The sequence below is a fragment of the Loxodonta africana genome, chromosome 14, assembly GCF_030014295.1.
Source record: "Loxodonta africana isolate mLoxAfr1 chromosome 14, mLoxAfr1.hap2, whole genome shotgun sequence".
Lineage (NCBI taxonomy): Eukaryota > Metazoa > Chordata > Mammalia > Proboscidea > Elephantidae > Loxodonta > Loxodonta africana.
In genome coordinates this window covers 74,459,558-75,036,273 of record NC_087355.1, presented here as the reverse complement: position 1 = coordinate 75,036,273, position 576,716 = coordinate 74,459,558, and the positions used below count along the sequence as shown (strand labels likewise).

General features: G+C 42.4%; 5 protein-coding genes and 1 long non-coding RNA gene across 6 annotated transcripts; 1 reads left to right on the top strand and 5 right to left on the bottom strand.

The window, feature by feature from the left end:
* Nucleotides 1-139,646: 139,646 nt before the first annotated feature.
* TRIB1 (tribbles pseudokinase 1) lies at nucleotides 139,647-148,058 on the bottom strand. The gene is made up of 3 exons (XM_003408184.4): nucleotides 146,971-148,058; nucleotides 144,418-144,710; nucleotides 139,647-142,105 (listed from the first exon to the last, which is right to left on the bottom strand). Exons 1-3 carry the CDS (start codon nucleotides 147,328-147,330, stop codon nucleotides 141,640-141,642), a joined length of 1,119 nt encoding a protein of 372 aa, XP_003408232.1. The 5' UTR covers nucleotides 147,331-148,058; the 3' UTR covers nucleotides 139,647-141,639.
* Nucleotides 148,059-198,963: 50,905 nt separating this feature from the next.
* On the bottom strand, nucleotides 198,964-470,107 carry NSMCE2 (NSE2 (MMS21) homolog, SMC5-SMC6 complex SUMO ligase). Its single transcript, XM_023545993.2, has 7 exons — nucleotides 469,981-470,107; nucleotides 450,018-450,182; nucleotides 403,797-403,903; nucleotides 367,300-367,453; nucleotides 208,268-208,368; nucleotides 207,748-207,854; nucleotides 198,964-199,312 (listed from the first exon to the last, which is right to left on the bottom strand). The coding sequence occupies exons 2-7, from the start codon at nucleotides 450,166-450,168 to the stop codon at nucleotides 199,195-199,197; spliced, it is 738 nt and encodes a 245-aa protein (XP_023401761.1). The 5' UTR covers nucleotides 450,169-450,182; nucleotides 469,981-470,107; the 3' UTR covers nucleotides 198,964-199,194.
* Nucleotides 230,048-301,744, bottom strand: LOC135227639 (uncharacterized). The gene is made up of 2 exons (XR_010317830.1): nucleotides 299,481-301,744; nucleotides 230,048-299,391 (listed from the first exon to the last, which is right to left on the bottom strand). It is a non-coding gene; the product is annotated as an uncharacterized LOC135227639 (long non-coding RNA).
* Nucleotides 470,108-470,157: 50 nt separating the features above from the next.
* Nucleotides 470,158-539,753, top strand: WASHC5 (WASH complex subunit 5). The gene is made up of 29 exons (XM_003408182.4): nucleotides 470,158-470,316; nucleotides 477,102-477,408; nucleotides 477,896-478,041; nucleotides 480,695-480,779; nucleotides 481,400-481,500; nucleotides 484,062-484,254; nucleotides 485,125-485,277; nucleotides 486,456-486,569; nucleotides 488,797-488,968; nucleotides 493,220-493,347; nucleotides 494,057-494,186; nucleotides 497,330-497,442; nucleotides 503,792-503,958; nucleotides 504,075-504,150; nucleotides 506,055-506,165; nucleotides 506,670-506,810; nucleotides 507,928-508,008; nucleotides 509,272-509,373; nucleotides 510,084-510,263; nucleotides 511,380-511,504; nucleotides 513,222-513,384; nucleotides 513,791-513,893; nucleotides 513,982-514,061; nucleotides 518,068-518,171; nucleotides 519,097-519,226; nucleotides 521,061-521,157; nucleotides 523,219-523,372; nucleotides 534,614-534,701; nucleotides 535,136-539,753. The coding sequence occupies exons 2-29, from the start codon at nucleotides 477,223-477,225 to the stop codon at nucleotides 535,190-535,192; spliced, it is 3,480 nt and encodes a 1,159-aa protein (XP_003408230.2). The 5' UTR covers nucleotides 470,158-470,316; nucleotides 477,102-477,222; the 3' UTR covers nucleotides 535,193-539,753.
* On the bottom strand, nucleotides 536,031-554,963 carry SQLE (squalene epoxidase). Its single transcript, XM_003408181.3, has 11 exons — nucleotides 554,673-554,963; nucleotides 551,282-551,522; nucleotides 548,573-548,753; nucleotides 546,602-546,698; nucleotides 545,277-545,390; nucleotides 545,000-545,171; nucleotides 542,985-543,080; nucleotides 540,780-540,922; nucleotides 540,243-540,339; nucleotides 537,596-537,683; nucleotides 536,031-536,556 (listed from the first exon to the last, which is right to left on the bottom strand). Exons 1-11 carry the CDS (start codon nucleotides 554,961-554,963, stop codon nucleotides 536,358-536,360), a joined length of 1,719 nt encoding a protein of 572 aa, XP_003408229.2. The 3' UTR covers nucleotides 536,031-536,357.
* Nucleotides 554,964-568,635: 13,672 nt separating this feature from the next.
* Nucleotides 568,636-573,251, bottom strand: ZNF572 (zinc finger protein 572). The gene is made up of 3 exons (XM_064268068.1): nucleotides 573,117-573,251; nucleotides 570,868-570,981; nucleotides 568,636-570,206 (listed from the first exon to the last, which is right to left on the bottom strand). Exons 2-3 carry the CDS (start codon nucleotides 570,947-570,949, stop codon nucleotides 568,687-568,689), a joined length of 1,602 nt encoding a protein of 533 aa, XP_064124138.1. The 5' UTR covers nucleotides 570,950-570,981; nucleotides 573,117-573,251; the 3' UTR covers nucleotides 568,636-568,686.
* Nucleotides 573,252-576,716: the final 3,465 nt, after the last annotated feature.

Sequence of the window (576,716 nt, the reverse complement as noted above, 5' to 3'; positions counted from 1 at the left end):
GGTGCTAGCAGGGCCATGCCGGCTCTGTTTACTAATGAAGAAGGTCCTTCCTTGTCTCTTGCAGCTTCTCTTGGCCCTGGGCACTTCTCGGCGTTCCTTGGCTTGCGGCTGCATCTTCACATGGTGTCTTACTCCTGTGTAATCCTGTCTCCTTGTCTGTTCTCCTTTTTTATAAGACATCAGTCAAAAAGGATTAAGACACTCTACTCTGGTAAGACCTCGTTAACTTTAACTGATCACATCTTCAAAGAAATACCTTATTTTCAAACAAGGTCACATTCACCTGTATCTTTTTGGGAGACGCAATGTAATCTATACAGTCCAAAGTCCGTATTATGGCCCAGAAGCCCCTGTATGACCCCTTTCCAACCTTAACCCACCTCCCTAGCCCTCACCCTCCCACCTCCTTCCTGCTTACTCCTCCTCACTTTCCTCTACCCTTGACTTCCTACCCTGTGGCCACACAGGACTTCGCATGTCTTATGAGAGCATCTGGTTTTTTCCTGTCCCTGGAACTTCATGCTCTCTGCTCTGCTTGGAACACTACTGGCCATTCCTACATGTCCCATGTCCCATTTCCAGACTGACTTCCCTTGTCCTTTGGGGTCCAGCCCTCCCTAGCCCTCCTCCACCCCCATCCAACACTCCTGTGACACTCAGCCCTTCTCCTGCTCACACTTTCCTCGCTTGTAACCCTTGTCCATTGTTTGGCTCCTGCACACAATTATAAACTGCACTACTGTTCATGTCTCTGTCCCCAGAGCCTGGAACAGTGCCTGGCACATAGCAGGGCTCATTAATACTTCTTGCATGAATAAATGAATAAACAAGGAGAAGAATGAGCAAATGGATGAGTATGCAGGCCCCGAACCACAAGCACCCTTGCTTGAGCTGTTTCTGGTGCCTGGACCAGCTTCTTCTCTTCTTACTCTCAGGCCCAGCTTCACCCCACTTGCTGGAATTTGTAACACAAAGTGAACTCTCCTCTTAATGGCCTTCTTAGGACCTGTTGTCTGAATAACCATATGTGCTTCGGTAAGCCCACTGTAGCCTGGGATGACATGCTTGCCCTATGTATGTAAATCCAGGCCCCCCGGTTAGAAGGCAGCTCACCACCGCCTGACTGTTGTACATGGAAATGGGTACCTGACAGGGGAAGTGAGCCTTCTCGGGCTACTGAGGGGTTCACGTTTGAGCTCAGTGACCACAAGGGACTGGCTCATAGTTAGTGGCTTTGTCCTTCAGCCTCACCAACTATCCCAGGCACTCCCAGCTTGCAGCAGAACAAACAAGTTCTGTCTTAGTTAGCCAGTGCTGCTATAACACAAATACCACAAGTGGATGGCTTTAACAAACAGAAGTTTACTCTCTCACAGTTTAGGAGGCTAGGAGTACAAACTCAGGGTGCCACCTTTCTCTCCCTGTCAACTCTGGAGGAAGGTCCTTGTCATCAATCTTCCCCTGGACTAGAAGCTTCTCAGCACAGGGACCCGAAGTCCAAAGGATGCATTCTGGTCCTGGCACTACTTTCTTGGCAGTATGAGGTCCCCCTGTCTGTCTGTTCCCTTCTCTCTTTTATATCTCAAAAGATATAAAATCTTGTAGATTGAGTCCTGCCTCGTCAACATAACTCCAATCCTGGAGTTTCCTGCAAAAAGAGTTTCTATTTGCTTCCCCTGAGCCTTCACACCTCCCAAGAAAAGACGGATAATGTTGGGCCTTGTTCCTTCAAACAACACCCTCTGTGTGGTACCTGGGCTAATCACAAACCAGGAGGCTATCTAAAGGAATCAGTCACATCAGGGAGCCTCACCTCACCTGGTTATCCTAGAGAAACATATCTGAAGAGTTGACCTAAGGTTTTAGGGCAGTGACCTCAGAGGTCAATATGATGAGGGGGTATTGTAAGGGAAAGGCAAGGGGCTAGTCTCTATGCTTCCTTTCCCCACTTCAAATGCAGCAGCAACAAATATCAGTGCCTTATGTATTGAAGATGGATTGACATAGTAGCCACAATAGCAGACCCAAACATAACAACCATCATGAAGATGGCGAAGGACTGGGCAACATTTCGTTTTGTTCTATTATACATAAGGTCACCATGAGTCGGAGCCAACTCCAGGACAACTAACGATGATGACAACATATACTGAAGTTCTATCTAAAATCTCATGTGAAGACAAGGTTGAAGGAAAAAGTTGAAACTACTGTTTTAAGTTAATTCTGTGTTGTGGTAAGGTTGAGAAACTACTGATTTTCTGATATGACCAAGAGGTCATATGACACGTATTGAGTGGTCACTGATCATTAACAATAACCTCAGGATGCTAATAGTTAACGTGACGTATACTAACTTCCTTTCCAATGTGGCCCACTGTGAGCTCTGGGGATCTAGTATATGCTCAGTAAATACTATTTATTAAATTATTTTGGAAATAGATAGTGGTGATGACAGTACAAGAAAAGTATAATTACTGTCACTGAATTCTATACCTAAAGCAGCTAAAATTTTTTGTCGTATATGTTGTTGTTGTTAGGTGCCGTCAAGTCGGTCCCAACTCATAGCGACCCTATGCACAACAGAACGAAACACTGCCCTGTTCTGCACCATCCTTACAATCATTGTTATGCTTGAGCTCATTGTTGTAGCCACTGTGTCAATCCACCTGGTTGAGGGTCTTCCTCTTTTCCTCTGACCCTGTACTTTGCCAAACATGATGTCCTTCTCCAGGGACTGATCTCTCCTCATAACACGTCCAAATCATTTAAGACGCAGTCTCGCCATCCTTGCTTGTAAGGAGCATTCTGGTTGCACTTCTTCCAAGACAGATTTGTTCCTTCTTTTGGCAGTCCATGGTATATTCAATATACTTTGCCAACTCCACAATTCAAAGGCATCAATTCTTCATATATATTTTACCACAATAAAATTTATATATATGTATATATATCCATAATAAAATTTAAATATGTGCATGTAATTTATCCATAATAAAATTTAAATATGTGCATATAATTGAATTGAACCCTCTCCAGTCAGGCACAGGCACACAGCTGACCAGCCCGTCATACAGGGTATTAAGAACACTGACCTTTCCACCAAGATATTTGGGAAATAAACCGAGTAAGAAAGCTAACAGAGCTAGGTATCAAAAGGTTTGAATTCTGGCCCCATCTTTATCTCCTGTTTATTGTGCAGTATTAGACAAGCCACAAATACTGTCCAAACCTCAGCTTCCTCATCTGTAAAATAGTGGTAATATTCCCTGCTATCAAGGCTTGTCATAAATACCCAAAGAAATCTGGGGAGGGGGGCAAAGAGTTTTGAAAATGGTATGTCATTGTTTTTGTTGTTGTTGTTAGCTGCCATTGAGTCAGCCCCCCATTCATGGTGACCCTGTCTGTGTCAGAGTAGAACCGTGCTCCACAGGGTTTTCAATGGCATGTTGTTGTTGTCGTTAGTAGCTGTTGAGTAGATTCCATCTCATGGTGACCTATGTGTGCAGGGTAGAACTACTCCATAGAGTTTTCAAGGCTGTGACCTTTCAGAAGCAAATCTCCAGGCCTTAATTCTAAGGCACTTCTGGGTGGGTTTGAACCACCAACCTTTCAGTTAGCAGCCCAGCACTTAAACATTTGAGACATTCATTAAAAAAAAAAAAAAAAAAACCATTGCTATCGAGTCAGTTCCGACTCATAGCAACCCTTCAGAACAGAGTAGAACTGTCCCAAAGGGTTTCCAAGGAGCACCTGGTGGATTGGAACTGCCCACATTTTAGTTAGCAGCTATAGCTCTTAACCTCTACACCACCAGGTTTCCATTCATAGAACTGTATAAATGTCACCCAGTCTTCTCTCTTTTCATGCCTTGACTGAGCACCGTTTATGCCTAAGGCTCTGAGTTAGGTAGTACAGGAGAGGGAAAATATGTGTAAGCCCTGATCCCTGAGCCCCGAGAGTTTATGATCTAGTTACAACATAAGACCTGGTCATAATCACCATATAAGACTATCAGCTAAGTGCCCATGACAACTCCACCTCCAGAATTCTATTTCTCTATCGTTGGACAATTCCAAAGTCTGGACCCACCCCAGTGAGGCACCTGGGAGCTCATTTTCCTCTCTCTCACTGGGCAGTGCCCTTTTCCACAACACCACCCTCCCCAGGTCTCCTATTTCCATCTTCCTATTTTATCTTCTCCAGTGGGACATGGTTGTGTGCACATGTGTGTGTGTGCATGTGTGTGTGTGTGTTACTGTCAGCTTGCCTCAGACAAAGTGCATGTTGCTAAAACCATTCCTGGGCTGTCTGCAGAATATGCTGTCCCCATTGCCTAGGAATTGTTTACGGGTACCTGACTCAACACTTGCCTCCAACAAACTCATCCAATTGGGCAATGAATGCAACCAAAGGCCAGGGAGAGGGAAATGCTAGAGACTGGAGTCCAAGGGTACTAGGAGTCCTATGCATACTTTCAAGGGCCTTTAATGGTAAAGGCAAAGGGTGTTTCAGATAAATTTAGGGAGAGGTGTCCCTGATACCATAGGAAAATAGATGACTAGGGAAAGGTGGCTCTCTTGGCACTCTTCAGGGACTGAGACAGAGGAGTTGCCAAAGTTTCTCAAATTCCACCACCCCCACCTTGAGCTGCCTGGATGATGAAATATCCTGAAGAGTCTGAACTGCCTATACCAATGAACTGTGCTGAAGCCCAGCACCTCAGCCTATCCCCCAGGTGACCTGGATTGGACTTGCAGTGCCACCCAAAATCTTTACAGGCCAGAGCACATCTCCCCTCCTTCAAGGCCACCAGCATCAGAATGAGTTACTTCACCTATTAGCTGGCAAATGAAATGCCAGGTAGAAGCAAAGTGTTGAAACCCAGAAATACATGCATCCCCACCCTGAGGCCTGATGAAACACTTGGAAGAAGCCTTCACAGGTGCTTGGCACATTCATGAGCAAGCAAGGGAGGTGGGTGCTCGGGCTGGGAATGGCCAGCTGCAAGGTCCTGACTTGAACCTCAGCACGCCACACCTGTTGGCAGAGAGGCAGAACATGCGGTGGTGGGGGGCTTCTGGGAACTAGCACAGCTGCATACAGGAAAGCCAATGAAGATAGGATCTGGCAAACAGATTCAGCTTTTGGTGGCCCTAGAGAGCCTTCGCTTTCTTGCCCAATATGCCAACCTGAGCCTGGTAGTCCTAGTAATTCCCAAAGATTCCATGGCTAGAAAAGGCAAGAAGAGAGTCAAGTCTGGCCATAGAATTGATAAGGAGGGGAGAAAAAGTAGGAGAGGAGGAAGAGAAAGGGACAGAGGGAAAAGGGAAGAAGGAAGAAAGGAAGAAAATAAAGAAGGGAGGGAGGAAGGGACTAAGGAAGGGAGGCAAAAAGGAAGGAAGGGAGGAAAGAAGGAAGGAAGGGAGAAAAGAAGGGAAAGGGGGAGAGGGAAAAAACGAAAAAACTCTTCACGACTGTGTCTGTAATATCGCTGATCTGAAATATTCAGAGATTCCAGCAATTTGGACAAAAAAAATTTCTCCAGTGAATGGACCTGTGTGTGTGAATGAGTGAATAAATGCGCAGGTGCCCGGGTATTTAAATGTGTGTGTTAGAATGGTGTGTGCTTGTGTGCACACACAGGTCCGTTACCTGTGCATGAGCCTGAGTGCAGGCGTGAGAATGTGTATTTGATGGAGTGTGAGAACGTGGGTGAAGGTTTTTGTGTGTGTGTGTGTGTATTTGACGGTATGTGAGAACATGGGTGAGGGTGTTTGTGTGTGTATGCCAGGCACGTGAGTATAGGTGTGTGCACATGTGTGTGCACACATATGCCTGTGGACGTGCAGCACCCTGAAATGGGAAGAGCTCTAGATAAGCCTCAGAAGCAGTGCGGCCTTATCCTGATCTGCCACGTACCAGCTGTACACCGCGAGCAAGCCACGTCACCACTCTGGGTCTCAGTTTTCTCATATGTTCTAATTCTTAGAATGGGGCCTAGCATGTAATAACCACTCAATAAATATCACTTAACTGAGTGATTGTTATTCGGGGCTAATACTGTCCACCTCTTAGGGTTGAGGAGATGAGAAAACATATGCCAAACGACTCTCTCGGTGCTGGGCACATAGTAGAAGCCCAAGAATTTTTAGTCCCTTCCCTCTCCAACTTCACCTGTTCCCTTGGACAGAAAAACAGCCATGAAAGAAAGGATGCATAAGGCCGTGTGCGTCCTGCAGCCCCTTCTTGGGCCGAGTAAGTACCACTGACCACATTCCTGAGCCAATTTCCAAGAGCCTGTGGGTTCTCGTTACGTTACACATTAGCCAGCCCTCTTCTTCCTGCTCTCAGTCAAAGGTGGACAGTAGTTCATTTGCAAGAATTAAATGCAAGACTGAATTTTAACGACTCAGAAATTTGAAGTTGACTTTGTTTTTAGTGACCTTTTGGGGCAGGAAACCTGGTGAGTGAGCAGGTACCCTGACCTTCATCGGTGTGGTGTGTGTAAGTCACAACCCTGCAAGGTCGGAATTAGTATCCGCGTCGTGCAGTTGAGGGGACTAAAGTTCTGAGAGATCGTATGACTTGCCCAAGGTCACACTACCTGTTCCAGGGCACCAGGCGGCGTCCAAACCCAAGAAGGGGTATTCGGAAGTTTCAGGGAGGTAAAATCTCCTCAGCTGGGTGGACAGAAATGAGGTTTCTAAGTTCTGATCCCACAAACATCTTAAAATCTCTGACCAGTCAACCCTGGCTGAGTATTGGCAGATAGAGCCAGGGCCATGTGGCAATCAGAAAACTAGTCAGGTGGGACTGGAACGGTGCCTCTGAGGTATTTCACAAACATGGGGAACAAACATATTTGGTGTCGCAATCCTGGCCACCCAGAGCTGCCGCGTTGGCTGTTTTTGAGAGCAAACTGTGGATAAGGAGTTTGAGGGCTGACAGCTCTAGGCCACCAGGGCGAGTGGCCATCTTGAAGACTATGTCAGCCCTCATCAAGGTCTCCTAAGGTTTCTACACACAGCTCTCTTGGCCCCCAAGCCCTTTACAATTACAACCAGATAAACCAATGCCTCCCAAAGTGCCAAGAGCTATATTCCAAACCCCTATGCAAGGCATTTGAGTTTCTCCACAGTCCAGAAGTAACCTGGATTTTCATCCTCTTCTCCCACTACTTCCCTCACCAGACAGTGTGACCCAGGATAATCAGCCTTCTTACTGGATCCCAACCATAGCTTTCCTCCACCACCTCCGTGCCCAGAAAACCGATTATCCCCTCCCCCAACAACTATTTATCCTGTAATCCAAAAAAAAAAGTTAATTAAGACCAAATCTCTCCTTGCATTTCACAATCCCCTCTGGGATCGTCAGACTGGTATGAACAACTCCAGACACTCAGAGCACAAATAGGGTCACATTGCATTTATTTTTCCAATTAATCTTTTAAGCATCCGCCATATTAACAGTGGAAGTTCAGGAATTTGTGCTGAAGCCCCAGGCGCTGACCAGTTTGAAACAAAAATGAGTCCTCTTCAGACAAGAGGCAAAGAGAACTGGAATCTGTTCAGCTTACTACTGTCACAAGTTCTTTCTCCCACGGATTCTTACTACCACAGACTCTCATTGCCACAGATACTTGCTGCCACAAATTCTTACCACCACAGATTCCGTCTGTCATGGATCCTCGCTGCCACACAGTGTCTCTGTTGAGGCTCGTGCCTACACAATTTCTTGAAAACATAACCAACCAGTTGCTGTCGAGTTGATTCCAACTTACGACAACCCACGTGTGCCAGAGTAGAACTGTGCTCCACAGGGTCGTCAGTGACTGATTTCCAAAGCAGATCGCCAGGCCTTTCTTCCAAGGCACCTCTGGGTGGACCCAAACCACCAACTGTTCAGTTGGCAGCCGAGCTCTTAACCATTTGGACCACCCAGGGATGTCTCTTGAAAACATACAAATGCCAAAACCAGGTTCCTGAGCATCAGCCAGGAGCTCACGTTAAGCTCTTAAAGTATAATTCTCGTAATCCTCCTGAAGCATAATTCCCTTAATTCATTTCCTCCTACTCAGCTATTCCCATTGGAATACTTGATTGGGAGAGATTCTACTTTCCACCACTCACAAATCCCTTTTTTCCTGCCCCACAACCACTGTTTTTGTAAGTCTCTAGAACAGGAAGCACCTTTTACTATCTTTCACTCAAGATCGAAGGCTACTTGCTTTCCGCTTGCCCTTTTCAGGGAAGCTGGTCTTGATGTCTTTCTTCTTCTCCTGCCTATCCTCTAATATGCCTGGCAACCTCCTCACTAAAGAAGAGGGCAAAAATACAAGTTAATTCTTGGGCAGAGCACCTCCTGTTAGGGCACCTGGGATGTTACAATACATAGCAGGGCCACAAAATTGCTTCCAGGAATATTCCGTCCAGCCCCCTCCAAAAACAAACCAGTTCCTGCCAAGCCAATTCTGAGTGATGGTAACCCCATGTGTGTCAGAGTAGAACTGTGATCCATAGGGCTTTCAATGGCTGTGACCTTTTGGAAGTAGATGGCCAGGGTGCCTGCTGAGGTGCCTTTGTGTGAACTTGAACTGTCGACCTTCCAGTTAGTAGCTGAGTGCTTAACTATTTGCAACACCCAGAGAAGAATAATTATCATTTGGGAAGTGCCTACTGTCTGCCAGGTGCTTTGACACACATCCCCTTGCCGCTGAGTTGGTTCTGACTCATAGCGACCCTACAGGACAGAGCACAACTGCCCCATACGATTTCCAAGGAGCTGCTGGTGGATTTGAACTGTTGACCTTTTGGTTAGCAGCCAAGCTCTTAACCACTGCACCAGCGGGGCTCCTTTGACACATGTGACCCTGTTTAACCCCAACAATGACAGCGAGGTGGTGTAAGCTGCATTTTACTGATGAGGAAACTGAGGCTCAGGGTGCTGAGTGGCCCAAAGTTACACTACTGTAAGTTACCTGACCTCTTCCTCCTGTCCTGGAGAGAGTGACAGTTTGCTCCCCGACCCTGATAATTTAATACAACCACCAGTTGCCTTCAAGTTGATTCCAACTCATGGCGGCCCCATGTGCGTCAGAGTAGAACTGTGCTCCACAGGGCTTTCAAAGGCTGATTTTTTGGAAGTAGATCACCCGATCTTTCTTCCAAGGCATCTCTGGGTGGACTCGAGCCTCCAACCTTTTGGTTAGCAACCAAGCACTTAACAATTTGTGCCAACCAGGGGCTCCAGTTGAGCCTAGGGCTCGAAATGAACCTATTCCTTCCTCACCCTCTACCAAGGTGAAAACCCCTCCTTGGCCTCACACAACCCTTTGGGCTGTTCTTTTGTAATTCCTTTATCTGCTTCCTGGTGGTGCAGTGGTTAAACAGATGAACTGCTAACCAAAAGGTCAGTGGTTTGAAACCACCAGCGGTTCTGCGGGAGAAAGACGTGGCAGTCTGCTTCCATAAAGATTTACAGCCTTGGAAACCCTATGGGGTTGCTATGAGTGGGAATCAACTTGACGGCAGTGAGTTTGGAGTTTGAGAGTCGTGCCTAGAACTAAGGTGCACCTGACCTAAGCCAGGGTATTTTCGATTGCTTCATATGCATGTGAAAGCTGGACAATGAGTATGGAAGATCAAAGAATTGATCCTTTGAATTATGGTGTTGGCAAAGAATATTGAATATACCATGGACCGCCAGAAGAATGAACAAATCTGCCTTGTAAGAAGTATAGCCAGAATGCTCCTTAGAAGGGAGGATGGTGAGACTTTGTCTTGTGTACTTTGGACATGTTATCTGGAGGGACCAGTCCCCGGAGAAGGACATCATACTTAGTAAAATAGAGGGTCAGAGAAAAAGAGGAAAGGCCTCAACAAGACGGATTGACACAATGGCTGCAACAATGAGCTCAAACACGATAAGGATTGTGAGGATGGCGCAGGACCACAACATCATTCTGTTGTATATAGGGTCACTATGAGTTGAAACCAACTCGTCGGCACCCAACAATAGAGCTGAGCCTAGCACATAGTAGGTGTTCTATTAATATTTGTAGGTGATTTAATGCACTGTTTCCCTGAACACTCCTTGAGCACCTGTTATATGTCCAGACCTGGGGTGGGGTGGTGGAGCACACAGAGCTGGTTCCGGCACGATTTCTCCTCTCTGAGCTTGCCGTGAATGAGAAGATTCACTTCTCAATAATTCTAACGCAGCGTTAAAGAGAAACATGCTACCTAAACACTAGCCAAAGGGTGAGAGGAGAGTCCAGGGAGAGGAAATGCTAACTCCCACCTGGAAGGGATCAGCTAACTCCCACCTGGAAGGGATCAGGACGGCTCCCTGGAGCAGGTAGCATTTTAGCTGGGCTTTGGAATGTGTATTACAATAACAACAACCATAATTCACTAGCTGTTGTTGAGAGCTTGCTGTGTACCATAAGCCACATAAGCATTTCTTATGTATCACCTCATTTAATTCTTTCAATAAATCTATGAGGTAGGTCCTTTTTTTTCATCCATTTTATAGGTAAGGACAGTGAGACACAGAGAGATTCAATAACATGGCAAACCAGTAATTGTCAAAGCAGAGATTCAATTCGAGGTGTGTCTGGAACTTACCTACCTAGTCAGAGGTGAACTTGGGACAAAGGACTCCTCTCAAGTGGACTTCCCCAGGGAGGCATGTTGTGAGCATATGGAGGTGATAGGAAGGGTAAAGTCTATTCCTGCTTTAGGGGCACAGTCTCTCTGCCCACTAGTGAACTGCAGCGCAGTGAATATCAAACTCTAATTATATAAGACACTCTTTGCTTCAAAGTCCCTGAAGCGCAAGCATGGGGAGAGGAGGAATGGACTAAAGGGCCCATATCCCCAACATTCATAGTTACCAACCTACTATGGCCAAGGCATGGACTAGGCCTTCGCAAGCATTACCTCATTTTAATTTTAATAAAATTACTCTGAAATTATAGAAAAACATACACTGATAGTGAATCATTTGCCAGGCTTTGTTCTAGGTGCTTCTATATGTTTTAACTCATTGGATTTTCACAACTCTATATAATAAGGATTATTATTATCCCAAGTTTACAGAAGAGGAAACTTAGGCACAGGGTGATTCAGTACATTTCCTAAGGTCACACGAGTGGTAAATGGAAGAGCCAGGACTTGGACTCAGGCAGTCTGGCCCCAGAGCTCACGTGATTCACCACGAGCTATTCTGCCCTGTGAAGTAGGCATTATTATCCACATTAAATTAACAAGGATGTGGAGGTCCAACAAGATTGTAGGAACTGTCCATTTGTTTTGGTGGCAAAACCAGCATTTGAACCCAACAGCCACACTCTACCACTTGGCAAGAACAGCCCTTGTCCCACTACTGGTGTGCTGTGCTGTGACATGTGTCACTTCTCTCCATGCCACCTGGCAAAGGAGAAGACAGGACTTGACAATTTCCAGTGGTCTAGTTTTTTAGTCAGCTTAGGCCTTCCAGAACAAAATGGGGAGTTCTAACACACCAGGGCATTCTCAGAGGAGAAAACCAGTTGCTTTCTGTCAGACAAACCACAGCCTAATCTTTGACAGCTCTTCATTTGCATGAGGATAATTTGGGACTCCTGCCCCCTGTCCTCACCTACCCTGTGGTAGAGAGTCTCCAAACATAACTATCAACAGTTTCTCTTCTGTCTGTACATCCATGCTGCTCCTCACATCAACAAGTGAAGTCTGTTTCCTCTCCCCTTGAATCTGGTCCGGACTTGTGATTTGCTTCACCTGACTGAACGTGGTACAGATGATATCTTGGGACTTCCGGAGTTCAGACTTAACTGTGTGAGGAGTTGCCGTTTCCTATCTCCTAGAACCCGTCTTACAGCCAGACTGTAGAGAACCTTGGGTTAAGCTATGAATAAGAGACCACATGGAGAAGAGATGCCGTGAGGATGGATAAGAAGCCATCTTGGGTATCCCAGTCACAGGTAAGCTCCCAGCTGAGTCCCGCCACTTGACTAACCTTCTACACAAAGCAGAACACTGCCCAGCAAAATTGGGAGAATAATAAATCATTGTTGTTTTAAGCCACTATGCTTTGGAGTGGTTTGTTATGCAGCAATTGAAAGATACCCATTTCCTTCACCCTACCTTTTTTCACCACAAAAGATTACCGCATAGCTCACTGGTGTCAATGTCCTTTGGACTATGGCATTTAAGTGTGCTCATGCCTTCACGACCAACAGACTACTTCCAATCTAAGTCAAACAGCAATAGTGTTGCTGGGTTCATGGCTTCATTCATTCATTCATTTGATAAACCTGTACGAGGATCTTTCCAGACCAGGAATAGTGCTGGGTTCCAGAAACCTAGAAATAAATAAGACCCGGTCCGTGCCTAGGGATAACCAAATTTGAGAAAGAGCCACATCTTTCTTACCACAACTCAGAGTGATAGGAGCAATCTGTGCATTCACTTAACATTTATTGAGGGCCTACTGTGTACCAGGCATTCTGCTAGTCATCAGTGAACAAAAGAAAATCCATGCCCTCATCCAGCTTACATTTTAGGGGGGTTTTATTCCAATAATCATGGAGGTACAAGAGAAGCCTTTGAGAGCACAGAAAAACTAAACTGAGGCATGGTCAGGGCAATAAGTTTAGTCTGCATTTTTGAGATGAGGATTCTGAGATCCAGAGAGCTCAGACTTACTCCACCGCTTTTGAGCTGTGTGACCTCAGGAAAGATTCCTCACTTAATAAAATGAGTTTAGTATGGGTTCCACCACTCCTCTGTCAGTTTCTTATACTATGGTGGCTTGCATGTTGCTATGAGGCTGGAAGCTATGCCACTGGTATTCAAATACGAGCAGGGTCACCCATGGTTGACAGGCTTCAGCAGAGCTTCCAGACTAAGACAAACTAGGAAGGAAGACCTGGCGATGTGCTTCTAAAAAAAATTGACCAGCAGCAGAATGTTGTCTGATACAGTGCCAGAAGATGAGCTCCTCAGGTTGGAAGGCACTCAAAAGACAGCTGGGGAAGAGCTGACTCCTTAAAGTAGACTCAACCTTAATGACATGGATAGAGTAAAGCTTTTGGGACCTTCACTTGCTGACGCGGCTCATCTCAAAATGAGAAAAACAGCTGCAAACATCCATTAATAATTGGAATGTATGAAGTATGAATCTAGGAAAATTGGAAGATGTCAAAAAGGAAATGGAACACATAAACATCGATATCCTAGGCATTAGTGAGCTGAAATGGACTGGTATTGGCCATTTTGAATCAGACAATCATATGGTCTATTATGCTGGGAATGACAAAATGGAGAGGAATGGCGTTACATTCATCATCAAAAAGAACATTTCAAGATCTATGCTAAAGTACAACACTGTCGGTGATGGAATAATATCTATATACCTACAAGAAAGACCAGTTAATATGACTATTATTCAAATTAACACACAAAACCACTAATGCTGAAGATGAAGAAATTAAAGATTTTCACTGATTTCTGCAGTCTGAAATTGATCAATTTCATGCACTGAGGATGCACTGGTAATTACTGGTGGTTGGAATATGAAAGCTGGACACAAAAAGGAAGGATCAGTGGTTAGAAAATACGGCCTTGGTAATAGAAATGATGCCAGAGATTGCATGATAGAGTATTGCAAGACCAACAACTTATTCATTGCAAATACCTTTTTTAACAACAGAAATGGTGACTATACACTTAGACCTCACCGAATGGAATACACAGGAATCAAATCCAGGACATCTGTGTAAAGAGACAATGGAGAAGCTCAATATCATCAGTCAAAATAAAGCCAGAGGATGATCAGGAAACAGGCCATCAATTGCTAATATGCAAGCATAAGTTGAAACTGAAGAGTTTTTTTAAAAAGTCCATGAGCATCAAAATACAACATTGAGTATATACCACCCGAAATTAAAACCTTTTCAAGAATAGATTTGACGCATTGAACTCTAACAGCCAAAGACCAGACGAGTTGTGGGATGACGTCAAGGATATCATACATGAAGAAAGAAAAAGGTCATTAAAAAGACAGGAAAGAAAGAAAAGACCAAAATGGATGTCAGAAGACACCCTGAAACTTGCTCTTGAACATCACGTAGCTAAAGTGAAAGCAAGAAATGAGGAAGTAAAAGAGCTGAATAGAAGATTTCAAAGGGCAGCTCGAGAAGACGAAGCATTATAATGATATGAGCAAAGACCTGGAGCTAGAAAACCAAAAGGGAAGGACATCCTCGGCATTTCTCAAGCTGAAAGAACAGAAGAAAAAATTCAAGCCTCAAATTGCAATATTCAAGGATTCTATGAGAAAAATATTAGACGATGCAGGAAGCATCAAAAGAGAATGGAAGGAAAACACAGAGTCACTATACCAAAAAGAATAGGTCGATGTTTAACCATTTCAGAAGGTAGCATATGATCAGGAACCAATGGTACTAAAGGATGAGGTCCAAGCTGCACTGAAGGCATTGGCGAAAAACAAGGCTCCAGGAACTAACAGAATACCAACTGAGATATTTCAACACACAGATGCAACTCTGGAAGTGCTCACTTGTCTATGCCAAGAAATTTGGAAGACAGCTACCTGGCGAAACGACTGGAAGAGATCCATATTTGTACCCAGTCCAAAGAAAGGTGATCCAACAGAATGTGGAAATTACAAAGAGTATCATTAATATCGGAAACCCTCATGGCATAGTGGTTAAGTGCTACAGCTGCTAACCAAAAGGTAGGCAGTTCGAATCCACCAGGTACTCCTTGGAAACTCTATGGGGCACTTCTACTCTGTCCTATCGGGTCACTATCAGTCAGAATTGACTCGACAGGAATGGGTTTAGTTTGGTTTGGATCATTAATATCACACACAAGTAAAATTTTGCTGAAGGTAATTCAAAAAAGGTTGTACATCGACAGGGAATTGCCAGAAATTCAAGCTAGAGGACATGGAACAAGGGATATCATTGATGATGTCAGATGGATCTTGGCTGAAAGCAGAGAATACCAGAAAAATGTTTACCTGGGTTTTATTGACTATGCAAAGGCATTCGACTGTGTGGCTCATAACAAATTATGGATAACATTGCAAAGAATGGGAATTCCAGAACACTTCATTATGTTCATGGGGAACCTGTACATAGATCAAGAGGTAATAGTTCAAACAGAACAAGGGGATATTACTTAGGTTAAAATCAGAAAAGGTGTGTGTCTGGGTTATATCCTTTCACTATGCTTATTCAATCTGTATGCTGAGCAAATAATCCGAGAAGCTGACTATATAAAGAAGGATGTAGCATCAGGATTGGAAGATTCATTAACAATATTCAATATGCGGATGACACAAATTTGCTTGCTGAAAGTGAAGAGGACTTGAAGCACTTACTGATGAAGATCAAAGACTATAGCTTTCATTATGGATTACACCTCAACATAAAGAAAACAAAATTTTTTACTACTGAACCGATAAGCAACATCATAATAAATGAAGAAAGCATTGAAGTTGCCAAGAATTTCATTTTACTTGCATCCACAATAAACACCCATGGAGGCAGCAGTCAAGAAATCAAAGGATGTATTGCACTGGACAAATCTGCTGCAAGAGATCTCTTTAAATTGTTAAAAAGAAAAAAAAAAAGCAAAGGTGTTGCCGTGAGGACTAAGGTGCCCCTGACCCAAGCCATGGTATTTTCAACTGCCTCATATGCATGCGAAAGCTGGACAATGGATAAGAAAGACTGAAGAAGAATTGATGCCTTGGAATTGTGGCATTGGTGAAGAATATTGGATACACCATGGACTGCCAGAATAATGAACAAATCTGTCTTGGAAGAGGTACAACCAGAATGCTCCTTAGAAGCAAGGATGGCAAGGCTTTGTCTCATGTACTTTGCACAAGTTATCAGGATGGACTAGTCCCTGGAGAAGGACATCATGCTCGGTAGAGGGTCAGTGAAAAAGAGGAATACTCTCAACAAGCTGGACTAACACAGTGTCTGCAATAATGGGCTCAAGCATAACAACAATTGTGAGGATGGTGCAGAACTGGGCAATGTTTCGTTCTATTGTACACAGGATCGCTGTGAGATGGAATCCACTCAACGGCACCTAAAAACAACCACCTCAGGGAGTAGTATAAAGATTGAATGAGTTAATAAAGATTAAATGAGTTAATACTTGTAAAGTGTTTAAAATAGTTCATGACAAATATTTAAGTACCACAGAAATGTTTTTTCAAAGAAATTTTAGGAATAGAACAAATTAAAATAACACGGTTAGCCCAAGATCAGAGAACTGGGTGGGTGGCAGAGTTGGAATTAATTCCTGATCCAGTACTCTTTCCATTCCCTTTATTCTCCTTCTCAACTAAATTTGTGTTTAAATTTTCAGTAGAGATTTAAATCATCTGTGCACACCCCTCGGGACATATGCATCACGGAGAGACCCAGTCAAAGGATCCAGAAGGCAAAGATTCCTGAGATTCAGGTTGAAAGCTTCCCATGGATCATGGGCAGGGTGGAGATTGTTGAGCTGATTCAGGTTAAGGCTAATTATCAAATGCATGTGCTGTAAACCATGCTTATATCTCAAGTGTGTTGAGCAGGACTTGAAGGGTTAAAAGGCACCATTCTATAGACAGGGGCTTCCTGGGACTGTGAATTCCCCACAGACATCATCACTACCTTCTAGTGTCTAGCCAACCCAGCCTCCATCTCTGGGGCCTTCAACAGATGAAAATCAGTCCACCCAAGGCCCTCTGCATCTGGCTTTGTCCTTCCACCAGGGTGCAAAACAAGAGCAATGGGAAGGCAGTAGTATCATCTGCTGCCTGGCTTCCATCCACACTCCAGCAATGACACAACTCCCTCCTCCAATGAGCACTTTCCAATCTCTCCTGAGATCTGTTGGATGAGGAAACCAATTTCCATCCAGCCATGCACAGGCAGCTGTGGGTGGGGGTGTAGATCTAGCTCTCCACCCCAAAAGCTGGGAAGAGAGAGCTAGTCTCCTCACCAGCCAGCAGCCCAGCCAAGCATAACAGCCATGCTGGTAGGGGTGGGAGGGACCCAGCGGGAAATGGCCCAGAAGTCAGGACTGTGAGAGCCACAGTTGTCAGCAAAGCACGCTCATCTGCCTCTGCCAATGGAATAGTCCCAAAGGGAAAGATTTAACTTGTTTTAGGAACTAGTCAGAGCCTGGCTTGGGCATGCTGCCAGTATATTACCAGAACAATCTCTGGGAAATGGAGGATGAAGTTATTGCCAAGCAGATCATAGCCTGGCTTTCGTGTCTCCTGAGGACCCCCTACGAATACCAGTACTATGCAAGCTGATCTGTGGATCTCAGTCACCAAGGTGTCCTGTATCCCCACTGTGATCAGCAAGGCACTAGGTGCTGCAAAAAGAGGTGTGAGGACCTGGCCCCTGCCCTCGAGGACTTCTCATCTGTAGCCCACAGATAATTACAATACAATGCGACAGATGTGTAAGGTTCCAGGAGCCCAGAGGGAGGAGTGACTAGTCCTGTCTGGGCAATTCCAAAAGGATTCAGAAGAGACGAAACATGAGCCAGGCTTGGAAGGGTGAGCTCTGTTCCACTAGCTTTCGTAAAGTGACTTCTAGGTACCAGGCAAGTGGGTAGAACAGCCAGACTGGCCTGGGAAGGGGAGCAGGTGTACAGGGGATTTCAGCATATCTCTAACTCCCTTCCACACCCGCTCCTGCTTCCCTTCCTGTCAGTGCCAGTTCAAAAGGATCTCGCCTGCAGCAGTGGCATCATTAGAGGTATACGGGGGTGTGGACCACACTGGGTGTCAGAGGGGGTGACATCAAAATGACTATCTATAAAATTTTTGTGTAGTGTTTCAGCAGAAATGTATTATTTTCTACTAAAATATCCCTGTAGTTAGTTACAACAACAAAAACTTTATTCGTAAACTCAGCTGACATGTATCAATATACCTACAGGGCTAAAACTCTATGGTAATTTACTTTTTGAACCTTCAAATGCGCCCTGGCCAGAGCTGTCATCATTACCCAATTGCAATGACACTTCAAATCACATGGTTTCATCTGCAGGTGCTCGGAAGCATGCTCTGTTGTTTCTGTCGATGCCAGTGTTTTTATAATCACTGCTTTTGTTTAATTTTCTGGTGTTTTAACTACAATATTGTGGTAATTAGTAATTGTAAACCTGTATCAGTAATTTTTTTGAGAATGAAGTAGTAATTAAAGGAAAACAAGGAATGATATATGGGAATTACGATTTACAAGTAACATTAGTACAATAAACAGTACTAAGGATTCTGTATGGTCTGGTACAGGACGAGGACTATGGGGGAGCTGGGGCGACACCATGAATTACCACACTGGGTAACACCAGCCCTGGTGATGCCTCTGCCCTGCAGGAATCATTTCTGATTTCAACTACCTCCTAAGTCTCCACCTCCTCTCAACTCATGAACTAAGTTCAATCTCTTCATGAACCGACCACCAGACATTACAAGCCCCATTTGGCTGCTAACCAAAGGTTAGGTTGTCAGTTTAAATCCACCAGCAGCTCCCTGGAAACCCTATGATGCAGTTCTACTCTGTCCCATAGGGGTTTCTATGAGTCAGATTCAACTCAACTGCAATGAGTTTTTTTGAACACTCTTTCAAGTCCCTGGATGGCACAGTTTGCACATGGCTACTAATCAAAAGGTTGGAGGTTCTAATCCATCTGGGTACACAGTGGAAGAAAGGCCTAGCGATCTACTTCCAAAACATCAGCCACTGAAAACTCTGTGGAGCACAGTTCTACTCTGAAACACGTAAGGTCACCAAGAGTCAGAATTGATTACAGGACAACAGGATTATGCTCTCCCCAGCTTGTGCTAAGCTCCAAGAAGGGAACCAGTGTCCCCAACTCAAGCAGTGAACAGTCAGCTTGTAAAAAAACCTAAAGGCCAATTAGATACCAAACTAACAGCCATATTTAGAAGTTCTTAGAAAATTAGCGATGAAGAGAGTATTTGCCTTCCTTAAGAGAGCCAGTTGATATGATTCTTGGACTGTTTCAACCAGGGAAATGGCAAGCTCCTGGAGAATAGAGCCTTGTGTTTGTTCTCTGTGTCTTGGTATCCACTGTACTAGTTTCTTGTGGCTGCTGTAACAAATTACTACAAATTCCATGGTTTAAAACAACAGACATTTATTCTCTCTTGCTTCTGGAAGCCACACGTCCAAAATCAGTATCATGGGGCTGAAATCAAGGCGTCAGCAGAGCAGCACTCCCTCCAGAGGCTCTAGGAAAGAATCACCCCATGCCTCTTCCAGTTTCTGGTGACTGCCAGCATTCCTTGGCTCGTGGCCACATCATTTCAATCTTTGCCTCCATGGTCATATTACCTTCTTCTCTTCTCTCCTCTTCTATGTCAAATCTCCCTCTGCCTCCTTCTTCTGAGGATACATATTATTGCGTTAGGACCTACCTGGATAATCCAGGATAATCTCCCCATCTCATAATCTTTAATCATATCTGCAAAAGGCTCTTTTTTTCTCATAAGGAAACATTTACAAATTCCAGGGATTAGAACTTAATATCCTGGGGCAGGGCGGGCATTATTCAGCCCATCACACTCTCTCTCTTCTTCCGCACCCTAACACTTAACACTCATAGTCTTTGTCAGAATGTACTGGATTAAAGCCATCACGAACAGGGGAGGTCTACCTCTCAATAGAGTTTACCAGTGTAGAAGTGTCCTCCCACCCGGGCCTGGTCTTATTAGGATCAGGAGGTCAGATATGAGATTCACCTGCAGAAGGCAGGCAGGCAAACGGGAAGGAAGGGAGGAAGGGAGGGAGGAAGGAAGGGAGGGAGGGAGGGAGAGAAGAGGGAAGGAGGGAAGGAAGGAAGACCCTTAACAATAATATTAATAATAATGATGATGATGATATTTTTTGAGCACCTACTAAACCCTGGTGGCGTAACGGTTAAGTGATATGGCTGCTAACCAAAAGGTCGGCAGTTCGAATCCACCAGGTGCTCCTTGTAAACCCTACGAGGCAGTTCTACTCTGTCCTATAGGGATGCTATGAGTTGCAATTGACTCAGCGACAATGGGCTTGGGTTTTTTGTTTTACTATATACCTGGCACTGAGCTAAGTACTGTACACACAATATTAACTATTCTTGTATTTCATTTCTGTTCCCAAACAGCCCTGTGAGAGAGGTTTTTATTTTCCCTACTTTACAGATAAGAAACTGAGGCTCAGGGAATTTGAGTAACTTGCTGAAGGTCACAACCCTTGTAAACGGGGATTCAGTCCAAAATCTGAGGCCTTGGAAGCCTATGCTTTTTCTAGATGGCCTGGATAAAAATAACTGCCATTTATCAAGAACCCGATGTTTGCCAAACCCTGGGAAGGCCCTTTACAAGCACAGCATCATGCTAACTTTCACTGAACAGATTTTCCTGGCACGGCCACCCTTGCTCAGTTGCTGCCTCTGCTCAGGAGGTGAAAGCCAGGGCAACCATGCCATTTAGAATCCAAACCAGGGCGGTTTGAGAATGACCAGGGGCACTATTAATAATTATGCTGAGCAGTAAGGACACATGGTACTGTCTCGTGTGGCCACTCTAGTTGTAGCCTACTATCCACCTACCCATGCAACCTGCTGAGCAAGTATGTGAGAAGAGATTAAATCCAACTTCCCCCTATGATTCTTGAGCCCCTCCTCATTCTCCCCATCAGGAATCATCCAGCCATGCCAGGGCTTCCCAAACACTGACCACAGGCACAAATCTACTATGGAACAAAAAAGAAATTAGAACAATGAGTTTTACAAATTAGTGTATTTATAAAGCTAAAATTGTCCCGTTCAAAGAAATGTCCTGTGCTTTGCTAGCATGTCTTTCTTACTTTCTTGAAATTAAAAATGTCCTTCCTTTTGGTGACATGATGATTATAACCACAAGCCCAAATTCACAGGGTTTAGGGCCATTACTCACGTCTCCTATGTGGCCCAAAACAACCCGAGTAGATCCAGGTTGGTAGTTCACTCAGACACCTAGCAGAACAAACCACAAATATTCCCTGGAGGTATACACTTTAAAGCCAGATCTCAAAGAATACAGGCCCAAGGAGCATGAGCTCACAATCAAAAATCCTTTAACACACAAGAAAACAAATCCTCAAAAGTGAGAGTCATCATAAACAACAAACTATGGCATCGGCCCCACAAAGACCCCAGATATTAATCAATAAATTAATCAATGAATGAAATATGTATGCATCCACTGTATGATCAGAGCTGCAGGAGATAGAGAGATGGGTGAGGCAGAGACTGTGGGCTTCCTGCCTGTCTTAGTCATCTAGTGCTGCTATAACAGAAATACCACAAGTGGGTGACTTCAAAAATAGAAATTTATTTTCTCACAGGTTAGGAACTTAGAACTCTGAATTCAGGGTGCTGGCTCTAGTAGAAGGCTTTTTCTCTCTCTTGACTCTGGAGGAAGATCATTGCCTCTTTGAGCTTCTGCTTCTAGGCAATCTTCATGTCACTTGGTATCGCTCTTCTCCCATGTCTGCTCTACTTGCTTGTTTAAACTGTTTTATATGGCAAAAGAAATTGATTCAGGATGCACACTAATCTTGCCTCATTAACATAATAAACATAACCTAATATTCATTAACATAACCTAATCCTGCCTCATTAACACAATGAACACATCCCGCTCACAAATGGGATTATAACCACAGGCAGAGGTTAGGATTTACAATGCATATTTTTGGAGGACACAATTCAATCCTATCATTCTACCCTTCGGCTCCCCCCAAATTCATGTCTTTGCACATGTAAAACACATTCACCCCATCACATCATTCCAAAAGTATTAAATCAACTCCAAGTCCAAAATCTCATCTTCTGATTCATCTAAGTCAAATATGGGTGGGACTTTAGGCATATTCCATACTGGGGCAATATTCCTCTTCATCTGTGAACCTGTGAAATCTAAATTACAAGTTATCTATTTCCAAAGTACAGCGGTAGAATAGGCACAAGGTAGTCAGTTCCATTACGAATGGGAGAAATTGAAGGGAAAGAAGGAATAACAAGCAAGTCCAAAACCCAGCAGAACAATTTACATCAGCGCTCAAGACTTGAATATAATCCTCTGTTTTCTGAGACCATCTGGGCAATGGCCCCACCCTACAGGCTCTGTGTGGGCCAAGCCCTCTGTATTCTGGGCAGAGGTTCCTCAGCCCTGAGCTTCAGCTCTCCTTTCCAGGCCCTCTAGGATGGCAACTCTGCTCCCTCAGCCTTCGGCAGCCCCATTCTCCTAGTCCACCTGCATGATGATCCCACCCCTTTGGCCCCAGCATCCCTGTTTCTTCTGTCCCTTGGGCATGGTGGCCCTATTCCCTCAGCTTTGGGCGGTGGTCCCATTCCCCTGACACACCTTAATAGTAGCCGCACACTCCGAAATGGGGTTGGCAAAGATCCAACTCTTCGAAACCTAGGAGGCTGGGGCCCCACCCTTTGAGATCCAGGAGACCATGGCCTCACCTGTTGAACCGAGGCAGCTCTTCTTCTCATGCTCCTGCAAACAGTTCTGCTGACCTCCATGCTGCTCCAGGGACGGTCCTTTCTGTTCTTAGAGGACAACAGGTATAGCTCCTTTGACCCAGCTGATAGAATTCCAAGAGGCACACAGTAATCTTTCCTTTCTTTCTTTATCTGTCCCCTTCAGTCTAAGCTGATGGTTTTTCTGCTGTGGTAGTTGTTAGATCCACCAGTCACAGGCTTAATTTCTTTAACAAAGATTGTGTAGCCATGTCCCTGGGGAACATTCTAGGACACATGTCCTTAGTATGTACAATAGAATTGTCCAAATCTTTAATTTCTGCTTTCATTTTGCACAGTTCATTTTTAAGTCCATCTCTTTCCTCGCACATTTTACTATAACCAGCAAGGAGAAACCACACAGCGCCTTTAAGAGCTTGCTTAGAAATCTAATCAGCCAGATATCCAAGTTCATCACTTACAAGTTCTACCTTCCACCAAACATTTGAACATAATTCAGACAATTCCAAACAACTTCCACATTTCGCTATGAGTCAGAATTGACTTGACGGCAGTGGGTAGTGGAGTGGATTAGAGCAGCAACCCGCTCTCAGTACCAAATATCTTCAACTGGATCTCTAAAAAAAAAAAAACTTTTTTTTTTTAAAGCAAAATCAGTGAAGTGTATATATATAAACCAAAAATAATAATAATAATAATAACCTATTGCCATTGAGTCAACTCTGACTCATAGCGACCCTATAGGACAGAATAGAACTGCCCCATAGGGCTTCCAGGGAGCTGTTGGTGGAGCCTTTAACCAGTACGCCACCAGGGCTCCGCATATATATACAGAGAGAAATTTATCTCAAGAAAATGGCTAATACAATTGTAGAAACTGACAAGTCCCAAATCCATGGGTCAGATGTCAGGTTAGAGGATTCTCCTAACTCATGTAGCTGCAGGGGCTGATGAACCCAAGATCAGCAGGTCAGACAGAGGCTGCTGGCTCATGGGCTGTAGGGGCTAATGAATCCCAGGACTGGCAGGCAAAAAGACGGGCCACTGGCTCAAGCTCCTAAGAACCATAGTTCAAAAATGACGAGCCAGATTCAGGATCCAGAGCAAGCAAGTAAGCTTTGCCAGAAAGTCCATATATATGTTGGATGCAGGCCACACCCCTGAGAAAACTCCCCTTACAACTGATTGGCTGATCACATCAGATCACATCTTGGAAGATGACTACATCATTGTATAACTGCCAAACCACTGAGAATCATGGCCCAGCCAACTTGACACTCAATCTTAACCATCACACTGCCATTATCCACTCTTCCCTTCTCCTTTAATAACACAATCCTGATTTTGTAGGAGAAGAAATGCGACCAGCTGAAAATCTGTGTTTCCCAGGCACACTTGTCGAGAGATGTGGCCATATGACTATATTCTGGCCAATGTGGTATAGGCATTATTTGTTGAGTGGTGCTCCCAGGAAAACTCCTAGAAAGGAGCAGGGTGGACTCAGTTGTCAGGTCTATTACTCTTTCCCCTTCCTCTTTCTCACTACCTGGTATGCTGACATAAGGGCTGGAACTTCAGTAGCCATTTACAACCGTATGTCAACCTTGCTGGTATAAGTCACATGTTAAGGATGGTCAATCAGACCTATTAAAGGAGCCCTGGGCATTGAATGATATCGAGCAGTGATCATTCCAGGCCTGTGTTCTTACCCCAGACTTCTTTTACTTGAAAGAAAAATAAATCTTTCTGCCACCACTAACTGCTGAAGGTATTTCAACTGATACAACGAGTCAGATTCAGTCCCTGACTTCAGGAACTTACAGACCAACAGTGGGACTCAGACAGACCCAGTGACCCGCAGGGCAGTAGGCTGGCCAAGAACGCAGCAGGGTCAAGTGTCTCACACAGCATGGGACGTGGTGGGCAGAAGGAGAGCGCTGGGATCTCCCCAAGGAAGGATTGGGTCATCAGCTTGGCCTTTCACACTCTCAAATTATTGGGTTAGGCAATGACTGACAGTGTGAGGGGTCAAACCACAGCAGTTTCCCCCAGTGGGGAAAATGTCACGTATGCTCACGAGGTGACATCAGTCAACCTGCAAGCGTTAACTCAGCTCCATCTTTGTGCCTAACATTGTACTAGGTGCTTGCTATGGATTGAATTGTGCCCCCATAAAATGTGTGTCAACTTGGCTAGGCCATGTTTCCCAGTATTGTGTTATCGTTCACCATTTTGTCATCTGATGTGATTTTCCTATGTGTTGTAAATCCTACCTCTATGATGTTAGTGAGGTGGGATTAGCAGCAGTTATGTTAATGATCAGGACCCAGTCTACAAGACTAGTTTGTGTCTTGGGTCAATCTCTTTTGAGATATAAAAGAGAGACATGGGGACCTCGTACCACCAAGAAACAACTGGAGAATAGCGCGTCCTTTGGACCAAGGTCCCTGCACTGAGATGTTTGTAGACCAGGGGAAGGTTGATGACAAGGGCCTTCTCCCAGAGCTGACAGAGAGAGAAAGCCTTGCCTAGGAATTGGCACCTGGAATTCAGACTTCTAGCCGCCTAGACTGTGAGAGAATAAACTTCTCTCTGGTAAAGCCATCCGCATGTGGTATTTCTGTTATACCACCATTAGATAACTAAAGACAGTGCTGTAGAGAGGCACAAGGAGGTTCTTGCCCTCAGGGAACTTATACTCACAGACACTCACCAACTCTCATGTCTGAGATGAACCATGGGAAACCTCAGTTTCCCACTCTCAAGTTTCCATGAAGAGGGACCTTATTCAGGGTAACACTTCCAGTCCCTTTTCCCCATGAGACTTATTTCTCATGGGAGATGAAGCCACTTATCTGATCAGTGAGTTCAGGAAAAGAAACATAACCCCTTCTGGAGTTTTTCTCTTTCGGACCTGCCTACTCAGAAAGGTAGACTGACATCCATGTAGGTGAACCCCAGGGGATGTCCAGAGCCACCATCGATGGGGTAAGCAGATCTATCAAACTCTTGGGAGCAGCTTCATGAAACCTATTTGCTGCAGTCACACACTGTGCCACATCCTCCAACCCAACTTTTATCAGTAAAAAAACCAATATTTTTATCTCCATCTGTCTTTAGTTCTGAACTCAGGAGAAGAAGGAATAAGTGTTAATTTTGGCCACTCAGGATAGTTAATGCTGGCAATTGTTACAAATAACCCCAAATTCCAGTAGCTTGATGTTATAAAAGTTTTATTTCTTACTCTCACCAAGTCCAGAGAAGGTATTTCTGATGGAATGGCACTGCTATAAAAAAGGAACTTCAGGGCCCCAGTTTGCTTTGACATGTTTCTGTCATGATGGGGCCACAAGGTCACCCTGGAATCATGCAGCCATGAAGGATGGGGAAAGCCTGGCAGATCATGCTACGTGATGCTCTATGGTGTATACTCCCAGGCCTGGAAATGTCAGAGATCTCTTCCTCTGGATCCATTGGCCAAGTTAAGTCACATGGCGTGTCTTAGAAACAAAGAAGGCTGGGAAATGTGGCTTATTCATGTGTCCAGAGAGGAAAAGGGAACTGGGGTCTTTAACATTCTCTACCATACCCCCGTAGGGTTTTCATTAGTTAATTTTCTTCCTAGTCTGTCTTAATGGAAGCTGCATTGAAACCTGTCCACCACAGATGACCCAACTCATTGGCAACTAACAACAACTGTACCCCAGTATAGTCCAACCCCCTCTTCATAGAGATGAAGATTTTGAGGCCCAAAGAGTACAACTAAGTTGCCCAAAGCACACAACCATTTAGCAAAAGAGCTGGGCAGAATGTTGGGCCTCGTAGAAATTACATGGTGTATGTGGTGAGGCATCTGTTCTGCCATGTGAAGTAGTGAGTTCCCTGCCACCAGGAGAGGGCAAATCGAGGCTTCCCGCTTGGTGCAGATACTAAGACTCAAATTTCCGATGAGCAGATTGCACTACATCAGCGATTCCCACACTTTTTACCCTCAAGGGCCCCTTTCATAATTTTTCCCTTTGGACCTCGTGTTTTGAAAGATTTTGTCTAACAAATAAACTGTACTTATTGAGCAATAACAAATATATTTTCCCACTTCTTATTAACCAAGGTTGTGTGTGTGCATGTGTTTATATAGAACCAGACATGCTCACTTTGGGCTCCGTGATTGCCTGGGGTGTGGCTTTGATCTGCCAATCATATCCCAGAAATACCTAGAACATCTTCAACAGCCAATCTGAGCTCTGATCAGCATCTGACACCCTGCACAGACAATTTAATCCCCGTTAAAGCAAAGAAACAAGCAATTTAGTCATCCTAAATTGTCTTATCATGAGGTAAATTAACAAGTTCTTAAAAGAGATTATTGAAAAGCCCTCACAAACCACAGTACTTTTTAGGACTCCAGACATCTCCAGAGTCCGGGTCCTAGACTAGCTCTGAGATTCCTTTCGAAGTTCTAACACATTGAGCTACTCCCAGGATCAGCTAACAAGAAGCACTAGCCATGTCACTCTGACTCCTTTGTCTGCCTCCAGACAGTATAAGGGTGCATGTCTGCCCCCCACTCAAGGGCAGAGACCCCATCTCCATATCTCCATTGCCTAACCCAGTACCAGGTAATAGCTCAATAATTAGTCATGAAAAATAAAACCTGTAAATTAATATGATGAACTTCATCTTTAGCTTTAAGGTAAGCCTGGCAGATGAGGTAAAAAGAAGATAGGCATTTCTGAACTTGACAGTTGCCAGGATCAAAAAGGCAGAGTCAAAGCTCAAATATCTGAGTGGTGTCTCCTACCTCTCAGCAAAAAGTTCTTGCTGCATATGCTTCCAGAGGAGTTCCTGGAGGACAACAACACTCTGTAACACTTCTTTGTATGGACAGAGCCTGCCCCAGTGCCTGGTAAAAAAAAAAAAAAAAAACTACAATGAGATTCTGTCTCACTCCAGCAAGACTGGCATTAATCCAAAAAATACAAAATAATAAATGTTGGAAAGGCTGTAGAGAGACTGCTGGTGGGAATGTAAAACAGTAAAACCACTTTGGAAATCGATTTGATGCCTCCTTAAAAAACTAGCAATAGAACTACCATATGATCCAGGAATCCTTGGAATATATCCTAGAGAACTAAGAGCCTTTACACAAACTGATATATGCATACTCATGTTCATTGCAGCACTGTTTACAATAGCAAAAAGATGAAAGCAACCAAGGTGCCCATCAGCGGATGAATAGATAAATAAATTATGGTATATTCACACAATGGAATGCTACCCATCGATAAAGAACAACGACGAATCCATGAAACATTTCATAACCTGATGGAATCTGGAAGGCATTATGCTGAGTGAAATTAGTCAGTTGCAAAAGGGCAAAATTGTTATGAGACCACTATTACAAGAACTCAAGAAACAGTTTAAACAGAGAAGAAAATATTCTTTGATGGTTACAAGAGTGGGGAGGGAGGGAGGGAGAGAGGTATTCACTAAATTAGATAGTAGATAAGAACTATTTTAGGTGAAGGGAAAGACGGCACACAATATAGGAGAGGTCAGCACAACTGGACTAAACTAAAAGCAAAGAAGTTTCCTGAATAAACAGAATGCTTCAAAGGCCAGTGTGGCATGGGTAGGGGTTTGGGGACCATGGTTTCAGGGGACATCTAAGTCAATTGACATAATACAATCTTTTAAGAACATTCTGCATCCCACTTGGGAGAGTGGCGTTGGGAGTCTTAAATGCTAGCAAGAGGCCATCTAAAATGCATCAATTGGTCTCAGCCCACCTGGAGCAAAGGAGAATGAAGAACACCAAAGACACACGGTAGTTATGAGCCCAAGAGACAGAAAGGGCCACATAAATCAGAAACTACTTCAGCCTGAGACCAGAACTAGACGGTGCCCAGCTACAGCCGATGACTGCCCTGACAGGGAACACAAGAGAAAATCCCTGGTGGAGCAGGAGAGCAGTGGGATGTAGACCTCAAATTCTAGTAAAAAGACCAGACTTAATGGTCTGGCTGAGACTAGAAGGACCCCAGAGGTCATGGTCCCCAGACCTTCTGTTAGCCGAAGACAGGAACCATTCCCAAAGCCAACTCTTCAGTCAGGGATTGGACTGGAATATAAGATAGAAAATGATACCGGTGAGGAGTGAGTTTCTTGGTTCAAGTAGACACATGAGACTATGTAGGCAGCTCCTGTCTGGAGAGGAGACGAGAAGGCAAAGGGAGGCAGAAGCTGGCTGAAAGGACACAGAAATGCAGGGTGGCGATAAGGAGTGTGCTGTCTCATTAGGGGTAGAGCGACTAGGAGTATATAGTAAGGTGTATATGAATTTTTGTACAAGAGACTGACTTGATTTGTAAACTTTCACTTAAAGCACAATAAAAATTTTTTTTAAAAAAGAATGTTCACTGTAGCAAATTTTGTAATAGTAAAATTGAACAAATAAAAATAAGAAACAAAGGAAAATCCCACCAATAAGAGTCAACTAAACAAAATATGGTACAATTTCTTCAACTGAAGACTGTAAAGTCAGGAAGGGTGTGCGTCAGGGTTGTATCTTTTCACCATATGTATTCAATCTGTATGCTGAGCAAATAATCCAGGAAGCTGGACTATACGAAGAACACGGCATCAGGTTTGGTGGAAGACTCATTAACAACCTTCGATATGCAGCTGACACAACCTTGCTTGCCAAAAGTGAAGAGGACTTGCAGCCCTTACTGATAAAGATCAAAGACCACAGCCTTCAGTGTGGATTACACCTCAACATAAAGAATACAAAAATCCTCACAATTGGACCAATAAGCAACATCACAATAAACGGAGAAAAGTTTGAAGTTGTCAAGGATTTCATTTTACTTGAATCCACAATCAACGTTCATGGAAACAGAAGTCAAGAAACAAAACCACGTACCACTTTAGGCAAATCTGCTGGGAAAGACCTCTATAAAGTGTTAAAAAGCAAAGATGTCACTTTAAGGACTAAGGTGAGCCTGACCCAAGCCATGGTATTGTCAGTTGCCTCATATGCATGTGAAAGCTGGACAATGCATAAGGAAAACCAAAGAAGAACTGACGCCTTTGGATCGTGGTGTTGGCAAAGAATATTCAATATGTCATGGACTACCAGAACTAACAAATCTGTCTTGGAAGAAGTGCAGCCAGAATGCTCCTTAGAAGTGAGGATTTCAAGACTACATCTCACATACTTTGGACATGTTATCAGGAGAGATCAGTCCCTGGAGAAGGAGATCATGCTCGGTAAAGTAGAGGGTCAGCCAAAAAGAGGAAGACCCTCAAGGAGATGGATTGACACAGTGGCTGCAACAATGGGCTCAAGCATAACAATCATGAGGGTCGTGCAGGACCGGGCAGTGTTTCATTCTGTTGTACACCAGGTCACTATGAGTCGGAACCAACTCGATGGCTCCTAACAACAACAACAATGGCTACTTTAAAAAGGTAGACTAGTTTTATTGATATGGAAAGACATCCAGGATAAAGTGTTAAGAGTGAAATCAAGGTGCAGAACAATGTTACAGTAAGCTACCATTTGTGATATTTTAAGAGACTATATATGTATGGATTATATACGTGGAAATTAGGGTGATGATACATAAAAACTGATGAAGGTCGTTATCTCTGGAAAGTAGAACTGGGGGTCTAAACTGGGAAAAAAAAATTTTTCATATGTATATCCTTTACTTTGCAATTTTTACCATGTGCATGTATTATTTCCATAATAAAAAATTAATTTGAAGGTCTAGTCACCCTAAATTAGCCCTATTAATTAGTTTTTAATAGAATGTGTGCCATGGATATAAAGCACATTTATATGCTCATTCAATTAACGTTAAATAAGGTTTCACTTATACTCTAGCCCAATGCTAAGTGCTAGGGTTACATATACCACCAAGGAGACTAGGACAGAGACTGTGCCTTCTAGTAACTTACTGTCCTGTGCTGGGCCCAATCAAATAAATGCTTACAACAGGACGAAAGCACTGCAGTGACTGATAAAAGCCCAGAAAACTGTGGGACCACAGAGAAGGGCACCTAACGTAGACAGCAGGTCAAAGAAGCCTTTCTGGAGAAGGGGCTAGCTGCAGCAGGTTTTGAGGGATGATTAAAAAACCCAAACCAAAACAATTGCTGTCACATCAGTTCCGACTCATGGTGACCCCATGTGAGCCAGAGTAGAATTGTGCTCCACAGGGTTTTCAACGAGGATGTGGTGAAATTGGAACCCTCATCCATGGCTGGTGGAAATGTGAAATGGTGCAGCCACTGTGGAAAACAGTTTGGCTGTTCCTCAAAGAGTTAAACATAGAACTACTATACGCCCAGTAATTCTACTCCTAGGTCTATACCCAATAGAATTGAAAGTAGGGACTCAAATAGATACTTGTACACTAATGTTCAGTGCAGTATGATTCACAGTAGCCAAGAGGTAGAAACGTCCAAACGTCCATCAGCACATGAATGGATAAAGAAAATGAGGTATATGCATAAAATGGAATATTACTCAGTCACGAAAAGGAATGACATTCTAATACATGCTATAATATGGATAAACCTAGAAAATATTATGCTAAGTGAAATAAACCAGACACAAAAGAACTAATACTGCACAATCCCACTTATATGAAATATCAAGAATAGGCAAATTCACAGGGAGAGAAAGTACATTAGCGGTACCATGGGCTGGGGGAGGGGTCAATGGAGAGTTAATTCATAATGATTTTAAAGTTTCTGTTTGGAATGACGAAAAAGTCTTGGAAACAATAGTGGTGATAGTTGCACAATATCGTGACTATAATGCCACTGAACTGTACACTTAAAAATGTGTAAAATGGCAAATTTTACGTTAGATATTTTTCCACAATAAAATAAAATGGAAATTTCATATGGTTCAACCTAAAACAAAAAACTGATACATTGATTTTGGTAATTGTCTCAATTTGTCCACCTCTTCCTGGGGATCTCCCTGGAGCCATCGCCTCTGGGTTTGGTCCTGTGACTTGCTTTGGTCAATGGAGAACTAGCAAACATGACCAAATTAGGGGCTTGAAAAATACTTGTACATTGGGGTTCTCAGAACACTGCCTCCACGGGAACAAGCCCAGGCTAGCCTACGGAAGAATGAGAGGTATGCTGTCCCCCCCTACCACAAGCCAACAACCAGCCAACCACCACACATCTGAGTGAGGCCGTCTGGAACCAGACAACCCCCAGCCAAATGCAGACACGTGAGCAAACACAGCCAAGATCAGCCAAGCCTGGCCCAAACCAGAGAACCACCCAGCAGAGCTAAACAGGCAGTTGTTACTTTAGGTCACAAGAAGGCAACTAACAACAATTTTGAGGGTGGTTTGGGTTTCTTTACACAATACATAATGAACGAAAATGATTTTAATCACATACTCCTAAAGAAAGTGCTCAACTGTGATGTGGCTTTTCAAACAGAAACAAAGGTCCTGCAACAAAACTCACCACCAACTATGTTTGCAAATATATTTGCAGAGGGCTATACTCCTTTGAACGGAAAGTATATCAAAATCGGAGGAATGACTTTTGAGAAGGTCAGCAGACTCTCACAAGAATATTATAGGGCTCTAGCTTCCTGGCCACAAGGACAGCCGAAGTTCACCCTGGCACAGCACGTCTGACTTCCTATTCAGATAATGCCAACATGTATTATCAGTGACAGATTAAATTTCTTGAAACATTTATATATCTTTACAACAAAGCCATTTCTTAAAAATCACAGTGAGGACCATGGTCTCCAGGGACATCTGGGTCACTTGGCATAACATAGTTCATAAAGAAAATTTTCTACATCCAACTTTGGTGAGTAGCATCTGGGGTCTTAAAAGCTTGTGAGCAGCCACCTAAAATACATCTATTTGGTTCCATCACGTTCGGAGCAGAGGAAGATGAAGAAAACCAAAGACACAGGAAAAATATCAGCCCAAAGGACTAATGGACCACATGAAGCACGACCTCCACCGGCCTGAGTCCAGAGAACTAAATGGTGCCCAGCTACCATCACAGGCCACTCCGACATGGATCACAGTAGAGGGTTCTTGAGAGAGGAGGAGCAAAATGTAGAACAAAACTCAAATTCACAAAAAAAGACCAGACTTACTGGTCTGACAGAGACTGAAGAATCCCAAGACTACAGCCCCCAGACACCCTGCTACCTTAGAACTGAAGCCATTCCCGAAGTCCACCTTTCAGCCAAGCATTAGACAGACCTATAAAACAAACAATAACACGTGTGAGGAACCTGCTTCTTAGTTCAGTTAAGTACATGAGATCAAATGAGCAACACCCGCCCAAAAGCAAAAACAAGGACGCAGGAAGGGACGGGAAAATTGGACAAATGGACATGGGGAACCCGTCGTGTAAAGGGAAAGGGGGAGAGTGCTGACACATTGTGGGGATTGCATCCAATGTCACAAAACAATCTGTGTATAAATTTTTTAAAGAGAAACTAATTTGCTCTGTAAAGTTTCATCTAAAACACAATAAGAAAAATGCAAATTCAAAACAAAATTTTTTTTAATAAAGTTGTCATCCTGAGCATTTCTTTTCGAACTTTCACTGAATGTGGCTCTGAGAAACTTTTAAAGCCAGTGAAGTCAGACGGATCTACATGGAGCACCCCATCTGACCTGCTCGGTCCTCCCTGTTTTCGGAGTAGATAATAATAGCTAACATCCATATCCACCACCCATCTGTCAGTCTGTCATACTGTGATGGCTCGCGTGTTGCTGCGATGCTGGAAGCTATGTCACTGGTCTTTCAGATACCAGCAGGGTCACCCATGGTGGACAGTTTTCAGCGGAGCTGCCAGACTAAGACAAACCAGGAAATAAGGCCTAACAATCCACTTCCAAAATTTTGTTGCTGTTGTTAGGTACCATTGAGTCGATTTTCAGTCCGTAACAACCCCATATGGCAGAGCCGAACTGCCCCGTATGGTTTTCTAGGCTGTAATCTTTATGGAAGCAGATCGCCAGGTCTTCCTCCTATGGAGCCACTGGGTGGGTTCAAACCACCAACATTTTGGTTAACAGTTGAGTGCCTAACCATTGAGCCACCAGGGCTTCTTAAATTACCCATTCAAAACACTACGAATCAGAACAGAATGTTGCCCAACTGTATTCAAACATGCCGATGATCATGAAGATGACACAGGACTGGGCAACATTTCATCCTGTTATACATAAGATTGCCATGAGTTGGAGCTGACTGGTAGCAGCTAACAACAATATTCATACAGCATTTGCTGTATACCACCCGTTGTTCTGATCACTTTTTGTGTATATGAACCCATTTAATTCTCACCACAAGCCTAGGAGGTAGATATTCTTCTTATCTTCATTTTATGAAGAAGGAACTGAGGCACCTAGAGACTGAGTGGCTTGACCAAGATCACATAGCAAGCAAGTGACAGAGCCAGGATCCAAATCTGGACAAGGTAGCTCCAGAACTGATATCCCTAAACTAGTCAGCTGCAATGGCATCAAGGCCATGGCTGGGACTAGGCTGACCTACCTTCCCCATTTGCTAGGACCAAGAGGTTTCCCAGATCCCTGGGTGGCACAAACACTTTGTACTCAACTACTAACCTAAAGGTTGTTGATTTGAACCTACTCATTGGAGCCCAGGTGGTATGTGCTTAAGAGCTGGGCTGCTAACCAAAAGGCCAGCAGTTTAAATCCACCAGCCACTCCTTGGAAACCCTATGGGACAGTTCTACTCTGTCCTCTATGGTCACTATGAATCAGAATCAGGTCAACAACAACGGATTTGGTTTGGTTCGGTTGTTTGCTGTTTGCTTTTATCAGCACCACAGAAGAAAAGCCTGGTGATTGGCTTCAGTTAAGATTACAGCCAAGATTTCTACTCTGTAATACATGGGGTTCCCATGAGTTGGAATTGACTCGACAGCAATTAGTGGTGGTGGGGGTGGGGGTGGGCTTGGTGGGAGTGGTGGTGCTGGGGATGGGGGTGGGGGTGGGGGTGTGGTGGGGGTGATGGTGGGGGTGGGGGTGGTGGTGATGGGGGTGATGGTGGTGGGGGTGGGGGTGGGGGTGGTGGTGGTGGGGCGGTGGTGGGTGGGAGTGGGGGTGGTGGTGATGGAAGTGGGGGTGGTGGGGGGGTGGTGGGTGGGGGAGGTGGGTGGGGGTGGGGATGGTGGTGGTGATGGGGGTGATGGTGGGGGTGGGAGTGGGGGTGGGGGTGGTGATGGGGGTGATGGTGGTGGGGGTGATGGTGGGGGTGGGAGTGGGGGTGGTGGTGGTGATGGGGGTGATGGTGGTGGGGGTGGGGGTGGGGGTGGGGGTGGTGGGGGTGGTGGTGGGAGGGGTGATGGTGGTGGTGGTGGTGGCGGGGGCCGGGGGGTGGGAGTGGGGATAGTGGTGGTGGTGGGAGTGGAGAGGTTTCCCAGGACCAGGGCTTTCTACATCTGGGGCAGACCCAGGCAAAGTGGGACAGTTGTACCCTAACTTGGGCTGTTGCTGTTCTGTGCCATTGAGTAGATACCAACTCACAGAGACCCTATCGGACAGAGTAGAACTGCCCCATAGGGTTTCCAAGACTGTCATCTTTACAGAAGCAGACTGCCGCGTCTCTCTCCTGCAGAGTGACTGCTGGGTTCCAAATACTGGCCTTTCGGTTAGCAGCTGAGTGCTTAACCACTGTACCACCAGGGCTCCTGCCCTAACTTGGGCCAAGGTTATAAACTAGCAGATCTCGGGCCACATCTCATCCTTTCTGTTTGGATCCCACAGTATTTTGAAAAAAAAAGAGTCAACGTTTAAAAATCAGAAGGCACCACATACAAAGCTATATTTTTGGCATTTCTTGAAACTTTGGGGGGTCTATCGCCATGGGGTGTGTGTTCAGGTGCAGTGACTGTCAGCTGCAGCTCCATAGACCCTGGGTCCTGTAGACCTGGCATGGCCCTTCTGCAGTCTCCACAGTGCCCCCATGCACACCTTGGGTGCACGTGCACTGACCCCAGCCTGTCCAGCTCATTTCTGGACCTGACCAGGATTTGTGTGCCCTCGAGTGTGGGATGAGGGTTAACAGTGGCCTCCTGATTCACTAGAGCTGGGCTTCTCTACTTTTCCTGCAGGGTGTCTTATGCATACGTCAGAATCACTTGGGCATCTTGTTAAACTGTAGGTCCTAATTCAGTATATACAGGGTGGGAATGCAAATTTTCGGCAGGAGGTCAAACCAGACCAAACGGATTCGAAGCCCTATCAGAGACTCATCAGTGCTCACAGCAGCCCAGAGAAGGGCAGTGAGTGACCCAAGGTTTTTTTTTGTTTGTTTTTATCAGCACCATAAAAGAAAGGCCAAGTGATCTGCTTCAGTTAGGATGACAGCCAAGATTTCTGCTCCATAGTACAATTTCTACTCTGTAATACCTCAGGTCGTACAGAACCAGGAGAAGCACCTGGATTTCTTTTTTATCCACCAGACCACTCTGCCTCCCCAGGCAGGCCACTTCACCCACCCATCCAAATGACAGCACCTCCCGGGATGCTCTGTAGGAGAGATAAGGATGAAATCCACCCCCAGAGAAATCAGCCCTTGTGGGATCTGCTCAGGACTGGATGGGGCTGGCCTCTGTGGAAAGGGGTCCTGGGGCCAGTTGGGCTAGCAGCAAAGAGAGACTCCAGCTCTGGCCACAACAAGCAGAGCTGGTGAAGGGACGGGGAGGCTGACGCAGGGGCCAAAGCCAAGAGGCACCAGGGCAGCCCCCAACCTGGCGCCCAGGCCGAGGACGCCCCATGGTGGGGGCCTGACTCAGAGGCCTGGGAGCTCCGCCCAGGCTGCTGGGCTGGGAGGGTGAGTCAGAGGGTGTGTAGTGAAGAAGCTTCTCCTCTGGCCAAATATGGGCTCCGCTCTGCTTGGTCTCGCCATTTGGCTGCCAGAGGCCCAGGGCTGTCAGCCCCACATAACAGCAAGGCCCTGATGCAAGGGGACTGCTCTGTGCTCCGCTGAGCCCTCGCCTCCTAGACAGTAGGGGCACTTTGCTCTGTCCTCTCCGGAGACCTCGCAAACCCCCCACTGCACATCTGCTCTCCCTCCTTCATTATACATGGCTTAAAATAGAGAAGTAATAATAACATTTTGAAATGGTGGTGTTGTCATAACAGGGTCCCGCTCGCTATCGAACACCCGTGGGAAGAGGGAGGACGGGGGGGGGGACGGGCAGAGACACAGCTTGCTCTTCTGTATACCCCCAGTGCCACCACAAAGCCTGGGACATGGTAGATGAGGTAGCTGTTTGTTAAATAAATTAACAACTGTGGTTATTTGTGTGTGTGGTGCCTTTCTTTGCCACTAAACTGTTAATTCCTAGAAGAAATTAAAAAAAACCTCCATAGCATGCCCTGCGTGCTAGGACACTTGTCATATTAACTCATTTAATATGAGAGGACCAACTCATTGAATCTTCACAACAACTCTATGAGGAAAGTACTGTTATTATGCCCATTTTACAGGTGAAGGACCTGAGATCCAGAGAAGCTAACCAGAAGTAGAGCCAGGATTCCAGCCCTGGCAGTCTGGCCTCGGAGCCTATGCTCTGAGCAGTATTTGATTCATTTCTGTATCTCTGATGCCCAGTATAGTGTCTACCACATACTAGTGCTAATAACAGCTTGTTGACTAAATGAATATAATAACTAAGTCATTAATTACTGCATGGGTTTATGTGTGTGTCTCCCACCAGTCTTGGAATTTCTTGAAGAAAGTTTTGGTCTCTCCAATGCCTCCCAATACACTTGGTAAATGCTTTAAGAAAGAATAAGTTAAAGACTAGATGTTTCCAAACGTCCAGGTCTGTGGCGTGTACCTGGACAGCTGGCCAAGGCCTTCCGTGTTTACTCAGAAGCCCAGGAGGAAGACAGTCACAGCCGAGAGTCGGGGCTGGCTTCCTGGCTGTATGACCGCTGTAGCTGCACAGGGGCCAGTCCTCAGAAGGGTCCCACGTGTTGTCACCATCTTGAAATTCTTAAGAATCTTTGAACAAGAGGCTCCACATTTTTTGTTTGCACCAGGCCTGCCAAATTATGTAGCCAGTCCTGCCAAGAGTCAATGTGGTTAGCTGCCGTACAGTCAGCTCCAACTCATGGCAACCTTGTGGATAACAGAACAAAACGTTGCCCAATATTGCACCATATTTATGAGCATTGGTATGTTTGAGTCCAAGATTGAATAAAGAAGGCACTAAGGAGAAAAGGAAAAGGGCTCCAGGAATGCTGTCCTAGGCCCCCAGGAATAAATCCTTGGCCATGGTGAACACTCACGTGGTGTGTCACCGTCTCAGCAACTCCAGGCCCAGTGGCTCCTGAAAGGTCATTTGGATCCCACCACCTTTACCTCAAGAGCTGCCTCATAGCACCCTGGGCTCCCCAGACTCCAGCACCTTTATACCCTCACCCGGGCCAGCCTCTTCTGCCAGCCCAGGCTCAACCATTTCACTCATTACACAGATGATGTCTTCATGCGGTTGAGTGCATCTCACAGGCCGAGCGCTATGCTAAGCACTTTTATTTCTTTTGATGCTCATACCACCACCCAGTGAGATAGGTTTTATTGCCCCCATTTTAGGCAACTGAGGCTCTAAGAGGCCCGAGGTCACTGGTTAATAAGAGGCAAAACCAAATGTAAACAAATGATTCCAAAAACCTTGTTCTTAACCACCAGCCCCTATTCCCCTCACTGTTTAGGCAGGCCCTTCTTCTCCCTCGGAGACCTTGCATGGCTCAGCTGCCAACCGATAGGTTGGAGGTTCAAGTCCACCCAGGGGTAACTCAGAAGAAAGGGCTAGTGATCTACTCCTGAAGGATCACAGCCATTGAAAACCTATGGTGCGCAGTTATACTCTGATACATGGGGTCGCCATGAACTGGAATCAACTGGAGGGCACCTGGTGTGTGGGGTCCTTCTGCCTGCCTGAAGCGCCTCCTTTTCTCCCCAGCCCTGTCTCCTCCTTGTTCTCTCTTCCAGTCATGCAGCCTTTAACTGGTAGAACCAGGATTGCAACCCAGGGTGTCCAGGCTCAGGTTCTGGGATCTTAATCATATTTGATGTATTTGCTCTCCTTGTTTGGGCCTGGCTCGCTCACTTGCTTGTCTCAACTCACAGAAGCACAGACCTCGAAGAAAGTTTAGCCTTAGCTTCTTCATCTGTAAAATGGGAGCAGTACATAGACCCACATCACAGACTTACGGGGATTAAATGTCAAAATGTTTTTTAACAATCCACAGGTTTGAGCAGTTATTTCTATTAATTACCAACGTTGAAACTAAGGCTTGTTAAACCTGGTGCTAAGGAAACCAGGGCTGTTATCTCCCACTCCCATCATTTCAGTCTAGTCCAAGGCCACACCCTGACCAGTCCCTGGTCAGTAAAGAATTGAAGGAGGATGCATCCCTGTGAATCACCAGGAGTTTCCTGATTCTGCCACTTCTTAACTGTGTGACTTTGGGCAAATCACTTTACCTCTCTGAGTCTTGAGCGTCTCGTCTGCAAAGTGGAGCTGCTGACGAGAGACGTGCTGTGATGTGGTTGTAGGGTGCCCAGCAGGGTATTCGCCAAGTGGAGGTTAGAAAAACTCTTGTACGCGTAAGATGCCCTCTAAAGCAGCTGTCTCTTAGTCAGTGTCTTGCCCCTTAGGCATCTTCTCTGGCTATATTTGTCCCACTGGAGACACAACACATCTTGGCACATGGGTGGGAACTTGACTGGTAAGTCCTAACTAAGCCCATTTTGTAAATCACCTTTAAAATCTTTCAGCTCACGCAAGTGTTGATGCACCAGCAACCTTCCTGACAGCTCTTCCGTCTTCATCCCTTCTGCCTCTCCTTCTGTGTGGGCTGTCTGGGATGCCCCTGAATGTAACCGGTGGCCTTTGGACTCCACTCCTGCCCCCATCTCTCCTTCAACCCCACAACCCATTTGGAGCTTTCTCTTCTGTTGTTTGTGTGTTTGTTTCACCTTTGCAGAGGAAGGGGCAGATTCAGGGCCTAAAGAAGGCCAAGGTGACAGGAAGGGGTGGAGAGACCACGCAGGTAGAAAGTTCTTTGTAATCTCTCCCTCAACCATATTGTGTCACACAGTAATTAATCACAATTAATAGCATTTTTTAGGAGTCCCTGGGTGGCACAAACAGGTAAGCATTCATCTACTGAGGCTACTAACCAAAAGGTTGGCAGTTCGAACTCACCAAGAGGTGCCTCAAAGGAAAAGCCTGATCTGCTTCCAAAAGGTCACGGCCTGGAAAACCTTGTGAAGCGGGGTCTACTCCGCACACGTGGGGCTGCCATGATTCAGAATGGGCTTGACAGCAACTGGTTTGTTTTCTTGGTTTTTTTTGTTTTTTGTTTTTAAACACATTTGCCCATGGAAGATGCAGGAATCAAGGGCCTTCACAAAGTCTGCAGTCAGGGACCATAATCAAACTTTTCTGCTGGTACTTACAATCTTGGGGGAGGAGTATGTTTGAAATCAGAAAAAAAAAAAAAAAAATGTACCCATCAGAAACATACACGCCAGCTCTCCAAGTGCTAACTCTGTGACCCTGGGCAAGGTACATGACCTCCCTAAGACACAGTTACTGGGAATAGTGACAGTGCCAGTCTGGCAGGGCTGGAGTGAGATAAGTGAGACAATCCATGCAAAGAGTCTAGTACAGTTCCTGGCCTACTGTAAACACTCAACAAATGCAAATGTTTATTATTATTACCACCATTATTATACAAAATCAGCTCCAACCTGTGAAATGTACTTCACAGTTTTATTTGATCCATGACATTATTAATCTAATTTTCAGCACTGTAGCAAAGAAAAATGAACTATGAGCATATTAATATATGTTAACAGATGATAACATTTCAACAGGCCACCGCTCCCCAGGTGCTATCTCCCACTGTTACATTATACTTCTTTCTTCCTGTCAGCACTTCACATCTTTTGACAAAATTTCAAAAAACAAAATGTTTTCTCTCTAGAGGCCTTTGATATTTCAAACCTGTTGCCATTGAGTCAATTCTTTTATGTGTAATGAATTCTGGTTTCTTCCCAGATGTTGTTGTTGTTGTTGTTGCTGTTAGGTGCCGTTGAGTCACTTCCAACTCACAGCAACCCTGGGCACAACAGAATGAAACACTGCCTGGTCCTGCACCATCCTCACAATCGTTGTTATACTTGAGCCCATTGTTGCAGCCACTGTGTCAATCCATCTCTCTGGGGGTCTTCCTCTTTTTTGCTGACTCTGTACTTTACCATCATGATGTCCTTCTCCGGGGACTGATCTCTCCTGACAACTGTCCAAAGTATGTGAGACACAGTCTCACCAGCCTTGCTTCTAAGGAGCATTCTGACTGTACTTCTCCCCAGGTACCTATAATTATTTGAAAGCCTGTAAAATCATTCTTCACAAAAATTTCTAAGAGCTTACCTAACAAGTCAAATGTTTTTGTTGTTGTTGGGTGCCGTCAAGTTGATTACAACTCGTATCAAAACCACATGACAGAGTAGACCTGCCCCAGAGGGTTTTCTTGGCTGTAATCTTTACAGGAGCAGGTCAGCGGGTCTTTGTCCCGAAGAGCCACTGGGTGGGTTTCAACCACCAACCTTCTGGTTAGCTGCTGAACACTTAAATGTTTGTGCCACCTGGTCTTCTTGCAAGTCAAATAGTAGAGCAGATAATGTTAGTGTTGAATGACAGAAAATTTCATTACCACAGATAATTACTTTATCAGTGAACATCTAGGACCAAAGAGAAGACAGGATATAACATTGTCTCAGGTTGAGATCCTGCACACGATTTGAAATTCATAAAATAAGAAATAACTACACTGTACCAACCAAAATGTACCTTCAAAGTACAAAAAGTCCAGGGTGAATTACAAAGTGTGGAGATTCTGGATAACATTCTTTTAAGGCTGGAGGTCAGTAGCATTCTGTCCCTTAGACTGATTGTGCCGCCAGAAAAAATGTAGCAATAGCAAAGAGAAATTCTATTTCTATTAGCGAAAAAAAAAAAAAATTCTGAAATTTTTCAGAAAACACAAAAGGTATAAAATTCAATTTCAGAGTTAGAATGGATTTGTGGTGAAATCATTGAGGAAAATGTATCACCTGCTTAGCCAAAATAATAGGAAAAAAAGAGAATAGATTATTTTAAAAATTAATCATTTAAAAAAGGAGTCAACTAATTAAGACCCAGAGGCCAACTCTTGGCCCACCACCTGTTTTTGTAAATAAATTTTTTTTTCACGTTTTATTGTGTTTTTGGTGAAAGTTTACAGAGGAAATTAGGTTCTAATTTAACAATTTCTATACATATTGTTCAGTGACATTGTCTTCACAGTATATCCAGCATTCTCATTATTTCTATTTTAATTGTTCAGTTTACATTAATCTAGTTTCCCTGTCCCCCCACCCTTCTCATTTTTGATCTAAGGTAAATGTTAACCATTTGGTTTCGTCCAGATAGTTACTTTCAGGAGCATAGTACTCAAAAACCAAAACCAAAGCCATTGCCATCGAGTCGGTTCCGACTCATAGCGACCCTACAGGACAGAGTAGAACTGCCCCATAGAGTTTCCAAGGAGCGCTGGTGGATTTGAACTGTCAACCCTTTGGTTAGCAGCTGTAGCACTTAACCACTACACCACCAGGGTTTCCGCACAGTATTCACAGGTGGTATTATTTATTTTGTGGGCAAATCTGTCATTTGCCTGAAAGATGACCTCTGGGAGTGGTCCGAGTTCCAAGTTTAAAAAGTATCTCAGAATGATAGTCTTGGGGGTTCATCTAATCTCTACCAGTCCAGTAAGTATAGCCTTTTTTTTTTTTTTTTTTTTTTAGGAATTTGAGTTTTGCTCTACATTTTTCTCCCATTCTATTCAGGACCATCTACTGAGTCTCTTTTCCAAAAGGTTGGTAGTTGTAGCTGGGCACCATCTAGTTCTTCTGGTCTTAAGGTAGGTGATGTTGTTGTTCTTGTTGACTATTGGTTCTGTAGACTAGTTCTTTCTTTGAGCCTTTGGTTTCCTTTTTTCTCTTTAGCTCCGAATGAGTAGAGACCGATAGTTGTATCTTAGATGGCCGCTCAAAAGCTTTTAAGGCCCCAGATGCTACTCACCAAACTAGGATGTAGAACATTGTCTTTATGGACTGTTTTATGGCACTTGACTGAGTTACCCCATGAGAGTATAGTCCTAAGTCCACAAACCATAGTAGACCAATCCCATGAGGTATTTGGTTGTGTCTAGGAAGTATCTATACCTACGCTCCCTATTGCTCTATGTGCTTTGTTTTATACTTGAAAATATATGCACCACACATAAGCATGTACGTACATATGCCTACAGTTATTCATCTATGCCTGCCTGTACGTATTATGCAAACATATCTATGTAACCACATATTTTTTAGTTGTTACTGTTTTTACAAAATTATGTATCCCCCAATGATTTTTTTTTTTTTTACAAATTTTCAAATAAGTTGTTGGTTGACATTAATTACATTTATCACAATTTGTCAGCATTCTCTTTAATTGTGCCTCCACTCTTCTCTTTATGATCAAACCCTCGTCTTTACTATGGTTGTGGTGTGCTTACTACTTCCATACTCGGAGCCACATTTCCCATCACCAAAAGTAACTAGTCTCTAAGTTCTAAAGCATACTTAGCCCTCCCCCTGCATTAGCCCTGGTAACCGCCAATGAATATTGGTCTTTCTATATGTGTCTGTTCTTGTCTTCTTATAAAAGAGAAATCATATAGTGTTTGTCCTTATATGCCTGACTTATTTCACTTAGCATTATGCCCTCCAGGTCCATCCATTTTATAATATTATGTTTTGCAGACTCATCATTGTTCTTTATGGTTGCATAGTTCTCCATTGTGTGTATGAAACACAACTTGCTTATTCATTCATCCATTGATGGGCCCTTCGGTTGTTTCCATTGTTTTGCTAATATGAATGAAGCTGCAGTGAGCATAGGTCGTGTCAGTAGTTTTAGGTTTCTTTTTTTTAGGGTGTATTCCTAGGAGTGGGATTGCTAAATCATAAGGTAGCTCTATTTCTAGTTTTTGAGGAAGCACCAAACCTTTTTCCATAGTGGCTGTACCAATTTACAGTCCCACCAGCAATGAATAAGGAAAGGTTCCAATATCCCCACATCCTCCCCAACATTTGTTGTTTTCTGTTTTTTTTAATCAGTGCCATTTTAGTAGGAGTGAGATGGTATCTTCTTGTAGTTTTGACTTGAATCTCTCTAATGGCTAATGGACCCATGGTGGTCAGCATGTTCAAATCCATCAGCTGATCCTTCGAAATCCTATGGGGCCATTCTACTCTGTCCTACAAGGTTGCTATGAATTGGAATCAACTCAACTGCAACGGGTTTGTTTTTTCATTTGTTTGTTTAATGGCTAATGATCCTGAGCATCATTTCATGTGTTTGTTAGCTGCTTGGATGTCTTCTTTCATGAAGGTGCATGTCCTTTGCCTATTTTCACTAAGTTTTCTATAAATTTTGGAGATTAGACCCTTATCTGATGTCTTTTCTGCAAATTTTTTCCCAGTCTGTAGGTCCTCTTTGTACTTTTTTTGATGATGTCTTTTGATGAGCAGAAGTTTGTAATTTTTATGTGATCCCATTTATCTATTTTGTCTTTTTCTATTCATGCATTTGTTGGAATGTTTAGTATCCTAGTTTTACAGAAGATTAGGTCCCATAGCTTTTTCCCTATGTTTTCTTCCAGGAATTTTATGGTTTTGGGTTTGACGTTTAGGTCTTTGATCCGTTTTGAGTTAGTTTTTGTGTTAGGTATGAGGTATGGGTCCTGTTTCAGTTTTCTGCAGATGGATATCTACTTGTGCCAGCACCATTTATTAAACTGTCTCTGCCCCACTAGATGGACTTCGGCCATTTGTCAAAGATCAGTTGTCCATAGATGTTTGGGTTTAGTTCTGAGTTCTCAATTGTATTCCACTGGCCTTTGTGTCTATCGTTGAACCAGTATGAGGCTGTTTTGATTACAGCGGCTGTATAGTCTGTTTTGATATCAGGGAGTGTGAGGCCTCATGCTTTGTTCTTTTTCTTCAGTATTGTTTTGGCTATTCAGGGTTTCTTTCCTTTCCATATGAGTTGGTCATTAGTTTTCCACTTCGGTAAAGGATGTTGTTGGGATTTGTATCGGGATTGCATTGAATCTGTAGATCACTTTAGGTAGTACTGATATTTTCACTATATTAAGCCTTCCTAGCCTTGAGCAGGAAACCCTAGTGGCATAGTGGTTAAGTGCTACAGCTGCTAACCAAAAGGTCAGCAGTTTGAATCTACTAGGCACTCCTTGGAAACTCTATGGGGTAATTATACTCTGTCCTATAGGGAAGCTAAGAGTCAGAATCAACCCAACGGCAACAAGTTTGGTTTTTTTGGTTTATCCATGAGCATGGGATGTCTTTCCATTTTTATAGGTCTCTTTTAGTCTCTTATAGCAGTATTTTATAATTCTTATTGTATAAGCCTTTTATGTCCATGGTTAGCTTAATCCCTAGATATTTTATTGATTTGGGGGCTATTGTAAATGGTATTGTTTTCTTGATTTCTTTTTCAGAGTAGTCTTTGTCAGTGTAGAGAAACCCAACTGATTTTTCTATGTTGATATTGTACCCTGCAACATTGCTAAATTCTTCTATTAGTTTCAGCAGTTTTCTTGTGGAATCTTTGTTGTCGCTGTTGCTGTTGCTGTTAGGTGCCATTGAGTCAGTCCTGACTTATAGCAACCCTATGCACAACAGAACAGAACACTGTCTGGTCCTGCACCATCTTTACAATCGTTGTTATGCCTGAGCTCATTGTTGCAGCCACTGTGTCAATCCACCGCACTGAGGGTCTTCCTCTTTTCTGCTGACCCTGTACTTTGCCAAACATGATGTCCTTCTCCAGGGACTGATCCCTCCTGACAATCATGTCCAAAATATGTAAGATGCAGTCTTGCCACCCTTGCTTCTAAGGAGCCTTCTCATTGTACTTCTTCCAGGACAGATTTGTTCGTTCTTTTGGAAGTCCATGGTACATATTCAATATTCTTCACCAACACCACAATTCAAAGGCGTCAATTCTTCTTTGCTCTTCCTTATGCGTTGTCCAGCTTTCACACACATAAAATGCAATCGAAAATACCATGGCTTGGGTCAGGCGCACCTTAGTCTTCAAGATGACATCTTTGCTTTTCAACACTTTAAAGAGGTCCTTTGCCTCAGATTTACCCAGTGCAATGCGTCTTTTGATTTCTTGACTGCTGCTTCCGTGGGTATTGATTGTAGATCCAAGTAAAATGAAATCCTTGACAACTTCGACCTTTTCTCCGTTTATCATGACGCAACCTTGCTTGCTGAAAGTGAAGAGGACTTGAAGCACTTACTGTCGATGATCAAAGACCACAGCCTTCAGTATGGATTGCACCTCAAAAGAAAACAAAAATACTCACAACTGGACCAATGAGCAACATCATGATAAATAGAGAAAAGATTGAAGTTTCATTTTACTTGTGGAATCTTTAGGGTCTTCTATATATAGGATCAAGTCATCTGCAAATAGTGACAATTTTACTCTTTCTTTTCCAACTTGTTTACTTTTTATTTCTCTTTCTTGTCTTATTGCTCTGGCTAGGACTTCCAGTACAATGTTGAATAAGAGCTGTGATAACGGGCATCCTTGTCTCGCTGCCATTCTCAGAGGAAAGGTTCTCAGCCTTCCTCTGTTGAGTCTGATGTTGACTATTGGTTTTTCATATATATGCCCTTAATTATGTTGAGGAATTTCCCTCCTATCCTATTTTGCTGAGAGTTTTTATCAGAAAAGGGTGAGTTTTTTCAAATGCCTTTTCTACATCAGATGATATGATCATGTGGTTCTCTTCCTTTGTTTTATTTATGTGATGGATTACATTGATTGATTTTCTGATGTTGAACCACCCTTGTAATTCTGGTATGAATCTCATTTGATCATGGAGTATGATTTTTTGTGATATGTTGCTGTAGGCTGTTGATAGAATTTTGAAATTTTTTGTATCTGTGTTCATAAGGGATATTAGTCTGTAGTTTTCTTTTTTGTTATGTTTTTGCCTGGTTTTGGTATTAGGGTTACATTTGCTTCATAGGAGTTCAGTAGTGTTTCTTCCTTTCTATCTGTCTGAAGAGATTGAGTAGGTTTGGTGTCAACTCTTCTCTGAATGGTTGGTAGACTTCTCCAGTGTAGCCATCTAGTCTTGGAGGTTTTTTTGTTGGTAGTTTTGTGGTGACATCTTCAATCTCTTCTTTTGTGATGGGTCTGTTTAAATGTTCTACCTCTATTTGTGATAATTTAGGTAGGTAGTGTGTTTCTAGGAATTTGTCCATTCCCTCTAGGTTTTCAAATTTGTTGGAGTGTAATTTTTCATAATAATCAGTTATGATCTTCTTTATCTCTGATGAACTGGTTGTAATGTCACCAATTTTATTTCTTATTTTGGTTATTTGCCTCTTCTGGATTTTTTTCTTGTGTCAATTTAGTGAAAGGTTTGTCTATTTTATTGATTCTTTCAAAGAACCAATTTCTGGTTTTGTTAATTCTAACAATTTTTTTTCTATTTTCTAATTCATTTGTTTCTGCCCTGATTTTTATTATTTCTTCTCTTCTGGTTGCTTTTGCTCTTCCTTTTCTATTTGCTCAAGTTGTTGGTTTAAGTTAGCGATTTTGTATCTTTCTTCTTTTTTAATGTAGGCAGCAAAAGGATGGGTCATATTTGTTTATTCATTCTGCCACTGTCTGCCTTTTGCATGGGGCATTTAGACCATTTATATTTAATATTATTACAGAAAACAAATCGTCTACCTCACTCAGTTTGTTATTTGATTTTTGAGTGTTTCGTATCTTTTTGTTTATTAAGCTGACTTTTCTGTTTTTGTTTGTATTCGGGTGCTTTCTTGTGATAAGCCTTTTCATTAACTTTCTTCTTTTCTCCTGAGTGTTTCTTCTTAGTGATTTCTTAGTGAGTAACATACGTATTATGTTACATGACTTACAATTACTACAGTGTCTAATGTAAGAACAACTGTTAACATATAACCTTAACATAATAAATCTATTCCTGATATGCTCCTCCTTCCCCCATTTCTGTTGGTGTGTCTTCATTAACATTAATATACAACCTATATATGATAGGTTTAGTTTGTACTTATGTCTTAATGTTCTTGCCTTTCTATTTGGAGTACTCCCTTGAGTAACACTTACAAAGCTGATCTAGTAGTGGCAAATTCCCAGGTACTCTGTTTGTTTGGGAATGTCTTGATTACCCCCTCATCTTTGAATGACAACTTGCTGGGTAAAGTATCCTTGGTTGGCAATCCTTTTAGTTCAGTATTTTATGTACATCGCTCCATTGTCTTCTGGCCTCTAGAGTTCCTGGAGAGAAATCCACACTGATTCTTATGAAAGGCCCTTGGTATGTTATATTGTATTTTCCCTTGTTGTTTTCAAAATTCTCTCCTTGTCTTGGGTTTTCAAGAATTTTATTAGGATATGTCACAGATTTGATCTTTTTGTGTCTCTTCTGAATGGGGTTCATGTAGCTTCCTGTATTTGCAGGCTTGGTTCTCTGCTCAGGTCTGGGAAATTCTCTCTGATTATCTCTTAGAAAATTGTTTCTATGTCTTTATTATTGTCTCAGGGCTCTGGGATTCCAATAATTCTAATGCTAGATTCCTTAATTGAATCCCACATTTCTTTCTGGGTTTGTTTGCTTTTCTTTGTTAATTTCTTTTGACAGTTGATAAATTCAGATATTTTGTCTTCTAATTCCAGATATTCTTCTTGTTCAACTCTATTGTTGAGTGTTTCTCTTGCTTTTTCTAATTCAGATGTTTTAATCTCCAGTTCCACTAGTTCTCTTTGGCTTTGTTTGTTTTATGTTTTCAAACTCCTTGTTGAATCTCTCCTTTTGTTCCTCTATTTGCTTCCTGAACTCCACTAGTTTGTTTTCTGTGTGTTTTTTGCTTTCCTTAAAGATATTTAACACCGTGGTCTGAAAATTATCAATTTTTTGCATTATTCTGGCCTCCATAAGAGAGATTTCATCTTCTTCGTGTTTTGCTTTAGAGTGTTCCTTCTTCTCTTGTGCTTTTGTGTTTTTCAGTAGTTTTCGTTCAACTTGAGTCATTTTGTTATCTTTCTTTAAATTTTTTATTCTATTTATTGGGGGAAAATTCAAGAGATCTGTATGCTTGGTCTCTGGGATTCAATATGCATATCCAGGCAAGCGGGACTTTCACCGGACATCTCTGCTGTTGTGCACAGTAGGGATGACTTTACTGTAGTAACGGTGAGGGTTTTTTTTTTTTTTTTAATCTTTCTCCCATTGGTGTCCCCCCACTGGCACATCCACTACCCATGGTGTCCTGGTGGGGGCCCACTCCTGCTTGCCTGTCAGTCTGGACCATTCCCCTCACCCGGTTCCCCCTGCAGCTCTTCCAGGTCCTAGTGCCCATTAGTTTCAGGCCTCAGCGAGGGTCCACGGTACTCTCCCGCAGCATTTAAGGTCCTCCTTTGCCCGCTCCTACTTGCCCAATCTGCGAACTCCCGCAGCCAATTTGCACCACCTTAAAAAAATCCAGCCAGAGCTTCCTCAAATAACCTCCCTTTCTGTATTCCCTGCTTAGGGTGTTACCCATTCCCCCCAAGATGGCTGCAATGAGCTTGCACTCCTGATGTTAGCGGATAGGATCTCTCAGTTTCTATGTTGAACCTGTTCTTCCTCTCCTCCACTTCTGGACTTGCCCCAGTCCTCCAATTCCTCATCTGCTGTCTGGAGTTCTGAGACCTCAGTCTATGCTTGTCTGTATTTGTTTTTGAGTGTGTTATTTGCTGGGGGAGTAGATGGGAGCATCCATTTACTTTGCAATCTTGTTCCACTCCCCTAAATAATGTTTTATTGGAACACAGCCGTGCTCATTCGTTCACATATTGCGTATGGCTGCTCTTGCCCTGCAATGGCAAAGGTGAGAACTTGGAACAGGCTTTATGATCCACAAAGCCTAAAATATTTACTGTCTGACCCTTTATAACAAAACACTGTGCCAACCTCTGCTTTAAAACATGAATCTGTGTTATCTAGAAAACAAAGCAATATTTAGGAGCATGTTTGAAATCAGGGTGAACAATGAAAGAAAAGGAAAATTTTATGTGTGCATTCCAGAAATAATTCACGAACACCTATTGTATGCCAGGTACTGTCTAGATGCTGGGCAGTGGCATCACTGAGGGGCTGCGGGGGGTGCAGACTGCACCAGGTGACACTGTCAGAGGGGTGACACCAAGATGATTGTCTATAAAATTTTGCTGCAGTGTTTCAGCAGAAATTTATTATTTTTTATAAAGATATCCCTGTAGTTAGTTATAACAACAAAAACATTTTTCATAAGCCCAGCTTACAGGTATCAATACACCTACAAGGCTAAAACCCTATGCTACTTTACTTTTCGAACCTTCTAGTGTGCTCTAGTCAGAGCCGTCATTATTACTGAATTACAATGACGCTTTGAACCAAGTGGTTTTGTCTCCATGTGCCACAAGCACCTGCTGTTGTTTTCATTGCTGCTGCACTGCTGTTATTATAGTTGCTGATTTTGTCAAATTTTCTAGTGTTTTAACTACAATATTGTGGTAATTAGTACTTGTGAACCTATATTAATAACTTTTCTGAGAATGAAGTAATAATTAAAGAAGGAGTGATATATGGGAATTACAATTTCCAAGTAACATTAGTACAAAAACCATTACTAAGGATTCCATATGGTCTGGTATAGGATGAGGTCCATGGGGGTCAGGGGGTGACACCATTAGTTACAGCACTGGGTGACACCAACCCTAGTAATGCCACCGGTGCTAGAGGCAGTGAAAAAAAGAGAGAGAGAGAGAAGTCCTTGCCCTCATAGAACTTACCTGGACTAAGGCATTTAATAGTTGATCACATATTTAAAAGCTGAAATCTTTAAAGAAACAATGAAGAATGGAATGTTTCAGGGCATTAGGAATGAGATCAGTGTTTCCTTGGCTGAGTCAATAATATATGAGCCAGCTGACAGAGCAATGAAAGAACACTTGTCAACTTGTGCAAGAGAGACCCAAGAGAACCTCAAAGTCCAGCACAGACAAAGGAAGGCTTTTAGGACTCATCAACGTTGAAGGAAAAACTGGAACCAAATTGCACATGGTTGTAAAAACAGATCTGCCACATGGAGTTGATTTCAATAAAATTCTTGGCCACACATACCATAGTGTTGCTAACAGGAGCAGAGAACTTGATGGATTTGTAGCAACGTTAAAGAAAAGAGAGCTACGTGTTTCAAACACACATGGTTACACTCAGGCTCGAGAGTCCCAGTGATAATAAGTTTTGATTTGTGGGGAAAGAAGTAAAAGAACTCCAGAGAGCTCTCAATTCGTGAATCTAAGAAAAGGCTGACAATTTTTCAAAGCATTTCTATGCAGAATGGAGGTACAGCACACTGTCACAGATTGAATTGTGTCCCCTAAAACTGTGTGTCAACTTGGCTAGGCCATGATTCCCAGTATCATTTGTCCACCATTTTGTGATCTGATGTGATTATTCCTGTGTATTATAAATTCTACCTCTATGATGTTAATGAGGCAGGATTAGAGGCAGTTCTGTTAATGAGGTAGGACACAATCTGCAGGATTAGGTTGTAAATTGAGTCAATCTCTTTTAAGATATAAAAGAGGGAAGCAAGCAGAGAGGCAGAGAAGCCTCCCAACACCAAGAAAGCAGAACCATGAGCTGAGCACTTCCTTTGGACCCAGAGACCCTGAACTGAGAAGCTCCTAGACCAAGGGAAGATTGATGACAAGGACGTTCCCCCAGAGCCTTCCCCTGGAACTGGTATCCTGAATTTGGACTTTTAGCCTCCTAGACTGTGAGAGAATAAATCTCTGTTTACTAAGCCACCCACTTGTGGTATTTTGTTATAGCAGCACTAGACAACTTAATACGAACAATAATAAGCATTTCTAAACTATTTAGGACAGAGTAGAAGGATCACGCCAAAAAATAAGCACTGAAGGTTTCATAGTTAAGAAATCATCTTAATGGCACTTAACCATTGTGCCACATTATGCACACACACACCCACACACACACATATAGGAGCCCTGGTTGCACAGTGGTTAAGAGCTCAGCTGCTAACCAAAAGGTTGGCAGTTCAAATCCACCAGTGCTTCTTGGAAACTCTATGGGGCAGTTCTACTTTGCCCTATAGGGTCGCTGAGAGTCAGAATCGACTAGACGGCAATGGGTATGGGTACATATACAGAATGAACCATTAACGAAATGACAAATATTTTCAAGATTACATATGTACGTATGATACACATATGGTCCTATAATTTCATTTTCATAAAAATGACAAAAGTTAGTTTCTCTTTCAAATTGCATCAATATAGCCATTATCACATATTCTGCATGGTCTTCGCAACAGTGCTTCTAGGGTCTTCAGCCTTTACGTTTTGTTTCAGCTCCACCCGTCGCTAGAGCAAGCAGGAATACTTGTTCCTATTCTCCTGCATCTGAAAATTTACTATGCAGTATGTTTTATAGCCCTCGATGGCTATTAAGAAGGACTGGACAACCAAACCAATGAACCCTGAAGGAAGGAGCCAGTGGTATTTGGAGAAATTGACCGTGCATAAGCAGCAGACAGGGCTTTATGGATCCAAACTCACCTATAAGGATAACCCACTCATCGGTGCAGTGTTCATTCAAATCTAAACTCTAAGTTCTAAAGTATTAACAACAAGTTGCTGTCAAGTCATTTCCAACTCATGGCCACCCCACGTGTGTCAGAGTAGAACTGTGCTCAGTAGGGTTTTCAGTGGGTGATTTTTCAGAAGTAGCTTGACAGCCCCTTTCTCCAAGACACCTCTGGGTGGGCTCCAACCTGCCATTTAGCAGCCGAATGCGTTAACTATTTGCACCACCCAGGAGTCCCAAGTTCTAAGGCATACTGCTCTGCTAATAGCTGAATACTGTTCTTGAGGTAGAATGGTGACATAATAAAATTATCGTGTTGTTTTATTAATTTTATTAATATTTCTGTTTATTCAAAGAATTTGAAAGCTGCTGGTCAAAATCTTCTCATAAAGCTCCCGACTTGCCTAGGCAAGGTCCTTCCATATAGAGATTTACCAACAAGACCAAGGAATCTGGGTCCCCCGCAAGCATCCCATTCAGGCTCCACCTTTGTCGTGCATGAGGGATTATTACAAAACCTGATTTTATAGATGATGAAACTGCAGTTTGGAAAGGCTAAGTCACTACATCCCTGGTTTCCCAAGTGGCCCTAAGGGAATGGCCTCAGCAGGTATCTTTGTCCCTTGATGTGTAGGGATTTATGCAATCAGCCCTCTGAGTGGGCCCGTGTGTGATGAGTGTGTTTACAGGCCCTGGAGTTCTTAGGAACCCAGGGGAACACCAGGCTACATTTTCCCATGGTGGCCAGAGGGAGCTGCTTCCAGCTCTGCCCAAACCACCACCCTGCCCATCTCCAGCTTCACACCCTTGCCTCTTCCCCCATCACCCCTCCAACCACAAGAACTTACTCGCAGTTCCTGAAATAATCTATGCTCTCAATTACCGCCAGCTCTTTCGTGTTCCAGTCCATGGGCCTAGATTACACCCCAGTCCCTGTCCTCAGCCTGGTGGCCACCCCTTATCCTCCAACTTTCCACATTGTCTCATTTCTTCCAGAAAATTCTCCCTGCCACCCTCTCCCCACCACCTGGATGGAGGCCCTTCTTTGTGCCCCTGTAGCATCCTGTGCTTCTCCAGTCATATTGCGTTGAATAAATAATTGATTTCATTGTGTGAGCAAAAGGCAGTGTAACAAAGTGGTTCGAGGCTTGGGCTCTGGAGCCAATCTGCCTAGGTTTAAATCTCAGCTCTGCCTCTTACTAGCTTTGGGACCTTGAGAAAGTTACTTAATCACTCTGTACCCCTATAACCCCTCTCCAACCATGTAAAATGATAATAATAATAGGATCAACCTATCACGATGATTCCAAGAGTTAATACAAGCAAACCACTTAAAGCAAGGCCTGGCACATAGTAAACCCACTGCCTTCGAGTCGATTCCAACTCATAGCAACCCTATAGGACAGAGTGGAACTGCCCCCATATGGTTTCCAAGGAGCAGCTGGTGGATTTGAACTGCCAACCTTTTGGTTAGCAGCCAAGCTCTTAACCACAGTGCCACCAGGGCTCTAGGCACAAAGTCAGTGGTCCTTATTTATTATTATGGTAATCGACTCTTTTCTGCTCCATCCCTCCACTCGACTGAGTTATTGATTGCAGAAACTGTGTCTTAAATATCTCTTAGAATAGTATCCAGCACATAGTAGGCACTTAATAAGTATTTGAAGGGTAATTGAATGGGCACTAGAGGCCACAAGCTCTGTTGAACCCCGTCCTGACAGATGGCCTTCTCTAGTACCCACCTTGGCTTCTATAGGCTCAGGACCCATGTGGTTGAGGCGGCTGGCTCAGAGGAGATGCTCTGTTGAAGAGGAGTTGTGCCTGTGCTGTTCCCAGCTGAGCTACCCCTCCAAGCACAGCTGCTCATCCCATCGGATTTGTGCAACTACAGGCCCTGCAGCTTTGCGGGGACTACTCCTTGTCTGCCTGGGGTGTTGACCTATTTTCATGCAACTGAACTTTCCTGATGGGTCCCAGGGGCTCAAGTTCAGCTCACAGCCTCACTGGCTACTCTGTGGGCACCTAAACTTCCCTTTCTGAATACTCTGGCTGTACCCCCAAGGTCCACAGCTGGGGGCTCCTGTGCTTTGCCTACTGTGGGCCAGTTCTGCCTTCATCTCAACACTCAAAGGCCACCTCCTCCAGAAAGCTCCCAAAGGGAAATCATTTCTCCACTGTGAACTCCCATGCTCCTTTATCTACCCTTGTTTCCTCACTTCTTGGAGTCTCAGTTTCGGTATCTATAACACAGATAACGAGTTCTACTTCAAAGGGAGGTCGTGAAGATAAAGTGACTCAAGCCAATGCCTCCTTTCATATGTTTGCTTATTTACTACCCTGAAAGTTTCTAGAGGCCAGGAATCCTCTGATTCATTACCGTATGCCCCCTTGTTCTTAGCATACCATCTGAGTCATAGAAGGTACTCACTAAATGTTTGCTCAATGGATGGGTCATCTTAAAAAGCCAGTCAACACGGCTGAACAACGTAAGAAACATAATTAACGTCACTGAACTGTACGTGTGAAGATTGTTGAAAGAGCAAATGTTTTGTTGCCTATGTACTTACCACAATTTAAAAATGACCAAAGACAATCAACAAATACATAAATGATAGCGAATATCCTACAGTTGTAGCACAAAAAAGAATCATCTATGTGGATTTTCTTTTTCTTTCTTTCTGTTTTTTTTTTTTATGTTTTCAAAACTACGAATGGCCAAACTGGAGATCAAATAAACTCTTTCCTGGGAAATGAATTCACAGCGCATGTTATATTCAAAACTTCGTATATTAGCTGGAGAACTTGGACTTGAGTGTACAAACACACACATATATACTCACACCCTGGGAGTGATTTTCAGAAAGGAGCGGGTGCTTGTGAATTCTGCCCCATGTAAGATGTGGGCACTGGCTCTCCCAGTTACTGTCACCACATTCGTCTGCTTATCCCATCCTGGGCCCTCCCCTCCCTGACATCCACATGTCACCACCTGCACCCAATGTCACCCAACTAAGTGTCCCCTACTGTTCTTAATAAACAAAAGCTCCTTTCCCCACAGAACCTCTAGAAACCAAATGAGCAAGCCAGGAGAATTTCATGTTGGGGGCAAGAGTTACTGCCTGATTTCTTACCAGCTCTGGGCATGTGGAAACAGGGGGACATGCCTACTCTGTCCTGCTCGCTCTCAACGATATTCATCAAAGTGCCTGTCACTTTCACTGGGTACACATCCCCACCCTTCTTTCTCTTGCCCATACCTTGAGCCTTGGAGTGCAACCCAGATTCCCTGCGAGGTGGTGCCAGACAGAAATTGCCCCATCCTCCTTATCAGACCTACTTGCCTGCCCGACCCAGACCTGTCCCTTGCCCAGTCATGGGTGAGGCTCATCCCAGGAAGTTACAACTTGCTCAGGTGAACAGAACTGACTTGCCTGAAAGCTGAGGTTGAGCCAATACCAAGCCACCAGAAAGCCCAGAGCAGGTCAATTTGGCAGCAGGTGCTGAGGGGAAAGGTGGGAGCCCTGGGATGCTCTGTGTTATGCCACAGTTGGCAGGAAGAAGCTGTGTCCAGTTCCAGGCAGAGATCTCAGCATGGATTTCTCTTCCCTTCTCTGAATCTCAGCACTAGTTGCATTAGTGGGCTGGCTTCTCAGACAACACTGCCTGACTGACAGGTGGCTATGAACAGTGCCGTAATTCATCCATCTAAGGTGCCATCAGAATATTGCCTATACTGTGGACTTCCAGAAGAACTAACAAATCAGTCTTGGAGGAAGCACAGCCAGAATGCTCCCTAGAGACAAGGATGGTGAGACTTCACCTTGCTTACTTTGGACACGTCATCAGGAAAAGACCAACTGCTAGAAAAGGACATCATGCTTGGTAAAGTCGAGTATTAGCAAAAATGAGAAAAACTCTCAATGAGATGGATTGGCACAATAGCTGCAATAATGGACTCAGACATATCAATGAACATGAAGATGGCACAGGACCGGGCAACATTTAGTTCTGTTACACATAATGTGTCCACAAGTCGGAACTGACTAGAAGGCAACTAAGAACAACGAGAAGAAAGAAAAAGTACTACTAAACTATGACACAATGGTTTTTACTACTTAGAGTGTATATTTTATATTTATTGAAAGATTTTTTAGATTTATTTAGAGTGGGGTTTACCATATATCAATCCCATGCCTACACGAAAAGGAAAATGTAAGGGAAGTAAATTGCTTAAAGGTAGTCCAAAAACTTGGTCAGGTTCCGAATCCAGCTCCTCTAACTCGGTTTTTCAAATCACAGTTGTCTATGCCCCTGGCTTTCTTCACAATATCATCACCTGTGGCACCAGGAGCATAGGGATGATCACAGGAATGATGTGCACGTCTCCAGAGAGCGCTCCACCCTTGTCTCCAAGATTTTCTCCCAATCTGCTGACATCATTCTGCAAGGTTTGATCTGCAGGCAGTGGAAACTACATTAGGAATGCCTCCTTCCCAAAAGTGACTGTTGGATGCATCCTATTGTCAGGGATGAGAAAATGAATTTGCATTTAGATGGATAAAATATGGGATATTAATGGTCGCTAACAGGCACCAGGAAACCCTGGTGGCGTAGTGGTTAAGAGCTACGGCTGCTAATCAAGAAGGTCGGCAGTTCAAATCCACCAGGTGCTCCTTAGAAACTTTATGGGGCAGCTCTACTCTGACCTATAGGGTCGCTATGAGTCGGAATCGACTTGATGGCAACGGGTTTGGTTTTTGGTTTAACAGGTACTGAGGAGTTAGCACATCCCAGGCACTGTAATAAGCATATATTTAAACGTATTACCTTATTCCATCTTCTCTATAAGCTAGGTAATAATATGAGTTGACCTTACATAGGGCTTGCTATGTTCCAGATGCTGTTTTAAGTGATACATAGCAACCCTATAGGACAGAGTAGAACTGCCCTCATAGGGTTTCTAAGGCGCAGCTGGTGGATTCGAACTGCTGACTTTTTTTTTTTTTAATTAATTTTTATTAAGCTTCAAGTGAACATTTACCATTCCAATCAGTCTGTCACATGTAAGTTTACATACATCTTACTCCCTTCTCCCACTTGCTCTCCCTCTATTGAGTCAGCCCTTTCAGTCTCTCGTTTCGTGCCAATTTTGCCGTCTTCCCTCTCTCTCTATCTTCCCATCCCCCCTCCAGTCAAGAGTTGCCAACACACTCTCCAGTGTCCACCTGATTTAATTAGCTCACTCTTCATCAGCATCTCTCTCCCCCCCTGCCCACTGACCAGTCCTTTTCATGCCTGATGAGTTGTCTTCAGGGATGGTTCCTGTCCTGTGCCATCAGAAGGTCTGGGGAGCATTGCCTCCGGGATTCCTCTAGTCGCAGTCATACCATTAAGTACGGTCTTTTTATGAGAATTTGGGGTCTGTATCCCATTGGTCTCCTGCTCCCTCAGGAGTCGAACTGCTGACTTTTGATGAGCAGCCAAGCTCTTAACTGCTGCGCCACCAGGGCTCCTAGATATGGACATAGACATATGAGCTCACTCAATCTTCCCAGCAGCCCTACAAGGCAAATAATTTAATTGACTCTATTTTGTAGATGGAGATGATGAGAGAGTAAGTTCTTGCACAGGGCTACACAGCTTACAAATGCCTGGAACAATTTCTAACACCCTTGCCAACCACTTCTCTACTTGCCCTCCACAAACAGTTAAGGCAGCTAAGACCCAGCTCACCATGAGCAGACCCTTGATCACAGTACCTTGCTTCAGCCATCTCTGACCTGGACCTCTACAAGAGCCTCCAGAACTGATCTCCCTGCATCCACTCCTGAGCCCCTCAAATGCATCCTCCCTAAGCAGCCAGGATGGTCTTTCCAAAGAGCAAAATCTGAACATATATTTCCCAGGCTTAAAATCTTTCCATGGCTGTTTTCTCTCCCAAGCCTCTCCTGGCCCTGGGCTGGGAGGTGGGACAATGTCCTCCTGGCTTCCTTATTGACTCCTCCAGTCCACTCTCTCTTCCTTCTCCCCATACCCCTCTCCACCCCATATGCAGCTCTAAGTTTTGCCTAGGTCAGTCTCCCTCCAAAATTCCCTGGCTCTTAACCAACATGGATAAGCATTAAAATGTGCCCCAATAAATTAAATCCTGTTAATGATTTATTGAATTTCTTTTGTAGAACTACCATGGGGCACAGAACTTCCCAAACTCAGATGTCACAGGCAGTTGTAGAACATGGACCTCGTGCCAGGCATTGCCTGGATTCACAACTTTCACAGGTCGTTGCATTTAATTCTCACCACAACCCCACGAGACAAGTATTCTTGCTGATAAGGACACAGGATCACAGGGGTAAAATAGAGAGAAAAAACGTCTCACTTGGAATGAGTGACAAAGAGGGGCTTTGAACCTACATCCCCAGGTGCCTAGTCCTGAGTGTCAGTAAGCATTTATTGAACCTGCGCCTAATGAGTATTGTACTATGAATCCAGGATAAAAGGTGACTGCACTATCTCCTTTTGGCCTTATGGCATTGAATGTTGGGATGTTCTTCCAGGTATCTAATCAAAAGTCCTTTTGCTGCAACTCAGGCCATTTCTTATCTCCATCCACCCTTACCCCAAATGCAGAATGAAAACAACAGTAGCTGATGAGATCACCAAGCTTCTCCTCCTCTTGTGGCTTCTGTCTTCTGTTGCCTCACGAACCTGAGATAAGCCCCACTGAACAGGCTTCATATCTCCCTGGGCATTGCCTCCATCCCCAGCCCTTGCCCAGAATTCAGGGAAGACCAATAGCTTAAGGGGGGCCTTCTCTGAAGGGAAGGGAAGAAAGACGGACAAAGTTGAAAACTGGCAGCTTCTCCCAGCTGGTCATCTCTTGGGAGGTGACATCTTGTGGGAAGATGTGTTTCCTCACTTAGAGACTCCCCGGATTAGAAAAATAGTACTGGCAGGCTACAGTCCCTTCCCTTGCCCTCCATAGATCTCTGGAGGCTCGTGCTACATGGATACAAAAAAAAACAGCTGCCATTGAGTCAGTTCCGCATCATGGCAACCCCATGTGTTTCAGAGTAGAACTGCACTTCATAGGCTTTTCAATGGTTGTGACCTTTTTGAAGTAGTTTACCAGGCTTTCTTATAAGGGGCCTCTGGGTAGATTTGAACCACCAATCTTTATAGTTAGTAGCTAAGCACTTAACTGTTTGTGCTACACAGGGACTCCTAGATGGATAACACAGAGGATACTTTTTCAATGGTTTATCAAAGAGAAGACGGGGACAGCAACAGCCCTCCTATGGAACTCATCAATGACTGTGTCTGTGTCTCCTGGGATATATAACAGGTTCACTATTATGTTTGAGATTTTACTAAATGATTGAGAAAATGAATGAATGAGAGAGTGAGTGGATGAGTAAATGAACTAACATACAATTAAATGGATCAAGGTACTAAGTGGGTGAATAGAAGAATGTATCAGAATAAATGAGTAAAAGAGTAAATTTCTAAGTGATGGAATGAACCAATGAATGAGAGTAGGACTAACTAAATGATTAAATAACTGAGTATGTGAAAAAAGTAATGCATGAGTGAGTTAATTGAATGAGTATGTGGATGAGGGATGGATGGATGGACGGACGGACAGATGGACGGACTAATGGACAGGTGAGTGAGCAAATGAGTGTGCAGTTGATGGATAAATGGATTAATCGATAGATGAATGTGTACATGGATTAATGAGTGAATGATTAAAAATTCACTACTTCTTAGAGGAAGAATAAGTAGTGAGCTGAATTATGAACTCTATGCGGCCGGGAACCCGGTCTGTTTTAGTTCTTGCACTATGCCCAGCCCCTAGTAAACTGCCCTACACACAGTAAGAATTCTAGGTACCTGTTAAATAAATAGACATCCTCCTGCTTGTAATACGTGGTACTAAAATCTTCACTTGACAGAGACCTTCAAATATTAAAGTTCTACAGGGTGGGTGGAATTTCAGATAGGGCCACTACCAATCTATATGGTGCTTTTGTTAAAATTTTTAAAAGGTGCACTCTCTAGTCTGATGTTGTAACAGAAGTTGCGCTTTCCTCATATTGGATGCATCCTTGTACCAGGGTGTACATGGTCCACACTCACCTCCTTGGTCAGGTGCCTTTGTGCAGTGCTCATACTGCACCACCTGACACAGACTCCCTGGAGACAAATGGTGTGATAGTAGACAGAGACAAGGAGGAAACATTTGCTTCAAGCTGTTGACTGTGTTGAGATCCAGCCTGGGCCCCAACCAGCACCACATCCTTCCCACTTCAGAATAAGACAGAGCAGGATTCAGATTTGTGCTCCATCATTTACTGTGTAATCCTGGATAATTCTTGTACACACTCTGAGACTCAGTTTCTGCATCTGTAATGGAATGCTTACACCAACCTTGTAGTGTTGTTGTAAGGATTAAATAAAAGAAAGGATGTAACTTGCCTAGAACAGAGCCTTTCCCATTGTAAATGGTAAATAAATATAATTCTTCGCACTGCCAGACCCATGGGATAACCAAAAACCAAAACCGAACCCATTGCCTTTAAGTTGATTCCAACTCATAGTGACCCTATAGGACAGAGTAGAGCTGCACCATAGGTTTTCCAACGAGTGGCTGGTGGATTCAAACTGCCAACCTTTTAATTAGTAGCCGAGATCTCACATGGGACAACAGGAACCAGAATAATGTCAGCAACTCTCTCCAGAAGGAAATAGACTTTTCATACCACAATCCTCATTAGGGAATCCCTTCCCATCTTGGCAGAAACCGTAGCCTTTATCAGAGAAGTCTCTCTTTAGCCAGTCTTGAGCTGGGTGAGGAGCCTGGGCACTTGCTTTCTGCTTACAACTTCGGCACTAGTTCTCTGAGTGATCTGGGGTGCCTCATTTCACCATTTGCAAAATGAGGTTTGGATAGTTGGCTTTTGGTATCCTTTCTGGCTCTAATGAGCTATGATTTTGCTTCTCCCCAGATGATTGTAGTTATTACTGAAATATTAAATATTATCTTTAATATACTGCATAATAGACAATTTCACAACACAAAAATAACTAGCATTTGCATAGCGTTTTGGCATATTCAAAGCAATTGTTTTTCACATCAATTGTCACGCTTGGTCCTCACAACAAATCTTTAAGGTCAAACCTGTTGCCATCGAGTCGATTCTAACCCATAAAGTGACCCTTTAAAGGAGTTAGCACTGCTATCCACTGTGATCAGCAGCCTCCAAAATAGCCCCCGGTGGTTCCTACCTCCTGGTAGTCATGACTGTCTTAGTCATCTAGTGTTGCTATAACAGAAATACCACAAGTGGATGGCTTTAATAAGCAAATTTATTCTCTCACAGTTTAGGAGGCCAGAAGTTCAAATTCAGGACACCAGCTCCCAGGGAAGGCTTTCTCTCTTTTTCAGTTCTAGAGGAAGGTCCTTGTCATCAATCTTCCCTTGGTCTAGGAGCTTCTCAGTGTAGGGACCCCAGGTCCAAAGGATGCACTCTGCTCCCAGCACTTATCTCTTGGTAGCATGTGGTCCCCCTCTCTCCGCTTGCTTTCTTCTCCTTTTATCTCTTGTAAGATAAAAGGTGATGCAGGCCAACCTTTTATCTCTTGTAAGATAAAAGGTGATGCAGGCCAACACTTCTTACATTGGATCAAGGTGCTGCATCCCATCCTAATCATCTTTAACATAACATAATCTTGCCTTGTTAACCACAGGTGGAGATTAAGATTTACAACTCCTGGGAAAATTATATCAAATCACAAAATGGAGGACAGCTACACAATACTGGGAATCATGGCCTAGCCAAGTTGACACATATTTTGGGGGGACACAATTCAGTCCATGACAATGACCTTGTATAATCCCCTCCCCTTTACTGTGGGCTGGACCTAGTGATTTGCCTCTAACAAATACAATATGGCAAAACTGCTGGAACATAGAAAAACGTGACTTCCATCTTGGGTACACTGCCTTCTCTTGTCCTCTCACTTGCTCACTCTGATGAAGCCAGCTGCCATGTTGGGAGCAACCCTGTGGATAAGCCCACTGGACACAGAACTGAGGGCACATTCTGGCCAACGCTCCATGAGGAACCAAGACCCTCAGTCCACCAACCCACAAGCAACTGAATCCTTCCAAAAACCATCTGAGTGAGCTGAGAAGCAAATTCTTTCCCAGCTGAGCCTTGAGATGACTGCAGCCCTAGCCAACACCTGGACTGCAGCCTGTAAGGGAGCCTGAGCCAGAGGACCCAGCTAATCTATGCCCAGATTCTTGACCCACAGAAACTGTGAGATAATAAATGTTTGTTGTCTTAAGACACTACGATTTGAGATTATTTTCTATGCAGCAATAGATAACTAATACATCCTTGTTTTACATGCTGGGAAGAAGAGAGGGAACTCTGCCCCCGGTAGGTTACACCCTTGATGAAGGGTGTTTTAACTAAGAAACACTCCATATGATAATACCCAACTCCATTTTGCTAAGCCCCATGTTTGGCAAAGAGTAGGGCCCATCTCACTACCCCTAACAAACCCTTGAGCATCAGGGCCCAGCGGAGTGTCCACTGCCTCAAAGGCAGAAGAAAAATGTTGCCTAGAAATGGCAAACTCCCAAACCCACGGAGAAGGTGGGATAAAAAGGAGGCTCACAACCAGCAATGACCTTTGGGAAACTTCCCCATGAGTCATCTCCAGAAGCTGTGGGAACCTCCCACAGCCATGTGGGTCACAAGTTGCTGCCCTTCTCCCCCAGAGCATCTTCCTGAGATAGGGAGCAACCAGACAGTTATCCACAGAGATAGAATCTATTCTCCCTTTTACTTGAGACTTCACATGAGGTAGTACCTCCTTTGATCCTCACAACCCTGGAAGACTTGATGTCCTTACCCCAGTTGACCCACAGAGGCTCACAGAAGTCATACTGTTTGCCCAAAACCACACATTCAGAAGAGGCGGCAGTGCTAGAGCTGGAAAGTGGGTCTCCTGACCCACAGCCCAATGTACTCCACATAACACTAGCTATACTTCTCTCCCAAGAGCTAAGGAACTGGGGGGGGGGGGGGTGAGAGATTTTGAAACAGAGAATCTCAGGGAAAGGACAACAAATGAAGGCTAATAAATAGTGCCTCTTTAGGCACTGATATACCCCGAGGGTCAGCAAAAACAAGGGAAATCCTCAATGAGATCAATTGACACTGTAGCCACCACAATGGACGCAGACATATCAGTGGTCATGGAGATGACACAGGACCAGGCAAACTCCAGTTCTGTTACACATCAGGTCCCCACACGTCAGAGCCAAATGGATGGCAACGGACAACAACAGATGCCTCAGGGTCAGGGACGCTTTGAGGTGACAGGTTTTGTTGTGTTACTTAAGCCACAGAACCCTCCTCACCCTGTGCTTAGGAATGACCCTGACTCTTTGGAAATCAGTCAAAGTAAGAGTTCATTTTTCTTCCTCTGAAACTTGGGGTGAGAGGAGATAGTAACAACTCTTGAGCATTATGAAGTCCTGGTGTAAGAGGCCACCACAAACAAACGAAAAGACCACCACGAAGTTCTTCTCAAGTCAGTTGGGAAGACTCTGAAAAAGATGCTACCATATGTCCTCTGCAGAGTGAGGATTCTGGGAGACTTCCTCAGACCTAGACCCAGAGACCAGCTGAAGCAGCACCTTAACCCCAGCTAGACTGTCTGAACTGCTACCATTCAGGGCCTGCCTCAGGGAGCTCCCAGCCCCACAGTAGAAGAGAGACAAGTGAAAAAAAAAGAGCTTCACAAAGCAGGCACTGGACCAGAATTCCCAAGATGGTGTCTCAGGGAATGTCAGATTTGCGAGGGCTCTTAAAGGTCATTCGGTCCAATGTCCTCATTTTATAGTTGGAGAAATTGTGTTCCATAGAGGAGGAGCATTGACCTCACAACCCATTCAGTCCACACTGGAACCAGAAGCCACGCAGGTTTTTGGTACATGGACATGGGTTCAAATCCAGCTCTGTCACTGACCTCTTATACAACTGCTCAACTGACCTCACCTCTCTGATATTCAGCTTGCTCATCTCTAAAAGGGAAGGGAGGAGAACAATACCTCACTCCTCAAGGTCTTGGTGAGGGCTCGGTGAGATTGGGCATCTCAAGTGCCAAGCAAAGGGCCTGGTCCATGGTAGGTGCCCTCTGCCTACCCTATTCTTCTAGAACCTGGTCTCTGGGCCCTCAGCCACTCCTCCCCCACAACCTTACTTGCTCTCATTGCCAACACTGTAGGAAAGTGGAAGGTAGACTGACCTGGGCATCACCACACAATGGAGACAGAGGCACCTACTGAGCAGGCCAGAGAGGAAAGGATGCCCACATCCTGAGGGTCCAGAGGCAGCTCCCATTCCCTTCCCTTCCAAATCAGAAGATATTTCATTTCTCACTCCTATACTGCTTCACTCCCTTTTCCATTCCACCACAACATTTGCTCTACCAGTAGCCTGAGATATCCAACCCCACAAAGAAGGAAGACAGAGCCATACACCTCAGCCCTTGACCTTCACCAAAAGGATAAAGGGAAAAGGTTTGGAGAAAGGGACAAAGAGATGAATGACCCCTTACTTATCCCAGCTGGGTAGCTGGAATCTGATGCCCTTTCCCCACCCAAGCTTGTTTGCTGGGTAGCCTTGGGCCACTTTCCTCCCTTCTTTGTGCCTCAGCATCTTTAGCTAGTATTCAACAAACTTCTCGAGCCTCCTGAGATTCCAAGTTTAGTGCCAGGATCTGGGACAGGCATATGAAGACATCAAAGATGGCCCCCTTCCTGAAGAAGCCGAGGACCAAAGGTCCCTTGCAACTCTACACTGAGTGAATTAAGTCAGACACAAAAGGACAAACGTTGGATGATCCCACTAACATGAAATATCTAGAATAGGTAAACACATGGAGACAAAAGTTTATTAATGGTTACCAGGGAGAGGGCGAGGAGGAAATGGGAGCTATTGTTGAAGCGGTGCTGAGCTTCTGTTTGGGGTGGTGTTACACTTTTGGAAACGAACCGTGGTAATGGTAGCGCCACCTGGTGAATGTAATTAATGCCGCTGAGTTGTACACTTAAAAATGGTTAAAATGGCAAACTTTTTGTTATGTATATAACAAAAAGTTTGCCATTTTAACCATTATATACATTTATATGTATATATATATAATCACAATAAAACTTAAAAAAGAGAAAACTGCGTGGGCAGTAGTTTGCCAGCCCCTATGTTGAAGGAGCACTCTGGCTGCGTTTGGAGCCGTGGTTCTTAAGCTGTCGCATGCATCAGAATCACCTGGAGGACTTGTTAAAGTACAGATTGCTGACTGCACCCCCAGCATTTTGATTCCGTAGGTCTGGGGGGAGCCTGAAATTTGCACTTGTAACAAGTTCCTGGGCAGTGCCAATGCTGCTGGTCCAGGGACCAGCCTTTGAGAACCACTGTGTTTACAGACTAGACTGTGGAGTTAAGACAAAAACTCAGGTCTCTGGCTCTTCCAGTGCACTGTCCCCTTCTCCATCTGCAAACATGTCTCATTTGACCTGAATTAAATTGACTCAAAAACAGTTAGAATCACTAATTCAGAGTCATTTTCCCCTATAGCATGCCTTTAGCCTAAACTCACTGACCCAGATAAATACCCTACAGAGTTATGAGTAGATTACACCATTGAGGTTGGAGTTGTTGGGCTACATTTGAGGTTGGGTTGTTCTCTGGGCTTAAATATTTGTCTTTTCTATAGCAAAAGCAGTTAGCAACAGGTTACCCTGCCCCAACCACCAGTAATTTTCTATCGCTTATATCTGAACTCAGACAAGGGTAAGTTTTTGAATAGGTTTTACAACTGAGTTACCATTTTTCTTGCAAAAACTTTCTTTGATTTTAATCTTCAGCCATATTCTCTAAGGTCTGACCAGATGGTAATTCTCGAACAATAGCACAACTGAGTTACTGAGGGAAAGGTCTTCTCGGTCTCTTAGACTCAGTTTTCTCATCGGTAAAATGAAAAGAGTAGACTAATTGAACTCTAAGGCCTCTTCCAGCACCAAAACATCCTATAGGTCAATGACTATGAATTTAGGAGCCTCATTGTTTTCAAGTCTCAGAAGAGCACTAAACCATCAGTGCTCCCCGCCCCGACTGCCAACTCTGAGTGACTCTGCCAACTCAATAAAGACACAGTGGTGGTTCACCAGTTGAATTCTCACCTACCACGAGGGAGACCCAGGTTCAATTCCCTTCCAACACACCTCATACACAGCTATCATTCACCTGTCAATGGAGGTTTGTGTGTTGCTATGATGCTGAACAAACTTTAGTGGAACTTCTAGACCAAGGCAGACCAGGAAGAAAGACCTGGTGAGCTACTTTGAAAACCAGCCAATGAAAACGTTATAGATCACAACCGTCCGATCTTCAGCCCATCGTGGGAATGACACAGGACCAGCCAGTGTTTAACTTAATTGTGCACGGGGTTGCCATGAGTTGGGGCCCAATAGACAGCAGATAAAAACAACAGTAATAATTGTTCTTATTATTGTTGTCCCATCAGCCAACAGATATTGACCACATCATGTTCTAAGTGCTTGAACAAGCATTCTTTCCTCCAGTCCTCATGCCAATCAGATGGGGGGGGGTGATGAGACCTCTGCTTTGTAGCTGAGGAAACTGAGACTGAGAAAGGTTGAGACGCTTGACTAAACTCACCAAGCAAGGAAGCAATTAAGCCACAACTTAAACGAGAGACCCCAAGAAGAAGGGAACAAAACAGGGTTTGGGATTCAAAGCTGGCATTTGAATTCCTGTTCTATACCTCGGCCAAATGATCTTGGGCAAGTACTTCAGCTCTTAAACTCGAATTCCGCATGCGTAAAATTGACAGTGATAATGCGATGTTTGACTGACGGTTGTGAGACTCCCTCATGGAATTTTCACGAGAAAGCACCTGGCACCTTGGTAGACATGCTCAGGAAATGACGGTTTCTCTTCCCTTCCCTGAGGGCTCACCCCACACCTTCCTACCCCTCCCCCAGCCAGCAGCCCAGCTCAGGCCCAGCCTGGCAGCAAGTGTTTGTTGACAACTACTTCAGGGCCTGCATGGTGTTGTCACCCGGTGTTACGCCACCATGCCTCACCAGTGACATAACCCCCCTACATCTCTCTGCCCCCTCCCACCCCGGCTGGCATAACCCAGGCTGCTGACACATCCTTGCTGAAATTCAAAACCAGATGCTCTGTGTTTGTCTGTTTGCTAGCTTGTTGGAAGGCCAAGCCAAGTCCAGCCCTCCTCTCTCTGTCTCTCCCTCCTGGCCTCAGAGGCCTGAGGAGGCTGCCAGAGCCAGGAGCTGGGGGTGGGCACCCACAGCAGCAGAGCCAGTCCCAGCCCATCCGGCACATCCTGTCGGTTCCTGAGGCTGATGGCATGAGCCACAGAAGTGCAGTAACGTGGCAGCGTGAGGAAATGGGCCTGCCTGTTGAAACCCATTTCTCAGTGATGAAAGCCAAAGGGGGCTGGACAACTAGAGAGAGAAAGAGTGAGTGGCTTCAGTTCCCAGAACATATCTCCATTCACTCTCCCATTCTAAAATCTTGTTTGTGTACTATGTGTCAAGGTCCCTGACTGGAGACACTATCATGATTAAGGCCAGATCAGAGTCCCCAGCCCCACAGAGCTGCACATTCTGTGAACGGCACAGACTATACCCAAGTAAACTCATAACTCAACAAAAGAGCTTCAGATGGTGAGGAGTGCTTTGGTGGAAGCAAAATGCTGCTGTTACAGAAACCCAGGCAGAGGAGAAGGTACTAGCTTAGTCGCGGGCCTAGGGAAAGCTTCTCAGAGGAGGTGACATTGAGCAAGACCCAGAAGACAAAAAGAAGCAGTGCAGAGAGCTGGGGTGGAACATCCCAGGAGAGGGGCACAAACGCAAAAGACGTGAGGTGAGGGAAGAGGCTGCCTTGTCAAAGACTAGGAAGGTGCCAGCTTGGATGGGGCACAGACAGGAGAGGGGAGGTCCAAGAAGACTCCTGGCGCCAGATCACACAGGACCTCACAGGCCGTGGCAGGGTTATGACTTTATTCCAAGGGAGACAGAAAGCTTTGGGAGGATTTTAAATATTCTGGAGGACTCTTCCCTTCCTGAGGCCTCAGGTCCCAAATGCCAGCTGCAGATCCTGAGGGACAAGTATGAGCCACATGTCCCCACTCACAGGCCCACAGAGAGTGGAATGAAGGGTGCCTCAGAATCTGTCAAGATCAAGGCTCTTCCACTCTATAGATGGGGTTACTGCCCAGACATGGGAGGGATGTGCCCAAGGTCACACCATGTGGCTATGGCAGAGCAGGAACCAGACCCAGCACACAGGAAGTGAAAGTCAAGCTCATATCTTTTAGCAGTTACTATGTGGGCTTTCCTCTCAATCGCCACATCAACCCCATTTCTTTACAGATGAAAACTGGGGGTTCCGAGAGAGAGAGTGATTTCCTGGAATTCTACTGCCACAGGAAGAAAGGGATCTGAGCCCAGGTTCCTCTGATGCCAACACCCATGCCCTTTCCACTGGGCTATTCAGATTTAAGAAGGTGCTCCTAGAGGCCCAAGCTGCCCAGGCCCCAGGCACTTCCTGAAAGCTGCTAGAACTTTCTCTCAGAAACACTTCTGGGCCCAAGTAGGTCAAATATGCCAATTGTCCTCATGCATCAGGTCTTTGAGAAGCAAATTAACACGTTTTTAAAATGGATCAAGGAAAACCTTTGTAAATTGGTGGCGGTGTTGTTAGCTGTCTTTGAAGTGGCCCCAACTAATGGTGACCCCATGGACAACTGAAAGAAATGCTGCCCTGCCCTGCCCTGACCTGTGCCATCCCCATAGTCAGTTGGAGATTGGACTGTTGTGATCCATAGGGTTTTCACTGGCTGATTTTCAGAAATAGATCACCAATCATTTCTCCCTAGTCTGCCTTAGTCTGGAAGCTCCCCTGAAACCTGTTCAGCATCATAGCAATATGCAAGCCTCTACTGCCAGATGCACGGTGGCTGTGCAGCAGGTGCATTGGCCGGGAATCGAACCTGGGTCTCTCTCTCACATAGAAGGCAAGAATTCTACCACCGAACCACCATTGCCCCTCTCGCTATACGTATATACGCTTCCCATAATCCAATTAGTCCCTATGGATATATATCAAAACTGACCTAGAACAGAATTTTTCTTTGTAAATGATCTACTAGATCTTGTTCCTTGTAGTTCTATGGATCTCAAACTTCAGCTGCGTCAAAATAACAGAGAGAGTCTGGATCTCACGCCCAGAGTTTCTGATTCGATAGGTCTGAGATGGGGTCTGAGATTTTGCGTTTGTAATAGGTGATGTTCCCAGGTGATGCTGTTGCTGCTGCTTTAGGAATCAGCACACTTTGAGAACCAGTGCTATAGTGGACACTGGGGTGCCCTGCCTAGACCTCCTTCAGGACCAAGGCTCTCATTCTCCCAGCTGCCTCAAGTGTGCACTCCTGGCACCTTACAGCAGAGTCTCTTCCTGGGAGTTACCCTTAACTGAAAAGAACTGCCTCACCCAAAATTATTCTCCTTCCCTGTGAGCAGCCCACCACTGAAACATGTAAAAGTTCAGAGGCCTCGATTTGGGATGACTCTGAGGGACAATCTTAGCTTCAGAACTCCCTATGGGATCAGCTGAGACCTCTGTTGCAACTCTATCAGCATTTTCAACTTCTCCCTCTTCCCAGTTTTAGATTCTCTATTCCCTTACAGGTGTTGTTCCCAAAGTACTTTTCAATAAACACCCCAAATTCAAATTTCTGCCTCAGAGTCTGTTCCCCAGGATGTCTGACTTAGGCTAATTGGTACCAGAAGTGGGGTGGTGTGAGGAAGCAGACTAATGGGGCATTTTGAAGCTGGATCACCGCCTGGCTGGCTGGCTGGCTGGCAATGAGTGCTCCATCTCTAGGGTGGTAGGTGGAGTATGCATAGCCCCTGGTGTGGTGTAGTGGTGCAAACGTGATACCTTTCATTGGTGGTGAACTGGCATGTTACCTGTGGAAGGAAATGCAATGGTGGGTGCAGCACCTCAGGCTTTTGAGAGAGTCAGATAAAACAGTAATTATAACAACAATAGAATTGTATGGCTCTGGCTGAATGCTGTCAATGTATTAGAGAAAGACAAAGGAAATTACCAATGTAAGTTGTGAAAGTCAGAGGATCTCCTTAGCATCTTATGAGGAGCTCTCATTTCCTGCAGCCAGAAGCCAGAAAAGGTTGAGAGCCAGGTCTAGGTCTTGACTATAACGGTAACACAGCTCCAAGAATTCTCAACCCTGGTAATTGTGTTATGCCAAGGTGACGGCTTTAATTAGAAAGGAAAGGGACTCTGAGATTTGAGATAGGGACATTAGAGTAGATGCACTCAAGGACCTAGAAACCCCCAGATCCTCCAGAACTGTCAGCTGCAGAAGTGGCCTGTGACTCTTAGTAAATACTAGTACCCCCCCCCCATCTCCCACCTTAAAGATGATGCAGAGGCCTCTGTCTTGCAAGAAAACACACACCTCCTCTCACTTTAGACCCCTACTTTATGTCCTCTCAGCCAGACCCGTAACTAGGGCCAAGTTATAACATTACTCAGCCAAAAAGGCTGGATTTGCTAGGTTTCCTTGACAGCAATAGGGATAATGTTGTTGTAATGTGCTATCCAGTCTATTCCGATTCATGACAACCCTATAGGACAGAGTGGAACTGACCCCATGGGGCTTCCTAGGCTGTAAACTTTATAGGAGCAGATTGCCAAATCTTTCTCCTGCAGAGCAGCTGGTGGATTCAAAACTGACCTTTTTTTAACTACCGTGCGCTTAACCACTGCACCTTAATGGGGATGATACCAAAAACCAAACCCACTGCTGTCAAGTCAATTCCGACTCATAGCAACACTTTGGGATAGAGTTGGGTTTCCAACATTATAAATCTTTACGGGAGCAGAGTGTCACATCTTTCTCCTGTGGGGCAGCTGGTGCATTCAAACCTATAGGCTTTTGGTTAGCAGCCAAGTGCTTAACCACTGCGCCACCAGGGCTCCTCAATGTGAATAATACCAAACAAAAAAACCCAAACCTGTTGCCTTCGAGTCGATTCCAACTCATAGCGATCCTACAGGACAGAGTAGAACTGCCCCATAGGGTTTCTGAGGAAGGAGCAACCGGTGGATTCAAACTGCCAACCTTTCGGTTAGCATCCGTAGCTCTCAACCACTGTGCCACTAGGGTTAATGTGGGTAATAGGACCCCAAAATAATAGATGCCAGGTGCCACTTAACCATCAGAAGCAAGATGGGTACAAATACTGTAATCAGCAGCAAAGTCCCTGGAGGCCTAACCCAAAGAGAGTTGTGGAGATGGTTCACAGAACATGACATTCCTATTGGCAAGCTAGATGGGAAGCCAACAAGGAAATTGATCAATCTATGCACTCAAAATAAATCAGAATCCTTTGCCAAGTTTCCAGATCTGAGCCCATTTTCATACATGGAAACCACTGATTGAAGGAAAGGCCAAACCTCTAGGAAGCAAGATCCCGGAGTGACCTCCAACCATTTACTCAGGTAACTTACTCTAGGGAAAGGAAAATATCCAGACATTTTGAGGACTGTTGGACACAGCGCCTGAGTTAATACATGGGAACCCAAAACATTATCTTGATACCAGTTAGAATGGCTAGGAAGTAGATGGAGTCCAAGTTCAGGTCCAAATTATGGTAGATCCACAGATTCACCAAGTGGTCATTTCCTCAGTCCTTGCATGTACAACTGGAATGGACATATTGATAGTTGCAGAACTCTCATATTGTTTCCTGGGCCTATGCAATACGAGTTATCAAGGTTAAATGGAGGATTCAATCACCCCCACTACCACCATTAGCCAGTATAGTAAACCAATATTGCATTATGAGAGAATGGCAGAGATTAGTGTCATCCTCAAAAATCAAAAGGATATAGGGATGGTGGTCCCCACCCTATCTCCATTTAATTTACAAATCTGATCCTTGGAACAAACAAACAAAAACTAGAAAGATCCTAAAGGATGACACAACCAAGTAGTAGCCTTAATTATAACTGCTGTATGACATGTAGCATCTCTACAAGAGCCGATGAACATAGCCTCAGGTACACGACATGTGGCTATTGAGCTAGTGAATGGATTCTTTTCTATCTCTATCAGGAAGGAGGACAAGAAGCAGCTCACATTCATTTGAGATGGACAACATGATACATTTTCAGCCTTCTTCCAGGGCTACATTAATTCTCCTATTCTCTGTCAAAATATAATCTGAAGATAGTTGGGCCATCTGGACATTCCGTAGAATATCACATTGCTACACTCTGTTAATGACATCATATAATTGGACCAGATGAGAAGTGGCAAGTACCTTAGTTATTAAAATTGTGGTGAGAATACTTGTCACAATGTCTGGCACATAATTAGCACTTAACAAGTTACTATTTTTGGCTACCAGTTTCCATGCTGGGCACTAAAGGATTTTGGACAATCATTATAGAAAAAAAAAAAGTCACACCTGCTGGAGTTTCCTGGACAGCACAGAATGCCATCCCAACTTAGGGAGAGATGCATCTCTCTCCTTCAGAACCACACTCTGTGGGCTGAGATTCATTAGGAAAGACTCCCAAAAGAGTGGACCTTTAATTGGCATAATAAAATCTATAAAGAAAACATTCTGCATCCCACTTTGAAGAGTGGTGTCTGGGGTCTTAAACGCTAGCAAGCAGCCATCTAAGATGCATCAGTTGGTCTCAAAGGAGAATGAAGAACACCAAGGACACAAGGTAATTATGAGCCCAAGAGACAGAAAGGGTCACATGAACCAGAGACTACATCATCCTGAGACCAGAAGAACTAGATGGTGCCCGGCTACAACTGATGACTGCCCTGACAGGGAACACAACAGAGAACCTCTGAGGGAGCAGGAGAGCAGTGGGATGCAGACCCCAAATTCTCATAAAAAGACCAGACTTAATGGTCTGACTGAGACAGAAAGACCCCGGTGGTCATGGCCCCCAGACCTTCTGTTGGCCCAGGACAGGAACCATTCCCAAAGCCAACTCTTCCGACAGGGATTGGACTGGACAATGGGTTGGAGAGGGAAGCTGGGGAGGAGTGAGCTTCTTGGATCAGGTGGACACTTGAGACTATGTTGGCATCTCCTGCCTGGAGGGGAGATGAGAAGAGTAGAGGGGATTAGAAGCTGGCAAAGTAGACACGAAAAGAGAGAGTAGAGGGAGAGATCGGGCTGCCTCATTAGGCGAAGAGTAATTGGGAGTACATAGCAAGGTGTATGTAAGTTTTTACATGAGTGACTGACTTGATTTGTAAACTTTCACTTAAAGTACAATAAAAATTATAAAAAAAAAAAAAAAAAGAGTGGACCTTTAGGGATCATCTGTTCCATCCCCCACACTTGACAGATCAGACCTCTGTGATCCAGAGATGGAAAGTAACTTACTTTTAGGAGGGCATTAGGCTGCAAGTGACAGAACTGAATCAACAGAAACTTAAACAAATAAGAATACGTTTCTCTAATGATCTATATTCAACTGTGATGACTAGCGTCTAGGGTCTTAAAAGCCTGTGAGCAGCCGTCTAATATACATCTACTGGTCCCATTCCAGCTGGAGCAAAGGAGAATGAAGAAAATCAAAGATACAAGGGAAAGATTAGTCCAAAGGACTAATGGGCCACAACTACCACAATTTCCACTAGACTGGCAGGGATCACAACAGAGGGCTCCAAACAGAGTGGGAGAAAAATGTAGAACTAAATTCAAATTCACACACACAAAAAAAAGACTGGAGAAACCCCAAGAGTATGGCCTCTGGACACCCTTGTAACTCAGTACTGAAGTCACTCCTGAGGTTCACCCTTCAGCCAAAGATTAGACAGGTCTATGGGGCCAACAATAACACATGAAAGGAACGTGCTTCATAGTTCAATTATATATATGAGACTAATGGGCACACCAGCCCAAAAGCAAAGACAAGAAGGCAGGAAGGAACAGGAAACCTGGGTGAATGGAAACTCGGAACTTGAGGTGGAGAAGAGGAGAGTGTTGACACACCACAGTGTTGGCAACCAATGTCACAAAACAATTTGTGTATTAACTGTTAAAGAGAAAATAATTTTTTCTGTAAGCTTTCACCTAAAGCACAATTAAAAAAAAAAAAAAAGAATATGTTTTTCTCATATGAGAAGTACAGAGGTAGGTTGTTGCTGGTATTGGTTCATCTGCTTATAGATGCTGTCAGGAACTCTGGGTCATTCCACCTTTTTGATCCACCATATTTGTATGGATGGTCCTCATGCCTATTGCCTCATGGTCCCAATACGGCCACTGTATCTAGGGGAAAGCAGCGGTACCAGCTTCCTCTATCCCTTTTATCAGGAAACCAAAAGCCCTCTGTATTAGTTATCTATTGCTGCTTAATAAATTACCCCAAATTTTGTGAATTAAAATATTTTTTATCCCACAGTTTCTGCGGGTCAAGAATCCAAGCATAGCTTAGCTGTGTGCGCTGGCCCAGAGTCTCTCACAAGACCCAGTGTCTCTCATGAAATTGCTATCAAGATGTCAGCTGATGCCACAGTCAACTCAAGGTTCAAATGGGGCAGGATCTGCTTCCAAGATACCCAGTGGTTCTTGGCAGGATTCAGTTCCTCCTGGGCTCAGACTGAGGACCTCCATTCCTCACTAGCTATTGGCTGGAGGCCTTCCTCTGTTTCTTGCCATGTGGGCCTCTGCATAAGAAAGCTCACAACATGGCAGCTGGCTTCATCAAGGTAAGCAAGAGAGAACAACAGCACCAGCAAGAGACTGCTAGCAAAATGGAAGCCATTTGTAACCTAACCACAGAAGTGCCATCCCTGCAAGGGAAGCTGGAAATCAAATACCTAGCAAAGGGGAATAGGAAAGCCCTGATAGGCTTGGACCAGGCATTCTCCTTCAACTGGATTCTTTTGACAGCAGAAGGGGAAATGGCTGTTGAGTTGTCGACTAATGCTTCCTATGACACAATGTTTTCCTCCACAGCACCAGGACTGACCCGGATAGAGTTTTCTCCTTCAGCTTCACCCCCAATCCTGCACCTCCAGAGGGGGCAAGATTCAGGGCAAGGCAACTAAGCTACATTGTGGGATTTGCACACACCACAGCCCCATGAAGAAGGAACAATGCTGGGTTTCCCAAGCCAATGTAAGCAGGCTTCTGGAGCCAAGGCAAAGGTCAGAGTCATGGAAAAGATCCACAATTGTCATCCTGACTGGGAACACTTGGTTAACGTCCCTGGCTGGCACCCTCAGACAGTTCATTCTGAGCCAGAACTTCAGAGGTGAGAGGAGTAGGGAGCCTATTCCCGGGCAGTTATTGGCAAGGCTCAGCAGCAAGTCACAAGCAGACTTGGCCCCCCAAAAAATAAAACCATACAGTCCTGGGCTGGAGCCAAACACAGGGTGACAAGGATCACTAGAACATCTCCGCTGGAGGGACCTTTGAAAACATCTTACTCAGTGATTCTCAAAGTGTGTTTCATGGCACCTTAGGGGTTCCCATTCCCTGTCAGCCAGGCCAGATCTGTCTTCACATGCTGAACCCAGCTGGTTCCAGGAAAAAAGTCATCTAAACAAAACAGGTCCTGGGAAAAGATAAAAGAAGAAAAAGACAAGGTTTGAAAACTCCTGACCTATTCCAATGCCGCTATGTAATAGAGCAGGGAAGGAGGCCCAGGAACCCTGATGATACACAAAAAGGTTAAGGCAGAGTCAGAACAAGAAGCAGGTAACCCAGCCTCAGCTCTATGCTCTGTTTAGCAGGAGGCTGGGATCTCAACTCACTGGGTAGGTGGCTGCCAGGTAGGGCAGGGGCTTGTCTGTTCAGCAAAGTGACCTTGCTTCCTCTTTGGAACTATTCACAATTTCAAGAGTAGTTCCCAGCACGTAGTAGGTTCTCAGTAAAGTATTATTTATTATACTGTGTTTGGAGCAGTATAGCCTAGAGCAGTAGCTTTCAAACATTTTCACCAAAAATAATAATAATACATACATATATAGTGACACAGAACACACTTAATACACACACACACATACACACAGATCTGGAACAAAAGTTTCAGAAACCAGTCCTTAAGTCTTGCTGCCTGACCCACGAGGTCTGGCAACTTTTCGCTGCTTCTGAATCATCTCCCCCTCTCCCTGCCGCTCAGTCCAATTCCTCAACTTTGCCTTTGATGTTCAGGGCTCCTAGAATGTCATATATAATCAATTCACTTGTTTTTTCAGGTCTTGTTGTAGAGAGGCCACAGGAAGTGTCTGACTACTCTGCCATTTGACCCCACCTCTATTCTTTTTGTTGTTTTTTTTTTAATGAACTTTTTTTTTAGAGCAGTTTTAGGTTTATAGGAAAATTAGGCAGAAAGTTCAAAGAGTTCCCAGATGCTCCCTTCTCCCCACTGTCCACAGTTTCCTCTATTATTAACATCTTACATTGGTGTGGTACGTTTCTTACAATTGATGAATGAACACTGACACACTATTATTAACTAATGTCTATAGTTTACTTTGGTGGTGTAGAGGTTAAGAGCTACAGCTGCTGACCAAACGTCAGGAGTTTGAATCTACCAAGCACTCCTTGGAAACCCTATGGGGCAGTAATACTCTGTCCTGTGGGGTTGCTGTGAGTTGAAATCGACTCCACGGCAATGGGTTTGGTTTTGGTTTTTGTTTTATAGTTTATCTTAGAGTTCATTCTTCGTGTTGTACAGTTCTATGGGTTTTGACAAAACCCTAATGTCATGTATCCACCATTATGGTAACATACAGAACAGTTTCACGGCCCTAAAAATGCTCTGTGTTCTTCCTATTCGTCCCTCACCCTCTCCTCCTGAGCGGCTGGCAACCACTGATCTTTTCACAAACCATAGATAGACCGGGTTTTTTTTCATCTATGGGTTTGTCTTTTTCAGAATGTTGTATTGTTGGAATCATAAAGTATGTAGCCTTTTCAGACTGGCTTCTTTCACTTAGCAATATGCACTAGAGATTTCTTCATGTCTTTTTGTGGCTTGAGAGCTCATGTCCTTTTTTATTGCCAAATAATATGCCATTGTATGGATTACCAGTTTGTTTGTCCACTCACCTATTGAAGGACACCTTGATTGCTTCCAATTTTTTGCAATTATGTATAAAGCTGCTAAAAACATTTGTGCGTGGACATAGTTTTCAACTGATTTGGGTAAATACCTAGGCGCACAATTGCTGGGTCATATGGTCACTATGAGTTGGAATTGACCCAACGGCAAGGGGTTTAGTTTTCTTGTTTTTTTATGGCAAGACTATATTTAGCTCTTTAAGAAACTGCCAAACTGTCTTCCAAATTCACTGTATCATAAGCATTTCCACCAGAAATGAATAAGCATTCCTGTTGCTCCACATGCTCCCCAGCACTTGATGTTGTCAAATTTTAGCCATTCTAATAAGTGTGTAGTGGGATAGCATTGTTGTTTTACTTTGAAACTCCCTAATGGCGCATGATGTTGATCATTTTTTCACATGCTTCTTTGCCTTCTGTATGTCTTTTTGGTCAGGTGTCTGTTAAGAAATTTTGCCTACTTTTTGGTGTGTATGTGTTGAAGAGCAAAGATGTCACCCTGAAGACTAAGGTGCACCTGACCCAAGCCATGGTATTTTCAATCACATCATATTCATGTGAAAGCTGGACAATGAATAAGGAAGACTGAAGAAGAGTTGATGCCTTTGAATTGTGGTGTTGGCGAAGAATATTGAATATACCATGGACTGCCAAAAGAACGAACAAATCTGTCCTGGAAGAAGTACAACCAGAATGCTCCTTAGAAGCAGTGATGGCGAGACTGCGTCTTACATACGTTGGACATGTTGTCAGGAGGGATCAGTCCCTGGAGAAGGACATCACTCTTGGCAGAGCACAGAGTCAGCGGAAAAGAGGAAGACCCTCAACAAGGTGGATTGACACAGTGGCTGCAACAATGAGCTCAAGCATAATGACGATTGTAAGGATGGTGCAGGACTGGGCAGTGTTTCGTTCTGTTGTGCACAGGGTTACTATGAGTCAGAACTGACTCGACGGCACCAAACAACAACAACAAAATGTGTGTGGTAAATATATAAGTAACAACACATTTGACATCTCAAGTCTTCGCATGTACAGTTCAGTGATATTATGGTCATCAAGTTGTTCCACCATCACCCTTATCTGTTTCTTTTGCCTACTCTTGAATTGGGTTGTTTGTTTTCTTATTGATGAGGTTTTAAGAGTTTTTTGAAAATTTGGGTACAAGTCCTTTATCAGATATGTGTTTTAGAAATATTTTCTGCTAGTCTATGGTTTGTCCTTTCATTCCTTTAATATCCCCTTTTTTAATGCTGATCATGTTCCACTAAATTGATTTCATAACCCACTACAAGCTCCAGTTTGAAAAACGTGAGCACAGAAGTCAATGCTACGTTGGAATCCATTTTCTGCTACTTCCAAGCTGAGTGCCCTTGAGCAAAGCATTAACATCTCTCAGCCTCTGATTCCACCTCTGTAAACTGAGGGTATTAATACTACCTCCTGGAGAAGATGAATGTAAGGATTAATTTAAATATATACAAACTCCAAAGCACTGCACTGGGGCACAGTGAACACTCAGCAGGCAGATGTCAATACATCACATGAGGAACCAAGAATGTCAACTGGGAGGAATGTGAATCCCATCTAATCTTCTGATGCTTTTCCCCTCCCTGGGACCCACACATCACGCACGAATTCTTACCTGTCAGTAGCTGACCACAACGAGAAACTCACTACCTTACAAAGCAGCCAGGGCAGCTGGGCCAGGGGTTGTGCACACACTTTAGAAGAGACTTCCACAGGTCAGACACTAATCCTGCCCTAGAGGAGCTTAGATTCCAGAGAGGAGCCCTGACTCCAACTATTACACAAAGGGGTGGTGTCCTACACAGAGTAAAACAGGCTCAGAGTACAGAGATGAGAGATGTATCCTCTAACTGGGGAGCTCAGGGAGGCTCTTCAGGGCAGGATCCATGCCTACTTTGCTCAACAAGGGAGCCCCAGGCCCCAGCGTAGCCTGACAGATTAAGTCATAAAGTGCATACGAAAGAAGATGGCCTGGATTCAGACAGGTACGGATGGACAGAGGGAGAGAATTCTATGCAAGGAATTCCACAAACAGTCACTTCTAGGAGATCCAGGAGAACACTTAATTTAATGAAATCCAAACCCATCCCAGAGAAAACTGAACCCACTACCCTACCTATCTGTATTCCCATTAACTCCGTATTGGCCCAGAAAAATTGGAAAAGCAAAAGTTCCCATGTATGTGAACTGGAGTCCCAGTCCTGGATCTCTCTCACCCAAGCCTGTGACCTTGGGTAAGTCACTTCCCCTCAGTCTCAAATGAAGGGTGTTGGACAAGATAATCTCTAAGATCATTTCTAAGCTTAACATTTGTGGTTCTATAAGCCACTCTTTCTTCCACTTTCATCCTTTCAACCACCCAGAGGCAGCCCATTCTTAGCTGCTGTTGTGTTTTTCTAGATATTTGTCCTATAAACATGAGCCACAAATAGCTGGCTAGGTACAAAGCGTTCTGGTTACTATTGCTGCAAAATATATTGCCCCAACACTCAGAAGTATAAAACAACCACCATTTTATTTCACTCATGATTTTGTGAGTCAGGAATTCAGAAAAGGTTTAACTGGGAAGTTCTTGCTTGGGATCACTCATGAGATTGCAGTAGATGCCTGCTGGGGCAGCAGTCATCTGAATACTCATTTGGACTGGATGTCCAAGATAGCTCAGTCATGTCCAGTCTCAGTCCAAGTCAGCTGACAGTTGAGGTTGGCACTTGGCTAAGAGCTCAGCTGTGCCTCTGAACCAGGAAGACGTTCCTTGGGCTTTTATGACCTACCCTCGGAAATCATACAGCAAAAACTCTATTACATTCTTTTGGTCACAAGAAAGTCACTAAACCCATTTCAGATTCAAAGGGAAGGGACATAGAGCTCACCTTTCAATGGTAGGTATGTCAACAAACTTACAGACTAGTCTTAAAACTGCCACACAAGGGGCCAACCAGCCCTCAGTGGAACACTGATGTAGCTGTGCATGGCCTTGGCCTTCCTTCTAGCGTTTACCACTCCTCCACAACCTCGGTGCTCTCCTATTATTCTGGGATATGCACACATATTTTGATGCCCCCTACTTTACCACATCTTTCCTTTTAATTTTCCTCTTCTCTTCAACCCTTTAAAGGGTCCATTTCCTCAACATCTTGTTCTATGCAAGATCCTAAAAGGTTAATTGAACACGTGAACTCTGATAAACAGGCTCATCTCTAAAAGGCCTTTCATAAAGTGACCCAAATAAGGCAATTTCAGACACTGTGGCTGGTAAGAAAAGGAGATAAGAGCACATATTCTCAGTCATGATGGTTTTCTGGTGTCTCCTGAGGCCCCGTATTTAGAGTGTATAATCAAACAAAAAAATCCAGTGGGGCTACACGTGGGAGAAGATATCTGACATGACTGATTACTAATTTCTTTCTAACCAAGCACATGGTTTAAACACATGGTTGTCAGGCAGAACACCTATCCAGATTTGTGCTGAGTCAGAAGAGAAGGCACCCTTTCCATCAGTGGCACTCTTAACCCAGATCTTTAAAGCAAGTCAAAAGAAACTCATTAGGACTTAAGAAAGTAGCAGAGCATTTAAAGGAGTGGAATTAAATTGATGGTGGATAAAAGGATGAATGAGATGTAATGGGTGGGACGAAGTGGACTGTACCCAGCATACTCATTCCTTGGGCCTTCACCATTTCTCTTCTCTTCCTGGAACACTTTTCTCCCAGATACCCACATGGCGTCTCCTTCACATCATTCAGGCCTCTACTCAAATACCATCTTCTCAGCAAGGCCTTCCCTGACCATCCAGTACTCTCAAACCCCCTTCCTTAATTTATTTTTTTAATCTCCACCCCTAAACATGCTCTATTCATTTGTTTATATCCTCTCTTCCCCGCATTCAAATATAACTTCCATGAGACAGGAACATTGTCTTTTCCTATTTGCTGTTTTATCTGTCTTTCCTAGAACCAATATCTGGATTTATAGTGTTGTTGTTGTTAGTTGCCATCAAGTTGCCTCTGACTCACGGTCACCTTATGTGTAACAGAATGGAATGTTGCCTAGAACTTTGCTATCTCCATGAACTTTGATATGTTTGAGCCCATTGTTGAACGCCCCTGGTGGCACAGTGGTTAAGTGTTCAGCTGCTAACCAAAAGGTCAGCAATTCGAATCCACCAGATGCTTCTTGGAAACCCTACGGGGCAGGTCTACTCTGTACTATAGGGTCGCTATGAGTCAGAATTGGCTCAATGGCAGTGGGTTTGGTTTTAAGCTATTGTTTTTGTTTGTGCTGTCGAGTCGATTAGGACTTATAGCAACCCTATAGGACAGAGTAGAACTGCCCCATAGGGTTTCAAAAGCTGTAATCTTTACGGAGGCAGATTGCCATGTCTTTCTCCCTCGCGGCAGCTGGTGGGTTTGAACAGCCAACCTTTTGGTTAGCAGCTGAGCACTTAACCACTGTGCCACTAGGGCTCCTTCTGATAAGGCCTACTGTAAATTAATTGTAAATAATTTTTAATGATTGAATCATTCAACCAGTCAGTCTCATTCGAATGTATCCAAATGGAAGGGATCACAATAAAAAGGTGAAGTGGAAGAGGAAGGGGAGAACATTTGAGGGACTGAGATGCGTGGGGTGGGGGGGTGGGTAGGTCAAGATGAATGAAGTGGAGAAGCACTCAGTTCAGAGCACTGGAATGGACTGGAGCAGTGGTTTTCAACCCTGGGCGCACATTAGAATCATCTGTAAGCTTTTAGGCACTAAAGATGCCCAGGCCCACCAATGGACAGTCAGATTCAATTGGTCTGGGACGGGGGTCCAAGCACCAGTATTTTTTAAAAGCTTTCCTGTGACTCAAATTGGCAGGCTGAGGTGAGAGCCACTGATAACAGAAATTAGGTTAATCTCAAACCCAACAGTAAGGCTGATACATACAACAGAAACCAGCCAGAACCCGTTGTTGTTGTTGTTGTTGTTGTTGTTGTTGTTGTTGTTGTTGTTGTTGTTAGGTGCCATCTAGTTGGTTCTGACTCATAGCAACCCTATGTACCACAGAACAAAACACTGCCCGATCCTGTGCCATCCTTACAATTGTTGTTACGCTTGAGCCCATTGTTGTAGCCACTGTGTCAATTCATCTCGGCTGAGGGTCTTCTTCTCTTCCGCTGACGTTGTACTTTACCAAACATGATGCCCTTCTCCAGGGACTGGTCCCTCCTGACAACTGCATCCGAAGTATGTAAGACACGGTCTTGCCATCCTTGCTTCTAAGGAGCATTCTAGCTGTACTTCTTCCAAGACAACCCAGGACCTAACACCTACTAAACAAAAAAACAAACCCCTTGCCGTCAAGTCAATTCCAACTCCTAGCGACCCTACTAGCAGCATCTATTTAGGGAACATGTTCTCCATAAGCAGCAGCCACAGAAAATTTCTTCAGTTTTCAGCTATTGCCCAATAGAGCAGAACATAGACTAGAAAGAAAGGTCTGGCGATCTACTTCCAAAAATCTGACAATGAAAACCCTATGGAGCACGTGGGGACGGCACAGGACCAGGCAGTGTTTTATTCTGTTGTGCATGGGGTCGCCATGAGCTGGGGCCTGCTCGAGGGCCGCTAACAATAACAACATTGTGAAACCCCAAAGCCTGAAGACTCCCAACCACCACACAGCACTGCCCCATCAGCTATTGTTCCTCTGAGCTTGGGTAGGCATGAAGACACCCCCTCTCTCCCCAGCAGGGGTGGTTTAAGCCTTCAAGTCGATTCTGACTCATAGTGACTCTATAGGACAGAGTAGAACTGCTCCATAGGGTTTCTGAGGCTATAAATCTTTATAGAAACAGACTGCCAGCCACATCTTTCTCCCACACAGCGGCTGGGGGGTTCGAACCGCCCACCTTTCATTAAGCAGTTGAGGGCTTAACCACTTCGACACCAGGGTTACTTTCCACAAAGATGAACCCACTGCGGTTGAGTCAATTCCGAAAAGATTAATTACAGCCTTGGAAATCAGGGCTTCAAAGCAGTTCGTTCAGGTTCAAGCCCCTGTTGAGAATTTACATTTCTAGCAAGTTCCCAGGCGAAGCTGACGCTGCTGGTTAGGGACCATTTCCGAGAATCACTAGTCCAGGAGTGGTTCTCAAAATGTATTATACATAAGAATCACCTGGGGATCTTGTTAAACTATAGATTCTGATTCAGTATGTCTGGGGTGGAAATACAAATTCTCAGCAGGGGTTCAAACCGGAATGAACCAGTTTGAAGACCTGTTGGAAACCCTAGGAGGCAGTTCTACTCTGTTCTACACAGTCCCTGTGAGTCGGAATTGACTTGACCGCAAGGAGTTTGGTTTGGTTGCGTGCTGTCAAAGAGCTGTACCAGGCCACATCTACCTGGGTGTTCTTCCCTTCCTTGTCAGTTCCCTGAAAGCACAAGTGACTCTTTGTTCCATGATCCAGTCTCCATAGGTTCCCAGTGGCCAGGCAGTGGGGGGGCTCAGGTGGCTGAGGAGGCCCTTTGAGTCACTGTGGCCCCGCTCCCAGGCCCCACAGGCCGCACCCCAATACTGTGGAAATGTATAATTCACACCCTCCTCCTCCTTCCCCGGGCCTGGGGCTTGGGCGCTGCTGATTCATTTTGAGAAGCTCCACTTTCCACAGCAGTAGGAGGAAGGACGGTCCCCCGCCAGAGCCATGTGTGTTTGCTATGATTCATCAGATCGTCTGCAATCGCCTCAAAAATAGCCCTTACGCAATCCGGGAGCCGCTGGGAGCCTCGAAGCGCAGGGGCTTCCCCTCTTAGTCACCCCCTGGGCCTCGGTCCACTTCCACGCAGCCACGGGAACGCGGAGGGACAGGCACAAGCCCAAAAGAGGAACTTGGGAAATGAGCAAGCAGAGTGTAGGCCGCCCCTCACTGCGGGCAACTGCGATGAGGCAAGATCGCAGCTGTGCCGACCCGGTAGAAGTGAAATGTGCACCGTAAACAGAATCTCCCAGGGCCCTTGGTCCCAGGGCTCTGTGGGTAGGAAGAAGGGTCCCGGCAGGGCTGATCTGCTTTTTCCACGGGGTCTGGGCTCTCGTGCTGAGGCAGGCTGCAGGGGATGCTGAAGCTGATCTGAGCCTAGGGAGGAGGTGGAGGTGATGGAGGTGTTCCCTCGGGACCTTCCTCCTGGCCTTTAAGATCTCCCAGAGGGCCCAGCGTTTTGTGACTCAGGCTGCTTATAGAGTTGCCTGGGGAAGCTCTGAATAAACATGGATGCTCAGGTCCCATCTCCAAAGACTGATTCAATTGACAGGGGTAGGCATTGGGCGTTGGCGTTTTTTAAAAGCAGACATTTTAGAGCCGGGGACTACTTCCCTAGTTCGACCCTACACTTTGCATATGAGGAAACCAGAGCCAGAGAGCAGAAAGGACATACCTGAGGTCACAAAGCAGCTAGTGGCAAAGAGTGGACTAGAACCTTTCCCTGGCCTACAAAGTCCTGCATGACCTGGCCTCCCTGTTACCTCATTACCTCTCTGACCTCCTCTCTCTCTATTTCTCTGTCTCTGTCTCTGTCTCTCTCTCTTTCCTGTCTCCAAAGGTTGTTCTGGCCATACTAGCCACCTTACTCAAACACACCAAGCACCTCCTACCTCAGGGCCTTTGTACTGACTTATCTCTGCTTTGACCTCCTATAGCTTCATGACTTCTTCACATCATTGTGATCTCACTCCTACCAACTCAACTACCTTCCTTGACCACTCTTCTGGGACAACAGCCTTTCTGTTGCTCTCCACTCCCACGCCCAGCTTTATTTGACGTCATGGCATAAACTTGACCTTATATTACATCTGTATTTGTTTATCACCTGTTTCTCTTTTAGAATGTAAGTTCCAGGCGCACTGGGGCTTCGTCTCCTGCTGTGTCCTCAGCACTAGCACAGTGCCTGGCACTTAGCAATGGCTCAGTAAATATGTATCAATGGATGGGTAACTCCAGGGCAGTCAGTGTTGATACTGACACCACAGTGCCCCCAACCCATGCCCTACCAGCCCAGTGTACCAACTGTCCCCAGGCCCTCAGTGTCACATGTTTCTCTTCAAGGACTAGCTGAAGAATGTCCCCCAAACAAGCCCAGAGCCCAGATCTTTGTTGGTACAAACAACATCTCTCAAGCTTGGCCTTGGAAGACTAAGGGCTGCTTCATGACTAGCATGCCAGGGTGACCACAGCCAGAAAACAGTTACCCAGGATCAAAAACCTCTTGGGGAGGCCCTTCTGATGATACTCCCAGTGATCAAACTACATTCAGACACCTGTGGGGAACTGGCCTTTACAGTTTACTGGCCCTCAGCTCATTACCTTACAGCCACCATCTTGTTTTCAACCAATCATAACTCATATGAGAATAGCTGTTTATCATTCACAAAATGATTTCACAATTGTGTTCGATCCTCACAGCAAGCTTAGATCTGGGTGGTATTGCCCCTCTGTTTTACAGACGAGGCTCCTGGGGCCAGGAAAGTCAACTCGCTTGCCCAAAATCATAGCTAATGATACGACTAAGATCAACTTGAAGCCAAGTCTTGGCAAAGACCGACCTTCTTCACAAGCCCCACCCTAGCTGCTGCTTCAAACCTGGTGTGATTTACCATCCACCTCAAAGACAAGCTCCACTTGGATCATGTTTGGCTGTTGCCAGAAATTGCACCCCTCTTGGAAGATGAAGTTTTGCCATGTTTAAAAAGATTTTAAAATATCAGGCCTCAGCTTCTGAAAGTCAGTCCAGAAGAGGCGCTGAAGGTACTCCCACACCACCTATTTCAGTTTGGGTCCCCCCAAAGCCGAGCCTGAGACAAAAGCTTTGGTTCAAGTAGTTTAAGAGGTAACCCTGGGAAGCAGGAGCGAAGGGTTGGGAAGAGCGAATCAGGGAAGGAAGGAGAGTCAATATTAACCAGTTAACCAGTTGCCATCAAGTTGATTCCAACTCATGGTGACCCCATGTGTGTCAGAGTAGAGCTGTGTTCCATACGGTTTTCAGTGACTGACTTTTCAAAAGTAGATCACCAAACCTCTCTTCTAAGGCAGCAAGCAGCTGAGTGCTTTAAATGTTTGCACCCAGGGACTCGTGAAAAGTCAATATAAGGGTGCACTTTTGCAGTCCCCCTTGTAGGCACAGAAGCTAGATTCTTCCAGAACCTCTGACTTCCAAGTTGCACTTGCACCAGGCTAAGGGGGCTCCAGCCACAAAGCCTGAGGCAGAAAGTCATCCAGTCATGTGCCCGGTCCCTAGGGTGGGAGGCTGGGGGCAGGAGTCTGAACTCTCACGGGACCATGGCCACCACAGTTGCAGCTAGAACCAGAGACAGCCAAGAGGATGTGTCTCCCACGACAGCATCATTAGAATAAGTACAGTCTCCCTGGTGATGACTTTGAAAGCAGTCAAGTGTAACCGTTTAAAAGAAAAAGCTGGTCACACTTCCCATCCAATTATGACCATCAAAGAACCACGATGATATATGTCAACAATTTCCCAGCAACTTCCTGTGACTAATAGCTGTAGTGAGGGGCCTGCCATCAACCCACAGCAGCCCAGAGGGTTCCTCCATCCCCTTCCTTTGATCTCCAGAACCTCTCAGTCTCTCTAAAGGCCCATCAGGTTGCAGACCTTCCCTGGGTGAACCCCAGGCTCTGTCCCCAGCAGGCTCCATCTTTCCACAGTACATCCTCATCAAGCCCTCGGCACACCGGCTCTGCGAACCTGAGCACACTCAAGGCCTGTTCCTTTCACCCATACTCCTTATTTCACAGCTGAGGGTAGTAAGGGGAAATGACACTCCCAAGACCCAGGACTGGCCACATCACTTGCAGGACCCAATACAAAATGATAATGCTGGGTCCTTTGCTCAAAAATTATTAGGAATTTCAAGAAAAAAAAAAATTTTTTTTTCAAGATGGCGACAACAGAGCATTAAACCCAGTACAGAGCCCTTCTGAATGTGAGGTGCCATTAAGAGCACAAGTCACATACCCATGAAGTCGGTCCTGTGTAGACCCCACCTCTCCCAAAGGTAGGGAGAGGGTAGGCTATTTCCAAAGCAATGGCTTTCAAGCCAAAGAGCCTGGGTTGGAATCCCAACTTTGTCTCTTACCTACTGTCCAACTCTGATATAACGGCTTATCCCCCCTGGGCTTCAGTTTCCTCATCTGTAAAATGGGGACAAAACGGCAAGTAGCATGTAAAGCACCTGGCACGCACGAAAAGTGCTGAGCAAAAGTGAGTTCTTCACCCTCCCTCCCAACCTCCCTCCTCCATATTTGTTTCTACTCTTTCAGGTTTGAAAAACCTACCCTGCCCCCCAAAACCACCAATACCACCATCAGCTTGGCCATGGTTTCTGTCTCAAAGTAACAGCTGGAGAAGGTTGGGGGACAATGTGCCGGCACTGCCCCCTGAGGTCGGTGTGCAGTGAGAAAGGGGACCGGAACTCCCCCACCCCACGGCCATCCTCATCTGTCTGCACGCCTACCCTAGGCCAAGCTCTGCCAGGCTGGAGCCACCAAATCTGGCTACATCCAGCACCTCTCTGAGAAAGGGCCCAGAGCTTCCCAGAGGTTGCGAATCTTTCCTACCCTCATTTTCTTGGGAGGGAAGGCAGAGAACAAAGGGAGAGTGGGGTTGCACTGGGCCTCCACTGAATCACTCTGGCACCATGCGTAGGTCACAAATAAAGATTCTGGGCCACAACTTTCCCATCTCTAAAATGGGGCTAATGACCCCTGCCACTGCCCTTGGCGACAGGATGTTTGGAGAGCCTTCATTACTGCTGCTGCTGCCACCAGTGTGCTGTAGCTAATAACACGCTGCCCTCGTGGGGCCCAGAGGCCCTGGGAGTTTCGGGAAAATATATCCTTACCCATCTTCAAAGCGTCCCCGGGAAGTAGGTGGGAGTTAGCTACTAGGAGAGAGGAGACCCAGACAGTCCCGGAGGCAGTCCACCTTTGTGGCAGAGAGAGGGATGGAAATGAATGCCTGGTGGCCCCAGATGGGGTGGGTAGTGGAAGGTATTCAGTCATGGGCCACAGATCTGGGTTCAAATCTCCCCTCTGCCACCTAGAAGTTAAACAGCTTTCATCCTGACGTGGGAATACCAACGCCCACTCTTGGAGTCGCGATGAAGATGAAATGAAATCCTGTTGTTGCAAATGTTGGCCTCTAGCAGGTGCTGGGGGAAGTGATGGTTCAGTGGTAGACTTCTCCCCTTCCCTGGCAAGGTTCTGATTCCTGGCCAAGGCATCTCTTGTGCAGCCACCACTCACCTGTCTGTGGAGGCTTGCATGCTGCTATGATGCTGAACGGGTTTCCGTGAAGCTTCCAGACTAGATGGACTTGGAAGAAAGGCCTGGCAATCTATGTCCAAAAATTAACCAGTGAAAACCCTATGGATCACAACAGCCTGATGCCATTGTGCACGGGCTTGCCATGAGTCAGGGGTTGACTTCACAATGACTTCCATATCCTCCTCTCTGTCATTGCCTTTTTCACCTCTGCCGGGCCGCATGTCCATGCAACTCTCAATTCGGAAACTGTGGTGGTTATGGGTGACTAGGTTCCCAGTGTCCCCTGGGGAGATCTGGACCTACCTTCCCCGCCCCCAGTGAGGAGCCTGGAGGTGACGGGGAGCAGAGACAGAGCTGCGCTCAAGTTCCAAGCAAAGCCTGAGGAAATGGTGGCCCAAGGGAGTAAAAGGACTTCCCTGAGGTCACAGAGTTGCTGAGAGGCAGAGCCAGGGTTCAAACCAAGGTCTTGGTGACCCATAGCCCATTACGACGTGCAGCTCCTGGGGACAAAAACCCTGCCGGAGCTGGCAGCAGCCTGACAGACCGTCTTGCCCAATCTCTCAGTTTAAGGTTGAAGAAACAGGTGCTCGGAGAGGTCAAGTAAACAGTTTGGAACACCTGAAATCTTGCCAGGGCCGGTGCCAGGGCCTTCTCTGTGCCTTGATTGGGATGGCGTGGTGAAATGAATGGGCAGGCCTCACGGGCGCTGACCACAGGCACAGGCCAGTCCCTGACTCAGGGGCCTGGAGCAGCGGAAGCCCTGTGAGTCTGAAGTGGAGGCAGAGTGGCTTCCTTAGTCATGGCACACGTGGCTTTAGCCAGCCCTCCACCCAGCCAACCCCACTGCATGTCAGGCCTCGGGACCCAAACAGAACAAGACACAGGCCATGCCCTTAAGATGGGGAGGGTGAAATTCTCCACAGGTGCAACTGAGCAAAAAGAAGCTCAGGGAGGTGACTTATCCAAAGTCACACTGTGCTTGGTGGCACAGCTGGGCAAAAAACCAGAGCAAATCCTGGACACAAGGATACCAATGGCCAAGGGACCTCATGCAGTAAATAGACAGTGACTCTCACGCACAGTATCCAGACAAGGACACTGCTGAGGGTGAACTAGTGTCATCGGTAACTACACAAGAACAGGTATGAACCAGGACAGCCCAGGCAAACCAGGGCACATCACCCAAACCCACTTCTCGAAGCCTTATTGCCGGACACTGTGAGAGGGCTCTCCGTTTCTTTGAACTGTGACATCAACCCTGAAACTGAGGCTCAGGGAGGAAATTAAACCTGCTCAAAAACCCAGAGCTAGCAGGAAACAGCAACAGAGAGGTGAACCTGTATTCTAGTGGAAGAAAAAAAAAGGGGGGGCGGGGGTCAGAGAAAATAGTTAGCTGGTCTACCCTGGGAAGAGGTTTATGGCTGGTGTCTGTCCACTGCGATTGGGCAGAGGCCATGGAAAACCGGTTTTTAAATATTTTTAATATTATTACTCTTGTTGTTTCCAGGTGCCGTTGAGTCAATTTTGACTCACAGAGACCCCATGTGACAGATTAGAACTGCCTAGGCTGTAATCTCTGCAGGAGCAGATCGTCATATCTTTTTCCTGTGGAGTAGCTGAGTGGATTCGAACCCGCAAGTGCTTAACTATTAGCAGCCAAGCACTTAACCATTGTGCCACCACCATGGAAGAAAGGGAGCCCGTCAACAGCCCAGGATAGTTGAGGGAGGGTCCTGCATAGCCAGAAGGTCCCTCATTCCTGGAGCTAGAAGGCGCTAAAAGGAACACTGTGTGGCTTGGCCTCCCTGGGCCACGGCCTCTGAGAGGGAAGCCCTTGGTTTCCTTCCTTCCTTTTTTTTTTTTCCTAAGTGGGTTCTAAGGCAGTCGGTCTGGGATCTGAGGGCCAGGGGATGCTGGAAGAGTCAGTGACCCCAGCTACAGCAAACAGAGGCTATGCCTGAAGCTGGATGGGACCAGGAAAGGTGTAGTAGGGAGCCATGGCTGGCTGCTCTAGGCCACCCTGGCAGACCCAGCCTTGGAAGTCATGCCGGGATCCACCCCCCCACCCCACCTATGAGAATAAGCAGGGCCCAGGCTCTGCTGAGGCTCCTCCACAGCCCCCCCGCAGTTCTAGGGCCCGGGTGCACTGTTTCCCTCAGCTCCACCTTCCGCCCTTTGCTTTCTAACAGGAAGTTCCTTCCTCTTTCTATGTTTCCCCCCTTGGCCTATACCCAGCTATCCCCAGCCCAGAGCTCGGGGTGACTTTCAGGAACCTGTCATTGTGAAAAACCCAAACCACTTCCAACCGGCTATCTCTGCCTACCTGGGGCGAGATGTCCTTGAATCTGGGCAGGCAGGGCCATAGAGCTATCGGGGTGAGGGGGGCCTGACAACCCCAGGAGGAAGAGCCAACTGTTACTGCAGCCCTCCCCCAGGTCCCCACTCCCTAACACCCCAGTACAAACATCTGAAGGAACTCAGGACAGGGGAGGGAAAACTCTCCCCGTCCAAGTGAGTTAAGTACCAATAACAGCTTCCATTTATTGATTTGAGTGCTTATGCATGTGAGTAAATGCCAAGCTCCCAGGCTTTTTATATACACTGTCTTTAACAAATTACCACAGACTCAGTGGCTTAAAACTGTACAAAGTTACTATCTTTCAGTTCTGGAGGTCAGAAGTCTAAATGGGTTTCACTGGGCTAAAATCGGAAAACCTGGTGGTGTAGCAGTTAAGAGCTATGGCTGCTAATCAAAAGGTCTGCAGTTTGAATCCACCAGACGCTCCTTGGAAACCCTATGGGGCAGTTCTATTCTGCCCTTTAGGGTTGCTATGAGTCAGAATAGACTCGGCTACTAGTCAGAATCAACTCAACGGCAACAGGTTTGGTTTTGGGTTTGGGCTAAAACCAAGAAGTCAGCAGGACTGAATTCCTTCCAAGATGCTCTAGGGGAGAATCTGAATCTGTTCCCTTGTCTTTTCTAGGTTCCAGGGGCCACCTGCAGACTCAGGGCACCTGCCTCCCTCTGCAAAGCCCGAAATTTCATCACTCCTAACTCTGTTTCTGTCATCACCTCTCCTGCTCTGACTCTGGCCCTCCTGCCTTCCCCTTATAAGGACACTTGTGATTACATTGGACCCACCTGAATAATCCAGGATAACCTCCCCATCTCAAGATCCTTAACTTAATCACATGTGCAAAGTCCCTTTTGCCGTGTGAGGTCACATATCCCCAGGTCCTAGAGACTGGGATATGAAAATTTTGGAGGGTCCATTATTCTGCCTACCACATCAAATTAAACCATCAGAAAGTCCTTAAAAGGACAAAAGCTAAACGGCATCATCGAGGTTAGGACAGAAATCTCAGGGTCAACCCCAGGTCCTAAATATTTGCAGCATAAATTTCTAATCCCTCAACGCAGGTGGTCGGCCTGTCTGGTGGCTCATAGCCAGATGCTAGAAATACCAAATGCCAGAGTTTTCTAAAGTCCTGGAGCCTTCTTGTGGACCCACTGCCCAGTCCACATCTGCCCGCCCAGACACTGGCCTAGGCACCTGACCATTCTTTTCCCTTTCTCCAGCTGGCATTTCTTGAGATTTAGCCAAGTAGAGCCCAGTTAGCTGGGGTCATAGAAGACTTGAACCCAGAATTGGGGTAAATGAGGCAAAAGCCTGTTTATGAGAGCTGAGGTACAAGTAGGGTCGCTATGAGTTGGAATCGACTCGACAGCACTGGGTTTTTTTGGAGGTACAAGGGAAAGCGTGGTGCTACGTCTCTGATACTTAGACTTACAGGTCTTAAACCCAGCCTTCTCCAGAACAGGATTGGTCCTAATGACTGGGAAGGAGTCCAAGTGGCCCTCAGGAGAAGGAAGAGCAAAGACACAGAGGCTGAAAACTCAGTAGGGCCTGAGACATTCAAAACTTATCAGTCCCGTGTTCCATGGCCCCAGTACTCTGCTATCTGCTTCCAAGGTGAGTTGTTGTTGTTAGATGCTGTTGAGTTGACTTCAACTCATAGCGACGCCATGTGACAGAGTAGAACTTCCCCGTTGAATTTCATAGGCTATAATCTTTATGGGAACAGACTGCCAACTCTTTTTCCCACAAAACTATGGGCGGGTTCAAACCGCCAACTTTTTGGTTCACAGTCAACCACTTAATCGTTGTGCCACCAGGGCTCCTTCCTAACGTGAGTGTGTTCTCAAATAAAGAAGTCCACCATAAGGTGTTAGTGCCAGGGGACTAGTTGGCCTGCTACTCGTACTTTGGTAGAAGATTTCTGATAAACAAGAGCCTTTACTCAAAGAAGAAATGATGGGAATACAGGCACCATGACAGGCTAATGGAAGACCCATCTGGCTGCCCCAGAACCACAGATATGGTAAGGAGGTCCCCCCTCCGCTGCCCCCATCAGACCTCATGTCTCGGCCCCCTTGGCAATCAGAGCTTCACCTGGGCCTGGGCTGCTCCAAAGCCATCGCCAGGCTGTGGACCAGCAGACATGACCACCGTCTCCTCTGAGTGGACCTAGCAAGGCACAGCTCACTCACACCCTGGGAAGGCCGCTTTGTTCATTACAAAGAGAGGGAGAGAAACAGTGAGCAGGGCTTTTCAACACTTAAAAGTTGTCACGATCAAAATAGTCAAAGGCAAAACACATTGCTTCCAACTCCCCTTTGAAGCTATTTCACAAACTAAATTCCTTTCCTTTGACCAACTTTCTCAATCCTCACATATTTACCTTGCGGGGGAGGCTGGTAACACACTCAGAGCCCCACCCCCATGTCCGTGCTCCGTTCAGCGAGTACCCCTTGAAGCCACCCCCCCACCCTCCTCCAGAATCAGCACCACCACCAACAGAACACGAGTGCCAACGAGTGAGCTAAAATTCTCACCACCAACCTCCAAGAGGGCCCTCTAGGCTCCCGTTTTACAGATGAGAAAACTGAGGCTCAGAAAAGTTAAGGAACTTGCCCAAAGTTCACAACCAGCTAATGAAGAGAAAAGCTAGTCGGCCTCCAAGCCCATTCCTCTTCCCCCAACATAAGTAGCTTGCAAACTCCTGGTTTCAGGATCTCTTTACACTCTTAAAAATTACTGAGGCCCGCAACGAGCTTTTGTTCATGTGGGTACTTTAGTTATCTAGTGCTGCTATAACAGAAATGCCACAAGTGAACAGCTTTAACAAAGTTTATTTTCTCACAGTACAGTAGGCTAGAAGTCCAAATTCAGGGCGTCAGATCCATTGCATAAAACTTATTATCATAAATAATAGATTTTCTTGAAAAACAGCCCTGTTTCCCACAAAACTGTCAGAAAGGTAGAATTGTTTCACAGCTTGCCGGTATCTGTAAACCAAAAACCAAACCAAAGCCACTGCCATCAACTCAATTCCAACTCCTCGCGACCCTATAGGACAGAGTAGAACTGCCTCACAGGGCTTCCAAGGCTGGAATCTTCGCAGAAGCAGATCATCTCATAGCTTTCTCCCAAGGAGCGGCTGGCAGGTTCGAACTGTCGACGTTTCGGTTAACAACCAAGTGCTTTAACCATTGTGCCACCAGCACTCCTGTAATGGCTGCCTTAATAGGAGACAGCTGGATTTTCATATCTGCTTCTGCATTCAATAAGTTGCAACATGCTGTTTGGGTTAAAATATATAAAGTTTTCTTTTGCCTACAATCTCACAGATACCTGCAAGGGCCCCTGACCCAGACTTTGAGATCGCAGCACTGACTACCTCATCCTACCCCATTGCCCATGCCCCAAACCCAAGCTCCTAAAAATGTGCTTACCCAAAGTATGCACAAATGTGTTTGTTGAATGAATAGATGAGTAAGCCCAGGGCAAAGCTGAGTGAGGAAAAGGAAGTTGAGTCTTAGGTCTAAAAGTAGGCTTGGGCTTTATCTGTGGGTTTCAATCATCCAGACTCTTCCTTGCTGTGGGATGAGAGAGAGAAGGAGAGTCTGTAAAACTTTCTAAATCAGGGTTATGAATGGTTGTGCTGGTTGTGGACTCTGTAAGAACATCAAGTTGAAGGGGTGAATAGGGGCAGGAAACCAGTTCATGTTCTGCTCATCAGGCCTCTTGCCCTGGAACAGGCCTGGGTCAGCCCTGAAAGGCGCATTTTCCTAATTTGCACAACATGGCTGTGTGTGCCCTGTAGGTGTGAGTCCACCCAGACACAGCCGGGTAGGGCAGGGACAGGCAAGTCCCAAACTCTCTGAAAGGGTGCCAGGAGATAGGTAACTGTGGTTACCTCTGGGCTGAGCCAGGCAGGGAAGGCTGTGGGGACTGACATGAATCCTCACTTTAGCTCCTTTTACACACCTTGGCCTACCCTGGAACCAACTGCACACCTGTGACCTGTGGTCTGCCGGAAGGATCCCAGAGTGCAGGGCCTGGGCAGGCAGGCAAGCACGTGGATTAGCCACCACTGCGAAAGGAGCCCAAAGGAACAGGCAACACGCCTGCTGTTCTTGGGCGTACGGCAGGAGATATTTTGTCCCCCAAGGGACGTTTGGTGATGTCTGGAGACGTTTTGGTTTGTCACAAGTGGAGGATTGCTACTGGCATCTAGTGGGTGAAGGCCTGGGATGTTGCTAACCATCCCACAATGCACAGGACAACTCCCCACAATAAAGAATTCTCTTCTCCAAAATATGAATAGTGCCAAGCTTGAGAAGCCCTTGTGTAATGGAAAGAACCTGGGTTTTAGCCTTAGGGGTATTGGGTTCAAATTCCCAGCACTGCTGCTTTTTATGATTCTGTTACTATTGGCAGGTCATTTAATGAATTCGATCAATTGAATTTAACTTAACTTGTTTTCCTCTTCATGGAATGGGGGAATAACACCTATCTTGCGTGGTTGCTGTAAGGATCAAATGGGTTGGTATATGTAGGGGGGGTGGTAGGGTGCCAGGCTAAACATTTGCCAAATGAGTAAAGCCACTGGTCCCATTAACTCAACCAAGCTGGTAGGAATAGTAATAACAACAAAACTAGCAATAACAACTCTCTGTATCCAGCATCTGCCATTGGCTGGTGCTGTGCTCACTGCTAGGTGAAAGACCTTGGTCCCTGCTTCCTTCCAGGAAGCTCACAGCCCTGCATCCAAGTAGAAGTTTCATGGTCAGAGGGACTAAAGTAGACACGCGTGTGACTGGAATGTTCCAGAATATGGGAGCTTATGGATGGACATTTTTTTCTGTTTTTTCCAAAAAGAGAACTCTTTCATGTTATTTTTATATTGTTTTTCCATCAAGAGGAGGAAAGGGAGGGGAGAGCAAATACAACTTGTTTTCAAAAACAGTGTAAATAATTGGAAATGAAAACAGTGCCCTTCGCCTTAAGCTGCTATGGTGGTCCTGGCAGGAACCTAATTCCTGTACACATCAAATCATTTTCTAATGCGGGATTGACATTTAGCAAAAGCTGGCTCTGGATCTTTGGGCCAAGTGTTAGAACAATACCCTTCATTCGTCAGACCTGAGCATCTTCACTTTCATACTTTGTCAAGGGAGCCCACCTGCAGGATCCAAGAGCCCTCTAAATGTCAACAGGTGACAGGCATGTGGTGGGGTGGAACACCCAGAGAAGACTTCCTGGAAGGGGTGAGAATTGGGCCACATTTTGAAGGTAAGGCCAGTGAAGGGGAGGCGAGGCCACCCTGAGGGCTGGAGTGACGTGTGAAGGCTCAGGGACAACAGCCCCTAAGAGACCAGCCCTGGGGGCCTCAGAAGACAGAGTCTGAGCAGGTCCCCCCAGCTGCTCAGACTCCAGAGCTTTCCAAGTAGTAGAGCTAGTGGGTCAGTTAAAAATGAATCATGAAGGTTTGATCACCTCGGTGTCATTTGGTGGCCAAGAAAGGTAGTTCTGTCCCCTTGGTCTCTCAGTGGCCCCCTCCTGTGAAGCCAGGAAGCCGTCCTTGTCACCCTCACAGTCTCCCAAGCCCAGTTCGGCCAGACAGCCCAGCCCTGGCTAATTCTCCACCCCTGGCATCCTCTGGGCTCTTCCCTGCCCTCCCTGGCAACCCATACAGCCCATGAACTGGAGAATCCTGGGTAATTCACCTCCCCGCCTCCTGGCTCAGAGGCTCAGCTTCCTAATCTGTAAATGGGGGTGATTACCTTCTAGCGTTGTTGGAAGGAACCATGAGACTCAATGAAAGCACTAAGCACCCAACTCAGGACCCACTTCATCTCAAAAAATGGTCAGTTCCCCCACTTTCACACCTCCACCCCTTCTAGCTGCCTCCCCCATGCTGGGCACCCAGGGCACTGGCTGCCCTGAGGGGACCAACAGCCTCCCCCTGCCCTCATCACCGCAAGCACAATTGGTAGACACTGCCTTAAACTCAAAGACAGAGGGACCCGGGATTTTAAGCTTGTACGAGGTCACGCTTTTGATCAAAACAGGGACCAGGAAGGCAGATCTGAATGTCCTTCCCCTCCCAGCTGCACCCCCACGCACATTCACATAAATAATAACCACAGTCCCTATGCTCTGCACCTTCGGAGTGCCAGGCCCTGTGCTGAGCATTCACCCGCAACAGTCATCTGCCCTGCAAGGACGATAGTGGAATTCAAAGCTCCAAGCAGGTAACTTGACCAGAACTTCACAGCTAGCAGGGCTTAAGTGCAGGCGGGCTGAATAAAAAGGCTCATGTTCCTTCTGCCAGACTGCCTTCTGAACTATGCTCTTACACAACCTTCAGCCTCTCCTGCCTTGCAACCCACCTCCATACACATCTCAGTCTCCCATTGGGGAAGCACTGGAGTTGGCCTCTCCACAGCCTCCTTCTCTCAAGTCCTCCTCTAGTCGGAAAAGCGGAAAACTAAAGGCTCAGCTTCCCCACCTCCCTTACAGCTAGGGGTCACTGTATGGCATAGTTGTGACCAGTGAAATATAAGCAGAAGTCAGCTGGAGAGGGTGGGGTGTAGGTTCTGGGAAAGTTTATGATTTTTCCAATAAGAAGTCAAACAGACTCAGCTGGGGTGATCTCTTGGCCCTTCCTCCTGCCTAGAATATGGACATAATGCTTGGAGGGAAAGCAGCCATCTTGCAACCAAAAGGATGAAAGTCAACACACAAAGATGGTAGAGCAGAACAATCTAAAAAGCCTGGATCTGGATGACATTGTTGAGTTTCTGCACCGGCCCTTGCCTGCCATCCTCCAGCCGTTTTGTCTTGTGAGAAAAATAATCCCCTGGTTATTTAAGCTACCATCGGTTGGGTTTTTCTGTTATGTGCTGCTGAGCACACTCTTAATACACTATTCTAACCTATTTTTTTTAATCCTAATTCTATACCTCAGCCAAAACATATACACACATAAAGCCCCACCCTAGCACCACCGCCTAATACTGTTGACCCAAATAATCACTCTCCCACTCCCCACACCAACCCCTAACAGCTACCCTAACCTCACCATCCCTTACATGATTTTGTTAGTTGCCATAAAGTCGTCTCCGACTCATGGCAACCCCATGTACAACAGAACAAAATGTTGCCCAGTCCTGTGCCATCTTCAAGGTCATTGGTATGCTCAAGCCCATTTTGGGGGCCATTGTGCATTTTCAGGACCTTCCAACTTAGGGAGCTCATCTTCTAGCACTATATCGGGGAGTATTCTGTTCGCTGACTTCAGAAGTAGATTGCCAGGCCTTTCTTCATAGCCTGCATTAGCCTGGAAGTTCCACTGAAACCTGTCCACCATGGGTGGCCCTGCTGGTATTTGAAATACCGGTGGCATAGCTTCCAGCATCAAAGCAACATGCAAGCCAGCCCGGAACAACACACTGACAGATGGGTGGTGGCCATTACATGTACACGCCCCTAAACCTAATCCTCTTTTACACAGGAGGTTGAAAGACCAGTTCTATCATTGATTACCCTGATACGATTCCCCACCATTCACGACCCAGCAACCTCTTCCCCTCCCCTACTCTCCTCCTGGCTTCATAAACTGCCTCCACCATCATGCAGTTACTTTGGGGAGAGAAATGACTTCTGAAGGCCATTGAGAGTGTAGTCACACTTCTCTTTCTCAGTTAGAACAGAACTCTTTATCTACCTGAGATCACGTACTCTCCAATGGTGCCAAGAAATTCTGTTCAGTGGGAAAAACAAAAAGCAAAAACCTTTGCCTTCTCTTTAAGAACTTCATTTCAAAACACTGGACCATGTTGATCATTTGACAAACACGGTGTTAGGCAATGCCTCCAGGGTCCAAGAGAAACACTCTGGGAACATCCCTCCATCCAGGGTTGAGTTGATCTGAGTTGCAAGTCACTTTGAAGTGACCAGGTCAGACTCGCTTAGATGAGGACCAGAGTAATCACAGAAAGAGTCCAGACACGCAGACCCAGCACATCTTCATCAAAGGCAAGAAGAGTTCCACCACAGAAGCACCACTGTCCCATGATAATAATAATAACTACCTCCTAGCACTATGTTAGGAATTCTGTGAGAATACATGAAACACTGAGAAGAGCGCCTGGTGCATACAGGCATGGTGACATGGGACAGGCCACCAGTGGCAGGAAGGTCTTGTCTTCCTGCACCCTCCTGAAAGCTGAGAGAGGCAAATAGCTGGTGAGTGGAGACTCCAGGGTAAAATTTTTTGCCCAGTTATAATCTTAATCCACTGATTTTAGATCAAAAAGTTTCAATAATTTAAGAGCTCATGTCGGGATTCCTCTGAGGGAGAAAACTGTAATTCCTCAGGGTTTGCGGTAAGGGGGGGGTTATAAATACCTTGAGAAGCATTTGGGACACAAAGTGAGGTTGGCTTGGAAGGTGTTATGGACTGAGATGTGTCCCCGAAAATCTGTGTTGTAAATCCTAACTTCTATGCCCGTGGTTATAATCCCATTTGGGAATGGGTTGTCTTTGTTACGTTAATGAGGCAGGGTGAGTGTAGGGTGTATCTTGAGTCAATCTCTTTTGAGATATAAAAGACATTAAACAAGCAAGCTAGGAAGCCGAGATAGGAGAAGATTGATTTCAAGTCACATGAAGATGGCCCAGGAGCAGAAGCTAAAAGAGACAAGGACCTTCCTCCAGAGCCGATAAAGACAGAAATCTTTCCCCTAGAGCCGGTACCCTGAATTCAGACTTCCAGCCTCCTAAATGGTGAGCAAATAAATTCCTGTTAGTTAAAGCCTTCTACTTGTGGTATTTCTGTTGTAGCAGCACTAGATGTCTGAGACAGAACGGTACATCTACAGGCAGAAAGATGTTCCACAGAGTAACGGGGAGCACCAGGGCAAAGGCAGAGGGGAGGAGCAGTGATGAGAGGAGGAGGGAGAGGATGGAGCTCCTCTCTGTGATCCCAGAAAATCTTCAGGGACATCTCCTAAAGTGTTAAGTGCTTGGGGATTTGGGGTCTACAGAGACCAAAGCAGGGAGGATGACTCACGCTGGGGACAATACAGTGCAGGACTGAGGTCACACCCCAGAGTAGCAAAAATCTTGGAACAGCTTCGTACTTTCATAGGCAAAAGAAATGGAGGATTTGTGAACTGAAAGGCCAAGACAGGAAGGAATGTATGACTGGCTCTGAGGAAAGATAGCAGCAGTTGAGAGCTGGGGAAATGAAGGCAGAATCCAAAGTGGCTGAGGAGGCCATAAATGGAAGAGGCAGCGTAGGGTTCATGAGGCAGCCTCTCAAGCTGTAACTGCCCAAGTCTGCTTAACCACACCCACGGGAAGATATGCCCAGTGTTCACATGCAGATAGTGACCTGCATGCACACACACACACACACACACACACACCGACACACCTATGCACACTCAGGCATTCAATCACACACCCTCACATACACTTAAACACTCATGCACCCTCAAAGGCTCACTCACACACACTCACATACACTCACACTTGTGCACGTCACACGCTCACTCACGCACACTCACACACTCTCACACTCACACTCATGCACCTTCATGTACTCACACACATTCACACTCTCACATACACTCACATTCAGGCTTCCTCACACACTCGCTCACACACACTAACACACACATGTGTACATACATACAAAAAAAAGAAATACAAGAGACGGAGGTCTGGGAGTATCCTGGCAATTTCATCTAGATCTTAAGAGCAGCTGAGCCCTGGGGATTCTGTGTGACGTGTGCAAGAACATAAGTAACACACGCAGAAATGCCCACCCCCTCCTCTCCCTCAGTGGCCCCTCGGTGGGTGCTGTGTCTCTGTGTCTGTGCCCGTGCACCTGTGTCAGGGAGCTCAAGTGTGCTCTCGTCTCATGTGTCTGTGCTGCTGTGTCTGTGCACCTGTGTCTGGGAGTCCAGGTGTGCTCTGTCATGTATCTGTGTCTGTGCACCTGTGTCTGGGAGTCCAGGTGTGCTCTGTCACGTGTCTGTGTCTGTGCACCTGAGTCTGGGAGGCCAGGTGTGCTCTGTCATGTGTCTGTGTCTGTGCACCTGAGTCTGGGAGGCCAGGTATGCTCCTGTGATGTGTCTGTGTCCGTGCACCTATGTGTCAGTTGTGTCCACTCCTGCTGTCCATGGGAGGAGAAACACAAACTCCCCGTGTGAAGGTTTCCAGAGTTCCCTCCCCGTGTCCTGGGAAGCACCTGGCTTCTTCTGGAATCAGAAAACCTCAGAGCTGGAAGAGACCTTGGAAAACACCTTGGCCCAAACAACCTCCTTTTAGAAATGGGGAGAGTAAGATGCCTTGTTACAGGAGGGTGAGAAGCTTTGGGGAAGGAGCTCAGGTTGTCGGTAGACCTCGAACTGCGTTGCTTGATACGATAGGCGCTCACCACACGTGGCTCCTGAGCACTTGTGATGCGGATGGTCCAAACTGAGATGTGCCCTGAGTATAACATACCCCTCAGATTCCAAAGAGGTAACATGAAAAAAAGAGTATAAAATATCGCAATAATCTTTATATCGACTACATGTTGAAATGTTTATATTTTGCCTTCACTGGATTATAAACTAGATTGCTAAAATTAGTATTACCTTTTTTTTTTATGTGGCTACCAGGAAATTTTCAACTATGGATGTGGCTCCCATTTGTGGCTTACTTTACATGTCTACTGGACAGCGCTGACTTCAAATCTCCTGTCAGATTCTTAAGCCCTCTGAGCCTCAATTTCCCCAGCTATACAATGGGTATAATAATAATACCTCTCTCCTGGGGGTTGTGGTGAGGATTAATTAAGAGAGGATGTGGAAGTGCTTTTAAACCATAAAGAGCTGTTCAGATGAGGTGGTAGTAGCGGTGGTGGTTGTAACTCAGAACCTGACAAGAGGAGAGGAGTCAAAAGGATGGAGGATTTCAGTAGCTTGACCTTCAGGCAAACACCCAGAAGGACCAGTTCTGAGAGTACGTTGGATATGTGGCCACCCAACTACCATGGTTTAGTGCTGAGGAAAGATTAATTTCCTCCCAGCCCCACACACTCATTCTCCAGATGGACCTTTTCAAAAGCCCGAGGGACCACATTCTTGCTCAGGCCCTGGCCTATGAACTGGACCACACTCTCCTCACCCTCCACAAGTCCTCAGCTGCCCCTCCAGCCTCCTGTGATATGGGGGTAGTCTGAAGCCACCTCTCCAGGGCACTCGTCCTTAAAAGGACCACTCCACATCTGAATGGGCTGTCCCAGCTATGCCTTTTCTCTGCTCCTTGTCAGAGATTCAGGGTCCTCAGGGCTCCAGAAAAGGGGAGATGGCCCCAAACTTGGCCTGGAGGGACCAACCCCTTCCTGGGACCATCACCCAGGGCAATCCCTGTTGCAATGGTGGTCTCGTAACAATCGCTTACAAACCCGGTTAGGCAAGCTGCTTTTGCGTGATGGAGCTATCTTGAGTAAACAGCATCCTATGTCCCCTGCTGGTCACTTGCTCAAGACATTGCTGGACATTGCATTAGAGCCACTGACACGCAGAATTTTGAAAATTAAAACAGGCCCTCTGGCTTACGATCAGATAGCATTTTAACTCATTCATGATTGTGCCAAGCTTCCCAAAGGCCCCAGGGCCACAGGATAGCTGTTGTCACAAATGCAGATGGAAGAAGTTAGGACAACTGGAGCCTCGGGTCACCCACAGGATGATCCTTCCAAAGGCCGACAGGCCAGATGCGGGCTGCCTCACCTTGCTCTCAGTAGCACCATGTGGACCTCTGGGCTGTTGGGCTTGTTGGGTGAAAGCAGGTCACAGAAGCAGCCTGGGACACAGGCTCCGGCCCCAGGAGGATTGGGAGGGTTAGTACTGCTCCATTACACAGATCCCCCCTAATTCTGGCTGCCTTGCCTACTGATACACCTCATGAGTTGAAAGGGCTGTTTCAAGCATCTACTGTTATACAACAAACCAGCCCAAAGCATAGTGGCTTAAAACAATAATGATTCGAGAAATTGTTGAAGTGGCGTATGTTCTGCTCTGTATATTTTCAATAACAACCAAAAAAATAAATACTTAAAACAAAACAATTATTGTTGTTGTTAGGTGCCATCGAGTCGGTTCCAACTCATGGCAACCCTATGCACAACAGAACGAAACACTGCCCGGTCCTGTGCCATCCTTACAATCGTTGTTATGCTTGAGCTCATTGTTGCAGCCACTGTGTCAATCCACCTCCTTGAGGGTCTTCCTCTTTTCTGCTGACCTTCTACTCTGCCAAGCATGATGTCCTTCTCCAGGGACTGATGCCTCCTGACAACATGTCCAAAGTATGTAACACGCAGTTTCACCATCCTTGCCTCTAAGGAGCATTCTGGCTGTACTTCTTCTAAGACAGATTTGTTCGTTCTTTTGGCTGTCCGTGGTATATTCAATATTCTTCTCCAACACCACAGTTCAAAGGTGTCAATTCTTCTTCAGTCTTCCTTATTCATGGTCCAGCTTTCACATGCATATGATGCAATTGGAAATACTCTGGCTTGGGTCAGGCACACCTTAGTCTTCAATAGTGATGTGTTATTACTTACAATTCTTACAGTTCTTTTGGTTGGCTAGACAGTTCCTTGTGTGCCTAGGCTCACTCTTGCAGCAACATTCGCTGGATGGTCAGTTCCAATGGAAGATCCAAGAGGGCCTCACTCATGTGTCTGACTGTCGGTGCCGGCTGTTGGCTGAGGACGTCAGTTCTCCTCCATGGGGCTCTCACCTTCCAGTTGGCTAAATGGCTGCCTTACATGGTGATCTCCAGGAGGGGCTCTAAGAAATGAAGGTGAAAGCTGCAAAGCCTCTGGAGGCCTGGACTCCAGAGCTCACACAACATCACTGGTGCCGTGTTCTATTGATCCAAAATGACTGAGAACAACTCCCAGGGCCAGGCCAGATTCAAGGGGTAAAAGGGGAGAGATTTCACTTTCGGATAGGAGAAGCTGCAAAATACCTTTCCATCTACCACAATGTGAAAGAGTGTAAATGACTCCATGGAAAGCTCACCCCACTCTTAGAAAATAATTTGGTGGAGTCATATTCTCTGAATTAAGAATCCAGGCTCCCAGTCATTGCTTAGGGGCCACTGAGTTTCTATTAAGGGGGAAGGGAAAATTTGGAAAGGGATCATGGTGAAGGTTGCACACTATGATGAACACCAATTAATGTCACTAATCGTACATGTGAAAAATGTGGAAATGGCAAATGTTTGGTTATACATATATTTACTACCATAAAAAAAATTTACTGTAAGAGTCTTATACTTCCATAGCTAAAAAAAACCCTCAAATTCCCAGATGGACAAAGGACTTTTCTCTGTCTTGTGAATATGTGTACAAAGGTAAACCAATGGAATGGCAGAAAGTTATACATGGAGCAAAGTATTTCTCGGCCCTGGCTGAATCTTAAAGTCACCTGGGGAACACTTCCAGCTCCTGAGTCCCTAGACCCCACCCAAGACCTGCTGAAAAATAACCATGTTTGGGGGTGGGCAGTGGGCACCTTAGATCAGGCCTGGTGATCTGCATTTTAAAAAGCTCTCTTGGTGATTCTGATCCACAAGCAGGGTTAAGAACTGCTGGATTAGCAGACAGCCTTTACAGAAATGAAGATTCAGCCTGGAGATCTAGAAAGACGGGGCATGTGCCCATTTTTCTAGATAGGCTTCTCTCCAATCCAGTCTCACAGAAGGCTGTTGGGGCTGCCAGGGTCTCACGTTGGAGTCTTGGAGTGAACAAGACCCCGTCCCTGCTCTCAAACTGTAGCTGACACTAACTAGGTGCCAAGTCTTGTTCTGTAAACTTTCCACTCACTAACTCATTCCATCGTCACAGCTCTGTGGGATGGGCACTATTACGACCCCATTTTACAACAGGGAGACTGAGGCTCAGGGAGGTTACATGATTTGTCCCAAGTCACACAGCCAATAAGCGGCGTGAGAGGTTGGAATTCAAACGCAAGCTACCGGCTTCAGAATACATGTTCTTAACCACTGGACCGTCCCGCTTCATCGAGCACATCGCCAAGGTGAGGAGGCCAACAATCTTCTTCACCAGCCAGGAGAGCTGGTAAGGGAAGGGGCCAGGGTAGGGGCTCTTTTTTCTCTGGCTCCTAAGCCAGTGGTTCTCAATTCTGATTGCTTGTTATTGTTAGTTGCTGTCAAGTTGGTGCCAACTCATGGCAACCTATATATAACGGAATGAAATAAGCCTGGTGCTGCACCGTCTTCGTGACCACCGGTGTGTTTGAGTCCATTGTTTATTCAGCTATTGTGTTAATCCATCTCATTGAGGTTTCCCTCATTTTCACTGACCTCTACTTTACCAAACATGATGTCCTTTTCTAGCAATTGTTCTTTCCTGATAATATGTCCAAAGTAAGTGAGTCAAAGTCCAAAGTAAGCAAGTGCAAGTCTCGTCATCATCGCTTCTAAGGAACATTCTGATCGTATTTCTTCTAAGGCTGATTTGTTCATTCTTTTGGCAGTCCACGGTATTTTCAACACCACAGCTCTGTATTCCTCTTCAAGCCTGGCTGCACATTAGAACTCTGGGAGAGCCCCACCCCAAAGATTTCATTCCTGTGCCCTGGGCTAGGACCCAGGCATCAGTGGCTCCCCAGGTAATTCCAGTGCCCAGCCAGAGTTAAGAGCATGGGCTCTGTAGCTGGGCAGGCGTTCTCCATCTTTGGCACCTGTGACCACCACATCCTATGAACTTTCTAGAGATCAAATAATGCTCAAGCTGAGAGGGACCTTCTGGATCAACTGGATTAAAGCTTTCCAACCCTGGGTGGCTTCAAAAGGATCCCTATGCTTGGTCCCCACCCCAGAGATACTGATCGTATTGGCTCGGGGCAGTGTGGGGCACTGGTGTTTCTTATACAGCCCCTCCCTCCAGCCGATTCTAATATACACCAGAGAATCACTCACTGATCCTGCCCAAGACTCTCAGTTTACCGATGAAGGAATTGAGGCTCAGAGAAGAGATGTGACTTGCCCATGGTCACACAGCATGCTTGCTCCAGAGGCAGAACTAGAGCCCAATGCTCCTGGCCAGTGCTGTTTTCATAGCCCCTTGTGGTTTACAATACAGGGTTGCTATGAGTCAGAATCAACTCTTCGTCAGCGAGTTTGGTTTTTTTGGTTTATGGTTTGCAAAGAGGTCCCTGGGTGGCGCAAGCAGCTTGCATTCAAATACTAGCATAAAGGTTGGCAGTTCAAACCCACTCAGCAACACCACGGAGGAAAGGCCTGGCCATCCGTTTCCATAAGGATTACAGCCAAGAAAACCCTAGGGAGCAGCTCTACTCTCTAATACATGAGCGATGGGTTTGGGTTTTTTTCGGTAATGATTTGCAAAATTATTTCATGTAGTTCCCTCGATGGCCTCCACCTTGCCACACTGTGCTGCTTCCTGCCACCCTCCTGTCATTTCACAGAGGATAAAACTGGGACTCAAAGAAGGAAAGTGACCTGCCCAGAGCCACACTGGGGCAGAGGCAGCAAGAGCTGGAGACTCCTAATAGATAATGCTATACCCCCAGATGCTTGTGGCCAGTCACACGCCTGCCAGGTTCCAGCCGGTGAGCTTTTCCTGAGCCTCAACCCCCTGGCAGAAGGTTTGGGCACTCACCGTGATGCTCCAAATATACCAGGCTAACAACACGCATTTCTATGTATTATCTTTGCAGTGTGTTCATAAAATCCTCATTCACCAAAGGGCAGGCTGAAGCTCAGGGAGCTTTCAGAACTTTGGTCCAGGACCAGGACTAGGACTGGAGTCAGAACCAGATCTCTGGACCCGAAGTCCAGTGCTCACTCTACCCCAAGCCAGCCAGCAGTGGGTGGGTCCTGGGGCTCTGGGCCCCTGGGAACTTTTCCACCCTGCCTGGACCTGCTGCTCAGCAGTTTATAGCCAGGTTGGGGGGTTGTAGGACAGATGCCTAATTTGACTAATTTTTTTTTTCTGGTTGTTGTTAACTGCCATCAAGTCAGCCCCTGACACATGGCAACCCCATGCACGATGGACTGAAATACTCCCTGGTCCTGCGCCATTCCCATGATCAGGGGGTTTGCACTGGCTGAATTTTGGAAGGAGATCTCCAGGCTTTTCTTCCTAGTCCCTCTTAGTCTGGAAGCTCTGCAGAAACCTGTTGGCCATCATAGCTACACACAAGCCTCCACTGACAGGTGGTGGCCGTGCATGAGATACACTGACCAGGACTCAAACCCAGGTCTCCCACGTGGAAGGAGAGAATCCTACCCTGAACCACCATTGCCCCCACGGTTTCTGGCTACCTGCTGTCAAAAGACAGACATTCCCCCAAGTGGTGGGTGCAGAAAATAGACTCACTTTTCACTTCAGGTGAGGCCCGAAGTAGGTAGGCAATTTCTCCCTTCCTGCCTTCCTCCACCTAGTCATTCAAGGATGATGGAAATTAAAGACTTACTTTGTCCCTTGTCACAGCTCCTGACAGTGGCCAGACCCAGGGAGCTAGGTATTGAGGAAGGGCCCAGGATGGTGTCACTTATTCTATTTCTGAGCTCTGACATAGCACTTGCTGCTCTGAGCACTCTGAAGAATTAAATCATCCTAGTCCTTTTTTTTCTTAGTCCTTACAATTTTTTTTTCTTTTTTTAGTCCTTACAATAGCCCTATGAGGGAACTACTGCTGCTGTCCCCAACTTGTTGTCAGATGCTGTCAAGCAGATTTCAACTCATAGTGATCCCATGAGACAGAGTAGAACTGCCTCATAGGATTTTCTAGGCTGCAATCTTTACAGGAGCAGATCTCCAGGTCTTTCTCCTGGCAGACCCTCTGGGTGGGTTCAAACAGTCAAACTTTCAGTTAGCAGCTGAGTGCTTAACCATTGTGCTACCAGGACTCCTTAGCCCCATCTTAGAGACAAGGAAATAAATTACAGAGAAGGTAATTGACTTGCTCAAGGCCACACAGCTAGAAAAGGCAGCACCAGGATTTGAACCCAGGCGGCCTAGTTCCAGAATTCATACTCTTGCCCACTAGGGTTTACCACGCAGCATTGGCCTGGGTTTCTGGTGCTAGCCCAGTTGCCCCAGGAAGGTTCTAGGCACAGTGCAAATGGAGCCCACACACCCACTGGCTCTTACATCTAAATAGAGACAATGCAAAGCCTCACCATTTTCTGGGCTTGAGGCAGGACATGTGGGTCCACACAGATGCCCATTTCAGGGCTGAGCTACTGCCTTCCACCTACTTTCTGACGTTCACTGCTATGATTAGTGTCTACGCACAGCCCACTCCAACCCCGGCAGCTGATATAGCTATCTCCATTGTACAGGTGGGAAAACTGAGGTTCAGAGGGGGCATAGTGACTTCCTGAAGGCTACAAAGCTAATAAATGACAGAGCTTGGAGTTAAACCTCAGCTCCTGGTCATCATTTCATTTGATTCTTTCCAAGACCCCTTAGAGGGATTCAACCAGAATTGCGGGCACCATTTGACATATGGGAAAACTAAGGAGCAAAGTGGTGTGATCCATATGGGAGTCCAGGCCTCTTAACTTCTGAGTGGCTCCTCTTTCCACCTCCCACATCCACCCGTTGCCTATGTCAGCGGTCAGCCATCTCAGCATCTTGGGTCTTAGAATGCAGGAACACATTTTAACCTGTTAAAACCTACCCTGTATCAAGTCCAGCGCCTCCAAACAGCCCAATGAACACTCAGGGAAGGAGTCAAGTGTCACCATCAACTGTTTTAGGGCCCGAGAGCCACTCCTGCCCCTCTCAGGATATCCCAAGAGTCAGTTCCACACTCCTGGGTCACCAGTCACCAAAGGAAGGAGCATGGGAAAGAGGGGCAGATGGAAGTGGGGTCATGTTTTAATGAAGCAGCGCCAGCAGCACCAGGTAACTACCTCTCAGTAATAACAATAGCTAATGTGGGTTGGCAGCGGTGGTTCAAGGGTAGAATTTGTACCTCCCATGCAGAAGAGCCAGGTTCGAGTCCTGACCAATGCACCTCATACGCAGCCACCACCCATCTGTCAGTGGAGGTTTGCATATTGCTATGCTGAGCAGGTTTCAGTGGAGCTTCCAGGCTAAGATGGACTAGGAAGAAAGGCCTGGCGATCTACTTCTGAAAATTAGCCAGTGAAAACCCTGTGGATCACAACAGTCTGATCTGCAACTGATCACAGGCACGGCACAGGACCAGGCAGCGGATCGTACCAGTACGCATGGGGTCACCATGAGTCAGGGACTGACTCGGCGGCAGCTAACAACAACAACAACATGGGTTGAGTACTAACTATGCGCCAAGCATCGCTCCAAGTGCTTAGGGCATTAACTCAGTCAAAGTACACAACCCCCTGGGCTGTGGGTCGAATATGGCACTCAGATGGTCACAGTTCTAGGAGGTGGTGGCACTGAGGACCAACTGCCATGTGGCTGTGGCTGGAGGGTCTGCTGGGGTCAGACCAGCAGCCCTGAGACCCCAGGCCCAGCACTCCAGCTTTGCCCTTTCGCAATCTCCATTTTGCAATCAGTCAGCCTGACCCAGTAAACACCCATGGCCCCGAGGAGAACCCATCTTCCTGACGCTCCTCTATGTATTTCAAAAAGAGCCCAGGGGTGAGTGTGGGGCATGGGAGAGCCTCAGTAATCAGACCAGAGGCCAGGAGAAGGCTCCTGGAGTGCCAGCCCCATTGCCAAAGCTTCCTAGGTGGCCCCAGGCTTAGTGAAGAGAAGGGAATCACCAAGCCCTGTGGTCCATGGTTTTGTTTGTTTATTTTCTTCTTGGTAGGGGGAGAAGAAGTTATAGGCCAAAGTTCAGAGAAATATTTCTAACTGCCCCCAGCTTGCTGTGCGACCTCAGGCAAGTCAGTAAATGTCTCTGAGCCAGTTTTACCCTTTGGTGAAATAGTAGGTAATTCTGGCTCACTGTCCGCTTCCTAGGACTAACTACAAGCGCCACATGAGCCTTTCACCTCACCTAAGTGGTCACACTTCTCTCATTTTATTCCTTTACAAGTTTTGTGAAGTGTATTGGGCGTATTGTATTATCCCACCTTACAGTTGAGGCAACTGGAGCACAGAGGCATATTCCCTATTCCCTCTACCAAACACTTAATACCAGGTATGCAGGGTGTGGGAGACTTTGGGTGAGCCTAGAACTGAATGAATAACTTGCCTGAGGCTCCAGGGAAGCAACTGGGAGCAGGCCCAACTTCTAAAGCTACTGCCTTCTAGCAATGGTGAGCTCATGAGTGGAAGAGAAAGGGGCCTGAGCTGAGCTGGACTCAGCCTGTCCCTCTCATGGGCCGAATAACACCTTCTCCACGGCTATCCAAGCACTTGTACACTGTAACACACTTACCGGTTAAAACACGTTTCCCTCCTCTGGGCCATGAGTTTCTTAAAGGAAGAACCACGGTATATGATTATTTTCATCCTGGGGCCTAATTGCTAATATCTGGCCCCTATGGGAGCCCTGGTGGTGCAGTGGTTAAGAGCTCAGCTGCTAATCAAAAGGTCAACAGTTGGAATCCACCAGCTGCTCCTTGGAAACCCTATGGGGCATTTCTACTCTGTCCTATTGGGTCACTATGAGTCACAATCAACTCGGCAACAGGTTTGGTTTTTGTTTTGTTTTTATGGCACCTTACCATCATCCGTTTCCCAGTTTTTTGTGCTGTGGTGGCTTGCATGTTGCTATGATGCTGGAAGCTATGCCATCAGCATTTCAAATACCAGCAGGGTCGCCTAGTTCATAAGGCCCTCAGGCCCCCAGCCCTGAATGCTGAGTGATACCGCCTGGCAAAGGCAGGTAACAAACATGAGGAAAGGCAACGGGATGAGATGGCGCAGGGCCTATGCAGGGGGAGGAGATTATACCTCTTGGGTAATTGCTAGTCCCAGGCCAATCCCCCTTCCTCACCTGTGAGGACAAAGAGGGAGTGATCTAGAATTTCTTGATAACAATCTAGAATTTTCTATGAGCCTGGCATTAGGGCTTTGCCTCTTCATTGCTTCTCTTTCTAAAACTTCTCTGAGGCAGGTGGGACTTTTTTTTTTTAATTATCTTCATTATTACAAAAATAATACATATTTATGGTTTTTGAAATTCTAATAGGGAAGCAAATAATATGCAAAGTGAAAGAGAGAGAGAAAGCGTCATGCTAACACCATCCCCTCAAAGCAGCAATTGCTGCTGTGTCCAAGAGAGGTCCTGCTTCCCCAGCACACGGGCCTTCCTCTCTCAAGCACCATCCCCTCCCCCGGCCCCCAGCCCTCCCAGGGAAGCCCAGAGTAGACAGAGATGGTCCATAAACATCCTTCACGGGATACCATAACCGCCACACTTGAACATTTCCTCAGACAAGATGCATCTCACAGTCGATGGTGCCTTACATTCGATTAAAACAGAGTAGCCACTGGAGCGGCAGTTTGCCTAAACGGGAATCAAGAGTACTGAGTTCTAGTCCCAGCTTTACCAACACCTTGTGGGAGGCCTCAGGCCAGTCCCTTACCCTCTCTAAGTCTACACCATCTTTGCCATCATAATATTCATACAGCTCTTCCCAGACACTGTGACTAGTGATCAGCACAAGCCAGGGAGCCAGATTGCCAGAGTTCAAGTCCCCACCGAGGCAATGTACCCCCTGTGCCCCAGTTTGCTTACCTAGAAAACGGAAATAATATTTGTACCTACAGTGTTGTTTGAGAACCGAATGTGTTAACGCAGTGACTCCCAGCCCTGACTGAACATTTGAATCACCTGGGGAGGTTTTAAATCTTTCTAACATCCAGGCCCCACCCCAGCGATTCCGATTCAATTGATCTAGGGTAGGGCCTGGACATTCATGTTCCTTACGTTTCCTACAAGGGATCCAACCAGGGCTGAGAGCCCCTGCCCCAACCTAGAAAGCACACAGCACAGTAACTGTCACATAGTAAGCAATAAAGGTTAGCTGTTGTTCCAGGCAGGGGTCGCTGGATGGTGCAAATGGTTAAAACACTCAGCTGCTAACCAAAAGGTTAGAAGTTCTAGTCTATCCGGAGGCGGCTCCAAAGAAAGACTAAGACCCTACACCGTTTTTCTAAGCAATGCTGTTCACATGCCCACTCAAAAAAGCTACTTAATTGCCTCGATTCTGAGATGTGCTTTTTGTTTTCAAATTCTAATATTGCTGAAATCAGAGTACTCACTGCCATCAGTATTTGTTCCCCCACACACCAGCCCTGCCTAAATAAAGAGTCCTGCTAAATCAACACAGCCTCTTCTAAACAATCACTGGGGAAGCACTGTGCTGTCATGATGAGGAGAGAAAATGCGGAAGGGAGAATCTGGCATTTGTTAAGCATCTGCTGTGGACCAGGTGGAGCCCTGGAGTGGTTAAGAGCTCAGCTGCTAACCAAAAGGTCAGCAGTTCAAATCCACCAGCCGCTCCCTGGAAACCCCACGGGGCAGTTCTAGTTTGTTTTACAGGGTCGCTCTGAGTCGGAATCGACTCACAGCCACTGGTTTATAGGTGGACCGGGCATGGAGCTTGAAGCTTCATGTTTTTGTCTAGTCTAATAGGAGGGGTGGGAAAGACATTTACAAGGGGAGAAGAAACAATTTCCAGTTTAGCAAGATAAAGGATCAGTGCCTTTTTTTTTCCAACTCTGAAAATAATAGGCTCACCAGTTTGAAAGAAGAAAAGCCAAGTTCATTTTCACCCTCACCTTCATGCCCCCTAAACACCACCAAAGAAATGGCAGTTTGACCAAATTCAGTGTTTTTGCAAAACTTGCAAAAAAAAAAAAAAACTTGTAACGTATAAACACAGCAAGTGTTTCCTAAAGTCATAGGTGTTTATGGAAACCAGGGGCAAAGAAGAAACTGAGTGGGAGACCCACCACTTGGCTCTCTGAGGACGGGCTTTGGAGACTGTCTTAGTTACCCAGTGCTGCTATAACAGAAATACCACAAATGGGTAGCTTTAACAAGCAGACGTTTATTTTCTCACAGTTTAGGAGGCTGGAAGTCGGAATTCAAGGCACAGCTCTAGGGGAAGTTTTTCCCTCTCTGGCAGCTCTGAAGGAAGGTCCTTGTTCCTTGGCTTCTTGGTGATCTTCACGTGTCATGGTGTCCCTCTTCCCCCATCTCTGCTTCTCTGGTTTGCTTGTTTAATCACTTTTGTGTCTCAAAAGAGATTGACTCAAAATACACTCTACACTAATCCTGCCTCATTAACACAACAAAGACAACCCATTTCCAAATGGGATTATAACCACAGGCATACCCACTGCCCTTGAGTCATTCCGACTCAAAGCAACTTCTATAGGACCGAGTAGAGCTGCCTCACAGGGTTTCTAAGGCTGTAATCTTTACGGAAGTAGACTGCCACATCTTTCTCCCTCTGAGCAGCTGGTAGGTTCAAGCCATCGACCTTCCGATGAGCAGCCAAGCACTTAACTGCTGAACCACCAGGGCTCCTTACACAGCAGAGAGGTTAGGGATTATAACACATATTTTGGGGGGACACAATTCACTCCATAACAGAGACGCTTTCCAAAGTTTTGATTCATCGTTGCTTGGCTGACAAAGCTACACTCACTTGTTTTTGACCACGATTTGTTCAAATCGAAAATCTGTTATCTTTGGATGGATAGACCAGGTTTTGAGCCACTGTGATGAAGGCAGAGACCTAGTGCTGTCGCGTCGATTCAGACTCATAGTGACCCCATAGAAAAGAGTAGAACTGCCCCATAGAGTTTCCAAGGAGGGCCTGGCGGATTTGAACTGCCGACCCTTTGGTTTGCAGCCATAGCACTTAACCACTACGCCACCAGGGTTTCAGAGATAACACAAAATGTACCACGTTTGTTCTGCTTATCTGTAGTTGCTGATTCACTGTGAAGTTATGTCAGCACTTTGTGAATGGCACTGGTCTTTTCTTTTTCTTGTTTTAAAAGCCACAACATGAGGTAGTATGCCTCTAGTCCTCAGAGGACTTAACAGGTGAGGCCTTTTCCATCCAAAAACCCCCAGTTGCCCTAGGGTGCATTCCGACTCCTAGGGCACAGGAAATAGGGCCTAAGCTTTCATCTCTTTCAGAGCCAGAAACAAGTTCAAGCCAAGATCAACAGTGAGGCCAGACTTGTCCTTCTCTGGGAACAAATACCCAGTGAGGACATGCGCCCCGGGCAGTTTTTTTCTTTTCTCCACTTCCAGGAGCAGCATTTCCCTCCTGGCCTGGGAGGTGCACCTTCTGATCATTATCATGCCACCTGTCAGCACCACTCTACCTGGGCTGGAGTTTCCCCTTCCCGGAGGGCCCATCGCTCCCTCTGCTGCTGCGCCAAGATCGTCCATCGGCAGGTGCAGATGGCGGCAGGGAGCAGCTGTAAGGGGCCGGCCACCTCTGGAACTAGCTAGGGCATCCCGGTTTTCATGGCCAGCACAGCGATGAGCACTGATAGCCGAGCCCCTCAGCGACTTCGGGGAACTCCCAGGCCGGATGGCAGCTCCTAGTGAAGTGATCTGCATAATAAGCCACGTTAGTGCCAGGCCGTCTGAGGCCACCTAGCTGAACCCAGGGCCTGGGCGCCTGTCACAACGAGCACCTAAATGATTATTCAGCTCCCTTCCAACCAGCTGAGCCGAGAGAAATGGGGTCTTACTCTGGGATGGCTGCCTGGCGTCCTTCTCCCCTGGGCTGGGCTCTGTCTCTGGGACGGGTTTTTCCAGAAAGCCTACCCCTATCAGCCACCAGGGCACCATTTTGCCATGGAGGCTGAGATGCAGAAACAACCTCAGGGATGGTGGACCTTCCTTTGGGCTCTGGGCATTTTCTGGAAGCCTGCTTTGTTAACCAGTATCTTTTGAACCTTGTTTTATGGGCGAAGTCCTGTAGAGGCTATGAAAACAGTTTGAGAAACACTTTGTCCTCCAATTTTCTACCATTTCATTGTGGAAAGGAGTCACCTATATCTGCAAAAATCATCGGGTGAGCATTTTCTCATCCAGTCCTCACAGGTATCACCACCGCTATTTAAGGTTCAGATTGATTCCACAAAGCCAGGGCAAGAATACTCTAATAATGCTGTGTCGCCTGGGGAGAGTTACTTTACCTCTCTGAACCTCTGATCCTGGTAAAACCCTGGACTAGCTAAGTCATTGTCAAAATTATTCTGCCAGCTTCAGCCCAGGTTGGCCTGTGTCCACAGCCCAGACATCACCCAGGTTCTCCGGGGCTCATTCTGCACTGGTTGTCACAGGTTATGAGGCAGTTTGAAAGGCAGACAGGGATGGGGTCGGGGAGCAGGCTTACATGGCCAGGCAACAGCAAAGACTCGGGGTAAGGCAGGGTGGATTCGGGAAGGAGTGAGAAAATGGAAGGGCCTCTCGGACCTATGGCTCAGAATTTTCCATTTCCTAAGAGATGAGGCTGCATTGCCCAACCATCGTGCCTTGTTTCTCATGGGTGTTCCAGGTCTGCTCCCAGAGATGATATCAGACACAGGTCATGGATTACCACATGAATTCAATTCCAGTCGGTATGAGTTTGCTGGGCACCTCTCGTTGGGCGCCTCTCCTGATTGGGCCCCCACCCAGGCCTTTTCTTTCAAAGGTCATTCCAGATGTACCTCGGGCCTTACTCCACTAGGCAGAGCAGCTCTGTGTTCCAATCCAGGCTGCATCACTTACGAGTTACATGGACTTGGGCAAGTTATTAACTTTAGTTTCCCCATCTGTAAAATGGGAGACAACTCTAGTATCTTTCTCAAAGGCTCATCTTGAGAATTAAATAAGTGTAATCCCTGTACAGCAACAAGGATAGCGCCTAGGACATAGTAAGTTCTCATTGTTAACAATGGCTTATCGTTGTGTTGTTGAGTCATCTCCCAGCTGATGGCAACCCCACGCACAACGGAACAAAATGCCGTCCAGTCCCACACCATTCTCATGATCGGGTGCATATCAGGCCACTGTGATCCGCAGGGTTTTCATGGACTGATTTTTGGAACCTGTTCAACATCATAGCAACATACAAGCCTCCATCGACAGATGGGTGGTGGCCACACGTGAGATGCCTTGGCTGGGATGGAAATAACTTTGCCTGCAAGGAAGGTGAGAACTCTGCCTCTGAACCACCGGTGCTCACAATCATTGCGTGTAGGTTTGCTTTATTCCTCGTGGGAACCATTGTGCTCCCACATTAGCATTGCGCCTTCTCCAGGAGGTACTAAGTGACTGGTGTGACTGGAACTGGTGAGACTGGGACAGCACTACACAGAGGTTATGCTTGGGGTTCAGGGTCCCACGGCCTGTGCCTGCATTCCAGCTCTGCTACTTAGTTACTGTTATAGATTGAATTGTACCCCGGCCCCCTACACCCCGAAAAAAGCATGTCAACTTGGCTAGGCCATGATTCCCAGTATTGTATGTTTGTCCACCATTTTGTCATCTGATGTGATTTTCCTATGTGTTATAAATCCTACCTCTATGATGTTAACAAGGTGGGATTAGCAGTAGTTGTAGTAATGAGACAGGACTCCATCTACAAGATTGCGTTGTGTCTTAAATCAATCTCTTTTGAGTTATAAAACAGAGAAGCGAGCAGAGACAGAGGGACCTCGCACCACCAAGAAAGCAGCACCAGAAGTAGAATGAGTCCTTTAGACCCAAGGTTCCTGCACTGAGAAGCTCCTAGACCAGAGGTAGATTGATGACAAGGACCTTCCCCCACAGAGAAAGCCTTCCCTAGAGCTGCCACCCTGAATTTGGACTTCTAGCCTCCTAAACTATGACCAAATAAATTTCTCTTTGTTAAAGCTATCCACTTGTGGTATTTCTGTTCTAGCAGTACTAGAGAACTAAGACAGTTACTTAGTCTCGGTTTCCTCTTCCATCAAATGAAGAGAAATATAGGTCCTACCTAAAAGGATTTCAGTGCAGAAAAACAAGATAATGGCCAGAAGAGTCTAGCAGAGCACAGGGCTGGAGCATTGTGAGGGCTGGCATTGCTCTTGTTAGTACATCATTCTCTCTCTGAGAGTTCGCTGTCTTTTTGAAAAGCCAAGTCTCAGACACGAGCTACAGAAAAGAAGACTAAGAAAGGGGCCTGGCTTGCTCAGTGAATTGGGAGGTTGTGAGAGAGGTAGCCTTGGTGGAAAGGAGACAAAGGCCCTTGCTCTGCCAAGTACTATCTGTGTGGCCTTGGGCAAGTCACCACACCTCTTCAAGCTACACTAGACCAATTAAGTTATGCACGGAATTAGTCTACCTGGGCCTTCCCCTCCCTTTGCTGAAAGAGAGAAGAAGGAAACAAGACAGTGAAGCTCCTAAGCTTTGGTTCTTACACAAGCAGTTATTGAGCAGGGCTGTGTGTGTCCCACCACTGGGCTAGGTGCTGGAATTACAATGCTGAATGGAGCTTTTGAGTAATTACCAACCTTCAGCAGGAGACAAAAGCTTAAACACAGAAGTGCTTTAAAGGGTGCTAAGTGGCTAACACGTATTAAGTGCTTACTCTGAGCGAAGAACCACGCTTTATAAAACTCGTTGCCATCAGGTCAATTCTGACTCATGGCTACCCCAAGTGTTACAAAGTAGAACTGCTCCATCGGGTTTTCTTGGCTGTAATCTTTATGGAAGCAGATCACCAGTTCTTTCTTCCACAGCACTGCTGGGTGAGTTTGAACCACCAACCTTTAGGTTAATAGTCAAGCACAAACTGTTTGCACTACATAGATGATCTCTTTTCCACCTTACAAGTACACTCTCTCCTCATTTATCAACATGGTGAGGTCCCAAAGACTAGGTTGTGATGTAAAATTGACATTATGTGAAAATGAGTGATAGCCACATCAGCTTACAAAACGGAGGATGACTACATCATTATATAACTGCCAAATTACATCATTACATAACTGCCAGACTATATCATTACATAACTGCCAAACCACTGAAAATCATGACCCAGACAAGTTGACACATAACCTTAGCCATCAAAGCCAGTGTTACTCTTGCCTCACACCTCTGCATTTGTTACAGCCAGACATACGTTGTTAATGCACAAAATAGTTGGATAGTAGATTTTTTTACCGTTTTTGTAAGTGCAAAATGTCAGATAACAAAATAGTCAATAAGTGAGGCAAAGGTGTACTAATATTATCGTAGTCATTTACAGATGCGGGAACTGAGGCTCAAAAAGATAACATAATACACACAGGGTTACACACTAATCATCTACTCTGGGAGGTGAGCACAGAGGGGAAGAACATGTAGCCCCACTGGAGCAGAGGGTTATTCAGGAAAGAAGGCTTCCTGGAGGAGGTGGTATCTGGACTACACCTTACAGCATGAGGAGCAGTCAGCAAAGGAGAATGTTTGAGAGGGCAACAAGGGCAAGAGCCAAGAGATAAAAGAGACCCTATAACAGGGAGGCGATGACAGGTGAAACGAGAAGACAGCAATCACATGATTACAGACCAGCCTTGACTGCCCAGCTGTTAAGGAGTAGGGGTTTTATCTGGAATGCAGTGAGCATCCATTGATGGCTTGTAAAGGAGAAAATGTCCTGATCAGATGTATAATTTTGGAAGCTCTGCTTACCTGCCCTCATAGACATTCAGCCCTTCTCAAGCTCCATTTCTAAGTAGGAGTCTACCCAAGACTGTGAGCAGCTCTTACCAGTGCAAGACCCATTTCCTTTATGCCAGCAAGGTCTGAGACCACTCCCTCGATTTAACACTGCATACTGGCTGCATCTCTGAGCTTTGATTTCTCCATATGCAATGTCAAGATAATATCGGTTCTGTGGTAGGGCTCTTATAAATATGAGATCAAAAAAATAAAAACCAAACCAGTTGTCAGCAAGTTGATTCCAATTCATAGTGACCCCATGCGTGTCAGAGCAGAACTGCGCTCCATAGGATTGTTGTTGTTGTTAGTTGCCACGAGTCGATTCCGACTCCATATGTAAATACCTCGTCCATCACCTAGCACACAGGAAGTACCCAGGCAAGGAACTCCCTTCCCTCCTCCTTTTCCCTAGAGGCATTCTTCTTGTTCCTAAGCTGAAAACAATCAATTTATAAACATGTTATTTGATTTATTGACTGATTGAAGAACAATGAGCCTTGGTATTTTCTGACTTAACACGATCAGTGGTTTTGGCGATTCAAGAGCAGCCCTGAAGGCCCCTGACATGTGGTGATTTGAATTTAGCTGACTCATGGGTTAGAATTGCAGGAGTTTTTTTTTTTTATAAGGCACAGACCAAGAGGCAGCCATTCAAACAGAACAAGGGGATACTGGGTGGTTTAAAATCAGGAAAGATGTGCATCAAGGTTGTATCCTTTCACCATACTTTTTCAATCTGTATGCTGAGCAAATAATCTGAGAAGCTGGATTCTATGAAAAAGAATACAGCACCAGGATTGAAGGAAAACTCGTTAACAACTTGCAATATATAGATAACACAACCTTGCTTGTTGAAAGTGGCACAACCTTGCTTGTTGAAAGTGGCATAACCTTGCTTACTTAAAGTACTTACTGATGAAGATCAAAGACTACAGCCTTCATGATGGATTATGCCTCAGCATAAAGAAAACAAAAATCCCCACAACTGGACCAATAAGGAACATCATGATAAACGTAGAAAATTTTGAAGTTGTCAAGGATTTCATTTTACCTGGATCCACAATCAAGGCCCATGGAAACAGCAGTCAAGAAATTAAACCACTTATTGCATTGGGCAAATTTGCTGCAAAAGACTTCTTTGAAGTGTTAAAAACCAAAGACGTCACCTTGAGGACTAAGGTGCACCTGACCCAAGCCATGGCATTTTCAATCACCTCGTATGCATGGGAAAGCTGGACAATGAATAAGAAAGGCTGAAGAATTGATACATTTGAATTATGATGTTGGTGAAGAATACTGAATACACCATGGACTGCCAGAAGAACGAACAAATCTGTCTTGGAATAAGTACAGCCAGAATGCTCCTTAGAAGCATTTGTCTCACATACTTTGGACATGTTACCGGGAGGGATCAGTCCCTAGAGAAGGATATCATGCTTGGTAGAGGGTCGGCAAAAAAAAAAGAAGACCATCAACGATACAAACTGACACAGTGGCTGCAAAAACGGGCTCAAGTACAACAATTGTGAGGATGGCACAGGACCAGGCAGTGCTTCATTGTGTACATAGGGTCACTATGGGTCAGAATCAACTCAATGGCACCTAAGAACAACATAAGTCTGGTGAGAGGAACAAGTCACTTAGTAAATGAGAGTCTAGCTATATTAGTAGGTGAAGATCCAAAATGCAATGGCAAAAATGCAATGCTGATATTTCTCTTCATGAAAGACTCAGAGCTGTCCAGGTCAGCAACGAGACTCTGCTCCACATGGTCATTCAGGGACCCAGGTTGCTGCATCTTGTTGTTCTACCATCCACTAGACTACAACATTGTTGCTGTCTGCATGGTCAAAGTTGGGTACCATCACAGCTGGGGTCCAATTCTCAGAGAAAGGAAAAATGTTTCACTGATGACTTAATTTCCAGCCCCCCAAGGTGTACACATAATTTCCCCTGGCAAGAACTCAGGCACATGGCCACACCTAACTACATGAATGCTGCGAAATGTAGTCTAACTGGGTAGCCATGTACCATGCTACCATTATAATAGGAAAAATTGAAGAATGGATTTTAGTAGCCAGCCAGCAAACAGAATCTAACTCAGAGACTGACCATCAAGTGTCTGCAACACATAAGATTTTGTTGTAAGTCACAATTAGCGGTTCACAGGTGCATTTTGTTCACCCAACACAGGGATTTACATTTAGGGGAATTGCCAGGCCCTTAGGCAGAATGTAGCCTGGTGGTATAGTGGTTACGAGTTTGGCTGCTAACCAAAATGTTGGCAGTTCCAATCCACCAGCCACTCCTTGGAAGCTCCATGGGGCAGTCCTACTTTGTCCAATAGGGCAACTATGAGTCAGAATTGACTTGATGACAACAGGTTTGGTTTTGTTTTTTTGGGGGGGGTGGTTAAGCAGAATGGGTTTTCTCTAGGTCAGTCAGCTATAGACACCACTATCCCCATTTTTATAACCCAAGCCAAATTTACACAATTATTCCTGGTCCCTATAGGCATTTGATGGAGCCCTGGTGGCTAAGTAGTTAAGCACTCGGCTGCCAACTGAAAGGTCGGCAGTTTTAATCCACCAGCCACTCTGCAGGAGAAAGATGTGGCAGTCTGCTTCCTTAAAGATTTACAGCCTTGGAAGCTCTATGGTTAAGTTCTACTCTGTCCCCTAGGATCACTATGAGTTGGGGTTTACTCAACAGCAATGGTTTTATAGGCATTTGAGTCTGTGGCCCCTGTTCTAGAATATCAATAAATGAATCATAATTATATTATTGAGGCTGGGATAATATTATTGAGATTTTATGAGTGAGTTTCATACCAAGCACTTTACCACCTCTTGAGTTCTACCAAATGCCATACCATTTATGCCCATTTGCTGACTGCACACCAAAACCCATGTTCTTCTCTTCATCCTGGGCACACAACTGACTACGTTTCCCAGCCTCCCCTGCAGCTAGGTGTGGCCATGTGACTGAGCTCTCTCCAATGTAATGAGAACGGAGATCATAGGCACTACTCAGATCTGGTCCGTAAAGACATCCACCTGCTCTCTAACTCCTGGTTGACTAGGATTAAGTGATCATCAGCATGACATTGGAAGCCACGTGCTTTGGAAGGCAAAGACACTAGAAGCCAGCATCCCCAAATGCCTGCATGGAGCAGAGCCACCACCAACTTGGAAACACCTTGAACTGATATGTAAATGAAAAATACCCTTCTTGAAACACGATACATTTGGGGTCTCTTCGTTGCAGCTGTTAGCCTACCCAATATACTCCATTTTATAAATGTAGAAATGGACACACAGAGAGATTAAGACTCTTCCCAGGGTCACAAAAGTAATATGTGGTGGTACAGGGTTTCAAACTCAAGCCCCGGATGCCAAAGCCTGAGCTCATAATACCTGAGATTTTTCAGCAGATTTCTTGAGGCATTATTTATGTGCAATAAAATTCACCCTTTTTCGTGTATAGTTTCATGAGTTTTGACAAACGAAGTCTTGTAACCATCAGCACAATCAAGATATGCAACAGTCCCATCTTCCTCATAAGGTCTCCTGGGTTTTTTGCAGTCAATCCCTTTCTCCTTTCCCCAGCACTTGAAATCACTGATCTGATTTCTGTCTCTGTAGTTTTAGAATCATAGTATACAAACTTTTGAGTCTTGTTTCTTTCACCAAGCGTAATGGTTTTAAGATTCATCCATGTTGATGCATATATCAGCAGGTGATTCCTTTTTGTTACTGAGTAGTATTCTGATGCATGGATGGACCATAATTCATTTATCCATTCACCAGCTCAATGATATTTGGGTTTTTCCAGTTTGAGACTATTACGGATTAAGCTGCTTTGAACATTCATGTGCAGGTCTTTGTGTAGGCTCATACTTTTGTTTCTCTTGGCTAAATACTTTAGGGATGAGATAGATGGTGTTATAGATTGAATTGTGTCTACCAGAAATTTGTAACAACTTGGCTAGGCCATGATTCCCAATATTGTATGGTTGTGTACCATTTTGTGATCTGATGTGATTATCCTTTGTATTGTAAATCCTAACCTCTATGACGTTAATGATGCAGGATTAGAAGCAGTTATGTTAATGAGGCAGAACTCAATCTACAAGATTAGGTTGTATCTTGAGTCAATCTCTTTTGAGATATAAAAGAGAGAAACATGCAGAGAGGAGGGGGACCTTATGCTACCAAGAAAGAAGCACCAGGAGGGGGCATGTCCTTTGTGTCCAGGGTCCCTATGCTGAGAAGCTCCTAGACCAGGGGAAAATTGATGACAAGGACCTTCCTCCAGATCCAACAGAGAGAGAAAAGCTTACCCTAGAACTGGTACCCTGAATTCTGACTTCCAGCCTCCTAAATCGCAAGAGAATAAATTTCTGTTTGCTAAGGCCATCTACTCATAGTATTTCTATTACGGCAGCACTAGACAACTAAGACAGATAGTTGCATAGAATGTATATGTTTAACTTCATAAGAAACTTCCAAACTGTTTTCCAAAGTAGTTGTCCCAGATTTTTATGAAGATGGCACTAGAAGTGAAGAAGAGAGCCTTTGCCTCTACCAAAACCTGAAGCAAAGCAAAGGCTTGGAAGGCTAAGAAGACAGTGCTAAAACAGGTCAAAAGCCACAAAAAAAGGAGAATGAAAATCCACGTATCACCCACCTTTCAGCAGTCCAAGACACTGTAGCTTTGAAGACAGCCCAACTAACCTCAGAGGAGCATACCCAGGACAAGACAGCTTGACTATCTGCCATCATCAATGTCCCCCAACCATGGATTTGGCCATGAAGATAGAGGGCAACAACACACTTGTCACACTGGCATTCATCTTGGACATCAAGTCCAATAAGTACCAGATCAAATAGACTATGAAGAAGGTCTACAAACTTGACTCACCAGGGTGAATACCCTGATTAGGCCTGATGGTGAGAAGACATACATTTGACCTGATCTTGACTACAGTGCTTTGGATATCGCAGACAAAATTGGGACTATCTAAACTAAGTCTGGAGTCTCTAGGTAGTACAAATAGTTAAGCACTCAGCTACTAACCAAAAGTCTAACCAAAAGGTTGATGGTTCAAGTTCCACCCAGAGGCACCTGGAAAGAAAGGCCTGGTGATCTACTTCCAAAACATTAGTCACTGAAAACCCAATAGAGCACCATTTTACTCTGAAATACATGAGGTCGCTGTGAATCAAACCAACTCAATGGCAACTATTTTTTTTTTTTTCTTTAACTCCGGTTGGCTAATTGTAAATATAGTATGTTTACCATATTTAAAAAGTGCCTGTCCATTTTGTATTCCCACCAGCAGTGTATGAAAGTTCCAGTTGTTTCAAATCCTCACCAGCAATTGGTATTGTCTCTCTTTATAATTTTAGCTGTTCTAATGGGTTGCATTTGTATTTCGTTGTGGTTTTAATCTTCATTTCCCTGATGACTAATAATGTTGTACACCTTTTCGTGTGCTTATTCATATATACTCTTTGTAAAAATCTTTTTACCATTTTTTAAGTGGATTGTTCGTCTTGCAATTATTTGCCCCCAGTCTTCTACTTCTCTTTTCATTTTTTTTTTGGTGGGCGGGGGCGTGGAGGCTTCTTTCTTTCCCATATAATGTTGGAAATTAGTTTTTTCATTCCATTAAAGAATGTTACTGGGATTTGGATTGGGATTGCATTATACCTATAGATCGCTTTGGGTAGTATTAACATTTTCACGATGTTAAGTCTTTCAATCCATGAGCAAGGAATGTTTTTCCATTTATGTAGGTCTCTTCTGGTGTCTTACAGTAATGTTTTATAGTTTTCCTCATATAGGACTTTTACCTCCCTGGTTAGGTTTATCCCTGGGTATTTTATCCTTTTGGGAGCTATCGTAAATGGTATTGTTTTCTTGATTTCCTTTTTGGAGTTCTCCTTGTTAAGTGTAAAGGAACTCAACTGATTTTTGTGTGTTGATCTCGTACCCTGCCACTTTGTTGAATCCTTCTATTAGTTCCAGTAACTTTCTTGTGGAGTCTCTGAGATTTTCAAACTTCTTTTTTAAATTGTGCCTTAGATGAAGGTTTACAGAGCAAATTAGTTGCTCATGAAACAATTAGTACATACATTGTTTTGTGGGAAACCCTGGTGGCATAGTGGTTAAATGCTGTATGGCTGCGAACCAAAAGGTCAGCAGTTCAAATCCACCAGGCTCACCTTGGAAACCATATGGGGCAGTTCTACTCCATCCTATAGGGTCGCTATGAGTCGGAATCAACTTGACGGCAGTGAGTTTGAGAGTTTTATTGTTTTGTGACATTGGTCGACAACCCAACGACATATCAACACTCTCCCCTTCTCAGTATTGGGTTTCCTGTTATCAGCTTTCCTGTCCTCTCCTGCCTTCTTGTCCTTGCCACTGGGCTGGTGTGACCCTTTAGTCTCATTTTGTTTTACGGGCCTGTCTAATCTTTGGCTGAAGGATGAACCTCAGGAGTGGCTTCATTACTGAGCTAAAAGGGTGTCTGGGGGCCATACTCTCGGGGTTTCTCCAGTCTCTGTCAGACTTTAAGTCTGGTCTTTTTTTGTGAGTGAGAATTTTGTTCTACATTTTTCTCCAGCCCTGTTCAGGACCCTCTATTATGATCCCTATCAGAGCAGTTGGTGGTAGTAGCTGGGCATCATCTATTTGTCTGGACTCGGTCTGCTGGAGGCTGTGGCAGCTGTGGTCCATTAGTCCTTTGGATTAATCTTTCCCTTGTGTTTTTGGTTCTCTTCATTCTTCTTTGCTCCAGATGGGGTGAGACCAGAGGATTATCTTGTATGGCCACTCACAAGTTTTTAAGACCCCAGACACTACTCACCAAAGTAGGATGTAGAACATTTTCTTTACAAACTTTTCATTGTCTTAACAGTATCTTTTGAAGAGCAGAAGTTTTCATTTTAATGTTCAATTTATCAATTTTTTCTTTAACTGTCTTTTTTGTGCTATGTCTTTGTTGTTGTTGTTGTTGTTAGCTGACATCGAGTCAGTCCCCAACTAATGGCGACCCCATATGTGACACAGTAGAGTTGTTCCATAGTGTTTTCTTGGCTGCGATCTTTACAGAAACAGATCACCAGGGCTTTTCTTCTGTGGAGTCACTGGGTGGGTTCGAACTGCCAACCTTTAGATTAGCAGCTGACCACAAACCACTTGTGCCACCAGGGCTCCTATGACTTTTTTTTAATGATTCAGAATTATATTTATGCCTCATCCAGAAAGCTTTTTTTACAAGAAGAAATTGAGTGACTTTAGAAGGTTAAATGTATGTATCAAAATTACTCTCCCACCCAACACTGGGTTTTTATTTGGTGTATGCTGTGACTTTTTTAAATGTTTGTTCATGACAATGGACAACAAAAGAGAGAGAAAAACTTGGGGCATTGTGGTAAGGTAGCTCAGAAGCTTTGTCAGCACAAAACTCTCTCACTCTCAGAAGCGTGATACAGGAGCAAGGCAGAAGGAGCCATGTTTACAAATTAAGAGAACTGGGAAGCTTTGGGGACAAATTCCCTTTAAATGTCAAGCATTCAATACAGTCTCTGTTTTAACTGAAGATACTACTGCTAACGGAGGAGGGAATCTTACCAAATTAACAGGAGAATGTGGCCAACAAGACCCATGAGCCTGGCACTGGGCATACCTTAAACCTGCAGGCAGTTCCACCCCCACCCCCCTGCTTGACCAAGAGGAACTATTTCCACTGCTTAACTAGGCTTCTGAAAGGGCCAATTTATTCCCTCCCACGTTGTGTTGGGCAGACTTTAATAACCAAAGCACATGGCTTCCTGCAAACTGGCTTAGCCAAGCAAATTAACTCCTTCCTTCCCATCCAGCCAGGTAATTCCAGAACAATGCACAGCCCAGCTTAGCAGGAACGCACAGCATCAGATAGCAGACTACCCTGGCTTCTCCGGTGTCCTGCTGGCCCTGGATCTTCCTGGAGCCAGCCAAAGATATTTCAGAGTTGACACTGCGTCATGTTACAGGCCGCTAACACCCAAGCCTGCAAGTGCTGACCCAGTCTAATTCGAGACGGCATCCGTGCCTGCGGCTGTATTGTGGCCCATGTTTCAGCTATTCCCATCAGGGCCCTGCCCCGAAAGATGGCATCAAAGGACACATGGTCTGGACTAACTGCACTTTAAAGGTCATCTGCTTGAATCTGGAGAGACAGGTAAGTGCCCTAACTTTGGTGTCAGGAGGCCTGAGCTTAAGGATCAGCTGCACCACTTACTTGCTGGGTGACCAAGGGCAATTTATTCTACCTCCCTGGGTCTCAGTTTCCTCGTCTATGAAACAGGCAGTAATGAGATAACAAAGGATTAAATAAAGATAAAAAGGAAAAACTACTGTACTGCATACTGTAATGTGTGGTATATGCAGCAACATGGGTTCGTCTCGAAAGCACGATGCCAAGTGAACAAAGCCAGACCCCAAAGACTACACTGCAGGATTCCATTTATATGAAACTCTACAAAAAAGACAAACCAAAACCAAACCTATTGCTGTCAAGGCAATTTTGACTCATAGCAACCCTTTAGGACAGAATAGAACTGCCCCATGGAGTTTCCAAGGCTGTGTAATCTTTATGGAAGCAGATTGTCATATCTTTCTTCAGCACAGCGGCTGGTGGGTTTGAACTGCCACCTTTAAGTTAGCAGCAGAGTGCTTAACCACCGCACCACCAGGGCTCCTCAGAAAAAGACAAAAACTAATCTAAAAGACAAATCAAACAGAAATGTCCAGCACAGTTAGTTTCTGGCACATAGTAAGTACTCAGTAAATGTTAGTCCCTTTCATACACCTTTTCTCTCCCTTCCGCTAAAGACAGTCTGAGAACAAATCAGTGAATTAAATAGCTGGACTTAACATTCATCCCCTTAATGCTTATGTGAACATGGACATGTTACTTGACCTCTATATGTTTCAGCTTCCATATTGGTAAACCTTGCCCTGAAAAGAGCGATCTGAGCTGGAAATACAATTTGGGCAACATCAGTGAGCAGTAGTAGAAGAAACTATCTAGGTGGAATGTGTATCAAGACAAGAAATAGGGAGAGGTCAGAACAGTGGGCACATCAGCATTCAAGAGTTAGGTGGGGGATAGAGTGACAGTTGACGAAGATAAGAAAGAATGGCTAAAGGAAGAGAAAAGAGGAGGAGCCATGGGGACTACTGGGAGTGTCAGTTGGAGCATGGCTTCCACAAAGCCCACCAGGAAGAGAAGGTCTCACACATGCACAAGTGTTTGCCATTTGGGAGGCCATCTACTCCAGGAAGTGACGGGAACTGAAGCCACATAGGTGGAAGAATGAATGAGTTGGAAATGAAGGTATGATGAAAAGAAATTACTGTGAAAAAGCTGGGGTGGGGGGTGCCAAGTGATAATGTCAAGACTGAGAAGATCTTGGTACATTAAAGAGTCTCAGGAAGGAGAGAGAGAGAGGATGAGACCACAAGGGGACAGAAAGAAGTCAGAAGCCAGGAGGTTAAATGGGTCAGTGGTTGGAGGCCAATGTGGTGTTCAATGACACTCCACAGGAGAACACCACGGTTGGGTGAACTTGGACAACTTTGACTTAAGAGTAATAAGAGAACAAGGTCAGGGAAGTAAAAAGCCCTGGTAACCCCATGATATGGTGCTGGAAGGCAGCCAAGTGAGTATCAGTGTGATAAATGGGGATTCTACCCAAAACTCAGTGGTTAAAAGAGTGCAGAGGGTAGGGAAAAAACGCACTGGAGAATCACTGCATTTGGCCACAGATCTGGAGTCAGAGAGGTGCCTCTTCATCATGCTCAGAAGGAGGTGAGCATGAACACTCTCAATTCTCCCCTGAAATCCATGGAATCTCATTGGATTAGGAAGGGCAGAGCAGGAGAAGGGGCAGAGAATCTAAGGAGAAAGCTTAGTCTTTTTGGCATCTGCGATAATAGTAGTTTTGACTAATATCTGTTGTCGTTATTGTTGTTAGGTGCCTTTGAGTAGATTTCAACTCATGGCGACCCCATGTGACAGAGTAGAACTGCCCCATTGGGTTTTCTAGGCTGTAATCTTTATGGGAGCAGATCACCAAGTCTTTCTCCAGCGGAGCCTCTAGTGGGTTCAAACCGCCAACCTTTTAGTTAGCAGCCAAGAGAGTCCTTTGCAAAGTTCTTTCATTTACCATATCTTCATTTAGGAATAAGGAGCCCTGATGGGGCAATGGTTAAGTGCTTGGCCGCTATACAAAAGGTCAGCTGTTTCTCCACTAGCTGCTCAGCAGGAGAAAAGACCTGGCAATTTGCTCCAGTAAGGATTTTAGCCTAGAAAGCCCTATGTGGCAGTTCTTCCTTCTCCTTCCTATAGGGTCACTGCTAGTCAGTATAACTGGACAGCACACAAAAGCAATTTAGGAATAATTATTCCCATTTTACAGACTTGAATTACAGTGTTGGCGAAGAATATTGAATATACCATGGACCGGCAGAAGCACTAACAAATCTGTCTTGGAAGAGGTACAATCAGAGTGTTCATTAGAAGCAAGGATGGCGAGACTTCGTCTCACGTACTTTGGACATGTTATCAGGAGGGATCAGTCCCTGGAGAAGAACATCATGCTTGGTAAAGCAGAGGGTCAGTGAAAAAAAAGAAGACCCTTAACAAGATGGACTGACATGGTGGCTACCACAATGGGCTCAAATATAGCAACAATTGTGATGATGGCACAGGACCAAGCAGTGTTCCGTTCTGTTGTACATGGGGTCCCTGTGAGTGGGAATCCAGCTGACAGCACCCAAGGACAACAACAACAGGGAACTGAAGCTGAGAAATGATTATTTGACAGGACTCGGATTGAAATGCCTATTTCTGTGATTCGAGGTTTAACTCTGTCTTCCCCACTGAGGGAGCTGCCGAAATCAACCAAGCCAAAAACACATTTTATATGCACCCCTGTGCCGTAGGCACCACGCTAAGGCATGAGGATGAGTTGTGTGAGCGACAGACGCTTTACTGTAGTTGTTCGCCCAGCACCGGCTCCACTCTTCTTCATTGCTGCAGAACCCTGCCTTTATTTGCGGTGCATCGTGCCCTTCACTGTGCTACATGAGATGTGACAACCCTGCCCCCCAGTTTCCTTGCAACTTAAGGGTGGTTACGTGACCCAGTTCTGGTCAATGAGATATAAGCAGGAGCCCGCTGAAATGGGTTTCAGCAGCGTCACTATGGTTGGTGTCACCCAGTGCGGTAACTCACCGCGTCACGCCCCCTATAGGCCTCCTCCCGTACCCGACCCTACAGAATCCTTAGTCATGGTTTTTGTACTAAGGTTACTTATAAATCATAAATTCCTATATATCGCTCCTTCTTTTCCTTTAATTACTACTTCATTCTCCAAAAGATTACTGATACAAGTTCACAAATACTAATCACCGCAGCACTGTAGCTAAAACACCAGAAAATCTGCCAAAATTAGCGACTACAAAAACACCGGCAGCAACGAAAAAAACAGCCTAGGCTCGCTGCGCGTGCAGATGAAACCGCATGGTTGGACGCGTCATTGTAATTGGGTCATAATGACAGCTCTGACCAGAGTGCATATGAAGTTTCAAAAGTAAATTAGCGTAGAGCTTTAGCCTCGTAGGTATACTGATTCAGGTGAGCTGAGTTTAGGGTCGCTATGCGTCGGATCAACACGACAGCAATGGGTTTCGTTTTTGGTTTAAACTGGGTTTATGGGGAAAAAAATTGTTATAACTAACTACAGGGATATTTTCATTAAACAAAAATAAATTTCTGCTGAAACACTGTTCAAAAATTATATAGATGGTCATTTTGGTGTCACGCCTCTGATAGTGTCACCTACTGGGGTCTGCACCCCCTGAGCCCCCTTAGTGATGCCACAGTTGGATTTCTGGGAAGGTTTCTACTATCCTGATAAGAAGGAACAGACTCAGCTGCCTTGCCCAGTCCTTCCATTTCCCTCTGTCCCTCTTCCGTGACTTACACGTGGACACGATGCCTAGAGATGACAACTTGCATCCTGCAAGTATGAGGTCACAGTGTAAGAATGTGGAAGAAGAAAATGAGCAAGAGTCCAGTTCCTGACATTACTGTCATGCAGCCGAACCGATATCAGCATCCACCCACCTCCGGACTTCTTGCTATGTGAGGAGAAAAAAGCATCTCTTTGCTCCACCCACTAGTATTAGGCTTTCTATTATCTGCAGACAGATGCATTTCTAGTTAGTAAATGGGCCCACTCCAGGAAGGGAATCTGAAATCAAAAACAATAATTCAATATGTACCAATTTGTAGATTTATTGATATCTGGTTCAAATCCACCCAGCAGTGCCATGGAAGAAAGGCCCGGCAATCTGTTTCCATAAAGATTACAGCCAAGAAAACCCTATGGAACAGTTCTACCCTGTAACACGTGGGGTCTCCATGAGTCAAAACTGACTCAACAGCAAAGGGTTTCAATTTTTTAATTTTTTGGCTGTCTTTCTTATTTAAAAAATTTCTAACATGCGGATTTGTATATAAACAGTCAGAGCAGCTTTATTCATAATGGCCCAGAATTGGAAATAACCCACATGTCCATCAACAGATGAATGGAGAAACAAATTATGGTATATCCATATAATGGACAACTACTCAGCAATAAAAAGGAACCACTACTGTGTATTGTATTTTGTGGTACACACAGCAACCTGGATGCATCTCAAAAGCATGATGTCAAGTAAAGAAAGCCAGACACAAAAAACTACATACTATATAATCCCACTTATATGAAATTCTAGAAAACGACAAATCTAATCTAGAGTAGCTGAAAGCAGATAAGTGGCTACCTGGGACCCGAGTGGGGTAGCAAATTGACTGGGAAAGGACACAAGGGGACTTCAGAGTGATAGAAATGTGTTCCATATCCTCACACTGGTAGAACAGTGGTTAAGTGCTTCGCTGCTAACTGAAATGTTGGTGGTTCAAACCCACCAGCCTCTCCGTGGAAAAAAGATGTGGCAGTCTGCTTCCATGAAGATTACAGCCTTGGAAACCCTATGGGGTAGTTTTACTCTATCCTATAGGGTCGCTATAAAAAAAAAAAAAAAAAAATTTTTTTTTTGTAGGGTCGCTAGGTTACATGGATAAATACATTTGTCAATACTCATCAAACCAAATACTTAAAATAGATGCCTTTATTTATGTGTATTATTTACGCCAAAAAAAAAATTTTTAACTTGAGGTGAGGTACAAAGATGAATACAATACAAATATATACAAATAAAGAAATGAGGGAAAGGAAGCCTGGACATAAAAGTTCACAAAGTGCCTATCAATCACTTTATCAAGGGAAACCACAAGTTGAGCTCTGAGCTTCCCAGCAACCAAAGCAAAAAGGGGAAAAGAAATATTCACAAGATCGCATATGTCCATAATCAAAAATCACAGTGTTCCTGAGATAAAATTGGATCACAGCAATATGGTGGCTTCTAAGTGTTATGGAAACACAGAGAAGGAAGTGACTAATTCTGCTCTGGAAAAACCGGGAAACACTAGAGATGAGGGTAAACGAAAGCAGCTACTGCTGACTCTGTAGGGAGCCTGGAAGAGAAAGGGGTGGGGTTGGGCTTCTGAATGGGAAATGATCAGCTTAACTCATTTCCTAGATGTCCTTCAACTCTAATGAGGTGAGATCAGAGGATGTGGTCTCAGGAAGCAGGAAGAAGAGAGGCTGGCATCTGAGGCCTTGGTTTTTCCAGGGCCCAGGGAGGGGTGGCGTTTAATATATTTACCTACCAGCGTGGCATGGATCCATCGGATGAGGTGGGAGGAGCCAGGGACCTCAGCTGGACCTTGCCTAGAAGGCTCTGGCTGTGTCTGCATTAACCCTTTTGTTGCTGGCTTGTAAGGAGATGGGGAGGCCCCAGAGAAGTGTGGGATCTGTGAGGGAGGAGAAGGAAATTACTAAGCAATACAGAAGCATTTTGGTATTTTACCCACCACTCTGCCTAGATCACGCCCAATTATCAGCTGTGGACCGCTCCTGCCCACACAGATGACCTTGGCTTCCAGCTGCCTTTCGCAGTTCCAGCCATGACGGATTGTCCCCAGCTAATGAGAATTCCTGGTCTTGGTCAACTGCCCACACTCAGGAATTTGCTATTCAAGAGAAATGTCAGCTTTATGAAAACTTTTGGGCCCTGTGTGTCAGCTCTTTTTCCCACATTTGGGCTTTACAGCTGAGGGGAGTTTGTTTCATGTGATTTGTTGCTGGCGGAAGGGGCCGCGTAATCCAGGAAATTGCTCCTCCGGAAAATCACCCGTGGGCCAGCACAGCCTTCTAGAACATTCTTTTTATTTTTTCCCCTTAGAAGCCATTTAGAAATGGGAAGAGCTGGAATTTCAACAAGGCTAGAGGGGAAGACGTCCTGCCTGAGGGAATAATAGTACAGAATTACGAGGGACCCCCACACCCCGGGTTCATCCCAAGTTCATTTTTCCAGCTTCACATACAGAAGGGCTGCAGGATTAGGAGGCAGGCTGGGAGCTTTCACAGAGACCTCAGGGGCTGACACGGATGAGAAAAACAATGAAGAAGTGTGTCAGTGCACGCATGGCATCACCTGACATTCACTCACTCATTCATAGGCTTGAAACCCAGAAGGCCCGCTTTACAGAGATGATAATGTCCTGGCTTTCAGGCATGGATAAATACAGCAGATGCATTTCAACAAAGCACTGTCCCTCAGAGAGCACAGCCCTCCGGTCTCTGGCCACTTGGCTTTCTTCTTTCTCCTGATTTCACTTCCGGATCAACATTTGACTAATTTCAAGAATGATAACAGCCCCTCAAAGGTCCCTGGGCAGCGCAATCAGTTCTCGCTAGACTTTTGTTGTTGTTAGGTGTCTTCAAGTTGATTTTGACTCATAGCAGCCCCATGTGACAGAGTAGAACTGCCCCACAGGGTTTTTACGGGAGCAGATCACCAGGTCGTTCGCCCAAGGAGCCACTTGGTGAGTTCAAACCACCAACTTTCAGTTAGCAGTTGAGTGCTTAACCTTTACACAACAAGGGCTCCTACCAAAAAAGGTGATGGTTCAAACCTACCCCGTGATGCCATAGAATAAAAGCCTGGCAATCTGCTTTCATAGAGCTTACAGCCAAGAAAACTCTATGTAGCTCAAGTCTACTCTGTAAAACATGGGGGGCTGTGAGTTGGACTCAACTCCACGGCTGTTGGTTTGGTTTGGGTTTCAAATAGACTCACGTCAGAATTGATTTACGAGAGATTGGTCAGAACAACATCCCATCTTAACTGAGGGACTACCTGTAAATTTTTTTTTAATAAGCTTTTTATTTTGGAATAATTTTATATTTACAGAAACGTTGTGAAGATAATGTAGAGTTCACGTATATCCCTTGCCCAATTTCCGTTTCTTCTAATGTTAGCATGTTATGTTACTGTGATACATTTGTCACAGCTGGGAAACTGACTTTGAGACATTATTATTAACTAAACTCCAGATTTTATTCAGATTTCACTCACGTTCCCACTTGTGTACTTTTCCTGACACATTGCATTTAGGACTACGTCATTTTTAGTCCTTCCAGCTCTAAAACAGAGCGGCAGTAACCCTCTGTGGCTAAAGGCTCTGGTAAATGAATGTTGTGCTGTGTGACTTTGGGCAAATCATCTATCCTCTCTGAGCTTCAGATTCTTCATCTATAAAAGGGTTGATAATAGCACCACCTTTTAAGGAGTTTACTGATTCATATGAAGTACTTAGCACAACTCTTAGTATATCACAAACACTTGCTAATTCTCAGCTTGTGGAACTCAGACTAAAACCAGGGCTGACCCAGGTACCACCTAAGTACCTTTGCTAAAAATCTCCCAGCAAACTGACTGATTCAGAAAGACATCGTGTTGTTGGGCTGGCACCCCAGCCCCAATGTGAAGGATGAAGATCTGAGGTCAGACAGGCTGGGGATGGAGTCCCACCCACCCACTCACTAGCTGTGTGACCTTGAGCAAACTCATCAGCCTCTGGGTCTCAGCATCCTCATCTGTAAAACAAAAACAAATCACCCACCTTACAGGGCTGCTGAGAAGATAAAATGAGATACTCATTACTACTCATTGCCATCGAGTGGATTCCAACACATAGCTCCCCTACAGGACACAGTAGAACTGTCCCATAGGGTTTCCCAGGAGCAGCCAGTGGATTTGAACTGCCAACCTTCCAGTTAGCAGCTGAGCTCTTAACCATTCTGCCACCAGGGCCCCAGATAAAATGAGATATGCCCTGTAAAATGTCTAGCAGAATTGGGGTATAATATTTGGCTGCATCTTTCTCTTCTCCTACCTCTTCTAGGAACCAGCAAGTTTTCATCCGGAGCATTCAAGGACCAGCTGAAATATGATGGTGGGCAGTACCCAGGGCTTAGTGTTGGGATCCTGATCTGCCATTGTTTTTTGGAGGGGGAATAGCATAGGTAACTAAACACTTGCCCTCCCTTTCCCAGCCAAAGCCAGGTTGAAGAGCCAATTCCATGATCCCCACCACTACAATAAGAAGCCCTGGTGGTGCAATGGTTAAAGTGCTCAGCTGCTAACTGAAAGGTCGATGGTTCGAGCCCACCCAGTGGCTCTACAGGAAAAAAGACCTGAAGAACTGCTCCTATAAAGATTATAGCCTAGAAAACCCCGGGGGCAGTTCTACTCTGCACACATGGGGTCACCGTGAATTGAAAATGGACTCAATGGCTGCTAACCAAAAGGTCAGGAGTTCAAATCCACCAGCTGCTCCTTGAAAACTTTATAGGGCAATTCTACTTTGTCCTTTAGTGTCACTATGGGTAGAAATCGACTTGATGGCAACAGGTTTGGTTTGTTTTTTTATTTTTGTTTGGCACCCAAAAACAACAACATCGCTACAATGCTGCTTTTCATCCAAAATGAAATTAGCAAGAAACTCACTCATCCTGCCCATTGTTGTTAGGTGCTGTTGAGTTGGTTCCAACTCATAGTGACCCTATGTACAACAGACTAAAACACTGCCCAGTCCTACACCATACTCGAAATTGTATGCTTGAAACCATTGTTGCAGCCACTGTGTCAGTTCATCTTGTTGAGGGTCTTCCTCTTTTTCGCTGACCCTCTGCCAAGCATGATGTTCTTTTCCAGGGCCTGATCCCTCCTGATAACATGTCCAAAGAATGTGAGACGTAGTCTCACCACTAAGGAACATTCTGGTTGTACTTCTTCCAAGACAGATTTGTTCATTCTTTTGGCAGTTCATGGTATATTCAATATTCTTTGCCAACACCACAATTCAAAGGCTTCAATTCTTCTTTGAACTTCCTTATCCATCATCCAGCTCAGTCTGCCTAGGCCTGGTTTTAAAGGGAAGACAAAGTTATTTCTACAGTCCATCTGACAAAGAGCAAATTAGGACTCTGTTGTCACGGAATGGGAACCTAAGGGATGGGAAAAATCACACAGCGTCGCTCCTGTTTAAAGAGAAGCAAACTGAAACCCAGAGTGCAGATCGGCTGGTTCAAGGTCACACGGTCAGAGGACTCTAGAGCCAGGACAAGGTCTTAGCCCTATGATTTCTAGTCCGCACTCTTACTCTCTGACTTGGAGGTTCATTAGGCCATCCATCTATCTATCTATCCACCCAGCCAGCAAGCCAGCCATCTAGTGTTGGCATTGGACAGTTTCCTGTGGCTGGTACTATGTTGAGCACTGGGGAGCAGGAGGGAACAAGGTTATCATGGTCTCTGCCCTGTATAGCTTTCCATCCAGAGGACAGTCTTGGTTGTCAGTGTTTCCCGAGGGTCTGCCACAGCACCTGGCTCATGGTAGCAGCACAGTAGAGGTATGATGAATGAATAACGGATCTCTCATCTCCAGTAACCCTCCCACCTTTATGACTAATATACCGGGTGGTTTTGAGGACGTTAATGGAGCTAAAGACCCTGTATTTGTATTTATCTTAAACCACCCTCTCCACTCGTCATTCTCACCAGAAGACTTTGTGTAATGTGTGTATACACAGCAACAACATTGGGTGCGAGGTCATGGCCCCGCTCTGAGCTGCTTACCCTTGAGTGACTACCAAGCTACACCTGAGCCTCGGTTTTCTAGTCTTTAAAATGGGGCATTTCACTTGACCTCTGTAGATATAAAAGGACAGAGAGAGCGAACAAGTGAGTGAGCAAGAGAGAGAGAGGTGGATGGGGAAGGGAGAGAATGAGCGAAAGTTCCAGAAAATATGATATAAATAAAGAGGTTGTTGAGATGTTCTTGACTTGCTGAAATGACAACTATGCTGAGGACGCAAAGGAAAATAAAAGTGAAGTGGTGATTAGCTTTCCAGCTCAGCACACCCTTATTCCTATCTTTCATGATGCAACTGGTTGCTATTGCCCCAGATTTGTTCCAACCTTACAACAGATCAAATTTATGGATTTGCGGCATCACGTGTCATCTCCACCAATCCTGACCCATATTTCTCTCTTCTTGGTGCATGTAACAACTACAAAGGAGTGTTGTAACCTTAATTGCTTGCGAAGTGTTTTGAAATCTTTAGATTAAGAAGCTCGACGAAGTCCAAAGTATTAGTGTTCCATGTGCCCGAGGACTTATGCCGAGCCTCGTTCAGGTTCATTGGGATGGGAGGATTCTGCAGTGTATGCTCTGAGTCCTGGTCCAGCAACTTGGGGTTTTAAGGGCCCTATTCCCCAGATGGTCCCCAGATGGTCCTAGACCGATTCCCAGCTTCCTAGTTCCTAGGCTACTCCCAGCACTTTGCCACTTCCCATGTTGCTTCTGATGTATTCTTTCCATCTCTTTAGTTCCTGGGTCATGAGGCAGCTTGAGTTGTGTTTTCTTCAGTGTCATAGGTCTGCTTTCCTAGATGATCTCAGCCCAAGTCCTGGAAAAGGGCAGTTGTATCATCTGTGACTTCTGTACTCCTCTTTATGTAAGCCCAGAGCTGATGAATTAGTCCTTATTCTAATTTGTACGCACAATTACAGTTAAAATTCTGTCGCACAGTGGTTAACCTCATAGGGGGCTGCAGGTAGGGACCAAAAGGCGCATGGGGGTGGTACTGGGGTGCTGGCAATGCTTTGTTGTCTTGATCTGACTATTCTTCGTGTTTGGTCTGTGAAAATTCACTGAGCTATGCTTTTACAATGGAGCCCTGGTGGTGCAATGTTTAAGAGCTAGGCTGCTAACCAAAAGATCAGCAGTTCAAATCCACCAGCCTCTCCTTGGAAACCCTATGGGGCAGTTCTACTCTGTCCTAGAGTCACTATGCCTTGGAATCTATTCAACTGCAGTACATTTGGTTTGGGTTTTTAAAATACTCTTACAAAGGTCTTGGGTGGTGCAAATAGTTTGTACTCGGTTACTAACCAAAAGGTTGGCAGTTCCAACCCACCAGGTGGGGCGATGGAAGAAAGGCCTGGTGATTACAGCCAAGAAACCCTATGGAGCTCAGTTCTACTCTGTAACACATGGGTCGCCATAAGTCAGAAACAACTCAATGGCAATGGGTTTATACACTTACATGTGCATTTCTCTGCATGTTTGTTACTTAAAAAAATTAAAAAATCCAGCCCACACACTGATTTCTTTCATTTAGAACAAAATTTGATGTAATAGTGGAGCTATAAAAACCCATTGCCATCGAGTTGATTCTAACTCACACTGATTCTACAGGGACAGAACTGCCCCAGAGGGTTTCCAAGGAGCAGCTGGTGGATTAGAACTGCCAACCTTTTGCTTAGCAGCCATAGCTCTCAACCACTGTCACCAGGACTCCAGTGGAGCCATAAACCTAATTAGACCCAAGTCCTTTCTCTTTCTTTTCTTTTGTGATTCACATGAATCTACCTTTAGTGTTTCCCTCCATTTTTACCTTTATAGGAAAGAAAAGTAAAAGAAAATGCTTTAATTACACTATCTGAATTAGGTCTAACGTGGAGGGAGAGGCGTGTTGCAGGAACAGCCTTCAGGGATATATGTGAGCCTCTGAAATGGTTCACAAAATTCCATTGGGTACACGTGTGTACACTCTTGTGCATGTTCATAACTTTCATCAAATTCTCAAGGCCCCCTGACCTAAAAAAAAGATTAAAAACCAAAGGGATTCTTACAAGTCATATTTACACATGACCCTTTTCAGATGTTTCTCATCTTTAAGTTCAACCCATGGCACTCATCAACCTGATCTCACCACAGTGGCTCCCCCATCATAATGACTTTGCCCACTCGGATGACAAAAGCCAGAGGGTCCATATATTCTGTCCAAGGTGACACATTATGATAATCCTGTTTGCTTTTCTGTCTCCCCCAAGAGACTCCAATCCCCGAGGCCAGGAGCCTTTGTATCCCAAGCAGGAGATTGCAAAAGGCAGAGGCAGATGGAACTCCAGAGAAATCAACCACACCTACTTACGAAACCAGATTTATTAAAATTTCTCTACAGGTCGGATGACCGTCGCCATGTCCATAATATATACACATGTACAGGAAGGACCTAGTGTTTCTAGCTTTCCCGGCAGAAGCCCCTGCCAGCCCAGAGTCCTCAGCCGGATAATGTATCACAGATACAACAGTCAAGCAACCACAAGAGCGTTAGTGCAGCAGAGGCCTTGTCCTCCCCATCCTCGCGTCCACGATTCGGTCAAGGTCATATTGCCAATACTCATTCACATTTCACGTGGTTTTAGACACGCAGGTTACTGAGACAGACACAGACAACAAAACAAGCCTCAGAGCTAACACAACAAAAAATATCGGACACAGGTATAAAAGGTAAAATGTATGTACAAAGTACATGGTACATGAGGTATCCACAGCATTCTCACAATGCATGTTAGTAGTTTGCCGAGGCGTAGCCCTTGAAGATGACTGCTTTTTTTTTCTTTTTGCCATATCTTGAATACAGTATGTTTCATTTACCCGTTTAACTACCTGATTTCAGCACTGCTCAAGACATTTACTGGTATTTCATCTGTACTTGTTTTTTTAATGTGAGCTGCAGTTCCGCCATGAAGCGCTATCTTTTGTAGGTATCGCGTTCCCATCTCTGGAAGCATTCAGATAGAGGATGTATTCCCATCTGGGAAAGAAGGTGAAGGGGTGAGGTGGGGGTGGGGGTGGGGGTGCGAGGTGGTATCCTGCATTGGGAGGTGGCAGAGGAGAGAGGGCAGACCAGGTACTTTTAAAGTCCCTTCCACCTTCGAAGGTTTGGGGCTTAACGGTCTCACCCCAGAAGCAGACCCCACAGATGTATTCATAAGCCACGCCACATCTGAAATATTCACCACCCATCATGCGAAACCACAGGCGTGCACGCAATGCCAGAGGCAGACCATATCCGTGAAGGGTTAAAGGGGAATTCTGGAAGCTGGGTCTGAGGTTCCTTCACAAGACTCCAAAATTCACTTTCTCTGCAGCACAGAGGTGTTTTACATTTGCTCTTGGGAGGGGTTGGGGAGTCTCCTATCTTTCTTCTCTTAGGCAAAACGCCCACCCTGAGATAGTGCTGGCGGGGGCGGGGGGGATGGGGTGGGGGCGGGGAGATTAAGTGCTAACATATTTGAGGGCAAACCACAAAGGTAACACTTCCAAACACTCAAATGATTCAAAAGCCTGCAGTTTCTCTGTCTGAGCTCAGAGTTCTGAAATCGCCAAGAGTTCGGATCTTTTGTGATACTTTTCCGTTGTTAGCTGGTAAGTGCTTTCACAGCTAAACGGGATTGGGGGGGGTCTCAAGGTCAAGGTCAGGGAGAAGGCATTAGTGCGTATGAGGTCTTGGCAGGAGATGGAGGTGAGAGTCCGGGTTTGTGGTCCAGGCAGGCTCCTATGCTCCTGCTATCGTCTGCTCCAAACATGGAGCAGAGTCCTTGGTAAGAGTGAGCGTGAAGAAAGAGTGAGTGTTTCAGCCAAAAAACACACACAACCCTTCCAATCAGGGACACTGGGGTAGCAAAAGTCTAGCCACCAAAGAAGAGTTCAAAGGCAGCAAGTTAATTGGCCCAGATAGTTCATCGTCACCCTGTTAAAATATGGTTATTGCCCAGAATGCCACGGTGCGATTCAGTTCATCACCTTTTATAACGTTCAAGCTGATTTCACTATTTGTAGGATGTCCATATTCTTTACCACCTACAAAAGATAAGGGACCCCGAATCTGACAAAAGGGGATTTGCAAGGGTTTGTTAAGAAAGGAAACAAGTTTTTCAGGGCAGCCAAAGAGTGTCTGTTGCTCAAATCAATAAAGTCACTCGTCACGACAAACTAGAAGAGACAACACGTTGAACTCAGCAGCTACATTCTTGACGTAGTCACCTATCTGGTTGGCACAACGCCGGAAGATCTGTCCATCTTTAGAAATGGAAATGCCATGTGTGAGAATTATGAGGTTTCTGAGGTTTTGGGATCAGCAGAAGAAGGAACTAATGTCACTGTCCTCCTGGTACTGTGGGACAATCTGGTCTGAAGTTCCTATTTCTGAGTCGACATAGCCAGGTTCCAAGATGGACTCGAACCAGGGATGGAGCAAGATCTCGGGGGCAGCGAGTCTCTCTGAAGGCTCTCGTCTCAGGAGGCTGCGGATGAGGCACCTGGCTTTGGGGGAAATGTGGTCGGGGATACAGAACTGTCCACGTCGGATTTTGGAGAAAAGGGCACTGGGGTCTGAGTCATGGAAGGGATATCGTCCGACCAAAAGGGTGTAGAGCATCACCCCTAGGCTCCAAACATCCGCTGCCTTTCCAGAGTAGGTCCCGGTCGTGTTCAGGATCTCGGGGCTCACATAGGCTGGGCAGCCATGTTTGTCTGATAGGGCGTCATCTTCCCCTTTGATTATATGTGTGTCTTCTAGACTCTCCAGTCTGAGCTGGGTTCTGTGAGAAAGAGAGAGAGGAGCCAAGCCATTACTTCCTGACCAGCTGCTATGAAAAATAGGGCCTTCCCAATCACACATACAGGCTAAGGCCCAGGGAATGCCATCACCCCTTCGCCCAGTAAGCAGTGCAGGACCCGGGATTTCACGAACCAATGCAAACTACGATCGCATCTGAAAGTACCTAGAGCAAGCCTGGGATAGAGGGTATGGAGCAAAGCCCCAAACGCTGTTCGTGACACTGGAGCCTGTAAGAGATATCCTAATAGGGCTTACACGATTTGCCAAGTTCACGTTCTAGAACCAGGAGCTTGTCTTGGGGATGCTGACATTGTCTATAAAAGCTCTCAAGGAAGAGCAGTATATCCTACGCCTGAACACTGTACACATTTTGCTTCACAGAACACAGGGCCCAAAGTCCTTGTCATTGCCCACAGGCTGTTAGCACTGCTGCTCACACCCACATCTACACACACAGAGGGAACTTTGTCCACGTGGGCCCGAGTGGGTAACTGTAACTGTCATGGGAAGGTTGCAAGGCACGTGAGCTGCATTTATTGGCCTGTTTAACTGCAGAGACTGCCTAGCCTAAATGGAGAGGTGGGTGAATTTTGAGGGAAGCAGCGCCCCCGAACTGCTACCCACGTACATGCACACCCACCCCAGGACAGCACACCAACACGTGAACATATTTAATTTATCTGCACAGGTAACAACCAATGTCTCAAAAACTATCTGTCAAAGGCACTCGTATGAAGCTGCAGGTGCCTTCTTATTCAGATCCAGCCACCCAGCTCTCTTGGAGCCCCCAAAGCTACAAGGGGGTCTTCTAATATCCACTGGCAGCCTGTCTCTCCCTGTATCTCCAAAATAGCTGTTTCAGCAAGGCCCCTGTGAAGTCAAGCACAAACATTTGGTGCTGACTGATGGGTCAATTCCTTTTCCTCTCAAGGTCTGGGTTTTTTTTTTTTTTTCTTCCTGCCTTCCTGTTCCCTGGAGTGTAGTATACATGTGCTAACTTCAGTCTGTCCTCAGCATGACCTCCACGTCGTTATGTAAAATACCCATTGGTTCTGTAAACGGAAAATATGACTCAACCCACACCGTCTGGCCCTGATTGGCTGCTGTAGTACTAAAACTCTGCACCTGTGCCTGTTACCCGAATAGCGTCAGCCTGCCATTGCTTAACCCTTGGGTTGCCAAACTCCATGCCCATGATATTCGCCTGTGCAACACGGATTTCAAAAGCCAGCAAGGAGGTGTGTAAGGCATGTTTCAGAAAACGCATCACCATATCAAAGCAGCATGTGCCGGGAATTGGAAACTTCTTCATTGCAAACAGCTTGCTTTTCTTTGCTAATCAGTGTGTTCCAATACATATTGCAAGGTTAGGTACAAAGTCATGCTCTAGGGCAACGCAACTCTGTACTTTTTCATTCGATCTGGAGTTAAAGGTAAAAAATGCACAGGTGGGATAAGCCCTGTGTAAACAGTCAGAACAAACAAAAAATATCCACCTTTACAATTTTACAATGCTATTGCTCCCAATCTTTCCACCAGGAACGTGGTCCGTCTCTTAAAACCAGGTACAGTCTGTATGTGTGGCTTCCTGAATTCTCTTAAGAGTCTGAAACCTCAACTCTAAGGCTTAATGTCTCATTCCTCTCTTCTCACGCTCTTCTATCCTTTTTGATGTAAGCCATGATCTATATTTAGCAATCGATCCCAGCCAATTTCCATTTATTATTCACCGTGGCTATTTTCTGAAGATGTAGTCACATAAGAGGTCTAAAAAGCCACCACAGGATGTGAAGAAGGCAATAGGGACCAAGCCTGAGACAGAACAGGAATGCAGAATGTGAGAGGTGGGTGGGATTCTGCAAATACAGTAGGTTAACTAGCTCTGTGATGCCTTCTTGGGACCAAAAACAAACAAAAAACACTCAGCAAAAGCAAAGATTTGAAAGCTTCCTCTAGGAGTCAACATGGTGAAGGACAGGTTGCCATTCGCACCCCAGAAGAACTGGCTTTTCTGATGACACTGGGGAATGAACCTGGTCCCGGGGGTGGAGGTGGGGAGGGCAACCTGTCATCACGTGGCATCCTCCAGAAGCACCAAGGTGTCCCCAGGCCATGTTCAAGAGAATACAGGGTAAACCAATCTTGGCCATGATTCCTTGTGAGCAGGACTTCTAAATTCTAAATCTGGGACAACTCAGCCCTTGGTTTTGTTTCGAACCAAAACACTGCCCCTAACTGGCTCAACCTGCCTTGTGGCTCCAAAAGGCTGCAGGATGAGCTCTGCCCGCTCACCTCTCCTCCGTGGAGAAGACGAATTTCCTAAGTTTCAGGTCCCCCAGCACAATGGCCGACTGGTGGCAGTGGGCAACAGCAGAGACGATCTGCTTGAAGAGCCGAGCAGCCTCCTCTTCCCGCAGCCTCTTCCGGCTTCGCACGTAGGAGTGCATGTCCCCAAAGTCCTTCTCAAAGAAGACATAGGCCTTGGTGTCCCCAAGGATCACTTCCACGATGCCAGTGATGTTCCTGTGTGATGGCAGCTGGATATAAGGCCTGATTTTGTCCTGGTAGTGTTTAATGGGAAACACCTGCAGAGAGAGGGCGGTCCATTTAGGAGGCAGGAAAAGAAGAAGCTGTCACCCAAATCCAGGACTGGGCTGAGGTTCCCAGTTTTGGGGCTTTGGTTGACTACAGAAGGATGCCATTCATGTACCCCTTTTCTCTGCCACCCCACCCTATGCAGCCCCAGCTGCCCCTACCACCACCCCCAGTTGCTGTCAAGTCAATCGCAACTCATGGCAACCCTGACTCATGACAACTCCACATGTGTCAGAGGAGCAATGTGCTCCATAGAATTTTCGATGGCTTATTTTTCTTAAGTAGAGTGCCAGGACTTTCTCCTGACGCACCTAAGTGGACTTGAACCTCCGACCTTTTGATCAGCAACCAAGCATGTTAACTGTACCACACAGGGACTCCCAGTTGCCCCTAACATCATTAAAACTGGTAACACCTAGGACTCTGGGATAGCAAACATCTTAAGAGTCACCCCCTTCATAGGGATGGTTTGAATGAACTGTCTATATCTACATGTTTCTCTTCCACCAGCTCCTGAGAGCAAGCCCCAAAGCCCCCACACTCTGTGGCCCTTCCTTGTTTGCAGGCAAGGCTGCAAAGTGGCTGATAGAAGGCACCTCCTGGGGTCCCCAGAAACAGAAATCAGCCTCTGGAAATGCATGTCCTCCTGCAGACCCAAAGTGCTCACAAAAAGGGCACACATGGTGACTGACGCTGCAGCCTCCTCAGGGAGGCAGGGGCCAGAGAACAGGCAGCTCTGTCATCAGTCAGGAGGAAGGGATGAGCTGGAGCAAGAGGGAGCCTGTGACACCAAGGTCAGCAGTCTGACTCAGGTATAAGCCTCCCTGAGTTAGAGTCTCACAGCAGGGGCATGGGATCCTGTGAACATTTCTTTTTTTTCCTTTGTTTATTCCCCACCCAACCCCCACCCCACAGGAAATGGGTAGTATCTCCTCTAAGAAGCTGGCTGGACTCTTTAAGGCCCTTTTGTTTGGTCCGGTTACTCATATCCTAGACTCTACTGGAAACGGTGACACACGGGTTGTCACCATCTGGATTCAGCTATTATCTGCTCAGAGGAACTGGAAGGAGTTGCACAATGGCTAGACCCACCCCACCTCTGAGGGCTGGCTGCTCTGGCACCAGCCAGAAAAATCCCTCCGACGCCCCCTCCTCTCGCCCCACCCCAGACCCAAACACACACATACTTTTCCCAAAACAGCTCTGAGCCTCAGCTACACAGAAAATAAGACTTTTTTTCCCTTTTAAACTGGACTTGACCGTGCATTTGAAATTTCACTCCCCTCGGACAGTAGGTGGCAGCAGCAAGCCCAGGGACTGGGAGAGTCAGGTGAATTGCAGAAAACCCGGAGCGACTTTAACTTGGCGTGACCCCCTCTTTCGGGTGAGGGCTCTCAGGACTGCTTGGGGGGTGGGGAGTGCCAGGATCGCAAAGGGTGGGCGGCAGAAATGCCCTGCGTCCATGAGCTCTGGTGGAGGAAGCGCGGACCCTGTCCCTAAGAGTGGTATCTCGTGGACCCTGTCTCTAAGAGTTGTATCTCCTGCTGCGCGATGGGGATCCCTAATGTTCAAATGCAGATCGCTGGCCGGGATATAAATAAGTGAATAAAAGTGAGGGTTCCTAGCCGGTGTAGCGTTTCCAACAGTCCTACTCTGGGAAGGTCCCTCCCCGCCCCCTCGCCCCCCGCCCCAGCTAGAAGGTCCCGGGAGTGCGGGGACAGTCTTGGCGGCGTTCTCGTCCCAGGGCGGGTCAAGCCAGAATCCCCCAGACGGGAGCCCAACACAGTCTTTCCACCCTTTACCACCCGCAGCTGAGCCCGGGCGCCTAGAAATCCCGGCCCGGGAGTTGCCAGCTGCTTCAAGCTCCGAGGAGGCACCCAAGGCAGGCCTCTTTCCAGGACAAGGAGGCGGAGGGGGGGGGAGCAGGAGAATGAGGGAAGGGGAATGGCATGGCCCTGGAATTCATTTCAATTCCACAACTTATATGGAACGCCACGCGCTGAGCTGGGCGCCAAGGAAAGGAATATAGCGATAAAGCAATTGAGGGCTGCACTTTTCGCCGCCGAGCCCCCCTTATACCACGACCCCTCATTCTCCCAAAAGGATGACCCAGTCACATACCGCCTTACCGGACATGACCCACTTATTCGCCCTGCCCCAAGCCTTGGTAGTACCTGCGGCGTCCCAAGCCCCTCTGCCCGCCTCCACGTCCCCCAGCCCCCCGCTGGATCCTGGTCCCCAGGCGCCTACCTTGCAGCGCAGCTCTCGGCCGGTGTGGATACACAGCGCCCGCGACACATGCTCGCGCTCGGCCAGGGGCAGCAGCAGGTAGTCAGCGATGCGGCTGGGCCCCGGCGCGCTCCCAGAGCTGCCGCCGGCGCCCGGCACGGCAGGCGGGGGCTGCGGGCTGCAGGGCGAGCCGGGAGGGCTGAGGTAGTCGGGGGGATTCGAGCACTCGGAGAGGCGCGGGCACTTGGCCGCCACGGCTGCCGCGTCGTCTGCATCCAGCAGGCGCTTGGCCGGGGTGCCCCGGGCGCCCGGGAGAAGTAGGACCGGGCTGCGGGACTGCGCGGCGCCGCTCATGGCCGAGCGCACGGGGCCGGCCCGCATCCCGTCCCGGGCCGAGGCGGCGCCGGCTTTGTGCGTCCGGCGACCCGCGCGGGAAGGCGCTGCGGGCTCGGCGCCGCGACTTTTTCCAGCTCGCGGGACAGAGTATACAGCCCGGGCTTGGCTCTGCCCTCACGGGGATTAGAGCAGAAGTCGCTCACTGGAGCTCGCGGTGCACGCGGAGACCACGCTGGCCGCGCGTCCAGGGGGTGAAGGCCGGTTCGGTTCCCCGGATCCCCACGGGCACCGGCTCCGGGCGCCTGGCCGGGGACGGCCGCCGTTATTATTGCCGCGGCTGCGAACAGTCCGGGAGACAGAGGCGGCGGCTGGCGTTCCCTGGGTCCCGAGCCGCGAGGTACAGGATTCCGCGGGATCCGATAAGCCTCGGATCCAATGTACTTCCCAAAGCAAAAAGTCTCGGAGCCAAGCTGGAGCAACTTTTCCGCGGGGCTCCGGATCCTGTGCGCTCCTGGGCTCCTGGCGTGTGAGCTAGCGAGACGCGCTCGGAGAGAGTGACTGAGTGTGAGTGAGTGTGTCGCCGCACCGACCCCGGCCAGTGCACGCCTCCTTCTCCTTTTCCTCCACCTCCTCCGCCTCCCGGTGACTCACGCTGTATACACACACACTCACAGACCGGGCTGTGTAAACAGTTGGGAAGCCGGGTTGTGCAATGAGGTGGCTGCGACGACTCCGACCCTGCCGCCCGGCTAGCAATCACCGGAGCGGAGGGGGGAGCATAGGAGGTGGAGCTGGGCCGGCGCGGGGGATGGGGGAGCCCGGGACAGGGGATGCTCTGGACAGCGTGCTCGGGCGCAGGTGGTGCGTCCGGCCAGGCTTGGGCGCGCGCACACGCCCCCGGGGCTGGGCTGGGCTGGCCTGGAGGCGGCGCGCGCACTCGGCAGGGGGCCGGCTCCGCACTAGAAGCCGGAGGAGGGGGCCAAGGAAACGTCCCTGTGACGTCAGGGTCCCGGGAAGTGGGCGGGAGGGGCGGGGCGCAGGGGGTGAGGCGGCCGCGGATTGGTGCGCGCGCCCCATTCACACCGAGCACAATGGGCTGCGGAGCGAGGCGGGCGCGCGAGTCCCCGAGCCCGGCGGAAGGGCGCGCGCACCACGGTTCTCTGCACCCGCGGCTGTTGCAGCCCAGTGGTTACGCCTTTAGCCCCGGGGATACCCCCACCGCCCAGCGCCTTGGGAGCTCCGCTTGGAGCCGTAGGCGCCGCCGACGCCCGGCTGCAGCCCGAGGAAGGGGCGGGCTGGGGAAGGTGATAAATTCCAGAATCAGTCATTCACCGCCACGCGGTAGTTCCGGGGAAGACCTGTGCGTGGTAGTAGATGTGGCTTTTTTTTTTCCCCCCTTTTCCTGCCCCCTCCCATCTCTAGTCCCCAGCGTCTGTTCGCTGCCACAAATAGAACCTTCTGTTGGATGAAATAAAAGCAAACACAGGGCCTTCTGCGCTGCCTCCACCTCCACGCCCCTCCCGCTCCTGCCGCCCGCCGGGATTGCACGGAAATAGCTTCTCCCGGCTCCCGGGCCGCCCCTTCGCGGTGACTCGCTGAAAGAGCTTCCTGAGCCAGGGCCGGTGGGAAACAAAGGATGTGGGGAGCTGGCGGAAGGGGCCCACGTGGCCGCTGCCGGATCCCTGCCCCTTCCTCGGCCTCCGCACGCGCCACAGGGTCTGGGGCCCCCGTACCAGCCCCGGCCCTGGGGTGGGTGGGTACGGAGTAGGAATCATTCTGACCACCGCCGCGATGTTGTCTGCACGGGGGCAACCCTGCCAGGCCGTGTGGGTGCATCCGTGCAAAGTGATTTCATCGTGCACCAGATATGTGCCAGAGCCTGCACAAAAGTCCAGGAAAAAAGCTTGGAATTTGTCGTTTTTCTTTAAGAGAACCAGGTCAGTTTGCAGTCCCTGGACGCTCAGCATAGATAACTATTATCATAGAGCCCTTGGACTTCTGCTAACTACTTAATTTTCTAAAACCAGGTCAAGCACCAAGGATAAATTCCTTTCTATATTAATCCTCCCTTCATTCAGCAATCACTAATTAAGCTGGACACTGGAGATTAGAAGATGAAAATCCAAGTAATAATATTTAATGTCAGTTGAGGCCTACTACGTGCCAGGCTCTGCTCCAAACACTTTTACATGTATCACTTCATTCTTACAACAACCCTTAGGCTCATAGCGACCCAGTGTGACAGAGTAGAGCTGCCCCATAGGGTTTCCTAGGCTGTAATCTTTACGGAAACAGATGGCCAGCTCTTTTCTCCCATGGAGGCCCTGCGACCTTTGGGTTAGCAGACACTGAAGCTTAGAAAGATTAAGTAACCTGGACTGGACAAATAGCTAGTAAGTTTTGTTGTTAGCTGCCCACTAGTTTAAAAGGAGCCCTGGTGGTGCAGTGGTTAAGCACTCCACTACTAACCGAAACGTTGGCGGTTGGAACCTACTAGCCACTCCACTGGGGAAAAGATATGGCAGTCCACTTCGGTAAAGATTTCAGCCTTGGAAACCCTGTGTGGCAGTTGGGAATGGACTTGCTGGCAACAGGGTTTGGGGTGTTTTTTTTTTTTTTTTTGATCACATGATTCCCTTAGGTGCTCTTTTGGTACATTTACAGCAGAACTTGGTAAGACCGTTACCAGTTACCTTGGAGACTATGGCTATTGATGGCCACCCCATGCGTGTCAGAGTGAAACTGTACCACACGGTTTTCAATGCCTGATTTTTCAGAAAAAAGATTTGCCAGGCCTTTCTTCCAAGGCACCTCCGGGTGGACTCCAACCACCAACTTTTCAGTTAGCAGCCCAGCACATTAACTGTTTGCATCCGGTAGGACTGTAGGATCTTTGAAAGCCAAAATCAAGTCTGTGCGTGTACACGCGTGTGCATTTGTGCGTAAGTGTATCTTACAGAGCCCAGCACAATGCCAAGCTGGCACTGGATGCTCAATACATGGTGAACTGGGGAGAAAGACTGATTTGCTTCTGCCTTTTCAGGAACTCATATATTGTGTAATGTGGGGAAACTTGTAGTGATTTTTCTGGACAAGGTGGGGCTACCGATGAGCATGGACTTAATTCATTTTCCCCACATGCCAGGTAGGTGCATGGCAGCAAGATTAGGAAGGCTGTAAGCATTTTACACATTCTAAACTCAGGGAACTTTCTCATAGCTTCCAGGGTTCACAGGTTTCCATTTCTCTGCTTCAAAGAACACAAGGTTTTGCAGCCACACATAATGAGTACTGTGCGCCAAGTACATTTTGTTCCTTGACCCTAAATTCTAAACAAATGACCAAAAAAAAGAAAGAAAAAAAAAAAGGGAAACATATCTAGCCAAGACAATATGGGTATTTAAGATGATTTTGAAAGTTAGGAAAGAAACATTTGTTGATTTCCCGCCATCTGCTAAACCAGAACCAAGCCTGTTGCTGTAGAGCCGACTCTGACGCCCAGCAGCCCCTGTGCGTTCCTGTGGGCCACAGAGTTTTCAGTGGCTGTTCTTTCGGCAGAGGCTCACCAGGCCTCCGAGGTACCTCTGGGTGGACTCGATTGGCAAATCTTTCAGTTAGCAGTGAGCGCACTAAGCATTTATGTCACTCACGGACTCCTACCATAAGCTAAACCAAAAACAAAACAAAACAAAACAAACCCATTGCCATGGAGTTGGTTCCCACTCATAGCGACCCTATAGGACAGAGTAGAACTGCCCCGTAGTGTTTGAAGGAGCTGCTGGTGATTCAAACTGCCAACCTTTTGGTTCGTAGCTGAGCTCTTAACCACTGTGCTGCCAGGGCTCAGTACCATATGCTAGACCCTTTCATATTCTCTTGTTTAATGTTCAATAAAATTTCACAAAATAGTTATTATTGCCACCATTTGTACAGATGCCCAAACTGGCTCAGAGAAGTTGATTAGCTTGTCTAAGTTCACACAGCTAGAACGTGGCAGTTAGAATGGGAACCCTGGTCGGGCTGGCTCCAAACTTCGCTCTTCCTACTTTATGCACTATCCTAATCTCCCAGTAAGGAGCCGTGATGGCACGATGGCTAAGAGCTTGGCTGCTAACCGAAAGGTTGGTGGTTCAAACCCACCAGCTGCTCCACAAGAGGAAAGAGCTGGTGATCTGCTCCCATAAAGATTACAGACAGGGAAACCCTATAAGGCAGTTCTACTCTGTCATATAGGGCCACTATGAGTCAAAATCAACTCAATGGCACATAACAACAGGTCTTCCAATAAAGAGAAATTCTATCCAAAAAATAAGTCTTTTAAGAGCACAGGAAGCCTTAGTTTCCCAGAGGTCTTCCCCTAACATTTGTGGAGACCTGACTCCTCTTCTCTTCCCCGTCCTCCCCATGAAGGGCCTCCAGGGCATAGCCTTGGACATCCCAGCTAACATATCCCAACTCCATCCACACCCCCGACAGTCACTGTACCTGGGCCCTTCCTTGACCACCCACAGGCCTAGAAGTGCACACAGCAGTGACAGCAGGTCACCTTGGAAAGATGGACCCGGGAAAGAGACCCCCTGAGCTCAGGAAACAGGTTCCAGGCCTTTGGGATAGGGAATTCTGGGGTCCTGAGTACCTAGGATTTGTTCTAGAAGGGCAGGTGCAGTCTAGGAAGGCAAGCCTTCTTCCCCCTGCATACTCCCCACTCCAAGGGGGGAGATGTGGCCAGAAGGAGGGCCAGGGTAAGGCCCTGAATGGCCCAGGTCTAAGGGAGCTACTGAACTCCCATGAAAAATTCCTGGGCACATTATCTAGACCCTCTGTCCCACCTCCTTACATGCCCACTGCTCCTCTTGACCTGATCTGTAATCAGCACACTCCATGCCCTTCAAGGAAGGAGCCACAGTGGGGCAGGCAGAATTAACAGAAAGGTAGACACGCAATTAGAATCCAATGCCTAGAAAAGGGAGAGGATAACACGGCAGGGGGAGGAAGGAAGGATCAGGGAAGACATCACAGAGGAGGTGGCCTTGGCAGGGCCGTGGATGATCTATTACCTGTCTTCATTGGTGGCCCATCCTGTGCTTGCACGCACTTGCTGGGGTGGCCGAACTGGAAGCTTCTCAGGGATGAATCTGGGGTGCCCTGGGTCCAGTGACAAGCACAGCTCCATACCTGCCTTGGGTCAAAGGGCAAGACACTCCTCACCTTCTTCTAAGTCACCTGCTGCAGCTTTCATTCTGTGAGTTCTCCCTGTCCATTGGCATCTGGTTCGCTGTTGCCTTAATTCCTCTTCTAGCACCTGGACAAAGACCAGCCCTCTCCCCTGCTTGGGTTGGAACTCTCCTCACTCCCACTGGCTAGGTCTCTAACCACTGGGTACCTGGCCAGTCACCTGCTTTCTCCACATCCGCTGTAGGCTGGGAGGGGGCTGGAGGATGGAAGGCAGCATGGGGTGCCTCATACGGGTGAAAACCATTTTGTCAACTGTGATGCTTTGTATGCATGTGAGGCACTAGTTTTATTGCCAGTGGAAAGGGCACAGGCCTTTGAGACAAAAGACCTGAGTTCAAGTCCTGGCCCTGCCATTAGCTCACAGTGTGAATTAGGCAGCTCACTTCTCTTCCATGGACCTCATTTTTCTTTCTTTCAACCTTTCTTTTGTTCATTCATTCATTCGTTTGTTCTTTCTCTTCCTTCCTTTTTCTCCTTCCATTCTTTCTTCCTTTCCTTCCTTCCTTCTTTCTTTTTTTCATTCTTTCTGAATGAAGGGGCTAAATTGGTGGTTTTCAAACTGGGTTCCTTTGAACCTAGGGCTTCACAGTGGCACCTCAGAGAATGAGCAAGGGCCCGAGGTGGGATTTTTGGCTGTTTCCCCAGTACTACCTCAGTTTTCTTCAGAAGTCTCCATATCTCTCTGTCCTACATCATGTTTCTACCAAAAGATCTTGTTTGAGAAAAGGCTTCCACTGACTTAGAGGAAAAAAAATTTTTGAAAATCACTGGCCTTGACAATTTCTGAGGTCCCATTGATTTCTGAAACTGATTCTGGCGTTTAATGTCAGGAGCCTCACACCAGGAGCTCACAGGCCAAATCCAGTCTGCAGCCATGTTTGGTCTGGCCAGCAAAGTGTTTTAGCAATTCCTTGGGGAGGGAGGCATCACCACAGTCCCCACCACTCCCTGTTGTCTGACATTTCTGTTAGCAGCCTCCTTTCATTTATGTCAGCAGCCTGACCCCAGAAACCTTGGAGTTTGCTTCTCAGGAGGTGCTCCCCTGAGATTCTCTCTTCTTATGAGACCCTATGGATGTCAGAAAAAAGAGGGGACCAGAGTCTGGAAATGGCTGTGCCCCAACCCAAAGGGAGAACAGGTGGGGAGCAGGGTGGCTTAGGTACAAGGGCTGCCCCTTCTTTCATCCTGTCTGCCCAGCACAGAAGACCACTGTGGCAATTTTTAAAACATAGCTGTAAATTTTTTGATGCTTTTCCCATTAAGCAGCTGAGTCTGGACAGGCTTATGACTGCTTTAACCAGTTGGGTACAATTAGAGTGATGCTGTGAGACTTCCAAGGCTGGGCCCTAAAAGACCAAGCGTCTTCTTCCTTGCTCATTGGAATATTCACAACTGGAGCTCTGAACAACCAGGTGAGATTTTTGACTGCCCTGTGTATCTTGAGTGCCTTCCAGCCTAGGAGGCTCATCTCCCAGCACTATATCGAATAATACTCTGGTATGATCCATGGGGTTTTCGCTGACTAGTTTTTGGAAGTAGATCACCAGGCCTTTCTTCCTAGTCTATCTTAGTCTGAAAATTCCACTGAAACCTGTCCGCTGTGGGTGACCTTGTCGGTATTTGAGATACTGGCAGCTTAGCTTCCAGCATCATAGCGACACACAGGCCACCACAATATGACAAACTGACAGATGAGTGGTGGAATTCGATTTGAGTGCTGTCTTTATACAAGAAAAGAGACACAGAGAGGTATCTGGAAAGACAGCCATGTGAAGACACATCTACCATCTACAAACCAAGGAATGCCGGGGGCTACCAGAAGCTGGGAGAGACAAAAAAGAAGGAAAGGATCTTCCCTAGAGCCTTTGGCAAGAACATGGCTGTCAACACCCTGAATTCAGACTCCTAGTCTCCAGAACTGGGAGGTGATAAACTTCTTTCTTATAAGCAATCCGGTTTGGCGTTTTGTGACGACAGCCCTAAGAAACTAATACAGATCCTAACTAACAAAGGAACCCTGGTGGCGTAGTGACTAAGAGCTATGGCTGCAAACCAAAAGGTTGGCAGTTCAAATCCACCAGCTGCTCCTTGGAAACCCTATGGGGCAGTTCTACTCTGTCTTATAGGGTCACTATGAGTTGGAATTAGCAAAGGGCACCCCTTATTTAGATGGACGTGACCTCACACCAGGGTGAGGGCTTGGCCAGCAGATTGCAGGTCAGGCTTCCACCTGCACAACCATGTGCTCAGGGCCCACCTGATCAGAAGCACTGTCCTCTGCCCAGACCAGTGTGACCTGAGCTGACAGGAAAGAAGGCGATTTCTAAGCACACATGTTATTGCCCCATAAGCCCTTTCAACATCTCCCAGGATTTAGGGAGGCCCCTATGCCCAGAGCTTACTAGTTCTGCGCAGCAGTGAATCACTGTGACCCAGAAAGCTGTCATCAAAAACATACATGTATGCACATATATCCTACAGGCTGCTTTTTCCCTTTTCTTATTAAAAACCAGTTTCCATCCCACCATGATCTGATCTGAGGCCTGCATCAGTACCTCATCTTGCCTCTTCAAACATGGCCTTCCCCTCGCTCAGCCTGCTGATGCCTGTGGCAGCGTGCCAAGCCTGTCTCTCTTTGTTAGCTAAGGACGTAGGACTGTTTGCTTCTTGGGGCTTCCGTTAAAAGGCCAGGCCTGTGGCTTTTCTGCAATCTTCCCGAGGAGGCTGGAGACCATGAACCAAAGGGTGAAGTAGGCCAGAGACAAGTTATATGTGGTCACGAACTGTGTGCCGTCTCCCTGGACCTCTTCATGGGCACTGCAGGGAGGGCAGGAAGGCCCCCGTGGGCCGTCAGCTCTCCCAGGCGGCCCTGGCCTGCTCCGGCTTGCCTGGATGTCTTTTCTCCTCTGGTCTGGGTAATCGGCAGCTATTAACCCGGAAGGAGCAGCTTCAAGGGGTTTGCACAGATGCTGTAATTCACTGTAGTCAAACCTGGTAGACAAAAATCTGGCTTCCCATGAAAGACTGCAGAGGGGTAGTTGTCCTGGTGGTACAGTGGTTAAAACAGTCGGCTGTGAACCAAAAGGTCAGTGGTTTGAACCCAACGGCTGCTTCATGGGAGGAAGATGTGGCGGTCTGTGTCCAAAAAGATTACTGCCTTGGAAACCCTATGGAGCAATTCTACAGTGACCAGTAGGGTCACTCTGAGTAGGAATCTACTCCACAGCAATGGGTTCAGTTGTCCACAAGTGGAGTCCCTGGATGGCACAAATGGTTAAGTGCTTGACAAACTCACTCAGAGATGCCTCGGGAGAAAGGCCTGGCAATCTACCAAAAAATCACAGCCTTGAAAGCCCAATGGAGTGCAGCTCTACTCTGCAGCACGTGGGGCTGCCATGAGTCCGAATCAACTCTACAGCACCTGGTTAAGTAGTCCACATAGCCTGTGGGTTCAGGCACACTCTTGTCCTAGGGGTGTCTGATCCTAGATTGTTTGCCTTTTCTGGGAAGGAGCCCACCGATGCTGCACAAAGACTCAGTGCCAGCCACTCTGCTCAGTACTGTGCATGCCATTACGTCATTTACCCTCACAACTGCCCTGTAAGTGGATATTCCAGCTGAGGAAAAGGAGGCTTGGAGAGGCTAAGTAACTTGCCTAAGGTCACACAGCTAGAAAGCTGGGAGCCAGGTCAAACTCATGGTTGGCCCACCTCAAGACACCTGTGCTTCCCACTTTCCTTCTCTCCACTTCTTTCCCCAGGCTCTCTTCCTCCTTGCTCCACTCCCTCTGTATAAGAAACTATAGAGTCCAGTGAGTACTGCACAGTTTTAAAAAAGCATCTATATGAGACCAAATGGTCAACAATTACTCTAAAGCCAAGATGAAAGGGTATGGGTACAAGGAAACCAGATTACTGAAACAAAACATCCGTAATGGAATGAATAAGAATGTCAACACATTGTGGAAAATGTAACCAATATCCCTGAACAATTTGCATAGCAATTGTTCAATGGGAACTTGGTTTGCTGTGTAAACTTTCACTAAAAACACAATAAAATATTACTTAAAAAAGAAAGAAAGAAACTACAGAGTAAGTACCTCTGCTTAACTCTGGGGTGGAATTGAGATGGCTTTGCCTGGAGGACACAGTGATTAACTGCAAACCAAAGGGTCGGCAGTTGGAATCCACCAGCTGCTCCTTGGAAACCCTATGGGGCCATTCTACTCTGTCTATAGGGTCGCTGTGAGTCAGAATCGACCTAATAGCAACAGGTTTGGGGTTTTTGGTTTACCATCTGTGGGCTTGAAGGGGGCTTACCTAGCTCCCATAAAACAGAATTCAATTTATTCGATTTATCAAAGCTTGTTATTTTTTGTTTTTTTTTATTGTGCTAAGTATGAATGTTACAAAACATTTGCCATCTCGACAATCTTCACACGTATGGTTCAGTGACATTCATTATCAAAGTTTGTTTGAAGACTGTTTGGGACCATTCCTGGGCTGGGATGAACCTGGACTAGGACTCTGGGAAGGATCCTTGAGCTTGGCCAGAGTCACTCATCATTCGGCCCACATTTACTTACTGAGTCCCTTCTATGTGCCAGGCATCATGCGAGACACGGGAGACAGAGAAAGAAGTCAGAAGTGGGAAGCTGCCCTGACCTCAGTGAGCACAGTGTGATGGGGGAGGAAAGGCATTGGCACAGAGACTGTAGCGTGAGAAGAGTGAGACAGATAGGAGAATAGAGACCCACAGGAAGGAGAGGCCAGCTCTGTGTCCTCACATGGACCTGGTTCCGCAACCTGAAGTCATCCTCATCACAGTGGACTTGTGTCAGAGACAGATTCCGGGGCTGGTTACATAAACGAGAAGTATACTGATGAAGGAGCTGTCCTGCAGACCAGGATGTGTGCGTCGGCAGATCAAAGAACACATTCGCTTTCCCCAGATGAACCACCCACAGGAAGCCACGTTATCAGAAAGTTACAAATCGAATCCGCAAAAGGGGACTTGGTGGATGTCAGGAAGTGTTTTTCAGCCATCTATTTCAAGCTGAGAAGCTTGAAACCATTTCTGGCCCTTAAGTTTGTGACCAAGTTTACCCTGGAAGCCTCCCTCCACAAAGCACAGATGGTGTATTAGTTAAGGTAAAGCTTTGCTGCTGTAACGAAGGCAGCCGAAAGAAGTAAGAAATACATTTTTGTTTCTCTCCCCGGTAACTTTCAGAGGTAACTGTTTCTGGTTGGCAGGACTTAGAAACACAGGTTCCTTCCATGTTGCGGTCCAGCATCGCACAGGCATGGTTAGGCCGGGTCTCAGCCATGTCCAGTTTCCTGCTGGCTAGAAAGGGAAGAGAGCATGAAGGAGACATACCCACTCATATTCACATTCCACTGGTGAGAATTTAGCCACATGGCCATGCCTAAGTGCAAGGGAAGCTGGGAAATATATCTACCACGGGCCCCGAAAGCAAGGGAGAACAGATGTAGGTGGACCCCTAATGGTCTCTGCTTCAAGTGACAACGAGGATGTTTTCAGGTGTAACCAAACCCTCGACTTAAAGACGTTCAAACCCAAAGGAAAACTTTGGGCAGGCTCCGGGGTTGGCTGACTGACCATCTCAACGATGGTGAGAGCTATCTCTCCATCCACAGTGTTGGCTTCACTCTTGGGCTGGCCTCAGCTTGGCTGACACAGGCCTGGACATCACAACCCGATATGAGAATGTCCAGAGGGAGAAGGAAGCACCTCTTCTGGTTTTCTCCTTTAGGAAAGGAATTTCCCCAGAGACCCCACCCAGCAAACATCCTGTCACACCACTGGCCAGATTTGGGTCACATGCCTATCTCTGAACCAATTACTGGTGATAGGAATGGATTAATGAGGGCCACCCTGGGGTGCAGTCAATGAAGCACATGGCTGTATGGGAGGGGAAAGTCTGGGTTCTGGGGAAAGGCAGTCGATAGAATCTAGGATGGGTAACCAACATACATGCTAGATGAGCATTGCAAAGTCCGTAACAGATGGCATTGCGGCGCTGGCCCAACTGCTGCTTCGTGATCCTTCTCCTCTGACCGGCCCCCTTTCTTTCTCCAAAGAGACATCAGTACAATTTATCAGATTTCTGATTTCTAAATTATCAACACTCTCCTGCTCTTTCTATAAAAGTTACTCCAGTTCACTCTGCTAGGAGTTTAGGGGTTCCTAACCATCTTTCATACCTGTATGGTTAGCCCCCTGGTTTCCCCCACTGAAGGCCAAACACAGTCTTCGGGTGTGGATTTTTGTAGTTTAACAACCACCTCATTTCCAAGTTCTTGCGGCCTGGAAAATGTTGAACAATACGATCTGGATTACAGTATTTGCCCATTTCCATGGTGTAAATACTCCCACCGTGGCCCAGGTCAAGCTGCCAACATGAGGTTAATGAAAGCGGACATGGGAAGAGATACATACAGTAGGCCTCTGGAGAGCCAGCTCCAGCACACATGGCTGGGGGCACCTCTCCATTACCTTCAGGGATGACCACGGGCAGCTCTCTTAGCATATATTGGAAAAGTCAAAGTCCCAGAGGGTGTTTATGGGAAAATGTTCATGGGGCAGGAGGGGGTTAACAGTGTTTTATAGGCCCTTGGGTGGGAACCTGCAAGCAAACAGAGGGCATGGGAAAATCCCAAGGGTGCGCGTCCTGGAAGGGTCACCTCCTAGCTTGTTCCCAGGCTGCAAGGATGAATGCCACTGTAGATAATAAAGTGGAAGTAGGGCTCAGCCGGGCCCTAGCAGGCAGGGAATCTATGCCCGTCTCCAGGCAGCCTCCCTCCCCCATTCACCTCTGCACAATCGCTCCCTCTGTTCCCCAGCTCCGCTGCCTGCCATGTCCCATCCGAGCCTGAGCCACAATAAAGGCCTCCATTGATGGGCACTTCCTCTGTGCCAGGCACTGGGCTGGGTCCTCAAGACCCATTTTCTCATTGAATTCGCACCACTGCCCCACAGGCTTGGTGGGTGTAGTCCCATCCCAAAGATGTTCAGGGCAGTCAGTGGAAGGGTCTCAGGTCATGGTGGTGGGACCAAGGAGACTAAGCTGTTTTCCATAGTGCTTCTGGGGTCGAGGAGTCCCTGGGTGCTGGTTGGAAAGAAAGTCCTGGCGATTTGCTTCCGAAAAACCCGCCGTTGAAAACTCTACGGAACGTGGTTTTACTCTGCCACATGCGAGGTCCCCATGGGTCGCTATCGACTCGATGATAACGGGCGTTTTGTTTTCTGGGGTCAAACAGGCCACACAGAGTCGCAGAATAATAATGATGATGATCATGGGTAGCCTTCACTTAGGATTTACTTTTTAAGAGCAAGGACCTTTATGGCCATTACCTATTTCATCCTCCTAATCTCCCTATAAGGGATTACAGCCTAGGAAACTCTATGGGGCAATTCTACTCTGTCATATGGAGTCACTATGAGTCAAAAATCGACTTGAAGGCACCCATCAACAACAACAACCTCCCTATAGGTCCCTGGGTGGCACAGTTTGCACTCAGCTACTCGTTAAAAGATTGGCATTTCAAACCCACCCAGCAGTGCCGGAGAAGAAAGGCCTGGTGAGCTGCTTCTGTAAAGATTACAGCCACGAAAAGCCTATGGAGCACAGTCCTATTCTGACACACAGGGGGTCGCCATGAGTCGGACTCGAGGCAAAGGGGTAACCACCCTGTGACATGGGGATAAATTACTGTTCCCATTCTAAAGGAGAGAGAGGCTCAGAGAGGTGTGTGACTTGCCCGGAGTTATAGTTAATTAATTAGTGGCAGGGCCAGGACTGTGAGTTTTTTAGGGTGGGGTGGGGAAAGGCTGCCCACCCATTCATAGCCCCCCGACCCCCGGTTCTAACTTTGGCTTCCTGGTTCTCTTCATATCCCCCCAATGGGCCAGCCCTTTCCAAGGTCTCCCTGTTCTGGCCACTGTCCTGTCCGGGTGGAGGCGAGGGAAATATCCTTCCCCCTCGGTCCCCACGCTCCCTCTGGCTAAGCTGGCACCTCAGCAGGAAGAGGGGAGAATGAGGCCATTCAGAGAGTTTTCCTGATGCAATCACTGATTGCAAAACCCTCACATCCCTGAGCCGTTACGGAGGCTGCTAATGCAGTGGCGGGAAACCCCAAACTCACCCAGCTGCCAGAACTAGGCCCCGCAGGTCAAAGGAGAGTCCGGAAGATCACCCCGAGGCTGAGGCATCTGCTAAACAGTAGGAACACCAACACCAACACGGACACCGACACCAACACCAACGCGGACACCAACGCCAATGCCAACGCCAGCACCAATACCAACGCCGACACCAACGCGGACACCAACGCTGACACAGACACCAACGCCAACACGGACACCAACACAGACACCAACGCCAACGCCAATGCCAATGTCGACACCTGTGCCAACACGGACACCGACGCCGACACCAATGCCAATGCCGACACCGACACCAACACGGACACCAACGCCGACATCGACACCAACACCGACACTGACACTGATGCCAACACCGATGCCAACACCAATATGGACACAGACACCAACACTGACACCAATGCCAACACGGACACCAACACCGACACCAACACGGACACCGACACCGACACCAACGCCAACACGGACACCAACACCGACACCAACGCCAACACGGACACCGACACCGACACCAACGCCAACACGGACACCAACACCGACACCAACGCCAACACGGACACCAACGCCGACACGGACACCAACACAGACACCAACGCCAACGCCAATGCCAATGTCGACACCTGTGCCCACACGGACACCGACGCCGACACCAATGCCAATGCCGACACCGACACCAACACGGACACCAACGCCGACATCGACACCAACACCGACACTGACACTGATGCCAACACCAATGCCAACACCAATATGGACACAGACACCAACACTGACACCAACGCCAACACGGACACCAACACTGACACCAACGCCAACACGGACACCAATGCCAACACGGACACCAACACCGACACTGACACTGATGCCAACACCGACACCAACGCCAACACGGACACCAACGCCAACACGGACACCAACACCGACACTGACACTGATGCCAACACCAATGCCAACACCAATATGGACACAGACACCAACACTGACACCAACGCCAACACGGACACCAACACCGACACTGACACTGATGCCAACACCAATGCCAACACCAATATGGACACAGACACCAACACTGACACCAACGCCAACACGGACACCAACACTGACACCAACGCCAACACGGACACCAATGCCAACACGGACACCAACACCGACACTGACACTGATGCCAACACCGACACCAACGCCAACACGGACACCAACGCCAACACGGACACCAACACCGACACCAACGCCAACACGGACACCAATGCCAACACGGACACCAACACCGACACCAACACGGACACCGACACCAACACCAACGCCAACACGGACACCAACACCAACATGGACACCGACACCAACACCAATGCCAACACGGACACCAACACCGACACCAACACGGACACCAACACCAACACCGACACCAACACCGACACCAACACTGTTGCCGACACTGACGCCAACACCAATGCCCACACCGACACCGACACCCACACCGACACCGACACCGACACCGACACCGACACCGGCACCGACACCGCTGTCTTAACCCGTAATGGCTCTTGACCAAGGAAGTCCTGTCAGGTGGGGGTGGACTGAAGTCTCAGGCTACAGGTGAGAGCGTTCTTGGTCCAAGGTCAGTGAACGAGCAAGCAGGGCTACGGAGGCTCAGATCCCGTTTTCAAACTCCTAGTCGGCTGCCCCTTTCTCCACAGTGAGAGGCTAGCGCTGGGGCCACGGGTGGTGCCAGCAGGAGGGTTAACGAAGCCAAGGGGCCGCCATGGCCTGGGGTGCCAGGGACAGAACAGGAGCTAGGGACCTGTACAGGGCGCCACGCCGTCAGACGCGTCCCTTAACCTCTCTGAGCCTCAGTGCCCCCTCCGTGGTCGGACAGGGTCCTGGTCAAGCACTAGAGTCGGAATGCCTGGATTTTAATCCTGACAGGCGCTGCTGACAGGGGTGTGGCCTTGGGCACTGTGTTCAGTTTCCACTTCTGTCAAATGAGCATTTTAGAACCCACCTCTAGGCTTGTTGTAAGCATTTTCTTGGCTCATTTAAGTCAAACTCTTAGCACAGGCCTGGCATATGGTAAGCAGCCAGTAAACGTTCAAAAAACAAAAAACAAAACCAAACCCATTGCCATCATGACTCCATATGTTACAGAGTAGAACCGCTCCATAGGGTTTTCTTGGCTGTAATCTTTACAGAAGGTGATCACCAGGCCCTTCTTCTGTGGCACAGCTGGGTGGGTTTGAACCACCAAAACCAAACCAAGCCCATTGCTGTCGAGTCAATTCTGACTCATAGTGACCCTGTAGGACAGAGTAGGACCACCCCATACAGTATCCAAGGAGCACCTGGTGGATTCAAACTGCCAACCTTTTGGTTAGCAGCTGTAGCTCTTAACCACTATGCCACCAGGGTGAGCACAAACCATTTGTGCCACCCAGGGACCTCAATAAATACTAGCCATTACCATTATCTGCAAAATGGAGGAGAAAAAGAACATTCCGGGGTGAAAGGGGATAGCACATTCCTGGTGTGTGTGTGGTTGTGGGGAGGAGCAGAGGCGTTCTCACCAGATTGAACTGGAACATCCTAGATAGAATAAAAGGAGCAGGAGAAGGGACCAATCTGTTCCCTCTGAAACAACCACACGGCCTTCACCTTTGTGCTCTCTTCACTCTTCCCTGTGAGTCAAGTAGCACCTCCTGCCAGCCACTCCTCACTCCCAGCAACCATCCCCGGTCGGCCTCAAGCTGGCCGGGGTAGTGAGCAGAAAAATGTGTAAACACACACCAGCCTCGGAGTTTCGTAACCTTCATTAGTCACTTCTCTTCACAGAAGACACGGCTAAGGGAACCTGGGCTCCAGGTCCCATCAGAGAGGACAGAGCCAGGTGCCTCTCTGGCTGCTGCTCTGGAGACGGGAGCACATTCCTCATTCAGATCTTTCTAAAGCTCTCTCCACTGGAACGATGTTCGCTGGATGTCTGTGCTCATGGCATGTCAAGGTTCAGAAGAGGAGATAGAACAGGGCCTGGTCTAGGTCTCAAAAGTCCCTCATCACACATGGTTTTTGTCTCTGTAATCCTTTAAGTTGTCAAGGATTTCATTTTTCTTGGATCCACAAACAATGCCCATGGAAGCAGAAGTCAAGAAATCAAACGACATATTGCATTGGGCAAATCTGCTGCAAAAGACCTCTTTGAAGTGTTCAAAAGCAAAAACGTCACTTTGAAGACTAAGGTGCACTTGACCCAAGGCATGGTGTTTTCGATCTCCTCATGTGCATGTGAAAACTGGTGTCTTAGTCATCTAGTGCTGCCATCACAGAAATACCACAAGTGGATGGCTTTAGCAAAGAGAAATTTCTTTTCTCACAGCCTAGTAGGTTACAAGTCCAAATTCAGGGCATCGGCTCCAGGGGAAGGCTTTCTCTCTCTGTCACCTCTGGAGGAAGGTCTTTGTCCTCAATCTTACCCTGGTCAGGCAGCTTCTCAGGTGCACGAACCCCATATCCAAAGGATGCACTCTGCTCCTGGTGCTGCTTTCTTATTGGTATGGGGTCCCCAGCTCTCTGCTTGCTTCCCTTTCCTTTTTATCTCAAGAGAGATATAAGGTGGTGCAGGCCACACCCCAGGGAAACTCCCTTTACATTGGATCAGGGTGGTGTTACAATCCCACCCTAATCCTTTTAACATAAAATTACAGTCGCAAAATGGAGGACAACCGCAGAATACTGGGAATCATGGCCTAACCAAGATGATGCACACATTTTTTGGGAGACATAACTCAATCCCAGGAAACCCTGGTGGTGTAGTTGTTAAGTGCTATGGCAGCTAACCAAAGGGTCGGCAGTTTGAATCCACCTGGTGCTCCTTGGAAACTCTATGGGGCAGTTCTACTCTGTCCTATAGGGTCGCTATGAGTCAGAATCGACTCGACGGCACTGGGATTTTTTGGTTTAACTCAATCTGTGACAACTAGACAATGAAAACCAAAGAATTGATGCATTTGAATTATGATGTTGGTGAAGAATATTAAACATACCCTGGACTGCCAGAATAAAAAACAAATCTGTCTTGGAAGAAGTACAGCCAAAATGCTCCTTAGAAGTGAGGAAGGCAAGACTTCATCTCACGTACTTTGGATAAGTTATCAGGAGAGACCAGTCCTTGAAGAAGGACATCATGCTTAGTGATGTAGAGGGTCAGTAAAAAAGAGTAAGACCCTTAATAAGATGGATTGACATAATGGCTGTAACAGTGGGCTCAAACATAGCAACCATTCTGAAGATGGCTCAGGACAGGGCGGTGTTTCGTTCTGTTATATATAGGGTACCTATTTTTTTTTTATGAGTTGGAACCAACTCGGCAGCATGTAACAACAATCTTTGGCCCACTCCCTGATTCTCTCCCAGCTGCCTCAGAGGCCTGTCAACTTGCCGTGTATAAGAAGTTCTTTAACTGGCAATCACTGAAAATCCTGCTAATAGGATTATAATGAATATAGTTTATTTCTTCACATAAAAAAATTCAAAACTAAACAAGTGCTCTTGTCATTTTAACTGTGCAATGATGTCAAAGCCATGCACACCATGGCTCTGCTTGTCTTGCCCTCAAGGTTGCAAGATGGCTGCTGCAACTCCAGGTATTACATCCATTTTCATGGCAGAAAAAGGAGGGATAGGAACAAAACAGTTGGGCTAGTGGTGTCTCTTCTTATATCAGTTATATATTGTTGTGTAAAAAATCACTGCAAAACATAGTGGCTGAAAACAACAATCATCTAGTAGCTCAAGATTCTGAGAGTCAACAGTTTGGGCTGGGATCAGCTGGCAGTTCTTCTACTGGTCTCACGTGGGCTCACTCATGAGTAAGGACTTGGCTAATGGCTCAGTGGGGATTGTACTGTCCAAGATAGCCTCACTTACATATCTGGTGTGTGATGCTGGCTGTTAGTCAGGCCACTCCTCCCACGGCTCTCTCATCCTCTGAGACAGGGGTTAGCAAATTATGGCCCACTATCTGATTGTGTAAATAAAATTTTGTTGGAACATAGCCACACCTATTCATTTCTATACTATCAGTGGTTGCTTTTGTGCTACAATAGCCGAGTTGAGTAGCTGTAAAAGAGACCATAAGCCCCCAAAGCCTAAAATATTTACTATCTGGCCCTTTACAGAAAAAAAATTGCTACCCCTTGCTCCAGCAGGTTAGCCAAGGCTTCCTTGCATGGTGGTTCAGAACAGCCAGAGAGCAAGGGCAGACGCTTCAAAGTCTCTGGAGACCTGGGCTTGGACGTCCTGCAACATCCCCTCCACCACAATCAAAGCAAGCCACAAGGCCAGTCCAGATTTAAGGGGTGACAAATAAACGTCACCTCTTGATGGAGGAGCAACAAAGTCACATTGCAAAGCGCATGTGTACAGGGGTGGGAGACATTGTTGTGGCCGTCTTTGCAGGCAGTCTACCAGAGTTCTCTTTTTTAATCAGGAGGGCAATGCCTTCCCATACACTCCTCATCAACCCAGGACTCGCTGACCAAAACTGGGCCACATGGCCATTCTTAGCTGCAAGGGGAGCTGGGAAAGCAGGCAAAGGATGGTCATGAAGGGCTTATGACAATCGTGATCCACCACTTGGGGCTGGGTGTGTTCTGGGCATCACTTGTGGCTGGGCAAGGGAAGGGGACAATATTGGGTAGATAGCTAGCAAAGCTTGCTCTACCGTCAATGGGCTGTGCTGCCCAGGTAGTCCTGAATTTATTGCATTCAATCATTTAATAAATAAATGTCCAAGTATCAAGAACCTGCTATGTGTCCACTCCTGGATTAGGGTGGGCAGGGGAGGGCTATAATCCCTGTCGTCAAGGAGCCGGCAGTCCCCTCTAGAAACTTCCCCGCATGAACAAGAGAAGGCATGTACAAGGATGCTGCTCACTGCAGCCCTGTTTTTAAAAGTAAGTGAGTGGAAGTAACTGTGCCTCCATCAGGGAATGAATAAAGAAACTCCAGCTGTTTTTTTTTTTTTTTAATTTTAACCACCGTGCGCTATAGCCTCTCTTCCCCCAGACAGCCAGGACGAGGGGTCTGAGCCACTTCCTGGGAGGTGCGGGAGGGGACTGAGCCTTCTCTGGAACAGCCCTGAGGGTGACTCAGAGCCGGACCCTCTGAGGGCTCCTCTCAGGAAACACTAGGTTGATTGTGGCCTGTTGTGCTTTCCTTGCTCGCGAATGTGAGTAACTTCCGGACGCAGAGGCGGGGGCACTTCCTGGGTAGAGGGCACAGATAGGGGAAGAGGGGATTCTTGGGAACATGTGGTGTCCCTTTCCAGAGCCAGCAGAGCCAAGCCCCACCTCATCTTAGAGACTGAGGCCACCTCTGCCGGGTTTTGGGGATGTTCTACAAACACCTTCCCCGTGCCAGATTCGGGAGACAGCAAGAGGTGGACTGGGGTGGTGGGATTCAGAGCCTGCGTGCCATGGAAGAGATTTGCAATGGGGCCTGTGGGCAGCAGGAGGGGGCGGGGACTCAGGCAACCAAGGAGGTTGCAAGCTGGCTGAGAACCAGATTCACTGGAGAACTCCCATCTGTGGGACCCAGAGCTCTCTGAGAGGGTGAGCCTGAGGGATTGACGATGGAACCACATTTGTGGAAGGAAGGACTGATCACAGACTCACAGGTGCTCTCAATACTGCCACGCGCCCTGCAAGCAATGGAATGAGGTGGCATGGGCTCTAATGCAGGTGCTGCCACTTGCCAAGAGTCGGCCACACTCCCCCTTTGTGCACAGAAAACACAGATGACCAAGGATGCCAAGCCTGGGTGGGTCCCAACAGCCAACAGCTCAGGGAGGGAGAGCCAGAAGGACGGCTCTGCTCAGTGGGCTGGCCAAATGCTACTTCTCTAAGCATTTACCATAACATTAAATTCCTTCCTTAGTATAATAAAATCCCATGCCCTCCCAGGCTGCTTGGCCAGCCCCTATTTACTCTAACTTCATCTTCTCATCTCCTCACCATGCTTCAGCCACACTTTCTGTCTACAAAAGTGGCAGACACTTTCTGTCCCAGGGCCTTTGCACATTCTGAGTCCTCTTCCAGGAGCCTCTTTCTCGTCCATCTCTTCTCCTGCCAACTCTCACTCTTCCTTTAGGTTTTAGCTGAAACATCACTTCCCCAGAGAGACTTCCTCTGGGTTACTCTCTCACTGGTGCTCCCAGTCTCTCGCGATCACAGCTCCTTTATATCACTGACTAGTGCAGGGAAATTATTTATGCATTTATTTGTTTACTGCCTGCTCCCAACTCCCACCAGACTGCAAGTGCCATCAGGCCAGTGACCACGTCTAGTTCATTTAGTAGGATATCCCTGTTACCCTTTGTTGATAGGAAGAAAAAGAAAGGAGAGGGGAAGGGAGGGGAGGGTTAAGGAAGGATGAATGAATACATGGAAGGAAGGGAGGAAAGAATAGAGGGAAGGAAGGATGGATGGATGGAAGGAAGGGAGGAAGGAAGGAAGGGAGGAAAGGATAGAGGGAAGCAAGGGTCAATGGATGCATGGAAGGAAAAAAATAGAGAGAAGGAAGGATGGACGGATGGAAGGAAGGGAGGAAGGAAGAAAGGAAAGGATAGAGGGAAGCAAGGATGAATGGATGCATGGAAGGAAGGAAAGAATAGAGGGAAGGAAGGCTAGCTGGATGGATGCATGAATGAGTGGATGGACAGAAGGAAGGAGAGGGGGATGTATGGTTGGCTTCTGGCCACCAGCAATGCAATGGGGCAGCTCTTGGAGAAGAATGGCACAGACCGCCCACAAGCACTCTCCCATCCATGGTCTTGTCCCTATCTGCTCTCTTTCCTCCCCAGCACTGCTCAGCCATGGCTGGCCTGAGGGTTCCTTGGTTGGGAAAGAGGAGGCAGATAAGGGCAGGCTAGAGGCCACCTCCCCACAGAGCCCCACACATACCCATGTAGCGCCTTCAAAGGCAGCCTCCCAGCTCTGCCCATAGCAGCTCAGTATCTAGGGCAAGTTCCTTAACTTCTCGAAGCCTCCCTTGACTCATCTATAAAGTGAGATAAAGTACCACCCTCCCACCATGGCCCAGCACCAGGAGATGGAATGAGGCCGTGTTCCCAAAGCACCCAGCATTATACCTGGCACAGCAGAGGAGTTCAGCAGCTGTTAGCCTGTTACAAGTTGACTTGTGTCCTCCGAAATCATGTGTTGGACTCCTAAACCCTATCTCATGTGGGAATGGGGTTTTCTTTGTTTTGTTACTGAGGTCATATCCGTGTAGGGTGTGTCTTAAACGTAACCACTTTTGAGATATAAAAAGAGCAGATTAGCAGAGAAGCAGGCACAAATGAGGGAAAGGTAAATGGCACCTGGAGGTCACCAAGAACTCTAGGAATGCAGAGCCTACAGAAGCCGAGACAAGTATCTTCCCCTGGACCGGACAGAAAAGCCTTCCCAAGAGCCACAACCTGAATTTGGACTTCTAGCCTCCTAAACTGTCAGAAAATAAATTTCTGTTCATTAAAGACACCCACTTGTGGTAACAGACGCTATGGCAGTCTGTTCTTAAGTACGGGTTGTCCGTAAGTCAGACCTTTATAACACAGGGACTGCCTGTATTTCTGTTACAGCAACACCAGATAACTAAAACATAGCCCCTCCCAGGTCCTGCTTCTTTTCTCCTCTCTGGCCTACTTCTCATTTCTTCCCATGGCCACCACCTCTTGCAAGCCAGTGTCTGCACTCAGAAAGGGCCCAAAAGGCAGAAAAGGAGGGAAGGAAAGAACAACAACGTAGGTAGCCTCAGGGAGCAGTTAACAGTCAGGATTCCAGAGTCCTGCCTAACTAGCTGTGTGACCTTTGGCAAGTTACTTAACCACTCTGTGCCTCCGTTTCCCCATCTGTAGAATGTAGATAATCATAGTGGTCCTCTTATATGATTGTAATGAGGAGTCAATTAGTTCATTGTTATAAAGGTCTTAAAATAGTACCCAGCATGTACTAAGCTAAAAAAAAAAACCCAAACTGACTGCTGCCAAGCAGATTCCAACTCATAGCGACCCTCTAGGACAGAGTAGAACTGCTCCATAGGGTTTCCAAGGAGCGCCTGGTGGATTCGAACTGCTGGCCTTTTGGTTAGCAGCTGCAGCCCTTAACCACTGTACCACCAGGGTTTCCGGTAAGCCATATTTATAAAATAATTGACATGATAATAATAGCTATCATTTATTGAGAATTTACCTCCTGCCTGGTTCTGGCAAAGCATTCATGCATCAAGAACCCCATGATGTGGGAACTTGTCCAGAGAGGTGAAGTGACTTGCTCAAGGTCACACTGCTAGCAAGTGGCAGAGCCTACATCACAGATACAAACAGAGTCCATTGGAGTCTCCTTCATTTCAAACTATTAACAGGAGTCTTGCTAGGGAAAACCCAGCTTGGGTTGCTCCATCTCTTCCAGAGGTAACAAGTCACCACCGTGCTTGAGTCAAAAGAAACACCAGGAACAAAGTCATTGGGTTTTCAAGGTGGAGGTTTGCTGTGAGTAGGTGCTGCTTCAGGATTGTATGTTTCCATATAAAACCCAACCCTTTCCTCTGTGAGCACTGTCTGCTTTGCACACTGCTGAATTTGATCTCACCCGCTAGCTCCACTAGAGCTACTGATCTAAAAACCCAGGGAAGCCCCTGGGCCCTGTTCATCACATCCTTGCTGAATGAAAGCGATGTTTTGCCTGGGAGCCCAGATATCTTGGTCTACCTCCCAGCTTTGGTACAAACTTACTTTTGGCCTCAGTTTGCTCATCTCCAAAATAAAGGAGTTAAATCTCTGGACTAAACCAATCGTTCTCAACCCAGACTACACAAATCTTTGGAAAGACAGTGGTTAAGTGTTCGGCTGCTAACCAAAAAGTTGGCAGCTCGAATCCACCAGCTGCTCCTTGGAAACTCTATGGGGCAGTTCTACTCTGTCCTATAGGGTGGCTATCAGTTGAAATTGACTCTATGGCAGTGTTTTTTTGGGGATGCCTGCATGAGGCTTTGGTAGTTTAGGGGTAGAATTCATGCCTTCCAGGCAGGAGCCCTGGGTCCAATTCCTGGCCAGCGCAGCTCATGCACAGCCACCGCCTCTCTGTCACTGGAGGCTGTGTGTCGCTATGATGCTGAACAGCTTTTGGTGGCACTTCTAGACTAAAACGGGCTAGGAAGAAATGCCTGGAGATCTACTTCCAAACACCAGCCAGTGAAAACCCTGTGGATCACAACAGTCTGATCCCATTGTTCATGGGCTTGCCATGACTCAATAGTAACTAACATCAACAACACAGTCCACCCTCAGAGGTTGAGATTTAGTTGATCTAGAGTGGCATATTGATACCTTTACAGCTCCTCCGGGTGATTCTAAGGACCACTGGATTAGATCCATGGCTTTTATCACCCATGGTGGCAAAACGGTGAAATTTTCTCTTGTGTGTGGCGAAATGAGAAAAATAACATAGTAAATTTTCCTGAGAGCTAAATGTGTTCAATTTAAAGATGTATTTTACCTGAGATTACATCCATTCTATGTTTGAAATCATCAGAAGGTTCATTCATTCATGAAGTGATGATGATAGCTGGTGGTAGTTATTGGAATGTTTCTTTTTTTAGATAAAAATTTGGAAATATTGGTCCTCAAAATTTTAAGAAAATGTTGACTAGTTAGTGAATTCCAAATATCTGGCAGCACTAGCCTAGATCTATGCTAACCAATACGGCAGCTACTAGCCATAAGAGAGGAGTCCCTGGGCAGCACAAATGGTCAAGCAGTCAGCTACTAATCAAAGGTTGGCAGTTTGAGCCCACCCAGAGGTGCCTTGGAAGAAAGGCCTGCTGCCATGCTTCTGAAAGATCACAGCCCTGAAAATCCTATGGATTGCAGTTCTACTCTGAAAACACATGGGGTCACCATGAGTCAGAATTGACTCAATGGCAACTGACTTGGTTTGTTTTTTTAGCTTTAAAAGTCTATTGAGTTCTTAAACTGATTTGTGCCTATTCGGGGTGGAGCAAACAGCTAAGCACTGGATTACTAGTTGAAAAGCAGGCAGTGTGAATCCACCAAAAGGTACCTTGGAAGACAGGCCTGGTGATTTGCTTCTGAAAGTTCACAGTTTTGGTAATCCCCTGGAGCAATTGTACTCTGCACACATGAGGTTGTCATGAGTCAGAAGTGACTTGATAGCAACTAACAACAATGACTAATGACATTGAGTATCTTTTCATGTGCTTGTTGGCCATTTGCATATCTCAAATTGAGTTGCAGCAGTAAGTATAATACACCTACTGGATTTCAAAGACTTAGTATGAATAAAAGGATGTAAACTATCTCATTAATAATTTGTATACTGATTATATTTTTATATGTTAATATTGTGGATATATTGGCTTCAATAAAATACATTATTAAAATTAATCTCCCCTATTTTTTATTTCTTTTTACTTTTTAAAAATGTGGTTACTTTTTAAAAATGTGGTTACTAGACAATTTAAAATTACACCTGTGCTCACGTTCATGGCTCACAATACGTGTCTGCTGAACAACACTGGCCTAGTTGACTACTCAGCCGTTAGCCTGTGTAGGTAAGAAGAGGACATCTTGCCCCTCCTCACTGACAAGCCTTCCTCAGGGCGGGAGGCAGCTGCATCAATTAGGCTTTTGTTGCATAACAAACCACCCCAAAACATACTGGCTTAAAACAACAAATATTTATTTAGCTAAAAATTCTGTGAGTCAGCAACTTGGGCTGGGTTCAGCTGGGTGGTTCTTCTGCTGATGTCGGCTGGGGTCACTCAGTGTCCGCAGTCAGCTAGGTAGCTCTGCTTCAGGGGGTTGTTTGGTCATTGTCAGGGCAACAGGGGCAACTGGGCCAGATTCCTCATCATCCAGCAAGCTAGCCCAGGCTTGTTCACACAGAAGCTCCAGAGTTCCAAAAATAGGAGCTGCAAGACGTCTTGAGACCCAGGATCGGAATTCACAGAACGCCACTTCTACCACATCTATTGGCCAAAGAAACTCCTAAGGCCAGACTAGATTCAAAAAAAAAAAATTTTTTTTTTTTTTTTACATTCAAGGGGTGGTTAAATAACTTGATCTCTCTCATGAGAAGTGCTACAAAGAATTGTGGCCATTTTTGCAGCCTGCTTAAAGTAGCAGATTATTCCCAAACATCCCCTTCAAGGAGTGCGAGGAAAGGACAATTCTCTGTTCACTGGGTGTGCTCCTTGTAAGGGCCTCGTTGTGACTTTCATGGGTCCTAGACATTTTACCTCCATGGATCCCTTCCTCCAAAAATAAAAATTATATTTTACAACTATATTGGTTTAAAAATGAATGCAATACTGGCTGGATTCATTATTACATATTCATTATTATTACACTCATTTTTTCTTCTGATTTTAAAAGAAATTAAAACATAGGCCCTGGGCACTGTGCCTTTTGTGCCTAATGGAAAAGTCAGCCCAGCTTTTTGTGGCTGAGCAAGGACAGGAGACCCCCCAGGCCCAAGTGGCTCAGAGACTCAGCAATTGCTCAGCCACCTGGGAGTTACTCAGAGCAACATAGGGTGGGACAGGCATCCTCTGAGTGAGTTATGTATTTCTTCAATTAACTCTGTTTCCATTACCCTGTAAGGAATCACCTCCCCCACCCCTCATATATCAGCACAGTTAAGTGATGGATCATTGCTCAGCTCCCAGGGAACAATGAGAAAGCCAGGTGAAACCAGGAGGTGAATTCAGTGCTTCAGATGGTGAAAACAGTATCAATGACCCCTCTTTTTATCAGGGGCAGATTATAGGCAAGGAAAATACAGTGCTTACCTTGCTTACCAGATCACCTGTAGTGAAAATTTCACAGTATTCTACCACGTTAAAGATTCTGCTCCCAGGTATCACTGGCATCTCTCTCCCAACCCCACAGCACCTTCCTATAGAATCAAAACCTCTTTTCAAATTTACGCTTTCTGACAGGGGGATTACCCAGTAAGCAAGGTAAGCATGGGCTTACTTGTGCCTACTTATTAATCTGTAGTGCTCAATTCCACGTGGGCTTCACCCAGATTAGTAAGCAAGCACAAGTAAGGCTGTGCTTACCTTGCTTACTAGATAATCCAACCCTGAACATGCCCTCCCCCCAACGAGGTATTTTCATAAACACACTATGTTAATTTTTTTACAGCAACATATAAAAAAAATTGACATGGCAGCAATTATGAAAATTCCTCATTGGGGTAGGAGAGAGGGAGGGCATTGTTGCAGACAAACGCAGAGGGTGCATGCTATTTGCATAAAAATATGGTGTATGTTAGAGAACAAGAAAGGCATTTCATGCCCTCTTGGAGTCCACAGCCTAGAGCTTTTTTTTTTTTTTTAGCTAGAGGCAGAGAAACAAGCCAACAGACACAGAAGTGCGTGCAGAGGACACATTTCCTGCTTCCGTGTCTCCCTGGATGCTCTCCTGGGAGGTGGAGGATCTGACAAATGACAGTAATTACAAGCTCTAAAGCTCTTTCACACTATGTTCCCATCCGCTTGTCAACATCTCCCTGATAGGTGGGGCTGCCACAATTACTCCCATTTTACAAATGGATGATCAGAGAGGGGAAGTGACCTGCCCAATGTCACACAGCCTCTCCATTCCACTGCCATAGTCCAGTCCTGCCCCTCTTCGAGTTGATTAAGCCTTGGAGAAAAGGTACGTAAGGAAGCTGCAGAAGGGCAGGCCTCGCTCAGGCCTTTCAGTAATCCCTCTCTTTGCCCAGAGCTTTTACCTCTGCTCATCGGTGCTGTGGTTACACACTGGGCTGAGTCTGCCAGACGAGTGAGGAACAAGCTCAGCCACACAGGCCTGGAAGTGACAACCTGAGGCAGTGGCATCGCTAGGGTTGGTGTCACCACCCTCCCACCCACCATGGACCTCTTCCTGTACCAGACCACACGGAGTCCTCAGTAAGGTTTTTTGTACGAATGTTACTCTTAAATCATAATTCCTGAATCTCTCTCTTCTTTTCCTTTAATTGGAGCCCTGGTAGCACAGTGGTGAAGAGTTCAGCTGCTTACCAAAAAGTCAGCAGTTCAAATCCTCCAGCCACTCCTTAGAAACCCTATGGGGCAGTTCTGCTCTGCCCTACAGGCTTGCTACGAGTCAGAACTGACTTGACAACAAGGAGTTTGATTTGTTTTCCTTTAATTACTACTTCATTCTCAAAAATGTTATTGATATAGGTTCACAAATACTAATTATCATAATACTATAGCTAAAACACCAGAAAATCTGACAAAATCAGCCACTATAAAAACACCGGCAGCAACAAAAACCACAGTGTGTGCTTGCAGCACCTGCAGACAAAGCCATGTGATTTGAAGCATCACTGTAGTTGGGTAATAATGACAGTCCTGACCAGAGCGTATTAGACGGTTCAAAATTAGCGTAGAGTTTTAGCTTGTAGGTGTACTGATACATGGAAGCTGGGCTTGCGAAAAATGTTTTTGTCGTTCTAACTAACTACAGGGATATTTTTATAGACAGTCATTTTGGTGTCACCCCCTCTGCAGGTGTCACCCGGTGGAGTCTGCACCACCTGCATCCCCCTAGTGACTCCACTGACCTGGGACCTGGAAGGAGGGCATGAACCACCACAAGTGAGCCATCACTGCATCCTAAGTGTCCTCATACGCCGTTGGAAGCCATCCCTGGGTGGCAATGGGAGACAAGAACAGTGGTGACACTTTCCTTCCCACCTCCTTGATTTGGTTGGCATTACCCCAGGTGTCTTAGTTTCCTAGTGCTGCTGTAACAAAGCACCACAGAGTGGGGGGCTTTAAGGAACAGAAATTTATTGTCTCATAGTTCTGGGGGCTAGAAGTTCAGATTAGGATATCAGCCATATCAACCCCTTCTGAGAGTTCTGAGGGGGAAACTGTTCCATGCCTGTCTCTTATCTTTTAGTGGCTGCCAGCAATGCTTGGCATTACTTGGCTTGTAGACGTATGTTCACATGGCGTCTTCCCCTTGTATGACTCTGTCTCCATGTCTGTTCTTCCTTTTATAAGACACCACTCAGAAAAGATTACAACCTCTCTAGGCGCCCTAGTGGTGCAGTGGTTAAGAGCCCAGCTACCAACCAAAAGTACAATAGTTCGAATTTACCAGCCACTCCTTGAAAACCCTATGGGGCAGTTCTACTCTGTCCTATAGAGTCACAATGAGTTGGAATTGACTTGGCAGCATTGGGTTTAGCTTTCAGGTTTACTCTGGCCTGACCGCATTAACTTAATTTATCACATCTTCAAAGAAAGACCCTAAATCCAGACAAGGTCTCATTCACCTATGCAGGGGTTAAGAGATTTCAAAATATCTTTTTGTGGGACATGATTCAATCCATAACAACAGGAAAAGCAGCATGGCATAGGGCCGGATAGCAGAGACAAGGACTGAAAACTTGGATTCTATTCCTGCTCCTCTGCCTCCTAAGAGAGAGTGCACCACTGCCCAGAGCCTCCTGTGATATGAGGGGGGGCCATGTTCATTGAGTGCATACTCTGTATAACACACGAGCCCTCTGTCTGCCCACACGCAGTCAAGTCCCTAAAAGCCCCAAGATGGGGACGGTAATAGCCACGTTTGGACTCTGTCCACCTTTCTGTGCCAAGAGCTTTACAAGCCTCATAGAATTTATCCTAAAACAGCCCTGTGGGGTAGGTATTTTGATTTTTCTACAGTTTACAGATGAAAAAAACCAAAGCCCTGAAAGGTTAGTTAGTTTTTCCCAAGCTCACATGGCTGGTTAGTGGTGGAGCCAGGATTGAAACTCAGGTGGGCTAGATACCAGAACCTGGGCCCTCGGCCATTCTACAGTGCTGCCAGTGTTGTTGTGTGTGTGTCTATGTCTTAGTCATCTAATGCTGCTATAACAGAAATACCACAAGTGGATGGCTTTAGCAAAGAGAAATTTATTTCCTCACAGTAAAATAGGCTGAAAGTTCAAATTCAGGTCATCGGTTCCAGGGGAAGCCTTTCTCTCTCTGTCGGCCTTCTCATCAATCTTCTCCCAGACTAGGAGTTTCTCTTCTCAGGGACCTTGCATCCAAAGGACACACTCTGCTCCTGGCACTGCTTTCTTGGTGGTATGAGGTCCCCTCTCTCTGCTCCCTTCTCTTTCCTTTTTATCTCTTGAGAGATAAAAGGTGGTGCAGGCCACACCCCAGGGAAACCCCCTTTACATTGCATCAGGTATGTGACCTGGGTAAGGGTGTTATAATCCCACCCTAACCCTCTTTAACATAAATTTATAATCTCAGAATAGAGGACAACCTCACAATACTGGGAATCATGGCCTTACCAAGTTGACGCATGTTTTGGGGGGACACAATTCAATCCATGACAGTGTATGTGTGTTTAACAGCTTTATTGAGATAACTTGCGTATCATACAATTCACCCATTTAGGTGTATATATAATTCAATGGTATTTAGTAGATTCATAGAGTTGTATAATCATCACCACAACCAACTCTGGAACATTGTCATCACCCCCAAAAGAAACCTCATACCCTTTAGCCGCCTCCCTCATCCCCTCATCTCTCTAAGAGCCACAGAAAGTAGTTTCTCTTCTTTAGATTTGAGTAGTCTGAATATTTAATATAATTGCAATTATTTAGCACGTAGCCTTTTGTGCCTAGCTTCGTTCACTCAGCATGTTTTTAAGGTGCATCCGTATTGTAGCATGTATCAGTACTTCATTCCTTCTTACGGCCAGGTAATATTCCATTTATGGGTAGACCACATTTGCTGATCTATTCATTGGCTGACGGACATTTGAGTTGTTTCCACCTTTTGGCTACTTACTGTGAATAATGCTGCTATGAACACTCACGTCCAAGTTTTTTTGTGGACACGGGACTTCATTTCTCTTGGGAGTGTAATTGCTGAGTCGTAAGGTAACTCTGTGTTTACGTTGCCATTGTTTTGCAGGGCAAAATCAGTCCCACTTTTCCAAGAAATCCAGGTACCTGCCTGAGTTGTAGAGAGAATAAGTGGCCGAGGAAGGCTTTGCCTATAGTATGTCTGATTTCAAAAGCCAATCTCTTCTATCCCCTCTAAATGTACATTGTCATTGTTGTTAGGTGCCATCAAGTCAATTTTCAACTCATTGCAACCCACGTGACAGCGGAGAACTGCCTGGTTTTCGACTCATAGAGCCTGCACTTAACAGAGTCGAACTGCCCAACTCATAGCAACCCCAAGCAATAGAGGAGAACTGCCTGATTTCGGACTCATAGCAACCCCATGCGACAGAGAAGAACTGTGCTATAGGGCTTGCAGGAGCTCAATTCTCACAACTATAATATGTACCAAAAAAATAGAAAGATGCTGTCAGAATTAAACCAATGAATTTAACAGGGTCTCTGCCTCTGAGCGACTTACCGTTCAGTCAGCCACTCACTGGACGAAGCTTATTCAGCACCTCTGTATGCTAAGCTTTTTGCTGAGCTTGTTGGCAGCCACGGAGGTAAAGAATGGGCCATCCTTGCCCCTAAGAAGTGCTAAGTATTGAGGAAGCCCTGGGTGTGGCAGTGAATGTAGATGTGAGAGATAAGTGCTGTGGCTGAGGAGGGCACTTAGGACACACACGGGCTAGAGAAGACCTCCTTGAATACCCCTCGAACAGGGAAGTGGGCACCGAAAAATGAGCATCCATGAAAGACTTTTGAGTGTGGGAAACAGCCTGTTGAAAGGCACGGAGGCCTCACAGAGTCAGAGTGGAAGATACGGGCTGGAGACCTGGACAAGAGGTGGAGCAGCCATGCCATAGAAACTGGACTTGCTCCTTCGAAGTGTCTGAAGCAGGGACAATATGGGCTGATTTACAGGCTAGAAAAATCACTCCAGAGCAGTAGAGAGGGTGGAGAGGTGGAGATGAGGGTATGGGCAAGGAGTCTGGCTAGAAGACTACTGCGTCGGTCCCAGCAAAAGAGGAGAAAGTCTGAATAGGACAGCTGCTGTGGGGATGAAGAAGAAAGGACAAGTCAAAAAGGCCTCTAGCAAGAAGAGAGTGCCTATGCCATGAATTGGCTCTGACAGAGGCAGCTTTCAGGGTGTAGTGGGTTGAATAAACCAAAAACCATTTGCCATCAAGTCGATTCCAACTGATAGTGACCCTACAGGACAGAGTAGAAGTACCCCATAGGGTTTCCAAGGCTGTAAACTTTACAGAAGCAGATTGCCACTGGTGAGTTTGAACTGATGATCCCTCCCATTAGCAGCCAAGCGCTTAACCACTGTGCCGCCAGGGCTCCTTAGTGGGTTGAATGGTGACCCACAAAAGATATGTCCACCTGGAACCTGTAAATGTGACCATATTTAAAAAAGGGTTTTTGCAGATGTAATTAAGGAATTTCAGAGAAGATGATCTTGGATATCTCAGGTGGGCTCTCATAAGAGATGCAGAAGAGGAGGCTGTGTGAAGACGGAGGCAGAGGTTGGAGTGATGCAGCCACAAGCCAAGGAAAGCCTGCAGCCACCAGAAGCTGGAAGAAGCAAAAAATGGAATCTCAGTCAATGTCACAAAACATTACGTGTATTAATTGTTTGTGAAAAACTAATTTGCTCTGTAAGCCTTCATCTAAAGTGCAGTAAAAAAATTTTTTTTTTAATCTCCTTAGAGCCTCTGCAGAGAACACAGCCCTGATTTCGAACTTCTCGCCTCTGGAACTCTGAAAGGATAAATCTGTTGTTGTAAGACACCTGGTTTGTGGTAATTTGTCAAGGCAGCCCTAGGAGACTAATGAAGCAGCCCTGGTGGTGCAATGGTTAAGCACTTGGCTGTTAACCCAAAGGTCAGCAGTTCAAACCCACCAGCAACTCTGTGGAAGACCTGGCGATCTGCTCCCCTGAATATTACAGATCAGAAAACCCCAGGGGGCAGTTCTACTCTGGCATATAGGGTCACTGTGACTCAAAATCGTCTCACGGCATACAAAAACAACAACAGGAGGCTAATATGCTGGGTAACGCAGGCTCCCAGAGGTCTGGAGATGTGGCTTGGTATCTGATTCAGATGCTGCCGGTTCTGTGCTCCCAGCTGCAGACCCAGATGGGCAAGGCTGAGGCATGGCACTAGTTCTCACCCAGGCCCTGCCTCATGCTAAGAAAACAACCGCTGTGTGTTGACATATGAGGATTAGTCAAACCATTATGAGCTCTGACTTCCCCTGAGTAATTCCACCGGCCACAGCCCGAGGCCTCTGGAGGGTGAGTGAAGTTGTCGCCTGGTCGGCATGGAAAGGCAGCATCAAAATACCTCCCAGAAAAGGTCGATCTCCGTGGGAACGGAGAAGAAACCCAACCTGGTTCGCAAGTGGCACGCCCCAAACGCGAACTAGTCGGGCGAACACAGACTGCCAGCCAGCCGCTGGCCCTGCACCCACTGCCCTGGGTGAGCTCACTGTCTTGCACCCCACAAAGTTCTCTCCTACTCAGAAGCCCAGGAGAAATCCTGCTAGGGGGTAAGGTGAGCCTGGCAAAGCACTCTCCGGGCTCTGTCCCACAGGGCCCAGCCCGCGAGGGAGGAAAAGAAAGGGAGGTCATCCCCACATCAGAGACTTGGGAAGCCCAGCATGGCAGCATACTCACGGGCTTTGGAGTCTAACCAGCCAGGGTTCAGATACCGCACCACATCTTAAAAGCCACGTGTCTCGAAAACATTTTTCTTGAGATTTAAACCATGCACAATGGTTTCTGGTTTAAATCACAAAAAGTAATGAAATGTGGAAAGATGGTTAAAGGTGTATGTAAACACTGCTTTGCATTTTATTAAATTGCTTTAATGCAAAATTTGTATAAAGAAAAAAAAAGCCACATGTCTCTGGACAAGTTAATTCATTTCACTCAGCCTCAGTTTCCTCGTCTCTAAAATGCACATGCTTAGATCCACTTTGCAGGGCTACTTTGAAAAGTAAATGAGCTCTCATAGACCACGTACCTACCAGGTAGGTGGTCAAGGAGAACCCCAGAGGAAGGGGCATGAAAGCTGCGACCACATTTCTGTTGTGCCAGAGAAGTCCAGGAGCCAGCTCAGGATCACATGGCAAGTGCTGACAAGGTCAGTGCTTCGAACCCCCACCTGGCTGCCACCTCTCCTCCAGGGCTAGGGCAGTCCCAGAGGGTCCAGGTGTGCAGGATTGGGTCAGCTCCAGGTCCAAGGGTCAGCCTACTTGTAACTAGCTCTCCCCAGACATCACTGGCCAGAGGCTCCCAGGCCACCACCCTGGGTGGTGGGCATGCCAGCTCCCTTGCCAGGGAGCCCCAACCTTGGTCAGGGCCTGGTACTCATTCAACAGATGTACCACAGTTCATTTACCTCTTCACTGGTTGATGGATATTTGTGTTGTTTCCAGTTTGTGGCTATTACTTACAAACAAAGCTGCTATGAACATTTGTGAACAAGTCCCTGTATGGGCATATGTTTTCATTTCTCTTTGGTAAAATCCTTGACCATATGATAGGTACACATTTAACTTTGTAAGAGATGGCCAGGCTGTTTCTCCAAAGTGGTTGTACCATCTCACATTCTCACAGTGTATGAGAGTTCTAGGTGTCCCCCTTCCCTGATAACACTTGGTATAGTCGATCTTTTTAATTTTATCCATTCTGATAGGTGTATGGTGGAGCCCTGGTGGCAACAAATTAATTCATTTCCATATGAATTTTTAGTATCAGTTTGACAATTTCCACCAAAAAAAAAAAAAAGAAATCATAGTGGGATTTGTACCCAGTAGTTGCTCAGAGGTGGAGCCCTGGTGGTCAAGTAGTTAAGAGCCCAGGCTGCTAACCAAAAAAATCGGCAGTTCGAATCCATCAGCTGCTCCTTGGAAACCCTATGGGGCAGTTCTACTCTGTCCTATAGGGTCTTTGTGACTGGGAATGGACTTGACCAAACACGACAACAACAATAAGTGTATGATGATGTCTCATTGTGATTTTAATTTGCGTTTTCCCAATGATTAATGGTGCTGAGCATCTTTGAATGTGTTACCTGGTATCTGTTTATCTTCTTTGGTGAAGTGTCTGTTCAAATCTTTTGTCCATTTAAAAAAATTGGGTGGCTCGCTTTCTTATCTTTGAGTTTTGAGAATTCTTTATATATTTGCAATACAAGTCCTTTATCAGATATACAATTTGCAAATATTTTCTCATAGTCTGTAACTTGTCTTTTCATTCTCTTAACAGTAGCTTTCAAAGAGCATAAGTTTTTAATTTTGGCAAAGTTCAATTTATAAATTTATTTTGTGGGTTATGTTTTTGGTATCTAAAAAATACCTGCCTAATATAAGGTCAAAAAGGTTTTCTCCTATGTTTTACTCCAGAAGTTTCATAGTTTTAGGTTTTATATTTTAGGTGTGTGATCCATTGAGTTCATTTTTTCATATGACATGAGTTATAGATCCGAGTTCAACTTTTTGCATCTGGACGTCCGATTGTCCTGGTGCCATTTGTTGAGAAGACTCTCCTTTCTCCACAGAATTGCCTTTGTGCCTTCTTAAAAAAATCAATTATCCATAAACATGTAGGTTCGTTTCTGGACTCTCTATTCAGTCCCATGAATCTATTTACACCAATACCACACTGTCTTGATTACTGCTGTTGTTAGGTGCCATCAAGTCGGTTTTGACTCATAGCGACCCTATGTACAAAAGAACGACACAGTGCCCAGTTCTGCACCATCCTTACAGTTGTTGCTATGTTTGAGACCCTTGTTGAAGCCACTGTGTCAATCCTTCTCATTGAGGGTCTTCCTCTTTTTTGCTGACTCTCTACCCAGCATGATATCCTTCTCCAGGGACTAGTCCCTCCTGATAACATGTCCAAAGTACGGGAGATGAAGTCTTGCCATCCTTTTTTCTAAGGCACATTCTGGTTGTACTTATTCCAAGACAGATTTGTTCATTCTTTTGGCAGTGCATGGTATAGTCAGTATTTTCCATCAACCCCATAATTCAAAGGCATCAATTCTTCTTTGGTCTTCCTTGATTATTGTAGTTCTATAATAAGTCTTGAAATCAGATAATGTTAGCCCTCTAACTTTGTTCTTTTTCAAAGTGTTTTGGCTGTTCTAGGTCCTTTGCATTTTCATACAAATTTTAGTGTCAGTTTGATAATTTCCACCAAAAGGAAAAATCATAGTGGGATTTGTCCTCGGTAGTTGCTCAGAAAATTGTTCTGGAGTTCAACACTTATTACAACACTATTATAGTACTTTTTGGTTTACTAACTTTTTCATATCCTCAAGTTAACTCTTCTCGAGACTGTGACATAGGCAGGCGTGATGGGGCTGGTGCCCCCCAATGTACAATAAGGGAAACTGAGGCTCCAAAAGGAGAAGAGACTTCCCATGGTCACACATTCTAGTGAGTGACAGAAACAAGCTCTGAATGGGTGCCATACTCTGAATACCAGGGCTTTCCTGTACTCCACTGCCTCTAGGAGTCTCCAGTATATTCTTAATTCTCCCAAAATTTAATAAGCTGGACAAGAAAGAGGCACCCGTTGTTTCGGTTACCTTTAAAAAAAAAATTGATTTAAAATGTTTGTGACATGCAACTGTATTTCCGTTGTCCTTATTTGAACATTTTCCTCTGGCTTTCATAAAATGTGGGCGTCAGTCTTAATAGGAAAACCATATGCCCTCTGTTCCCTTTTAACTTTCTTTCTTGGCAAGAACACAGCTCCTTGGAGGAAAAGAGAGAGGAAGTAGGGCCACATCTCGAGGGAGGGTTTCTAGTTTGAAGTAAGGAAGAACCTCTGAATGGTGAAGGCTGCCCAGCACTGCGTAGAAATGTCAACAACAATGAGAACCTCCAGTTTGGAAATCCTGAGTTCACATACCCCCAAGCGCTAAGAATGACCTGGGTACTCTCTGTCCTCAAAGGTTATTTAGAAGTAAGTCGTTTAATCCTTTCAATTCACTCACTCAGATATACAATGGTACTCACAGGGGTTCCCAGGCTAGCCCACACTATCCACGGGACTTGTATCAAAATTGATCTACAGTGTAAATGTTGTTGCTATTGCTGGGTGCCACTGAGTTGACTCTGACTCGTGTCAACCCCATATTACAGAGTAGAACTGCCCCATAGGGTTTCCCAGGCTGCAATCAGATCTTCAGGTCATTTCTCCTATGGAGTCACTGGGTGGGTTCGAACTGCCAATCTTTTGGTTAGCAGCTAAGTGCTTCATCATTGTGCCGTCTTGACTCCTTACAATGTAAATAGCAGTTCTGAAGTATAGGTTGATTGTATGTCTGGTCTTCTGGACATACGTCTGAGATGGAGATTTGCCTACAGGAGGTACACTTAGCGGGAGTGCTCTTGGGAACAACATCTGTGGGCGGTTGTCTTAGTCATCTAGTGCTGCTATAACAGAAGTACCACAAGTGGATGTCTTTAACAAAGAGAAATTTATTTCCTTACAGCGAAGCCCAAAATCAGGGTGTCAGCTCCAGGGGAAGGCTTTCTCTCCGTGTCAGCTCTGGAGGAAGGCCTTTGTCCTCAATCTTCCCCTGGTCAAGGAACTTCTCAGGTATGGGAACCCAGGATCCAGAGGATGCACTCTGCTCCAGGTGCTGCTTTCTTGGTGATATGAGGTCCCCCCATTTCTCTGCTGGCTTCTTTTATATCTCAAGAGATTGCCTCAAGACTCAATCCAGTCTTGTAGATTGAGTCCTGCCTCACTAACACTACTGCTGCCCATCCTCTCTTATTAACATCATAGAAGCAGGATTTACAATATTGAGGAAAATCACACAATACTAGGAATCATGGCCCAGCCAAATTGATACACACATTTTGCGGGGGGGCGGGGGGACATAATTCAATCATGACAGCAGTAAAGGAAGCAGGTAGGGAGGAGGCGGGAGTTTCCATGGTAGGCACCTACAATGGGGGCCTCAGCTCCTTTCAGCTCTTAAGCTGGGTTGGCCCTAAGGAGTTGGTCCCTTTGAGTCCCTTATCAATCTGTCATTGGATGGTAGCTGTCGGGGGAAGGGAGAGGGACTCGGCTGTGAGCCACCACAGCCAATACTCCTGACCTGGGTTTCCCCATCTCCTTTAGGTCTTTGCCCAATTATCACTTTCTCAGGAAGCTTCTCCTAATTACGCTATTCAAAATGGAACCTCCCCTCCACTGTTCTCCTGCCCTGCTGTTTTATTCCTTGGCCCTGATCACCATTGACACACTATACATTTTATATATCTATTTGCTTACTGTCAGTCCCTCCTCACTTTTTGTCTGTTTTGCTCATTGTTGTATCCCCAGAGCCCAGATGCTTGACCCATAATAGGTGCTCAACAAATATCTATGGAACAAAAAACTACTAATAGCTCCTATTTATTGAGTACTTATGACATGCCAGACTCTCCCTTCACACCTCACATGTGTGACTTCCTGTATCCTCACAATGACCCCATTTTACAGATGAGTAAACTGAGGTCTAGGGATGTAAAGACACTTGCTCCAAGTACACATCTAGTAAGTGGCAGACTGGGGTTCAAGCCCTTAGATCTGCTACCTACAATTGTGACTGTCGAGTTCCTTCAGGGAAAACTGCTTTAGCATTTCCAAGAATAGACTACAAAGTCAGGTCTATATTTCTCCCTACCATGTGGCCGTGCACGTATTGCGCAAAACAAAATCTGACAACTACAAGTTCAAATTCTGAGGACAGATTTGAAAATCCAAAGTGATGGCATTGAAGAGTTATTGGCATAAACCTTCCAACTGACAGACGTGCATCATGAGCTTGTTGGTAAATCTGCTGCAACAGGGAATGCGCTTTTGCCTAGATGGTGTGAGTGGTGCCCAGGCTAGCCCACAGGATCCTGGTCACTCCTGCACCCCTGAGCGTTAATACTGCACCTCAGTGCCAAGGGTCCTGGAGAGCCGCTTTAGGGGAACACCGACAGGAGGCTGCTTCAGGGCAACAGACAAAGTGCCCTTGTTCCTAGGAACTCATTCTCACGGCTGTTTCCAAGTTTTCTATTCATACTGCAAATAGACAACACTGGTAGAAAGCGATACACTGACTCAACCCACCTTCCCCGCCCCCGACCCCGCAATGACTCTGCAAGGGTACAAGGGGTCCTTGTAGTCGTTGTACTTTCACCTAATGGATGAGGATCCTGAGACACACTGCGGACTTGCTCCCAATCCACAGCCAGTCTCAGGACCCCACGTGACACCAGTCCAGGATACCAACCCCCAAGCCCCTGTTCTGTCCACTGGAAGTTGGGAGAGACTTGGCATCCAGAGAAGGTGAGACGGTGAGAAGGTGTTGGCCACTTGATGTCCATTTTGCTCTTAAAGTGCATCTTTTGCAAAGCACTCCTGAAGCTGTGCTCAAGCTTCATTCACCTGAGAGGGGAGAAGTCAGGTTTTATCTCAGGGCTGGGGGCGTGGGTACCCATTTCCTGCCCCCACCCCATCGGCCAATGCTGAGGTTCTGAGTGCCCCTTATCGGTTTCCTTGGGGGAGAAAACGATGATACGGATGACTCTGTCTTTCACTTTCCAGTCCCCACCCAGTGCATTTTTAAGATGTGGAAATTTTACTAAATTCCTCAGCACAGCTTCTGTCTACATTTTCTGTGGTTTAGCTGTCTCTGGGTCTTTTTGCTTATGGCCGTTATTGTCGTTTTCTCTCACCTCTTTAAACCTGAGAGTTTTCTTTTCCCCTTATTTCTTAAATGAGCCTAGTATTTGCTACAGGCCTTGCATACTCTCACAGTAAATATAAAACCCTATGGAGCAAGTGGAAACCTGGTGGTGTAGTGGTTAAGAGCTATGGCTGCTAACCAAAAAGTTCGGCAGTTTGAATTCACCAGGCCCTCCTGGGAAACTCTAGGGGCGGTTCTGCTCTGTCCTATAGGGTCATTATGAGTCGGAATCGACTCAACGGCAATGAGTGTTTTTTTATGGAGCAAGTTGTGTTCTGACACACTTGGGTTGCCATGAGTCAGAATAGACTTGATGGCAACTGGTTAACTGGTTATAGTTATTTTTGGAAAAGAGTAAATTAATCGTAAATACATCCCCCACTACCCTGCTGCCATCGAGTCAACATAGGGACCCTTCAGAACAGAGCAGAACTGCCCCATGTGGTTTCCAAGGAATGCCTGGTGGATTCGAACTGCCGGCTCTTTGGTTAGCAGCCATAGCACTTAACTACTACACCACCAGGATTTCCCGTAAATACGTATGTATCTATTTTTATGTATTTGTCTGCCTCCATGGGCTCCCTCTGTTGGCTCCGAGTCCCCATTTTGGACTTCGTTTCCTGTTTGCCTGAACTCCTTTGTCCTTTCACGTCTATCCTTTGCAGCCCAGCCCCAGGAGTTTGCTCACAGCGGCACCTTGGGGAGAGGGCCTTTATTTCCCTCTTCTCTATCCGTAAGTCCCTGGGTGGCACAAATGGTTAACACCCAGCTGCTTACCAAAATGTTGGCAGTTTGAGTCCAGCCAGAGGTGTCTTGGAAGAAAGGCCTGGTGATCTGCTTCTGAAAATCAGCCATCGATAACCCTATGGAGCACAGTTCTACTCTGACACACATGGGGTGGCCGTGAGTCGGAATCCACTCAACAGCAACTGGTCTGGTCTGGCCTACCTATCCATATTGGTCCTTTCTTCATTGCTCAAAGTGAGTCCCTTTTGTATAATGTCCTTTCCTATCACGGTAGCCTGCAGGTCTGCCATGCATTGAACTATGTCCCCCAAAAATATGAATATCAATTTGGCTAGGGCATGATTCCCAGTATTGTGTGATTGTCCACCATTTTGTCATCTGATGTGATTTTCCCATGCATTGTAAATCCTGACTCTATGATGTTGATGATACGGGATTAGCGGCAGTTATGTTAATGAGGTAGGGCTCGATCTACCAGACTGGATTGTGTCTTGAGCCAATCTCTTTTGAGATATAAGAGAAAGAAGCGAGCAGAGAGACATGGGGATCTCATATCATTAAGAAAGAAGCACTGGGAACATAGCCTGTCCTTTGGACTTGGAGTCCATCTCCTGAAAATCTCCTAGACCTGGTAAGAGTGATGACAAGGACCTTACTCCATAGCTGACAGAGAAGAGAAAGACTTCCCCTGGAGCTGATGCCCTGAATTTGGATTTGTAGACTACTAGACTGAGAGAATAGATTTCTGTTTGTTGAAGCCATCCACATGTGGTATTTCTGTTGTAACAGCACTAGATGACTAAGACAAGGCCTTTCTCACTCGAGGAGGACTACTGACTGTCTCACTAACCTGACGGTGCATGATTTGATCCTCTGTGAGTATTTAGAAGTCTGTGGGTAGTCCTGGTGGCGCAGTGGTTAAGAGCCTGGCTGCTCACCAAAAGGTCAGCAGTTTGAATCCACTACCTGCTCCTTGGAAACCATATGGGGCAGTTCTAGTTAATGAGTTGGAATTGACTTGACAGCAATGGATTGGGTAGTGCAAACCCTGGTGACACAGTGGTTGAAGAGCTCAGCCACTAACTGAAAGGTTGGTGGCTCAAATTCTCCAGCTGCTCTGTGGGAGAAAGACATGGCATCCTGCTCCTGTAACGATTACCAAAATCAAACCAAACCCACTGCCTTCGAGTCAATTCTGACTCATAGCGACCCCATAGGGTTTCCAAGGCTCTAAATCTCTACCGAAGCAGACTGCCACATCCTTCTCCCTCGGAGCCACTGGCAATTTCAAGCCACTGATCTTTTGGTTAGCAGCTCACTGCTTCAATTACTGCGCCACCAGGGCTCCTTACTCAGTAACGATCACAGCCTCGGAAACCTTACGGTTCTACTCTGTCCTAGAGGGTCCCTACGAATGGGAAGGCAACGGGTTGGTTTTTAGAGGGGTTTGGGTGGTGTAAACAGTTAAAGCACTTTGGTTGCTCATGGAAAGGTTGGAGGCTTGAGTCCATCCAGAGGCACCTTGGAAGAAAGGCTTGGCAATCTACTTGCTAAAATCAGCCATTGAAAACCCTATGGACAAGAGTTCTACTCTGACACACATGGTGTTTCCCTATTGGGGTTAACTTGACTACAACTAGTTAACTGGTGATGATTATTTTTAAAAAGACTACCAAATTAATGTAAAAACATAAAAATCTATTTTAGAAAAATTAACTACCTCACCCTCAATCCTCTTCCCTTCCTACTGCCCACTCCCATATTAAGCCAGTATGAATTTGGTTAGTACTTGGTGGTGGTATTTAATTTTCATACACTCACACCTGGCTCCAAATAGACTGCAATGCCCTTGAACACAGGAAAGGGGGTCGATGTGTCCTGGGCTGCCCCAGCGTCCACCTGGGCCTCTGTCCACTCGGTTCCTATCCCGAGGCTCACAACCACACCATTTCATGCTCACTAGACTACTTTCTAAAGCTTTTCTTCATGTGAGATCTCCTTTGGTCCTGACAGCCCCAAGAGGTGTACAGAGCAGGGCTATTATTTGCCCTTGAGTCAATTCTGACTCGTGGTGACCTTATGTGTGACAGAGTAGACTGTGCTCTTCAGGGTTCCCCTTCACCCATGGCTGATTTTTCAGATGTAGATCACCAGGCCTTTCTTCTGAGGCACCTCCGGATGGACTCAAACCTCCAACCTTTCGGTTAGCAGCCAAGCATGTTACCCATTTGCATGACTCAGGGACTCCACAGAGGAGGGTTAACACAATACCTCCTTTTCACAGCTGAAGCCACTGAGGCTCAGAGAGGTTAGGCAGCGTCACCCCAGGTCAGGGAGCTAGTAAGAAAGAGAGTGAAATTGGAACTTTGTCTTCTGACATGTCCAGCTGTTCTGGGAAAAATGCTGAAGGACGCTTGACTTCCCTAAACCTCACTCCCTGAGTGCCCGTCCCCGCAGAGAGCTGAGGTTGGCTAAAAACATGTTGCAATACCTCACAGCTTGCCTGAGGAGCAGCTAAGCCTGGCTTCTCATCTGCAACTGGATAATGAATGCGCCCTGTGCAGCGGCCTCATTCACACCCGTGGCTCAATGTCCACTTGGGTGAATCGTAAATGATCAACCGGGTGTCACCTCATCTTTAGCTCAGAGCAGGGTGAAGCTTGTTTTCCTTTGTGGGCATTCAACAGGTCTGAAAGCCAAGTGGGTTTTGCCTTTTGACATCTGGTTAGATGCAGGCCATTGCTTCAAAGGCAATCACAGGCCACAGGACAAAGAGAAGTGTAGAATGCAGATGCTCCAGGGGGTCAGAGCTGACTTCTCCCTACATGGCTGGTGGGGATGTCACCTGCTTCAAGGAAGCAGATGGGGACATGCTGGTGAGCTCATGGTTACTGACTCAGTGGAGAAGCGGAACGTCTTGGCTGAGTTCTGTGGGCGTGAACGGGATGGGCAGAAAGTCATGTTCCCAGCTCATAGTTCTGAAGTGAAACCCCAGGTCCACTGGTCAGCACCAACCCCCACCCCCCACGGGGCTCTGTTCTCACAATCAGTGCTGTAACCCCAAACGCAGTGGGTGGCAGGCATGCCTCGATGAGTAACAGCCAAAACTTCATGCTGGTGTCACCGAACTTGCAAGTGACTTCTTTATTTCAATGCTGGGCAGCTAGCAGAGGGAGGGTCTTAGGAGGACCCTGGTGTGTGAGAGAAGGGCCCCTAGCCTGCCCTGGGCAAGTGCTTCCCAAAGGGCCACCCAGGATGACTTTAGGTGCTTCAAGAATACCTATTTCTTCTAGTAATTACATATTTATGTTAATGTGTTTTAAGATACACTTAACACATCAAGCCCTCAATTCCATGTATGTTATTACTTCTTCTCCTTCTTAGTTGCTGTCAAGCCGACTCTGACTCACAGGGACCCCATGTGTGTCAGAGTACAGCTACGCTCCACAGGGTTTTTAATGGCTCATTTTTTGGAAGTACTGTCAGGTCTTTCTTCCAAGGCACCTTTGGGTAGACTTGAACCACCGACCTTTTGGTTAGCAGCTGAGCGTGTTAACTGTTCACACACCGCCCAGGGACTTCAATTCCTCATAATGAAAGGGAATTAGAACAGCGTGTTAGAAGACCTTGGAGGCTCATTCTGAGACCATCTGAACAGCTAAGGCCAGGTTTCCTCATGGACTTCACATGCTCAGGACATTATCTGCCTTTTGTCCAAGTAGTTCTTTCCTCTGTTAAGCTGTGACATGGGGGACATGCCTTGGGTGGCATGACTCCAAGCCTTGCCTCGTCACTCAATAGCTCTGTGACTTTGGACAGGACTTTGTCTCCTCTGGGCATCAGCTTCATCACTTGCACACGGGCTGTTGGGAAGATCAATGAATAATGTACAGGAAATGTGTTGTACCAACTCTGACAGATGTGGACTACCGTTGGTCTGGGCAAAACCTCATCTGCATTCATTTATGTGTATTTCTTTTTTAATTTTCCAAGGACATAGATGTAAAAACAGCATGGGGGCAGCATCTGACCTCCTGTAACTTCACAAGGGGGAAGGAGAATCAAGATCAACAACCCAAGGCTGATTCCTATGAGGTGGGAGTCAGACACGCACCCGCCCCGTCCCCGCCACCTTCACCAATTCTGACACTAAACATCCCTCCCACGGCACTCTCTACTTCTCTGCTGGGTTCGATAATTCATTGCAATGGTCACACAGAACTCAAAGACAATACTCACCATTGTGGGGTTTATTAGGGAAGTAACAGGTTACAGGAACCCTGGTGGCTCAGTGGTTAAGAGCTAGGCTGCTAGCCAAAAGATTGGCAGTTCGAATCCACCAACTGCTCCTTGGAAACCCCATGGGGCAGGTCTACTCTGTTGGATAGGGTTGCTATGAGTCAGAATCGACTCAATGGCAGTGGGTTTAACAGGCTACAATCCAGGCTCAGGAACACTCAGGATACAGTTCTTCCATCAGAACAGGCTCTTCAGCTGTGCTCACACACACACCTCTCTCTGGCCCATAGGCCTCTGCCCTGCTCAGGCAAGTGTTACAAAGCTCTTTTAGCCCCTGCCAGTAAGACCCTGAAGACACCCCTAGGCACTCAGCTTTCTCACCCCGGGGGTGGGAAGCCCACTGCTCAGTCTCCTGCCAGTCTCTCTCTCTCTGTCTCCTGGTTTCAGGAGCTTCTCAGCGCAGGCAACCCAGGTCCAAAGGGTGCATTCTTCACTCCAGGCTGTTCTTCCTTGGTGGTGGTGGGTTCCTCTCTTTCCTGCCCCTGGCATGGCTCATTTTTTAAGGCAAAACAAACCAATTCCTTTGGTGAGCCACAATTACTCTATCGGCACAGTTCTGCCTAATCACCACAGTGAGAGTTACCAGACCATGGAGAGAAAAGACACACAAAAGTGATCCATTGCACCACAATAGAAAATTTTGTTTTCTGATGTATTCTTTACTAAACGCTCAGTGAGCAACTTCGAGGTGCCTGGCTCTATACTAGGTGCTGGGGGTATATGAATCACAGCAGACCCTGCCGGTAAATGCCCAGAACCACAGGAGAGGCCCAGGTGTGAATAAGGACCAGCCCAAGAGCTAGTCCACCACAGAGTGGAGTACAAGTAGCAACAGGGTTTTCAATGTTTTTTGTGACCTGGGCCCTTGGGCGGTCTAGTGAAGCATTGTGCCCCCTTTCAGAACAAGGCTTTTTAAAAGCATGAGATTACGAAGAAACCACTTATTTTGAAAGTGCAGTTACCAAAATATTTTGAAATTTTAATTTGTGATTTTGTAGTTGTTGTGGATTGAATTGTGTCCCCTCTACCCCCAAAATATGTGTTAAAATCCTAACATTTAAATCTGTGGATGTGATCCTGTTTGATTTGTTATGTTAATTAGATGATGCCTGAATTGGCTAGGTCCTAAATCTAAATCACTTCTGAGCTATAAAAAGACGAGGATGGACACAGAGACACACACACACATACACAGAAGAAGACAGACAACATATGAGAATCATTTACAAGCAAAGGAGCACCCAGGGTAACTGTCAGACCCCAGAAACAAGGACGGAGGCTCACAGAAAGAATTGGACTTTTAGCCTCCAGAACTGTGAGAAAATAAATTTCTTTAAAGCCACCGACTTGTTTATGACAGCAGTAAATGTGCTTGTTTATTACCACAGTAAGTAAGATCTCACACCGGGTTTAATAACTATTTTATTTCTTTAAATATTTTCTGTCCCTCTCTCTCTCCTTTCTTTCAAATACGTGCATCTTAGGCCACTCAATATTGTCCCACAGCTTAACGATATTTATTTTTTCTCTGTTTTTTTTTTTTTCTGTGACTTTTTTCTCCTGTGTCTCAATTTGGATAGTCTCTTATTGCTATATCTTCAAGCTCACTCATCTTTTCTTCTGCAGTGTCTAATCTGCTGTTAATCCCATCCTGTGTATTTTTCATTGCAGATGTTGTATTTTTATTTCTAGAAATTTGATTTGGGTCATTTTTGTATCTTTCATGTCTTTTCATAATATCCCAATGGCTTCCCCTACCTTCCTGAACATACGGAGTATATTTGCAAAAGCTGTTTTAATGTCATTGCTTACAAATTTTATCGTGCGTGTCATTTCTGGGCCTATTTCTATTGCTAGGTCTTTTCCCTTATTATGGATTATATTTTCCTGCTTCTTTGTGTGGTTGCTATTTTTTCATTGGCTACTGGACATTGTGAGTTTTACATTTTGGGTGCTAGCTTTCTTCTTTTTCATAGTCCCTTCTATATTTTTTTTAGAGTTCTTCTGGGACACAGTTAATTAGAAATAGTTTTTTGATCTTTTTCGAGCAGCGGTTGGCAAACTACAGCCCTTGGGCCAAATTCAGCCCCCAATCTGTCTTTGTATGGCTTATGATGTTTTGTATGGTGCAGAACCAGGCTGTGTTTCATTCTGTTGTACGTAGGGTCACTATGAGTTGGAACCGACTCAACAGCACCACTACCACCAATGATATGCGCTAATAAGAATGGTTCTTACATTTTTAAATGGTTGAAACAAAATTTAAAAAATATTTTGTGGTATGTCATATGAATATTATATGAAATTCAAATTTCAGTGTCTATAAATAAAGTTTAATTAGGACACCAAACTCATTGCTATTGATTCCTACTCATAGCCACTCTATAGGACAGAGTAGAACTGCCCCATAGTATTTCCAAGGAGCAGCTGGTGGATTTGAACTGCCAACCTTTCGGTTAGCAGCCATAGCTCTTAACCACTACTCCACCAGAGCTCCAATTGAACACAGCCATGGTTATTCATTTATGTGTTGTTTATGGCTGCTTTCTGGCTACTACGACACAGTCGAGTAGCTGAAGATGACCCACAAAACTGAGAATATTTACTAATATTCTCATAACATCATGGAAGAAGTTTGCTGACCCCTGCTTTTAGGCTTGCTTTTTAAGCATTGTTAAGCAGGACCAGACAAGTCTGCAGTCTAGGGTTAACTTTGCCCCACTACTGAGGCTGAGTTCTCTACCCGATGCCATCTCAGTTCAGAGGTTTTCACTCAGGCTGGTGGGAAAAGGAACTACTTTGGGCCTGCGTGAGCTCCAATTTTTGTTCCCTCTAATCCCTTCTAGGAGTCTTGGTGGCTAATCAAAAGGTTGGCAGTTCAAATCCACCAGCCATTCCTTGGAAACGGTGTGGGGCAGTTCTACTCTGTCCTAAAGTCGAGTTCTACTTGACTTGATGGCAACAGGTTTGGTTTTGGTTTTGAATCCCTTCTAGGTGGTTCTTTCCTGGCCTCAGGTAGCTAGCTACCTCACAGGCATGTGCTGATGATTACTCAGCTAAAGACTCGGGGGAGCTCAGCTCCGGAGCTTGCTCTCTGAGAAGCTCTGTCTTTCCTGCAAATTCTAGCTGCCTTGGCCTCCCTGATCCCTCAATTCTGTCTCCTCGACTAAGAAACGCCGCCAGGCCCCGCCTCAGCTACCTCTCTCTCTCTGGTGCTTGGAAACTCTCCAGGCAGTAATGAGGGCTCAACATGTTTCTTTCCCTCAGGGATCACTGTCCTGTGCTGCCCGTTGCCCAACGTCTGAAAACCATTGTTTCATATGCATCGTACAGGTTTTTAGTTGAGGCAGGAGTGTAAATCTGATTTGTTAGTCCATTGTTGTCAGAAGTGAACTGACTACTTTAAAAGAAGAATGTGAACTTATCTTTATAACAACCGTAATGCAATATGAAATTATTTGTGATTTTTTTTTTTATTGGTGATAAAGTCACAGGTACTGCTAATTCTACTGCTGTTCACTGCCTACATTTATAATTGTAGGAAATGCTAAGTTCCAGTTACAGGTTAGTAAAAGTAAAGGAGCCCCGGTGGTAAAGTGGTTAAATGCTTAGGCTGCTAACCAAAAGGCTGGCAGTTTGAATCCACCAGCTGCTCCTGGGCAGTTCTACTTGGTCCTATAGGATTGCTATGAGTTGGAATGGACTGGATGGCACAGAACAACAAAGGTAAAGTTATATTTTGTTTCCTTTAACAAATTCACAGACCTCTTGAATTTTATACACAGTCCGTGGGGGGTCCGTGACCCCAGGGTAAGAGCCCTTGTGCTAAGGTGGTGCTAAATCTCTCGCATTTGTTGTTACTGCCTTGTAGCCTGTTCCTTTGTTCTTATCTTTTGTGTAAAAGAGAAACCTGGTGTTTTCCCTGTGGGCAAAAATATCCCAATTTCACTTAGTGTATCATGCTCAGCCTAGTATTTGTTCCTGTTTAGTTCTCTGAACTAGTCAGTGTCTCCCGTTCTTACTGAACCGTGGTGACCATAACTAGCCTGACAACGCAGCTCAGGGCCTCACAGGATCCGATGGCAGGAGTCTCCCCTGACTCCACATGACAGCCTTTTCCAGTAGCATCCTGACTTCTTTTATCAACAGCCAGCACTTCCAGTTAGTGTTCTGTTTATGATCACTAGCCCAAGATGATCCTTGGGTTGCTTCCTTTCATAATTGTAGCTTGCTTTTTTTTTTTTTTAACCAATTCTGTATTTGTTCATAAGAAGAAAAATCCTCATTAAATATTTCTTCCTTTGGTCATCATTGCTTGTGATCTTGTTATGTTGTTGTTGCTGTCGAATTGGCTCCAACTCATGGCGACCCTATGTACAACAGAACAAGATGTTGCCCAGTCCTGTGCCATCTTCACGATCACTGGTATGTTTGAGTCCACTGTGACAATGCATCTCATTGAGCGGTTTCCCATTCTGCCATTCACTGGATGATCACATTGATTCTGAACCGCAAGCCTTCCCAATGGCACCATGAACTGAGAGGCACTGGCCAAGGTTTTTACTCAATTATGTTTTTTAAAAATAAAAGTAGCTCATTAGAATTATTGACTACTATTAGTTATTGCCACATGTAAAATGAACGAACAATTCAAAGAAATAGAAATAGGAAAAATTAAGTTGGACCCCTAGTAGCGCAATGGTTAAGCACTCAGCTACTAACAGAAAGATTGGTGGTTCGAGTCCACCCAGTGGCTCCATGGTAGAAAAGACCTGGTAATCTGCTCCTGTAAAGATTATAGCCTAGGAAGTCCGATGGGGCAGTTCTATTCTGTCACATAGGGTCCCTATGAGTCAGAACCAACTCAAAGGCACACAACAACAAATGTTTAGTGACGTTTTCAAATGCTACTCCTGGGGCCTTCAGGTAATCTTGGATAGGATTCTGGGGCTGCCACAGGAAGGGAGGAGCTCTAGGTAGGGGTGGAGATGTGGAACTCCTACCTCCTCTTTGACTAGAACTACTTCCCTTTAAGCTGCCTTATATACTGGGTTTCATGGTTCAGATAAACACGATTTCATTTGAAGGGAAGTTTCCACTGTTTAAAATGAGTGCTATAGAGATTTAATGCAGTAAAACCTGCAAGAAACAGAACCTGTGTATGGCAGAAAGTTGTAAGAGAAGGGAAACTCAAATATTTTCCACTAAAACGAGAGATAGGAGAGTGGTAAGACTGCACCCTGTGAAAGGTGGAAAGCTTGCGACACCAGGAAAAACAAGGCAGTCCTGTGGAGTTCCAGCTTTCACAGGTTTCACTGTAAACAGGGTTTTGAACTGGTTCTTCCCTGTTTAGTCATGGCCCAGAAAGCAAAATTGGAATGAACTTGAATTTTTAAAATTTGAGTGAACTGGCATGCTAACTGGAACGGGAAAAATTATGGGGCGAAGTCCTGCTGGAAATCTAATCTCCTTCTTAGAAAACAAGAGCAACCAAATCCCTTGCCCATGGAATTTGGAGCCGAATTGGAAACACTGGTGCTTCGCTCAAAAATGGCGGTGAACCACGCTGCTCTGAATGTGTGTCACTCTCCACAGTCCTGCCAAAAATCCAGTCTCACGCATCAGGCTCCTGAACAGGCTCACTGCGCCTCTTCCAAGTCTTCCATTCCAGGGCTTTTATCCATGATTTTTCCCATTTTGGTTATCATTCTGGATCACTCAAATTATAAAAATTAGGGCCTGTTCTGGTTTTGAATCATCGGCCATGGGTAAAACACCTAAAACCAGTTCAAAGCCCTGCTGTAGAATAAGCCAGATTGATAGTGGCCACCAAAGGGTTAACTTTCAAAAATGAAAATAAAATTTTATGTAAAATTACAGATTCTTTAATTGGCTAGACAAATTTATGAAATATTTTATGAAGGCTAAGAAGGAATAACCTTCATGGGATATAAATACTATACCCTTTTCACAGTGGAATGGTGTTTTACATTTTTCTAACTAGTATCCACAGAAATATTCTGGAATTTTTTTTAGAAAGAGTTGGGGAAAATGCAAATCAAACCTTGGGTAAGTATTTCATGCTTGTTCTTATCTGTTTAGGAAACAAAGTATTTCACAAAAGAACCACATTCCATGAAAAAGCATGTTGTTCTGGCTTAAATGTAATCTTTTCTTCAGCAAAGTCTGATTCATATCAAAGCATCTTAGGAAATTCAAAACCACTTTGTAGGCAACTGAATGTCATAGTATCTTCTGAATTCCATGACAATGCTTTCAAACCTAATATTGTTGTTTAACACTGTGCTTTTAAACTCAGATATATGCCATTATTCCATAGGCTCCACTGCCTATTAGATGTTAAATGTAGTTATTTTCTGTATTTTGATGAGTTTTTTTTTGCATATATATGTCTGCCTGTCTGTACATATCTATACGCTTGCTTATTTACAAAATGTAAATCTAAACATATTTTATTTAGTACATCAATACGCTAAATAAATCAATAGGGGATAGCATGGAATTAAGAATCCCAATCCTGGGACCAGACCACCCAACTTCTAAACCCAGCACAGCGACATACTAGCTCTATGACTTTCGAAGGGTTATTTAACTTTCCTGAGCTTTGTTTTCCTTATATGTAAAGTAGGAAAAATAGCTGTACCTCCTATATAGGGCTGGTGAGGATCATGGTTGATCATATGTAGATACGTACAATAGCACCTGGGACAAAGTAAGCGCTCAATAAGTGTTAGCTATTACTGGTTATTCTCAGGCTCCCTGCAGAGTCAGGCTACGGTTCGTTCAGTTGAATTAAATATTCTAGTGGATAAAAAGTTGCTGTGGAGACTATAAATAGATTAGCACTCTTTACATGGTTAGAATATAATCAAAGATACTCAATTTAAAGACTCTGCTGGCCTAAGTCCACAGATTTTCAGGGCTGAAAGGACATTAGAGAGAGTCCTGTTTGATGCCCTTCTTTTAGGGCTAAAGACACCGAGGGGCCCCAGACTGATGGCGGCGCGTGGGGAGTCACTGAGTGAGGCAGAGCCCAGCAGGATGTGGTCGCTTCAGATGACACTTAGGCTCCCGGAAGGCCGCAGCAAAGTTTCCATGATGAGCACCAGTCATCTGCAGTGACAAGCCTGCTGCCAGACCATCCTATGCCTGAGAATGACAAAATCAGCTACATATTTGGAACTGTCAATATACAAGGTAAACATCGATGAATAAACTGGTTTTGCCTTATAACCTTAATGCTATTCTTTACTGATAGAAAATGCTTATAATTGTGTGTGTTTTGGGGGGGGTCTATGTTTCCATTTCAAATATCACTTAAAAGACTGTTAGTTACAATGTAACAGAAAGCAGTCTGAAGTACCAGAAAAGCCCAGCAGGTCCAATCCAGCACTGCGGGAACCACCTGCACTGCCAGAACAGCACAGGCAAGACACAGCGCAGACAATCAACGTTTTATTTAAAATTATACAACACTTAAAAATAAACACTATAATCTGCTTGGAATTTTTGTTTTGGAACTTAGAAAAATGTTTTCAGTTATACTTCAAACCCTCAAGTTTTCCCCCCAGCAAAGCAGGGGGACAGTCCTAACTGCGGGGAGAAGCGTGGTGCTTGGCAGATGGCTGAGGCAGGAGCTAGGCTGCACTCCCCGTGGGCCAGGTGGCTTTCTCCTATTCTGAGTGACGGTTTCTTTTCTTGTTGTGGCTTTCAATTGCCCTTCTGAGTGCTTCATCCTGGACCAGATCTGACATTCTCACATCTGTGTGGCTACAGCCGATTTTGGGGCAACTGTGAGGGAGAAATACAATACAATCAAGTCAGTTTGCTTAACTGCCAAGCTCTCAGCATAAACTTCTTTCATATTTGAGTATTTACATGGGACTATGTTAACAGAAAGGAGCCCTGGTGGCACAAAGGTTACGTGCTCAGCTGCTGACCGATAGGTTGGCAGTTCGAACCCACCCAGCAGCTCTGTGGGAGAAAGACCTGGCAATCTCCTCCTGTAAAGATCACAGTTCTACTGTCACAGGGCAGTTCTGTTGTCACAGGGGTCACTGTGAGTCAAGAAGCGACTTAACAGCATATAACCTAACCTAACATGTTAACAAAAAGATGTTATGTTTTACAGATCAGAACCAATGCCATTCCTTCACTGACTCACTGAGTGCCAACCTCAGCTTGGCACTGCCTAGGGGCTGGGGACAGAGAAGGGACCCAGCAGTGCCACCCACGCAGCCCCCTTTCAGTTGAGGAGACACTCACTGAGTGACCAATTAGGCTCATGCTGCACTTTCCGGTCGCATTCAGTGCTATGGAGAGATGAAGCAGGGTCAAGGGAGCATCGGGGCTCGGTGTCAGAAAAAGCCGTTCCGAGGAGCTCCTGAGCAGAGCCATGAGGAGAGTGAGGGAATAAGTGATGTGTGTGGCCCCGGCTGGGGGTCCCTGGGTAGTGCAAATGGTTAACGTGCTCAGCTGCTAGCCAAAAGGTGGGCAGTCTGAGTCCAACCATTGGTGCCTCAGAAGAAAGGCCTGGTGATTACTTCTGGAAAATCAGCCATTGAACACCCCGTGGGGCACAGTTCTGCTCTGACACACACGGGTCGCCGTGAGTTGGGGCTGACCTGACAGCGCCCAGTATAGAACATACAGGGGCCCGGGCTGAGGCGACAGCAAGGGTGAACGATGGTGGAGGCGGCAGCATCATGGTGCCCTGGACAAAAAGGAGGGCACTGGGATCTTATTTTAAATATGGTGAGGAAACACTGGAGGGTTTTGAGAGAGGGGAAGGGTGGGATTTAGTTCACATGCCAAAAATATGACCCTGGCTGCTTACAGGAGAACACAAGGTAGGGGCAGGAGCGGAAACGGGGAGAAGCGTGAGGAGGACCCTGCGGAAAGGTGTGGGAGATGACGGTGGCATGGCTGAGGTGGCGGCTGTGATCAGGTTCAGGATACGTTTGAAAGCAGAACTTGCAGGACCTGCTGATGGTTTAGGTGTGGAAGGTAACAGAAAGAGAAGAGTTGGGCTTCATTCGAATGGTCTGGCCCGAGCAAATGGGCAACTGGGGGCACCCCTGCTGCAATGGGGAACACGGCAGTGCACAATCACGGGCCTTACAACCTCCGTGAGGGCGGAGGGATGGAGTCCAGAATCCTGACTTATATGGCTCTGTCTGAAATGCCTATTGGACCTCGCAGTGGAGAGACTGAGTGGGCCGTTGACGACGCAGAGGACTGGCTGTGGCTGCGAAACCACGCGTGAGTCATCCTGACAGAAGTGGAACTTGAAGACACGGCTCTGTTTAGATGTGGTCACCTCTGAAGGCACCGGGTTGGATTAAGTCACCTGATTTTTTCTCAGTGTGAACCAGATTTTGGTAGAGGAGAGCGTCCAAATTTTGGAGTCATGCAGACCTCAGTTGGAATTGCATCTCTACTATCGCTTCTAGTTATGAGGCCATGGACAACTCACTTTACCTTCTGAGCCTCTGTTCTCCCAGATTAAAAACGAGGGGAGGATCCCTATTTCACAGGGTTACAGGCAACACAGAGCCTTAATAACGTTCCTTCCCTTCATTACCTCCTATGACTATAATTTGTTCCCAGATCATCATTCTTCTGGTAAGTTTTAAAGTTACCGATCTATTCATATCCTGCATATACCCAACACATGTTGTTGTTGTTAGCCGCTTTCACGTTGGCCCCAGATCCATGGTGGCCCCATCACAACGGAACAGTTGTGGATCAGATTGCTGTGATCCATAGGGTTTTCATTGGCTGATTTTCAAAAGTAGATTAACAGGTCTTTCTTCCTAGTCTGTCTTAGGCTGGAAGCTCCACTGAAACCTGTTCAGCATCCTAGCAACATCGATGCCTCCACTGGCTAACGGGTGGGGCCTGTGCAGGTGGGGCACTGGCCAGGAATTGAACCTGGATCTCCTGCATGGAAGGTGAGAATTCTACCAGTGAACCACCACTGCCCTCATGCCCAACCCAACACATACCCAGGCACATGCATGCATTCATTTGACCCTTCTCTGTGATTAGACCTGTGCAGAGCTCTAATCTGTGAGCTTGGGGGTCCAGCCATCAGAGGCAGCTTTCCAAAAAGCACAGGCATATTAGGACCAAAACCAATGAATATAAGACAAAAAATAAAAACCTGAGGGGAAGAAAGCTGATCGCAGCAGCTCTAAGTTGTCTAGCGGGAGGATGCATAACAGTTCAACAGGAAGGAGAAACTTTTTCTTGGCTCTGATCTCTGGATCAAGAAGTCTATATTAGACAGGTATTAAGCAATGTAACGAATAGTATGCTCAATAGCAATACTTATTTCTAAAATGCTGAGATGTCCCTTATATGTTCAAGGACATGTGTTACACCATAGTTACAGAAAGGCAATTATATGAAAGAGGAGCAGGGTGGTTTGGCCCAGGTGTGCATCATTTTGATATATGGCTTTGCATTAAAGTGAAGCTTGGGGATGCTTGAGAAATATTTTCTACTAGTTTAAACGTCTCTATTTTTTCTGTATTTACTGACGAAGATCAAAGACCACAGCCGTCAGTATGGATTACGCCTCAACATAAAGAAAACAAAGATCCTCACAACTGGACCAACAAACAACATCATGATAAAAGGAGAAAAGATTGAAGTCGTCAAAGATTTCATTTTACTTGGATCCATAATCAACACCCAGGGAAGCAGCAGTCAAGAAATTAAAAGACGCATTGCATTGGGCAAACCTGCTACAAAAGACCTCTTTAAAGTGTTGAAAAGCAAAGATGTCACCTTGAAGACTAAGGTGCGCCGGACCCAAGCCAAGGCGTTTTCAATCGCCTCATATGCACGCGAAAGCTGGATGATGAATAAGGAAGAGCGAAAAAAAGTTGATGCCTTTGAATTGTGGTGTTGGTGAAGAATACTGAATATACCATGGACTGCCAAAAGAACAAATAAATCTGTTTTGGAAGAAGAAAACTAGAATGCTCCTTAGATGCAAGGATGGCAAGACTACGTCTTACATACTTTGGACATGTTATCAGGAGGGCTCGGTCCCTGGAGAAGGACATCATGACTGGTAAAGTAGAGGGCCAGCAAAAAACAGGAAGACCCTCAACGAGATGGACTGACACAATGGCTGCAACTATGCGCTCAAGCGTAACGACGACTGTGAGGATGGCACAGGACTGGGCAGCATTTCGTTCTGTTATACACAGGGTCACTATGAGTCGGAACTGACTCGACGGCAGCTAACAACAGGAACAATTTTTTTCCTAGCCTGTCCCCCTACACCCTGGAATCTCAAAGTGAATAATTCCTTTAAGTATGACCTTATGAAGAGCATATGGACACAGCACAGCAAAGTTTTTATCACTGAGAGCCAGACAGTGAATAAGCTGGCCAAGGAAGTGGAGAGTGAGGTGAGGAGCACTTCCTGGTGACATCAGCTGGTCCTAGTCAGTATACAGCATTCTGAGAATGGCTGGAGGAACCACCACCCCACTCAGCTGCAGAACAGGCGTGCATGCTCATTTCCATGGGATGGAGCCCAGGGTGATCTGTGTGTTAAGGAGAGAAGTCTGAGCTCACCCGGGGATACACACCTCAGGAGTCAGAGGCATTAGCCAAATAGCCCTCCCAAGGGGAGCCAGATGGCCCAATGACAAAAACAGTCTCCAGCCTGAAAAAGACCTGGGCGCAAACCTGCTGGCTGTGACACTCCAGGCCAGTGACTTAATTCTCTGTGAATCAGTTTCTTCCTCTATAAAACTGAAGGCAGAGCATAGGGTTGTCCTGAGAAGCAGGTGGGCCGATGTGTGTCAAGGGCTGAGTAACTCAGTTCAGGCGCTACAATGCACCAGTTCCTGCTCTAGTCCACGGCTTCTGCCCCCAGAGGCTGGTGGAGAAGAGCCAGCCCCACTGATAGTGTCGGTGTGACACAGGGATGCTGATGATGTACAGGGTGCCAGGGGAGCACGGAGGATGACATTTTGCCCCACATAAATAAGGGTTCAGGGAAGGCTTGCTGGAGGAGATGTCGATGTAGGGGCTAGGTGAGAACATTGTTTCTCACCACGTGTCAAATAAACGAACAAAAAATTTTAAACTAAAAAGAAGAGGAGAAGGCCCTAAGGACATGCTCTGAATCAGGGCACACCTCCTCTGGAGAAACAACACTCTAGGCAGGCAGTAGTGCATTAATCCCCCCGACATCCTGGTCAGCAAGTTAGGCGTGGCAATGCCCAATCTTAAGCTCTCGCATCATCACTGTGCAGGAGTCAGACCTGCAGGCCTTGAAGGAGAGGCTGGGTCTTGAACTCAGGTCATTGACAGGGCAGAGCATTCTATAGGAAGCTCAGGAGTGTCTGCCGAGCAGAGGAAACCTGGGTCTCAGGGGTCCCAGGGTGCTTTGGGGAACACTGGCCTCTGCATCAGCTCAGAAGTACAAGATCGTGAGCCTTGCGAGTTCCTGGATTCGGGTCCCAAGAATTCCAAAGTCCAATCCACAAGCTCTAGAAAGGCCTAGAGATACCTCAGGAAATCTGAGTGGGATGAATTCTCATCATACCTAAATGCAGAGGGTAACTCTAGCCTGCAACCTCTGAGTCTAAAATAATGTGTCGCTAAGCAGTGAGGTAAGTCATAACACCACCAACAGTCTTGACCTTATAATAACCTTACTGCCATTTGTTTAGTGCTCTGTAGTCCAAAAAGAGCTTTCTCATACATAGCTTGCTTCTCCATTGCCCAGAGTCCAACCAGACCTGGCCTGGAATTCCCCACCATTTCTCTGATTCCTGATTTCTGTGAGACATTGTTATTATCTCCACTTTATAGATGAAGAAACCGAGGTTCCGAGAGGTTAAATAAATGACTTGTTGGTAAAATGGTAACACAAGGACTATGAGCTCAATGCTGGGGTCTGCTGTTCAACCACACGTTTAACCCAACTTTAACTGAATCTTATCCGACACGCTCTTCAATACAACTGTTTGTTTAGCACAGCTCCTGTTACTAAACTAAAAAGGAAAGGGATGGCTGTGGTACAATTGGAAACATCTTTATTAGTAGGCAAATCATAAGACGCCTTTATTAGGAAGATAATAAATAGCTTTATTAAGACACATATTTTAGGAAATTTTTCTAAGAACTGTATTTAGTTAGGGCTGAAGTCTCAACAATTTTATTCGGATTCGAGCCAGTGCAGCGAGGTCGTCCCAGGGCCTGACGCGCGCACAGAAGATGCAGTCAGCTCAGTGAGACGATGCACCTACAGCTCCAGTCGGACGAGAAATCATTGGAACAATCTGGGAGGAAGACTGAGAGTCTCCAGCGGGATGTGTCACAGACACGTTAAACAAAGAGAACCCAGAACTGCTCATGACCCGAACATGCCTCATGGGAAATGACACCACCTTGTGCTTAATCAGGCACCTCCGGAGTCAGTGCTGAAGAGGCCCTAATTCTAATCTATTGCCAAATACCCCTTGTCTTCAAGACCCTGCCCACTACACCCTGCCGTTCCCCTGATACTCAGCTTTTCTCTCTCCTGGCTATGCCGTAGACCGCTTCCCTGGAGTCTTCTGATTACCTCTGTAATTAATAAACAAAATGCTTTTTGAGGCTCTGGCCCTGTGCCAGGTGCTGAGGGAATCGCAGCAGAGCTGGACCCTGGCCTTACAGAGCTCAAAGCCAGTCTGAGGTTCTGTCCTTGCTGGCTCCCCCTTGCCTCCATTCCACAGCTGCGTCTGTGACAGTAGGTGAGTGGGGTTGAATCCTTTATGCTGATAACTTCACAGTGAACATCTCTAGCTAGAGTTCAAAACCCCACCTTTCTGTACCTCCTGGGTATGTCCAAATGGCTGCATTGCTGGGACCTCAAACTTAGCATGACCCGAACTGAGTCTCTCATCATCTTTCCTACGTCTTCTCTCTGATGCCCTCTCTGTTGGCTAATCATACCATCCATCTTCTAGATGGTGCACTGGCTAAGAGCTCAGCTGCTAATCCAAAGGTCAGCAGTTTGAATCTACCAGGCACTCCTCGGAAACCCTATGGGGCAGTTCTACTCTGTCCAATAGGGTCACTATGAGTTGGAATCGACTCAGCGGCAATGGATTTGGTTTGGTTTCGGTATTTTCTAGACGCACAGGTTAGAAATTTCAGCCCTGCTCCACTTCTTCCTCCCTCCTACGCTCAGACAATTGTACCTCCACAATCACTCTCATTCTCAATCCCTTTTACCCACGACTGGTGGCTCCATCCAGGTGACGATTATCTCTAGCTTAATCTACTGCAGAAGTATCCTAATTGACCTTTTCACCCCAGCCCCTTCTAACCTGTCCCTCGCACTGCTATTGGGAGGGAGTAACTTCCTCAACCCCAGACTGGCTCACCTTGCTCCCTCAAAACCCTGCACGGTGCTCCCTTGCCTAAAGAGTAACAGTGACGATAATGAGGAGGAGGAGGAGGAAGACAATGGCATAATGTTTGCTGAGTCTTACTGTGTGCCAGGAACTGCTCTAACTGCTTTACATATACCTTATTTAAACTTCAAAAGCACCAGGGAGGCAAGTAACAACTATCAGCAATTTATAGGTGAGGGAACTAATAAAATCCAAACTCTTCACCATGACATTTAAGGTCCTCTATCTTTTTTCATAACGAATTGTTACGCTACTTTCCTATTCTTATTGCCCACAGCGTCTTTCCATTCTCCCTCTAATATCCAATAACTGCAATTACTATCCACCAAGTAGAACAGGGCTGGAATGGGGTGGACCTCTTGGCTAGAAGACTCTTCTCCGCTATTCTCTGAAATCTTTCCCATTCTCCAAGGCCCAGTAAAAATACTACCTTTTCTGTAAACCACCCAGACCTCTTCCATTAGACTTGTCATTATAATTCAGACACTGAAGCATGAGAAGTATGACATTAAAAAAAAGAAAGCTTCTCTAAATGACAAATTTACTCAAGTGCTTCCAAATATCACGTACAAATTCAAAAGGCAAAGTGCACTAGGAAGTCAAAGTGTGTCATTAAGAAGATTCATTTAAATGTGACGCCTGTTCACCCTGTAGTTCCCTCCTTCCTGGGACGTGTGGTGAGAAACATGCTTTGTATCAGTGCCTGCCCTTTTCAAACCTGACTCTAGGAGGCTATCGCAAACCAAAAGAAGAGGGAGCTGTTAACAGAGCTCTCTGGGAATACCTATTCTTAGCAATTACGTTAAGAAATTCCATTTTTGATTATGAGCGAACGAACATTAAAAAAAAATTAGTAGGGAAGGAAAGGTTTTACAATTCTGAATTGAAGCTAAGAAAATTCTATTCACAGAGTAAAATGGCATGCTCACCAGGGAAGCATGACATGTGAACTATAAATCAGGAACTCAAAACAGGTAACAATGCACTCAGGCAATAGTCTCAATTTTGCAATGATTAGGTCCTTCTTCCAGAATAAATAGGGCAAATTACTTACTTAACAGCCATCAAGATCTCTACAGTCTCAAATACCCTATCTCTAAGTCCACACTCCAATGAGGAGTGGTGGAGAATTCCAATTTTAGGTCTGGACCACAAATTTCTGGGTGATGGACAAGCAAACCACACATCAAAGGGGCCCTTATCAGAAGAATATGGAGAACTGGTCACACCTGCAATTCCACTCCTGTGACAAATTTGTGATAAGAGCATTGGAAATACCAGACTACGTCAGAGTCAGAGTCAGCCTGGCCCTCTCAGGATTCCTTGTTTGACAAACCACATTATAGGAAAGAGAGCCGTGGTCCTCAAAAAAAAAAAAAAAAAAAAAAATATATATATATATAGAAAAATTCCCCAAACATTACAATTAAAAAAAAAAAAAAATCTCCCATCGATTACCCATGAATTTATTTAAATCTTTCTTTCCCCAGGTTATTTTCTAACAGCACGAATTCGTAAAAATTCCTGTTATCTAATGATTAAAACTCAGCCCAGTTCTTTTTTCTCTTTTTTGAAGGTGCGGTCAAATAGCTGGGTTCTACAGCTTCTTCCCGAACAGATTACTAATTTTTTCCTCATGTATTGTTTTTACAGAAAGTCAGTTTCCATGTTTACACTATTCGGGAGGTGAATGTAATTTAGGGGAGATGTTTAAGTATCTTTTCCTCTAGTATTAACTCACAACTTCTGATTAGCTACCACTAGGGAAGGCTCCACCTTCCTGCAGCCACTTACCAGGCCTTTTTCTTTCGTTTGTGCTTAGACTCAATCATGCGAACAATGGCTTCCTCTTCGTAGGTGTGGCCACACACTTTGTTTTTCACTGGCTTCTTCATTTCCAACTGTAATCAAGGAGAGATGAGGTTTTCAGGAATGATAATGATTAACTTCCAGTAACTTTTCCAAGTCACCAATTATCTGGAGCTGTTTTTTTCCCAGTCCTGGGCCCTCTATGTTTTTCTCATTCTCATTGCTTTCGATCCTTAGGGCAGATGACAACAGAAGAAAATGCAGGGAAGCCAGCAATGTCACTTGGCCTGTGGATGTGAATTTATTCCTAGATCCTTAAGGGCATGATTGACTGTAAGCTCTTTCCAGCCCAAGAACCTTCCATGCATACTCTTGAAGTCTCATTACTCTGCTTCCCGCCCTCCTTGGCTCCAACAGTGAAATCAAATCAAAAAGCAAATAGGAATTCTTTTGCCTCTGTGAAGCAATTATCTTTTCTTTCAGAGGAAGTTGGAGGAAACAGTACCTGGGTAATAGGGCAGATGAAGTTGGTCTGACTTTGGGTCACAATCATATCTTCATCAATTCGTTCTGGTCCATCAGCCTCTCTCTCTGCTTGAAAACCACCTAGAGGAAAAGGGAAAGGGAAGTCATTACACCCGTTTGGTCTAACATTACCCCAAAGATGGGAAGGAATGAGGGAAGGGAGATTAACACTTTCTCAGGGTCTATGGCACTTTGGTGCATACTAACTCTCCTAACCTTCAAAGAATCCTGCAGGGTACATATGACTCTGCCCACTTTTGATAAGGCAATTAAGCCTCAGTGCAGTAAAATAACTTTTTCACAGTTACAGAGAATTAATTTGTAGGGAAATAGGGCCCAATAGGAGCACTGGTGGCTGCAGTGGTTGAGAGCTAAGCTGCTAACCAATAGGTCATCGGTTCGAATCCACCAGCTGCTCCTTGGAAACCCTATTGGGTAGTTCTACTCTGTCCTACAGAGTCGCCATGAGTCAGAATTGACTTGATGGCCATGGGTTTGGTTTGGTTTTATTGCCCGATAATAAAGGGCGTGGCTTTGGAGTCAGTCTCTGGTATCTCACTTTCAGCTGTGTGATCTTGGGCTAGCAAAGTCCTCGCCTTTTTAAGCCTCTACTTGATGGCCTTGTTGCAAAGATTACAAGAGACGAAGAATGTAATGTGCTTAGCACAGCTCCTGCTGCAAGGAAACCTTCAATAAATGGTAATTACTGTCAGGCAGTGCAGGAGTAAGGAGCCCTGGTGGTGCAGTGGTTAAAGCGCTTGGCAGCTAACCAAAAGGTCAGCAATTCAAACCCACCAGCTTCTCCGAGGGAGAAAGATGTAGCAGTCTGCTTCCGGGAAGGTTCACAGCCTTGGAAACCCTTTGGGGCGGTTCTGCTCTGTCCTATAGAGTCATAGGAGTTAATTGACTAGCCAGCGGTGAGTTGGGTTGGAGTGTAGGAGTTCTCAAACATTTTGGTCTTAGAACCCTATTACGCTTTTAGATATTATTGAGGACCCCAGAGAACTCTCTTATGTGGGTTCTATTTATCAACATTTTCCATATTAGAAATTAGAACTGAGGAATTTAAAAAATATGTATTTATTAATTCATTTAAAATAACAATCACAAACCTATTACATGTTAATAACACCTTAAAAATTAAAAGCAACTATATTTTCCAAAACAAAACAAAAAAACCAGTGAGAAAAGCAGCATTGTTTTATGCTTTTGCAAATGTCTTTAACGTCCGGCTTAACAGAAGACAACTGGGTATTGCTATCTGGGTATGGATTCCATCTGTCACGGTATCACATGTCGTGTAGCTCTGGAAAATTCACTCATGAAAAGAATAAGAGTGAAAAAGGCAAATGACATCTTGGTATTACTACGAAAATAGTTTTGGCTCTCAGAGAGCCCTAGAGGTTCCCTGGCCCACACTTCGAGAACTGCTGAGCGAATGAGTTGGCTTTGGCCATAGCAGTGTCTCATTCTGAAGTCCATGTTCGTTTCATTACATCTTACTTGCCCCTCACTGAGGGAGAAACGATGATAGGGGAGGGGACTTCTGAACGGGAAGGTGGGAGTGAGTATTTCATACGACAGCCTTTCTATGTGGGGAAGGAAAGCTTTTCATTCTGCACAGAAATCAAAGATCTTTCGCTTTTTTAAAAGCAAGTGTTGACGGTATAGTCCTTCCTCCTTCCTCTTCCCTCACTTTCTTCTCCTTTCCTTCTTTTATAAATAGTAAAAATAATTTGGACATTTTAAAACTGCTTTGCTTTGAATGTGTGAGAGCACAAGGCCTGTCTCTGGTTCAGACGGTTTTGTGTATTTTTCAACTCCATAGAACTGATGTCTCCACCCTGGCCAGATGGAGTGTTTGTCTGAAAAGGTACTACTAGGGGGAGGAAAAAGGCCATAAGATTGACTTTACAGCCTGGAGAATAATGGGGGGAACGGAAGCCCACACAGCTCTTGTTCAAGGTCACACGGTGAATTAATAGCTGGAACTCGGGTGTTCTGCCTCCAATTACTGTCATTTTTTTTTTCCTGAGGGGGAGGTTCGCCTTTTTGCTTTAGCAGGGTAGTACTATTTGTATGCCAGCTTCCTGTCCTTTCTTAGGGAAATGTCCCTAAATCCAACTCTGATTCCTTGAAGAAGGCAAGAGCTTGGGGTCTGAAGACCCCAGAGCCTGGAACTGCCCAGGCGGGACAGTTTTAACCACTGGGCATTAAGGTACAGTGCCTGAGGCCTTCCAGCTTTTCAGGGGCCTATAAAAACGTTTGAGATCTTGAAAACCCTTTACTGGCTACAAAACAGAAAAACTACCACACTGATATGGGTAAATGTTAAAGGTCTACAGAATGTAATATTATGTTAACTCTATTAGCTGGTGATTTGGTAATAAGAAATATTTCATTTGAAAGTAATATGCAGGTTGAATTTATTTTTTAACTCCATAAGAATTTCTAAGTAAGTGAAGAGAATTGCTGGGAAATTGTTAGCCACTTATAAGTTAAATCAGTTATTTGTACCCAACCTATTTCCAAAGCAAAATTATAAAAATATGTTAAAAAATTTTTGTCAGCAACACAGTTATAGAAGGTTGCCATGTTTTAGTATGTTTGCTATGATGTGGGGTGAGGTTTCTGAAATGACAGTCCTCCGACGTAGGAAGGGCTTTTGTGCTCCCCAGGACCTGGTACTGATAAAGCAAGAGTCAGCTGCTCTCAAGTCTTTTTATCAACCCGGCGACTCCTCACAGTGGCGCAGGAAGGTTGGACAGGTGAGGAGAAAAGCCAAGGAGCAGAGCTGGGAGCCCTTCTGCTGCTTTGATTCTCTTTCCACAGGCTCTTCCTGTGGCTGCTACAGCCCATTCCTGAGTTTGCTATTCTAAAAAAAAGTGTCTTATTGTAAACTTCTTACAGGGTTTATTCTAGGACAGCCATCGAGCTGATGGGAGATTTCTGACTGTACATACTGTACTGTGAAATTCACCAGAAAATCCGTCAGATGAATAACCGAGTTCAGCCAGTGTAAAAGACTGTGGGTTTGGTTTTTATGTTCTATTTTTAAATTTCAAAAGGTAGAGGAAGCAAAAAAGCACAACTCAAATGTAATGCCAACCACCAGGAAAGGCTGAATGGGGAACTCAGAAATTGTAGGTGGCCACCAGCATCAGTGATCTCGAAAGAAGAAGGTAACAACAAAAGTGAGGCTGAGGAAAAACGCCAGCCGTGATTAACAGCCACAGACAGAGGGTATAAAAAGAGAAGACTCTCCATAGCTCATCTTCTCAGAGACAGAACGTTTCCTCACCCTCAAGCTGTATTTACAGAAAGTGATATTAACGTTGGGATTCCACAATGTGCTAACAAAAGGCCACATCAGTGTCACTTACACTAATTTCCCTGACTCAAAAGACATAAAAAGAAACAGTAAAATTTTTTTTGATAAACTTGGAAAAAGGAAGATAGAACAAAACAATAGCTCACCTACTAGAATCACAGAGGTTTTAAAATTGAGTTTATCTATGCTAAGCCTCTCATCTACATGAGGATGCAGAGATCCAGAGAAATTATAGGTTTAAGCCAACGTCATGCAGATACATAGTAAGTAAGTATATTGCTCTATATTTTTGCTTGTGCTAATATGACTATTAAAACTGGTATATTGGCTCTGTTATCAAAAATATTTCATTTGAAAGCAAGATGCAGGGTTCTCCACCAGATTATTATTTCATTAGTAATAGGAATATTTCAAGTTCACTGAATGCTCTATATCAGATACTATTTAGCACCTGCACTATGTATAATCTCATTTAATCCTCACAAAATATCTATGAAAAACTAACATATAGTTATTCCCACTGTGTAGATGATAACATTTAAACCAAAAACTCAAACCTATTGCCATCAAGTCGATTCTGACTCATATCGACCCTACAGGACAGAGTAGAGCTGCCCCATAGGGTCCCCAAGGAGCAGCTGGTAGATTCGAGCTGCTGACCTTTTGGTACCTCTTAACCACTGTGCCACCAGGGTTCCAGTCAATCACATAATAGTGAAATAATTAAATTAAATCAGTTTAATCTTTTTTATTAAAGGGAGCATATCTTCCTGATTATAAAGAGAAAAACAAGAACACCAGTTACACTATTTTCCATATACCTATATGAGGTACGTTGTTAGAAGTAAGTGCCAGTGTCAGCTTCCCACCAGACGGGCAGTCTCAGGGACCCGCACCTTACATCTAGCTACCTGGGCTCAGGGTGCCCAAGTGCTGGCCTGACGAAGGGAAGCTCGGGCAGGAAATAGCATCTACAGAGTGCCCTTGGGGAGGTATGGGGGTACGAGTTACCAAAAAAAAAAAAAAGAAAGCCAAACCCACTGCTGTCGAGTCGACTCTGACTCATAGCGACCCAGCAGGACAGAGTGGAACTGCCCCATCTTTCTCCTGAAGAGCTGCTGGCAGGTTCAGAAAACCAACCTTCTGGTTAGCAGCTGAGCGCTTAACCACTGGGCCGCCAGGGCTCCTGGATATTCGTTCAAACCAAACCCACTGCTGTCGAGTCGATTCCGACTCATAGACAGAGTAGAACTGCCCCATAGAGTTTCCAAGGAGCGCCTGGCGGATTCAAACTGCCGACCTTTTGGTTAGCAGCCATAGCACTTAACCACTATGCCACCAGGGTTTCCGGGTATTCGTTAGGTAACCTAAATGTGATTATTTCCTGATATCACAAAATGAACAGCAAAAGGAGGAAGGAGAAATCATGAACACGCTTGAAGGAGTAATAAGCTGAACAGTCAAGCCTATGAATTTGCCCTGGTGATATAAAGTTGGGATAGTTGAGGGCACTTACTGGATCCCGAGATCTGGTTTCACGGGTAGTTAGTTATGACCGCTAGTGAATAGCTAAATAGCTCTCCCTTGGTCTTACTCATTGCAGTGATCATCTACTCAGCTGCTCAAGCCTAAATCCTTGGAATCATTCTTCATTATTCCCGTTTCTTCATTCCTCACATCCAACCCATCGGCAGGTTCTGGTGACTCTGGTTCTAAACCATGTTCCAAATCCAGCCCCTTCTCTCCTCTACTGTAGCCCTCAGTCCAAACCACTGCAGCCTCCTGACCAGGTCTCTGGAGTAGCCTCGTACCTGGTATCAGTGCTTCAACTGGGGCTGTGTCTCTCCCATACACGGTTCCTACAGTGGCCTCTGCAGCCCTCCGTGGTCTTGTCCCTCCCAGCCTCTCTGACCAGTCTCTCTTTCACCCACAGCACTCAAGTCACACTGGCCCTTTTTCCTGTTCCTGAAACATGCCAAGCTCCTTCTTATCTTAGGGCCATTACGCTAACCTGTCTGGAATGTTCTTCCCGCTGATCTTTGCTTGTCCTATTCCAACTTGTCATTTTAAAATGTCAGTTTAAACATTATCTCTTCAAAGAGGTGTCTCTAGTGTCCCAAGCTAAAGCAGACACCCAGGCATTCTCTTACCACACTACGCTTGCAACTGTCTGCGTCGCAGAAATCCCTCTTCTCTACTGTCTTGTCTCTCTCCTCCCCTCCGTCCCTATCTTCCAGGGAAACAAAACCTTTGCTGTCTTGTTCACTCATGTTTCCTGGAGTAGAAAATAGTCCCTGGCATATAGTAAGTAGTAGGTGTTCAATACACATCTGATTAGTGATGTGCTTCATCCAACAAGCAGAGTGGGCACTTTTCACAAGGATATACTTAACGTATTTAACAGACGTAGCAACACACACACACCCTCACGCAATGATGGCTTTATAGGTTTTAGGCAAATAACAGAGAGAACTTCACTCTAGCTCGGGGTGCAGCCTTGGACCCTGATTACTGTCAAAGGCAGGAAGTAAGTATATGTTTTACAATTACAGTAGGTAGTGTGGTAATTACAAAGGAGAATCCAGACATGGTCTTGTGGTCAGAAAATACATTGGGTTCTGGCCACACACAGCCCTGGTATTAGTCACTTGTCTGTCTTCAGGCATCCCAAATTTGGCCACCAGCTGGGCAGTTTTATGCCAGCCAAGAAGAAAGTTGACTCCTATGTGCTTTTTTCAATTAATCCTGAATATTTTCCTGAAAGCACTTTTCTCTTAAAGTTAGTAGCATAGGAAGAAAAATACTTTATGAATGTTTGCCTGCTACAGTGTTTGCTGGACTGTCCAGATTATTCTACTTGCTCTTTTCTAGGATGGTATATTTGGAGAGGCTGAGCTGATGCACTGAAGATTCTGGGGTCACCCCCATGTGCAAAAGAACACTGAATCCAAGTTTGAAACTCTATAGGTATAGTGTAAGGGTAGGTGTCTGTGCCAACCTCTGACTCATTTCTTCTACCTGGTAACTTACAGCTAGGGCTACCTGTGGACTCAGACACATCTTAGACCCCATGTAGAAAAAGAAGTACGTCAGAAGGCTCAGTCCCTTGGCCTGGAATTAAGAGGTGTGTGCGCGTGTGTTTTGATTTGATGTTCACTCTTTTGTACTGTTGGGTATCTAGTTTTGAATCTCTGTTTCTTCCTGACCTGAGAAACTTCCTGGTGGCTTGTTCTGAAGGCCAGTTGTTTGGTTGGACCAAGTTATCATATTTCTTCTGAAGGGGACTGAATCCTAGTTTTCATAGCTTCCCAGCACTGGCTAAGATTCCATTGTGTATGAACAGTTTTTGCAGAATTAAGATGCAGAATTATGCCCAGATGTCACAACACTCATGTCATTTCCGAGATGTCAACAAACACATTTTGTTGCGCTAATACATTAATGCAATCAGAACAATGGCTAGAACACAATAAGAATCCACTAAGTGTTATCATATATATACATATATGAAAACCCTGGTGACATAGGGGTTAAGCGTTACGGTTGTTAACCAAAAGGTTGGCAGTTTGAATCCACCAGGTACAGCCTGTAAACTGTATGAGGCAGTTCTACTGTCCTATAGGGTTGTTATGAATTGGAATTGACTGAGGGGCAAAGAGTTTTTATATGTTTATATATATGTGTGTGAATATATAATATATAATGTATATATTTAATGATACGTTTATACCATTATGTAAATTGTTGCTGTTATTATTATTTTTACCACTACTATGTGCCAGAAACGATGTTTGACATTGGCAAAAAACAATCCTTGCCCTAAGGGAGCTCAGCTACACAGGACAGAAAGGTATACCACAAAGTGGTCTTGTGAGGGTTACACATGTACAAGGCACCGTGGGAAGCAGCCCCCAGGAGGAACAGGGTCAGCCTCTAGGAGGAGCTGACAGCTGATCTGGGTAAATGAGAAGAATCTCCAACCTACATTTTCTGAGACAACTCTGATGCCCCTTTAAATGTGGGTATTTCATTAATAGCCACCTCAGGTCAATATTCTGATCAATGTTCCTCCTTCTTGTAGTTATAATCTGTTCTCATCTCAGAGTCTATTTACTTGGAGAAGGCTCTCCTCTCCTTCCCTCTCCCTCCTCTTCCTCTCCCTATCCATATTCCTATCCTATCCTCTTCAATCCCCACAGTGAATCTCCCTTTGAAGCCCCACAATACCAGCTGTCTGTTCCAGACTCTTTCCGCTTAAACTGCCTCATTATTCAATTGTTTCATGTGGATGGATCTTACTTTCCGAGTAGACTGAAAGCTCCTTGAGAAAAACACTGTGTGTTCAAGACAACTCAACTCAACTTGCATTTATTGAACGCCTGCTCTGTGCCAATCACTGAACCGAATGCCTGGTATGGATACAAAGAGGACCACGGTTGGCTCTGGTAGGAGAGACAGATACAAATAATGTATCTGTTTTGTACAAAATATAGAAGTAACCTAGAGTTTCTCTGCAGGTGGGGTGGGGAATAAAGGTGCTCCTCCCGGAGAAGGGGATGGCTAAGCCAGGCTCTCCAGGGAGGCATGATAAGAAGAGGGAGGACACTCAGACAGTGAGGAGCTGGTTCCATCATCATATTAGCTGAGAGCTCTTGGGCAAGCTACTTTACCTTTCTTTACTTCAATCTCCTCAACTGTCAAATGGAGCTAACAATAGCAGCTACTAATAGTTGTATGAGGACTAAATGAGCTAATGTATGAGAAGCTCTTGGAACAGTGCCTGGCAAATAGCAAGCAATCAATAAATACTGCTATGATGCTTATTAATATTATTAGTCAGGATTCCTGCAGAGCTAGCATATAGTGGGTACCTGAAATACACATGTTCAATTAAATAAAAATTTAATGTGCTGAGAAACTGTCCAAAGAGAAACCACAAGATAGCCTAACCCAGAATTCTAACGGGGCTGAGCCCTTCCACGCCCCAGGGCGCGATGGCGCCTGAGTGAGCACAGCGTGGTTAGCTGACACAGCACCATCAACCTCTTCAATCTGTTGTGGCTTTTCCTGCCATGGCTCTTTCCACACTCTCCTCTGAAAGTCTTCAAAGTACACTGAATGATGAGTTTCAGACTATTTCCTCCAAACGAGCTGACAGTGTAATCAGATGGAGCCTTTCGCATAATCGTGCACTTGTTAATTTATCTACTGTTGTCCTTTGTTCCCATCTGACATCATGTATTAATTTGTCATAGTATGAGGGTTTCAGAATAATCAAAGCCCACTGCATTCAACTGGTGGGACAAAAATCAATCAGTCGAGATCTGTTACACAATACTCATTTCAAGTCAATAAATACTGAAAACATCCCTGAACTCAGAATTTGCATTTGATACCTCTTTATAAGAGGTTTACCAAGCAAAAGCAGGAAATCTAATGTGCACATTTTATTTGTTCTGGGCAATTAACTAGAAAAATCACATGATAGGAAAACTGATTAGCCAGCTCTGAGAAGGTCTACAGCTCTCAAGTATTTAGCTCCACAGTAGAGTTTAAAATAAACAAAGATCGGAAGAGAAGAAATCTCGTTTGAGCTTCTCTTTTCACGTTTTTTGATTTTACCCATTGCCGTGGAGTTGATTCCAACTCACGGCGACCCTAAAGGACAGAGTAGAACTGCCCCAGAGGGTTGCCAAGGAGCGGCTGGTGGGTTTGAACTGCCATAAATTCTACCCATGCAGATATGCAAGACAGTATATGCAACTGTACCCATACCCTATCCATTTTCTACCTTTACCATCTTGACTCCGTCTCCTTCTCTTTATTCTTACTGCTGCTGTCCTAATTCAGGTCCTTAGCATTTTCTATTTAGATTATCATAAAAAGTTCTTTATTGATCTCTCTGCCTCAGTCTTTCACCAATCTATTCTCTGTATTCTGGCTAGTCACCTTTCCAAAATCCTAGGGCTGGCATAACAAAGTACCACAAATTGGGTGACTTAAAAGAACAGAAACTTATTGTCTCACAGTTTTGGAGGCTAGGAGTCTGAATAAGGAGCCCTGGTGGTGCAGTGGTTAAGGGCTCGGCTGCTAACCAACAGCTCGGTGGTTCAAACCTACCAGCTGCTCCACGGGAGAAAGATGCAGCAGTATGCTTCTGCAAAGATTATAGCCTTGGAAACCCTCTGGGGTGGTTCTACTCTGTCCCACAGGGTCGCTATGAGTCAGAATCGACTCAATAGCAATGGGTCTGGTTTGGGTTTGAGTCTGAATTCAGGGTGTTGGCAGGGCAATTCTCTCTGACATTTCTAGGGGAAGATCCTTTCTTGTCTCTCTTGGCTTCTGGTAGTCCCAGGCATTACTTGGCTTGCAGGTGCAGCATAACTCAGTAATTTCATGGCTGTCTTCCCTCTGTATCTCTTCTCTTTTTATAAGGACACCACTCAGATGGGATTAGGACCCATCCTACTCCAGTATGACCTCATGTTAACTGACAGCATTTTCAATGATCCTATTTCCAAACAAGGTCACCTTCACAGGTATCAGGGGTCAGGACTTCAGTACGTCTTTTTGGGAGACACAGTTCAGTCCATAACATCTCCTAAGCATGGCTTCTAAGCACAACAAGAAAACTATACATTAGTTGGTCCATAGCAACCTCTTCTACTGCTACCCACCTCAATTCCATTTTCCACATCCATCCCAAACTAACTACAGTTCACTTAAACCTGCCATGCTATTCTGTGCCTCAGCTCCCTTCACCTAGCAATCTCGGACCATCCACAGCCAGGGTGCCTTTTATATATGCTGTAGTCTTCCATTTACTTCTCTATCTTCCCTACCTGAGTGTGAATTCTTCAAGGGGAGGAATTCTATCTCATTCATCTTAATATTCTCAATGAGCAAGGCAAGGTGCAGGAACAGAATACAAGTTCACTGGACAAATTGTCCTGAAACAAGAGAATGGTTTGAATATTGTCATATATGAATTGACCGCAATGATAACATGAAGACATTGAAGAAGACACATATTTTAGAGACCACTTTGGTCCTTTATCTAATTACTAGTTTTCTAGAAAGGGAGCCATACAGTCTAGGTCGCACCACTTTACTGTGTTCCACTTCTGTAACAAAAGCAAACCACCGAAAAGCAAGATGATAAAGGTTATATTCCAAGAAATACACATTCCACATTATGTCTGCAGACCATTTCTGATTCTATTCCCCCGTCACAACACATCCATGCCCACAGCAAAGTGCAATAATAAGCACGTATTAAAAAATGTATAAATTAACCACTAATGACGGTTCTCATCAGGGCCCCAACAGATGGATTCTGTGAGATGTGGAGAAAAATGCAGAACACAACTCAAATTCTTAGATGTCCAGACTTAGTGCACCAGTTGAGACTGGAGGACTCCGTGAGACGATTGCCCTGAGGAGCTCCATAAACCTTGAATTGACACTGCCCGCTAAGGTCGCCATTTAGTTAAACAATAGGTTGGCTCATAAAATAAAGAATATTACAAGCGAGTACTATGCACCTTTAAAAAATCATCTATACGAGACCAAATGATCAACAATTACTCTAAAGCAAAGATGAAAGGGTAAGGGGACGGGGAAACCAGATTACTGAAATGAGACATCCATAATGAAATTCATGATGATGTCAACACATTGTGAGAAATGTAACCAATGTCTCTGAACAATTTGTGTAGTAATTGATCAACGGGGACCTAATTAGCTGTGTAAACTTTCACCAAAAACACAATAAAATACTATTTTTAAAAACGTGCGTACATTATTTTAGGTTGGCGGAGTTTACCAAGGCAGGGCAGTGTGTACGTGTAATAATATTCATTACAGCAGTTTTGTAACAGAGCAATACTGGGGAAACCTAGATATCGGACAGACTCAATTTGCTGAGTCGGAACTGGCTGAACAGCAACAGGGTTATTTTTTGGTTTATGGCACCACCACTTGCTAAACATGATAATTATCAAAAATAATCTTTAATGGTTATGGGAAAATGCTTATGTTTTAAAATGAGTTGAAAAATGAAATTAAAACTATGTAGGAAAAAGACTAAAAGAAAATTGAATAAAATGTAGTCCATCGTGTTCAGGGCATGTCAACAGGTAGTAAAGGGCTCTAAGGAGCCCTGGTGGCACAGTGGTTAAGAGCTCAGCTGCTAACTGCAAGGTTGGCTGTTCAAACTCACCAGCCACTTCCGTTAAGATCACAGCCTTGGAAAGCCTGTGGGGCAGTTCTGCTCTGTCCTACAGGGTCTCTGTGAGTTGAAATCAACTCGATGGCAACAAGTTTGGTTTTTTATTTTGGTTTAGTAAAGGGCTCAAGGAAAAATACCTGAGATTTTTGGAGAATGATCATTTAGCTTGTGTCATGGATTGAATTATGTCCCCCCAAAAATACGTGTATCAATTTGGCTGGGCCAGGATTCCTGGTGTTGTACGATTTTTCTATATGTTGTAAATCCTGCCTCTATGATGTCAGTGAAGGAGGATGGGTGGCAGTTGTGTTAGTGAGGCAGGACTGAATCTGCGAGACTGGACTGTATCTTGCGGCAATCTTTTGAGATACAAAAGAGAGAAGCCAGCAGAGAGACGGGGACCTCTTACCACCAAGGAAGCAGCACCGGGAGCAGAGCGCATCCTTTGGACCCAGGGTCCCTGCGCCTGAGAAGCTCCTCGACCAGGCGAAGACTGAGGACAAGGACCTTCCTCCAGAGCCGACAGAGACAGAAAGCCTTCCCCTGGAGCCAACACCCTCGATTTGAACTTTTAGCCTACTTTACTGTGAGGAAATAAATTTCTCTTTGTTAAAACCACCCACCTGTGGTATTTCTGTTACAGGAGCACTACATGACTAAGGCAGCTTGCACCTTTTAGATAAGTACTCTTCATGGTATCAGGTAATATTTACGAGTTAAGACTGGCAGCAGTGGGGATGGATGGACTTGCTTACTCAACATGTCAAACTAAAACAAATTACAATATAAAGTCCAGAGATAATAATATTTTTTTAAAAGGAACCTTAACATTTATAATTGCTCAACTTTAAAACAGCAACATTTTGATTTTGAGTAAGACTGGGGCTATTTCAACCTCCAATATGTACCATTTCAATCCCTGATATTTCTAGATGTATTATCCTAACAACAGTTCAAACTTATTTGCTCCCCTACAAGAAAATAAATACAATTTAATTTATATAACATCTCCCCCAAACAATAATGCAATACCTGTACAGAAAGCAAGGCTTTAATAACGGAATAAAGCTAGCCCTAGTATTATACTTTGTTCTGTAAAGCCTCTCAAGGTCAATTATAAGTTTTAATCCTCAGAGGATAAAAGGTCAAGAACCCCTGAAGACGTCTATTTTAGGGAGGAGGGAGCCGTGTAACTAAGTAGCTCAGGTGGCGGCAGGGCTGGTGACAACCCTTGTCAGAACCCATGGCTGCTCCACAACTGTGGTAACCAGTCCGCATTCTCTCCTGCAGCCCCCAGCTTCGATTAAATGTGTTACTCCATAGGGTTGAGCCAGCATGGTAATTGCAAAATGTCAAAGAATCTTTGTATTAACTAAATAAGCTTATTTTTCCTTTGTTTACATGCAATTTGATAAAGACTATCAAGATTTATTTTTGATCCATTGAAAAAGTCATACAAAGTATTATTCATGTTAAAAAAAAATAATTAAAAAAAAAAAAAAAAGGAAGCCGGGAGAACAACCCCAAAAGAAGATTCAGTATGGAAGAAATTAGAAAAGGTCAAAACCTGAGGGTCCAAATTTAGTGAGACTTAAGAATCCTCACAACAACAATGTCAGCAAAGCTATTTTAAATGTAGTTCAGCTCCATATCTTGGCAAAGTGGTCAGAGCCAGTCAGGGGCCTTGAACTCCTAAGAGTAATGAATCCACAGATGCCTTGGTCTTCCTGGACATCTGTGTGCAGTTTTCAGCATCTTGCCTAAAGTTAGTGTAACAGAAACATGTCCCCTTCCAAAAAAAAAGCCAACTGGAAGGAAGAGGTAAAACAAAAAAGAAAGAAAGAGAGAGAAGGAAGAAAAGAAAGAAAGAAGGGAAGGAAGGACGGAGAGAAGGATGGACGGACAGATGGACGGACGAACGGACCCACAGGATGAAGGGCCATCTTTAACAACGCAGAGACCGACCAAAGGCTCTGCTGATTCCAGGCCCTAAGCACCCAGTCCCTCTCTCGGCCTTCCTTCCTTTCCCCCACCCCTCCCCCACTTCCCACCCTCTTTCAAACCTTCCTCCCATGCAAAGGAAGACACATGACTTCAAAATCAGGCTCAGCTTAGGACACAGCTCTTGTCAATGTGTACAATACATGAGTCATCTGTTCGTTTTGTAAACATGAAGAAATCATACTTTTAAAACTTCCTCCTTCATGACATTCACAGCGCTTGGCAACACGCTTAGTGTGGAACATTGGCTCTTTTCCTTATCCACGCCCAAAGGTGTCAAGGGCAGATTTTGTCGTACTGAAGACTCACATATTCCAGGGCAGGTACAGTGGCATCACTAGGGTTGGTGTCACCCAGTGTGGCAACTCATGGTGTCACCCCCCTTCCCCACCTGGGGACATCTTCCCATACCTGACCATACAGAATCCTTAGTAATGTTTATTATCAATTTTAAGTTGTAAATTGCTTAAATGTAATATTTCTTAGATTATAGGAATATTAACAACAAAACTGTTGGGTAAAATCTTTCTACATTCAATTACAACATTGTTAGTTACAACATTATCAGTAACTGGGCGGGAAGCCTTTCTTGATTTTTCTCCTTTTCCTCTAATTACTACTTCATTTCTCAAAAAAATTATTGATAGGGGTTTAAAAATACTAGTTACCACAATATTGTAGCTAAAAATCAGAAAATTTGACAGAATCAGAGACTAAAAAAACACCGGCAGCAATGAAAACAACAGCGTGTGCTTACATAGAGAGCAAACGACACCACGCGACGTGAAGCATCACAGTAATTGGGCAATAACGACAGCTCTGACTGGAGCGCATCTGCGAGTTGAAAAAGTAAACTGGCACAGAGGTTTAGCCTTATAGGTGTACTGATACATGCAAGCTGGGCTTACAAAAAATGTTTTTGTTGTTCTAACTACAGGGATTTTTTATAAAAAATAATAAATTTCTTTTCAAACACTGCACAAAATTTTTATAGACAGTCATTTTGGTGTCACCCCTCTGACATGGTCACCAGATGTGGCCTGCACCCCCCTAGTGATGCCACTGGGGAGGAGACAATGAAGAGTGAGCACAATAGGGAGGCAGAAAGGGAACTGGTAGTGAGTGTGACTATGAAGGAACCCTGGTGGCATAGTGGTTAAGAGCTACAGCTGCTAACCAAAAGGGTGGCGGTTCAGACCTACCACGTGCTCCTTGGAAACTCTATGGAGCAGTTCTACTCTGTCCTATAGGGTCACTATGAGTCAGAATTGATTTGACAACAGTGGGGTTTTTTTTTTTTTTGTGACTATGAAGAAGCCCTGGTGGTGCAGTGGTTAGGTGCGGGGCTGCTAACCGATCGGTCCATGGTTGGAACTCTCTAGTCACTCCACAGGAGAAAGAAGTGGCAGTCTGCTTCGTAAAAATTTACAGCCTCAGAAACCCTATGGATCAATTCTACTCTGCCCTAGAGGGTCGCTATGAGTCAAAATCAACTCGATGGCAATTTTTTTTAATGGGTGATGTCTATGTGCCGAGGCTGCACCTCACAGATGCACAGAAGAAAGCCAGGAGAGTTTGTACTGACCCTCTGCCTTCCTCTGGGAAACCTTCCCACTCAGCAACCCCCACCCCTGAGCTCACCGAATTGTTTATGATTATCCGTATATGCCTCAGTCTCCCCCAGTAATCAGTAAGTATTTCAGGGGCAGAGACTGCTTTTTTTTTTTTTTAACGGGATTGCTATGAGTCAGAACTGACCCTACAACAACAGCCAATTTTGTAAAAAGTCATGGTAGGAGCTCAGTGTCAGTACATGGAATCGAATCTTAAGGGGTCTTTGGTGGCTTAAAAACTCCTCTGTTCTCTCCTTAGCTCTTCTGCAGAGCAGAGGGGTTCTGCTCAAGATCCAGAGAGAGGAATTCTGTGATTTGTGCACACCTGGGTATTCAGAAAAAGTCTAGACGTAGGTACTACTTGGCTCTGCCCTAAATTGGGGGCTAGGTATTACATTCCCAGCAGGCTATCACTCATGCTTGCCACCTAACTCTTTAGGGTACTTTGATGAGGAGATAAAATGTTTTGCCCTCATCAGAGGGAAAAAACAAAACAATAAAGGGATCAAGACTAACAAAAACACAGTGAGAAACAGAATTCTGGAAACTGAAAGGGCAAAGCAGGGTGACTGGCTGATCTTGTTTTTAACTTTCAAAGGCTATGAGGTCCAAGCCTTATCACTATGGTGAGCAGTCTACACACATTCCTAAGTCCCAGACGATAGCACTGCTGTAAGGGTAAAAGAACAGGCTGGTACTCAGGGACAAAAGCAAGGAAGTAAAGAGACAAAAAAAAAAAAAAAAAAAGAGGAGGATAAAAAGGCTCCGAGAACATGCCTTATGAACCCTATAAAACCAAAACTAAACCCGCTGCCATTGAGTCAATTCCAACTCACAGTGACCGTACTGGACAGAGTGGAGCTGCTCCAGAGGGCTTCTGAGGCTGTAATCTTTCATGGAAGCAGACTGCCACATGTTTTTCATACAGAGCAGCTGGTGGGTTCGAACCACCAAACTTTTAGTTAGCAGCTGAGTGCTAAACCACTGTGCCACCAGATCTCAAATAACTACCTTTTTAGCATGTAGTGGAGATGCTGCTTCTGAGTTACAAGGCATCACAATCTCCAGTCTGGAGTGTGGGTCTGTTCTAGATCATGCAGAAGTGAGAAGGCACCAGATGTCCCCCAGCACCACAGAAGGCAGCCATGTTACAGCATAGCTCTCCCACTTCTCTGACTACAACTCTCCTCCTGGGCTCAAACTTCTCTTAAGACAAAAGAAACGAAGTGTGGTGAGGGGATTGGTTAAGGCAGAACTACCTCGGGGAAGACTCTCACTTTGCGGTGCTCAACTCTGCCCACAGCCAGCGAGCCTGGTGAGGGAGCAGGCAATTAGAGAGTTCAGGGGCAGTCTAAAAACAAGCGAAGGCAGCAGAAGGATTACACAGGGGATTTAATTATAATTAGCACACTAATTACAAGGGGCATAATTAGGAGCAATGGAATGAAATTAAGAAAAGGGAAAATTTAATTGTCAGGAAAAACTTTGTTGGGTCCATTTTGAGGCAGAGAAGAGACTCTGAAGATAGATTTAAGGCCACCCATCTTAACAAAGCTGGTTCCAAAGGAACCAGAAATTATTTGAGGGGAATTTTCTTTTTGTTACCCAAAGTAGCCTAGATTACTTGATGACACACAGGAGCCTCTTGTATCTAATTTTGCCATTCTGTTCTTTATTCTAAATTAAATAGTAAAATAGCTAATGATAAAAAAAGCTTGTGACTACTCCATTCCAAAAACATGATTCAACCTCTGAGGAGAGCAGAACAGCGAAGAACAAAGAAAAAGAACGTAATCCCGTCAAACGCACTTTAATACACACCACATTGATAGGTGAGAGCTAACTAAAGAGAATACTAAAAATATTTTTTCTCTTATACTGTACTTTATTTTTCAGAGTTAATACAAAGATGGCAATCAAATGTAACGAATCAGATTTTAACCTAGTTTCATAACGACAGTCTAGGAGCATTCTCACAGTGCTCGGATAACTGAAACTTAGAGCCCTGAATATGGTTACGGTTCATGTTTTATTAAAAGACAACACAGTTGGAGGGCAACAGTTTCCTAGGATCAGGAGTAACATTTAAAGAACATTTATTTTCTCTTCTTCATTTAAGAGCCCAAGGTATGATTCATGCAACTTTCATTTGGTAAATGTCGGCTGACCACCTACTATTTCCTGGGCACCGAGGTTGGAACAGACAAGTAAACACATGACTATGGCATAGTGTGATGAACACCAGGAAGGAGGCGAGCTTAGAGGGCCGTGGGAGCTCACAGAGAGCCTTCTGAAAATGACCAGAGGAGGGGCCATGACGCTGGCCAAGAATCTTGAAGAAAAAGGAGATAGGATGTGCAAGGCAAGGACAGGAGAGCGAGCACGCACGCTTGCCACTCCATCATGCTCAGTGGGGGAGTTTTAGAGCTGCAACTCCAATAATAAGCACAAATAATACATAGATTATGATAAATTAAGCAATAGAAGCATTTTAAAGTCAGGTTTCCTGATACGACTTGACATTATTTCCACTATTATTTTTAAATTGTTGTTGATGGCGATCAAGTAGATTCCGACTTACAGCAACTCCACATGACAGAGTACAACTGTCTCATAGGTCTTTCTCCCACAGAGCCACTGGGTGGGTTCGAGCTGCCAACCTGCCGGTTAGCAGTCAAGTGCTTAACGATTGTGCCACCAGGGCTCCCCCTAAAATCTACCTACACAGGAGCTTGCTGCCTCCTCTGCCAGTCACCCACCCACCACCATAAGCTGAGTGCCCAGAACGCCTGGCAGGCCCTATGTAAGTACACGAAGGTAAATAAGACAAGAGTCCCTGATCTAAAGGACTCACTGGCAAGTGTTGCAACAGAAAGTGCCATTAAAATGCAGTGTGAGAAATCCTATGGGCTTCACCATGGGCCCCCTGAGGGGCAAGGCCATTTCTAGCAGGAGGGTAGCTCATACTAAGTGGTTAACTCAGGAAGGCTGGGGGACAGGAAGCTGGGGTCCATGCATGTGACACAAGGCAGACCTGGATGATGCCAGATGCTGCTAAACAGTGACACCGACCACAGCAGTGAGGTGTCTGGGCACTTTAAAAAATGTATCCTCATGTGACTTACAAACATACAACCTTTTGGACAAGACTTCTTGGGGTAAGTCATGTCTTGTGATGGGGTACTGGGGGCTCTTCCCAGCTTGTCTCCTCATCCTTGCCCTTATGTCAACTGTAAATCCAGGGCTAGAGCTGTAATTAAGTTTTCAGGGAATCCTTTAAAAACCTTTGGTCTGAATTCAGATCCTAAGATGTTGGAAGACCGTGATGACCTGATTCAGTCCTTATTACCAAACCTTTTCCATAAATATTTAGTTCCGTCATATATATTTATTACTCCTGTAATAAACTTCATTCAAAAAATGTGAGAGCTTCAGCTCATACCACGTTTTTCCAACACTGACAACAGGCACTGTCTTTTCAAAGGATCGACAGCCTGCAGGCAGATTCAGAAGTGGTAGAGTTTACAACACTCAGGGCTTTATAAGGCAGGCTTTCATCCAGTACAATGTTAACTATATAATTGCTAACTTGGTTTTTCTTTTCTTCTTCTCTGTGTTGCTTCTGAGGCTCTGATGAAATGTCTGCCACCATTAGTAACGCAATTTATAAAAGGGCCATTGGTTTTTTCACTCAGCTTGGGAATTTTAAAGTAATAGGTGTTTCACACGGCTGTCAGAATAAGCAAGACTTGTTGTTTCTAAGTGCAAAAGGGACATGATTTTCCAAAGAAAAGTGAGAAGAAAATTCAAGCAAAGGGGACTTTGGGAAATCTTGCAGGAAGAAACTTTCGTGTTCTGTTGATCTGATTATATATGAGAAATGTTTTCAAGGGCTTTTACATAAAAGGCAATTCCCCCCGCCTCCCCGCCCCCAAGCAACATCTAGAATACAAAAACACAGTACCTTCAAGTCAACTCTTTGCCAATTAGAAGAAAATAGTACTTTGGTGGGAAGTGCACCGCCACCAACCAGCTATGTGACCCTGAGGGCCATGCTGTGTGTCACCTTTTTGACCCTGTCCTTTCACCAAACTGAAAAATAAAGGGTAGGGAGGAAGGTAGACTCTCCAATCTCAAAAACCCATTCCAGCCTTAAATCCTTTACTCTAAAATACATAGTCTTTATCAAAATTTGACCCTGTGAAGAATCGAACTATATTAAAAAAAAAAAAGTTTTCCTGAATGTTTAGGCAGTCAGCTCAAGTGATCCCTTCAACTGTGATCCCTTCAACTGATCTCAAGGAAGACCTGTTGCCTTCAAAAGAGTCAACCTATTTGCAAGCCCAGCTTACAAAATATCCTGAATTTATGTTAGAGAAATAAATGGCCATTAGTAACCCAGCAAATAAAATTTGGATTTCAAGTGATGAAACCACGTTTCACGATGACCAATATGAAGTGTAAATTGAGCAATAGAGTTGCTTACCCAAGTAGGTGCAATGTGGTTATTACTTACATTTTGAAAATTACATTGAGGAAACCTTATAATCACAGCATTATTTTATAAGAGTCGATGGACTACAAAGAAAGATTATGTTCAGACCTGCCATACACTTAGAAGGGGAGTAGGGCTGAAGTCAGCAACAACAGAAATTAAATCGATGGCTGGAATACGTTTTCCCAGTGAGGCGAAACACGCTTCTTACTATGCCTCGGACGCTTACTTTTTTAAAAATTGCGCTTTAGGTGAAAGTTTACAGCTCAAGTTAGTTTCTCTTACAAAACTCTATACACACGTTATTATGTGATGCTACCTGCTAGCCCTATAATGTGATAGCATACCCCCCGTTTCCATCCCGGACAGCCCGTGTCCATTCAACCATTCAACCAGCTCCTATCCCTTTCTGCCTTCTCGTGTCGCCTCCGGACAGGAGCTGCCCGTTTATTCTCATGTATCTACCTGAACTAAGAAGCACGCTCTTCATGAGCATCATTTTATTTCTTATAGTCTAGTCTAATCTTGTGTCTGAAGAGTTGGCTTTGGGGATGGTTTCAGTTCTGGGTTAACAGAGTCCGGGAGCCATGTCTTCTGGGGTTCCTCCAGTCTCAGTCAGACCATTAAGTCTGGTCTTTTTACATGAATTTGAGTTCTTCTCCATACTTTTCTCCTGCTCCGTCACGGATTCTCTGTTGTGTTTCCTGTCAGGATGGTCACCGGTGGTAGCCAGGCATCATCTAGTTCTTCTGGTCTCAGGCTGATGGAGCCTCTAGTTTATGTTGCCCTTTTCTTCTCTTGGGCTAATATTTTCCTTGTGTCTCTGGTGTTCTTCATTCTCCTTTGCTCCAGGTGGGTTGGAGCCAACTGATGCATCTTAGATGGACGCTCACTAGCTTTTAAGACCCCAGACGCCACTCACCAAAGTGGGATGCAGTATATTTTCTTAATAAACTTTGTCATGTCAATTGACGTAGATATTCCCCAAAACCACGGTCCCCAGACCCCCACCCCTGCTATTCTGTCCCTCGAAGTGTGTGGTTATATTCAGGAAACTTTTCAACTTTTGGTTTAGTCCAGTTGTGCTGACTTCCCCTGTATTGTGTGTTGTCCTTCCTTTCACCTAATTCTTGTCTACTATCTAGTTAGTGAATTCCCCTCTCACTCCCTCCCCACCCTTGTAACCATCAAAGAATGTTTTCTTCTGTGTTTAAACCTTTTCTTGAGTTCTTATAATAGTGGTCTCATATAATATTTGTCCTTTTGCAACTGACTAATTTCACTCAGCATAATGCCTTCCAGACTCATCCATATTAGGAGATGTTTTTAGATTCATTGTTGGTTCTTTATCATTGCATAGTATTCCATTGTATACCATAATATACCACAATTTGTTTATCCATTCATCCATTGATGGGTAGTTAGGCTGTTTCCATCTTTTTGCTATTGTGAAGAGTGCTGCAATGAACACGGGTGTGCACGTACCTATTTGTGTAACGGCTCTTATTTCTCTAGGATATATTCCAAGGAGGATTCCTAGATTGTATGGTACCTCTATTTCTAGCTTTTTAAGGAAGTGCCAAATCGATTTCCAAAGTGGTTGTACCATTTTACATTCCCACCAGCAGTGTATAAGTGTTTCAGTCTCTCCACAACCTGTCCAACATTTATTATTTTGTGTTTTTTGGATTAATGCCAGCTTTGTTAGGGTGAGACAGTATCTCATCGTAGTCTTGATTTGCTTTTCTCTAATGGCTAATGGTCATGAGTATTTCCTCATGTATCTGTCAGCCGCCTGAATGTCTTCTTTGGTGAAGTCCCTGTTCGTAGTCTGTAGGTTGTCTTTTTACTCTTTGGTGAAGACTTATTATGAGCATAGTGTTTGATTTTTAGTAGCTCCCAGTTATCTAGTTTCTCTTCTGGTGTTTGTGCATTGTTAGTAATGTTTTGTACACTGTTTAAGCCATGTGTTAGGGCTCTTAGTGTTATCCCTATTTTTAATTCCATGAGCTTTATTGTTTTAGATTTTATATTTAGATCTTTGACCATTTTGAGTTAGTTTTTGTGCATGGTGCGAGGTATGAGTCCTGTTTATTTTTTTTTTTGCAGATGGATATCCAGTTATGCCAGCACTGTTTGTTAAAAGAGACTATCTTGTCCCACTTACCCACTTTTTTTTTCATTTTTATTGTACTTTAAGTGAAAGTTTACAAATCAAGTCAGACTCTCATACAAAAAACTTATAAACACCTTGCTATATACTCCTGATTGCTCTCCCCCTAATGAGACAGCACACTCCTTCTCTCCTCTATTTCTTTTTGAGTCCATTCGGCCAGCTTCTGACCCTCTTTACCCTCTCATCTCCCCTTCACACAGGAGATGCCAACATAGTCTCATGCGTCTCCTTGATCCAAGAAGCTCATTCTTCACCAGTATCATTGTCTATCCCATAGTCTAATCCAATCCCTCTCTGAAGAGTTAGCTTTAGGAATGGTTCCTGTCTTGGGCTAACAGAAGGTCTGGGAACCATGACCTCTGGGGTCATTCAGTCTCAGTCAGACCATTAAGTCTGGTCATTTACGAGAATTTGGGGTCTGCATCCCACCGCTGTCCTGCCCCCTCAGGGGTTCTTTGTTGTGTTCCCTGTCAGGACAGCCATCGGTTGTAGGCAGGCATCATCTAGTTCTTCTGGTCTCAGGCTGACGTAGTCTCCGGTTTATGTGGCCCTTTCTGTCTCTTGGACTCATAATTACCCTGTGTCTTTGGTGTTCTTCATTCTCTTTTGCTCCAGGTGGGTTGAGACCAATTGATGCACCTTAGATGGCCATTTGCTTGCGTTTAAAACCCCAGACGCCACTCTCCAAAGTGGGATGCAGAGTGTTTTCTTAATAGATTTTATTACACCAATTGACTTAGATGTGCCCTGCACTTACCCACTTTTAAAGCAAAACATTTGCCCATTCTTCTTTTCACACTTCAAGATTACAAAAACCCCATGTAGACTAACTCTGTTTTTCCAATTTAGAATTATTTTTGCAAGGTCTTCTACCAATTAGTTGCTATCATATACATATATAATCTAAAAAACAAGTGGCTTATCAGTCACTGAAACCAAACCTGTTGCTGATTCCAACTGAGCGACTCTATAGGATGGAGCAGAATTGCCCCACAGGGTGTCCGAGGAGCGGCTGGTGTATTCAAATTGCCAACCTTTTTGGTTAGCAGTTGAGCTCTGAACCACTGTACCACCAGAGCTCCTTGGTCACTGAAAGGGGTAAGAAAATGAGACTTGGGGATATTTCTAAACACAGCTGGCAAAAGCATGGTACTAGTTGGGGAAAGGATTCCCATAGCTCCCAGATGACTCGCTGGGTGTGAATGGCTATGTTTGGCAAGGGGACCATCAGTTAAAAATGCGAAAAACTACGCAGTGGACCCAGTATTTTTCTTGGAACTGTAATTTGAAGATATATCAACCTGGAAGCCCAACCCTATTCCCATGCAGACTGAAAAGTGGCTTGCAAATAATTTTCAAACAAGGAACTCATGTTCTCAAAAGGGAGAGTAGGATGCAACTAAGATTTAAGCCTTGCACGTGCCAGATAGCAAAAGGCCACACACGTGAATTTCCTTATGGCCAACTTCTCCCATTTCTACTTCCCAGTGGTTTCACTCAGTAAGGCGACCAGTATCCTCATCCCTGCCCCAAATCCATTCTGATCCTCATCATCCTTTCATAGCTTCGGACTCTGTATATAACCAATTTCCTTCCAAATCGCGGTGAGGTCGAGGAGCAGTGTGGAAGGAACAAGGGATTCAAAGTCAGACCTGGGTGAATCCTGTCTCAGCTACCTGTCTGATCTTAGGCAAGTCACCACTTCTCAGAGCCTTAGTTTCCTCATCTGTAAAGTGCGGCAGTAACACTTACGTGGCAGGACTGCTGTAAGCACTGTGTGAAAATTTGAGTATTTAATTTACTGGAGTGATTAATTATTTAATGCTGTCAGCACATAATAAAATGCTCAACAGGTATTCTTTCCCTTGCCTTTCCCTCTTTCCTGAAATCCAGGATACTGGGCATGTTGGCTTTGTCTTCTGTTTCAATGCTCTGCCTTTCCTATCTTCTTCAAACCATTTCAATGATCCATTTCCTACTGGCAGTGGGGTCTTAACAGGCTTAATTTTCCCTGTTCTCTACCATTACAAGATGTGGTATGATAACATCATGGCCTCTCTTAGTTTGTAATTTTCCTAGTCCTGTCTATTCACTTCTTTGCTACAATTTCTTAGTTCAGTGCTTTAGTACAGTGCTATATGCAAATAGGTCCTTAAATGATGTTTTTGAGGATTTACCTCACCCAATGTCACTATATTACTATTTAGATGACACATCAACCCACCTATCCACTCTGAACTTTCCCCTTTGGTCACGCAATACTAGTTCTCAATCTTAAACTCACTAAATCATCAGTAACTCTTATTATATATGACAGATGCTTATCTTTCTTCTGTGATCCTCACTCTTCTCTGTCTTGGTGGGTCATGTTACTATGTCGATGACCTGCCAAAAAGTAATCTCTATAGTCATTTTTCACTTGTCTTGTTTTTTTTTTTTCTCTTGAGCATAACTCAAACCATTGCACAAGCTTGTGTCCCGTCCCCTCCCCCCTCATAAAATATAGAATCCCAGTTTGGGATAAACATGGACATTTCTAGCTACTCTCTGGCTGGCTATCCATAACTTTCCTCCCAATGTTCTTTAGAGGCCTTGTGGAGTAGCAGAAAGATTTGGAAGGAGACAGTGTGGGCTTAAATACTGGCTCCCTCAATACTTCTATGTTTTTCAGCAAGTTACTCAATCTCTCTGAGTCTGTTTCCTTATCTGCAGATAGGCAACAACACCTGTCCAGCAGGGCTGCTCGGAGGGTGACAGACATCTGACATAAAATGCTAATCTTTAAAGCTTGGCACATAATAGCTGTCCAGAAATGGTGGCAATGGTTTTTCTTAACCCTCTGGGCTGATTTCCACCATCCAACCACTCGGTCATGCCTGTCACAGTCATGAATGGTCACCATTTCAGGGTCCTATCATGACTCCCCTCTGTGATACAAAACATGACCAAGAACCTCATCCACTGCTTCAAGGCTTCTTACGAGGTTGCCTCAAGATATTTCATAACCTTTTTGGGCTCAGTTCTTCTCAAACACACTCTGCCCACCATCCCCTATATCCTATCCTGATCTCTAAAGATCTCATCTCAAGATGTACTTGAAATGCCAACTCTCTCCTAAAGCCTTTTCTGATTAAATATGGCAGACATTGTCACATTTCAGTCCTTGGGTGAAACAATTCTGCTCCAGTAGGGTGAGGTGGGAAGAACTCTGTCTTGTTAAGTGAGACAACCTGCTCCCTACTTGCCATGTGACCTGAGCTAACGACTTCACTGATCTAAGCTAGGGAAGTAGACTGGCTCTCTCCAAGCTCCTTTTTGGCTGCAAGATGTGATTCTCTGCATTCAATATACGGGCGTTCCCTATCTTCTACTGCCTATCTGGATTGTTCTGCTGCCGTGTCAACAACCTCTAGGTCCCTTTGCCTCAGTGCTGTTCTCAAGGGAAGAGACCCTTATCTGGGTAACTCACTTAGCACAACCTGGAGCACTGTGCTACAGATAGTACTTAACAAATGCACTGAGATGACAAAGATCAAAACACCTCCAGTGAGGCACAGACAGCTGCTGCTAGATGACTCAGACCTCTCTGCTAAGTGGCTTAATTCAGCACCCTTTCAGCTGTCTAACCAACACTCATCTGTCAGTTTGTCCTACCATGGTGGCTTGCATGTTGCTGTGATGCTGGAAGCAGTGCCACTGGAATTTCAAATACTAGCAGGGTTACCTATGGCAGACAGGTTTAAGTGGAACTTACAGACTAAGAGAGACTGGGAAGAAAGGCCTGGTGATCTACTTCTGAAAAAATTGGCCAGTGAAAACCTTACGGATAGCAGCGAAACATTGTCTGATATAGTGCCGGATGATGAGCCTCTCCAGGCTGGAAGGCACTCAAACAACAATTGGGGAAGAGCTGCCTCCTCAGAGTGGAGTTGATCTTAATGACGTGGATGGAGTTAAGCTTTCAGGACGTTCATTTGCCAAAGTACCACGACTCAAAATGAGAAGAAACAGCTGCAAACATTCATTATTAATTGGAATTGGGAATGTATGAAGCATGAATCAAGAAAAATTGTAAACTGTCAAAAATGAAATGGAATCCTTGAAAATCGATATCCTAGGCATTATTGAGCTGAAATGGACTGATGCTGGCCCTTCTGAATTGAACAATCATATGGTCTAATATGCCAGGAAAGACAAATTGAAGAGGAATGGAATCACATTGTCAAAAAGGACATTTCAAAATATATCCTGAAATACAATGTTGTCAGTGATATGATAATATCCATATGCCTACAAGACTGCAGTCTGAAATTGATCTAACATTCAGTCGGGATGCACTGATATTACTGGCAATTGGAATGTGAAAGTTGGAAACAAAGAAGAAGGATCAATAGTTGGAAAATACAGCCTTGGTGTTAGAAACAATGAAGGAGATTGCATGATAGAATTTTGCAAGACCAATAACTTACTCATTGGAAATGCCTTTTTCAACAACATAAACAGTAACAATGGATGTCGACCTTGCTGGATGGAATATATTGGAATCAAATCAATTACATCTGTGGGAAGGGATGATGGAGAAGCTCAATATCATCAGTCAGAACAGGGCCTGGGGCAGACCATCAATTGCTTATATGCAAATTTAAGTTGAAGCTGAAGAAAGTTAAAACAAGACCATGAGAATCAAGCTATGACCTTTAGTATATCCCACCTGAATTTAGAGGCCATCTCAACGATAGATTTAATGCACTGAACATTAATGACTGAAGGTAAGTTGTACGGTGACATCAAGGACATCATACATAAAGAAAGCAAAGGGTCATTAAAAAGACAGGAAAGAAAGAAAAGACCAAAATGCATGTCAGAAGAGACTCTGAAACTTGCTCTTGAACATCGAGTAGCTAAAGCAAAGGGAAGAAATGATGAAGTAAAAGTGCTGAACAGGAGATTTCAAAGGGTAGCTTGAGAAGACAAAGTTTTATAATGAAATGTGCAAAGACCTGGAGTTAGAAAACCAAAAAGGAAAAATATGCTCAGCTTTTCTCAAGCTGAAAGAACTGAAGAAAAAATTCAAGCCTTGAGTTGCAATATTGAAGGATTCTATGGGCAAAATACTGAACAACAAAAAAAAAAACAACAAAGGAGGTATCAAAAGAAGATGGAAGGAATATACACAGTCACTGTACCAAAAAGAATTGGTAGATGTTCAACCATTTCAGGAGGTTGCATATGATTAAGAATCAATGGTACTGAAGGAAGAAGTCCAAACTGCACAGAAAGCACTGGTGAAAACAACGCTCCAGGAATTGACAGAATATCAACTGAGATGTTTCAACGAATGGATGCAATGCTGGAAGTGATCACTAGTTTATGCCAAGAAATTTGGAAGACAGCTACCTGGCCAGCCGACTGGAAGAGATCCATATTTGTGCCCATTCCAAAGAAAGATGATTCAACAGAATGTGGAAATGATCGAACAGTATCATTACTATCACATCCAAGTAAAATTATGCTGAAGACGAGTAAAAAACAGTTGCAGCAGTAAATTGACAGAGAACTGCCAGAAATGCAAGCCAGATTCAGAAGAGGACATAGAATGAGGGATACCATTGCTGATGTCAGATGGATCTTGGCTGAAAGCAGAGAATACCAGAAAAAATGTTTACCTGTGTTTTATTGACTATGCAAAGGTATTCGACTGTGTGGATCATAACAAATTATGGATAACATTGCAAATAATGGGAATTTCATAACGCTTAATTGTGTTCATGAGGAACCTGTACATAGACAAAGAGGCAGTTCCTCCAACAAAACAAGGGGATACTGTGTGGTTTAAAATTAGGAAAGATATGCATCAGGGTTGTATTTTTTCACCATACTTACTCAATCTGTATGCTGAGCAAATAATCCAAGAAGCTGAACTACATGAAGAAGAACCGGGCATCAAGACTGGAGAAAGATTCATTAACAACCTGCCCCTTATGCAGATGACACAACCTTGCTTGCTGAAAGTAAGGTGGACTTGAAGCACTTAGTGATGAAGATTAAAGATCACAGCCTTCAGTATGGATTACACCTCAACATAAAGAAAACAAAAATCCTCACAACTGGACCAAAAAGCAACATCATGATAAATGGAGAAAAGGCTGAAGTTGTCAAGGATTTCATTTTGCTTGGATTCATGATCAATGTCCATGGAGGAAGCAGTCAAGAAATCAAGTGACGTATTGCACTGAGCAAACGTGCTGCAAAAGGCCTTTTTTAAAGTGTTGAAAAGCAAAGATGTCACATTGAAGACTAAGGTGTGCCTGACCCAAGCCATGGTATTTTCAATCACCTCACACACATGGGAAAACTGGACAATGAATAAGGAAGGCTGAAGAAGAACTGATGCATTTGAATTATGGTGTTGGTGAAGAATGTTGAATATACCATGGACTGCCAGAAGAACAAACAAATCTGCCTTGGAAGAAGAAGTGCAGCCAAAATGCTCCTTAGAAGCGAGGATGGAGAGACTTCATCTCACGTACTTTGGACATGTTATCAGAAGGGACATGTCCCTGGAGGACATCTTTCTTGGTAAAGTAGAGGGTTAGGAAAAACAAGATGGATTGACACAGTGGCTGCAACGATGGGCTCAAATACAGCAACAATTGGATGGGGTAGAACCGGGCAGAATTTCCTTCTGTTGTACAAAGGGTCGCTGTGGGTTGGAACAAACTCAATGGCCCCACATTTAGGAACAAAAGCTGCTGGCAACAATAAATGCCTGGATATTGGATTCACATTTAGTGTTCCATTCAGACGTTGCCTCTTGCAAGTTCCAAAAGGCATTAGATCATTTTATCCACCGCCCCCCCTTTCTTCTTCCTGCTCCCCCCACCACCAGAACCCAAACTGACTACGTATTTCCAAGCATACCTCATGTAAGCTTACCACACTCATGAGAAACCAAAGAATTTTGAAATCAAAGGTTCACAAGACTAAATAGCTTCTCACGGGGCAAGTAAAAACGTAATCTTGTTTTGACACAAATCCAAGGTAAAGTACAGAAATGTCTTCCTGAGAAAGCTTCTTGTAACACATATGCAACACTGAAGTGAAGGGAGAAGGTAGCAGGCTTGCTACAGCAACATACTAAGCATTCTTTCAAAAAGAAAACCTGTAACATACCTGGATTTGCTTGACTAGAGCTTAAACATTGAGTGAAAGTCTTAACAAGGGTAAAACTAATCTAAGAACCTGTTTGCTTTGCAAAGTTAAGTGCTATTATTTATTGAAGGCTTACTGTGAGCCAGGCCCTGTGCTAATCATTATATATACACTGCCCCATTTAACTGAGACAACTGTGATGCAAGGGCTCTTATTCATGTTTTACTGAAAACTGAAGTTCACACAAGGTAGGCATCTTTTTCAAGGTCACAAAACTAGCCAAACCAAGGGATTTGTGGTTCTATAAACCATGCAATTAATGTGACCTTAAAACTGATTGTGCCTAAAGTCAAAAATTTTAGGAGCTCTAACACTGAATAGGAATGCTCAGTTAATCTGTCAATTTCCTGAGAATCTATGAATTGGAGGCTAACACTGCATGCCCTTCACAAAATTCTCAAAGTGGTCTACTTTAGAGATATGGACAAATGGGAAGATAATTTGGAAAGTTTGACTCCAACTCCTCTTCTTGATGATTTGCTTGTGTAGGCGCCCTTGAAAAGGGGATGCTCATGAGAAACCAAAGAATTTTGAAATCAAAGGTTCCTAAGACTAAATAGCGTAAGACCAGTATCTGGCTGTGGGTTTCGTATCAGCAGAGTTAGAGCAGCTACTTACATGGTGTGGATGTGGTGAGAATTAAATAGATTAAGTCCACAAAGCAGCTTTGATCTCCTTAGAGAAAGTTGCCAAATAGATGAAATACGGAACCATCACTTGCCCTTGCAAAGGCTGTGACTGACTGAAGCTTATAAAAAGCACACTGGGGGCCACACTGCCCCCACTGCACTCTAAACTGCCACAATTCTGTCCCTACAAATAAAGTTCTGACAGCAAGAAGTGGTCCATGCTAGACACTGCAACTTCCCTATGAAATGGAATTTGACATAAAGTACGCTTGTCTTAAATTCCTTGCAAGGGGATTTGGGTTCTGAAGCAGGGAAATACCTTTTTACCACATGGTCTGACTTTGTAGTCCCCCAAACTGTGCTATTATTATAAATGCATAAGCATAAAAGTACATACAAAGAACTGCTATTTTCTGATAAAAATGAAGAAAATATGTATTTTTAAAAATTATTTTGTCATTGTTGAGAGAACATACACAGCAAAGCATGCGCCAATTTAATAGTTTCTACGTGTACAGTTTAGTGATATTGATGACATTCTCTGAGTTGTGCAACTATTCTCACCCTTCTTTTCTGAGTTGTTCCTCCTTCATTAACATAAACTCACTGCCCCCTGAGGTCCCTATCTGATCTTTCGAGTTGCTGTTGTCAATTTGATCCAATACAGATAGTTCTTAAAAGAACACGATGCTAAAGGCAGATCTTTTTAACTACTAAAGCTAAAGTGATCTTTGGTTTTAAATGACTTTAAGGGAAATTTTTGGTTTGAGGTTTAAAGATTATCTCAGGGCAATAGTTTCAGGGGTTCTCAAAATATGTGTTTTTTTTTTTTAAATGTCAGGGAGAAAATCCATAGTTTGCATCATCTTTCACATGCTGAGCTTTCCTCCCCTATTTGAGGTTCCTCTTTCCCATTACACAGAACTTGACATTTACACAGGGTTTTACAATCTTTTTATTATCTAATGTTCACAAGCACCCTATGAGGTAGGGCCCAGGGCACTGATAACCGTTTTACAGGTGAGGAAACAGTCATAGACGTCTAATGACTTGTTGAAAATTATGAGAAACCTTTCTTCCTGAATAAGACATTTTACCACCTCTTTCAGAGTTCATGTGTGCGTATGCGCAAACACAAAAACCAAATGCGCCAAGGGAGTAAGGTGGGTTTCTATTTCAGTAGACTCAGTTATTACATCAGAGCTGAAAGGAGCCTTGTCCAAACCCTGCATTTTAGAAATGTGGCCTAGAGCAAGAGGTGAAGGCTCCAGGTCACATGCTTGCTGGAGGCAGCGCCAGGAAGGACCACTGCTTGTTGAAATCCTCGGTCAGCAGGCTTCCCCTGTCAACAGCTGCCTCTTCTTATTGGGATGAATCTAAATTGTTTTCCTTCACACTCAGTACACATTCAAGGTTTACAAAATGAATGTCACTAGACATGGAATTAAATGTAGAGTCCTCCAGGCGCTAGCTTATCATTTGGTCCATTAATTCCTAAAGCCTGTGTTGTAGAACTGTGTTTCTTGAGGCTAGCCTTTCTCTCTGAGATTTGAGAATGCCAAAACAGTAATGGAGTAGATTTGTACTTTTCTTCGTGGAGGGTCAAAAGCTCCTTCTGTTTCCCTCTAGCAAAAGAGCAGCTTCATTTTCATCCCTCTGAGAGCCACTTGACCTGCCTACTTACAGCTACTCAATCCCTCCCATTCCTAGGTCTTTATCACCTCCCCCATCCCTTCAGCTTACCCACCTAAGCTCTAACTCCCAAATCAGTGGCCCAAAGGTCTGTGGTTCTAGGTAGTGGTGGTTCTTTTGGAGAGGGCTGGAGAGTAGTGGCAATAACAACCATTCTTACTAATATGACCACCACCGCTACCACTACTACCCATCATTTCACTGAGTTCCAGGCCCTGTGCTAAGCTAATATTCTACATGAATTCACTCAATTCACGATGTGTTCTCACAGCGACTCTATGAGGCAGATTACGAATATTATCTCCATTTTACAGATGAGGAAACCAAGGCACAGAGAGGTATATTTGCCTGATGTCGCACAGCTAATAAGCCTGGTTCCAGAAGCCACACTATTTACCACTCTAATGAGTTGGAGTTGACTCAACAGCAATGGGTTATACTATGATGAGGTCCCTGGGTAGGGCAAATGGTTTGCTCTTGGCCACTAAGTTGGCAGTCTGAATCCACCCAGTGGCACTGGAGAAGAAAGGCCTGGCTATCTACTTCCGTAAGATCATAGACATTGAAAATCCTATGGAGTGCAGTTTTACTCTGACACACATGGGGTCACCACGAGTCGGAACTGACTTGACGGCAATGGGTTTGGGTTTTATACTGTGATGGTGCCACAAGAAGGAACCTTGATGGCGCAGTAGTTAAATCACTCAGCTGCTAACCAAAAGATCGGCAGTTCAAACCCACCAGCTGCTCCATGGGAGAAAGTTGTGGCAGTCTGCTTCTGTAAAAGATTTATAGCCTTGAAATTCTATGTAGGCAGTTCTTCTTTGTCCTATAGGGTCGCTATGAGTTGGAATAGACTCCACAGCAGTGGATTTGGAGCCACAAGATAAAGAAGTTACCCACTAGCTTTGCTTTATACCCAGGCGAGACGACAACAAAGGATTATTCCTTCAAGTAAAAAATGCCCTCCAGACTCTCAAAATTTGTTCAGAAGCACAAGCTAGCCAGGTGTGTTGCTGGAGAATCAGATCACCTGGGAATGAGGTTGTCTATAATCACAGGCAGACGTGGACTCCAGGTGGAAATCAACATAAATACCTAACCCCGAATGTAAACAAAGCACAGTATCTGTTCAAAGGGAACTGTTCTTGGTAACTAAAAAGAAAGGAAACAGGATATCAAAAAACAATGGCAATTGGAAGGTTTGTGTGGCAGCTTTGAAGGAAGGGCCAAGCTGATGTGGCCAGCCCTGTTCACAGCTGAGGGCTCCTGCAGTGGTGAGCTGCTGCTGTCCCAGAGTCCAAGAACATTGTACCTATGTTCTCACCGAGGTAACTTATTAAGAAAGGATGCTTTGCTGCGGACTGAGGTCAGGCTGGTGTTGCTATAATTCAGACTTGGTGTCCCAGGTGGGGTTTTATGGAACGATGAGGACGTACCTTGATTTTGCTGCAACATGATTCAACAGTGGTTTTCTCTTGATCCAAACTAATAAAATGGCTATCTTGGTCACAGCTCAATCTTGAGTGAATCTGGACAACATTTCTCACATGTCTTTGGTCTGCAGCTGGTATGAGAGGGCAGGTGCAATGTAGGCAGTAGAGGAGGCACTGAACTGGGGGTCTAGAGGCCTGACTTCTAGTCTCACTGAACCAGTAACTAGAAATCTCCTCATCTATGAGATGGTTGGGACTAGATGACCTTGGATAGTATTTCTAGCTGTAACATTTCAAGATTATAACTCCCCTGCCACTAAAAAAGAAAACACCACCACACACAGAAAATGGAAGCCCAGCTGACTGGAATGAATGGAAAAGGCTGTTGCCGTCTCTGATGGAACACCAAGGATGGATATCAACCACTGATTCACGCCAGCAACCAAACACTCAACGCTGAGACTGTGCACCAGTCTGTGAGTCATACAGAGGATCCTCAAGACCACAGTTTGAGTTGCGCTGTCACGAGAGGACTACTCATCACCCACCTCTGGCTTGGCAGCTAATCAAGTTCCCAAACCAGTGGGGCTAAGCGCCCAGATTTTCTCCAGTGAAAATATGTACTGAGATACTTCTCATGCCTGGTACAAGGTGCACCATCTGGGCCCTCAAGTTGTTTGGTCATGTATACATTTATAACTCTCTAGGTGCTCTGCTACACATCTACTTTACTCTCTTCACTAGAATTGGATGAGACAGGCATAGAAATTGATTCTTAAATGGAGAATACGTTCATTATACTTAGCCCCACCCTGCTCTGCACCAATGACATGACCTTATAAATAATTCAGGCATCTCTTATAAAGATAGATGCATCATGACGGTTCACACAGTCGGGTTCAGGACATCGCTGTTTGTGGACAAGATTCTGACTGTCACGTTGAATGTGATAACTAAAAAACTATAGGAGAAGTCCGGAGAAAGGGGTCAGCAAGGAGTGTTTGCATGATGTTATCCAATCTAGAAAAATGGCCTGTGCTGTTTCCTCAAAAGTTTGTCTCACTGAAGCAAACAGTTTTAAAAAATGCATTTCCTTGTGCTGGAAAACCTCACCCATAATTACGACTGTTCTTGAGTATGACAATCTTTTATTGAGGAGGAGTTCTTTAATGCATACTAATCTCAAAAGATTCAAAGGGAGTTCCCAGGCTACCTATTCATTAATCCTTCCAACCCATTCAGAGTTGTCAAGAAGTCTTTGTAAAACCATTCATGGTAATCTTCTGATAATTAGTTACAGTTTTGCCTCTAAATCCTCCAATGATTACATACATCGACTTTGTGGTTACTTACACCATGTTGGAGAAATGGGGTCTTTCAGTTCAAAAGTGCAAGTTTTATAATATTCTTAAAGAAATCTTACTTTTGACACCTTTTCTTTTGCTCTATTCTGTGCCCAACACCTGTATGGAAAAGCAGGCCTGATCTCCTCAGTTCCATTTCTTTCTCTTGAAATACAGCCGTAGCTCTCACATCCTAGTAAAAAGTAGATGTTTCAGCTCAACCTAAAAGGCCTTTTTAAAAATAATACTTTCCTACTTCAATCTGATCAAGAAATAAGGCATAAGGCTCATAAAACATTTTAGTTACTTGAGACAAACCCATAACCCAATTTCTTAACCCAGGACGGTCTTCATAGCCTCTTAAAAAAAGGATATTTTATAAGGATTAAAAGAATAAAAACTAAACTGGATTATATTTCAATTGGTAATTATATTATCTTCAGCTGGTAATTACAGTATATTTTAAATGATCATCGCCAACTTTGATTTTTCTCTCTTTCCCTCTTTAACTTTTTTAAACAGGTTTTAAAAAAATTTATAAAAGAATACTTGCGCACACATACGGTAAAAAAATTCAACAGAAGTGAATAAAATGAGAAGTGAATGTCTCCCTCTCTTTTCCACAGAACCACAGTCCCAATCCTCGGAAAAAACCACTGAAACCCCTTAGGATACACACATACACACACTTTAATGTATATGTATACACATAATATATATAAGCACACACACATATATAATACCTATTTTTCACTCAAAAGGACATACATTAATACGTATTGTTTTGTGCCTCGCTTTTTTTCATTGATTAATATATATTTTTGGGATCATTTCATATTGGCACATGTAGATTAACTTCAGAATTTATTTAATTAATTCCCTAATAATGAACATTTAAGTAGCTTCTTGTCCCCCCTTTTTAACGAGGTGTAAATCAGCAGTAGAATTCCGTTCTCCATGTGGCAAAGCCAGGTTTGGTTCCCAGCTAATGCACCTCAAGAGCAGCCACCACCTGTCCGTCAGTGAGACTTTTGAGCTGCTGTGATGCTGAACAGGTTTCAGGGAAGCTTCCGGACTACGATGTACTAGGAAGAAAGGCCTGGAGATCTACTGCTGAAAACCAGACAATGAAAACCCTGTGGAGTACCACAGCCTGATCAGAAACTCATGAATGAGCACAGTTGCCATGAACTGGGGGTGACCTCATGGCGGCTAACAACAACAAACAGGAGTGTACAGGGAGCTCGTCAGGGTTTTGATCTGCATTTACCTAGTGACTAATCAGGCTGGAAACCCTGGTAGCGTACTTGTTAAGAGCTCCGGCTGCTAACCAAAAGGTCAGCAGTTCGAATCCACCAGGTGCTCCTTCGAAACTCTGTGGGACAGTTCTATTCTGTCCCGTAGGGTCGCTATGAGTCAGAATCAACTGGAAGGCAATACTTTTTCTAATCAGGTCGAGCATCATTACTTGTGCTGATCTGCTTACCTGTGTATATTCCTCATTTGTCTGTTCACTTCAATTATCTTTCCAAAGCCTTTTTTTTTTTTTCCCATTTTCATTGGATTGTTTTCTTATTATTGAGTTTTGGGCGTTCTTTTCATATTCTGGATAGAAGTTCTTTATTAGATTTGTGATTTCCAAATACTGTTTCCCAGTCTGTCACTCATCTTTCCATTCTCCTGAGTGTCTTTCAAAACTCAAAAGTTCTTAATTTTGATGAAGTCCAATTCATATTTTTGTTTCCTTTTGGTGTTCTAAGAAATATTTGCCTAAATCAATGTCACAGTTTCTCCTATGTTTTCTTTTAGAACTTTAGAGTTTTAGATCTATGATTCATTTTTTTGTATATGATGTGAGATGTGGATCAAAGCTTTTTCAAAAATATATAGTTAACCAATTGTTACAGGACTACTTTACTGAAGAGACTGTCCTTTCTTCATTGAACTGTACTGGGATGTTTATGGACAACCACTGCACTGTCTTTTGCATATTTGTGAAAAACCAACTGACTACCTACATATGGGTCTATTTTTTTACTCTATTTTATTTCATTTACCTGTTTAACTGCTGTCTATCTTACCACAGTCTTGATTGCTGTCGCTTTTTAAGTCTTAAAGTAAGTCCTCCAATTTTGTCCTTTCTCAAAGTTATTTTCGCTCTTTTCAGTCTTTCACATTTCCATATGAATTTCAGAATAAGGTTGCCGATATCGACAAAAAAATTAAAATAAAACAACAAACAAAAACAAAACAAAAAACCCAAACTGCTGAGATTTTGGTAAGAATTGACATTTTAAGCATATTGAATTTTCTGTCTCATTAATATGGTATATTGCTCCATTTATTTAGGTTTTCTTTGATTTCTCCCAGCAATATTTTACAGTGTTCAGTACACAGCTCTTGCACGTCTTTTGTCAGATACAGCCATAGGTATATTTTTTGATGTTATAAAGTGCGTTTAAAAAATTTCAATTTCTGATTGTTTCTAGTATGTAAGAGTACAGTTGATTTTTGTTTATTCGTCTTGTACCTTACAAATTTGCTAAACTCACTTATTAGTAGCTTTTTTGTAGATTCCACTGGGTTTTCTATATATGTAATCATGTCATCTGCAAATAGATACAGTTTTGTTAATTCCCTTCCAGTCCAGGTGACTTTATTGTTTTTTCTTGCCCTATTGCACTTGTTAGACCCTCCTGTACAATGTTAAATAGAAGTCTTGAGAGTAGGCATCCTTTCTTCTTGTAGGGGAACAAATTTCCCGTTTTTTACCATTAACTATGATGTGAGCTAGAAGTTTTTCAAAGATGGCCCTTTTATCAGGGTGAAGTTTCCTTTTTTTCTTAGTTTACTAAGAGTTTTGTGTTTACCAAGAAGCATTATTGGATTTTGTCCAATGCTTTTTGTGCATCTATTTAAATGATCACATGATTTTTCTTTCTTTTTTTTTGGTCTGTTAACATGGTGAATTACACCTCTTCTTAAATGTTAAGCCAACCCTGCATTCCTGGAATAAACATCACTTGGTCACATTGAATTATACTTTTTATATGTATTAGGATTTGATTTACTAAAATTTTGTTTAGAATTTTTACATCTATGTTCAGGAGGGATAATGGTCTGTAGTTTTCTGTTCTTGTAATGTCTTTCTCTGATTTTGGTATCATGGTAATGCTGGTCTCTCACTGAATGTATTGGGTAGTATTCCTCTTCAACTTGCTGGAAAAGGTTGGGTAAAACTGGAATTATTTCTTCCTTATATGGTAGAATTCACCAAGAAGCCACATGGGCCTGGGGTTTTCTTTCTGGGAAATGCTTATAACTACAAATTCATTTTTAAAAACAGATACAGCACTAGTCGTGTTATCTATTTAAGAGAGCTTTGGTAGTTGAGCCTTTCAAGGAATCTGCCCATTTCATCTGTGTTCAATTTATTGGCATAAAGTTGTTCCTAATGCTAACATATTATCCCTTTAGTATATGGAGTATCTGGCTGACATCACCCTTCTCGCTCCTGATACTGGTAACTTGTATAATCCTTCTGTTTTTCCTCCTCATTCTGGCTAGAGGGTTATTGATTTTATCCATCTTTTCAAATAACTTGCTCTTTGGTTTCAATGAATTTTTCTATAGATTTTCTGATTTCTATTTCACTAATTTTCACTCTGATCTTTATTTTCTCTTTCACCTGCTTACTTTGGGTTTCATTTGCTCCTTTTCCCAGTTTCTTAATGTACTTTCATTAATATAGTCACTTGAGCTTTCTTTTGATTACTGTCAGCATGTTCTTCCAGTCATTTACTTTTAATCTATTTGTGTCTTTATATTTAAGATGGGTTTCTTGTAGGCAGCACATAGTTGTCTTTTTTTTTCCATATCCAGTCTAATAATCTCTGTCTTTTAACCACTATGTCATATCTTTTACATTTAACATGGTTACTAATACAATTAGATTCAATTCTACCACTTTGCTATTTGTTTTCTATTTGTCTTATCTGTTCTTTTTTTCCTGGTATCTTTTCAATTGAGTACTTCTTATGGTTGCATTCTATCTTCTTTGGTGGCTTATTATATATTAGCACTTTGCTGTGGTATTATAGTGGTTGCGTTATTTTATAATACATTTATTTTACTTATCATAGTTACCTTTAAGTGATATCATACTACTTCATACATGTTGTTGTTGCTAGGTGCCATTGAATCAGCTCTGACTCATTGCGACCCCATGCACAACAGAACAAAACACTGTCATGCCCCATCCTCACAGTTGTTGCTATGCTTGAGCTCATCGTTGCAGCCACTGTGTCACACCATCTCATTGAGGGTCTTCCTCTTTTTCGTTGACCCTCTACTTTACCAAGCATGATGTCATTCTCCAGGGACTGGTCCCTCCTGACAACATGTCCAAAGTATGTGAGAGGCAGTCTTGCCATCCTTGCTTCCAAGGAGCATTCTGGTTGTACTTCTTCCAAGAACTTCCTGTACAGTTAAACCAAAAACCCGTTGCCGTTGAGTCAATTCCAACTCACAGCAACCCTACAGGACAGAGTAGAACTGTTCCATACGGGTTCCGAGGAGCAGCTGGTGGATTTGAACTGCAGTTGGTTAGCAGCCATAGCTCTTAGCCACTGTGCTACCAGGGCTCCATGTATAGTATAAACCCAGAACCCAGTGCCGTTGTAACCTTAAAACAGTATACTTCCATTTCTCCTATCCTGGCCTTTGTATTACTGCTGTTATTCATTTGACTTCTACATATTTCATAAACCTCAAAATATACTGTTATTATTTTCGCTTTAAAAAGTTGATTATCATTCAAAGGAAATCCCTGGTGGTGTACTGGTTAAGAGCTACGGCTGCTAACCAAAAGGTCGGCAATCCAAATCCAACAGTTGCTCCTTGGAAACCCCATGGGGCAGTTCTACTCTGCTGTATAGGGTCGCCATGAGTTGGAATTGACTTGACGCAACGAGTTGTCATTCAAAGAGGTTAAACTAATAAGGAAAAGAAACTTTATACATGTATTTATACATATATATATTTACACACCCATGTAGTTACCCTTTATGGTGTTCTTCATTTCCTTGTGTAGATACAGGCACTATTCCCAGCCTACTGAGAGTTCCAAGCACCATTCTCTCTAATATTTCAGATGCTTCTTTCCCTGGCCTTGAGTAGCTTCCTCACATGCATGTGCTCATTGGTACTCAACTAAATACTCAGGGGAGATTCTTTCAAGTCGCCATCTTTCTGTGTAGCTCTCTCCTCTCCTCTAGCCATCCTGGCCTTCCTGAACTCCTAATGTCATCTTCTCCACTCAGGGCAACCACAGAGATCTGCCTGGTTTCCCCATCCACGTGCAATGTTCTGGGAACTCTCTCTAGGCGGTAGCTGGGTCAATCATGGGCTCACTTCATTTGCTTTCTATCTTCAGAGATCACTGCCCTTCAATGACTGATGTACAGTGTCTTGAGTGCAGCTGTTCCTTATATTTTGTCCTTTTTTGTTTGTTTGTTTCAGGTGGGAGGTTAAAGCTGGTCCTTGTTACTTCATCTTGATCAGAAGCTGAAATTTTGCTTCTAGTTTTTGGCTGATATAACAGATGCTGCACTGAACATCACTGCATAGTCACTGCACGCATACCTTTGATTCTATATGTGGATCTATCTCTTAAATTATTCAAAGTGTCACTGTTAGATTAAAGGGTAGGTACGTTTTAAACTCAAGTGATTTTGCCAACCTTCCTTGCAAAAAGGTTGTGCCAATCAACAGTCCTACTAACAATTTTTGTAAATTCCTATACTCTACAACATTGAGTGTTATCAGACATGTATGTCTTTACTAATCTGATAGTTGAAAAAGTTTATTACATTTTCATTTTTTTTGGTAAGATTAAACATCTTTTTATATGTTTATTGGTGATAGGTATTTCTTTTTCTGAAATTGCCTGCTTATGTCCTTTAACTTTTTAAAAAAGCAATGGCTTGGCATTTTCCTACTGGTTTATAAGAAATCTTTGTGCAGGAAATTAAGCTTTTACTACATGAATTACATTTTTTCCCCCTCAGTTGATAGTTTGTCTTTTGATGTTACTCAGGGTATGTTTTGCCATGAATAATTTTTTAAATTTTTACGTAGTCCACTTTATCAGTCTTTTCCTGTATGGCTTCTGGATTTTGCACCTTTTCTGGATACACATATGTACATGGTATTAACAGGAGTTTACAGTCTAGATTCATAATAAGTAAAACAGCCTAGCTTCTTCTTTTTCCTTTTAATAACTGCAATTCAATAACAGTGTTGCTATACCGAGTTAACATGACTTATGCTGATCAAGATCTCTGACGGGCAACTGTCTTTGATTAATAAAACATGCAAGATATAAATTATTATCAGTAAATGCAGATTAGTAGGGGAGATTTCAGAGTATAGAGCAAGAGTAGAGGTACAAAGAAGCCATCTTTTGGGAACTACTGCTTTAAAGCATAGTCTTATTTTCCCTCACCTTTAGGGTTTGTGGGGAAGGTGGGGCGATGTTGTAAAACCAAAAATGATGGTTATTCTAAGAAATGCTTGTTGGTCATAATACAGCTCCTACAGCCTGGAGCCTCCCCTGAAAACTCCAGCTTCCTCTCCCTTTCCTGGGTGGGCAAGGTACTTATTGCCAGAGTCATAAACATACTTGGAATAGACTTTGTACTTTGTAATATACTTTCTTCATAATGTTGCCTGTTTTCTGCAAGTTCTATAGCTCTATTTTCCTAACAGGGCAGCTACCTACTTTAGTGCCGGGCCTTGGGTCATATGCTTCTCACAGTATAGTATATACATATATACAATATCACGTGTCTATATATACATATATATATATATAAATAAATACAGTCAACTTGCAAAAGCTGGAACCCGTGTAAGGTGGAAACCTGTCAGAAAAGGAAAACTCAAATATGTTCTGCTAAATAGAGTGACAGAAAAGTGGTAACTGCACCCTATCAAAGGCAGAAAACTTGGAAAGACTTAGAAAAACAAGGCAGTCCTGTTGAGTTCCAGCTTTCACAGGTTTCACTGTATATATCTGAGTTGTACAGAGCTTAAGGGTATGCTGTTGAAGGTAGGAAGTTACCTCAAATTAGAAGAGTTGAATCCAGGAGTGGTGAATGCTATTCACCTACTTGCCTGGGGATGGCATTCGTCAGCATCAGGCATTTGACAGGAACGAGGCTACTGTTCAACAAAGGAAGACAAACACAGTGCAGCCTGAAAGAGAGATCCCCTCCATGGAAAAGATAACTGCTAAAAAGGTCAAGCTGCTCTCTTAGCACAGTTACAGTGACAAAATTACCAAGGGATTTAAAATTGCCAGCTATCACATTTCCTTAGGGGAAAGGAACTACCCTTCAGCAAAGGTCTGTCATCTGTGATGATGGAGGAGGGGAGCTAACATTTGCTGAGTGCTGACCATGTATCTGGCGCTGTGCTGATAAGCACTGCCAAGCATTAGCTGATGGAATCCTCACAAGCCCGTGAGGGAGATGCCATTATTCCCATTTTATAGCCAAGGAAACTGAGGTTCAGGGACATGCAAAATTACTTAGCTAGCCCAAGAAGGTAGCACAATTTGAAGGCAGGCCTTTCTGGCTTCAAGCCTAGCTCCTAACAACTATGTTATAATGCACCTTATTTCATCCTCAGAGCAACTCTACCAGGCAGAAGCTTTCCCACATTGCTGATGTGAGACTGGAGCTCCAGGTAAAGAACTTCCTGAGGCCCATATACTACTGCTTTGTTACTTGGAGCTTCCCATTGCCTACTTCTCTACTCCCCCTTGTCCTTATTTCTCTATTTCTGTACTCTCCATCCATCTGTTTTTCCCTGCCCCCACACACGGAAAAAAAAAGGTAAAGAAGGTTCCAGTCTCATGAAAATGTCGATGTTGAAGGAATATGCTATGCACGCCCGCTCTTCTGTTTCTGTCTTGGCTCATGTGATTCTCTGTGTCTAATTATATCTCCATCCTCTAAATCCTTCAACATACGTCTAGTTACTTGACGCCCTCCTTCAGTCCTACAATCAGTTGCTCTCACTCTGCCTTACATGACACTTTGTTCATACCTCTGCTGTTACCGTATTTTCTCAAATAACATGCTGACATAAATAATGCGCCCACATATACAATGCACCCACACATGACATGCAGAAATGATGAAATTAAGTAAAACATTTCTTGTATAACATGCGTAATTTGTGTAAAAATATGGTACAATGCTTCTCACGCCTGCCTATTTCCTCAGCGAGACTCCAGCTAGCATCTTACTGAAGTGCTGTGTCATCAACAGCTGGCATGCTGTGCAGGAATGATGCGCAGCGAATGCACTCAATAGATTTCTACAAGATACTTACTATTGAGAAGGAAAGCTACTGTCAGAATCACAGTCCCACTACCAGAGGTGGAAAAAAGAAAATCGGCAGACACGCACCACCTGGGCTTGGTTATTTTCAGGGAGTGGTCAAGTGCCTAAAAACGCAAGGCTCTTTGAAAGGAAACTGAGAACGTAAAGGCACGTTACTGCTTTATAGGGTCTGTAGAGGCTTTTAGGGGCAAGGAGGAATTGGCCTGCTGCTTCAGTATCCACTTAGGCATTGAAGACTTTGCTTCTAGTTGCGAACTGATTTTGAACAAATCATCTCCTACATCCATCCAACTCACATTTCTCCATATTTGCTACCCTCTTCGATTACTGGTTTTTGTGTACCACGTGCTAATCTTTTTCTTTCCACTATTCTAAATAACTACCCTGAAAATGCTATCTAGCCTTAAGGTGTTCAGACTGGGTTGCCCAGGAGTTCTCAGTGGGTTGGAAGAGCACAGTGAGAAAGCATCCGAGTTTTCTGCCACCAGTTGGTTGTAATAGCTTGGTTTCCCAGGAATCTCGGGTCTATTATTTGGCTCCCTTCCATGTCTCACTTTATCTTGCTAAACTGATTTCTCCTACCTTTGGAGAGAAGGAATGTAAAGTTGTGTGTGTGTGTGTGTGTGTGTGTGTGTGTGTGTGTGTGTGTGTGTGTGTGGCAGGGTGGGGGTGGGGTTCCTTCCTTGTCATGAGACTGAGCAGTATCACATTTTGACTATGGAGGAATATGGGGCATAAAGAGCCCTGAAACTCTCGGCGCATGTGTAATGCATATGCTAGGGCTGAGGATGAAGGGAGAAGACACATCACAGGGTTTGAGGCCACCATACTGAGCGCCAGTCTCCTTTGTTTATGTGGAAGCTGACAACAGGAGAGGTGTAGCTGGCAAGTCGTGAGGGCCTTCTCTTTCCAAGAGATACCACTCAGAGCAAGCCCTATCTGTCATCAAATACAAATTTGGAACTTGCAGTTGGTTCAAACTTGGCACACAGACCCTTATTATTCCTTTTAAGTGTTTTTCACACGCCATTTTTAGAATTGGGATAATATTCAAACACTGTAGTAGGAAGCTTTGGTAAAATGAACCCAACGGCTATTATTTTCTCCCTGTAGCTTACTTTTATCAGATCTGCCCCTTCTTACCTTTCAGGTCTTCTCCCTACACTTTTCCTCTATGTTCCTGCTACACCTGCCTTCTTATCATTTCTTGAACATCAAATTCATTCCAGCCCCAGGGCGTTTGCATGTGCAACTTCCTTTCCACCATACTTGCAGAACTTTTCTCTGGCTGTCTATGCTGGTTCCTTCTAGCGCTGCTCAAAGGTTACTTCTCTGAGAGGTCTTCTCTGACGATTCTTTTCAAATAGGGTCCTCATCCTTTATCGCACCAACCAGCTGACCCCTGCTCACCCCACCCTATCCCATCCTGCCTCACCCCATCCTGTCACTGGGCAGAAAGCTTACTATCTACTAGAAGGCAAGGGGTGTACCCCTTACATGTAAAGGAGTCCCTGGGTGGGGGAAATGGTTAATGCACTTGGCTACTAACCAAAAGCTTGGAGGTTCAAGTCTACCCAAGGCACCTTGGAAGAAAGGCCTGGTGATCTACTTCTGGAAAATCAGCCTGAAAACCCCACAGAGCACAGTTCTACTCTGACACACATGGGGTCATCATTAGGTCAGAATCAACTTGATGGCAACCAATCTGCACCTAAATCAGGCTTCTTCCTCTTTGCTTTGTCTAGAGTGCTCTCCTGTACCCCAGTCTGCCATCTTTTTTTTTCGTAGCACTGTGGAGGGAACAAGGGTATATACTTTAGATGGTTTTCTAGTAATGCTTCAAACCATGAAGGTTTCTGTTAACTGTGAGGAAATCAAGAAATTAAATAAAACAAACCCACTTTCCAAGCATCTTAAATTTTATTTTAAAATTTCTGCATGTTTGCTACCCTCTTTGATTATTGGTCTTTGTGTACCACATGCTAATCTTTTTCTTTCCACTATTCTGAATAACTACCCTGGAAATGCTAATTTACTTTAATGTTCCTACTTTATCTCAAAAATAGAACAAAAATCTTGAAAAGCATAAAACAGAGACATTAAAGTTTATTAATTATATCTTCTGTAACCCTGTCATTATCTTATTTTCAAGAAAGCCAATCATCTCTTGATTCTATTTCACCATTTACGATCACACAATTACTCCAAATTTCTTAATTTCCAAGCAACATATTAAATTCTCCAGATTTCTTTCAGAACAGCTGAGGGGAAATCCCTGATGATTTCAGCTGACAATTCCTTAATCAGGAAAAGACTTCAAATGCTAATCACCAGAAAGTTACAATTTACAGGAAAGAAAGGGGAAATGCCTGATGCATTGCACAACATATCACGAATAAAGAAAGCATGGTCTATTAATTAAATGGCATACTCACGTTGACAACTTTATCAAGAATTTCTAGTGACATCATAAACAAGGTTAGAGCAAACGAACTGTTTTTTATTGCCCATGTTTCTCAAAGTCCAAGGTGAAAACAGATTCCCTTCTTTGGAGACTTGATGGGGAAAAATGAAACGTTAAACAGTTTGTGTGTGTGTATATATATATATATATATATACATATGTATATATCTTTTTTCAGATTTCTACAAAGATTCTGTGTTTTACATGAAACAAAGAGGTGAGCTAAAGAGAATTCTTATTTGGTGTCTAATTCCATCCAGAATTGAGGAGAGTGCTTTCTTCATGGTTTCTATTATTTGGAAAGGAATTATTTGCTTCTGTCTCTAGCTGTGGCTGCACAGATCAAGCCCTCTGCTGGTGGCAACCCAAATGCCTCAGTAGAGCCCCTAGAACCAAATCTTCCCCCAGTTACACAAAGAAGACAGCGTGAGAGCAGTTAGTGACCAGGGCGTAACTCCGAGCCATCAAATTATCTAACATATTAAAAATGAGATCACCATTAGCACTGGTTCTTCCCCCTTTGTAATCTATCTAAATTCATCAATAGACTATATTCTTTATTAACGTTTTCTTATTATAAGTGATGGATTTATTACAAACTGTAAGACATTTCATAAACACATCTCATTAACTATCACACTGTAATTCAGCAGTAGGTATAGTGCAAGTGTTACGTATTAAATCCTCAGTACAGGAACAGAAAAAAAAAAAGAAAGTTGAAATAAATCACAGTGACTCAGTCTCAAAGTCAGCCTAAGCCTCCGTTCGGATTTGGTCTTAGGCATTTATTCATTAGAACGGTACTGGCTGAGAGAATGAGAAATTACTGGAGAATGAATGAGAAGATTAAGTGGCTTAAAGCAACCAGGAATTCAGAGTAATTATGGAAAAATTAGAACTGAAGTTATCTATGATACTGGTCTTTATTTCGGAAACCATATTGAATATTCAAAACAGAAAGCTATTACACATTTCCGTTTTACCCAATAATAATTGGTATCATTTATTGGGCACTTACATGCCAGGCATTGTTTCAAGCCCTCTCCACGCATTATCTCTTTCAAACACCATGGCAATCCAATAATGCTCCAATTCTCATCTCAGGGGTAAAAATTGAGGAGCAAAAAGGTTAAACAACTTGTCCGAAATCTCACAGCTGATGAGCTGGGAACAGAACCCACTTCTCTCCAATTAGAGTCTGAGCTCCTAACGGATGCTGTATCTTCTCTCTTAGGGCATTTCTGGAGCTAGTCTCTCCAAGTATTCTTCAGCCTGAGCAAAATATTTCATGTATTTTCTGATGCCTCATCCTACTTGTTATACAAATGATTAGAGTTTCCCAATAGAAAGATACCATCTATTGTTTCTGTTTAATCATAATTCATTCCGCATCAGTGTCTCTGTTTAAATAGGGTGAGTGTACCAGCTATCTTAGTAAAAGTAAAAAAGAAACAGGCTTCTAACCTACATGCTTTATTATCGTTTCGAGGTTCTCACAGCAGAGCTTTAACATTTCCTTCTTAAAAACCTTTCAACCTCAGACTGGTGCTTCTTGTTTTGACAGTCCAATCTTATTAGGTCATGCTCTCGCTCAGTGTAGGCCTTGCTCAATACTCTGAAATTTCAGACCTACTGAAGCCACTAAAGACTTCGATTGAGAAGTCCTCGACCTCATGTGAAACTGGAGTCACGGGAATCTGAGCAAACTAGTAAAACATATCTCTGGTAAAGTGAGACAAGGATGACAATGGAATGAATGACTAATATTCACATTATGATTTTCTATCCAAAGTTCCCAAGGTGCTTAATAAATTTTTGTAAACTGATCACACTTCTACAGGGCAATAACTGCACTTTCTACTTTCATAACACAATTCTTTCATGGACTGCTGTGCACTTGCCTCATGTTATTTTGCTCAAATTGCCTTCATGTAGCTGGCAGGTGTTAAGAAAAACGCACTTCTTCCACTTTCAGAATTTAAAAAATGGTGCAAAAGAGGAAGAACTTGAGTTAGGGCGAATGTCACCACCTGAGATTCATGTGCTTGAATGGGGGAGGCCCGTAGAACCTGGGGAAGACAGCCTGGATGTGCCAAACAGAAAGACGGAGGCAAATAGCTTCCCAATGAAAGTTATTTATGAACACTTTGCACGCATTACCTTTTTATTGTCTGGTACCATGGCTCAGTTTTCAACCCTCTAGAAGTGAAACAGGTATCTTATTTCTCCTCTAGATCTCCATGTTCCCTTCCTCAGATACAGCCTGACTTCAAATCTATCAGCAGCCAAAAGTCGATGACTAAGGACGAGGTCAGAGGGTTAAGCTCTGGGTTGTTGTTTAGCCTGTATTGCTGGTAGTAACCAGAACAGCATAAAATGCTACCACAGAAAAAGGTCAAAGGAAAATGACTGTTCTCTGACTCAGGAAAAACATTAAGTGAGGACAAATTTTCAACTGTGTGATTTATAAATACATGACACAAAGAATGTTTAACTTAGGGTTCTTCATCTTAAATCAGAGAGCAAAGGCCTGAGACTCAGTATTTATTATCTTGTTATATTTAGGTCATGGAGGGTAATGACAAGAATTTTCTCTTTTCAGTTGGGATTATATTGCAAAGAAAATAGCACTAGGCTCTGAAAGATTTATGAACTCCAATGCCTATGGGGCTAGGAAATAAACATGAGTAAAGAAAGATGGAAAGAAGGCAAAAGACCAAAATGGGTATCAGAAAAGACTGTGAAACTTGTTCTTGAACATACAGTGAAGTGACTTGAAGAAATGATGAAGTAAAAGAGCTGAACAGGTTTCAAAGGCGGCTCAAGGAGGCAAAGTATTATAATGAAATGTGCAAAGACCTAGAGTTAGAAAACCAAAAGGGGAGAACACACTCAGCATTTCTCAAGCTGAAAGAACTGAAGAAAAAATTCAACCCTCAAGTTGCAATACTGAAGGATTTTATAGGCAAAATATTGAATGATGCAGGAAGCATCAAAAGAAGATGGAATACACACAGTCACTGTACCGAAAAGAACTGGTCGATGTTCAATCATTTCAGGAGGTAGTATATGATCAGGAGTCAATGATACTGAAGGAAGAAGTTCAAGCTGTACCAGAGACATTGGCAAAAATGAAGGCTCCAGGAATTGATGGAATACCAAATGAGATATTCCTACAAACTGATGCAGCACTGGAAGGGCTCATTTATCTATGCCAAGAAATTTGGAAGACAGCTACCTGGCCAATCGACTGGAAGAGATTCATATTTGTGCCCATTCCAAAGAAAGGTGATCCAACAGAACGCAGAAAGTATCAAACAGTATCGTTAGTATCACCCACAAGTAAAATCTTGCTGAAAATAATTCAAAAATGGTTGCAGCAGTACCTCAATAGGGAATTGCCAGAAAGTCAAACCAGATTCAGAAGAAGACATGGAAAGAGGGATATCACTGCTGATGTCAGATGGATCTTGGTTGAAAGCAGAGAATACCAGAAAGATGTTTACTTGTGTTTTATTGATGACACAAAGGCATTTGACTGCATGGATCATTACAAATTATGAATAACATTATGAAGAATGGGAATTCCAGAGCACTTAATTGTGCTTATGTGAAACCTGCACATATACCAAGAGGCAGTGGTTTGAACAGAACAAGGGGATACTGTGCGGTTTAAAATTAGAAGAAGTATGCTTCACCATACTTATTCAATCTGTATGCTGAACGAATAATCCAAGAAACTGGAGGCGGGATCAGGATTGGAGGAAGACTCATTAACAACCTGCGATATGCAGATGATACAATCTTGCTTGCTGAAAGTGAAGAGGACTTGAAGCACTTACCGATGAAGATCAAAGATTAAAGCCTTCAGTATGGATTATGCCTCAACATAAAAAAAACAAAAGTCCTTATAACTGGACCAACAAGCAACATCATGATAAATGGAGAAAAGATTGAAGTTGTCAAGGATTTCATTTTACTCGCACCCACAATCAACACCCACGGAAACAGCAGTCAAGAAATCAAAAGATGCACTGCATTGGGCAAATCTGCTGCAAAAGGCCTCTTTAAAGTGTTTTTAGAAAGTGAACATGTCACCTTGAGGACTAAGGTGCACCTGACCAAAGCCGTGGTATTTTCAATCGCCTCGTATGTATGTGAACGCTCAGCACTGAAGGAGAAAAACTGAAGAACTGACACATTTGAATGGGGGGGGGGGCAGAGAACAGTGTTGCCAGACCTGGCATTTTGTTCATTATTTTTTATTGTACTTTAGATGAAGATTTACAGAACTAGTTTCTCATCAAACAGTACACATATTGTTCTATGACATCAGTTAACAGCCCCACAACATGTTAACACTCTCTCTTCTCTACCCTGGGTTCCCTATTACCAGCTTTCCTGTTCCCTCTTGCCTTCCAGCCATTGCCCCAGGGCAGGTGTGCCCCTTTAGTCTTGTTTTGTTCCATGGGCCTGTTCAATCTTTGGCTGAAGGGTGGACCTCAGGAGTGACCTCATTACTGAGTTGAAAGGATGTCTGGGGGCTATACTCTCCAGTCTCTGTCGGGCCAGCAAATCTGGTCTTTCTTTTTGAGTTAGAATTTTGTTCTAAATTTTTCTCCAGCTCTGTCAAGAATCCTCTATTGTGATCCCTGTCATGGCAGTCAGCGGTGGGAGCCGGGCACCATCTAGTTTTACTGGACTCAGTCTGGTGGAGGCAGTGGTAGATGTGGTCCATTAGTCCAGACCTGACATTTTTTAAAAAAGGTGAGAACGCAGGTTTTATGTGAAACCTCCCAATTTTTGTATGTTGCAACTAATTGATATATGCATATACAACTGTGTGGGCCAAACCAAACAGATCTGTCGCTGGTTCTGGTGTCTGACCTCTGTGACTCCAGTAGTGGTTTTTAACCCTTACACAGTAATTAAATCTGGCATACCCTCCGGGGAGCAAACTACATCATTGCTGGGTCAGAAGACCCTTTATAACTCTACTTAGTAGGATTTTAGAAATAAGCCCAAGAAATTGACAAGTTTATTCTCCTAAGAATTTCAAATCAACAACTCTGTAGCTTCCTGCTGGAGGGAGGTATGTGTCATGAGATTTCTAAGGAAGTTAGGGAAGACACTTACTGAGGGAGATGTTCAGCAGTATCACAATATGAGGTGTGACCAACTGGCTCAGAGCTGGAGCTCATACCATCTATTTAAAAACCTAGGGTTTGTTCTTTGCTGTGTCTAGAAACAAATGAACACAGGAGACTTGTCAACCAGGGTCTTCCAGTTGGCAGCCCAAGAGGACTGACAGAAAAGTTCAACTAGAGAAATAAGAATCATATCCCTCTCTGATCTGACCACACATTATGGAACAGAGACAACACGGTGGCTGGCTACCTAACTTCCTTATCATACACAAGGCTTCATGCCATACACCACACTTTCAGCTATCTTCCCAGACTGCTGCTGGAAGATTTCTAAACATAGCACCTGACATGTGATTCCAAGGAAGAGGGCTTCTTTACTTAAAAGACAGAATCCCCTATCTCTGGCTATGGGGCTTGAAATTGACTATGCACTAGATTTCCCATGGACCACAGTGATCCTCAGTGCTAAAAGAGAGCAAGAGGAAACAACATGCTGGACTCTTCCCTGAGTGCTAAGTGATAGGAGAGCTGACCTGTGAATGAATAACAATGCGGTGGGGAACTCTGCCCTCACTGGCTAGTGGCTACCATATAAAATGCTCTTTTTTCAGCTGGTATAATACAGTAATAACACCAATACCTAACTTTATAGATTGCTTACTATATATCTGCCAAGTATAGTTCTAAGTCCTTTATATGTGTTAACTTATTTATTATTCTTCACATGACCCCAAAGATGTAGGTACTATTCCCATTTTACAGATGTGGAAACTGAAACACAGGGAGGTTAAATATTTTACCCAGGGTCACATACTTATAGAGATTGGTGGATCAGGAATTCGAACCAGGGCTTTGAACGGGCTCATTCAGGTTCCATCACCTGTGGAGAATTTGCATTTCCACCCCATACATGCTGAATGAGAATGTGCATTTTAACCAGATTCCCAGGTGTGATTCTTACGTATACGTAAGAATTTTAACAAGAGCCCCAGATGATTCTTACCTACACATGTGACTGGGGAAAATATTTAACCTCTATATGTTTCAGTTTCCACATCTATAAAATGTGGATAGTAATAGTACCTACATTCTTGAGGTGATATGAGGAGTAACAAATGAGTTAATACATATGAAGGACTTAGAACTGTACTTGGCAGATATATAGCAAACAACCTGTAAAGTTAGGTATTAGTGTTATGTGTTGTCATGGATTGAATTGTGTCTGCCAAAAATATGTGTATCAACTTGGCCAGGCCATGATTCCCAGTATTGTGTGACTGTCCACCATTTTGTCATCTGATGTGATTTTCCTATGTGTTGTAAATCCTATCTCTATGATGTTAATGACATCGGATTAGTGGCAGTTATGTTAATGACGCAGGACTCAATACACAAGATTCAATTGTGTCTTAAGCCAATCTCGTGAGATGTGAAAGAAGAAAGCAAGCAGAGACAGGGGCACCTCATACCACCAAGAAAGAAGAGCCAGCAGAATAGCATGCCCTTTGGACCCGAAGTCCCTGAGCTGAGAAGCTCCTTGACCAGGGAAGATTGATGACAAGGACCTTTCTCCAGAGCCCACAGAGAGAGAAAAAGCCTTCCCCTGGAGCTGGCACCCTGAATTTGGACTTCTAGCCTCCTAGACTGTGAGAGGATAAATTTCTCTTTGTTAAAGTCATCCACTTGTTGGTATTTCTGTTACAGCAGCACTAGATGACTAAGACACATATACATAAGAATTTACCTGGAGGATCTTGTTAAAACGTAGATACCAATTCAGTATATCTAGGGTGGAAAGGCAAATTCTTAACAGGAGGTCGAACCAGAATGAACTGGTTCAAAGCCCTGATTCAAACTGAGACAGTCTGGCTCCAGGGTTCGTGCTTTTACCATTATGTTAAATTAACTCTCAAAATGGAGACTGACTATCAAGGCAAAGGCCATTATCTCAGACTGTGTTACTTACTGTACAGCATGAAGGCTTAGGAGTTCTCTGCTCCCATGGTCAGTGGAAAAGAAATTTGCTACTTTCCAATTTTATGCAGGTCTCTTAGAGCAGTTATGCAATTCAGGAAAAAAACTAAGAAATACCAGTGTTTTTTCCAGTGTGTACATCTAACTAAGATGTTTATTACAGTGGAGCCCTATCATATCACTTTATGTATATAGATTCAAGTGTATCCATTGGGGTTTGAGACTGAGAGAGAGAAAAAACAACTTAAATTGGGCAATGGAGATCCCAGAATAGGAGTGGGATGGGAGCCAATCCTATGTAAGACCCTAAAAAACAAAACAAAACAAAAACTCCCCTGTCAAGTCAACTCCAACTCATAGGGTTTCCAAGGAGTGGCTGCTGGATTCAAACTGCCAACCTTTTGGTCAGCAGCTGAGTTCTTAACCACTGTGCCACAAGGGTTCCTAAAAGAGCACCCTAAAATAACATTTAAGCCTATACTGTCTGTAATTGCTTATGGCTTGTTATTATTGTTTAATTGCTTTTTAGTTTATGACTCTCCACTAGACTATAATCTCTGTGAAGGCAGGAACCAAGCTCTACCAAGGACTGACGCACAGTGAACACTCAACACACAGCTGATGGAAAAAAAAATGCCAATCACATTTATACACAGGGGCGGATTATCCAATAGGCAAGATAAGCTCGTTGCTTACCTTGCTTACCAGATCGTCTGTAGTGACCAATTTCACATTTTCTCACCACATCAAAGATTCTGCTTCTAGGTATGGCTGGCATCTCTTTCCTAACCCACAGCACCTTCCTACAGAACCAAAGCCCCTGTTTTCAAAGTTACAATCTCTGAGAGGGACGGATGACCCAGTAACACCGTAAGCATGGGCTTACCTATGTTTACTTTCTAATCTGTAGTGAACAATTTCATATGAGTTTCACCTAGGGAGTAACTACAAGTAAGCCCTTGCTTACACCTTGCTTATTGGGTAATCCGTATCTGTTTACACACCAAAAGCACAATGTAACACTCTGCCCAGAAGAAATTACATTGCATATGGGTATACAAGAGCTTCTAAACTCCTAACCTTCATTTGTTTAGGATCTGCTTCTCTTAACTGGAAGCCCTGGTGGCACAGTGGTTAAGCGCTCAGTTGCTAAGCAAAAGGTCAGCAGTTTGAACCCACCAGCCACTCTGCAGGAGAAAGATGTGGCAATCTGCTTCTGTAAAGATTTACAGCCTTGGAAATCCTATGGGACAGTTCTCCTCTGTCCCATAAGGTTGCTATGAGTTGGAATCAACTTGACGGTAGTGGGTTTGGTTTGGTTTCTCTTTAACTGTACATCTCCTTGCTGGGTGAGCTCATTCATCCCCCGTGGCCTCAGTCATATGCTACCAACTCCCAAATCCTTTTATCTTACCCCAACCCTTCCCCTGAGCTAAACAAACAAAAAAAAATCAAGCCCGTTGCTCTAGAGTTGATTCCGACTCATACAACCCTGTAGGACAGAGCTGAACTGCCCCATAGGGTTTCGAGGAACGGCTGGGGGATCTGAACTACCGACCTTTTGGTTAGCAGCCATAGCTCTTGACCACTGTGCCACCAGGGCTCCTCCCCTGAGCTACAGGTCTGATTATCCAACTGCCCTCAAGATATCGCTGCTTGACATAAGCAACACAACTTTAATGTTTCCAAAACTAAGCTTATCTCCACTCTCCCATCTCTTCTTCATTTCCCCTCCTGCAGACTGGGGCTTCATCTGTTGCTGTAGTTTAAGATGAGGCTTTGGTGTCAGACAAATCCATGTTCAAATCCTTGGGAGATATTTAGTAGTTATATGACATTAAGTTTCTCTGACTTCAGGTTTCCACAATAGTAAAATGGCAGTGACAATACTTAACCATAGGACTGGCATGATGACTAAGTGAAATCATGTTTTAAATTCCTTAGTTCAGTGTCAGGAATATAGTTTCAGCCTGTAGTAAAACAGTACCTATTAATATTCCCTACACCAGTTAATTCAATATCTCTGTCTATCCAACCTCCCAAGCTGGAAAACTCAAAGCCATCCTTCACTTTGATGATTCTCCTACCTCTTAACTCAAACAGTCCCCAAATCTTGTCAATTCTACTTTAAAAATTCCCAAACCTGGCTTTTTCCTCTGCAGTTTCATTCTACTGCCTTCAATCACTGTAACCACTTGCTAGTTCATGTCCTTGTTTCCAGTCTCTCAACGTTTTAGACCGTATATCACAGTGATGCCAGACTCACCTTGCTTAAAATTTACATCGATCTTGTCAATCCTCTGCCTAAAAACCTTTGTGGGCTCCCACAGGTTAAGTCCACATTCATTAGGAACGAGGTTGGAACTATCACTTATTATACTAAATATTTTGCTAGGATCCCTAAATATATTATTCATTTTATCATCACAACAATGCTATTGGAAGAAATAAAATTATTATTTTATAGATTAAAAAAAAAAAGAGGCCTATCATTAGCCACTAATAGAAGTCAAATAACTTGCCCACAGTCTAAATCAATCAGAAACTGGAATTCACAACCAGTTTGTTGACCCCAGCCTCTACATTTGCCACTACAGTGAAGTCAAATCTTATGTGTCAAAATGAGCTCTCAAGTCAAATATAAGATGAAAATCTCATATGAGTCAAAACCAACCCAACAATCTCTTAGAAATGTCCAATGCAGCCAATATTTCTTTTAGGGTTGGAAAAGAATGCTCTTTCTTTGGCTGGACACAAGATGAAGTAGTTGACATGCATCTCAAGGCCATGTTCTATGAAAACTTTGTATCTTTGAGCACTATAATCGCATTCCATGCAATGAAATTCTACACTGTGAGAAAGATAAGGAAGCTGGACCAAGAGAGGGAATAGCAGATTCACATCTCTCATCTTATGCTCAGCCTGGAAACGGACAGAATTCCCTGCACTATTTGAACTGCAGTTGTTTTCTTTCTTCATATTTGCTGAGTATGCACAGCTGAATTTGTGTATAGCAACTGGAATATAACACAAACAGAGCACTTACAGTGCACTGTAAACTACCTGTCTCTCCCAAACAGCAAGTTGGGGGTAGAAGCCATTTATCTTTTCATTCTTAGCACCTGGCATTGTACTTTGCACATAATAGGCACTTAATTAATATACTTGTTGAAAAAAACTGTCTTAGGTATCTAGTGCTGCTGTAACAGAAACACCACAAGTGGATGGCTTTAACAATGAGAAATTAGTTTTCTCACAGTCTAGTAGGCTAGAAGTCCAAATTCAGGGTGCCAGCTCCAGGGGAAGGCTTTCTCTGTCGACTCTGGAGGAAGGTCCTTGTCATCAATTTTCCCTCGGACTAGGAGTTTCTCCACGCCGGAACCCCGGGTTCAAAGGATGTGCTCTGCTCCCAGTACTGCTTTCTTGGTGGTATGAGGTCCCCCATTCTCTGCTTGCTTCCCTTTCCTTTTATCTCTTGTAAGATAAAAGGTGGTACAGGCTACACCCCAAGGAAAACTCCCTTTACATTGGATCAGGGATGTGACCTGAGCAGGGGCATAACGTCCCACCCTAATCCTTTTTATCCACAGGCAGAGATTATGATTTACCACACATAGGAAAATCACAAAATGGAGGACAACCGCACAATACTGGGAATCATGGCCTAACCAAGTTAACACATATTTTTGGGGGACGCAATTCAGTCCATGACACTAACACTCTCTTCTCTTTATCTTACAGTTCCACTCCTTCAATGGTTATCACAAAATTTCAAGTTAGTTGAGTATGAATTAAAATGATTTCAGGGTGGGTCCTGCAAAATTATCTTATTTTTAACAAGACTTCTACCTGTCCTTCATGTTCTGCACTGTGGTTTGGTCTTGAACATTCAACCTGACTTTGAGGACATCCATTCAGTTCAGAACAACATCCTGCAGAGAAAGGGGTCTGACAGTTCCCACAGGTTCCTCTGAGTCACAGCTGAGCTGCAGGGTCATGGGTGAAACAGCTGTTCTGAAAGCTGCCTCCTTTTATGGCCTAGTGTGGTCAGGAACAGGAAATTGAACCTTTGGTATTTTAGGCTTTGATTCCACTCTGCCCTCAAAAAGCACTTAGCAACACTGGAGTCTTTAGATGTGGAAAGAGTGAGCACATTTAAAGTGTCCACGTGGAAAAAGAACTGATGTTGGAGGCATGAGGCTACAGCTTGGACACCGTGTTCACCTGCTAGTGCCCCAGGGAAATGTTTGTGTGGTGAAGTGCTGCGCATTCAGATTCTTAGTCTCCCATTTCCAGAGTCCTTCAAAAGCACAGAAACTGAGTTTCTACCCAGGTTCTGAGTACAACATGGTTAAGTGGAGTCTGAAGATAGTCTTGCTACTACCAATCTGACAGTAAACTATGGGAAATGACAGTATAGTATCCTGAAGTCACCCAGATCTGGGTTGAAATACTGCCCCAGGCAAGCTACCTAACCCCTTGTCTCAGTTTCCTCCCTGGGTACAGTATCAGTACCTTACATCATTGTTTTAAGGATTAAATCAGATAACACAGGTCAAGCACTTGGCACATTGCCTGCCATATTATATAAATTCAATAATCAGTAGTAGTTGTTATTCTCTCAATCCTTACCCCATATTGACCTACCCGCAAAACAAAAGCCCAAGTCCTTACAATGGCCTGTGAGGCCCTACATGATCTGACCCCCATTACCTTTCTGACCTCATCTCCTTGTCACCCCTCACTCATTTCACATGGACTTCCTTGCAATTCCTTAAACATGCCAGGCCTACTCCCACATCAGGGCCTTTGTATGAGCCACTTCCGTTCATTTATCCCCAGTGTATTCTGGCACATAGGAAACATTCAATAAATATGTGTTGAATGAATGCTAAATCAGTCAATTGGCTTGTGTGGTAAACTAATATCTTGTGGGGAACTGGAGTGCTGTACCAAATTCCTAACGGATTGCAGAGGTCCTGAGACTGTGCGCGGAGTCCCTGGGTGGTGCAAATGGTTAACACGCTTGGCTGCTAAACCAAAGGCTGGAGGTTCGAGTCTACCCAGAGGCACCTTGGAAGAAAGGCTTGGTGATCTACTTCCGAAAAGTCAGTCACTGAAAATCCTATGGAGCATAGCTCTACTCTGATACACACAGGGTCACCATGAGTTGGGGCTGACCCAACGGCAACTGGTTTTACATTTAAACTGCACATACTCACATCTACAGCAGGGCCATCATAAGTCAGAGTCAACTCAATGGCAATTGGTTGATATCATGCTTAGATCTCCTTTCCGAGAAAACTGGGACCCTGTCCCCCAATAGCTAAGAAAGACTGCTCCAGGTGCTAGTTCATTTAATCCTCACAACCGCTCAGACAGACTGCTCCATGAGTTAGATCATTTAATCCTCACAACCACCAGGTGCACTGAAGGATAAAAAAACCAAACCCCGTGTTGAATGGAATCCAGATTCAATTCGACTCCTAGCAACCCCATAGGACAGAGCAGAACTGCCCCATAGGGTTTCCAAGGAGTGGCTAGTGGATTCTAACAGCCGACATTTTGAATAGCAGCCCGAGCTCTTGGGGTGCTATTATGATGCCTTATTTTAGGGCAAAAAACAAAGCACTGAGAGATGAAGTAATCTGCCCAAGGTCTTAAAGCTAGGAAGTGATACAGGCTGTCTGGCTCCACAGTCTGTGTTCTTATCCACTGTTTTACTGCCTACCTCTGCTCCCCACCTCCCAGCCCACCCCACATTCTCAGTTGTGGGGTTCAGGCTTTTCTTGAACTAGAAAAGCCCTGGATATCTTGGGCCACTGCCTTTGGCCAGCAAAACAACTCTCAGGTCCGATGACTACTTTGGACGCTGCTTATGGCTGGGCTCTCCCTGATGCTACCTTCCTCTCTGGATGTCAACCATTCGGCAGGCAAGACTTTCCTCAGGGCCCCACTTCCCACAAGCCTGTGCTACTGGGATTCTAGCACATTCCCTCGTCAAACCTGATTAAATTGTGATGGGAGAGGTCAGGTTAAACAAGTTCTGTGGACTGTTCATTTTAGGGACAAAAAGATACAGCCCAGGCATTGTTGCTGCTTTTTCCCTCAGAACTCGTATTTCACAAAGCCAGCTAATTATGTGTCAGAGAAATGATTTTTTTTTTAACAGTGAAAAAATGATAGGATGTAAAGTCAGTAGGTCAGGCTGGACATTGTCTGGACAGAGTAGAGGCGAATGCTGGTTAGGTAGGATGATTAAGAACTGCTCACAAGGCTATAAAGCCCAGTTGGAATGTCCTTCCATACTTTCTTAACCATGCCACTGCCAGTCCATCCTTCAAGACTCATCTCAGCATCTCCTCCTGCAGGAAGCTGCCTCAGAGCACCCGTATCTTCACCCTCCTGCCTTCCTCTCCCAGGCTGGAATAGGTGACCCTCCTCTCTACTCTCAAAGGCTCTCCGGACCATCTTACACCAAACCACCTGCTGATCTCTACTAAAATCACCTGTCAGTTTCCCCCATTGACTGAACCTGAATGTAGGGACAACGTCCTTTGCATGTTTGTATCCCCATTGCCTAGTACATAGAAAGTGACAATGAGTGACCGCTGAACGAAACAGGGTCACCCTATGGAGACACCACAACCTCTTAAGTCTCAGAATCTGCCTTGTCATCTTTAATCTGGCTTAGACTGAGATCTGAATGCCATGTACTTCCAGTGACTTGGTGACAGATCAAGAAAGCCAGAATCACGTGGTCAGAGTAACATTCTTCAAGCTCCATGGCATTCTCTTGCCACATACTCAAAAGTTCTCCACTTATTCTCAATGAAACTAATTACCCAGAATTCTCATGAAATCAATGTATTAAAGTATGTGCACAGGAGTTGTTATCTTTTCCTTAACGATCCCTCTCTCGCTCTTCAAAATGCAAGTACACTGATAAATAATCTCACGATTCTGCCAATGTGCTTGATTTTGAAACCTTTATCAACTAGAACGCTTACAATTTTGTGAGTTCCACTGTGTACAGATGTCAAACTGCAAAGTGTTTCTAGGTGGTGCTGTTAATATTTTAAGGGTTTATTATCAGAACAGTTCACTGGGTCACATAGAGAAGCTATCAAACACAGGAAAAAAAAAATCACAACACATTCCTTTTCACTTGCATCAGCTCTTTGTGAAATGCCCTGCTCTGAGTACGCATGCAGCACATATTTCAGCAACAAGTGGGGCAAGGAAATGCATCTTAAGTATCTGAAGAACAACCTCCACGCGATTATGAAGTCAGACTCTTTATTATCACCCAAAACTTCATCCTATCAATGCTGACTAATACTCTTCTGAATTTTGTAGTTATCAAGATTAACTCAAAAAAACACCCTGCTTGTTTTGAAGCAATGTTGACATAAACCTCAAATCGTTGACAGCAAACCTCATACCTCAGAGTGTTTAAATAAATCAGAAAACCAGGTGGGGCCTAAACTTTAAAAACAAAAAGCATCAATGAATGTGATGTGCAATCCTTGTTAAGAACGACTGGTCATGTTCCATTTAATTCTTATAATAGCCGGGCCCATCTTTACAGGCGAAGAAACTAAGGCGGAGGCAGCTTAAGTAAATTTCCCTGTTGCCCGGCTGACAAGGCGCAGCACCAGGATTTGAAGCCCTGGCTGAGCACCGGCACAGCCAAGGGATCGAGAGCAGGGTCTCTGCAGCCAGATCACCTGGTTTCAAACGCTGGCTCTGATGCTCCCCAACTGGGTGACTTTGAGCAAATTTCTGAACTCTGGGTCTCAGTTTTCTCATCTGTAAGTGGGGATATTAAGGAAACATACCTCAGTGAGCTGTGGCCAGGATTCATGAGTTAACTGATGTGGAGTGTTTATAACAGTACCTGGTATAGAGCCAGCCCCATTTTTGCCATTATTTGACTCTGAGCCCATGTTTTTTCTTCCACATCAAGGGTTAATATTATTTAGCAAATTATGTATATTCCGAAACATTTTATAATTGCTTTGCATACTGTAGGTAATCAATATATGTTTATCAGTTAACATATTCGTTCAAGCTTTTTACTGTGTCTCATTCTGGAAGGAAGAGTTAGTATTGAAAAGTATGCATTAAAGAACCCAAAATTTGGCTCAAAAAAGGTCATTTCCACTACTTAGAACTACCTCAAAATGCAATGAGTTGCCAGTCCCAGGAAGTGCCTCAACTTAACTAAAACCAAACTCGTTGCCGTCGAGTCAATTCCGACTCATGGCGACCCTACAGGACAGTGTAGAACTGCCCCAAAGGGTTTCCAAGGCTGTAACCTTTACAGAAGCAGACTGCCACATCTTTCTCCTGTGGACTGGCTGGTGGGTTCGAACCACCAACCTTTTGGTTAGCAGCAGAGTGCTTAACCACTGCACTGCTAGGACTCCTTGACTGCTACTTGGTGGAGACTCTATCAAGGAGATTAAAGAACTATCTTTCCAAGGCAAGGGATGACAGAGTGAGATGTGCTCCAGGAATTCTGTGCGTTATGGCAAAGACGACACTGGCTGGAAGAGCTGCCTCGTGACCAGGCATTTTTATGAAAACGTAACTTTAGTTATATTACACTCAGATGCTTACCTTGACTAAAAAGTAGGAAAGGTATGAAACAGACGCTGTTGAAAAAGGGTATGTGGGGAGTGTGTGAGTGAATGTGAGAGATTTTAATTCGTTCACTGATTTTAGGAAATGTCATAATAAAATGGCTCAGTGAAGAGATAATTTAATTGGGTGACTCGGAATAACAGCGCTTGCAATGAGAAAGAAAATACTTCTGAATTTCCTAAATACATTATGTATTTTCTATCAAAATAAGTAGTCAGAGTTGCTTGGTTTCCTAAAGTAAAACTGGAGTAAGTGACATTCCTTCTCATACTAACTTCTTAACCAAAAGAACAAGCGAAATCCCTCATCCATTCTTGTTACATGAAAGATACAGCTTTGCCATTTTCCTATGGGCACAGCCAGCTTGAGTTTGCTTCTCCTCACCAGTTAATGCCTTGTTTGTGTGCAAGAATAAGAGGGAGGGAAAGGAAACCTTAGAAACTTTTATAAAAACTACCATGGCAGAAAACATCCACATCAATTTATTTCTCTATTTGAGGTATGTTTTCTTTCTTTCATTCATTCATATTAATTTCTCTCTTTTCTGGCTCTCTCTCTCCTCCCCCCTTCCTTCCACATCTCTAGTCTGTGATGTGGTACAGGAGGGCAGGGCTATGTAGTCTTCATGAAACGTATCATGCACCAGGGGAGGTGGTCTGCTGGGGAGCTAAGAGTGCTGGTTCTGGATAAGGCAACCATTAAACTTCATTAAACCTCAGTTTGTAAGATGAGGATAATAACTACTCATTTCAGAGGGCTGTAGAAAGAATGAAATGAGATATCTAAGCAAAGCTGTCACTATAATGCCTAAACCCCAAAACCCATTGCTGTAGAGTCGATTTCAACTCATCGCAACCCTATAGGACAGAATAGAACTGCCCCACAGAGTTTCCAAGGAGCGCCTGGTGGATCTGAACTGCTGACTTTTTTGGTTAGCAGCCATAGCTCTTAACCACTACGCCACCAGGGTTTCCACTATAATGCCTAAAAAAAAAATAGGGCACACTAAATCCTCATTAAGTACTAGCTATTATTTTTTATGATTATTACTCAAGGTTTATACATCTGCGAAAAGCAGAATCTGAGCTATAGCTCCTACTAATACTTTAACAAATGTTACTCTTCTTTGATAGTTCTGAAGGCACAGCAGGATTGCGAGGTGGTCCAGGCTCTTCAGCAGGGGCGACCACTACCGTTGGGTCATGACGTGCTTACGTTTCAGCCAAAATAAGACATCAGTTAATATAACACTCAAGACAGAATCCACCAAAGCTTTAAACAACAACAACAAAAATCAGCAAATGTATAAAGTGATTGTTTCTCTTTATTTGGGGGGAGACACAATTCATCCTCTGCCCAAAAACCTAGTTAATACCCCCTCCTCCCTATTAAGGCACGCAAACTCATGTTAAAAGTTAAAAAAGCAAGCAGGACATAGGATGATATACTCTGAAGGAATTAATTACCACGCTTTTTTTTTTCTCTTTCCTTCCTTTGTCGCCCTCAGACTCATGGCAGAGCTGCGCTACCTGGAGACGTGGACATACCGTCTTACGGGGAAAGTTCAGATCTGAGTGGTCCTTCTCCCCGTGGGTCAGGGAGGAAGAGCCCGTCTACTGCTAGGGTCTCTTTTCTGGGGGTACCTTTTGAGAGATCCTGAGACCTGCTCTAAAAAAATAATCCTCTAGATTCTGGTCAATATTTTTTTTTTGTCCTTTTCTCACCAAATGAGCCTAGTGAATGTTCTTTTTACAGATCTGCTTGCTGGTGAAATCTCGGTAAGAAAACTGTGACACCTCCTAAGCCCCGTGCCTTTTCTTAGTTTGACAGAAACACAGAGATAACCACACTAGGAGCTCCAAACAGCTAAGTGGTGACAGGCACAATGCCTACGGAGTAGTTAGGCCTATAGCAAACGGCTAAAACGACAGGCTTGTAATGGAAACGCAAGAGAGAACTCAGTAATAAAAAGCTGCTATCCCCTTCTTCTGCAGCCCAATCCTGATGTCACTACAAAACGACATTTAAGAAATCCAACCTATTTTAAGTAGTTTCACATGACAGACTGTTGGCCCACAGTGAGACACAGACTGATGGATCACAGAGGAGAAAAAGGTCACTGTGCCGTGAACCACTGCTAATCTCAACTGATAGAATCAGAAGAGACACGCATCTCCACTTCCAAGGGCTTACTGACTGACATCACACTGTGGATTTAGCCAAAGTGCTGTCTGGATTATCAGCAAATGTCAATAATAGGACTTGAGCAGCTCAGATAAAGGCTTTGAAATACTGGGAATGAATTCATATTTCCCCCATGAATGCATAATCTTAACTCCGTGGCATTTTACTTTATATTCTTTCAGGCGTAACTCTAACCCCACAAATGCCATTCATCCTGTAGAGAACTGTATTTTTTTGTTTTAGAGAGTCAATCCAGTAATGTTAGAGTTTTCATTCTGTGTGTAATTTGAAAGTATAAGCTTTACGCTTTTGCCTTAGATCAGTAAAATAAATGTTAAAATATTAATCCATCAGGTAAATGCAAATCAAAATAACAGTAAGATACCACTTATTACACAACTATTAGGATGGCTACAATCAAAAAGACAGATATCAACAAGTATTGACAAGGACATGGAGCAAGTGGAACCCTCATATACTGCTGGTGGAAATCTAAAATGGTGTAGTTGCTTTGGGAAACAGCCTGGCAGTTCCTAAAAAGGATAAACATAGAGTTACCATATTACCCAGCAATTCCACTACTAGATATATACCAAGAAAAATGAAAATGAAAACGTATGTCCACACAAAAACTTGTACACAAATGTTCACAGCAGCATTATTCAAAACAGCCAAAAAGCAGAAACAACCCAAATGTCTGTCAACTGACAGATGGTTAAACAAAATGTGGTATATTCATACAATGGAATGTTATTTGGCAATAAAAAGGAATGAAGTACTGATACATGCTACAACATGGATGAAACTTGAAAATATTATGCAAAGTGAAAGAAGCCAAACACAAAGGATAACATATTGTACATTCCATTTATATGAAATGCCCAGAATAGGCAAATTTATTGACGAAAAGTAAATTAGTGGCTTCCTAGGTATAGGGGGCTTGGGAGAAAGTGGGAAGTGCCTGATAATGGGTATGAGGTTTCTTTTTGGGGTGATGAAGTATTCTAAAATTGATTGTGATGATGACTGTACAACTCTGTAAATATACTAAAAACCACTGCACTGTATACTTTAAATGAGTGAATCATATGGTATATAAATTACATCTCAACAAGGCTGTTATTTAAAAAAAAAAGAATATTAACACAGAATGCAGGAGGAAATATGATTGTACAATTACAACGAGGACCACTTCTTCAGGGATCACAATATCTATCAGCTAAAGATTTAAGACCTAAAGTTTCAATGACTTCACTCACATTTAAGGTCATTCTGCTACTTCTACTGATCAGTATCCTTGATGACTAGGCTTCCCTTACATTTGTATTCCCTACAATAATTAGCATGGAGTTTTCCATAAAACAGATGCTCAATTATTATTTATTGAATTGAATTCAAATAAATTTCAAAAATAACCAATCAGAGTCAGTATATAAAAACCCAACCAAGAATACTTGGCTGGTCAGCACTAAGACAACTTATTGCCAAACTAAATTTGGGGCACCTACAATGCAATTATGCCCTTAAATCTTAGCCAGTCCTGATTATAACAATTAAGATTCACACTGTAAACTGCCTATAGTTTTGTATCTTCCTTGATAAAATCTGAAACTTCCTGGGCAGAGGTTTACTCCCAATGTGGACTAACAGACAAGATCCCTAAAAGTGCAAGGTGGGGCGACATTCTGTTTCCCTGATATTTAATGCCAGGAAATCCCTTGGCTGCCTTTGATGTTGTTTAAGTTTTTCCTATACTATAGTTTGACGGTTAAGAGGACAACTTCTGGAGCTAGTATGCCTGGGTTTAAATTCAAGCTGACACTTGCTAGCTCTTTAACTTTGGGCAAGTTATTTGACATCTCTGTACCTCAGTTTCATCCCTTGCAAAACAAGGCAAATAATAACACATGCCACTGGATTTCTGTGAGGATGTGAGGTACTTAGAATGGAATACAGTAAGTGCTCAAGAAGTGTAAGCTATTACTGTGGTAGAATTTAAATTTGCAGAAGCCCTGAAACAGAGCTGAGACACAGCTGTTGTGATCAGAGCAAGGAGCATATGGAATCAGACACGAACCAATTCCACAGGGACAGGTCAAACTCAAACTATGGCACTGCACTCTTCCCTAAATTCCTGATTGGGAAACGCTGCTCCAGACTAAAGGAGGTGTTCAACAAGCATGACCTGTCAACAATGTAAACTCGTTTTTCACCTTGGGGAAACCTCTGAGAGGAGATAATGATGTTTTCATGGCATGCACTATCACAGTTGTGCTTTGGAAACACATGAACTAACGATATTCTGACGAGATAATCAGTACTTTTGAGAATCTGTATGCTCTTAATTTTCTTCTGGATTTTCCAGCACTGATAGAACCAGGGAATTACAGGTGGCTTGTAGACGCCAACTACCAGCATTAAGAGGCTTCTAAGTGACATTTCCTGAATTCCAACTACCTATCTTTCATTTCGTTGTAAGTAACGTGTTTGAAAGAATCTCAAATTTTATCAACAAAAATTCTTTTGAAAATACCAAGGGCTTTTACACAACATTAGCCTTTCAACATCTTTTCCACAGCTTCTTGAATCTACATATCGCTAATGTGGCAGACACTGCGAAAGCTCACCATTTTCTTCTTCCTCCTAAGCCTCCAACTACACTTTTCCCAACCTCTTTTGTAGGTAGGTGTGATACATGTGACTCAGTCCTGGCCGACGAAATGTGAGTGGAAGTGAAGTGTTCCACGTCTAGGCCTAAAACAACCTCGCTCTTTGCCCATGAACAAGCTTGAACGGAGGGAATCCTCAGGAAGATGGAGCCGCAAGATGGAGGGAGCTTGGGTCCCTGAAGAACTTCATGAAGCAGAGCTTCCCCCTCCTCTCATCTGCACTGAACTTCACATAGGCAGAAATACACAGTGATAAACCACTGAGATTTGGAGTTGTTTACACGGAAGCTCCTGCTGGTTACTCTAATTAATATAGCTATGCAAAAATCTTGTTAATTATTGTTTAGAAGATGTGGCTTGCTTCCAAAATAGTTCTCTCTCCTGTTAGATACTGGCAACAAGTATTCTAACATAACTGTAGAAAAACACATTTCCTAGATTCCTTCTCCTGTAGCCTCATTTACTATCACTGGATACAATCTTTCCCTCATATTGACAAAACATGTTTTCTGGTGTATCATCTGATTCTGCCTGTTTGTTCTTTAGAGAACATGTCTTTTTCATTGTGTTATTTGTAATCTTAATCCAAATCTCTTTGCAGAGCTGGCCAAAGTATATCTCCTATTGTGCACTTAATTAATCATTCACCATCTCAAAGAAATGTTTTATAATTACATCAAACTCTGGGCTAGGAGTTGATCAATCTAAAATTGTTAGATAAAAATGAAAAGATATTGCAAACATGAATTATATTTATTTATAATTTTCCTTCAGCTCTTTATAATTTTTTAGCAACCTGTGCATTTAATGTATGTCACACTTCTTTTAAAATTAAAGTTACAAATGGAATGAAATGTAAACAGAATATTTTATGATTACCATCTCCAGTCTCTTGGGATGAAGAAGCAAAGTTGATGGCTGCTACCTTAGGTTTTAGCCCCCTTAGCTACCTTCTAAAAAGATTTTTGCTTGGTAACCTCTCTATTTTCTTTCTTCTCTCTCTTATTTTTGTTTGAACTAACTGTTCTCATTCCTTTCTGCCACTTTTAAAACTTTTGTAACACTCACCACAAATTATAGCTTTTTTTTTACTTATTTGTTTATTGCCTGCTTTCATTACCAGACTATAATTCCCATGAAGGGAGAGCTCATATCTTTTCTGTTCATCTGATACATATTTACTGAATGCCTATGCCACACACTGCTCCAAGTACCAGGGAATTAAACATAAGACATAGCACTTGGCCTCAAGGTGTGTATAGTTCGGTGGAGGAAACAAACAAGCCTATATATAAACTGGGATATATAAACTGGAATAAATGCTACTATTTTGTACTTTTCACTCATGCTTCCTTGGGTTTTAGTGGTGGTAAAGGTCGTCTGTCTAGTTCATGATGATCCAGTCTGAGAACTGTCTCTTTTGTATTCATATGGCTCTGTCCCCTTGACCACAGCTGCCTGGACCACAGCGGACTTCTGACCTATTCTGCACCAACCACCTTTTCTCTTCTGAGAGGTTGGGACGGGACTGAGAAATTCGAATTCAGCCTGAGCTGTTTAGTTGAATTGAAAGAGGCTATACAACCTAGCCTCTTTCAATTCAACTAAACAGCTCAGGCTGAGGTGGCCATCTTCTGCCAGATGTCCAGGGAAACTGAGAAAGCTGGTAAGGTACATATATAGAGAAGAAGCCAGTCATGGAAAGCAGAAGTGAGAGATTTTATGAGAAAGACCTAAAGAGCTCTATTTCAAATCCTGGTCCTAGTCCCCTTTCCCTTGGGTTTCATGAGATGCTCCTACTTCTTTATAGCCTCTTTTCCCCCTAAAGCTAACTTGTGTTGTGTCTTTTGGTTTCAGTTATGACTTAACTAAGACATTTCTATTTAATATGACATCTCAACCCATTTTCATAGCATAAGATATATGGACTACTAGTAGAAAATATAATTTTTTTTTCTACATGTGTGCACCAGCTTTTCTGGCTAGTTAACATTCAGGGGAGAAAATAATTCTTCTCAGAAACATCAATGGTGTATTTGTACTCATAAACAAAAAGGCTTTGATAGTGAATGCTTTGATTTAAGCCCAGTAGTTGATCAGCTAGTCTGATTAACAACTGTTAACTGGAGACACCAGAATTTGAAAACACCTAAAATACACGGCTTTAAGGTCCTATTCAAGAAAAGAAACTTAATCTTGATATTCTAGGGGGAATTATACCCTAGAGATTTCCATAACAGAGCACCTCAGATCTGCTTTTCTAGTGTAGCCTTCATTAGTCATCAGACATTGAGTAAGCATAGGTATGTCACACACATTGAGCGTTAAGAGGAGCAAGACTCACAGTTTAGTGGGGTAGGCAGACAAGGAAGCAGGAAACAGACAACCATAATACCATCTGGTAAGTGTCATGCTAGAGTCACCAGCATGGATGAGAGCCATCTAACCCATCCTGAGGGGGGTCCTTGAGCTGAATCCAACAGAATACGCAGGAGTTAGCTAGGCTAAGAGGACAGACAGGGCAGATTCGCTAAGAGAAAGGGGCACATATGCTGCGTGTGACAAGGCAAAAATGGGAAGCTGAACAAAGTCTACTAGTTAACATCCAGTATTCCTGTAAGAGCTACAGAAATAGGTGCTTTAGATAACCACTGCCTACTTTTTTCTCCAAAGCACCCCTTTTTCCAATGCTTTTCATGTGTTCTGATTACTCTAGAAAGAAAGTTTGATTTAGTTCAATAAACATCTACTGATGACATTTTAGTAAGTTTTAGGTACTGTTATAGGCTCTGGGAGTACAAAGATGAATAAAACTAGGGAACAGTAAAAAACTCATAGCCTAGTGGGGGAAGACAGATACACAGGATGTGGAGAGTGTTAAGAAAGTCACACATAAACACAGAAGTAAAGGGGTAATCAAGTCCGAGATGAGTCTTAAAGGAGACCATAAGGTCAACATTTACTCGAAAGCAAAGATGGGAAGATAAAGGGGCAGGGAAACTAGAGTAATGGAGATGGAACAACCAGAACCCAAGTAAAGAGAATGTTGACACGCTGTGAAAAATGTAACTATTGTCACTGAACAATTGATGGAAATTGTCAAATGGAAACCTAATTTACTGTGCAAAGTTTCACAATAAAACAGTATTAAAAAAAAGAAGAAGAATGAATATGAGCTCACTAGCCAGGTTAACAAGCAGCACCACCACCACCACGAGTGAGAGAAGCATTTCAGGCACAGGGAGAGAACAGATTTGAGAAACATCTAGGAGGAAAAATAACTGAAATGTGATTATTGAGTGCAGGAGAAAGAAAGGGGCTCATCTATATGACTCCAGGTTTTTTGGTTCCGGGGCTGATCCATTGACTGGGGTAGTGAATAAAGGAGGAGCTGACTTGGGAAGCAAAAAGGCTATGTTGAAGCTGAAATGCTCATGAGATATCCAAGTAGAAAGCGGGGCCGGAAGGACAGGATCGTGGCTCGGAATCTCACTTAGCAACGTGAAGTTGGGGGGCTGAAGCCAGGATGCTAAGTGAAATGACACAATGATGTCAACAGAAAGAAGAGCAATCCAGAAACAGAATCCTAAGAAACTGTATTTTAAGTGTGGGCGGAGGAGGACAGGAGAGCCAAAAAAGGAGAGGAAGAGGGGTTCTCGCAGCATTAAGGTAACCAACATTTTAAATGAAGCAAAGAGGCTCAGTAAGACCTGGACTGAGAAATCTGGCCACCTTCAGGCCACTGGAGATACTTTCCAGAGGGGTTCACTGGACTGGGTCGGAGATCAGGTGGTCATGGTTGAGGAGTGAATGGAAGTGAGCACGGGGTGTCTGGGAATTCAGACCACTCTTTTAAGAAGGTGCTTGAGAAGGGAAAGGGAGAGAAGGGCATTAACAAAATGCAGGACAATATCTGTCTGTCTACCTTACCTACCTGTCATTTTAAAGAGAAAGATTTGAGTGGGTTTCTAAGCTGAGAAGAAAGCCAGCAGAGATGGAAAGACTAATGATATTGGAGAGAAGACAACTGATTGAAAAGGGCCTGGCAGAGAAAGCTGTCCTAATTAGGTACTCTATTTTAATAAATTTTAGTTTTCAGTTGTCTCTAGCCAGCAGCAGCAGGCTCAAAACAGTGACACTGGGCTCGGGGCAACACCAGAGACCAGGAGGCAGATTCTGTATCTTATTAACCTCAAGGTTTCCTGTATGTGGTGAGGTCAGAGAAGCTCACCCCTCCTCAGCATCTCCTAAAGTTCTGGGATAAACAACAAAACATGGCCCTCAGTCCAGGGGCGTACAATCACTACATAAACTGATTTTCTCAGTACGCAAAGGAATCAGACCAGAGTTTGAGTTCCCACTTTGCTAGAAATGAACTATTGGCTTTAGGCAACTTCTTTGCTCTAGGCCTCAGTTTCCTCATCTACAAAATGGAAAGAAGTGATGCTACTGCCTAGATTGTGAGGCTTAAGCAAATTCATGGGCACGAAAATGCTTTCAATAGTAGAGTGCACTATGCAAATATAAGGTGGATGACACACATATAAGATGCTATTTAAAGGCTCTGAAAATTGGGCAAATTTGAAAGAGATTGTCCATTGAATAATTTCCGTTAGTGTTGTTACCGTTGTAAAGACATATCAATACAAAGGAAAATAAGCATTAAGGCAAAGCCCTTCAGTCTTTCCTGATGATTAATTCCTTTTGACATTTTTTTTTTTCCTTAGTAGTCGTGTTGTGAACCATGGGAAGAAGCCAGAGGGTGAGGTGCTGAGAGGTGAGTGCAAATCAGTTTATCAGGCATCAGAGGTGCTGCTAGTGACACCATCGCCTGGAGTGGCCTGTGGCAACTGACCTTGGAGATGCACACATGAGACTCTCCAGTAAATCCCAATGGTTAAGGACTCAAGTTTTAGTCAAGACAAACCTGAGTTTGAACCCTGACTCAGTCACTTATCAGCCACGTAACCCTTGGACAACTTACTTGCCCGCATTGAGCTGCAGCTTCAGCTTCCTCACTTGTTTATTGGGATAATAATTCTTATCCTTGGAAAGTTGTAATGACTAAATATGACAAATGTATATATATATATATACACGAAGAATTCCTGGCTTATCATAAGTGCTCAATAAATGGTAGCTATTAAATTTGGTCTGCTGTTACAGGCCCCACAGCACCTTGTATTCTTACTTCTGTAAACTCAGTGCATGTATAGATGATATTTATAGCCCATGCCCTGTGTGCCAGGTACTACTATGAGCTTTATAGATACAACAACAAAAAAACCCATTTCCATTGAGTTGATTCTGACTCATAGTGACCCCATAGGACAGAAAAGAACTGCTCCACAGGGTTTCCAAGGAGCACTGGTGGATTCGAACTGCCGACCCTTTGGTTAGCCGCCAAGTTCTTAACCACTACACCACCAGGGCTAAATGTACATGTTTAAAGTATAATAAGGCACTAGGTTTTATCCATTATATCACTTAGACTTTAAAACATTATGAGAGTAGAAACGACATCTACCCTATCCTTCTCTGCATCCTCAGGGTATAAAAAGTCCCTGGTACAGAGTGGGCATTTAAGAAATATTTGTTGAAAGAAGGAAGAAAGTAAGCAAGGGAAGGAGAGAAGAAGGAAGGGAGAGGGAGGAAAGGAAAAAACGGGAAGGGAAGGAAGGATGCATGCTGACAGCCCGCTAAGTCCAGTGTCTCGAGACTCAAGGACTGAGAAGAATAAAAACAAGGCATTTCTAAGCTACTGGATGTGATGAAGACTTCTTGTAAAAATCAACTTTCTCACACTGATGTGATTTATTTTTCCTCTCCTAAGCTCTGGTATAATCTTTCTCTCCAGCTGGCAAGTGGGAATGGACCAGTTAGATTTCAAGTTTACTACCAAAGATTGCTTAAAGGTAAATATTTGTTGCTTTCCAGAGCAAACCACACCATTTTAGTTTTAGGTTATTTTAATGATAAGCTCCTTCAGATCTAGTTCAACTGACACTTTGTAGTACAGCACAGACGTACACTGGAGTCCAATTCCAACTATATTTAGAATCCTTTTCACGCTGCATCATTCAAACAGATGTGGGGCCAGCTGTTGCTAGTCTTTCCTAGAATTTCACTAAGATGTAGATTTTAGTAAGATTTTTAAAAATAAATGACACAGGTGTTCTCTCTGAGTCAATTAGCACATGGGCTATAAAAAGGATGTGTATAAATTAGGCTCTCTTCCCACAAGCTCCAAGAGGGGAACAAGGTTTTTACTGTCTTGATCAATTTATTTTCATTTGGTTGTAATGTTCTTTTTTTTTTTTTCCCTACAAAACAAAGTTTACTCTGGACTACACCATTTTTTTGTTTTGTTTTGCTCAATATATTATTTTATTCTAATATTATCACAGAATAAAGTGATCTAGTAAAGTTCTTTAGATTCAGATTCAAGGAACATTTATTGAGCATCGTGTAGAAATAGTGTAAGTGCCTTCATATCCATTCTGTCATTTACTTTGAAGCAATTTAAAGATGATGCTGTTGTTGTTAGGTGCTGACGAGTTGGTTCCCACTCATAGTGGCCCTAGAGGACAGAGCAGAACTGCCCCTTAGGGTTTCCAAGGAGCGGCTGGTGGATTCAAACTGCTGACCTTTTGGTTGGCAGCCGAGCTCTTAAACACTATGCCACCAGGGCTCCAACTTAAAGACACTGAAATAAATTTATGTGACATGTCTTCAAAAAATGTGGGGGGTCAGAGAGACGTGGAAATCCCAAATATGACTGAGTCTAAATCTCTCAGGGTAGTGCAAGGACCACTGGTTCAATGATCTTGGATAAAGGACGTAATCGCTTGGTCCTGTTTCCTCATTTCTAAAATAAGGAGTATTACATTGGATTGTGGGTCTCACAATCCCAGGCTATGCCGTTGGAATTTCTCACTCTCTGAAGCCACAGTTTGGAGCTCATCTAAAACAAGTTTAATATGGGAGTTTGTGACTCAAAGGGGTATTCTTTCTTTAGGAAATATTGTTAACAAAGTTGCTGTTGTTGTTAGTTGCCACGGAACCAGTTCTGACTCATGTGACCCCATGTGTGCAGACTAAAACTGCTCCATAGGGTTTTCAAGGCTGTGACCTTTTGGAAGCAGATTGCCAGGCCTGTCTGCCAAGGTACCTCTGGGTGGGTTGGAACCACCAACCTTCCAGTGAAGTAGGCAACCACTTAACCGTTTGTGCCACCCAGGCAGAGCTGGATTAAGGGATTTGAGGGCCCTAAGCACTGATAATTGGTGGTGCCCCCTTCTCTGCTTACTCATGCAGTCAAATGGGATATTGAGTTAGATATATACGTGTGTGTATACCTTAGTTATTCATAATGTAACTTCTCTTTAAATGTGCCTGTAATATTAGCAATTGAACACAAAAGCGGTGTATTTCATTTTAGCAGAATGAGATGAACCAGATTACAAAATTTTTAGTGGATGCAGGGTACCAAGATTTTTACTATATACAGTAGCCCCCCTATCCATGGAGGATACATTCCAGGACTCGAAGTGGATGCCTGAATCCACAGATAGTAGCGAACCCTACATATACTATGTTTTTCCCTATATGTACATATATATGATAAAGTTTAATTTATAAATTAGGCATAGTAGGAGATTAACAACAATAATAATAGAACAATTATAAAGCTTATAATTTTAAGCAACCATAGCATACAATTTTTTCCTTTCCTTATTAAGTCGAGAGCTTTCACCTTTTCACTTAAAGGAAGCATTTTATGGCTTCTTATTGGCATATCCAAATTGCCAGCATCACTCCTCTTGAATTTTGGGGCAATTATGAAGTAAAATAAGGGTTACTTGAACACAAAGCACTGCGATACCTAGACAGTCGATCCGATAACTGAGACAGCTACTAATGGGGTAGGTGGCTTATACAGCATGGATATGCTGGACAAAGGGATGATCCATGTCCTAGGCAGGATGGAGTGGGCCAGTGCGAGATTTCATCACACTACACAGAACAGTGAGCAATTTAAAACTTATGAATTGTTAATTTCTAGAATTTTCCATTTAATATTTTCAGACTGAGGTTGATTACAGGTAACTGAAATTGGGGATAAGGGGGGACTACTGTACCACATTTTCTACAAAAAGAATATTCCACATATTCTACAACAAAGAAAATGAGCCAGTGAACTTTAGTAAAATCCTGTTGCTCTCCCACAATGAAAAACTGATGTTCACCAATTTGTTTTAAACAGCTCATACTTCAATTTTGATGCTTGTTTCATAATAAATGTTATAATTATAAATGAACAAATGAAAAGATGTCATAAAAGAAAATTTAATGATCAAAAAGCAAATATTACAACAAATTACTCTTTAATTTTATCTACTTCCATTCATAATAAGAATAATGAATCGAGTTGTTCTTGAATCATTGTTGTGCGATCACTTTTCCTTGTGCCCTGTCTACATGGCATCTATGGGTCCTTTGGTTTGAACAACTGGTGCCCCTGTTCTGTTGATGCCCTCAGCACATGCCTACCTTGCTTACTGGGTAATCCATTCCTGTGCCAGGGACTCCTTTTAACAAAGTAGAGGTACCCAGAAGCATGATTTTTACTTCCTGAACGTTTGTTTTACTCATTCTAGAGTCAATAGCATTAACCGGGACAGGGCGTGGGTCAGGGCACCTGAGTCAGAACTGTGAGAGGGCAGAATGGGCCCTGGTTCCTCTACTGTCTCCATGGTGACTGTGCTGTGTTGGTGCAGGAAGTGCCTGTCCCCCTGCAACACGTAACACTTTTCTTTTGTGGATCTCTTTATGTGGTATAATACATACGGGCAGTCCTCAACTTATGACAGGTCAAGTTACAGTGAGCCGCATTTATGACCATCTGGTTTTTTTTGAGGGGGTACATATGATCGTTAGTGATACGTACTACATACAATGTTGCAGGGCATGATTTGCTGATGTCATCGTTCTCAGATGTTCACACGAAGATGTTCAGTGCTAAGGTTTATACAGATACTGATAATAAAAGGCAATAATAATGAAAACTAAAAAAAAAAAAAAAACGAGGTATTTGAGTTATGTCAGAACTGAATTATGATGGAGTTGCCGGAACGGAACCCGTTGCAAATTGGGGACTACCTGTAATCCCATTTAATCTTTATGTTATTCTAATTTTACTGATATTCACAGAGGCTAGTGAAGCAATTCCGTCAGTCATAGCTACTAAGAGGCAGAACAGGAGCTTAAATCTGGGTCTTGAGTCTACATTCTAAATTCAGTGCTTTCTTATTTAAAAACAACAGCAGCAGCAGTAGTTAATAATTACTATGCATTTACCATGCTGCAAGCATTGTGCTAGAGTTAACACATATCGTTATCTTATTGAATCATCACAACAACACTATAATGTAGATATTATTACTATCCTCACTTACAGATGTGGATAGTGAGACCAAAGACAGATTAGAGATTACATAATATGCCTAAAGTCACAAAGGTACCCAGAAGCAGAATCAGGGTTCTAGTCTAGGCAGTTTGTCATTAAAAGATCTGCTCTTTCAACTATCATGTTGATACTGCCTTCTTATAATAGCATAGCTACGCTCATCAAATCTGTTTTCACAGTTTGCATTCATATGTAATAAATGTTTGCAAGAGCAAGAGCCCAGGGTTGCCCAAGATGGCTCCACACTGGGGGCTCCATGCATGTGTTAACAGGTCACTGGTATCAGACTGATACTTTGAAGGCATCGGCTGTCATTATCGCCAGGGCCCAAGCACAGTGCATTATACATAGAAAGCAAACAAACAAACAAAACCAAACTTATCATCAAGTCAATTCTGACTCATGGCAACCCCATGTCTTACAGAGTAGAACTGTGCTTCATAGGGTTTTCTGAGCTGTTAATTTCATGGAAGATTGCCAGGCCTTTCTTCTGCAGCACTGCTGGGTGGGTTAGAACCGCCAACCTTTAGGTTAGAAGTTGAGTGCAATACAGAGACAATGCACAGTAAATGTGCTGGATTGACCTTAATGGAAATGAACAAATCTTCATTGATGTGGACTGAAGAAGTACTGGCTGTCTCAGGGATATCTGTGTTTTAAAATTAATAGTCAAAAGTGAGAAATCAAAAGGGTAAGTACTGACTCTGGAATAAAGGGGATTAGTTAGAGCACAGGCCAGTATGTGACCTACCAACTATGTGTATTTAGCCTGCAGATAGGTTTTGTTCAGCTACACATTGCTTTCAAAATTTGAATCAATAGCTAATATTTTAAAATTAAGAGATTTCATTAAAAGTCCAAATTTACATCATGGAGGCTGGATGAACCCCCAAAACTACTGCCCTAAAGTAATTTTTAAACCTTAAACCAGAAAATTCCCTGAAGCCTTCTTAAAACCAAACAGTAGTTTAGCTTAACTAGTAAAGAACGTCTGCCTTGAGCATTAAGGTTCTTCTAAGATCTGTCTCCATGGGATCAAATTGACAACAGTAACTCGAAAGATTAGATAGGACCCTTAAGGGACAATGAGTTTATATTAAGGGGGGAGGAACAACTCAGAAAACGAGGTTGAGAATGGTTGCGTGACTTGAAGGGTGTAATCAATGTCCCTGAATTGTACATGTAGAAACTTGAATTGGTTTATGTTTCTGCTGTGTATATTCTGTTGAAAATTTAAAAAAATAATTTGTTTTCTTGTTCTTGCCGCCTAGCTCACCAGTTTCCAGTGATCAGCTTTACCCATTCACATCCCTGGCCCCTGTAGGATTTTGAGTTTGCAAACTGTGAGCTGGACAGACTGTGGAGGGAGATTTGGAAGCACACCGGAGCCTTCCGAGATTCCTGAGTCACTCTCTCAGTGCACCCAATGGTCTGCTCTGCCAGCTTGCTGCATAACACATTGATATTTTAGCCATTTAGTGGCTGAGCTTTCATCTTTGCCTCAGCTGATAAAATAAACTGATAGCTCAATCTCCACTTGGTTCAGTTGTCTCCAAAACAACAATGTCCCCAGTATTAAAGCACCATCACAAAAATGACAAACCGGGCCAGTGTCCTTTCATTGGCACCAGGTCGAATGACCTGTGCGGTTGTTTTGCAGTGCCCTGCACAGCTTGGGCAAATAGCTAACTGTATCTCATCTGTTTGTTTTAAGAAGACAGACTGTCATCGGCAAAAACTCTGAATTCTCTAAAGCCATGTTAAGCTACTTATAATTGGCACAAGGGTTGCAGGCAAACGGAAAGCCGACACATGCATTCACTGACCCCTTCTGGGGCGGTGGGCAGGGTTTTCTTCCTGAAAGTCTGTGGTCTCTGCAGCTGGGCTCCTCTTCAGGAAGCCCCAGGGCTGGCAGGGCAGCAGCCAGCCAGATAGGCATTTGAGATTGTTTTAAATCACTAAATTAAACATGCCTACTTAATCCAAACACAGTAGATGAATGATGCTGATCTATAACCAGATTTTCCTTACCTAAGTTTGGATTTTATAATAAAAATATTTCCGCAACTAGTTGGTGAACTGCTACTGACGCCTGCACCTTAAAATAAAGAATCTACAGACAGACACCTACAAAATGGAGGAGGGGTCAAGAGCACTGCAGGAGTTACACATTCAACATCATTCAACATCAGTCTGTGTTGTCATCAGCAGGGCTTCAGAGACTTTTTTTTTTAAATGGGGTTAACAGGATCATTTTTGAAAAGGAATTTTTTGTTTCAATATTATGTATGATGCAGTTTCTCTCATTGTTAAAAAAAAAAAAAATCCTGCTTATTAGAAAGCCTGCAGTCCGCTCAGCTTTATGGCTTCAAATGAGCAGTCTGCACACAGCACAATAAAATGGTTTAATGAAAGAACACAATAGGCTTAGCAGATGCTGCAGTCACGGGACATTTTAGGTAAATGTTTTGAAAGGACATTTCATCAGTTTAGGAACACTTTTTAGAAAGCCAAATTCAATTGCTGAATTATGGAGGCTTTCTCTGAGGGAGTATTTGGGCCTAGTTCTCTCTAGAAACACAAGACTAAGTCCACAATGGACCAACTTCTAGCAAAGTGAGAGAGTAGAGAATGCTATGAGTTGGAATCGACTCGACAGCTGCAGGTTTCATTATCCATGTTCCCGTTTGTGGTGTTAATAAAGACAGCTTGGGTGAGCTCTTCAAAAGATCATCTTTACCACTTGATTGCTGATAGCGTTTGGGGTGTGAAAGGAAACTGTTGCTTTCTTAGCAATGAGGCTTTCGGCATTTATTCAACGACTGCTAAATGAGGCCATAAAGATAGTTTTTGCCCTCGAGGAACTTATATCCAACAGGAAAATGAAAAATGAGAAATAAAGTACATGCTCATTGTTATATGGTTCAAGCCATTTCTTGCTCACTTACGAAGAATGCAATGACTGCACCGGGAATATTAAGTCATTTCTCTAATGATGAGGGAAGAACGGAAGTCATGTAACATACCATCTTCATAAGACAAACCTTCTAAGGCTGATGAAAGATAGGACTTTAGCTCAAAGGGAGCGAAAAAGTTATAATCTTAAAACGTCATTTAACAAGCCATCCGCCTACCAAGAAGACAGGCAAGTAGGGAAAGCAGCCAAACTTTTAAATGTGTATGCTTATTTTTTAACAACAACGTTGAAAGACGTACTTAATTATTTTAATAAATTATAAGTTAGGATTAAGTCGGCTTAGTGGTTCAACTCTAAGCTTCAAGAAAGAAAAATCAAAGTAGCAATCTTTCCACTTTAACACATCTTTCTGCCTTCTGACCAGCAAATCCCCTCATCCTAAACACTTACATTGTACCTGGTACAAATATATGCTGACTTCACTCATACCAGTTACTGACTTGATTCTCACTAGTACTTCTACTTAATAAAATGTTCATATCATAACATACTGCATCGTAAAGTTATTTGCGAGAGAAATCTTAGTGTGGTTGTTACCGTTGTTAAAAAGACCATTCTTCACAAGGAAGCTCCTTTTCTGACAGTGGCATAGGGAACACTAGTGTTCATGCTACCACAATGCAGCCATTTGCAATATATATGGGGGGAAAAACAGCCCTTGAAATATCTCAGGCTCCATCTGTGCTAACTGCCTCGGGCTCCGCCATGTCTCAGCTTCCAGGTGCACTGAACCACATCCATCAAAATATTTACCCCTAAAATAGCTTTGTAATAAGAGTGGAATGTCCTTTTTGATGATTTCCTTTGAAAGATGTATATATAAATTTAACTGACAGTTCTAAACTTTTAGAGATGGTAGATCACATGAATCCATATATTAAAAAAAAGGAAAAAAAAAAAACCCAACTCCATGGGTGGTTATAGATGTACTATCATGACTATACAAATACAAGATATATTTAATATGCTTTATATTTTCACTTCTTTAACTATGACTCTAACCTCCAGCTGAATGTGCCTCAATTTCAATTCTATCCTGGTTCTCATTGTGAGATGATTCCTCGTGATATGGTTATTAAGGAGATACATCAGGTGTGAACCTTCTACAGCAATGGCATACTAACACTATATATAGCTTTGCTGTTGCTGAATGCTGTTGATTCTAACGCATAGTAACCCCATGTGACAGAGCAGAACTGCCCCATAGCATTTTCTCATCTGTAATATTTACAGGGGCAAATTGCCAGGTCTCTTCTTCTGAGGAGTCCCTAGGTGAATTCCAACTGCCAACCTTTCAGTTAGCAGCAGAGGGCTTAACCACTGCACTACTGGGGCTCCTTTATATATAGCTACTGAAAGCTATTTTTTTTTTTTTTTTTTTACTGAAAGCTATTTAGGTCTATAGCAGTTTCTGAACAGCTTAAAGCAAACATCAGCTTTTGGAACGGCAATTTATATTACAGAACAAAAAGAAAAAGAAACAAAAGATTAGAAAACCCCCACCGAGCCAACGCAAGAGCATACCAAAAGTCAACTTTCAAATACTCAGTACTCACTGCAGAGGAAATGGCCCTGCCACACTGTCAACATGGTCACTACACAGTTAGTCCAGAAAACAATGGATCAGCACTTTGAGTCATCCCGGTACGAAGGGCAAGTGAAAGGTCAGTTCCGGCCTGCCTTCCAGAAGCAAACAGTAAAAGCGTCTCACGTGCCTTCGTGCCCTGACTGTTGGCAGGACCTGGCTACTGCATCCCTCTGCCTCATCTGCTCCAGCACTCTGCCCGGAGGGCTTCTGTGCCACCCCCAACTTCCAATGCTCTGAAGGAACCAGACAGGGTGGCCAACAAAGTGGAGGGCCAGAACAGAGGGCTCAGGATGCCCACCTGGAGCCATCTGAGGGCCCCAAAGATTGCACGACATGTCTGCAGAAATGTGGCACTCGTTCCTCCTGACTGGGAAGTTCCCTTCACTCTTTTTTTCTTTTTATCCAAAAAATAAAATAATAAAACTGAATTAAATACTCACGCACCCTCCCTTCTACAACACTAGGGTCCACCATCATGCAACTGTGATTATTTTAATTTTAAGCATCATTTAACTGTAATCATCTGATTTTAATACCAGTTAAAATCCAGCAAGTATTTCTTGGGCTATGTGCACAGCACTGCAGACCATATAAGTTTTTTTCAAGATCCCAAGTATGTTTATTTTTTAGAGGCTCCTCCCTCAACATCGTTTCAAGCATATTGAAACTTATATCCACATCCCATACTAAAATAATCTCCCGGCCAAATCATTTTTAAGAATTTTTATATTTTTTGTTCCTGAAATTATTTGGGTATCAGTTACTCATTTAACTTATAGTTTGTTATGATTTCTATAAATTTCTGCAGCCCTGGTGGTGCAGTAGTTAAGAGATCAGCGGCTAACCAAAAAGGTCAGCAGTTCGAATCCACTAGGTGCTCCTTGGAAACCCTGTGGGCCAGTTCTGTTCTGTCCTACAGGGCCGCTATGAGTCGGAATCGACTCGATGGCAACAGGTTTGGTTTTGGGTTTTCTTGGCATGGTTTCCCAGCAATTATTGTTAAACACTTAAGATGACAAAATATTTTATTTTATATTGGCTTGCTTAAACATGTATTTTTGATTCTACTTTTCTTTTTGCATTTTGGAGCCAATAATTTTTTTTCAAGATCTCCAACATTTTCAAGGTCCTTGGGCCATCGTGTCCACTCCACGGTACCTCATGAACATCATGACCTTGACTGCAGGAGCTAGAAAGAGGCAATTTCAGGAGGTATGTGGTTTCCTCCAAAATGGGCAGGAAAGACGCCAGCGTGAACGTAGAGGGAGGAAACTTAGGCAAGAAAGAGGACGGTTGATAGAACCCACGTCACAGGGCCTCAAACTGTAAAATAGCAGACAGGACAGCCGGTCATTCAACAACCATTTTGTGAGGTCCAACAGGGTACACAAAGACGAAGAAAGCACTTGCCCTCTCTCAAGTATCTCAAAACCCAGCAGGGGAAATAGGGCTTGCACACAGGCTGTCAGGCGGAGCGTGTTGTCGGGCAGAGCGCGGTAACTGCCGTGAGGAATACTGAGGGAGATGTTACCAAGGCTACCGAGTCTCACAGCTCTGGGGGTGCCACTGACACTGTAGCCCACGTGAATGGGGTCCCCCAGAGTTGTGTGGTGCAGTGGTCACAGTTGGGGGGATAACACAAGAATTTACAGAAGTGACAGCATTTGGGCAGGTCTGTGAAGGACAGGAAGCTCTTTCACTTACTAGCTGAGTGACCTCTGCAAGCTTCCATTTGCTCTTCATTTCTTTGGCAGAGACCCAGAGCTCTACAGCAGGGCAGAGGCCCTGGAGCGGGAGGTAGAGCTCTGGCTGACTAACGCCTTCAGGTAGGTGCCTTTTCAGTTGAGATGCCAAACAGGATGAAAGCACGGATGGGGGAGATGAGAAAACAGCATGAGTTAGGCACTGAAGCCACCTAAGATAGCTTATTATTCTGTTGTTATTAGTTTTATTATCATCAGATTGGTCAAAGAACAAGCAAACAAGACCAATCAAGATCAAATAGGTTATCATCATTAGAATTCCAATCATGGTCAGTGAAACTGAAGATATATTTATTCTGGATAGAAAAAAAAAACAACCTAATTAGGTAGACCTGCAGAGAACCAGGAATGTTTGTTATAGCCCACATGCAAAACGATTTGCCTAACTGAAAACTGGCAGATGACATCTATTTAATCAAGAGATTAAATAATCTCAGAAAGCAACTGGATTTTAAAAGCTAGTATTATTTTTAAAAAAGCTAGTATTATTAAAAAAAATTAAATTGAACTTAAATAAAAAACAACAACCAAACCAGAGTTGAGCTGACAGGAATTAAAATGAAATCAATACAAGGGACTTAAACTGATTTTTTTCCCCTAAAATTCCTTTTTTGCTAGTTTTCTTTGGAACCCCCTCATTCTTAGCAAATAAGTTAAAATTATTTTCCTTGCATTTTTTTTTTGTTTTGAAATCCTGAATGCTTGTAGCTTTCCGGTGTGCTTCCCATTGTGGATTCCAACTCACAGAAACCCTATAGGACAGAGTAGAACTGCCCCACAGGATTTCCAAGGAGCCCCTGGTGGACTCAAACTGCTGACCTTTTGGTTAGCAGCTGTAGCTCTTAACCGCTACACCACCAGGGTTTCCATTGTGCTTCAAAAAACCAAACCAAACCCATTGCCGTCAAGTCAATTCCAACTCATAGCGACCCTATAGGACAGAACAGAACTGCCCCAGTTTCCAAGGAGTGCCTGGTGGATTCGAACTGCCGACCTTTTGGTTAGCAGATGGAGTTCTTAACCACTATACCACCAGGGTTTCCTCCCTTGTGCTTAGGAATCTCCAATCTTCCAAACAGGATAGGTTATGCCTCACCTGCATCTCGGGGGTGAGTGGGGAGGGGGTGTAGAGCAGATTCGTCTTTCCTGAATGCAGTTTGAGAGGCCACTGCCCCAAGGTCTCTGAAAGTCCTCCGAGGATGACATCATTCAGGTGAATCATCTGTCACACAATCCACTTTGCAAAAAGAGAGGTACCGGATGGAGCCCAGCACCAGTTATGCTGAACAGGGCAGAGAGGCACCTAGAGGAGGAAGAGAAGGCTCCAGAAAAGCCTGGGCATCTTCTAGCCCCAGGTCCCTCAGGTGACAAACAGACTGCCAGGAAATGACCATTCTGTGTGATTTCACGACTCCAGCACTTATCATACAGCAACCATTTCACAAGAACAGAAACTAAGTAACAGGAAGAACAGTGAACAAAATCTGCCATTTGAGCCAGGTACAGGGGGGTCAGAATTAAGAAACTGGTGTCCAACTTTACTGACCAAGTCTTAGTCCACTCTACTAAACCGAAAGCAACACTTCATAGATGAATCCGATGAATCATCATCATACTGTAGTACAAATAAAGAGTTACATAAAAACCAGTTGCAACCTCAAATATGTCCATAAACTGCAAGTTGGAAAGGTGGTTTTAAAACACACTTTCCAATTCTTTTAAACTAAAAACAAGTTTAGGAGACTGTAGGAAGGCCGTTCAAACAAAAGCTAATTTTGTGTAATGAACTAACCAGGAAGGCATTGTGAAAGTGTTGCGCAAGTACATGCTTAGCTAATTACTGTGAGATCAAATAACTGTTGCCACGGTTACCGCACACTGTTTTCCATAATAACTTTTATCACTTCAATAAATCTTTGTGACGCAACAATATAAAAAGTTTACTGTAACATGACTATAATGTTTTGGAAGGCACACACTGATGACTGACCTACTGAAATTACCTTCCCATATTTGTCAGTGAATAAGGGATGATACCAGTATCTGGTTGACTCAGTATCAAAGTGTTTCACTGGTTTCCTTATGAGACAATAATTCCTGAAAAGTTGAATTTACCCGATCTTGTCGTTCAACAGCAAAATCAATGGCCCCTTCAGTATTGATAAAATTAGAAGCTACCTTTTATGGAGCAATAATTAGGTGCTGGCTCCATGCTAGGCAGTTGACATATATCATCATCATCTGACCCTCACACACAGCTGAAGGATAAGCATCCTGCCTCTTGTCACCCAGCTCTCTCTTGGGAGGAATTTCAAGGTAGGTCTGTCTAGCTCCAAAGTCAGTTCTCTTTCTACCACACCACGCTGCCTTATGAGAAAAAAAAGGGCAATTTCAATAACAATTGTTTTACTGCTATCCGTATATACTGTTAAAGGTACACTAGAATGCCACAGGAGACTCCATGACACTGTGACTGGCTGGTCTGCTAGATGAAATGAGGTCTAGGAGTTGAGATCTGGTTTAAAAATGACTATTCCCAAGAAATGCACATGTCTACTCGCGCACATGGACACACACACAGACACACACACACACAGGGCTTAGTCATTTGGCCACCTTCACTCTTCCCTGTACTCCGCTTAACCTTTTTCTAGATCTAAATGCTGAGACTTATGAATAAGTGAAACGGCAAACATGGCATAATAAGTTAAGACTGACAATAAACTTCTAGTACAAGTGTGATAAGATAAAGGAAAGTGCAGATTCAAAATTCTGTCCTGCCCATGCGAGGCTGTATAGCCTTGGGCAAGTCACTGAGTACATCTGGGTTTTCTCATCTGGAAAATGGGGCACTAATCCCCACCTACTAACTCACAGCGATATTATGCAGATTAATTATTTAATGCTGCTGAGTTCTTTGAAGATACAAAGTGCTAAGTATAATAATCATTAGGGTGAAACGCAAAGCATACGATCACAGAGTTATTAAACGGCAGGTCTGAAAACCAGCACCACAAGGGTATCCCACCGCAAAAACAGCAAGCATGCGTCCTCCAGAATCCCGACGAAGTCTGAGAGTTCCAACCTATGAAACCTGACTCATGCCTATTCAACACTACTCCAAAGGTCTCCGTTTTAGGAGGCCACAAGCCATTTCATTGTTGGTTTCAAAGATGACCAGGTAGGATTCATGTCACGGACTGAGCCAGCCTCTGATGATTCAGCTGTTGCAACCTCGTGTCAGAGATGGCCAAAGGCTGACACCACTGACTGACGTACCACCGTTGCCTAGGTATTTCAGCCAGAAACTTATCCCTGACTCTACCCTGTCTTTTATTCCCTCTTTCCCGCCCACTGCTTCTAGTCGACTGGTTACCGCTACCTCCCAATACCTCTCAAATTCAATTTCTCTTTTCTATTTCCACCTTGCTAGTACCTTAAATTGGAAACCCTGGTGGCATAGTGGTTAAAAGCTACGGCTACTAACCAAAAGGTTGGCAGTTCGAATTCACCAGCTGCTCCTTGGAAACCCTATGGGGCAGTTCTACTCTGTCCTTTAGGGTGGCCGTGAGTCGGCATCGACTGGACAGCAACGGGTTTAGTACCTTAAATTAGACCCTCTACGTACCTCAGTTACTGTAATAGTCTCTTAACTGGCCTTCCTGCCTCCAGATTCCACTCCTCCTTAAATATATTCTTCACCCTATCCAAAATGTAAGGGGCCCTGCTGACACATATGGTTAAGCACTAGCTGCTAACCGAAAGGTTAGAGGTTTAAACCCAACCATCTGCTCTGAGCGGGAAAGACCTGGCGATATGCTTCCATAAAGGTTACAGCCTAGGAAGCCCTATGGGGCAGCTCTACTTGGTCACATGGAGTTGCTATGAGTAGAAAATGACTCGACAGCACCTAACAACAACAACATCTGACATGTAACACAATGCTGACCATGTCCTGTCTATTTAAAATAATTCACTGTAGGTCACTGGCTTCAGAATAAAATTTAGATTCTTCAGCAAGTCATATAAGGATTTTCATAAACTGTCTCCTGCATCTTGTATGCTGTACACTATCTCCAACTTCATTTTCACCTCTCTCTTTATCACACTCCAGTCACTCTTTCTTCCTATAGCCCCCTATGCTTACTGCTACTACAGCATTTACTATACTGCATTGCAATTCTCTGTACTTACTGTAAAGATACTAGTCTTGAAGAACACTACAGGCAGTGATTTTCCTTAACTTCACCTTGGCATAAAGTATACATGTACTCAACAAATGTTAAGTGAGTGAACCAACAAATGAACAAGGGCTTCCAGAAGACAAAAACCAACTGCTGTCAAGTCAACGCCAACTCACGGTGACCCCACGTGCGTCAGAGGAGAACTGTGCTCCTTAGGGCTTTCAGTGGCTGATTTTTCAGAAGTAGATCACCGGGCCTTTCTTCTGAGGTGCCTCTGGGTGGACTCGAACCTCCAAACTTTTGGTGAGCAGGCGAGCATGTTAACCTTTTGCTCCACCCAGTGATCCAGAGGACAAGCCAACCAGTTATGGTCTTGTTACAATCCCAGTTTTGTAAAAGGTTCTTGAGCAATGAACTGATTGACGTTTTTAACTACAGATGGTGATGACGATGTCTGATACAGGACGCTTGTTACTAAGAATCAAGTACACTAAGTTAACCTTTGCAATACAGACCTAAATGATTCAAGCTCGTCTTTCAAGGTTTTAGATTTAGTCAGATTCCATGAACTACTGCCAAGAAGCAAACACTCGACGCGTAAAACAAGAATCTTAATGCTTTTGTAGAAAGCTGTGATCATTGAATGTTCACATCTATCAGAACCCTTGCTGTAAAACGCTTCTCTTCATCAAGTTATGACAGACAGCGGAAATTAATCAAGCAAGGAGTGGAATATGGCGGAGTCCCATTTTAAAGTGGTATGGTTTTGTTTGCTCCATAGACACAGACAGAAAGTAAAACAGCATTTTAGATCCTTGCTCTGGAATGCCACCGGACATGTATCACTAAATCAACCATATATGGACCAAAGTTCTCTGACTCCAACTAAAAGGGCCAAATATATCTTAATCTATTTTGGGATAATGAGAGAAGTTAACCATGCATTAGAAGTGCATATCATGTGGAAAAAAATAATTATGACACTTGAAAAGTAATACATAAAAAATACGACATGATCTTTCCCCCAATAGTTTTAAAAAAGTCTTTGAAATTGATAAAGCACAAGAGAGATAAATGTCTACTAGTCATCCAGGAAAAATTTTTTTATCAAGTTAACATCACTTGAAGTTCCTGCAATCCAATAGAACTACCTCTTCTTCCAGCTTCCCACTTTTTGACATTCTTCCTCTTCCTGGATCTTGATTTTTATTTTCTAAGCTCAAGACTACTCCGGTGATTACTCATTAGCCTCGATCCGCAGGCCCTGGCTCTGCTGACCACACCATCCTTCCTGAAATTACTTCCTCCCCCAGCTTCTGCACTACTCTGTGATCCTGCTTCTTCTCCATCTCAGAACATTCTTCCTATGACATTTCTTCCTCTTGCCAGCCAGAGGATGTGTGTCTACCTTAGCCCTTTCTGTTGTTCCTGCTCAAACGTCAACTATTAAATCTGAATGTGTGACTTCTAGATAATTCACTTTTAGCCCTGAACTTTCTCCCACATTCCAGGTTAGCATCCCCAACAATCTAATAGATATTTTAATTGTGCATCACATCATTGCTTCAAAGAAAAATCTGTTTGAAATAGAAGATAAGATCTTTTCCCTTCACTTCCCAAACAGTTCCTTTTGCATGTTTTTAGCTAATGGACTGACCATTCTCTAGGACACGCAAGATAAAACCTTGGGGTCCTTCTTTTTTTTAAATCTCTTCCTCCTCCTAACAACCAGTATAAGTCCCAGTGGCTAATGCCAATTGCCTCTGCAACATATCTCACAGCTGTCCTTCCCTTTCATTTTATTTTTAATTTTATCATCCAAATATTGGTTGTTCAATAAATATTTATTGTATTAACACAAAAATACATATTCTCCCTGGCTCATTTCTTCTCTTTCTGTCATAATGCCACCAGATAAAACTTTTGGAAGTATTAGCTTGATTAGTCCACCTCCCACTTGAAAGTCTTCTTTTTGGTTCAATATGACCTATAAGATAAAATACTGAATTCTTAGCTTAGCTCTCAACTCCCTTGGCAGTTTGGTCCTTACCTTCTAGTCTTACGTCCTACAATCTCCCATAAAAATACCGTATGACCATCTAAGATATAACTACTGGCCTCTACTCATATGGAGCAAAAGAGAATGAGGGAAATCAAAGAGTCAAAGAAGGAACTAGTCCACAGGACTAATTGCCCACACAAATCATAGCCTCCTCTAACCTGAGACCAAAAGAACTAGATGGTGCCCAGCTACCATTCCCGGGTGTTCTGACCAGGGACACAACGGAAGGTCCCAGACAGAATGGGAGAAAAATGTAGAACAAAACTCAAATTCCTAAAAAAAGCCAGACCTACTGGATCGATAGAGACTAGAGCAACCCCCAAGACTACCACCCTAAGATAGCCTTTGAACCTGGATTTAAAGCTATTTCTGTAGGTCACTTTTCAGCCAAATAATAGATTGGCTTATAAAATAAACAATTATCACCCATAAGTAATGTGCTCCCTTAAACAATTAACTATATGAGACCAAACAGTCAACATTTACCCAAAAGCAAAAATGAGAAGGCAAGGTGGAGAAGGGCAGCTAGATCAATGGAAACAGAACAAACAGAATGGAAATGAGAATGCTGACACATTGCAAAAATTGTAACCAATGGCACAGAACAATTTGTATAAAAACTGTTAAACAGGAACCTAATTTGTTGTGTAAACTTTCACCTAAAACACAATACAGTATTATTAAAATTAAGAAAACACCATATGAACAAACACCTTTCTACAGATTTATACTCACTGAACAAACAGAAAAAAGCATATGCTTAGGAAAGGGATCTTTTCCTCCCTCTGTGTTTGGTCCTTAACCTAAATGTTTAATGCCTTTATTTATGAGTCAGAGTTTTTATTCTATGATATTTCCAGGGTTACAGTAATTCTTAACATCTCTCCTTCCTCCTTGTCAACAGGCACTGCAATATAATTCCAAGGTCTGGGTTTCCTCGCCCTTCAACTTCCTTTACCTCTAACAGTTGCCGTTCAGTCAACTCTGACTCATGACGACTCCATGTTCCACAGGATTTTCAAAGGCAGATTTTTCAGAGGTAGATTGCAAGGCCTTTCTTCTGAGGCACCTCTGGGTGGACTCAAATCTCCAACCTTTTGGTTACCAGCTGAGTGTGTTAACCATTTGCACCATCCAGGGACCCTTTCTTTACCTCTAAAAATTAATTTGTAAAGAAAAACAAGTCTGCTACTGATCTTTCATTTTACCTTCTATTTCTAATCCCAAACTTCCTTTTTGTATTCATCCCCAACAAGTGTACTGAAACTAAAATTCTCACAGATGACTAAAAATTAGTAAGAAGTAAAGCCAAGTGTAAGGAAACCTACTCTTTGAAAAAAAACTTAACAAAAAAGATAAAATTAAAAAGAGATAAATTATACCTCAAAAAAAAAAATTTTTTTTTTTTTTTTATAATCCTATGTGGAGCCCTGGTGGCACAGTGGTTAAGAGCTCAACTGATAACTAAAAGGCTGGCAGTTTGAATCCACCAGCAGCTCCTTGGCAACACTATAGGGCAATTCTACTCTGTCTTACAGGGTCACTATGAGTTGGAATTGACTCGATGGCAACAGGTTTGGGTTTTTTGGTTTATAGTCTATGCAACCTCCCCCTCTGCAGTGTTAACTCTACTCATCCCTGTTATCATGAACTATTTCATTATTCCAGAATTACTCAAAGTCTGCTGGGCTTCTGACTTTGTAAGACACACTGAACTCCTAGTTGCTATTCTAGCCACTATTTCAGCCTACAATTTGATGGTGTTTGAAGAACAAATCCCACCCACCCCCAGTAGCAGGAGCTATATTCATTTGTTTTTAATTTGAGTCACAGAATATGGCTTTAGGCACGGCAACTATTCTATACTGTGTCCTTGAGATAAGATTCATCTAGAAATGCTTACAAATCAAATAATTTAAAACAACAGAGGGTGTATTTACAGGAAAAAAGGGGAGGAGGGGCAATGGAAAGGCCAACGGGGAGTACAAAGACACTCTCAGATAGTAGAGCTTATAAGCTGAAGAAATTTTAAAGAACAACAGACCAACAGATGTTCCGAGACAAAGCAGATGAGGCATCTCGGGTGGCTGTGTGGTGTAATGGAAAGAGTACATGATTTGGAGTCAGAACACCTTGGTTCAAATGGAGACTTTGCTACTTACAAGCCATATGATCTTGGGCACTTAATCTCTCAGGCAGAGCTTGACTAGGGTGCGCTGAGCGGGACACTCACCTCAAGAGCAAAATCTAAGAGGGTGCCAAAAATCCAGTAATCAAGATAAATGATACTTCAATATAATATTTAAAAAATCAAAATTAATGCAAACTATCCACAATGAATCCAACTTCTAAATAAAGATAAAAGCCCTGGTGGTGCAGTGGTTAAGAGCTCGGCTGCTAACCAAAAGGTTGGCAGTTCGAATCCACCAGCTGCTCCTTGGAAACCCTATTGGGCAGCTGTACTCTGTCCTACAGGGTCCCTATGAGTCACAATGAATCAATGGCACCTAACAACAACAAACAAAGATAGGAACCGACCCTGGGATCACCATGACTCACCTCCCCTTAATCCTGGCCTTGTCGGATCCTGCACAAATTTTGATTTTTTAAAATACTGCATAAAATATCACTTGTCTTGATTACTGAGTTTTTGGCATGCCTTTAAATTCTGCGCCTGAGGCGAGTGCCTCACGTACTTCATCCTGGACTGGGCCCTCCTCCCAGCCTGATATTTCTCATCTGTACAAACAGTACCAATGAAAACAAACACCACTTCCACAGGGTTGAAGAGCAAAAGAGATATTTGCATGTGAAAAGGTACTGGAAAAGGTAAAGTGCCACAGATTTTTTTTTTAGTGTTATTTTATTTTATAAAGGAGTCCTGGGTGGCACATACAGTTAAGAGCTCCAATACTATCCAAAGGTTGGTGGTTTGAACCCATCCAGAGGTGCCTCAGAAGACAGGCCTGGTGATCTGCTTCTGAAAGGCCACAGCCTTGAAAATTCTGTGCAGTAGTTGACTGTGCACACATAGCGTCGCCATGAGTTCGAATCAACTTGAGGGCAACTACAACGACAACAATTGTTTTATAAAGAGCTGAAAGAGTCATCAAAGGCTGGAAGACAACATAGTAAACTCCCAGAAAATAACTTTGCAAATTGTCCTCCTTTCTCTCCTACACCAGGCCCATTCTCTCTGGGCCTTTTGGTCTCCTACATGGTTGCGGATGTCTTCAAGCATGGCCTTCCCTGTCCTGGGCTATACTGCAGGGACGGGGTAAGCAGTGCCACTGGAGCGTGACAGACAAGATGGGACTCTGCAGGCGAAACACACAGGTATCTTCTTGGAATACACTTTGACCTTTTGAGGATTATCTTTTGAAAAGAACATATGAAGTAGGAAATCTAAAATAAACAGAAATGCTAAAATTAAAAAAGAGACTTCAAAGAAATTTTGTATTTGTGGCAAATCCCTTCGGATTAGCAAGGCTTACTCTGAGCAGAGCTTGGGAAGTCCTGGGTGGGGCGTCCACTGAGCTCCACTTGTGCATGTGTCCATTCAACAAGCATCCAGAGTGCCAGTTATGTACCAGACACTGGAAACTCAGGGAGGGGTAAAGAACAGGCCCTTCTCCCAAAAGCCGTCAATCTGAGTGGTAGGCTGCAGCTTTCATCATTCAAAACATTTTTAGTGGTAGAGAGGCACTGTCTGGGCACTGGAGAGTCAGTAGTTAGTAAAACACAGAAATCTGTCTACTCTAGAGCTGGTATTTGAGAAAGATCCTTGAGTTAGCCCAGGATTGAGTTTGCTCTAGGGCAAGCTGGATCTCTTACCTTATTCTAGAACTTCAATATGGTTGACCTCGAACCTAGCAGTAAATCAAACACGAAGCTAGAAATATTTTTTTAGTTTCCTCATAAGAAGCATAATCCAACAGGTATAACTGGGCATTTCAAAGTCTAAGAGAGGGCCCGCAGAAATGTTGGAAAGCCTGATGGTCACCTTCTTGCAGATCCTCGAGAAACTGCAGCAAAGGTAATGATTCATATTTGGCCACTTTGAATTTTCAAAGTCAAGTCTAGGCTTCCTGAAGATAGGTGCCATCTGATATCTCAGCCCTCTCTCTGCCCCTTAGTCTGGGTACTTAATCAATGCTTGTCGATTTAATAATGAGTTAAATAGTATTACCTTAATGAGTTTTAACAGCTGTAGCTTTTTTTTTTTTTAGTTATCATTTTCCCAGCTACCTCAACTCCCTGTCCCATGGACAGGAAGTGGGGTTGTTACACACGAGAAGGAAACAGTAAGTCTGACTATCGTAAACATACAGCTCTAGCTCAAGAGAACAATAAAAACACACTCATCTCCAATCCTTTTCACGGAAGCAATGGTCAAAGAAATGGTCAAAATCACTAACAGTAAGCCAATCACTACTTGTCTTTATATAATACACCTGATACTTTTCAAAGCTCTATCAAAACCACTACTACATTTGATTCTTACATCAAAGCCATGAAGCAAACATAATTACCGTTTCAGAGGTAAGGAAATGGAGAGGGTCTCACCTGAAGCCACACACTCAGTGGCTCTTGAGGACTCCCCACGACACCATGCTATGGAGCTATAAGCACTGAGTGCCAACTTTTACAGCCCCTGGCACAGGCCTGGTACACAGTGGGCACTGACTAGCCCCTGGCACAGGCCTGGTACACAGGAAGCACTGACTAGCCCCTGGCACAGGCCTGGTACACAGGGAGCACTGACTAGCCCCTGGCACAGGCCTGGTACACAGGGAGCACTGACTATCTGAATTCTCTCTGCTACCCAGTGTCCACAGCAACATCTGGTGAATGAATGGATGAATAATAATGACTGGGTGAATGAATGAGTGTCAAAACTCAAGGAAAATCTGACTCATCTGCATCAGCTGCACAGACAACAGCTTTCAAACTTTACATAAAATTGGTTTCATGGATGCTTTTCAAAAGCTTCTAAATTGCTTTTCTTGTTTCCTTACCTGATTAGCTTTTAACCAAAGCAGATGTTTTCTCCTGACCTATTTTCAAAGCTAATCTTTAAATCCCCTGGTTACGAAACCCTAAGGATTAAATATTTGCTCTGTGAAAATGCATAATGGCTCAGGCAAGAAAAAGAAATTTAAAAGTGGAAATATACTTATTACATTAAATTTCTAGAATTCAAATGAAAATTTCAGGTTTCCAAGGAGCAAGTGGTGGATTCAAACCGCTGACCTTTTGGTTAGCCACCGAGCTCTTAAACACTGCATTACCAGGGCTCCCAGGTACTAGTGAAAGAGTTATATTAAAATGCCTCAAGTGTGATGAATCTCCGGTGAGAGAGTGTAGTTACCAGTATTCCAAAAGTTACTCAACTCATAAACTCAATTACATGAGAATAATAACATCAGAGCATAGCAGCCAAGTGGAAAAAATTAAAAAACCCAGACACTTAGATAAACAATAAAGGCTTTATGACACTGATCCACACTACATCTGACCACCTCAGTGCAGTTTTCTGATGGAAAACAAGCCTAGCTTTTCCAGCCTCCTGAATTTGATCGCCTTCCCATTCTCTCCCTAGATTAACAAGGCTGGGGTTCAGCTTGCATAAACTTGCTCTGTACAGTATCCTGAACGAGAGTGATCTGTCAATGAATGTTAAACAATGAACTTTGGATAATTCCAAAAACTCTGCAGGTAAGGACATGGTTGTGATGACAGTGGAGTACTTTGGTTGACTCACAGAAGAGTGATTTTCAATTTTCTCCTCCTCTTCACGGAAATGTAAACATCGGGGTTTCTTTGTCATAGCCATCTGCACTTTTCTCTGTAAGCTTCATTCAATACATCGTGCTCCCTTGAACACACAGAGCAAATAAGATCATCTGAGAATACGGCCATGTTTCGCCTGAAATCTCTGTGCTGTGGGATATATTTAGAATTAAAGAATTAAACCATGATAGAACAGGAAGGTGTCTTAAAGCCCATCTCGACCCAGGCCCTCGTTTTATAGAAAAAAGTCAAGCCCAGAAAGGGAGACTGAATGATTCCTGGTCCGACACCCAGTAAGTGGGGAGCCAGCAGGACTAATATCTAGATCTGGAGGGAAAACCATACACATCTATATTCAGTCTCAATGAATTAAAGCAACCTTCTCCGAGCTGTAATTATCCTTTTGCCACGGTGATGTCTTGGTAGAGTACTGCTATACCTGACGAGTTCATCTTTAGTTTTATTCTCTTGGTTCTATTCTGCAAAACACATATTCACATTGGTCTAACATCAGTGACTTAGCCTAAGGAGCCAGGCTCTCCTAGGTAAAGTCACGTTCAGGGGCCCACTCATTTCCATCACATTCTGACTCATCAGAGAATATCGCCTCCCGTATTTCTTGATTTGAAACCCAAACCCAAGAGTAGAATGCATTCCAGCTCTGGCTCTGACATTGTTTTGGCTTCTAGAAAGTCACTGAACCTCTCTGGAACATTTTAAGATTTTTAAATGGAACATTTATTGAGCAATTTCTATGGCAAATATTATATCTGGAACTGAACTAGACACTTTGAATAAGGTATGATAATAACTCTTTTTAAAAGTGATAGGCACTGTGTTTGTGATCTCACTGAATCCTCTTAACAACTTCCCCAAAGGATGGCACAATTTTTCTTCCTATCTCACAAATAAGGAAATTGGGGCTTAGTTAGTCATCACATTATTTTTCCTATTTTAGAGGAGAGAACCCTTACTGAGCAGCTAGGACGTGGCATAGCCAGGATTTACACCATGTTTAGGTAACTCCAAAGTCCACCATGGTGGGCACTGTAAGGCGCCTTCCAGATGCTCCTCAGGAATGAAGTTGCTGGAAGTGCCACCGGCAGAAAGCCCTCTGGCTGGCAGCCTCCTTTGGGAGCTGCTGAGGCCAAAGAGAGACGCTGTGCCTAAGGTCATGCCCCCTTCCTGGGGTGAATGGTCAATGGGGAATGAAGGCCTGGCCTTATCTCCTTAGCTCAGGATAGCTCTCAAGGGTCACCCCATCTTCAGAACTCCCTGTAGAGTCAGCTGAGGGTTCTGTTGAAATTGCATCAACACAGCTTGACCTCTCCCTTGCCCCAGCCCTGTTTTTTCCCTTCCCTTCCAGGATGGTGGTCCCCAGAGCACTTCTAACAAACTTGCTAATCGCCACCTCAAGGTCTGCTTCCCTCAAAACCTAGCCTGTGGTATCTGGAATCTTTTCACTTTACCAGGCTGCTATGTCAGGTGCTTCATCTCTAAAAGAGGAGGTTGGACTTGATGAACCCAATCTAGCTTCAGCTCCAAAACTGCGGTGTGACAGAGCTTAAGGAAATTAGGAGTCAGAAGGTCTGGTTGCTATTTTGATCTGATCCATTTACCTGTACCTTCACCCCTGAGATCCATGCGCTCTACCTTGTAAAATGGGGATAGCATCACCTGTCCTCTCAGAGTTGTAGAGAACATCAATTTATAAACTACAAAGGCCATGTAAACATAACTTATAATTTTTATGATGATCATTACTGTTAAATTTGTGTGGGCTGCAACAAGAGTGGACTAGAGAAGACTAAAACGATGCTGTTCCATGACTCCCTGGGTGCCCCACTGCAAAACTTGAGGCAGCCATTGCCTAGGGGCAGCCCTCACCTCAACCAGAGTCCACACTGCTGGTCTGAACACCATGAGTCATTCCCTGACTAGTACAGGATTCTCACCTCCCCTTTACAAAACCCTAAGAGCCGGCCAGAAATTACTTGCAACTGTGGGTCATATGTATGACCAGTGTGCTTGATGCAAGCCCTTCCAACCAAGTCTCTCATGTGTAATCTCCAGTCACTGAATAAAAGGCAGGTCACATCGCCTGCCCCTCCCTTCAACCTCCCAGTTTTTCTCCCTTACACCCTCATCCTCTTATTGCTGCTCTGCCTTTTCTCCTCTGTGGCTTTTCTCATTCTTGATTCCCTTCCAAATCTTTTCCATTTTGCCTTCTGGAACCTGCATGCCATTATTCAAAAAAAAAAAAAAAAGCCACACACAAAAAAAGACATCCTCCAGATTTACACAGAATGCCCTATCTACTTGCCTTAAACAAAACTTGGTACTTCCCTGAGAACTTGCTTCCTTCTCTGTGAAAAAATTTTCTATTTTTTCACAGAGAAGATTTCACAGAGAAGGAAGCAAGGTCTCCTCTGTGAAGGGGACCTATTTTTTCCACCGTTAGGCCAAATGAGAACAGAGAAGGGGTATAAGTGGGGTGGGAGTGGGGTGCATTCCCTTGGAAAAATCACATAACTATGTAGATGACTACTAGTACAAAACTATGATCTCCAACATCAACTGGGCTCTCAGAGTCACCTATTGATCCCTCTTCCCCATTGTGATCCAGCTCTTGTTTGCATTTCCCCCAAATACTATTCTAAAACTCATCACTCTCTTCAATCCAGCTATTAATCATTGCCTTACTTCCTTCTCTCAGTGGCCAAGCTTGTCTCCTATTTTACAGGAAAAAAATTAAGTCTTTATCAGATATGAGTTTGAATTTCCTGTTGTACTCCTACAAAACTGTGTACATCTATACTATATGAAGAAGAATGGGGCATCAGGATTGGAGCAAGACTCATTAACAACCTGCGTTATGCAGATGACAGAACCTTGCTTGCTGAAGAAGCACTTAACTGATGAAGATCGAAGACCACAGCCTTCAGTACGGATTATACCTCAACATAAAGAAAAAAAAATCCTCACAACTGGACCAGTAAGCAACATCGTGATAAAGAGAGAAAAGATTGAAGTTGTCAAGGATGTCATTTCACTTGGATTCACAATCAACACCCATGGAAGCAGCAGTCAAGAAATCAAACAACACATTTCATTGGGCAAATCTACTGCAAAAGACTTCTTTAAAGTGCTGAAAAGCAAAGATGTCACCTTGAAGACTAAGGTGCGCCTGACAAAGGCCATGGTGTTTTCAATAACCTCATATACACGCGAAAGCTGGACGATGAATAAAGAAGACCGAAGAAGAATTGATGCCTTCAAATTGTGGTGCTGGCGAAGAATACTGAATATACCATGGACTGCCAAAAGAACAGAACAAATCTGTTTTGGAAGAAGTACAAGCAGGATGTTCCTTAGAAGCAACAACGGTGAGACTACATCTCACATACTTTGGATACGTTATCAGGAGGGATCGATCCCTGGTGAGGTACATCATGCTTGGTAAAGTAGTGGCGTATCGAAAAAGAGGACACCCTGAGGCAGATGGACTGACACAATGGCTGCAACAATGGGCTGAAGCGTAACAAGGATCGTGAGGATGGCGCAGGACCAGGCAGTTTTTGATTCTGTTGTACACAGGGTCGCTATGAGTTGGAACTGACTCAACAGCACCTAACAATAATACCTACTCTTATTGTATCTCTCCAATCTCAAAGGACTGCCCTTGACCTCCTTTCCATTTCCAATGGGACTTTATTCTTCTCTTCAACTTCTTCCTCTTTACTGGCATGAGGTTCTTGGGTCATAAAAGTATTCACATCTTTTCCATTACCTCCAAGGCAATAAAAACTACCACCATTAAAAAAAAAAACCCAAAAATGCTCTCATGAGCTTCTCTAGTTATTCTTTATTGCCTTGGCTATCTCATCTGTGCTTACTTTCTTACTTTCCATTCGCTTCTTAATCCACTGACATCTGGCTTCTCCCAGCCTGGCTAAAGTCATCAGTAACTTCTCCTCTATCCTCATCTTCTTGGATCAGTTATTTACATTTGACAAAGATTATCTCCTTATTCTTGAAACTCTGCTCCTTTGGTTTCAGTGACAACCCCTGGAACTTCTCCGATCATTCTTTTCCCACCTCTTCTATGTGTTCATTTTCTTTTGACATCTTTTAAATGTCAGGGTATTCCCAGAGTTTTATCCTATGCCCTCTTATTTTTTCCACTTAGATTGTCTATTAGTAATTTCAATTAACACCTTTGTGACAATGATTGCCAAAACCTTATTTCCCACTAGAGTCTTTAATTTTTGACTTGTATTTCCAACTGCTTCGCTGAATGTCTCTACATGGATACCAAGATTTCTCAAGTCCAACATGTCAAGACTGAACTCATTGGCTTTGCCCGCTGAATTATACCTACTCTCTCTCATATTCTCCCTCGCTCCCTTCTGGTGACACTGGCATCTAGCCAGTCACATGACTTAGAAATATGGAAGTATTCTTTCACTTTGCCTTTCTCTCCACAATCAACTAAGTATTGCCCTTCTTACATCCTAAATATTTATTTCAAATAAATATTTCTTGAATCTATTTTCTCCCCCTCATTCTCACCATTAGTCTTAACTCAGGCTCTCATTGTCCCTGTCTGTGCTACTGCAGCGGTCACCTAACTGGTCTTCCTGCGTCCAGCCTTAATACTCTCAAATCCACCTTCCCCACAGTCATTAGAAGGATCTGTCTGAAACACAAATCGGATTAGATTGCTCCAAGGCTCCATACAACAAGAATAAAAACACTCAATTGTCTGTACACAATTTACCCTTGCCGAGCATAAAGGCCCTGCACGATTCAACTTTTCCCAACCTCTCTGGCTACACCAGTCAGTACTTCCTGACTCTAGCTTTATGCTTCATCAAACCTAACTGCTCTACTTCAGATCACACTGTTGTCCCCTCTGCCCAAAACACCCCACCCTTTTTCCTCCGCATGGCTAATCCTTTTTCGTTCAAGACTCAGTTCAGCAGTCATCTCACTGAGGAAGTCTTCCTTGATAAAGAAGGTAGAATTAGGTATCTCTCCTCAGTGCTCCTGTGATACCCAGTACATATCTCTGCCATTGTAATTCTACACTGCTTCAAATTTGCTCACGCAAAATTATGTGTCTACCTCCTTGTTTCAACAACAAATCACCTCAAAACTTAGTGGCTTAACATTGTAACAATAATTTTATTTTGCTAATGAATTTGCAAGTGGGCAGGGCTTGATGGGGAGACAGCTCATCTCGGCTCTGCGTGATGTCTGCTGGGGCAGCTCTCCTGCACCTGGAGGATTCACTTCCAAGATTCATACAGGTGACAAGCTGGTGCTGGCGCTTGGTTCCTCTCTGTCTGGGTCTCTCCACAGGGCAGCTTCGGCTCATTCACAGCATGACAGCTGGGCTTCAAGAGTGAGCGTCCCAAGAGACAGGAAGTAGAAGCTGCTAGTTTATTCAGGACTGGGCCCAGAAACTGATACAGTGTATCATTTTTGCCATATTTTATTTTCAGGCATCACAGAACCCAGATTGACTGGGAGGGAGCACATCCCTACTTTCCGATGGGAAGAAGGTTAAAGAATTTGGGGGCCCATGTTTGAAAACCACCACACCTCTCTATTAGGCTGTAAGCACTTTTCGGACACGCCTAGCACGGCCTGAGTCTGCTGAAGGAATGGGTTCATTCCTGGAACAAACTGCCTTCACAAACTCCAGAGTCTCAACCTGCCACTTAACCCAAGGAGACTGACTGCGGACAGCTCAGCCACAAAAATTAGCAAGAGGATTAAGGCCCCAAGGAAACTGGGCTTAAAGACTTTTGGCATTTTAGAAGTAAGAGGGACGTATGAGCTAATCAAACGATAGCCCATCATTTTACCAATGACACAATACAAAACAAACAACTGAGGTGCACAGATAAAAGAATACAGCAAAGAACCTATGTGGGTCAGTTATATAAAACAATGGCAGTGATTCAGGGTTTGTTATATATGGGGAAGTCCATGCTACTTGCTCAATTTCTTTCTTTTGGCAAGTCAGAGCTAATAAAACCTCAGGATCTGAATGAGTATTGTTCATTTTCTTTCTTATAAAAGGAAGCACTCTTTACTTTTGTACACAGTCCCATTTTCAACCATCGTTGTAATTCAATTATGTGATGACGCATTACATGTCTTGGTAAAATGTTTCGTGGCACACTAATGACTCAAATACTGTGCTCTGACATGCAGGTAGCCATTCAGTGGAATATGAAACAACTCAGAAGACCTTTGTTTCCAGACAACTTTAAACACGACTGACTGACACTCAGATGTAAACAGAGGTATTAGAGCCTGAATTACTAAATACAATCATTAAAGCCAAAGGAAATGAAATAATTCCACATCGGTAAGGACTGCATTAGAAGCCTAATTCTAAAAGGTGAATTTTAACTGAATATTTAAAAGAAAAATAGTTTACTAAGTTAAGAGAGATGCCTAGTGATGACCTCGAAGCACACGCACAGACCTGAAACGATTTATTCTCTCTGGGTTTCTGAGGAGCTCCTTAAACAAAACATAATCTTACAGGAGAAGTTATGATGACTATGATGGTCAAAAAAATAATCTGCGGGAATTGCTGGTTAACTGAACACACAGGGCCATTTCACTGAGTGAGAAAGTAACATCAGTTTTCCCCAAAGGAATGAACTTTTTTGAAATTTCTCTCACATGCTGGAACATTTAGGAAATACAATAGTAATTACTTTATAAATCAGACTGCCTATAGGCCTTTGGCTGCCAACCAAATGGTTGGCAGTTCAAATCCACCAGCCACTCCTTGGAAGCCCTATGGGGCTGTTCTACTGTGTCGTGTAGGGTCACTGTGAGCTGGAATTGACTCGACAGCACTGGGTTTTATATGACTTCATCTTAAGCTTTCTGGAAAAAAGATACCACACTAATATAACAATTCTATCATAAGGATAAGTCACGAGATGCTGGCTTAATGAGACAGACTAAGAGGGGTGTTTATAATATGATCCACACCTGCCACTTAATGTTCTTGCAGCTACCACTTCCCACCCAGTATGACGTCTGAGAAAGTACAACATTCCCTGGAACAGATCAGAGTTAAAACACAAACAAACAAAAAAACCCTGCAAAACCCATCTGAGAAATACTTCAGGAATTCCCCAAGCACCGATCCACAAAGACTGCATCATTTTTACTCAGGGCTAAAAGAAAGCCTGCCCCTCAGGGTTTAAAGTCCATCAGTTAGTACTTACTTAATTATGTATGTGGTATAAGCAAAGCTTTCGGCAGAGCACAAGAAGATTCAGAATCCGTGTACAAATGCTAATTCAAATTCTCTAGCAGATAAAACAGTTCAGCATCCCTCAAGACATGCAGCTCACACAAGCATACATAAGCTCCCATCACACATGTCTATTTTAAATGTAAACTAATTTTACTCAGAGAGACATGGCAGTGCACTGGGATAGGCAGGGAAGGATAGTTATTTATTTCCAGTCTGAAATAGTAATAACAGAAAACAAGAATAATAGCTATTGTTCTAAGTACTTCCTATGTACTATCCCATTTAATCCTCATAACAATCTTAAAAAATAGGTACTATTCATTCCCATTTTACAGATAAGGAAACCTAGGCTTAAGGTGGTAGAAACTCTGCCAAGGGCAAGGCTGGTAGGTAAAGAAGCTTTGCGTTGTCCCATTCTGCTCCGGAGCTGAGCTCCTAACTCCTGAACTGCCCATCTAACATGTAACTAGTCATTTAATCTAATCTCTGCACTGCTTTAGAGAGACAACAAAAGTTGAATGTATGCTTTCGTTATAAAATAATTTAGAAATGGATAAACAATTGATCTTTAAATCATCAACTACCAAATTAAAATATTCCCTCTGTTATAAAATATCCCACTGTTATGCACTAAGGGAAAAAATGCTGTCAGTTATAAAACCTCATCTGGATTTCAGCAATATTAACATATGAGAAAACATATGCCTTAAAACTGATGAAATACAGTGTATGTTATTTCACCTGCTTGGTCCTCTTTCTTCTATTTACCACTCTCTTGCAGTCCAGTACACAGCTTCTCTTTCTTTGCCTGCTTCTTAAAAGTTGGGGTTCCCGGAATCGGTTCTGTCTCTTTTTGCTGACTACTCCCTCCCTCTGGGCAATCTCATCTATTTGCAGGGTTCGACCATCTCCTGAGGCCACACCTAAGCATACTTCCACTGACTCTTCCTTCAGACTCCAGAGCACATTTCTGGAGGTTTCCCTCCAAGTTGGTATTGTGTATATCTCTTAAACTCAGCAAGTTAAAAAGCCAGTATCCAGGGTCTCAGAGACTCGTCCGCCAACGTTCACTGCAGCATTCCTCACAATCGTCAAAAGGTGGAAACAACCCAACTGCCCATCAACGGGTGAAGGGATGAACAAATATGGTCTATCCACACAATGGAATACTACTCAGCCATAAAGAGAAATGAAGTTCTGATACACGCTATGACATGAATCTTGAAAACATTATGCTAAATGAATAAGCCAGATACAAAAAGACAAATATTGTATGATCTGACTTACACAACAGGCATAAAGACAAAAGTAGATTAGTGGTTACCAGGGGCTGGGGTGAGGGAGGAATGGGGAGTTATTGCTTAATAGTTACTGAGTTTCTTTTCTGGGGTGATGAAAATGTTTTGGAAATAGAGGGTGGTGATGGTTACACAACATTGTGAATGTAATTAATGTCACTGAATTGTATGCTTAAAAATGGTTAAAATAGCAAATTTTTACCTACCTGCCAACCCACCCACCCACCCACCTACCGACCTATCTCCACCACCATCACCACTGTAATAATGACAATACAAAGCCAGAATCATTGTCCTAACCCTAAACCTGGCCCCCTTCTGGGGTCCCTGTCTTTTGGTGGTAGTATAGTGTAGTAAGTATACTGCAAGGAAAAAAAAAACTTTGGAGGTGTACGCATCCAAGTTCAAATTCCAGCTCTGACATTTAGGCTGTGTCGGAAGTTGGGCAACTTACTGGACTTTGCTGAATGAGCCTCAGCTTCCTTATCTAAAAAGTGAGCTTAAGAAAGATAACTTTCAGAGGGTAATAAAGAGTAAATTAGCTGTTTTAGAAAAATAACTATTAATTGCTAATTGAATTCTCTTCTGCCCAGTCACTTCACATGGGAATTTGGAAATATCATTATCTGCTGGCTCCACATGGGCACAGGCACTAAACACTACTGATTCTACTCGAAGAAACATCATTCCTTTCTTTGTGTGTAATTTTAACTTTCCTCTCTTTGGCATTAGTTTTTAAACATACTCAAATATCTTCCGCCACTTCAAAAATACCTTGTATTCTCATTATATTACTATCCACTGTTTTTGTTTTTGAAAAGACCTTTTCAAATGAACTTCTTGAGTTCATTTCTGGAAAATTTTTTGTTTGCTTGTTACCCCTCAATGGGTACTGTCGTATATAGGAAAGCTACTGACATTTGTCTGGTTTGTCCTATAGGTATATTGCTCCCTAATTTTTATTATTATTCTTATTATGGAAACAATACATGTTTAATAGAAACTTTGAGCATACACATATAAACAGAAAATTAAAGTCATTTGTAGTCCCACCATCAAAGATAACCACTTTTAACAGCTGGGCATATATCTTCCCATATCTTTTTCCATATATTATATGTCATATGTTAAAATATACTTTATAAAAATGGGATCATATTGCGCATGCAGTTTTTTTATGTCACCTAGTAAATATTTAGTATATGCAGGTTAATGTTATAATCAACGTTGTTATCAATCTGTCAACATAAACCTAACTGTTTAAGGATCAGGATTGAGGCTAATTTAAATTATAAAACCTTAATAAGAGATGCTTGGAAGATGCATATGACAATAAATGAGGTGCGGAAAAAATTATCGCTCTAACAATTTCACACAAATGTGAACTCATGAGAATAAAAGCGAAACAAGTGAAAGGGGGCTAATTTAAATTAATAAATGTTCACTTTACAATAAGGAAATTAAAATAGGTTTGATGTGCTGTAAACACTTCAACAGCTACATATCAGCAGAGAGACTAAACTTATTTTTTAAAATACAAGGATGGAAAGAAATGCAATGATATCGTGAACCTATAACTGCATCTCCGTCCTTTACAGTTTAATTAAAAAGAAAAGCTCTAGAAAAATCTGGGTGATGGAGACGGGCATTCTGTTTTCTGAAAGTACACTGTGAACAGCTTTATGTTTCCATACCAACAAAAAACCCACTGCTGTCCAGTCGATTCTGACTCACAGTGACACTTAGCGTACATATATATCAGTTTTTCTCAATGTGTTTAAAAGTCCATGCTAACTTCAAATAAGCTTAAAAATCTCAGGCCTGACTTTAATGTTTGAGATAAAAATAAATATCCCAAACCAAAAGAAATGAAGACAGTGGCGTATTTGGGGGCACTTTTGTTGCTGCTGCTATTGCTTGCCAGCCTTGATCATGTACCATCCAGAGAAGCACTGAGTGTTTCAGCTTGACAGAATCTCTGGGTCCTTGAACCTCAGCGAAGCGGGCAGGAGGGCGGTCACAGGTGGAAAACAGCCAGCCTTGCAAATATATGCAGATGAAATGAGAACGTATGACCACTCTCAAAGTCCATTCATGGGTTTGGGAACAAACAGGGAAATATTTTACCAGAAAATTCTTTAAAGTGATTTTCTGCAAGTTATTTTGGCAACCAAATGCAACTTGGGTTCCAAACCCTCCTCCCAGAGACCTCCTGGGTAAGACTGCGTGTAGGTGAGAAAAGGATTCCTCGCAGTCTTCCCAGTGGGTTTTCAGCCATGGTGTCAGGAAGCTATCGTCCAAATTTACTCTTCAGAAGTGTTAAGTTAAGCTACCCCCCGACCCCGAATTCATCTTCAGGAACTTGTTTTTTTGAGAACTTTAATAAATCAGAAAATTAAGATCAAGCTTTGGACATTTTATCAGGAGGGACCAGTCCCTGGAGAAGGACATCATGCTTGGTAACGTAGAAAAAAAAAAAGGTCAGCGAAAAAGAGGAAGACCCTCAATGAGATGGATTGACACAAGGGCTACAACAATGGGCTCAAACATAATGATTATGAGGATGGCGCAGGACTGGGCAGTGTTTCATTCCACTGTACACAGGGTTGCTATGAGTCGGAACTGACTTGACAGCACCGAACAACAACATTGCGGTTAGGAAAGCAGACTCTGGCACCAGACTAGGTACCCTAAATTATTAGCAGGGTGCCCTAAAGCAAGCTACTTTGACCTTTCTGTGCTTCTATATCCTTACTTGTCAAATACAATACTCCCCGTACCTGCTTCATGATTGTGTACCTACCACGTGAGATACTACACGCAAAGCCCCAGAACAATACACAGCACACAGTAAGCATTTGAAAAAGTCAGCAAGTCTTATTACAGCTGGACTATGGTTATATGCCTCTTCTTATTCCTAATTTCAAATTTTCTTTTTATCTTGATTTTTCTTTTTTTAGTGAACTATCTTTTAGATTTATCAATTCTGATGTTTTTATGTTTTTCTAATTACTTCTGCTATTGCCATATCCATTTTCCTATCCTTAGTTTATTCTGTCGCTCTTTTTTTATTTAGTACTTTTCTTATTTTTTATTCTGTTATTATTTTTCTCACATTGTTGCTTAATTCTCTTATGATTGTGCTTTAAGACTTAAAGAGCCCTGGTGGCTCAGTAGGAGCCCTGGTGGTTAGTGGTTAAGAGCTCGGCTGCTAACCAAGAGGTCGGCAGTTCGAATCTGCCAACCACTCTAATAAAGCAACAATTTTCTTCTAAAACAATTTCATGGAAAAAATTAATTTTGGTGAAACCTCCTCCCACCTACACATTTTGACACGCCAGGTATGTTACTGCCCCCGACAGATTTTACTTACAGTTTTAATCTTTCCTTTAACTCCAGTGATAGGTGAGTTTATTTTAATTTGAAGTGGTTATTTTGGTTACTGCTTTCACATAAATGTGGGTGTCTGCATTACGACCAGAGCATGCAGCAAGTATAATTTCAATGTTTTAAAAGTTCTTTAAAGTCTCTTCTGTGGCCTAGCATAAGGTAACGTCTTATATTTTATTGACTATGTAAATTATACTTTCTGTATTTTGACGTGTGGCTCATGTCTTTTCACTGTATCATAGTGCCCTGCACAGTTCTGGCACAGGGCAGGCAGGCATTCAGCGAGGACCAGGTAAATAGATGTTCAAATATCACCAGTGATCATGGAAACAGATATCTTTGGAATTTCATCATTGGAACAGGGATTCTGAAGTGAGTGGGGTCCATAAATAGGTACTAGGGGGCCCAGACCCCATGAAATTGTACCCAGCATTTTATGCGTATGTAAATTTTTTGAGGATAATTTTCAGACTATCAAATGGAGTCAATAGTCCTAACAACCTAAGAAGCATTCCTGTTGCAGCTTACTTGATTAAAAAGGAATATTCTAAAATGTATCACAAACTGAGAAAAGCAAAATGTCTATATGTAGATACACACACACACACACACATACATACACACACATGAACTTACTTAATGGTATCAAGTGTTAGTGGTAAACCTTTTACCAAGAAGGATAATAATAATCACAGGAATTAGAAGAAACTTGGTAGCACTGTGGGTAAGTGCTTGGTTATTAATTGAAAGGTTGGCTGTTCGAATCTACCCAGCAGCTCCGTGTGAGAAAGACCTGGCGATCTGCTTTCATAAAGATTAAAGCCTAAAAAACCCCACAGGGCAGTTTTACTCTATCACATGGGGTTCACCGGGTGTCAAAATCGACTCAACAGCACCTAACAACAGGAAGACTGAAGAAAAAGATGATGCTGAAAAAAGAATTTAGAAAGGCAAAAGAGAGAAAAGTAACCTCTATCTACTGTGCAGTTTGATGTAGGGTCCTCATGCAGCCAGTGCGTGCAAACAGTTGGGGGTTCACTACAAAGGGTATCAGTGTATGAAGATGTCAGTAGAATTTTGAAAATTGCAAACTTCACCTCCCCATAATACCGCCCAACTTCAGGACAATACTGTTCCAGTTGTCTTGGTAGTTCAGTCTAGTAACTCTTTTTCTAGACCTTGACCTTCGATAGTACTGTTCCACCAGTCGTCTTGGTAGTTCAGTCTAGTAACTCTTTTTCTAGGCCTTGACCTTCGACAGAAGGAATGAGAAAAAGAAAAGGGAAGGCCGTGGCCTGGGCTTATGAGAAGGGTGTGGGCAAGGAAAGGTGACCATCTTTCTCAGGCTTACTCAATTCTTTGTTTATGGTTCAAGTAATGTACTTTCCTTTTTGCAGGAATCTCTACAATATATTATGGTAAAATGAGGAAATGTACACAAATAATGGAAAATACAGGTAGTTTTGAGAGTGCTAGGTGATTTTTTATGAATGTTGGCCATGTCTATCTTCTCCCCATCAATTAAACACTTACTGAAGGAAGGGAATATGATTTTTCCTCTTTCTTTCTTCATTTTTTTTTTTGGAGGGGAGGTAAACTCCCCTATTGCCATATAACATACTCTACTGCCTGGTTTGCTTTTTAAAAATGCTAACTTTTGTATCATAAGATGCTGTTACTAATTCACTAAGAAAGGACCAGTATGCAAGTCTTCTCAGCAGCAGCAATGGGCTTGATTTTGAGTGTTTCAATATTCTCTGACCAAACTGTCCGTACTGTAGTCTACAGTGTAGCTCCTGATGTTACAACCAAGATGTCTCTGGCTGTGAAACAAATTTCCTTGGTAAGAAGCACCTTGCTCAAATGGGGATGAAAAGTGGACCTTGGTCCTCATGAGCAACATCCATCCAAGGAAAATGAAACGGATCGGTGAATTTTGATAAAGGGCCTGGCAAAGTCACTGACTGGTTAATCAGCACCTAACCAGTCAGAAATTCAGCCCCATACTGCGCACGTTAAACAGCAATACAAGAACCGCTCTGTAACAATGTATAGGGATAAAACCCTCATGAATTTATTATACCTATAGGATTACTATAAAAAATATATATATATATTTATTATTTTTTTTATAGTAATCCAACAGTCTCTTATTTTGTGGCAGAACTCAAATTGTATCAACAAAATTATGATTGTAAAAATAATTTAAACAGTTCTGAAGAATGAAGTTCCAGAAAATCACTTTTCAAGATTCCATATTTACCTAGGGGTTTATCTGAAATTTTTGTGAGGTCTTAATCTACTATTAAAAGGACTATCATTTTAAATCACAGTGATAACTGAGAATTGCTCTGGGTAAATTACTGATAAATTTATGGTGAAATTTAGTGATCAGTTATTCTGATGGGTGGGGAAGGGGGAAATGCTGTTTAACAAAGTTCCAGCTTGCAGTATATTGATTTGATATTCAATTTCGATACAATATTCTTTTTTTTTTTTTTTAATTTCAGGATTTATTTAAGAGCTATAATGGGTTTTGTCCAGGTACCTATGCTGATGGCATTTTTGGCAAGAAGTTGCTGTTAATAATTTAGTGCAATTTGGTTTAACTTCCATTATACTCATAGAGGAGCTGAGCACGTCATAGAGAACTTGTGCTCTATTTTTTCCATAACAGTGCATGTGGACTGGAAATCCTTTCTGAGGCTACTGGGACTGTTATGAGGAAAGAGGGTCAGATGAGAACGGAAGAAAAAAATTCTATAGCCTCGTTTGCTGTCTGCTCTACGTGCATCCTTATTCTTAATCTTGCCAAATCCACTGTGGCCTCCGCCTTCTTTAGGTTTCACTGCTGTAAGCGAGACCCAGGTTAGGAAGTGGCTTGAGTATGACACCAAGATCCATGTTCACAATGAGAGATGAGAGCCAGAAAGGAGGCCAGAAGAGACTGAGAGGCCAGAGCTGGAACTGAGTTGTGGTCGACATGAGGTGGCATCTACGATATATAGTCCATGTATCCATACAGGGATGAAATTTGCCAAATCAAGCAGGTTCATACTCACCCAGAAGAAAAGGACTTACTGTCACTGCGATAATATTGTTTAGTACTCTAACTGGAATGTGCACACTGGTTAAGATGTTTGTAAGCAAGCACTGTTCTTGGGAGGAATGATTCTGGTGAAGTGTGTAATGGAAAGGGAACATGGCGGATGATGATGCGGATGGACATCAGCTGGGAAGTCCAGCGATGCGTGCCAACAGATGCCCACAAAGCTGCATTTACCTTGATAAGCCTTGCAGACTCGGATACCGGCCTTACTGACTGGACCCAGGAATTCTGACTCACACTAACAAAACTCACCAGACACTGATGTGTAAAAAAGAAAGGCGACTTATTAATTTACAGTGAAAAATAGACGAAACAGTCTGAGAGCCCATGATCTTCTTGGGAAGGAAGCACATCACCAGAAGGAAGCTTGGTGCACCGGGAAGCAGAGCAGGTGAAGTTAATTATGTAGGGCTCAGTGCAAAGTGGCAGCAGGCTCTGCCACTCTCTGCAACAGGGTCACACACCTGCCAGGCAGACAATATGCTTGCCTCCACCTGGCAGGTGCTGTTGGTCAGACAGTGCTTTGTTAGGCACCAAAACAATTAAATTAGTAGCTTTTCTCTTTCTCTGTTTCAAAGACGAAGAAAATGCTTTTCTGATGGAGATTGTGTGTGTCTGTGTTTTGTTTTCCCCCAGATGCCAATACCCTCACTTCGGTTATAGTCAAATTTTGCTGCCCAGGGAGTCTCTGTGTTTCTTAAGATCATGTTGTCTCTCCTGCCTCCAATTTATTAGGTGTTCATCTCTCAGTTTAATTCTCAGAGGGTATTTTCATCTCCTTGCTTCCTGGGATCAAGAGGGGAACCACATGGTGGACTCCACATTTGCCTACAGGTTCCACAAAGTGTTGGTTAAATTCAAATCAACCTGTGTTTACTGTGCCAACTATATGCCCACTGCTGTGCCAGGTACAAAATGATATTCAAAAGTATAACGATAGCCTCTAAAGAAATGTTGTATCTACTGAATGCCTACAGCCCTTTGTTCTTCCTAAAGTACATTTCTTTATTCTTTTTCACTAATATCTACAGGACTTCTACGATGTACTGAGGATTTACTAGGTCTGAGAAATATAAAAATAAACATGACACTGTCTCAGTCCTTTTAAGACCTTACAGTCTAGCAAAGGAGCAAGACATGTTAAAAAAAAAAAAAAAAAAGATAATGTACCAAATGGTATGGAGCATGGCAGGGGGGCACTGTTATATCTATGTATGGAAGCAGAAGTTTTATCTTTTTCTAAACATGATTTGAAAAAAAATACAAAATAATGATCATAACTTTTAAAAGTCAACTTAAAAAAAAAAGGCAAAACTCGTTGCTGTCGAGTCGATTCTGACTCACAGTGGCCCTAAAGGACAGAGTAGACCTGCCCCATGGGGTTTCCAAGGAGTGCCTGGTGGATTCCAAACGCCAATCTTTTGGTTAGCAGCCGAGCTCTTAACCACTACGCTACCAGGGCTCCAAAAATCAACCATCGTGCTAGAAAACAAAAAGTTTTAGTTCCTTCCCCATCTTCATTCTACTCCTTAAGAGTAGCCTCATTTAGTAGTTTGGTCAGTACTTTTCAGATCTTTTCCTATTTTATGCATAGGAAACACACACACACACACACATTCACACTCTTCCACCCCAACACACACAGATTTTTATATTGTATACATGCATATACACCTGTTTATGCATATACACACATATGTGTATGGAATCATACTCTATACTTCATTTTGTAACTTGTTCTTTACTTTCAATTCTTTGTTGTAAATTATAACATGTATATAAAAAAAATGCTCAGTGTAGAAAATAATTTATCTGTGTAGCCACCAGACAGAAAACTTGCTCCCACCATGCTGAAATTATGAATTTTATGTTAATCATTTCCTAGCTTGCTTTATCATTTCACTATCTATGAGGCAGGTCAAAAAAAAAACAAAAATTGCCTGGATTGGCAAATGGCCTCAGGGAAAAAGCAGCTTCAGTTCTCTAAGCCTCTCTGGACTCTCACTTTCTCTTAGATTTTAGCCTTTGATTCCTTATCTTTTCAGCCCTTTGATGCTCTGAGGATGTCTTCTTTCACAATTCAGTATTTTCAGTCATTTTTCGCAAAAGGATTGGTTCAAATAACCTAGTTGGCCGTATTTCCAGGGAACGGAAATCTGACGTCACTTCTCAATTTCTTCGGTGCGTTAGGCTTGATGTTTCTTAATACATATAACTGTGCTATTTTACCTGTTAGATTATAAGCTCCTCAGGGGTTATGAGAGGCAAATATTTTGACTTCTTATAGCACAAATAGTGAAATATGCAATAAATGCACAAAGAGTAAGAGAATGGAAAAGAGAATACGCAATTAAACCTGCCCTTGAGGAGTCTCCTATTTCTTTTTTGGAAAGGGGATAAGATGTACATGCACATAATAGTCTGACATGAAAACATTCTGAGGCAATATATTATAAAGAGGTATTTAAATGCAATCAAATTCGTTCACTCACGGATACATGTCAAGAGCAAAAACAAAGTTGTAGAATGGAGCATGTGTGTGTGTATAAAATATATATAGTGTGTATATTATGTGTGGGTATATACGTGTGTGTGTATATATATATATACATATTACAATCCTATGTGTGTACGCGCCCAATACATAATCTTGCTTATGCACAGAAAAATGACTGTAAGAACACAAAACAGTGGTTACATCTTGGACAGGGATCAGGAAGCCAGAGGAGTTATCTTATTACTTTAAAACATTATGTATAATATTTATACAACAAGCACACATTGCAGTTAGGAAAAAAAAAACTAAAAATGCATACTCAAGTGCAAACATGTATGATGACAATGGAAATCAAGAAGAAAAAAATAGATGTGAAGACAAAAATTTATTGGGGAAGGCATCTTGGAAAAGGTAGGACTTCAAATGGGCCCTGTAGAACCCATGGAGTTTAAATAAATGGGGGGAGATGGTGGTGGTGGATGACAGTTGAGTTTTGAGCAGACTGCAGAAAAGAAATGATAATGGTGCCTGAAAAGAAACATAAAGAAGTTCACCTGGTTATAGCCAACTCCAGTTTACACTGAGGACTGATTAAATGAACACAGAGCTACTGCATAAAACGTGGAATGCCATCAGTGTGAAGCGTTCATAATTAGTTTGATGGGTAACAGGAGTGATTACAGGTTATTTTGCAAGGTAGTAATACGAATCTCACAGAGCAACTTTTACAGAGTGAACTAATACATGTGAAAATCCCTGGTAATTTGTAAAGTGCTAGATCAGTAAATATAGGTCTTATTAAGTAAGTTATTATGTTAAAAGTTGTATTTTAGGGAAATTATCTTGGTATTCTTGTATAGAATCATTACAGGGGAAGAAAGACTCAGAGTAAGGAGATACTCTAGCAGTATAACGTACTTGAAAGAGCTCGCCCAGTTTCCTCGATTTGAAAAATGTGGATGACTGTCCTACCTCATAGGATTATTTTAAGGATTAAATGTATATAAAATAGGACAGTCAAATTTAATGTATATAAAATAGGATCGTGAAAATGTAATAGTTCATTTTTTCTAAACTGCTATGATAGTCCAGACATACGGTGATTATCATTAGAACTGGTGCCCTGGCCGTGGGAATGATAAGATAAAGCCAAGAGATTTTTTAAAAATAAATAGTGAAACAAAACAAAAAAAAAAAAAACCCAAACCCGTTGCCATCGAGTCGATTCCGACTCATAGCGACCCTACAGGACAGACTAGAACTGCCCCATAGAGTTTCTGAGGAGCACCTGGTAGATTCGAACTGCCGACCTTCTGTTTAGCAGCCGTAGCTCTTAACCACTATGCCACCAGGGTTTCCAAATAATCAATAGAGGTCTATTTATTGGATTTAGGGAATAAAAGAAGAGAAAGTGAAGATTTCTAGGCTTCCAGCAGGGGAGAATGGGAGAATGGTGATGCCTTTGACAGAAACTGACCTAGATCTGCAACTCACAACATTTTTGGAATCATGACGCCTTACCACATGACTTTCACCTCCTCATTTCTCCTGTGCCCTACGCCCTCCACTCCCCCCACCCCTTGCATGTGGGGCAACTTCCCTGTATTAGTGCCAATGTGGCTCAGAATATTTAAAAAGAAAACTGCATTTGTATTCATTTTATTTTGGAAAAAAATTCAAGAATATATAAAAATCTTACAATAATTGAGACATGCAAACTTACTGACTATTCAATTGTTAGCAGTGGGCAAAACCCAGCAGTATCTTGCTAAAGTCAAAACTCCACATTTGACTTTACGGAAGACACATTCTACATAAATACTTGACAAAACTAAGCACCCTGAAGGCATAAAATTATTTGTATTTTTATCACACCAAGGCCAGAATCACCACATTATAAAAACCAAAAAAAAAAAAGATCAATAAAATTAATCAAGTAAATAATTCTGATACTTTTCAATTTTTCTTCTTCTAAGTGGATTCTGACTTCTTAGCTACATGTTATAACCCTGGGCTGGGTCTTAAAACAGCGGTTATTATGGTTTTACAGTATTTCAAAAGTCTCACTTGAACATCATATTTGTCTGGCTAGATGTCAAAAAGTTTGTGGAGTCTTGTTGCATGTCATCGATTTGATTCCAACTCATTTTCACCCTATAGGACACAGCAGAACTGTCATCTTTACAGGACCAGGTCTCCCAGGGAGTGGCTGGTGGGTTTGAACAACCAACCTTTTAGTTAGTAGCTGAGCGTTTAACCACTGCATCACCTGGGCTCCTTTGAGGAGTATTATACGCTAGAAAACAAAAGTCCTGGAAGTTTAACTGTGGTTTGTCCTGCTCCAGACTCCTTACTTCTCATTCCTGTAGAAGATGACACAGTTGACAGCTGTGTAAGTAAACCTCCAGAACTAATTACAAGTCTGGAATGCGACCACTGTTTTGCAATGCGGTTTGTCACCATCATATGAAAATCTTGGGAAATAAACTATTTTGTTTACCTGCTAGTTCCTGTCAGGGAACAACTCATTCACCCAACAGCACAACAGTACTGGAGGCTAAATTACCAACCTACATTTTTTAGTACTTACCATTAGATTTTTAAAAGAATGTTAGGAATATTTTTACATACTCAAAAGGGTAAAAAAAAAAAAAATTCAAATCTTTGTTTCACAATAATATGGGTGGGGGAAATAGGTGAGGGTGTAGGTGAAACAGATTGGCCCAGAGTTGCTAACTGCTCAGCTGGGGTTAGTACCCAGAGCTTCACACTGTGCTGTGTCTACTTTCATGTGTTTGAAACAATTCCATGGTAAAAAGTTTTTAAAAAGCATATACGAAATTCTTCAAGATTGTCTCCTAATTCTACATTGAAAGCAAGATATCAGAGTGCTATTAATAATACTGCAGTCGGTATGTCATCTTTAGAACACTGAGTGAAGATTTTAAAAGCTCCTGAGGCTTACTTGCCCAACAACAGAAAAATTATGCCAGATGAGAATTTTTATTATGGGCATAATGCTTTACATAAAGCCCTTTCACATCCATTATCTCAACTGATCTTCACTGTAACCCTGTGAGATAGGGTGGGTAACATTTTAAGTTATAAGAAAGAAATATGAGCTTCAGAGAAGTTAAGTGACACCCATTCATTCATTCATTCACTCCACAAACATTTAATGAATGACTACTGTGTGCCAGGCAGATCTGTCCCAGGTGTTGGGGATACAGAGACAAAGACAATGTGGTTCCTGCCTTCTAGAGGTTCATGGTCTGTAGAGGGGAGAGAGTCATGAACTGATAACCACATGACGATGTGATCCATGCAAAAATGAGGTGTTTTCCAAATTTTTCATTTTTCCATGGCCTGCAGTAAGAAATATATTTTATATCACAACCCCAACCCCACTGCTGTTGAGCTGATTCTGACTCCTGGCAACCCTCTAGGACAGAGAACCGCCCCATAGGGTTTCCAAGGCTGTAATCTTTATGGAGGCAGACTACCACATCCTTCTCCCACAGAGTGGCTGGTGGGTTCGAACTGCCAGCCTTTTGGTTAGCAATCGGGCACTTTAACCACTACGCCACCAGGGCTCTGATCATCACAACCCAGTACGTACAAATGTATGTTTAAATGAAACAAAAGTCTTATGAAACAATAGTCTTCCTATGCATGATACACAATGGTATTTTCTAATCTACCATGTTCAGTATCTTTTCCTTTTAATAAAATGCTGGTGACAACACTTTCCATTGATTGCATCATGTACTAGTGGATTGCAGCCTACAGTATGCAAAAGTGCTATGGACGAGCATAATCAGAGTTCTGTGGAAACACAAGAGGAAGCCAAAACTGTTCCAGGGAGCACCAAAGGCTGCAAAGAGGCTGGGGTCCGTGCACTTGCCAATATGAAGGGGCAGAATGAGAGCAGAGGCTTTCAGCCACTTTCATGGCACTGCTCTCACACACACTCTGCTGTTTCACACTGGCAGTTCTACTGTCCTCCAGGGTCACTAGCAGTCAGAATCGACTCGACAACAACAGGTTTGGTTTGGTTTGAATACGAAGCAGCAACAGGCTGTGAACTCAGTGGTAAGTTATGGAAACCCGTCGTTGTCTTGAAGGGATGTCAGCAATCATTCATCTACTGAATACTTACCACGTGCCACTACACCTCCTATTACATCATCCTGCTATTACCTGTAAACCCCTATAAACATCTTTTACTAATGTATCACATAATTGATGCTTCTGTCCTGGGAATCTAGGGCTTATTCTGTAGTTCACAGTCCGAAATATTTGTTCTCTCAAATTTTCTCTAGAATAAAAACTTAAACGGCAAGTCATAATGTAATTTTTATGAACCATCAGGACACGCTGTGATTTTGTTCAATACCCTAACCCTCTAACTCAGGACCTCAAAAATGTGCTGTCCAGGGCAATTTACCTTCTGTACACAGAGCTCAGTGAAGAGGAGAGAGAGCAAAAGCTGATCCTGTCACCAGTACTAATAGCTCATGCTGCTGCCCCCTGCTGGCTAAGGGAGACAGGGGCAAGAACAGGGAGACCCAGCTGCTGCTGCTTCTATTTTTTTAATTTTCTTTTATTTTTGGTGAAAATATACACCCCAAAACGTGCACCCATTTATCAATTCCGACACATACTGTTCGGTAACACTGATTACATTCCTTACGTTGTGTCAATATTCTCAATATTTCTGCTCTAGTTGTTTCACCCCATTAATTTGGACTCACTGCCCCCTAAACTTGTCATCTGTTTTAGTGTTGCTGTTGTCACTCTGGTCTCATACAGATTTTGTTTTTAAATCCCAATACAAGACCCATCTTCTTGGTTTTGCTTTGCCATGTCCTCCAACAGGTATGTTTCCACTTTTAGTTACTTGTTTTGCAAATCTACTAGGCCCAGTGTACCAAAGACTCATTTTGTGAACCTGACCTAGCCTGGTAACTTCACTGTGCCTTTTATCCCTCCATTAAGCAATAAAATAGAAAAGGTATTCTCCCAGATCAGCTTGTGATCGGCTTACCGTAGCACTGCCAACCTGGCTGGGCGTTCAATGCTGTTGTTGTTAGGTGCCACCAGGTCAGTTCCAATTCACAGCCACTCTGTGCACAGCAGAAGGAAACACGGCCCGGTCCTGCGCTATTCTCACAATCATTGCTATATTGGAACCCATTGTTGCAGCCACTGTTTCCATCTATCTCGGAAGAGTCTTCCTCTTTTTTGCTGATCCTCTACTCTACCAAGCATGATGTCCTTCTACAAGGACCGGTCCTTCCTGATAACATGTCCAGAGTACTTGGGATGAAGTCTTCATCTTCGCATCTAAGGAGCACTCTGCTGTTCCTCTTCCAAGACAGATTTGTTCATTCTACTGGCAGCCCACGGTATGTTCAATATTCTTCGCCAACAGCATAATGCAACTGCGTCAATTCTTTTTCAGACTTCTTTTTCATTGTTCAGCTTTTGCATGCATATGAAGCCACTGAAAACACTACCACTTGGGTCAGGTGCACCTCAATCCTCAAGGTGACATCTTTGCTTTTTAAAAACACCTTAAAGAGGTCTTTTGCAGCAGATTTGCCTAACGCAATGTGTCGTTTGATTTCTTGACTGCTGCTTCCAAGGGCGTTAACTGTGGATCCAAGTAAAATGAAATCTTGACAACTTCAATCCTTTCGGCATTTATCATGATGTTGCTTACTGGTCCAGTTATGAGGATTTTTGTTTTCTTTATGTTGAGGTAATCCATACTGAAGGCTGTGGTCTTGATCTTCATCAATAAGTGCTTCAAGACCTCTTTGCTCTCAGCACAAAAAGTTGTGTTACCTGCATATTATAGGCTGTTAATGAGTCTTCCGCCAATCCTGATGCCTTCTTCTTTATATAGTCCAGTTTCTTGGATTATATGCTTAGCATACAGATGGAATAAGTATGGTGAAAGGATACAACTCTGATGCGCACCTTTCCTGATTTTAAACCATGCAGTATCCCCTTGTTCTGTTAAGCGACTGCCTCTTAGTCTATGTACAGGTTCCACGTGAGCACAATGCAGTGTTCTGGAATTCCCATTCTTAGCAATGTTATCCATATTTGTTATGACCCACATAGTTGAATGCCTTTACAAGATCAATCACCTATTCATTGGAAATACCTTTTTTCAACATAAACGGCAACTATATATGTGGACCTTGTCAGATGGAATACACAGGAATGAAATTGACTACATCTGTGGAAAGACACTATGGAGAAGCTCAATATCATCAGTCAGAATAAGACCAGAGGCCAACTGTGGAACTGACCATCACTTGCTCTTAAGCAAGTTCAAGGTGAAGCTGAAGAAGATTAAAACAAGCCCACGATAGCCAAAGCACAACCTTGAGCATAACCCACCTGAATTTAGAAACCATCTCAAGAATAAATTTGATACACTGAACACTAACAATCAAAGACCAGACAAGTTGTGGGATGACATGAAGGACATCATACATTAAGAAAGCAAAGAGTCATTAAAAAGACAGGAAAGAAAGAAAAGACCAAAATGGATGTCAGAACAGGCTCTGAAACTTGCTCTTGAAAGTAGAACAGCTAAAGCGAATGGAAGAAATGATGAGGTAAAAGAGCTGAACAGAAGATTTCAAAGGGCAGCTCAAAAAGACAAAGTATTAAAACGAAATGTGCAAAGACTTGGAGTTAGAAAACCAAGAGGGAAGAACATGCTCAGCATTTCTTAGGCTGAAAGAACTGAAGAAAAAATTCAAGCCTCGAGTTGCAACACTGGAAGTGTCTATGGAAAAATACTGAAAAACACAGTGCATTTAATAGTCACTGAAAATACTGATATTGACACTGAACAGAAAATAGACAAAAGGAAGAAAATGAATTGGATTTCATGAGACATAGAGGAACTACAGTTGTTTCTCATTCCCACTTCCCCAAGGGGAAACAGTAACACGCTTTGAGTATCCGTGATAAAAGATTTTGTTGAATGAGAGTTTAAAAAATAGTATTCTTAATTAAAATCCAACCAAAATGAGTCAAACCGAAAACGTCAACCAGCATTTGTGTCTTTAATCCTAACTGTAGGGGCTTGTTAAATTGAAAGGATTCTGGGCTAGGCTATCAAGGTGTAACAACGGGGCGGGCCAGCCAGAAAAAAACGAGATTGTACTTTTGGGAAAGTTGCTGTAAAGCATCAGCCATTTATAAGACGCTCTGATGTCTTTACAAACATTCATTTTGGATGAATTTCTTTGTCTGGTGGACACATTTAGGCTCGATAACTCTGAACGTTCTAAAGAAAGAAGTCTCAACGGGTCAATGAACTACAATCTACAAGGTCTTCAAAAAGATCTTTAAGTTTTAGACTACACAAAAGATTTATTTTAACAATGTTCACTCATTAATTTAGACCACCAAGAATAACATTTCCAAAAATCTATAAATATTTAGTTGGGAGTCAAGCGATGAAATACTGGAACAATTAACTGAAGACATGCCGCTATAAATAGTGTAAAGCTGACTCTTGAATTATTAATTCAGTATTATGCTTATATAAAAAGTAGAAGCAGGAAAAAATATACTGGACTCAACTTTGGGCATAAAGCCAAATTCTCCCCAGAACATAAGCTCCAGGTCATTTTCCTTCTCGTCATCTTTAACATTTGCTCCCACTCTGCATAAAGCATCTCCAAAGGAACTTTGTCCTTTAGGCATCTCAGACTCAAGTACATCCCAAAACAAACTCTATTTCTCTTCTATCCTTTCCTCCTGCCCATTTTCCTTAATGAATGGCTACCTATTTCAGTGCTCCCTAAATGGGGATACACAAGACTACCCACTGGAGTGAAAATTAAAGGATTAAAACTTCTGTGTAACATTTTAGATATATGTTAAAAATATTCTACTATTAAGGACATGTGACTAAAAAAAAAAAATTGAGACTACCCTTACCACCTTCAGTCCATCAGTTTTTAGATTCTCTATTAAAGTCTCTTCCATCTCTCTTTTCCTTTCCATTTCCATGCCACCGCAGTAGTTCAGATCCTCCATGTCTTACTTGAATTTTTGTGGTAAGAAAGTCTTCTATCTTAACTAGCATCTTACAATATCTCCTCTTCCAAGCTGCCTTGCACTCTGCCACTAGAAATACCTCCAATGGTCAGATATCACATTTATTAGCAGTACACAAGGGGCCCTTAAGAGCTCAGCCACTAACCAAAAGGTTGGCTGTTCAAATCCACCAGGTGTTCATTGGAAACCCTATGAAGCAGTTCTACTTTGTCCTATAGGGTCACTATGAGTCAGAATAGACTCAATGGCAATGGGTTTGGTTTGGGTTTTGTTTAAGGGGCCCTGGTGGTGCAATAGTTAAGCACTCAGCTGCTAACTGAAAGGTTGGTGGTTGAAACCCACCCAGTGGCTCCACAGTAGAACAACCATACGATCTGTTCCAATAAAGATTAGCCTAGAAAACACTATCGAGTAGTTCTACTCTGTCACATGAGATCGCTATGAGTCGAAAATTGACTTTACGGCACCTAACAATAACAAACAACAGCAGTCCCTAAAAACTGGACTACTTTGGACTATGGAGCCCCGGTGGCGCAGTGGTTAAAAGCTTAGCTGCTAACCAAAACGTTGGCAGTTTGAATTCACCAGTAGTTCCTCGGAAACCCTATGGGGCAGTTCTACTCTGTCCTATAGGGTCATATGAGTGGAAATCGACTCAACAGCAACGGGTTTTTACAGTTTTATTTTGGACTATTAAACACCGTCATACACTTTTCAGGGCCTTCTATAATCTTATCCCAACCTGTTGTAGTGGTTAAAAGAAAAGAAGCATGGACTTCAGGCCTAGGTTGACTTTTGGTCCTTAGAAGACATGCATTAATTCCTGCAGAGTTAGATGAGGCCACTAAAGGAAGTTGATGGATTCCGCTTAGGAATCACGTAGGCTTTCTGAGTTTATATTTCCAACTGAGAATAGTAATACTAATATCTCGCAAGACTGTTATGTAAATCAAATGATATAACAAGAAGGTACTTGGCATGGGGCCAAGCACATACTAACTGATCGAGAGTTGTTTGACCCCTTGTTTTTCTAGGTTCAATCTGCCACTACTTTTCTCTGCCTCCCTCCCTTCCACCTGCTCCCACCACCTGGGCACAGTACCCCCAGCCACTCTGAAGCCTGTACTTTCATTTCAGTAGCTGTTTATACTGCACCCTTAGCCTCAAATGAATGCCCCTAACTGCCTTCTCCAGATGAAATTCTATCTACATTTCAAGGCCCAGCTCAAATGTCAGCTCTTCCAGGAAGTCTTCCCTTATCCCTCTGGTCTGAATTAATCACTTTTTCTTTGTGTTTCCATAGCACATTGCTTGCAGCCTTACTTTAGTAATTATTTCTTTATAATACTGATTGTTTGCATATGCTACCTGCACTGAACTGTAAGTGTCCTGAAGGCAGAAAGCATATTTTTTCTTCTTTCTATTCTCACCAATTAATACCCTGTACTGAAAGGGATTTAATAAAAGGCAGTTGATTAAACAAGTACTTTCAAAAGGAATAACTTTTTAACTGAAAAAACACTACTATTTCAACATTTAAAACAATTACTAGAAAATAATTCCCACCTGAAAATACACCATAATTTTATTTAATCTTTACAATACAGAAATGAAAGTCAAAGAAATGACCTAAAACTTGTGCATTTTTCATACTTGAGACTCAACACATTCAACAAGATATTGTTCTTAATCCATCAAATTGACTTAAATAATTGATAGTATCAATTGTCATCCAGTGACATACTACCATGAGTGTAATAGTTATAGAGGGCAATGATCCATAGAGGATAAAATAAATCACGGTACCTTCAAAAATGGAATGTTACTGTTGGGTGTTGTTAAGTCAATTCTGACTCACAGCAACCCTATAGGCCAGAGTACAACCGCTCCATAAGGTTTCCTAGGCTGAAGTCTTTACGGGAGCAGATCACCAGGTCTTTTCTTCTGAGGAGCAGCTAGTGGGTTTGAATCACAGACCTTTCATTTAGCAGCTAAGTGCTTAACTGTTGTGTCGCCAGGGCTCCTTCCAAAAATGAATTAGACATGAATTTAAAATTATGTTTTTAAATATTTAATGAGCTCACACTATACCAAGTGAAACCATCAGAACACAAAACTGCATACACACTATCCCGATTTTTTGCAATTATGTGTTTTATAGAGAAAAAAAAAAAGACTAAGGAGTTAAAAAAGTGGTTCTGTCTGGGTGATGGGGTTATAGTGACTTTTATTTTATATTATATTATCTGGATTTTCTACAATATATACATTTTAATCATCAGAAAAGTAATTCAAAAAAGGTTAGCTATAATTAAACTTCTAATTAAAGTTTAGTCAGTTTTGCAAACATGAAAATAGCTTATTAGTAAAATAAAAGAGGTTTCCTGGCTTTCAGTATTAATTGCAGTTAATATTTATGTAGATTTAAATAAAAACCGAGTTAATGCTGTAGCTTAGAAAAAAGATATTAATAAACATGAAGCAGGGTAAGTAAACGTTTAACTAGTCATTTGGAAGGCATCAAAGTACCAACTTTGGAGGCAGAAAGCCCAGTCAGCATTCCTTGTTAGCTGTGTGACTTGGTCTCTCTGAGCCTGAGTTGCCTTATGCACAAATCAGGGAAAATACTCACACTTTCTCACAGTCGTCTAAAGAGCAGACTCAGACTCTGTTTATAAAATCTCTACCCTGATGTCTAGGCACGGCAGGCCCTCTCCCGCATCTCCTGTCTCACAGATCTGGAGACTGTCCACTGAATTTGGGGACAGATGACGGTAAGTAAGGGGGTTCATTCTCACTTGAAACGACCTGGAAGTCTGGGCGAAGACCCTGGGGTAGGTAGTAAAGGCTGATTCTAAAATGAGTCAGAGTGACCTCAGGCATTTCAGACAGTGCCAAACACGGCTGTGAATGTGGTCCTCACTGATGGACCCTCTGCAGAGAGGGATGGGGCCACTAAAGTGAGTAGATGCGGAGAACCCATTTTGGAGGGCAGTGCCATCAAAGAGGCAGAGAAAAGAGGAAGCTAAAGGAGAAAGCAGAAATAACCAGATTGTCAAATAGGGAGGAGTAAGGGGAAGAGAGAAAGTTGTCTCTTCCTCTCCTGTCTTCCTCCTCATTCTCCTCCCTAAAATCAGTCCCCTGTTTGTGCTTAGAGCCCTGGTGGCACAGTGGTTAAGAGCTCAGCTGCTAACCAAAAGGTCAGCAGTTCAAATCCACCAGCTGTTCCTTGGAAACCCTATGGGGCAGTTCTACTCTGTCCTATAGGGTCACTATGAATTGGAATCGACTTGATGGCAAAGGGGATATTCCTGCTTATTCTCCTGACTCTCCCAAACCTACCCCACCCTACCCTCGCTGTTGCCCCCTTCTTCATTACCAAAACCATGCTTTTATTTTGAGTCACTCACTCTCTCTCTGACAGTGGCATTCTTTCCTCCAGTAGTCAGAAAGTGAAACCTCGGAAAACAATAATCTAGAGTGGACCACAATGCCTGCACCAGCTTCCCAAATCCCTAGGGCCCCCAAGCATCAAGACTGAGATCTAGAACTAATCCCAGCTACAGATACGAGGGGCACATCGCAGGGACAGCAGCTGTCCCCCTCTCCACTCTCTGTTCCTTGCCATCCCATGTCCTCATCTGCACTATCTTCAGTTACAAAGGATGCACTGTCTTCAATTACAAGTGACCCATGGGAATACCCCATGATCAGAATTTACCATCTGATAACTGTATGGTCGCCTTCCTTTTCTGGTGAATTTATAAAATGTTATTTTTAAAATGTCAGGACTGGACATGTTTAAAAGTTAGTGCCACACTGACTGGGCCACAAGATGACTGAGTCCCAAGTCATAACATCTCAGAGCAGGAAGGCATTTATTTCCACAGGGCATCACCCTGACTTCCAATGTGGGTTTAATGTGCCATGAAAACGCTCAAGACAAAATGTCTGGTTCTGGTTTTCTTGATGGTAACTCTATGCATTTTTTTTTTTTTTTACAAATAGATAATAGAAAGCTGCATGGAACCAAAAGTACAAATAAAGGCAAAATGTTAAATGTGTGGGCAACTTCATAGACTCAGGATACATTTTAATGAAATTGTAACAAGTTTATTAGGCATTCATCTTTTGATATCATTACTTGAGAAATAAGAAAATGTTAATATTGCACCTGGAAATGTGTTCACTCTCCAGTCAAAGTGTATTACTTTACACCTCACCAAAAAGTATGATCCTTTGTCCATAATGGCCAAAGCTGCACTGCCTGAAGTGAAAAATAAAATGTCCTTGTAGGCAGTTTTCTTCAAGTAAGTATAATTTGCTCCCATTTTAAGAGAAAGGCGTTTTCTTGTAAAACATATCAAGAAATAAAAACAGTACCTTATTAAATAAAAACAACTGTACCCCAAAACACAATAAAAGCAGCAGGCTATTTGGGGACCCCCTGGAGAAGCTTATTTGCTTGTTGTGCCTTTGGACCCCTGCTCCTCGGGGGATGCCTGCACACTCCAGCAACGGGAACAGGGTGAAAGGGTTATTTTCACTTCTTCTACCTCTCTTCCAGCTCTTCGGAACTCAGGCAAAGCCAAGAAAGAAACAAGAGCTGCAGAGCTCCGGATAACTTTTTAGTAGTGTTGACTGTAGGAAAGAATTGCTGGGTCTGAGGTGAATGGAGTCAGAAGGACAGAACGTGGTTGTCAGAGTGCCCAAAAGAGCCCCAGATGAAAGAAGAACTGCTGCCCGTCAATGTAAGGAAAGCTTTACTTTTAACGACTTTGCTCCCAGGCACTGGCCGGCTGTGGCTCTGTAAGTGGTGGAAACCAACACTGGTTTAACAGCTGATTTTAGTCTCTGACGTAATGAGTAAGAAGATTAGGTTCTCAGGCTCAGCTCACTTTAGGGATTAGCACATATACCTTAAGAAAGATATGCTGGACCTGTGGCAAATCACTCCCAAATTTGGTCCACTTGATGAAGCAACTTTGTTTTAGCAACACAAGACTTAGCAAAAGTACTCCAAAATAATCACTCTTTTTTTTTAATTGAATGTTTCACAAAAGAGATAGGCTTCTCAGTGATGTGCTAACTTTCCCTTTTCTCCCACTCCTGAGTTCGTTCTTTCTCTTCGACAAAGCCAATCAAGAGGCAGCTGACGTAATGGTTAAGGGCTTGAGCTCTGCAGCCAGACGTCCTGGGTTTGAATCATGAATATGAAGTTGGGTAAATTACTCAATCTCTATGAACCTCAATATCCTCCTCCATAAAATGGGAATAATGCTACCACCTGGAGTTGAGCTGGCTACACAGTAAGTACTCAAAGGTCAGTACTTGTTTGGTTAAAAAAAATCATGACAACTGCAAGGTAATGCCATTGAGGTATAACCTGCTCACACTGTTTCCATTCCTGGAGTTTGCTAGCATCTCCTGAGAAGCAGGGGCCTGAAGGTACAGGAAGCAAACAAGCTTCACCAGGAAGGTCCTTAAATGGCTTATTTATTTTATATTGTGTTTTGGAGCACATCTGTTTTTATTTATAAGCAACTCCCTTTTTATTGATTGGCATCTCTGTACTCAGACTTTAAAAAAAAGGTATATATTCAATGTATTTTAATAATTTATTTGCACGTCTGCCTTACCAAGCTAAGACTGTATTTCTTAAAGGTTTATTAATATTTTGTCTCAAATATCTTACAGTCTCTGGCACATAGGAAGAGCTCAATAAATGTCTGAGTGTATGAATGAAAGGAAAGACAAGGCTTTGCAGACCAAATAAGGTGAGCAACTGTGACATACGCAGTATAAATAAATTCAAATTTGATAAGCTTTTATTGAGTGCCCAGTTTATGCTAGGCTCTGTGTGGAGAGTTTTTATGTGCTATCTTATTTTAATACATTCTATGGACAAGACCCAAAATGCACCCAGTGCCGTTGAGTCGATTTCGACTTATAGTGACCCTACAGGACAGAGCAGAACTGCCCCACAGAATTTCCAAGGAGCGCCTGGCGGATTCAAACTGCTGACCTTTTGGTTAGCAGCCATAGCACTTAACCACTACGCCACCAGGGTTTCCATGGACAAAACACATCTATGTAACTACAACAACAACAGAGTGGCTTCTGGCTACTCTAAGATTCATTTAGACTAGCCTGCTCAGTTTACAAGATGAGCAGGTTGGTTAACTAAACCCTTGTAGAGCCCATTTTCAAGCCATACAAATAACTCATTTATTTATATGTCTCCAAAATGCAGCGGCAGCGGGTCAGCATGACCACCAGGAACAAGGAATAGCAGGACTAGCATTCTCTCCTCCACATCTAGGGCAGGGGGATGGTAACTCTTTGGGATACAAAAAGCATCTTGGGGATATTTTTAGAATCCACATGGGTTAAAGGGCCCAAGTCTGCCAGAATCTCTGTAACTACAGAATAAGGAACTACATACTACATTCACAACTTGGCAGCACCTCGATTTCCAAATGTTAGCTTTTCACATCATCATCATCATATAGCTCAGGGAAAATTTATGTCGACATGAATTTTTGACTTTTTACTTTATTGGGAAGACATTTCTAAGCCAGCACAAATGAATAAGTGCATTTCAGTCTTTCACAGGGCTTGTGGGTGTGGTTGAGAGAGCTAACTTTGAAAATTTAGCAACACTATGAGTAAGTTCTTTACTTTCTTTTTTTTTTTTAAATAATGATGCTAACTCACCAGATCCTTCTGAAAGAATCCTTTTAATAATTTCATTGAAGTCAAGTAGAGAACAAGTTGTAATATGAAACACAATTCATGCAATTATGTTGAAATCCTCTGAGAGGGTTACATCTTTTAATGTAAGATTTTTACGGTAAGTCAATTTCAAAATAATATCAAGTAGTTTTTTTTTTAGGTTAGGCTCGTTTTGGTTTTAGGGTGTCACAGGAAAACGCTACACAAGCCACTGAAATCCTAAGGGAGAAGTGCTAGTGCCTTTAAGTATTTAAAAAACCTGTCTTCCCTACAGTTTATAATCAAAGAGCTGAAACTAAACCTCAATTGAAATTATACTGTTAGGCAACTCCAAACACTGAACACAAAAACATGTTAAAATAAAGATTGCAACATCAAGGAAAAAACACCTTCATATATATAGTTTTAGGTTCTCAGCCACTCCTGACCGCTGCCCAAATGAGATCAACTGATCCTTCCTAGGCTTTCCCACAGTCAGCCAACAAGCTACTCACTCAAGCTCACTCCTCAGCCACATGGGTTACTCAGGGAAAGGCACGCAGTTCATTTAAAGGGCCAATAGAAATCCCATGGGTGGGTTTGGTCTGCCTTTCAAAACCAATGAACTTCCCATTATATAACCTCTAATAACAAGAAAAAAGTTCACAAGTCATACACTCGACTTGACCATGAGGCTGGCTACGTCACAAACCTCAATGTACTGATAGAAAAAAGAAGACAGAAAAAGCTTTCTGAATGGTACAATCCATCTTGCTGGGTAATGTCAGAAAATTAATGAATCCTACTTGATAGTACTACTAGGCTCATATTTACAATGGTTTTCAATCAGAAAAGCCCAAAGCACCTAAAACAACTTCCATGACACATTATTAATTCTTTATAAAGTCTTTTAACCACAGAAGAATTCTGAGAATCTAGCTCTTCCAGAAAGCCCAAGAAAAATACTTCAGTTTCACCATTCTCAAATTAATTTGACTTTGAAAGCAAAATAAACATATTACTCTGTTTAATATCGTTGCACAAGCAAATTCACAAGAATGAAATGTGTTCAGAGTTCCTAGAAAAAAATGTAGCAATACAGGCTGCCAACTTGTTCAATGTCAAGCTCTAGGCAGTATAGCCGCACCAGCAGTAAATGACTCAGAGTGAGTCACGCTTAAGCTATTTTTGCTTTTAAAGTACTGCCAGGCACTGTGTTAATATTCAACCCAGAGTAAATTTAGCCCAACAAGAAAACAAGTGTTTCCATGGTTGCTTCTTCACAATGTTTGTGGTACATATATATGCAGCCATTAGGTGCAGGAATCCAGCCAGATAAATTAAATAGAAATGCTCATCTTTCATTTATAACCAGGCTTTGAAACACTGGAAACACTAAAATGCAACTTGGGCTATTCTTCCACTTCCTTATATCTCCCCCTTGTCTCCTCCAAACCCTAAACAGCAAAATACATCGAAAGTATACTATTAATGGTTCTTTTTAAAATTTGTACCATTAAAGTACCTCTAGTGGATTGTTGTTCATGGAGTTTACTTGGCTCTGTGCTAAGAGTCCACAACCAATCACATTTTCTGATGGAAACCCTGGTGGTGTAGTGGTTAAGTGCTACGGCTGCTAATCAAAGAGTCGGCAGTTCGAATCTGCCAGGTGCTCCGTGGAAACTCTACGGGGCAGTTCTACTCTGTTCTGTAGGGTCGCTATAGGGTTGCTATGAGTTGGAATTGACTCAACGGCACTGGGTTTGGTTTGGTTTTTGGTTTATAGCCAGAGGGCACTAAAATGCCTAAAGTAGCAAAAACAGTATAAAGTATGGTCTACAGATATCAAACAGAATCCTTATGTGATATCCTGTATAGTGAGTGGGCAGGGTCTAGTCATGTGCGTGACACTCAGAAGGTGTTCAAAAAACACTGGGGTTAGGGAAAGGAAATGATGAATGGCTAACATCTGATTGATTAGAAAAATCTTATTTTTTTTCAGAATATGCTATTTCTACTCCAAATGTATGTAGTTTTTATACTCAAAAGTACAGTCAATTAGAGAGGGAGACAAATAGATGCTAGGACTTTTCCCTAATTAAATCCACTTGTCTATTCATACCTGTTAGAATCCTCAGCCTTATCTGTAGAATCTATGCTAGAGTTATACCTAGTTAGTATTTTGGTCAGTAGACAATATCAAAGTTAGCTCTCCCAACAAAGCTTTCCAAATGTGGGATGTGTGTACCTCAGGGTATATGCAAAATCTTACAACTTCTATTTAAAATTTGAGAAAAAATTAAGATTCACTAACAATAATATACATAGAGACATGTATGTTGAACATGTATAAGCATGAATAAACAATGTGTTGAAGAGTATGCTGAAAATGATTTCTTCAAGATGAACAATCAAAAAGTGTGGAGACTACTGTTTTAATGAGCACAGACACTTTGTCTTTATTTTCTATCCTAGTGCAATGCTTTTTACATGTGGATGGCCACTGCTACAAAGGAGGCATAATAAAAAGGCTGGGTGAGCAAGCAACTGGTAATCTGAGCAAGGCAAGTCTGCAGAAGAGCCACACAGCTGAGGTACTTTGTGTGGCTCTTCAGCTATAATGACAGAACCAGGTACATGGACTAGCCAAATCCAAGACCCGTGCTCAGAATAAAGAAACTGAGACCACTAGGTCTCCTTCAAAATTGTAATGGAGGTTCAAAAGCTGTTTTTAACAGGCTGAAAAAGCCTCCCACAGGTATAGTTATTTAAGGCACAGAATCTTCCAAAACACATGGCTCCTGAGGAACAGCTGTGAAAGGGGTACCCTGGTAGTGAAAAAGCTGGAAACTCCAAAACAAAAACAAAACCATCGGAGTCGACTTGATTCCAACTCATAGTGGCCCTATAGGGTAGTGCAGAATGGCCCCATAAGGTTTCCAAGGAGTGGCTGGTGAATACGAACTAACAACCTTTTTGGTTAGCAGCCAAGCTCTCAACCACTGCATCACCAGGGCTCCAGGAACTCCTAAAAGAGTCTCTAATTGGCTTGACTAGAACCTTTAATTCCCATAGTATTGGGCTTAGCATATAAATTAAAAAAAAAAAAAATTTTTTTTTTTTTTTAGTAGGTGCTTAATAAATATCTGTTGAGCAACCAGATGGAATATAAAACTTTATGTCCACAAAACACCTTGGTTGAAACCCATGCTTTCTGAAGCTATGTCTCTTACCTTTATGTTAACTGTGTGAAGAACTTTCAGAATTTGAAAGCCTAAGGGACTACTGGAGCCTTGGTGGTACAATGGTTAAGAGCTCAACTGCTAACCAAAAGGTAGGCAGTGCGAATCCGCCATCCACTCCTTGGAAACCCTATGGGGCAGTTCTACTCTGTCCTCTAGGGTCGCTATGAGTCAAGTGAAGAGACTATTAATAATTTATCAGAATCTCTTTACTTTCTGACTCTTAATTACTAATCCTACCCATCTTTACCTGATAGTCCCAGGTGGTGGTGGCGGTGGTGGCGTTAGGTACTGTCAAATTGGTTCTGACTCATAGTGACCCTATGCACAAAAGAACAAAACACTGCCCAGTCCTGCACCACCCTCACAATCATTGTCATGCTTGAGCCCACTGCTGTAGCCGCTGTGTCAATCCATTTCACTGAAGGTCTTCCTCTTTCCTGCTGACTCTTAACCAAGCATGACATCCTTCTCCAGGCAACGGTTCCTCCTGATAACATGTCCAAAGTATGTGAGATGAAGTATTACCATCCTTGCTTCTAAGGGGAATTCTGGCTGTACTTCTTCCAAGACAGATTTGTTAATTTTTCTGGCAGTCCGTGGTATATTCAATATTCTTCACCAACACCCTAATTCAAAGACGACAATTCTTCTTTGGTCTTCCTTATTCATTGTCCAGCTTTCGCATGCATATGAGGCCACTGAAAATACCATGGCTTGGGTGAGGTGTACCTCAGTCGTTAAAGTGGCATCTTTGCTTTTTAACAGTTTAAAGAGATCTTTTGCAGCAGAATTGACCGATGCAATATGCAGATCTGCCCAATGCAAGTTTGATTTCTTGACTGCTGTTGCCATGGGCATTGATTGCGGATCCAACTAAAATGAAATCCTTGACAACTTCCATCTTTTCTCCATTTATCACAATGTTGCTTATCGGTCCAGTTGTGAGGATTTTTGTTTTCTTTACGTTCAGGTGTAATCCGTACTGAAGGCTGTGGTCTTCGATCTTCATCAGTAAATGCTTCAAGTCCTCTTTCGCTTTCAGCAAGCAAAATTGTGTCATCTGCATATCACAGATGGTAATGAGTCTTCCTCCCATCCTGAAGACGTGTTCTTCTTCATATAGTCCAGCATCTCGGATTATTTGCTCAGTATACAGACTGAATAAGCATGGTAAAAGGATACAACCTTGACACATATCTTTCTTGACTTTAAACCATGCAGTATTCCTGTGATGGTTAAGGTTGTGTGTCAACTTGGCTGGGCCATGATTCTCGGTGGTTTGGTAGTGGTACGATATTGTGATCACCTCCATGACTGGGTCTGCTGTGAGTAGCCAATCAGTTGAAAGGAAGTTTCCTTGGGTGTGTGGCCTGCATCGAATATAAGTGGATGTTCTGTCAAGGCTCGGGGGCTTTTTGCTCCTGCGGAATCCTGCAAGCTGGCTCCTGTTTGTCTAACCTCCAATTCTTGGGACTTGAGCTAGCTAGCAGCTTACCTGTGGTCTTGCCTGTCAATCATGGGATTCATAGATCTTCGCAGCCTGTGAGCAAGAACACTATTCTCTGACCTGGCAATCTTAGGTTCATCAGCCCCTGCGTCTATGTGAATCAGTAGAAGCCTTTATCCTGACCCACAGACTTGGGACATTCCAGCCTCTACAACTGTGTGAGCCATTTCCTTGAAATAAATCTCTCTCTCTGTATATTTATACACTTTACTGGTTTTGCTTCTCTAGATAACTCAGCCTAAGACAATCCCCTTTTTCTGTTCAACTGCCTCTTGGTCTAAGTATAGGTTAGAGGTATATAAAGAGTAGTTAAATCTCCACAGAAGGAAATATTGAAATCTAAGGAGAGGCAAAGATGGTTGCTCTGTAGCAAACTCCTTTCTTTCATATAGAGCCTTGTACTGCCTCCCCAGTAACCCGTTTCCTTGTCTGGGACCCTGAGCCCCATCACTCAGCTTCTTGTCTGGTCCCAGTGTCTTTTCTTGCTGATTCTGATCTCATCTCTTTAATGCTCATGTATTTTCTAGTCCCAGATTCTGGATTCTCTTGGTCCAATGGGCCCCTGATGCTGTAACTATTCTGTGTCTGTCTACCTAAACCAAAACCAAACCCATTGCCACCGAGTCGATTCCGACTCATAGCAATCTGGCTCTGATCCGTGCCTTTTCTTAACCTCACTGCTCGTGTATATTCTGGCTTAAAGCGACTGGCCTACTATTGACCCTTGATACTCTAAACCTTGGTACAGTTCCCTACTTCTGTCCACCAACCTTGCATTATCTGTGTAAGGCACAGTCCAGCCAATAGTAATTACATATGAAGAATACTACAGGGGGTGATATTGGTACAAAATTACAATATTCAAAAAACATTTTTTAATACTATAAAAAAGAGTTTTTTATTCAGTGTAAAATGCTTCTCTATAAAGCTCTTGGGGGCAGAATTTTATTCTAATTTCCTGCCTTAATTCTATGCTCAAACAGCATCCTAGATATAAAACAAGGAATGGAAACTTGAATGCCTTCCAGGGAAAGACATTTAATATAAATGCGTAAGTTGGACCAAAGGTAAGACAAAAGAAAATGGTCAAAACAGTAACTAATTGAGAAGCACAACTCTTACCCAACCCAAGCAAAAATCAATTTCAGGCTGGATATGGCCTGTAGACCTCCAGACCTCCAGGCAATTTAGAACATAAAATGAAAAACAAAATAGGGAAGTATAAGGACCTCATGTAGACATTAATATTTTTTATAAAATTTGAGCTAAGTCACTCTATAAAAATGCTTATTTATAAAAATACCAGAGATAAACGTTGGCCTATGAAGGATATGGGCAGTCAAATCGTATTTCAGAACTGCTAGCCCTTTGTCCAAGTAAGAATGTGATTAAATAACATTACTAATTTCCTGTGCATTGTTCAGATGTGGATAACCCTATGAAGCTTGGAAGCACATTCTTCTATGGCATGAATCATTTTGATTCAGTGTCCTCAAAAGAAAACCTATATAGCTGGAAATAAGAGTCTAAAATGAAAAAAGAGCTCAAATGTTCAAGATTTCTATTTTATAAAGGGGTCTACTCTTTTCAAAGCCAAATATGTAAGTTCTTTTCTTTCTTATTTTACAAAAGGGAATTAAAACTATGCCTAGTAGCCATCACTGACTGCTCAATGCAGTTTTGGAATCAGAAAATATTATTACACATTGAAGCTAAGATTTTTTAACAGGCAGATTAGAGAATGTTCTTCACATTGAGTCTACAACATGAGGTAAATGTTTTGGAACAAGGCCTCTGCTTGCCTATACCAGGCATCTAAATTAGCAGACGAATTAGAGAAAGACACATTTTCCTCCAGGCACTCCAGGTACATGGCCTGATAATGTGAACACGGGACAGAATTCAGCCACCCCTCGCCTCCAGAGCCAGGTGTTTTTGGACAGTGCATAACAAACTGCACAAGTGTATACAGCAGATCAAGCCTATTCAGTGTGTAGAAATAAGTTCTTCTACTAGTGGGTTTATGAGAGGCATCACTTATACGCTGTGAGGCAGTGCTTTCTATGACACTGTATCTCTTCCCCTGATCGACTGCCCTGACTTTACAAACTACGTAAGATGTCAAAATAATATTCTGGCAGCTACTTCCAACGGTTTGCTCAGACTTCAGCCTGGCTACCACTTCACTGCCCACTCTTCTCTTCCCGCCTTGCTGTTTAGAGACGTGCACATAATAGCCTGGTTATGAACTAGGCCTCTCTGCACAGCTCCGCCTGGCTCTCACAGCCTCAGTTCTGTGGGGACACCTTTCCAGCTCAACCAAGCCCCTGAGATTCTCTCATCACCCCAGGAGAGCATCCTTTACATGACTCTCCCCATCTAACTCACCCAGCTTGGCAGAATTGAACCAGGAAGACTCTAATCTAGGCTGCTAGGAAATGTGTCATAAAATCTTATCAGTACCTTCAAATTGTGTTAGCATCTTTAAGATAAAAGCAGGAGCAAATAGGTTGGGTTTGAACACTGAGAAAGTTTCATATATGTAGTGACAGACACTGATAATGTTAATTAGAATATTTCACATAAAGGCAAGAACTATAAAATATTTAGAAAGCAACAGCCCTCTCTTTTTCACCCAAACTTACATATATAGGATTCTCCCCACTTAGCATAATCAATTCATAAATATTTACAGAACATTTGACGTGTAAGTAACTGGCATAATATAATGACTATATTTTCACATCAAAACTTGGAATTCACGGTCTGACAAGCACATGTCAATGGAATAGAACATCAGAAACTAGAACTCTCCTGGAAGTTATGAAGAATTAAGTCAATGAAAATATGAGATTATTCGAGACTGCAAAGGGCTGACAATGCAAAGCAGGCAGGACAGGAACATTCTAAAGGACCACAAACAATAGGAAGCAGAATGAGAGCAGTTTACCTGGGATATGTAAGTGACTCTCAATGAGACAGACTGACACAGTGGCTGCAACAATGGGCTCAAACACAGCAATGATTGGGAGGATGGTGCAGGACCCGACAGTGTTTCATTCTGTTGTACACAGGGTCACTGTGAGTCAGAACCAACTCGGCAGCATCTAACAACAATGTAGCCATTAAAAACAGGGAGATAGCTGTACATGTACTGATATGGAAGAAGATCCAAAATACGTTAAAGGAAAAAACCAAAGTAGATCAGCGCGTCTAGTATGCTACTATTAAGATGCATGCCCTACCCCCCACCCCCCCACAGACATACACACAGCCTGGGGAAGAATAGGCTCTCTAACGCTGGGAAGATCTCTGAGAGGTCAGAAGGGTGAGGAAGAAAGGAACAAGATAAGCAACTTAGTTGGCTGAAAAGAATAAGCTAGATCAGAAAGATTAACATGCAGTCACTGAATGCTACTTTCTTTTCCACACTTCTCCTAAACTAATATTAGGTCATGTGTGTCAGCATACTGTTCAATCTATTCACTTAGTCATTCAAATATTTATTGCATGTCTATTATAAGCCAAGAACTATACCAGATGCTAAGAATATACAAACTGATTGAGACTCAGTCCTTGTCCTCAATGAGCTCTCTGAGGAAAATGGAAAATTAGGAGTAGAAGAGGAATTCCATAAAGAAGAACGTGATTCGAATTTATCTAACAGCAATCACCTATCTATTCTTCAGGATGTGATGATAATGATGGTGAAGGTGACAATAACTAGCACTAACTGTGTGCCAAGGCGCTGTTCTAAATGACGTTCAGATATTAACTCATTACTCTTGACAACTCTGTGAAGTAGGCATACTATTATTATCTCATTTTACAGATGGAGAAACTGAAGCACAGAAAGGTTTAAATACATGTCACGGTTACATAGCTAGCAAGGGGTTCAACTTAAACTCAAGACAGTTTGGCTTTAGGGTCAAAGCTATGAGCTACTACCACTGGATGCTGTTATCGTTAGCTGCTGCCCAGTGGCTCTCAACCCTGAAAGAACCAAAGCTAAGCTCAGAATGCTAATACCACCTTCCATTTATTTGCAAAGGCCTTTGCAATTTACAAAATACTTTCGCATGTTATCTCATTTTCAATTTCTAATAGCCCTGAGATATGGTAACTTTGAAATGAACACATATACCAGCTACTATAATAAGTGGAATGATAAAACTTATTACACATTCTCAAAATTCCATCACTGGAAATAACTAAAGTAGTAGAAAAGTTTCTCTCAAAGAACGCTGTAGAAATTCATCACATGAAAGCAGTTACATCAGGTAACATTAGCCAAACATCATTGTTTTCATGCAAAAGGCAACGATAAACTAGATCATGGACTTCACATTTTTTAAATGCTGCTGTAACAATGAAATACTGCCTTTGCCTTACAAAAGTACAAATTATGATTCTTGTATTCTGTTACCAGTACTAGTCATATAGTTAGTTATGTTGGGCACTTTGACATTTGATGGATTTTTAAACACTGTGCTATTCAACTGGCATGAAATAAAGAGCCTTTTAATCGATTCTTCCCTTTCTCAAAAATAGCTAAAAATGTTTAAATAGATTAACTAGAATATAAAGTTCGAAAAGCAAGTGAACCTGTCAAATTTGGGAAATGGAAATCCCCCAATTTATTTCTATCAGCTTAGCTCTTAAACAGATCCAGAACATACTTGTAGAAAGTACCAGTTGATATTACTCAATGGGGGTTTCCTTACGTTTGTTAATTTTGGATTTCCTTGTCAGCAGGGATAAACATTATTATTTCTTTTTTTAATCAATATATGACTAAAGAGAGCACTAAATCAAAAAAAATCAAACCCACTGCTGTCTAGTTGATTCCAACTCACAGAGACCCTATAGGACAGAGTGCAACTGCCCCATAGGGTTTCCTAAAAGCACCTGGTGGATTCAAACTGCCAACCTTTCGGTTAGCAGCTGTAGTTCTTAACCGCTACACCATCAGCTACTACACAATAAAAATGAAACTTGCCCCTATAAAGTAAAAGGAAAATTTTTTACTGAATTTTCCAACTGAAGTACATCAATATCTGATGACATAAAATTAAGTCTTGGCACCTTTGGAGGGAAAAATTTTTGCCAGCCATCTTCCCAGCATAATGTTTTCTACACAGTCTTTCTGTAGTTGTATTTTCTCATGCTCCTTAATATTTGCCACTTTAAAAGGCTCTTTAAATAATAACTTTCTTGGGAATCCACTGAACTCAATCCTAAATAGAGACAGATTCCTACCTCTCCATTTATTCAAAGTCTTGTTCAAAACTCATTTTCTCTATGAAGCCATCACCCTCTGGTTTCAAAGATCTTTCCCTTCTCAGTTGTTAATTATGTGAATCACATACCTTAGCACTTGGTCATTTACCTTCTCCTATTCTTTTTCCAAAAATGTCACTTTGAGGAATAAGGTCACCAGACCCAAGCCATGGTAATTTCAATCAATTGCCTCACATGCATGTGAAAGCCGGACAATGAATAAAGGAAGACCAAAGGAGAATTGATGCCTTTGAGTTATGGTGTTGGCAAAGAATTCTGAATATACCATGCACTGCCAGAAGAATAAACAAATCTGTCTTGGAAGAAGTATAGCCAGAATGCTCCTTAGAAGCAAGGATGGGGGGACTTCATCTTACATGCTTTGGACGTGTTATCAGGAGGGATCAGTCCCTGGGAAAGGACATCATGACTGGTAAAGCAGAGGGTCAGCAAAAAAGAGGAAGACCTCAACAACATGGACTGACACAGTGGCTGCAACAATGGGCTCCAAAAGAGCAACAACTAGGCAGATGGTGCAGGGCTGGGCAGTGTTTCGTTCTGTTGTACATAGTGGCACTGAGTTGAAACCAACTCAACAGCACCTAACAACAACAACATTCTTTTTCCAATTCAATAGCACTCAGTTTATATTTCTCTCATGACAGTTATCATTTTGCTTTTGATTTATAGTTATTTTACATTATCTGTTTCTCTGCTTCCCTAAAAGGACTAAGTCATATCCATCTATGTATTATCTCTGATTAAAGTCCAGCCCTTAGCACATTAATAATAAATATCTGTTGAACTGAATGGATATAAATTTTGACCATCATAAACTTCTTGAAAGAAAAGAATATGTCACATCCTTTTTTCTCTTTACCTAAACATCAAGTTCTGTGCCAGGTACAAAATAGTCACTCAAAGATAAATCCAAGTAAACCAGCTGTAGTTTAGTTTTACTTATATGTTAAGTTATTTCTTCCAGTTGTTTTGATATCTGAATAAATAAACATGACCCTGGTCAAATGGATGAATCACAGGAGTGAGATTACTTCAAGTGCTCCTTGTTTTTCAGGGGTAGCATACTGAGAAGAGCAGGTTAACACGCAGCCAATGCTATATGAGCAGTTAGAAATTGATACTTGAGTATTCAAAATGAACAAATATGAGGTGGCGTGGGAGACAGAAAAGCTGGCCCAATACTTCCTACCTCCTGCTATTAAGAGGCAGAGTCCATTTTCCCATCTCCTACCTTGGATCTGGGCAGGCTTTTTGATTACTCTGACCACTGAAGTGTGGCTAAAGTTGCACTGTGCAATTTCCAAGCCTAGGCCTCAAGAGATCTTCAGCTTCTGCTCTTGAGGCTCTTATCTCTCTTCTCCCACCAGGTAAAAAAGCCTGAACTAGTCTGCTGGAGAATGAGACCACATGGAGCTGGGGACTGGGGGTGCCGTAGACCAAGAAGCTTCCAGCCAATCTGGCAGCTGACCACACATATGTGAGTAAGCCCAACAAACCCAGGAAAAGAATTACCCAGCTAAACCCAGTCCAAACGGTTGGACTAAGCCAACTAAATGGTTGTTACTTTAAGTTACTAAATTTTGGGGTGGTTTGTTCCACAACAAAAGCTAGAAGCCCATGACCATTTAACTTAAAACTAAACACATAGTGCTGCGATCTCTATTCCAGAATAGTTTTGAACATTAGTCTACAGTTAATGAAAATAATTCACATGTTTACTGTTTATTTTTAAATAATCTTAAGAATTACAATTATGATTAAAGTGTAATTTCTAAATAAAAAGATTGCTGGCTTTTTGATTAATTAAAAAAATCTCATTATCTAATAAATGAGTACATCTCATCTCTATCTCCATATATGCTATGAGAATTTTTTAACAACTACACAATATGGTTCTTGCTTATGAAACTGAATAGGGAAGGCAGGTGTAACCTTTACTCTTTATTGCTTTAAATAACCATATCTCAGAGAGGAAAAAGAAGCAACTACACAAACCCTTAATCATTACTACGACAGGGAACAGTGCGTAAATATTAAAAAACAATGGTTAATTCCATCCTTCCTTTCCTCTTCCCCCATGTTATTTGATTATGAAATTTAACTTACGAATTTTTAACATGTAAAAATTATGTATAATTTTCAGTTTAAGATTGAGAATTCTGTGCATCCTAGGTAAAAGAAAGTTCAACTAAGAAAACGGTACTGAGAAGACAAACCCTGTCTTTGATGTTTTTGGCCCATAAGCCCCTTGGTTTCTTTCTAGCCACCTACCTGAGCCTTCCTTGATGGCTCCTCCTCTTCTTCCTCTCCTTAGGCTCTGCTGGTACTCTTCCTCTTGCATTGGGTCATCTACTCCCATGTCTCCAACTATTACCTGGGAGCAGGTGAAGAGCATCCTCTCCCTCCTCTTTAGCCAAGGTCTTACAACAAAGGTCATTTCCAACCATTTGCTCAAGATGTATACCAAGCTCTAGCACCTTGAATTCAATATGCTCCACAGTAAAGTCACCCTTCCTACTTAAAAACCAGCTCTTCCATGAGACATTATACCGCTTTTTAATGGTATCACCATTTTAAGTTACTCAAACTAGAAACCTCAGAGCCATCTTCAACTCCTTATTCTCCTTTGTCTACTATTATTTCAAACTAGTGAAAAAGTCCTACAGATTTTATTTCCACAACACCCCTTGTATTCATTGCTTTCTTTTTAATTCCCTCATCATAGTTCAGAATATCATCACTACTTGCTTGGACCACTGTAACAAGACCTCTTCTCACTCGAATTTATCCTATGTATCACAATCATATTTAACTGCTTAAAGTTCAAATCTAATTATATGGCTCACCTCATGAAAAATTTATAATCCTCCCCATTTACTTACTGATTAAACTGTCCTATTCAAAGCAGCAAGTAACTCTATAAATCAGTCCCAATTTACCCTTGTAATCTTATCTCCCATGTACTTATGATATGATCTAACTGCATTACCTGCTGTTCTTTGCTCATGTCCTGTGCCTTTTTCTACTTCTGTTTATGGCTTACAGTATTTCCTTATCCAGTAATGGTGATCAGAATGCATATACAATATTTATTCTGCTTTAAAATTTAACATTATATGATAAAGCATTTTCTAAATATTTCATTTTGTAAATGGATAATTTTCACAAACCTCTTGATTGTTTCCAAATTTTCCTATTGACTATATTTGACAATTATCTTTATACATAAACATTTGCATTTTGGGTTGTTTTATAAGAATTGATTCCCAAAAGTATAATTACAAGGAAAACATTTTAAAGACTCTTGGCACACATTCTGTACCTTTAATATTCAGGTGCCTAATAGTTACCTTAGCGAAGTGGTTAAGAGTTACAGCTGCTAACCAAAAGGCTGGCTGTTCGAATCCACCAGGTGCTCCTTGGAAACCCCATGGGGGTAGTTCTACTCTGTCCTATAGGGTCGTTATGAGTCAGGATTGACTTGAGGCAATGGGTTTTTTTTTTTTTTTTTTTAGTTACCTTAAATTATCAATATGTTATCAAAGCTTAAGCTTGTTTATCAGATGCAGCTGGTGTGTTTTATTAACTACACTGCTGATATTTATAACCTATAATTCTAATTGTCTTCTCCCAACTCTCTCTCTGTTCCTTCAGGGTCTCTTCTTCTTCTCACACTATGACCTCCAGTCTCCTGCCCATGCGATTATCAGAATTTAGCTACAAGCCAATGGCCATCAGAACAAAAAGAATAGCTTACAACTTCTCAAAGCTTGTTATTCTGAAAACATAATAATATACTTTCTATCTTTAGAGGTAGGGACATGGGGGAACTTGCAATTCAAGTGGAATGAGTCAATCAAGATGAGAAAGTTCATATATTTTAGTCGACGAGTCTGTACTGGCATGCACCATCACCAAAATCAGTAGATACAGGATACTTCACTGATAGAGCTAAGGACAGTATAATATATGCTCAAATATTACACGTAAATTAGATTACTTCAGTACTGGTTACCATTTTGCACATTATCTAAACAAAATAATATATTTCAAAGCTACCATAAACTCTGCCTCAAATTCCACTTCCTGTCAAATAATTCCACTTGCTAATTTTCCTAATCTTAGTTATTAGATATCCCTCTCCAGATTTAAAACATCCTTAAAGGTCCCCCATTATAAAAAAATAGATGTGCTTAAATCTACACTCCCAGCATGTTACTCAAGGACTTTAAAAATTAGGCCCCTAAACACCACTATGAAGCTTTTTCCTACTACTGTCCTACAGAAAACTTGAACTAACCTGTCTAAACAGTATTCTCTTAACACCCCTGGAAACTGTCCCATCCTGAAAAACGGCGTGGTAGAGGCGTCTGGCCCCTTCTAACTTCACAAAGGGAAGGGAGAATAAAGATCAACACCCAAGGCTGAATGCTACGAGGTGGAGGTCAGGCATACCTCTCTCCCCAACGTTTTTACCAATTCTGACATTAACCGTCCCTGCCACAGCACTCTCTGCTTCTCTGCTGGGTTTAATAATTCATTGCAATGGCCACACAGAACTCACAGACCATACTCACAGTTACGGGGTGTATTACGGAAGTAACAGGTTACAGTTAATGTTCAGGAATGCTCAGGATACAGTTCTTCAATCAGGACAGCCTCTTCTCAGCAGTGCCCGCAGGCACACCTCCCTTTGGTCCCTCGAACTCTCGGCCCTTCAGTCTGGCCTATGCCCTGCTTGGGCAAGTGTTACAAAACTCTTTTAGCTCTGCTGATAAGTGCCCAGAGGGACCCTACTCTGCCAGTGAGCCTCGGCCCAAAGGTGCTCAACTCTAGTTCCTGGAGACTGTAAACCTAGCTCCACCAAGTACCTGGAGCCACCCTACTCCACCAGCAAGCCTTCTGCCCGAAGGCACTCAGCTTCCCTGATCTTCGGGCCAGGAAGCCCACCATGCCATCTCCTGCCAGGCTCCTGCCCCTGCTGCTGCTATTTCTCTGCCACTGCTTCTCGCTGTCTCCTTCAGGCATGATGTCTTTCCCCATGGACTGGTCCCTCCTGATAACATGTCCAAAGTTATGCAAGATGAAGTTTCGCCATCCTCACTTCTAAGGAACATTTTGGCTATACTTCTTCCAAGACAGATTTGTTCATTCTTCTGGCAGTCCATGGTATAGTCAACATTCTTCACCAACACCATAACTCAGAGGCGTCAATTCTTCTTTGGTCTTCCTTATTCAGTGCCCTGCTTTCACATGTATACAAGGTGACTGAAAACACTATGGCTTGGGTCAGGCACACCTCAGTCCTGGCCTAGGCTTGAATCTAACTTGAATACTAACTATGTGATGCTGGGCAACTCACTTAACCTAAGTTTTCCCATCTGTAAGGTGAGATAATAATGCAACCTTCTGAGAACTCTAAGTAACCCCATGTGGCTTACCAAAGGGCTTTGAGAAGTAAGAGGTGAGAAAGGTGAAATGGAAGCCTGGTGTCAGAGGAGTCTTTACCCCAAAGGCTATGGGGAGCTGCTGACAGATGACATGGTGCATGATCGTGATCAGACTTACACTGCAGACCGTTCAATCACCCTGGCAAAGACTGGCAGGAATCCCATCTGGAGCAGGAACCACCGGTAGGCTGATGGTGAAATCTGAGTAGTTGGAACCATGGGGGCAGGAAGAAAGAGGGGGGCTGGCAGGGACTTTGAGGTATCGGATTAGACAGCACATCTCTTTAACAGGCTAATAATTCTTACTCATCTCTCTGTAAGAATAATTTTTTGCTTACTAACTACTTGAAAGAAAGTGAATAATCAAAAAATGTAAAATTCAACCATTGTGCTCTGAAGCAGAAGGAAAATATACCTAAATAAGAAAAAAAACTATATTTTCTTGATTCTAGAATACTATCAAATGTAAGACACATGATCAACTTAATACTCTGCACGGGAGAAAAAAAATCAATGCTATCACCCAATCCTAGCGGTGGAGGTGGTTAAGGCTGACGAGTGTGGGAAGGTAGTAAAAGTTCTTGGGTCTAACTTTTAAGTTTCTTGTTTTATGCAAGTGAAATGAGGTCAAAGAATAGTGCTCCCTAGGGGAAGAGGAAGGAAGTGCCTTCTACCAGGAAGCACCCAGTGGTCAAACTGGGTAAGAAAGGTTGCCATAAAGTCTGAGAAAACCTCCAATCAACACTTTGTACTTACAGCATGGCTGCTGCCCAGTTCTGCCAAGGTGACCCTGGTGAAAAGAGACACAATGTCTTGCTCTGTCCTCTCATTCCCAGGACTAGTGTGTATCAAAGTATTTTTCCATGGAACAATTGTCCAATGGGAAAAAGATTCCATGGCCAACTAAGTCTGAGAAATTCTGAATATTACAGCCCCCTTTCGTAGTCTTCCATTCATTTCAAATATACATTAACTCTGTCCTACGCACTGAGGGTACAGGCCGACAAGTCCCGCTTTCACTATACTGACATTCCGCCAAATGCGAATCAGCATGTAAAGACTGAGGAATCCCATGGTAAAGAGAATATTAATTTCTCTGACTTTGAAAACTTTATTATTTTATTTTCTAAAATAAATTGACTACATTTATTTTAGAAAATCCTACTCAGAACCTTTTGTCAAGCCCCATCCTACTCTTATTTCTTCTCCAAATTTTGTGATGTCAAGTTCTAAGACCCTGCAATCTCTAGTGACCAGACTCTCTTTTTTTCCCAACCCCAAGGCATTACTTGCTTATATTCCTTGTGCTCTGCACATAGTAGGCTGCCTGTTCATACACACACACACACACACACACACACACACACATATATATATAATTTGAAATAAGTCAACATATACACACACATATATACATATATATATAACTTGAAATAAATCATGTGATTGAAAAAAAAAGGCATATTAAGTAGCCATGGTCAAACAGCAAAGTCAATTCTCTCCAGTTAAGATCTAATCTATAAGAGAATCCCTGACATACATATTAAAGGCCCATAAGGCACAAGGTGATAGCTGCAGCTGCCTTCCATCTGCTCTCTCCTAACAGAAGGAGTCAGTTTTCACCGCAGACCAGGTTGGCTCATTACGTGAGTAGTGCTATTCCTCTCCTGTGCTTCTTCCCTATGGAGACAAGGCTGCCAAAATCGGTAATGTACTGAAAAATGATTTGTCACTCCATCAACATTTTGTTCACATCTTTGCCAATTACAGAACATTCCTCAACTGCTTGACAATCTAGCAGTATTCTATCATTCGCTAAAATCTCTTAACGCTTTAAGAAAATGAGTAAAATACTCTGAGCTTACTTACTTTCTTGCACTTAAGAATTCACGTCAACTACTACTAATATTTTCTAAAATGGACCTCCTTTGAAATACAAATCATTACAGTCAATGCCTTTAACAACCTACAAAAAGACCAGATAACTAGTATTTGGGGAAGTGAGTTACAGTTCTTGAAATACTTTCACATGCAATCCCTGATTTAATCCCTATACAACTCTGTGGGCTAGTTAGCATTATTATTATTACCCGGACATTACAGAAAAGTACAACTTCATTGATTGATCAAAGAACACCATTACCTGGTTGAGCCAGAATCTGAACTCATATTTGTTTATTCCAAAATCAAGGATCTTTCCATGGCTTGGACAATCTCTATTCTTAATGACGTTATCAACCAATGTAGGTAATTAAATAAGTGGAAAAAATTATCAAGGAAAAAAAGATTTAATAGCTAATGTAAATTTAAACAGCTACCAAGCAAATAACTCTGAAGGGCTGCACTTACACAGAAGAAATACATAAATATAATCATTATTAAGGTTATCGATTAGGCTTCTGAATACACACCTTTGTTTTAGAGCTATAAAGAAATGTACCACATTTCCACCAAAATATTGTAAAGCGAGTAGACGCTAGTTTGGTGCCAAAACCCAGAATAAGCTCCACGCGAGCAGGGATGTGTCTGCTTTGTTCGCTGCTGTATTCCCAGCACACTCAGTAAACATTTGTTGAATGAATGAACACGAAGTGCAGCATGGAATATAAAAATAAGGCCCTCAGATATAGAAGAATAAAGTTAGTTTCTATTCAAACCCAGAACACCGAGTGCAATTCAATTCACTAGCTAATTACTGAGTAACTTATATATGTTTATACTTACACATGTTTACAACTGTGCCATTTATTCATGGATTTCCTCTTTTAGACAGTAAGCTGCATGAGAGCTGGAATTAGTGTCAGGTTCCTATTCTCTAGAACCCTCGTTAATTATTTGGAATCCTGATTGTATATTAGCAGTTGGAGCCTTGGTGTCGCAGTGGTTAAGCTTCTGGTTGCTAACAAAATGGTCCCCAATTCAAATCTACCAGCGGCTCCTTGGAAACCCGATGGGGCAGTTCTATGCTGTCTTATAGGGTCGCTGTGATTCGGAATTGACTCGACAGCAATGGGCTTGGGATTTTTGGTTTGGGGGGGAACTTAAAAAATAAACAATGATGCCTACCGCCCTACCAGAGACCAACTAAATCTGAATCTCTAGGGGTGGAGCTTGAGCTTTAATGTTTTTTTCAAGGTTCACAGTTGATCCCAGGGATCGATGATTACTACTGCTACTGATCAGTGGTTCTCAATCTGTGGTGTGCAGGAAAATCACTGGAAGGGCTTGTTAAAACTCAACTGCACTCAGCGTTTCTGATTCAGCAGGTCTTTGGTGGGGCCTGATGACGTGCGTTTTTAATAAGTTTCCAGGTGATGCTGATGCTACTGGTCTGGGAACCACACTTTGAGAACCACTGCTACAGACCATGTATGTTGTTTCTTGAATGAACTAAAGAATAAATGAAGAGATAAATGAATAGAGAAACATGAACATCATAGGAAAATTTTAAATATGAAAAAAGAACTTCATGCTTAACATCACTGGTCAATAGAAAAATGCAAACTAAAACCACAATGACATACCACTACATAATTACTGGAGCCCTGGTGGTGTAGTGGTTAAGAATCCGGCTGCTAAGCAAAAGGTCACATGGCTAAAATTAAAAACGAAAACAGAAAAATAACAAGTCCTGGTGAGTATGCAGAGAAATTAGAACTCTGATACATTCTGGATGGGAATACAAAATAGGAGGACATATTGGGAAACAGTTTGTCAGTCTCAATAGTTAAACACATACTTACCATACAACCCAGCAATTCCATGCCTGGATATGTATCCAAGAGAAATGAAAACTTATATTCACACAAAACCCTGCACATGAATGCTTATAGCAGCTTTATTCTTAATGGTCCCAAACTGGAAACAAGTGAAATGTCCTTCAACAGGTCAATGGGTAAACAGACTATGGTACATCCCACACTACAGAAAATTACTCTGCAATAAAATGCTGATACAAGTAAGACCATGGAAAATCTCAAATGCATTCCGCTTAGTGAAAGAAGCCACTCAAAAGTCTACATATTATATAGCTAATGAACATTCTGGGAAGTCAAAACTATAGGAAGGAAAAAAAAAAAGTGGATGTCAGCGCTGGGAATGAGGGAGGGGTGTTGACTAAAAAGGGGCACAAGAGAATTTGCGGGGCTGATAGAACAGTTGATTACATCTTGATTATGCTGGTGGTTACATTACTACGCATTTGTCAAAACTCAAGAACTGTACAGTATAAAGGGTGAAATTTTTGTTTGTAAATTATACCTCATTCAACTTGACTTTAAAAATTTCAGTCCTTGGCAGGAAAACATTAAGTCCTTTTTGGATGGGATCTATTTAATCAAAAATAAGGAAACCTCACCTAGAGAAAGATTTGGATAGGTAACTTCCTACCCCTCTGTACTGCCTACTCAGCATCCGTTCCCTAGTCTTCTGGTGCAGTAGTAACACTCCTAACCCACTGGAAAGCTTTGTAAATTGTGGTTGCATAATTACAGCCACGAGTCTTTTGCAATTTTAAAAGTCTTTTCGTATCAGCTATCAGTTCCTCATGATTAGTTTTTTAATGGAATGGACTTGATGCCGGACTTAGAAAACATGGATGAGTCCTGCTGGAGACACGAACTTGTAGGGCTCGGGCAAGAGCTACTGTATGAACTACAGTGTGCACAGCGCCCCCTGGAACTCAGCGGTGCCCAGCTGCAAAGGCATATGGAACAAGATTGGGGCAGGGCACACGACCGGGTAGAATCTCAACTGTACAACAGGAACTACATAGTAATATCTGTCCACCACACTAAGCCGTCAACAAGAACACATAATGGCAAGTACCTGGTAAAAGAGAACATGCCTTGGAAGTGACAAGTATGTATACATGCAACCCATAAACACTCCTCTTTTACTTTCAGTATGTTCAAAAGCAGCTTTAATATATATAGAAACAACCCTTCTCTACAAGAACTATTAATATTTTCTGATATTTCAAGGGCAGCGTGACAAGGCCCTAGCAAATAAACCAACAACAACACATATGTAATGGGGAAGATGTGCGTGAATAGAGGGGACCAGCTGGTGACCGTCAAGCTTCTCTTGCTGTCGCAGGCAGAGAAAGAAGGGGCACACTTAGGATAAGCCTAGGAGCAGTCCTGGAGCATCCGGGCACCTGTCTTCTTCCAGTTCTTTGCAAATCTTGGAAGAAGGAATGAGCTTTTTGTTTTGTTTTACACTTACTTCTTTTCATCCTCCCAGGGACGCTTGCCACTGTTAGCTAGTAGCTGTTTCCGAGTGAACTGGTTTTGTTTTTTTCTGACTATAGAACTATACAGCCTCACTAAATATGCACACACACGTACTGAAAAGACCGCAGGAGGGAGGTGGGGTTAGGGCAGAAGGCTCATGCCACCAGCCAGGGGTATTTCTTCTGTGAAAGCCTGTGTGCTTTCAGTACCACCTTTTTATATGCTTATTGGCCATCTGTGTGTCTTCCTCTGTGAAGGGTCTATTCAAATCTCTGCCAACTTTCTTAACTGGGTTGTTTATTTTTTAATATTAGTTGTGGTTCTTTCTAGTCTGGATACAGCATGTGTTAGCAATGAAGAGCACGATGCGGATCCATCCTCACCTGGAAGGGGCCCTAACGGCGGGGCTTCGCACCAGGTCATTCGCTGGCATTGGCTGCGACAGGATACCTGGGGTGAACACTGGCCTGGGCTGGGAGCCTGTCAGAAATGCAGCTTCTCAGCAGGGGCTGGACCCAGAACGAACAGGTTCCAGGCCTTGCCTTAGAGATGAAGTCTTTCCCTCTCATACCTGGAGACACTCAAATTCGAGAGTGACGCTGCACTGCTAGAGGGAATACCACCCACTCATTTAGTAGCAAACCCGGTCTTCTGACCCCCAATATTGTGCCCTTTCCATTGTGCCACATTCAGTTAGTTGCCACCCAGTCAATTCTAACTTCCGGTGACCCCACGTTGGTTTTCAGTGGCTCCTTTTTGGAAGCGGATCACCAGGACTTTCTTTGGAAGTGCTTCTGGGTGGACTCAAACACCCAGCCTTTCAGTCAGCAGCCAAGTAGAGTAACCATTCGCACCACCCAGGGACTCCTATACCTGAAATTTTATATTAAAATGAAAAATAGCAAGTCATCAGTCTTACTGTTTTAATGTGAAAATTTTACCACTTTGCTTGATTACAAATAATGTTCAATAGTTACGCATTTCCATACCAGTGGCTCTGATTCTATGCAGTAAAAGCTAGTTTTCTTCCCTATGTAACTGCTGTCACACACATCCAACAGTATTCAATTACAGCTGCCTCACAAAGCCAAATAACACATACATTTGTCTTTAAGAAATGAAAAGAAATACTTAGAAATGCTTAGCAACTTTGCCTGACACTCCCAGTATATCTAACAATTACAAAACTTCAATCATTTCAACCTCAGGAAATACAACTTGACAAGATAATTATTTTCTTTAATATGATGTACGTCACCCCCAGGGCACTTAATATTTGGTTGAAATCGACTCAGAGGGCAACGGGTTTTGTTTGGTTTTATTCTCAATTCAGGCTGCTTTCTGAGTACAGAGGACATCACACTCTCTCAAAATAAGCCACAACGAGAGAAACACCCACAGTTCACAGTCTGTGTTTAAAATTGCTGCTGACTCATTTGTCCCTTGATAACTAAGCCTTTCTTTACTAATAATGTTAATTATAGCTATCTCTCACTCAAACTTCCCCTTTCCTCCTGAACATGTTTGCTATCCTTATGCACTCCTGACCGTGAGACACTGGGTAAATATGTCACCTGAAAGTCTTTTTATATGATGTTCAGGCTGCTAAAACAGTACCGCGTTTTTCACGCCTTCCTCTCCTGCACGTGGATGTTACGAAGGTTAACTAAGATGATGCATGTGTAAGACAGTGTTGTTGCTGTGCTTAAATAAAGCTCATGGAATTTGTTCTAAACTTGCAGCGTAACAAATACCCCATTCCTCTGCCCTAATTTAGCAACTATTCACACCGGAAACACCGTTTGTATTGACAAAACCATGGATTCTAGAAGAGAAGGCCCAGTTTTAAGTCTCACTCTGTAATTTACTTGCAACCTTGAGCAAACCACTTACTCTTTATGAGTTTCATTTCTTTATCTATAAAATGGGATGTACTACCTGTTTCTCTATGGGCTATTTCGAAGGCCCTATAATTCTACGGGGCAGTTCTACTCTGTCCTATAGGGTCGCTATGAGTCGGAATCGACTCGACGGCAGCAGGTTTTTGGTTTTTTTTATGAAGCACATATGAATAAACGGCGATCTAAAGTCTGATGTCATTCCTACACTGGGATCTTTAAATAGAAGTGACCAGCAATGAGCTTCCCTCTCAGCTAGATGAAGCAGATCCCCTACAGTGTTATCAGAGTACATCAATGTAGTGCTACGATCTGTGCGATCCAAGCAGGTTAAGAGTCCTACGACAAGCCAGTTTTTCAAGAAATGAATGGATTCCTTGAATGAAGAGAAAAACAAACAAACATGGAAGTGTTATTAAGAGTAGAGGAAAGAATACGAGCTTTGGTGTCACCCAAACCTGGATTTGAATTTCAGCACTTAAGATCCGAGGCATGGTATATTACCTCTCTTTGCCTACTTTCTAATCTATAAAATGGGGCTGCAGCTACTTTGTAAAGTTGTGAGAAATAAACAATAATGTATATAAAGTATGTAAGTACCATACCCCATGCTTAGGTAGACATACTCAAACAATGCTTGTAACTATTCATTAATTCAGCAAGTTTTCATTAAGTATCTTCTGTGTAGCAGACACCATACAAAGCCTGGCTACTACTTTTATTATAACTATTTTCCAACGGGAATGGGATAAACCTATGCTGAAGGCAGAGTAGATATGTCTTTACTGCTCAGTATAAACGACATTAAGAAAAGCTACTTCTCACTACAAAATAGCTCCCTGATATCCTGCTACAACTCTATCACAACTGAATTCACCTTTTTCCCCCTTTATTTATTCAAGTATTTATTTGGTAATCCCAAAACCCCTTTAAAACGTAAAACTTCCTTAGAAGTAGCACTTTATGAAACAGAAGAGGGAGGATAGCGACACCTCTCCCCAAAGATCTCACTCCATCCCTGGACTCTCCTGTCCTCTAGCTCCACCATTTACTCCCTCTGTGACTTGGGCGCATCACTTTACCTCTCTGACGCGGTTTCACCGTTAAGAGGGGAATGACAGCGTTCACCTGCACTGATGTAAGTGAGGATTTATGGAAAAGAGCAACCGCACAGGGTAGGAGACACAAAGAATGCAGGAGGGAAGGAAGAGGCACACAGAAAGGGCATCTGACAGAAACTGACTCAGGAGGGAGGAGGAGGGTGGGGGCAAACCCAGAAAGAATAAAAATTTGCACAGGGCAGAAATTTTACTCAATAAGCTGAAGCCATGGATGCAATTCAGCTTGAAAAAGTCAACCCAGTTTGTGAAACTTGGGATTTTTAGCATTTCCCAAAAATTAACAGTCATGTAGCAAGTGAATGGTGAGGGCTTCATCAAGATCATCAAGGAAGAAAGGAAGATAAATTCAGGGCCAGCTAGATGATAAGAAGCCCTGGTGGCACAGTGGTTAAGCACTCAGCTGTTAATTGAAAGGTCAGAAGTTCAAACCCACCAGCTGCTCTGCAGGAGACAGACGGGACAGTCTGCTTCCATAAAGATTTACAACATTGGAAACTCTATGTGGGAGTTCAACTCTGTTCTAAAGAGTCACTCACTGTAAGTTGGAATCAACTCAGTGGCAACAGGTTAGAGACATGATAAGATTGTCTATAGAAGAAGCAAACTGACCAGCCATTCCCCCATCTCTCTCCCTCTCCTCAGGCCTCCCTACTCCTTGAAACATACTGAAATTAGGCCAGTGAGTAACCCTACACTGGCCTCTAAGTGTTCAAATGAAAGGAAGAGTCACAGGCCTCTCACTTTAAATCAAAAGCTAGAAATGATGAAGCTTAGTGAGGAAGCCATGTTGGAAGCTGAGACTGGCTGAAAGCTAGGCCTCTTTGACCAGTTAGCCAAGTTGTGAATGCAAAGGAAAAGATCTTGAAGGAAATTGAAAGTATTATTCCAATGAACACACAAATGATAAGAAAGAAAAACAGACTTAGAGCTTACATGAAAAAAGTTTTAGTGGTCTGGATAGAAGATCAAACCAGCCAGACCAGACCTAATCCAGAGCAAGGCGTTAACTCTCTTCAGTTCTGTGGAGGCTGAGAGAAGTGAGGAAGCTGGAGAAGGAAAGTCTGAAGCTAGCAGAGGTTGGTTCGTGAGGTTTAAGGACAGAAGCCATCTCTATAACATAAAGGCGCAAAGTGATGCAGCAAGAGCCGACGTAGGAGCTGCAGCAAGTTACCCAGAAGCTCCAGCCAAGATAACTGATGAAGGGGCTACAGCAAACAACAGATTCCCAGTATAGATGAAACCGCCTTATAGTGGAGAAGATGCCATCTAGGACTTTCACAGCTAGAGAGAAGACAATTCCTGGCTTCAGAGCTTCAAAAGATAGGCTGACACTCTTGTTAGGGGCTAATGCAGCTGGTGACTTTAAGTTGAAGCCAGTTCTCATTTACCACTCTGAAAATCCTAGGGCCCTAAGGAATTGTGCTAAATCTACTCTGCCTGTGCTCTGTAAATGGAACAACAAAGCCTGGATGACAGCATATCTGTTTACAACATGGTTTACCGAATAGTTTAAGCTCACTGTTGATACCTACTGCTCAGAGAAAAAAAAAAAAAAGATCACTTCCAAAGTATTACTGCTCATTGACAATGCACCTGGTCACCCAAGAGTTCTGGTGGAGCTGTACAAGGAGATTAATGTTGTTTTCACGCCTGCTAACACAACATCCAATCTGCAGCCCATGGATCAAGGAGGCACTTTGACTTTCAAGTCTTATTATTTAAGAAATACATCTCATAAGGCTATAGCTGCCATATAAACAGTGATTCCTCTGATGGATCTGGGCAAAGTAAATTCAAAACTTCTGGAAAGGATTCACCAGTCCAGGTGCCATTAAGGAAATTCATGATTGACGGGAGGAGGTCAAAATATCACCATTAACAGGAGTCTGGAAGGAGTTGATTGCAACCCTCATGGATGACTTTGAGGGGTTCAAGACTTCAGTGGAGGAAGTAATGCAGATGTGGTGGAAAAAGCAAGAGAAGTAGGATTAGAAGTGGAGCCCGGAGATGTGACTGAATTGCTGCAATCTTATGGTAAAACTTTAATGGATGAGGAGTTGCTTCTTATGGATGAGCAAAGGAAGTGGTTTCTTGAGATGGAATCTACTCGTGGTGAAGATACTGTGAACATTGTTGAAACGACAACAAACGACTTAGAATATTACGTAAGCTTAGTTGATAAAGCACCGGCAGGGTTTGAGAGGACTGACTCCAATTTTGAAAGAAATTCTACTGTGGGTAAAAGGCTATCGAACAGTATTGCATACTACAGAGAAATTTTTTGTGAAAGGGAAGAGTCAACCAATGCAACAAACTTCACTGTTACCTTATTTTAAGAAATTGCCACAGCCACTCCAACCTTCAGCAACCACCACTGCAGTGTAATGAATTACTTAATATGGCCCTTCTAGCCACAGTCTTCGTGACTCACACACAATGATTGAGTGGGACTATGCAAATAAGGTATATGGAACCTGTGATGGCTGAGGTTATGTCAACTTGCCTAGGCCATGATCCTCAATATTGTATGGTTGTCCTCCATCTTATGTGCTGCAGATCCTGACCTCTACATGTTGATGAGGCAGGAGTTGTGTGGGGTGTGTCTTGGGTTGTAGCCTTGTAGGAGGGCATGACTCAAATCCCACCCTTACTCTAGTTACAACCTACCCTGGGGTGTGGCCTGCATCTAAGGTATATGTGTGTGCCCTGGCAGGGCTCTTTCTCTCTGTATCTGGATCCCTTGTCTGATTCTTGATCAATTGCCCTCCAGTTCTTGGGACCTGAGCCAGAGGCCTGCTGTCTGACCTGCTGATTCTGGGATTTGCTGGCCTCCACAGCCTCATGGGCCAGCAGTCTATCATCTGACCTGATGCACAATCTTCTGCAGCCTTGTGAACCAGTAGCCATGTGGGTTAGGACCTAACCCACAGATTTGGGACTTGCCAGCCTCCACAACCACGTGAGCCATTTCCTTTATATGGTTCTTGAGTTCTGTCAGGCATTACAAAGAATTAGGGAACCCAAAGACGGCAGGAAGAGTACTGAGGGGAGAGGGAGTAGGTGATGCTAGAGATGATGGAATGATACAGCAATTTGGAAAAGCTGGACATTTGGGACATCTTTAACCCCTTCCTCACTGGAACCCACTATTGTGCCGATCTTTATAAAAGAAATTATTCATTTTACCACCCTCATCAGTCAGCAGCCATCAACACCCAGGCAAGATCCTCCACCAGCAAAAAGATTACAACTCACTGAAGGCTCAGATGATGGTTAGCATATTTTAGCAATAAGGTATTTTTTAATTAAGGTATGTACTTTTTTTTTTTTAATATAATGCTATTTATTGCACATTTAATAGACTACAGTATAATCATAACTTTTTTCTATGCACTGGGAAACCAAAAAATTCATGTGACTCACTTAATTGCAAGATTCATTTTATTCCAGTGGTCTGGACCACTATGTCCTAGGTATACCTGTATATATCATACCAATGTAACTGTCACTCAAAAAAATTTCTAAGTTTTACTCTTGGATTCGGTTTTCTCCGTATTTTATATTCTACATATAAAAATGACCTAAATATATTATCTAAATTTGTGATGAACATCTTAAAATTGCAAATTTTCATTAAAAAAAGGATATGCTCTATTTTTAGCATTTAAGTGTACCAACAAAATTACAATTCATAGTAAATTATTTTAACACTAAGGTCCTCAGATTTGCAGTCAACTCTATTTTTGACCACAAAGCAAGTCCTTATATTTTGAAGGTTTCTCAGAATCACTTATTGTCTAATGGCCTCAATTTCTGCCTCTGCTGACCTGTACTTATGACTCTGATGTCTGCTAATCATATAACAGGCAAATAAAAATAAAAAGAATGCCAGAGAGACTGCTTGATGACTTCTAAAGACTTGAGAAAGTGTTTATACAGAGGTGTCGGGACAATCAAATTATGTTTTCCTGGTGTTAAAATTGCAGGAAACTTTGAGTTGTAATAGTCAGTGGAAACAATTTGAGTAAATAAGGCAAAGGGGAGAGAAAATTACTGTAACATATTTTTCAGATAAATTAAAATAATCTCATCCAAGAAAGTCTGGTTAAGTCTGCCTTGAACCGAATCATATTGTTTATTTCACAACTCGGGTTAGCAAGAATCTGATTCCCATTTAGGGAAATGGAATTCTTTTCTGTGAAGTTGTTCCCTAGCTCAGTTAACATTATCATCGCCATCACCATCCTAGTCATTTTGTCTAGACGTGTAAAAGTTATCTTTAATCAATCTTCATGTGCATGACCCCAAGAATTAGGACTAAGAAAAGGGGGTGGAATTTGTAGGGAGACTAGGTTACATATTTTAAGTGACTCAAACTTAGGTTTTCTGGCTCTGAAGCTCATATTCTTTTCACTGTGCTGTACTAACTTTCTCAACAGCAACTTAAATCTAAAGTGACGTTGCAAGGTTTACATTATCTCATTTAATCTTGATAGTAATCCTGGGAAGTAATATTTCTAATGTAAACGACAGTGGGTATCCAAAAGATAAAATGATTTTTTCAAAAAAGTTCGATTAAGTGCCTGGTTGTTGTGTGCTGTCGAGTCTGCCCCACACGGTTTCCAAGGGGTGGCTGGTGGATTCGAACTGCTGACCTTTTGGTTAGCAACCAGAGCTCTTAACCACTGTGCCACCAGGGCTCCATTCCAACTCATAGTGATCCCATATGACAGAGTAGAACTTGCCTATAGGATTTCCTAGGCTGTAATCTTTATGGGAACAGATCGCCAGGTCTTTCCTCCCACAGAGTCTCTGGTGGGTTCAAACCACTGACCTTTCATTTAGCAGTCAAGCACTTAATCAATGTGCCACCAGGGCTCCTTTTCTACCCTAGTACCCACTGTCATCAAGTTGATTACAACTCATTGTGACCCTATAGGACAGAGCAGAACTGCCCCATAGGGTTTCCAAGGAACACCTGGTAGATTCGAACTGCTGATCTTTTGGTTAGCAGCCATAGCTCTTAACCACTATGCCACCAAGGTTTCCACGCCCTGGTCCCAACCACTTTAAAAAAAAAAAAAAGGTTGCGTGGGAAACTGTCATGGATTGAACTGTGTCCCCCCAAAAATGTATTTCAACTTGGCTAGGCCATGATTCCCTGTATTGTGTGATTGTCCACTATTTTGTCATTTGATGTGATTTTCCCATGTGTTATAAATCCAACCTCTATGATGTTAATGAGGCAGGATTAGAGGCAGTTATGATAATGTGGTAGGACTCAATTTGTAAGATTAGGTTGAGTCTTAAATCAATCTCTTCTGAGATATAAAACAAAGAAATGAGCAGAGAGACAGGGGACCTCATACCACCAAGAAGCAAGAGCTAGGAGAATAGTGTATCCTTTGAACCTGGGGTCTCTGCACTGAACAGCTCCTTGATTGGGGAAAATTCATGACAAGGACCTTCTCCCAGAGCAGACAAAGACAGAAAGCCTTCCCCTGGAGCCAGCACCCTGAATTTGGACTTCTAGCCTCCTAAACTGTGAGAGAATAAACTTCTGTTTGTTAAAGGCATCCACTTGTATTTCTGTTATAGCCGCACTAGATAAGACAGCAACTAAAAACACCTTGGTACCTTTAGAGTTAGAATATCACTAAATGAGTATAGCGTATGAGATGGTAACTACCAGACATCTGTAATGCTCCTCTCCTTTCCCACCATAATCTTCAATGCACTTTTTCCTCTGGGCCTGAATCCAGCCTCAGAAGCACTCTGAACACACTGCTCCAGGAAGCCACTATCCAGTGACTAACAATACTGGTACTACAGATAAAATCTGTATTCCGGGTTTGATTCTCTTCACTTAGGTCCCACATTGCACAAAGCTTGCTCCTGACATTTTCTTTGCTTTTGATTTGATATTTGTTCTGAATGGTTCTCACATTATTTCATGTTTGTATATATCATCTTCTCCACATTCAGGGACTCTGTAGTGTCTTGCATATAATTGGCACGTGAACATTTTCTAAACCTACCTGAGGCAAATGTATCGTATTTAGGAAAAATTTAAAGTTTAAAAAAAAAAAAAATGCTGCCCTTGTTTCTGGATAGGTCCAGATCAGGGGTTGGCAAACTTTTTTGTAAAGAGCCAGATAATAAATATTTTAGGCTTTGAAGGCCAGATGGTCTCTGTCGCAAATGCTCAACTATACCCCTGCAGTGTGAAAGTAGCCATAGACAATACACAAATGAATGTGTCTATGTTCCAATAAAACTTTATTTATGGACACTGAAATCTGAATTTCATATAATTTTCATGTTTTAAAATATTATTTCTCATTTTATTTCTTCCACAACAATTTAAAAATATGAAAACCATCCTTAGTATTCAGGCCATAGAAAAACAGGAGGCAGGCTGGATGTGGCCCATGGGCCACAGTTTTCTGAGTCCCAGTCTAGATCTATGATTCTCAAAGTAAGAACCCTGTTGGTCCACAAGACCCTTTCAACGGGTCCAACTACCTAAGTATAAGGCCAAATTTTCTTCATATACTTCAACAAAACATCATTTCACAACGGACTGAATGCAGAAGCAAATATGAGGACCTAGCTGTCTTTATTACACCAGAAATTAAAGAGATTTGCAAAAATGTGAAACAATGCTGCTCTTCTCAATAATTTCTTTTTCCCCTTTGGAAAATATAGTTACATTTCATCCAAAACGCTGTTTATGGTAACATGTAATGGGTTTATTATTGTCATTTTTAAATGGATTAAAAAAATTTCTAAATACTTCAGTTTAGATTTCTAATATGATAAATAGCAATAGATATAACCCATGTGGACAAAAGCTCTTTGGGGGCCCTCAATAAATTTTTAGAATATAAAGGGATCTTGAGAGCAAAAAGTTTGAGAACCAGCTGCTGAGCTAAAGCTGGATTAACTTATCACTGTAGGGCCAAGTACACGTAGGCTATCCCAGCCTGCAGGGTGCTTCCTCAGGTCTGGCCACTTGACCTTGCAGACCACCTTATTTCAATCTCCATCTTGACTTCTCCCCACCTAGGAGCTGTCTGATATTTCTTTGATTATATTCTTATCTGGTAAAAATTTAACCCCATGTATATATGTTCTTGCACAATGAAGTTGGTGAGAATGTGGTGGCTATTTTCATGAAAGAATCCTTCAGATATCTGCAGATCAGAAAACACTTCAGCCTTTACTTTGTTAAAAAAGGCAACTTAAACTAAGTATCTCTCCCTGGCTTCTATTTTCCAATTTTTTAAATTATTACCATTGTAATGTCTTACCTCCTGAACGTATCTCAAAACAAACAGATTCAATGGCTCATTTAAAAAGCATAGTCCCTTTGGCCTGTCTACACAAACACGGTGGGTCCTCAAAGCAGCATTAAATCTAAAGAGCTAAAATCCACTAGACATGATACAAATTTAATTGAGAGTGCTAACAATAGTATACTAAGAAATACACTTTGCAAGTAAGGTACATGTATCTTACAGAGCTCTTGAAAAGAGTATTAATATTTAGCTAGTTCTGTTATTTGAGAATTAACACAATTTCTTAAAAGAATATTTTAGGGGAAATAAAAGGGAAAATTGTTTTAATTCTAGTGTTACCATACACAGGGAAATTCTATATAAGGAAGTATTTCTTTCCATCTAAATTTACTTCGTCACAGGCTTCACGGTCTATCAAATAATGTGTACTGCTGGCCAGGAGAAACCTTTCTGTTTCATTTTAGACAGAATTAAAGAAATAATAACTACGGTTTCAACATTAATCATTTTGTTGAGTTATATGTTCTTAATTAGAAAGTGTTTCCCCATAAGTATATGATTCTAAAAGTATGTGGTTTTCCAACACGGAATAATAACTTTGACAATAGTAAGAAAGAACGAAGACACTTATATTTTGGGGTATTTATCCTTCAACCTGTATTATAAAACACCTAAAATGTCAGAAATTATGATTGAATGCCAAATCTGCCATATTTGTGATTACTGGCTCCAAGCAGTAAAATAAAATGCATTTGCTTATTTTGACCAACACTTAAACTGAAACCCACTAGCATCTTTAATACCAGAAAGCAAATTATTACCTATGTGGGATATTATCACCCATTTGGGGGAATAGTGCCAATTATATGAGAAAGATTTTGGCAGCTGGGATGTTCAATGAAGAACACAAAGAAGAATTAAAATATGGGAAAAATGCTTACGATTTAAATCTACGGTAAAAACAAGAGTCTCATCATGATTACAAAACATTCCAAATTGTGAAACTTAAAGTTATTTGTAAAGTAGACAAAAGCAAAGCAGCTTCCTCAGTCATTTTTTGAGATCTCAGCATCAGCTTAAAGAAAATGCTTGTATCTAAAAGAAAGCCTATTCCCAAATATGAGTCCCTACACTAAACACAACGGAGGGTGTGAAAATTTCTATCTCATATTATACAACATTCCTGTCCAATGTGTGTGTATATGAAGGTGATGTGAGACTAATTTTCTTTTTTAAAGTTGTTTGTTTCACTAATCAGTTCCTTACGGAATAAAAGTTTCGATCCTAAAATGAGAAAGGCGCCAGAACTAAATAGGTGCAAATATAAAAACAATAAACTTACATAAAATCGTTATGTGGGTCACAGGGAAAAAGAAAGGACATATGTATTTCACCATACAGAAAAGATATATTATTTCTGGCAAAAAATCTCTAAAAAACTGCAAAATACATAAATTTTCCCCACTCTAACTTTTAAATCAAAATTACGTTCATTTAAAAAAAGGCCAAGTATAATAGAATTAAGAAGGCAACAAATTTAGAAATCATATGAAATGTATACTACCACAAAGATAGAAGGAATCAAGGTGGATTATGGTCCATATTTGAGAAGGCAAAGAAAATTTTTTTTTTGAGAAAACATTGATAATACTACTCCAAAGTAGCTAAATTAGAATCAAAGTATGGTTATTTTAAAGCTTGGCACAGCAATATAAAATTTGAAAAACACCATTGTTGATTTAATAAACAGAACCAAGAAGACAGAAAAGGCCTTCAGTTTAATTTTGTTTTCCTAAATCCCCTCCCCGGCACTGGGACAATGCTGTATGACTTTCTCTGTCTGCTGGGGAATTTTCTTAGCACTTTGTGGAAACTGTTGGCTTTCAGAAATGAGCAGACTGATTTGAACCAAACTTTAGACAAAAATACAGAATTACAACAACAATAAAAAGCAATTCAGGAAGAAGGATCAAGCCAAGCAGATAGGCAAACTTTTTTCTGGGGCTGATCATCAAGGCAGTTCCCTAATTTACAAAAGCCAAAACAAAGCAAAGCATGTCGACTTACACTGCTTCTTTAGTTCTTTCAGTTGTTGTCTATATTGCACAAATTTTTCATTATGTTGAAAGTCTGCATCAGAATTCTTACTCTGTAACGCCACAAAATTCTTCTGCACTAATAATTTTAAATCTGGTATTTTTTCTGGACGTTCTTCTTTTACCTGAGGAAGACAATAAAATTATCTTAGTTAAATGTTAACAATAATAGTGTTAACAAAGTTGAGTAACATTATTTTTATCTCACTATACTCAAATAAAAACTCCAGGAGGTAGAAAACAGAATCCCCCCAACAGAGAATCAGTGAGGCCAGGACTTGTCCCAGGATACATCGCTGGTAAATAGTGGAGGAAATCAGTCACCCCATCCACTCGTCTGACTTTCACTACCTCAAACTATCGGCCTTCAGTGCTCCTACTAATTTGCGGTCTCCCAACAAGTACTGGGGAAAAATGGCACAACAGTTCAACTCTTGTGTCCTTCAGCTTCACCTGAACCCGAGCATCATTATTCATTCCTTTTATCTGGGTCTGCTCGGTCCGGTCCTACGCTCCACAGTGGTTATTCCATCTGGCATTCTCCTCAAGGGTCCTCTTCTGGTCATCTGCCTGAGCAGATGAGAATAAGTTCTTCTTTACAAAAGAAGTTGAGGCTTTAAACTTGACCTTCCACAATTTCCTGCCACGATAACGAATAAATGTCCCCCTTGTTCTGTTCAACCTATGTTCTTTTTTTGTTTCACTCAATATTTTATTACAAAATTTTCAAACGTAGACAGAAGTTGAAAGACTTTTACTGTGAACATCCATTTATCTACCTCCTAGATGCCCCAATGAGCATTCAATTTGCTTTATCACAAATCTATCCATACCTCTCCCCCTCTATTCATCTTCAATCTTTTCAACTTGGATCTTAATTACATATTTTCCATTCTTCTTCAAAACAAACTTTCCCTCTTTATCAGTTCTTTCCCCCCAAAACTTTAAATCAACTTGGCATTTCCATATTTGAAAACAATCTTTTATAATCCTGTGTCCCTCAATTATGTCCTCTTCATATTACAGCTGTTTAGGGGAAAAAGATCATCTTTTACCACTGTCCCTACTTCCCCATCCTCAAACTTTAGCCACTACAGTCAAGCTGCTGACTCTACTGCTTCACTGAACTTGCTCTTTGTTAGGCCTTCATATTGGCTCCCTGAATCACTGACCCTTTCCTGATACTCCTGCCACTGTCAAGCATAACTCACCGAACTCTCTGCCATGCCATGATATACCTCAGACAGACTTCTATCACAGCACCACTAATACTCCATGGCACTTATTTTTATATGTCTCTCTCCCCTAATAAAATACAAACTTTCTGAAAGCACATTTATCACTATATTGCCTGTGTTCAGAACACACAGGTATTACTCAATATTTTTTTTGTTTTTGAATGAATTAATCTTATTAGTCCCAAATATACTTACCAACAAACATCTATAATTTATTAACCGTTACTAGTAATAGTAGAGTACCAAAAAAAACCCAAAGCTGTTGCCACCGAGTCAATTTCAATTCATAGCAATTCTATGTGGCTGGTAGATTCAAAATGCCAACCTTCTGGTTAGCAACCTGTAACCCAATCACTGTGCCACCAGGGCTCCAGCGCACAGTACAATTTCTGAGACAACTAAGAGATCACCTAATCTTGATCTCCTCCTTCCTTGGTTTCTCAAGTGATAAAATGATACAGAAAGAAGGTCAATGACTTGTCTACAATCATCCAATTAGTCAGAGGCAATGCTAAGACTACAAGACAGATACGGAAAATCTTGGTTTTGGTTCTAGTCAGTGGCATATATGGCTAATCTTCCTGAATCTGAGTAACAATACATGTATAATCAAAAGATACCTACAAATTATCTGCTTTGATTATCCTTTGTTATGGAAAAAAGACTGTAATATATTCTTTTGCGTAGCTGTTATAAATTTCAATTAGTTAAATCTAAAATGAAAACTGAGCACAGTGGTGGTTCAGCGGTAGAATTCTCTGGCCTTCGATGGGGGAGACCCAGTTCACTGCCAACCAAAGCGCCGACAGCACAGCCCTCACCCATCCACCAGTGGAGGTCTGCATGTCGCTGTGGTGTCAGACAGGTTTCAGCAGAGCCTGCCGGCTAAGCCAGATGAGGAAGAAAGGCCTGGTGATCTACTTCCAAAAATCAGCCAGCGAAGGCCCTACAGACCACAACAGTCCGATTCCATTGGCATGAGGTCGTCACGAGCTGGGGCCAACTGACAGCAGTCAACAACAACACAGTGGAAATTCTGTAGGAAGCCCAAGTGGCTACATTTACACTTACAGTTACAGAATGTGGGAACAGGCTTTCTTTTCATTGTACTGATGCTATTCAATCAGTGCTGGGGCCACCATCAAAGAGGGTTGTGAAAAACACAAAAGGCTTCAATTAGTCTTAAATGTAATAAGAACTTAAAATAAGACCTGTAAGGTTAAAGAACCAATACAATTCTATTTGGAAAAGAGAAGGGAGAAAAGCGATCTAATAATGCCTTATGCCTCAAGAATACGAGCTATTATACATAGTGACTAGCTATCTCTACCTCTGCTCTGGATAGAACAGGAGGAAACAAGTTCAAAATCGTAGCAGGAGGAGTTTGGAGAATCTACAGAAAATAAATTGCTGGTTCTCAGAAAAGGGTCATCACAAGAAATGGTGGCTTCTCTTTCTGGATTGACAAAATAAAGTGGACTCACATGTTACTCCAGCTTCAAACAAGATATGTATTATTTTTTGTTTGTTTTTGCCAGTCCAGCCATATTATCCTGTGTAAATGCATATTTTGTCTTTTGAAAACAATTTAAAATAGCACAAAGGTTCACTTTTAAAATAAATAAAATCAATTCACATTCACCTAAGACGTTAATGGAACTATATAGGAAGGCATAGAGATGAGCCATCTCAAGGTTTTTGATCAGTCTGAAATTATTATTTAATCTGGGATGATCAGATAAAATCCCATCTGAGCAAACTGTAAGTAAAATACAAATTTTATTTTTAACAAAGTCTCTAACCCATTCAGTATACTTAGTTCCCCTAGTTCAACTACAACCACCGTTGAGGAGCTGGGTAGAAGGTTGGAGAGAGTGAGGAGGGAGGGATAAGGTTTTTGAAGTTGACAATATGGTGATCTGAAATATGACTAGGAAAGCCTGAATAAACCAAATTTAGTGATCCAAAATATTTTTTTCACAGTTAGAACCTCAAGAGAACTGCTCTCAAGCACATAAGATCACTGCGGCAAGTATCTTCTCAAAACAATTGATACAGCAGCTGGCATAGCTCTCTGTTGCAAAGAGAACTTCCCCCAGCTAGCTATCAGAATGAGAGCCCAGAAATACTCAGCTCAGCATCTGTTGAAATCAATGCAATAAATGGAAACTAACCTTTTTATTATTTTAATGGTTTCTTGTTTTGTTTGTATTTTTAAAGGAAATGGACATATAATACCAAAAGGGGAAAGAAAAAAGCCATTCTTTGAGAAGCTGATCACAGCTGTCACCTAGTGTAATAGGGTATGAATGGCCCTCTTTTTCTAAGACAAATTTTAAAAACCTCACACACATTTTGGGTAGGAGGAAAAGATCTATTAAATCATTAAAGTCCATCTCTTCCCCAAGGATAAAGTCCTTAGATGTTGTTGTTGTTGTTGTTGTTGTGAGGTGCCGTCGAGTCAGTTCCGACGCATGGTGACCCTACGCACAACGGAATGAAACGCTGCCCAGTCCTGCGCCACCTTTACAATCGCTGTTATGCTTGATCTCATTGTTGCAGCCACCGTGTCAATCCACCTCGTTGAGGGTCTTCCTCTTTTCCGCTGACCCTGTACTTTGCCAAGCATGATGTCCTTCTCTAGGGACTGATCCCTCCTAATAACATGTCCAAAGTATGTAAGACGTAGTCTCGCCATCCTTGCTTCTAAGGTGCATTCTGGTTGTACTTCTTCCAAGACAGATTTGTTCGTTCTTCTGGCAGTCCACAGTATATTCAATATTCTTCGCCAACACCACAATTCATACAGGTCTTAAAATCCCAGTGAGTTAAAAGACACTGTGTTAATGAAAATTAGAATACTACAATTTGCTTTCCAGATTATTAATCTTTATACCATTGTGATCTTAAAATGATAGAAAGTACTGAGAAGTAAACTTAACAGACACTATACTTCCATAAAGAGAATTTAGTACTGTCCTTGCGAAAAGGAAGTCAGGTTTCTCTGTACCACCTACTTAACCCATTGCTGTTGAGTCAATTCTGACTCATAGTGACCTTTTAGGACAAAGTAGAACTGTCCCCTTGGATTTTCCAAGGCTGTAATCTTTACAGAAGCAGACTGCCACATCTTTGTCCTGAGGAGCGACTGGCGGGTTCAAACTGCCGACCTTTTGGTTAACAGCTGAGCACTTAACCACTGCACCACCAAGGCTCCTGACCACCCACTTACCCATCCAATATTCAGTGAGTGTCCTCTATGTGCCAAGCACTGGAGCTGAAGAGGAGAGAAAGTGAGAAAAGCTGATGGGAGCAGGTGGTGAAAGGCTCTGGGAGCCAGGCTATGCAACTGGGACCTAATCTTACGGGCAGCGGAGAAAGGGATTAAAAAGAAGGTGCCAATGAGGAATCATAACTCTGAAACACTAAAAGAAAGCAAGTTTAACAGATTTCATTTGAGAAAAATCATTCAAATAGTAGGGCAGAAAACAAGGAAGGGAACCTGTTGGGAAAACACAACTATAGTCTTTGCCAGGTGTCCTAAATGCCTATGGGGTTAGAGACGCCAGGATCTGAGACAACCCAAGGTAAATGTTGGAAAACTGGAAGTAGTGAGGACTGTGTTGAAGTAAAAGGTACCAGCCCCAGGTACAGGGAAAGCTGCTACTCAGCTCCAGATGATTGCGGCCACGTAAGACAACAAGTCCAGGCTTTTGTTTGTTTTTTATTGTGACAAAACACATCACATAAAACTTGCCATTTTAACCATTTTAAGCATACAATCCAATGACATTAATGCAAACCTGGTTTTTAAAGGTAAGTTAGAAATCTTGATTTTTATGAGATATAGTCTGGTTTTTAAAACATTATGGTATAGCCCAATCAACACATCAGCCTGAAGGTCATGAGTCTAAAGCCTCTAAAAGAACAAATAAGATATTTTGGACATAAAAATAAAAGTACTTTTGTGATCCATGATATTTAGGGGTCTAGTACAATTCCTTGGTCAGCAGTTCAAATCCACCAGGCGCTCCTTGGAAACCCTATGGGGCAGTTCTACTCTGTCCTATACAGTCGCTATGAGTTGGAATTCACTCAACGGCAGTGGGTTTTTTTTTTTAGTACAATTCCCAGATTTTAACTTTAGAGATGAAATGTGACCTTTTCAATCACAACAGAGAATAAATAATGGAAGATGATACGTGTGTGTTGGGAAGGAGAGGGGAAACAGAACGCATTCCATTTTGACATGCTAATCTAAACTGTTTAGGATTAAAATCTTGGGCCTAGAGCTGAGATTAAAAACGAGGCTCTGCTACTAACGGAATGACCTTAGAAAAGTTACTAAATGCCTCTAACCCAAGTTTCCTCATTTGTAAACAAAAAAATAATAACAATATTTACTTTGCAGTGTTGCTATAAGACATGAATAGAATGAAGCAATCAAGCACCTAACTGACACAGAGCAGTCAATAGCTGTTATTGTTGTTATTATTTTTGTTACAACCATTAGTGTATCTACACGGTGGTTGGAAATATAGGTCTGGAGCTCAGAAAGACTGACCTGGAAACCCCACATGGAGGAATCAGTGTATGGTTTTTAATGAAAACCATGGAAATGAATGGGATTACCAACAAGATTGAAAAAACAGAAGAAAAAAGGGATTAAGGACAGAACTCTGGAGAATACCACATTTAACGGGCAGCTTGTTGTTGCGGTTAGGTGCCATCGACTCAACTCTGACTCACGGCGACCTCAGGTGACAGAGTAGAACTGCCCCACTGAGTTTTCTAGGCTGTAATCTTTACGGAAGCAGATCGCCAGGCCTTTCTCCCACTGCGCCACTGGGTGGGTTCGAACCATGAACCTTTTTAGTTAGCAGCCGCGCGCTTAATCATTGCACCACCAGGGCTTCTTAAGGGGCAGCTAAAAGTCTAAAACAAAAAAGTACAAGAGTTAAGAAAATGTCCAAAAGTCTAGCATGGAGTTTCAAGATTTAGCAAATACTCCAGAGAAATCAAGCTAAAAATAAGGATTAAGAAGTCTCCATCCACCGGACTTGGTCACTGAGACAGTGGTGACTTTAGCAAGAACAGATACATACACAAAGATTGACTCCACATAGCCAGGTCTTTGATGAATTGTTTCAAAGAGATGGAATGGTGATAGAAATAAGCACAAAGACCTCCACAACTTTCAGAGACTCTCCAACAGCTCAGTTTAAACTCAAAACCACTTGTGAATATTTGGCTATATTTAACTGGAACCCAACACTCTTGTGACCACAGCATTTCTCTCAAGTCAGCAAGACATACAACTGAGTCAGGCCTTTGGTAGCTCTGTCCTTCTGAACAGAGGAGGCTAGATGCAGAAACAAAAATACGTGGTAGAAACAACAGGCAGAACTCCACTGTCACCCACTCTGAAACTACATATTACTTTCAATACACTATAACCTCATTTTAAAAAATGTATATACATCCGATGATGATATACCTCATTTCTTTAAAAAAAATATTGTATACATATGCAATTACTCAAAGTATGTCATTTTATTACCACAGGCCAAAGTCAAGGTCCCCTCCTCTAATAATCATTATTGCCTTACAGCCATCATTTCACTGGGAGGGGAGATCCCAAGGGCCAAGGATATTAATGGGCTGAGTCATTCACACTTTTTGAATCATTTGAGAATCCAGTATAAAATTAGTCATTCCTGTAATTGAACCAACACTGGGAAGGATTTACTCTCTCCAAAACAATCATTGTTAGATGTCTAGCTCCCAAAATAACATACCCTAATGATTTATATTTTGGAAATCACACAGTCTTTAGCACATACTACTGATAAGCAATTTACTGTGTGTTTTGCTCAATACACTGAGTATTTCATAGTCAACTTTATCTAAGGCTAAGGGATCTGCTTTCATCCTGGAAATCCAGAGAGAATTACCTCAATAGATCCTAGAACACTCATTCAACCAATATTTACCGAGTTCCTTTTGGGTGGTAGACCTTATGGTAAGCCCTGAAACACCCAGGGAAGTTGGCCCACACTTACGACACATCACCAACCCAACTGGTCATACACAAGGTAAATTTATATAGGCCAAGAGTGTCTCCACTTTTTATAGCAAAAAAAGCCTGGTAAGATTTTTATTAAAAGGCATGTCCAGGCTGAGAATCACGATAGTTTCATTGGATATAATCTAATTGCGAGTATATATGGAGACATACTATATTTTCTAGAATTTAATACACCGCCTTTGCTCCCTGTTTAAAAAAAAATCACTCATGCTAATGATGACCAACATGGATTATACCCCTTCAACTCATGCCAGTTTCTGTTGTCAGTTGCACAACCTGCACTGAACTTTGTTGAACCCAATTCTTTTTAATTGAGTGTGTTTCCTAGTGATGTTATTTAGCATGCATCTGACTTCTGACAAAACACTTAAGAGATAATAATACTTCCTGGTAGAGCATTATGACACATGGAGTGGACTTCACTGTTTGCCAAGGTGCTGTAATGCACCATTACTGAGCAACAGCCAAGCAGACAGAGAAATACCTTTCCTCTTTCAAGCCTTTCAAAATTTTTTTCAAAATGAAAAAACTTAAACACTCATGTATGAGAACACTACTGGTTCTAACAGCCAGTACTGTTAGAAGAGACACTCGTCCAACAGATGGGAGCTGAATGAGGCAGGCAGCCATCTACGTGCATCTGTTACTAAACATTTATGCTGTTGGAAATTAGTCAATTTCTCATGGCACCATGCCTATTACAGGATTATGAACAACGGTCACTTATTTACACAGAATTCCCATATTAGAAGGATGGGGAACTAAACTGCTGACCTTGCCTCTGTTTTGTTTTTTGTTTTTGGCGGGGGGGCGGGGGCGACAGAATTCATGAAAACATGCATTATTTGTTTATTCATTTATTCATCCATTCAATAAATGTTTCCTGAATGTCTACCACATGTGGGCACTATGCTAGGCATTCGGAATACAACAGTAAACAAACTAACATGGTCCCTGTTCCATAGGATTTGGGATGTATTTTAGGGGAGACAAAAAAATTATTTTTCAGGCAAATACATTATCACAAACTATGATAAGTACAACGAAGGAAAAGTACCAGATGTCAGGGGAGTAGATAACAATTATCAAGGGCACCATTCCTTAGGCAACCTTTTTAAAACCAAACCAAACCCGTTGCCATCGAGTCGATTCCCACTCATAGCAAGCCTATAGGACAGAGCAGAACTGCCCCATAGAGTTTCCAAGGAGCCCCTGGTAGATTCGAACTGCAGACCTTTTGCTTAGCAGCCGTAGCACTCAACCACTACGCCACCCGGGTTTAATCTTTTTAAGCACGGCTTAATTTAAACACAGGCCATGCTGAGGAGAAGGTGAGATGATGATTATTGTGATTAATAAACACTTTGCTTGCATAGCATCTTTATCTGAATGGTTCAAAGCCTTTCATATACAAGTATCATTATCTCAACTTATAGATGTGAGAAATGGGCAGCCCACAGTAGATAAGTGCCTTGCCCAAGGCCATACTGAATCAGTGACAGACACTTTCAGTTCATTCAATCACTTTCAACTGTATGTTTTGCTTTGGATTTGCTTCCAACTAACAACTCAGAATGAACTCTTACCCCATATATTAATTTCATGAAAACATCTATGATTTCAGGCATATAACCTCAACTTTTAGTGGCCACTTGTTATTTCTCTAACAAAAGCATACTTATTCCAAATTTGAAGTTGTCTTTCCTGTCCACGGAGATTATCTTTGCCATCCATGGAATTATTGAATGCTTTTTCATCATCATGGTATCTCACTCAAGATTTTATAGTGAAAAAAGTACAGCAAAGTGTTGATACTAACGGAATTCACTTGGTCTTACCATACATTCCATCATCCAGAAAGACAATTTTTCAGAATGCTGAAATCATCTATTGAAGATTCAGTTCCAGTGCCACCTCTGGGAGACAACACCTCGTGAGGTTGGGGTAATATCCCACAAGATGCTTGGAACTTGGGAATAATATACGACGTTGTTTCTACTATAGCCAGAACACATGGTTCTAGGAGCCAAGGGTCAAAAGTAGAATTACTTATACCTTTCCTCCTCCCTGCATCACACCTAATGACCAACTTGTAATTTTTCCTCCATCATTGCAACTCTGGTTCTACTGGTTCAAGAGTCTCCATACTCAAGAGAAGAATGATTCCACCAAGGGGACTCAACAATGCTTCCACTGATTTGGAAGCTTAAACTGCAATCTAGCAATTTTGAGTTCCTCCTGACACTGAACAGACAGCTGAAAAGGGAGGTTACAGAATTGGTCTAGGTAACACATCTTGATTAACAAGGGTAAATAAGATTCCTGCTATAGAATAAGAAAAGGGAGGTTCACGTCTGGACCCTGGAACATCTCCTGGTTTTGCCATGTCTAGTGGGAAACCCTGGTGGCGTAGTGGTTAAGAGCTATGGCAGCTAACTAATAGGTTGGCAGTTCAAATCCACCAAGTGCTCCTTGGAAACCATATGGGGCAGTTCTATGCTGCCCGATAGGGTTGCTATGAGTTAGAATCAACTCAGTGGCAACGGGTTTGGTTTTTTTTTTTTTTCAGTAGTCAAAGAGAATGGAAGACAGAAGCAACTTCATACAGACAGGACCATTCAGAACTCAGATCCTCCGAAATGAAGGCTTGGGTATCTTGTTGTTTTTGTTAGGTGCCATCAAGTCATTTCCTACTCACAGCGACCCCATGTACAACAGAACGAGACACTGCCTGGTCCTGCACCAGCCTCACAATCCTTGTTATGCTTGAGCCTATTGTTGCAGCCACTCTATCCGTCCATCTTGTTGAGGGTTTTTCTCTTTTTCGCTGACCCTCTACTTTGTCAAGCGTAATGTCATTCTCCAAAAACTGGTCCCTCCTGATAACACGTCCAAAGTATGTGAGACGTAGTCTCACCATCCTTGCTTCTAAGGGGCATTCTGGTTGTACTTCTTCCAAGGCAGATTTGTTGGTTCTTCTGGCAGTCCATGGTATACTCAATATTCTTCGCCAACACCACAATTCAAAAGCATTAATTCTTCTTCAGTCTTCCTTATTCATTGTCCAGCTTTTGCATGCATATGAGGTGACTGAAAACACCACAGCTTGGGTCAGATGCACCTTAGTCTTCAATGTGACACCTTTGCTTTTTAACACTTTAAAGAGGTCTTTTGCAGCAGATTTGGATATCTAAGCCAGATAAAAACCCACCATCGGCTGAGAGCTAGCTGAGGACAAAGAACATGGGCAGGAGAATAGGCATTAAAAACAGCAACTAGGGGTTCCGGACCAACAGCAAAAACAAAGACTGAGGTATCTGCTCATATATCTTCCTTGGTTTGACATGTATATATTTATGCTTTTAACTAATTTCCCCCTTTTCTTTTCCCCTAATATTTTATAAAAAATAAGTTGGCGGCAGTTAATGTCATAGTTTAGGTCACTAGTTAAGAGTGTCATGATGAAACAGTAACAAAAAAGAAAAAAAAAGAGCACCGCCCAAACATCCTGGACTTGGAAACAAAAACTGAAAGATGTTGGGTTATTGTCCCTTTGGGGAAGGAGGAGAGCATTTTTTACTTTTATGAGAGCTGCAATATGTGAGGAGGGAGCATTTTGTTGTTGTTGACACCAATTGCAAATTTAAGTCTGGAAGAAGAGTCTGAAAGGTTGAGCAGTGAAGTGGTGTGCAGTGGCTGTCCAGAATCTTTTGAACACCTTTCCTATGTTTGGGGAATTTCCAACTTATGAGTGCTAACTCACTGGGGTAGGAACCAGAAATCTGCTTCCTCAGCCTCCCCTGCAGCAAGAATACAGGCATGTGACCTCGGCTCTGCCTACATGGGACTTCAATTCTAGAGAATGATATGAAGGAGGTACAGTGTAGAAGCTGCCAGTGTAGCCCTGGGATCAGATTACCTAGGGATTGGAACGTTCAGGTCCCAGCTCTGACTTTAGTATCTGTGTCATCTTGGGCAAGTTACTTAACTTCTCAGAACCTCAGGGTCCTCAACTCTGCCTAACTCATGGAGCTATAGTGAGTATTAAGTGAATTAAGGCATGTATAGAACTAGAGTTTTGAAATCCAAAGAGTCACATGTGGTTATTTAAATCTACACAAAATAAAACAAATTTTAGTTCCTCAGTCATACTACCATATTTCAAGAGCTCCAAGGCTATATGTGCCTCATGGCTACTACTTGGGACAGGGTAGATACAGAGCATTTCCATCATTGCAGAAAGTTCTGTCGGACAGTGCTGGCTTACGGAATACTGTCTGACACTCAGTGAGCACTCAAATGATAATAAACCAAACCTAACCCGTTATCATCAAGTCAATTCTGACTCATAGAGACCCTATAGGACAGAGAAGAATAGCTCCTTAAGGTTTCCAAGGAGCAGCTGGTAGATTCGAATTGCTGACCTATTGGCTAGAAGGCAAACTCTTACCCACTGTGCCACCAGGGCCCCCAAATGATAATAGCTGCTAATACTGGTACTGGTAATGTTATCATCACACCGTTATTGTTATTACAATAGCAAGTTGAAGATGTAGCCAAATTTACAATCCGGTGCAGATGGGGAAGAAAAAAGCAATTATAATGCAGTCTTACAAGTGCTATACTGAAATTAACAGCAACATCAGTAGCAGCAGCTGCTCTCTATTAATTGTTTATTATGGACCAGGTACCGGGCTAGAGGAAACCCTGGTGGCGTAGTGGATAAGAACTACGGCTGCTAACCAAAGGGTCGGCAGTTTCAATCTGCCAGGTGCTCCTTGGAAACTATGGTGCAGTTCTACTCTGTCCTATAGGGTCGCTATGAGTCGGAATTGACTCGACGGCACTGGGTTTGGTTTGGTTTACTGGGCTAGGTACTGCATGTAAATTATCTCATTTAATCCCCCCAAACAACCAAAGAAACAAACAACCTGAGAGGTAAGAACCACTATATCCCTATACTACAGATTAGGAAACTAAGGGTAAGGAGTGGTCTAATTGCAAGTGGTCGAAGTGCTTCCCAGTGCTGCAGCTGGGACTCACAGCAGACAGGTCCATTAAACTACAAAGTCCATGACTTAACTTACCCTGTTATTGTTAGGTGCCATTAAGTTGATTTTCAAACCCAACCAGCAGCACTGCAAAAGAAAGACCTAGTGATCTGCTTCTGTGAAGAAAACCTTGTGCAGCAGTTCTACTTTAACACATGGGGTTGACATGAGTTGGAACTGACTCGACAGCAATGGGTAACTCACCCTAAAACCAAAACCCAGTGCCGCCGAGTCAATTCCGACTCACAGCGACCCTATAGGACAGAGTAGAACTGCCCCATAGAGTTTCCAAGGAGCGCCTGGCAGATTCGAACTGCCCACCCTTTGGTTAGCAGCCGTAGCACCTAACCACTACACTAACGAGGGTTTCCCAACTCACCCTAGACTTCACCAAATATTTACCAAGTGCCTACAAGGAGCCATGCACTATTCTAGGTGCTGAAGATACAGTAGAAAACATAAGAGACCAGGTTCCTGCCCTCATGGACTTTACATTCTAGTTGGGCAGAAGAATAATATATAATAAACCAGACGGTAAGAAGTGCTAGGTAGAACAACAAAAAGAATGTTACATTATCTACCATATCCGGTCACTGTGAGGATACACAGCAATGTGTATAAAGTACCTAGTACTAGGTACTTCAAATATGCTGCTACATTCATTACCACATATGTTCTGTATGTCAGACATGCAGGCCAAGATACTAAGGAGAAAAAGGGGTTGAAAGGATGAAACTACATGGAATCAGTGTTCGGAAAAGAGCAATTGTGAGAAAAGAACTATAGCCTTTTTCCTTTTCTTCTGACCTCCTCCCAACTGTGTTATTTCCTTTCTCTCTCCTAAATGCAGCTTTATAATGCAGATTCCCAAGAGCCTGTCCAAGAGAGCTATTTACGCATGTCTTAGTTTTTACGTGAAGAACCATGGTTTTTGCTGCCATTTATCATGATCATCCTGAGTTTGTGACACAGGCATTATGTTTTTAAATGGAGGCAGCTTAAGTTCAAGAGCATTCTCTAACTACATACATACATACATGCACACATACATATATACACACAAGTTCTGTAGAAGTTAAACCTGTCCATTACTCATTCCGAAAATTCTCAAGCAGGTTTTGAAATGACAAGCCAGGTAATGTTTATCAAATGAAATATTCTAACTACATGAATAAGGAGACCTTTGAACAACCAAACCAACTTTCAGGTTAGTTTCAACACTGGCAAAATGATAACCACAGAGGAATTTCCCAGATGCTACTCAACATAAGCATTACTACCAAGGATTAAGGTTCTACCCTTTTCTGCTTTCACCTCAAAGACATGGGGGCAGGCAGAACCGAGAAATGGCCTCCAAAGGCTTGCATTTTTAATCCAGGAGACACTGTGTTTTATGTAAAGGGATGCCACTGATGATGATTCTTTTTTAAAATCTAAACTATTCCTATTCGCTGTAGCATAATTTTCTTTCATATCCTCTTTGCTTTATGACTGATTTTGAAATTCTTTTAATGCAGCTCTCATTACACAAAGCCTCTATTATATTCTCCTCCCTGACTTATTCCATGTGACATCCAATTCAAGGTTCCTAGCAATCAAAGTTCTAAATAATGAAGACCTCAACTTTCTCATACGCATTTAGATAAACTTCTCTTTTCTGCACAACTCAGCAGTGGTTGGTGACAACAAAGCTTATCTGGTTGTATGGAGGCATCTTCCTTTAGAATCGAAACAATGAAATATTTAAGGGATGGTTAAAGAAGTATCCCTTGCTCCAGTCTTTGTGTGAGTGGGGGGGGGGGTGGTGGGGGAGAGAGGATATACACACTAGGTGCTATCTATCCTGAGGACAGCAAAAGACTGAGGGAGAATGGGATGGTGTTAAGTTTCACGGAAGCCATTTCTTTCTGCACACTGGCCTTCCACATATGAGACCATCGGGAAGTACCCCAGCTACACAGAAGCCAAGGTGAGAGCTACAAGAGCTGCTCTCTCATGTTCCATGTCTTCCCTGAGTCCTCCAGTCACTAACTCCATGAACTAGAGAATCTTCAAAACCAAAAGAACTAGTTCACCACTTCTGTTGCAATGGAAAAGAAGAGGAAATGCTAATTGTTTTCTTCCTCCTGTTCTTGCTAAGTAATCAGGAAATAAAACCAAACCCACTGGCACAGAGTTGATTACGACTCATAGTGACCCTATAAGACAGAACAGAACTGCCCCATAGAGTTTCTAAGGAGTGGCTGGTAGATTCAAACCGCCAACCTTTTTGGTTGGCAGTCGAGCTCTTTCTTAATCACTGTGTCTGTTTAATGCGACTATAGGAACTGAAAAAAATAAGTAAAATATCTATTTTGGGGGTATTATATTTTTGCCTGTCCCTGGGTGGTACAAACCATTAACAAGCTCAGCTGCTAACCAAAACATTAGAGGTTCAAGTTCACCCAGAGGCAACTAGGAAGGAAGGCCTGGTGATCTACTTCCAAAAAATCATCTATTGAAAACCCTATGCTTTAAAGAGCACAGTTCTACTCTGACACACATGGGTTGCCATGAGTCAGAACTGACTGAATAGCAACTGGAAATTAATAGATATTTTTCTCTAAATTCATAAGCTAACTTCTAAAGTATCATGAGACCATAACTAAAAATACAAACATCAGAAGATAAGATAGATAACTGGGATCTTCTAAAAATTAAACACTTACACTCATCAAAAGACTTTGCCAAAAGGGTAAAAAGAGAATTAACAGACTGGGGAAAAAAAAAAAATTGACTACGACAAATCCTACGAAGGTCTAATCTCTAAAATCTATAGGAAAATCCTATACCTTTACAATAAAAAGATGGTCCAATTAAAAAATGGGCAAAGGATATGAACAGATACTTCACCAAAGAAGACATTCAGGTAGCTAACAGGCACATGAGGAAATGCCCCCATCACTAGCCATTAGAGAAATACAAATCAAAACCACAATGAGATACCATCTCTCCCAAATATTATGGGTAAGAATTAAAAAAAACAGAAATAAAGAAATGCTGGAGAGGGTATGAGGAGCTTGGAACTCTTATGCACTCCTGGTGGGAATGCGAAATGGTATAACCATTTTGGGAAACGATATGGTGCTTCCTTAAAAAGCTAGAAATAGAAATACCATACAATCTAGCAACCCCACTCCTAGGAAAATATCCCAGAGAAATAAGAGCCATCACACGAATAGACATATGCATACCCATATTCACTGCAGCATTATTCACAATAGCAAAAAGATGGAAACAACCTAAGTGCCCATCAACAGAAGAATGGATAAACAAACTATGGCACATGAATACAATGGAGTACTACACAACAATAAAGAACAATGATGAATCTGCGAAACATCTCACAACATGGATGAATCTGGACGGCATTGTGCTGAGCAAAATAAGTGAATCAGAAAAGGACAAATAACGTATGAGATCACTATTACAAAAACTCATGAAAAGGTTTACACACAGAAAGAAACAATTTTTGATGATTACTAGGGAGGGAAAAGGCGGGAAAAGAAAAATATTAACTAGACAATAGGTAAGTGGTAACTTGGGTGAAGGGTAAGACAGTACACAATACTGGGGAAGCCAGAACATCTTGACCAAGGCAAGGTCATAGAAACTTTATGGACACATCCAAACTTCCTGAGGGACTGAATTACTGGGCTGAGGGCTGGGGACCATGGTCTTGGGGGACATCTATCTCAATTGGCATAACATAGTTTATAAAGAAAATGTTCTAAGGAGAATGAAGAACACCAAGGTCCCACAATAACTATGAGCCCAAGAGACAGAAAGGGCCACATGAACTAGAGACTTACATCATCCTGAGACCAGAAGAACTAGATGGTGCCCGGCCACAACCAATGACTGCCCTGACAGGGAGCACAACAGAGAACCCCTGAGGGAGCAGGAGATCAGTGGGATGCAGACCCCAAATTCTCATAAAAAGATCAGACTTCATGGTCTGACTGAGACTAGAAGAATCCCAGCGGTCATGGTCCCCAAACCTTCTGTTGGCCCAGGACAGGAACCATTCCCAAAGACAACTCGTCAGACATGGAAGGGACTGGACAATGGGTTGGAGAGAGATGCTGACGAAGAGTGAGCTACTTGTATCAGGTGGACACTTGAGACTGTGTTGGCATCTCCTGTCTGGAGGGGAGATGGGAGGGTAGAGAGGGTTAGAAACTGGCAAAACAGTCACGAAAGGAGAGACTGGAAGGAGGGAGTGGGGCTGACTCATTAGGGGGAGAGTAAATGGGAGTATGTAGTAAGGTGTATATAAGCTTATATGTGACAGACTGACTTGATTTGTAAACTTTCACTTAAAGCACAATAAAAATTATTTTTAAAAAGTAGAAATATGGGGTAAGGATTCAGTCATATTTGGAACAAAGATGCAAGCCAGACTGCAGGAAGAACTAGAACAGAGAATTAGAAATCCTGTGGGACCCAAGAATTATTCTTCGTTGTCTGTCATCAATGTTTCTTTCTGCAGCTCTGTTCAACTCTTCCCTCTTGATATTCCAGCTTTGTTCGCTGAATAGTCTTCTGGTACTCAGCCCACATGGGGGGGTGGATAACAGAGAGTGCTGTGCTGGGAAATGTTTTTAAAAATCAGATCTCAGGGGTGGGGGAAGCGTGCACCTATGTATTTTTTTACTTATACAAAATATATGGACGACACAATTTATAAATAATAATAAAAGATACAATGTCCTTTATTGTAAATTCCACGTGACAATTGATTCTCACAGAATGCTTTCATTGATTTTTACAAAACCCTTCTATCCCTAGCCAACCTAGGGTGGTAACTGATGATGAATGCTGGTTGATATTTTTGTTTAATGAATAGGGCAAAAGCTAAACAACAGATCAAAAGGAGGGAAAAATGTAGAACAGAACTTCAAAATTCTTACTGGAAATCAGACTTACTGGATACATCGAGACTGGAGGAACCACTGAATCCAATGCCTGGAAGCAATTTTTAAGCCTGGAACCCAAACTATCCAATGAAGGCATCTTTAAACTAAGCAACAATTTAGCTCATTTAGTAAAGAAGGTTCACTTTGAGCACTGTGCTTTTTAAAAGAACTATCTATATGAGATTAAATGGACAACAGTAACTCCAAAACACAGACAAGAACATGAAGGGGCAGAGAGCCTTAATGGTGGTGAAACAATATGGGGAGAGATGGGGAGAATTGTGACAATATGAAGTCTGTACCCACTGTCAACTGTATATGTAAAAATTATTGAATGGCTGTACGTATTGTGTATATTTTCACCAAAAATAAAAAAAAAATTAAAGTGAAATAACAACAACAAAAAAGAAAATGTTCTACATCTTTGGTTGAGTAGTGTCTGGGATCTTAAAAGCTTCTGAGTAGCCATCTAAGATACTCCACTGATCCCCCCCTGTTTGGAGCAAGGGAGAATGAAGAAAACCAAAAACCAAAGATACAAGGGCAAGATTAGTCCAAAGGACTAATGGACCACAACTACCACAGCCTCCACCAGACTGAGTCCAGCACCACTAGATTGTGCCCGGCTACCACCACTGACTGCTCTGATAGGGATCACAACAGAGGGTCCCAGATGGAGCTGGAGATAAACGTAGAACAAAATTCTAACTCACAAAAAAATGGCCAGAATTACAGGTCTGATAGAGACTGGAGAAAGCTCAAGTGTATGGCCCCCGAACACCCTTTTAACTCAGTAGTGAAGTCACTCCTGAGTTTACCCTTCAGCCAAAGATTAGACAGGTTCATAAAACAAAACAAGACTAAATGGGCACACCAGCCCAGGCACAAGGACTAGAAGGCAGGAGGAGACAGGACAGCTGGTAATGGGGAACCAATGTCAAGAAGGGGAGGGTGTTGATACCTAGTGAGTTTGGCAACCAATGTCACAAAACAATATGTACATTGTTTAATGAGAAACTAATTTGCTCTATAAACCTTTATCTAAAGGATAATAAAAAAAAAAAAGTGTCAAGAGAATTCTAGGAAGTATTAAGTCTGATTTCAAATCCCTTGCTCTTTAGACTATCCCACATATCTACAGCATAGAATGAGGGTGAACCAAGGATATGAGGTCGGATCTTTCCCCTCAGTTATCACATCTCATCCAATACAACAAAGATTCTAGAGTTATTAATACTCTAGCAGTTTATTAATGACCCTTTATCCTTTACCTGCTCCATTCACTGCAGCCCAACAGCTTGTCAAGGTCCCTGAGGCTGTCTTCTGTATAATTAATATGGCCGCCTGATACTTCCACTAGAGAAACTATCAAATTGCCTTCTGCCTTCCATTCTCTTCCTGTAAGAAAGATTTTCTGACTTAATGAAAATGAATTCCACCCATCACTAACCTAAGGAAAAAAAAAAATGAAACACTACAGGGAGATTAAAACAATAAACAAAACAAAAATCAAAGTGAAATGCTTCCTAGTTTATAAAACACATTTTATAATAATTTATATAATTTGATTTTCATTGCTCAGAGACTAAATAACTTTCCTAAACCAAATACCTAATAGGTGCCGGAGCCGCAACTACAGGGTGGCCACCAAGTACACTGTAATATAATATCACTTGTTGTGTATTTACCCATGTTTCTAGATTGATAGCCACTCCGTAAAATCCAGGTTTTCTGCCCAGAACCTATTTTCCTTTATGCCCCTATGCCCCACACATTTAACTCTGGAAGTGCTCAAGGAGGTGGCAGTCAATGAAAACTACTGTCTTATATTGGGATAATATTTTAATATTTATAAGCCAACTTTCATATTGTGCATCCCAATTTAATTTCACAACAACCTTGTGTAAAGAGAATTAAAAAAAAAAAAAAAAAACCAACCTGTTGCCACTGAGTCAATTTCAACTCACAGCGACCCTATGGAACAGAGCAGAACTGCCCCATACATAGGGCTTCCAAAAACCGGCTGGTGGATTTGAACTGCCAGCCTTTTGGTTAGCTGCCTGAGCTCTTAGGTCTACTCTGTGACAGACATGAAGTTAAGTACTTTCCCTACATTATCTTATTTACCCCTTACAAAAGCCCCCTCAAGTATTCCTATCCACGCCTTACAGATACGGAAACCGAAGATGTAAGAGCCTAAGTCACCAGCCCAATGTCACACAGTTAGGCATGGAAGGAGCAGGGACGACATTAGGTCTTCTGACTCCAATGGCAGCATTCTTTCTACCAGATCAGTGAAATATTTGTAACACATTCCGTATAACTCCACACACTGGCCACAACACTGCCTTCTTCCATGGAGAGATTTCTCCCTCCCTGCTTCTAAGAAGTGATCATGAACTAATCTATAGGCTAACCTGGCAAGAAGGAAAAAGGTATTCAACCTAAGTTAACTAAACACAGTTCAGAATATTGCCTGGCATACAGCAAGCACTAGAGAAATGTTAGCTAGACTTGCTATTGTTGTGAAAGGAGTGAATATTTTAACAGATATACACATAAAGCATCACATTAAAACTAAACAAAAAGGTTTATTTCATTTTTATTTTAATCCACATCCCTAAAATTCTTCTACATACACATCATTGCCACTTTTACAATATGCCACAATACATTTTAGAAGGGTCAATAATACCAGTTCCACACAAAAAGAAACAATCTTTGATGGTTACAAGGGATGGGAGAGAAAAACACTAACTAGACAATACACAACTGGTAACTCTGGTGAAGGATAAGACAGTACACAAAATTGGGAAAGCCAGCATAACTTGTCCAGGGCAAGATCACAGAAGCTTCATAGACACATCCAAACTCCCCGAGGGACCCAATTACTGGCCTGAGGGATGTGCGGGCCATGGTCTCCGGGGAACATCTAGCTCAACTGGCATAACATAGTTTATAAAGAAAATGTTCTACGTCCTACTTTGGTGAGTAGCCCCTAGGATCTTAAAAGCTTGTGAGCAGCCATCTAAGATATTCCCCTGGTCCCACCCTGTCTGGAGCAAGAGAGAATGAAGAAAAACAAAGACACAAGGGAAAGATTAGTCCAAAGGACTAATGGACCACAACTACCACAGCCTCTATCAGACTGAATGCAGCACAATTAGATGGTGCCCGGCTACCACCACCAACTGCTCTGACAGGCATCATAACAGAGGGACCTGGAGAGAGCTGGAGAAAAATGTAGAACAAAATTCTAACTCACAAAAAAAGACCAGGCTTACTGGTCTGACAGAGACTGGAGAAACCTGAGAGTATGGCCCCTGAACACCGCTATAGCTTAATAATGAAGTCACTCCTGAGGGTCACCCTCCAGCCAAAGATTAGTCAGGCCCATAAAACAAAGAAGACTAAATGCGTACACCAGCCCAGGGGCAAGGACAGAAGGTAGGAGGGGACAGGAGAGCTGGTAATAGGGAACTCAAGGTCGAAAACGGGAGAGTGTTCACACATCGTGGGGTTGGCAATCAATGTCACAAAACAATATGTGTACTAAGTGCTTAATGAGAAACTAGTTTGCTCTGTGAACCTTCATCTAAAGTACAATAAAAAAATTAATAATAACACCAGTTCCTCTAAAGTTTTTCTTCTTTTTCATATAGCATCCCCATACAACAATATTTTTTTCCTCAAGTAGTTCTTTAATAGTGACAGAACCCCACCCTTACACCTGTCAAATCAGTATGGGGAGTCACACCCACCTTTCATTTAGACTTAATCTCCCAGAAAAATATGTGTATGGTCATAAGCATACTTTATAACTGAGGCTGGGAAAAAGTATTCTTAATCTCAACTGAAAAAGTGAATTGAATGAATTCTGTCTCAGGCATGGAGATATTATGAAAAGAACCTTGGATTATGTTTCAAAAAAATAGAAGTTCGAGTCTCAACTCTTGAGACTTTCTAGCCATGTGACCTTGTTCCTTAACTTCCCTGAGGCTCAGAGTCGAGAATACCCACTCTTCTTAACCTGTGAGGCTACTGTGATCATTAAACAAGTCAAGTATCCCACAGGGCTTCTCATCCCTTACCGGAGGCAAAGAAAGTTGGTGTCAGACTCTCTGACAAAGGCCTGAGGACTGGGGTATGAACTGATGATATCTCCAAATCCGGTTTAAGCAAACCACCAACCCAAAACCCAAAAAACCAAACCCACTGCCGTCGAGTCGATTCCGACTCATAGCGACCCTATAGGACAGAGTAGAACTGCTCGAGTTTCCAAGGAGCGCCTGGCGGATTCGAACTGCCGACCTCTTGGTTAGCACCTGCTGCACTTAACCACTACACCACCCAGGTTTCCAAACCACCAACAGCCTTAGACAAATACTAAATAACTGGGGAAGACAGAGAGAAGTGAATTCACTCTCTCTTATCCAGTCCTAGCTAAGCCCTCCAGAACACCTTAAACACCAAACTGATACCCACATTACAAATGGCTTTGTTAGTTTTATAGAAATTGAATTACCAAGAACTATTTGTTATTGAACTGGTTTTTTTTTTTTTTTTTTTTTAATGGGCTAGCCTGAAAGCCTAGCCACTGAACATTATTTTTGTAGGAAATAACTATTTTCATGATTCAAATCCAAATTCTGGGAATATATCTTTCCTCTTCCAATCCTCTGGCTGAATCGGGAAGTCTCCTGATGAGGACATGGGCCATCTTTCACTTTATTTGGTCAAAACACATTCATATCTAAGGCCTCATTTTATCTAAATTGCCCAGTGAGGTATGTAGGGCAAATACTATCATCACTGTCTCCCCCCCATTTTAGAAATGAGGAAGCTTAAAGTGCAGAGAAGTTCCGTGAGTTGCCCAAGGTCACAGTCCTGCAGAACTAGGATTAGAAACCAGATCTGCATTTCCTAGCCCAACTCTCTTAATAAACACCAACTCCTCAGAAAAGGGGACTGGGAAATAGAGGTGACTAAGGTATACTTAGACTTTATTTTCAGACTAATTTTGTCTGGTTTTGTGATTTTTCATTAATTCTGTTCTTTATTGTTGCCCAATGAGTTAATCACTAAAACCATCAGATCAGAAAGTTTAAATTGCTTTAAATTATTTCCTCATTGTTATATATAGATGTTTCAACCTTAAGTATTTCGTAACCTAGTGACTCCGTGACTAAGTTAGCCCAATCTACATTAGTCACTTGCTGAACTGTTATATGAGATTTATGTAAAACTCTCAGAGGTGGGGAGGAACAGGAATAAACATTTACCAAAAAGATGACTAAATTAAGGGCAAAAAGTGAATGTAAACCTTGCACATTTTTTCCTTCCAGTTTAAGCTGTGGATAAAAGACACAAGTCACCTATCACTATCCCAAGTTTAGGTGGCTTAGAATAGCTCACTAATTTAAACCCACATGTAGTAGACATTGTTGTAAGAGAAAGAAGTTAAAAGTTAACAAGACAGAACAACAAGACCTTGCATTTATATAGCACTTTCGCCTCTACAGTCCTCTCACATATGTTATCTCACTTAGTGATCAAGAAGTCACTGAGATAGGCAGGTAGGGGCAGATATCACTAAGCTCATTTTGCCAGAGAGCAGAAAGGGCATAAGAAACTCGCTTAAGGTCACACAGCTATTCAATGGCTAGGAATAAAAGAAAACACGATAATTAAATTGAACATTAATAGCAAATATTTACAACTGTAATGGGATCACTTACAACACTTGATATTACATAGGCAAAGTGCTTTTTAATTCCATATTCTGGCACAGCAATTCCCTCACTGCTATAGATAATACAGCCTAGCATATTCTAATTTCATCTGTTATTTATAGGTGCTTTAAGTGGTATCGTCAGGGTTTCACCCTAAGAAAAAAAAAATGAGCATACAATGTTTTGCTGAGGCCTTTTTGAACAAGGTTTAACTAGACCTCATGTATCACATTTAATTTCTGCTTTTGCCAGAGGGATGCTCTGAGCATGCCCAAGATCGTGTCCATTTGGATTTTCTATTTGGTATTAAAGGGGGCATTTTTAGCTTCTGTTTCATGTCAGGTGACAGAGGGTAACCTGATGGGCAAACGGGGCTTGCTTTTTGGTACCAGTAACAGTCCAAGGGCCCCAGATAGCTGAGGCAACTGGAAGGCAGGCACGGAAACATGTGAGACCTCACAGGTATCAGCAAAAAGGAAGCAAATCAGAATGTCTGGAATCAGTCGTCTGGTACAATTACATTAAACTGCACCTGGCTCTTTTTCCACATTTCAAGTAACAGACTCGATCCTTCTAAATATCCCCTTCTATCTGAAGATATTCAAATGATTATCTTAAGATGAAATAAAGGATAAAACAAATAAATTAAAAATTGTTAATGATAACTGTTATTACTCTATACCATGAGAACTGAACATAAGCATTTTCACTGAGGGTTTATTTTATTGTGGTAAATATATATTAACATAAAACTTACCATTTTAACAATTTTTAAATGTACAATTCAGTGACATTAATTATATTCACAATGTTGTATAACCATTGCCACTATTTCCAAAAGTTTTTCATCACCCCAAACAGGAACTCAGTACCCATTAGGCAATAACTCCTCATCCTCCTCTTCCCCCGGCCCCTGATAGCCTCTAATCTACTCTCTGTCTTTATGAATTTGCCTATTCTAGTAGGATCATATAATATTTGTCCTTTTGTAACTGACTTACTCAGCAAAATGTTTTCAAGGTTCATCCATGTTGCATCGTGTATCAGAATTTCATTCCTTTTTATGGTTGAATAATATTCCATTTGTTTATCCATTCATCTGTTGATGGACACTTGGATTGTTTCCATCTTTTAGCTATTATAAATAAGGCTACAGTGGACATTGATTTGCAAGTATCTGTTTGAGTCCCTGCTTTCAATTCTTTTAGGTATATACCTAGGAGTGGAATTACTGGGTTAGAGCCCTGCTGGCCCAGTTGTTAAAACATCAGCTGCTAACCTAAAGGTTGGCAGACACTGTGCAGAAGAAAGATGTGGCAGTCTGCATCCTGAAAGATTTACAGCCTTGGAAACCCTACGGGGCAGTTCTACTCTCTCCTTATAGGGTCTCTACGAGTCGGAATTGACTTGATGGCAATGGTTTGGTTTTACGGTAATTCTATTTTTAACTTTGAGGAACTGTCAAACTTTTCCACAATGGCTACACCATTTTACATTCCCATGAGCAATGCACAAGGTTCCAATTTCTTTGCATCTTTGCCAACATTTGTTATTTTCCAGTTTTTTGTTTTACTTATAACAATCCTAGTGGGTGTGAGGAGTCCCTGGGCGGCAGAAATGGTTAAGAGCTTGACTACTAACCAAAAGGCTGCTGGTGCAAACCTGCCTCCTCAGAAGAGAGGCCTGACAATCTGCTTCTGAAAGGTCAAAGCCTTGAGAGCCTTATGGACTGCAGTTCTACTCTGCAATACATGGGTCACCATGAGTCGGAATCTACTCCATGGCAACTAGTATGGCTTGAATGCCCCTGGGTGGCACAAACAGTTTGGTTTGATTTTGGTTTAGTGGGTGTGAGCTGGTATCTAGTAGTGGTTTTGATTTGCATTTCCCTCCACTGAGTATTTTATTTTAAAGAATGCTCTGTTATGTGACATAAATTTTGACTACATTTTCCTTAAAAAAAAAAAAGGACAAAATATGCCCTGAAATAAATGAAAATAAATTCAAAAAGCTCCAGTCACTAAAATATCAGGTTGGTTGCAACACAAAAGGATGAGAGCTAAAGTGCTACTACCGAGAAGAGAAAGAAAGCCTCTCCATTCCCTCATTGACATTTCACAGAGAGCTGGCTCTAATTCAGAATGAAAGAGCTTTTCCTCACCAGCACAATTGTGAACTCACACAGGGGCTCAAAAAATAAAACCCATTTATAGCCTCTCCATTTATGATCCTACCATTCTCTGTTGTCAACAATTTGCAGAGATTGAGCACTAGAGTTGCCAGTGACAATCTGCATATGATACATCAGGGGAAAATACCCAACACATTTTTCTCTCCCAGTGTTTTTGTAAATAGGTGTTACTAACAAAGTAAAAAAAAAAAAAAATTACAGATGTAAATAAGATAGTTTGAGAAACATCATGATTATTACATATTCACGTGCACAGAGGGAAATGCTTTTTTTACAGCTGCATGTCCTCAAAACCCTCACTTAAATATCTAAGAAAATGTCAAGTTTTTCCCAAATTACCAAGGCTCTTATCTCTAGTATGGCCTCCTCATTGCCATTAAGTAGCACATGGTAAGGGACATAGGACGTAAGTAGAGTTACTGAGTGTTGCTGTTATTGTGTGCCGTCAACTCAATTCTGACTCAGAGCAACACAAGGTGACAACACATATGACAGCATAGAACTGCCCCATACAGTTTTCTAGGCTGTAATCTTTAAGGCAGCAAGTCTTTCTCCCACAGAGCAGCTTGTGGGTTTGAACCACTGACCTTGTGGTTAATAGCTGAGTGCTTAACCAATGTACCACCAGGTTATTGATTAAAACAAAAAACACTAAATTCACCGCCGCTGAGTCAATTTAAATCCATAGCGAACCTATAGGACAGAGTAGAACTGCCCCATAGGGTTTCCAAGGCTGTAAATCTTTACGGATGTAGATTGTCCCATCTTTCTCCCAAGGAGCACCTGGTGGGTTCAAACCACCGACCTTTCAGTTAGCAGGTGTGCACTTTAACCACTCTGCCACCAGGGCTCCTTAGTTACTGATTAAACCCATTGCCATTGAGTCACCGGTAGAACTGCCCCATAGGGTTTCTAAGGAGTGGCTGGTGGATTCGAACTGCTGACACTTTGGTTAGCAGCCAAGCTCTTAACCACTGTGCCAGGAGACTTCAAACCCAGTTGGTCAAACGCCATGCTTCTCAGGGGCCTCTGCCCTAGCCAGGTTACCGAGATGAGCCTAATCCTTCCTGGTTGCAACACTGACTACAAACACTGTTCCCTTTGACCCACTGTCAGAGGACACCGTTTAAAGAAAGGGCTCCTTCCTACTACCTCTCAAAGAACTTCATCTCTGGCCTTTGCCAATGGTTTCCTGCTGACCACCCTACTCGCCCTATTTTAATTGAAAATTCCTCTTCAGAGCCTATCTGAATCTGGTCAGGGGAAATGACTTCTCTTTTACAGGCCTGTCTGAGCAACTTTATAAATTAGTAACAACTACAATGGAAATCCCTATTTATTAAGTGGCAGAACTGTTCTAGGTGCTTTCATGCTATCACTTTTCATCCTTATCACAACTCTAGAGCCTATATTATCATCCCTACTTTAAGAAGAAACTGAGGTGCAGAGGTGGACGTAGAAAAGACAGAGTTTAAGCCAAACATCTTTTTCCTTACTCTGAATCTCTTAAGCATTTTTAGGAGATTCTCTATCAAACTATTTAGCAATTAAAATTCTTTTGTAAGTATTTTGCGTACATATGTTGAAAGGCTTTTGTATCTGCACTGGACTAAGGACCCTACCGGCACTAATAACTTAATTATGACAGTAATAAACAGGCAACTGCTTTCAATTCTACACTTTGAAAATGCATTCATTTTACAGTAAACCTTAGCATTTGGATATCCATGCCCCAGGTGAATCCATTCCCCCACCTCATCTCTACAGTCAGGCCACCCTTTTCCACTGCCCATCAGCACCACTGTTAGACTGTGCGGAAAGACCCAGACTCCTTCATACTCATCAATTCTTATAAATAAAACATCTGATGTGGAAGGAGGCTAAAGTGACTCTTTAAAATAAGGGTTTAATGCTATATATGGACTATTCCTGAATTTCAGAAATAACCTAGCAGTTTGCTGTATTAAGGAGTCCTAGGGTCTAATGTACTTTGGACATGTCATCAGGAGCGACCAGTCCCTGGAGAAGGACATAAAGCTTGGTAGGTAAGGTAGAGGGTCACAGAAAAAGAGGAAGACCCTCAACTAGATGGACTGACACAGTGGCCGAAACAATGGGCTCAAACATAGCAACAATTGTGAGGATGGCACAGGATCAGGTAGTGCTTTGCTTTGTTGTGCATAAGGTCACTTTGAGTCAGAAACCACCTGACAGGACTTAACAAGAGGTCGTGCAAATGGTTAATAAACTCGGCTGCTAACCAAAAGTTTTGAGGTTCAAGTCCAGACAGAGGCACCTTGGAAGAAAGGCCTGGTGATCTATTTCTGAAAAATCAGTCCCTGAAAACCTGTAGAACACAGTTCTACTCTGATACACATGGGCTTGCCATGAGTCACAATCAACTCAGTGGCAACTGATTGCTGCTGTACTAAAGTAACATTCATATCTTTTAAATGATTCAGGAAACTAGCTGCTAGGATTGCCTGGCACCACTGCAGCCAAGTACCCAACGAACACACTGGGCGCGCCAGTGCCTAGCTGGACTGCTGTGGTAAACGGGCCTTTCCAAGATCTAGACGTGCTTTTCCTGCCCACACTGCTGCTGCATCCTTCTGCCTATTCCCGTCTCCTCTCTGACCTTCTCTCCAAAACATTTCTCTTTCTCCACTCTCCACGGTCCACAGTGGGGTCTTCTTGGCTTCAGAGACTCTGATAGCCAAGCAATCACTCCAAGTTTTTTAAACCTCCTCCTTCTTTTTCACGGTTGAAACAAATGCATCATTTTTTCAGAGGCCTGGCCCTTTCCTGACCTTCATCTTCGAGGTTCATCTCAGGGCGGAAGTCTGACACCTTCCCAGGTACCTAATATGCCACAGAAGGTCTGCCACAGACAAATGGCCACGCCTATCCCTTAACCTCCTCTGTAAAACAAGGCGGTTGAGACTATGGCAGCATTTCTCAATGCACGTTCCAGGATATCAGTCCCTCCCCAAAAACGTTATCATAGATCACTTGAGACGAGTGCATATCCCTCCTTTGGAGAATCACATTGCATAAAGGTGTATTAAAGGTGTTGGTGTCTTTAAGGAAACTTATTTAATCAAGCATTCCCCAAACTTATTTGACCATAAAATCCCCTTCTCCTATTTATTCACATCCCAACTAATTAGTATTATGGAGCAAACTACTTGGTAACCTAAGAGATTTACATTTAGATTCTTTCTCACAGAAGCAACTCCATTAGTAGAATACTATATCTATACCTGACTCTCTATATTAGACAGAATGCTACCAAATGCAAGCTGAATTTAGAAGTAACTGTAGAGGGGGTTCTAAAGCATCATAATACAAATTAACTACCAGTCATCACAGCAATAAACATATTCCAGGGGCAAGTGGTTGTATTATATTCTTATTAATTTACACACCTGGGAAGTGTTCCTATCGATGAAAAGGCTCATACATGAATAACTGAAAACTTCTGACAAGAAAGGAGGTAAGAGACTATTGTGGAGTGTTCAGTGTTGGGGACAGGGGGTGGAGAAGAGGGCAATCTCCGGTACTTCCCTATCTGGCTCCAAGGGATTTCTCCCTAACTTCACCCCTCTGTTATCTCTCACCTTCTTGCTAGTCCCCTGACAAGAGTAATTTCTCTCATGCTCAAGAATTTCTGTCCTTGAATCTCACAACTCCCACACTAATTTTCCCCTTCTTCCTCTTTTGTCAATGATTCACAGTGTCTAGTGGGGGGGGGGGTGCATTCTCATATTCAGTCATAGGTAATCAGATCTAATAAATCACGCCCTCTGGCCTGGAACTCACTGCAGACACCATAAGATCAATTATTGGTTTTCTAAGTGAGATACCAAAATGAGATACTGTCCCCAAATCTGGTTTAACAAAAATGGTAACTCCCAGCTTGCAAGATGCCCCATTAGGCTTCATGTTACAGTAGTAGATATTAGTGACTTTAAAATAAGTTTTGCAAAAGGCAAAGCTTACCAGTCAATAAAGGGTGGGGAGACAGAGGGAAGTGATATGTCAAAAACATTCTAAACTAGTTGCATAATGACAAGGTTGAGGTAAACTATACCTTTGACCCACCTCATTCTTTTATTATATGTAAGACCGTGTTGGTTTCGACAGCTTATGTGAAGTATATTTCCACTCTTCTAAATCTCAACATACTAGTTTCAAAAGGAAGGTAAAACGCTCATGTTAGCTCATTAAGTAAAGCCCACTGTACTTACGGTATATCCATGGGCAGATTTATAAGAAAAAAACCAAGTAAACCAATCTAGCACCTAATTGCTCCTGTTAGGTTAAGAGGAAAAATATTCTCCCCAGGCTTTTGGTTGGAATTGTTATAAAATAATGACTTGAAAAAACAAAAACAAGTACAGGGTTGCGATCCGATTTAGATACTTTAAATCTGACATCATCTGTAAGATGCACAAAAGCCCGTTCTCAAAGCCAACTCTTCAGACAAAATTAGACTGGACTGTAAGACACACAATGATTCTGGTGAGGAGTGTGCTTCTTAGCTCAAGTAGACACAAGACTATGTGGGCAGCTCGTGTCTGGAGGCAAGATGAGAAGACAGAGGGGGACAGGAGCTGGTTGAATGGACACAGGGAATACAAGGTGGAGAGGAGGAGTGTTCTGTCACATTGTAGAAAGAGCAACTAGGGTCACGTAACAACATCTGTATAAGTTTTTGCATGAGAAACTGACCTGAATTGTAAACTTTCACTTAAAGCACACACACAAAAAAAAGATGCACAAAAGAGAGTCTTACAGGAAAAGGGGAAAAAATACGAACGGTCTGGATTTTCCAATAAATTCACCTGCTGAAGCAACACACACAAAAATAACAACATTCAAGCAAAGCCTAACAATTATTTTAAGACTTAATGTTTGTTAAAGTAAAGTTACATAATTAAAGAACATGGTAAAAATATATATAACTCAAAACATAATGTGAATCGCAAGCTCCAGCTACTTTTGCTAAGCCCCAGGACTATGTTAGGGGCCCTGGTGGTGCAACAGTGAAACACTCGGCTGCCAACATAAAGGTGGATAGTTTAAATCCACTCAGCAGCTCTGTGGGAGAAAGACCTGGCTATCTGCTCTCATAAAAATTACAGCCTAGAAAACTCCATGGGCCAGTTCTACTCTGTCATATGGGAGTCGCTGAGTTGGAATCGACTCGACGCCACCTAACAAAATAGCAGGACTATGTTATTAGCTGCTGTCGAGTCATCCCCGACTCACGGTGACCTTATGTACAACAGAATGAAACGTTGCTCATTCCCACGTCATCCTCACCATCGCCAGTCTAGGACTATACTGCTCATCAAAAAACACAGAGGATATATATTTTCTCACCGATTGAAACTAATCTGAACCTGTTATGTCATTTATCATTTAGTTCAGTGGTTCCTGTCCTTTTTCATCATGCAGATTACGGTTTTAAAACACTGCAAGGACCACCCACATGATAGTGGTTGGACTTTTATCATCTCTTTGAAAAAACACATGCCAGACTATGAATTTGAGGATTCCCTGAACTAAATACATTGTTACCTATCCCTCCTTCAGGAATCAAAAGCCCACAGGATGGGAACTATAGGTTTAGTTTAAAACAAGGACATAAACACAGAATCAGAAATACACTGTATTGCCATTGTGTTTATCCAATACGTGGTAAGAAGTCTCACTGACCATGTCTGATTAGTGAAATGGCTTGAGAAGCAGAGTATCAGGAAGGAATCTATTCTCAATCAACTACCAACATGACTTACATTACTGACCAAAGAAGGTACTTCAATAGCTGTTAGGGGATGAATCACTGGCTAAACCTTAGGTTGCTCAACTTCTCTTTACCTTTCGATACATACAAGTACTTTATGACATTATTTCTCTGGCTTTTTTTTCTCAAAATTAAGTCTTTGGAGTGATCAAGGCCCTCTGAAACTCTGACATTAGGACAATCAGAAATAAGAGGCCACCATTTCATGCAAAAGCCACAGAGACAGAGAAGTGACCAGTCATATTTGACTTTCGATGCAGATTAAATATCACTTCCTCGGGAAGGAATCCCCCAATCTCCCAGCGCGTCATACAGCCCCTCAGTTATTAACTCTCCCTGCACACTTTATTTTTCCTTCGTAGCACACACTACCCATTGCCGCTGAGTTGATTCCAATTCATAACCACTCTATAGGACAGAGTAGAACTGCCCCACTGGGTTTCCAAGGCTGTAATCTTTGAGGAGCCCAGGTGGTGCAGTGGTTAAAATACTCAGCTGCTAACTGAAAGGTCAGTGGTTCAAACCCATCAGCAACTCCCCAAGAGAAAGATATGGCAGTTGGCTTCCGTAAAGATTCACAGCTTTAGAAATCCTATGCGGGAGTTCTACTCTGTCCTTTAGGGTCTGTATGAGGTGGAATCAACTCTATGGCAACGGGCAATGGGGTTTAATCTTTCAGGAAGCAGATCCACACCTTTTTCCCACAGAGCAGCTGGTGGGTTCGAACCGCTGACCTTTTGGTGAGCAGCCGAGTGCTTTCCTACTGTGGCACCAGGGCTCCTTGCACACATCACAACCGTCATTAAATGATGTCTGTATTGCTCTTTGTTAAAAGTTTGTCTCCCCTTCTAGACTGAAGACATCCTGAAGGTGAGAGCCAGGTGGGCCTCGATGTCCTACTTCTTGCACCTAGAAGTGCCGAAAGAACATAGGTGTTTAGTAGTATTTGCTCAATGAACATTTCAGAACAAAAAGGCAACTAATGGTGCCCCTTCAATGTACTTGAATAATTAAGGCTGAGAAATCAAGTGGGGGGGGGTCATTGGCTCATCAGGAGTCTAACACTGAGGACATTACTCTATTTTCCACATGAAACAGAATTTTCCCTCGCAGGAACAGTGACAAAACAAGTAACTATAACACAGCATGTCTGTGTGCCGTGTCACAGCTTTCAAAATGTTTTCACCACATGTGTGGTCTCATAACTAAAAGTCTCTGGGGCTGTCTGACAATGGAGCTCTTTGAGGTTCTAGGAAAATTTTTTTTGACAGGTATATATAATCCATTTATGCAGAAAATTTTTATAAATGACTTTTAGACTTTCAGGGAATTTTTTTTTTAGTGCTCACTGCATAGTATTTCCTCTACAAACTAGCTGGAACAAAGTCCTAGTTTATTTATTTATTTATTTATTTTAGTTTCAGAGCACTAACATAGATGCTGTTCTAAGGAAAATATTCAGGCATTGTAGAATGTAGTAGCTCTATTTTCTGAAAACACAAAGAAAGACAATCTGAGAGTTTTTGCTGAATGCTGAAGGGATTTCCCAGGGATCTGTTGGTAAACCAACCTGTATGTCTAAGGTGCCAAAGTAAACTTCTAACACCTTTGAGGAAGTATATAACTTCAGAATTCTGTGAAGGTAGGAGTGGAAGAGAGATGTTTATTTAAAAATAAAATCTTACAGCTCTTTAGTGATTTTAAAAAAGGTTTCTTTTTAAACTTTCTATAAGTATGTGAAAATACATAAAAAGAAAAGCTACAGATATTTTGAAATTAACTTCAGAAGAGTGGATCAGAACCTGGGCAAATATTATAGTAACAGAAGTACTGTAACTCTAAAAGTCTATGACAGAGTGGGAGGTTACAGGGGCTGACGTGGGCTTCTATTATCTGCACTCTTTGTTAACAATCTAACTTAAAAGAATCTCTGCTTCTTAGAGGCCAGGAGCACCTTACACTGTAACTTAATTAGCTTATACCTAAATGCTAGGTGGTTCTTGAATTGCAGAGTAGGGCAAGTCAAAGAGAATAAAAAGTACCCATAAAGTGAGCGAAGTATTTGTTTCTAAGAAAGGTCTTATTCCACGTCTCTATGAAGTATACCTGAAAATCTGGGCACAGGTAATAATAATACCATCTTATATCGCCATCAAATTCTAAGAATTTCAAAGTGTTTTGATATACAGTGTCTAATGTGACTCACATATGATCACGTGAAACAGGCAGGCTGTCATGAATTGAATTGTGTCCCCTCAAAATATGTGTCAACTTGGCTAGGCCATGATTTCCAGTATTGTGATCTTATGTAATTATTCTGAGTTGTAAATCCTACCTCTACAACAAGGCAGGATTAGAGGCAGTTATGTTAATGAGGCTGGACAAAAATCTACAGGATTTTTGAGTCAATTTCTTTTGAGATCTATAAGAGGGAAGCAAGTGGAGAGGAGATGGGCCTCATTACAACAAATCAAGAAGAGCCAGAAGCAGAGCGTATTCTTTGGACTCAGGGTTGCCGCACTGAGAAGTTCCTAGACCCAGGGGAAGACTGATGACAAGGACCTTCCCAGAGAGCTGACAGAGAAAGAAGGCCTTCCCCTGGAGCTGGCGTCCTGAATTTAGGACTTCTAGCCTCCTAGACTCCGAGAGAATACATTTGTTTGTTAAAGCCATTAATTTGAGGTCTTCCTATTAAAGCAGCACTAGATAACTAAGACACAGGCCAAGAAAATGAGGCTCCATGAGATTTACTGAGCAAGGATCATAATTTTGAAAGTGGAAGAACCAGGGCTGGAAGGGTTTCTAATCCCTAGTTCGGTGCTATCTCTAAAAAAAATATACCATCCTAGTGGCACAGTGGTTAAGAGCTGGGCTGCTCACCAAAAAGTCAGCAGTTCGAATCCACCAGCTGCTCCTTGGAAACCTTGTGGGGCAGTTCTATTCTGTCCTATGGGGTCCCTATGAGTAGGAATCAACTCGATGGCAGTGGGTTTGTGGTATTTATACCATCCTGGCCCCTCCCAAGCTACTGTTCATTTTTTTTCCATCACCAAAACAAACAGGATGATAGCAATGCCCAGAACTTCATGTATATAAAAAGGCAGAAAACATTTCCCTCAAAATAATGGTCATATCCCCGCTATATACTTTTATATGGTTTCAGGTCTGAGAAATCCTATAAAACTACATGATTTACTCTCTTGGTAGTATATCAAGCTTACACAGAGAGCATTGCTTTGCATGGGAAAGGGCAAATAAAAACATGGCTTCTCCTCTTATGAAAGACGAGGGACCTTCCCATCCAAGCGCTGGGATCACTAAATCCGATGTCCTCTAGTCTAGTGTGACAGCAGGGCTAAAAGGTCAGATAAAACTCAGAGCATTAACACTCCCCATACAGTGGGATGAAGATAAAGGGGTAAAACGGAAGGAATGCCGGGAATTACCGAATAGTGGGGGGGGGGGAGTGGTCTTTGTGTTTGACTTTTTCTTGCAAGTGACTCAGTTTCTTGAAGTGGGAAGAGTTTAATTCTTAATTTAAAAATATCTTAAATATTTATGGGTTCTAATTTTAAAAGAAAAAAAAATCAACATTAAGTTCTTTGACTCCAAAACTTGATTTTTCTTCTACCTATGAAATATACTACGGTGTTATATTTGCACAGATGAAAGCTAAAGATAAAAAAGGCCCATCAAATTAGCTCCATAGAATGTAAGGGTCAAAGCAAGACCAACTCAGCTTATAGGCCTAACTCTCATCTTTGGTAGCAAATACCAGGTACATTCTATATAAACAGCTTTGTTCTTTGAAGTCAGTGGTTTTCAGCCCTGCATACATACTAGAATAAGTTTTTAAAAAATACTAGTGTCCCAACCCTACTTCAGACCAAGGAAATCAGAATCTCTGAGGGTAGGGACTGGCTGACTCTAGGGTTCAGCTGGGGCTGAGAACCTGTGCTGTAAGAGCCTTGTTATCCAGTTTCATAGGCCCCAACAGGATGCTATTTTCACATTTTCCTACAGAAGAACCACAGTACCAGGGCCACAGTCACAGTGGCTAGAAACATCAGAATTTTACAAGTTAAACTAGTTAAGTATTTGGGTATAAGCAGATATTCTTAAAATAAGTCACAAATACTACACTTATTAAATGTTGTTGTTGTTAGTTGCCACTCACGGCAACCCCACGTGTGCAGAGCACAACTGCTCCATAGGGTTTCCAAAGCTGTGACCTTTCAGAAGCATATCACCAGACCTATGTTCTGAAGCACCTCTGGGTGGGTTCAAATCGCTAACCTTTCAGCTCGTAGTTGAGCGCTTAGCTGTTTCCATCACCCGGAGACTTCTATGCTTAATGAATACTAACCATAAAAAACAGAAAAACTTCATGTAACTGTGTAATACATGTTTAATTGGCTTAGGTTTAAATAATATTTAAAAATTTATATTCCAATGAATAGTAGCCAATCTTGGAAAACATTTGTATTTTTGGAATTTTCCCGTAGCTACGCGTATGAAAAGACAAATAAAGAAACCAGAAGCACAAGAACATCCTATTACACAGGTATACTAAAATCAGTTCAACAGGGAGTTTCCACTGCTCCGAGAACAAAGGACTTCTCAGAAACATGACTGCAATCGCATTGCTCATTTCTTACTCAACACAGTACTGAAAAGGATGTTGCTGTGTTCCCACCTTAACTGCCTTATGCTGCTGGACTCAACAAAGATAAGTCTGGCTCCTGGAAAAACCAAAATGCCAGCCTTCTTCATTTTTAAACTTGCTTTAAAAATCTTTCACATTATCTGATTGAATATATTGCACAACAGCTGCAGAGTAGTTAAAACTGGAGAATGAGTAACTGAACCTGGTCTAAATTGTATGTTTAAGCAGACATAACAATAAAATACAAGTCATATACAATTTCTAATATTTTATAAACAATTTACTCATATTCAAAGAATGACCGCACTAAAAAAATTCAAGACAAGAAAAATCTAAAAGAGATTTAATATCCTAATTAACCTAGGTGGCCTAGCTGGGAAAATATTTAAGATTCCTATTCTATGAGACTTCCTGGTTAAGAGGAAATTAACAGCTGCTATTTTTTATAGGGGAAACCCTGGTGGCACAGTGGTTAAGAGCTACGGCTGTTAACCAAAAAGGTCAGCAGTTCGAATCCACCAGGCGCCTTCGAAATCCTATAGGGCAGTTCTACTCTGTATTTTAGGGTCGCTAAGAGTCGGAATCGACTTGATGGCAGCGGAGAGTTAAGGATAAGGAAGTATTAAAGGTTGGAGAAGAATTTTGATGTTGTGTCCATATTTCTAGGTCAGTAAGTTGTAACCAAGCATAACCAACTGAGTGTGTATGAATAAACATAAATATTAAACTTACACGATTTATTACAGATTGAACAGCCTTTACGTAATGGTTTAGTTCTCGATCCATTACAGCAAACTCAACCATCGCCTTCTCCATACTGTATTCACTACTCACTTCAGCTGAAAGAAAAAGAAAAAAAAAGATAGCAACTATTATTTTCCACTTGAAATATCGTATCTGAAGAAGGTTACACCAATATAATCCATCTTAAATTTTTAGTAGTTCATAGTGGCATCTAATACCACCTTTCTTACTGTGTTGTTTCTGACACATGTGTAACAAATCGGATTTTTAAAAAGAGGTTATTATTGCATTAGAGAAATAAGAATTATCAAAAAGAACAAAAGAATCACAAAAACAATCTTAAAATTTATCTTGTGGTAGGTTGCTATTTGATATGGACATTCTCATGGGCTTTCTTCAAGATATCCTTGTGGACGTCTCTCCTAGTTCTAGTCTTCAGTCTCTGGTCTCTTCCATCACTTTCTGCAGCAGACCAAGATACTCAGACTTGACCTTGAAGTTTACCTGACTTGGCATCACTTTTAGAACTAGCTTCCTGATCTCCTCTTGTGTTTGTCCTTTGTTGCCTCAGGCTATACTATTCATTGCTTATATTCTTCAGCAAACCTGTCTGAACATTCCTAAGCCTAGAACATTAGTTGAGGCTGCCTGTAAAAACAGCTGGCCTCTAAAGACTCTTCCCTTAGGCCCATGACTGACCTACTCATCAGTCTTTGTCTCCTTTGCGGTGATATCTTCAGTCTTGTTTTTCAAACTGCTATCTGGCTTAGGTCTTATTAGCATCCATGGGACGCTGGTAATGAAAACTATCATCCCATTCATTTTATTTTGCAAACCCTTTTATAGCAGTAGTGGTAGTACTAACCTGCCATCGAGTTGGCCCCCAGCTCATGGCAACCCCAAGCACAATGGGATGAGACCATTGTGATCCACAGGGTTTCCATTGGCTGATTTTTTGTAAGTAGATTGCCAGGCATTTTTTCCTACTCTTAGTCTGGCAGCTTCACTGAAACCTTAAAGAGAAGAGTCTTGGAAGGCTTTAGGTTGCAGAGGTACTTCTGGGTAGAGCTCAGAGTGAAAACCATTTTTATTATCCATACCCCTGACTGTCCCCCCCGCCTCCGCCACCAGCCAAACAGGGTCTTGGGGAGGCTAGAAATATTCACATTTCTTCAATGTGCCATCATTCTGTGAGCATTTATTTCTTACAGTCAATGCTTACTTGTGTTAATCAAGCAAACTTAAGTTATATTTGAACATTCACTTGGAAGCCAACGAACACACGGGGAAATCTCATGGGAAGTTACTGGATGATTCAGCAAGACCTGCATAACATATCTTACCCACTAATTAAGCAACTGCTCCAAGAATCTGGTACAATAACTAGCTGAAATATGTCCCCCTACCCTTGCCCCATCAAATCAAATCCAGAGGGCAAGATAAGCCCTGATTTAGGTTATAAAATTGTAACTGTTTCTGCAAGTATACCAGTAAACCAGGGCGATCTGCCTATAAACTTTCATGTCTATATCCAGTGGCCCTGGCCAGTACTATCCCAAACACTACTGCAAACACTATGGATTGATATTACTCAAAAACTTTACTCGAAAAACTTTAGAAGTGTTATTTGAGCCAGGAAAGACCACAGAACTAACATCATTCTTTAGAGAAATAAAGAATGAGAATCACTAAAGGTGGGCTTCTTTTTAGACTGAAGTGCTCTGACACTTACATAGTACCAATATGTATCTGAATGGATGAAGTTGGCTTGCATACAACTTTCCTAAAGTCACACAAAAATCTATAATTACACAATTTATGCAGCCACCTTACTCATTAGACACGTCATCCACCTGTTAATGTCAAAACCTACTAACACAGATATAACTACTACTGTTGTCTCCAATTTTTGAAGTACTGAATAGGTATTAGAGTTACATGATCAGTCGAGCATTAAGCAGAATGGCCCAGTTAGTGTTGTAATCAAATTCAGATTAAAACAAAATTCATGAGACCTCAATGAGAGGAAACGATGGCTGCAGCAGGGGCAGGCATGAAAGTAAAATGGTAAAAACCAATGCTAGATGCCCCAAATATGAGAAACCAGGGGCAAAAGGAAAGAGAAGGAATAGAGCTGAGAAAGAAAAGGAAGGGAGGAGACAAGCTAACTAACGTTTAGAGATGTGGGCCCAAGTAAGACAGATTCCAGGTCCTCTGTGGCTAAAGGACCCAGGCACTAAACTGAAACAATATGGTGATTCTTATACTGCACGGCAGGAACACAAGGGACTTTATCCAGCCCAAGCTCCAAGACTGTCTAAGGTCTCTTCACATCTCATATCCTCAGTGTAATGCCATTTTCTAGGTCACGGGTTAAAAAGCAGCAGCAGATGGGGGAGCAGAAGATTCTTTATCTCGGCTTCCCCAGGACAGCCTATCAATAGACAAATCAAGCTTTCCATCCAGCTAGCAACCAGTTCAGCGAGAATGAAAGGTGACAGAGCTAAGCCATGTAGCTTTCTGACTCACTACTCTGAGTCAGGGAAACCCTGGTGGCGTAGTGGTTAAGAGCTATGGCTGCTTACCAAAAGGTCGGCAGTTCAAATCCACCAGGCACTCCTTGGAAACCCTATGGGACGGTTCTACTCTGTCCTATATGTCATGGCAATGGATTTTTTTGGATTCTGAGTCAGCCTCCTCCCTGGCCACAGCTGTCCTGTAGCCATACCCTGGGACATGAACCAGTGAGAAATCAACTCTTTTCCCTGAGTCCCAGCCCTGAGGTTTGGAAAGCTGAACTGAAAACAGGTCCCAGAGCACAGTTAAGGTCCTCAGTAGCACTGCCTTCAGTGGAAGATATGAAAATGAAGACATTTTTCCTCTCCCTTTCCCTTGGCACACCCATACACATCTGCCCCTCTCTGCCCTACCAGATATCCACCAGCCTTGCTCTGTGGTTCCCCAGGGTCTAGCCCCAAAGTCCTTTTCTAGGATCCTCCCTCAGTCTCTACAATAGGATCAAATATGCCATATAGGTTCATAAAACTTCTTTACCGTTACAACTAGGGGTGTGTGTGTGTGAGTGTGTGTGCGTGTATGCGTGTGTGTGTGTGAGAGAGAGAGAGAGAGCAAGGAACACTCTCAAGACAAATTTCATCTACTTATATCCCTTCCAACTTTGTCTCTGATTCAACTCCAGTTTTGCCAATGGCCAAGCTGTTTCTGGAAATTTTGTCCTAACAAATAAAAACTGCAGAATGAGGTTTTTTTTATCCTACAAAGTCATGTAAGGCAAGTCTGCACAGGAACCCTACCCATTACATATAATTGAATAAATTCAACTCCATGTATTTTATTAGTAAGCTACCAGGCTATGACAACGCAGACATTTTTTGTTCTTAAGGGGTTGCTGATGCCAATTCAATATGAATCACATACTCAGAAGACTCTGAAAAATATTAAATGTCATAAAGTACATATGTCCATTTTGGGAAGAAAGAAAGAAAAGAGGAAGGGAACTGCCTGACTGTATTTTAAATCGCCTAGAATGGGACAAATAAAAAAATAGTAGGGAGATATTACTTTCTGAACTAGGGAACAAGTATTTCTTAACCTTTTCAAATTAAAACTTGATTCTTCTATATTTTGCAAGGAAGACATTTTATCCTTTTTGGGTACGCTCAAACAAATGACAGTATAAACCATACCTCCTCTACCATCCCCCCCCTCCAGAAAATAATCCCTTCCTCTCTGAAAACATAGCTCTACCTAACTCTACCAACATATAGCTACATGTACACCTACGTGTGTGTGTGTGTGTGTGTGTGTGTGTCCTGGCAGCCGAGTACTAAGTAATCTCTACACAGTCATCAGAAGTGGAATTTAATGACTTACTCCTTGAGCAATATTTAATAGAAACTTAAGTTACTTCTCACTTCACTCTACTTCAAAGTCATAATTACTCCTTCACATATACACATAGTGTGGTAAAATGAAAACTAAATCTGCATTTGATAACCGCGCCCTACTGGAAATAACAGTGAAGAAACAACCGTGTATGACACAAACTAGTAAACGACTGGCTCCTCTATAAACACGATAAATACTCAAGAAATATTCACCTTTGAAGTCATCTTCATTTTACTCACTTTTATAATTCTTTTACCATAATACTACAGAAGAGGGAAGCTGTATAGTATAGTAGCCCCCAAAAAGCCAGCTATAGAGTCAGATCACATTCAAATCTAGACTATATTACTTGCTGTTGTTGGTATAATGACCCATGTGAAAGAGCAGAATTGCCCCACAGGGTTTTCTAGGCTGTCTTCTTTATGGGAACAGATCGCCAGGTCTTTCTCCAGCAGAGCAGCTGGTTGAATTCAAACTGCCAACCTTTCAGTTAGTAGCTGAGTACTTAACCATTATACCACCAGGGCTCCTTGCTAGCTATGTAATTTTTGGTAAGTCACTTTACTAGAGTCTCAGTTTCCTCTTCTATATAATGGATACAATAACAATAAAACCCATTGCCATCGAGTTGATTCCAACTCGTACCTAGCTCATAAAGTTGACATGAGGACTAAATGAGATAACACAGGCAAAATGCTCGGCACAGAGCCTGGTCCACAGCAGACACTACTTAAATATTATCTGTCTTTATAATTATCATTGTTGTTGCTGTCAGCTGCCATCGAGTTGATTCCAACTCATGGTGACCCCATGTGTACAGAGTAAAGGTGTGCTCCATAGGGTTTTCAAGGCTGTGACCTTTCAGAAGCAGAATGCCAGGCCTGTCTTCTAAAGCACCTCTGGGTGGGTTCAAACTACCAACCTTTTGGTTAGCAGTGGAGCACTTGGCCATTTGCACCACCCAGGGACTCCGTTATAATTATTACAAAACGGATAACTACTCTGCAAATGTCCTTAGCCTAAACACTGGAAGTATTCTGTCCTTGGGACCAAAAAGGATCAAGTAAAGATCATCTCCTTAGCTCTCTCAGCTGTTTTTATTAACTTGAGATCAAAGCACTAAGCGGACTAGCAAGACGGTAACACCTAATAAGCTTTGTAAAATCCCCTCCCAACCACCACCTTGTCCAGAAACTCATTTACCCAGCAAATGCTTACTGAGCACTTACTACATGCCGGGCAGAGGGAAAAAAAGCTGTGGAGCAGGGGGAAGAGGCAGCTAACACTGCCCACAGAGGGAGGGGAGGAAAGGTTAACAGGTGAGGACAGATTTAAACTGTGTCTTGAAGGATGGGTAAGTACCCGCCAGATGCTCACCAGACCAGGGCAGAGACTAAACAAACGCCCTCACTCCTCTTTGCAGAGGCTGACTGATAGTTACAATAGTCAAACAAAAACCCTGGGAATGAACGTCGGAGAAAGAGATCGATAAAAAAAAAAAAAAAAAAGAACAAAACTTGACTGAGCCGCAAACATACCACCTTATCCAATCTTTTGTTAAAACAATGTAAATTAGGTATTGGTAAACATACACTGGAGATAAGGAAATGGATGCTTACAGAGGTTAAATTATTTGCCCCAGGTCACACAATTAATAAATGATGGAGTTAGGGGCTGATTTCAGGTCTGACTTAAAGTCTTCATGAAAGCAGGTAAGAAGCACAAAGAAATAAGCAAAATGCATTTCAAGCAAAGGACATGGAATATTGAATCATCTGTTCTCAGGCTAAAGGAATCCTCCTAAACATTACCTTCAGAGACAGAGAAAGGGAGCCACTGACTGACTGACTGACTTAACTAGTTCTGACCCCAGAGTAAAGGAGGCCATTGTTGTATTTTTATGCAAATACCGCACTCCCTCTGTCTCCGTTTGCCAGCCATGTCCTCCCCCCTCGAGGCACCACCACAAGGGCCATCATGCCAATCCTCTTCCACATTTTGCTGTGAAACAAAATTAGCATAACATGCTTACAAAAGTACCCCGCGGGGGAGGGCACTGCTGACAACAGACGCAGGTGAGCGTTGTCCGCAGAAAAATACGGAACATCTTTCATTAAATAGACAGGTACTTCCTTAGAAATCACAGTTAATATTCTGTAAACTACCATGGTAAAAGTGTAACTCAAAATACAGCTCTGAGCATATTTTATGATCAATTAAGCCCATAAAACCACAGAAGTTAATCGCTGGATACCATCTACCTTCTGCCAGTCATCAAAAGCAGCACTGCTTTTCCGAATCCCAGGCTGGTGGGCATCTTATCATTAACACATACCCACAGGAAAGAATCCACAACCCCTTTGTTACCTATTATAAGGCCCCCAAATCCTCAGGTTCAGGCCTACCTTTTATTCGTCTTAAGCCCTTTTTCACGTGCTTCTTGCCCATTTTTCCCTACCTAATTCCTGGAAAGGTCAGCAGTTTGAACCTACCAGCCACTCCTCAGGTGAAAGATGTGGCATTCTGCTTCCATAAAGATTTACAGCCCTGGAGACTCTATGGAGAAGTTCTGCTCTGTTCTATAGGGTCATTGTGAGATGGAATTGACTCGGTATCAACAGGTATGGGTTAATTCCTGGCAGATTACAAAGAAACAGTGAAGACAACTCAGCACGCAATACTTACAGCAGCATTTCCTAACCAACATAGTTCAGTGAATGCTATTTCTGTCTGGTGTTCAAGTCCTTGGCTGTCTTATCTACAGTTTGAGGCTCGGAGACTCAGAAGGCTTAAAGAAAACAGCCTGGCTTTGACTTCTGGTTCAACAACAAAGTTCTGGAATGAATTTGTGGCAGCAAAGAAGGGAGAGAGGCTTAAACCTCAGATGGTCCTTGAGAAAATTAAATGAGACTACAGGTAAAGCAGGTATCATGGTGCCTCAAACCCCCGCTGCTGTCGAGTCAGTTCCAACTCATAGCAACCCTGCAGGACGGAGTAGAACTGCCCTGTAGGGTTTCCTAGGCTGCAGTCTTTACAGAAGCAGATTGCCACATCTTTCTGCCACGGAGCAGCTAGTGGTTTTGAACTGTCAACCTTTCAGTTAGCAGCTGAGCGCTTAACCACTGCACCACCAGGATCCTGCCTCAAGCATAGTAGGCTTTTAATAGATGAAGGCTATTTTGCTGTAAACTAAATGTATTTTGCAATTCTCCCCAATATGAATCTTTGATTGGACTTAGTTTCTACTGAATCACGGAGTTAACAAACCCACTTCTTAAAAAATATTTTTAAAATAAAGCAAGCAAAAAGATGGAAACAACCCAGATGCCCAACAACAGATGAATGGATAAACAAACTATGGTACATACACCCAATGGAGTATTAACGCAGCCTAAAGAACAATGACGAATCTGCAAAGCATCTGATAACATACATCAATCTGGGGGCATTATGCTGAATGAAATAAGTCAATCACAAAAGGTCAAATATGGTACTAGCCCACTACTGTAAAACTCATGAAAAGATTTACAAACAAAAGGCAACAATCTTTGATGGTCACAAGGGAGGGGAGGAGTGAGATGAAGAACACTAAATAGACGATAGATAAGTGGTAACTTTGGTGAAAGGTAAAACAGTACACAATACTGGGGAAGCCAGCACAACTGGTACAAGGCAAGGTCACGGAAGCTCCACAGACACATCCAAACCCCCTGAGGGACCGAATTACTGGGCCGAAGGCTGTGGGGACCACGGTCTCTGGGAACCTCTAGCTCAACCGGCATAACATAGTTTATAAAGAAAATGTTCTACATTTTACTTTGGTGAGTAGTGTCTGGGGTCTTAAAAGCCTGTGAGCGGCCATCTAAGATACCCCACTGGTCTCACCCACTCAGGAGCAAGGGAGAATGAAGAAAACTAAAGACACAAGGGAGAGATAAGTCCAAAAGACTGATGAAAAGCTAGTTTTTTCTGTAAACCTTCACCTAAAGCACAATAGAAAAAAAAAGTTAATAAAGCATATCATTAAAAAATTCAAACAGTATAACAATGTGGTGTCTCCAATCCCCCAAGCCCTCTCCCCAGAGGCAACCATTGTTATAAGGTTCTTGGGAATGTAATCCTATGGGAATATTCTATAAGTAAGGCAACCCCTTTTAAAAAGGACTACAGAAATTAAAACACTTAGATGGAGCAAACTGTTTGTGCACGACTGCTAACCTACAGGTTGACAGTTCAAAGCCACCCAGCACTATCGCAGAAGAAATGGCCTGGCAAGCTGCTTCCGTAAATATTACAGTGAAGAAAACCCTGTATAGCAGTTCTACTCTGTAACACGTAGGGTTGCCATGAGTTGGAACTGACTCAGCAGCAACTAACAACGACAACAAATAGGAAATGCAGAAATAAGAAATTAAGAATGGCTGTTACTATTGTTAGATGCCATTGAGTCAATTCTGTTCTGACTCACAGCGACTTTATACACAACAGAAGGAAATACTGCCTGGTTCTGCACCATTCTCACAATCGCTGCTGTGTTTGAGACCACTGCTGAAGCCACTGTGTCAATCCATCTCGTCCAGGGTCTTCCTCTTTTTTGCTGGCCCTCTACTTTGCCAAGCATGATGTCCTTCTCCAGGGACTGGTCCCTCCTAATAACATGTATGTGAGAGGAAGTCTTGCCATCCTTGATTTTAAGGAGCATTTCGGCTGTACTTCTTCTAAGACAGATTTGTTCATTCTTCTGGCAGCCCAAGGTATATGCAATATTCTTTACTAACACCATAATTCAAAGGCATCAATTCTTCAGTTTTCCTATTCACTACCTAGCCTTTGCATGCATATGAGGCAACTGAAAATACCATGGCTTGGGTCAGGTGCACCTTAGTCCTCAAAGTGACATCTTTGCTTTTTAACACTTTAAAAGAGATCTTTTGCAGCAGATTTGCCCAGTGCAATACATCTCTTGACTTCTTAACTGCTGCATCCATGGGCGCCGACTGTGGATCCAAGCAAAATGAAATCCTTAAAAACGTGAGTCTTTTTTCCATTTATCGTGATGTTGATTATTGGTCCAGTTGTGAGGATTTTTGTTTTCTTTATGTTGAGGTGTAATCCATACTGAAGGTTGTAGTCATTGATCTTCATCAGTAAGTGCTTCAAGTCCTCTTCACTTTCAGCAAGCAAGGTTGTATCATCTGCGTATCACAGGCTGTTAATGAGTCTTCCTTCAATCCCTAATGCCACATTCTTCTTCATATAGTCCAACTTCTCAGAATATCTGCTCAGCATACAGATTGAAAAAGTATGGTGAAAGGATACAACCCTGATGCACATATTTCCTGATTTTAAACCACACAGTATCCCCTTTTCTGTTCTAGCAACTGCCTCTTGGTCTATGTACAGGTTCTGCACAAGCACAGTGAAGTGTTCTAGAATTCCTATTCTTTACAATGTTATTCATAATTTGTTATGATCCACACAGTGGCTAAATCTGAGGGAAAATTACTCTCAAATTTTTCATATTGAAAATCTTATCGATATTCTCTTTATGCCCTATTTTTTCAATAAGTACACACGAAATGGACAAAATACAGTGAACTGTTGCTTCAGTTTCATGTCAAAATATCTGTTCCAAAATAACAACATAAAGGCAAACAAACACAACTGGGAAAACAATATGGACCCTATTAAAAACAAGAAAAGAACAATGCTAAAGAAAAGAGTATGAATATTGGGGAAACTTCTATTCACTCTACTCAACAAATATTTACACAGCACAAACCATGTGCCTGGCACTTTGCTGGGTGCCCTACAGAGAGCAATGAACAAGGTAAATACTTACTGTCTCTTTCCTCAAAGAACCTTTCCAAATTTCCACTCCAGGCAAAAATTTCTAAAAGCGTTGACAGGACTATCTGGCCTTTGCTTGCCTCTCAGTGTGGTGGGAAACCTGTTTCACCATTAAACAGCTCTAACTATTAGAGTCCTTCCAAACAGAGAGCTGTCTCAGCCCCTCCCTAGAAGAGTCCCAGGTAACGACGACAACGTATCTGAAGTGTTCTTGCACACACATTAACTTATTTACACCTCATAACCTCCCCAAAAAGTGATTTAACTCTCAGCTTTAGATGGTTGAGGGAGCTGAGATCAGACAGGTTAAGGTTAAATACCTTGAACCAACAAGCTGGAGAGGAAAGAGTTAATTCAAGGTCTATAAAATAAGAAAACCCAAGCTGGTCTTAAACGCTAGCAAGCAGCCATCTAAGATGCATCAATTGGTCTCAACCCACCTGGAGCAAAGGACAATGAAGAATAGCAAAGACACACAGTATTTATGAGCCCAAGAGACAGAAAGGGCCACGTAAACCAGAGACTACATCAGCATAAGACCAGAAGAACTACATGGTGTCCGGCTACAACCAATGACAGCCCTGACAGGGAACACAAAGAGAATCCCTGATGAAGCTGGAAAGCAGTGGAATGCAGCCCCCAAATTCTCATAAAAAGATCAGACTTAATGGTCTTACTGAGACCAGAGGGACCCCGGCCATCATGGTCCCTGGACCTTCTGTTAGTCCAAGACTGGAACCATTCCTGAAGCCAACTCTATAGACAGGAATTGAACTGGAGTATAAGACAAAAAATGATACTGGTGAGGAGTGAGCTTCTTAGCTCAAGCAGACACACAAGGCCATGTGGGCGGCTCTTGTCTGGAGGCGAGATGAGACGATAAAAGGGGACAGAAGCTGGCTGAATGGACACGGGGAATACACGGTGGAGAGGAAGAATGTGCTGTCTCATCAAGAGGAGAGCAGCTAGGAGTACATAGCAAAGCGTATATAAGTTTTTCTATGAGAGGATGATTTGTAAACTTTCACTTAAAGCACAATTAAAAAAACAGAAAAAAAAAAAAGCCCAGGCTCCTAACTACCTCACTAATGCATACCTATTGGGCATAAATCCATTTCTTTATTGTAATTTTTTGTCAAAGTTTTGCTGAGATCTATGCATATTCTTTTAAATAGCATCTTTACCCTACCAGAGCAATCACCTTAGTTTAAAGAAAGGAAAGAAAAAAGGGAGCTACAGTGATCATGAATAAAAATATCAAATAAGTTCACAAATGAGATAGCCACCTAATAAATATCTTTAGCTTGCACAAGAATACCAACTCTTAGACCAGCATGTCTCTGTACTCATTTTAAATAAATTTCTACCAGGAAAAAGATTACAAATGGGGTCAGCCTACTTTAAAGCAAAGTTAATGAAGGCACTGTTTAATTAAAAAGAGATCGAGTCCTCAAAACTACAAACATAAATTCAAAGATACCTGATAAGAAATTTGTTAGACCCTAAGATTTATGACAGCAGGGACTACAATCTCTTATTTTTTTACCTAACTCTCAAATTTTGGTTTAAATAAGAAGTACTGTCCTGGGGAACTTACTTCTTTAAGAACGGAAGGGGCACAACCACCAAGGGAGGGAACTACAGGCATACGTCGGAGATATTGCAGGTTTGGTCCCAGATTACCGCAATAAAGCGAATATCGCGATAAAGCAACTCATGCAAATTTTTTGGTTTCCCAGTGCATATAAAAGTTATGTTTGCACTATACTGTAGTCTATTAAGTGTGCAATAGCATGATGTCTAAAAGAAAATGTATATACCTTAATTAAAAAATACTTTATTGCTAAAAAATGCTAACCATAACCTGAGCCTTCAGTGACTCATAATTTCTGAGTGTGTGTTTTAGGTGTGCCCATTTAGTCTCATATACATGACTGAACTACACGTGTTATTGTTTGTTTTATAGGCCTGTCTAATCTTTATAGGGTGAACTTCAGGAATGACTTCACTACTGAGTTAAAAGGGTGTCCAGGGACCATCTCTCAGGGTTTCTCCAGTCTGTCAGACCAGTAAGGCTGGTCTTTCTTTATGAGCTTAAATTTTCTTCTACATTGTTCTCCCACTCTGTCCGGGACCCTCTATTGTGATCCCTGTCAGAGCAGTCAGTGGTGGTAGCTAGGCACCATCTAGTAATTGTAGACTGAGTCTGGTGGAGGCTGTGGACTACTCTTTCCCTCAGGTCTTTGGTTTTCTTCATTTTCCCTTGCTCCAGACAGGGTGGGACCAGTGGAGTATCTTAGATGGCCACTCACAAGCTTTTAAGATTCCAGGCACTACTCACCAAAGTAGGATGTACAACATTTTCTTTATAAACTATATTATGCCAATTGAACTAGATGTTCCCCGAGACCATGGTCCCCAGCCCTCAGCCCAGTAACTCAATCTCTCAGGGAGTTCGGATGTGCCTACGAAGCTTTTGTGATTTTGCCTTGATCAAGGTGTGCCGACTTCCCCAATGTTATGTACTATCTTATCCTTCACCAAAGTTACCACTTATCCATTGACTAATTAGTGTTTTTCCCTCCCCACCTATCCCCACCCTGGTAACCATCAAAGATTGTTTCTTTCTGCATATAAATCTTTTCATTCGTTTTTAAAATAGTGGTCTCATACAGTATTTGTCCTTTTGTGATTGACTTAATTCACTCAGCAGTAATGCCCTCCAGATTCACCCAAGTTGTGAGATGTTTCCCAGAATCATCATTGTTCTTTATTGTTGTGTAGTATTCCATTGTGTGTATGTACCGTAGTTTCTTTATCCATTCATCTGTTGATGGGCACTTAGGTTTTGAGTGGTAATCTTTTTGCTGTAGAGCGTCTTGCCTTGATGTTGATGGCTGCTGACTGATCAGGGTGGTGTGGCTGCTGAAGGTTGGGGTGGCTGTGGCAATTTCTTTAAAATAAGACAACAGTGGTCTGCCACATCGACTGACTCTTCCTTTCACAAAAGAGTTCTCTGTAGCATGTGATGCAGTTTGATGCCATTTTACCCACAGTAGAATTTCTTTCAAACTGAGTCAATCCTCGAAAACCCTGGTGCTGCTTTATCAACTAAGTTCATATAATTCTTAAATCCTTTGTGGACATTTCAACAATTTTGACAGCATCTTCATCAAGAGTAGATTCCATCTCAAGAAACCACTTTCTTTGCTTATCCATAAGAAACAACTCCTCATCCATTAAAGTTTTATCATGAGATTGCAGCAATTCAGTCACATCGTCAGGCTCCACCTCTAATTCTAGTTCCCTAGCTATTTCTACCACATTTGCAGTTACTTCCTCCTTGAAGTCCCAAGTCCCTCAAAGTCACCCACGAGGGTCGGAATCAACTTCTTCCAAACTCCTATTAATGTTGATATTCTGACCTCCTCCCATGAATCACAAATGCTTTTAATGGCATCTAAACTGGTAAATCCTTTCCAGAAGTTTTCAATTTACTTTGCCCAGATCCATTAGAGGAATTACCATCTCTGGCACCTATAGACTTACAAAATGTATTTCTTAAATAATAAGAGTTGAAAATCAAAATGCCTCCTTGATCCATGGGCTGCAGAATGGATGTTGTGTTAGCAGGCATGGAAACATTAATCTCCTCGTACATTTCCATCAGAGCTCTTGGGTGACCAGGTGCATTGTCAAGGAGCGGTAATATTTTGAGAGGAATCTTTTTTCTGAGCAGTAGGTCTCAACAGTGGGCTTAAACTATTCAGTAAACCATGTTGTAAACAGACGTGCTGTCATCCAGGCTTTGTTGTTCCATTTATAGAGCACAGGCAGAGTAGATTTAGCATAATTCTTAAGGGCCCTAGGATTTACAGAGTGGTAAATGAGCACTGGCTGCAACGTAAAACCACCTGCTACATTAGCAGCTAACCAGAGTCAGCCTGTCCTTTGAAGCTCTGAAGCCAGGCACTGACTTCTCCTCTCTAGCTGTGAAAGTCCTAGATGGCGTCTTCTTCCAATACAAGGCTGTTTTGTCTACGCTCAGAATCTGTTGTTTGCTGCAGCCCCTTCATCAGTTATCTTGGCTTCATCTTCTGAATCACTTGCTGTAGCACCTACAGCAGCGCTTGCCGCTTCCCCTTGCACTTTTATATTATGGAGATGGCTTCTTTCCTTAAACCTCATGAACCAACCTCTGCTGACTTCAAATTTCTCCTGCAGCTTCCTCACCTCTCTCAGCCTTCAGAGAATTGAAAAGAGTTAGGGCCTTGCTCTGAATTAGGATTTGGTTTACGGGACTGTTGTGGCTGGTTTCATCTTCTGTCCAGACCATTAAAACTTTCTCCGTATCAGCAACAAGGCTTTTTCACTTTCCTGTCATTTGTCTGTTCACTGGAGTAGCACTTCTAATTTCCTTCAAGAACTTTTCCTTTGCATTCACAACTTAGCGAAGCGCTTGGAGCTTTTGGCCTCTCTCGGCTTTCAACATGGCTTCTTCACTAAGCTTAATCATTTCTAGCTTTTGATTTAAAGTGAGAGACATGGGACTCTTCCTTTCATGTGAACACTTAGAGGCCACTGCAGGGTTATTAATTGGCCCAATTTCACAATTTATAAAAAACACAATATCAGTGAAGTGCAATAAAGTGAAGCACAATAAAACGAGGTATGCCTATACTATATATTTCATATTCCCTCCTGTTGGAGGATAATTCCTATGTTTATTATTTTTGCAAAGTAAAATAATTTGATTTCATGAAACTAATGGCAAATCAGTCTGTTAAGATTTAAATCACTGACATCTCCAGAAAATAGGCCTATGGTAATATACTACAAATATCCTAATAACTGTCCTGTCTGACTCAGCACATTTCCTTTTATTTGCATCTCCACATAGAATAAGTACCTGAAAACATGTATCTGTGAGATTTTGTGAGGCATTTCTTTCATAAGGCAATTCTCATTTTTTCTCATTACCTGTATTATCATTTCTAAGACTTATTTCCAATTTAATTGATGTAAATCAGCTATGACTCCCAATATTGTCCTCCCTTCTTTAAAAGCCTCTTAATCAAAGAAATAATGATCCACAAATACCTAAATTTACTAGAAATCTCTCAGAGAATTCTTTTGTTGGGTGAATTAAAATACTTCTGTAATGGGAATAATCACCAACTAATGAATCTGTTTCTGGACGACAATTACAATAAACTGTAAAGTAAGAAATAATGAACTATTAATATTCACTGAGTAACTGGTTCTGAACACCAAGAGCACAAGAGTATCAATTATAACACTGCAGCAGTATTTATAAAATGGGAGGTTCCAATCAATCACACCCCACCTACAGGCACCTAGTCTTGCAAACCCAAACAGAACCAAACCGTATGCGAGCCCTAAAAACCTGACATCATCTCTGACTCCTCCCTCTCTACAACCTCGACATCTAGCCACCAAGCTCCATCAACTCTGCCTGCTATGGTTCCAATGATTGTTCTCTTCTCCTCCTTCCCAGCTACTGCTGCCTTGATTTCAATCTTTACTGTTTTTTTCCTTAGATTACCGATTTGCTTCCTTAATGATTTCCAATCTCTTTTCCCTCCAACCCTCCTTCCACGTTGTTACCAGGTTCTCTCTTAAATACAAGTCTGATGTTACTCTCTTATTCATCAAAAACCTATCACAGTACTTCCACTTCTGGCCAAGGTAGAACAGTAGGAATTAGATTTGTTCCCCTGCTTGAAACAACTAAAAAAAAAAAGAAGAAAAATATGTAACATAATATTATATATGTGAAACAATATTATGCAAGGCACGGTACACTGTGTAAGAAGAAGGAAGGAGAGTGATCCCTGAGAGACCAGAAACATGAAATAAGCCTACAACTGCCCTCACCTTATTGTCTTGAGGGAGTTTCCTAGCTACAGGGCACACAATCCCAGTCAAAATTCTATTAGACTTTTTTGAAAAAACTGATTTAAGTTTATTCTTAAATTCTTATGGAAATGCAAAGGATCTAGAATAGTCCAAAAAAGGACAAGTTTGTAAGGTTAACTACCAGGTTTTAAGACTTAGGATAAAGCCACAGTAATCAAGATTGTCTGGCACTGGCATAAGGAGACAAAAACAGATCAGCAAAACAGAACAGAGTTCAGAAACAGAGCCATACACACATGCACAACTGATCTGACACAGATGCAAATACAAATCAGCAGAGAAACGACAGTCTTCATCAAACGGCGCTGGCACAACTGGACACCCACATGGGAAAAAAATGATGAATTTCAATCCATACTGATACTATATACAAAAGTTTAGTGAGACTGGATCATAGACCTTCATGTAAAACCTAAAAACACAAAACATCTAGAAGCAAATGTAAGAGAAAATCTTTCTGAACTTGGGTTAGGCACAGATTTCACACCAAAAGCACAATCCATAAATGAATAAATTGGATGTCATAAAAATTGAAAACTTGTACTCAAGGAAACACTGTTAAGAGCACTGCAGTGCAGTGAATTACTTAATATGGTCCTTCTAGCCACAGTCTTTGTGACTCCGACACGATTGGATGAGACCACACAAACAAGGAGTATGGAACCTATGATGGTTGGGGTTATGTGTCAACTTGGCTAGGCCATGATTCCCAGTATTGTGTGGTTGTCCTACAATCAGGTTGACCTGATGTAATTATCCTCTATTGTGTGCATTGTAAATCCTGACCTCTAGGTGTTAATGGAAACCCTGATGGTGTAATGGTTAAGAGCTCAACTGCTAATCAAAAGGTTGGAAGTTCAAATCTACCAGGTGGTCCTTGGAAACCCTATGGGGCAGTTTTACTCAGTTAAAAAAAAAAAAAAAAATTTTTTTTTTTTTTTTTTACAGAGTCACTATGAGCCAGAGCCGACTCAAAGGCAAAGGGTTTGGGTTTTTTTTATGTGTTAATGAGGCAGGATTAGGTTGTTTGTTATGTTAATCAGGCAGGATTAGGGTGAGAAGCACTCCAGTCCCTACCTTTACTGGAGTTACTGGCCCTTTCTTGAATCACATCTTTTATCTTACAAGAGATAAAAGGAGAGAGAAATGAGACAGGAGACCTGACTACCACCAAGAAAGATGACCTGGGAGCACAGTACATCTTTAGGACCCGGAATCCCTGTGCTCAGAATCTCCTAGACCCAGGAGACAAGAGAAAACTGTAACACCTGAGATGGCCAGAGACAGCGAGAAGCGGTGGCAGAGAAACAGCAGCAGCAGAGGCAGTAGAACCAGGAGACTGGCAGCAGACGGCACAGTTGGCTTCCCAGCTCACGGAGCAAGAGCGCTAAGTGCCTTCAGGCTGTAGGCTTGCTGGTGGAGTGGGGGCACTTAACTGGCAGAGCTATGGCGATTTGTAACACTTGTCCAAACAGCAGGTCTGGCCGAGGGATCAACAGCCAGAGAGAGAGGCCTGCCTGCAGGCATGCCTAAGAAGAGGCTGTCCTGATCTAAGAATTGTATCCTGAGTTGTTTCTGATCCTGAATTGTAACCTGCTACTTCCCTAATTTTTTTTTACTTCCCTAATAAACCCCATCATCATGAGAACTGTCTGTGAATTCTATGTGGTCACTGCAACGAATTATCGAACCCAGCAGAAGAGTACAGAGTGCCATGGGAGGGATGGTTGGTGCCAGGAACAGTAAAAACGCTACCGCGAGGAGATATGTTTGACCTCCACCTCACTGGAATCAGCCTTGGGCTGTTGAAGTTAATAATAATTCTCTTTCCCCCTTATGAAGGTAGACAAGGAGGTCTGACGCCTCAGCCACGCCATTTTTACAAGCACCAAAAACAAACCAAACCCGTTACCCGTGGGGTCGATTTCAACTCATAGTGACCCTGGGATAAAATACTCATAAATTATAAATGTGATAAGGCATTGTATCCAGAATATAAGAAGAACTCTCAAAACTTAAGACTAAAACAACCCAATAAAACATAAGCAAAATATCTGAATTGACACTTGACCATAGAGATAAATGAATCCCAAATAAGCACATGAAGAGAAAGTCAACATTATTAGTTATTAGGGAAATGCAAATTAAAACTACTGAGAGATATCACTGCACATTTATTAGACCACCTAAGAAGACTGCCCATACCAAGAATTGGCAAGAATGTGACGCAGAGTTCCATTAATATACTCCCCGCGTGGATTATTAATATGCAGACAACTATATTACCAAAAGTACATTTAGCCATATAATTTAAACCACATTTAACATCATTTAACCGTATTATAAGGACTCAGAAGGGACTTCATAATATTCTAATCCCTTAAGTGTCATCATCATAGTTTTACTACTATGAAATTATCAGTCAATAGAAAAATTTTTATTGTTATAATAGACATCAAAGAAACCAACATTTAGTCTTTACCTCATCACAGTATAATTGCTTTTTATTATAACTTCTCAATCCAATGGATCTTCAAGCGTGGTCGCCAGATGAGAAGCATCCCCTTGGCACTTGTTAGAAATGCAAATTCTCAGGCCCTATCCCAGACCTGACGCACTGAAACTATAAAGTGGGGCCCAGCAATCTGTTTTAATAAAACTCGTGATTCTGCTGCATGGTGAAAAGTTTGAAAACCCCTGTTCTAATGTACATTTTCAAGTTAAAACTGTAAATTCCCTTTTCTCTGAGATTCTTTTCGAAGTCACACAATTTTAAGACAGAAATTTACTTCGAAATACTGTTTTCACTAAATCTAGAACACAACCAGCTGTTTTCCTATTCTTACACTCCTCAATTATTTTAGGCCTTTTATTAAGCTAGAAAACCAAAACTGAATGTAAGGCCCATAAATAACGCATTCTACAAAAGCCTTGGATTTAAAGCAAACTACTTAAATGTTCTAATCATTTATTTACATGTATTTTTTTTTTATGTTTGCAACTGCAACCAACATTCTTTCCAAATTGACTAGACTTGCTGCTAATTTCAGCTACAGACTGTCATCTGCCAGTGCACATCGGTGCCATTTTTAATTCTGTAAAAAACCCACTGCCGTCGAGTCGATTCCAACTCATAGCAACCCTACAGCACAAAGCAGAACTGCCCCACAGGGTTTCCGAGGAGCACCTGGTGGATGTGAACTGCAGACCTTTTGGTCGGCAGTCATAGCACTTAACCATTATGCGATTAGGTTCGTGTAAATGGAATAAAACCTGTAACCCATTGCCGTTGAGTTGATTCCGACTCATAGCAACCCTATAGGACAGAGTAGAACTGCCCCATTGAGTTTCCAACAAGTGCCTGGTGCATGCAAACTGCTCTAAATAATTCTAATGATAATTTTTTAATTGTTCCATGAAAATACTTAAGATAGAAGCAGAATAAAAGTGGAAATGGTATTGGGCTCAATCAGGACAGCTAGGATGGTCAACAGTTTGCTCAGAGACTTCAAATTAATAACATAATCGTTCTGGGCCTCAGTTGCCAGGTTTGGAAGAGACAGAGTAGCTGACCTGTAAAGTCCATTTGGAGTCTAAGGGCCTGCATCTGTGATCTTAGTCCTATGCTCTATGGTACTGTACTTTTAGATTGACATGAAGTTGTCAAATTATTTTAAGCACTGTATCTATTCTTGACAATTTTAGAATTATTCTAAGATACCTTCCTCTTCTTATATCCAAGAGCAGCACTATAAACACTGCTTCCTAGAGTGCAGACTACAGAAGAAAATGAACGCACGTACACTTGTAGTTGCTGAAGCGCCAAAATGGCAGTGTGATTTTGGCAGTCTCCTGTTCTATGTGGGACTGGTTAATTTATCTGTAAAACAGAGGGTTGCATGGCATGAACTCCCAAAAGCAAAGCTTTCAAAATGTGGCTCACATCTTGGACTCTGGTGGCAGGCTGCCTGGGTCTGAATTCTGAAGTCACCATTTATGACCTTTTTGTGATCTTAGACAAGTTATCTAAACTTTCTAAATCTTAATTTCACCTATCTTCTGTTAAGTGGGAAACCTTGGTGGCATAGTGGTTAAGTGCTACAGCTGCTAACCAAAAGGGCGGCAGTTCGAATCCACCAGGCACTCCCTTGGAAACTCTACGGGGCAGTTCGCTGAGTCGGAATCCACTCGACGGCAGTGGGTTTTGGTTTTCTGTTAAGTGAGGCATAATAAGAGTCTCTTTCATACAAATTAAATGAGATAATCCACAAACAGCACTTAGCACAGAGCCCAGCAAAGAATAAGCACCTGATAAGCATTAGATATTTTTATTAATATTACTTCCAAAGTCAGCCCTCTAACTCTCTGTAATCAGATGATATTAGAATCGACCTGCAATCCAACGTAATAAACACACAGGGAGCACCTTTTTTTTTTTTTAATTTTCTGACCTGTAATTTTTTTTTTAATTGTGCTTTCAGTGAAAGTTTATAAATCAAGTCAGTCTCTCATACAAAAACTTACATACACCTTGCTATGTAACCCTAGCTGCTCTCCCCTAATGTGACAATACACTCTTCCTCTCCACCCTGCATTCCCCATGTCCATATGTCCATACAACCAGCTCCCGTCCCCCTCTGCCTTCTCATCTCGCTTCCAGAGAGGAGCTGCCCACATAGTCTCGTGTGTCCACTTGCGCCAAGAAGCACACTTCTCATCAGTGTCATTTTCTGTCTTATAGTCCAGTCCAATCCCTGTCTGAAGAGTTGACTTTGGGAATGGTTCCAGTCTTGGGCTAACAGAACGTTCAGGGGCCATGACCTCCAGGGTCCCTCTGGTCTCAGTCATACCATTAAGTCTGGTCTTTTTAAAGGAATTTGAGGTCTGCATCCCACTGTTTTCCTGCTCCATCGGGGATTCTCTGTTGTGTTCCCTGTCAGGGTAGTCATCAGTAGTAGCCAGAGGGTGTACCGATTTTGTGCCAGGCATCTCACCTTTCACTATTAAAAAAACCCACTGCCGTTGAATCAATTCCAACAGAAGAGACCTGTCCCATAGGGCTTCCAAGAAGCACCTGGTGGATTCGAACTGCTGATCCTTTGGTTAGCGGCTGTTGCTCTTAAACACTACGCCACCAGGGTTTCCACTATAGGGGAAGGGGTTCTCAAACCACAGCATTTATCAGAGCAACTTAGGATGCTCTTTCAAAATGCTGATTACGGGATTCTCCTTCCAGAAGCTCCGATACTGCAAATTTTTAATAGGCATCCGAGGTGTTTCTAAGGCAGGCTATGACCACAGTTTAAGAAACATTCTTGCAGGGGTTTCAAGTACTTATAATCTACAATCCATTTTTTTCAGTTCAGAACTCACTGCAGCTACCATAAGGGTCAAATTTGTTGCCTGTGTACCGTGCAGTCTTGTGCACTTCCTTCATTTAGATGCCATGTGCCATCACTTTAAGTTCCAATATCAATTTCCTGATGCGGTGATACAAACTCACCTCTTTACCCTATAATCTGAGATATTCTTGATCCTCTAAACCCAAACATCTCCAAACTCCAACTACCGAAGAATTCTGATATATGGGCTATTCTTGACCTCTGGAAACAGAAAATTCCTTAGCTCTGACTGCTGACCTATAAACCTGACCGTGGCCTCATTCAGGGTCCTGGTCTCAGCCTTCCACTCCCAACACTGCTGCCAGCAAACATGCCAGTATACCTTCAGAACAGCATATATTTCCAAAAAGAGGTTGCAATGTGTCAAAACCCACTGAAATTTACCTCGCAAACAAATTTAATGTTTACAGAAAGCAAACAACAACAACCAAAAATCAAGAATTAAGAGGCAAGAAGATCCCATGCAGGCTGTGACAAAAGAATCAAACTGTATTACAAATACATAACGGAACCTTATTGAAAGAGGTGGGGGGGCTGATCTGAGTAACCTTGGAAAATGGTGTTTTGACTGGAAACTGTAAGGCTTATAAAAAGAACTGTACATAAATACTACATGTTAGCTGATAAAGCTGTCTGTCTTGAGTATGTGTATCTCAGGATGAGAGAAATTGCTGGGGGCCATCTTTGGATAAATGCACAACAGATACTCTAATAAATGTTTGAGTCTCTGTCCTATTATTCGACCTCATTTCTTTTCCAGCTCTAGATTTAAAATGTGTTCTTAATGAAAAACAGAAGGTAGCTCAGTTAAACTAACAAATAAAATTCTGACAAATATGTCTTCCCACCGTTCGTATGAGAAATGCATTCCCACGGTGTTTAACTGGAACCAACACTATTACATAAACACAGAACAAAAGTATACTAAAGTCCCTGTGCATATGGCAGTCACGGTTCTACTCGTGCTGTAAGCGTATTGAAATGTGAGGGACAGATTATGTGAGGATTTTGCTTATATTTTGAGAGGCTTCCCCACTGGTGATAGGGCCAAGAGGGGTAAAAATGAAAAGCAAAAAACAGATTTACTGGACTGAAGACACAAATATTTGTTAAATACATGAATGAAAAGTTAAGGAAAAAAAAGAACAGGAAAGGAACTGCTTCACAGGTGAGCGACGGAATCACCTATCAGACCTTGTATGGTCCCTCCGACATCATCTGAGTCTAAGAGAAGGTTTCTGGGTACTGCTGAGATAACATCCATCTGTCAGGGCTCTGGTATAGGAACTACTATTTACACTTTGTTTCCAAATTATTAAGTACCTAAATAAAGGCACACAGTGCACTTTGGAAATTGTGAAATAAGAAACAAGCTGCAGATAGCAACCCTACCTATTTCAACATTATTAAGTTTCAGCCAAGACCCAAAGGCCCTCATGAAGCTTAGCACTGAGACCACAAAGATAAGGCAGATACAGAGTAACTCTTTCAAACTCAACAAACTCTAAAATTACCTAAGAGTCCTGGAAGACACCATTTCAAGAGAAGAGAGCACTCACAAAAAAAATTCGTCTTCAGTGGAACGCATGTTATACAACCTTTCTTTGTGAACTGGTTTAAACTTCTATTTTAATCCATCCCACAAAGGCTCTGATCCCTCTGCTTGAAATAAAATCCCATAGTAATTTTTCTAAAACTAGAACACATTTCTGCTTCTTAAACCATCTCATAAAGTTTTTTTCCGTACTAAAAAGATAATGCCCCCCACCCCAAACATACACAGCCCTTATTACCACACCCTCCCCCTCTACCTCAGCACATATTCTCAGTGCCATTCCCCTTCCAACAGGCACTATATACTTTAAGTTGTTTTCCCAGGAATTCTCTTTATAACCAAAGCAAGTGTTTACAGTCTGACTAGCCAAGGTGAGAAAAAAGCATTTCCAAATAGCCAAAATAATCTTGAAAAAGAACAAAGAAGGAGGACTCATACTTTGCAACTTCAAAACATACTATAAAGCTAAAGTAATCAAAACAGTATGGTACTGGTATAAGGATAGACAAAGGCCAATGGAAAAGAACTGAGAGTCCAGAAATCAACCCATACACCCATGACACACTGATTGTCAACAAGGGTGCCAAGTTCATTCAATTGGGAAAAACAGTCTCTTCAACAAATAGGACTAGGCCTATGTTATATATATATATATATATATATATTTTTTTTATGTTATAGATTGAATTGTGTCCCCCAAAAATGTGTGTCAACTTGGCTAGGCCATGATTCCCAATATTGTGTGACTGTCCACCATTTTGGCATCTAATGTGATTTTCCTAACTATTGTAAATCCTATATCTATGATGTTACTAAGGCAGTTATGGTAATGAGGCAGGGCCCCATCTACAAGATTACACTATATCTTGGGCCAATCTCTTTTGAGATATAAAAGACAGAAGAGAGCAGAAACAGAGGGACCTTCTACCACAAAGAAAGCAGAGGCGGGAGCAGGGCACGTCCTTTGGACTCAGAGTCCCTGTACTGAGAAGTTCCTAGACTAGGAGAAGATTGATTACAAGGACCTTCCCGCAGAACCCACAGAGAAAGAAAGCCTTCCCCAGGAGCTAGCGCCCTGAATTTGGACTTCTGGTCTCCTAGACTGTGAGAAAGTCAACTTGTTTGTTAAAGCTATCCACTTGTGGTATTTCTGTTACAGCAGCCCTAGATAGCTAAGGCTACTAGAGCTCAAGCTGCAAAAGAATCAGCCCACACCTCACACCATATTAAAAAATTAACTCAAAATGGATAACTGACCTAAATATAAGGACAAACTCCTAAAGCTCTTAGAAGAAAACTTAGGGGTAAAGGTTCAAGACTTCGTTTTTGACATTGATTCTCAGATGTGACACCAAAAGCACAAAGAACAAAAGAAAAACAGACAAATTGGGCTTCATCAAATTAAAAACTTTTGTGCATCAAAAGACTTTATCAACAAAGCGGAGAGAAAACCTACAGGGTGGGAGAAAATATTTGAGAACCATATATCTGCTAAGAGTCTAACATCCAGAATACATAAAGAACTCCTACAACTCAAGAACAAAAAGACAAACACCCCAATTTAAAAAATGGGCAAAGGACTTGAACAGATATTTCTCCAAAGATGATACATAAATGGCCAACAAGCACATGATAAAATGCTCAACCTCGTTAGTCATTTGAGAAATATAAATCAAAACCACAATGAGACACCACTTCACACTCGCTAGGATGGCTGCTGTTTGAACAAAACAAGGATGTGGAGAAACTGGAACCCTAGTGCATTACTGCTGGACTTGAGAAACAGTGCAGCCGCTGCAGAAAACAGTCTGGCAGTTCTTCAAAATTTTAAACATAGAATTACCATATGACCTGGCAATCCCGCTCCCAGGTATTTATCCAAGAGACTTGAAAGCAGGGACTCAAAACAGATACGAGTGCACCAACATTCACTGCAGCATTTTTCACAACAGCCAAAAGTGAAAACAGCCCACGTGTCCACCAACAGAGGAACAGATGAGCAAAACGTGGTCGTACATACAATGGAAAATTATTCACCAAGAAAGAGAAACGAAGTTCTGATACCTGTTGTAGCATGGATGAACCTTGAAAACATTGTGCTGAGCAAAATACGTCAGACACAAAAGGACAAATACTGTACAGCTGCACGTATATGAAATATCTAGAATAGGCAAATGCGTAAAGACAGAAGTGTATCACTGGTTACCAGAGACTGGGGGGGAAGAGCAGGGATTTATTGCTTAAGGGGCGCTGAGTTTCTGTTTAGGGTGATAAAAAAACTTTTGGAAATGGATAGTGGCGATGGTTGCACAGCATGGTGGGTGTAATTAACATCACTGAATTGTAACATATACCACACACACCAGTAAGTCCCCAGACTTCACCCTGTCCTTTCATGATACGTAAACGTGCCCTCACTTGGAAATGACTGAACTCACAACAAATTCGTCATCACAATCACCTTCACTTGCTGCCTCTGCAGATTTTACATCACTGAAAAGGCTTCGACCTTTAAGGTTAAATACGCCTCACTTTGCACCTCTTCTGACTTACCTACAAATTCGGCTTGGAGACACAGTTAGGAATGGATCGCATTCATAACCTGGGGATATTTCACGTATTTCATATATGTACATGAAATCCTCCACTACAAAACATATAAACTGTTACAAACCAGCAACAACCATGAAAAGGGAATATGCCATAATTTATACCCAAAGTCAATGAAGCTCAAAAAAAGTGAAGTAAATGCTTCAAGCTCACACAGGTAGTAGGTAGTGAACTGGCATTTTAACTCACAGCTATCTGTAGTCCTTACAACACTAATTCTGAGTCCTAAGTTCACCGAAGGCACTGGCGAAAAACAAGGCACCAGGAATTGACGAAATACCAACTGAGATGTTTCAACAAACTGATGAAGCGCTACAGGTACTCACTCGTCTACGCCAAGAAATCTGAAAGACAGCTACTTGGCCAACTAGAAGAGATCTGTATTTATGCCTATCCCAAAGAAAGGTGACTGATCCAACTGAAGGCGGATATTATCAAACAATATTATTATTCTCACACTCAAGTAAAATTTTGCTGAAGATCATTCAAAAGCTGCTGCAGCTATATGTTGACAGGGAACTGCCAGAAATTTAAGCCCGATTCAGAAGAGGACGTGGAACCAGGGATACCATTGCTGACGTCAGGTGGATCTGAAAGTGAAGAGGGCTTGAAGCACTTACTAACGAAGATCAAAGATCACAGCCTTCAGTATGGATTACACCTCAACATGAAGAAAACAAAAATCCTCACAACTGGACCAATGAGCAACATCATGATAAATGGAGAAAAGATTGAAGTTGTCAAGGATTTCATTTTACTTGGATCCACAATCAACACCCATGGAAGCAGCAGTCAAGAAATCAAAAGACGCATTGCACTGGGCAAATCTGCTGCAAAGGACCTCTTCAAAGTGCTGAAGAGCAAAGATGTCACCCTGAAGACTAAGGTGCGCCTGACCCAAGCCATGGTATTTTCAATTGCATCATATGCATGTGAAAGCTGGACAATGAATAAGGAAGACTGAAGAAGAGTTGACGCCTTTGAATTGTGGTGTTGGCGAAGAATATTGAATATACCATGGACTGCCAAAAGAACGAACAAATCTGTCTTGGAAGAAGTGCAGCCAGAATGCTCCTTAGAGGCAAGGATGGCCAGACTGCGTCTTACACACTTTGGACATGTTGTCAGGAGGGATCTGTCCCTGGAGATGGACATCACGCTTGGCAGAGTACAGGGTCAGAGGAAATGAGGAAGACCCTCGGCAAGGTGGATTGACACAGTGGCTGCAACAATGAGCTCAAGCATAACAACGATTGTAAGGATGGTGCGGGACCAGGCAGTGTTTCGTTCTGTTGTGCATAGGGTCGCTATGAGTCGGAACCGACTCGACGGCGCCTAACAACAACAACAACATTTACAAAAAAAGGAAAGAAGAAAGGAACTCTAGCAACATCCATGGTCTTCCTACATCTCCTGCTACTCTACGTGGGAAAGTTAAAACAAAAATTCTTACCAACCTCCCTACCTCCATCCGTCCACCTACCTATCCATCGATGACTGTGCGTCTCCCCAAAGGTAAAGCCGGCCTAATCTCTGTGTCCATCAGAGGTGCAATGTGTGCTGGTAAAACTCTTAGGCCCAAACTGAAACTGAAGTAAAGCTTTAATCTGAGCTCCTTGTGGTTCTCTGGCCCGCCCGATGTTGAGATAGTTCTCTGTGGGTCTCACGCTTCTGCATACTGTGGGTGGAGGCACTAACTGCCCTTTTGTGACAGGCTATCTTTTCAAAGATGTTTGTATATTGAACAAAGCCTTGGAAGATAAGAGATAGTGTCTCCCTCCCAAGCAGAGGGTAGTATAATAAAGATGTCTCCTTCCAAGGCAAATATCAGGCAGATTTACTGTCCTTCATAAAAAAATCTGGATTTTCTACATCTGAGGTTCCTTGGCTGTGACGGAAACCCACTGCATGTGCAGTATCATCCAGGCCCCTCCACATCACCTCCACTGGACGAAGGGCATGGGGCGGGAGGAGGAGGAGGGGAGGGAAGCCTACTTGAACATGATGCTCATACTGCTTGCTGTGCCATAAATAACAAACGCCTTTGTCTCCAATCCATGGGTCTCCTGTCTTCTGCCAGCATCCATGAAACTGGCGGGAAACCTCTTAGGTTGCCTTACAGATCTTGACAGCAAACTCTTCTCACCTTTTCTCATGTTTGCTTCCCTCCGAAATACCCTCTCCCACTCTACGGGAAACACCTACTCATCTTTATTAATGTCATCATCTCCTGTAAGAAATTTCTCCTAAAGGTCCCCAGCCAGAAAGACTGCTACCTCCATGGTACACCCATTGTTTCCTGCATGTGGGCTTATATCACAGCCCCTTTAAAGCTTTATTCCACTTGCCTACTTGTGTGCTGTGGTGCAGTTATCTACCGTCTCTTGGCTCTAAATGCACCTTTTAAAACATGTTATGTGATGATGGATGGAGTTCCCTAATCATTTCTCCAGTGCACTGAGTATGGTGTGAAGCTTTCTCAACAGATGGTGCTGGAAGGACACTGCAGGAAGAAGGGTGTTCTCCTGCAATCTCTGACTGCTGCATGGTAGGTCAGTGGCGTGCATCTGAGAACATCCAGCAGTGTGCTGCCCCAGCCACATGCCCAGAACAATGGTCCCTCGTATCCACAAAGTTCTGGCCTGTCCCGCTGATCACAAGCACCTTCTCATGGACCTCTCAATACGGATACCACATGCTCTAGACTTCCTGCCCAGATCCCTCTGCTCTCTCCCTCGTGGCCCGTGGTTTGTCTCCTGCAGTCCTCCCAATGTCATAGACCTCCCACCAGGAACACTGTGTACATCAGGCCTCCCGATATACTGACACCACTACTCCTTCTGCACCCCGCATACCCAGTCACCAGCTGTGGCTCACCTCGTAAATGCCAGGCTGCAGATTCCCTCCCCATGCGACTTTCCCCACACCCTCTTCCTGCTGTGCACAGTCACCCATTGTGGCTCACCTATGTCCAGCTGTGCCCCAGAATTGTAGATCCCTGCCTGCCTAGCAACTGTAGATCAGGCAAACCAACACACTTCTCTGCCACCCAGAGGGCTGCACCTACACCTTCTCTAGTGAGCTCTGAACCCCAGCCTGGGAAGGGCCTACCCTTCTGAGTTTGTCCTTCCTTAGATACTCTCTCTGAGCACCAGGGTACCATACACAGTTTTTTTATATATTACAGTTATATTTTCCTCATCTCTTGAATATTCCTTATATTAATTTCACCTGTTTAAGTCACTGCATGGTTTCTATCTTCTGACTGGACCCAGATTGATACACGTCTACATTATCTACTAAAATGTAGGCTCCGTAAGAAGAGATTGTTTCTCACCTGTGAATGTACTCTCCTGCATACAGTATAGTGCTTGGCACAGAGCCAGCTATTAACAAAAAGTCACTGAAGAATGAACTAAAGAGCTAATGGAGTTCAGAAACAAAAGAGAGGACGTTATTACTGGCCTTACAGAAGTAAAAAGGATCATAAAGGAATACTATGCCAATAAATTAGACAATTTAGACGAAAAGGGCAAATTCCTAGAAGACACAAACTACCCAAACTGATTCAGGAAGACACAGACAATCTGAATAGCCCTATAACAAGTAAAGATACTGAATTCATAATCAAAAAACTTCCCACAAAGAAAAGTCCAGGCCTAGATGACTTCATTGGTGAATTCTACCAAACATTTAAAGAATGACTAATACCAATCTTTCACAAACTCTTCCAAAAAATACAAGAGAGGGCGAACACTTTCCAAGTCATTCTATGAGGCCAACACTACTCTGTTACCAAAATCAGTCAAAGACATCACAAGAACACAGAAGCTTCAGACCAGTATCTCTTATGAATACGGATGTAAAAATGCCCAACAAAGTGCTCACCACGCAAATGCAGCAACATATAAAAAGAATGATAAGCCAAAACAAGTAGGATTTATCCCAGGAATGCAAGTTTGATTTAATACCTGGAAACCAATTAATGTAATACACCAATCATATCAATAGGATAAAAAACAAAAACCACATGATCATCACATTAGAAGCAGAAAAAGCATCTGACAAAATGCAACACCCCTTCATGATTTAAAAAAAACAAAAAACTCAACGGACTGGAAGGGAACTTCCTCAATCTCATAAAGGGCATTTATGAAAAATCCACAACTAACATCACTCTTAATGGTGAAAGACTGGACGTTTTCCCCAGAGATCAGGAACAAGACAAGGATGCCTGCTCTCACCACTTCTATTCAACTTTGTACTCGATGTTCTAGCTAGGGCAAGTAGCCAAGATAAAGAAATAAAGGACACCCAGGCGGGAAAGGAAGTAGTATTGTCAGATGACATGATTTGTTTATAGAAAATCCTCAGAAATCCACTAAAAAACTATTAGAACTAATAAGTTCAGCAAGGCTGCAGGATACAAGATCAAAATACAAAAATCAATTGTATTTCTATACTTCTGCAATAAACAATTGAAAAGAAATTAAGAAAACAATTCCATTTACAATAGCACCAAAAAGAAGAAAACATTTAGGAATAAAATCAACAAAAATAAGCAAAACTTGTATACTGAAACTACAAAATAATGTTAAAAGAAAAAAGATCTAAATAAAGAGAAAAAGATTCCATTTTCAGAACTGGAAGGCTTTATTATGTTAAAAGGGCAATCTACAGATTCAATACAATCCCTATCAGAATCCCAGCTGGCTTTTTTTGTAGAAACTGAAAAGTCGATCCTAAAATTTATAAGGAATGGCAAGAGACCCTGGAAGCCGTCGGTTTTTTCTGAAAGCCCAAGAGGATCTTGAAAAAGAAGAACAAAGTTGGAGGGCTCACACTTTTTGATTTCAAAAGTTACTACAGTGCAACAGTAATCAAGACAGCAAAAAGATGGCTATAGAAACAAATGGAATAGAATTTAAAGCACAGAAATAAATCCATGTGTCTATGGTCAACTGATTGTTAACAAGGGTGCCAAGATTGTTCAATGGACCAAGAATAGTCCATCAACAAATGTGCTGGGACAACTGAATAGCTACATGCAAAAGAATGAAATGGGACCCTCACCTTAAATTATATACAAAAATTAACTTAAAATAGATCAAAAAGCTACATGTAAGAACTAAAACTATAAAATTCCTAGAGAAAAACATAGAGGCAAATCTGCGTGACCTCGGATTTGGCAACAGCTTCTTAGATCCAACACCAAAAACAAAAAAGGGGGGGAAAAAAAGAGGACTACATCAAAGTCAAGATCTATGCTTCAAAGGACACTACCAGAAAGACAATCACAGAATAGGAGAAAGTATTTGTAAATTATATACCTGATACAATAGAAAGGCATTCGACTGTATGGATCATAATAAATTATAGATAGCATTGCAAAGAATGGGAACTCCAGAACAATTGTGCTCATGTTCTTTATATATAACAAGAGGCAATTGTCCTGACAGAACAAGGGGATACTGATTGGTTTAAAGTAAGGAAAGGTGTTCATCGGGGTTGTCTCCTTTCACCATACCTATTCAGTCTGTATGCTGAACATATAATCCGAGAAGCTGGACTATATGAAGAACAGGGCATCAGGATTGGAGGAAGAAGACTCATTAACAACCTGCATTATACAGATGACACAACCTTGCTTGCTGAAAGTGAAGAGGGCTTGAAGCACTTACTGATGAAGATCAAAGACCACAGCCTTCAGTATGGATTACACCTCAACAAAATGACAACAAAAATCCTCATAACTGGACCAATAAGCAACATCGTGATAAATGGAGAAAAGACTGAAGTTGTCAAGGATTTCATTTTACTTGGATCCACAATCAAAAGCCATGAAAGCAGCAGTCAAGAAATCAAAAGAAGCATCACATCTATTCGACATAAAGTACTGAAAAGCAAAGATACCACATTGAAGACTAAGGTGCGCCTGACCCAAGCCATGGTATTTTCAATCGCATCATATGCATGCGAAAGCTGGACAATAAGGAAGACAGACAAAGAACTGACACCTTTGAATTGTGGTGTTGACAAAGGATATTGAAAGTAGCATGGACTGCCAAAAGAACAAAAAATTTGTCTTGGAAGGAGTACAACCAGAACGCTCCTTAGAAGCAAGGATGGCAAGACTGCGTCTTGCATACTTTGGACATGTTGTCAGGAGGGATACGTCCCTGGAGAAGGACATCATGCTTGGCAGAGTACAGGGTCAGCAGAAAAGATGAAGACCCTCAACAAAGTGGACTGACGCAGTGACTGCAACAATGGGCTCAAGCATAGCAACAATTGTAAGGATGGCACAGGACTGGGCAGTGTTTCATTCTGTTGTGCACGGGGTCGCTATGAGTCGAAATCGACTCGATGGCACCTAACTACAACAACATATACCTGATAAAGGAATTATAACTAGAATATACAAAGAACTCTTATAATAAAAAACATTATTAACAATAAAAAGACAAATGACCCAATTTCTAAAATGGGCAAAGGACCTGAATAAAAATCTCTCCAAAGAAGATATACAAATAGCCCACGCACTTAACCACTGTACTACCAGGGCCCCGTACCAAAGAAAAAAAAAAAAAAAAAACACAAACTCAATTCTACAGGTGTCCTCTAAGCAGTGGTTAAGAGCTCGGCAGCTAACCAAAAGGTTGGCAGCTCGAAATCCACCAGCCACTCCTTGGAAACCCTACCCGGCTGTTCCACTGTCCTAGAGGGGCGCTATGAGTCGGAATCAACCCATGGCAATGGGTTTGGTTTGGGTTTTGGTAAGCAGGGACCAGGGAGAGGACATTCTAGAAAGAAGTCATGTGAACAAAGGCAAAGAGTCTTGACAGAGCATATACTTGTGGAACTAACCAAATCTCTATTAAAAAAAACAAAAGCCAGAGCATACAGTGCGTATGGAAGGGTGTAGCCAGTGATATCATGAACATTGATGTAAACTATGCTAAATATTTTTAAATGAGTATAGTAATTACTAGCTACCTTTTTTTTCTTTACTGTGCTTTAAGCGAAAGTTTACAAATCAAGTCAGTTTCTCACACAAAAACTCATACATACCTTGCTATGTACTCCTAGCTGCTCTCCTCCTAATGAGACAGCACATTCCTCCTCTCCACCCTGTATTCCCCGTGTCTGTTCAACCAGCTCCCATCCCCCTCTGCCTTCTCATCTCACCTCCAGAAAGGAGCTGCCCAACAGTCTCATGTGTCTACTTGAGCCAAAAAGCTCACCCCCTCACCTGTGTCATTCTCTGTCTTATACTCCAGTCCAATCCCTGTCTGAAGAGTTGGCTTCAGGAATGGTTCCAGTCTTAGGCTAACAGAAGGTCTGGGGACCATGACCTCTGGGGTCCCTCTAGTCTCAGTCAGACCATTAAACTACCATTTTTTTTAGAGAGCTAATGCCAGATGCCTTTGGTAACAATTCTAAGGTCATGGTTACTGAAATGATCAAACTTCAGGACATTTTATAGAGGCAATTCATGGTAATCAGTGTTCATAAATACAGTCCTAGTAAAAGCTTCTGTTTTTTAACCCTGTAAGGGAATCTTCTAAGTCCGTAATGAGAATGAGCACAGAATGGACTCTCCAAATTGTCACAGTGAAGAGCTCACCATTAAGCCCAAAGGTGGCAGAGCTCTAGAAAAGGGCTGGCTCTAACACCAGCACAGGTGTGGAATAGTCCCTTGATAAGAGGACTTATCTCAGAGCCCACGCAATTCCGGAAAGTCACACAGGGACAATGGGTTGAAGATACACAAGGAGTAAATAATTAAAATTTGTGTTTCCAATCTGAAATCGATTATTGTGATAAAATAACTCCTACAGAGCAGAGATATCATATACAGTCCTTGGTCAACCTCAAGGCTCATTTTCTCATACGTAAAATAGTAATAGTTATGTTATTAATGGAAACCCTGGTGGCGTAGTGGTTAAGTGCTATGGCTGCTAACCAAAGGGCCAGCAGTTTGAATCCCACAGGCGCTCCTTGGAAACTCTATGGGGCAGTTTTACTCTGTCCTATAGGGTCACTATGAGTCGGAATCGACTCGACGGCACTGGGTTTGGTTTTGGTTTTGGTTTTTGGTATGTTATTAACTACCTACCCCACAGTATTGCCATAAGGATTAAATGAATACACATGAGACACTGAGAACACACCAGGCACACAAACAGCACTGTGTTTACTAGTATTACGTTGCCTTTAAGTACCGCCTACAAAATACTGTGCTTCCTGGATATAAAATCAGGCTTTTAGATCATAATATAAAAATGCCGTTCACCTGATTCTTGAACAGGACAGACAGACTCATAATGTCCTCATTTGGAGCATATCATTTACTACATGTAGCATGCTCCCGCTCTCTTTTTTACCTATATATGTATGCGTATTTACATACAGAGACAGATGGAGAGAGAGACACACACACACCCTGGGTGGCACAGATGACTCAGCACCCTACTACCAGCTGAGAGGTTAACTGTTGGAACTCACTCAGAGATGCCTTGAAAGGCAGGTCTGGCGATCTGCTTCTGAAAGGTCACAGCCTTGAAAACCTGCGGAGCACCGTTCTACTCTGCACATGTGGGGTCACCACGAGTCGGAATCAACTCCACAGCAACTAGCAACAATGACATAGATGTGTATCTGTGTGTGTATACATATGTGTGTACACGTATATACATTTGCCTTATCTGCTCATTAAATTATTTGCTCTTTGAGGGCATGGATCAATAAACAACTGGTGAATGACCCAAGGCCAAGTGCTAACAACTACCTAAGAACAGCGCAAACCAACCAAACTCAAACACCTGTTTTGAGTCAGTACTGGACAGTAAAGAGAGCAAATCTACCAGCCCAAGCACTGCCCAAAAGAAAAGGAAACCATCGCTGCTGCCACCAGCAGTTTTGATAGACACTAACTCTGGATTTTATAAATGTTCTTTCTTCCCCTCTTCCACCTACTGGACACTGCCTGTAACTTCTTCTCACCCTGTACAATTTTTCCAAATAACATTTCTTTTTCCTCACTTATTCTGGAGCTGACACTACAATGGTAGTAATAGATACAAAGCCAAAATAAAAAAAAAACCATTGCCCTCGAGTCTATTCCTATTCATAGCGACCCTATAGGACAGGGCAGAACTGCCTCATAGAGTTTCCAAGGAGCAACTGGTGGATTTGAACTGCCAACCTTTTGGTTAGTGGCCAAGCTCTTAACCACCAGAGCTCCAACAAAACCAAAGGGGGCTATATTATGTCTTCCATGTTCTCTTTCAATAAGCTTAAGGGATCTAACGCAATAGTGATGAAAATGACAAGTGTGTGCCATTCTTTAATCAATTACCACTACAGCAGGTGAGCGCTAAAGCAAAGGAGAGGAGGAGGCAGGTTCAAAGGTAAACGAAGCACCCTCTCAACTTCAGTCGAGGCGTAAGCATCTGATTCTAAAAGGCCTTCGATGCAGTGTATGCAAGGAGCATGCCCCTTGCAACTTGGTCACATGCAAGTATTAAGCAAGAAGCACATCTGCTTGGAGCTTGCCCCAAGTGCCTCTAGTTCTCCTCCACATTAGCTTCATGACTCCCACCCATGGAGAGAAATCAAGGGCCTGAAGCCGCACCAAGGGACAAGCAAATTAGCATTTCCAAGGTCAACTGCTGACAGGCCTAACTGTTTACAGCAACTCAAGTTTTCTGGCTGCTGCCGTGTAAGCGGCGTCATCTCTCTGGCTTGCCCAATGCCATAAGAAACTAATTTGCCACGTCATCTACAAACTGAGTGTACCTTACACGTGGACTCATATCAGCACATGCCACTTCAAACAGAGCAAATATTCACAGCATCACCAGAAGTAAGTAATTTTAAGCCAATTAAACAATTTTGGGAAAAACCTAAAATACCAATCACACCAGCAAGAAGAAGGACAAGTACAGAAGAAATCGGTAAGTAATCTTGTTCTACCCACTAGTTAAGTCTGAATACCCACCAAAGTTACTAAATGCTGCAAAACTAAACTTTTCACTTCTTGCCCTTCTCTGACAGAGTCGCTGAAAAGCGAAACATCTTGTGTATCTGCTAATGTCTAATACAGTAACCATTTTCCACACACGCTGCCATCAGTCATATGAAATGTTGCTAGTCTGGACTGAGATATGCTGTAAGATTCTGAACTTAGTACATAAAAAATATAAAATAGCTCATCAATAATTTTTACATAGGTTACTTGTTGAAATAACACTGTAGATATATTGGGCTAAATGCAACATTACTAAAATTCACTTCTTTCCTACCTTTGTAACGAGGATACCAAAAAAATTTTAATTACATATGTGGCTCACGTTATATTTTTATTAAACGCGCTGTAAGGTGGTGTAGTGGTTAAGTGCTATGGCTGCTAACCAAAGGGTCAGCAGTTCGAATCTCCCAGGCACTCCTTGGAAACTCTATGGGGCACTTCTGCTCTGCCCTGTAGGGTCGCTGTGAGTCGGAATCAACTCGAAGGCACTGGATAATCTGGTAACATATAAACATTGCCTTATGTTTCTATAACACAAATATATAATTTCATTTGTAAAGTACAGGAAGAAAGAGTAGATCTAGATAATAAATAAAATAATCTTCTCTGAAATAATCAAATTGGTTTCAGCTATGTTAATCACCAACCTAATAAAAGCCCCTTTCTGCTTAATGTCAGACATGAAATATTAATATCTTTTAAAGAGGAACCTGATATTTCAAAAAGGATCCTGAAGTCTCTTCCACTTTTGCCATGATTTGTCATCGTTGCTTAGCATTAAACTCATCATATTCTTACCAATGATCAAAGGTATATGATAAAGTGCTAGTTTCATTTTTTAATCTGGCTGAGTGACTCCAATTCAGTTTTTTCTGTCCTAGTCATTTTCACACCCTGTTAGGTCCTTGCAGCCTAACCCAATCCTCTGCTGCAAAGGTAAAAACACAGAACCAACTGAAAGATTATTCTTGAGAGTCTAGAAAAACTCAGAAGGTATTCAGTTACTATATATCTTCCGTTTTAAAAACTAAAATGTGACTCATTTACTATTTCGAAAAGTGACATCCTAATGCGAAGCCCAAAAAAAAAAAAGCTTAAATTAACCAACAGGAGAGCACAGCAAGCAATTACTTCCACGCATTCCACCACATGGTGAAACCATGCCAACCTGTTACAGTCAGAGGAAGAAAGAGAATCTGGGGGCGTCGGGCTGCTTGGAAATTTACGGAGTGAGACTCCAAGGTAACATGAGGTGAGGTGAGACAAACAGCAGCCAAAGCCTTCCTCTGATGAGGTCCTAAGAAGGAAGCTATTCAACTTTCTCACTAAGGAAGCCAATAGGAAAGGAAATTACATTTCACACTTTTTAACATCTCATAACTGTCTGGACAAACACAATCAGCCCAACGGTAGAAAGGTACAATTACATGACATTCACGTGAACAGTATGTGTAAATCTTTTTAAAGTCGTTTTTAAATATAGCTGACAGCAACAAAACCAAGATCCATTAACCTGGAATAATAAATACTATTTTTATTTATGATTCATATGAAACGTATACATCTATTTTGCAACAGGCCTGCATCTTTCACTGGTAAATGAAACTGAGTAATCTGGAGAGCAGAAACAAGAGGTGATTCCTTGGAAAGGATGATTAAAATGTTGTAATCTTAATAGTCCTGTAGCATTTCTGGTCTGATAGAGTCAACATGTTTCTACTTTTTATATATATGGACTAATTTAGGCTCCAAGTTACTAAATTCGAATAATTAAGTAATTGTAGCTTTTACGCAATCCAAAACTGCAATCAGCACCAGACAGTAAGGCCCATGTCTACCTCACCAGAAGTGTTCTGGCGCCACCTAGTGGTGTATTTTTCCTAACAGATGGGAAATAATGACTAGACCAGGGTTGTCTAAGTGTGGCCCCTGGACCATCAGCATAAGCATCACCTGTGAATGTTTAAAAAAATTTACCGGCCTCCTCCCATGCCTACTGAAACTCTACTGGTGAAGTCCAGCAATCTTCTAACAAACCCTCCAGGTGATTAGACAGTTCTTAAACAAAAATGAAGGGCAAACTCTAAAAAAAAAAGTTCATAAATTAACAATAACACTCAATTTCTACATTCTGAATCTAAATATTTGTATGTGGAGAACAATCTTAAAATCCGTTTAATAATACACTTAGGAGAAAATAAATGAACTCTGAAAGCTAACCTTACAGACCAAAACCTCTAATATGATGGGTAATATCACAAACATTAATATAGGTGGTTTATAAGTAGTTTGAAAGACTTGCTTTGTTGATTAGTTTGGGTTTTGTCATTTTAAAATATAAACCTCGATACACCAAAACCAAATCAAATCCATTGCCATTGCGTCGATTTCGACTCATGGTAACCTCATGTGTTAAAGAATAGGACTGCTCCGTAGGGTTTTCTTGGCTACAACCTTTAGGGAAGCAGGTGGTCAAGCCTTTCTTCTGTAGTACCTGCTGGGTTCAAACTGCCAACCTCTAGGTAAGTAGTAAAACACAAACTGTTCGCACCACCCAGGGGCCTAGACTTGATACACACACAGACACACAGGAAAGGTGTGCATCAGAATTGTATCCTTTCACCATACCTATTCGATCTGTATGCTGAGCAAATAATCCAAGAAGCTGGACTCTATGAAGAACATGGCATCAGAATTGGAGGAAGACTCAATAACAACCTGCAATATGCAGATGACACAACCTTGCTTGCTGAAAGTGAAGACGACTTTGAAGCACTTAGTGATGAAAATCAAAGACCACAGCCTTCAGTATGGATTGCACCTCCATATAAAAAAAGAAAACAAAAATCCTCATAACTGGACCAATAAGCAACATCATGATAAGCAGAGAAAAGACTGAAGTTGCCAAGGATTTCATTTTACCTGGATCCATAATCATCACCCACGGATGCAGCAGTCAAGAAATCAAGTGATGTACCGCACTGGGCAAATCTAATGCAAAAGACCTCTTTAAAGTGTTAAAAAGCAAAGATGTCACCTTGAAGACTAAGGTGCACCTCACCCAACCCATGGTGTTTTCAATGGCCTCATATGCATGCGAAAGCTGGACAATGAATAAGGTCTCAAACCGAAGGAGAATTGATGCCTTTGAATTATGGTGTTGGCCAAGAACACTGAATTCACCACGGATTGCCAAAAGAATGAACAAATCTGTCTTGGAGGAAGTGCAGCCAGAATGCTCCTTAGAAGAAAGGGTGGTGAGACTTCATCTCACATACTTTGCACATGTTGTCAGGAGGGATCAGTCCATAGAGAAGGATATCACGCTTCGTAGAGGGTCAGCGAAAAAAAGCAGGACTCTTATTGAGATGGATAGACACGGTGGCTGCCAACGGTGGGCTCAAGCATAAATGCGATTGTGAGGATGGCGAAGGACCTGGCAGTGTTTCACTCTGTTGTACAGAGGGTCGTCACGAGTTGGAAGTGACTTAATGGCACCTAACAACAACCCATAATAAATCCCCATTAAAAAAACTCATTGCTGTCAAGTCGATTCCAACTCATAATGACCCTATAGGACAGAGTAAAACTGCCCCATAGGGTTTCCAAGGAGCCACAGGTAGATTTCAACTGATGGCCTTTTGGTTATCAGCTGAACTCTTAACCACTACACCACCAGTGGCCAAAGATAAAATATAAATAATACTTTTTTAAAAACACAAAAACACCTTTCATCTGATTTTTTAAAAAGAATTTTCCTCTTTGTCATTACACAGAAGGAACTGTGTTGTTAGTGTATGGGGCTAAGTGCCACACTGCTTTGCCAGTCAGGTGCTCTGCTACTGCTCTGTGACCTTGGTCAAAAAACTTTTGAGTTAAGGAAGTAATAAAACAAACGTTATATAATTGCAATAAGAACTAGTGGGACTATATGGGGAGAAAAAAATGCCTGGCACGTCACTGGCTTTAAGACATCCTAACAGCTGTTAAGGATTACTGCCATCCATCAACAGGTATCAGAAAGGGGGAAGAACAGAAAGGGTTATCAGATAAATTGAGGGCATGGGCCCTGGAGTTAGGCAGAATTGGGTTCAAATTCAAATTCCTGCCTCTTGGGTGCATGCCCTTTGGCAAGTTATTTCTGCCCACTGAACCTCATTTTCCCATTTGTAGAATGAGGATATTTATCTCTTTCAGTGATCTGCATCACATGCACAATCATTTAGCTGTATTTGCCTACAGTCAGTGGCCTATCTAGGGTATTGCACTGCACTAGCCCTGGGCTCAGTGCATTGAGCAGCTTCTATTAACCCCGTAAGGTTCAACGTCCTTCCTCAAGCACCAAGCACCGTAACGTGTTAATTAAAACATTAACCAGCTTGACTTGTATTTTTGAGCTGATATCATGGTAAAGTGATCTAAAACAGGGGTATCAGATGTTCAGTGCTTGCCATAGGCACCATTTTCTGTAGCTATGGGTTAAGAGAAACTGCTCAGTGGCACCACACCCCTGGGGCTAGTGCAATACCTGCCAAACCCTGGTTACGCCTCTGATACGGTAAGCAATGAGAGCTCCCTTTTCTTCCCCCACTTCAACACTTTCATAAATGCCTCCATCAGGAAGTATGTTTCCAGGTCAAGACTACACAATATAACAATAGCAGTGATCCATTCAATGGGGACATCTCGAACATACTTCCAAGACACAAATCAACATACATGAAATCTCACAGGCTAAGGAAGAGGGTGACCCTGAAGCTCCTCTAATGTATGGGCTTTCTAGCCTTTACAGCATTTTACTAAACATATCGATCAAATGCAAATATGCTCCAATGTGAGCAGAGTGACACTTGCCCATTTCTATGAGGTTAATAGTCCCACTGTGGCCAATTTCAAGCTACCAACTTGACCTCACTGAGCATGGAGACGGGAAGAGATGAGCACAATGCCAGGATGCACCCACTACTGTGTATGTGTGTGTGTAGGTATATCTATGTATGTGTCAATGAACACACACATGCACATTTACATGCCCACGTATGTGCTTACATGATGAGTTAGACAACCAACTAGAGGAAATGTTTTAGAGTAGTTTTCCTATTAGGTTTTAAATATATTCATTCATTTACTGTGTGTATATCATGTACTATCAAATTGGATTTTTGATACCCTGTAGGAACTGCATTTTACTGTATACTTCACTTCGCCAATTAACTAGGCAATGGGCAGGCGGCGGGGGTATCTGACAAAAATTCCTGCTGTGGTAGAGCTTACATTCAGGGCAGAGACAGACAATAGATAACAGCAGCAAAAAAAAAAAAAAAATATATATATATATATATATATATGCACACACACATATAGTAAAAGATCATGTGTTCGCAGATGACCTCTTGAGCATGTAATCTGAAAACAAATCTAAACTTCCTCAGACTTAATCTTAACACATGGGGTGTTCACTCATTTTGGTTCAGATCGGTGAAGGGGGAGAATCCTTTCAAATTCAGAGGAAACTCTGTCATCCAACCCTGCCATTCCTTGCATGAAAAGAGTGATGAGAAAAAGAAATACGAATTCTATAAATCTTTCTTCAGACCTAAACAAATAAAAAACACTGGTTTACACTTTACTGCATTCAAGTTCTGATCCAAATAATTGTGACAATTTTCCTTGGGATATCTTTAACAAACTTCACTCTCTTTCCCAAATTCAGTTTGTCATCAGAAGCTCCTCTCACCCAATTAACTAGAGTCTACAAAGATGTCACTGCAATGAAGTCCTGCAAGAGAGGAAGACATCTGCAAAGAACTAAGGTTTTCTACAGAGCTGGATTTTTGATACACTGTAGACATGGCCTTTTATACTTCTAGTACTGCAGGTATCATAATGAAGTATGTATTTTCAATAGCTTCCATGCATTTAAGTTATAATACCGTTTTGCTTTTATAATTGGCTCCAGTTGTAAAAGCTATCTATGAAATACAAGCATTGGCTTCTTTTATCTACTGGTGCTTTTATCGTCATTGTGACCACCCACCACTAGTATAACCACCTACTTCTCATAACTGCTTCGATTCAATAACATAATTCTAGAATAAAGTACAGATGCAAAGCAAAAAAGAAACCCAATCATTTAACTAGAGCCCTGCCTATAAGAGGCAGTGCACCAGACAGAGAAATACAATACAGCAGAAATCCAGAATGTAACTTTTCCTGATAGGTCTTGAGTATGTCAGGCCAGTTGTGCTGACATATAAAATTATTAGGTAATTTTCAAAATATTTTTAACATAAAAGATTCAATTACTTCTTTTTCATAAAACAAGGTTATTGCAATTTTCTGGTTTTATTTTTTTCCATAATCACCTAATTTTCTAGATTTAAGAATATCTTACAACAGGAGTAAAACTGGATTACCCCAAAGCAGCCACAGTCTGAATTATTTACTCAACTAAATGCTGAACATTGCCAATTTGAAAGTTCAGTGATTCACGAGGACCACGAATGTCCATGACCGTGTAATTCTTAGCCTGATGGCAGTTATTTATTCATCGCTAACTCTGGAGTAACTGCCATGAAGTGACAACTTTGTTTCTTGACTGAGTGGGGATTAAGGTGAGAAAAGAGGCATCAGGTCTATAAACCAAAAATCAAAACCCATTGCTGTGAGTCAATTGCAACTTATACATAGTGAGCCTACAGAGCAGAACAGAACTGCCCCCTAAGATTTCTAAAGCGTGGCTGGTAGATTAGAACTACAGCCTTTTGGTTAGCAGCTGAGTGAAATTTTGGGTACATGAAAGAGCAAAAACTATCATTCATCCATTCACTGTATCACTTGTATCAGTCAGAACTGCAATCAGCTGCATGAAACAGGAAACCTGACCGCTGTCACTTAACCAAAAAAGGGTTTATTGTCCTGCCGTCCCAAGTTCAGAAGTAGACACTCTCCAGCCAGTACCATGGCCCCACAATGGCCCAGTTTCTTCCTCTGGTTGGAGTTGACCAGGTTCACCTGTCTTTACAGACAGAAAAGGTTAAGCCAAGAGAGTGCCATCCGGCTGCAGAACATGAGAATGCCCACGGCCAGCTGCTGAGAGCTTCATTACCAGGAAGGTACAAATGCGGAGAGAGGCAATCTCATTTCAGTATTCCAAAAACAATGAAAAATCAGGCAACATTACTCTCAACAAAATAATAAAAATGTGATTTCAATGTTACATTGCCTCCAAATGCCATCAAACTGGCAGAATCAATTTTCAATGAAGGGTAATGCTTAAGGTCAGAAATAGTGGAGTCAGGCTGCTTATGCTCAGATCCCTACTCCACCACGTACTTCACTGTGACTTTAGGAAAACTAATTCCCTAAACCTTTTCTCCTGTATAAAATGGGGATAACAATAGTCCCCACTTCATAGACTCGGGATCAAATGAGATTACACGTAAAAACAGCACATTGCCTAGCACATAGTAACTGTGCAATAAATTCGGCTAGATCATCCTCAAGATCATGACAAGTTCAACTAAATTCAATTAACTCCCTGATCATAATAACCGAAGTCTTTCTGCCCTGTGGCTACAGAGTCATAGGAAGACAAGCAATATCTAGAGAAAAAATCAGAGAAGGCCTCCGACAAAGCTTTCTCACCTACTGGACCCTTGGGCAATTTAAAATTTATCCTTTTCTTCCAAATGGTCCTCACAATTATTTAGCAAGAATCTGATACAAACTTTCAAGCCTCACCCCAGAAAAATGCATATAGGTTTTATGCAGAATTGCAGAATGTTAACCGAAAGGTATGAAGTCCATCCATGGACATGCCCTGGCACGGACTGAGAAGAGAAAGGACACAAACCTGAGATACATTAATATTTTAAGGAGGGGGCGGTCCTCCAGATTTCCTTAACTAAAATTAAAACTCTCACTAAAATTCAGTTGCTTAAAGATGGTATTAGTAACAGCAATTCTGGTAAATTTGGCTAGTATATTCTGCTTAAGAAAGCAGACAAGTATGTAATAAAATTTAAAACCTGAAAATTAAGCTTCAGTTATCTGAAAACTCTCCTAATGTAACAAATTTCATTTTTCAATTAGGTCAAATAAAGAAGGTATTACTATAATACCACCAAATGCAGAAAAAAACTAAAAAACATGGGGGTGATGAAAGTCAAATTGCCTTCACACCATATGCTGTAAATAACACAGGTAAAGGCGATAATTTCAAATGAGCTAGAAAGCTGAACAGGGACAACCACCTGGTACAGGGATATGCAACCAACCGAACAGAAAAAGAAACCAAAATACATCACTACTCCCTTGTCATGGGCTGAATTGTGTCCTCCCAAAATGTGTCAACCCAGTTAGGCTATGGTTGCCAGTATTGTGTGACTGTTAACCTTTTGTCATCTGATGTGATTTTCCTATGTGTTGTAAATCCTACCTGTACGATATCAATGAGGTGGGATTAGTGGCAGTTATGTGAATGAGGCAGAACTCAATCTACAAGATTAAGTTGTGTCTTAAGTCAATCTCTTTTGACATAGAAAAGAGAGAAGTCAGCAGACAGACATGGGGGACCTTATACCACTAAGAAACAAGAGCCAGGTGAATAGCATGTTCTTTGGACTCAGGGTCCCTGTGCTGAGAAGCTACTTGACTGGGAAAGACTGATGACAAGGGCCTTCTGCCAGAGCTAACAGAGAGAGAAAACCTTCCCCTGGAGCTGGCACCCTGAATTTGAACTTCTAGACTACTAGGCTGTGAGAGAATAAACTTCTGTTTATTGAAGCCACCCACTTGTGGTATTTCTGTTATAGCAGCACTAGATAACTAAGACACCCCTCAAGTTCTCGGAGGCAAGAACCTCCTCTGTTGTTGTTGTTAGGTGCTGTCAAGTCAGTTCCGACTCATAGCGACTCTATGTACAACACAATTTTTGCTATGTTTGAGCCCACTGTTGAAACCATTGTGTCAATCCATTTTGTTGAAGGTCTTCTTTTTTTTTGCTGACCCTCTACTTTACCAAGCATGATGTCCTTTTCCAGGGACTGGTCCCTCCTGATAACATGACCAAAGTATATGATACAAAGTCTCGCCATCCTCGCTTCTAAAAAGTATTCCGGCTATGCTTCTTCCAAGACAGCTTTGTTTGATAATTTAATAATACGCTGATAAGAAATGGCAGAGCAAAGTGAGAAAAGGGTACTTTATTGATCACTTGTTTTTCGCTGCTATTGAGTCAACTCGTGGTGATCCCATGTGTGTCAGAGTAGAACTGTGTTCCATAGGGTTAAGGCTGTGATTTTTCAGAAGCAGCTCGCCAAACCTGTCTTCTGAGGTGCCTCTAGGTGAGTTTGAACCGTCAACCTCTCGGCTAGTAGTTGAGCATTTAACCATTTGTGCCACACAGGGACTCCTAATTGATCGCTACAATCTATTTTATCAAAGCTCATTCTACTTTGTGATAAGGTTCAGCAGCCCAAAAAGTCAACATAAAATGTGCCCATTCTTATAAGGCTAAGGGGAAAAGAGCCTATTTGTGCTCTGAAGATAATTCATGGACTTTCCCCCTTGCTCTTCACCTTAATTTCTCCCAGTACATTCACTATCGTCCAACACAGTCAACTCAAACACAAACCAAATTACTAAAATAGTAATAGCTAACATTAAAAATTTATGGTTCACAGAATTGTATGCTTACAATGAATGAATTTTATATTACATAGATTAAAGCTTCAATAAAGCTATTTTTTAAATTAAAAAAAAAAAACAATACCAAAAAGCAAAGCCCCCACTAAATAAAAGGTTACTTATGCAAAATAAAATAAAAATTAAGTCATAAGAAAATAGCTAACATTTACTGAGCACTTATTAAGTGCCAAGTACTGCTCTAAGAACTTTCTAAGTATTATTTAATCCCCACAACGTCTTTTACAGCTGAGAAATCTGAGATAAATAGAGGTTACGAAGCTTGCCCAAGGTCACAAAGATAGTAAATGATGGAGCCGAGTCATAAACCCAGGCATTGTGTGTCCAGAGCCCTCTTGCTATCACACTATCCTGCCTATATTATGGCATGGGTATAATTAATACAGAAATCACATAAATCAAATCCTCTTCATCTTAACTGATCAGTGGAAGTTATTTTCTTCTTTCACTTGAGCTACTGTAATAACCTCCCAAGTGGTTACTGATAATCCACAGCATCCTCAGTATTGCCGTGAGGGTTATTGTTCTAAAACTGGGATCTTACCACGTTCCTCCTCTACTTTAAAACTTTCCATGATAAGGTTCAAACTCCCTGGCAAAACATCACAATATAGGCACTTCATGATCAAAATAACATGTCTGTGTCTTACTTCCCAGCTAGACGGTAAGCAACTTGAAGGAAGAGACATATATTCATTCATCTCTACAGTTCTGGCTGTAGTATTTGATGAATTAGTGATTTAGTCGGGCTCAAACTTTTAAGCCTCAAACAGACCTCCAGGCTTATTCATCTTCGTTCTGTACTTCAATTCACATTCCCTTCTTTTGAGCTCTGACCCTTAAGTTTATTAATTGCTGGCTATCATTTATGATTAAAAAAATAAAGCCTAGCTGCTGTCGCATCGACTCTATCTCACGGCAACTTCCAGGCCCTTCACTCATGTCTCTGCCTATAGGTTTCTAGTGCAGTTTTTAGTGGTCCCCAACTGTTTGAACACACATCAATCAATTTATCTCACCTCACCCTCAGTACAACACTATGCGGTATGTGGAACAAGATGAGAAAACAGATGCCCAAAGGGATTAAATGACTGTCCCATGAGGCTCGAAAGGTTAGCAGCATCTGGGTCCGGTGACGAATGCCACCACACAGCGTTACCTCAAGGTACACACAAAAGGAGTAAGTTCTAGGTACTACTTACTCTGAGTTTCCACAAGATCCAAAGCAACACTAGAAGCTGCGTCCATTCCAGAGCCGATGCAGGACTGGAAGCTTTTTAAGGAGCAGAGAGCAGATTCGACACCGCTGAAGGAGATGAAGCCAGCAGACCCTGAATTTGAACGCCCCGGCATCCTGAAAGTATTACCTAAGTTTTCAAACACAATGAAATAAGATTTATGAGTCAGAATAGTAACTACATAGGAAAATAAAACTGCTGCAAACATTCAAAGGACTGTATCCAACCTTCTGCAACTACTACAGACTTATCTACGTTCTATATCCCTTGAGAGGATCCCAAAGCATTGTGCCATCATTCTGCACATCAAACACACGTATGAGAAATCTCTGTTGGGGGAAGGTGTCATGGATTGAACTGTGTCCCCTAAGCGGTTATGCTGAAGTCTTAACCCCTGTACCTACAAATATGACCCTATTTGGAAATAGGGGCTTTCTTTTGTTATCTTAATGATGTCAGAACAGAGTTGGGTGAGTCCTCAACCTAATCACTTCCAAGCAGTATATTATAAAAAGTGCAGGACAGACACACACACAGAGGGGGAGGAAACCATGTGAATATCCATCCACAAACCACAGAGTGCCAAGGAAGGACCCTCCCCCAGAGCCGATGCCCTGATTTGAACTCCAATTGTGAGACAATAAATTTCTGTTCTTTAATGTCACCTACTTGTGGTATTGTACTATGGCAGCACTAGATAGCTAAGAAAGTTTAACTGTCTTCATATTTTAAGGGAGGGAGATTACCCCTTTCTAAAAGAATCCTTGCTTCTCTGAAGAATTCAACAACAGTACAGTCCCTGATGAATCGCCTCGACAGCAACAGGTTTGGGTTTTCTGGTTATAGTCCTTAACGAACAAATCTGTCGTGGAAGAAGTACGGTGAGAATGTTCCTTAGAAGTGAGGATGGTGAGGCTTTGTCTCACTTACTTTGGCCATGTTATCAGGAGGGACCAATCCCTGGAGAAGGACATCATGCTCGGTAAAGTAGAGAGTCAGCAAAAAAGAAGAAGACCCTCAACAAGATAGACTGACACAATGGCCGTTAACAATGGACTCAAACATAACAATAATTTTGAGGATGGCGCAGGGCCAGACAACATTCCGTTCGGTTATACGTACATAAGGTTGCTGTGAGTCGGAACTAACTCAACGGCATCTAACAACAATATAGTCCCTTAAAAGCCTAAAATATAAATAAGTTAGAAAAAGTAGAGCACTTATATGATCCATGAAAGACATTTTCCTAAAAAACAAAAACAAAAAAAACTCAAAGTATTTTAATAAGGCAGAATTTTGAAAACATAACTTTTAACTTATCTGATATACACTCGCAAACTCTGCTGGCGTACTGGTTAAGTGCTACAGCACTAACCAAAACACTGACAGTTCGAATCCACCAGGTGCTCCTTGGAAACTTTATGGGACAGTTCTACTCTGTCCTATAGGGTCGCTGTGAGTTGGAATTGACTCAATGGCAACAGGTTTAGTTTTTTTTTTTTTTATATACATGCATATTAAATCTGAAACTGTAAAAAATATATATATTCCTGAAAGCGCCTCTGGGTTAGAATAGATTTATAGACTTGGCAAGATCCCACATTCTGTTTCAGTAAAAGCAGAAATTCTCTATAAACTTGTGTCAGGTATCTCATCCACTGTAACAGTATTATGAATTGAATTATGACCCCCAAAAAGGTGTCGACTTGGCAAGGCCATGACTCCCGATATTACGTGGTTGTCCTCCATTTTGTGATCTGATATAATTATCCTATGTGGTGTAAATCCTAACCTCTATGATGTTAATGAGGCAGGATTAGAGGCAGTTATGTTAATGAGGCAGGACGATCTACAGGATTAGGTTGTATCTTGAGTCAATCTCTTCTGAGATATTAAAGAGAGAAGCAAGCAGAGAGGAGAGGGACTTCCTACCACCAAGAAGGAAGAGCCAGCAGCGGAGCATGAGGACCTGGTGTCCCTGTGCTGAGAAACTCCTAGACCCAGGGGAAGACCGATGACAAGGATCTTCCTCTAGAGCCAACAGAGAAAGAAGGCCTTCCCCAGGACTTGGCACCCTGAGTGCAGACTTCTAGCCTCCTAGACTGTGAGAGAATAACTAAGACAAACAGTTTCAGTTATTTGCTATTAAAAACTCCCTAATCTAATTTTCAAGAACCCTGGTGGCAAAGTGGTTAAGTACTCAGCTGCTAACAAAAGGTCAGTGATTCAAACCCACCAGCCACTCTGCGGGAGAAAGATGTGGCAGTTCTACTCTGTCCTATAGGGTCGCTCTGAGTCGGAATCACCTTGAAGGCAGTGGGTTTGGTTTGGGTTTTGGGTAATCTGGTCTTCAACCACCAGCTCTTTAAGCTCTGGACCACTTATGTAAAGCAGCCAGGAATAGACATCTTTGCTTCATTGAGAAACCATCTGAAATTCAATCCACTGAAAACCAAATAGAAAAGTGGATAGAATTTGCACGGCTTAAAGAGAAGAGAGGGCTGTTCTTAAGGATGTATGATAGCAGAAAGGAGGGTATTTCCTTGGAACAGATAGACATAGCAGGAATTCAGGCTCTGCTACTTTACTACTGAGTGACCATGGGTAGATTGCTTAAACCTCTCTAAACCTCAGTTTTGTCATCTTTAAAATGTGTGGTCTAGCACACAACAACAATTAATTAGCATTAGGACTTCCCCTCCTGCTCTTCCTTTCTTAAGTGGGGAAGTATGTCATATCTCTGGCATTTCCATCCCCTCCATCATAACCACACCTTTATCTCACACCTGGACTGCTACAGTAGTTTCTCAATTATGGGTCCTTTTTAATTAGATCCATTCATTCATTCTTTCAACAAATAGGCATTGAGTACCTTACCATGCCAATCATTGGGTGCATTCAATAACACAAAGAATATTAAAAGGGAAGGGCACAGAGATGCATAAGTCTACTATAGACAGATACATACCCACCATACAATTCATCATCAATTCAAATCATTCAGTTAACAAATACTGAGTATTTATTTAAACGCCAGGTACTTCTTTAAGCATGGAAACACAGTAGTTTTCGAGACAAGTACTCTTAAGACTTTCATTTTAAAGCACTATTATGATCATTTTAAAGCACTATTTTGTTCATTTGTTCTAATTGGATGAAAACCTACTATGTGCCAGGCACCATTCTAGGCACTATGCTTGGCTCCCCAGGGGCTCCCCAGTCAGTCACAGGATAGGCATAAATGACTAATGCAATTTCGGAGTTACTGCAAAATGGAGGCTCAAATAAGGGAATGCTTAACGTTGCCTCAGGAAGTCAAAGAAAGCAGCATAGGCCTGATCTTACAGGACAAGGCAGGAAATAGTTTACCAGGGAGACCGATGACGGGGAAGGGAAGGGCCTTCAGGCAGAGGAAGGGGCACGTAAGACTGAAGTGCAGAAGCAGTCACAAACTCCAGAAAACTGCTTGAATTTTCCTGACCATGTTATGCTTTTATGAACTCTCTCTTCAAACTTCTAACATGTCCTTCTCCAATCATCAGTCTCAGCTAAAGACCTTCTTGGCTATTTCACTGAGCGAATAGAACCAGTCAGAAGAAATACTTCTCAAGTTCCCACTGCTTACCTACCCACCTACCAGCACCAGATTCCATTTCCTCTGCCCTCTTGTCAAAATGAATACACGTTGTGTGAGGTCAACACTCCCACTTACCCACCAGCTCTCATCCCTTCTTCCCTGCTCTAGGGCATTCTCCCAGCAGTTCTCCCTGCTTTCCTGCACCATTAAATCTTCCCTTCCGCGAACAACTATGCTGGTGCTTCTCCCACCTCGACGATCGATATCCGCCCTGCACCCACCTTCTCCTCCGGCTGCTGCTGCTGGTGCTTGTTGTGACGTCGATTCCGACTCACTGCGATCCCGTGTGCGGAGCAGGCCTGCTCCACAGGGTTTTCAGGGCTCCGGCCTTCTGGAAGCAGGTCACCAGGACTTACTTCACAGGCACTTCCGGGCGGGTCTGAACCGCCAGGCTTTCAATGAGCAGTCCAGCACTTGATCATCTGCACCACCCAGGCCACCCCGATTTCTCTGCTCACCCTTACAGCAGAACTCCTCCAAAGACCTGTTTATCCTTGTCTCCAAATCCTCTCCTCCCATTCACTCTCTTTTTTTTTTTTTTTGACTATTACTATTCTTTTTTGTGGTAAAATATGTGTGTATATATATACAATTTGCCATTTTAACCATTTTTAAGTGTACAATGACACTTCGATGTTTCAGTGACGTTAATTAAATTCACAATGTTGTACAACTATCACCATTATTTATTTCCAAAGCTATCTCATCCCCCTGAAAAGAAATTCAGTACCCATTAAGCAATAATTCCCTACTCTTTCCTCCCCCAGCCCCTGGTAACCACTAAGCTTCTTTGGATTCTGTACCTTTGCCTACATGTGTGAGTGGAATCATACAGTATGTGTCCTTTCGTGCCTGACTTACTTCACTCAGCAGAATATTTTCAATGTTCACCTATGCCCTGGCATGCACATTTCTCTTTACGACCAAGTAACATCCCGTTGGTGCCCTGGTGGCACAGTGGTTAGAAGTTCAGCCGCTAACCAAAAGGTCAGCAGTTTGAATCCACCAGCGGCTCCTTGGTAACCCTATGGGGCAGTTCTACCTGTCCTATAGGGTCATTATGAGTCAAATCCACTTGACGGGGTGACGGGTAACATCCCATTGTATGTATATGCCACATTTTGCCTATTCATCCGATATCTCCCAGTGTCTCTGGAACTCACTCCTTCCAGGCTTTTACCTCTACCAAGTCACTGTACCTGCTTTTATCAAGGTCACTGCTGCTAAATCCGATAGTCAATGCTGAGCCCTTACGTGACCTATCGCCAAACAGCACCTGACACAGTTAGTCCCTCCGTCCTTCCTGGTACACTTCTGCACAGGCATCCCTGGTTTTCTTCCTACCACATGGGCCATTTCTTCTCATTCTCCTTTGCCTATCCTCTCTATCTGTTTGAGCTTCGTAAGCCTGAGTGTCCCAGGGTTCAGAACCCGGGCCTCTTTTTTCTTCTCCATCTACACATAAAACAAGTACACTCCTGCCTCAGGGCTTATTCGCTCACTGTCCCTGGTGCCAAGATGTCTGTCCCTCAGATAGCTACATAGCCAGCTCCCTCACTTCCCTAAGGTCTCCCTTCAAACCAATGAGGCCTTCCCTGACTGCCCTATATAAAATAGCAAGCCCTTCCCAATGTCTCCCACCCACCAGGCATTCTTTACCCTCTTGCCTTGGTTTTAACTTTCTTCATAGCAGGTATCAGGCATCACCATACAACATTCTTTTACTTATTATGTTTATCACCTCTATTAAGAGCCCTTAGTGGCACAATGGTTAAGCACTGGGCTGCTAACAGAAAGGCTGGCAGTTCAACCTCCCTAGTGGCTCTGCAAAAGAAAGACCTGGCAATCTGCTTCCCTAAAGATTACAGCCTAGAAAACCCTACTCTGTCATACAGGGTAGTGACTCTATGGCACCCAGCTACAACAGTTGTCTCTAATTCCCTATTAGACTGTAAGCTCCCTAAAGATTTGCTCTGCTTTGTTCACTGATGTATCCTGTAGCACCTACAACTGCATATGTCACACTGTAGCCACTGGATGAAGGTTTGAAGAATGAAGAATAAAATTCTGCGTGTGTATCCCCAGCACCTAAAATAGTGCATCTTCCCAAAACTGTACCAGTGGTGAGCTCAGAGCTCAAAGCACTCATCTCTCTTCTCCATCAACTCCCACCCACAGAGTGCTCTCAGCCAGGCCCACGTCATTTAAATGCTAGCAGCAAAATCTCTCTCTATATAACTTAAAATTGTCAAAACTAAACACCTGGTTATCGCCTTTCTCCTACTGACCTACCTGCCTCCCAAACCTGTTCCTTTTGCAAACTGTTCCACCTTACCAAATGGTAACTTCATCCTTCTATTTTCTTAGACCAAAAACCCTGGTGTCCTACTTGACATTTCTCTTCTCAGATTCTAAATTAAACCCACCATCAAATCTTGTCAGCTCTGTAGTCCAAATATCTTCAGAATTCAACCATTCTCACCAATTCTATTCCTACTGCCCTGAATCAGGCCAACATCTCTTGCCTGAATTACTCCAACAGCCTCCTACCTAGTCTCCCAGCTCCCAACCTTGCCTCTTACACCCGATGATCAACACAGCAGCCAGAGCAAATGTCTGAAAGTGCACAGAAGTTCATGTCACTCCCCTGCTCCAAACCCTCTAATGACTTCCTGACTCAGAGTACAGGCCAAAGAGCTGAAGAATGACGTATACCAGTGGTTCCCAAAGTGTGATCCCTGACCAAGTAGCACCAGCATCACCTGTAAACTTGCTAGAAATGTACATTCTCAGGTCCCAGCAATCTGTTTTATTAAATACATCCTCCAGGTAACTCTGATGCACCTAGGCTGCAGTGTCAGCAAATCAAAATCACCTGGCGGGTCTGTTGAAACACTGATTGCTAAGCCTCACTCCCAGAACTTCTGATTCAGTAGTTCTGAGACAGGGCCTAAGAATCTGTATTTCTGACAAATTCCCAGGTAATGCTGATGCTGCTGGTCTGGGAATCTCCACCCTGAAGACCACTACTCTACATCATCTGGCCCTTGCTAGTCCTTTCATAACCCAGACTGCTTCCTCCTTAGGGTCTTCATACTTACTGGCTAGACGGACAAGAATGCCAGTGATCAAGATAAGTAATAAAAATAAGGAAGGGTCAGTTTTAAGTCTCTGTTGCCTATAAAATAAAATTCAAAATCTAAAGCAATGTATCCAAACTTTCTACGATACCATGTAAACACGATAAACAAGTGAAACATTCATTCCATACAACTGTAACTACTCTATATTCCAGAATAAATACAACCCATGTCTGTCACAACCCTTTTCAGGATGACATTTGTTTTTCTCTACACATTCATTCATTCTTTTAACAATTTCTAGTCTTACAACAGATTTCATTATTTACAAAGATATAGCCATTTTTCCCTTTCAAGAAAACTTCAATCTAAATAAGGGAATTGAATAAGTATACAAATATTAATAACAGAAGCTTGGAAGAAAACAAGTGCCATCTTAGACAAATAAACCAAGTAGAATGGAGTTCAAAAAAAAAAAGAAAGAGATTACGCAGACCCATTACTATGAGGCTCAAAATAGGAAGTGATGGCACACATAACTGAGGGAAAAGTAAGCTTCACGGAAAAGAAGTCGCTTAAACTGAACCATAAAGAACATTTAGGATTTAGAAAGGTAGAGATTATAAGAGGAGAGCATTTCAGATGAAGGAAACAGTAAGATGATGGTGAATTTTATGTGTCAACTTGGCTAGGCTGCAATTCTCAGTGGTTTGGCCAGACACTCAACTGGCTGCTGTTCTCTAATATAATGTAATGCAATGACTTTCCACGATGTGATCTGATGGGATCAACCAATCAATTGAAAAGGAGTTTCCTTGGGGGTGCGGTCTGCCACTAGAATATACATAGATATTCTGGCAGAACTTTCTCTTTTTACCATGTACTCTTCTCATCGCCTGACCTATTAATCTTGGGAACGTAGGCCTGCAGAAGTCTCTGATCTGCTGCCAACTGACAGATATCGGGACATAAGCCTGCAGAAGTCTCTGCCTGCCGCCTAATCTACAGATTTTAGACCTGCCTACCGTACAACTGCATGAACCAAACCATTGAAGTAAATCAATCAATCTCTCTCTCTCTCTCTTTGTATGTATACACACACATATACCAAAAAAAAAAAAAAAATCAAACCTGTTGCTGATTCATCTCAACGTATATACATACACATACATACATACGTACATATACGTATACGTATACATATATACGTAGCCCTGGTGGTACAGTAGTTAAGCATTCAGCTGCCAACCAAAAGGTTCAGAGTTTGAATCCATCAGCCACTCCTTAGAAACCCTATGGGACAGTTCTATTCTATCCTATAGGGTAGCTATGAGTCAGAATTGACTCAATGGCATCGGGTTTTATACATACGTATGTACACATACACATACATACATATATATACACACACACATATACATCTCACTGGTTTTGCTCTTCTAAAGAACCCAAACTAAGACAATGAGACAAGGCCATAAGGAAGTAAAGCATGACATGAAATCACTTTGACAAAGTGGTACAAATGGAAAGGCAAGTAGATTTCTTTCGAAGCCATAGCGTAGAGGTTCTTAAAGAATACATCCAGTTACGTCTGGGGGTGGTCAAATGGGACTTTAAATGTTATCAGTTTTTTTAATTGTATCATAAAAATCAAAACTGAAGCAAACATGACAAAACATTACAGATGTTGAAATCTGGGAGATGGGAACAAGGATTCTCACTGTATTATTTCTGAAACTTTCTGTGGTTTTAAAGTTTCTCAGAGACAAAATATGACGGAAAAACCAATGATAATTTTTCAACATTTGAGTTTTAGTAAAAGAGAATGTTTATTTGTAACCTCACTTTATTATACCAAACAAATTGAGACTGTTTGCAGTATGTGTGTATATAGAGAGAGACATGCATGCAATAAGATGGAAAAACATAAATTCATAAAAATCAAGACCAAAGAGTTGAGGGAGTCAACATGGAGCTATAGACAGAAGCACCATGACACCCCTCTGAAGCAAAGACCCAAAAAAATAAGCAAAACAGATACAAACATCAATTCTGGTACCCTAAGCATCAAATGAAGGGATAAAGAACTAGATCAAGCACCAAATGGAAGAAGAAACTGACAGAGAATGAGGAGAGTTACAGAGTGGAGGTCCCCTGCCAGCTAACAAGGCACGGATTCACCATCCTGGAGCACAGTCACCAACAAACTTGGATAGGATGCACAGGAAGACAACTTTACGGAGCTCCCAACAGGAGACACAGCACCTGCTCCACACATCACATTCTCTCCTTTCCCTCCTGAAACAATGGAAGACACGATCTGTGAAATTGAAGACAAATCCTTGCATACCACTTGAGGAAAAATCAGAAGAGAATGAAGAAAATCTAAGAAATAGGTGAGACACAATCAAAAGCAAAAATTTGCATGCGATCAGATTCCCAGAACGAGGGGAGAAAATGGAAAACACAGAGAGATCTGCTGACAGAAAACTTCCCTAATATCATGAAAGATGAAAAGTTAACCATTCAAGAAGCTCAACAAACCCCATATAGGATAGACACCAAAACATATCATAATCACATTTGCCAAAATCCAAGACAAAGGAAGAATGCTGACAGCAACTCAAGAAAAACAAAAAGTCACATACAAAGGGGAAACAATAAGACTAAGCTCTGATTACTCAGCAGAAACCATGCAGGCAAGAAGACAATAGGATGACATACATAAAACCTTGAAAGAAAAAATAGCCAACCACGAATAATATATCCAGCAAAACTCTCACTCAAATATGATGGTGAAATTAGGACACTTCCAGATAAACAGAAGTTAAAGGAATATGTAAAAACCAAACCAAACCTACAAGAATTATTAAAGGAAGTCCTTTGATTAGAGAACAAACAACATCAAACAACCTGAATGTAGGACACAGGACAGCATCAGCCAGATACCACCTAGGTAATGGACTGTAAAGAATAAAACAAAACCAAAAGATTTACAACAGGGAACCAAAGACGTCAATCTGTACATAACAACAACGTCCGAACAATAAAAGGCGGAATAAACGGTGCAAGTACATAACTTTCAAATGAAGAGGAAGTAAAGGCAATATCAGCTAATAAAAGACTGGCCCAAACTTAGTAAGACGGGACAAATTTCAGGGTAATCACAAAGAAAGTTGACAAACCTACTGATCAAAATAAAGAAGAAAAACGAAGTCTAAGAAAACACAATATCTATAGAAACTAAAAGAAAATCCACAAACAAAAAGAACTCAGCACAATAGAGTAACAGGAACAAAGAAAAAGTTAGCAACACACAACAAAGCACTTCAAAATGACAGCATAGACTCACACCTATCAATAATCACACTGAACATAAATGGCTTCGCTGCACCCATAAAGAGATAGAAGAGTGACAGAATGGACTAAACAAAGGACCCTTCAGTATGCTGTCTACAAGAGACATGGCTTAGACACAAAGACATAAATATATTAAAAACTAAAAGATGGAAAAAAAAATTTCAAGCAAACATCAACCACAAAAGAGGAGTGGCAATACTAATCTCAGATAAACTAGCTCTAAAACAAAATCCATCATAAAAGACAAGGAAGGCCATTATATGATCACTAAAGGGACAATTCACCAAGTGGACATTGCCATAATAAATAGTTACCCACCCAATGATAGGGCTCCAAAATATATAAAACAAACTCTAACAGCACTGAAAAGAGAAAATGACAGTTCCACAATAGTAACAGACTTCAACACACCACTCTCGGTAAAGGACAAAACATTTAGAAAGAAACTCAACAATAATACAGAAGATCTGAAGGCCACAACCAACCAACTTGACCACATAGACATATACAGAACACTCCACCCAACAGCAGCAAAGTATACATAATTTTCTAATACACACGGAACCTTCTCCAGAATAGACCACAACTTAGGCCACAAAGCAACTCTGAACAAAACCCAAAACACTGAGATAATACAAAGCATCTTCTCTGATCACAATACCATAAAAGTAGAAATAAGTAACAGGAAGAGCAAGGAAAAAAAAAATCAAAAACTTTGAAACTTAGTAACATCTTGATTAAAAACCACTGGGTAATAGAAAAAATCAAAGATGGAATCCAAAAATTTCCAGAATCAAAGGAGAATGAAAACACATCATATGAAAACTTTTGGGACACAGCAAAGGCAGTGCTCAGGGTCAACTCGTAGCAATAGACACACACATCAAAAAGAAGGAACAAATGTTAGCTCTACAACTATACCAAATAGAAAGAGAACAGCAAAAGAAGCCCATAGCCACCACAAGAAAGAAAATAATAAAGATCAGAGCAGAAATAAATGAAATAGAGAACTGAAAAACTATAGAATCAACAAAATCAAAAGCTGGTTCTGTGAAAGGATCAACAATGTCGACAAACCACTGGCCAAACCAAAAAAAGAAAAACAGGAGAGGAAGCAAATAAACCAAGTAAGAAATGAAATGGGGACATTACAACAGTCCCAACTGAAATAAAAAGGATCATAACACAGCACTATGAAAAAACTGCACTCCAACAAATTTGAAAACCTAGAGGAAAAGGGCAAATTTTTAGAAACACACTACCTACCTAAAATAATGCAAACTGAAGTAAAAAATCAGAACAAAACTATAACAAGAGACTGAAAAGTTAATTAAAAAAAAAAAAAAAGCCAGGCCCAGATGGCTTCACAAGAGAATTCTACCAAATATTCAAAGAAGAACTCACATCAGCACTACTCAATTATTTCAGAGCATAGAAAAGGAAGGGATACTTTCAAATTCATTCAACGCAGCCAGCAGAATCCTGACACAAAACCAGGCACAGACATCACAAAAAAAGAAAATTACAGATCAATATCTCTCATGAATACAGATGCAAAAATTCTTAACAAAATTCTAGCCAATAGAATTCAGCATCATTAAAAAAAAAAAAAAAAACCACGCACTCCTACCAAGTGGGATTCATACCAGGTACGCAAGCATTATTCAACATTAGAAAATCAATGTAATACACCACACATACATAAAACAAAAGAAAAGAATCATATGATCATCTTAATCAACACAGAAAAGGCATTTGATAAGGTCCAATAACCCATTCCTGATAAAAATTCTCAATAAAATAGGAACAGAAGGAAAATTCCTCAACATAATAAAGGGCATCTACACAAAACCAATAGCCAGCATCATTCTCAATGCAGAGAGGCAAAAAACATTCCCCCTGAGAACAGGAACAAGGCAAGGATGTCATCACCACTCTTATTTAACATTGTGCTAGAAGTCCTAGCTAGAGCAATAAGGCAAGAAAAGGAAATAAAGGGCATCCAAATTGTTGAGGAAGAAGTAAAATTATTCCTAATCGCAGATTATATACTATACATAGAGAGACCCCACAAGAAATCCACTGGAACTAACAGACTCAGCAGAGTAGCAGCATATACGTTAAACACAGAAAAATCAGTTGGATTCCTACACACCAATAAAGAGAACTACAAAAAGGAAATCAGGAAAATAAACCCCCTAAAAAAAATTAAATACTTAGAAATAAATCTAACCAAGGATGTGAAAGGCCTATATAAAGAAAACTACAAAACACTACTGCAAGAAACCAAAAGAGATCTACATAAATGAAAAACATACTATGATCATGGAGAGGTAGACTTAACATTATGAAAACATCAATTCTACTCAAAGCAATCTACAAATACAATGCAATCTCGATCCAAATTATAACAGCATCCTTTAACGAGACGGAAAAACTAATCATTAACTTTATATGGAAAAGAAAGAGGCCCCAGATAAGAAAAGCATTATTGAAGAAGAAGAAGAAAGTATGAAGCCTCACACCATCTGACCTCAGAACCTACCGTACAGCTACGGTAGTCAAAACAGCCTGGTACTGGTACAACGACAAACACACTGACCAATGGAACAGAATTGAGAACCCAGATGTAAATCCATCCACCGATGATCACCTGACCTTGGACAAAGGCCCAAAGTACATTAAATGAGGAAAAGATGGTCTTTTTAACAAAAGGTGCTAACAAAACTGGATGTCCATCTGTAAAAAAAAAATGAAACAGAACCCATATCTCACACCATACACACACACTAATTTAAAATGGATCAAAGATCTAAATATAAAACCAAAAACTATAAAGATCATGGAAGAAACAATAGGTTTAGCCCTAGGAGCTAAAATATAAAACCAAAAACTATAAGGATCATGGAAGAAACAATAGGTTTAGCCCTAGGAGCCCTAATACACATCATAAATAAGATACAAATCATAATGAACACACAAACACCAGAAGATAAGCTAGATAAATGGGATTTTCTAAAAATTAAGCACTTATACCTACCAAAAGACTTCATCAAAAAAGAGAACCTAAGACTGGGAAAAAATTTTTGGCTATGACAAATCTGAAAAAGGTCTAATCTCTAAAATCTATAGGAAAATCTTACACCTCTACAACAAAAAGACAAATAATCCAATTAAAATATGCACAAAGGATATGAACAGACACTTCACCAAAGAGGACATTCAAACAGCTAACAGACACGAGAAATGCTCGTGATCACTAGCCATTACAGAAATGCAAATCAAAACGACGAGATACCATCTCACCCCCGACATTGGTGGCACAAATCAAAGAAACAGAAAATAACAAATGCTGGAGAGGCTGCGGGGAGACTGAAACTCTTGTGAACTGCTAGTGGGAATGCAAAATGGTACAACCATTTTGGAAAATGATATGGTGCTTCCTTGAAAAGCTAGAAATAGAAATACCAAAAAATCCAGGAATCCTACTCCTAGGAATATATCCTAGAGAGGTAAGAGCCATCACATGAATAGACATATGCACACCCATGATCACTGCAGCATTATTCACAACAGCAAAAAGATAGAAAAGTCCTAAGTGCCCATCAATAGATACATGGATAAACATACTGTGATACATACACACAATGGAATACTATGCAACGATAAAAGGCATTGATGAATCTGCGAAGCATCTCACAACATTGATGAATCTGGAGGGCATTATGCTGAGTGAAACAAGTCAATCACAAAAGGACAAATACTGCTGAGACCACTACTATAAAAACTCATAGAAAGTTTAACACAGAAAGAAACAATCTTTGATGGTTACGAGGGAGGGGAGGGGAGGGGAGGGATGGGGAAAGAAAAACACTAACTAGACAATAAACAGAGAAATGATTGAAGTGATCAAAGCTTATATTTCACTGGGATCCACGATCAACACCCATGGAAGCAGCAGTCAAGAAATCAAACAACGCATTGTAGCATTGGGCATTGGGCAAATCTGCTGCAAAAGACCTCTTTAAAGTGTTAAAAAGCAAAGATGTCACTTTAAGGACTAAGGTGCGCCTGACCTAAGCCACAGTGTTTTCAATAGCCTCATATGCATGTGAAAGCTGGACGATGAATAAGGAAGACTGAAGAAGAACAAAGGCCTTTGAGTTGTGGTGTTGGTGAAGGGTACTGAACATACCATGGACTGCCAAAAGAACAAACAAGTCTGCCTCTTAAGAAGCACAGTCAGAACGCTCCTCAGCAGCGAGAATGACGAGGCTTCGTCTCACATACTTCGGACACTTTATCAGGAGGGACTAGTCCCTGGGGAAGGGACTAGAGGAGGGTCATTGAAAAAAAGGAAGACCCTCAACAAGATGGACTGACACAGTGGCTGCAACAACCGGCTCAAGCAAAACAACTATCACGAGGATGACACAGGACCAGGCAGTGTTTTGTTCAGTTGTACACAGGGTCACTATGAGCAGGAACCAACTCGATGGCACCTAACAACAACAGACAACAGATAAGTGGTAACTTTGGTGAAGGGTAATGCAGTACATTGGTCAGCACAACTTGACCAATGCAAAGTAACAGAAACATCACAGACACGTCCAAACTACCTGAGACCAAGTTACTGGGCTGAGAGCTGGGGACCATGGTCTCGTGGAACATCTAGCTCAACTGGCATAGCACAGTTTATAAAGAAAATGTTTTGCATCTACTTTCATGAGTAGCCACTGAGGTCTTAAAAGCTTGTACACGGCCATGTAAGATACTTCTACTGGTCCCACTCTATCTGGAACAAGGGAGAATGAAGAAAACCAAAGACACAAGGGAAAGATTAGTCTAAGGACTAATGGACCACAACTACCACAACCTCCCCCAGACTACGTCCAGCACAACCATATGATGCCCAGCTACCACCACTAACTGCTCTGACAGGGGTCACAACAGAGGGTCCTGGACTGAGATGGAGAAAAATGTAAAACAAAATTCAATCTCACAAAAATGGCCAGACTTAATGGTCAGACAGAGACTAGAGAAATGCCAAAAGTATGAGCCCTGGACACCCTTTTAACTCAGCACTGAAGTCCCTACTGAGGCTCACCCTTCAGCCAAAGATTAGACAGGCCTATAAAACAAACAATAACACACATAGTTCGACCACGTATATGAGACTAAATGGGCACACCATCCCAGGGGCAAGGATGGGAAGGCAAGAGGGGACAGGAAAGTTGGATGAATACAAATGGGGAACCTGAGGTCAAAAAGAGGAGCGTGTTGACATGACGTAGGGTTCTCAACCAATGTCACAAAACAATATGTGTATTAATTGTTCAGTGAGAAACCAATTTGCTCTGTAAACTTTCACTTAAAGCCCAATTAAAAAATAAAAACAGATAAAATGGAAAACCAAGTACATGAGAAAATTAGAACACAGTCATGCAGGCTTTAGGATTATATACAGTATTATACTTGCAACACACGTATGACTGTGAGCTTCCTTACAAAACAAAAATGAAAGTTTTAGAATTTTCTTTCCCCATAAAGAAAAAGTACACCAGCTTAGAAAAAATACAGCTTTCTATGGCAATGGAAATGCTGTATGTGTGTCCTCAGCACCTAGAACAGTATATCTCTCCAAAACTGTAACAGGGTCATACTGAAAAACATCCTCAATAATATGCTTACAATCAATGCAGTAATAGCAAGTTTCCCAGGATTGTTTCCTATTCCACAGTGTAAGCTAAGACAGGATAGTCATGACAGAGACCAGTTAGGTACCCACTAAGCCCATTTCCTCTTTAACCATTCACACAGCTAGACCCCATTTTGCAGCCTTCCTTGCAGTTAGGTGTGGCCATTTGATTGAATTCAAGCCAATGAAAAATGTAAGCCATTTCCAGGCCCTGCCCGTGAAACCCACATTTTCCCCATACTCTTTTCCATTTGAGAGCTTGACACAGGCAAGCACCGTGGCCTAAGAAGCTTTATGTTGATAGAGAATTACTAGATGAAAGGAGCCTGGGACCCTAAATCACTGCATGGAGGAAATCTGCTCACCAGACAGGTTCTACGTGTGAAAGAAACAAACTTCAATTGTGCAAAGCCATGTAGATTTGGGGGCTTCCCTGGTATAGCACCAACTGTCACACAAAAAACACAATCCTTCAAGGACCAGAATGATCTAAGTATTCAGTTTTCCAGTCAATCTTGATTCTAGGGTAAGCCTAAACTATCTACAGCAGCACTGCCCAATAGAACTTTCTGTGATGATGGAAATGTTCTATAACCTGCACTCTCTAATGTGATGGCCACTGGCCACATGTGGATACTGAGCACTTGAAATGTGGCTAGTGTGACCAAGGAACTGAGTTTTTAATCTTATTTAATTTCAATTAATTTAAATTTAAATAGCCACCTGTGGCAAGTGGCTACCATACTGGACATCACAGATTGAGCGGCATGGTTATAAAATTGTACTATATGAACCACAGTTAAATAACAGGGCCAAACCCACAGTATAAGCAGGATGTATCTTCCTGGAATATCACTTTCGCTTAGAGATAATAGGAAACATGTCTGTATTAAAATATTTATTAGCTACACTGTGGAGGCAATATAGAATAGCAATTAAACATGCAGCCTCTGGAGCCAGGCTGTCTGAGTTAGATGACTGGTTTTGCCTATACACCCTGGACATTGTGTAAAACCAACATAAGACTCTGAAAGGTGGAAAGAAGAAGGCAGACTGGCTAGGAGCAGGAGAGCTGAAGAACACAGTGGTGAGTTCCTTGGGTTTTCTTTTTGCCTCATTATCCCAGACTGGGTGGTTGAGCACCCAATAACCCAGGCAGGACAACAACACAGACAAAAAAAAAAAAAAAATCCCAAGAATAGCTTGCTCTTTCTAACCAAAGAAGCAAGAAAGGGGCGGCCTAGAAAGCCAAAACAGGAGCCCTGGAGGCACAACAGTTAAGCGTTCAGCTGCTAACCTGAAGGCTGGCTGTTTGAACCTACCCAGCCATTCCACAGGAGAAAGAACTGGCGATCTGCTTCTGAAAAGATTAAAAAAAAACCGCCAAGAAAACCATACGGGGCAGTTCTACTCCGGCACATGGGGTCGCTATGAGTCAAAAATCAACTCGACAGCACCTAACAACAACAGCAGCAAGCCAAACTTTTAGACAATTGCTCTACTCTAGGTAAACACCACAAAAACACACAAACAACAACAAAAACTCTGCAGCCTCAACCCCATCAGCAAAGGCTTAGGCTTTCGCCCTTGCTGGGCTGTAACGAGGCACTCCTCCGGGCACAGCCTCAGAGAAGGCTTAGTGGGATGCTGGAACTTTCATGCCTGCATAGCCTTTCTTCCCCCTTCCTGCTGTGTCAGTGGACACTGTCTGAGGAGCCTGTATGTCCACCCCAACCTCTGCCCTGCTGGTGTCAGAGGAAGCCTAGAGGGCAGCCAAGACTTTCATCTACCACCTAGGGGTAACACGGCCGTCCCCCAACTCCCACGGTGAAGGCTATGTGGAGAGCAGTAACAAGGCACCGTACCCCTCCCAGCCACGGTGGTACCGGGGAGTCCTAGCAGGGAGCTTGCACTCCCACCCCTTCACAGTCATAACAAGACTGAGTGGGGAACTGGACTTTCAATACCATCCAGCAGTAACAAGCCACTGTTCCTTCCCTCAGCAGCTCAGTGTCACAGAAGGCCTATTAAAACAGAAAATCTAAATAACATACAGCATTTCATAATATAATACCCAAAACGTTCAGGATTCAATCCAAAGTCACTAGTGATACCAAGAAGTGCTAAACCTCAACCTGAATGAGAAACAACCCACAGACACCAACACCAAGATGACACAGATGTTAGAGTTATCGGACAGAGATTTTAGAGTGGCCATCGTAACAATGCCGAAAAAAGCAATTATAAACAAGCTTATAACAAATAAAAAATCTGAAAGTCACAGCAAATAAATGTAAGATATAAAGACAATCCAGATGAAAATTTTACAACTAAAAAAAGTTCAATAATCGGAATAAATATCTCAACGGATGGACCCAACTGCAGAACGGTGACAACAGACAAAAGAATCAATGCAACTGAAGACAAGAATAGAAATTAGCCAATCTCGACAACAGAGAAAAATAGACTGAGGGGAAAAAAAAAAGAACAGAGCCTCAGGGACACATGGGACTATACGAAAGTATCTAACATTCATCTCATTGGAGTCCCAGAGGAGAGGAAAAAGTGCTCAAAGAAATAATGGCTGAAAACTTCCCAAATGTGACAAAAGACATAAACCTACAGTTTCAAGAATCTGAGTGAACCACAAACAAGACAAAAACTCAAAAACTAAACCCATTACTGTCCAGTCAATTCCAACTTATGAAGATCCCATGTGTTACAGAGTAGAGCTGCTCCATAGGGTTTTCTTGGCTGTAATCTTTATGGAAGCAGATCACCAGGCCTTTTTTCTGTGGTGCTGTTTAGTGATTTTAATGGTTTCAAACCACCAACCTTTAGGCTAGTGGTTGAAAGCTTAACCACTTGTGCCACCTGGGGCGGGGGTCGGGGGAACTGGTCGCCCTGGAGTTGATTCCAACTCATACCACCGTAAGGTCAAAGAAATACCATCATGGCACATCATATCCAAACCTCAGAACACTAAAAACAAAGAATCTTGAAAGCAGTGAGAGAGAAACAAAACTTTTCCTATTAAAAAAAAAGAAGAAGCTAAATCCAGTGCCGTCAAGTCGATTCCAACTCATAGCAACCCTACAGGACAGAGTAGAGCTGCCCCCATAGAGTTTCCGAGGAGCACCTGGTGTATTCAAACTGCTGACCCTTTGGTTAGCAGCCATAGCACTTAACCACTACGCCACCAGAGTTTCCGCCTTTCTTATAGGGGAAAATAATTTGAAAGATAGGTTTCTCACCAGAAACCATGAAGGCCAGAAGAAAATGGCACAACAACTTCCAAGTGCTGAAAGAAAAGAACTGTCAACCCAGAGGTCTACGTCCAGCAAAAATGTCCCTCAGGAATAAAGGGGAAATCAAGACATTCTCAAGCAAGGCTTGGAACCAGTGAACAATCACCTGGGGATCTATAAAAATCACCTGGGGATGTTGCTAAACTGTGGATTCTGATTCTGGCTATCACAGGTGGAAATGCAAATTTTCAGCAGGCTTCACACCAGAACGAACCGGTTCAAGGCCCTGTTATTAAGTGGAGGAAAGCTAAGAGAATCTGTCACCAGCAAACCTACCCTACAAGAATGACTAAAGAAAAAGTTCCCGAAACAGAAAGGAAATGATAAAAGAAGAGGTCCTGGAACACCAAGAAGAAAGAACAATGGAAAGAGTAAAGACCAAAAAACTAAACCCACCGTGTCAAGTCGATTCGGACTCATAGAGACCCTATAATAAAAATAGGAGTAAATACAATAGAGCTTCCTTCTCCAACAGTGTGCCATAAAGTAGTTGTGGGCGCTTCCCTGTCACTATCGCTAATACTCACAACAATTTACGTAAGAGAAAAGGAAGCTGAAGCCCAAAGAGTTTATTTACTTGACTTGTCCAAGGCCGTGCTTGTAAAAAGTTAAAACCTGATTTATTTGGATCAAAAATTCGTGATCTTTTCCCCACACACTCAAGACTGAAGTTTGGAGAGACGGTGCCTAGGAAAGGGAGGTAAACTGCCCCAGTCTCACTGCGTGAAAAGAGCCAGGACCAAACCCAAGTCGACAGTTCCCGCTCAGGGCACGCGCAGAGCGCCCAGGAGCGAGGACACAACTCCCGCCACCCTCTCCACCGCCGACCCCGCTTTTGCCTTACCTGGCTGCCCGACCTATCTCCGTCCGGCTGCACCCTGACTTCCCATGACGGCACCCCACACCTTTCCTAACCCCCTTGCACTGCCCCTGAGAACGGCGAGCGAGCCCTTGCGTCATCAGCCGTCGCCGGAGCGTGGTCACGTGACGCCCCGCTCTGCCCGCCGCCCCTTTGGTCACGTGACGGCCAGAGGCTCCGGGAGCGGAAGCCGGGGTCAGTCCCGCTGGCTGTACCAGGCTGGGGATCTAAGGGGACCCTTGCGTAGGGGGAGCGGAGGTCGCGAGTCCGTGTGCGACTGCCGGCCCTGAATGAGCGCCACTGGCGCGGCCCTAGTGACAGGTGAGTCGGGCGAGGTGCGCGCGCCCTCCTCTGCACGTTTCCTCTTCCCGTCCTCCGTCCCGGCGCTGGGCCACCCTGGCCGAGGGGGATCTGCGGCGTCGGGGTGGGGGGTCTGGAGGGAGGGCCCTAGGGCCGAGGACTTGGCGGCAGCAGGTGGCTGGGGGCTGCAGTCCAGGCTCTTCATTTCCACTTTGATGGAAAAAATGTTGCACATTCCTTTGGCGCTTTAGGAAGCGATGTTTCCATGCTGGGCTCCTATCTGATTCTTCCAAGTTCTACGGAGCAGTGCCGTGCGAACGTCATAATTCTTTTTACTCTCAAGAAAAATGAGTGGCTGGTGAGAACTTTTACAGCCTAACGGACCAGGATTTGAATTCTAGTTCTGTGATGGACTGGATTTGGGCAAATCACTGCCCCTCTCTGCACCTTAATTTCCTCACAGGTGACATAATAGCGCCAAAGTCCTGTCCTTTGCATTTCGAAAAAAGAATTCTAGGCCTATGGTCTCACCATTAAAAAAAAAAAAAAATGTGACAGAGCCAGTAATGGAATCGGGTCTTCTAATTCGAAGTGCACTGTTCTTTCTCAAACATAGGTGATGGGAGGGAGGGGTGAGTTTTATTGCCTCTGCCCACAGTGAGGGACCCCCAGTTTTCCTTCACCTGGATTCATAAATCCGAGTAGAATGATCAGAGTCATTTCAGAACATTTCTGAAACAGATATGCCTGTCACTGTCATCTTGGTCAGCAACCACTATATTTTGTTTTTGATAATGGATTTGTGGAAACCAGTGCTTCCTTCTTTATGGAACTGAGGTTTTGTGAAATGATAAAAATAGACATCATCCTTTGTCCTCTGAGTAGGGTAAACAGTAGTTTGTCTCAGAATAATTTAATTTTCTTCAGAATTTCGGTTCTGTACTCATGATGTGATGATGCCAACCTTTCTTCATGAAAGCGTGCTGTCTTTTGTCTAGGAGTACTTTCCAAACTGAAAAGCCCAGCTTTGTGCCACATTCTTAAAAATAAAGTTACAACCTCTTTTCTGGATGACTTGTAAAAAAAACTTAGAAAATTGAGTGGACTCTGGTTCTTTTTTACACTAGTAGTAATGCAGCCTATATTGAGTAAAACGGTCTTTATGAATTTCCTTCATCTCTAGCATCAAGAGAACCCCTCAAAGGCTGGTTATAGACAGCTTTTTCTACAGTTTTTATTTTCACCATACTCTGTGGTTGTTAGCTGCCATCGATTGGACCCCCGACTCAAGGCAAGCGCGTGTGCAGTGGAACAGAATGCCCACTTTTGTGCCATCCACATGATTGCCTGGGGGTAAGGCCATTGTGATCCGTAGGGTTTTCGTTGGTTACTTTTCAGAATGGCCGGGCCTTTCTTCCTAGTCCATCGTAGTCTAGCAGCTCTACTGAAACCTGTTCAGCATCACAGCAACACCCAAACATCCACTGACGGATGATGGCTGAGCGTGAGGTGCATCGGCAGGGAATCAAACCTCGATTTCCCACACGGAAGGCGAGAATGCTACCGCTGAACCACTGCCCCTTCTGTAAAGTTTCCTAACTCTGAGATGGAGGCAAGGTGTTTGGGCATCTTGAATGATGGTTCTTAGGTTCTGTTCTTCAGGGCCAGTTTTTCTGTCAACAGTGGGGGCTGTTTCCCAGATACTCTAGCTAAAGAATAATTTGTGCAAATTGTGGTAATTTCATTTGTTAACATGAAAAATCGAACTAGTGCAGATGACATGGTCTAGTACATGGTAATGTAACTAAGTGATTTCCTTCTTTCAGTTAATCTTGTTTTAGCTTGTTCAAAAATTTAGCTAGAGATGCTAGCAGTGTTGGGGAAGGAAAACTCAACTGTTCTTCGTGAGTTGGGGCAGATTACAGGCACTTCCCTGAAAGGGCATTAAATATAACCATATCTTGCTTTTATATTAAAAAAGTCAAGATAAACATTTGTTTTTTAGAATTTTAGAGAAGGTGATTAACCTATATATTAAAGGTCCATAACATTTCTCTCACTGTTGCCAAACATTTATTTTCCTATTCTCCTACTAATGTTGTTCTGGAAATTGGCTACGTTGTAGTTCTTGGGTTAGGGCATAAGGATTAAAACAAGAGATTGACATGCAAAAGTCTTATGTCATTATCCCAGTTAGTTTTGTTTTGAACTTGAGGCGTCAGCTTCTCTGAGTATGTACTTGAAGGTGCTGAGTGTGTCTGTTTGTCTGCTTGTTGGGAAGGAGTGAGGAAGAAAGTAGTTAACTTGATTTGTTTTAAACTGCTCCAGGGCCCCACTGTTGGCCCTATCTCGTTATCCACAACCAGGTAGCAGTTAGACCTGTTAACTATCGCTTGCCCCTCTCTGAATGTGTCTAGAGTTTTCATCCTGCTGAGACCTGGTTTAGTTTGGTGTTCTTCAGAGGACCCTCCACAGGGGACTGTTTTGCCCGTTGTCTTTTGTTTTTCCCTTTTCCTCTCTCATTTTCCATGCCAGTCCATATCATTGCAGAAAATTAAGTTCTCCTTCAGAATTTACTGAAATTCAGCCTGTTAGCGATCAGTGTGGTTTAACAAGCAAACATCACAGAGAAAACGAAAAGGATTTGTTAAAAATCCATGCCTTATGTGTATTATAGGATGCCGTCATGAGAGCTCTAGACAGCCTAGTGGCTTCTCATATCTCCTTGCTCTCAAACTCAACCCCATCCACCTTTCCTGATCTCTCCTTCTGTCCTTTGCTCACTAGGCTCCAGCCACATCAGCCGTCTTACTGTTCCTTAAACACATCAAGCACATTCCTGTCCTGAGGCCTTTGCACTTTTAATCCCTACCTGGAATGCCATTCACCCAGATAATTATTACTGCTCCAAAATTTAGTTATTTAAGACAACAATTACTTATTATCTCACATTTTCTGTGTTTAGAAAGCCAGGGTATGACTTAGCCCAATACCTTGGCCTCAGGGATTCTTCTGAAGGGTGCAGTCAAGCTGAGCATGGGCTCACATCTGAAGGGTCTCACCTGAAGGCTCAACTGGGATTGTGGGAACCCATTTCCAAGCTCACTCCTGTGATCGTTGGCAGGCCTCAGTCCCTGTCACATGAGCCTCTCCAAAGGCTGTCTCACAACATGGCAATTTGCTTCCCCTGTGGCAAGCAAGCTACAGAAGATACCCAAGCCAGAAGCCACAATCTTTTTTGTAATTTTTGTCATCTTGCCACATTCTGGTTTTATGTACAGTGTAGTCACTATTTCAGCATTCAGTATTTGAGTCCATGTGTTATAAGACTGCCTGTGGAAATAAAAGATGGTATTGACATAAAAATGATAATGAGCTGACTACTTTTATTCAAATATTCCTGGCCAATGATGTCTGTGAGGTCAAATGCTTATCTTTGCTAGCTATTTCCTAATGGTTAATATCATATGTATAGAGTACAATACCAGTGCAGAGTGAAAGTGCAAATGTTGCAAAAGACACAGGCTTCCATGAACTTGACAAATGATGACCTAGCTAAATTAACAATAGAGACAAGAAATACAGCAAAGATGGTGACAAAAATGATTGGGAGAGCCTTTGAGAAGAAAATGATGCCTTGAAACTTTTGGGCAAAAATTACCATTTAAAGGTCAGGCTATGAAAGTCCACTCTGAAGTACAGGATATTGTATTATCAAATTGACAGTTTTGGTGAAATCATGTACTCCCCCAAAGTACCAGTTTTATATTACACAAAATTTAGAGTAAAATTACGATAAGAGGAAAAAGATTTTCTTTCTTTTTTTTTTTTTTTCTCTTATCAACTATGTACTAATTCTTTGGCCAAACCAAGTTGAGTTGATTTATTTCAGGGGACTATATGGTATACTTTCATAATTTTTAATTACATCACTTTTTTTTTGTTTTATAAAATGGAAGCATCCTATTTATGTTTCTGCATCTTTATTTTTCCCCTTAGTAATAGCTCTCAGAAATCCTCCAACTTAACCGGTGTAGTTCTAATTCCTACTTATTAATGGCTACTTAAATTCCAGTTGCCTTACTAATGGGTATTTACTTTGTCTTCAAATTTTGTAAGATGACTAACAATTCTGCAGGAAGCATCCTTGGACCTGTATCTTTATATGTTGCTGCTTTTATTTCTTGGCGTAGATTCCCAGGCATGAAATTACTAAGTCAAAAAGTGTGTATATTTTTAATTTCAGTAAGTATTGGTTCACTTTCTCAAGACTAATAATTCACATTTCCACCAGTAGTGTATTTCCCCAGTTCCTACCTGAAACAGATATTATTATACGTTTTAATCATTGCCAACCTAATGGAAGTAAAGTGGTTTTTGGCACTGGCTTTGATTTGTAGCTCCTTCACTGCCAGTGAACTAAGGATCTTTCGGACGGTTGTCTGTCATTGGGATTACTCTTCCCTGAACTCACCTTTTATATCTTCTGCCTGTTTCTCTGTTGGGTTATTTGCTCTCTTCTTGTCAGCTTGTGAGATCGCTTTGCATGTTTTAAAAATCAACCATCTGTCTGCCCTCTGCATTGCAAATTCATCGTTGTAATTCTTTGCCATAGGAAAAAAAAAATTTTAAGAAATTATGAACTTTATTTAATAATATTTTTTCAGAGGAATTTTTTTTAGTGTGTGAGTTAGGTGAAAGTTTACAGAGCAAATTAGTTCCTCATTAAACAGTTAATACACAGATTGTTTTGTGACATTGGTTGCCAACCCCACGATGTGTCAACACTCTCCCCTTCTCCATCTTGGGTTCTCTGTTTCCATTTGTCCAGTTGTCCTGTCCCTTCCTGTCTTCTCGTCTTTGCTTTCAGCCTGGTTTGCCCATTTAGTCTTGTATACATGATTGAACTATGAAGCACATCCCTCACATGTGTTATTGTTGGCCCTATAAACCAAAAAACCAAAACCAAACCCTCGGCCATCAAGTCGATTCCAACTCATAGCGACCCTATAGGACAGAGTAGAACTGCCCCATAGAGTTTCCAAGGACCGCCTGGTGCCGAACCTTTGGTTAACAGCCGTAAAATTTAACCGCTACGCCAGCAGGGTTTCTGTTGGCCCTATAGACCTGTCTAATCTTTGGCTGAAGGGTGGACCTTGGGAGTGATTTCGGTATTGAGTTAAAAGGATGTCTGGGGGCCATACTTTCGGAATTTCTCCAGTCAGGCCAGCAAGCCTGGGGTTTTTGTGTGTGTGTGTCTGAATTTTAATTTTGTTCTGTATTTCTACATTTTTCTCCTGCTCTGTTTGGGACTCTGTATTGTGATCCCTGTCAGAGCGGTCGGCGGTGATAATCAGGCACCGTCTAGTTGTGCTGGGCTCAGTCTGGTGGAGGTTGTGGTAGTTGTGGTCCATTAGTCCTTTGGACCAATCTTTCCCTCGTATCCTTGGTCTTCTCCTTTGTTCCAGCTGGGAGCCCTAGAAAAGTTTTTAAGTGTCATCTACTAAACTATGCCTTTTCTAACTTCTGGGTTTCCTTCTCTAGCCCTGATTTCCTAGACGATGCCACTTTCTTAAAGATCATCTATTATAAAAAGAATACTGTAGCCAAGATAAGATCAAGTAAAGGCTCCATGCTGACAGTGTAATGGCAGCTGCACCCAGTATTTCTTTATCTTGACCACACACTCAAGCACTTCACGTCTTTCTCTGACTTTTTCTTCAGGGCTTTTCTCCCAACAGTATTATAAGCAGCTGGAGGGGGCAGGCGTCACCTCTCATATCCCTCATGTTATTTTTTATGTAATTGTCATGTGCATCAATGCCAGGGAGTGAGTTAAGCACAGAGGATACAGAGGCGAATATCGTCATTTTATATTTATTTGCTGCAGTCTTCCACAAGATCAGTCTTTGTCAATCCTGGCTTTACATCAGAATCATCCAGGGAACTTGTTAAAAATAGAAGACTGCCTCTAACCTACTTCACCGCAAACCCCATGACCCCAGATGACACTGTGATTCAGCCAGGTTTGAGAACCGCTGCATTGCAATGTAGTTGCTTAAACATTGTTACATCCAGCCTGGCAGAGAGGTACTCAGCAAGGAGCGCTTGAATAAAGGAGAGCAATCCTTGCCTTCAAGAAATTGCAGGAGAACAACCTGTTAGCCATAGTGACAGTATCAGTATGCTAAGTGCTGTAAGCATTCTCATTCAGTGCTCCGGAATACAAGTAACCGATCCCAATGGCGGTGCTAAACGCCTGAGTGCTAAATTGTAGGAGAGGAGACTTGTGGACCGCTTTGATTTAGTATTTATAAACCATCTTCACGACATTTTGCAGAACCCAGCATCTGTATTTTTAAAAGGAGTCTTGAACGTGTTTATGCCATAACCCTGCAATTCCATCTCGAGGAAAGAATTGAACAAATGCCTTAAAATGTTGTACAGGGATGCTTCTCCCAGCTTCATTTAGATTGCTTGCAATTACTTGCTAATATAACAAACAGTACGGAAGAGGTTGTGCAATTGAGGGTACTTAGAACCACACGTGCCCAGTGGATCCTTCTCCCAAGCCAGGTCATCAGCAACATCACGTCTTTTCTTAAAGGGAGAAGTGTGTAAAGGATTGAAAAAGCCCAGAGTGCCACATGCAAAACATGAGTTCCATAGCAAAACTCTTTATTTATTGCAGTTTTTCTAGTAAGTTTGGAAGAAAAATTTCATGTATGTGTTACGTATGTATACACACATGCTTCCTTTAAAAATGATGACTTTCTTTTTTTTTTTTTTTTTAATTTTGGATACAGGTTCTTTGATGGAGCAGCTAGTCTATGAGCAGCCCTGGTTTCATTTCATGATCTTCAGGCTCCAGCCCTGAAGCCAACTAGACATCCCCACTGGTGAGGAGAGCAGCTGGCCACCCTCACTATGTTGGATTTTCTAGCTGAGAACAACCTCTGTGGCCAAGCAATCCTGAGGATTGTTTCCTGTGGCAACGCCATCATTGCTGAACTTTTGAGGCTCTCTGAGTTTATTCCTGCTGTGTTCAGGTTGAAGGACCGAGCCGACCAACAGAAATATGGTGATATCATATTTGATTTCAGCTATTTTAAGGTAATCTTCCTCGACTGCATTTTTACAACTGCCCTTTCTACTAAAACTGCTGTCTGGAAACCATGAGACTCTGAGAGATTAAGTAACTATGGAGAAAGAGTTGAAGAGGAAAGCTTTTGAACGAAACCTAGTATCAGTTACTAACTTGAAAATTGGACATAGATATTTTGGTTTTGTCGATTGTATAGAAGCCCTAACACAATATAAAATTAAAAAAAAAAAAAAGTAACTTTGAAATAATACATTTCACAGTGAAGTGCCCCAAGCTTAAATGCATGTTAATCTTGGTTACATTTCAAATCCATTTCCTTCAACAAGTTTTTATATCTAGGCTTCTGTTATCTTCATTACTTTCATTTGCTCTGCTTTACATTTTCTGATATCCCTTTTAAAGCATAAGAACAGTTTTTTAAAGGACTGTTTAGGCATTATGACCAGCAAGTATGCTTTTATTGACCTTTGCACATAACTCTGTTTCTCTTCTTAGGGTCCAGAGTTATGGGAAAGCAAACTGGAAGCTAAGCCAGAGCTACAGGATTTAGATGAAGAATTTCGTGAAAACAACATCGAAATTGTGACCAGATTTTATTTAGCATTTCAGAGTGTGCATAAATACATTGTAGACTTAAACAGGTATGATTCATTTAGTCATAGCTTCTTCTCGTTGTCAGTAGAGGAGAGGGAGAAGGGACACACTAGGACATGTGTGAGTAACTGTGCCACTTACTAGCTTACATCATACCAAATAATATGTGGCACTAGTCATCTTAAGTATTTCAGAATTTTATGATAATTTCCTTTGCTTGTGAGGTATCAGAATAATTTTGGTTTATACTAAGTCATATGGCTTTCAACCCGGTAGTTTATAATTGTGTTCTCAAGTATTAGGTATGAGAAGTAAAAAAATATATATATAGAAGTTTTTTTTGCAGTTAACTTCCTGTCTCTTCCACAGTTTTGTTTTTTTTTTTTTCTTTTTTCCGTTTTTATTGTGCTTTAGGTCAAAGTTTACAGCTCAAGTCAATCTCTCATGCAAAAATTCATACACACATTGTTAGGTGACATTGGTTGTGCCAGCATTGTCACAATGTGACAGCACACTCTCCCTTTCCACCCCGGGTTTCTTAGGTCCAGCCAGACAGCTCCTGTCCCTTCCTGCCTTCTCCTCCTGCCTCCAGGCAGGAGCCTCCGATTTGGTCTCTCGTATCTGATTGAACTAAGAAGCACACTCCTAATGAGTATTATTTTTTGTTTTATAGTCCAGTCGAATCTTTGTCTGAAGAGTAGGCTTTGGGAATGGTTTTAGTTCTGGGTTAATAGAGCATCCTGCAGCCATGGCTTCAGGGGTTCCTCCAGTCTCTGTCAGACCTTCAAGTCTTGCCTTTTTACATAAATTTGAGTTCTGCTGCACGTTTTTCTCCTGCTCCATCCGGGATTGTCTATTGTGTTCCCTGTCAAGGTGGTCATTGGTGGTAGCCAGGCACCGTCTAGTTCTTCTGGTCTCAGGCTGATGGAGTCTCTGATTTAGTGGACCTTTTGTCTCTTGGGCTAGTATTTTCCTTGTATCATTGGTGTTCTTCATTCTTCTTTGTTCCAAGTGAGTTGGGACCAATTGATGCATCTTAGATGGCTGCTCCCTAGCGTTTAAGACCCCAGACACCACACAGCAAAGTGGAATGTGGAACATTAATAAACTTTGTTCTGCCAATTGACCTAGATGTCTCCTGAAACGTGGTCCCCAGGCTCAGCCCCAGGTATTCTGTCCCTCAGAGTGTTTGATTGTGTTCAGGAAACTTCTTAGTTTTTGCTTTGGTCCAGTTATACTGACTTCGCTGTATTGTGTATTGTCCTTCCCTTCACCTACGATGATTCTTGTCTGCTGTATGGTTAGTGAATTTCCCTCCCTCTTCCTCACCACTCTCATAACCATCAAATAATGCTTTCTTCTGCGTTTAAACCTTTTCTTGCATTCTTGTAATAGTGGACTCGTACAGTATTTGTCATTTTGCAGCTAACTAATTTCACTTAGCATAATGTCCTCCAGATTAATCTGTGTTGTGAGATATTTCACAGATTCATCATTGCTCTTTATCATTGTATATTATTCCATTGTATCCATTCCTGTGACGGCTCTTATTTCTTTAGGATATATTCCAAGGAGTGGGATTGCTGGATCTATGGTACCTCTATTTCTAGCTTTTTAAGGAAGTGCCAAATCATTTTCCAAAGTGGTTGTATCATTTTGTAACATTTACTTTCCTACCAGCAGTGCATAAGTGTTGCAGTCTCTCCACAACCTCTCCCAACATGTATTATTTTGTGTTTTTTTTGATTAGTGCCAGCTTCGTTGGGGTGAGATGATATCTCGTAGCAGTTTTGATTTGCATTTATCTAATGGCTATGAGCATTTCTTCATATATCTGTTAGCCACCTGAATGTCTTCTTTGGTGAAATGTCTGTTCATATCCTTTCCCATTTTCTAATTGGGTTGTCTTTTTGTTGTTGAGGTGTCGCAGTATCTTTTAGATTTTACAGATTAAACCCTTATTGGATATGTCAGCCAAAAATTTTTCCCCAATCTGTAGGTTCTCTTTTTACTCTCTTGGTGCGGACTTTTGATGAGCGTGTTTGATTTTTAGGAGCTCCCAGTTATCTCGTTTCTCTTCTGTTGTTTTTACATTGTTAGTTATGGTTTGTATATTATTTATGCCATGTGTTACGGTGCCTAGTGTTGTCCCTATTTTTTCTTCTATGATCTTTATCGTTTTAGATTTTTATTTAGGTCTTTGATTTCTATAGTTCTTAATTCATTATTTATTATTCATTAAACTAGCTATTCCATATTCTTGGAGCCCTGGTGGCACAGTGGTTAAGAGTTCAACTGCTAACCAAAAGGTCGGCAATTCGAATCCTTGGAAACCCGGTGGGGCAGTTCTACTGTGTCCTGTAGGGTTGCTGTGAGTTGGAAGCGACTTGACGGCGATGGGTTTTTGTTTTAGTTTTTTATTATGTATTCTTATGCCATTATTCCTGAAACATTTGTAATTCATAAATCAGGACTAGAATATAATTCCTTTTACTTGGATTAGCCATAAATATCAAGCTATGGTCCTAAATCACTATGAATTCCTATTCGCAAGACCCTATTAAGAGCATGAAGGACCATGAATTAGTTAAAGGCCAGAATACCTGGTATCCTGCCTTGTCTTTAAAAGATCTTTTCTTTTTCAAAAACGTTGAAGTTCCTATTATCAGTGAGTGATTTGCTTTATCGTTTCCTTTTCAGATATCTAGATGACCTCAATGAAGGTGTTTACATTCAGCAGACCTTAGAAACTGTGCTTCTCAATGAAGATGGAAAACAGCTTTTAGTAAGTAATAGTGACCATTCAAAACAGAAGTTCAGTAGTATCACACTTGGCATCACTTTCCTTGCCTCAAGTCCCAAGTACATACAGAACACCGGTCTTTAAAGAGACGCAAAATAAGCCGTTAACTGTCTTCTAACTGGCAGGCCTGTATCTGAGTTTAAAACATAGTAGACGGTAAACAAAATTACAAGTAAATAGAAGACTAAGTAGCAGTCATGAACTTTGTCAGTGTAAAAACCCTATCTTTATCTTTTGTATTCCTGACATCTGGCCTGGTAGCTAGTAAAAAAAGATCACTGAAGAAATTTTATTAAATAAGTGAATGACTTCATGATAAAGAGATATTTATAATAGTGGGATTCTATTTTGATACCTTAAGCAAAATACCAAAAACAGGTCGGCTGAAAGATAATCACTGTGAATTAAAACTTCTTTTGCGTGAACTTTTCAAAGCCCATTCTGTACAGGTGAGAGCCCTTCAAGGAAGCCTGCATTCTCCTTGCAATATCGAGCTTTTAGGAGGGATGTCAGCAAATTGATTTTTGCTAACCATAAACAACTTCAGTCCATTAAGAGTACATGTGCCTATGATTTAGGCCATTGTCTTTTTTTCTTCATAGTGTGAAGCACTGTACTTATATGGAGTGATGCTGCTGGTCATTGACCAAAAGATTGAAGGAGAAGTCAGAGAGAGAATGCTGGTTTCTTACTACCGATACAGGTATCTCTGGGCTAGGACCGCACACTCCAAAAGCCCTGCTATTGGTAAAATGCATTGCGTGTTTCCATGGTGCTCTTATTGTGAACAGCAGCAGTATTGGCTGGGGGAAGAAGTATGAGAATCTCATTTCTTTTGAGCACATTGTAAGAATTTAACAATTATTATAGCGCATACATCATAAACCAAAAAGAAAAGGAAAAAAATCAAACCTGTAGCCATCCAGTTGGTTCCTACTCATAGTGACCCTATAAGACAGGGTAGAACTGCCCCATAGGGTTTCCAAGGAGCAGCTGGTGGATTGAAGCTGCCAACCCTTTGGTTAGCAGCCAAGCTCTTAACCACTGCACCACCAGGGCTCCCTATATCATAATAACCTATATGTTGTATGATCTGTATACCAAAAACCAAACACATTGCCATCAAGTTGATTCCAACTCATAGTGACCCTATAGGACAGAGTAGAACTGCCCTGTAGGATTTCCAGGGAGCGACTGGTAGATTTGAACTGCTGACCTTTTGGTTAGCAGCTGAGCTCTTAACCACTGTACCATTCTTATATATAAATAATAACAATCTATATAGTATAGGCTATTGCTATACCGTGTAGATTCTTATATCCATAATAGTATCTCAGTTTAAAGAAAAAAAAAAAAGGAAGCTGAATTTCCTTAACACTGAAAATAAATTTTAAAGAACTTTGGAAATCCAAGGAGTCCTGGTGGCACAAATAGTTAAGCTCTCGGCTGCTAACTGAAAGGTTGGTAGTTCAAACTCAGCCAGCGGACCTGTGAGAGAAAAACCTAGCAATCTGTTTCCATAAAGATTACAGCCCAGAAAACACTGTGGAGCAGCTCTGCCCTGTCCCGCGAGCTTGCTATGAGTCAGAATTGACTTGAGGGCACACAGCAGCACTATGAATGTTCTTTTTGGTTTTGGTTTTGGGTTTTTTTAAGTTTTCTAATATTACTCCTTGGCAGGACATAAGGGAATTAAATGAGTTTTCTATTGTCATTTCAGGTTGACTTTGGAAAGTTACCACTCAGGGTCAGGTTGGAAGTGAAGTCTCACATGCTTAGAAACAAAAGCTGAACAAAAGCTCACATCCACAGCTGTGGGTTGCTTACGTCTGTTTAGGGGTGTGGCTCTTCAAGAAGGAGGGCTTTGAAAACAGGAGCCCCCAACCAACTTTTTAGTGCCAGTACCCAGCATACAGGTTTTTAGTTTGTTGAACGAACGAGTCAAAATCTGGATACAAGGTCAAAGTTAGAAATACGGAAGATTCTGAGAAGCGGCAGACAGTGAGCAGGCATCCGTTAGGAACTTCCAGACTAGAATGACCATTTTCAAGCTTACAGATTAGCACAAAATAAATAGGACAAGAGAGGGGGTTGTCTGAGGACATTATCCACTCAGCTGCTCTGGGTCCTGCAGCCGCCCTGCAGCAGGTCAATGCTAGGTTACTCCACTAGTCTGTGGGCTTTATCAGGATGTGAGGAGAGTGCCCACCAGTATGCACAGTGCATCTGCTCAGCCTGACCACAAGCTATTTTGCATCTGTGTTTTTAAAAAGGAAATTGGAATACCCTTGCCTGTGTTTCTAAAAGTACCTTGAAAAACAGAAATAACAAATAATGTAAAGAAGAAGAAAAAAATTTTTTTTTCATCAAGCCCATACCGTCGAAAATATGGCTTTGCCCTTTTGGGGGCACAGTTATTAATTCACTGGAATGTGAACATCTGTTATTAAAATGACACTGCACAATTGCAAGTCAGTGTTGCATAACAGAGATTCTTGTGTAAAGAGGAGGTCATGGCCAAGTCTACAGTTCTTTGAGGCTAGTTCATTTCTTTCAGGGATTGCTATTCTAAACCACCCTTAAAAGCATGGATGTTTGTATTAGATGTCTGTAGAAGCAGCAGCTTGCCACTGAAAACCAGTTAGTATATATCCTACTTTAAAATGACATAATTTTTTTTAGAATTATTTTTTAATTTGTGAAATGTCGGTACAGGTTCACATTCTTTATCTACAGTCCTGAAATCCAGAGAGCTTTGAAAACACAGGCACACAGTAACTCCTTTGGCAGCAAAACCTGATCTAAGCTCAAATCAGTTGGAGTCAAAACCTGACCAGAACAAATGTGAAGCTATATAGTTTCTATTTGTCTCATTTGTGTGCATATTCATAAATTTTATTGTAGAAATACTAATGTGTTGATTGTGGGATGCCAACTCAGACCCTGCTGGAGTATTAAGTATGATCTGTGCACCACATTACTTTCTTACATTTGAAAAATGCTGTATTACAAAATGAATCCAGACCCAAGGATTTTGGTAAAGAGACTGTGGGCTTTTACGTAGAACTAATACACATCTTGTAAGTTTGCCATATTATAATAGGCTTTCTGAAAGTATGATTTTGTATCTTAATGATATAAATTGACTCATGATCATGTCTAAAACTGTAGTCAGGTTGTACTGGAATTCTTGTGCCTTGCTGTATTTTTGAGTTTCTGATATGCAGGTGTGTTTGATCTTTTCCTGTTGTGAATATGACTCAGTGCTGCCCGATCTTCTGCTGATTCAAACATGGACGATATTTGTAAGCTGCTTCGAAGTACAGGCTATTCCAGCCAACCAGGAGCCAAAAGACCACCCAACTATCCTGAGAGCTATTTCCAGAGAGTGCCTATCAGTGACTTGTTCATTAGTATGGTCATTGGTCGACTCAGATCTGATGATATTTACAACCAGGTGGGGAATAAATCTGTTACGATCTTAATAGTTTAAGAGGCAGATTTCACTTTCCTTCTCAGTTACTCCTTTCCTTCCTTCTTGCTCAAAAGAGGAAGAACAGCTAGAAACCATGTAAACCCTCTTGAGCTATGTTACAGGAGGGTAGCGGAAAGAGGGATGTTAATTTTGTTAGAACGAGAGATTTTAGGGAGGAGATGGGATTTGAACTGTATTTGCAAAGAAGTTGCACTCCTTTAATTAGGCATTCAGGAAAGAGTTACTGAGTGTGTGTTATGTGCCAGTTCACGTGCTGAGTTCTGGGGACGTCACGGAAGAAGGCAGGCTATGGTCCCTACCCGTAATGAGCTTGTAGCTTAGGAAAGAAGACAGCTAAGGAGTTATGATAAAGCCGGGTGAACGTTGTGGTGGGGAAGCACAGGGTGTCTTGGAGTGTGTAGCAGGACTAGCAAGATGGCAGCAGGCCACAAAGGCAGACCAGGCAATGCAGCTAAGGAGGTGGCATGAGCAGGGCTGTAAGGTACTGCAGCATTTGCAAGTTGTCTCAGTCTCCCATCCACTACGTGGACCATTCACTTATTTCAAAGATACCAGAGACAGCTACCATTTGACTTCATTATCTGTGTTGGAAAAGACACAGAAATGGGACAACTTTCGGGCTAAAAGGAAGAGAGAATATTGTGGCATTAGGGGTAAGAAAGAAGGCTGTGCTTTAGCGATGCCACAGTTCATTCCAGTGTCCAGGATCCTCACAGGAGATGGGCTGGTGAGAGACTGATAGGCCCTAGAGCTAGGTCACTTATATGGAGCCCATATACATTCGAGTGTTGCCAACAGCTAACTCTCCCGGGCGTGGGCTCTGTGTTGCAGGTCTCTGCATACCCGTTGCCTGAGCATCGCAGCACTGCCCTGGCAAATCAAGCTGCTATGCTATACGTGATTCTCTACTTTGACCCATCCATTCTGCACACCCATCAGGCAAAGATGAGAGAGATAGTGGATAAATACTTTCCAGATAATTGGGCAAGTATTACAGTACCCTTTGTTCACTCTAGTATTAGAGTTATTTGTTAGAATACTGACTTTAAATTCTATTGGTCTTTTACCGAGAGGGCATAATTTTATAAATAATGGCACATAAAATCACCATGGTAAAATTACTGTGTTAAGAATTTTATACATCATAACATGAAGGAATAAACCGGTCAGTAAAATTTCCTAAAGAACCTGTTAGTTTTTTTCCACAATGGAGATTCTCAAGGTCAAACCACATATTAAAATGTATCTTCCCTTAGCTACAGAGATTGCAACTAAGTTACATAATTATTTTTTTATTCTTTTCTATTTTATCCATCTAAGCTAGCAAAATTTGTCTGATTTGTCATTTTGTGAATGAGGATTTCACTTTTATACTAAGTTTTATCTATAAGCCAGCAGTAATGGGGCTGTTAAGGCTATCTATGGTAGGGATGTGCTTGTAAGTTTGTTAATGTTTTTGTTTCAGTTAAAAATATTAATTCTTAAAGAATAAAGATGACTCAGCGAACTTAATATGTATGAAATGTTTTCTTTACACATGGAGAGTTTAACAAAGTACTATGAATTGGAAACACCAACATTTGAAGGGCAGACACATTGTCAGCAGGTGCTGTTCTACTTCTTACCAGCTATTGAATCACATTAATTATCTGTGATGAGGGACCTGGATGAGGCACTTCACTGGCAGTAGGGGAAGAACAGCCTTCAATTAGGAGATGATGGTTCCTGTCCACAAATGAATCATACTTATCAGCTTGGAGTTGAACCATTGAGAGGAAACCACTGATAGTCTGGCTTTATGTGTCTAAATTTAATAAAGAAGTTTTGACCATAATACTCTAATCAGAAACATTTTCAGTTTGACGGAAGGTCAAAATCCAACTTACATACACACCTATAAAAACATCCTGGCGGACTGAAAAGAAAAGAAAGCCTTCTTTTGGTTATTTTTCCATGAATAGCAACATTGTCACTCTTGTTCTGAAGTGCAGATAGGAAGGATACTTAGCTATGCCTTTGGAAAACCTTGTTTTTCTCCTTGGAATGGAGTAAATATGATCTTTGACTTGAAGGAATGGGCAGTGTCATAATGTTGTCTTCTCCCAGGCCCTTGCCTTGAAGTAAGTGTTTAACAAATACTAAAGGAATGTCTCCTCTTTCAGGTAATTAGTATTTACATGGGAATCACAGTGAATCTAGCAGATGCTTGGGAACCGTACAAAGCTGCAAAAACAGCTTTAAACAATACCCTGGACCTTGCCAATGTCAGAGAACAGGTAGGTCCTGGTTAAGCCAAAACCCGTCGCCGTCGAATGTGTTCCGATTCATAGAGACGCTATAGTACAGAGTAAAACTGTCCCACAGGGTTTCCAAGGAGTGCCTGGTGAACTTGAACTGCCGACCTTTTGGTTAGTAGCCAAGCTCTTAGCTACTGCGCCACCAGGGCTCCAGGTTCTGGTTAACCAGGGAGAATTCTCTAACAACCACAAGCCTCCTATCTGAGGTACGAAACAAGCACAGTAGATTTCCCAAGGAATTTGGAAAATGTCCACATAGACGTTTTAGTGCAGTGATTAACGAAGGGTGAATTTTGCATGTTCGAATAAGGTAGACTATTATAAATTTTTTAATTATGTGATGTGTGTAAATGTCCTAAGGAAGACTGACGATCCTAAAATGAATCAGTGATATAGGGTCTCAATTGACTTAGTTTACCCTGCTTAAAGACTATGCCCTTATGGGCAAAGCTGATTTCACCAGTATCTGAAATTAATATTTTTTATCAGTAGGATGAATGTTGAAGATGGTAACTGAATGTACACAGTACGTCCTGTCACTATAATTTAAATTCATCATCTCTGATGCCCTAATTAAGCAACAAGGCTCAAGTTACTCATCTCAAAATTTAAACGGTGATATCCTGTCTCCTTAACAAGAACACAGAGCAGAAGGAAATGCCTGTATAAGAGATGAACAAATACAAAATCTTTTATTAGGGAGCATAACTGTTATTTCTAAATCAGCGTGTCACCCCGCCTGGCTGTCTGGGTTTTTGAGTTTCCACTGTGGATAGAACAGTGTTGTCTCCAAACACTTCAGCATGTTTTATTCAAGTAAATTGAATTCCATAAATAATGCACAAAATAATTTCAATTTTGGCATACCTCCTGGAAATATATTAGAGAAAACAGAACTTCTGTACTTACTGGCATCAGAGCTTTAATCTTTCATTACTAAAATAGCCATTCTACATTTGCATTTTCTCATTTATGACATTTTAAGAAGTTTCTTCAGAGTCTTCTGATGAAATACCTTGTGATAGTTTTAAACTAACTTGACTTAGGTTAATGACATTTAAAGTTTATTTGAACTCTTGCTTTAGGAAAGGAGAATGAATAGATTGCCAAAAGGCTGGCTTGAAAATTCAGTTTTGAAAGACTGAGGCTCATTGTTTAGTTTAGCTTTCATATACCTATAGAAGTCTTATCTTTCGATTTCTGCTCTTCTCTGCCTCCTTCAGCCAATAATAATAGGAAGAATAAGCAATTTAGTTTCTGCCTTTATGTTTCTTTTCATCCAAGTTAAGAATAGAAGGGACCTATGGGGTCAGCTGATCCAGTTCTCCATCTGACATTTAAAGAAATCAGAATGCAGAGGTTAAGTTCAAAGTCATACCCGTATTTAGCCACAGCCAGAACTAGGATTTAGTCTCTTAATTCTAATGCTCTGTTTAAAAACATCCGGTCTGAGATACAACTATTGGTCTTTACTCATCTGGAGTAAAAGAGGAAGAAGGAAACCAAAGACTCAAAGAAGAAACTAGTCTGCAGGGAAATAGTCTACATGAACCATGGCCTCATCTACTCTGAGACCAGTAGCACTAGATGGTGCCTGGCTACCACTACGGACCATTTTAATCAAGGCCACAATAGATGGACCCTGATAGAATGGGAGAAAAATGTGGAACAGAACCTCTAATTTGTTTTAAAAAATAAATAAATAATAACCCCTTAGGTCACCTTGTAGCTAAATAACAACTTGGCTCAAAAAATAATATTACCTGTAGGTACTGTGCTTCTTTAAAAAAACCACCTATGTGAGACCAAACAGTCAGCAATTACTTTAAAACAAAGAAAAGAATGTCAGAAGCAGAGAAACTAGATTGATGGAAACAGAACAACCAGGAAGGAAATAAGGAGAATGTTCACCCATTATGAACAATGTAACCAGTGTCACTGAACAACTTGTATAGAAATTGTCGAATGGAAACCTAAACTGCGTGTAAACCTTTACCAAAAACACAATAAAATATTATTTAAAAAAAAAAAAAAAAAACCCAATCAACTGGCTGCCTTTGTGCCTTGTAAACTTGAGTCCAAACAGGATTTACCTCATGTAGAGAGAGATGTTATTATGTGTCAAGGAATTCATTTGAATGTGATTCATTTTCAAGATAAATAATTCTTTCTTTCTTTGAAAATAATTCAAGTTTTCCCCCCAAAGGCAAGCAGATACGCTACTGTCAGCGAAAGAGTGCACACGCAAGTGCAGCAGTTTCTGAAGGAAGGCTGCTTACGGGAGGAGATGGTTCTGGACAACATCCCAAGGCTTCTGAATTGCCTGAGAGATTGCAACGTTGCCATCCGATGGCTAATGCTTCATACAGCAGACTCAGGTAATGCACGAAAGACGGCCATTTATATTGCTCCATAGAGAGGCTTTCAGAATTTATATCTACTCCATGATACAGTGTGGTTTAGCAGTTAGAGAGCCCTTGGTTGAGAATCAAGTTACTGTTTTAGGTCAGTCATTTTTGTGTCAGCTTGGACAAGTCAGTAACATACCTGAATAGCTGTTCTTTGTCAGGTACTATTAGGTCCTGGGGAATATGAGGAAATTTAACCTCCCTGCTCAAGGCATCTCTGACTCCCAAACTCCTGGTTTCGTAGTTGTAAAATAAATTGCTTGGGCTGAGTCACACCTCTGAGCTTGTTCAGAGCTGACACAATTCTTTACACTTAGTAAATGCTTGATCAACATTAATTAACAAATTAATTCGGTCATCCAGAGCTGTATATCCCTCCCCCTCAGAGCTGTGCAATTCAGCAGCCCTGGAAAGGCCTCTGCTTTTTGTTTTTCATTCAACAAACTTTTCTTGAGGACCCGCCCTGAGACGGTACAGCTTTCAGCCCTTCCTTGCTCTTTCAGCTAAAACCATGTCTCTAAAAAATCTGTCCATACCAGATTATTCTGCTGCTCCCCTCAGTTAGCACCCAAGCCCCTCATCTCACACCCCTCAGTCGAGATGTTCTTCCACGTGTCACCACACAGTCACTCTGGCTCCCATCAGTTCCCACTTCCTGCAAGTGGTCAGAAGTGAGAACAGCAGTTGGACTTCCTCAGCCTTCGTATCTTTGAAAATGTGTGGGATTTCTCATCAGCCTTCTACCCTCAGACTAGAAATCCCCAGCATCTTAAACCCGTTCTCACAAATGCTACTTTCTAAATTTTTTCGTCGTTTTGCTTATTGGCCTAGATCCCTTTCCAATTCACGATTTACCCACAGCAGGAATACTGTGGCTGAAGTTTTTAATCATCTAATGGATCTGTTGTCAATTAGAGTTTATTTTGGCATAAATTCTAATTCTAATTTGAGATTTTACTACATTGACTCAGCTTACAGTCTTCTTCACCAAAAGCCTTAAATTCACCAGCATATAAACAATCCAGGCCCTCACTTTATCCTATCCTAAAACTGAGTCTGCTTTTCCAGTGACTCAGCCTCATCTTCGTCTTCTGCGCGACTGTGCCTGACAGCCGAGCCAGTAGGTTCCCGGTTCTGCACCCATGCCAGGGAAAACCTCGGCTCACCAGAGGCCTGTGCTTTTATCATCAGCCACATCTGGTTTCCATTTTTGTGCCTGGCCAGTTGTCTGACCTGATTGCACAAGGTCATGATTTACCAGGGACAAATTATTCGCCTATCTGGTTGTGAGTCATAGGTAGAAAAATAATTGCTTATTTAGCTTTTATGGTGTTTTGATCATGGTGTGCAGGAGGGAAGGCACACCAGATACTATTATCCTCCTGGGGTCATTGTGCCTAGGCTTCAGATACTTCTGAAGTGCTCTTAAAGAAACACTCTGAGGCAACATTGGCTATTGAAGACTGACCCCAAGGTCACCATGGTTGTAGGATGTGTGCTGTCAGTTCTCTAGTTCTAATTCTTTATGGTTTGATTTTAAAAGAGATGGTCAGACCCTAGAAACACTGGAACCAAACCTAGTTGCTGCTGAGGAGCTAATTAGCTAATCGTTAATGCCCACTGAGGAATACAGAGTATTTCTCTGTCAACTAGATTCGTATGTCCCCTATCCAAAAATGAAAGTAAATTAATATCAGAAGTCTTCTTGTTGAATTAGAACTGATACAGACAAGTGGAACTTCTTAAGAGTTTTGTTTTTTCAGTTAGACAGTGTAAACTGAAAAAGTTTTCCTCTCTGAGTAATCAAAGTCACCAGTTCCAGTGTATTTCTTCCCAGATCGTTCTGGAGAATACATGGTAAATCAGAACTCTGCAGTTCCCTATGAAAAGCAAGCCCTTCTCAATGAAATAACTTAAAAATCAGTATTTAAAATGGCCTTCCACAGGCTTCACCGTAGCTGAAGTGCCCAAAATACCCTGTAACACGTGCTCATATACCAAAGTTCATTCTGCACGTGCCAGCTATCCTGTGATACAAATGGGGCAGGGGGGACAGGGAGGGAGAGATCTAGGAAAGTGGGCGTATATGTATGTAATATTACTGCAACTACCAAGGGCCTTCTTGTCAACCTCGCCTGCCATCTATGATATTTGATGGGGAAAATGAGGGAATTCACACATACAACGCTAGTGTGGCACCAAAGACCTTATGTGTTACTCAACTGTGAACTTTATGGCTAATTAATGACAGTTTCTATTGTTAATTTTGTTATTTTGGTCTTATTTCCAGTTCAGGTAGCTTTTTCTTGTAAGTATCCTTGCTATATCCTACTTTCTTGTTCTTTTTGAGATAAATAATTGTCCCAATAAACTAATCTCAACAAATATCAGTATTTTTATTGTCTACATTTCTTTGAATGTATTGTTTCTTTTCTTTGAAATAGTTTAGCTTGGCAGCCAATAGGCTGGCCTAGAAATCAAGACGTCACTTCTGGTGTTTTACCCACCGGGTCAGTGACTGTCTTAACACTGTGACCTTAGCCTTTACCCCTGGGCCAGTCACTGTTACTGTGACCTTGGCCTTTATCCCTGGGTCAGTCACTGTCAAACACTGTGACCTGGCCCCTTACCCCTGGGTTAGTCACTGTCTAACACTGTTTCCTTGGCCTTTACCCCTGGGTCATTCACTGTCTAACACTGTGTCCTTGGCCTTTACTCCTGGGTCAGTCACTGTCTAACACTGTTTCCTTGGCCTTTACCCCTGGGTCATTCACTGTCTAACACTGTTTCCTTGGCCTTTACCCCTGGGTCAGTCACTGTCTAACACTGTGTCCTTGGCCTTTACTCCTGGGTCAGTCACTGTCTAACACAGTGACCTTGGCCTTTACTCCGGGGTCAGTCACTGTCTAACACTGTGACCTTGGCCTTTACCCCAGGTCAGTCACTGTCTAACACTGTGTCCTTGGCCTTTACTCCTGGGTCAGTCACTGTCTAACACAGTGACCTTGGCCTTTACTCCGGGGTCAGTCACTGTCTAACACTGTGACCTTGGCCTTTACCCCAGGTCAGTCACTGTCTAACACTGTGACCTTGGCCTTTACCCCAGGTCAGTCACTGTCTAACACTGTGACCTTGGCCTTTACTCCGGGGTCAGTCACTGTCTAACACTGTGACCTTGGCCTTTACCCCAGGTCAGTCACTGTCTAACACTGTGACCTTGGCCTTTACCCCAGGTCAGTCACTGTCTAACACTGTGACCTTGGCCTTTACCCCAGGTCAGTCACTGTCTAACACTGTTTCCTTGGCCTTTACCCCTGGGTCATTCACTGTCTAACACTGTTTCCTTGGCCTTTACCCCTGGGTCAGTCACTGTCTAACACTGTGTCCTTGGCCTTTACTCCTGGGTCAGTCACTGTCTAACACAGTGACCTTGGCCTTTACTCCGGGGTCAGTCACTGTCTAACACTGTGACCTTGGCCTTTACCCCAGGTCAGTCACTGTCTAACACTGTGACCTTGGCCTTTACCCCAGGTCAGTCACTGTCTAACACTGTGACCTTGGCCTGCTTGCCTTAGCTCTTCATGCCTGGGTAATGAATAGTCCACAAAGTTCTGAGTGCCTGCCATGCCTTTGGGCCTTCATGATGTTTAAGGGTGCCTTCTGTGTTTATGATTTTTACTGTATCATTAGTTTTTTTAAATAATATATGCTCATGTAAAACTTAAACAGTAGAGAAATATAAAGGCGAAAGCCCCTTCCTGACCTTCCTTTGATCTGCACTCACACTCCAAGCCTCATATCCATTCTCCGGTGGTAACCACATTAAAAATATGGCGAGTGTTGTCTTCTGGTCCTTTTAATGTGTGTATATAAACTACACTCATGCATATGTACATATACACGTATTGTTTTATAATATGTCTACAAAATATACTTACGTTTCCCCCAAAATGCTTACAGAATGTGGAAACACTGATCTGCAGCTTGCTTTTCTCCCTCCACAGCCTGTGACATTCCACGTCAGATCCAGTTGTCCCATTCAGCAGTTCGGTCGTACTCCAAGCGTGATGTGCTGTAATTTATTTCATTGGTGTACATTTCGCTTTTGACTTTCAAATGCTTAAAATGAATGAAAGTCGGTATTTTAAGAATTTATTGTGTATTTCATAGATACTTTGTACACACTTAATAAATAGCTAAGCCTCCTCTTCCCATTTCTAGCCTGTGATCCAAACAACAAACGCCTCCGTCAAATCAAGGACCAGATTCTAACAGACTGTAGGTACAATCCCAGGATCCTCTTCCAGTTGCTGCTGGATACTGCACAATTTGAGTTTATACTCAAAGAGGTAAAAATATTAAATAAATAAGTGCCAAAGTCTTAGTTTTTTTTTTTAAATATGTAACAATGATTTAGCGCCTGTGTCTCTGATTTAAGCTACAGACTCTAGCTGCCTGAGGCAGTTCTTGTAGAAAGGGGACAAGATTAAACATTTAGCAAACATTTGTCACTAGGGATACCATGGTGGGCAAAAAGGCACAAGACTGGACATTTCAGTCTACTGAGGAATACGGACATTCATCACAGTGTCACGCCAGTGAACTGTAAATGCCAACTGAGGTAAATGCTGTAATGAAAAAGAATGTGGTTCCCTGGAGACGTGAAACAGGACCCTGTCCTAGCCTGCGACACTACCCTGAGAAAAGAAGCAAGAGCTTCCAAAGGAACCTAAGTAACATTTCAAGGATGGCGTGATGTTAAATGTTAACCTTTACCAAACCAAACTTCCTGCGTTAGGTCGGTTCCGACTCACAGTGACCTCATCGCCTGTAATCTTTACAGAAGCAGTGTGCCACATCTTTCTCCCGCAGAGCGGCTGGTCAGTTAAACCACTGACCTTTTGGTTAGCAGCTGAGCACTTAACCACTACACCACCAGGGTTCTTTAGTTATCTTTGTATATATTGTAGTAAATTGGGGTTCTCTCAGGCTTTCTTAGTAGGCTACTTAATTTGTATTTTCTCCAATGTTAATAAATCTTTTCTGTCTCTTCAACAGATGTTCAAGCAGATGCTTTCAGAAAAGCAGACCAAATGGGAGCATTTTAAGAAGGAAGGCTCGGAGCGGATGACCGAGCTTGCTGATGTCTTTTCAGGAGTGAAACCCCTAACCAGAGTGGAGAAAAATGGTAATTGCTGAAGAGGAAATAATGATGTGTTTGAAATGTATAGACAGACTATTTGAAGTATTTGAAACTGGCATAATAAAAAGTCGTTATGTTTTCATCATTTTATGCTGTAACATTGCCCTCTTCTGTTTTAACATTGCAGGGTTGCTCTGAGTTGAATATCGACTCCATGGCACACAACAACAACAACAGATAAAGATCTGAAGTTTAGTGTTGGCTGCTTCTAACTTTGTGCCCCCTCGGGCAATGTTGTTATCATCTCTGAACTTCAGGTTCTTTATCTTCGAAAGATGGGGTTAGGCTAAATCAAAGGTTCCGATACTATACTTTGTAAATAGGGTTTAGAGAATCATAGCTTCCCCTGTGAATAGAATGTAAAACTATGTGTGTAAGTTTCTGTGAGTTTAAGTGATGGGAGAAGAGGATTTATAGCTTTCATAGTCTTCTAGGAAGGATTTATCACCCAAGAGTATTCATAACTACCAACATAGGTGATATCCGAGCTGCTTGTCTTCTAAACTTGTTGGGTTCTTGATGCCTTTTATCAACACACCTGCCATCTAGTGGCAGAAAATGGGATCTGCAGACTGCTGTGGGGTTTTTTATTGTAATGAGATGTATATCAAAACATTGGCCATCTCCACCATTTTTATGTGTACAGTTCAGTGACTTAATTATGTTTCCCATGTTGTCCAACCATCATCACTCTCTGTTTCCAAATGTTTTCATCACCGTTAACAGAAACCCAGTACCCTCGAGTAATACCTCCCCAGCTCCCCCTCTCACTCGTCCCTAATAACTACTAATACTTGGGTCTCTGTGCATTTGCCTGTTCTGGATATTTCACATAACTGGATCATATAGTGTTTGTCTTTTTGTGTCTGACTTATTTCACTCAGCAGAATGTTGTCAGGGTTTACCAATGCTCTAGCAGGTATCAGAACTTCAAACTATAAGCAAGCTAAAGTTTTACTTTAATGATTTTAATCCTGCTTCTTTAGGAAATCTTCTCCATAGCACAATTATGGTGTCACTTCAAATGTTTATATAGATGGGACCTTTCAAAATGCCCTGGAAGACAGTTCTGACCTTTAAGATGACAAAATTTTTTTTAGTGCTTAATATTTATTTTAACTGTTAGATTTATTTCCAATGAAGTTAATAGTGCAGTGCAATTGTTTAATAGTATAGCTTTTTATTTAAAAAGAATTACTATTTTAATCAATATGAGCTTGTCACCACTGTATTTTGGCATTTATCGTATTTTAACCATATTGATGATTTATTTGATGCTGAGTACCATATTAGTACCCATTGCCATTGAGTCTATTCTGATTCATAGCAGCACTTATAGGACAGAGTAGAAGTGTCCCATAGGGTTTCCAAGGAGCAGCTGGTGAATTTGAACTGCCAGCCTTTTGGTTAGCAGCCGAGCTCTTAACCACTGTGCCACCAGGGCTGAGTGACTGGTCCAGAATATATTCTAAATTGTGTTATTCTTCCTATTGGAGAAAGTAAGCCAACTTCCAGTGATGTGGTATAAATTGGCAACAGGTTTGGAGGTTACCATACTGTGACTAAAAAGCAAAGAACCACCTGTAACGATCTGACTAAATCAGTTATTTAGAATCAGGCTCATTAATCTCTGCTGTGGTCTCTCTTAAACCATCCGTTCACCTCCAACTCGTGGCGACCCTGTGTGTGTCAGAGTGAACTGTGCTCCGTTAGGTGCCTGTAGTACCAGCTTTGTTTCGTGGGTCATTCAGAAACCACCACCTTACATACTTTTTTGTGGCTCTATAGCATATTTCAGCTTAGAAAGTACTTGCACAGCTATTTCTCATTTGATCCTTGCAACCCGATCAGATAAGCCTCTTATTCCTTATTTTACATTTAAGGAAGCCAAAGATTTAAAATGTGAGCGTTTCGTTGAGGATACCAAAGGTCCAGAGCCCAGATTCTAACTCAGCACCTCAGGCTCCAAATCTCATGCTCTTTCTACTGTTACATAGCTGTCCCTCAGTCCTACCAAAGAAAAAAATTATAGCTAGTGTTCCTCGTGCCAATCCTTGAAATAACTTAGATTGTAAATTATTAGATCTTTTTAATAAAGTGATAACATGCAATTGGTAAAACAAACCCCCCCCCCCAAAAAAAAAGCTTTAAGGTTTTAAGGAATCAACTCAGTGAGGTGAAAAGAGCAGACATTGAATCTGGACAGGTAAGTGTGACAGTTCCTGGACAGCATTCTTAATACCTCTGAGCATCGGCCCCTTCGTCTGTGAAGAGTAATAATTCGTACCTCCACAGATCATGATGATTAAATGAGACACCGAACTTCACCTAACACTTTGCAGTACTCAGAGTACACTGCTCTCCTTCCCTTTCTCTGCCCTGTGAAATGTGGCTGCTTTGTGAATGCAGATGTCACCACTAAACTCTCCAGACCTGTCCCACAACTCACCGCTCGTACCTCCCACTCCTGGCATGATGGGCTCCTCTCTCCCCTCCAGACGTGCTATTGTCATTACTGCCATGAAGCTCTGAGTGCTTGTCCCTTCATGTAGATAGACTACCTTTCTCCATCTCTGCCTCTCTAGCCTTTACCCTGCCTCACTTCTCCAGAAAACTCTCCCGGGAACTCTGGCACGTCGCTCAGTTCCTTTCCGACTTCTCCCCACCACCACTACCATCTTTGCACATACTGTTGATGACATGTACTCGGCCTTTCACCATTTCTGCCAGCTACTGTAGACTGTTATTTATGTAGAAAGTGTGATTCCTTCTACTAGGTCACACGTTCCAGGTCTTTTTGTGGTTAGTGGTACTGTTTGGAGAGCTCCTGAGGGCACTGTTAGGCACATAGTGAAAGCTCCATGACTAAGAACTGGATTTGTAAAACAAAAACCAAACCCGTTGTCGCCAAGTTGATTCCAACTCATAGCAACCCTATAGGACCGAATAGAACTGCTCCACACGGTTTCCAAGGAGCGCCTGGTAGATTTGAGCTGCCAACCTTTTGGTTAGTAGCTGTAGCTCTTAACCACTACGCCACCAGGGTTTCCAAAGATTACTCAAACTCAAAGCCACGGTTACAGGAATTCTGAAATTTTAGCAGCCTTTCCTTGTTTCTGTATTAATAGAAAATCTTCAAGCTTGGTTCAGAGAGATCGCGAAACAAATCTTATCTCTAAATTATGATGATTCTACTGCTGCGGGCAGAAAAACTGTGCAACTAATCCAGGCGTTGGAGGAGGTAAGGAGAGCCTTTTTAAATGACAGTTTTTAAGTCATGAATCGTACTTTTCGGACTCACCCAGCAATCTACTACTTTTTTTTTTTTTGCACAGCTGAATGAAATTTTAATAGAGTATAATCACTATCGTCATATTAGAGATTTTACAGAGATTGAAGACTGAGAATTGAGGGATCTGTCAATAAGGGATCTTAAAATGCATGTCTAAAAAAAAATACTTTGCTCATTTTTCTATTGTTGGGCCTTTTTTGGTTCATAGGTGCTATTTTTTTTTCCAGCATCCTACTTCTGAAATATAATCTTAATGTTTCATCAGAAAACAAAAGCACTGTGTGTTAATACGCTCACTATAGCATTATCTACCCAATCATTGCCGTCGAATCAACTCCGACTCATAGTGACCCTGTCACACAGAGTAAACTGCCTCTTCGGGTTTCCAAGGCTGTAAATCTTTATAGGAGCAGGCTGCTACATCTTTCTCCCACAGAGCAGCTGGTAGGCTCAAACTGTCGAACTTTTGGTTAGCAGCCCAGCCCTTTAACCACTGCGCCACCAGGGCACCTGTAATATATACCAAAACCAAACCCACTGCCGTCAAGTCGTAGCAACCCTATAGGACAGAGTAGAACTGCCCAAAGGAGTTTCCAAGGAGTGCCTGATGGATTCGAACTGCTGACCTCTTGGTTAGCAGCCGCAGCACTTAACCACTATGCCCCCAGGGTTTTTGTGATATATACAGGATTGTTAAATTAGGGAAATATCAGCATGAAGAGAATGGTAGGAAAAATTTTCATATTTCAACCTGAGGAAATAAATAGTTTGAGGAAAATAGTTACAAAAATAATATAGAAACATTGGGGAAATTGTGATCAGGAGGAAGAAGCAGAAAACAAAACTGCATGTATATACTTGACTTGAAACACTTACTCATGAAGATGAAAGACTGCAGCCTTCAATATGGATTACACATCAGCATAAAGAAACAGAAATCCTCACAACTGGACCAATACGCAACATCATGATAAATAGAAAATATTGAAGCTGTCAAGGATTTCATTTTACTTGGATCCACAATCAACGCCCATGGAAGTGGCAGTCAAGAAATCAAATGACATGTTGTACTGGGCAAATCTGCTGCAAAAAACCTCTTTAAAGTGTAGAAAAACAAAGATGTCACCTTGAAGACTAAGGTGCACCTGACCCAAGCCATAGTATTTTCATTTGCCTCACATGCATGCAAAAGCTTGACAATGAATAAGGAAGACTGAAGAAGAACTGATGCTTTTGAATTATGGTGTTGGCAAAGAATATTGAATATGCTATGGGCTGCCAGAATAACGAATAAATATGCCTCGGAAGAAGTACAGCTAGAGTGCTTTTACCTCTTCTTTACCAACAGAAGGAAGGATGAAGAGACTTGGTCTCACTTACTTTGGTCATGTTATCAGGAGGGACCAGTCACTGGGGAAGGACATCATGCTCAGTAAAGTAGAGGTTCAGTGAAAACGAGCTGGATTGACACAGTGACTACAACAATGGGCTCAACCATACCAACGATAGTGAGGATGATGCCGGGCTCGGCAGTGTTTTGTTCTGCTGTATATAGGGTCGCAATGGGTCAGAACCAACTTGACAGCATCTAATAACTGTTTTTAGATTTGTAAAAAGTGTGTGCATTGGGGAAAAAATCTAGAAAGTAATAAACAAAAATGAAAATAGTCGTATAATTATCGTAAGCTTATACGTGTTGTATTTTCTGAAAAAAAAGGTCATTGTTTTTCATCTCCCCAAACATGATTGTGCCTTACCATCCTTAAAAATTTATTTGTATGTTTAAGTAGACTTAAAATGAAGAATAACAAAAGCATCAGAACAATAACCATAAACTCTATTGCTTAAAACATCTATGCTCATAATCTGTAACCCGTTCCAGTTGGTATGATTGTACGTCTTTGCAGAGATGAAAGTAATACTTTCTTCATTTTGTGAGCTTTCTTACAGGCTTTATCTCTGTAAGGATTCTGGGATGGTTATTATTAATGGGAACATGATATAATACTCCACCGCTGGCATACCAGCGTTACCCTATCCATTCCAGAACAATTGCACTCTGTACTATTTCTGTTTTGATTGCTTTTTATATCTTTGTATCTATAGTACAACTTTAAACAACTTTATAAAACTGGGATGCTTTTCGTCTTTTCTAACCACAAAGCTATAAAAATAGAAATCAATAACAGAAAAAACGAGGAAAATCATGGAAACCAAACAACACCTTGCAAGAAAACTACGGGGTTATAGAAGAAATTAAGGATGGAATAAAGAAATTCACAGAATCAAATAAGAATAAAAATACATCCTACCAGAACCTTTGGGACTAAAGCAGTGCTCAGAGGTCAACTTATAGCAATAAATGCACACACCCAAAAAAGAAGAAAGGGCCAAAATCAAAACATTAGCCCTACAACTTAAACAAATAGATAGAGGCAAAAGAAATCCTTGGGTACAAGAAGAAAGCAAATAATAAAAATTAGAATAGAATTAAATGAAATAGAGAATTGAAAAACAGTTGAAAGAGTTAACTAGACCAAAACCTGGTTTCTTGAAAAGATCAACAAAATCGATAAACCATTGGCCAAGCTGACAAAAGAAAAACAGGAGAGGAAGCAAATAACTCACATAAGAAATGAGATGGGCGATACAACAGACCCAACTGAAATTAAAAGAATCATAACAGAATACTATGAAAAATCATACTCCAACAAATTTGAAAACCTAGAGGAAATGGACAAATTTCTAGAAACACACTACCTACCTAAACTAATACAAACAGAGGTAGAACAACTAAATCTATAATAAAAGGAGAGATTGAAAAAGGTAATTTAAAAACTTCCAACAAAAAAAAGCCTTGGCCGTAACAGCTTCATGGAGAATTTTACCAAACTTTCATAGAAGAATTAACACCACTACTACTAAAGGTATTTCAGAGCATAGAAGAGGATGGAATACTCCCAAACTCATTCTATGAAGCCAGCATATCCGTGATACCAAAACCAGGTAAAGACACCAGAAAAAAAAAGAAAAAAAAAACTAGAGGCCAGTATCCTTCAGGAACATAGATGCAAAAATCCTCAACAAAATTCTAGCCAGTAGACTTCAAGAAGATATCAAAAAAATAGTTCACCGTGACCAAGTGGGATTCATATCAGTTATGCAGGGATGGTTCAACATTAGAAAAACAACCAGTGTAATCCATCACGTAAAACAAAAGACAAGAACCACATGATCTTATCAATTGATGCAGGAAAGGCATTTGACAAAGCACTCATCTGAGATAAAAACTCTCAGCAAAATAGGAATAGAAGGGAAATTCCTCAACATAATAAAGGGCATTTGTACAAAGCCAGCAGCCAACATCTTTATAAATGGTGAGAGTCTGAAAGCATTCCCCTTGAAAACAGGAACCAGATAAGGATGTCCTTTAGCACTACTCTTACTCAACATTATGCTGGAGATCCTAGCCAGAGCAGTTAGGCTAGAAAAAGAAGTAAAGGGCATCCAAATTGGTAAGGAAGAAGTAAAAATATCTCTATTTGCAGATGATATGATCTTATACACAGAAGACCCCAAAGAATCCACAAGAAAACTAACAAGTTTTCAGCGAAGTATCAGGATACAAGATAAACATACAAAAATCAGTTGGATTCCTCTACACCAACAAAAAGAACTTTGAAGAAGAAATCACCAAATCAATACCATTTACAATAGCCCCCAAGGAGAGAAAATACTTAGGAATAAATATAACCAGAGACATAAAAGACCTATGCAAAGAAAACTACAAGACACTACTGCAAGAAACCGAAAGAGACCTACATAAGTGGAAAAACATACCTTGCTCATGGATAGAAGACTCAACATTGTGAAAATGTCAGTTCTACCCAAAGTGATCTACAGATACAATGGAATCCCGATCCAAATTCCAATGACATTTTTTAGTGAGACGGAGAAATAAATCACCAGCCTCATATGGAAACAGAAGAGGCCCCAGATAAGTAAAGCATTACTGAAGAAAAAGAGTGGGAGGCCTCATACTACCTGATTTTAGAACCTATTATACTGCCACAGTAGTCGAAACAGCCTGGTACTAGTACAACAACAGATACATAGACCAATGGAACAGAGTTGAAAATCCAGACATAAATTCATCCAGCTATGAGCAGCTAATATTTGACAAAGGCCCAAAGTCCATTAAATGGGGAAAAGACAGTCTCTTTAACAAATGGTGCTGGCATAATTAGATATCCATCTGGATATTCATCCTTCTGTATGAACAGACACTTCACCAAAGAAGACATTCAGGTGACTAACAGATGCATGAGGAAATGCTCACAATCATTACCCATTAGAGAAATACAAATCAAAACTACAATGAGATACCATCTCATCCAACAAGGCTAGCATTAATCCAGAAAACACAAAATAATAAATGTTGGAGAGGTTGTGGAGAGACTGGAATACTTATACACTGCTGGTGGGAATGTAAAATGGCACAAACGCTTTGGAAAATGATTTGGCACTTCCTTAAAAAGCTAGAAATAGAAGTATCATACAATCCAGCAATCCCACTCTTTGGAAAATATCCTAGAGAAATAAGAGCCACCACAGAAATAGATATATGCACACCCATGTTCATTTCAGCACTATTCACAATAGCAAAGAGATGGAAACAAGCTATATGCCCATCAATGGACAAATGTATAAACAAATTGTGGTATATTCACACAATGGAATGCTACGCAACGATAAAGGACAACGATGAACCTGAGAAACAGAATGTGGATGAATCTGGAAGGCATTATGCTGTGTGAACTTAGTCACAAAAGGGCAAATATTGTATCAGACCATTGTTATAAGAACTCAGGAAATGGTTTAAATACAGAAGAAAACATTCTTTGATGGTTAGGAGGGTGGGGAGGGAGGGAGAGGGAAATTCACTAACTAGATAGTAGACAAGAATTAGGCGAAGGGAAGGACAACACACAATACGGGAGAAGTCAGCACAACTGGACTAAACGAAAAGCTAAGAAGTTTCCTGAATACAACCAAATACTTTGAGGGACAGAGTAGCAGGGGCAGGAATCTGGGGATCATGGTTTCAGGGAACATCTAGGTCAATTGGCATAACAGTTTATTAAGAAAATGTTCTGCATCCCACTTTGCTGTGTGGTGTCTGGGATCTTAAAAGCTAGTGACTGGCCATCTAAGATGCATCAATTGGTTCCAATCCAGCTGGAGCAAAGGAGAATGAAGAACACCAAAGACACAAGGAGAATTATTAGCCCAAGAGACAGAAAGGGCCACATTAAACTAGAGACTTCATCAGCCTGACACCAGAAGAACTAGATGGTGCCCGGCTACCACCAGTGACCACCCTGACAGGGTACACAACAGAGAGTCCCTGATGGCACAGTGGAAAAGTAGGGTGCAGAACTCAAATTCTGGTAAAAAGACCAGACTTAATGATCTTACTGAGACTGGAGGAAGCCGGGAAGACATGGGACCTGGACTCTTTGCTAACCTAGAACTAAAAGCATTTCTGAAGCCAACTCTTCAGACAAAGATTAGACTGGACTACGAAACATGAAATGATACTTGTGAAGAGTGTGCTTCTTAGTACAAGTAGATACATGAGACTAAATGGGCAACTCCTGTCCAGAGATGAGATGAGAAGTTAGAAAGGGACAGGAGCTGGTTGAACAGACAGGGGAAATCCGGGGTGGAGAGGAATGCGTGGTCCCATTATAGGGGTTGCAACTAGTGTTACATAATAATGGGTATATAAATTTTTGTATGAGAAACTAACTTGAGCTGTAAAGTTTTACTTAAAGCACAATTTAAAAAAAAAAAACTTGAATGCATTATATCTTTTGTATTATTTATTTTAGCATATAGCCCAGGCCCCAGGAATTCTACACATCGAAATTTCAGGGCGCTGTGAAATCATTACTTTGTTTTAAAGAATACATCAAAAGAACTTAATATATAAATGTCAGTACCTTAGTTATGATGTAACTTTTTTTTTTTTAACAATCCTACAGATCTTCAGAATTAGAAGGATTTTACAAAATACGTTCATTGATACTAAAATGGCCAATAGAAGTATTCACTTACTGTGTCATACAGAGTAATAAGTAGTGGGACATTTTCTAATCATAGAAACACATGCATTGTTTTATGACTTGGGTTATATAGTCCTAAAATTGTAATTGGAAATGCAGATTTTATCAGTCATTAGTAACTAGTGTGCTTATTCAGAATTTTGAAAATGAAATGTACTTTCATAACACAGGTTCAGGAGTTTCACCAGTTGGAATCCAATCTGCAAGTACGTCAGTTTCTTGCTGATACTCGAAAGTTCCTTCACCAAATGATCAGAACCATTAACATCAAGGAGGAGGTCCTGATTACCATGCAGATCGTTGGGGACCTCTCCTTTGCTTGGCAGTTAATTGACAGGTAACGCGAACACGGTGACACCTACCTAGTTTTTCCCAAATCAAGACAAGACAGCCTGGCATTCGCCCTTGATGAAGGACACTACAAACGTCTTCTTCCTTGATCTCTTTTTACAGTTTTACATCCATCATGCAAGAGAGCATAAGGGTAAACCCATCCATGGTTACTAAACTCAGGGCTACATTCCTAAAGGTAAGGAAAGAACCGTGGCATTGCCTCTTCCGTCCCTAGAGAAGTGTTGGCCTTCGTTATTACCTCCTTCATTCATTCAGCCCGAGATTTCATCCTTTTGGAAAGTTAGATACATTTTTTAGTATTTTTACATACTGAAAATTGTTAGCAATTTTTCCGTAAGAGCATAGTTTCAAAAGATGCCAGAAATATTAGAATTTTGAATGAATAATAAAGTTGGAGTTTCGTACAGAAAAATTATTTTTGAATGAAGCAAAGCTTTTTGCGGTTTTATTAATGTGCTAAAACTGTGAGTCCCATGGTCTTCTGTTATTCCCTACACATGAACTAAGTCCTTTTACTTATTTATTCAAACAATTATTTTTTTTTTTTATTTTCATGAAAATATACACAGCAGAACAGACATCCATTCATCCATTTCTGCATGTACGATTCAGTAACGCTGGTTACGTCCTTCATGCTGTGCCATCATTCTCGCTGTCTCCACCATATTGTTTCACGGCCACTGACTTAGACTCACTACCTCCTGAACTCCTCATCTGTGCTTTAGAGTTACTGTTGACATCTTGATCTCATGTAGATAGTTCTTTAAAAGAGCTCGCTTCTCATGGTGAACATTCTTTACTAGCTTAGCTAAACAGTTGTTTAAAGATGACTTTAGAAGATAGTTTCAGTTCGTGGTTTGAAGATTTCAGAGAATTTTTATTGAGTGCCTTCTACAAGCTAGGGCCTACTCTAAAGATGAGAGGGTAATGGTGAACAACACAGACATGACCCTTGCTTAAATGAACAAATCATTTATTCAATGTCTTATGAAGGAGTTATCAATTCTGAGATGTACTTTTTTCATATTTTAATATCTGTAATTGGAAAAGGGTTTACAATTGATGGCTTATCATAGTTTACTTGTCAACATTTTTTTTTCTTTCTTTCTTACTGGTGCATAAAATAATGGCACTTCTTACTCTTAATGCCTCTTAGATTGGACTAAGTACAGTTGTCCATCAACCGAAATGTCTGCTATCGGTAAACCAAAAACCAGACCCCTTGCTTTCAAGTCAATTCTGGCTCATAGCGACCCTATAGGACATGGTAGTACTGCCTCAAAGGGTTTCCAAGGAGGCTGGTGGATTTGAACTGCCAACTTTTTGGTTAGCAGGTAAATGCTTAACCACTGTGCCACCGGGGATCCTTGATATCCATAAAGGAGTGGTTTTCTTCTGTACCGCAGTGATTCTCAAACTTGAACTTGCATCAGTTACCTGGAAGACTTGTTAAAACACAGAAGGCTGGCGCCACCCCTCAGAGTTTCTGATTGCGTTTCTAACAAGCTCCAGGTGATGCTGATATTCAGCAGGGCTAGGGTCCACACTTTGAGGACCGCTACCATGGCAGATGACTATCTTTTTTTTTAATGGCATCTCTGTTCTTTCATGTAAAGTTAACCCATAAACCCATTGCTGTCCAGTCGATTCTGATTCATAATGGTGCCATAGGACAGAGGAGAACTGCCCAAAGGGTTTCTAAGGCAGTGAATCTTTCCGGAAGCAGACTGCCACATCTTTCTGCCTTAGAGCAGCTGGTAGGTTCAAACCACTGACCTTTCAGTTAGCAGCCGAGTGCTTTAACCACTGTGCCGCCAGGGCTCCTTCATGTAAAGTTAGAAGCTATTAATGATATTGATAACGATGCAGTGGTTGTTGCTCAGAGCCCGAGAGCTTTGTAGCTCATTGCCATTTCTGAAAGAGGGAGATTTCTTGGACTCTTACAAAGAAAAAAATAATAATAATAGGATTTCTAAGCAGCAGCTGGTAGATTCGAACTGCTGATCTTTTCATTAGCAACCGAGCTCTTAACCACTGTGCCTCCCTTGCAGAGAAACAGAGATCTCATTTGTCTTCCAGCTTGCCTCTGCTCTTGACCTGCCTCTTCTTCGCATTAACCAAGCAAATAGCCCTGACCTTCTCAGTGTGTCTCAGTATTACTCTGGCGAATTGGTGTCCTATGTGAGAAAGGTAAGAAATTCACCAAAGCAAATTTACGTTGGATTCAAAATCTTGCTGTGTCACTAGTTAAGTGATCTAAGGCAATATGACTTAGCATCTCTGGACCTCAGTCTTTTTAAAATCTGTACTGTGGGAATGACCTTTTTTTTTTTTTTTTTTTTTTGGCGATATTTCTGATGATTAGCTTTATATTCTGTGATAACGTTTGAAGGAATATAACCCTGTGAATGGTTGTTGTTAGTTGCTATTAAGTCAACTTCAACTCATGGCAACCTTATATATGACAAAAAGAAACGTTGCCCAGTCCTGAGTCATCTTAATGATTCATCCGTCTGAAAACCTTATGGACGAGCCTGGTAGCAGTTATTAAAACAGCTCTTCTAAGCTTCTCAGCATCCCTTCCTGTGCAAAATGTTGTTTGTGAATGCTGGCACCCTTCATCCTAGTGTTTCATCAGCTAAGAAAAAGAAAATAGATGGCCATTTGTTTTTCCTCTTTTCTCTTTCATTAAAGGTTTTGCAGATCATTCCAGAAAGCATGTTTACTTCTCTTCTGAAGATCATAAAGCTTCAGACCCACGATATCATTGAAGTGCCTACCCGCCTGGACAAAGACAAACTGAGGGACTATGCCCAGCTTGGCCCACGATACGAGGTGCTGTGTTCCTGCAACTTTTGCCTTTTGATACGTAAAACTAAAAACCACGAAATTTCATAGGTTCCAAAGGGACCTTGAGAGGCCCTCCTCTGTCTGCATGGCTGTCCCCATGACCACAGGACCAAGGCTGATGTGTTTTTCTTGTGCTCAGTGATAACCATGGTGTGCCATTTTTGTACCATCAGACCTTTAATCCCTCCGTTTCCTGGTGTCATTTAATGCCTTGCTTGGCACTTAGTGGCAATGGAGCTTAGCTGATCACTTTCCTCGTGAACAACTTCGGTAAATCAGCCCATCTCTTTAGGCTAAATTCTCTAGACTTTTCATATTCAAGTTACTGCTTTATACACCATTCCAGTGGCTCAAAATAATCTATATCCCATTAACCACTTCCTATAGGCCAGACTTTTAAGCCCAGTTAGCAGTTACACAACCTCAGAGATTGTTCTCCCCCAATACCCCCTGCTTTTCTTTCTCTCTGAACTTAAAGCTGTGAAAAGTAAAATCAACTGAAAATTGGAAAAGCAATGTCCAGTGTCTGTTTTACATCTTCTGACACAACTCCAAGGAAGTACATCAGGAATTTAGATTACTAAGCTTGGTATCCATCTAAATAAAAAGAATTTATTTAGATGGTATGGCCATGTTTATTCTAACTCAAAAATACAGCCTCTGTCTGCCTTCTCAATGACCCCTGGTGTTGCTTGAAAAAAATGTGAAGGACAGCGAAGGGGAAATTACCTTCTCAGAGTCTTAGTTGTCTTTTTCTGGCTGGAAGGGACCATCCATATTATTGAGTCCTGCCCTCTCATTGGATGGCTGAGAGAAACTGAAGCCCAAAGAAGGGGAAATGATTTATCAAATGTTAAAGAGCCAGCTAATGTCTTCTCACTCAGTTACCCAATATATCTAACAGTAGTCTTTCAGTTATACCCCAAAGCCTCATTTCTATCTGAGACGTGTGTACACAGGGGTCCTAGTGCATAGAAACTGCATAGTCATTTCTGTTCTCTTTGACCACTCCAGGACTATTAGCCAGCTGTTTTAGCTTTCCATGGGAATGATGGGTCTTTTGCCTGAAGTACTTCATTATACCTCTTTTTCTTTGTTAAAGGTTGCCAAGCTTACTCATGCTATTTCCATTTTTACTGAAGGCATCTTAATGATGAAAACGACTTTGGTTGGCATTATCAAGGTAAAAGTTTTGATGCTAGTCTTTATGGCGTAGTAGTAAAGACGTTTGTTGGGTGCCATCGAGTCATTTTCAACTCATGGGGACCACATGTGACAGAGTGGAACTGCCCCAGAGGGCTTTCTTGGCTATAATCTTTACATAAGCAGATTGCCAAGTCTTTCTCCCTTGGAGCCACTGGGTGGATTCAAACCATCAACCTTTTGTTTAGCAGCTGAGCACTTAACCGTTGGCACCATTATTAGAATTTTCTTCCTTAAGTTTAAAGATAATCAAAACCACGTAAAATCCATCAGTTGTCTTCTTTATGACTTTTTAAGATAATGATTCTTTACAAATTAAAAGTAAAAGAAACAACCAAAAAAAAAAACCCCAAACCCATTGCCTTTGAGTCGATTCCAACTCATAGCTCCTAAGAGAAACAAGTCTCAGGGAATTCAAGAAAGTGTGGTATAATTATTTGCTGTTTTCTGGATTCTACTGTATTTTAGGGAATGAAAAAAGCTTTCTCATTACAGAAAAAATGAGCAAATGAAGCTTATAGAGTTAGGTAGTAGATATGCTTTCTCCTATTTTATCTTCCTAATTACAAACAGCACACCAAGAACACTGAAAGGAAAGACCCAGAAAAAAAACCCAGTGCCGTTGAGTCGATTCCAACTCATAGCGACCCTATAGGACAGAGTAGAACTGCCCCATAGAGTTTCCAAGGAGCGCCTGGTGGATTCGAACTGCCAACCCTTTGGTTAGCAGCTGTAGCACTTAACCACTACGCCACCAGGGTTTCCAAAAGGAAAGAGAATTGTTCAATCTACCGAGCGGTCCAACACTAAACTTGATTTTCCTCGTGTGGATATCGATTTCTTGAGATAACGTTTGGAGGAATGACACACAACTAAATTCAGCTTTTCATTCCACCACCTCCTCCTAGTGATAAGGAAAGGCACTTGTTTGTATTAATGAAATGATAAAAATGGGAGGCAGTTTAAAAATTACCGTACCTCTCCCCCAGTCTTTGAAAAGTTCTGTTTTAACACGAGCATCCTGAATTTTATTGAGTCAAACCAAGTCCTAAGAAGGCTAGAGGTTTAATAATTCCATCCAAGTTGCCCAGGGTCAAAGGGGCAGGGAAGGAAAACAATCCAAATCATTTAGAGGTGAGCTGGGAAAGTTCCACTGTGGATTCTGGGGACCATTTTTCCTCTGGGTTTATTTAAGATGGAGCTTTCCCTAACTGCCATTTACTACTTTTTGGTTTGCATGTAGGTAGATCCAAAGCAGTTGCTGGAAGATGGAATAAGGAAGGAGCTCGTTAAACGTGTTGCTTTTGCCCTTCATAGGGGACTGATCTTCAACCCTCGAGCCAAGGTACCAAATGACCGCAATGGCGCTATCCTTTCTCCCCACTCAGCTTGCAAAATGGACTAGAACACCATTTTGAACCGCTTATGAGTCAGGCCTTTCTTCTTGTCAGATATATATCTAATGTATATGATTTTCAATACAAGCAACTGGAGTGCTTTTTGATCTTCTATTATAATCTATTCGCATTATGAGAAAATCCTTTTTGAAACCCCTGCTTATTTCCTTCACCTGCTGATCCACAAGTTTAAGAATTTAACATTTAACTAATGTTTCTCATTCAGAGTTCCTTTTATAGTTAAAAGAATTTCATAACCCTAAGGCATATAGGAACTTTAAAGGCTGTAATTTTTTACTTTGCTATATCTGTTATGGAATATGGTCATTTTTCTCAGCAAAGAAAAATGAGGCCTGAAATTTATATGTGGGGTACTTTTTACCTCAATAAATCCAATTTGAAATATCATGTTTTCAGATTAGATATATTCATCAATTGGTATGAGGGAAATAATCCACACCATTTTTTACATTCTTTTGAGGTTTTCTTACCAAATTATTGAAATCTGTTTGTTGCTGAATGTCTTACATCAGTTTTGAGATTAAATATGAGTATTTCCAAAATGATGACTCTGATCTCTTATTGGGCGTATCATGTAAGTATTAATGGTTGACAGCCTGCTCCAATGTAATAGAATTACTTTTCCGTTCTTGCACAGCCAAGTGAATTGATGCCCAAGCTGAAAGAGTTGGGGGCTACCATGGATGGATTCCATCGTTCTTTTGAATACATCCAGGACTATGTCAACATTTATGGTCTGAAGATCTGGCAGGAAGAAGTATCTCGTATTATAAATTACAATGTGGAACAAGAGTGTAATAACTTCTTAAGAACAAAGGTATCTAAATCTTTTTTTAAATCCCTGACTGTATTTGTTATTTTTGACATTTAAAATACAACCCCAAACCTCAGAAATACCAAAAAGTAATTACTGAAAGTCAGGAAGCTGTAGATAGTCATGAATACCTTGGGAGTTCCTTCAGGCATGTGGGGAATTCAGAAAAGCTGACGTGGCACCAGGCCTTGGGGAGCTGTCCTTGTTGCCATCGAGTCGATTCTGACTCATAGTGACCCTATGTGGCAGGGTAAAACTGTTCCGTAGGATTTCCTGTGCTGTAATCTTTACAAAGCAAATCACCAGGGTGTTTTTGCTGGGTGGATTAGAACCACGGACCTTTCAGTTAGCAGCCAGCACTTAGCCACTACACCACCAAAGCTCCTTAAGGAGAAAGCAAATATACTGTACTCAGATGGCTACAAAACAAAGCTGTTGTGACTGTTGTAATCGAAGCGGTCAAGAGTTCAGAAGACTCAGGATTTCTTCATATAGGGGAAGCTTCATATAGGAGATAGTGCTCAAACTGGACCTTGGTGGGTCAGTGTTGGGGAGATGATGAAATAGAGATGGCAGGATCAGAAGCGTGGTGGTAAAACGCAAGGCTTTGTTGGAGGCTGCCGAGCACTACTGGCCAGAACAGAAAATAGTCATGCAAAAGGAAATTGACATGGCCGGTTAGCATCAAAATTCTTAAATGGCAGAGCTAAAAAGTTTGATTTTCATCAGTAGCTAACAAGGAGCCACTCTGCAGGTTTTTAAGTAGGAATTGATATGATTCAGGTGACATTTCAGAAAGATTATCTTCCAGCCTTAGGATATTCTGAACTTTTAGATTACACTGATACATGTCATCTCATAAGACAAAAAGCCAGAAGTTCCTGAGTTTCCTCTTCACACTTCTCAGTCACTTCACTTTTTCACAATTTTTTTTTTTATAAATGTCATATATGACATTTTGTGAGGCTGCTAAAACATTTTTAAAAATTTCTTCTTCAATATCAAGGACCTTTTATTATCACTCTTCATGCAATATTATCTTTGTCAGAGTATGTGGAAAAAGGATAACTAAGTTACTTTATCAAAGATGTACTGAATATTTGTGGTTTTGTTTTCTAGATTCAAGACTGGCAAAGTATGTACCAATCCACTCATATTCCAATACCAAAGTTTAGCCCTGTGGACGAGTCCGTAACATTTATTGGTCGACTCTGTAGAGAAATCTTGCGGATCACAGACCCAAAGTAGGTGTTTCTGAATTCCAGTGACCTTGCTGACATGGACAGTCAAAGTCTCCAAACATGTTTTGTGTATCTCAGATCACACCCTTGCTTCTGCCACAATTGAATCCCTGGTAATGGGTTTATTACAATGTACTCTTTTTGAGGCTGTGTCTTTTCCCCAGTGTGACTAAAGAGGCCCCTGTCCAACAAAACATAGATTGAAACAAGCTTAAGGTCTCTTTGGCCACTCTTTAGTCTTTGCTGCTCTTGCCTTCTGATGTTCTTCTCACATGGCCCTATGGACTCCCCAGTATATTAAGGCTTTTTGTTACAAATTGCTCAGCTGTACCTTGTGTAACTGGCACATTACCCCAAACTGGTCACTGGATCTTGCATTTGTCAGCTCATAAAGGAGCCTTGGTGGCATAGTGCTTAAAGCACTTGGCTGCTAACCGAGAGGTCGGTGGTTCGAACCTACCAGCCACTCAATGGGAGAAAGATGTGGCAGTCTGCTTCCATAAAGATTTACAGCCTTGGAAACCCTGTGGAACAGTTCTACTCTAGTTGGCCACTGTGAGTCAGGGTCAACTTGATGGCAGTTGAGTTTGGTTTGGGTTTTATCCTGACCATTTAAGATTACCTCCTTGTTTCTTAGCCCAACACACAAGCACTTTTGATAGTAAGAACTAACATTTATTTAGCACTTATGCTGTGCACTGGTCTCAGCATATTATACACATACATTCATTTCCTCGTTACAGCAGTCTCATCTGTCAGGCATTGTTATTATTCCCATTTTAAAGATGAAATAACTGGGGCACAGAAAAGCTAAGTCACTTGCCCGAAACCACAGAGTTAATAAGTGGTGGACCTACAGTACACGAGCCCTCTGACTCCAAGCCCAGCTCATACGCGCTGCACTGTTCAAAGACAGACTGCATGGCTCTGACATATAGTGAATCCCAGTTTACATTTGGGCCCCAAGTGTTCTAGAGTCAACAAGAGCTGGGCAAAAAACTCACATAATCAGAACTGCCCTTGAGAACATTGTAGGTGGACACCATGCTGGGGACTAACATGCTGCCTCTCTCAGTTAGTACAGTGGAGTACGGTTTTCCTCCTTGCTGCTCAGTTGAACCTCAGGTGAAGCAGTTGGTACTAAGACCATCTGAGGAAAGGGCAGGTTCATGTCTTCTGCCTCATGTTCACTTCTGGGCACGTGCCCACTAAGTGGAACAGCTGGTGGGTTGACCCGGGAAAAAATGATTTCTTCTCCCCAGCTGTGCGTGCATAGTTGAGTTTCTATCATATCATATGTTTTCACAGTGAGGATTCCAGGTCCCTTTCTTTACCAAAATGGCAATGTCCACAGACTGTGGTTTGTCTCTGGAAACTTAAAAAACGACCACATGAAGACACAACTGGACTCTAAACTCTTAAGTTTGACAACCAAGCCTAACCTTGTCCTGCCATTGTGGCTCAAAACAACAGTTCAACTCAGGGGAAATATGTCACTCAAACCATAGATTAGGGTAGGAAAATGATTTAACCGGACTTTAATTTACTGGCCCATTGGGCAGTCACCGTGAAGATATATTTGATGCAGATACAGAAGTTAGAAAACACAAATCACGTGACTGTTATACTTCATATTTGATGCCCCAATTCCTGATGAGTCCCACATCTCTTTAGGATGAATTCTGAATTGCTTTTGAGTTTTTCACTTATTTTGTTTTAGAATGACATGTCACATTGACCAGCTGAATACTTGGTATGATATGAAAACTCATCAAGAAGTGACCAGCAGCCGCCTCTTCTCAGAAATCCAGACCACCTTGGGGACTTTTGGTCTGAATGGGTTAGACAGGCTTCTGTGCTTTATGATTGTAAAAGAGTTACAGGTGAGGCTTTTACATTCTGCTACCCTGGAAAAGATGGGAATAGGTCTTGCAAGACAGCTTAAGCTCCTTTAACTTTTCTTTCATGCTTGCTTATATTAACATCAGGATAGATAGATAAGAACTAAAAAAAAACTAGAATGTTTTTGGCCAATGTAGAACTTTTATGAGTAATTTGCTTTTGTGGGTTTCAACTTGGGAAGTACCTTTTGTCTTTGAAACCAGTAACTCTTTTTACAGGGGGTGTTTCTAATAAGAACCCAGAGTTACTGCTTTCCTCTGTCATCCTGTTTATAGGCCTGGCGTGACTTAGGCACAGTCTCTGTTCTTTGTAGCATTTTAATTAACTGGAGTATTTATTCATTCTGCACATGGTGTTTGTTCTTTGATCATGCCTTCTTGTTTTTAGAATTTCCTCAGTATGTTTCAGAAAATTATCCTGAGAGACAGAACTGTTCAGGATACTTTAAAAACCCTCATGAATGCTGTCAGCCCCCTGAAAAGTATTGTAGGTAAGTGTCCTGAAACTACTCTGAGATAAAGATAGCACCACAGCCTTTCTAAATTTACTAAGTAGAAAATTATATTTTAACCTTCCAGCAAATTCGAATAAAATTTACTTTTCCGCCATTGCCAAAACACAGAAGATTTGGACAGCTTATCTCGAGGCTATAATGAAGGTATGATGTGGGGGAGAGGGAACCAACTGTTGACTGCAATAATCAGTATTGTATTTTCTAAATTATTATTGTAACTTTGATGCCCAAAGAAAGCTACACTTCCTTTTTGGTTATTAAAATGAAAATATAATACTTCAGTTTATCATCATTTCTAAATTTATTTTTCTCTTTATCTTCCTTTCTGGGGCTATTCTTGACTATGGCCTTTGCTTTTCATTGGTCTGTTGTTTTCTTTTTATGCAAAAAACTGTTTTGAAATGCATTTTCGCAAGAGGTGCTTCCATGCAAGCCAGTGAAAATTTTCCTCTGTCAGTAATATTCCATTCTTACCTAACAAGCTCATTGAATTTCTTATCAGTTTACTAGCTGGTAAGTGGATAAGTGGAGAAAATACTGAAGTTGTCAGGGACTTCATTTTACGTGGATCCACAGTCAATGCCCATGGAAGCAGCAGTCAAGAAATCAAAGGACACATTGCATTGGACAAATTGCTGCAAAAGACCTCCTTAAAGTGTTAAAAAGCAAAGCTTTCACTTTGAGGACTAAGGTGAGCCTAACCCAAGCCATAGTATTTTCAGTCACCTCATATGCTTGCGAAAGCTGAACAGTGAATAAGGAAGACCGAAAAAGAATTGATGCCTTCGAATTATGGTGTTGGCAAGGAATATTGAAGATACCGTGGACTGCCAGAAGAACCAACAAATCTGTCTTGGAATGCTCCTTGGAAGCAGGCAAGTACATATCACATACTCTGGACGTGTTGTCAGGAGGGACCAGTGCCTGGAGAAGGACATCATGCTTGATGAAGTAGAGGGTCAGCGAAAAAGAGGAAGACCTTCAATGAGATGAATTGACACAGTGGCTGCCAGCAATGGGCTCAAGCATAACAATGATTGTGAAGATGCCACAGGACCAGGCAGTGTTTCGTTCTGTTGTACACAGGGTCGCTATGAGTTGGACCTGACTCAGTGGCACCTAACAACAACATCAGTTTACAGATCTCATCTGCTCTTAAGTAGCTGTTAGAATAGGACATACTATCTCTTTCCCCTCATATGTTTGCCTAGGTGTTAGAAAGCCAGGTTATTTGGGTCATAAATTATCTTTACATTGGGAGCAGAATATAGTGTCTTTGGAAATGAGTAAGATAGAGAAATGAGGAGATTAATTTGCTGGGTGGAAATCCAGTTTATTTTAGAATCTGATCATCAACCTTTCTGCCTTTACACTGTGATCTCCTGTGTGCCCTTCTCTCATCTGGTGATCAAGATAGTCAACAACCCTTTGCTGAGCACCCATTATGTACAAAGCATTGTCAACTAGAGCTAAATGAAACACTATCTGTATCCTCAGAAAGCCTACTTAAATCTAGGGGTAGATTTTCCAGTAGAAAACTGTGATTTGTGGTTAAAAGTTTGACATACATAAAAAAAGTCTAAAACGCTGTGGGAATTTGGATAAGTTCCATTCGTTTGTTCCCACTTAAATGTTACTTGTTAAGATAGTATTCATTGGTGTCTCACCCAAATGTGCAATATATTTTCCATCATTTCAGTGACAGTGTTTCTTGAATGCTAAGCACATGAATAAGTAATCCAAGGAAACTTTGGCTCTGCTAAGTGTCCTCTTGTTATATAGGTTTGACATTCCCGTAACCTCTTGATTTTTAGATATGCAAGTTTATTCGAACGATTTTCTAATTGCTAGGAAACTTTTTAGAAGGAGTCAAAAATTACCTGCGGTTGGACAGACTGCCAAGTCTCATTTCTGTAGGGGCCTAGGGAGGCCAGTGATTCTTTGGAGAGGCTTGCAGGCTTCTTATTGGTTGCTGGGTGGGTCCAGCAGCTTCTGCAGGTGGTTATTAGTTAAAGACAATTGATGGTAATGCAGTAGTAGCCAAGCGGTTGTACCTGAACCATTGAGCTTTACGTAAAAGCCCCAAGGACCCATTTGCCTTTTAGTTTTGAATGAAGGAACTTGCCATCACTCAGTCAGTGTTGATCTGGAGCAGCACTGGCCAAAAGAACTCTCTCGACAATGGAAACATTCTTTGCTGTTCTGAACAGTTTCCACTACTACATGCTGCTACTAAGCCCTTGAAATTTGGCTAATGCGACTGAAGAACGGAATTTTTAATTTTACTTCATTTTAACTAATTTAAATTTATCCAGCTACACGAGGCTGGTGGCTACCGTATTAGGCAGTACAACTCTAGAGAAATCATGGAGAAAGTGTGATATGCCAAATATCTTTAAATAGACAAATGTCTAGGTAAAATGAGTTGTTTGTCATCAGGCTCCTTGACCTCTCCAGTAGCTTATTAGTGGAGTGTAGTCAGTGAGCACAAAAAGAAAATTGTGATCACTAAGGTTCAGGGTGCATTAAATAAGAGCAAGTTGTATGAAACTGACTTTATTTCCATTTCTAGACTGATATTTTCAGGGGAATCCTTGACATAGAATGACCTAGACATAGAGTTCCTAGAATTAAGCAGGAAATTACTGGGGCCAGATACAAGATGTGAGGAGCAGTGTGGAGAAGGCTGAAAGGACCTGCTATTTTCTAGACCTTGCCCTATTGTAATTTTTAAATAATATATTTTTCTATAAATACAAGCTTTCTTATTTATAAGTAGCCTTTTTGGATTGACTTTTATTTTTTATGCATAAGTAGAATAATAGTCTAGTAAGAATAGTGGTCGAAAGTAGTACATTCAAGATCGTTTGACACTTTATTATTGTTAAGATACACAGCAAAACATACACCAACTCAACAGTTTATACAGGTACAATTCAGTGACATTAATTACATTCTTCAAGTCATGCAATCAGTCTCATCCTCTCTTTCTGAGTTGTTCCTCCCCTATTAGCATAAACTCACTGCCCCTTAAGTTTCCTATCTACATTTAACAGTTTTTAATTGGTGTATGCTCTGTTTATCTAAATAATAGCTTTTCTTTACTCTTAGAGAAGGCCACTTTCTTTTTCTTAACCTTGCCTCCAACAACAACTCAGAGGAAGTGTGTTCATTTACACCTTCTCGTTCCTGGCATTGTAAAACAGCCAATTTCATAGGATACCTTTCTCAGAGTAGGGAAAAAAAGGGAGCTGGCACAGAAACTTAGAGTATATTATTGACTTATGATGGAAGGAAGCTTTGGGGAGCAGGCTGTACTCCATCTCAGCCTGACCCAAAGATAACTTCGTCCCACTCAGCAATTGTTGAACTGTCCAAATAGTGTTTACTCTCATCACTACTTTGAAATTACAGGAGTTATTAGACCTGCCATGTTAATATAGCTCAAATTTGTTTTTTAGTAGTTTAATAATTATATTTGTTATAATTGGCTTCCATTGTTATCCTGTGTGTTTTATTGTATACATTTAGAAGCACTACTCTGAGACAGGGCCCATAGGCTTCACCAGACTCTCCGAGGGGTTCAGAGCATTAAAAAATGGCTAAAGAATCCCTACATCAAGGGAGTCGTTATTGTTATAGGTGCATTCTTGTTAGAGTTTATGTAGATTATTATATAATCTGGATTAGTGCATAATCTATAATCCCAAGATTTATTTCCACTGAATTTTAGAATACGAGAATGGAATGGCATCCTTGGACTTGAGAATGGTCAACATAGGACAAATACAAAGAAGTAGGGCTTCTCTTAGTAGCTGCTAAACCTTAATCCAAAAGATGGAAAATACAGCTTCAAAATGCCTGAATGAATGAGCAGTAGTGGATCACTTTGTAAAATACTAGACTTTGGGGGTTATGTGAACTTGGCGTACAGAAGTCTATCCATACTTTTCTTGAAAGGTCTCTTGTGCCTTCTAAGGGCCAAGTGTCTGGCCTTAATGACCCATGGAGGAGTCCAGGAAATCCTTAACTTTTTCTGTAGGGCGTTGTGATCCTTCCCATGAAAATGTGTCACCTGGGAGTCTGCCTTCTTACTGTCACTTTGACATGCCAATGTGTCCTAGTTCTCCTCGCTGGTTCTGGTTCACAGGTGGGACAGATGCAGATCCTGAGACAGCAGATTGCAAATGAGTTAAATTTCTCCTGTCGGTTTGACTCCAGACATCTGGCAGCTGCTCTGGAGAATCTCAATAAGTAAGTACCAGGGTTTGAAACCGCCATCTGTGGGCCTGGATCTTTCAACATCAACTGGCTCTCCAGTTTCTTCAGTACCAACTCTTTTAAATTCTTTTTGCATAAGAAGTCTCTCAGATTTCATAGGCTTCCTTCCTGTGGAGAATCAAAATCCATCTTCAAAAGCCTCTTTTCTCAGTATTGTCACATTGTCCTTTGGTCTCATTTTTTTTTTTTTAATTCAGCTAAGATATCGATCATATAGTACATACCAGACATTGTGCTAAGTACTTACCCATATTGCAAAAGCAATTATCACCAAAATCCAAATGGGCTTTCTACAGAACTGAGTCACTAATTATCCAGAAGGTGGTTAAAGTGTGGTAATCACCAGGAGGGGTGTAGGCACACGTGCACTGGAGTGCAGTCACATCCTGCACCTCACCAGCACCTTGCTCTCATTTTGAGCCTTATATTCAAAGGTAAACAATCCATGCTTCGTGGTTACTAAAGCGGTGCTTTTCACAAACTAGGTATTGAAAATAGGTCAGTCAATTCGTAAAAATTTGGATGAGGAGCCCTGGTGGCGCAGTGGTTAAGCACTTGGCTGCTAACCAAAAGGTCTGCAGTTGGAAAGATGTGGCAGTCTGCTTCTGTAAAGATTACAGCCTTGGAATGCCTATGGGGCAGTTCTGCTCTGTACTATAGGGTTGCTATGAGACAGAATCAACTCGACAACAATGGGTCTGAAAGATAAAGGAACTCTAGGTCAGATTTTCCACTTAGAACCAGTCACAGGCATGGAAATTGAGAGTTGGAACAGGTTCTCATTTTACAGATAAACTGAAGCCTCAAAAGATAACATCACTGGCTTGTAGGAACTTGTATAAATTGATGTCTAATGTTTCTTACTATTTTGGTTTTTCTTTTTTTCTCCTCCGTTTAGGGCTCTCCTAGCAGATATTGAGGCCCACTATCAGGACCCTTCACTTCCTTACCCCAAAGAAGATAACACACTCTTATATGAGATCACAGCCTATCTGGAGGCCGCTGGTATTCACAATCCACTGAATAAGGTTGGTGATGAAAACACGTAGTGGTGGGAGACAGTATAGAGCAGCTGGGCCCAGGTAGCAGCTCAGTGGGCTGGGCTCAGATCCCAGAGCCTCCACCTTATCAGGTCACCTGCCCTCTCTGAGCTCCAGTTCCCAGTGTATACTATGAGGATGATCACACCTGTCACCCCTGGCTCAGGACTGTGGGGAACGAAGTGCTTATCAAAGCTTGTTTAAAACTGAAAGACTTTGTGTCGATGTCAGAGATTAGTTCGGGTTTGTCCAGGGTTTGATGTTTGAACTTCACATAACAGGTAGCATTGATCCTTGTTGCACAAAAATACTTCCCTCCATGGCTGACTCTAATCACAATCGTAACACGAGGCTACAGGTTCTTTTCCACAATTCTGATCTCCAAAACCCTCTGAGAACTGAATGTTTTTTTCCTAAGTTGGTGGCAGATCTCATTTGGTGTCAAAACCCATCCTAAACTGACATAAAGCTATTTACACTCCTTATGTATCCCCCTCAATGTGAATAATCATATGCTTTGATGCAGAAATATTGATCGTAGGCTGTTACCGGAGGCTCTATAATACCTTCCTAAAATCGATAAAATTTCAAATTCTGGAGCCTATGTGATCCCATGGGTTTTGGATAAAAGATTATGAACTTGAATAGCAGCTAGTGTTTTTTGAGTTCTTACTGGATGCCAAACACCATGCTAAACCTGACACATGGCTCATCCCAGTCTCACAACAACCCTATGAAATCTGAAGGACCTAAGGCACAGAGAGGTTAGAAACTTGCCCAGAGCTCCACACTGGTAAGTGATGGGGCCGGTAGTCTGTGCCTCCAGCCATTGTGGACTCCCACCTCCCATGGAATCAAGGACGAGCTGGGAGGGTAGAAATGGCCGTATGTGCCTGACTTGGTCTTTCTGCCATATTGACAGGGAAGGAGACCGCTCTGTGACATTGCCAGGAAAAGCAAATGACACATGAGATACTTGCTTATTTTCTGCTTATGTACTTCTCTGCCCCACTACACGGGTCTTGTCCTTGTCTGTCTGTCTCTCCCTCCTTTCCGCTCCCCCTCTATCATCCCTCCAGCTTGGCCTTGAATGCAGTTTAGTTTGCTGTCTCTTTATGTTGCCCATCACCCTTTTTTCCCCTTCCCTTTATTAATGACATTAATGGGAATTATGGGGCCCTGGTGGCACAATGGTTAAAGTGCCCGGTTGGTGGTTCAGACCCACCAGCAGCTCCGTGGGAAAAAAAACATGGCGATCTCCTCCCATAAAGAACTACAGCCTTGGAAACCCTGTGGGGCAGATCTGCTCTGTCCTACAAGGTTGCTATGAGTCAGAATCGACTCAACAACGGTGGGTTTGCTTTGGTAGCTAAGCAAAATGTATTCCCTTCCCAAAAGGGCTAGTCATTATATAGGTATTCATGTTTGGGGGTCAGTGGTGTTAAATAAGAGCCCTGGTGGTGCAGTGGTTAAGCTGTCGGCTGCTAACTGAAAGGTTGATGGTTCGAACCCACCAGCTACTCCATAGGAGAAAAATGTGACAGTCTGCTTTCATAAAGATTACAGCCTTGGAAACCCTATAGGGCAGTTCTGCTCTGTCCTGTAGGGTCACTGTGAGTCAAAATTGACAGTAACAGGTTTGGTTTAGGTTTGGTGTTAAATAAAAATCTGAAGGCAGCAAATTAATGGAACCATCATAGTTTTAGGTAGCCTGTCTGAAGAGCAAATTGGAATGAAACTGAAGCTTTACAGTTGAAAATGCGTTCCATGGTATTGTGCAGTTTGAAGAAACCATCTATTTTTCTGACTTTTCTCTTCCCAGATATATATAACAACAAAGCGCTTACCTTATTTCCCAATTGTCAACTTTCTATTTTTGATCGCCCAGTTGCCAAAACTTCAATACAACAAAAACCTAGGTACTGTATATTTATTCTTTGCAATAAGTAACAGTAACAATAAATTAATATTGAATCAAATAGCTGCTTATATACAATACTGTGTCAGATATGAGTTTTTTTTTTTTTAGTTAAATGCGTGCTAATAAAATATGTCATTGTACCTCTGCAATATGGTGTCCTTTCATGAAATATAAACAGTGGGTTTAATATCAACCCACGTGAAATCGGTCACTACACATTAGTAAGTAAACACAATTAAGCCCATGTATACCTTGCTTACTGTAAGCCTGTGTGTGCCTTGCTTACTGGTTAACCCACCCCTGTTTCAAGTGTTTAGATTGTCTACTTTTTCTCTACAGTGTCTTATAATATTCAGTGTAGAGGTGTTGCACATTCATTTGTCTGAAAATTTCTTTAGTTCATCTTTGTTCTGGAAAAGTATTTTTGCTATTATGTTTTCTCAACACTTCAAAGATATAATTCTGCATCAGCCTTCTCCTGCTCCTGTGAGAAGTTAGCCATTGGTTAGTTAGATCATTTCTCTTTTTAAAAGATTTTTTTTTTTTTTCTGGCAGCTTTTTAAAGTATCTTTTTTTCTTTATGTTCTGCAGATTTACTATGATTTGCTTAGGTATGGATTTCTTTTTATTTTTCCTACTCGTGTTCCCTAGATCTGAGGATGGGTATTCTTCAACAGTCCTGGATAATTTTCAGCCATTATTTCTTTGAATACTGCCTCTCCCCCATTTCCCTATTGTCTCCTTCTGGAACTCCAGTTAGACATTTTAGACCTTCTTACTCTGTTCCATGTACTGTAACTTCTTTTCTCATATTTACCATCTTATTTTCTCTTTAGGTTATAATCCAAGTAATTGTAGCATCCAGTTCAGTAATTTTCTCTTCAGCTGTGTCTAATAAACTATTTAATCTGTACACTTACCTTTTAATTGATATAATTTTTATTTTCAGAAGTTCAATTTGTTTCTTTTTCACAACTTCTTGGTTGTTTTGTGATCTCATACAGCTGTTTTTCTGCTGACTCTCTCTCTGCTGGTACCTTGTGATTTTTAAGTACGACCTCTCATTTTCTGAGGAACTTTGTGAGAATTACTTGAGACCCAGGTTAATGTTGTATTTTTCTTGTGGGAGTATTACCAATCCAGGCCCACTCTTCATTAAATTCGCCATTTCAAGATTTTCTGACCACACAGTTCGTTTGAATTCAGACTGTATGTCTGCGTGAGGCTTAAATTGTGGTTACAAATTTTCAGGCACGTTTTTTCCTTCTACCCAGCACCAAGGTCAAGGCAGGCACCTTGCTGTTCCCTTCTGAAATTTATTTCTTATTTACGCTTCCACTGAGGTTAAAGACCTTCGTAGTCCCACTTGTGTGGGACTGTCCTGTTTGGCTTCCTCCTAAAGACTCTAAGCTTGATCTCCTGTGCCCCATGCAACATCCAGGCAAAAGTTCCAAGTCTCCACATTTTGGCTGAAACCCTTGATGAAAAGCTTGGCTATGGCACTCACTTTCTTTACACATTTCCTTCTTTCACTGTCTTGTGAAGATTCTTTTCTTATACAGTGCTCAACATTGTGTCGGAAGGAACTTTTTGTATTTTATTTAGCATTTTAGTTGTTTTCATTTATGAGAGCAGTTCAAGATACGTCATCTGAACTGCATTAGCAGAATTAGCAGAAGTCAGCAATGTGCGATTTTTTATTTTTTCATTTATACTTTTGTATATCTTTAATATTTTCCCCAATAGTATCTGTTAATTGTGTAATGAAAACAAAAAACAGTAATGGTGATTATAAAAATTGGTTAACCATCAGACCACTGGAAGCCTCCACCATCCCTGTGGCTAATTCAAAATGTAGTCAGAGTAGTCCTTTCCTCCAGGTAGCCATCTGCCAGTGATGGTATCACAAGAGTTAATATTGAACTGGGCCCTGAACGTGCTTCAGTGCAGCTGAAATTGCAATAGCAGGTTCCTGCACTCTGCTGCATCCCAGTGGCTCATATTCAAGTGTTGCCAGAGGCAAGCCCCTCACTTGGTGTTGAATTTTGTTCCCTCACAGGAATGGTCTGCCGAAAGCCTGCCGATCCTGTCGATTGGCCACCACTTGTCCTGGGACTCCTCACTCTGCTGAAGCAGTTTCATTCCCGGTACACTGAACAGTTCCTGGCGCTGATTGGCCAGTTTATCCGCTCCACAGTGGAGCAGTGTACAAGGTACAAAAGGCCAACTGGGAATAAATGCAACTTACCATTGCAAAATGTGATGTAAACCTTGCAAGCCAGACTCCTCTTTTCATTTCCCTAGTAGGGATGGGAAATGGCTGGTTATTCTTCTCTGTAAAACAAGTCAGGCCACACCTCCTGGTTTGGAGAAATTAAAGGTGTGCCCATCCTTAGTCACTCTCTGGACACTCCTATAGGTGTACTTCCAGTGATTTTCCAAGTAGGAATCTGGAGCTGTGCCCAGGGTCAGTAACCACCAAGGGGAGGAAAGTGCCGTCCTGGTGCTCCACTTTTTCAGTCCAGTTCTCAGCCCTCAGAGAGCCCATGAACTCCAGCTGGCTCACTGCCCAGAAACGGTCCCCCATACTTCAGTGGGAGTTAGAGAACACATCAGCATGAAATCCTGAGTAATGTCCAAGTTCTGGGTGTGTAATGAAACAGAAATAACACAGAAGGATACCAAGCTTGTGAACCTTTAATTCCTGGTATTTTTTTATTCCTTCATCAAATTCCAAATGTGACTTTTTTGTGGGATAGAAAAATAAGTTATTTACATGAGATGCTGAGTCCTGAACATCCTTTCCCACCAAGGGGTAGGCCTGGCTAAAGACATTTCTTTGTCACATTGCACATTCAGAATTTGAAAGATTATCACTTTGTCATTTTTGCCAATGTGACTTAAAGACTAATAAATGAAAATGCTCTTTCAAATCCTCCAAAGCAACACTGAATCCTAAAACTGGAAGTGACTTCAGAGGCCATTTAATGTACCTCCTACCAAGTGCATGAATCAGCCCTGAGGCGTCCCTGACAGGTAGTCGTCTGGTCTCTGATCATCTGTGAGGCACTCCTGACCTCTCCTCAACACAGTACACTGGTAGAGAGTCAGTTGTTCTCATCACTGGAAAGTTCCCGATTGTGGTGATCAGAAATCCATACCTGAAAATTTCACTCACTGGGCCTTTTTTTAGAGGCCTGGTGGCACAATGGTTCAGAGTTTGGCTGCTAACCAAAGGGTTGGCAGTTCGATTCTACCAGCTGCTTCTTGGAAACCATATGGGGCAGTTCCAGTCTGTTCTATAGGGTCACTATGAGTTGGAATCAACTCCGCAGCAATGGATTTAGTTTGGTTTTGGTTTTGAGCTTTTTTTCTACCCTTTGAAATTAAAATAAATGCAGTCTCTTAGACTTGATTTGTAAACTTTCAAGTAAAGCACAATAAAAATTAAAAAAAAAAATGTTGTAAGGATAATTAAAAAAATAGTTTTTTTCTTACCCTTACAACATCACTTCATTTTTTTTTTTAATTTTTATTGTGCTTTACGTGAAAGTTTACAAATCAAGTCAGTCTCTCACACAAAAACTTATATACGCCTACCTATATACTCCCAATTGCTCTCCCCATAATGAGACAGCACGCTCCCTCCCTCCACTCTATCTTTTCATGTCTGTTTCGCCAGCTTCTAACCCCCTCTACCCTCTCATCTCCCCACCAGGGAGGAGATACCAACATAGTTTCAACATAGTTTCAAGTGTCCACCTGATCCAAGAAGCTCACTGCTCACCAGCATCCCTCCCCATCTCATTGTCCAGTCCAATCCATGTCTGAAGAGTTGGCTTCGGGAATGGTTCCTGTCCTGGGCCAACAGAAGGTCTGGGGGCCATGACCACTGGGGTCCTTCTAGTCTCAGTCAGACCATTAAGTCTGGTCTTTTTGTGAGATTTGGGGTCTGCATCCCACTGCTCTCCTGCTCCCTCAGGAGTTCTCTGTTGTGTTCCCTGTCAGGGCAGTGATCAGTTTTAGCTGGGCACCATCAGTTCTTCTGGTCTCAGGCTGATGTAGTCTCTGGTTTATGTGGCCCTTTCTGTTTCTTGGGCTTGTAATTACCTTGTGTCCTTGGTGTTCTTCATTCTCCTATGGTCCAGGTGGGTTGAGACCAGTTGATGCATCTTAGATGGCCACTTGCTAGCGTTTGAGACCCCGGACGCCTGTCTCCAAAGTGGGATGCAGAATGTCTTCTTAATAGATTTTATTACGCCAGTTGACTTAGGTGTCCCCTGAAACCATGGTCCCCAAACCCCCACCCCTGCTACAGTGGCCTTCGAAGCATTCAGTTTATTCAGGAAACTTCTTTGCTTTTGGTTTAGTCCAGTTGTGCTGACCTCGCCTGTATTGTGTGTTGTCTTTCCCGGCACCTAAAGTAGTTCTTATCTACTATCTAATTAGTGAATACCCCTCCTCCCACCCTCCCTATTTCCCCTGTCTCGTAACCATCAAAGAATATTTTCTTCTCTGTTTAAACTATTTCTTGAGTTCTTATAATAGTGGTCTTATACAATATTTGTCCTTGTGCCACTGACTGATTTCACTCAGCATAATGCCTTCCAGGTTCCTCCATGTTATGAAATGTTTCACAGATTCATCACTGTTCTTTATCGATGCATAGTATTCCATTGTGTGAATATGCCATAATTTATCCATTCATCTGTTGATGAGCACTTTGGTTGCTTCCATCTTTTGCTATTGTAAACAGTGCTGCAGTGAAAATGGGTGTGCATATTATCTGTTCGTGTAAAGGCTCTTATTTTTCTAGGATATATTCCGAGGAGTGGGATTGCTGGATCATATGGTAGTTCTATTTCTAGCTTTTTAAGGAAGCGCCAAATTGATTTCCAAAGTGGTTGTACCATTTTACATTCCCACCAGCAGTATATAAGTGTTCTAGTCTCTCCACAACCTCTTGTGTTTTTTGGATTAATGCCAGCCTTGTTGGAGTGAGATGGAATCTCACTGTAGTTTTGATTTGCATTTCTTTAATGGCTAATGATCCTGAGCATTTCCTCATGTACCTGTTAGCTATCTAAATGTCTTCTTTAGTGAAGTGTCTGTTCGTATGTTTTGGTCCATTTTTAATTGGGTTATTTGTCTTTTTGTAGTTGAGTTTTTACGGTATCATGTAGACTTTAGAGATCAGGCGCTGATCGGAAATGTCATAGCTAAAAACTTTTTCCCACTCTGTAGGTAGTCTTTTTATTCTTTTGGTGAAGGCTTTGGATGAGCACAGGTGTTTGATTTTTAGGAGCTCCCAGTTATCTAGTTTTTCTTCTGCCTTGTTAGTACTGTTTTGTACATTGTTTATGCCATGTATTAGGGCTCCTAACATTGTCCCTGGTTTTTCTTCCATGATCTTTATCATTTTAGATTTTTTATTTAGGTCTTTGATCCATTTTGAGCTCGGTTTTGTGCATGGTGTGAGGTATGGGCCTTGTTTCATTTTTTTGCAGATGGATATCCAGTTACGCCAGCACCATTTGTTAAAAAGACTGTCTTCTCCATTTAACTGCTTTGGGCCCTTGTCAGATATCAGGTGCTCAGAAATGGATGGATTTATGTCTGGATTCTCAATTCTGTTCCATTGGTCCATGTGTCTGTTGTTGTACCAGTACCAGACTGTTTTGACTACTGTGGCAGTATAATAGGTTCTAAAATTAGGTACAGTAAGGCCTCCCGGTTTGTTCTTGCCCTTCCATATGAAGTTGGTGATTTGTTTTTCCATCTCATTAAAAAATGTTGTTGGAATTTGGATCGGAATTGCGTTAAATCTATAGACTGTTTCTGGTAGAATAGACATTTTTATAATGTTAAGTCTTCCTGTCCATGAGCAAGGTATGTTTTTCTACCTATGTAGGTCTCTTCTGGTTTCTTGCAGAAGTGTTTTATAGTTTTCTTTGTATCAGTTTTTTACATCTCTGGTAAGATTTATTCCTGAGTGTCTTCTTGGGGGCTACTGTAAACGGTATTGATTTGGTGGTTTCCTCTTTGATGTTCTTTTTGTTGGTGTAGAGGAATCCAACTGATTTTTGTATGTTTATCTTGTATCCCCTTACTTTGCTGAACTCTTCTGTTAGTTTCAGTAGTTTTCTTGAGGATTCCTTAGGGTTTTCTGTGTATAAGATCATGTCATCTGCAAATAGAGATACTTTTGCTTCCTCCTTGCCAATCTTAATGCCTTTGTTTCTTTATCTACCCTAATTGCTCTGGCTAGGACCTCCAGCACAGTGTTGAATAAGAGTGGTGATAAAGGGCATCCTTGTCTCATTCCTGATCTCAAGGGGAATGCTTTCAGGCTGTCTCCATTTAGGATGATGTTGGCTGTCAGTTTTGTATAAATGCCCTTTATTATGTTGAGGAATTTCCCTTCTATTCCTATTTTGCTGAGAGTTTTTATCATGAATGGGTGTTGAACTTGGTCAAATGCCTTTTCTGCATCAACTGATAAAATCATGTGATTCTTGTTTTTTGTTTTATTTATATGATGGATTACATTGTTTTTCTAATGTTGAACCATCCCTACATACCTGGTATGAATCCCACTTGGTCATGATGAATTATTTTTTTGATATGTTGTTGAATTCTATTGGCCAGAACTTTGTTGAGGATTTTTGCATCTAAATTCATGAGGGAGATAGGTCTGTAATTTTCTTTTTTTGTGGTGTCTATACCTTTTTTTTTATATATATACCTGGTTTTGGTATCAGGGATATGCTGGCTTCATAGAATGAGTTTGGGTGTATTCAGTCCTTTTCTCTGTTCTGAAATACCTTTAGTAGGAGTGGTGTTAACTCTTCTCTGAAAGTTTGGTAGGACTCTGCAGTGAAGTGGTCCGGGCCAGGGCTTTTTTTGTTTGTTTGTTTGGAGTTTTTGATTACCTTTTCAATCTCTTCTTTTGTTTTGGGTCTATTTAGTTGTTCTACTTCTGATTGTGTTAGTTTAGGTAGGTAGTGTGTTTCTAGGAATTCATCCATTCTAGGTTTTCAAATTTGTTAGAGTACAATTTTTCATGGTAACCTGATATGATTCTTTTAATTTCAGTTGGGTCAGTTGTAATATCGCCCATCTCATTTCTTATTTGGGTTATTTTCATCCCATCCTGTTTTTCTTTTATCAGTTTGGCCAATGGTTTATCAATTTTGTTGGTTTTTTTCAAAGAACCAGCTTTTGGTCTTGTTAATTCTTTCAGTTGTTTTTCTGTTTTTCTATTTCATTTAGTTCTGCTCTAATTTTTATTATTTGTTTTCTTCTGGTGCCTGAGGGTTTGTTTTGTTGCTCTCTTTCTATTTGTTCAAGTTGTAGGGATAATTCTTTGATTTTGGCCCTTTCTTCTTTTTGTATGTGCACATTTACCGATATAAATTGGCCTCTGAGTACTGCTTTAGCTGTGTCCCAAAGGTTCTGATAGGAAGTGTTTTCATTCTCATTGGATTCTATGAATTTCTTTATTCCATCCTTAATGTCTTCTATAATCCAGTCTTTTTTGAGCAGGGTATTGTTCAGTTTCCAAGTGTTTGATTTCTTTTCTCTGCTTTTTCTGTTATTGATTTCTACTTTTATGGCCTTGTGATCAGAGAAGATGCTTTGTAATATTTCAATGTTTTGGATTCTGCTAAGGCTTCTTTTATGATCTAATATGTGGTCTATTCTAGAGAATGTTCCATGTGCACTAGAGAAGAAGGTATACTTGGTTGCCATTTGGTGGGGTGTTCTGTATATGTCTATGAGGTCAAGTTGGTTGATTGTGGTATTTAGATCTTCCGTGTCTTTATTGAGCTTCTTTCTGAATGTCCTATCCTTCACCAGAAGTGGTGTGTTGAAGTCTCCTACTACTATTGTGAAGCTGTCTGTCTCACTTTTCAATGCTGATAAGAGTTTGTTTTATGTATCTTGCAACCCTGTCATTGGGTGCATAAATATTTAATATGGTTATATCTTCTTGGTATATTGTCCCTTTAATCATTATATAGTGTCCTTCCTTATCCTTTGATGGATTTAACTTTAAAGTCTATTTTTGTCAGAAATTAATATTGCCACTCCTGCTCTTCTTTGATTGTTGTTTGCTTGATACATTTTTTTCCATCAAGTTTTAGTTTGTTTTTGTCTCTAAGTCTAAGGTGTGTCTCTTGTAGGCAGGATATAGACGGATTGTGTTTTTTATTCCATACTGCCACTCTCTGTCTCCTTACTGGTGCATTTAGTCCATTTACATTCAGCATTATTATGGATAGGTATGAATTTAGTGCCATCATTTTGATGTCTTTTTTTATGTCTTGACAGTTTCTTTTTCCCACTTAATTTTATGTGCTGAGTAGATTATCTTTATATATTGTCCTTTCCTCATATTCGTTGTTGTTGATTTTGTTTCTGCTGAGTCTCTTTTTTTTTTTCTTGTATTTTATTTTGATGTGTAGGATAGTTTGTCTCCTTTGTGTTTACCTTATTATTTACCCCTATTTTTCTAAATTTAAACCTAACTTTTATTTCTTTGTATCACCTTGTCTTCCTCTCCATATAGAAGATCTATAACTACATTTCTTAGCCCCTCTTTATTATTTTAATGTTGTCTTCTTTTACGTGATAACATCGTTGTTTCCCTGCTTTGAGCGTTTTTTTATCTTGATTTATTTTTTTGATTTCACTGTCTGGGTTGACTCCTGCTTGCTCTGCCCAGAGTTCTAGTCTTGGGTTGATACCTGATATTGTTGATTTTCTAACCAAAGAACTCCTTTTAGTATTTCTTGTAGCTTTGGTTTGGTTTTTACGAATTCCCTAAACTTCTGTTTATCTGGAAATGTCCTAATTTTACCTTCATTTTTGAGAGACAGTTCTGCTGGATATAAGATTCTTGCCTGGCAATTTTTTCCTTCAATTTTTTTATATAAGTCATCCCATTGCCTTCTTGCCTGCATGGTTTCTGCCGAGTAGTCTGATCTTATTGACTCTCCTTGTGGGTGACTTTTCGTTTATCCCTAGCTGCTCTTAGAATGCTCTCTTTATCTTTGGTTTTGGCAAGTTTGATTATAATATGTCTTGCTGACTTTCTTTTAAGATCTACCTTATGTGGAGTTCGATGAGCATCTTGGATAGATATCTTCTCATCTTTCACAATATCAGGGAAGTGTTCTACCAACAAATCTTCAACAGTTCTGTCTGTATTTTCTGTTATCTGTCCCCGTTCTGGTACTTCAATCACTCGTAGGTTATTTCTCTTGATAGAGTCCCACAGGATTCTTAAGGTTTCTTCATTTTCTTAATTCTTTTATCTGATTTTTCTTCATATATATTAGTCCCAAGTGCTTTATCTTCAAGTTCAGAAATTCTAGCTTTTTTTACTTGCTCAGTTCTGCTCCTCTGACTTTCTATTGAGTTGTCCACTTCTGTAATTTTATTGTTAATCTTCTGAATTTCTCATAGCAGCCTGTCTGTGGACTTTTCCAGCCTATTAAGTTTTTCATTATATTCTTGAATAATCTTTTTAATTTCTTCAGGTGCTTTTTCTGTGTGTTCCTTGGCTTGTTCTGCATATTGCTTCATTTTCTTCCTGGTGTCTTGAAGGGTTCTGTATATTAGTCTTTTGTATTCTGCCCCTCTAGTAATTCCAGGAATGCACTTTCATCTAGAAGATCCTTTGATTCTTTGTTTTGGGAGCTTGTTGAGGCAATCATGGTCTGTTCCTTTATGTGACTTGATATTGACTCTTGTCTCCAAGACATATATAAGTTATTGTATTAGTTTCTTTTATGTTTGCTTACTGTGTTGTAGCTTCTTTCTTTGTTTTGTTTTGATATGCCCAGATGGGTTGCTGGAGTAAGCTAGCTTGATTATTTTTACCTTTGGAGCTCTGACATCCTGTCCATAGATGGCTAGAGCTGTTATCAGGTCTATCAGTCTAGGAGTCCATTCACTTTTCTTTTATGAATTCAGCTCAGGTGTCCAGATAGCTGATCAAGTGTGTGGTACAGGCTATGTCCTACAGTCTTAGAGGGGTAGGGGTGATTGTTGTAGGTACCACTATCTGGTTGCAGTAGGGGGTCACACTCTGAACAAGGCAGGGTGCTGAGAATCATCCCCCACATGTCTCTGAGGAAAGCGTGTTCCTCTTCCCTAGCGCATACAGGTGGGTGGGTTCTGCAGACAGACCGTGGGCACCCAGTATTTTTGGTTGTAAGGACTGGGAGGTACCAGTTATCCTTGGACCCCTGTTGCAGGTGGCTGGGTGACCTGAGTGGAGCCACCAGTCCTTGGTCCCCTGATGTGGGTAGGTGAGGACCCTGTTTATTGGCAAAGCAATGTCGAACATCAAACACCCACCTCTCCACCGCACAGCTGGAACGGTTGGAGTCTGCCAACAAGGGCCTATTCTCCTGAAATAGGCCCACACAGGTCCATCCAGAGAGGAAAGGTACTCAATGTCCACAGACTGTTTATGCCTTGACAGGAGCCACTTCTGTCCTGAGCTCCCCCGTTTAGCGGAGCTGGCAAATTATCTTTTCCCCCAATTGCAAATTTATTCCTTTTCCAAGGCCGGGAGCATGGCTCTAGGCATTCAACAGGGCCCATCTGGGGCCCAAGGAAATCAGCCGCTGACGCCGGCTTAGGAGCAGCAGGGGCGCATGAAAATACTCAAGTACCTAGCTTTTGCCTAGAGCGCAGTTATTCTCTGGTTCCAGAGGTGTGAGTAGGCTGTGTGGCTAGCTGCCTTTCCCTGAGGAAACTGTGGCCAAACACTTATACCAGCCCACGCCACTGCTTCCGGGAATGGTGCCTGAGGGCTCCCCACCATTCAGGTCCGGTAACTCCTCTCCGCTTCTGAACCTTCTCGTCCTCCCCCTGCCCCAAAAGTTCGTTTTCTAAGCTTGCCTTTGACGTTCAGGCCTCCTAGCTTGTCATAAATAGTCGTTTCACTTGTTTTTTCGTGTTTTTGTTGTAAGAGGGCTCGCTGGAAGCATCTGTCTATTCTGCCATCTTGGCTCTGCCTCCTCACTTTGAATTTTTAATGTCCAGTGGTACCTTAGGTCTTCTCTCTAGGTAATCCCCGTTCACCTGTTTCACGTGCTGAGGTGAGACTACTCACCATATCAAGTTCCTCTCCTAGGAGTTCCAGGTTGTTACTGGCCACTCAAAATGTGACTCCCAGACTTGTATTAAGATTCCAGATACAGCCTTCCCCTCGGTGGGGGTAGGCTATCACATAAGTGCCTTCATTCTGGGCCCAGAACATACTTCTGTGCAACTGAAATCGCAGTAGCAGGCTCCTGCCCTCCACTGCGTGCCAGTGGCTCATATTGATTTTGCCGTCTTGTAAATCCCAGCATCTTTTTTCCATGAGCTGCTGCCAGGCCCATTCTTCCCCATCGTGTATTTGATCAATTTATTTTTTTCTGAGTCAAAAGTATAGAACTATATTAAATTTTAATGCATTGTGTAAGACAGTCATAGCATCATTGGCATAGTATTATCTGAAAAAAAGGCTATTTGATTTATTATATCATTACAGTTTTTCAAAGGCTTTGGATAAAAGACTGGAAGGGCGTACACTAAATGCCAACAGTGTTGTGACAGTGGCCTAATCAGTGATTTTTTTTTCCGCTTCCTCACTTGACAGGAGCATTTGGAATATGACTGTTACTTTGATAATGAAAAAAGTTAATTCAGTGCGGGGGTAAGGTGGTAGGAAAAAGTTTATCTTAATTTTGAAACATGAAAGATTCATGAATTCTATTTGTATCATCAATATTAGCTATTCCTCCAATCGTATCATTAATTTGGGTAGGACACTTCAGTATGTGTTCAAACTGTTGATTAAAATATCGAACAACATAGGCTGTATGTTCACCCTAGCCTTTCTAATTTAAAGATTATTTTTCCTAATTGACAAAGCAGAGGAGAAGCGGACTAGGACTTGAAGGCTGTGCTGCCTCTTAATGGTCTATTCTCCACCTGAAGCAGGCAGCCTGGCTCGCCTCATTGTTCTTGCTTTAAAAACAAGCAAACCGAGTGCAAACTCCCGCTGTTTTTTCTCAGAATTTCTGGGAAGCTTCAGTTAATCACAGCATTAGCTTTACTGACACTAATCTTCAAAACCCACTTGATTCTCCTGTTTCTCCTCAGCTGTATGGTTTCCTTGGCCTCCCCTCTGCAGTGCTGCACCACGTGCTTAGGTCTTTTAGGTGCCTACTGCCGTCCTTTACAACTGGCCTCATTTCATGATCGTGAGAATTGCATTGTTGAGACTTCCCTATCCTTCCAAGCTCCCTTTGCTCTATTTTACGAATTAGCAAAACATCTGCTCTTTGAAACAAGTCTGACCATATGTCAAATAAAAATGTCCAGGTGTGTGTTTGTTGTCTAATGCATTAACTGTTCTTCTCATTCCAAAATAGTAACCCTTATTCCTTGAAGTTAAGCAGATATGACCCTGATCACACATTGAGATACTGAGAGCATGGGGAGCTTTTTGAGGTGCAACCCCTCTTAAACCTTCTTTTCAGAATCAAAAACTCCTCAGAGAAATAGATAATCTAGTACTATGCAACTCTTTTCTAATTAGAAAATGCCAAGTTGTACATTAATTGGAAATTGTTTTAACACCTAGAAACTCCTTTAGACATAACAAGAAAGCATAGAAGCTCTGTGTGCAGACTGGTGTGTACTTTGCTGTATTCCCACCTCCTCGGACGGTGCTAGGCAATATAGTTGTTGGATGAATATGAGGAGGATCCCATATGGAAAATTATCAGATGCTGTGTGTATCTGACAACCTCAAATACACAAGAATGTGCCAGGCACACTCCCAGATGTTGGAGATACAAAGATGAAGACATGACCCAGGCCCTTAAGGAATTTGTACTCTAGATGGGAACCAGGCACACAAACAACTGAAAAATTAGAGGCTTTGAGGAATAGACTAGGTACAATGAGCACAGGAAAGACAGCATCTGCCCAGAGGGGTCAGGGAGGACTTTACAGAGGAAGTGCCCGAGCAAGGACCTGAAAGCTGTCTGGGAATTTGCTTTCAACTAAGCACACACAGCAAATGTGGCTGCAAAGGGCTGGAGGGGTGGAAGAGTATGGCTTGCTCAGGGACCTGTCAGGGGCCAACTGTTGCTGAACCTTGCAGTTCTGATGGAGACAGAGGGAGATTAGTCTAGACAGCAGGAGCCATATTGTTAAGAGTCATGTAAACCATAGTGAGAAGTATAGGTTTCATCCTGTAGGTTAAGTTCATAAAGATGTGTGAGCAGCATGATGACTTGTCCCAATCAAGAGAATATTCCATAAACTTGTCTATTCTGATTTCAGTTGATAACTTACTATTTATTTAGTCCTTCCATATGTCGATTGAGGATATATTATGTATAAAGCAGTTAATTGATCTAGACTGTTCTTTCTTACAGCCAGAAGGTACCTGAAATGCCTGCAGATGTTGTAGGTGCCCTTTTGTTCCTGGAGGATTATGTTCGATACACAAAGCTACCCAGGAGGGTAAGTGATAGTAAAGAACAGTATTAATGACCTTTTTGTAAAAAGATGGTAATTATAGTGGTGGTACAGTGGTTAAGAGCCCAGCTCCTAACCAAAAAAGATCGGCAGTTCAAATCCTTGGAAAACCTATGAGGCAGTTCCACTCTGTCCTGTAGGGTCACTATGAGTCAGAATTGACTCAAGGGCAACGGGTTTGGTTTTGTTTTTTTGGACTCAGCAGGAGGGAGGCCCAGTAGCTCATTCACTCTAAGGTGTTCCTCCCTTCTCCACCATAGTAAGTACTTTGGAAAAAGACAGTTGATTCACCTTACTCCAAAGGATATCTTACATTCTTTGTTTAAGGTCCCATAAATAGGAGAAACTCGTGGAAATCTTTTAGTTTGTTCTGAATTCTGTAACACTGAATAACTTAACTCTTCTATTTCATTTTGTAGGTAGCTGAAGCACACGTGCCTAATTTCATTTTTGATGAGTTCAGAACAGTGCTGTAACGTTTTTCTTCTTCTACATCTTCAGTGAAAAGATTGTTCTTAAACCTTCCCACCATCACTAAAATGAATTTGGAAATGAAAAGAAACACAACTGCTCATATAACTGCTTTTTTCCTTTTATTGGGGGAAACATCAGACATTCTGAGTAAGATGTATCTCACAGCACTAGTTAATATAATTAATATTGTTTAAATCATGGTATTATATGCAATTTATATTATGTAGATGCAGAACACATTTTTGTACTGCCTGTTATAAATGCTGAATTGTTATGTATAAATCCATTTAGTTTTATGTTCAAGAGAACTTTTTGTGCAACTCCCAATTTTTAGCAAAATAATACTGCCAATACCCAAAGTTGTCCTGCTGCTTTCTGCTTATGTTTCAAAAACTATATATTCACCCTGTAAAAAGTCATGTTTGGAAGGTGAGAGATGAACCTGGTAGCACAGTGAGCCCAACCACAACAGCTAGCAGGCTGGCAGACACATGTAGGCAGATGTAACGACCACGTGCCACAGAAACATTTAGTGGTGTCTGAGGCTCACGGTCTATTTCCAATCCCAGATACCCTGGGGAATTCCCAGCATCCCTCTATAGGATTCCCTAACTTCAGCTGCTCCTTCCAGCCTCTTCTTTCCTTCCCCAGCAGCCAGGAGAGTATACCTTCTGCATGAAAATTATTCTGAACAGGGAGCAGCCATTGTACTGTTGGTAATTTGGACATCAACAAGTTGGATAAAAACAAGAAAGATGTTTTGGGTATTCTTTACGATTTTCTTTACCATTATCATGAAGCTATATAAAGAAATCCACAATAAGAAACAAAAAGCACAAGTGAGTTCGCTCTGCGTTTTATTTGCATGTCCCATAATGACGCGTCCCAAATAGTGAATGCAGAAGAAAAACTAATTCCTTAGTATTCGTGCTAATTTATGGTAACAGTCATTTCTTTTAAATATCTAACTTATTTTACCCTTCATTTTAAGTTGCAAATTAAAGGATATATTTACATGTTTATATACAAATAACTTCAAAAACAAATTCTAATCTTGATCCAAGAGTTTCACTTTAGAAGGAATATAGTATACGCTATATACATCCACTTCCAAAAGTCTCTTAAGACTTGGTGAGTTCCAAATATTCATTCACAAATGGCTCTCCTTTAAGCCTCACGAACCAAGTACTTCATTTCTGAGTAAATAAGAGGAACTATTACACAACAGGCTTTGTACAAAACAGCACCACTACTAAAAAAGGCTCGGGGTTTTGAAATCCAAGGTTCTGCTTTAAAGCAAAAATATATGGCATAGACTGCAACAGCAAAGAAGTGTCCAATTAAGATTAGTGGGTTAGGAGACAATCTGCAATTAAAAAAAAAGAAAAATACATTGGTAAAACCCAGAAATTAAAATTTGCTCATAAAAAGACAGCAGTTCTGAATCAGCTAATATAAAAGGTGGGAGTGCCTGCATGATGCAAATGATTAACATGCTCAATGCTAAACAAAAGGATGGAGGTTCACGTTTACCTAGAGGCACCCCTGGAACAAAGGCCTGGTGATGTACTTCTGAAAAATCAGCCACTGGAAATGCTATGGAGCACAGTTCTACTCTGACCCATACAGGGTTGCCATGATCAGAATCAACCTGACAGCAAATGGTTTGGTGTTTTGGTTTTTAATATCAAAGTCACCAATTAAGCATCATCTATAAAGCTAACACAAAAGTCTACATTTTGGAGAACTTATACAAGCTTGTGTCTCCCTGCTAAATTTGATGGCAGGCACAAATAATTTTTTTTACAAGAAACACTTAGAATGTATCTCCCCTTTCAGTAACTCCTCCTACTCTAGTTTACACCAGTCTCAGGCTTTGAGCTAGTTTCTTTCAATCATTTTGAAATCCCAGTCTGAAGCACCGGATGGCCTGGCCTATGGGAGTCTAGGTTTTTCAAAAGATGACAATACTTATATTCAGATTATAAGTGAATGAGAAAAAACAAAGAATTTCACTTTGCAGACTTCTCAAGAAATAGTTCCACATATGTCTGCACCATCAAAACTATGACTGAGTTTCCTGAGTCCCTGTGCTTCTATCAAATTAATATTTAAATACAAAGTTCTCAATTATCCATGGCTCCCACAACATCAGACCGCACAGACAGATCCACGGGCAGTTAGTCTCTTCTACCCCCACTTCTAATCAATGCTGTTCCCAGAAGTAAAACACAGAATTAAATGTTGCCTGTATTCATTTCTCTGGGCTACCTTGTGAATGACATGCTAATGAATAATACAATGACCAAATGTCTAAGGAAGAAAAGATTTACAATAAATCATACACTGAAATGTCCCAAGAAAATCTGGCATAGTTGTTTCTCTGTGCCACCTAGAGAACTTACACAGAAAGCAGCCCAACAGGACCAGCAACACATTCTCCACCAAGTTTGAAATAAAAAAAACAGGCTTTTCTTAGCTGATGCAGGGAATCTAAAATAAAATTTAAAAATTATTTGCAACCAAAATTTTGGCACGTTTATGTAAAAGCACTAATGATATGTCAGAAAAATTAATGATACAACAAATAGCAAATCTTATATGTAATTTAAAAAAAACCCGAGTCCTGGAATTTCAACAATCCATGATTTCTTTTAAATTCTACAGTCAACATTATGGATAGCAATATAAGTATGAATTAACTTCTTTTCTGTTAATATATAAATTAATATACCAAACATTTCGGTCTCAGAACTGTTTAAAAGCTATTTCCTTATGTTCTAAATTCATTATATGATGCAAAATACTTTGTCAACTTTTTTGTTGTATAACACAATCCTAGAAACCACATTCCCAGTCTTAAGATGCCCAACTCATACCTCTAATTGAGCAGTAAATTATCAAATAAAAAGATTGGCTGTGAATAGTAATAAATAATACTACCTTATGTCTGTGTGGAGCCCTGGTGGGGCAGTGGTTAAGAGCTTGGCTGCTAAAAAGGTCGGCAGTTCAAAACCACCAGCCACTCCTTTGGAAACCCTATGGGACAGCTCTACTCTGCCTATAGGGTCACTATGAGTTGGAATCAACTCGATGGCAATGGGGTGGTTTTTGTTTTGGTATGTCTGTATAGTATGTTCAATACCTACCAAAGTAATTCATTAAATTCTCACAACATAGTATAATCCATCAATATAACCTTTTTAATAGTTTAGAATCAATGTTTTTTTTAGGTACACCTAGATTTTTCTTTAGGACAGATACAGGATTCAGTAAGCAAACTTTAATAAAGTTCTTCCCTCCTCCAATCTTCCATAACTTTTTTCAATGTTTTGTTGGCAGATTCAAATTCATAATGCAAGAACTCCTGACGGGCTTAGAAAAACTCAAAGCTCAGTTCTTTTTCACTTCTCCAAGCAGCCATTTTAACTTCCATGCCAATTAGGAAGAGATTTGCTTGACAAAGCACTATCAATGAGGTGTTTTTTTCTTTCAGCAAGAGTGGTGGCTACAGAAAGCTGTTGTACTGCATCATGCTGCGGAAGCAGATGACTAAAGCACTAGTCACTAGGGCCTTGGTCAGGTTATACAAATAGCTTAGTTGCAAATACACTAATCAGATTTGAGTTATATTTAGTTTTAGGAGTCTTGGTGGTGCAGTGATTAAGCACTCAGCTGCTAACTGAAAGGTTGGTGGTTTGAATCCACCAGCCGCTCCGTGGAAGACAGACGTGGCAGTCTGCTTGTGTAAAGGTCACAGTCTTGGAGCAAGGGAAGAACGAAGAAAACTAAGGATACAAGGGAAAGATCAGTGCAAAGGACTAATGGACCACATCTACCACGGCCTCCACAGGACTGAGTCCAGTACAAGATGATGCCTGGCTACCACCACTGACTGCTCTGACAGGGATCACAATAGAGGGTCCCAGACAGAGCTGGAGAAAAATGTAGAGCAAAATTCTAACTCAAAAAGGAAGACCAGACTTGCTGGCCTGACAGACAATATGGCCCTCGGATACTCTTTCAGCTCAGTAATGAGGTCACTCCTGAGGTTCACCCTTCAGCCAAAGATTGAACAGACCCATGGAACTAAACAAGACTAAAGTGGTGCACCAGCCCTGGGGCAGGGACTGGAAGGCAGGAGGAACAGGAAAGCCGGTAATAGCGAACCCAGGGTTGAGAAGGGAGAGTGTTGGCATGTCGTGGGGTTTATAATCAGTGTCATAGAACAATGTGTGTACTAACTGATGAGAAATGAGTTTGTTCTGTAACCTTCGTCTAAAGTACAAGAAAAAAAAAAAAGGTTACAGTCTTAGAAACTCTATGGGGCAGTTCTACTCTGTCCTCTAGGATGACTAGGAGTTAAAATCGACTGGATGGCAACGGGTCTGATTTTTGGAATTTCATGAACCTACAGTGAGCTGCTTCATACACTGCTGTGGTTGGGAAGGGACAGAACTGCCTTTTCCTCCATTTCTAACGGTGCTTCTGCGAAGTCACATTTGCCTGAGCATATACTTTGACCATCGCCCCACTGTAATAGAGAAACAAAGAACTCAAATATTTCAAACGAGTAAAGGGTGGATGCATTCTGCTGCTTGGACATTTTCAGAGGGGAGAAGCTAGACTCGAAGCTCATTCATTGTATGAAATACATTGAAAACAGACTGAAACTAACGTTCAGAAAAAGACTGACAACTGTGTTGCCTTTAATACATGGCCAGAAGAGCCTCCATCACAATCTTGTGCATTTGGGGATATGCATGACCTGGTTTGGCCCAGAGGAATTAACAATGAATACGTTACTGAGCTATTACTATTAATGTTATCTGAGGAAAGAAAACAGACATTCCAGACAAAATGGTGGATATGGGACATTTAGAAGCTAAAAGTCTTGCTCAAGGATGAAGTTAAAAAAAAGGTCACTAACTTGGGAGTCAGCAAACTCAGGTAATATGTTTGACCTAATGACAGACTTTTTTGTAATGAAGCTCTCTTCCTGTGCTAAAAATCTGACATTTAGTAGAATTCATTAGAAATATCTGTACTTACCATCTGTGCCAGAAAATAATTCATAAAGAGCCTGGGCAAGGATATTGACAACAAAGGAATGAGACTTTTTTCTTGTCCAATAGAATGATTTTTTGGCCTTAAAAAGAAAAATCACATTTAATATGGTAAGTGAGGAAAAAAAAAGTATGAACTGATGTTTATAATCCCCTCAAACTGATCCTTATCCTGAGCCCTTCCTACAAGTAATGCAAGTGTATCTGTTTTATCATTTTCAAAAAAAAAAAAAATCTCCAGAGCAATGGGTTATGTGACTCTGAAGCCAGATTCACAATTCTGATGAGCAAAGTGACCCAGGAATCCAGTATCACCCACAAAGTTCTAATAGAGAAATTCAGCAACTCTGTAGATGCCCAGGCTGCAAGTCGGGGTCTTTAACCCTGAACGGGACTGCCTAAGAACCATGACTAAGCATCAGGCTCCCAAGTACAGATCTCTCCATCAAAACCCCATTCCTTTCAGCCCCAGAAAGAAACATAGTTGGAGACATTTTTGTCAAAGTGTAATTTAATATCTTACCTGGAGAATAGCTGCATCGTCATAAAGATCAGGGATGCCCTTTAGCAGTTTCCTCCATAGTTTTATATCGTTAAAAACAACAGTCATTCCTCCACCAGTAAGAGGATGCCTCATATTATATGCATCTCCCAAAAGAAGAACACCTATAAAGAAAGGATTAAAATTATCACCTCCTGAAGCATCCTTTGAGAAAAAAAAGAGACTATAAAAGTTATCGATAGGAGCTAGGAGCTAAAAAGCATGTGGAAATATAAGGGAAAAAATGACAAAATTTTGTTAAGCCAAAAATTCAAGAGTTGATTCAATCAACAAGTATCTGTTGAGCACCTAATATGTGGCAGGGACTGGAGATACAGTGAGAACAAGCGAATGGTCTCTACCCTCATGAAACTCACATGCGACGCTAATGTTAAGTCACACCATGTCAAAACAGTTATAAGGCATCTGTTGAAATGATATAGGCAAAAAGACGATGGGCATCAAGCATAAAAAGCAAGACTTCTACAAGAGAAAAAAAACCAAGATGTCTCCGCACTTCACAGCAACATTCACTGCCAGATTCATCACTGCTCTTTATTCCATCCTGTGTATGCACCCCACTTTGTTTATCTTGTCATCTGTTGATGGGCACTTAGGTTGTTTCCATCTGCTTGCTATTGTGGACAATGCTGCAGTGAGCATGGGTGTGCATATGTCTACTCGTGTGATGGCTCTCCTCTAGGATATGTTCCTAGGAGTGGGACTGCTGGATCATATGGTATTTCTATTTCTAGCTTTTTAAGGAAGCACCATATTGTTTTCCAAAATGGTTGTTACCATTTTACATTCCCACCAGCAATGCAGAAGAGTTCCAATCTTCCCACAGCCTCTCCAAAATGTGCTGTTTTGTTTTTTTGATTCGTGCCAGTAATGTCAGGGTGAGATGGTATCTCACTGTGATTTTTATCTGCATTTCTAATGGCTAGTGACCACAAGCACTTCCTCTTGTGCCTATTAGTTGCTTGAATGTCTTCTTTGGTGAGGTGTCTGTTCATATACTTTGCCCATTTTTTAATTATTGTTCTTTTTGTTGTAGAGGTGCTAGATTTTCCTGTAGATTTTAGAAATTACACCTTTGTCAGATGTGTCGTAGCCAGAAATTTTTTCCCACTCTGTAGGTTCTCTTTTTACCCTTTTTGTGAAGTCTTTTGATGAACGTTAAGTGTTTAATTTAGAAGATTCCAGTTATCTAGCTTATATTCCAGTGTTTGTGTATTGTTAGTTATGGTTTATATCCTATTAAGGCTATGTATTAGGGCCTCTAGCATTGAACCTATTTTTTCTTCTGTGATGTTCATAGTTTTTGGCTTTATAGGTAGCTTCTAAATGTTAATTCAGATTTTTTTGTATTACTCTAATGCCTTCATTAAAAAGCCACAAATGGTGCCCAGCTTTTATTCTTCCTTCTCCATGGAACAGTCTCATTCCCAGCAATTAGAATATGTTCCCACAGCATATTGTTTACATTGACTTGGCATTTGCTTCATTCTGCTTTGCATTATAGTTTATGTGAATATAGTTTATAGTTTACTGTCCATGTGTTTCCATAGCAGACTACAGTCTCTTTACAGTCAAGAACCAGAGTTTATCTACAGCTCCCGTTCCAACCTTTCTTCTGAGCTCCAAATGCCCCAGCAGCACTTCATACTCAGTATTTCCAAAAGTGAAACCATCACCTCTCCCCCACTTCTTTAAAACTTATACTGTTTGTTCTGTATTTCTTACATCAGCAAATGGCTGACAAAACTGTCCAAACACCATTCATCTAAGCCTGAAAACTAGAATCAATCAAGAGGCCTCACTCCCCCGTTCTACAATATCCAACTAATCACTGAGTTTAATGCATTCTACCTCCCATTTATTGCCCAAATACACTTCCGACCTCCCATTTTTATTGCCATAACCCTAGATCAGGCCTTTCTCACCATTCACATGGAGTAATCAAATGGCCTCCCCCATTTTCCTCCAAACCATCCAAAACGATGTTAGTGAGATTTCTAAAACAAATCTAATCACGTTACTACCTTGTTTAAAACTTTTCAATATACTAGTGCTAATGTACAGCAACCAGTTCTCTGTCCCACGTAATTCCCTGCAGTATACATTTAATCAAATATGTGTCATTTAGTGACTCCTTTATAAAAGTCAAGTCCGATAAAATGATACCTCGTTTGTTGACTGGTGAAGAAGGAAGGAAGCTGGCTGGCATGACCCTCAATCGAGAATTCTGAATGGCTTCTAGGAATGGTTCTTTGAGGTGATCTGCAATAAACCCCAGCCCCCCGAATAAACAGTTTATAACATTTCAGTTTCAAATTATCTTTTCTTATCAAGTACAAATATCTATGATATATCCATTATGGTTGTTACATATACATTTTGAAATAAATCAAGAACTAATTATTTTACTGTTAAGCCTTTTTTCATACAACTTAGTTTTTCATTAATATTAAGGAATAATTTTCTCTAAGAGAAAATTAATGTAAACAGACATAGAGCTGAACAAAAAAACTTCACAACAGTGAGGCAAATTCAGACAAAATGAGATGGAAGAAAACCACCCACCTCTTTCCCAAATGTTAACTGTAATAGTCATCATGTTTAATAGTTAATTCATCATCACACCCATGCTCTGCTAATATCAGAGGAAATACACTACCAACTCACAGAAGGGTATACACACTAGAAAAGAATTAAATGTAGAGCAACAGGCCAGGTCTACCTCTCTGAGCTTCAGTTTCCTTCAAAAATGAAAAGGTCTGATTAGCTCATCTCTAAGATACTTTCCAGTTTCAGAGTTTTCAGATTCTACCTGTAGAGAAATGAACTTTTCATACAGCTCCCAGTATCACAGGGGAACGTAGGAGCAGAATCCCTATGTCAACAACTATTCCATAAAAGGAACAGAATCTCAGTGACCCAACTAATCTTAACATAGACTGACAAATGACCTCCCCATGTGATTTCAGGGCATGCTGCTCCAATTAACTGTTCAATTGGAGAAAACACCGCATCTACAGTAAAAGGAGACAAAAATGCTAAAAATATCAGATAATTTGACAATCCTTTTCCTAAATATGCATAACTTTTGTTTTTTCAACTGCAAGCTTCAAAGTGACTTAACTAAATGAAAATATTTTGAAATATTTTAATATATGTTGAAAATGTCATTATTGAAAATCTAAGTTGGTCCACATATACCTTCATTTCACTTCATTTCTGTTAATGCCCTGTTAGTTACTAAACAGAGTGGTTTCGCTTGGTCTAAAAACTAACATGAAAAAACCATAATATTTAAACAAAATATACAGCATACCAAGAATAGTTTCCTGTAATTACAACCATGTCATAATTAGCAAACAAAGTTTCGCTCCGATTTTATCAAAATTCTCAACAATTTCTTACATTCTTCCCTTTATCTTCCCATTCTCAAAAAAAGCGAGTATCATGAAAACTTTGGATTGTAAAACGGTCATTTTTAATGAGCGTCTTTACAAAGATCTTTGAAATCTCATGAAGCCCTTCTGTATTCAACTCAAAACTAAAATGATCTCAAAGGTCCCTCTAAGCACTCCTGTTATGAGGGCAAAGAGGTATAAACCAAAGAGACCTGGGTTCAACATTGGCTCTGCTGTCACTAATAGTTTTTATCCTTGGAGAAGCTAAGTAACCTCTCTAAACCCTTAGTTCCATCCTCTGTGAAATGGGGATAATGATGCCACCTACTTCATACAGTGGTTGTATAGATTATGTTTGTAAAACACCTCTTAAGTAGTAGACATTCAACAAATGGTAGCTACCATTATTTCAAAAACCAAGCATAAATACAGTTAAGTATAAGAGATATTTCAAGAATTCAGAGACCTAAGATTGCCTTCAAGATTTTCTTATTACTATATATGCCAAATTAATAATGACTCTGAAAACTTCATTATTAACATAACAAAAATATATTGAAGTTGTATTTTTTTAACTTGGAATTTTTTTTTTTCCTTCCCTGTACTAGTCTAAACAGTTCAGCTCCAGCGTATCTGAATGACTGGATGCGTTTTTCACCTGCCACCCTTCTCTCTGGCCTATTTTAGATACTGCCTTAGCAGGAACCGGAGATGAAGGAGAGTTTTCTGTGAGAGCTGCTTTCAGACTGTACATTGCGGTGGGAGTGAAATCCTATTTCTTACCAGGAATTTGTGGATAGATTTTTTCAGTTATGTATTCTCTTAAATTCCTTGGCATTTCTCCTCGAATGTCCACAAGTACTCGGGTTTCACTGGATGAAATCTGATAGATGAGAACTGGACTTGGATTAGCCAAGACAAGCTCAGCATGATTTGCTTTAAATTGTGGTGCATTCTAAAAAAAAAAAAAATTTTTTATAAGAGGGGAGAAAAAAAGTATTTTAGTAATTTTCAAATTTCGTGTTGCTTTTATTTTTCTACAATCACACTCCTACAGTACCTTCATAAGAAAACCAACAAAATGAGATGAAACAGAAACTTGATTGGAGATCAGGTTTTTCCTGAACTTGGAGAAAAGCCCATCTGCAACAACAGTCAATGGAGCATGGAGTTCCTGTGACAGAAATAAAGAATACTCGATAAAAGGTTAGAAATACAGAGCAACAGAACTCCTCTTTAAAATTGTGTATGAACAAACTGAAATATGTGCTTGGTAACATTATCGAAAGTATTTGGAGATAACGCTGCAGCCCAGCAAAATCAGCAGATTAGCCCTAGGCCCTTTTCTTGTCAGGTCAACATGAGCACATACTGGAAACTTACTCAGCTGTCATGTGGAGCTTAAGTTAAGGTAGCACCAATCGTTAGAGACACTTCTCTGAGTCCCTGAAGATTGCCTTCCTTCCTACTCTACCATTCAAACCATCTAAGATTACTCTCCACTTGAAGAGCAGGAAGGGAAACAACTACAGGACAAGCCTGGACAACAGACAGCTGAATCTCATTATAAATTCCAAGGATGAGCCAGATTCTTTTATCGTAGAATTTTCTAACTTCATATAGTGCTTTCAGCCAGTGGCTAGGGCTTAGAAGAATTTTTGTACACATGGGTGTATATGTTTATATTACTATACTATAAGCAGAGAAATCTCCCTCATTAAAATACAATACGGAACAGCCCAGAAAAATCAACAGATTAGCCCTTGGTTCTCTTCTTTTTGTCAGGCCAACATGAGCAAATACTGGGAACTATTTTAGTTTGCCATTTCCTCAAAGATCCTCCTACCTTTTGCCCTTCTGATTTAAACAATTGTTTGTTTTAACGTAATCATTTCTTTTATGTTGAATTCTTCCTTTTCTCCCCATGCAGTTCCCCTCTGCTTCTCTATTGGTGTACGTTTCTCATTTCAGTTAAGTTGTGTATATATGATGTCTCCCCACATATTTTTGATTAGGTACTTTTTAAAACTGTGGTAAAATATACACAACATAAAAGTTGCCATTTAAACCGTTTTCAATTGTACAATCCAGTGGCATTAATCACACTCACAGTGCTGTGCAACTATTATCACTGTCTATTTCCAAAATGTAACCATCACCCCAAAGAGAAATTCTCTCATTTCCATTTCTAATAATGTTAACATAGTGATGTTTATTTAAAAATGTATTTGTATAGCATCTTGAGGTGCTCTGAAGAGCAATGTGTTATGATCCTGATATTCATCAGTCCATTTGACAAATAAAAAATTGATGAGCCTACTTTTTTTATAAGGGGGTAGAAGGAAACAAAAATCTCTGGGAAGAGGTATTTTTGATAAATTTTACCTTGATGGCTCCAGTTTCTTTATCCCTGTACTGAACTCCCATCACAACATCATCTTCCTCTAGTAACTGGAGTACAATGCCTTCAATAAACTTTGCACTAAAGGATAAATAAATTTCTATCATAGCACACGTGAGCAATTTAAATTAGATATGACAAAGTCCTTATTTTTTTTAGTTTACCCATGTACCATAGATAATTTTGCAAATACTACTAAAATTTACAAATAAAAGCATACTGTTTTATCATTTAAAATTTAATTATCCTAATGATTTTCTACTCTTGTATAATTTCAGTTAAAATTAATTTATAAAAACTGGACAAAGGCCATTGACAAAGGAAAAAACACAAATGTCTGTAAAACATTTGGAAAAATTTACAACTTCGCTAACCCAACCCAGTGCCGTCGAGTCTACTAATGATAAAATATGTATTAAAACCAAAACTACCCACTAATGCCTAGCAAACTGGCAAGTTTTAAAATAAAGTAAGACTAAGTGTTGGCAAGAATTCAGGGGAAAAAAAGGGCATTTTATTTTGATCACCACAGGGAGTAACCTGTAAAATTCTTCATAATAATGATAACAGTACAATTTTTGCCTGCTTAAACCAGATGCCAGACAACAAACACTAAGCTCTTTACCTGTATTATCTCATGAACTTCTTACAACCTTTCTGGGTAGATGTATTATTCCCATTCGTCAGAGAAGAACACACAGACACAAAATAACTGGCTAGAAGGTTATAAAACTTGTAAATGACATACACTGCTACTATACTATTCTACCTCCTTCAATCAGCTTGGGAAGCTATTAGCCAACAATTCTACTTATAGAGATGGTGTCAACTTTCACATACTGGGATGTTCGATGCAACATTATTTTATTAATAGTCCAAAAAGTAGAAACAGTGTCATGTCTAACAAATAAATTGTATTTCAATAAATAAATTGTAGCTCATCCACAACATGGAATACTATGAAACTACAAAAATCAAGCTCCAAAAAATGCTATCTATTGCACGTATTTGTGCATACACAGATGTGCATATAAAAAGGTCTGAAATGACAGAGAAAAGCATCATTAGTGGGCTTTAGAATTGTGTGGTTTTTATTTTCTAACTTATTAACAATAAATACATATTACTAATAACAAAGAAAAGTATTTTTAAAAACAGATTTTCATCTGAATTGATTAGGCAATAATATACACAGAGAGAGGTTTTATATACCCAGGCACCTTTCATACACAAAAGGGAAAAAAATGAAGTTTTATTTACCAAATTTTTAACAGTAATTATTCTGTTAACAAGAATCGTGGGATAATTTCTACAATCTTCTTTATATTTTGATGTGTTTTTCAATTTTTCTACAATGGAAGTATTCTACTTCCATGGATATCAAGTCCTTTCAGTCCTAAGGATAATTATCTCTTCACTTGCTTTGTCAACACTTAAGACTACGTCAATCACATGAGGGTTCTCATATCTAAAACCTTCTCAGTTATAGTATTTAAAGGTGAGAGGCAAACACAAGTTCGTAATCGAGAGAAGAAACCAGTCCTGTCAGACTAGATTCTTATTCTTAGTACGATGGGACAGGGACTATCTCTTGCAGTCCTGACCTGACTTTCAATAGCAGGTATCATAACTACAACCCCAAGCTCCCAAATAGCACCCACCAACTTACTCATTAGTTACAACAACTGTATCCTCTAAATTCCACCACAAAATTTAAGTAGTCAAAGAAAAATTCTCTATACCTCTATGTCATTCGAAAGGAAATTCGCTATGTGATATTGTTAAAGGCAACAAAGATCTAGTACTCCATTCTAACATATCATTTATTTTAATGTATTACTTATATACTAGCCCATACTCAAAACTTAGGAAAATTTATAAAACAGCATCTATACAGAAGCCAAATTTAAATGCATTAATTATTTAACACTGTACATTTGAAGCTGTGGTCTTACTTGGGTTCAGCCATAGCTGCTTTCCGGAGACTCATGATGAATCTTCCGTGATGGAAAGCTCTTCCACTCAGCACTTGGTTGTTTTCTGACAGAGGGAAGGGAATTTCAACTTCTGATTTGCTTTCTTGATCATGAATTACGTAGCCGTTTACAACCTGGGCATCAAGGCCTCCCACTGTATCTGCAAATCAATTTGGTTTAAAAGAATCGATTTTTTTTATACATCCATAATTATCCTAGGTGCCAAGAAGGATACAATGGTATAAAAAATGAGTCCCTGCCTTCATGAAATTATAATACCATTTGGAGAACTGGACAATTAATATAGCTATACCAGAAATCTTAATGCTCTGGCGAACAATGGCAGTCTTAGCAAATCTGTAATAAAGATAACCATACATGAAACTACTTCAGGTCTGTAATTCCACATTACCTCAAAAAAACAAGGAAAAAAATGCAATGTGAAATAAAGCCACAATCCTCTACTGAGTAAACCTGTTCTATCCATAAGGACACAGGAAAACATTTGGTCCTTATCATCATTTTTCAAAATATGAATATGTGTGGTACTGGCACAACAGAAATAAAGAGAATAAAGTAAAAACAGAATGGAAACTCTTTTAAAAAGCTGATAAAGAACGAATATATGAAAAGTAGATTTCCCAATCCAAACAGAAAGGGTAGGATTATTTCCTAATGTTTATTTTTAAGAAAGCAACACACTTCTTGACCCCACATTCACCTCCAGTTACCACATTTCCGTACGTTCTTTAAAGCAAAGCTCCTCAAGTGCTATGACTCCAAACAAGCTTTTGTTCCTGCTGCTCCACTTGACTTCCACACCGTTAGAATCAGCAGTCAATCTTACTCAACCTCTCAGTAATCAGCAGTCAATCTTACTCAACCTCTCAGTAGTGCTGGACGTGGCTGGAAAGCACTCTCTTCACTTCGCTCCCATGACCCTGTGATCCTTTGCTTTCCTCTTCCTCGCTGAAGGCTCCTCCTCAGTTCCGTACTGATCTCTGTACATTACAGAGTTCAGTCTTGGATTTCTTCTTGACTGTGTCTGCTAGTCTCATTTAAATATTATGCTTCCTCTCTTCTCTGATACCTAACATCTGATCCATCAGCAAGCAGTACTGGCTCCCCCACAATGCGACCACTTCCCACAACTCTACTGCGATTACCATGTTCCAAGCTCCTAATGGGTCTCCCTTGATGGGTCGCCCTTGCTTCTGACCTTGCCACCTTACTATCTATTCTCTTCTCCACATAAAAACAATACTTTTAAATCATACTTTTATAATGCAAGTATATTTTATAACTCCCCTTTTTTTTTTTAAATTGTCCATTGGCCTGCCTTTGGACTAAAAGCCAATTTTTATAGTAGCTACAAAGCTCTATGGAATCCAGTCTTCCATTAGCTATTTGACCTCTTAAACTGCTCTCCCTCTCACTCACCCAACTCCAGTCAACACTATTCTCCTTCCTCCTTCTTCAAACAAAGCAGGCTTGCTCCTCCCACAGGACTTTTCCACTAGATGCTCCCTCTGCCTGGAATTCTTTTCCTTCAGATATCCCCAAGGGCTTGCTCCCTCACCTTCTTCACTCCTTTACTCCAAAGTCATTTTCTCAATGAGGTCTTCCTCAACCACTCTATTTAAAATTACACCCAACTCCCTATCCCCCCCTTTTCTGACTTTTTGCTAAAGCTGTTATCACTAACATATACTTATTTAGCATCTTTTATCACCCCCCATACACTAGAATGTATACTCCATGAGGGCTGTAATTTTGGTCTGTTTTGTTCACCACCACAGCCTCAGCATCCAGAGCAGTACCTACCATCTGTGCAATGCTTAATAAATATTCGTTAAATGAATTTCACACCTTTGGTCACCTCCTCCCACTCTTGCATCATCAGTTTCTCCCTCTCTACTGTATCATCCTCAAGCTAGTATCAAAATGCTCCTTTTCTGTCCTCACATCCCCATCTCGTCCCTGCCATACTTAATGTTTTCTATCAAAAAAAAAAAATCAAGAGTAGTCTCTAGTCTCAAAATTTTTATCTCCCACTTACTTCTCTCTATAGGGTCTATATGAGTCAGAGTGGACTCAACAGCAAATGATTTGGTTTTTGTTTTTGTTTTTTTACTTTTTTCTAGGTTTTGCCTCCATAACTCCACTGAAACACTTTTTCAGTGTCACCGGTAACCTCCAAATTGCCAAATCCAATGGTCCTTTTTCTATACTCATCTCACCTGACGTTTCATTAGCAAATCCATGACACGGCTGTCCTTTCCCTTCTTGATACATACCCCTTTCCCTCCTACTGAAACATTCCCCTTAGATTAAGTAACACCCAACACTTCTGGCTTTCTTCTGCCATTCTGCCAGTTCCTTCTGAGTCTCTTTTGAGGGCTTTTCTTCTGCTACCCAACCTTTAAATATCAGCGTTTCCCAGGACTTGCTTTCTTCTCCCTATACTCTCTCTCCTTAGCTGGTCTTGATCACTGCCATGGCTTTTGAATACTACTAATATGCTGACATCTTCTAAATTTGTAACTCCAGCCAGCCCAAACCACACCTCTGAGCTCCAGATTCATAAATTAATTTATAAATAAAAATAAAACGGAATATCTTTTTGCTGGTCATAAGAGTCTAAAGAGTTTATACCACATAACTCTCCTGAAATCAATATGAACCTACCTTGAAGACCAAGGTCTTTAAGGACTTGATAGCCACCTGGCTGCAGAAATTCTCCAATTATCCTGTCAGGCTCTTTTAAATCTCTCTCAATTACTGTCACCTTTCTTCCATCTCTGGAAAGCACTGCTGCCAAAGCAGAGCCAAGTACGCCAGATCCCACGATGATAATTTCAGGATCATTTTGAGAAGTTATTGCTGCTCCTGTTAAGGTTGTTTCTGAAATATTCACTCCTTTTTTACGCTGTTTAAAAAAAAAAGTGAATTACGTTTCCACATTTGTTACCCTTAAATCATACTACTACTACTATATAGACACAATGGACTTTTGCATCTTAGAAAAAAGCTAGAACTTAAACATTACCAAACAAATGGACTTTCCATTTTTAAATCCAAATATTATGTACAAATCAGTGGTATCAAAATGTTGGTTAAATAAAAAATGTACAATACCATCTCAATAAAACTGTTTCTTTTCCAAACATGGTATTTAGAAAACGGCTGTCACACAGACATTTGGAAATCCTCACCAAGCCAAATATAGCAAACATTTATAAGGGGCTTCAAAGACTTACAGTAATTGACTTACATCAATTACTCAATTCTTCAAATATATACTGAGCACCTACCAGATACAAATCACTTATTAACTAACTTCTGCTTTGACTTCATTTTGCAAACTATTTCAACACCTCTTAGATATTTCTACTATTCACCTTCATTTTCTCCTTCTGGAGTTTCGCTTCAAAAATGTTCCTTAATCTAAAAATCACTACTATTTATAACAAAGAGATTTTCAAATGGTGGTTATTGATCTATTAATTGAGGATTATTCAACAAAATTCCAAAAGAACAGCATAACTCATACTGCCCCTTGGAATTTACAGTTTTAGTTCTTAACATTTAAAGACATGTTTAATTTATCCCTTCCTTTACTCCTGATACTCTAAGAGTTTGCAGGTCCTTAAATTCAGAAACAAGGATAAATATTAAACCCCACCACTGGCTGGGTTGATAGGACAATTTTTAACTTTGATCAGAAGATGAAAAAGTTCTCTTTTGAGATTTATGCACATCAAGAATAGTAATGCCTTGTTTTGTTTTTTTTTTCCTCCCATAGTGAATAATTTCATCTTGTAGTATTTGTTCTTGGTGGACGGATTCACAAATGTGAAAACATTTGAGACACAGAATTGCAAGGAACCATCTTCCTGAGTTCTCTGAACGTAATGATTAACGTAAGACTAAATGTCATTTGATGGGGTTTTAGTAGGCAATAAAGGGACAGGTTAACCCTAACTCCCTTCTTGCGATTGTAAAATCTACTGTCACGTGGAGTCACTGAGTCAGAATTGACTTAGACAGCACCCAGCAACAATAATATTCACCTAGCCTTCTTTTACCTCTATAATGGATTGAGAACTTGTCCATTCCATTTTTTATAATTTCTCTTAGAGAAATACCTTCTGTCATTGATCAAGGGGAGAAGACAATAAAATCTATTCTTCCCAACAGTATGGCCAGAACAGAGTATTTAGTCCTTTCTGGGAAGCCCCTTTTGTCATCTTAGCAAATTTTGATTAATTTTTCTTCCAAAGTTTTCCCTGTTAAATACACACACACACACACACACAGACACACACAAAATTCTGGAACGGGAACTCTGGAGACAGTTAAGTCTTTCAGAGCCTGCTCAGTACAGAAAGCACTAATGGGAGCTTATCAGTCAATAGATCACAGTCTAACAACTCCCAGGTTTGGAAATAAGCACACAGCCTGAGGCATTCAGCCATGTGGAGGAGCAGAGGTCACCTCAGACAATAAAGATTTCAAACTGAGAATTAAGGATTCCCTCTGCCTCCTTTTCCATTCCTCCAATCCACACCCACCACACAGCTAAATTCCTTTTGACTACTCAAAAGGCTCCTAACAGATATACATTACCTTTAGACTAACGCTAATAGCTACTATTAAGCAGTTATGGACCAGGCATTTTGCAAGCATTAAATCATTTAACTCCCTAACTACCTATAAGATTGGGGTGGCGCCCACCTGAGAACAGGGAACTGATTCTTACAGAAATAAAGCAGTATGCCCAAGGTTTCAATGTAGATCAGAACCCTCGAAGGATAAATTACTCCGTGGACCATTCACCTAACCCCAAACCACCATCATCCCTTCACTTGGCCTATGCTGTAGTCTCTTGTCTGATGTCCCTGGCTTCCATTCTGATACTCCTATTCAGGGGCAGATTATCCAATAAACAAGGTAAGCAAGGGCTTGCTTACTAGTCTGTAGTAAAAGATTTCACATTTTTTCACCTCATCAGATTCTGCTCCTAGGTCTGCTGGCATCTGTCTCTCTCCCAACCCCACAAGAGTACTTTCCTACAGAATCGAAGCCTCTTATCAAATGGACAATCCCTGACAGGGACAGATTACCCAGTAAGCAAAGTAAGCATGGCCTTACTTGTGCTTACTTACTAATACACACAGATTAGTAAACACAAGTAAAGCCTTGCTTACCTTGTTTACTGAGTAATCAATCAGTCCCTGCAATCCATTCTCCACTCAGCAACTAGAATGTTCTTTTCAAAAAGTTAAAATCAAATGTTACAACCATGTGTAAAAGCCTCTAGTGCTCTTGGGAAAATACTCAAACTCCCATGGTAAATAGGCCCTAAATGATGGGGCCTTAGTGACCTCTCCCCCTCATCTCCTACCATTTCCCTCCTCTGCTCCACGCGGAGAGCCTAATCCCATCACAGGTGTTTGAAGTCTTGTCCTTTGACTTAGGAACACCCCTGATGGGTGAAGGAGAGTTTTTCACCCACAGCTTTAAAATGGTGAGCCTTTTGACTCTGCTAACCCCAAACCACCATCATCCCCTCACTTGGCCTATTCTGTAGTCTCTTGCCTGATCTCAATTTGTTCCATCACTTTCCACAGCCAGTTGTCACTTCAGCAGTGGACCTGCCGACAGCAGGTTTCTTCTTCCCAGGTATAAATACAATCCTTACCCAAGGATTTAAATAAAAATGGCTTTATTTTTTTCATCACAGAAAGTGATTCTGATCTCCTGTAAAATGAAATCTGACCGTTTGATTTCACCTTTCATAATCAAATCAATATTCCACCTTCATCTGAGGCTCAACTAACCCTAAATGATACCAAGATTTTCAGTCACTCCCCAGAACGTCAAGGATGTAGCCACGGAAGTGCTCAGAGCTCCTTTGTAAAAAAGTCCAGCTAAATGAGAATGTACACCAGAGTCTCCCACCTAACACCTTTCGCTGTTTTAAAGTGGGAGAAAACTTAAACTTGGGGGGCCCCAATCCTAATTTAAAAATAAAAGAGACCCACCCATTCATTTGCCCACCAGGACGCCAACTCACCCTCCTAGACTCTGGCTGCTCTTTCTTTTCGGATCCAGCGGGGGGTTTGGCCCAGAAGACGCCAATGAAGGGCAATGCTGACAGAATATCCGAGAAGGCTGCGAAATGGGACTGGCTCTGCTGTCGCCCGAGGAGGCCCCCATTTCGGTAGCGACAGCGGTAGGAAAGCACCAGGCCCAGCGACAGGAACACCAGCACGCAGAGCAAGAGCTCCTTGTTGGCCAAGGTGATGAAGTCCCCGCACTTCTTATAGAAATAGGTGAAAGTGGCAATGCCCAGAAAGGTCCACATGGCTCAAGGCTTCTTTGGTGGCACCGGTCAGTGGGGAGCTGCTTTTTGACTTGGAAGGTTTTGGTCATTCGAGGTTCTCCCCAAAATATGGGACCAAAAAGCCAAACTCCTGTAAACACGAGCACGGATGGCGAATGAAATCAGAGTAAGTGTCCAAAGCATAGACAGTCAGTAAAAGGGACCCCAGGCACGGAGGGGAGGTGGCCGGGAGTACACGCCAGCGTTCACAGAACGGTGGCCCCCGATTAGGCACGCTCCTCCTGCAGGGACTCCCTTGTTCCCTTTCCCGGGGGCTTCCCAGAGGTGGCTGCTGGTGAGGAGGATGATTTAGATGCTGGCTCGTCGGAGGGTGAAATCACCAGCGCCAGAAAATGGACGAGAGAAATTTTTCCAGAAATATCCAGGCGCGGGGAAATCTTGGGCCTCGCCCCTTCCGACAGCGCTCCCCCGGCGGCGTGGAGAAAGCGCGAGTGCGGAGGAAGAGCCCCAGCCGGCGACACTGCCCGGCCCACCTCCACAGAGCAAGTTTCTGGCTTCCTTCTCAGAGATGCCCAAGGAGTCAAGACTGAGGCTTCAGGAAGCCCGGCCACACTTCCGCGTCTTTCCCCTCAGCAGCGGCCCCCGACTTCCCAGCCCCGAACCTTCCAGTCCGCGACTCGGTTTTCCCGCTGGGGAACTGCGGTCTCCAGAGATCTTTCCTCACAGGGCGGCGGCGGCGCTTCCCAGCGGCCTCCTCACACCAGCATCCCTCCCGAGCGGCGGCGACGTCCTCCCCGGCAGCGCTTCCGCAGTAACCAGAGTAACCGCAGAGAGACCCGGGCACACCGCCCGTCCCCGCGCGCCTCAGCGGCTGGACGGCACGGCCCCCGGGCCCCATTGAGGGACCGGGGGGCGGGGCTCCAGGCGAGCCCGCCCCGCCCCTCACGCCGGGTCCGCCCGCCGCCGCCGCCGCCGCCGCCGCCTCCAGCCAATGAGGGCGCGCACCCCGGAGTAGGCCGAGATGGCGCTATGCGGCGTTCAGCCAATCGCAGGCGGCGGAGCCCGCGCGGTGACGCTAGCACAGGCGCTAGGGCGATGTTGCGTGCTGTATGGGGTGGGGCCGTGGGGATGGGGCCTCCGCCGCCCGGTGGAACCAGGAGGAAGACTCCGGCTGGCTGCGGGGGTGGGGTGAGGTCGGGTGGGGTGGGGTGGGGTGGGGTGGGGTCCGGCGGCACAGCGAGCTCCTGACGGAGGCATCGTTTCGCCTGCCTCAGCCCCAGCCGCTGGGCTCCTCCACAAGCCGAGATGGAGCTCGTTCTGCGGAAAACCCTCTCGGGAGGTCAGCCGTCTAAAGTCTAAATGTCTCCATTCACTCCGCGAGCATTTATTGAGCGCTTACTTCGTGAGTTCCCGGGACGTAGAGATGAATCAGACACACACTTCGTGTACTGCGCCTGGTGTGTGTAGAGGTCCGTACAAAGAACTGTGGGTGCTTGAGGAATTTGACAGACTGGAAAAAATGTTTGCCAGAAGACAGGAGACAGTGGGCCACGTGTTACTTTCCTTCCCCCAAAATTGTTAGGCTCCTAGCATCTGGCACTGTGCTCAGGTCAAAGAGAACAGCTCTTATTTTCTCAAGGAAATGAGAAACAAGTGGGAGGATGGGGGCGGGGGGACGACAAAGAATAAATGTACAGAGGTGTGTCATCAGTGCCCTGAGGGGTGGCCAAGGCACCCTGGAAACGAGGCAGTCCTGCAAGGCCTCTGGGGGAGGCCACATGAATTGTGTCCTAGAGAAACTTTACGGACAAGCGTGCCAGAGGCAACGATAATTGTGAGAGGCAGCCCCAGATATAAAATAGGAAACTCCCTGCCCTAGCACCTTCACTACACCGCTGTCATCCCTGGTGGCACGGTGGTTAAGAGCTTGGCTGCTTACCAAAAGGTCAGCAATTCCAAGGCGCTCTTTGGAAGCTCCATGGGGTAGTTCTATTATGCCGTAAAGGGTTGCTGTGAGGCAGAATGGACTCGAGAACAATGAGTTTTTTTGGTTTTCAATACCACAGATATTTATTGATGCTTAAGACAGTGTTTTTGCTCACTGTTTTACCATCGGACTGCCTTTTTTAAACTCCGTGACTCTTATGTACAAATCCTTCCTGCTTTTGAAAACAAAGCTGAATCGGCATCTCTTCCAACAAGTCTCCCTTGACCCTCACCAAGTCACAAAATAGTTTTTTCATACTTTCTTGATCCTTTCACTTATGCTTAAGTCTTGAGGGAAGCATCTGTGCTCAATAAGAATCACTCACAACACCTAGCTTTGCGTTTAGTTTATCCTCCATAAGAATTTACTAGATGAATGAATGATGAATGACAGAGGTGTAGTAGGAAGACCTAGATTCTGGCTGCCACTACCAGCTCTGTGACCTTGGACAAGTCATAAATCATCTCTAGGAGAGGGGTAATTTCCTCATGAAGTCTTAAGACCCTTTCCAGTTCTGTACCAGATACTCTACAGGATTTAAGAAAGTATGGCATCTGCCTTACCACTTTTCATCCCAAATATTGTTGTTTTAACTGATAAAAAAAAATAAGTTATTTATTAAAACATTTCTTCCACATACATCATTTAACCATCAAAACAATCTTGATTTTAAAAATGAGGAAAATGATAAAGAGGTTAAATGGCTTGACCAAATCACAGCTTGTAAACGATGAAGCCAAAAGTTAAACCCTGATCCCCAAATCTCGTGTTCCCCAGTACTCTTAATTAATTATTAATACTGCTTTAACTTTCCGCCATTATAAAAACAAGACTTTGATTGCTGTCAGCATTAAGGGTATGTGTTAGTTTGGCTGGGGCATGATTCTCAGTGGTTTGGCAGTTACGATACAGTTTGGCAGTCGTGTAATGATATGATCACCTCCGCGATGAGATCTTGGGTTCAAGATCTTGGGTTCGCCAGCCCCTGCTGCTACATGAATCAGGAGAAGCCTCCACCCTGACCCATGGACTTGGCACGTTCTAGACTCTACGACCGCGTGAGCCATTTCTTTAAATTTCTCTTCTATACATATGTACATGCTTTTGGTTCTCTATAGAACCCAGCCTAAGACACTTGCTCTAACATATTCTTCACTGGTATCAACGAATTTGGCTGTTTGAAACACGTACCAAATTAAAAAAGACTTAAGAGATCAGTTCAATTGGGAAATCATTTTCCTGAAGATAATTCTTCAATGAAATCCATATTGGTATCTGTGAGTTCCCATATCGCTAAAATGATAAAAAGACTTGAGCAGCTGACTCTTTGAGATGAGAATGTAAATATTATAGAATAATTTATCTTTACTTGCTTACCCTGTAGTTGAGATTGTCATAAGATTTTTTCTTATTAAATAATTTTTCAGTTTAATTCTTGTGTTAAATGGTCATTGTTCTCCAATAGATATTTTTTTTAAGAAGACAAAGGTTTATTGTCCATAATATTTCCAGAGCACCATTATAACACTTACCATGATCTTCAGTTATGTTATTTAGTTATTTGCTTATGTATTGTTTTTAACAGTGTTTTTACTGTGGTAGAAAATTTTTCCAATTCAACTATTTTTGTTGAATTCAGTGACATTGATTACATTTGTCATTTTGTGCAGCCATCATCACCATCCTTTTCCAAATTATTTCATCATGATTAACAAAAAACGCATTGCCCCCTAAGCAATGAGTCTCCCTTGCCGGCTTCCTCCAACCTCTGGTAACCAGTAATAAATTTTGGCCTCTATATATTTGCCTATTTTATATAAAACCCATTTTCGTCTAGTCGCTTCTGACTCAGCGACCCTATAGGACAAAGCAGAACTTCCCCATAGGGTTTCCAAGAAGTGGCTGGTGGATTCAAACTGCCTACCTTTTGGTTAGCAGCTGTAGCTCCTAACCATGGCGCCACAACGGCTCCATTTCGGGTGTAAGTGGGGTTATATAATATTTGTCCTTTTGCATAATGTTTTCACAGCTCATACATGTTACAGTACATATTAAGACTTTGTTCCTCTTGATGGCTGAGTAATAATTCCATTGGAGCCCTAGTGGTGCCGTGGTTAGGAGCTCAGCTGCTAACCAAAATGTCAGAGTTGGAATCCACCAGCCGCTCCTTGGAAACCCTATGCGGCAGTACTACTCTGTCCTATAGGGTTGCTATGAGTGGAATCAACTCAGTGGCAACAGGTTTGGTTTTTGGTTTTTGGAATATTCCATTGTTTGCATGTACCACATTTTATCCATTCATCTACCAATGGACATGTATGTTGTTTCCACCCTTTTGGCTGTTGTGATTATGAGCACTCATGTACAGGTTTCCGTTTGTGTTCCTGCTTTCAGTTCTTCTGGATATATACCTAGGATTGGGATTGCTGGCTCATATGGTAGTTCTAGTTTAACTTTTTGAGAAATAGCCAAACTGTTTTCCACAGCAGCTGCCCCATTTTGCATTCCCACCAGCAATGGTGAGGGTTCTCATTTCTCCACATCCTCTAAATAGGCAACTTTTTAAATCTTTTGAAAGCAACTTTCTTCGTGTGTTTTTATCTCTACAGGGCCATTCGTCCAATGTTAGGTCCTCAGATAACCTTTTGGGCAGTTCAAGATCCACTCCTGAATTTGGGGGGAAAGGAGCATTTGTAATGCTTAGCATGGAGCACATTCTGGGTGCCTGCATTTTCTGAACTGAATTAAATGCTGTCTAACCATTTCTTACCTGTTCGAATCTTGCCATGGCTCTGTTTATTCCAATACAAAAGTCTGTTCCTCCGGCCTGGAGCAAAGGCTGTAAACTTTGACACAAAATCAGCAACTTACTGGCAGAAAGTAATATTGCTGTGGAGTAGATCCATGAGACAAGCATTTGCAATTGTGACAAGAGCTAACACTTACGTAGTATAGGCAGCATTCTAAGTGCTTTTCAAATATTACCCCATTTCATCATAATAACACTACGAGGTAAGTACTATTATTAGCCCCATTTTATAGGCAAGCAAACCGATGCACAGAGAAGTGGTCATTCAGCTCGTGAGTACCAGACCCAGAGTCCAAACTCGAGAAATCTGGCTCACGAATCTTGTTGCTGTGTGCCATCGAGTCAATTCCAACTCATGGCAGACTTTATGGGGCAGAGTAGAACTGCCCATAGGGTTTGCTAGTCTGTAATCTTTACAGGAGCAGATCACCAGGCCTTTTCTTCCATGGAGCCACTGGTGGGTTCAAACCGCTGACCTTTCGGCTAGGAGCCAAGGGCTTAACCATTGCACCACCAGGGCTCCACTGAAACTGCTAACACAATCTAATTACCTTAAAAACAAAGAGCACCCCTGGTCTTCCCATTCCTTGGATTAACCGCCTCAGTTGATTTGGTTGGCCTAGTTTGGCATGCCAAGCCTTGTGCCTTTTTGAGTGCCATTCTCAATGCTGGAAAAAGCCATGTCCCCCTTTCTGAAACTCCTCATTCTTTAAGACCAAGATTAATCATCATGTCTTCCTCTTAAAGTTTCCGTAACTCTGCCTCTTTGTCATAGCAGACATCAATCCGTATTACAACTATCTATTTATATATGTCTTTTGCATGAGATACGACCCCCTAAGGCAAGGACCACGTCTTATTCATAGCTGTATACTCAGCTGTATGTGGTAAGCATTTTTCATTTTATTCCATTTTTGTACCAAACTAAGCAATTCTGTTTTCGTTAATGTTTTAACTTAAAATACACTAAATCAAAACCCCCAGAACTCTCTTGCTCACCATTCACCTCATCTAAAAATGCGGTGGGGGCAGTGGTGGTTGTTAGGTGTTGTCGAGTCATCATTCTGACTCACAGGAACCTTAAAGACAGAGTAGAACTACCCCTTAGAGCTTCCCAGGCTGTAATCTTTACAGGCGCAGATCGTCAGGCCTTTTCCTCTGCAGAGCCACTGCGGGGGTTCAAACCGCCGACTTTCAGGTAGCAGCAACCCCATCATTTCTTCAACTTCCCCTCAGCATTTGTGCAATCTTTTGCAAATTCTAGTTGCAAGTGATGGAGCCAATTATATTAATTTGTAACTGTGTTTTCATTTTTTTTTTCCTCTTTGAATATTGGTTGTAAAGCCATAATTAGAGCATGCATCAATCCAAGTCAATGTAATAAATGTCTTAAGTGTCAACTTTGTGTCAGGCCCTGTGCTTGGTTCTGGGAATAAAGCAGTGAACAAAGCAGACACAGTACCTGTCATACTGGAGTTTAGAATTTCGTGGAAAAGACAATCAGTAGACACATAATGACAGATGACATGCATGGCAATGAAAGAGAAAACACATGTTGCTTTGGAGGATAAGAAGATATAAACTAAACCAGGGTCGAGGAAGGTAGCCCACCAGAAGGAAGTTACTTTTTAAGCTGAGGTTTGAAAAATTAGTAAGAGTTACCAAGTATAACCTCTGCCAGTGTCAATGACATTTCCTTTCCCCTTTCATCCTTTCATCCTGTGTGTGTGTGTGTGTGTTTTCCATGAGTAAAACACTAATGTGTGCCGCCATCAATAATATGTTTCTCACTGAAATGTGGATAGTGGTAGGACTGGAAAGACAATGGTTCTATCTTTTTCTGAGCAGTCTAACTTGGCATCTTTTCATAAGTCTCTATTATGCTTTACCTTCAACACCAGTTTTAAAAACTAAAAGATACTCATCCATTTGCTAAACCTGAATTTAACTTAGGTTCCTATATTTGGGCTGTACTTTATTTTCTGCATCAGGTAGCAATTTGGTCCAGAAGCAAATGAAAAGAAAGTAATGCATGTATTTAAACAACTCACCTAGACCTCTCCTCAACTATTCTTCCTTTGGGCTTTGGGCCTTATCTCATTTTCTTGGAACTGCTCTTAAGTGACATCCACTGGAATTGTACCTAGGACAGTACAAGGAAAATCTGAATAGCTCCTAAATTGATTTAACCTAAAGTGAATTTCAGTTGATACAAAGCAAAATTTAAAAAGAAAGAAAAAAAAAAACCTATCTAAACAAAATGTATTAAAAAAGTTTTCATCATTTTAATACACTGGCCTTGAACTATATGTTTTTCTTTCCCAGAAAAGGCCATTTAACAAATAGAATTCACTGGAGTAATTTGCATTGCTAAACATTTCTGGAAAAACAGGTAATATGTCTTTAAAAGCATTTTATGTTCTTTGACTCAATAATTTCACATGTAGGAATTCATCCTAAGGGGACACAGATGTTCACTTATATTTAGGTAGCAAAAAAAAAAAAAGCCCAGTTCAAGGCAGTTATTTTCAGTAGCAAACAACTAGAAATGATATAAATGTCCAAAATCAACAAAAAAAACCAAACCCAGTGCCGTGGAGTCGATTCCGACTCATAGCAACCCTATAGGACAGAGTAGAACTGCCCCATAGAGTTTCCAAGGAGCACCTGGCGGATTCAATCTGCTGACCCTTTGGTTAGCAGCCGTAGTAGCACTTAACCACTACACCACCAGGGTTTCCGTTGTCCAACATTAAAAAAAAAAAAAAAAACAACTTTAGAACAGTTAAATTGTTATGGCATGTCCATTCAGTATAATATCATGAAGCCCTTAAAAATCTCGTAGTTAAACGAATTCTAAAACAAGTAAAATGACATGATAAAGGTAAGAAAATCAAGACAATAGTACATATAGAGTATATATACACATATATCCAATTTTTAAAAATATTCATGTATCTGCTTAGAAAAGGGGTTGTTGGGGGAAAGAACCCAAGACTTTCATGGTGAATGATCTCTAGAAAGAATGACAATCTGTCATTTTCATTTTGGCTGTTTTATTTTTATGCATTTCCTAGTTTATACCTCTTTGTATAGTTTGCAATTAGCATATATTACTTTAATGATAAGAAAATAAGGGAAAAAAATCTTTCACCTGTGTTTGTCAATCTACTCAACTAATACTCTTTTTAATCTGACCATTTATCCATGACTTAGCTCTTTAATTGACACAAAATTAATCATGGTTATTTTCAACCAAGTTTGTACTCCATCCCTCAGCCTATTAAACAAATCCTAGAATGTCTGCTGATTTTACGTAAGTCAAATAATGTTAGATTAGCAACTGGACTGTCCTGGTGTCCACTAGCTACCTCTTTTTGCAAGCAGCGACATGCCCATGATGTCATAATGGCCAGAAATCCGTATCCCATCTACTTCTTTATAACCAAACCCCACCATCTGGATTGTCCTCAGGCTTGACTTGATGCCAGCTTACTTCAGTATAAGGGATTGGAGGAACAAAATGAAATGGTAGAAAAAAAGCCTAAATTTGGGTTAGAATATGGATAGAGAAGGCAGAAGAGAAGGTTAGCTCCAGAGAGCAGTAAAAGAAAACAAAAAAAGAGCCAACAGGGTGAAAGGTACAGTAATTTTTAAATAGAAAAGGCAGTAGTTGTTCAAATATCTGCCATATTACAATAGATACGTTATACTATTAGCTTCCTCAGCAGCTTGCTACACACTTCTGTTCATGAGGGAAACAATAAAAAAATGAATGGCACCACTTTAGTGGGTGCCCAGTGCCCGAACCCACGTCTCTGAGGCTACTTTCAAAGATGATCCAAAGACTGAGTAGAGCCACTTTACAATGATAATAAAAACAGTTAACATTTGTGGAGTGATTGCTGAGTACCAGCAATGCTAAGCACATTATGTATATTGTCTCATTGATTCTCACAACAAACCCATGAGCTAAGTGTTATTAATATCTGTTTTAGAAACCTAGAAGTAACCAATCCAGAGCCTATCCTTGGCAGAAGTATGAGAATGAGGGTGGACAGGAAAGGAAATCAGTTATTTCCGTAACACCTACAATATACCAGGTACCTCATTTCATTTGATGCTTAACAAATATTACAAGGTAAGTTCAGAGTACAAAGCTAATAAGTGAAACCTAAATTTCAAACCATGTTTTGAACCTATCCTAGATAATCTTACTCCAAAGTTCAAGGTCTTACCTCCATAGGATTCTGAACAACCAGGCCATTTTAAGGGTCCTCTGTGGTGGTGCATGGTATTTTCAATTGCATCATATGCATGTGAAAGCTGGACAATGAATAAGGAAGACCGAAGAAGAACCGACGCCTTTGAACTGTGGTGTTGGTGAAGAATATTGAATATACCATGGACTGCCAAAAGAACGAACAAATCTGTCTTAGAAGAAGTACAGCCAAAATGCTCCTTAGAGGCAGGGATGGCGAAACCGCTTCTTACATACTTTGGACATGTTGTCAGGAGGGATCAGTCCCTGGGGAAGGACATCATGCTTGGCAGAGTACAGGGTCAGCAGAAGAGAGGAAGACCCTCAACGAGGTGGACTGACACAGTGGCTGCAGCAATGAGCTCAAACATAACAATGTAAGGATGGCTTAGGACCGGGCAGTGTTTCGTTCTGTTGTGCACAGGGTCGCTATGAGTCAGACCCGACTCGACGGCACCTAACAACAACAACAACATGGTGGTGCAGTGGTTAATGTGCTTGGCCACTAACCAAAAGTTCAGCAATTTGAACTCACCAGTTGCTCCTCAGGAGAAAGATTTGGCAGTCTGCTTCCCTAAACTTACAGCCTTGGAAACCCTGTGTGGCAGTTCTACTCTGTTCTATAGGGTCACTATTAATAGGAATCAACTCAAAGGCAATGGGTTTGGTGGTGTTTTTGGTTAGGGTTAGTGTAAGGATACACCCAACTTTCCAGGGCAGCCAGTTTCACTTCCAAGCCAGACCAGCCTCTGTGGGCTAGACCAAGGAAAAGTTTAGAGAGGACTGAGGAGATGCTGAGACTATACAGCCTAATCCAGTAGACTTCATTTATTCATTCACCTCTTCAACCAAAATCAATGAACATGGCACATGCCAGGGTGGGCTTTGGGGTTACAAAAATGAAATCCATTAGCTGTACTCAAGGAGTTTATAGTCTAAGTAGGAGCATAATCACTGAGATAATGTATACCCTGAGCACCAGTAACCATTGAGCACCACTAAGTACAAAACACTGTCATACTTCACATTTTCATAGAGCCAACCTGATTCACTTTAATCCATATCTATCTCTACCTCTTCAGATTATCAGATTATTAAGTATGAAGATGGAGGGTTCAGCTGAATAAGTATAGTTCCAGAGTTTCCAAAGAGAAAGTAGTCATCTGAAGAGCTCCACGTTTTTCTACCACTGCTCCATCCTTACATTCGCCCCTCTCACTGTTACCCGACCACAGCTAAACAATGTCTGATACATGTTAGGCACCAAGTAAACATTTGTTGAGTGAATGAATGAATGAAACCAGTTATATAAACTCAAATACGAACAAAGATGTAATACCAGTTTTGTCATTTTAGAAACTGAGAGACTGCCCAAGATGAATAAACCAAAAAAACCAAACCCATTGCCGTCGAGTCAATTCCGACTCATTGCGACTCTACACAACAGAGTAGAACTGCCCCACAAGGTTTCCAAGCAGCGCCTGGTAGATCTGAACTGCCGACCTTTTGGTTAGCAGCCTAGCTCTTAACCACTACACCACCAGGATTTCCCAAGATTAATATGTTGGCCTAATATATAAGGCCAGTAACCACAGAATCGTACTCCACTACCTGTCATCATCAGTGAAGAAAATTGTAGAGCACTATGGAGACAGCCCAGTTGGTATACCCAACTGGGATGACTTGGGATGAGCAGAGCAAGCCGTTACCTCAAGTCTGAAAGTGATGCTTGCCTATGTTCTGGTAGGTGGTGCAGCAGGTAGGGAGTAAGTTCCCTGCTCTATATGTAAAGATATGCATTGACATGGATCTCTCCATCCCATTGCAGAAAAAAACATGCAAGCTCCTGCTCTGAGTAGGAAAAAATATGAAAATAGGAGTCTTCCCTTTAATTAAAAAGAATAAATAAATGCTTATTCAGGTGCTCGATCCTTTGTGCTAGCAAGGAAAACAGAAGATACAGAATATTTACTTCTCACGGAGCTAAAAAAAAAAACCTATTTGCTGATAAATTGAGGCAAAATTGTCAAATATGATTAAATTTAACCATGTTCCATTCTCCATTATAAGTGATAAATCTCTTATGTTTTCCTAATTTTCAATCCAAACAGACTAGGAGTCTTGCCAAATTGTTTTACTAATGGAGCCTGTCTTAACCCATCTACAGTTGGCCCTATCTGGCTCCACACTCCTAATCTGCATTCCTATAGGCATCAAAGTTTGTGAAACATGGTTTTTATATTATTGTGGCAGTCATAAAGCATAGTATAGGTTATGGTCATAGGACATAAATTTTACTTGTTAAGCTTTTCAGGTGCAAATGAACTTAAATTGAACTTGCTATATTTTTCTTCTCCTTTCCAGACTTAAACAGAATCCTTTGTTTCATGGACAAAAATAATTTCAGTAAAATTAACTCTCTGTTGTAAACAAGCTGAATCAAATAAAAGTGGTTTGGGTCTGCATAGCTAAATATGTCACTGGATTGCTACTCCTATTTTAGAAATTTGTGGACCACATTTCCCACTTAGCTTCAATTAATAATAATCATCATCAACTACCATTTATTGGAGCCTGCTGTATTTTAAATACTGTGCTAGATGCTTTTTGAACATTTATGTAACCCTTAAGCCACCCTGCAAGTTACGCATTATCTCAGCTTTACAGATGAAGATACTGAGGTTCAGAGTGGCTGAGTAACTTGCCCGAGATCACGTGACCAAAGATTTTGCACCACTCCAACAGCTGCTGCCCTGCAACTGAGTTCCAGCCTCAATAGCAATGCCTCAAATTTAATTATCAAACATTAGTCAAACTCTTAGCTGTGTGTGGCAATGAATACTATAAAAACTGGTCCACACATATGGAGTCCCTGGGTGGTATAAACGCTTAACTCATCTGGCTGCAGATAAAGGTTGGAGGTTTGAGTCCACCCAGAACAAAGGCCTAGCGATCTACTTCCCAAAAATCAGCCATTGAAAACCCTAGGGAGCACAGTTCTACGCTGATACTCATGGGGTTGCCATGAGTCAGAGTCAACTCACAATAATGGGTTTGGTTTGGTTGTCTATAACATACAAATGTATAATGATGCTTAGGCTGAGGTCACATAAAAGCTATAATGCCTGATGTTTCCCCCATTTTTGAAAGCAGAAAATCATCCCCAAACACTTCTTAAATATCTTTATTTTTTATTTTGTTAGCTTTTGTTGTGTTTTTAATCACATGACAATACAAAAAGACATAATTGCCTTGCCAGTCAGCTGTACCACAATCTTGAAAGAAGAAATAATCCCCATGCAATTCGTGACCCACCAGCTATAGCCATTTGCAGCAGCTACAGTTGGCCCTATCTGGCTCCACACTCCTAATTTGCATCTGTACCATATTCTTCATAAAATATATTTTGAATCAAAAAATGAGAAGAAATTCTGGGCATCTCAAGATTCTTGCCCTTCCTTCACATCTACCTTTGCAATAGCAAGAAAAATGGGGGAGTGAATAGGAAATAGCAAATACTTTTCAAAGCATCATTCCTATAAAACAGACAAGTAGGGAAGATGGGGTCTGAGTTATCAGATCCATATACTAACAAAGTCCAGAGGCAAAAGAAAACTGCCAAGACTGGAACTCAGGAGTCTTGTCTCCTGGACAGTGGCTGAGAATCAGTGGGTTAATTTTTAGAAAAAGAACTCACTTTTTGATTTACATAACAAGGGAACTCAGAGGAAATAACTATCAACAATTTAAGAGCAGAATTCAAGAATCCTGCCTCCTTATTTGGCTTTGGCCAAGAGATGATGGGCTCCTATCACTGTCGGTTGAACATAAATTAAAACATCCAGTTATTAGAACATCCAGTATCTAGATGTGGTGGCTTCAAAATTCTATCTCATTTTTAGTCTATATTGTAGTCTCACTGAAGAGCAGAAACCCCAGAGCACAGTTCCTAGTCTTACAGGAAATATTTACAAATCTGTCAAGAATAATGGTTTTGGGAGAAAGAACTTTCTGTGATGATGTCCAATACAAGAGCTACCAATCACATGTGACTACTGAGCACTTGGCATGTGGCTAGGGTGACTAAGGAACTAAATTTTAAACTGTGATTTTTAATGAATATAAACTTAAATAGCCACATGCGGCTAGAGGCTATCAAGACAATGCAGTTTTAGATGCTACAAAAGTTGATTTTAAGTAGATAAAAATGCATTTAAAACAAGTGAGTCTTTTCTTTCTTAGGACTCAACAAAACAGCCAGAAATCACATTATTTTTTCAAAAAGAATCTTTCTCTGGCTAAACTCTGGGGGCCAGTAATGATCTCCCTCCACCCAGTAAGGCAAGGGAAAATAGCATAATTCAGTAGAAACCCTAGCTGCAAGACCTCAGGTGTCCTTTTGTTATTCCCAGGATTACTCTTTACACTTTCCTTTGAAGCTAATCTTATTTTAAATAAAATAAAATAAAAATTTCTTCTTTTTCTCCATTCTTGGTGGTGTCTTCCACTGGAGAGATCCAATGACATGGTTATGTGTGTCTTCCATCCTCTAAACTAGTACATTGACTTCTTTTCCAGACATTTTGGCAAGCACACCAAAGAAACTTTGTAGCACAAAGTTCATAGACTACCTTACTTGTAATGGTCCAATTAAAAAAAAAAAAAAAGACGACGACGACTCTGGGATTCAAGAGAAAGATGAATTTGGAACTGAAAATGATGGGATGAAGGTCATTTCCCCTGAAGAGTTTTTCCAAGTCCACTCATGCAGAAAATCCTCAACTTCAGGAGACTCAAAAGACTTTTCTGTGTGAATTTTCCGATGTTGATTGAGGTAGGCGCTTCTGCTGAAGCATTTCTCACAGTCGGCACATTTGTAAGGTTTTTCTCCTATGTGGGTCCTCCGGTGCCTGATAAGGTTAAAGCTTTGACTGAAGCATTCACCACAATCAGGACATTTATAAGGTTTTTCCCCCGTGTGTGTCCTTTGGTGAATCACCAGGGTGGAACTCTGACTAAAAGTTTTCCAGCACTCAGAACATCTGTAAGGTTTCTCTCCCGTATGTGTTCTCTGATGTCTAATAAGATGGGAACTAAGGCTAAAACTCTTTCCACACTCACAACATTTATATGGTTTCTCTCCTGGCTGGATTCTGCATTCTTCTATCACATCACAGTCCTGACGCAAAGTTTCTTCACATTCAAAACTTTCATAGAATTGCTCTCTTATGTGTGTTTTCTGGTGTATAATAAGGTTTGAACTTCGACTGAAATTCTTCTCACATTCTGGGCACTTGTAGGGTTTTTCTCCTGTATGTATTCTTTGATGCTTTATTAGAGTAGAATTACAGCCAAAGCTTTTTCCACACTCAAGACACTTGTAGGGCTTCTCACCTGTATGTGTCCGCTGGTGGCGAATCAGGCTGGAACTCTGACTAAAACTCTTCCCACAGTCAGGGCACTTATAAGGTTTTTCTCCGGTGTGAGTCCTCTGATGTTCTATCAGGACATAGCTGTGGCTGAAGCATTTCCCACACACAGGACATTCATATGGTTTTTCACCTGTATGTGATCTGTGATGCTGAATAAGGTGAGAGCTACTACTGAAACACTTCCCACACTCAGGACATTTATAGGGTTTCTCTCCTGTATGAGTTCTCTCATGAATAATGAGATGGGAGGTATTACTGAAGCTTTTTCCACATTCACCACACTGGTAGGGCTTTTCTCCCGTGTGTATTCTCAGATGTTGAATCAGGTGAGAGCTGTTACTAAAACATTTTCCACACTCAGAGCATTTATAAGGTTTTTCTCCTGAGTGGGTCCTCTGGTGAATACGCAAATGAGAACTATTGTTGAAGCTTTTCCAACATTCAGGACATTTGTAGGGTTTGCCTCCAGAGGATGTATTCTTCTGGATGGAGACATTAGCATGTTCTTCTAGGTCCCATTCCCAATGATTGGATTTTTCCTCCTCTTTTCCTATAGAATTTTCCCACTGACTCTCTGACTTGCCGTTATTCTCATAGTAATGATGACACCAAATCTCATCTCCTTTAGACAATACCAATAGAGTTTCCTTTGTATCCTCATACTTAGAATTTCGTGGGCCATCTCTTTTAGACCACTTTGACGGTTTCTCTTTAAGTTTATTTGTCTTAGGGTTATTGTGTTGAACAGTTTCCAAATGATTCTTACTCTCATCTCCTGAAAGAATAAAGAAATATTCTAAACATACTCCCTAATCTGCCAGAGGAAAGGAAATTCTGAATTGTCATGGAAGACAAATGAACAGCAGAGTAAAACTTCATGAATTATTTTATATAAAAGAGTTTTGTAAGCTAGTTTTACTCTATGTATTCACCAGAAGCAGGTCACTTAAAATAGTTTTATGCTGGAATTTTTGTACTTAGTAGCAACACTAGTGTATTTGTGTTGTCAGCAATTTCCAAGAGGACTGTTAATCTAAAATTAAGTACATTAAACTTTATTCTCAAAAAAAAGGAGATCGGAGTAGAGGAGAAACTGGGTAGCATCCCATCTGAGGTGAAAACTAGACAATACCTTAGTTAAAATCTAAGCAACTATAGAAATAACAATAATTGCCACAATTTATAAAGAACAAGTAGCTTGCATGTGTTATCCCATAATCCTTAAAAAAATCAGACAGATATTATCATTTACTTTTTTTTCTTAAAAGTGAGAAAACTGAGGCTGAAACAGTTAACACAGCTTGTAAGTAATAGAACAAAGAATCAAATTAAAGTTTGTCTCATTCTAATGCCCTGTTCCTTCCACAACACTCCATAGCTTACACCATATGATACAGAATTTCCCGAGGGTTCAGATCATCTTCTTAATCCCTCACCTGTACAAGAGTTTTTCAAACTCTTTCTCTCCTTGAAGCCATCAGATTCTGAGACCAACCGTTCTTCCTCTTGGTCCATCATAATGATCACAGCCAGGTTAGGGATCAGAAATACTGCAGAAGGAAACAGGTCATGTTTGAAGGTATTTATTGAGCTTTATCCCTCCTCTTTTCTTTCCCACTGTGGCAACAAGACAGTTGTATGCACAGAATGTTCTGTGCCCCACACTGAAAATAAGAAACACGGTCTTAAGCCCTTTTAGAAAATCTTATTTCAAAGGCGAATGTTTAGAATTAACAGTTAATCCAATTTACCTTTTCTAAGGAAATAGCAATAAAAAATTTAAATTTTCACATTAAAGGTCTGAGAATTAAGTTTGAAAAAAAAAAAAAAATGAACACGAACACTTATTGTCCACCACAGCTTAGAAACACTGGTATGTTCTTTTAATTGAAAAAAATAAAAAGTTTTTTTTGAGGATGGCACCAACAATAAAACTTATAAAAACTGTAAGGAATCAATATGCAGGCATAAGAAGAATTTTAGAGTAAATACATGGCAAGAAACTTAGAAAGAAAAGAGAAAGTATTCTGTTTAGTTTCAAAAGAATGACTTGGTCCTTGACATAAGGAAGAAAACTTAGAAGTCAATTTCAAAGAAAAGTTAAGATTTATAAAATTAGTAACAAGAAATTAGGACAAAACAGGAGAGGAGTAATTATAGCCAATAACCCCTAAATAAAAAAGGGAGGTTAAAGATGGGCCTCTTCCTTCCTTGCCTCTTACTAAATCTATAATAATTACAATATCCACTTCATCCTAAACTTTATCTTCTGGAACCAGCCACAACTCTTGACCTATTTTACCCATTACTGAGTCGATTCCAACTCATAGCCATCCTACAGGACAGAGTAGAACTGCCCCATAGGGTTCTCAAGGCTATAAATCTTTATGGAAGCTTTCTCCCATGGAGTGGCCAGAAGGTTCCAACTGCTGACCTTCTGGTTAGCAGTTGAGCACTTAACCACTGCGCCACCAGGGCTCTTTTGACATACTTTAAGAGACCAGAAAATGTGATTTGCCACTGGAGGGCAGCTGTATGTGGACTTGACATTCATTTGAGGAACTCAATAATGGCATCATTGGGGGAAAATAAAAACAGGATAAACGAAGGCACCTGTATGAAAAAAACTTGGCATACTTATGACTTTCATCCTATTTCTGCCCATTAGGTGCCAGGTGGTGAACTAAAGAATTTACGCATATTATTTCTCATTTCATTCTCACAATAGCCCTCTCAGTATTTTACAGGTGAGTGAAAAACTTGTTAAGAAAGTTTCCCAAGGTCACACACCAGTAAGAGGCAGAGCAGGATTCAGCCCCAAGCCTGCTGGACTTGATGTCTACACTCTTATATGTATTACAGTGAACTAGAGCAGGAAGTAGATTTGGGCATAACCGAAAACTGCAAATGAGCCTCAGAGTACCTCATTTTGGAATACATTGACTGAATTTTTAGAAAACAGATTTACCAATGTGAGTTTGTGTTCCCAAAGCACACCCAGCAAGCTAGGTTTTTGTTATGGGCAAAGGTGAAGCTAGTCTAATTTACAAATATCCTCATGGTATTTGAGTGAAACACACACACCACTGAACGCAAAAAAAAAAAAAAGAGAGAGAGAGAGAACCATGTTCAAATGGAGTAATATGTTTTGCTGTCTGAATTACATTATTCTATCAAAGTATACGCAAAGGAAGCAAGAGTCTGGGTAAAAAGGTCCAACATTTTCTCTGTTAACTTTGGTAATAGACTGGGACCCTCGAGAACACTGGTGCAACGAAACGGCTGCAAAATTTAGGTTATAAATGATATTAAAAGTCTGTTCTTAAGATGCCACTCCACAGAGTAAGGCAGTTTTGACCGTCCTACAGCGAGCAGGTGATGGGGTGGGCCAGGCTTTGGATCAGAAGAGCCTGCCAAAGAAAATCCACCGCCTGCAGCTTAGCTTAAAGAACCATTGATAGAGGGACCAGAGGTGAGGTCCCCGGAGACCGGGATCGACTTCTGCAGACAAGAATCTCTGGGAAGCCGACAGGCGAGGCAGGCGCAGTCTGGCCGAAGATGTGGGGCCTCGGCCCCCTGGCAGCATTGAGGTCCCTCTCGGGGGCTGAGACCGCCGCCGGGGCGGTGCTGTTCCCAGTGCTCAGCCCGCAGCCCTCAGCTCCCGTCCCCCTAAGAAGGAACTCACTGTTCTGGGGGCCACACACAAGGCGCCCTTCACCCCCACCAGGCCCTGCTGTCCCGGAGGAACGAGACCCCCGCTCCTTCTGACCCCACCGACCCAGGGTCCTAAGCTCTCAAAACAGGACAGAAAAAGGAAGTTGCCCGACCTTCCCCGACCGGCTTTGCTGGAGCCTCTCTAGGAAACAGTGATGGCAACTCTCGTTGATCTTAACCCTTAGGGGCCCGGAGAAGAAGAAGGGTGCCGGTGGATTTTCCTTCCCTGTGTTTTCTGTGATTCTCTGACTTAGCTAGGATCCCAACACCTGTGCTAAGATCTCGTTCTTCACCTGTCGGGTGCTTTCTACTAGGGGTCTAGTGGGAGCTTATCCTTTTCCCTGCCATCAGGGCATCATCACATTTATCATCATCATCATAGGAATCAAAATCAATAGCGTATTTATTAAGCAGCTATTGTCTCTGTTCTCACCGATATATACTTAACCATCTGTGAAACAGTTGGAGAGCTGAGACACTCATCCGCATACAAAACAGTTAATTTACAAACAATGGCACTAAAAATACTTGGAGAAGCAATTAATCTCTCTGCTTTTACTACAGAGAAAATAGAAGCCAAGCCCTTTACCTCCACGAAATCAAACGTATAATTCTACTGAAATCTGTACCCCTGTTACATTTAAAACAATTCCTTCATCTGTGTGTACTCTTTCTTCCCACCTTCTCGAAAAAGTTTCAATTAACCTTTTTCTCAACTCCAGCCCCACTCCAAAATACTCCCTAATTTTTTTTTGAACACCATGTTTCCATTTCATCCCTTCCGACTCAGCTTTTAGCCCATTTCTCCTGCAACAAACCCCCAGTGACCTCCACGCTGTTTGTGCAACTGGTATTCTTCAGTTCTTAGGTCCGTTTTCAGAAGTCTTGATACTGCTGAGTACTCTTCCTCTTGAAACAGCCTTTTGAGATGAAAGCATGCTCTCCTGCTTTCCCCTAAAACCTCTAGTCAGTCCTTTTAGTCTCCTTTACAAGCCTAGTCTTCCCAAATGTTGAGGTTCCTTAAATCGAGTTCTAGACCCTCTCTTCTGATAAACCAAAGTTCTCTGTCTAGGCGATCTCATCCACTCCCATGTTTTCAAATACCACCCAGACAGATGACAAACATATTTGTATCTCCAGTCCACGTCACACCTCTAAGCTTTTGACTCTTATAACCAATGGTCTTAATATCTCATATTGGAAGTCTCAGTAAAACCTCAAACCCAACATACCAAAAATCAAAACTATAATCTTCGTTCTCTCACTGTCCTTCCCCATACGCATATGCACAAACATAAACCACGGTCCTCTGCCAGTACGCCTTCTTTCAACCATCCATCCTTTAATGCAGAAATCCAGAATTCCTTCTTGTCACCCCCCTTTCTTTTATGTCCGACAACCAATCCGTAACTAAGCCAGTTCTACTGATAAACGAGCCTTAATCCAGACACTTCTCTCAACCACCAATGTCCCTCCTAACTCAGGCAGCCATCACCTTTCACATGCAGGATTGCCATAGCCTCTTAACGGTCCTACAGATGTTTATCCTCGCCCCTCTCTCGTTCATTCTCCTCACTGAAGACCGTGGTCTTCTCAAAAAAGATAAATCTGATTCTGCTGTCTTCTTTTACCTGGTAAAAGCCTGTTCATCCTTCAGATTTCAGCTCACACATCACTTCTTCACAAAGGCTCTCCATGACCTCCCTGACAGGGTCAAATTCCTACCATGTGCTCCTCTGGCACCATATTCCTGTCCATCATAGCCCATCTCGTGACTGCCTTAAAGAACAGAAATTTATTTTCTCACAGTTCTGGAAGCTAAAATTCCAAATCAGGGTCGTGGCCATGTCAGTTCTCTCTATGGCCCTGTCTCCTAATATCTGATGACTTGACTTTCCTCGATGTTCCTTGGTATCTGTCTTCCCCATGTACGTGTCTTTGTATCTATCCTGCTCTACTCATAAGTGATTAGGTTTAGGGCCCACCCTGCTCTGGTAGAAGCCCTGGTGGCCAAGTGGTTAAGAGTTAGGCTGCTAACCAAGAGGCTGGCGGTTCGAATCCACCAGCCGCTCTTTGGAAACCCTATGGGGCAGTTCTGCTCTGCCCTACAGTGTCACCATGAGTCGGAATCAACTCCACAGCAACAGTCTTGCCTTTCCCCCCACCCCCCATACTCTGCTATGACCTCATTAACACAACAAAAGTAAACCCTATTTCCAAACAGAATTCCATTTACAGGTAGATAGGTTAGGATTTCCACATTTCTTTTGGGGAGACACAATTCAATCTATAACAACCCCTTTACTTCTTCTTCCATTTCTGTTATTTCCTTTGTGCTTTCATTCATTTATTCAACAAATATTTACTGTCACTGGCTGATGACTTTCTGAGAAGATCAACCTGAATAGATCCTAACACAATTGCCCTGGTCCCTGGCCGGCTGACAAGGCCACTAGGAGAATGAGCTTCTGTCTTTGCCCAGTCCATAGCAGTTTCCAGGCATCAGTGTCAATGAGAATAACAGTTGAAACTGTGTTGATTTGGGTCCTCTAGGAAGTGGGAGAAAGACCTGGTACTTTGCTTCCGTAAATATTACAGCCAAGAAAAACGAACAGATGACAGAGTTCTACTCTGTCACACGGGGGGTCACTATGAGTTGAAATTGACTAGGTGGCACACAACAAGAATGTTTCAGCTTCAAGTAACAAACTACCTAATTTACAGTCGTCTGAACCATAACAGCTTTTCATTTTTTACTTAAGAAAAGTCTAAGGCAGGCAGTTCCAGGGTGGAATAAGTAGCTGAGTGATACCTTCCTGAGCCCAGGCTGTTTTCTGCCTTCCTCTGCACCACCCTCGGCATTTTGATAATAACTCCCCTCAGGTTTGTCACTCCATGGCTACAAGATGGCTGTAGCAACTCCTCCCGTCGTATCCTAACACCGCTGTATCGGAAGCAAAAAGGAAAGGAAGAAGAGCAAAAAGGGTTTTATTTTCATGTCTCTCTTATCAATGAGAAACATATTTTCAAAAACCCCCAGTAGACTTCCCCTTCCATCTCATTGGGTCACATGTCCACTGACTAGACCAATTACTGCCAAGGGTTAACAGATTGCTGTGATTGGCTGAGGCCAATCATGATACACTCTATGGAGCTGATGAGTTTGTTGCCGCCCTAACCAAGTCAGAAGAGGGGGAGACTGACAGGACTGAAGCCAACAAAAACAGCAGGAGAAGATTCTAGGTAACAGTATCCAAAAGCTCTTTGAGCGGCATGGACCCAAGTTAACGCCTTTTTATATAACTCAAATTCTTTCACCCTTGACCTCACTCCTTTGGAGCACAAAGTTTTTCCAGACTCATTCCAGGACCTCCCCAAAGTGTGACACTAACTGGACTACACTGGATCTGATTATTGTGTGCTTTTGGCATAGTAGTTAAGTGCTATGGCTGCTAACCAAAGGGTCAGCAGTTCAAATCCACCAGGCGCTCCTTGGAAACTCTATGGGGCAGTTCTACTCTGTCCTGTAGGGTCGCTATGAGTCGGAATCGACTCAGTGGCACTGGGTTTG

Excerpts from the sequence above, each read along its gene's own strand:
- TRIB1 (XM_003408184.4), bottom strand. The coding sequence starts at position 147,330 with ATGCGGGCCGGCCCCGTGCGCTCGGCCATGAGCGGCGCCGCGCAGTCC. Across the intron at positions 144,711-146,970 it reads GCCGAGAGCTGCGCTGCAAG|GTGTTTCCCATTAAACACTA; the intron begins GTAGGCGCCTGG and ends CTCTCTCTGCAG. Across the intron at positions 142,106-144,417 it reads GTCTTCTCCACGGAGGAGAG|AACCCAGCTCAGACTGGAGA; the intron begins GTGAGCGGGCAG and ends TCTTTCTCACAG.
- NSMCE2 (XM_023545993.2), bottom strand. The coding sequence starts at position 450,168 with ATGCCGGGGCGTTCAAATTCAGGGTCTGCTGGCTTCATCTCCTTCAGC. Across the intron at positions 403,904-450,017 it reads GGATCTTGTGGAAACTCAGA|CTGAAGTGAGTAGTGAATAC; the intron begins GTAAGTAGTACC and ends TTTTTCTTTCAG. Across the intron at positions 367,454-403,796 it reads TTCAATCTGTAATAAATCGT|GTAAAAGAAGAACGTCCAGA; the intron begins GTAAGTTTAATA and ends TGTCTTCCTCAG.
- WASHC5 (XM_003408182.4), top strand. The coding sequence starts at position 477,223 with ATGTTGGATTTTCTAGCTGAGAACAACCTCTGTGGCCAAGCAATCCTG. Across the intron at positions 511,505-513,221 it reads TTGCGGATCACAGACCCAAA|AATGACATGTCACATTGACC; the intron begins GTAGGTGTTTCT and ends ATTTTGTTTTAG. Across the intron at positions 519,227-521,060 it reads TTCACAATCCACTGAATAAG|ATATATATAACAACAAAGCG; the intron begins GTTGGTGATGAA and ends TTCTCTTCCCAG.
- SQLE (XM_003408181.3), bottom strand. The coding sequence starts at position 554,963 with ATGTGGACCTTTCTGGGCATTGCCACTTTCACCTATTTCTATAAGAAG. Across the intron at positions 551,523-554,672 it reads AGCAGCCAGAGTCTAGGAGG|CGTAAAAAAGGAGTGAATAT; the intron begins GTGAGTTGGCGT and ends TTTTTTAAACAG. Across the intron at positions 546,699-548,572 it reads GCAGCTATGGCTGAACCCAA|TGCAAAGTTTATTGAAGGCA; the intron begins GTAAGACCACAG and ends TTTATCCTTTAG.
- ZNF572 (XM_064268068.1), bottom strand. The coding sequence starts at position 570,949 with ATGATGGACCAAGAGGAAGAACGGTTGGTCTCAGAATCTGATGGCTTC. Across the intron at positions 570,207-570,867 it reads TTTGAAAAACTCTTGTACAG|GAGATGAGAGTAAGAATCAT; the intron begins GTGAGGGATTAA and ends TTATTCTTTCAG.